Here is a 576,716-nt window from a genome sequence, read left to right as displayed (position 1 = left end):
AGAGTATAGAATATTTAGAACCGAAACTTATAGTACCTTCGAGCCCCAGAAATTCATGGACAGTTAAATTGGTAAACAGAGTTAAATCCCCTTATTCTATTTTGAGTGAGGTAATCAGTTTGGGCGTACCTGATAAGTGCCTCACAGTGACTATGGAGGTTAATGACGTTAGTAAAGATTATAATCAAGACAAAGAGTTAAATCCTTTAGTTGTACTAGAGGATGTTATAGAAAAAGACAACTTACCTATAGTATTAGATTCACCCTGTGTAAAAAGGGAAAACAAATATTAGACTTATATCTTGGAATATAGCTGGCTTAGCCAGGAACCTTGAGGATGTGGTATGGTGTTCCTATATTGAGAATTACGATATCATACTCCTACAGGAAACTTGGATGGTAGAAACCCCCCATAGGTTGGGGTATAAAACATACTGTTCTTATGCTATTCCATCAACTAGAGGTAGAGCCTCAGGGGGGCTGGTTATCTGGGTTAAAGTGACTCTAGAAATAGATGTCACCCAGTTATCCATCCCCTCTCCGGACCTACTAGGCCTTAAAATTGATACTAGAGGGAAAGAAACTATACATTTAATAAATATATATAATAGACCGTCCCCATCTAACAAGGAATCAGAGGTGGTAGAACTCTTGGATTCCTTATTAGATTCATTAGGAGATAATGTAAAGGTGTTAGTTGGTGGGGATTTTAATTGTAAATATGAGCCTGTCTTGGGGTTGGAAAAATTACTTGATGAACAAGATGCTGCTAACGATATCTTGCCCTTAGAATCTGCAAGTTCAGCTAAAAGCACAAAAGCCGCTTTACAGATTTTACAGTTGACTGTGGTACATGATCTAAGGGCTTGTAATGGTCGATTTCGATCAGATAGACCAGCAGCTCCAACCTATTTTAAGGGAAATTCCAGGTCACATATAGATTTTGTAATGGCTACCCGGAATATATGGAACCAAATATTCGATTTCAAGATAGACCATAGGACGGAGAGTGATCATTTCCCCCTCCAACTATGGCTAGACTCTCAATCATTTATTATTAGACCTGAAGTAGAGACCCTATTAAATACCACGGTCGCAGAGCTAGAGGTAACCAATAACAGGCGTGCTCTAAGATGGCCATATATCTTGGGAACAGAAAAGTTGCTGATAAATATTTACAATGTATTTACTGAAACGGTAGGAGACTCACAGTCAGCATTAGTGGAAACACAAGGTGTTCTTGACTTACATCTTAAGCTAGTAGATGCGCTAACTCCACTATTGAGTAAAATTTATAAAAAAGATGGTAATAGGATAAGGAACCATCTTGAGACAGCGAACCCATGGTATAATAAAGATTGTCGAATAGCAAAATCAAGACTGATCCAGGCAGTAAAATCCGGGAACTGTTTGGATGTAAAAAGCGGTAGACTAGCCTACAAAAACACTATGGCCCAAGCCAAAAAGGTATGGGATGAAAGTTTTTGGGAGGATCTCTTGAATGCAGCTAGGTTACGGGATCAGAGCATGTTCTGGAATTTAATCGCTAAGGGAAATAAGCAGGGTAGATCAACAAAGGATATTTTCCTAGATGAAAATACTTGGTGTGATCACTTCACTAAGCTCTATGCTAACAAAAAGGAGAGTTTGCCCTTCGGGGTTTATGAGACAAACTTAGAAATGAGTATTGCTCCATTAACTTTTAGTTTAGAAGAAACTAATAAGGCTTTATTAGCTGTGAAAATGGGCAAAGCCCCAGGCCCTGATAAAATTCCCGGCGATCTACTAAAATTTTATGTGGATGTGTGGGGGCCTTATATAAATTACTTGAGTAATTCCATTGTGGCAGGCACACCGATCCCCGACTCATGGAAAGGGGCAGAAATCATAACAATTTTTAAAAAAGGTGATCGCTATGATCCAAGTAATTACCGCCCAATAAGTTTAATAGACATTTTTCAAAAGATATATGCCAGACACATTTTAAATAGGCTTTTAGATTGGATTGAAGAGTTTAAAATATTAACCAAATATCAGGCTGGTTTTAGATTAAAAATCAGTACGGTTGACCAGGTGTTTAGGTTTATGTGCATCTGTTGGAAGTACATAAACATAAGGAAGGGTAGTCTCTATGTGGCATTCGTGGATCTAAGGGCCGCCTTTGATCTTGTTCCGCGCAATTTGTTGTGGATTACATTAAGGAACATGGCGGTCCCTGGGGAACTACTTAAAGAACTTATCAAGCTTCACACAGGGAACTATGCAAAAATTAGATGGGGAAAAGAAGGTGAGACCTCAAGGGCCATACCTGTAGACCGCGGTGTGCGCCAAGGTTGCGTGTTAGCACCTACACTCTTCTCATTATATGTTAATGATATTCCGAGCTATTTAAGGAATTGTGTACATGACTCCCCGAAGCTAGGTGGTGAGCCGGTTACGGCATTATTATTTGCCGATGATACCATCCTTATTTCTCAAACTCCGAGAGGTTTGCAAAATTTGGTGGATTCTTTCCAGAAGTATTGTGTGGGGAAGGGGCTAGAAATAAATCCTACCAAAACTAAGTATATGTCCATAAGCCCCAAGAAATCCCTCAGGAATAATCTGTCCTTGGAGAATCAAAAACTGGAACAGGTAGGGAGTTTTAATTATCTGGGGTTAATGCTGGATAGTAACCTGTCCTGGAAAGGACAGATGGATAAAAGCATCTTATCCCTTAAGCAAAACTCAATGCCTATTTTAAAAGTACACGGAGCTAGTTATTCTAAAGCAATCTCACCGGCACTTGAAGTATATAAAGCGAAGGCCCAATCGGCCGCCCTTTATGGTGCCGAACTCTGGGGCTACTATTGTAACAATAATTTTGGAAAAACGGAAAACCACTTTGTACGAAGGCTACTTAAAATACCAATAAGAACTCCTTTAGTCCCTGTTTTCCTTGATATTAACCTTAAAAGAGCAGATTATCAAGCATTATTAAGACCACTGCTGTATTGGGTCAAGTTATGGGTAACCCCGGAGTTGAGTGATTACAAGAATGGATTGACTGAACTAACTCAGATAGATGGTCATATGAATACCCCTTGGTTAAAATATGTATCTAAGTGGTATGAGAGATTAGGTTTATCACACCTATGGGAAGTTCCTCAGAATATGACAACACGTACCAGGAAATATGTAAAGGACACCTTTTGGTTTTATGTCAACAGAGAGCTATTGCATAGTTCATCGATTGGTATTCTGACTTTGAATTTTTTGAACATAAAAGATACACCTAAATTCGAACAATTTTTGGATGAGATCGGTCCTCCACTGGCAAAAACACTATGGGGGTTATTCTAACTTTGGAGGAGGTGTTAATCCGTCCCAAAAGTGACGGAAAAGTGACGGATTTACCACCAGCCGTATTACGAGTCCATTATATCCTATGGAACTCGTAATACGGCTGGTGGTATATCCGTCACTTTACCGTCACTTTTGGGACGGATTAACACTCCTCCAAAGTTAGAATAACCCCCTATATCTACAGTTTAGGTATGGGGTCTTACAGATTAATGCTTACACATGCAATTGGGGAGGGGTAAAAGGTTGTGAACTGTGCACTCTCTGTACTTTAGGGGCTAAAGAAGACGTTGTTCATCTACTCTTCTTTTGCCCAGTATACAAGAAACCAAGGGATCGTTGGATCAAACCCGTTTGTAAATATGTGGGGGTCAGATCCTACAAAGAAGCAGAGCGCATATTTCAGTCTAATACTTCACAATTAGTGGTGTTTGGCACGAGTAGATTCTTATTTAATGTGTACCTTATCAGAAAACGACTTGGTCACAAACTGTAATATTTTGTTAGGTGGCCCGCTCTTTCCCTTCCTTGTAATGGTATATGATGCACTGTTTCTTCGATCCAAGTTAATTAATTTTTTAGTTCTGGCTTTTAATTAATTTAAAATTTGTTATTTATATTTTTATATGCGGTACTGCTTAATCATGGAAATACTCATATATTTCTTGCCAACTGTATGTATTGTATCTTATATTTAATTGTGAAATTATATATGTATGTTGTATTTATCTCTTGTCTTGACTTTTATGGCAATATTTGCCGAAATAAAGTTTAACGAACGAACGAATTCTTCAAGAGTTCCCAGAGAGTGATCACCCAGGCAAGCTTTCAAACACCTTGCCAACCTCCTTTGTTCCTTCTTAAGCAATCTATGTGATTTTGAGAGACGAACAGAGCCAATAAGTCCAGAGTGAGTGGAAGGCCATTGTGTAATTGGCTTGGAATAAAGATCTAACAATTTCTTTCCAAAATGCTCCCAAGCTTCTACTATGTGGTTGTTGGTATTTAAACTTTCCCTCATTATCAGTTTAGCAGATAGTGCTATGTCTACTATCATTTCCAATGGCCACCGCAGTCGCTTTAGATTTGTGGATTCAATAATGCCCACTTGTGCTAGGCCTTGAGTATGAACTGGTGGGGAGGATCCCAAGGATAATATTTGACATGAATGGCCACTGGATGTAGTCAACACCAGGACAGTGAGCGCTCTACGGGCAACATAATGCAAAGAGGCAAACCTTGTCTAATGTAATAATTCATGCATTGTGTGTTGATATTGCATATTAACTTTTTGCATTGCAGGTATTTATCTTGAAATGTCTTTAATACTGTTTGCAATGTATTGTTCATTTTCAAGCCTTTCCTGCAACCTGGCTGGGTGTGGCAGGTGGGTGGGGCTTGGGTCTATTTAAGGAACGCAGCCCAGCTCCTCGTGCTCACTATTCAGAGGTCCCGGTGCAGAGCAGCAGCAGTTTCCAGGGCTCCTGTTCCCGAGGCCTACTTGGACATTTCCAGGCCCTGTCCTCATTACTTTGGTGACCCTCAAGTAGGGCGGTATGGCGGAGGTCGGGGTAGGCCCCCGACTCTGTTTCCAGAGATTTTCGAGTTTTGGTCTTTTGATTAAATCGCGTGTGCGATTGTTTCTTGGCAATTGACGCTTGCAGTTCAGATCGGCAGAGTGCGCAATCATTTCCTGGCATTTGAATCTTGATGGTTGAATCGGCAGCAGTGAGCGCGATTCATTCTTGGCAATTAACCCTTGCAGTCCAGATCGGCAGAGTGCGCAATCATTTCCTGGCATTTGAATCTTGATGGTTGAATCGGCAGCAGTGAGCACGATTCATTCTTGGCAATTAAACCCTTGCAGTTCGGATCGGGAAGGTTGCGCGATCATTTCAGGTATTGGAATCTTGATGTACAGTTTGGCAATAGGATGCATAGTAATTTCTGAGCAATTGAATCCTGAAACTCAAATCAAAACAGAGCGTAACTTTTCAGTATCATTCATGAGTCTTTCACAGTTCATGTTTTGGGAATTAATATGTTAATTGATTCTTGTCATGACGTAGTTGCTAGTCCAAGAACTAACTTGAGAGAGTTCCATGTTCAGTGCATAAGATGTTATTCTGGAAACACTTATATGAGTAATCCTTCTTTTACTTCCAGGTATCCAGAACTAAAAAGTCATGTTATTGAAAAGCTTTTGATCTCTCATGTTGTCAGAGTATAGATAATTATAAGTTCATGAAGATTAAAGTGAATAACTTTGCTATTGTGTTCTTAACTCTTGTTTCCACAGGTCTCCTTCCCCGCTGTTCCCAACCTAAACCCCATCCCCGCTTGACCATTCTTTAACTCTGTGCTATAACGGCTAGTAGAGTTTGGAGCTGCAAAGAGGTGGACATATTGGGAACTGGCGCAAACCCCGGGGATCCGGTCTCGCTGACAGATGTACTATCTTTTATTACAAATTGCTGTACAGAGGGATCAGAGGTAAAGTGACATGAATGTAGTCAATAAGAGATTGAGATTTGGGACCATAGTATGTATAATTTGGTGGGGAGTCTCCCAGATAGCTCCCATTTAAGAGTCACATTCTTAAAAATTCCAGTGAGTTAACAAAATGCTCACCTTGTCGATCACAATGTTTAACATTCAAATTTGCCTGAGGTGGAACATTCCAACATAAATTATCATTATTAAGCAATTCATCATCCTCTGGTACGTGGATTACATTTGAGTTGAAATCACCAGTCAGTATTATATCCCAATCAGGAAAGAGCTGCCGGTAGTTGGTATTAGTTGCCAATAACTTTTCTATTGTGGACGTCTTTCGAATAGCACTGGGGTGAATGTAAAGATTAACCAGCAACAGTGGTGGTCTGTCTAGTGAAGCCCAATTAGTAAATTTTATAATTTGAAAATTCGAGTCCACTTGCAGAAGCTCTTCCATAACTACTTTTAGCTGTAATGAAAAGTAAACCCCCAATCCCTCACTGGGTCTACCAAGTTTCTTGTGCTTAACTGCCTTGGTTTGGTAAGACTTAAAACCCACTAGCAGAAGATCATGTTGAGACCAGGTTTCCTGCAGGGCAATTACATCCATATGTTCGCAGTGTTTAGGTGGGATACCATTTTGCAGCAATTATTTTGTGCCAGCGATGTTCCAAGACAAACGTCGCAGGGATTCCTATTCCAGACAAGTATCATTTGGAATCTCTACTCATGCATCATGAGGGGCATTTAGGGCCTGGGGAAGCCAGTCCCATCGAGGTTCAGTAGATGTTGAATAAGTTGATTTGGCACATTGGCCTTCTAGTTGATTGGCAGAGCTACTTTTTGCGCCCCTTAAAACGTTTTTGACCATCTTGACTGGCAGAGGAGATAAAGTTTTTTGAGTCGAAAGTGGGTGTGGGTACAGGGATAGTTTGGATCTAGTTAGCACTATCCCCCAATTTTCAAAGATTGAGGCAAAGGACAAAATGAAGTCTGCTATTGCATCCGATTTCCACATGGTTAGTTTCTGTTCAATCACTACTGGTAGCCGGCAGGAATTCAACAGCTATTAGCTCCACTGAAGTTAGTTTTTAGAGCTCTGGAATTTCTTTTAATAGTCTGAGTATGTTGCCTCTATTAAGAACATTGTTGACATCTTTGTGAAGTATATTCTGGTTGAAACAATAATTTGGACAGTTTTCCTTCATTACTTGGCTGCATTGTCTTCTGCTCATTGGAATTTAATGCATACATCTTGTACAATGTCTTTTGTTTAACAAAGTTAAGAGGGTAAGGTGGTCCTGATTGAAGTTCTGAATAGCCCATTCCTGCAGCCAATTTTGCAACAATTGGTCTCTCCAGACAGGGAACTTCTTTAGGTACAATTGACTCAGGCCCTGTCACACCAGCGAGATTAGTAGATACAATAAGTCCACAACCGGTTGCATTAACTATTAGCAAACTGCGGTGGATAGTATCTGATCCTGATTTCCCATCATTAATATGTGATGTACCATCATTAAAGAGAGGAGGCCTTTGGGCCATATCTATAACGAGGCATACAAAGGGGGCAATATTGTTCTTCCCTGCTACTTGTTGGTATGAAGTCATGTCATGATAGTACACAACAAGGGTGGACTTTCATTTTGAGGCTGCGACTGAGAGACTCGTGTTTGGGTCTGAATATATCATGACCTCAGATTCTGTGATTGATTTAGAGCACATGAAGACTAGGAATGACTTGCACCCTGCCGAACCTTCTGCATTTGGTGTTGTGTTGCCACATTACGACCACATTGCAGTGTTGTTGCTGACGTAGAAGGGACGATGGATGTTTCTGTGAGATCCAAAACACTATGAAATGCTTGTGTTGATGTTATTCTTGCACTCCACTACATCCCACACACTCCACTATCACATCACACTAATCCCAATGCCAACCCCTACATGATGTACCAATGCATGGACACCCCTCGCAGCCCTGCATGGACACTCATCACTAAAGCATGCACAGCATAGGGAAACTAACAATCCCACCAACCACCAACATACACAAGTAAAAGCTGGCAGGGCAACACCAACCATAGAGGGGAAGCCAGAGATGTACAATATGTCATACACATGAAGCATAATACATCATTTACATCCCCACAGGTACCCCAGCCAGTGTCACTGGAGAGGATATGCCAGTACTATCCAGTCCCCCAACTGAAGAGGCCCACAGTGATGACTGTAACTCTGGTCTTCAGGATCTACCTGTCCCATCAGGGACCACTGGACAGCCGGTTACCCAAGCCCAGTCACAGACCACCACAGAGCCTTCCCTGTCAGGCAACAACACCACAGCAACCACCCAGCATACCCAAACCTCTGTCCCCAGGACACGCCAATCAGCAGTGTGCCCACCTGTACAGGGATCCCAGGCCACACCTTGCACACAAGACAATCAGGGAACTGGGTTCAGTGGCAGTGGGCACACCGTTCAGGGTACAGAGGCACAGGGAAACTGGGAGGAGTGCTGTGTGCCAGCGGGAGAACAGGACCAGGAAACCGACTCTCCAGGAGGCGCTCTCTGAGATCCTGAGACCCTATCAACTTTCCCAGGACACGATGGGCCAGATCCTAGACAACGTGCAGGAGAACAGGCAGCTGCAGGAGGGACAGTATCAGGGGATCAGGGAGGACTTGCAGGCCATCAACAACACCCTGATCTCCATAGCAGGGGTGCTGGCAGACATGGCCAACATTATGAGGAAGGCAGTGTCACACCAGCGGGCCACTGCCACTAGCCAGTCATTGGAACAGCCTTCCACTTCCGCTGCTGCTAGTGGCCAGGAGGCCCCGCCACAGGGCTCACATGTCAGGACTTGGAATCAGCGTACTCTTGCACCATGGCGCGGTCTCAGCAACGACCCCTTTAAAGGTTGCCACAATCCCTCTGATCCGATGTGCGTCTGCCCAGCTCATCTATGCTGCAGACTGCGCCGCTCGCACCCTCTTTGTGGCAAATTCCATCTTTCTGGAGGCCATAGTAAGTGGTGGTTACATTGCCCCAGAGCCTAGGACTACAACTCCCAGCAGTCCCACATTGCAATTATCTTTGGGTGTGGTTTGGGTGTGGTTGGGTGTGGTCAGGCTATATAAGCCAGCTCCACCCCTGTTCCAGTGCTTGCTATTCTGGAACTTCCTTGGGGAAAGAGCTTCCTACCTTTCCTGTCATCTGGAGAAAGGATTCTCCTTCAGCGAGTGGACGGACTCGCACCGGTAAGAGCGTTCTGACGGGGGGGTTCCCTGCCGGCTTGTGAAGACTTGTTACTTTGTAACCGCGTCTCCTGGATTCTCGGAGACTAGCGGAGTTCTGATTGCCATAGCGACTGGATTCTTTCAGTCGGCATTTTTTTCCTTTGCAACGCGTGTGCTCGAGCGAAGAGACAATTATCTTTGGCACAGCTCAGATTAATATTGGCTCTAGGTGATTGATAATAATTTTACGTGTGAGTTATTGCAATGTTGCTTTTTCTGATGTTTGCATGTTTATTAAGAAATCATCTTATTACCGATCGCGCATTGAGAGAGACATTTCATATCATCGTGTAATGATCACAAAAATTGATGTTACTCATTGAAGAGACTTAGTTAGCGGTGTTCCTTCTGAGCTTCTGACATATGCTCTTGATATACTTTTGGTGATTGTCGTTTAGTCTAGTGGTTCTGGCCTAAGTGTCATTATTAGATTCCTGAATCTCCTTTCAAACCTCTGTTTTCTGCTTTCTCATGTCATGTTTTTTGAACACATGATAATGTTGTAATGTTTTGTGCTTAACAATTTCTCTTTCAGATCTCCCTCCTGGCTGTTCCCTTCCTTCCCTTCCCCCCACCTGGCCTCTCCAATACTCAGCGCCATTGTGCAATCTGAGTTGGTGCTGTCTGGAGTAGGGCCCCTTGATTAGCAATGCGCAGATCTCGAGGAACTGGGTCTTGACATCACAGGCCACTAGCACCCCTCCACCTGCACTAGGTGAACCACCCTGCGATCCAGACAGAAGACACTTGCCAAGACCCCCGCCAGGAAATGAGACTCTCCTGATTGTCCCCCTTGTGTCCCACTCAGTCACCCTGTCCACCTTGAAATGCCATTGCTCCCCTTCCTATCTCCCTTTGGACAATGCACCTGTGCTACGAACAGACTGGAACAATACCCTGGATTTTCCTCCATCATCACCCTATCCCATTGTACTTCACCCTCTATATATTAGCACTTCAATAAACACCCTTTGATATAAATCGATTTTGAGTATGTCATGTATTTCAAATATGTATTGATTGAAACAGGTACAACCAGTGCAAATGAACTGTACATAGAATGAGCATAGAATCAATGACCTGTAGCTGGCTGTTGTGATCACACAAGGAGTATTTGTCAAATCACCAACATCTGCAAAATGAATAACCAGAGGTAACAGTAAGTGGGCACAGAAGTGGGAAATATCAGCATGCCAATGCCACACAGAATACAACCAAAGTTATTGAAATGTAAAGTTGCACTGTCTCACCTGTGTGTCATTGGAAGTACTGACAGATTACAGATGTTCTGTTGTCCACATCCTCATCTTTTGCCTCCTCATCCTCACTGTCCACAGGGTCCACTGCTGCCACAGGGGCATCTCCAGTCTCCTCCTCCTGCAGAAAAGGCACATGTCGTCTGAGGGCCAGGTTGTGCAACATGCAGCATGCCACTACTATCTGGCAGACCTTTTTGGGTGAGCAGCACAGGGATCCACCTGTCAGATGGAGGCACTGGAACCTGGCCTTCAAGAGGCCAAAGGTCCTTTCAATGATTCTTCTGGTTCACCCATGTGCCTCATTATAATATTCTTCTGCCCTTGTCTTGGCATTCTTCACAGGGGTCAGCAGCCATGATAGGTTTGGGTAACCAGTCATCTGCAAATATTCAGGGACAACATTTAGCCACACACTATCATATATGGCCAACAGCATAGGCATACACCAACAAATACTGGGTGGGAACCAGTGCTCACCTATTAGCCACACCCTGTGCCTCTGTAGTTGGCCCATCACATTTGGGATGATGTTATTCCTCAGGACAAAGGCATCATGAACCGACCCAGGATGCTTAGCTTTGATGTGGGAGATATACTGATCCCCCAAGCAGACCATCTGCACATTCATAGAGTGGAAACTCTTTCGATTCCTGAACACCTGTTCATTCTGGCGGGGTGGGGGGACAAATGCAATATGTGTTCCGTCAATCGCCCCAATTATATTTGGGATATGTCCCATTGCATAAAACCCAGCCTTCACAGTGGCCAAATCCTCAATCTGGGAGAATGCTATGTAGCTACACATGTGTTTAATCAGGGCAGACAACACTCTTGTCAGCACTATTGAGAACATTGGCTGTGTGATTCCTGCTGCCAAGCCCACTGTCACTTGGAAAGAACCAGTTGCCAGGAAATGGAGCACTGATGGAACTTGCACAAGAGGGGGGGGATCCCAGTGGGGTGACAGATAGTAGATATCAGGTCAGGCTCCAATTGGGCACACAGCTCAGTGATTGTGGCCCTGTCCAGTCTATAGGTGAGGATAATGTGCCTGTCCACCTGTGTAGCCAAGTCCACCAGGTGTCTGTACATGAGGGTATGTCTCCATCTCCTATTCATCCGCAGCGGTAGGTATCTAATGGACAAAAGAGTGAGGAGGCTGTCACAAGCTGAACAATGGAGCCACAACAGTAGTCTGCAATGTGCAAACATGTTGTAGGACAGTGTAATTTGTCAAGTATGTGCCTATTTCTCCTGTGACGCAAGATTATTCCATAGGCCTGCCCCCTCCGCCTGATATGGCGTCCGCCTGTCCTGTGTGGAGGCACAGGTGGAAGTGAGGTAATTCAGCTGACGTTGTGCACCATGGCACAAGGCGGTCGGTAACCACCGTGCAATTCCTCATTGGTTATAATTGGGCCCTATGGGGTACAGTGGCCAATGGTGATCTACGCCGGTGGTGACGGTATGCAAAGGCCATTTTCTATCTGATTCCTCACTTGTTTTCTGACCTTCCATAGGAGATGACCTACATAGCATGTGCTGCTGTGACCTGTGTCTGGAACCTACCATGGCCCGTGTGACTAGCGAAAGGGCCCCAGCCTTCACTTCAGAGGAATAGAAGAGAATGATGGATGGGGTCCTACCCCAGTACGGACTGCTGAATGGGCCTCCAGACCAACAGGTGAGTACACTGTGGGTATGACGCATGTGACACAAATGCATGGAGGTATGTGTGAAGGCATCTTGAAAGGGGGGGAGGGATGTCCTCTTGGCTGAGTACACGTTGAGTGCTGGGCTATGTGTGTGCCATTAGTGTTACTGGTTGGACTGTTTATCTAATGGTGTTCTCCTGCCGGTATTGCGTCTGCAGGTCAGCGTCCATCAAAAGCAAGATCTATGGCGTGCCATCGCCAAGGAGGTGTGGACCCTGGGAGTCTATGGCAGGCAGAGCACCCACTGTCGCAAACGGTGAGAGGACCTGAAACGCTGGGCACGGAAGACTGGGGAGGCCCAGCTGGGGATGGCCTTCCAACAAGGAAGGGGTGCCTGTCGGACCCTGACCCCCCCTGATGGCCCGCATACTGACGGTAGCCTATCCAGAGCTGGATGGGCGCTTGAGGGCATCACAGCAGCCACAAGGGGGTGAGTACAGTGGCTATCATTACAAATTACGGCTGGTGTGGTGGTACCGGGTGGTGGTTGTGTGTCAGTGGGTGTCCCTAGGCCAGGCCAGACATAGCAGCGTAGGTCCTCTGGTGGCTAAGGGTCTGAAGGGGAAATACTGCCTACCTAGCTTGTTAGCATCAACTACTGGTCACGGCTGCGTGGGTCCCAGGTGTGCTGCATTTGGCAGTGTGTGCTCCTCCTCATGCCTTGGTGGCTAGCAATATCACTGGTAGTGCAATGCGTACTGCGTAGGCCTGTTCCCTGTGTGTGAGGGTGCTGTGTACGCCAACGGTGGTGTTGGTGCAGTCATTCACCCAGTGTATCCTTTGTCTCTCTCCCCCCCTTTCTTGTTTTGTCATCCTGTCCTTATGTGCATTAGCATCATCTTGTGAAGGAGCAGAGGCACCGGCGACGGAGGGACCTGCATCCCACAGGACCCAGAAGGCAGAGTCTACTGACACTGAGGGCACCAGTGGGACAGAGGGCGAGGGGAGGACCACGCCGGAGACTGGAGGGGACAATACAGACTCCGATACCTCCTCCGATGGGAGCTCCCAGGTGGACACTTCTGAGACCACCCCAGCTCTTGCCGCCACCCCCGTACCAGCACCGCCCTCCCAGCAGCCCCTCAGCGAGTTGCCTGTGCATGCTCACCCAGGAGGGTGGGCATCTCCTTCGCCCCAGGCACCTCAGGCCCTGCCCCAGTGAGCCCTGCTGCCCAGAGTGAGGAGGCTATTGACCTCCTGAGATCCATCTCTGTAGGGCAGTCAACCATTGTGAATGCCATCCAGGGGCTGGCAGCCCAGATGTAGCAATCTAATGCATTCCTGGAGGGCATTCACGGTGGATTGGTGGCCCAACAGAGATCGAGCCAGGCTCTGGCCTCCTCTCTGATGGCAGCTGTTGTCCCTGTTTCAACTGTACCCCCACCACCTTCCACTTCCCAGTCCCATTTTCCTCAGACCCAACCCATCCCAACCACACAGCCAGATGAGCATGCACACAAGACAACACCCAAGAGTGTCACAGGCAAACACAAACACCACACTTCATCCCGCAGGCACTCACACAAACACCATTCAGTTGCAGACACAATAACATCCACTATTTCCACTGACTCCCCCTCCTCCTCCTCCTCCACCTCCCACCCAGTTACGTTCACACTCACACCTGCATGCACTACATCATCATCCACTACCTGCATCATCACCACACCAAGCAGAACACACACCTCACTGGCAGACACCTCCGCAACATCCATGCACACGTTCCCTGTGTCCTCTCCCACTGTGTCTGTACCCCCACTCCTAAAGTACACAAACACAAGCACTCAGACACCCAACAGCCATCCACCTCACAACAGCATACAACCCATGCACCTGCATCCAAATCCAGCAGACAAACACCTCCAACAACCACTCCCTCATCCTTCACTCCCATTACTTCCTCCTCTTCCCACCCCAATGTCCCTAAAAAGCTATCCTTTCCCAGATTGACTTCTTCCCTACCCCTCTGCCCCCGTCCTGCCTGTATGGCCAGGGTATCAAGGTCCCAGCCAAGCACCTCAGCCAAACAGTCCATGGACCCAGTTTCAGAAGCACCTACTTGAGGTGGAAAGGTTAATATACTGAAGGGGAAGGAGCCTACGCCAGCCAGCAAGAAGGGGAAGGAGCCTGCGCCAGCCAGCAAGAAGGGGAAGGAGCCTGCACCAGCCAGCCAGAAGGTGAAGGAGCCTGCACCAGCAGATGTCACAGAGACCACACCGCCAGCTGTGGTTGTGCAGCCATCAGAGAATGCAGGGGCTGAGCAGGAGCCTCCACAACCACTACTACCACAGTGCAGCCATCGGAGGGTCGAGGGGCTGAGCAGGAGCCTCCCACAACCACCACCACCACAGTGCAGCCATCAGAGGGTGCAGGGCCTGAGCAGGAGCCTCCCACAACCACCACAGTGCAGCCATCAGAAGGTGCAGGGGCTGAGCAGGAGCCTGCCACAACCACCACCACCACCACCATGTAGCCATCGGAAGGTGCAGGGGCTGAGCAGGAGCCTGCCACAACCACCACCACCACAGTGCAGCCATCGGACGGTGCAGGGGCTGAGCAGGAGCCTCCCACAACAGCCACTACAGTGCAGCCATCACCGCCAGCGGACGCCATATGATCCAGCCTCCATCGGCTGCTGTGCGGCCTGCCCACACCAGAACCAGTGGGCAAGACACCCACTCGAGAGACTGTGTCCTTGCACTCCCCAGGACAAAGCACAGGGTATGTTGCCCCCTCCAGAACCAGTGGGCAAGTCACCCACTTGAGAGACTGTGTCCTTGCCCTCCCCAGGACAAAGCACAGGGCATGTTGCCCCCTCCAGGACCAGTGGTCTTGTTTCTGCATCCGGCTGTGGTGCCCACCTCCCCCTGAGGTGCCTGCCTATTTGCTAACTGATGCCCCTGTAGTGTTCTCTCCGTATAGGTGCAGGGATCGAGTGGGGCCTTGGACTTTGCCCTGTGGCCATGTGGCCCCTGTGAACTGTGGACTGGGCAGTGTCTCTTTCTTGTACATTTGTACATATCTGTTGTATTGCCACATCGACTTCTTATTTTTTATGTTGATCTTATTACAATCACTTTCGTCAATTCCTGTTGTCCTTGCATTATTCAGCTAATTATAGTGGACAAATTGATTATCTTGTGCAGCTGGTTGCGTGTATGGCGCGCGTGTGTGTGTGGGGTGTGTGTTGTGCGTATGTGTGTCACTGTTGTTTTCTTCCCCCCCTCCCTTGTGGGCTAAGCGGCTGTACTCACCGTTGTTGTCTTCGCCGGCGTTGGTGTTCGTGGTGGAGCATGACATAGAAGATCATTGGAAAGACTTGCAGTTCTGGTTCCATGGCGGCGTGTTTCTTCCCTGTGTCTCCAATGGTGAGTCCTTTGAGTTTTGAGCTCTGTTTCCGCCAGGCTTTTGATGGCATTGGTACCGCCCCGGAAAAGGTGGTGGTTTGCTAGGTCATAATATGGTGGGAAGAACTTTATCTTCTGCTTGGCTATAGGCGGCTACCACCGTGGTGGCTGTTGTTTCCGCCCTGGCGGTCAGTGTGGTACATTGGCTGTCTTTCCGAGATATTACTGCCATGGTCATAATTTGGCGGTAGTTACCACCAGCCTGTTGGCAGTATTACCGCCACTTTATCACAAACCACCAGGGTCGTAATGAGGGCCTTAGTGTGTCAAATGGTGGGTCCAACCGTAGCTCACCACTTCCCTGTTTATAGTAAGAGGTATCATTTTGACTCCTCACTGTAGATTAATTTTTGCTGTCAGTCTGTTTGAGTTTTAAGATACTTGTCAAAAGAGAGGATAGCTTGTCGATGATTGGACTGCAGGGACATTGCGCAGGGGATGGGGTATAACTAGCTTGTACTCTGTAATTAATGATGTTAATGTCTCCATTTTTTGATTGATACATGCAATATATACGGCCATTAAACTCATAATATCTCTCTGCACTTCCAGCTTATTCGACTGAAAGTTCAGATGGTTGCTGAGTTGTTATGAAACTATCCCACCAGTATGGAGTGTAATGTGTTTGATTGACTATTTGCTTTGAGAACTCATGGTCATTTATATCAATTTGCCTAGGAGGGGAGGAAGTTTGCGTGTAACTAGTGTGTCACGGTTCTTCAGAAGCCGACCTTATTGGATGCTGAATTGGGGAGGACACTGCAAGGGCTTCTCGTGGACCAAGGCTCTCATCTACCCGTCACAAGCTTGCATATGACATTGTTTTTGTCTTCATTCTCCAGAAATAAGTTCTGCACGGGTTCAGTTTTGCTACTTGGTAATGTGTGAAGTTGACTCATTCCACCTGATGCCAAACATCCCAATTCTGCTGGGAACTTAGGTAATTGGGAATCCTCAATATTTATTTGCCTTCCAAGGCCTGTATCAAGTCTGCATTGCTTCAAATCGAAAGCGAACAGGACCATGATCCATCCGTATGAAGTTTGTGCATCATACTAGACGCTGAGAGGTATGGGGTGCTTATAGACCCAGAAGCAGGACCAAGATCTGGAAGTGAGCAGGCAATATCTTCACTCAATGGTAAAGGTGGCCTGTGAACTTGAGCAGCAACTACTAAAGCGTTCCTAGTGGATTTTTCATTGTTGATTTGCACTGAAATATCAGAAAGAGGATCCTCCTGTGATGTTGGCTGTAGTTTTGCAGAAGAAAAAAGTCTGCTTGTTAGAACTGGTTGGGCCAGTTGACTGGTAGTCCATACTCCATTTTGAAAAAAGTAATAGGGCATGGGAAGCCAGAAGCATCAGCCAGCGTTGTATATATTGCTGCCATTGGATCCTTCAAATAGGAGAAGATTGTTTTTCTAGAATGCAAATGTAAGCTGCTTGGCGAAGGAACCTCCACCAAGCTACTGTCAATGGCTTTTACTCGCTTGTTGGATGTACTTAGATCCTTAGGGGGTGAATTCTTGCGCACCTTATTTGCTAATGGCTGGTGAGATTTTCCGGATCTCATTATAAGTGATTCCACAAACGCTGCAGCTCCCACAAGGTCCTCCTCGGGCAACTAGATCTTCCCCACTTGTTCTGCTTTTTTACTGCTTAGTAGCACGCGGCCAGTTGGGAAGTAAATCGTCTGGTACCAAAGGGTATGGATGGAGAAACAAAAGTGGGGAGCACACCTGACCGCAAGCTGCAATCGGACCTAGCCGGGCCACTTCTGCGTTTACAGAGCTCTACCTGCTTATAGGTGACCTAATAATGCCAACTGTACCCGTTCCTCCTCATATACCCCTGCTATGATAAAAGTGGAAGGCTGGAGACGCCACTTTATTTTGGGTGCCACAGGACAGCGGTTGATAACGCGTCCAGCCCTTATAAATTACCTGTACCTGGACACGTTGGAGGTTGGTGAACCTTTTAGCCGAGTTGGGCTCTCCTCATCCTAGAATAGTCGGATCACGTAAATCAATAATCAATAACTATTGTAATCGGTACCCAATAATCTATTTCTAGATCAGAATAACACATTAGGAATCAATAACAGTTGGTATTTCGACGCAACATGACCTTTCAGTCATGGATAACCACATCAGTTTATTAAAAGTTAATGAGTTTTATTTCCCTATATTAACAAAGCTAAAACAATATATATGAGTCTCAAAATCAAATGATATATGTATACGAACATTACTAGCTGTCCATAGCGGCGGAAGAAACGCAATCTACGCAAAATCTGAATTAGAATACACTCGGTTACGGCAATGCAAATCACTAATATGAGTAATTGAATTTGACTAATTGCATACATCGGTCAGCATAACAAGATTTCAATTCAACATGGTGCGTCAAGTGAATACCTCGACTAACCTCTAATTAGCATTGGCATGTGGGGCTTCATGCAAAATTAATTTAGTCAACACAAATTTGGAAAACTTCTAGCTTGGGCCCTGTCAAAATAGCAGTTGGTACCTAAAAGGAAAAACACAATGCATAATACAATTATCCTTTCATAATTACCAAATACAATCAGCATACAAGGAAAGTATTCGTCCTTCAGGTACCGGTTCGATCAGCATGGGGCAGATTTCAAAGGGCCAGAGTTAAGGGCAAGTTTCCTTGCAGCAGCAAGGAGAATGGGGCAAAGTTACTGCATGGGCAAGACGGGGCAAATTAAAGTTAAAGTCTCTAGGGTGAGAATTCTTAAAGTCTCTTTCTCTGGACTAGAGAAAAGGGCATCAAGATGTCGTCCAAGATGGCGTCTGGCATTTGGCTTCAAAGATGGCATCAAGGAAAAAATGGCTCACTTCTCTTTGTCCGGTGGGTTTAAATAAGAAACATTCTAAATACTTCAGGGCCTTCCATTGGAGGGTTCATAGGGTGGCTTCAATTTGACCAATGAATAGTGTCTTTCTCCTAGTACTCATTTTTGCATACATTGTCCTTGGAGCCTTGGAACACAAGTTGCAACAAAGTTTGCCAAATATTTCGGTATCAGTACTTTTATTGTCCGCACCTGCAGGAGCTGACCTTGCATCAAAAGGGATGCAACCAGCCTAGCACGAAACCTTGAGATAAGTGTATTAGTCATTTCTACTGGAAAAATACAACCTTTAAGTGAAATAATATATCTTTGTTAGTGCAAGTGAAAACCATGCAGTTAAGTTTGAGACCAGGCAACTAGGCCAAAGCCTCTACTAAATTTAAGCTAAGCATAAAACAGTTTCAATCAAGAAAATCATTAAACACATTTGCAATTATGACAGATTACTACATTTGTCAATTCTTCATGATTAATTAAGCCCGTTTATAATAATGGCGACCTACCCCGAGGACACAATTTCCCTCGTTCACTATTTTCTTTACTAAAATCACACTACATTATACGATTTTGGTTACATGATATATGAATATATGTTGGTCCTTCTTTTTCTGCGTCATCACGGTCAAAATTAGCGAGTTCTGCTTAAAGGTTTCAGAGCACTGGACCACTCACCAAGCTGGTGCTGGCACTGCCGGCGCTCTGCACCAGGCAGCGGCACACTCACACAATTCTAAGAATTCTACTCCCAGCTCGGCTCCTGCAGCTGGGAGAATCGATGGCCGCGCAGCCGCACAACAGATCTCTCTGATGGCCACAGAGATGTGCTTATAGACCCAGAAGCAGGACCAAGATCTGGAAGTGAGCAGGCAATATCTTCACTCAATGGTAAAGGTGGCCTGTGAACTTGAGCAGCAACTACTAAAGCGTTCCTAGTGGATTTTTCATTGTTGATTTGCACTGAAATATCAGAAAGAGGATCCTCCTGTGATGTTGGCTGTAGTTTTGCAGAAGAAAAAAGTCTGCTTGTTAGAACTGGTTGGGCCAGTTGACTGGTAGTCCATACTCCATTTTGAAAAAAGTAATAGGGCATGGGAAGCCAGAAGCATCAGCCAGCGTTGTATATATTGCTGCCATTGGATCCTTCAAATAGGAGAAGATTGTTTTTCTAGAATGCAAATGTAAGCTGCTTGGCGAAGGAACCTCCACCAAGCTACTGTCAATGGCTTTTACTCGCTTGTTGGATGTACTTAGATCCTTAGGGGGTGAATTCTTGCGCACCTTATTTGCTAATGGCTGGTGAGATTTTCCGGATCTCATTATAAGTGATTCCACAAACGCTGCAGCTCCCACAAGGTCCTCCTCGGGCAACTAGATCTTCCCCACTTGTTCTGCTTTTTTACTGCTTAGTAGCACGCGGGTGTTGAAGGCGCGGGTCGGGTGGTCCGACACAATCCCGGCCCGGGCTCATGATCTCCGATGGCTCGCAAGTGTGGCAGGCTTTGCTGGACCGCTGCCACACACCCGCCCGGCTGCTGCTCGTGCTACTCACCGCCCCTCCTCCACATAGAGTCCTCATCCTCATAGCGGTAGATTTTGGCTAGCCGGGCTGGGGACAGGTATGTGCAATGGAAGTAATTAAGCTTGTGATACTTAAAGCAGGGGTACCTATTCACTCCCTTTGAGTAGTCCAATATTTTGCCCCATTCTTTGGTGAAGATAATTTCACCCATATTTTGATTTTCATTTCGTTTTCAAGGTCACCTTGGGGGCATGAAACAGCAGGGCTAGCACCCTATGCATACAGGGTACTGCCTTACTATTCACCCCATGTGTCAATACTGTGGATAAGAATTCCGCTCTATCTGTTTTTTTCATACCTGCTCCCTATGTGTCAGCTATCACTGTCCGTAATCCACCATATAATAGGAACTGCCCTCCATCTATCCCATAATCGTCAATCAGTCTCAAAAGTGAGGAGTTGCCCTTCGCTGTATAAGTCTCCTGTGGTCGTGATCCTCTCCTGGGTCCAGGGATGTGTAGCATGTCTATCTGCCACTGCAGCCATGGCTGGCACCACCTAGAGCAGAAGCAAGAGGGAAGTATGGGATCCTTGTGCTTGCTTTTTTAAAGTACATGTCCCATCATGCTTTTGTTGCATGTAATGCCCTGGTGAATGGGCTATTCAGGTTGGTCCTTTGATACAGAGTGCTCAGGAGATCTCCATTGCCAAGCATGCCCCATAAGATCTTGCCTTTCCGGGTCTACTGCCAGCGAGCAGCGTGTAATACATTTCTGGATTGAGGGCATCCATACCACATGTCCGGGGGGTTCATAGTTTTTTTCTATCAAGAGCTGTCGTCTTTTGTCCCCCAAATTAATACTGAGCATAAGGACCTCAGTTTCCTGAAGAATGACTTCGGTAATATAAGGGGGAAGGGCCAGAAAGAAATACAGTGGTTTAGGGAGAGCAATCATCTTTAGTTTAGCCACCCCCCCAGAGGGGATAGTGAGAGACGATGCCAGAAGGGCATTGTGACCCTTATAAGTTCAGCAGGCAGCTTCAATCATTTAGACATAGCATCAAAACTGTGCTTCTAACACAGTGTGGGTTTATTATTTGAATGATGCACTGACCCGGAAAGGGCAGAGACACATTACAGCCATGACCATCCTGGGGGAAATGCTGTATCCAACATGCAGCTCTGCTGGCGTTAATCTTCCAGCTTCCAGAGAGGATTGTCATCTACACTACAGGCTGACGCCAGACAATATATCCAGGTTTGGGTCTGGGGCTAATCCATTAAATCGGGCCAGACAGAAGGGTACACTCGCTATGCCCTCAATATATTCTTAGGGTTAGGTAGAAATCTCTGGAACCTATTCGTAATGGTTGGACTGTTCATTATCTTTACCATGTTCATACTGCTGGTAACTTTGCTTTGTTTCATCTGTCTAATCATCGCAGTTCATTCTCTTTTACGCAATATTACGATTGTTTCAATAAACGTATTGAAAACTTCTATTGTATCTCACTTGTGTTTTCATCTGGGTATGCATGAGTAATACAACAAAAGGGTGAGATCTGTTTCCACGACTTCCCTGAGGAGTCAGAGTGTAATGTTTAGGTTGTCATAATCACCTTCCACCCTGGTAGGTTTAGGGGTTCGAGTAAGGCACTGTGAGCTAGCAAGGAATTGGGCAAAGAACTCCTGATGGTGTGGACGGTCACATATGGTACAGTTTTTGCTGCAATATGTAATATTGTACACCATCTCTTGCTGTTTTGCCAGAGGTGTTAAAACAGATTCAAAATGAATACAGGGCTGCTCCTGCCCTGGAGTTGGGAATTAAATTAATTGGCAATTTTACCATGGCATCCTCAATTATCTTAGGAAATATAAAAGGGGAAGCAGCAGCACTGGTAGTTTGTCAAGGCCTTGTGCAGCTTCCAATAAATATCGAGAGCGAAAGTTACCAAAAATTTATGCCGAAACATATACATCCATAGGTCTCAATAATCTAGGGGCCAGACCAAATAAGCCGTAGCTGAAAGGTAATCCTGCAAAGGATAATACCAAGCAAGCACCAGAGTCCTCTAAAAAATGCTTGGATAAACAAAGAAAGAAAAATAAATTACAGGGAGAATCTCCGCAGCCAGAGAGCTCTGAAAAATGTTACAATTTACTTAACCGGGATAATTTAAAACAACCTCAGAGGTATCAGTGTACTGATTCACTCCCTTCTCATTCTTTTCAAGACTCATGCGACAAACAGTCTGAAAGAGCGAGATGGTTGAATCGCAGACAAGAAGACAATGTGAATCCAGAAATGGACTCACAACGCTCATTTGATATCATCAATAAAAAAAAAGAAGGTTGCAGGAATTTTGGCAAAATATACTGCGCATACTTAGAACATTATTTCAGAATAGGACGTGGGCAGTGACTCTGCTAGACAGTGTGGCAAAGTTTCTGGTTTTGGGAGCAACTAGCGATTACAAAGAAGTCAAAACCCCAGATTGATGGGTCTCCCCTGCGGACAAAGGGCATAAGTTGAATATACAGATCGAGGGGGACATAATGCGCACAGTTAAAGTAATTTTCTGCGAAACCTTGAAATTCTCTTGGCTGAAAAGGATTGGCCACTGGTGTTTGTAAGAACCCTCCCACAAGAGGAAGATATAATATTACCATCTTCCTTGGTCCTCGTTCCTGAGCAAGTAAAACAAACATATACCGCAGAATGGGCTCTTTCACAAGCCCCTGTGCTATATCGCAACCATGTGGGCTGGAATAAGAACTCGCCCTATCATGTAATAACCATAAGGTCCATCTCACAAGTGCAACCATAATAACCAATAAAACATGAAGCAAAAGCTCCAGTAAAAGAAATACTCTCACATTACCAAGGAGTTACTGAACCCTGTCTATCTTCCTTGAATAAACCTTTATTTCCAGCAGCTAAACCGGATTATTCCTATAGAATCTTAGATAACAGGCATTTAAATAGCCACACGTGCACCTTTGCAATACAAAACTCACACAGGACAGCTTTAATGAGTAATATTGTCCTTAAAAAAATACGAAACCACCCTGGACATTTCCAATGGGTTTTTCTGCCAAAATATATCGCCTGAAAGCAGGGATCGAACCACTTTTTCTACACTCGGCTCATAAGGCCATTTTTGATGTCTCCTTCAATGGTAAAAGAACAGTCCAGAACTGTTCTCTGCCTGTGTAACATCAATATTGCATGATATTGACCAAAAAGCATTGTCCGGTGTTGTTAACACATACCTTACGGACGCTGACTTAAACACTCATTTAGCCAGAGTCGATCACATTGTTTTGCAATTTACTGAGCATGGCTACATATCATATTTTAAGAAAACAAAAATGGCCTTCATCAGTGCCCTGTTTCTAGGATATGAGTTATCAAATGAGGGGAAAATAATGGCATCACACTACCTTGAGAAGTGTGGTCAATTACAACCACTAAATACCATTAACAAACTTCAATCCTTGTTAGGATTCTTTAATTTTGGCAGAACATATATTCCAGACTATTCAAAATGCATTGAACCACTGTACTATTTAATTCATCCACATTTTCCCAGTAAACATTGGACACCAGAACATACACAGATTCTCAGATCATTACAGAATGACATGCTTGCAGCATTGTATTTACACATGTGTAAACAAAACAAAATTAACCATCTGGATAATACTGGGTGTCATTGGTTTTCACCTTGTCACATTCAATGATGGTGACAGTGCCAATTGAATATAAATCAGATCTGTATTCTAATGCTGAAATGCATTTTGTGCCCACTGAAAAAAATACTGACTGCAGTTCAGATGTCATAAAGGAAAGACCACTGGCTCAAGGTAAACGCATTATTGTTGTTACTCCTCTTCTAGCATTAGAAGCTGTCACAAAGGCTAGCATCCCAAACACAGCAGCCTTACATCCCAGATGGACAGATGGATACAATAGGCCACATAGTTGACTGCCACTGACGTAGATTGTTTTGGCCCTAAACTACAATCTCAAGAATTTCTCCAATATGAACATAAATACCCCAGGCCCGCTAACATTTTGCCTTTTGATCAGTAAAAATACATCATATATACTGATGGTTCAGCTCAGCCTGCTATAGGTACCAGACCACAGCGCCTCTAGTACAAAAATACTATTGGTGGAACTGTCTGTACAAATCAGTATGTCTTTAGCTGTGACATTTGCCAACAAATGAAAGGTGCCACCATCAAACGCCCACTGCAGACACCCCTCCTAGTCTCAAACAAACCACTGCAGTGTGTATATCTACACTATTGTGGCCCCCCTAAATTCAAATGGTGCATTTAAATACATTCTACTTGCTGTAGATTCTTGCTCCCGATTCCTCTGGGTGTGTCCACAGTGATCGGCTGACACTCGCACTTTTATTAAAGATTTGCAAATCTTTATCTGGACATATGTAGTAGCTGCATTCCACTCAGACCAGGGCCCTACTTTTGCCTCTAAAGCATTCAGGAACACCTTGGGAACCCTGGGTGTGGCTGTACATTATTCCTCACCCTATCATCCTGAGGGAAACTCGATAGCGGAGAAGCAGAACCAAGACTTAAAGCAGTCCTTAACAGCTAGAGCATTACGTTCAGGTTGCAGTTGAATCCACTACCTTTATGGAGAGAGCATTAAATATTCTGCCTAGAAGATATTTGGATGGCCGAACCCCATATCAAGCCCTGTTTGGCACCCAGATGTATGTCCCATATCTTGATGGTCCTGGGACAGTGGTGACAGAAACAACTTTAGACATAAATGAACGTCTCACTGTCTTACAGAACTCCAAAAGTTCTGAGATGAGTGTTCTACTACGCATGCTGCCACTGAAGAACTGAAGGAACAGCCAGAACCTCCCAGCAGGATTCCAAAATGATGGATCTAGTTTGAGAAAAGATTGTGGTGAACCAAGAATTTAGCCCATCATACCGTGCACTGGTGCCGGTCCTTGGAATTCAAGGTACCCGAACTGAGATGTTTCCACCAGTCGCTTGTTCTAAAGACAAATGATTTGTCTCCATTGATAAAGTAAAATTGCATCACGTGGCCTATTCTCCACAGTAGGCCTTGACGACTCCTGGGTAGTTCCTTAGCCCCTCTCACTACCATACAGAAAATACCACTTCAAGTGTTGAACAATACCAACATTGTTTCCCCTAGGTTGTGGAGGGTGAAAAATTAACCTTTGTTTATTACAGTTGCTGCTGCAAATGCAAGAAACACACCAGACGTAACCCTACAGTTGTCCACTACTTTTCAAAGCAACTGAGTTATTTGTGAGAACCACCTTTGGAGTTGTCTTTCACCTACTGAGGCTCCTGTTTTCACACAGACTGCTTCTGGATACTTTGCCAGCGTTGACGGCTCCTCTTCAGATTCTATTCACACTTGTCTTCATGTTATACTTCAGCTTCTTCACTGGTTTAAACGCACTTATCTGATCCGTCCATGGTTCTGTTTGTGTATTATACTTGCCTTGTTCGCTCTCGTCTTGTAGATTGGATTTGCAATTGTTTTCTTTTTGCAGAATTCTCTGCTGAACTGGTAGATGAGGTACTAAAGCCTCATTTGTCTTCCTATAAAGTGCAAAGAGACCTGTCCCTTGTGAACATTTTCTGCCATTCCAATTCCTGACAAAATTGTTTGGGATAAGATCCCCTATGATATCTTTGTTCCTACAGAAACTATTTGAGTTCCATATGTTTTTAAAGTAGTGATGGATGATAATATCAATCAGTAATAAACTTTATTTATGTTAAAAAACCATAAAAGCACAGAAAAACAATGGAATTAAAAATACTTTTAAAAAAAAATCCAATACATGCATAAATTGTTGCGCTTAGAACAACTAGCAACAAAAAAGGTAAACGTGTAAAAAATTTCATACACATAGCACAGTTAAAGCACCCTACTGCCAGAAGGAGAAGCAAGGTTTTGCATTCTTTAAGAAATTTGTCTACCCAAGTTAGTATAACAAGGGAAATACAAAACAAATCGGCCAAAGAACAAAAAATTATACATAAATATATATATGAGCTGGATCATCAAGCAGAACAACCAGGGCTATTATAATTAGGTCATTGTATTGCCCTTGTGCATCAACGTTTATGGAAATATTTTGCAACTGCACTAACATACAATTCAGTGGTTTCTGCAGGCAATACTCTAAGTGCCCTGTTTGAATGTCTGGACCCCAGATGCCTCCAAGCTGGTATTTTCCATTGTTTTCTTAGGGTTTTGTAACCAGGGCAAAAAAGAAGAAGTGTGCAAGAGGTTATTCATAATTAGGGCAAACAGGGCATGCAGTACTATGATCGGTAGCATCATTCCACTTTTTAGTGAAGCTTTTAAGTGGAAGGATGCCATGTTGAAATTTAATATATAACTGCTTGGCTAAGGGGACAGTAATATAATCGAGAAAGTCCTCAAACCCACAGTTTTTGATATCCATAAAGTTCGAGGTAATGGAGCTTGGATTAGGTCTTCTGACTTCCATGGTTCATATGTGCTCCAATAGGCTTTCTTTAGTTGTATGGATATGACTACTGGTTTAAGCTCTGTACCCCAGTGCTTATCAAGACCCAAAGCTGTGAGAGAGGCCTTTAAACTTGCTACCCACTTGATTTTCCTTCCCTTGTCCAGATCTACGATTTCTCTAAGGGCACCGAGATAGTTTTCCAAGGCTGGAGTATTCCTCAATCTCTACCAATAAAATTTTGTATGTAATTTTGCCTTGCTCATAATTGAGTTTAGGCCCATGTCCCACATTGAAGACAGCATTGGTTACTATAGGGTAACTTCACTTAAGATCTTATAAATTTGTGTTCAACTGGTACCAGTGATATAATCCCAATATAGCCCCAAAGCTCAGCTCCATATAGTGCACTTGCTACTGCCTGCATTTGATAAATCTTGAGGGCTGGGAATATCCGTATTGTGTATGAGGAATTGGACAACATAGCCGCACAAAACGCATGTCGGCCCAAATTAAGGCCACACTTTCTAATTTGGGGAGACCAGAAAATGTTTGAGGCCAATTTAATACCCAAATAATCGAAGGTCATCTACCCTTTCCAGGTGGTGGCCATTGATTTTAATAAATCCTGTAAATTTTTTAGGTGGATTGATGCAAGTAAGCTTTGTTTTCCCCAGATTTATTTCTAGGTCCCTAACAAGACAGAAGGTAGCGAAGTTGTTCACAAGGGTCTGCAGGCCTGACACAGTCTTGGAGGCTAGTAAGGTATCCTCCACAAAAAGAAGTATTGGTATTTTGCAGCCTGCGTTCATTGGGGCATCGTTCCCATACTGCTCCAACTGTGTCACTATATCATTTAAATACAAAGAGAAGAGTGTAGGGGCAAGATCACACCCCTGCCGTACAACCCTCTCCACAGTGATGCGCTCTGTAAGCTTGCCATGCTGGCCCCATCTCACTTGCACGTATGTGCCAGAATGTAGTCGAATGAAAATGTCAAGAAGTGGCAAGAGGATCCCCATCTTCCCTAATGTCTCTCATAGTTTGCAATGAGGGCCCAAATCAAAAGCGTTTTTAAAATCCACAAAGATTACAAGTAAATGGGCTTTCTGAATAACCACGGTTTTCCAAACTATAGACAAAAAAATCTGAACTCTTGGCATACAGTGCTACCAATTTTCCTGAACCTGGCTTGCAGATTCGACAAGACGGCTGCTTCTTCTATCCAGGATTCCAAGCTGCTCAGAATCTGCCTATAAGAATAATTGGTCTATAGTTCAGTGGTGAATCTTTGGGGCCCTTTTTATGGATGGGAATGATTTCAGCAGCTGTCTAGGAAGAGGTAACCTGAGTGCCTTTCACTGTTGCATTTGCAAGTTTATTAAAATATAAAGTCCGATTTGCTATATCGACATTGAAAAGATCCCCCGAATCCCATCCCGTCTAGCCGCTTTGCCTGACATGATACTAGTGATGGTGCTCCTAGTGACTGCAAGATCAATGAACGAGTCAGATTTGATTGTAAGGCACCCTACCTCAGTCCAATCTTGAGGGGTCAGAGGGGACCTCTCCTGTTGTGTGGTAAGGGTCTGAGAAGTGCTCCACCATACCTTGGGTTCAGTCAAATGTTTAAAATTGTACTTCTGCACTGGATCCCACTCTATCCCAAATTGTTCCCATCCTTCTCCTTTACGGCATCAAATATTTGGTCCCAACACTTGGAGTCCAAAGCCTGATGGGCCTGTACCTGCATTTTGTTCGTGTTGTGCCCTCTCTTGTTTTATAAGATCACCTCTGCCAGTTTTGAGCACATGTAACAAATCAGTTTTTGCAGCCTTGCATTTTTTTGTTAAACCATGAAGAACTTTGTTTGACATGGAAGTGGTCCATCCTGATATATTGGTGAAAGCAATCACGACCGTTACGGAAAAGAGTACTATGATTATCAGGAATGGCGAGAATTCTGGCCTGGGCAGTGGTGGAACTATCTATGCCCTCTACGGCTATATTTAGCACCATGTTAATAGAAGTCAAGGTCTCAGGTTTGGTGGGCACTCTAGACCAACTTAGTGTACGCCTGTTGTTGGCAGTGATTTTGGGACAGTCAATAACCATGCTACAAAGTCCCCCATTGAACAGTGTAAAGCATTGTGGTCACTGTCTTGCCTTTCAATCACCACCAGATCCGTAACAAACCTCCAAAAGGGCAAAGAAACAAGGATGTAATCTATTCTGCCTGTGTGTTCTGGATTTGGAGATCAGATCTTTTGCAGCCATTACATGCCCTGAGCCTAAAAAGCAAGGTCAAAGGCATTAATTGGTATGTCACATCTGTGCGCCTCTTTAAAGGCGGGATCACTAGGGCAGGAATGCCCCATTGACCATCCTCTGCCACTAGCATCTAGTGACTCAAATGTTGTATTAAAGTCCCCATCAACAATCAGGATGTCATGAGTCAAACTCCCCATGTGATATAAGCTGCTTCAGAGTCGGGGTTTACCTGGCACCTTGTGTCCCTCTGTTATATATGTTATACATAGGGTTGACTGACTGTGTAATTACTAATTGTTCTTGTTACAATATGAAATCTTTTAGTGCCAATGATATCCACACAAATAAATGAGCGGGAGCTATTAACACATTTTATTCAGTGTATACTTTTATTTTGGAGTGACTCCTCTGGTTCTTTTACCTCCCTGCTAAGCTATGGCACATTTATCAGATAGACACTGGCTGGGTTCTTCACTTCATTGATATCCCTTTAACTACTAGGAGCCCTCTTGCTTTCATTATAAACAGACAGTCTAGGTGTGGGCTGTACAAAGTGCTTCTGCCCTAGGTGAACCTTCCTGCATGAGCCTAATTTCTGGGAAGGAGCGCACTTGGGTTTCGGCAAGTAAAGGGAAGTTACAGTAGGACTTTTGACCTCAACCCTGGGAGTTCATAACCCCATCTGCCTTACGCCTATTGCGATCATTTGCAATGTTATAACACCATGGGGTTGATTACGAGTTTGGCGGAGGGAAAACTCCATCTGCCAAACACCTGACAGAGTGGCCGCCGCCTACGCGGGAACCTGGCCGCCAGAGCTATTCTGGGTTTCCTGCTAGGCCAGCAGGCGGAAACGTAGGTTTTCACTTGCTGGCTACAGAATTGTCTCCAGCTCGTAATCGAGCAGTCTGCAATGCTATCGCCTACAGGGCGCACCAGCACCCTTGCAATGTTCACTGTCTGCAAAGCAGACAGAGAACATTGCGACGGTGCTTGCAATGGGGCTCCCTGCACCTGTTCTCTGCCAACCTTTTCATGGCGGTGCTACTGCCATGAAACAGCTGGCGGACAACAAGGTTGTAATCCCCAGGGCAGTGCTACTTGCAGCACTGCCCTGGCGGATTAGGACCTCCGCCATCGCCAGACCGCCGGGATCCACGATCCTGGCACAGCTGGCGGTTCCCTGGCGGTCTGACTGCCAGAATTGTAATGTGGTGATCGGACCACCGCATTAGCGGTGGTCCAGACTGCAACTGAGAGTGTGGTGGTCTATAGACCGCCACACTCGTAATGACCCCCAGGTCTCATATCTGATAATTGGGATGTAAAGAAACAATCTTCAATGCTTTCTGAGCTTGAAAATTATACTGAACTCAGCCAATAACGGTGAAATGTTTGTTACCATCACTATGCTGTCCCTTACCTACACAGAGCTAGTACCCTAGCTACAGTTTTCAACTTTACACAATGAAAACATTGCCCTATTCCACCAGTAGGGAGTTCCAAAACATATTTAGATATAGTCACATATTTTTCGGGGCATGATACGTCAGATCCTGTATCTTACTAAAATTTATTTGTTTCCTAATTAGCTGTTAAAGGCTATGGATATTGGTGAGAAACAATTGATTTAAAATCATTCTAGGTAACAAAAGATTGACAAGTGCGCAGCACAGTGGCCTTATTTAAAGTGTGTTTAATTCCATTACAGATGATTTGTCTGAATGTCACATTTCAGCAGACCACTTACCTAGGTCTAACAAAAGTGTGAGATGAATGTGTCCAGTATCTCTTCAAATTGCACAATTTGTCAATTGGCCAAATTAGGGCCTCTTTACGAGTCTGGTGGTCAGTAGACCACCAGACTCACGGTGGTGGTCTGGACTTCCGCTGCTGTGGCGGTCTGACTGCCACGTTACGACCCTGGTGGTCTGGCTGCCAGGCTACCACCGTCTCTGCCGGGATCGGTGATCCCGACGGGCTGACAGCGGGTGCAGGTTGCAATCAGTCAGGGTGGTGCTGCACACAGCACTGCCCAGCTGATTACAACCTGGTTCTCCGCCAGCCTTTTCATGGTGGTTTAACTGCCATGAAAAGGCTTGGTAGAGAAAAGGTGCAGGAGATCACAGGGGGTGGCCCTGCATTGCTCATGCCAGTGGCTTGGACAGTGCAGGGGTCCCCCTGCCCAGCACCTTCATATTGTGCACTGTCTGCTGTGCAAACAGTGCGTATTACAAGGGTGCTGGTGCCCCCTGTGAGCGGCAGCATTGCTGCTGGCTTGATTACAAGCCAGCGACAATGCTGCCGCCACTTTCCCGCTGGGCTGACGGGTGTAACCTTGGTTTCCGCCCAACAGCCCAGCGGGAAAGTCATAATGGGTCCGGTGGGGAGGTCGCCACTACAATGGCAGCCACCCTGTTGGGAGTATGGCAGATGGAATGTTCCTGTCCGCAAACTCATAATGAGGGTCTTAGTAAACTACACAGAAGAACAGCTCAATGGTATGGTACAAAATGGTACATTTAATTCCACACTTTCAGATCCAATGGGTGGTTATTGTGGCAGGGGAACACAAATGGATGTCATGCATGTTATATAAACTTCTCGCAGGGTTTTAAAGCTAGAAGACTGGGTCCTTGTGATATCCAGTCACAACACAAAGGGATTGTCACTACTTACAGCATAGAAATGTTATGTCAGCAATGGTTACAACATTCCACTTGATCAGCTGTAAAAGAGCGCCTCTCTCTCCTCTCTGATTAAATGGATTTTGAAGATTTCTTGTTAGAACCTAGATCACCTCATTCAAAAAAGGTTTCTTTATGCCCTCTAATGAGATTTGGAAGGTTCCTCAAATGGAGGCTGTTGGACCTGGCTTTTAAACAGGGTCATTCCCCAGACTTTTTGCCTTTTGCCTCCTAATTTGTCTGACCTTTGTTAGCTGACGTTATGACTCTGAGCACTTTTTCACTGCTAACCAGTGCTAAAGTGCATGTGCTCTCCCTTGTAAAATTGGTATGATTGGCTTATACCTAATTGGCATATTTAATTTACCTGTAAGTCCCTTGTAAAGTGGTATCCCTATACCCACGGCCCTATACCCAGGGCCTGTAAATTACTAGTGGGCCTGCAGCGCTGCTTGCACCATCACTGAAGTAGCCTGTCAAACCTATCTCAGGCCTGCTGGTGCAGGGCCTGTGTGCGCAGTTTTCTGCCACAGGGACCTGGCACCTAAATTTACTTGCCAGGCCCAGAACTCCCCTTTTACTACATGTAAGTCACCCCTAGAGTACGCCCTAGCTAGCCCTATGGGCAGGGTGCCATGTATGTAGAAGGCAGGACATGTGCCAGGTTGCGTGGCCTGTCCTGGTAGTGACAAACAGCTTAACTTGGTGTCTCACTGCTGTGAGTGTTGCCTTCTCATAGGATTGCATTGGAAATGCCCTGCCTTCTGTGTAAGGGGTATTGTCTGATTTGTGAGGGGTAGTGTAGGCATGTTTGGTATGGTTGTGATAGTGATAAGCAATGCTGCTTACTGGTGGAGGTGTGTTTTATATTAATATTACAGAAATGCCACTTCTAGAAAGTGCACATTTATCTGTGCTTATGACTGGTGTTTTGCAGCTTGCCTCCAATCCACGCCTGGGCAGACTGACAGTTGGGGCTTTGTGCATACTTTTCAGACAACCTGTACACAGGGAGGGTGGAGGTGTCACAGAGGAGCATCTACATATTGTATAGCCTTCCTGGGCTGAGAGAAGGGAGAGGCGGGCACACCTGCATTTGTAAAGGCTGTGACCTGGCCTCGCACAATAGGGTCATTTAACCCCCACTGATATTTGGAGCCTGTGCTGGAGGAGAGAAAGGGCACTCCCAGAACCAGTTGTAACTGGTTGGAACCCCCTCTCCTCCCCATTGTAAAACACACTGTAAACTTAGTAAAAGTACAGAGGAATTTTCCCCACAATTTGGACATTCTTGGGACTTGAAACTGGAGGCTGCTGAATGGACTCCTTGGACTATTGCTGCTGTGCTGACCTGTGACCTGCCTGGTCGTTAGGAGGAACTGCCACCATATGAATCCCTTGTGCTGGCCTGTGTTGGGGCCTGGTAGCCCTGTGCTACCCTCCCCTCTGTCCCCAGGAGCAGGGTGTTGTGGCCCCTGACCCCTGTAATTATCCAGAGCACGAGGAGTACTCCAGCTTCATTGTTTGTTGCAGGCAGCACTTTGGAAAGTGCTTGACTTCAGATTTTGCCCTAGCACTTTGGAAAGCTCTTCTTGATTGCTTGATAAATCACCACCACAGCCCAGGATTACCGTGGTGCCCCTCGCGCTTTTTGAAGCACTCTGCGTGATTCCCGAGTTCACAGCCGCAGCCCAAGATTACCGCGGTGCCCCTCGTGGTTTGTGAGGCGCTCTGCTTCATGCCTAAGTTCACCGCCGCAGCCCAGGTATAATTTCACTTTTGAAGCATGTCCCACTCCACCCCGTGCCCGCAGGGCACCCAAAGAAAGGAGAAGAGGAGCGCGCGCGCTTCTAGACGTGCCCCCGGGGCACCAGATGACACCATTCTTGATGTCGGCTCAGAGGAGAGTGGCTTGCGCACCGTGCCGGGTGCGGCCGCCCTCCAGAGCAGGAGGAAAGCCTCATCGGAGGCCCCTGCTCCAACGCTTCTGCCTTTTAACAGCGGCTGTCTGTATCCCACAGGGCCCGCAGAGCGGAAAGGGAGTTCCTTTCCTTTGTCCCCAGCCACTGCCTTAGGGGTGCGATTGCCCCGTAACTTCAGTTTTGGCAATTGTTGGTGGCCCCCCTCTGTGAGAGGGCCATTGGAGGCCCAGGTGACCCCACAGAGATTGCAGGCCGCAGGAGGGACCCGTTTGTCGCCACAGAGAGGGTGCAGTCCACCCCTCTCCCTCCAGGAACACCGCTTGGCCCCCGTTTCGCGCATAGGAGCGCCGGGGGCCCCCATGCTCATCTTCTAGGCACGAGGAGTGCCTCTTCTCCATACAACCAGGTACTTTTAGGGATATAGTGGCTCAGTGAGCCTAGTATGGACCTTGGGGGGTTGATATGTTTCCTACCTGCTTTTATGACGCTACATATATGTGCTGATGTTCCTTTTATGGGCATGACATGCTGATATGTACTTTTATGACTTGTGACATTTTATCTAATGTTCCTTTTATGGGTATTTACGAGGTGTTCATGACAAGTGCATAGATTTCTTTACTGTAATTCCTGACTACTGCTTATGTTGCAGAATCCTGAGTACTTGCGTGTTCTAATGTGACAACTGCTTATTCCTGCAGAGTATTAGTAACTTGTGGAACGTTCTGACAACTGCTAAGGTAGCAGGGTATTACTAACGTGTAATGTTGGTCTAATTATGTTTTGTGCAATACAGTTTATTTTTACATAGCTCACTGTTGTGTTTACTTTGTGGTGTACATTTTGCATCACGTGTGTTGTGTGTGTTATGCAAACGCTTTACACATTGCCTCCGGGTTAGGCCTGACTGCTCATGCCAAGCTACCAAGGGGGTGAGCAGGGGTTATCTTGGACGTGTAACTCCCTTGCCCTGACTAGAGTGGGTGGGTTCTGCCTGGCTTAGGTGAGTACCCTAGCCAACCAGAAACCCCATTTCTAACAGAGGCAGATGCTCATTTAAGGCAAATAGATCAAACTAATTAGAGCATTGACTGTTTTTAATAATGGAATGAGTATGTTGTCCACACGTATTTACACACCAAATAACGTGTCTTCTGAAACTGACATCTTTCAAAATTACATGTCTTTCTTTTTTACATCATGGGCAAAGTCAACTTAGATCTATTATGCAGTTAAGCTGGACATTGCAAGTTCTTAAATCGAACAGAGTGCCCTGGAAGCACATGAATGCACAATAAGTGTACTTGCCATTTAATTTAAGACACAAACAACATATATTGGTAAAGAAAGATGCTGCATACACAGCACTTAACATAGAGAAGTTAGAAAAGTTGACTTTCACGGTACCGAAACACCATTAGCAATATGGCTAGTACACTTAGTTATCTCACTACCAATCTCTACGTTTCAGTTTACATCATGCTGGAAACATTTTCCAGTATTCACATATGAGGCTTTTGGGGGCAAGTTTTAAACATGAGGTGTGGGAATTACCTTTTTATTACAAATGTATGAGAAGGGACAGGGAAGTTTTTCTTAGTGGAAACAAATGCAAAACTTTTGTAAGCCACTCAATGATTTGTAAACAAATGACATTGCCTAGCCAATGTGACAACTAACATGAAGGGAATACCAGTTTCCTTGATATGCCCAATGTTTCAGTTACTTTCAAATGGAAGTTACTTGATGCTGAATTATCAAGGCTGTTGTAGGATGAGAGCAGGTGTCCCCTATATAGTTTGTTTCTCAAATAGTGACCGCTATGGTAAAATACTTTTTCCTCCTGTACATGAGATTAGGGTAGCTAGCTTGTGGCCTTAAGTTCCTGCCTTTAGTGTTAACTTCGACAAGCTGAGCCTGAGCCACTTAAAAGCCCTATTGTTTCAGAAAAATGTGACGCTTACATCTGCCCGTAAAACTTTTGAATTGCAATTTGAAAGGTTGTCCTCTGAAATATAGTTGCTGTTTAATACCAAGTTTCTGAGACATTTCGGTGAACTTGTGAGTCACATTTTTAATGCTTCTAAATTAATGGGTGTTGTACACTTTTTTTTTAAGGTGATTGGATCTTGTTTTGTCAGCACCTTCCAGACTGTATTCGGAGTTATTCCATCTTTTATACGCTCCTTGTTTTTTAGTGTATTTGGATGCAACCCACTTGTATTATTCCTAATTTGTAGTATTTTGATTGTCCTTTTGCTGCTGCACAATGGATGTCCCACCTCAAAGCCAAATGGTGATGGAACTAACACCCATCCAGCTGTGTCATGAACACATGATACAGTACTTTGGTGTACCTTTATTGGAGGAACTAAACAACAAATGGTCTTTATTTTTTCAGTCAGTATGTTTCTACTATGTGCATCCTGTGTTCCGCTGTGTTTGGTGCCTTTCTTGTGTGCACTGGGTCTCTGTCTTGCACCGCAATTTCCACTTTCTACGGACATGAACCTGCTGATGTCCCCGTTAAGGTTGCATTTTTGGAGTTATGCTATGATACTACAATTGCTTCAGAATGCCTTTTATAAGCCATTTTACATGAATTTTGAGGCTACTGCTCCAGGATTTCTTCCTTCTGGCTCACCCATTTTGAGCATTGCACAGGGTGCTACTTCCTCAGCGGAGGCTGAGGCTCGCGATCATATTTTTTCTTTGACTTACTCACAGAGGCTCTTGTGGTTCTGTCATCTGCAGATGTGGGATCCATTCTGGTTTCCATTGCCACTGACAATATGGATGATGTCAAGGACGCCTCCACTGTCCTTTAAATTTGGCCCTTGTTTTTTAATAAATTGTCATATTTTAATTGGCATAATTTCATTTATCTTCTTTGCTATGGTTGTTGGAGTGAACAGTTTATTTGTTTTATTTCCATTGAATAATATAGATTTTTTAGAATCTTTTTTTTTTTTTTGGCAAGGGGAGGGAGTCTTAAGTACTTTTTGAAACCAAGTTAGTTCCCCTGTTTCTAGCTTAATTTTATGTTTCACATTTTAGCTGCATTATTTTCACAATTACATTTTACATACTTTTCTTGCATGATATTTTTCTAGGAATATGATGTAAAAATTGTTGTTTTCTTCAGCCTTTTCGTGACATGTAATCAGTACATTAAGTTCAAGGCTAGGAGCACTCTACATGATACCCTAGTTCTTGTGTTGCCTGTTCAGGAAACAGCTTCTAACATCTAAACATAGCATTGCATCAGAACTGTACTTCTAACACAGTGTGCGTTCACTATATGAATGATGCACTGACCTGAAAGGGGAAGAGGGGCATTTCAGCCGTGACTATCCTGGGATGAATGCTGTATCAGACGTGCAGCTCCGGTTGCACTAATCTTCCAGTTTGCTGAGAAAATTGCCATCTACACTGCAAGCTAACGTCCTGACAATATCTACAGGTATTGGACTAAGGCTAATCCCTTAGATCGGGCCAGGCAAAAGGGTACACCCACTAAGCTCTCAATATAGCCTTAGTGTTAGGTAGGAACTTCTAGAGCTCATTCATAATGGTTGGATTGTTCATTATCTTTACCATGTTCATAATGCTGGTAACTTTGCTTTGTTTCATCTGTCTAATTATCGAAGCTCATTCTCTTTATGCAAGACTACGGTTGTTTCATTAAATGCATTGAAAATTTATCTTGTATCTCTATCATGTTTTTGCCTGTGCAAACCATCAGCAATACAACAAAAGGGTCGGGTCTGTTTCCATGACTTCTCTGAGGAGTCAGCATGTAATGTTTGGGTTGGCATAATCTCCTTACACCCTGGTAGGTTTAGGGATCCGGGTGAGGCACTGTGAGCTGGCCAGGAATTGGGCCAACAACTCCTGATGGTGTGGACAGACTTAGGCCCATATTTATACTTTTTTAGCGCCGCATTTGCATTATTTTTTTATGCAAAAGCAGCACAAACGTACAAAATACAATTGTATTTTGTACGTTTGCACCGCTTTTGCATCAAGCGGCGAAAATGCGGCACTAAAAATTATAAATACGGGCCTTAGTCCCTCACATTCTAAAGTTCTGTTGTCCTAATACACAGTCCTATTAACCTAGTAGGAATTGTATAACAGTCTAACATTCCATGTAAAAACAACTGTACTTTTATATTCATATAATAATGATTGTGATGGCAATGGGGCAGTTGGAGACAGGGAAGGGGAACTGGGAGTGGAGGGTGCCTGTTACCTATCTCATAGATCAGTAAAGAGTGTCATGGAAGCAAGCCATTGTTCAGTGTGTGGGTGTGTTCCCCCCGCCCCCCCCAGGTCGAAGCATAACAAACCCCATCCTTCTTAACAACAGTATAAACAGCATTCTGTGATACTTGCGTCGTCACTTTGTTCTGTGGGGATAGGTGTTAGAGCAAGTTTGTGTATCGTACTCCTTGCCACCATACCCAAGAGAGGAGTACATCCCCAGGTCACATAGTTCCATACCTCTGGAACTGTGTGTATAGCAGGCCACCTGGTCATCAATTCATTAGATCCAGTCATCCATGGATCTGGGGGTAACTGTGGTGCCCTTCAGTGTGGAGTCCTGCTGCTCCAGTGAGGTAGCGTCTGAGTCTCCCTCCTGTTTCTGCGTTGCTGGACCCCACCCGCATGGGAGGGTCTCTCCAGGTGCTGACGTTGGACACCAGAGCTGATACTTTGAGGGAGCTCCAGGACGCTGGCATGTGCTCCTCTTCTGATGTTTCCTGGCATAAGAGGCATCGAGATGGTGTCTCAGAGCCAGACATACTTTATGTACCTGATCCTCCAGCCATGCCCAGACATCTTCTGGGCTAGTAAACAAGAGTGTTATATTTTTCACTGTTACACTGAATTTTGCTGGATAAATCAGACTGTAGACAATGCCTAATGTCCTGTACATTTGTTCAGGCTCTGAGAAGTTGAGGTATTTCTTTTGTACCTGGGCCGTGTAATCCAGGAAAAGATATATCTTATGTCCATCGACATCCGAGAGGCCATATGTGCGTGCCCACTGCAGGATATCATTGTGGTCCCGATCATTCAACAGTCTGGCCACCATTGACCATAGAAGGATGCCCTGGGATAGCGGGTGCGACAGGACCCTGTGGGCTGCTCCACTGTGAAGAATCTAGATAGGGTGTTGGTGAGAACTACTTTCCGCAACCAGTCCTTCAGAAATAGTTCTGTCAATTGACCCTCAATGCTCTCAGACTGCCCCACTATCCTTATGTTGTTGCAGCTTGACTGACTCTCCACATCCTCCACTCAATCTTGCAGCGGTTGCAGGCCCCTGTGCATGCTCTCCATCTGCTTTTGTAAGGGGTAACTGTTGGCCTCATACCAGCTATAGTGGACTCTGCTTCTCCCACTCTTTAGCTAGTTTTTTGTGATCTGTCCAGAGGCGGCCCACATCAATTGCTATGACGTCAATCTTGGGTCCAAGTTGTTCTTATAAAATAATGAGTGTTTGCAATCTTTCTTTAGTTCCGCCTGTACACGTCCTCTGTTTAACAAGTTACTGATACTATTAATGGTTGGCATAGCTGCAGATGTTGAAAGAAGACTGCTTTTGATAATTTGTGACAGGCAGGGGTCTGAAGGGTATCCAGATGTGCTGCTGGCTTTCACCAGGTCCTCAAATTGTGAGGTATAGATACAGTATGTTTTTCTACCATCACGGATTTTGGTTTGTGTAATAGGGGTGCACTTCGTTTTCTTGATTGCTAGATAGGAATCCAGTGTGTCCGGTTTGGATAAGTAATGTGTTTACAGTTTTTTTTCAGAAGTCTGATAAAAGTAGGATGTAGACTTGACTGCTTTTTAAAATTCTGAAAGGATTTGTGGATTTTCTAGAATGGGTCTTTGGAATTGCTTTGCTTGAGTAGTGAACTGGTTGGCCCTTTTTGTATGATTTGTAAATTCTCTTGTCTGTGCAGCCACTTTTCATCTTGAGGGATCTTGGATTTGTTGTACCTCCATTGTAGATCAGAGATTTGCCATTTTATATTTTTTAACTCTCCATTCATCCAAGAGATTTCCTTTTCTTTTGCTTTGTTTTGGGATTATTATCAAAAGCTGCTGTCATTCAGTCATAGAATTTCTCTACTGAGTTTATTGTCTCCAATTGCGTGTTTGTGATAAATTGAGGTTACAAACCCTGCATTTTTAATTGTTCCATTTTCTGTACGTTGCTGTGGTATGGCAAGATTCAGCTGATACCTTGGAATTCTGAGTGAGAAGGTAATGGGTGTGATTGTTGGGCCATGTGAATGGTGAGGTGATTTGATGGAGATTATATGTTTAATCCTGATAAACTGGAATTTGGATGAAGCATATTTGGTTTATTGGACCAAATGTTTAGGTCACCAAGTATACATCAAGTATATTTATATTGGAGAGGTTGGTTGACAGATCTGATACTGCAACTAAGACGGTATCTGTAAATGTTGTTTGGCGGGGTCTGTAGACAAAAGGAAGATGCAGATGAAAGTGGAGCTGGTTTTTCAACATGTACAAAGAGCTTCACAACCTTGTGTTGTCACATCTTCCATCTTGGTGACTGTTATGGTATCTTTAAGAGAATAGCCTCCCCCTATCTCCTTTCTGTCTTTGTTGGCTGTATGTAATGATTTGGTACCCCATAGGACAGCTTCCTGCAGTATCTTTCCTAGACAGGTGTCTGTGATCAACAGTATGCTTGGTTCTGCATCTGTCATTAGAGCAAAATCTTTCTTTTTCTTTTTTGCCCATGGACTGGATGTTCATCAGCAAATAATTCAACAACAACAATACAAACCCCTCCTTCCTATCTGGGTTGCCTTAGATGTCATCTTTTGAGGTCTCTGTTGATCTGTCACTATTGTTGGATGAGAATGACAAGGTAAGGGGATAGAGTGGATAGGTAGATAGTGCTCATATTGTTGCTGTGTAATCACTGTCTTGGTCAGACAGGCATATTAGAGGTTTGTTGGGGCCTTTGTGGGAGAGTGATTGTCATTCATCGTGCAGTTGATGAACTAAAGATTATATTTTCCTGTTCTGTTAAAACTGAGTTAAATGTTGTGTTGTGGCACAGGAGATGCAAAATTTGTGTCAGTGATTATTCTTTTTCCTTTGTGTTTGTTGAAAGTGACAGGGTATGATGAAGAGGTAGTGAAGGAATGCCAGTTTATAGTTTCAGTGCTTACAAGTCAGCTATTGATGATAGGGGTGAATTTATTGAAGTGCTGTGCTAGATGCTTAAGGTGTTCAATGGGTAAGCAGGTTGTGAGAAGTGTGGATGGGCGGGGTTGTAATGTTGTGGTGTTCTAAATGATTAAGATATCAGATGTGGAAGGAGATTGTGAGTTACTGGTGATATGTGGAAAGTATGCAAGAGTGAGAGGTGTGTTTGGTGAGAGCTTCTGAAGAGATGAGACAGGATTGGCTTTCTGATTTATTATAGGGGATGTGAGTGGCAAATGGTGAAGAAGTTGGACATATAGCCGCCCGCCAAGTTGAAACCGCCGGGCGGCCGCCAATGCAGCTGCACTCCCGCGGGGCCTATTTGGAGATACCCGCTGGGCCAGTGGGCGGAAACCTGGTTTCCACCCGCCGGCCCAGGGGGGATCTCGGCTGCAACACGGGAGCTGGCTCCAAATGGAGCCGGCGGTGTTGCGGCTGTGCGACGGGTGCAGAGGCACCCATCGCGCTTTTCACTGTCTGCTTTGCAGACAGTGAAAAGCTGCATGGTGCCATGGCAGGGGGGCCCTACATTGCCCATGCCAGTGGCATGGGCAGTGCAGGGGCCCCCAGGGGCCCGTGACTCCCCTTTCCAACCATGAAAAGGCTGGCAGGAGGGGAACTTGTAATCCCCTGGGCAGCGCTGCCCTGGGGGATTTAAACCACTGAGACAAAAGTGGTGGGAAACCACCGGCCCCGGCGGTGCGACCGCAGCACTTCTGCCGCGGTCGTAATTCCCAAGGAAGCACCGCCAGCCTGTTGGCGGTGCTTCAGGCAAAGCAGCCCTGGCGGTCAAAGAACGCCAGGGTTGTAATGACCCTCAATGTGTGTTGCTGTGGGTGAGGGTAGATAAACATGTTGTAGCTGCGTGTGATATTTTAGAAATAGGTTTAGCATGGTATGGTTGGAAAAGAGATTACAGGAAATAAAGGTTAAGAATAGCGGACTGGGAGTAGAGTGGGGTACAATTGGGAAGGAGGATGAAAATCGGAGTTGGTAGGGTCAAGAATGAATGGAATGGCTCACTGAGATTAGAATAGTTAGTAGGAATATATGTGCAAACCCACCCCAAATTTCATGAGGGAGAGAAGAAGGGGTTTCCTTACTGGAAAAAGTGATTTCCCCATAGAGGAAAAAAAGCACAGAAGAAAAATTTGCATTTTGACATTCAGCTGCTTTTCCCCAGTACGGAGTTGTACCATGTGCATAAACCTGCATTGGGAAATGACACATGTTACACAACACTCCCAGTAGTACACCTTCAAAGCTAAAAGTTACTCCACTTTCAAGACATACTATTGGGAATGTTTGTTAATTTCCAAAAACACAAAGAACAGATGATGGACGGAATGCAGAGCAAATCAGACATTCACCCCCAGTCACAAAGATCTGGATTTAATCCATAATTTTTTTGCTCACCACGCCACCCCAACATGGACCCAGCCATATGCAAATCAGTCTTGACCCTGTTCCTTATTGGAACAGTCCAGCCCGAACGGCCAAGCCAGATCCTCCCTGGACTGGAAACAGGCATCCTAGGACCGGTTTCAGGGTATCACGCTTCATCAGCTAGGCTAGCTTGAATCCAGTGGCTCAGTGAGCACAGGACCCACGTCTGGGCATACCCTTCCCACTTGGAGCAACAAATACAAAAAGAACAGATGATGGACGGAATGCAGAGCAAATCAAACATTTTTTTTGATGGATTAAATCCAGAGCTGTGACAGGGGTGAATGTTTGATTTGCTCTGCATTACGTCCATCTTCTGTTGTTTTTGCATTTGTCGCCCCAAGTGGGAAGGGTATGCCCAGACGTGGGTCCCGTGCTTGCTATGCCACCAGATTCAAGCTAGCCTGGCTGATGAAGGGTGATACCCTGAAACCGGTCCCAGGAAACTTGTGTCTGGTTCAGGGAGGACCTGGCCTGGCAGTTCGGGCTGGACTGTTCCCCTGGGGAACAGGGTTAAGACTGATTTGCATATGGCTGGGTCCAAACTGGAATGGGGGTACATATATGACTTTGGGCCACAAATTTCCATTACATCGATAGGCCAGACAAAGCCTACTGCAATACCATTTCCACTTGTAGGAGTGACTTTGAACATGAGGGGTAGACATCATCTGGACATGCCTGCTACTTCAGGCAACAAATACATACTTGCAGTGGTAGATCAAGCTACAAGACAGTGAGGTACTGCATCTCTGGAGATCGAATGTGCCGTTGTGTAGCCAGTGTCAGGATTAGTGTATTTATTACTGGTTGGTCCCATATTGCAGTTGTTTAAGACCCAGGATCAAACTTCATATTGGCATACATAAGAGCAGTGTGGGATAAACATGTAATCATTTGTACATTTATTTTTCCTTCTACAAATCAGAGGCCTTGTTGACACATTAAAGAGCACGATGGTGCCATTATATAGGTCAAGAGATGAAAGAGCGATCTGCTACAATGAGCGACAGTACTTGCTCTTTCTTCGAGAGCTGGTGCGTTAAATAGGAGTGGGGCTAAGATTCAAAGATCAAGAAGAACAATTATATAATTGATGTGTGTTTCCGCTTACACTGTGATAACGCGTCCAGTCCTTATAAATTACCTCTATCTGGACATGTTGGAGGTCGGTGAACCTTTTAGCCGAGTTGGGCTCTCCTCATCCTTGAATAGTCGGGTCACTTAAATCAGTAATCAATAACTGTTGTACGCGATAGCCAATATTCAATTGGTAGATCAATATAACACATTAGAAATCAATAACTGTTGGTATTTCGACACACCATGACCTTGCAGTCACGAATAACCACACCAGTTTATTAAGTTAGTGAATTTATTTCCCTATGTTAGCAAAGCTAGCACAATGTATATAAGTCTCAAAACCAAATGATATATGTAGACGAACATTACTAGTTGTCCATAGCGGCGGAAGAAACGCAATCTACGAAATATCTGAATAATAGTACATTCAGTTATGGCAATACAAATCACTAATATAAGCAACTGAATTTGACTATTTTTATACATGGGTCAGCATGACAAGATTTCAATTCAACATGGTGCATCAAGTTCATACCTCGACTAACCTCTAATTAGCATTGGCATGTGGGACTTCATGCAAAACAAATTTAGTCAACACAAATTTGGAAAACTTCTAGCTTGGGCCCTATCAAAATAGCAGCTGGTACCTAAAGGGAAAAACACAATGCATAATACAATTATCCTTTCATAATTACCAATTACAATCAGAATTCAAGAAAGTCTTCGTCTTTCAGGTACCGGTTCGATCAGCATGGGGCAGAATTTCAAAGGGGCAAAGTTAAGGGCAAGTTTTCTTGCAGCAGCAAGGAGAATGGGGCACAATTACTGCATGGGCAAGACGGGGCAATTTAAAGTTAAAGTCTCTAGGGCCCCAGAGGACAGCCAATTTCTCTTTTGTTTCAAATTCCTGGACAGGGTCTACAGTTGGTGTCGAATTCCTCAAGGGTTTTCGGAATCACCATCAATTTTCAATCAGATTCTAAAGAAAGATTTGGAATCGTTGGAATTACCGTTCAAATCAACCTTGGTGCAATACATTGACGATCTGCTAATTGCATCTAAGACAGAAAGTGACTGTACAGCTGATACCATTGCCCTACTGAATCATTTGGGAAGGAACGGACACAAAGTGTCCCCCTCAAAATTACAATTCTGCCAGAAGAAAGTGAAATATTTGGGTCACCAAATAGAGAAAGCGTCACGAAGAATTATGAAAGAAAGGATAACAAGTGTACTCCAGATGAGTCCACCGAAGACGAGGAGAGAAGTGAGAACGTTTTTGGGAATGGTGAGCTACTGTCGCCAATGGATTCCCAATTTCTCGACTCTAGCAAAACATTTATTGAAACTGACCCAGAAAGATGCGCTGGATGAAATAGAGTTGAAAGGAGATGAGATGGATGCTTTTATTGAATTAAAGGAATGCATGTGCAGGGCTCCAGCTTTAGGTATGCCTGATTACACAAAGCCTTTTACACTGTTTTGTCATGAACGTGATGCATGTTCCTTGTCTGTCTTGACTCAAGCCCATGGCGGCGTTAACAGACCAGTAGCATATTTTTCAGCTACTTTGCATCCGGTCGCAGCAGCACTGCTGGGGTGCTTGCGTGCCGTAGCAGCTGTTGGTATCAGCCTAACCCAGAGTGAAGGAATAGTGATGGGACATCCTTTAACAGTCATGGTCCCTCACTCAGTCGAGGTCCCTCACTCAGTTGAGATACTTTTGACACGTTCCCGAACACAGCACATGACTGGTGCTAGGCTTACAAGGTACGAGACAATAATTTTGGGTTCACCGAATGTGCAGCTGAAAAGGTGCACTACGTTAAATCCAGCAACCTTGTTTCCGAGTGAAAATGTCGAAATTGAGAACCCTGAAGACGTCGAGCACGACTGTCTTCAGGTGACTGAATTTTGTACAAAACCAAGACCTGACATCAAGGACACCCGATTGGAAGAAAACGATCAAGTCCTTTTTGTTGATGGTTCATGTTTAAGAGATGCGCTGGGAATATTGAAAGCAGGATATGCTGTATGTACGATAACAGGTGTCCTGGAAGCATCCTGGTTTCAAGGAGTTTACTCTGCACAAGTAGCGGAATTGGTAGCACTTACCAGAGCTTGCCAACTTTCCACATTGATGAAAGTCACCATTTATACTGACAGTCAGTACGGATTTGGAATAGTGCATGACTTTGGACAATTGTGGTCACAAAGAGGCTTCATGAGCTCTTCAGGATCACCAGTGAAAAATGGCGAAAGAATAAGAGAGTTGTTATATGCCATCCAATTACCAGGGGAAGTGGCAATGGTAAAATAACGCACAGAAAAGAACGCTTGTGACAAGTCGATGACTGAGAACCACTCAGCATCACAGGGAACTTGAAACATTATCACAGCTGGATTTGGTACTACGGGACAACATTTGACTATTATGTCATTTATTTTCCTCAAATCCTGAACAATCCGGACCTTTCCACTCGGCTTTATCAGTCCCATAATTGGTGAGTTGCATGGACTGCTTAACACTTCTTTTAGTACTCCCTGTTTTACAAACTCATCAATGAGTTGGGCGACTTTCATGAGGGTGTCTTGCGCCATATGGTATTGTGGGGTCTTGGGAAAAGTTACATTGGGTTTCACAGTCACTTTCACTGGTTCTACTCCTTTGACCAATCCTACTTCTTTCCCTGTCATATCCCACACTTCCTTTCCGACTGTTTCCTGTAACTCAGCAGGAATGTCTGCTTCAGTGAGCATTGGGTAAAGAGTAATCAGGGGATACTCTTCATCGACAGTTTCCACTTCGTCCCCTCCTACACTGTCCTCTTCTTCCCCATCACTGTTTGTCTGGATTTTAATTCCATCATTGGAACACATAATCGAACATCCCAATTTGCACAATAGGTCTCTCCCTAAGAGTGATATCGGGCTTGAGTCACACACCACAAATTTATGTGACCCTTGATAGTTACCAATTCTGACTTGCACTGGATCAGTGATGGGGTTTGTCAAGCACCTATTTGCTACTCCCACTACTTGAACTGTTCTCCCTGAAAGTGGCAAATTTGGTACTTCAATGCTTCTAACAGTGGAGCGTGTAGCTCCCGTGTCAACTAAAAATGAAACGCGATGACCCATAACACTTCCTTCCACATACAGACCCTTTTGATCAACTTCCAAAGATGCTGCAAGCATACAATTTCCCTCCTCATCTGAACTTTCACTCTCCCATACATCGTTTATTCCATCCTCACTGTGTAAAGGTAATTGGTGTACTGTGTCATTTTGGTTCATTACTTGACCCGTGACCTGTTGAGGAAGCATTACTTGTTGCTGATTCATTGGTGCTAAGGGTATTTGCATTTGCTGATTAGGTACCATGGGAAACTGCTGTTGCATTGGCTGCAACTGCGCCATTTGTGCACAGGGCATTTGCACCTGTTGCAGTTGTATGGGTTGTAGACCCTGCATCTGATTCCTATTATTCTGGAAATTTGGATTTGGACCTCTCAATTTCGGTCCTCTCATATTCTGAAATGCATTGACATCATTGTTTTGCTGACCTACCCCTTCCTGCACCATCATTGGGCACTCCCGTTTCCAATGCCCGACGATTCCGCTCGTGTGACATGGCATCACCTTCTTCATTGCCTGTATACCATTTGGAATCATAACAGTATTTATGTCAGGACCATTATTCACAAAACCTCCTCGACCTCTGCCTCTCATCTGCGGCTGAAACATAGCATTTCCCTGCTGTTGCTGCTGCGGCATCTGTTGTTGAAAATCTTGCAAACCTTGCAAACCTGTCTGAGCTGCTCTAAGCTGCATCACCATCACCATCACCTTTTCCTTCAACCTTTTCTGTTTTGTCTCAATCTCATCACTGCAGTATTTTGCATAGCTCAAAACTTCATTGATCGATTTTGACTGCCAACAAATCAAATGCATTTTAATCATCTGACTGACCTCGGGTCTCAACCCTTCCACAAATCTAAACACGAAATGGAGCATGTCCTTTTCCTCAATCGTCTCCGTGCCACTGTAATTTTTAAACGCTTTCAACAATCTCTCATAGTACGCATGTATCGATTCTTTAGCCTCTTGTGCTGTTCTGTCAATCCTCTGTCAATCCACATTTTTCGACGCAACCTTGGTTTTCAAGTGCTCGATCACCTTATGATATAAACTCATTACCGTAGGCGATGGTGCACCTGTGTCCCTATCTCTTTCTGGTTCACTCGTCGGCCAACCTACAGCTCTTTTACAGTCTTCCCATAAATCTGCCGGAACCACTATTTCAAACAAGGTATTCAGGTCTTCCCAGAGACATTTTGCGAGTTTCACAAATCTATCTGTCTGTTGATACCATTCTATCGGTTTCTCCCTCAATTTGGGGAAATCATCCGTAAAGGATTGAATATCGCACCTGTGCCATGGTATATGTACAAGTTTTCCCCCTGCTGTTTCTCTCATTGGCAACATGGTTATCAGGTCGTCATTCTGTTGTGCTTTTTCATTCCGATCTGGGGTACTTTCTTTCTTTTTGTCCTTTTTCTTAACCCATCTACTTTCCCATTTATCTAGACATCTCCAGACCTGTGCGCTCTGCAGTATCTCTTTAAGGTGCGTTTTCATTCCTGCCGATCTCATGTGTTCAAAGTCTTTTGTCTCGAAGTCTAACCTGTAGCTTCTGCTTAAGTGTTTGGTCTTACCTATATCGATCTTGTTTCTGTCTGCAATTTCTTGTAACTTCTTATGTATGTTGCTCACTTCTCTTGTAATCCTAGGGCACATGTATCTCAACTCTTCTTCTGTGTATGACTCTAACCTGTTCAGACCCATTGTTCCCTCTACTAGTTCATCTGCTTCCATGCCCAATCTTATTTTATTCAGGTATTCTTCTCCCTTTCCACTGGATGTACTCTGTGGGGAGTTCAGGATGTTGAACCATTGTGTTAGCTGTTGTGCGTTCAGTCCCATCAATGTAGCACTTACATCAACTGCTACTGATGATTGCGGTAATGTTTCAGTCTTTGAAGTTAACGGTATTAATAGTGGTGGACTTGACCTTACCACAGTCGACGGAGCACAAATTGGAATAGGACTAAATTCCGACAACAACCCAGATCCATTTGGCAGTGTTGCTATCGGAGTTGTTTCTGTAGTATTTTCTATGCATCTTCTCCCTGTCTCACTTTGTGTCATTACCCCTTGATCGCATACGTTTGGGTTTGCCTGTATATATAATGGTACTGGCGGACCCACAGTAATAGGCAGAGATATTGCATCTGGATTCTGTCTGTTCCCTGAATTCTGTGGCATGTTAATCCCCACATTATGGTTCATCATTGCTGGCATACCTGATTGGCTTTCTGTTACTAGAGTGTACCTCAGCACTTCTTGTGCCTGGTTTTGAGGCATCAAAATTTGCATTGATTCGGCTTGAATCAACGTTGGGTTTTGATAACTCTGTCCTCCCTGAGTCATTAAATCAGAAGTAATTCTCAAATTATGCTCATCACAGCAGTGCCTTTGAACCTGCGGCCGATACGTATCGACAGGTTTCAATTTAGGCACGCCAGGATATATCCTCTGGACTTGTGGTATCTGTGGTGAAAAAGGCATATCGGGACCTTTCTGTCTTTGTGATATTCTCAAGTTCGGTGTTACATTACCCTGTGTTGGTTCTGGAGGGGCAGTACTAATGCTTGATCCTTTTTCACTTTCCACATATGGTGGCGGGCGGTCATTCAGCAATTGTATAATGAACTCCTCATCGTCTGACTCGTCTGACCTTTTTAAGTTTCTGTTATTTTCCCTATCTCTGGACTGACTCCTGTTTGTTTCATAGGTAGCTTTCCTTCCTTCCGCCTCTGCTTCATCAGTAATTGCCGGGAACAATTTAATTCCCTACAATACGTCTGATCTCCAAACTTTTTGTGTACTATCCCATCTAGCATCCGCTAGTGTCTTTTCTACTTTTCTTATTCTTGTCTCAAATTTCTTTTGTTGTTGGTTTCTAGCTATTAGCTCCCAAATTGCTAGTGCCTCAAACTGTGCTGGCCTTGGAGGTACTTTCATGTCGTATAGCGCGAATCTTAAATTCTCCAAAACCCTTAGGTTAAACGACCCATGGATACGGAACGCTACACTTCCATGCTTCTCTGTTAATTTGCACCATTGCTTTAACCAAAGACATGGTGCCACACCCTTTTCTTCAATTACGATGTAAGCTGGTGTACCCTCAGGTGGTGTTTCTTCTCCTACATTTGCTTTAGTGTAAACATCTCCCCTCATGGCACTCTTAAATGCTTTGAAAAACTTCATCTTTCCGTCTTTTATTTTTCAAAATAAGTAATCAATAAGTGACTTTAATTCCCGGAATACTCTTCGCTTGCCTTTCCGCACCAATTGCGCTTCATGGACTGCGTCCAATCCGTGCGCGACCCTTCTCACCAACCAACCTATCCCAACGCGGCTCCTAGTGACGTCACACTCACACACTGCGGCTCACAAAGTACCGCTGCTTGTCTTCCTTCATTCAGCTTCACTCAAAACTAATTTCTGCAATATATTGCGAGCACTAACCAAAAGAAGAAAACAAATCTGTCGGTTTACTACAGGAAGGGTAACACACTCGCTTCAGAAACCTTAGGGATTTTTCACTAGCCTCTGCAGTTATTCCATCTTTCTCGGTCTCCCACTTTCGCAAGTAAAATTTGACCCGCAAACTTTACTCTCAACTGATCAATTAACTATTCTAGCGCGCTTTGGAATTCGTCAAATCTCAAAGTCTAAATTTTTCTTTCATGCCTCAATATTCATACCAACTTGTTGACCACACCCGATCAACCTACTAAACCGAACAGATTACAACATCAATCAAGTGTCTCATACACTTTTCAACATACTCCGGAGTCTCTTGACCTCGCAGGGCCCGTCTCAACATCAACAACCACGTGGACAATTTTTCTGCACAAAGCGCTACACACATGTGAAGTTCGACGACTTCCCTACTCTCACACTTTGGAGTCACACTCCTCTAAAACTTCAACTGGAGTTCATCCTCACAAACTTCTCAATTCATCTGCGGCAATAAGCTGTGCAAGCGCAAAACCCTAACTTCACTCATACCGTCACTAGAAACGCCGAAAACATTCTCATACCTCCATGTCCTCCATTCACAAGCTCCGAGATCCCGGGAAAGTCATTGGGGACTTAGGGCATCATCATCTCTTCAACTTGTTTTATCAAAGAAAATTCTAACTTAACTCCGTCTATTGCTCGGATGGGGTCCCAAAGGGCGAAACCATCAATCTCTGCTACCATCTACTGATAACGCGTCCAGTCCTTATAAATTACCTCTATCTGGACACGTTGGAGGTCGGTGAACCTTTTAGCCGAGTTGGGCTCTCCTCGTCCTTGAATAGTCGGGTCACTTAAATCAGTAATCAATAACTGTTGTACGCGATAGCCAATATTCAATTGGTAGATCAATATAACACATTAGAAATCAATAACTGTTGGTATTTAGACACACCATGACCTTGCAGTCACGAATAACCACACCAGTTTATTAAAAGTTAGTGAATTTATTTCCCTATATTAGCAAAGCTAGCACAATGTATATAAGTCTCAAAACCAAATGATATATGTATACGAACATTACTAGTTGTCCATAGCGGCGGAAGAAACGCAATCTACGAAATATCTGAATAATAGTACATTCAGTTATGGCATACAAATCACTAATATAAGCAACTGAATTTGACTAATTTCATACATCGGTCAGCATGACAAGATTTCAATTCAGCATGGTGCATCAAGTTCATACCTCGACTAACCTCTAATTAGCATTGGCATGTGGGACTTCATGCAAAACGAATTTAGTCAACACAAATTTGGAAAACTTCTAGCTTGGGCCCTATCAAAATAGCAGTTGGTACCTAAAGGGAAAAACACAATGCATAATACAATTATCCTTTCATAATTACCAATTACAATCAGCATTCAAGTAAGTCTTCGTCTTTCAGGTACCGGTTCGATCAGCATGGGGCAGAATTTCACAGGGGCAAAGTTAAGGGCAAGTTTTCTTGCAGCAGCAAGGAGAATGGGGCAAAATTACTGCATGGGCAAGACGGGGCAATTTAAAGTTAAAGTCTCTAGGGCGAGAATTCTCAAAGTCTCTTTCTCTGGAATAGAGAAAAGGGTATCAAGATGTCATCTAAGATGGCGTCTGGCATTCGGCTTCAAAGATGGCATCAAGAAAAATGGCTGACTTCTCTTTGTCCAGTGGGTTTAAATAAGAAACATTCCAAATTCTGCAGGGTCTTCTATTGGAGGGTTCATAGGGTGGTTTCAAATTGACCAATGAAAAATGTCTTTCTACTAGTACTCATGTATGCATACATTGTCCTTGGAGCCTTGGAACACAAGTTGCAGCAAGGTTCGCCAATTATTTTGATATCTGTACCCTCATTGTCCGCACCTGCAGACTGACCTTGGATCAGAGGGGATGAAACCGGCCTAGCACGAAACCTTGGAGATAAGTGTATTAGTCATCTCTACTGGAAAAATAAAACTTTAAGCAAGAATATATGGTACATTAGTTCAAGGAAAAGCCACGCAGTTAGAATTTGAGACCAGGCAACTAGGCCAAAGCCTCTACTAAATTTAAGCTATGCACAAACAGTTTCAATAAGAAATCATGGCACACATTTGCAATTATGACGGGTTACTACAATTTTCAATTCTTCATGATTAATAAAGCACGTTTATAATATTGGCGAACTACTCCGAAGGCACAATTTCCCCCGTACATTATTTTCTTTACTAAAATCACACTACATTATACGATTTTGGTTACATGATATGTGAACATATGTAGGACCCTCTTTTTTCTGCGTCATCAACTGTCAGCGTTTTAGTAAATTTGAAATATTTTTGTTTTGAAAAGGTGAGACTAGAAAGTGTATGCAACAACATAGTACTTAACAACATGGGGTGACCCATGTAGATACTCTGACACCTGTTTTTTCTGCTTACTGCAAACCCACAAAGCCACCTGTATCATAAGCTAACACCGTTATGGCAACGTTTCTCTCCATACACATCGGCATCGCTTTCACTTCAAGGTTCCACCAACAACCTCTCAGGTGAAGCTATTATGGCAGAGGGCCAGTTATCATCTAAGTAACGCTTACACCTTTTTCTAAATCACAAAAAATAATTTTCATTGTTTGTTCAGTGAACCACATTTCATGTCTACAGCTAAAATGGCTGCCACCGCTGTACACAAGGCTCTGCAGATGTATTCAGGCTCAGCAAAAGGATGATGTCTCAATCTCTCACCCTGGCATGTTCCTCCTTCGCTACCTCCTTACATCCTTTCACATTCCAGCTCACTCTCTCATGGCATGTTCAACACCATCAAAACATGTGACTCTTCTTGCCCGTACTGGTGTCACTTAGACACAGGAAACAACCTTCCCTCAGTGGTCATCTAGTGAATGCTTGCGACTTCCCCAACAACGTAGCTGGAATTTAGTCTTTCTCAGAGAAAGAACCTACTCCACGTTACACTCTGAGAGGCCCTTAGAAAAGGACAAACGAGTAGCCATCTTTTCAGATCCTCTCAGAAATGTTTACTACTATTTCCCAAAGTAGAAACCTATTTAATCACAGAAAGGACGTTTTAGAAACAATTTCTCGTCTTTGCAATGTCAATGATTTTGATCTACATCAAAAACATATTTCTTGCTGATTTCAACATACCTTAGATTTATTTTTGCTAATAAAGCCTATTTTCGTAACTCGAGGGGTTTTTGCTGTTCCTCTTCCTGTGCTTTCCAACTCCATCCAGAGGTATGTCTTTTGACTTGTCAAACTCTGCATGACATTCTGTCAATAGCTGCCATCCGTACATGTACCCGTGAGCAATGGAACATTGGTAGACCCTCCATTCACCCTCTCAGGAACGACATTAGGGCAATCTGCAACACACAGATTTACATCCCCACACAGTGCTAAACAGTTAGTTGATGTTAATTCATCATAAGCATGTTTCCAAACTAACTTCAGATGACAAATTCAACTGATGCCACAACCACATAGAGCAGCGTTTCCCAAACTGTGGGCCACCGGCTGATTTTTGGTGGGTCGGGACAGTCCAAGCAAGAAATAAAGATGCGTTTAAATTCTGTATTTATCATGTCACATTTGCCAGTGTTCAAAGACAGTGGTCAAATGTCAAGCTATATCTTCTGATAAACTGATGCATATTATTTTAACATGGGGATTTGTGTGTTCTTTCTCTCACCGCAAAGCAAGGGGAGTTTGTAAAGTTAATTATGTACAATCTTGTTGGAGTACCTGGAGTGTGAAAGGAAAGGCTGTATGTAGGATGTCAGTGCTTTGCAACACAATGTGAACAATATGAACTAAATAATGTCTGTACCATAGCATTTTAATTATGGCTATTCTATTGAGTTCTAAACCTCTAACCCCACACCATCTCCCAGAGTAAGCATTGGACTGCCCAGCTATGCTGTCATGACAGTCAAGTGCTAAAGGAGTGTACCTGGTGCTCAGCCTTGGGTCCAATACCAAGGTTAAGCCTAGGACAACAATACTGACTGTCTCAGTTTAAGAATATCCGAGCCAAGCAGCCTTGATTGTGCTAGGACTCCTGCAAAATGTTCCAACACTTATACATAGAAACAAAGTCAAGCGATGAGAAGAATGTGACAGCCAGTGCAGTTACTAGTATGCCTCTTAGAAATCACAGAACTCCCATCGCACAAGAAATCCACTGACAGAGGGTAAGATTAAAACCCTCTCTTGTGCACAAATCACTAGAGGCTTGGTACTCATGAACCTGAAAAACAGGCTTTAGGTCTAGATGCAGAGCAGAAATGTACCGTAAACAATACATAACAACTGAGAAAGAGCTGGTGGGAAGGTTTTTGTTTATTAAGCCATTTTCCTTTGTAACTCTCTCCCTAATGATCTAAGATCAAACCAAAAGTTTTGGCCTTTCAGGAAACTGTTAATAACCCGCCGGATCCAAAAGGGGGCCTGCAAGTGATCCCAAGTGATGCAATGAATTATATATTGGTTGTCAAACGTGAGAGTATGATATATTCAATAAAACATAGCCTGGAGTGAGGTGTGCACACAAGACTGGTCGTAAGGCAAGTAACTCATATAGCCCATTTGGATGCCAGCAGGATGGACACAAGTCTCCTAGAAGCAGAGATGGGCCCATAGGGTCGCTTACAGATTGCATTGGGGGGGATATCACTGAGAGGGGTGGCACAAGTCATGGCATTGGCCATGCAGGTTTTAAGTTTCTGATGGGCACATACAATGCACTTGCACATAAATTCTACATCTTTACATGTGCCTTTCCTGAAAGAGCTCACCTTGCATCAGTTCTCCCCAAGGAGGCTGAATGCTCTCCATTGATGTGTCAAACCGATGATTTAGTCGCGTAAATGGTCAGCAGCTCCACTATTGTGCGGCGAGCTCTTCCAAACTCTCATTTAAAGAGAAGCACTTGGTCTGAAATAAATAACCCACTCTTTACAGTTCTCGCCGTTTTTTGAATGTTATTGGATTTTTCGTGATTGGGCTCACTCAAGTCTGATCTCACAGCTGTCAGCCTCTAAATCTCTGCACGCCGCTGTCACTGCAATTACGCGGCCGCTTAATGATCATGATATGGTGCTTGGATTGAGGATTGCTTAAGCGGGGCCATTCTCTACTGACCCCGGAGGGGCCTTTAACATTAGCGCCCATTCTCCGCTTGATTAAATAGTTTTACGACTGGGCTTAGGGATCTGGCAGCTGCCCAACCCTTATCAAATTGATCTAAATTAATTAAATAGCAGGATATTAAATCTAGCGGTGCCCCTGAGGTCTCTTCCTGATTTTTGAAGTCTACAGTTTCATTTTGTCTGTAGGTTTTCTGTACATGTCTTTGCCTCTGTCAGGGTAGTTGTCTATCTTATGGCAAAGTACCTTTTCTTATAAGATAGGGGTATCAAATCAGGTGTGGTACTCTCAGACCCTAAAATATCTTACACATTTAATACTCCTTTTCTTTCTTATAAAGATTGCTCTCCTACCACATCTTTACACAGAGGCAGCTTCTGAGAAATATACAGGAAAATGGTCCATTTCGTTCACACAGCAGCAAGTCCCTTCCTCCTTGTAGAATAACATTCCTGTCTACTACACAGCTGTATCTTTGTTGACAGAACTAAGAAACTTGAGCATGGCTAGGTTCAAGGTGATCATGCATTTTCTATTGCAGCATCTCAACTCTGGAATCTCCTCTTTGGGCCAGGATCCTTCTCTTCAATTCCTTTGTCGATCTGAGACAATTCTCCATTCTATCTGGCCATTCTGTAACTGAATGTGCGTACCTCTAGGTGCACATCAAAAATAACATGACAGCATCCCAGAAATGCAACCCAGCGACAATTGCTTTGCTTGCGAGATATGGTTGTATGGTTTCACTATTGATTATGAGTCTTGGAAACTTGAATCCTAACACTGGCTATCCATCTTGATTGACTTGTGATCCTGTGCAGATCATCTAATATTCTTGTGCCGCACGTGAAAATATTTAAAGCACTTTAAAATAGCAACTATGCAGAAGTGGGTACTCCATGAAAGTGACATGAAATGGCCAGCAGGTGGCACAGCATGGTCATCTATTGCTCAAAGTCCATACCTTGGTCTTGAAGCACCTATGGGAACCAGGTTGCCATCATATGATTCGGAGTGGTGCCCACAAGCGTGCAGTAGGAACTTTCGTATCTATCCCAATTTGAATGAAAATCACTACTTACTCTTAACTGAGATGCACCAACAACTTTCACCACAATTATAATAATAACAACGTACCATTTTCCATATAGGTTTTTATCATGCCAAACACTCTGTTCCACACACCATCAATTTTCAACTGTGTACTATTTGATGGTAAATTAATGTGACCTACATTTGACCTCAGTGAAGTGAAATGTTTAGCACTAAAAGAACGAGCTAACATAAAGTTGTGATTGGTAAACATAACTGAGCCATTGCTTTTCAGGTCGAGTGCGCAAGCGCTCTGGCATGTTGTAATCTATATGGCCATTTAACCACGCGCACCGCATCCCCATCACTATCACTCGTTCATGGGCTTGCCTTTCAAAAATCCTTTGTTACCATTGGTAAATGCCTTACGTTTGTCCCTCCTTGGGGCAGTTTGGTTACCGCCTTGGACATCGACCTTGTTACATGGATAATTGCACTTTTGCTGATATGTTTGACTGGGAGCAAACTTTTTTCCTTTTGTGTTTCTCCTTCACACTCATGCTCCTGGCGGCCATGGCACTTTGAATTGCCCTGCTTATGTCAACTGTTTTACTTTTCATTTTTAATTTATATGGCAAGAAAAGTCCAGTTAGGAATTTACAACACAAATAGCTCTAACTCGAGCAAATGCGAGACCCATTGCATTGTAAATGCTTATTTACACTCGTTTTGCGGCTTGCACAACAGATGATCCCTTTTATACATGTGTTTGCACTAGGACAAAAAGTAATGAGAAGGATTATGAAACCTTGGGACAAATATGGAAACATTCTGTTGCCTATAAATCATTTTTCCTGTATAATACGTATGACCAAGAAACGACCAAATCATCTTTGTTTAAATAATTTGCTTAAGCGCTAGTTTTGCACCTTTCATATTAACTAAAACAGTAAACTGATTTGGCTTGCAAATTAATTTTATCTATCACATTTACAAATAGTAATTACACGCATTTCTTACACACCTTATTATGTAAGCACAACAAAATCAGTGCAAATTCCATTTGCTCCATTGTGAAAAATCTTTATGGAATATGGTTGAATCCCGTTATCCCCTAATAGGGCAATAAAAACGACACGAAGAACATTGATTCAATGCTTAAGAGCGTTGCACGTAATCTGACCTAGGCCTTCCGCTGTGCTACAACAGCTATACCAGAACAAGGCCCCCAAACCTGGGGGTGGGTGGGCGCAGTGCACGGGCGCCAGGCCCCTGAGTGGGTATAGGGGGAGGGGGCTCCTACAGGTACTTTGCAGGGGGGGGGCTTAAATTTCGTTGCTCCACTGAGCTATACTAACCTTATAATAACGTAGCCATACGCTATTTCAGGGCCTTGCAGCCGGGGCTCAACGCTTTTGGCTGTGCTCTAAACTGACCAAATAACATAACGATAGTGACGGTACAAATAATGAGTAATTTCCTGTTTTTACACCTTTTTCTGTTTTCCCAATAGCTCATCCAGTCCAGAAACGTGTTTGCGCCAGGCCGAAAATAAATTAAAAGGGTTGTAAAACATTAATAAAAATAGATAAAACATGAGTAGTCTTATACGCTTTACTCTAGCCCTGTGCATCCAGGATAAATGGCTCTGGGCCTCGGCCTGTGCAGAACCCCGTACTTTATCTGACAACTTCTATGATGAGTAGTTCATAATAAAAAGAAGATAACAAGGTCTACTCCTGACCTTGTAATGTGAACCTTAGCTGTAGAGCTGCTTTATAAAAAACAGCCAGACCCATTTTTGAGTGGATGGGGTCGGAGAGGAAAGGGCTCTTTATACAAAAAGCAATGCTATAAAGTGTGCAAAATGTCCTTAGTTCAATACAAAATGATTAAGACAATAGTTGGCTGTAGTTAAATACATTTCAATGTTTACTCATACACCCAAAAGTAGATTGGGGCGATTGTGGTGGAAACAGGAGAGAGAAGGGGGACTCTTTGTAATATAAGAATAGGGGTAATGTCACTGCAGTGTAGGTTCTATAGTTGCCATGTGCTAATGGCATTTGCGTCTGGGCCGCCTTAATGTTACCACAAATTAACATAAGAAACTAATACATTTAGAACTCTGTTCTTGTGTTCTACTTGTGTCTAACCACACATTTATGTGTGCAATTGTTAATATATTAATAGATTCAGGTCCCTGTTTCGACACCTGTGTGCCTCAATTATAAATCCAAGATTGGAATCCTGACAGATCCAGTGAGCGTTTCATCCTTCCAAGGAGAATAAAGTTCTTGAATTAGAAGGCAGCACCAAAATGGTTTCCACATGGCCCCATCGAAGGTTTTGACAGCGTTGAGTAAAAGGTAGCCAACATTTACTCATGAGCCGCACTCGAAATGCATAAAAAAAAAGTATGGGAGCTGTCCTGCTGCTTGCAGTGGGGGTTGGGGTCAGTTAGTGTTGGGGCGGGGTCAAAGTTGTGGCAAAAAAATATATATATTGTATAAGCTTTTTTTGGTTTTTCACCGTCAGGTAGTTGCATATAAAAAATAACATTCAGTTTCAATGAAAATACATTTGAAAAGTTGCTTCTCATTGGGAAATGAACTTTAGTGCATTATGAAACATCTATTAGTTAATGCTCTGCAGAGGTCTGTGTGTAACCAGAGAGCCACATAATCAAGAGGCATATTTATACTTTCTTTGTGCTGAATTAGCGTCATTTTTTTAACGCTAAATCAGCGTAAACTTAACTCCATATTTATATTTTGACGCTAGACTCGTCTAGCGTCAAAATATTGGCGTTAAAGTCATTTTTTGGATGTGAAACCACCTTGCATCAATGAGATGCAAGGTAGGCGTTCCCGTCCACAAAATTAATCAAAGCCCCTAGCTCCTTATTTATCCTACTGTGCGAAAATGGTGCACAGGGGGAGGCGGGCCTAATAATGGCTCTAAGCCTGCTTAGCACCATTATTTAATGCCTGGGTCAGGGCAGGCGTTAGGGGACCTGTGGACCCAATTCCATGGTCAAACACCATGGAAAGAGTCCTCAGGTGCCCACCCCAAGGGCCAGGAACACCCCCACCCACACCAGAGGGACACCAGAGGATGGGGGGGACCCCATCCCAGATAAGTAGAGGTAAGTATTTAAAAAAAAAAGTAATTAAGGGGCATTGGGGCCCTGAAATGGGGCCCCCTGCATGGCACTGAGTGCAATTACCATGCCCAGGGGACCCTTGTCCCCTGTGCTGGCCATTGGGGTGGTGGGCATGACTCCTGTCTTCTATAAGACAGGAGCCATGTGGTCATGTGGTATGGATGGTTTTGCATCAGGAAATGACGTTAGGCTGGTTAAAGGCATTTTTTTTTGCCTCTAACCAGCCTATTGTCATTTTGTGGTGCAAAACCCCCTTCCTCCATCCCACCACCCTCACCCGGCTAACATAATTTTCCTACACGTTAGCCCACCCTTTGCACCAGCTTGCAGGATTCTATACATTTGGTGCTCGGCTGTTGCTCTGGATGACGCAAGCCGGCGCTATACTTTTTGACCCAAAACTGCGTTTGTGCAGTTTTGTGTCAAAAAGTGTAAAATATGGGCCCAAGTGTTGGTTGGTGCAGTGGAAAAAATAATGATGTGTAGTGTTAGTGCTACAATGTCAAAGTCTGTGACAGGAAGCACTGTGAATATGTAATTCATTATTTTAAGCTTGCATTACACACAGTATGACATAGACTACAAAAAAATGCACAAAATGTTTAAGATAAAAAGGTGCTTCCAAAATATAGAGTTTAGTAATACCGAGTGCAAATTTTCACATCACTGTCCCTTCAACACTTCCAGGTGTAGTAAGCGCAATATGAAAACAACTGCAATTAAAATCATGCACCTCACATGCCAGTTGTTAACTCTTTCCACTACCACTCGCAAAGAATACATCTTTGTCATCACAATATGTTGCCTGTTAAGGTCCAATAAAGCCAGTACCAGCTCCAAAGCATCCTTTACATGTGCAAATTAACTCCTAGCGCATATTTGCATTTCCTTCAGACACCCTGACAGGAAACCTTTGCTTAGCTGTCTGACACCCCACAGCACACTCACTGATTAACATTTCATCTGAGGCATTTAAACTGTCGGAATTACCCGTCCCTGGATGGTTACCGTCATTCAAAAAGTAAGAGAACCATGTTTCATAAATCATAAAAGTATGGACACGTCGTGCCCCTCAAATTCCGCCCACTTCGACCACTGCTCATGAGTATTAAATCCATGCCAGATTTTCAAGAGAACCACATGAGATAAATGTAGATACTAAGGGCCCTTTTTGCAAAACTTAATTTAATTGGGTATATCTACTACTGCACCTTCAAGTTATGTTTTTTCTGTTCACTATTTCAGAATGAAAAGTTACTCCTACGTGCAGACTTACATTTCTTTACCTCCTACTGGAACCAGTAGGACATGATTTACAAGTGTGAATGTATAACTGATAATTTTTCATACGTTGGCGGAGGTGTCCTTCACTGGGCCATAGTTCTCGTTATAGTAAAGTATTGGAGAATTAATTACAGTTAAAAAATAGTTTTAAATGAAATAATTTATACGTTACTATAAAATGCTAATGTGGAATACTTCCATATATTTGCTTTACATTTAAAATTCATCAAATAAAATGTTACAGTAACTCTTTGTTTCATAGTGACTTATGTAAAATATATTTATTTAATGTATAAATAACATCCCTAATACATAAATTGATGCAGTCCCACATCCATTATTTATTTTAATTTAATATCTATTAAAATGTAATAAAAGTTACATACAGAATTTCTTTTAAATAATAAATCTTTCAAAGTTTATTATAAGTGTACTATTAAAATATTATTAGGATGTTTAATAATATAATTGTCTATTGATTGTATATATATATGAAAAACGAATATATATATATATATTTATTATAAAAGTCAAAATTATTTTATTTATTGAAACGTTATTTCTTTTGGAGTGTTATGTTAAGCAACTGCCTCTATTATTTTCTGTGGAAGTGTGTTGCAGTACCTATGAGTGGCTGTGTGTTTCTCTGGACTTACTCCAATGCTGGGCTGGAGTACCTTTAAAACAATTGTAGAACCTTTTTCACTGTAGTAACTTTAGAAGTGCAGTTTGTGAATTGCAATGAGCTTGCTCTTACTCTTGGGGGTGGGGGTTTGGTTTTGCATGTCCCTCTCTAAACCCCTCTATAGCCCCTCCCTAAACCCTTCCCTTTAGGTGTAAGTATATCTTATTATCCAGCCACTCGCCAGAGCCCCTCCCACATTTACCAATAAAATGTAGACCTACACTTCGATTTGTGTATTATAGTACTACCCACGTACTAAAAAATGCAGTTTATGATTCGGCCCCAGAGACTCTAAATGGGAATCTTTTACGTAGTCAATGCTTATAATGAAAGTGCGGCATGGCCTACGTAGACAAGTGTTGGGCACCGACTGCACTAGCAAGGCGTGACTATGTACCTGTAAATCTCTGCACACATCCAAGGCTGCAGTGATCCTTTAAGCAGCATAAGTTGCCCTTGATGAGTCTATTAACATCAGGTACTATTGATCATGCTATATATCCTAGGCTTTATTGATCACGTTAAAAAGTCGCACATTCCAGGAAAAGATGAGAAGTACCATACGTCCTGCAGGAGCAGAAGGCAAACGGCAGCTGCTCTGCTGCTGAATACTACATTCCAAAACTAGCACAGGGTAATTCTATGCCACGTGCAAGGTTTCACATGTGACATACAGATAGAAGAGAACCCTGTACCCCTTCACTTCAAAATGACACCCACAAGGCATACCTAGACCCCAACAAACAACTGCCTAATATATCTCCTTCCCTCCAAAATCCCCACAAAGACCCAGACCATAAAAAGCCCCTTTCACAAAACTAAGGTACTTGGGCTATGTTCTACGAGTGGCTGCTGAGAACTTCCCAATCACTGGCTTGTTCGCACACATGTACACGTGCTCTACACGCCATCTTTAACCCTTACATTTTATATCCCTAAAAGGTTCCAACAACAATGATCCTTCCTATGCAGTCTATAGTGAGCAAAACTGAAAAAACACTAAAGTTTGCAGCACAAACCATAACTTGTTTAATAAATTCATTGCTCACATAGAACCCACTACAAACCCACATCATTCCAGGAAACCAAATCCTATGAAGTAGCGTGCCACCGATCCACAAAATCATGTTGGTGCCTCGTTAGTGGTAAGGAATACTATGTAAATTCCACCACAATACAATGCAACCATTGCTTTCAGTGCAGGGGGTTTGTAAATGAGCATATTTATATTTGGTTTTGTATTATAACGTTGGTTGTTTGTTGTAGGTGATGGCATTGGTATGGCACAAAATCTGCTGTAAGTATGCATCTTACTGCCTTCCGGTAGGCCGAGTGTGGCTTTCCAGGATTCCATTCCGGGCCAGAGCAGGATTTGGTATGTGGAAGTGAGGGACTCCAACTGGATGATCTGCAGGTGTTTATGCAGCAGACGGGTCTTCATTCCATTTCATAAATGGAAGCTCCAGTCTGAATGTATTTGGGATATCATTCCATGTCACAGGGGGCTTGGCCACAAATCGTTGAAGCTCTGACTTTGCATTTTCCCGGCTTTTCCTTCAGGGTGGCATCAATCAAGAAACATTCAGTGAAATCCAGGAAGTCAGCGAAGGCTGTTGCCATGTTGGCCCCACCACGAGCAGACAGTACCACTTACCACCACTATCAGGAATCGAAGGTGCAGAATTCAGCATCATACCCACCCATACCTGTAACATATCAATGTAAGGGTGGGAAGCACAACCACATATGCAGCTACTTCTCACTTTTCTTCACTCCACTTCATGCATAAGCACGGGTACAGTCTCGCACCATTAAAGCAACCTCCTCAAAACATGCACATCACCAAAGCACTTCCCCCAGGCCACACCACATTCACGCACATGCTTTTTAGCCACACACTAATATCTGTAAGCTTAAGCATGTCCTCTCTCACTTATTTGCATCACCACACACCAAAGCACAGCGACATAAACAAGAGAAGAGTGGGTTGGAGGTAGTCACGACTTCAGAATCCTACTAAAACAATCCACAAGACAGACACTGGGGGTCACTTGGAGTTTGGTGGAGCAGTAACACCGCTGTTCATCTACAATGCTTCCATCTCTATAACTCATGGTTTCTTCATTGTTTTAGAATCAAATAAGGTGCTTTGTTTCTGAAAGCTGGGACTCTGACCTGACTGTCCTTCCACCACAGTGCCATCAGGTCATAGTTATGGGCTCTCCGTCCTCAACAGGGCAGTGCGTCAACCACCAGATTTCCCTTTCCAGGACCACCATGCCTGGCAGAGATCTCTAAATATGGCAGGTGGCCCTCCCCGAAGGGAGTGGTGGCCTTAGGCTCCGCTGATCCAGAGGGCCTGCGGTCTACCCTTTGTACTCTAAGGCCCAGAGTTGCAAAAGTTTTGAGTCAGGTTTGTGTTATTTTTCTAACTCAAACCAGACGCTAGTTGTTCATTTGGATTTACTATCCATCGCAGTGGTGATTTCCTCTGGGTAACAACCCAAAGTAACGCAAAGTTGTGCAGTGCGCTGCTTTCGGTTAATTTGCTTCAAGTGGGTGTTCCAGGAGTGGTGCATGGACGTTTCTGTGCAATCACCCATAGGTTTTGATGCAAATCCCTATCCACAAAGAATTGTAGACAGGAATTTGTGCCAAAATACCATGTCTCCTCAAGGCAGGAGCAACAAGGGGAAACGCTTTTATTTCTCTTTCTTTCCCACTTTTCAATTAAGCTGCATTGCGCTGCGCACATTAAAAGTGGGAAAGGCCATAAAGCATAGCTTTTTTCTTGAAGGCACCTCTTCCATTACAAAACTATGGTTCAGAAAACACAGACACCCTTGCTCTGTGGCGCAAGGGTGTCTGTTGGTGCGTTGCTGCGCTTCAGGCAGCAGAACAGCACCGTATCTTAGCAGATATGGTGCTGTTCTGCTCTCTCCCTTTCACGCAATGCAGCGCAGAAACTTTACTTGCTGCCCTGCATTGAGTGACTTTTTGGTAAATGTCAGCCTTAATGAGGCCCTTACACTGTTCCATCCAAGCACTCCCACAAAGCAGCGGGCTACCCATCTGCAAATGAATTTCAACTCATCATGTGTATGAAGAGCTATATGAATTCCAATACACCATTTTTTCATCAATTAAAAACATTTCAATGTACTTCGTTTGTTACTACGCACATGCTGGGTCAGCTGTGCCCAGTAAGTAGCCTTCAGCTCAGGAGCATTTTCCAGCTGCTGTCTTTGACGTGCTTACATAAATGAATACGAAGTCAATTTATAATAAGCCAATTCCGTACACAACAGTGCCACCCAGTGGCCAACACAATATCTTCTTTGCACATTTGCTTCTCAGAGAATGTTTTTCCAAACGGTTTTGAATTCTTGGCAAACTGCTCATTGACTGGGGATAACCCTATGTTCGATAATTTTCCAGGTGCAACCAAGTGCTCACTTTTCAACTGTGTTTTTTCTGATACAAACTAAAAACAAATGCTAAGTGTTATGACACGGACACAAGTATGACTTCCTCGATATTCTAGACTGAAATGGGCTAGCTTGTGATCTGTGCCACACAGCTTGCAGATATGTGTCAGAGAAGAAGAAAAGGAAGTGGTTCCACTCATGAGTGGTTTTCCGTTCTGCCAAGGTCTCTTGACTGGTACAACAACAAAGCGCTCGTGTTGTTTTAGTCACAACGCCAAATGCAGAATTACCAAGGCAGGACGACAGAACACCCTGGCACCGGCTTTTTGCACCATTGGGGCACTTTTGTGTTACAGACAGGGCCGCAGATGCTAATATACATTGAGCAGGCACGCATTTCACGCCTGCGCAATGTCAACGGGGCGTTCCCTTGCTTGCATTGTGTTTGTGTCTTATAAAGTTTGCTCTTGATCCCAGTGCAGGTACGCAGCTTGGTCAGTAATATTGGGGGGTAAAAAATGTTCTAGCTTACGCATCAAGAATTTTCAATTCTATTAAGGACACAGAGGCGAGGATTATGCTTTCTCTTTCTTTACTGAAAGAACAGAGCAGCCAATATACGTTTAGCTAACCAAAAAACTACAACACCCAACATTCTCAATAGTCCAATCCGACCAATCCCTGGTCTACAGTCTGTATATATGTCCATGACACTTAAGTCCTTCCTATTTCTTTGCAATAACAGAACAAATCACCCCGAAGAATCGAAATAGAATCCAACTGCAAACGTCATCAAGGACTCCCACTGGTCACATTCCAGCTGATCTGACCATAGGAACATCAAATCCTTATGCATTCTTGGAATCAGAACCTAGTGAAGAAAAATATATCGGTATTGTCTCATTTAAAACGTCTAAATGGGAGGGAATCTTGTTAGATACAGATAGCAAAAATACATCATCAATTATTTATACTTTAAGAAAGTTAGCTAAATATTACTTAAATACATAACATATAAGGGTGGGATAATCATCGCCTCCGTGTCCTTCATAGAATTGAAATTCTTGACGCGTAAACTAGAAAATGTTTTATTCTATGCCAGGACCGGAGGCTTCAGATTACGCTAGTTCAAAGCTTATCCACCACAATGGAAGCTACATATACAATAGGTTTATGATAAAACACTTTAAACATATTATCAGAAGACCAATCAGCTGCATTCATAATGTCTTCCGAACAAGAACTTAGAGGCCATAGCACCTCTGACGAAATGAGCCCCAAAGGAGGAGACATCAATTCCAGCTTCACCCAATAACCATTTAACCCATCTAGCCAAAGTAGCTGAGGAGACTGGTGAGAATGGTTTATGCAAGGAGATGAGTAACTGTCCTCGAGTATCTCTGCGAAATTCCTGAGTACAATCCTCATATGCCTTTATACATTGAACCACACATAATTTAGGATGATGTGGAAAAGCCGGATAAGAAATACACTTTGAAGCAGTCTTAGTACGTCTTGAAATGGAAAAGGAGACCCCTGAAGGGGTAAATACTCTACCTGCTAAATCCAGGGATCTTACATCTGAAACTCTTCTGCATGAAATAAGGCATAATAGAGTTTGGCCTCCAATTGTTTACGCGATAAATCTTCGTTACATGGCCAATTTCTTAAAAACCGAAGAACAATGTCAACATCCCATAGAACTGAATATTTCGGTTGAGGGGGTTTTACCATCCTGATGCCCCTTAAAAGTTTACAAACTAACGGGTGTTCTCCCACCGGTTTACCATCAACATGAGGCTGCCCCACTGAAAGAGCTGACCTGAAATCATTTATAGACCTATATGCCAATCCCTGTGTAGCTAAATCCGATAAGAAATGTACAATCATGCTAATGTGGGTCCCCAGGGGATCAATACTCCGTTCACAGCACCAACCCACCCATCGCTTCGAAGAAGCCACATATCTTTTATGGGTAGAGAGTGCCCAGGACTGTGATAAGAAGGTGGTAGCTTCTCTTGAAACAGTCAGCATTTGCCAACGTCCCCTGAAAGTCTCCACGCCATAAGGGACAACAGCCCCTGCAGTATTAGAGGATGAGGGAGGTGACCTGGGTCCAGAAGCAATGCTGGGAACACCGGCAGCTGGACTGGACGGGCACAAGATAATGTCATCGCCACCGGGAACCACGACTGAGCTCTCCAAAGAGGTGTTATCAAAATGATCTCCGTCTCCTGTCTCCGAACCTGAGAGAGTACTCTCTGAATCATGGAGAAGTGGGGGAAGGCATATGATAGAGAGGTCGTCCAGACCTGAAGACAAGCATTTGTCGCTAGGGCTAACGAGTCTGGCCTCCAGCTGTAAAAGAGAGGGAGTTGAGAGTTGAAGTGAGATGCAAATAGGTCTATTGCACGCCTTTCCCAGTGACTCGTAATCGCCGAGAACACAGACCGGTGCAGCTTCCAGTCGCTACCATCCCTTAAGAACCAAGAGTTCCAATACGCTATCACATTGGACCGTCCTGGAATATATGCCTCCATTACCGAAATCTGATGATGAAGGCAAAAATGCCAAAACTCCTCGGCAATCTCCGCTAGAATTTGGGATCTGGTTCCGCCCAAACGATTGATGTACTGCACCGCCGAGATGTTGTCCATACGTAACAGTATGCAACAACTGGCTTTGTAGGGAGAAAGAGAGCGAATTGCAAAAGCTCCCGCCAGAAGTTCCAAACAATTGCTGTGGAGAGAGAGTTCCGCTGGGGACCACCTGCCACCGTCCCTACTGTCCCACATTGAGCACCCCAGCCCTATTGGCTGGCATCTGATTCTATGATCACCTCTGGAACTGAGGCAAAAATCGCTCTCCCGTTCCAAGCATCCATATGTCCCAACCACCAAAAGATCTCTGCTCGGGCTTCCTCCGTCAACTAAATCTGCTCTGCATAAGAGAGACCCTTGCATAGATGCAGAATCTTTAACTGCTGAAGGGCCCTGTAATGCAAGGGACCCAGAATTATTGCCTGAATAGAAGAGGCTAGGAGCCCTACCAACCTCGCTAAAGTCCTCAATGATATACTCGGAGAGGCAAGGGCTCTCCGTAACTCTTTCTTGATCATTGACCGCTTCGCTAGAGAGAATCATAATTGTGCCTTGATAGAATCTACGTGGAAGTCTAAGAATTGTACACATTGTGAGGGAATGATGATGGATTTGTCTGAATTTATCAAAAACCCTACTTCTTGCAAAATTTGAATAGTCCAATTTAGATGGACCTGAACTAGCTCTCTTGTTTGAGCCATGATCAGAATGTCGTCTAGATAAATAATTAGCCATACACCCCTCTCTTGAAGAAACTGTACTACAGGTCAAAGCAACTTGGTGAAACACCAAGGGGCTGAAGATAGACCAAAAGGAAGGACTGCAAACTCAAACCAATGGTTTTGCCAACAAAACTGCAGGAATATGCAATGTGGCGCGAAAACTGGAACTGTCAAATAAGCATCCTTGAGATCCAGACGCACAAGCCAGTCCCCTTCTAACAGAAGATCTCTTAAAAGGTGACTACCCTCCATCTTGAAATGGCGATATACTGTGAATGAATTGAAGTCTCTTAGATTGAGAACCAATCAATACCCTCCTCCTTTCTTTTACACGAGAAAAATTGTACTGACGGACCCTGAAGGGTGCCATTTTGAGGGTATTATCGCCCGCTTCTGAAGAACAGAGGCCACTTCAACATCTAGGAAATTGCTCTCTGCTTGGGAAAAATGCAACATAGGAGGAATAACTGTCTGTCTGGGAGGGGAATAAAACTCCAACTGGTAACCCATCACAGTTTGAAGGTTCAAGGGATCCTGCAATATCTGTCTCCAAGCCTACAAATGCTCTCTTTACCTGCCCCCCAATTAGGATTTGGAAAAAAGGATTATTCTCACCTGTTGTTGCCAAATCCGGACTGTTGTAAGTTTCCCTGTTTCCACCTCGATTGGTACGATCTTGACCTCTCCTGCGGGAGGGTTAGAATCCGGAAGAGGTTTGGTAGGAACCACGGCCACTGGAAGAGGAGGCCTGACACTGTCCACGGCCTGACGCACAGCCTCTATAGCGTCCTGCCCTGACAAAAAGGCTGCCACTGAACATCTTCTTCATGGAGGATTGAGCTTTGTCTAGGGCGAAAAAAGTGGAAACCTATTTCCTGAGGTCTTTAACAAACTTGTCTCCGAACAAGAGGCCATTAGCCAGAGAACCGGGCTCAGAGGAGGTTAGTTCTACCAACTTGGAATCTGTCCTCATCAAAAAATTACTTACGTCACTCCGTAGACATGGTGCAGTGGGGACTGGCAAGATCCACAGTTGCAGCTTTTCAATGATCCTGATATGTTCCTATGGTTTACCATCAGGGGTCTCTCCTCCTTCAGTCGTCAGCATTTGAAATAATTGTCTGGGTATGAGTGTAGCAGTAGATATGTCTATCAGGTCCTTTTCTTCAGATTTCAAGTGGATAAGGAGGTTAAGTGGTGTGCTGCGCTGCTTATAAATACGTATAATACAAGCATCAGCTTGTATTAATTTCAGCCACTGGTTATTGCTCAGAGCCACATGACACTGTTTAGCCCACCATGCCACTCTGAACAGCAAACAGCCTTATTAAAATTAGACTTCGCTGTGACTCAAAGGAACAGTTCAGCCTGAAATATCAGGCCAGGCCTAGTCCAGATGGCAACACAAGTACCCCCACACCAGGGATGGCCTATTTAGGCATCATGATTGAGGTGCAGCATGTGTTCAATATCAGCATGGGACCAACATCTAAGCATACCCATCACACACAAGGTGATATTTGGAGGCACAAAAACGTGATGGATGGAACACTTGTATTAATCCCAGCCAAAATTACTTACGTCACTCCGTAGACATGGTGCAGTGGGGACTGGCAAGATCCACAGTTGCAGCTTTTCAATGATCCTGATATGTTCCTATGGTTTACCATCAGGGGTCTCTCCTCCTTCAGTCGTCAGCATTTGAAATAATTGTCTGGGTATGAGTGTAGCAGTAGATATGTCTCTCAGGTCCTTTTCTTCAGATCTCAAGTGGATAAGGAGGTTAAGTGGTGTGCTGCGCTGCTTATAAATACGTATAATGCAAGCATCAGCTTGTATTAATTTCAGCCACTGGTTATTGCTCAGAGCCACATGACACTGTTTTGCCCACCATGCCACTCTGAACAGCAAACAGCCTTATTAAAATTAGACTTCGCTGTGACTCAAAGGAACAGTTCAGCCTGAAATATTAGGCCAGGTCCAGATGGCAACACAAGTACCCCCACACCAGGGATGGCCTATTTAGGCATCATGATTGAGGTGCAGCATGTGTTCAATATCAGCATGGGACCAACATCTAAGCATACCCATCACACACAAGGTGATATTTGGAGGCACAAAAACGTGATGGATGGAACACTTGTATTAATCCCAGCCACTGGTAATTACTTGAGGTACATTCCAGTCACTCCATGCCGCTTTAGAGAGAAAGCAGCCATATTCATTGTTGATTCTGCTCTAATAGGAAGAGTCCAGCCCAACAACTAGGTCAGATGTATCTAATCAGGAAAAAACCCAACCCAGGACTGATTCTGTCAGCATTATATATAAATGCTATTAGAGTAAAATGTAGTTCGACACCAGACGCCATTTTCACTTCTTGAATAACAAAAGGACAGTCTTTGTAAGGTGCTGGAGACATGACAATATGGCCATGTCATGGTATTCAAGGCTGATTATTGATCTTAAGCTGTCTTCTCATAGTTTTCACTGTACTCATCAGGCTCCTGCTGTCTCACCAGCATTATGAGTATTTGAACAATAACGCTTTCAAGTTCTTGCTTCCACAACTTTCGCTTTTGGCGTTTGGCCTGCTGACTTTGAGATTTTGTCTAGCCATTGGTGGCGGCATCCGATTGGCCAGGAATCTCTTCATAGCGTACCTAGCTCCTGTTCTGACTGCGATCACTCTCCCTGGGATGTCTTCTGTGCGTTTGCAGTTTGAGCTCCCCATTCAGCATGTGGTTGATTCCAGTTGAATTTATTCTGGTCGCCTCAGGCTCTGATGCTCTAGCAAAATTGTTCTTGTGGAAATCCACTTCCTAGAGACCAGTCTATTCAGCCTCTGCCAGCTTCTTGGGAATTATCTGGAGGTCACTTTTGCTTTTCTTGACCATTGTCTCATGTGTGCAGACTGTTTGGCCAGATCATATATTTCCCACAGATGACTGCCGTTAGAGCGGAGGAGAAAGGCAGAGAAAAAGGGAGGGATTCTGGGCAGCAAAGCCTTTGTGGACTTAAATAAGATTTATCCTAAATGTTTGTTGATTGTTCTCTTAAAGTGATTGAGCTTTTGTGATGAATGTTGTCAAGCTACTCCTTGGACTTCTTACATGTTTGTTTTGTTCTCCAGGCGATTGTGGGTCTGGATTTTGGGGCATGGCTTTTGCCTGCTTTGCTAGCAGAATTATGGTACTCCAGGCTCTGTGTTTGTATGGCTTCTTTTCTTTGATGAAGATGGCTATATTGCAGATGGGGTGCTTTTCGTAGGGCCTGCATATCGAACTCAAGAGATTGTACTTGGTCATACTGTCACATAGTATCGAATGTGTCTTGAAAATAGGAATGATGACTTCATACTCAGATTACTTACTAGGGATGTTCTCCCTTCCTTGTCCCTATCTTTTCTTGCTGATATACGCAAGAGATTTGTGAGGAGTGACCTTCTTTGGTGACCACTTCCTCAGACGATGAAAGGCCTCATGGAAGAAATGAACACAATGACTTTGGGTTGTTTTATTGTTTGGAACGAAAGAAAGGATGTCTTTAAAGAAGTGAGATTGCTAATTTTGCAACGAGGAAAGGAAAAATCAGAGGAGATTACCTGTAAATCATATGCGCATTCCCACCGCTCTTTCAGTTAGATGTTCTAAAGGGCAGATGCTCTAGAGTAAAGTCGTTTCTCGCTATGACACAATGAGTACTGCAGATGTGATACGGTGAGTAGCAGCCCTTCACTGCAGAAGTGCTGGAGCAGTGAGACGGGCACTGCTGGCTCTCCACTGCAGGATTAGCGGCTCTGTGAAGCATTCAGTGGACTGTAACCAGGCATTCGGAGATGGGGAGCATCGACCCATCACTGCACCATGATTCAGTGATTGCCACCTCCTCACTGCAGGACTGGAGGTAACCTGAAACTGTAAGTCCATCCCTTGTCTGCGGTAGTGCAGGCAAAGTATTACAGTGAGCATCATTTATTCCTGCATGACTTCAGGCAATGTGATACGTTGATCACCAATTACAGTACAGTAATTCAGGATCAATGAAAGAGCAAGTACCAACCCAGAGGGCAGGACTACAGGTAATATCAATTGATAGGAGTTTACGAGAAATCGCTGCTGTGCTTTGAGAAAAAAGGCCTCTCTGGGCATTTTAACCACGCATATGGGCATACAAAGAGAGACAGACTATAATGGCACAAAAGTACCTAGGCCATTAGCAAAATTTAAGAAGTCTGGCTTTGGGTTCATGTTCAGCGTTGTTTTTACCAAGAACAAAAGTATTTATTTTGTTAAAAGTTTGGTTAATATTGTGTATTGGAAGAAAATAGCATACTTTTAATGTGATATTTGTTGGTGTGCGTCTGTGCATTATACTGTGTTCTAGGTCTGGGATTAGTTAACAGACCTATTGCTAACAATATACATAGAGTGGGCTTCGGGCCCTCCTCTTTCAGTCTTTGGCTTTCTTTGACGAGCCTCCATTAGACGATGGCTTGAGACTTCCGTCAATCAAATCCTGCTTCAGCCCAGCGGAGTATTAATCCAATGCAATTGGGTATTTGGGTGTATGCTTCCTTCTACACACATGGGCTTGCACTGAACTGCATAAGAGACTTGCCCTCCCTGTCATCTCTTGCTGGCTTCCTTCTGTATGTTGCGCTATATTTTGCTAACGCTGAATGTGTTAGCACATTAAACCCAGACCTTTTGTCTTATTGCTCCCCTGCTGCTTTAGACTAGAAACACTAAACGCCTATAACACTGTAACTAAAGCATGATAATACTGATGACACAATGTGAGAAGTTATGAGGTCCGACCTTATGCTACAATCGACCAGTTGAGAACTGACCGGAGAACCTTGTAACTCTTGAAGACCCATCCTCCAACCAACTGGTTGTAGATAGTTGCACTTTCCCAAATTAAAACAGATTTTCTGCGCACTTTTCCCAACTTTAAGCACCCTTTGACTACTTCAGAATGAGAATATCCATTTTCCTTTGTATAATAAGTAGAGTTTAAGGCTTTTATAAATCAAAGCTCAAAATGAAGAATTCAGCTTTATATTTGCACCAAATGCCTCAATTACCTATAATATATGTAATAGAGGACCCCCAAAATGTACACTATATGGATTTTGTAAGTCACAGAGGAGTTCTTTTATATATATTGAGCTCTCTCTAATAAAAAAGAGTGCACTTGTTCCTCCCAGAAAGCCACTTCAGTCCTCATACTCCTGCATCAACATGGTGACAACACCATGTTCATGATCGCCTAGAGTCAACACTAGCCCTCCTTAAGGGCATCTTACACCCCGCAGCAAGTCTTGTTTGTAGCCTCAAGAAATGTCACTACATCACCCCCACCATGATGGATCTCCATGGGTTCCACTTGTCAGCCCACGCAATCTTCAACACCATATGCAAAATACAGGAAATACAGGAACTGCCCGGTCAATCCAGAACATGGGTCAATTAAACCTATTATTAACCACAATAGTTCCAGGAAACACAAAAACCAATATATATATATATATATATATATATATATATATATATATTAAACAAGCCAAAAAAAAAGGAAAGAAAAGGGGCCAACAACAATTTAAGAAAATGATTATAATTGTATCAAAACATTTTGAAACACTAAACATGGCTCCACCAAAACACAATAGAGAAGTATACAAAGTTCACAGTTAGGACATAAAAGCAATGGACCCACAGTGTAAGTAGCAAGAACCACACAGGGTCCATATAAATACAAGACAACTAGTCATATCCAGTCAGCTTTCAAAAAGTGTCGCCGGAGTTTCGACTCCTTGTTGTTTATAGGGTCATCTTCAGGACATATGATTAATGGAGCACATATGAATCCTTAGAAGACCCCCAGCATTGCTCCTACTAGTCATTTCAGGTGTTCTGGGCAGCCTGTGCTACTGCCACCCCTCAGACAGGTGTCTGCCCTCCTTCTGCTTGACCAGCTCAGGAAAAGAAGGTAGAACAAAGGATTTACTATGGGATAACCTCTCCCTTGGAAATAGGTGTTACATGGCTTGGGTGAGGTAGTCTCTCCAAGCCACTGGTATGGTTTGAAGGGCACATTTAGTGCCCTCTTTGCATAAACTGGTTTGCGCCAGTTCAGGGACCCCTGGTCGCTGCTCGGGAGTGAAACTGGACAATGGAAAGGGGAGTGACCACTCCCCTGTCCATCACCACCCCAGGGGTGGTGCCCAGAGCTCCTCCAAGTGGCCACTTGATTCTGCCGTTTTGAATCCAAGGTGGGCAGAGGTCCCTGGGAGGATCTGAGTGGCCTAGTCAGGCAGGTGATGTCACAGGCTCCCCCTGACAGGTGGCCACCCTGCTAGGCGACCAATCCCCCTTCCTGGGGTATTTAGCGTCTCCCTCTTGAGTGGGTCCTCAGATTCTACGTGCAAGATTCCAGCAGGACTCCTCTGCATTGTTTACTTCATCTTCTGGCCAGCAGGACTGCAACTGGACACTCTAGGAACCGATAATCTGCAACTCCAGCGACGGCTCAGCTCTGCAACATTGTTGCTCTGGCTCCTTCCAGCAGCTGCAACATTTCCCTGGCTGTGCATCCTCTGAATGTGATGAATCTTCAGCCTGCAAAAGAAGTAAGAAGGAATCTCCCTTGGAGTGAAGGAGTCACTCCCCTGCATCGGCATTCACCAACTGCAACGATGACCCACTGTTTGGATCCTCTCTCTTCCGGAAGTGTGTGGATCCTGCATCACAGGTGGTGGTCTGAAGTGGTCCTCTTGGTCCTCTTTACCAGCTATCCAACTTGGGAGACAGTACGCCTTTGCATCTCCTTGCAGGACAGTACCCCTGTGCACCACAATTCTTGCAGCTAATAAGGTTTGTTTGTTCCTCCTCCAAGGGCTCCTCAGACTCCACGTACCCTGGCCTCCAGCACTCCTTCCTGCAAATCACGGTCTCCTGCCTGCTGCTCCAGCGACGTCGGACTCCTCTTCAGGTGTGCTGAGTGGACCTCACTGTGACTCCTGTGCCTGCTACCCGTGGGTCACCTGTGGGTGGTTTCTCCTCTTCTTGTGACTCTCTTGGCTGGTGAGGGTCAGCTCAGACTCTCCTCCTTGGGTCTAGTCCCCTGGACCTTGCTGGTCCTTTTCAGCCTTGCAAAATATTCTTCTTTGACTCTTGCATTTGTCAAGGCTTGTTGGTGGTTTTTGAGCACCACTGACCGACTGCATCACGACCCCGATGTGGGACACTACTTGCATCATGTCTGGAACTCCTCTTCTGCTCCTGTTCATCCACTGTCGACCTGGTCCTGCATCCACAGAAGGGTGGGTAGTTGCTCCTGCCACAGCCAGACACACCAACTCAAACTGGACTTGCCCCCTTCTTTAGCAGGTCCTCTTCTGTGAGGATCCACCTTTGGTTTCTTCCAGTCTTGTCAGGGTCTTGCACAGTCCTTTTCCAGAGTCCTCCTGGTGGTTTTGGGGAAAACCAGGTTCTTGCCTCTTCTCTCCTGGTCTCTGGGGGCACTCTGGTACTCACCTCCTGGGGTTCCTAGTTCCCCTCTACTTATTCCACTTCCTTGGGTAGGGGACTGCCTTTCACATTCCACTTTTTTAGTATATGGTTTGGCGCTCTCATAGAGCCCTCACTGTTTGCTATTGCTTTTACCAATGCCTATTGTTTTCTGTGCTCTTTCCTGATTGCTGATGTGTATATAATAGTGTGTTTACTTACCTCCAGTTGGGGTATTACCTATACAGTATTTTAGTATTTGTGTTACCATAATTAACTACCTTTATTTTTGTAACACTGTGTGGTTCTTTGACTATAACGATATTGCAAAAGCTTTGCATGTCTCCTAAATAAGTCTTGGCTGCACATCCACAGCTACCTCTAGAGAGCCCTGGCTTCCTAGACACCGCCTACACTTCACTAATAGGGGATACCTGGACCTGGTATAGGGTGATAACACCATAGGTTTTCACTACACAACAGGCCAACTTCTGACATTGGTGCTGCAGTGGTGGGATAAGATACTTGAAATTGCCTTACCGCTTTGTCTCTAGTCACTTTCCACAGGAAAGACAAACACTAGCTGTTAGGTACACACTGCACCAAGTTGTCAAGATTTCTAGTCTCCTAAGTTTGGGTAATCTAGGGGTCTAGCATAGCCCTTGCTCCAAACTTTCTTAGGGACCCTAGCTGTTAGAGTAGTTAGGTACACCTACACCACTCTAGCAAGAATGTCTTCAGTGGAGCACAACTCTCAGGCCCCAGACTCTCACTATGAGGGTCTTACCTTCCAAGAGCTGAGGGAGAAATCCCAATAGGAGACAGCTTCTAGGGTTACTCCTCCAGGCTTTCCAAGACAATGCAGGCAGCCAGGAGGAGGAAGGGGTAGAAACTGACCCTACAGTCCTAGACAGGGTAGACTTAGGCTACACTGGGGAGGGCCAGGAGGAACCTGGGGAACACCGCAGTCCTGTTTGTAGCACTGCAGGTAGTGAGGGGATGGTCATGCCAGTAGGCCCACCTTTACTCCTAGAGGATTGTTCCAGATGGTCCCCAGGAGGGAGGAGAGATAGGTCCTACTCTGTCCATACCCATGTCTCCTCAGTATATGAGGGGATCCACTGCTCCACCTCAGGGAAGGATTCCTTAGACAGGGAGCTTAGCAAACTGAGGTTGGAGGAGGCCAAGCTGAGGATGCAGCAGCAACAACTGGCCCTAGATAGGGAGGCCTTTGCAGTGGAGAGGGAAAGACAGGATTTGGGGTTAGCACCCCATGGTGGCAGCAATCATAGCTTTAGGGACACTAGAATCAGGGAGGACTCTTATGATTCTAGCAACCTGAGCAAGATAGTCCAACCTTACAAGGCAAGAGATGACATTTACAAATGGTTCACTGCTTTGGAGAGGGCCTGTAAAGTTCAGAAGGTCCCCAAAGGCAGTGGACAGCAAACTTGTGGCTCTCCGTCTTTGACAAAGGCAGAGACAGACTCCTCACTGTCAGAGAGGAAGATGCAGACAATTATACAGCTCTAAAAAGTGCACAGTTAGATGGTTTTGGTTTGACCATTGAACAATACAGGATCAAGTTCAGGGAAAGATTGGGTAGATTTTGTGGACTGTTCTGTGAAAGCTCTGGGAGGCTGGTTGTATGGGAGCAAATTGACTGACTTCTAGGGCTTATACAATTTGATTCTTAGAGAGCACATTTTCAACAACTTTATATCTGATCAGCTGCATCAATACCTGGTGGATTGTGATATGACCTTGGGAAGAAAGGAAAACAAGTGGGTCCGCACCAGTGTGAGTAGAAAAGGAAGCAAGTAAGCATCAGGATAAGGGTGGGGACAAAGCTAAAAATAAAGAGCCTTCATATGGCCCAACAAACTCCTCTGGGCGTGGAAATAAATCCTCTTCCTCTTCGTCAAATTTTAAAAAACATTGTGCTACATTTGTAAAAACAAAAGCCATAGGACAGGAGACAGCTCCAGTCCTAAGAAAAGCACCAAACCCCCAACCCCCACTAATACCACTTCTACCTCTAATGCCCCTAGCAAAGCAGTAGGGGTGGTAATAATACTAGTAGTAGTCAGTCCAAAAGTGTAGCTTGGCTCACCTTGGGGACTGTTGTGGTATCTGGGCTAGCGACCACTGAGGCTGTGTTGGTCTCTGATGGGGGCATTGACTTTGCCACCCTAGATGCCTGTCCCCTTAATATGCCTGTCCCCTTAATCAATAGTATTGAGGCTGAAACATATAGGGACACAGGTGCCTGTGTTACAATAGTGACTGAAAAACTGGTGTCTCCTGAGCAACACCTACTTGGTCACAGGTACCAAGCGACTGATGCTCATATAACACTTTGTGCCACCCTATGGCATTTATTGATTTCAGCTGAGGGGGGATGTTACTGCCTCTAGAAAGGTTGTAGTGTCCTCTGATGTGTCTGTAGAATGTCTACTAAGTAATGGCTTGGAGACTTCAGCTTGGGCTCAAGTGGAATTGGAGGCCCATGCAGCAATGCTGGACCTTCCTGGGCATATCTTTGCCCTCACCAGAGCACAGACAAAGAAACAAATGGAACAGGGAGCCCTGGAGCCTAGAACAATAGCACAGGAGGCTCCCAAATAAAAGATCACAAATGGTAAAAAGGTGCCCCCTGCTCCAGCATCCAGTGAGGATTCAACTCCTGAGGGAGAAGAATCTACTCCTTGGGTGGAACCTACACAAGAGGAGCTAAAAGGTGACACAGCTGAGCTCCTGGGTGCGGGGGGGGGGGGCTCCAGGGAGAAACTCAGGATGAAACAAAAAACATGTCCAACACTGGAAAGGTTAAGGCAGCAAAAGACAGGGGATATGGATATCAGCGGCATTCATAAGGTGTACTGGGATAACAGCCTCCTATACTCAGAAGCTAGGGATCCTAAACCTGGTGCCACCAGGAGACTGGATATCCCTCTGAAGTTTAAGGAGTTCCTGTCAACTATAGCACATGATATTCCAGCTGGAGGCCACTTGTGGCAAAGCAAGACTTGGGACAGGCTCGTCCCTCACTTTCATTAGCCCCATATGTCAGAAGACAGGAAGGAGTTTTGTCGCTCCTGTGTCACGTGTCAAGCCAGCGGCAAGACAGGTGGCACCCCAAAGGTCCCTTTAATGCAACTACCAGTGGTTGGGGCTCCCTTTGAGAGGTTACAGGTGATATTTTTGATCCCTGGACCCTCCAACAGCCTCTGGCAATAGATTCATACTGGTGGTGGTGGACCATGCCACCAGATATCCAGAAGTCATTCCTCATAGGACCACTACAGCTCCTGCAGCAGCCAAAGCCCTCCTGGGAATTTTCTCCAGGGTGGGTTTTCCTAAAGAGGTGGTATCAGACAGGGGTGAAAACTTCATGTCTGCTTACTTTAAAGCCATGTGAAAGGAGTGTGGTGTAACATAAATTCACCACCCCTTACATCCACAAACAAATGCACTAGTTGAGAGGTTTTATAAAACTCTCAAAGGCATGATAATGGGACTCTTTGAGAAACTGGGAAGGAGATGGGATATCCTGCTACATTGCCTCCTCTTTGCCTATAGGGAGGTTCCTCAGAAGGGAGTGGATTATAGCCCATTTGAACTTCTGTTTGGACACCTTGTTAGGGGATCCTTTGCTCTTGTAAAAGAGGGCTGGGAACAACATCTCAAGCCTCAAAAATAGGACATTGTGGACTATATACTAGGCCTCAGATCTAAGATGATCAAGTAAATGAAGTGGGCTTCCAAAAACCTTCAGGCCAGCCAAGAGTAGCAAAAACAATGGCATGACTAGAAGGCTGTGCTGACTGTTTACCAGCCAGGACAGAAAGAGTGGGCCCTGGAATCTGTGGCTCCCAGGGCACTCCACAAGACAAATGGAGTGGACCACACAATATTGTGGAGAAAAAGGGTGAGGTCACCTACTTGGTTAACCTAGGCACTCCTAGAAACCCCAAAAGGGTGCTTTCTGTGAACTGCCTAAAACCCTGCTATGACAGGTCTGACACGACCTTGTTCATGGCAACTGATGGCATGGCAACTGATGAGGGACAGGAAGAAGAGAGTGGACCTCTCCCTGACCTCTTCTCCCACAATACAGTCAATGGCTCAGTAGATTGGGTTGTGCTTGCAGACTGCCTCTCTACAAGACACAAAAAGATGACTGCAGAAACCTCCTGGGACAATTCTCCGGACTGTTCTCCCTGACCCCTGGTCAACCACATGGTGTGAAAACCCCATTGACACAGGTGACAGCCTGCTTGTTAAAAGTAAAAATTGCAGGCAGCCTGATCATGTCAGGTAGTGCATCAAATCTGAGGTGCAAAAGATGTTAGACCTGGGAGTTATTGAGCCTTCTGACAGCCCCTGGGCTAGTCCTGTAGCCCTTGTCCCAAAACCACAGTCCCAAAATGAAAAAAAGGACGTGAGGTTTTGTATGGACTACAGGGGTCTCAATACCGTGACTAAAACAGATGCTCATCCTATCCCAATGGCAAATAAGCTCATAGATACACTGGCTTCTGCCAAGTATCGAAGCACGTTTGAACTGACTGCTGGCTACTGGTAGATCAGGTTGTCAGAAGATGCCAAACCTAAGACTGCATTTCTCCACTCCTAGGGGGCACTATCACTTCACAGTGATGCCCTTTGGACTAAAGAGTGCACTGCCTGCCACATTCCATAGGGTGGTGAACAACGTTCTCCGAGGCCTGGAAAGCTTCAGTGCAGCTTATCTTGATGATATAGCTGTCTTTAGCTCCACCTGGGAGGACCACCCGGTCTACCTTGGGAATGTATTGTAGGCCCTTCAGAACGCAGGCCTCACTAACAAGGCCTCAAAGTGCCAGATAGGTGGTGTATATGGGCCACCTGATAGGTGGAGGCCAGATTCAACCACTACATGGCAAAATCCAGACCATTCTGGATTGGACTGCCCCTACCACACACACCCAAGTTAGAGCCTTCTTAGGGGGTTCATTAGGAACTATGGCTCCAATGTAGCCCCCTTAAATGACCTCACATCTAAAACGATGCACAAGAAAGTTTTGTGAACGGCTAGCTGCCAAAAAGCTTTTGATGACCTTAAACAGGCCATGTGCTCTGCTGCTATACTCAGAAGCTCTGACTACTCCAAGCAATTTATTGTGCAGACAGATGCTTCTGAGGTAGGGGTGGGGGCATTATTATCTCAAGTGAGTAAAGAGGGCAGGACCAACCTGTAGCTTTCATTAGTAGAAGGTTGATCCCAGGGAAAAGCACTGGTGAGCCACGGAGCAGGAGGCCTTTGCTGTGGTCTGGGCTTTGAAGAAGCTGAAGCCATACTTGTTTGGCACTTACTCCCTTATTCAAACAGACCAGAAGCCTCTCCTATGGTTAAAACAAATAAAAGGCGAAAATCCCAAACTTTTGAGGTGGTCCTTATCCTACAGGGAATGGACTATACAGTGGAACATAGGCCTGGGAGTAACCACTCCAATGAAGATGGACTCTCCAGATATTTCCACTTAGGCAATAAAGACTCAACTGAGCAAGGTTAGTCTTATTGTCCTTTGTTTGGGAGTGGGTGGGGGTGGTTATGTAGGGAAGTATCCTCTTTTTGGCATGGTTACACCCATTTTTGGCCTGCTGTCAGTGTGTTTTGACTGTGTTCACTGGGCTCCTGCTAACCAGGATCCCAGTGACTGTGCTCCTTCCCTATAAATGTGGTTGCTTAGGACTTAGCACACCCCACAGTTGGCATACTGGTGCCCCATATAAGTCCCTAGTATATGGTACGTAGGTACCCAGGGCATTGGGGCACCAGGGGTTCCCCTTGGGCTGCAGCATGTATTGTGCGACCCACGGGAGCCCACGCAAAATGTGTCTGCAGGCCTGCCATTGCAGCCCGCATGAAAAGGGACATGCACCCTTTCACTACAGGTCACTGCACCAGATCACTGTGTCACCCCTATGGTAGGCCCTCCTAGCCCGGATGGCAGGTTGAAGGTGCCTGTGTGTGAGGGCACCCCTGCATGAGCAGAGGTGCCCCTACGAACAATAGCTCCATCACACCAGACTTTGTAATTGTGGGGAAGTATTTTTACCCTTGTACTGGACACAGGTCTATCTACATAATGGTAACTCCGAACCTGGGCATGCTTGGTATCAAACATGTCAGAATCATACCCCAATACTGTTGCCAGTATTAGTTGTATGATTCCATGCACTCGGAGGCTGCGTAGAGGGCCCCCAGCATTGCTCCGACTAGTCTTTTGGAGTTTTCTTGGCAGCCTGCACTGCTGCCACCCCTCAGACACATTTCTGCCCCCCTGCTGCTTGACCAGGTCAGGCAGAGGAAGGTAGAACAAGGGATTTCCTGTAGAGAGGGAGGTAACACCCTATCACTTGGTAATAGGTGTTACATGTTGCATGGCAAGCCACCAGTGTCCTTTGAAGGGCACATTTGGTGCCCTTCTTACATAAACTGGTTTGCACCAGTTCAGGGAGCCCCAGTCCCTGCTCTGGTGTGAAACTGGACATTGGAAAGGGGAGTGACCACTCCCCTGTCAATCACCACCCCAGGAGTGGTGCCCAGATCTCCCCCAGGTGGCCACTTGACTCTGCCATCTTGAATCCAAGGTGGGCAGGGTTCCCTGGGAGCATCTGTGTGGCCAGATCAGGCAGGTGATGTCACAGCCCCCTCCTGATTGGTGGTCACCCTGCTAGGTGACTAATCCCCCTTCCTGGGCTATTTAGGGTCTCCCTCTTGGGTTGGTCCTCAGATTTGATGTGCAAGATTGCAGCAGGACTCCTCTGCATCGTTTACTTCATCTTCTGGCCACCGGGACTGCAACTGGACCCTCCAGGAACCTATAATCTGCAACTCCAGCAACGACTCCGCTTTGCAACATTGTTTTTCTGGCTCCTTCCAGCAACTGCAACATTTCCCTGGCTGTGTATCCTCTGAGGGCAATGAGTCTTCAGCCTGCACAAGAAGTAGGAAGGAATCTCCCTTTGAGTGAAGGAGTCACTCCCCTGCATTCGCAGACACCAACTGCAATGACGACCAGTGGCTTGAACTCTCTCTCCTCCGGAACTGCATAGATCGTGCATCACAGGTGGTTACTTGGTCCTCTCTACCAGCTGTCCAACTTGGGAGACAGTAAGCCTTTGCCTCTCCTTGCAGGACAGTACCCCTGTGCACCACAACTCTTGCAGCTACCAAGGCTTGTTTGTTCCTCCTCCAAGGGATGTTTAGGCTCCATGTAGCCCCCGCCCTTAGCACTCCTTCCTGCCAAGCACAGACTCCTGCCTGCTGCTTCAGCAACTTGGGACTCCTGTTCATGTGTGCAGAGTGGGCCTCACTAGGAGACCTGTGCCTGCTCCCCGTAGGTCACCTGTGGGGGATGCCTCCTCTTTTTGTGACTCTCCAAGCTGCTGAGAGTCTCCTGGTCACTGGGCGGCATTCTGGTACTCACCTCCTGGGGTTCCTAGTTCCTACAGCTTCCCTCTACTGATTCCAGTCCCTTGGATGGGGGACTGCCTCTCACATTCCAATTTTTAGGTCGAGCATTAGCGTTTGGCCTGCTGTATACTTTTAAGTATACTGTAGAGTGAGTTCCAGCGTTTTCATTTGTTAGTTGCAGTGTCCTTCAAAAATCCTTGCTTGCTAGTGGTCAGTTCTGCCTCTTTCTCCTGCCTTTTTTCACTTTGAGAGCAGCACAAAGTACTGTGTAATTACGCTATGTCCTTTTTATCTCTTCTGTAAGGGACTTTTTTTGGCATTTGCCTGTTTCACCTCAACAGTGTGGGTGCTTGTTCAGTTTCTCCTCCCCACCAGCTCCCTCTGTAAACATAAACCAACAACAGAGGGGGGCTTTTCCAGGGCCAGCTCACCCTCCCTCTCTTCCTTTTGTTATTTTCAGTCTGTGTGGCAATAAAAGTCCAGTCAGTAATTTAAAACGCTATGAGCTCTAACTCGAGCAAACACAAGACTTTTGCATGTTTTCCTGTTGATCTTTTGTTCTACGTGCACATTTTATTTGTAACTCCTGTGTTTTTAGCTCCCGTTTACTTTGTTAAAGGTGTGTATGTTTTTTTTGTCGGCCTATTTTACGTGTACCATGTTAACGCTGTCGTAATGTAATAGCCAGAGTTAAAGGTTGGCTTTATTCTAATTATTTAGGGCATTTGAAATCATGCTTCCTTGCTGTTTGTTTGATGTGCCAAAAGTGTTTTTTGTAATTGCCTTTGTTGTTGAAGTTGCTGTAATTTTATGTGTGCTTATATGTCCATTTTATTGTAATTTTTTGGGGGGGTTTAAAGTCACGATTGTTTGCTGTTTATTCAATGAACCCACAGTTTTTTTTTGTAATTGCCTTTTATGTTAAAGTGGCTGTAAGTTTATGTGTGTTTATTTGTTGTGACAGGTTCATTAGCAAAATTAGGAAGGTTGTGTGTGTTTTTTCTGTGTAACGTCTTTTGTATGGGTGTAACTAAAATGTTAACATCGTGATCAATATTTAATGATTTATCAGCTTCTAAATGTTATGATTTAAAAAATAAACGATTGGAAACACTCAAATGCAATGCTATTGCTTAAAAATTAATGAAAAGGTTAGCCTTGATTTTAATATATAATGATTTATTTGCTTTGTAGCAGGATAAAAGATTAACTTTATTTTTCGGTATGTTTATACGTTGTTGAATGTGTTTAATTGGTAGTTGAAATGCTGTGTGGCTTTGTATTTAATTTATTTATTTGTGGCATAATGTATTTTGTTTAGGATTGGAATACATTTTGCTGTAAATAAATAAAATAAAGAAAAATGCCACGCAACCTTCCGAAGACCAAGGTAGAGCTTTTAAAAACAAAGTAAATTTTTTATCCTGCTAGAACACAGATACATTATTGTCTCTGAAATGCGATGTTGACGTTTTCATTGTTTTTTAAACGCTGATGTTGCATTTGCGTGTTTCTAATATTTTGCTTTCTATGTCAAATTAACATTTATTTGCTTTGTAGCAGGATGAAAGATAGACTGTACTTGTAGGTATGTTTATATGGTGTTAAATGTGTGTTATTGTCATTAGGTAGGTCACTCGGCTATTTTAATTAATTTATTTATTTATGGCAAAATGTGTTACAAACTTAACCAAAACATAATATGTCATAAAAAATTAATTAAATCCAAAGGCTCAGAATATTTTCACTGTCAGTTAAACATTTCGACATCTTATAAACATGCCTACGAACAAAATTCTACATTTTATTCTGCTACAAAGCAGTTAAATCTTACCATTTCCCTAGAAAGATTGGAAACGCTTTAATGCAACATTAACGTTTAGAAAGGAGTGGAAACATCAACCTCGTTTTTTCACATTTACTGACTTATCTGCATTGTAGCAGGATGAAAGATGAACTTTATTTTTAGGTGTATTTATGCGGTGTTAAATGTGTCTAATTGGCAGTTGTGGGCTTGTACGTGACTGTGTAAAGCTCAGCATCCATGCATTCAGCCATATAACTCACAGTCTTTCTGAAAGAAACATTCACAGATGCTGGTTCTAAGAAAGATACAGATCTTTCTTGCTGTGTAAATTCTCTCTTTGTTCGAGATTACCGGTCTGCTACTGTAACACATTGACGGACTATTTAACTATTTCACACCACTCCAGACTTCGTGTTTGTTATTTGGTGTTGTTCCATGGTTCGTTTCAAAGTAAAAAATACAAGCAGATAAATGATTCACTATTAAATGCGATGTTGGGGTTTTCATTGTTTCTTAAACATTGGCCTTGTCTTTGTGTGTTTCAATAGCTTTTTTTCTAGGCAAATATTAACATTTATCTGATTTGTAGCAGGATGAAAGATAGGTTGTATTTATAGGTATGTTTATATGATGTTCAGTGTGGGCTATTGGCATTAGGTAGGTCGTGTGGCTATTTAATTTAATGTATTTATTTACGGCAACATTTGTTACAAATCTAACTAAAAGACAATGGGGGTCATTCCGACCCTGGCGGTCCATGACCGCCAGGGCCGGGGACCACAGCAGCACCGCCAACAGGCTGGCGGTGCTTCCAGGGCCATTCTGACCGCGGCGGTAAAGCCGCGGTCAGAAAAGGGGAACCGGCGGTTTCCCGCTGGTTTTCCCCTGGCCCAGGGAATCCTCCATGGCGGCGCTGCTTGCAGCGCCGCCATGGGGATCCGACCCCCTTCCCGCCACCCTGTTTCTGGCGGTTCTTACCGCCAGGAACAGGATGGCGGGAACGGGTGTCGTGGGGCCCCTGGGGGCCCATGCCACTGGCAGGGGCAGTGCAGGAGCCCCCTAACAGGGCCCCATGAAGATTTTCACTGTCTACTTTGCAGACAGTGAAAATCGCGACGGGTGCTACTGCACCCGTCGCACCCCTGCAACACCGCCGGCTCCATTCGGAGCCGGCTTCTATGTTGCAGGGGCTTTCCCGCTGGGCCGGCGGGCACCCTTTTGGCGGTCTCCTGACCGCGGAGCGGCCATTTGGCGGTGACCGCATGGCGGGCGGCAACCGCCGCCCGCTGCGGTCAGAATGACCGCCAATATGCGGTAAAAACATTATCTACCATTTATGCTGCTATAAAGCAAATAAATGTTAAGAGTTTCCCTAAAAAGAACAAACATTAGAAACACTCACATGCGACTTTAACGTTTAAAAAGCATTAAACACTTCAACCTTGCTTTTCACATTTTATGATATATCAGCTTTTTAGCAGGATAAAACATGAGCTTTACTTTTAGGTACCTTTATACCCTGCTAAATGTGTTTAATTGGCAGTAGAAATGCTGTGTGGCTTTCTGTTTAATTTATTTATGGCATAATATGCCAGAGAATCCCAAGATCATTGGGAATCCCAAGATCTTTTGAAATGATCCAGTCTCTAGAGTGTAGAGGTTGTGTGATAAGGGGTCCAGATGAAATAAATAAACAATATATGCCCCCTTTATGCTCCATTGATACCCACAGGTATTATCCCGCCAACTGTTTGTGAGGGAGCTGAGTGAGGAAGCTGCTCTCTCTTTTATACCATTGTTTTGGGTCTCCTGAAGCTACCAGACAAATTCCTGCTTCCTGTAGATACTACAGAACAAAGACTGTGGGTTGCCAGTCTAGAAGGAACACTCAAAAATAAGAAACTGGCTGAAGCCATTTCCAGGGCTGGGGCTGTGAAATCCACAGTCTGTCTGCAAACTCAATATAACTGTAGGAAGCTAGTCTGGTGTGTAGTGAACACCTCTGGTGTTATCACCCTACGCAAGGTCCAGGTATCCCCTATTAATGAAGTATAGGCAGTGTCTAGGAAGCCAGGGCTCTCTAGAGGTAGCTGTGATGAGCAGCCAAGACTTATCTAGGAGACATGCAAAGCTTTTCCAATACCATTATAGTCACACAGCACTCACACACATGAAAGAACCAAACAGTATTACAAAAATAAAGGTACTTTATTATGGTAACACAGACATTGAAATACTGTATAGGCAATACCCCAACTGGAGGTAAGTAAAAGCAATCAGTAAATAGTGTAGAAAGCAATAGGCACTAGTAAAAGTAATAGCAAACAGCACGGGCCCTAGGAGAGGGCCAAACCATATACGAAACAAGCATTTGCAATACAATAGGTCTAGCATTTTTTCGAGTTAAAGCTATTGGTGTTGTAAATGCAGAAGTGGAATTTTCTTGACATATAAATTGGTCAACTCTGTTGCATAATTAGGTCCTTTTGCCAAACAAAGTTAGTGGCCCTGTATATAACTAAAGCATTTCAATTGACCTTTTTCATCTATCTGAAGTACAAATTGAAAATGTTGCTAATATTTATTTTATTGTTTTATATTATTATTTTTGAGTCTCTCTTACTATAGTCGGGGGACCCAGAGATGACATATACATAAAGAGCACATTGTGTGATGAGTTATGGGAGAACATATTTTGTAAAGGAATGCCCTATAAAGCATTATGGAAATACTCATGCAGTGGGCAGCCCAAGTTGAGGATGAAGAGGGAAAGTTATCTCCTGACAAGCCTAACTCTTTTTTTTTGGTTTAAAAAAAAATATTTTAATAAAATTTTCATTACAGATCTAAGTACACTGACTTTGTGTTTACATTGGTAGGATTTAGTTGATCTGATATAACATTTACATTCAAACAAAAACAAAAAGAACAAAACTTAGGTCTTATTATAACATTCAATTTTTTTGTCTGCTATATCTGGCTGATGGGTCTTGTATTTTGGTATTTAGTGACCCCTCGTTTAGCTACTTGGTTACACTATTCCCTGCTGGTTCCTGCTTTGTTTGTGGTTGTGGGGGATGCCGGTCTGATGTCTATTTATGGTATGTGTTGGGGTTGTATTTGTTGTGCGTGTTCTAATTATTTACTCATCACTTGTTGGCTGACGTGGGTAGCAGCGACTATAGGGCGTGGGAGTGGGTGTGTTCTCGTCTAGAATGGTGTGTCTCGCCCGGTTGCTTTATTGTGTTAGAAATGGTCAGGTACTATCTAGTTTGTGTCTAAGGCTGTATCATTGCCCTGTTCATGGTGGTCTCTCATCATTTTTAGCCTCTAGTCTGGTTACAAAAGTTTCCCAGGCTTTACATCCTGTGTGTTGTTGGCCCTCCCGTGCTAATTTCCTTAGTACCTGGTGTTCTGTGCGGGTCCAGTGCAGTGTCAAGGTGTGCCAGGTTTTCAAGTCAGGCGCTTTGGGCGCTTTCCAGTTCATGGCTATCAATCTTTTGTACATCATGTATGCTAGGTCTGCAAACTTATGTAGATGTCTATGTTTCTTTTCTCTCGTCCTCAGCCCTAATAGACAGGACTTGGGGTCAACTGCCAATGCGATACCCGTCAGTTCTGAGATTTCTTCTACTACTCCATTCCACTCCTTTTGTACTTGAGGACACTCCCAGACCATGTGGTAGAAGTGTGCCAATGGGGCATTACATCGAGGACAGGTTGGGTCCGACCTAGGGAACATGTGTTTAATCCTGGCTGGTGATAAGTATGTTTGGTGTGTGTGGTGTGTGTAGTTGAATTGTGTGTAACGAAATCTGGGGTTTCTCGACACCCCTCAAGTGTGATATAGGACTTTCATCCAGTCCTCTTGAGGTATCGGGTCTGGCAGAACTGCGTTCTATCTATCCCTTACTTTCTCCAAGTTTGGTTCAGGGGACTTATTCAGGATTATGTATAATTTCGTCACTACTTTCATTTGATTATCATATTGCAGCATGTGATGTAATGTGGGGGAGATCGCTGGCTCTTGGTCTCCAGCCGCCCATGTCTTTTTGATTGAGTGACATATGGCATAATAAGCTAGAAATTGCCCCGGACTCACTGCTGTGAGGCCTTGTATAGATTCAAATGTCATCAGTTTCCCCTCTTCGAAGCAGTCTCCTACCGACTGTTTGCCCGCCTCCGTCCAAGTCATGAGTGAGTGTGACCTAGCTGCAGCCCAACCAGGGATCTGTTCCAGAGGGATGAGCGGCGAATAGGGGAGCACCTTGTGTCCTTTTTGTATGTACCTCCCCCAGCATGAGTGTGCCACCACCATTAACGGATTTTCAGACGCGCCTTTTGGTGTTTTATTTGTTAGCCATGTGATCAGAGGTTCTCCCTGTAGTCGCGCCAACAGCCATGCGGATTCCGCCAGTGCAGGCCTGTGGATCCAGTTTAGTATCCACTGTAACTGTGCGGCAGCGTAATAGAGTTTAAAGTTGGGGGCGCCCAGACCACCAGCGCTAATTGGGCACTGCAGCGTGGAAAGTGCTACGCGCGTCCTACCTCCACCCCCATATAAGCTGCAGTAGGACTGCATTCAAATTCCGAAAAAAGCTCTTGGGGACACTGAGTAGCAATGCCGCAAAGTAGTATAGCAGCCTGGGCCATATCAGCATGTTCGCCACCGCCACTCTGCCCAGAGGTGACAGTGGTAGTTTATTCCAAAAACGCAGCGACCCCTTCATAGAAGCCAGTGCTCTCCCCAGGTTGCCATATCTAAGATCCTCAGTTTTCTGATATATGTAGACCCCTATATATTTAAACGTATCAAAGCACCACGTCAGGCGTCCTAAGGGGGCGTTTTATTTTCTTAACGGGGACCATCTAGTTAGTGGGTACACACAAGATTTTTCCCAGTTTACCACTAAGCCCGATATCACCCAGTATTCGGTCAGGAGCGATATTACTGAGGGTATCACCTCGCTTCCTCTCCGTACATATATTAGGGCGTCATCTGCATACAGTGAGATGACGTGGTATAGTCCATTTCTGATTATTCCCCATCTATCTTTCATTACACGTATTTGGGTCGCTAATGGTTCCATCGCTATAGCAAACAACAAGGGAGAGAGGAGGCATCCCTGCCTGGTGCCTCTGGTGATCGAGAAGCTATCGGACATAACCCCTCCCGTTTTCACCCTAGCTTGTGGTTTGTTGTACAATGTCTGTACCCAGCGTATATAATTAGGGCCGATTCCCATGCGCTGCTTAGTGGCAAATAAAAAGTCCAACCTAGTGTGTTGAATGCCTTCTCAATGTCTAATGAGAGTATCATCTCGTCATGTGCATCCGGGGGGGTGTCTCCCATGACACTCAGCACTCTCCGGATGTTTAGAAAAGTATTATGTTTTGGGATGAATCCATTTTGGTCATCGTGTGTCAGGGTGTGTATGATGGGAGCTATCCTGTTAGCCAATATTTTACCTAGTATTTTACAATCTAGATTTAGGAGCGAGAGTGGTCTGTAAGATTTAACATCTGTGGGATCGCTCCCTTGCTTAGGAAGGACCACTATCATTGCCTCTCTCTGTGTTGGAGGCAATATCTTATTGGACCATGCCTCCTCGAATACTTTCAACAGATGTGGCTTTAAGTGTGTCGAATAAGTAGAGTAGTATTCTATTGGGAGGACGTCTGTTCCTGGCGCTTTGTTCCTAGGCATCTGCGCTAAAGCTAAGTCCAGCTCCCCCAGCATCAGAGGAGCCTCCAGTGTCTCCCTATCTGCCTGGGACAGCTGCGCCAGGGGTGAACCTGCAAGAAAGGACTCGAGTTGTTGGGTCGTGCATATTGTGCGTTTGGTATAGAGGTTCGTGTAGTATTCCCTGAACGCCCCATTGATCTCTTCTTGAGTGGTGGCCATTTTGCCTGCGTCTACCCTTATAGCCCCTATGGGGGACTGCTGGCGATCCTCGCGCAGGAGCCACGCCAGCAGCCTGCCCTATCTGTCTCCCTCTGTTTGTAGGCGCATTAAATGATATTTGTGGTCATGTCAGCGGAGACGTGTATCTGCTTTGTTATATTTTGTACGCGCTTTTTTTAGCCCTGTGTAGGGTGTCTCATTGCGTGCCACTGCAATTTCCATTACTCTCAATTCCTTTTCCAATTTGCTGACCTCTGCCTGTAGGGTGCGTCTCACTCCCCAAGTGGTTGAGATGCAAAGACCTCTGACTACAGCCTTATGCGCTTCCCATTCTACTGCTCTTGAGTCTGTGGAGTCTTTGTTGATTTCCCATTACCGTCTCAGTGTTGTGTTCAGTCTTTCTGCAAATGCCTGATCTTGGAGAGCTTCCACCTGTAAACGCCAGGTGGGGATTACTGAGCGTCTCCTGCCCCAGTTCAGTGATATTCTAAGCGGCGAATAATCCGACAGTGTCTTGGCTAAGTATTCTGTCCTGTTGGTCAGTGCGCATATGTCCTGGGTTACCCATATTATATCTATTCTGGTGTGTACTTTGTGGGGTATTGAATAGAATGAGTATTCCCTCTGTTGTGGATGTTTCATGCGCCACAAGTCATGGAGTCTCATGTCGCCTGCCCATGTCAGCAAAGGGCATCTGACATTTCTATTTGTTGACGCTTTCGGATGTGTGTTTGACCTGTCTAATACTGTGTTCGGTGTGCTATTGAAGTCGCCACCCCAAATGGCCTGGGCTTCGGGGTTTGCCAATAATGGTGGAGTAAGTGTGCCCAAGAATTCAGCTATCGCACTGTTGGGGGCGTAGATCCCGATTAACAATAGTTGTCTCCCGTCTAATGGCCTCTCTATTACCACGTATCTGCCCCCTTGGTTTATCTTATGCAAGGTTTGGATGCAAGGTTTGGACATATGGGACGCCACCTGCTATCCATACCAGTACTCCTATAGCAAAGGCTGAGTATGTTGTGCCTATGACCTGTCCTCCCCACTTCCCGCGTATCTCCTGGAGGTCAGACTCCAATAGGTGTGTTTCTTGTAAAATGGCGATATGTGCTCCCTGACATCTAAAGCATGCATGTACCTGAGATCTTTTGCTAGGTGCACCCAGACCCCTCACATTCCACGTGACTATTTCATATTGATGTGTGGTGTGATTCACATTTTGAGCCATGTAACATTGTGTGATGTACCTGCATGTGACACGCTCCAGGTTACAATACCCTTCCGGGCTCCACCCATCACTGCCGGATGTATAGTTAAGACTGACAGCCGCAGCAGTGTTTCCTGTATTTTGGATTGACCTATAGTGTACAAATTAACTGTCCCCCCCCTCCTCCCGCCCCAACTAATTCCCTAACCCAACTATTAAGTCGTAATAAACTACACAACCCGCTATTGCTTAAGAAAACCTGTATCCATGTGGATCTGTAGGGGAGCTATTTTGGCAACCAGATGTGGCTCTTATACAGGGCTCACATCCTTCCACAGACCTAGTCTGCATATACATATGGGTGCTCCCGGAGTGTTTGCCCCCGCCCAAATCGCATGCTCAATGACAGTAAACACTGCTCTCAATAAAGAGTTGTAAGTTGTTCAAAAGATACTCATAGGGGGAAGTCACATCCTCCATCATATAAATTCACATACGGATGTCCTGTGCCGTCCTTCAAGTTTATCGCTCAGTTCAGAAGGAAAAGCGGTTTGACAGCTTGCATTTATAGTGCATCCGCAGATCTGGGGGTGAGCTTCGGGCCCTTTAACACTTCTGTTAACGTGGAGTCTGAACTGGCCGAGTCGGATTCCGTGATGCCTGCAGGGATCGCCCGAAGTGCCTCAAAGGAGTTCTGTGTGTGCAGGGGAGTTTCTTTCAAGACTTTTGCCCTTTCTTCTGCTGCCTGTTTTTCAGTGGGTTGTCCCTTGGGTTGTTTCTTGGTGCGCTTCTGCGAAGGGGAGATGAGCCATTCCTCTCCCTCATCCGTTCCCTCCTGGGATCGTACAAGACCCTTGGCGTGTAACCACATCCAAGCGTCTTCAGGAGAAGTGAATACGTGGGTGCGATCGTCTGATATCACTCTTAATTTAGCGGGAAACAATAGGGGCGTATTTAATATTATGCTCGCGGAGGGGTTGCTTAAATTTTGCATAGGAATTACGTTGTCTCTGTACCTCTTGGGTAAAGTCTGGGTAGGCGTTAACAACGGAGTCCTCATGTCGGAATGGGCCTTTGCTACGGAACTGCTGTAGTATTGCATCGCGGTCTCTGTAATTTAAGAATCTGGCTATCAACGGTATAGGTGGTTGGCCCAGGGCCGGCGGCCTCCCTGGGACTCTGTGCGCCCTTTCCACGGAAAAGAACTTCGATGGGGCCCCATTCAGCACTTCTTTGGTTAGCCATTGTTCTAAGAATATTTCCGTGCTCTGCTCTTGTAATTTTTCGGGGAACCCTAGAAAGCGTACGTTGTTGCGGCGGGATCTGCCTTCTGCTTCTTCAGCCCGTCGCCATAAGATCTTCACCTCTGCGTCCAGTCGTTGAATTCGTTTTTGATTATCTGAGGCCGTAGAGTTCAACTCATTCAACACATCTTCTGCTGATTTCACACTCTCCGCCAGTTTGCGGTGGTCCACTCTAAGTAGGTTTAAATCTTGTGATACTGTGTCTATTCTATTTTCCAAGGAGGATTTAGTGTCCATGATTGCCTGCACTACTTTTTCAAATTGTGAGGAGTGGGCTTAGAGTGTGCTTTCCAATGACTGTAAGGTTGTTATTATCTGTTGATCACTAGGTGCCGGTCCATGTGTATTTCGGTCTTGACTTTTCGCAGATTTGGATTTCCCGGCCATATTGCTTTACTGTTGGTCAACTTTTGTGGTGCAGAGCGGCGTGACTATGTGCTGCTTGGCCGACGGATTTCACTTTTGGTGTGCACCCGCCCCTCAGTGTGTAGTTCTTCACCTTGGCGTAACCGGGTCCGTTTACGTTTCCCCCTGAGCGAACCAGTCGTCGGCGGCGCAGGCCGCAAGCATATAAATGACAGACACTCCCTCCAATTTGTAAGTGTCCTGGGTCAGGAGCGTGTTACCTCCAGCAGGCTACCCAGCCGTCGCCAGTGATGTAGCGTTTTGGGCGGCCTGGGTCACCCCCTTTAGTCCATCCCCTGTATTGTTCTTATGCGTAAATTTGGCCCCTGGTGGGGATGGTGGGGGGCAGGTGTCAATGGTGGATGAGGAACAATGGTGGGGGGGAGTGGGAGGAGTCCGGTCTCACCCACCCGACAAGCCCCTTCACAGGACCTGTGTGACCGTTGCTCGCGTTAACGGGGGGAAAGAGTTCTGCTGTTGATGGTGTAAAGGGAGCTGTGCCTCTGGCTCCTGGGCGTCACCGCCGGGCCCGCGTGTGCGATCGCTGGCATGGCACTGCGCGGCTTACGATCACACGCGGCTGAGCCAATTCACCTCCTTTTACCAATGTTTATTTCCTCCCCAGGTGGCAGGCAAACACCGTGGAGCAGCGCGCGGCTCCAAACCTTCGCGCGCGGGGTCCTCTGCACTTCGGTCGCTGGGGCGCCCCGCCCGGCGGCAAGAATATGGGAGACGTGGCGGCCGCCTACGCTCGGTGCGGGAGGGGAAGGGGGGAGAAGCCACAGTCAGTTCTGGCCTCCCCCAGTTGGGAGTCCCCTCCGTACCCACCCACTCACCGCTCGCCGATGCCTCGCAGCCGGGGCAGCGGCCTCCAGGGATCTCTCGATGCCGCAGCTCCCACGTGGATCTTGCTCAGTCCCAGCTGCTGCGTCGCTATTTGCAGCACCGCTCAGCTCCACAGCGGCACGCCGACTCCCGGGCCAAATTTCTGTGCCTGCGGGCGCCGAACACCGCTCCGGAAGCGCCCTATAGGATGTTTTCCGTGAGCCCGAGTCGGAGCTCACGCTTTAGGCATCTTTCTCGGCCGCCATTTTGGCTCCTCTCCCCGACAAGCCTAACTCACCAGGGAGAAGGGAGAATAAGCCTCCAGCTACTGGGGAAGCACAGAGACAAATGATTGCAGCTCCTCAAAGGCAAGCATTACAGCGCTCATTGTTTTTCCCTGTAGCACCTACATTACACTGTCCCAAGTACTTAGTATACCACCTAGTTAGTTACAATGGCTAGCCGTGCCCAGGACTTAAATTTAGATGCAAACTTATATAAAAGCCATTTTTGTTTGTCCTGTTTCGAAATACTATACATATCAAGCAAATACATATATGTAAACTTATTGCAACTAAACTTGTATATACTGTTCAGCTATAGATGAAGTCCGTTTCTAGGCACTATAGTTCCTCATGCTCCCAGCCACTGTACAGTAAATACATTTAAAATACAATTCAAATTGTTGTTTGTCAGGCTGCAACTTCCACCTTGTGTACCATCTAAATAAAGGAGAGACAAAATTAATTCCTTGCTTTAATAGTCAAACACAGAACACATACTCCATGCCCATTCTACCATGCATACATAGGTGTAAGAAAGCATGCAGCCGTCATTTCTGACACTGAAGCAGGTTTAGACTGGAAACCAAAAGCATACTGTTGAAGTGAGACAGACATAGCATTAAAGAAGCTTTATCTTTATTGCATCCACCAGAGGAACACAGCTTCCCCTGAGCCTGCTACAGTCCAACTGCCTCAGTGGTTGCCAGGTCACCCTTAGCGTCCCTATGATGCTCTCAACACACCATTGAGTGGATTATTATTAAAGGGCAAGTTTACAACACATCTTCCCCTTTCAATACATTTAAAGCAAAAGTAAAGAAGTAACAGAACATGCATAACCCACATAAAATAATATTATATGACCACTACCCGAACTATCTACACATTTTTAAGATGCTACTAACTGTAAGTATAAAAGCTGAAAAAAAACAGTGTAACATTCAAGATTTCACTCCAATACGTAATCTTGGAGATATGCAGGTAGTTTTCTACATCTAATATTATCTTGGGCTGCACATCTAGCATTTTTGCTTACCTTACTTTCAGGCTTCTCTGTATCCCTTAGAGTTGCTTATTCCTGAATTGCAATAACTTTTTTTTATAATCTAGACATACTCCACACCTCTCCCGACTTGGCACACCAAAATTTTTCTTGAACTCTATTATTTGTTTTGGACCTAAAAACATTTTTTACCCTTGGGGATCCAGATGGGTTTCTTCACATAAACCATTTCACCAATCTTCCATTTGTTTAATTTCACTCCATGCTTTGCATGAAATCTCCTCTTATATTTTTCTTGATACTCTCTGAGCTTTGGAGATTAGCAATAACTTTTTCCACTGCTGCTAGTCAAACAGATTGGGTTAAGCTTCGTTCCAGCCACTCTGCCTTTGAGTTTCCAGAAAGGTGAAATGTCAGTGATGCTGTTGGGTGTGCTACGACGTGCCTATAATTTCTCATGTAATACATCTTTCAAAGGCATTTTGTTTTCAATTGCCATTTGAGCACATGCTCTGACTAGCTGGTTCATGCTTTTTACTAAGCCATTGGCTGGTGGTGCATAAAGAGCTGAGTGATGGTGTGTAATAGACAATTGTTTAAGAAACTCTACCATTTCTTGTGAGGTGAACTGTACTCCATTGTCTGTCACAAATGTTTCTGCAACACCTTTATAGGCAAACACATCCTTTAAAAATACTAGAACATTTTTTGTGACAATGGAGTTTACGCAGCATGCCGATACCCATTTGGAAGTGTAATTGACCAGTACTAATACAAATTTCTCACTAGGTGGTAGTAGATCAAATGATCCAACAATGTCCAGAACTAATTTTAACCATGGTTCCTCAGGTATTTCTACAGGTGACAAGGGAGCCATTCTGACAGATATGGATTTATCGTTTCCAGCACAAAGTATGCAATCCTTCACAACCACCTCTAGTTGGCTGTCTGCTCCTGGCCACCAGTAAAATTCTTTCACTCTAGCTTTGGTCAAACTTCTTCCTAAATGACCATCATGTGCTAAATTGATTATTTTTCCATGTATTTCATCTGGGGGAATCAGTCTCTCTCTGTGTAGATTCCCACCAACAGTATTAAGTTCATCTCATACATTCCAAAATACTCTTGCACCATCTGGTACTTTACTGATGATAAGCCAACTCTCAATCACAAAATCCATCACTTGTTAATGTATTGCGTCTTTAGAAACTCCTGCATCCCATTCAGATTGAAGTGGCTGTTCCTTAACCCATGAAATGTGAAATGTGCAATTCTGCATCCAAACCTATTGCTTTTATTAAAGGCATTCTAGAAAAAAATGTCTGGTACAATTATTAATCCTGGTCAGTACTCTACTTTGAAATTGTAATCCCATGGACCTTCAACTCATCTCTTTATTTTACTACTGGGGGTAGTATTTTCAACATTTCTGCAAGCAAATATTTGTACTAAGGTTCTTTGGTCTGTTCTCACTAAGAATGGTAACCCCCACAAGTAGAACCTGAAATGACTGATTACCCACGCACACGCCAATGCCTCTCTCTCTGGCACAGAATATCATTCGTCTGCCCCTCTGAAAGAGTGAGAGGCAAAAGCTATTACATGTTCTTTACCTTCAACTACTTGTGAGAGCACAGCACTTAAGGGGGTCATTCCAACCTTGGCGGTCGGTGTTAAACCAGCGGCCAAACCGCAAACAGGCTGGCGGGTAAAAAAATGGAATTCCGACCCTGGCGGAAACCGCCAACAGAGACCGCCACATTACCACACCGCCCGCCACGGCGGCACAAAAAAACAGCGCAGCGGTCACCGCCAACAGACAGGCGGGAGTCAATGTACCGCCCACCCTATCACAACACACCAATCCGCCACCTTTTCCGGGGCGGTAGCCCCGCCGATAAAAACATGGCGGAAACAGCCATTTCAAACGGAAAACGCTCACCTCCATACACCCCACGAGGAATCTGGACAGCATGGAACCCGAACTCCACATCCTCCCAGCGATTGTCTTCCTGCTCCTCTACCAGGAGCACGAACGCCGGCGCAGAAGACAACGGTGAGTACTGCACCTACGACACAGGGGAGGGGGGAGGAGAAAATATTACGGGGACACACATACGCGACACACCCACCCCCACCCTCACCCACTACAACACACACATCAATGCACAGTAATACATCACAGTTACCCCCCCAACCCCCCGGAAGAATGCAAAGACAAAAGGAAATGATTCTAAACATTGGAATATATTGTATTACTGGCAGAATTATATATATATATATATCTACACATCAAAAACACTTATATACATATATGTACAAGTCCGAGCATTGTAGCAGGCATTGTCCGTGGACCACTTGGCCCAAATCACATGGGCAAAGCCCACACAGGATACCTGACTCCAACGGAGAGAACAATGCAGGGGCATCAGATAGGAAAACTACAGGCAGCTCAGGGGGAAGGGAAGGGGGGGCACCTCAGCCAGATGAGTGCACGACGCCAGATCCACGAGGGGCCTCCATGGCCACTGTTCAATCCTGGGGAGTGCAAAGCCACAGTCTCTCAAGTCTCTGCAGTGGGTGGGTTGCCCACTGTGCCATCCTGGGGAGTGCAAAGCCACAGTCTCTCAAGTCTCTCCAGTGGGTGGGTTTCCCACTGTGCCATCCTGGGGAGTGCAAAGCCACAGTCTCTCAAGTCCCTGCAGTGGGTGGGTTGCCCACTGTGCCATCCTGGGGAGTGCAAAGCAACAGTCTCTCAAGTGGATAACAGTGGGTGGGTTGCCCACTGTGCCATCCTGGGGAGTGCAAAGCCACAGTCTCTCAAGTCTCTCCAGTGGGTGGGTTGCCCACTGTGCCATCCTGGGGAGTGCAAAGCCACAGTCTCTCAAGTGGATGCATGTCTCCACTGGTTCTGGAGGGGGACTGGTGCCCAGAGTGCTCGTGCAGCCCTGCCCGACACAGATGCGGGCCTGCCCCTGCCGCTAATGGGCCAGCGGTGCTTGAGACAGCGGTGCCCAGTTCAGCGGTGCTTGAGACGGCGGTGCCCAGTTCAGCGGTGCTTGAGAGGCGGTGCCCAGTTCAGCGGTGCTTGAGACGGCGGTGCCCAGTTCAGCGGTGCTTGAGATGAAGGGCCCAGTTCAGCGGTGCTTGAGATGAAGGGCCCAGTTCAGCGGTGCTTGAGATGAAGGGCCCAGTGCAGCGGTGCTTGAGACGGCGGTGCCCAGTTCAGCGGTGCTTGAGAGGCGGTGCCCAGTTCAGCGGTGCTTGAGACGGCGGTGCCCAGTTCAGCGGTGCTTGAGATGAAGGGCCCAGTTCAGCGGTGCTTGAGATGAAGGGCCCAGTGCAGCGGTGCTTGAGACGGCGGTGCCCAGTTCAGCGGTGCTTGAGACGGCGGTGCCCAGTTCAGCGGTGCTTGAGACGGCGGTGCCCAGTTCAGCGGTGCTTGAGACGGTGGTGCCCAGTTCAGCGGTGCTTGAGATGAAGTGCCCAGTGCAGCAGTGCTTGAGATGAAGGGCTCAGTTCAGCGGTGCTTGAGATGAAGGGCCCAGTTCAGCGGATCAGGCCATGGCGTGCAGGTCATTTGCCACCTGTCCTGTGGCTGGCGGGGCCTTCCTGCCCATCTGTCGGGTGGCTGGCGGGGCCTTCCTGGTCTGCAGTACCGGGCCTGTTGGTGTCCTCCTGCCCACCTGGGATGGGGCTGGCGGGGCCCTCCTGGCCAGCTGGGCTGATGGCGCTCTCCTCGGGCGTGCTGCCCTTCCCAGCCTTCCCTGTTCGCCTGTGGCCCTTCCCCACCTTCGGCGGTGTGCCACCTGTCTCCACACTTCGTGCCGGAGCCATGGTAGGGATTTTAGTGCCTGGTGTTTTCACCCTCTCGCGCCGGCCGCTGACTATCTTCGGGTGTTTCTCCGGGGGTGGGCTGCCCGTGCCTTGGCTCCGTACTGAACTGGCTGCCCTTGAGGGTGGGGGACTCCACAGTCCATGGCAGACTGTCATCACAGGGCCCGGTTTTGTGGTGGCTGAGGTGCTGACTGGAGTCCTATGAGATGGACGGGGTGGGGGTGTTGTAGGAAAGAGGTTAAGTTTGGACAGGAATAGCAATTTAGGACCAGTGGGACGGGTAGGTGTAGTGGGTATGGGAGTGGAGGAAGAGGTTGTGGTTGTAGGAGTCTTAAGTCTGGTGTCTTTGGGTGCAGGTGCTTGGGCTGGAGGCTGTCGTGAGGTGGATGGCTGTTGGGTGGGTGGCTGCCTGCGTTTGTGTATCTTGGAAGAGGGGTGACAGACACACTGGGAGAGGACACAGGGGACGTGTAAATGGTAGTGGGGGTGGTGACTGCACGTGTGCGGGGGGTTCTGGTGTGTGTGCTGGTGATGGACGTAGTGGCTGAAGATGTTGTGCATGCAGGTGTGAGTGGAGACGTGACAGGGAAGGAGGAGGGAGACGAGGAGGAGGGGTACACAGTTAAGGCAGTGGGTGTTGGTATGTCTGTATGTGGATGTTGCTTGTGTGAATGCTTGTGTGATGTGTGGTGCTTATGTCTGGATGAGCTTCCCTTGGGTGTTGAGGTGTGTGCAGGCTGGTCTGATGGTGTGTCTGGGATAGGCAGAGGTACAGGTGATAGGGTATGGGTGGAGGAAGTGTGAGGGGGGAGGCTAGAGACAGGGACAATTGCTGCCATCGGTGCTGAGGCCAGAGTGTTGAACGATCGCTGAAGGGCAGCCTGACCAGAATGAATGCCCTCCAGGTATGCATTACTCTGGTGCACTTCTCTTTCGACACCCTGGATGGCATTCAAAATGGTAGACTGCCCAACAGTGAGCGTCCTCAGGAGGTCAATGATCTCCTCACTGAGGGCAGCAGGGGTGACTGGGGCAGGGCCTGAGGTGCCTGGGGCGAAGGAGATGCCCACCTTCCTGGGTGAGCGGGCACGGGGCAAACGCTGAGGGGCTGCTGGGAGGGCGGTGCTGGTGCGCTGGGTGGCGGCTGTACCTGTTGTTGCGGGGGGCACGGATGTTGCCGCCACCACAAGGGAGCTCCCTTCAGAGGATGAGTCCGTGTCACTTATGTCTGCCCGAGTCCCCGCTGTGGAGCTCCCCTCGCCCTCCGTCCCACTGGTGTATTCTGAATCCGTTGCATGGCCCTCCAGGGCCATGTGGGATGCAGCTCCCTCGTGCTCCGATGCCACTTCTCCTCCGCCTGATGATGCTAATGCACACATGAACAGGAAGACCACAAAAAAGGGGGGGGAGAAAATAAAGACATGTTGAGTGCATGCATTGGCGACACCGTTGGCGGACAGGACAGACACAGAAGCCCCCTGCACTACGCCACCCACTTGGGGTCCACTACTCAATCCGTGTGACATGGCCTACAAGCCTATGGACGACATCTGCACACATAGATGACACAGGGCCATGAATAGCTGTACTTGGCACCCTACAGAGGTGGGGGGCGGGGGCACAGGGCCATGCCTTACGGAGGGGCCTAGCCTACAGAAATCGCCCTGGCCTAGGGATACCAACAGCCCTCCTCCCCCACCCAGACCCCTCCACTGCGCACAAAGTCACCAGAATGAGAGTGTTCTCACCCCCTTGTGTCTGCTGTGATGTCGTCACGCGCCCATCCAAATCGGGGTAGGCCACCGCCAGGATCCGGGACATCAGGGGGGTCAAAGTCCGACTGGCACCCCTCCCACGTTGGGAGGCCATCCCCAGCTGAGCCTCCGCCGTCTTCCTGCTCCAGCGTCGGATGTCCTCCCATCTCTTCCGGCAGTGGGTGCCCCGTCTGTGGTGGACCCCCAGGGCCCGGACGTCCTTGTCGATGGCACGCCAAATGTCGATCTTCTGGTGGGCGCTGACCTATGTGAAATGTACAGGGGGAGAAAAAGAGTCATCACCTTCTGCACCCTCAATGTGAGTGGCCCCCCATCCCTACCCTTGCCATGTGGCACATCCTGTAATCCTTCGTTTGATGCATGCCTCATTCGCTCCCCTCCCCACCATCTTTCATCCACCCGACTCAACACAGCCATTGCCCCCAAAGCATGGTCCCAGTGTACTTACCTGTTGGTCTGGAGGACCGTAGAATAGCGCATACTGGGGGAGGACCCCATCCACGAGTTTCTCCAATTCCTGAGCAGTGAAGGCAGGGGCCCTTTCCCCAGTCGCATGAGCCATTGTCTCTTCCAGACCGAGGTCACAGCAGCACTTGCAGTGTAGGTCCTCTCCTGTCGAAGATCAGGTATCGAGTGATTAAGCAGATAGAAAATGGCGGTCACGCCCGCGGCGGTGCGTACCGCGACCACCGGCGCACATCGTCATTGGCTCCTGAGACCCATAGGGTTCAATGTTAACCAACGCTGTTTTGTGCCGCGGTCTTCGACCGCCTACCGCCACGGTGTGCCACGCCAGCGCATTTACCTCACATCCCATTGTCAGACTTCACAGGTCAGGCAGCCGCCATTTCAAGGGCCCATATGGCTTACTTTTAACTGCGTCACACATACCTAGGCCTTGCATCAACACTCATACAAACCATTCAATGCATTGGGAATCGTGTTATGTGCAAGCTGTGGTTACGTACCTATGGGTTGATTTACTCTGTGCTCGCTGTTGTCCTTCATAGGCACCGTCCGCTGGGACATGCGAGGAGATGGAGGAATCTTCCCGTGTACAGACCGCTGGTAGACCTGTCGACAATGGAGGAAAGACATGTCATACTGACATACAGGCTTGACCGAGCCACTATTCATGAACTGTGTGCCCAGCTGGAGCCAGACCTGATGTCACCCATCCGCCAACCCACAGGGATCCCACCTCTAGTGCAGGTGCTGTCAGTACTCCATTTCTTTGCAAGTGGGTCATTTCAAACAACAGTGGCCATATCATCAGGGATGTCTCAGCCTATGTTTTCCAAGGTGTTGTCCAGAGTGTTGTCTGCCCTTCTGAAACACATGCGGAGCTACATTGTTTTCCCTGAGGTGGGGGATTTTCCTACAGTGAAAGGTGATTTCTATGCCCTTGGACATATCCCCAACATCATAGGTGCCATTGATGGGACCCATGTGGCTTTAGTACCCCCCCACAGGAGTGAACAAGTGTACAGAAACAGAAAGAGTTATCATTCGATGAATGTACAGATGGTGTGTTTGGCAGACCAGTACATCTCCCATGTTAATGCCAAGTTCCCTGGCTCAGTGCATGACGCGTACTTCATGCGGAATAGCAGCATCCCTTACGTGATGGGTCAACTCCAGAGGCACCAGGTGTGGCTATTAGGTGACTCTGGTTACCCCAACCTGTCATGGCTACTGACCCAAGTGAGGAATCCCCGGACCAGGGCAGAGGAACGGTACAATGAGGCCCATGGGCGAACTAGGAGGGTGATCGAGCGGACCTTCGGCCTCCTGAAGGCCAGGTTCAGGTGCCTCCATATGACAGGTGGATCCCTATTCTACTCACCAAAGAAGGTGTGCCAGATCATCGTGGCCTGCTGTATGCTTCACAACCTGGCTTTGCGACGCCAGGTGCCTTTTCTGCAGGAGGATGGTCCAGATGGTGGTGTTGCAGCAGCTGTGGAGCCTGTGGAGAGTGAAGACGAGGAAGCCGAAGAGGACGACATAGACAACAGGAACACAGTAATACAGCAGTATTTTCAATGACACACAGGTAAGATTCCAACCCGGCATATTACATATACTTAACCCCTACTACCTCTCTATTGTCTGACCTTTTCCCCCAGTGTATGGTGACTGAGTTGTGACTTTCACTTCCAATTTCAGAGATGTGGGCCATACTGCGTGACATCTGCTTTGTTTCCCCATGGACTACAGCTGTGTGACAGTGGTATGTTGGCATCACAATGTAAATATGCATTTTGGGACGGTAATGTCTAATACATTAGTACAAAATCACAGCCAGACTCCTGATTGTTTTGTGCAATAACTGTGTTTATTTCAGTGCTCTATATTGGTGGGTGATTGCAAATCGGTGAGGGGTGATGGTGGAGGATTGTCCATGGCAGAGTCCAGACTATTAGTATCACAGGTGCATTGTCCAAATGCCTGTGGAAAGTGGAGCATGGGCAATATAAGAATGGACAGGGTGTCAATGTGGGACAGTGGGATGACAATCAGGGAGGTATCCTTTCCTGGCAGGGGGTCTTGGCATCTTACTCTGTCTTCTTCCTGGATCTCAGGGCCCGCTTGCGGGGTGGTTCTCCTTCTGCAGGGGGTGGGGTGCTGGTGGCCTGTTGGTCCTGTGGCGGGGCCTCCTGTCCACTAGCGCCGGCAGGGGTGGTAGGCAGTTCTTGGTCCATGCTAGTGTCAGGGGCCCTTTGTCCTGCCACAGTGTCCCGCAATGTGGTGACTACCTGATTCAGAGCCCCTACAATGGTGGCCAGGGCGGAACTGATGTTTCGTAGTTCCTCCCTGAGCCCCAAATACTGTTCCTCCTGCAGAAGCTGGATCTCCTGAAACCTGGCCAGGACCGTCGCCATCGTCTCCTGGGAGTGGTGGTAGGCTCCCATGATGGAGGAGAAGGACTCGTGGAGAGTGGGTTCCCTGGGCCTGTCCCCCCCGTCGCACAGCAGCCCTCCCAATTCCCCTGTTTCCCTGGGCCTCTGTCCCCTGGACCGTGTGCCCACTACCACTGCCCCCAGGTCCCTGTTGTTGTTGGGGTGGTGGGTTAACCTGGGTGCCCTGTAGTGGTGGACACACTGCTGATTGACGTGTCCTGGGGACAGAGGTATGGGCCCGCTGGGTGTGTGCTGTGCTGGTGTTCCCAGAGGGGGGAAGGTCTGCTATGGGCTGTGGCTGTGTGAGGGGAACCGACTGTCCCGAGGTCCGCGATGGGCCAGGCTGGTCATCTAGATCCAGGTCGACAGAGGTGCTGTCCTCACTGTGGGCCTCTTCTGGGGGTGGAGTGGACATTTGTGGACCCTCCTGCGCGGTGACGTGCGTTCGGGTCCTGCAGGGGTATAAAAGTATGGTTATTGCATTTGTGTGTGCCATAGCGTGTAATGGGTGGGTGCCCTTGTACCCCAGTGCTGGCATTCCCGTGTGGGGGCCTTTGTGACGGTGATTTGGTGGGGGATGGGTATGTGCAGTGGGCATGCTTTGGTGATGGGTGTCCATGCTTTGTGGTCGCATGCAGGGATTGGTGTTGGGATGGGTGGGCTGTGATGGTGAGACATTTGCAAGGAGCAGGATGTGATGGGGGTGAGGGTGGGGGTATGAGTTGGTATGCTGGTGTGGTGGGTGGGATGAAGTAGTGATGATTTGACTTACCAGAGTCCATTCCTCCAGATACTCCTGCGAGGCCCTCAGGATGCAGGATCGCCAAGACTTGCTCCTCCCATGTTTTAAATTCTGGGGGAGGAGGTGGGGGTCCGCCGCCAGTCCGCTGCACCGCGATGTTGTGCCTGGATACCATTGAACGCACCTTCCCCCGTAGGTCGTTCCACCGCTTCCTGATGTCGTCCCTATTTCTTGGGTGCTGTCCCACAGCGTTGACCCTATCGACTATTCTGCTCCATAGCTCCATCTTCCTGGCAATGGTGGTGTGCTGCACCTGTGTCCCGAAGAGATGTGGCTCTACCCGTACAATTTCCTCCACCATGACCCTGAGTTCATCCTCGGAGAACCTGGGGTGTCTTTGCGGTGCCAGGGGGTGGTGTGGATGATGTGTGGGGTGAATTGTGTGGTGATGTGTATTGGTGTGTTGTGTGAAGTCCGTGGAAATATTGCTGGGTGAAAGTAAAATGCGCGTCTGGGTGCTCAGTTCTCTTTTTCTCAGTGCGTGGTCCCGATTCTGTAGCAGTGGGGATTTGTGGGTGATGTGGGTGTGTGTTTTATATTGTGTTGGGTGTGTGGGAGTGGTGTGTGTATGTGTATCAGGTGTGTGTATTTGTAATTGTCCAATGTGGCTGTGTTTTGTAAATGTGTGTGTATATTGAGCACGGCGGTGTGTACCGCCAATGGAATACCGCGGTTGAAAGACCGCCGCGTGGATTCGTGTGTCGTGATAGTGTGGGCGTATTTCTGTTGGCGTGACGGTGGAGGTTTGGTCATCGCCAGTTTCTCGCTGCCCTTTGGTGTGGCGGACTTTTGTGGATGTCTGTATTTTGGCGGTTTGCCTGTTGTGGGTCAGAATGACCGTGGCGGTTTACCACGGCCGCGGCGGTATGTTGGCAGTCTTCTGACAGCGGTAAGCGGCTTTTACCGCCAAGGTTGGAATGACCACCTAAGTCCTTTTATGCTTGCACCTGTAGTCAAAATCGTTTCTATAGTGACATCAAAGTGTCCAAGAGTTGGCATTTGAGCAATGCCATTTTTAGGTCGAGCATAGGCGTTCAATCTGGTATATACTTAAGTATACTTATACTGTGGGTTAAAGCAGTTTCATTTGTTGGCTACAGTGTCCTTTAAAATGTCTTGCTTGCTAGTGGTCAGAACTGACCTTTTCTCCCTCCTTTTTCTGTTTCAGAGCAGTGACCTACTACTGTATTGTTCCACTTTGGTTTCTTTATCTGTTGTTGTGATGGACTATTTTTTTTTAATTTCTTTGGTGGTCCCCTTTTACTGTGGGTGTTTTAGGCTTATAGCTGCCTGTGTTTTATTGCAGCATTGTGTTCCTCCCACCTTTTCCCATGTCGCTGACATTCGTTTTGGTTTTATTCCAGTGCTATCCTTGTACCCAGGTCCTAAAATAAGCTTATTTTACTAAACAAAGGGCTCCTAAAATAAGTTTATTTTACTAAACAAACACAATATGCCCTCGCACCTCATCGCAGAGAGTCTCCATTTACAGGGCCCCTCCCTGCCAGAACACATGACATCGCACACAGGCATTGCTTATCTCCTTGATTGAGGCCATAAATCTTCCCAGGCTGCTCTGCTAACTTCATTAGATCTTTGTTGAAATATGAGGCAAAAATGCTTATTTTCTTCTGTATCGAGACTGCTTCCCTATTTTTAGGTTTTCAATATATTAGTGGGCTTTCTTTGTTTCATGCCTTTTGATTTTAGTGTTTTCATCTACAGGTTTATTGTTTTGAGTATTTCCTTTTGTTTTCTTCGGATTTGTTTTTTTTAATGCATTTGTGAGTAGGTTCTGTTTGCAGGCTGTTGTAATTAGTTTTCTGTCTTCTGCTGTGGGTTTTCCATTAGTTTTGGGAGTACTTCCACTTGAGGGAGTTTCTATAAGACTTTCCTTTGATTTGAGGGTGATTCATCTGTTTTGCTTTTCTTTTCTCAAAGGCTCCTGTAACGACCCCTTACCTAGCACATGCTGGGGAGCCGAAGGTACCTCATATTTTCAGGCTGTGGTAAGACTCCATTGGAAGGGTCAGTGTGTATATGCAGACAAGTCACAGCTCTCCCTGCTCACCGTGACACGAACCCCTCAGCACCCACTCTCCCTCTCTGTCTATGCCCCTAGGCACACCCCTTAGTGCCCTCTGCAGCGGTCACCCACCCCCTCTCTTAATGCTCTGTCTTATCTCTTTGTTCCCCCATAGCTCCTTCTGCCCATTCCTGCTCACACACCTCACCTCTCCCCTCCTGACTCACGCCTTCATATTCTCCTTTTGTTCCTCTCCCACTCGTTCCTTTTACAATCCCAAGCTCCCCCTTCACCCCTTCTCTCTACCTCATCACCTCCCCATTGTTCTCACTGTGCTCACCCATTCTCCATTTATTCCATTTTTCTCTCTTCTCCTCTGTTTCCCTCCTTTCCCCCTCTTCTCCCTATCCCTCCTCCCCTGTTTCATCTCCCCCTCCTTTCTCTCTTATGGTCACCCCCTTTTCTCTCGCTTCTCTTCCTCCTTCTTCTCTCCCCCTTTCCTTCTCTCCTGCATTTATCATATTTCTCTCCCTCTCACCCTCTCTTAGCTCCCTACCCCCTCTCCTGGTTTTGCAGAAATCAAACAGCAATATGCATGGAGAAAGGTCTTAGTATCAGCCCCAGCTGTCAGCAGAACTTTGAACTGGCTGCCGAGTAGTTTGTGGCTGCCCACACGCCGGACATAAGAGTCGTGAGTACACTTTGCAGTGAGAATTGGTTGACCTGCGATTTATTTGTAAAATTACTTTTAGTGGAACCCGCTGTATCCAGTCACTCTAATTGGCATTTGGACTCCGAGTTCTCCCCTCCTCAACCACTCAAAAATCACCACAAAGTGCTGCTGTTTCAATGTTAGAGAAACTGTGTTCTGAGACATGCCCACATTAATATTTTAATGCTGCACAATTAGAAACGTTCTGAAATGAAATCCCAAAACAAACGTGTTTGAGCTTTTAACAAAGAAAAAGGCCCCTTCACGCTCATGCTCACTGCGGCTGTGACCCTTTAAATAGGTTCGCTTATCTCAACTGTTTTACTTTTCATTTTCAATTTATGTGGCAAGAAAAGTCCGGTTAGGAATTTACAAGGCTCATACCTCTAATTAGAGCAAATGCAAGACCCATTGCATTGCAAATGCTTGTTAATATTTGTGAAAGCCATTTAACATTCAATTCAGGGGACCAGAAAAATTATCTACCCTTTTTCAACAGCAATCTCAATGGCTGTACTATACTGTCAAAATTGTAAATAAACTTAGAGTAGTATTCCGAAAGACCAAGAAATTACCTGACACAGTCCTTTTCTTTGGGTGCTAGTACCCATAGGATTTCCTCAACAAGATCACGTTTGGGGCTAATGCCATCCTCCGAGATGGTGTGTCCTAGGTGCGTTACAGCTCCAACTCTGTATCTGCATTTGTCTCTTTTCAATGTGAGTCCACACGCACTTAGCCTTGATAGGACTTTTTCCAGAACTTCATCATGACTTGCATTGTCTTTGCTGTACACAAATATGTCATCCTGAAAGCACATGACTGAGTTTAATCTAGCCACAACCTCCTACATCAACCTTTGGAAGCATGCCGCCGCAGAAGCCAAAACAAATGGCATTATGATCAATCTGTATGCTCCCAGAGGTGTACGAAAGAGGTTAATGTTCTGGAATCCTCATGCAACAACACTTGATGATATGCTGATGACAAATCGATAACGCTGAACACACATGCTCCTCCCAACATTGCTAGTGCCTCATTTATGTTCAGCAAAGGTTTCCTGTCAACCCAGATACAGTTGTTGAGACTTCTCAACTCCACGCACATTCTTATCTTACTTCCCTTGCCTTTAGGGTCCAAGACAATTGGGGATAGCCATTCTGAGGATTCTATTTCCTCTATCACTCCCTGTATTGTCAATCTGTCGAGTTCTTCTTGTAAAGGTTTCAACATGATATTTGGTACTTTTCTCACTTTGTGTACCCCATTTTGTGTTTTTGCCATCAAAATAATCTGATGCTTAAACCCTTTAAGTAAGCCCAACTCATCTTGAAATACCTCTGGAAATGTATCCACAATGTCTGTATCATCGCTGTGTTGTGTGACTAGCATTACTTGCTCAGGCGGGTTAGGATTCAATGTGATTCCCAGATCTCTTTGGTGATGCCATCCCAGAAGATTGTCGCCCCTCTTTGCTCATACACTTTGCCAACTTTTTCCTTTCCCTTGAACATGATAGTCAACAGTATAACCCACTAAGTCAATTTTCTGGCCCCCATCCCCTATAGGATGGATGTCTGGCAGCCATAATGTGATGGTCTCCTTACCAAATATATTGTCTCAATTTTTGTCTCCTACTAGAGTGAAAGGGGAACCCATATCTGCTAATACTGGAACTGTGTTCCCACCAATCAGTACGTCACATTTTGGCATTACAATATTACCAATGTAAACATCTTGCCCATGTTTCACTAAACCATCAATCATCTTTGTTACACGTAAAGTAGCCTATTGTGGGTAGTCTGCATCAGCTCCTAAGTAATTTACTTTTGTGTTTCTACACACATGCGCACAGTGTCCCTTTTTTCCACAGTTCCTGCAATTTACAATGCGTGCATAAAAATTTGAGTAGTTAGAGCGGGGGTTGGACTACCACATTTAAAACATTTCAGTTTCCCATCTTGGAATCCACTAGCATTTGAATTTTGTTTATCATTCTTATCTGTTGCTTTTTCATGTTTTTCTAATACTTTTTGAATCATTTTTGGATAATTTATATGGTCTAAATATTCTGACTCTTCTGCTTTCACTTCCGAAACACCACTGGAAGGAGTTGCAATATTACATATTTCTTTAACCAGGTAGATGTGTGTTCAATACTTTCCACTATACTTAAGGACTCCTTCAAATTTAGATTTTTTGCTAATAGCTTCTCCTGTATCTTTGGATCGTTCATGCAACGTACAAGTTGGACACATATTACAGAGTCTGTCAATCCTGCAAAGTCACACATTTTTTTAAAGCAACTTTAAAGCTGCCACATTGTTTCCTACTTTTTCTCCTTTAGCCTGAACTTGCATGAAAAATGTGTGTCTCTCCATCACTACATTTATGCGTGGCCCAAAATGAGTTTGTAACAATAATACTGACATTCCATAGATGCTTGGTGGTTCTCTGGAACCGTTTCCTATAGGCACTGGGTCTAGACTCTCATATATATTTCTACTTTCAAAACCCAGGTTGTGAAGTAAAACTGCTTGCTTTCTTGCAGCTGACAATTGCCAGAAGATAAGAATCAAAAAGAGGTTTCCACTTCCATGGAAGTAAGGGTTCTTCCTGTTCTGACAAGAATTGTGGAGGTTGACTCATGCTGCTCGCTCCCATCCCTGTAATGTAAAATAACTTAACAAAATAACTGTTGCGCTGGCAATTTCTTTCCTGTCACTAACCTCAAACAGCACAGTTACCTGATGATGTGAATTCTTCTCTCCGTAGGCACCACAGATAATTACTTTCTTTGCACACTTGGTCCACAAGTGGATGCTTATTCAACTCATCACCAGTGTTGAAGTGAGACAGATGTAGTATGAAACAAGCCTTATCTTCATTGCATCCACCAGAGGAACACAGCCTCCCCTGAGCCAGCTACAGTCTAACTGCCTCAGTGGTTGCCAGGTCACCCTTAGTGTTCTTATGGTGCTCTTAATACTCCATTAAGTGCATCATTATTAAAGGTCAAGTTACAAAACATACCCAACAATAATGTGCAATTCAGCCACCGCCAAACTGTTCAAACCACCCTGAGCCATTCTTTTTGCTTTATTTCTGGTATCTTTCTGTGCAGGCTCTCTCCCTTTCTCTCAGTCTGTATTTTACTTTGTATTTATTGTCTGCCAAGTTTCCTGCCATAAACCCAGGGAGCTGGATAAAGAGACAGTGGTCATCGACCTTCAAAACTGCTCTTCAAAGGCTCCCGGCCTACAGGGAAATGCCTGATGGAATAGATGTCCAAATCAGCCTTTGAGTGAGGGACCAACTTGCAGGGACTGGCAGATAATTTTAAACATGTGTGGCAAGTAAGCAACTCTCCCTACACAGGCAACAGTTAAAACGACTATTTTGCAGGTTTAATCAATCACTGCCACCACAGTCAGTCATCTACAGCACCATGAGCTGACAGTAGTAGTCATGCATGGAAAAGGAGGGGTGCACATGGTTTGTCCCTCCAGGCCACATAGGCCCTCATTATGAACATGGCGGTCCAGACCGCCATGCAGGCGATGGCGGAAATTACCGCCACCAGCATGGTGGTCCGGACCGCCATATTCTGAACACAGGGAGACCGCCACAGGCGGAACTCTGCCACCGCCAGGCTACCGCCGCCAGGAAACCTGACAATGGCGGAGTTCCTTATCCGACAGGGCAGCGCTGCAAGCAGCGCTGCCTGCCGGTTAGAGAACCTGTGTTCCCCCAGCCTTTCCATGGTGGTTTTCCTCGCCAGGGAAAGGCTGGTGGAATGGTTGCACAGCCCAGTCCAGTCGTGCATGTCACTGCCCGATTTACAGGCAGTGATATGCGCGACGGGTGCTGCTGCACCCGCCGCACTGCTACATTGCTACATTGACGATTGCTCCATGTGGAGCCGTCGGCAATGTCCAGGTCCAGGCACAGCAGAATGTTGTTTATTGGGCCGGCGGGGTCCTCAATGGGCTGGCAGTCTGTTTTTAGACCGCCAGCCTTCCCGCTGAGCTCATAATGAGGGCCATAGTCCCACTTTGGGTTCCAATCCATTTCTACTCAGCACTTCAGCTCATATGCATTGAGACTAAAAATCAAAAATATCTAGAGACTTGCTTCATAGGGAACTCATGGGAGGGCTGGGCATTCTCCAGGGCCATGAATAGGTCACTGTGAGAAATTGGGTTGCAGGCTGATGAGGCTGTAAGCCCTTCTCAAGCAGCACCAAAAATCCTTGTCAGGGTGACCACAATAAGTCACTAAATTAACCTGTGTTGAAGCCTCTGGTAACTTGGCACAAAAGTAGTCAGCCTTAATATAGAGTCAATTATTTATGTAGCTCTGAAAACACAACACAAGAAAAAGCCCACACCAATTTAGAGAAATAGAGCAAAATTGTATAATTTATTTGACTTCAAAACAAGAAAAATCCAACAGATAGACCCGGAGATATGCAGTTTTAAAGATTTAAAATAAATAAAGCACCTAAAAGCACAAATTGCAACTTGTGGTGAAATGGTCATGCGAGAGTGGGCGAAAATCGCAAGTTCAGGCTGACTGCGATGCAGTGTGGGCCAGATACAGGGACCAGGTTAGTCACGCTAAAAACGTTTCCTTCTAGAGTCCAGTGCAAAGAGTTCTGCTCATGGTGGAGCAGGCCACGAGGAGCAGGGAGAGCATTGCAGAAGGTTGTCACATTAATGCTATGAACAGACAGGGCATCATAGACGGCTGTCTCTGTAGCGCGAAGACCCTGCTGAGCATTACAGATGGTTATTACTGGAGCTTCTCATTGGCAGTCACCACGGGCTTTCGTTGGCGGCGGTTGCTGTAGCACAAAGGTTTGAGTTCACTGGAGTTTTGCATTGGCAGTCGGAGCAAACGGCCTGTTCACAGTAGCAAAGAACCCACAAAATCAGGATTTTTCTTTTTCTTTTAGAAGGATCTCAACGAATGCCACGTAAATGGTCCAGGACCTTGGAAGCACCTCTTGGAGATAGGTAGCTCACTCCAGCAGCGAGCTTGTTGTGTCCGTGGGCTCAGAGCATGAAGTCAGCTGACCATTGGAGTCACTTCAGCCTAGGATGAGGGTGCAGGTCAAGTATTCCTTCTCAGTCAGTGGGGCAGGCCTCAAGCAGCAGGGCAGTCTTTTGGCAGCTGGACAGTCCTTCTTGTGCAGTATCCACAGGTCCAGGAGTGTACTGAAGAGTGGATCTGAAGGAGCTATTTGAAATGGGAGAGAAGCTTCTGGGATTTTCCCACACAGAGGCATGTGGAATTTCCTACCTCCCTGTCCTGGTCCCAGTATGTTTGCAGTCACATTAGGCTATTGCGAAGTTTTATGTACGTAAGTTAAAGCAGTGTCTTTCAAGTGCAATTAGGGCTGTGCAAACTCCGCTAACCCTCCCTGCCTTGGGTGGCCCATCATGTCCAAAACCTGGGCCCTCTACTAGGTGGCTGTCTGGGAGGAATCCACAAAGGCCAACTGCCAACTACACCTAGTCATGTGACAGAGGAAGCAGGCTGCAGGCACCAAGTGGTTAGGACAAGAAAATGCCAACGTTTTAAAAGTGACATTTTCAGCATTGTAACTTAAAATATGTCTGTTTGATATCTCATTCATTATATTATGCCACTGTTTGGCAAGACCTTTTTATTTTACTAATATTATCCATATAATATACTTTTAGGGGATTGTTCATCCATTAGTCTATTGTTGTGTCATTCACATTTGTCTTCCTTCCACTTCTGCATACATCAATGAGCCAACCTACTTCAGCCACTGGCTAACTTCACTATGATGGTCAGTTTTTCTTCTCACGAGGAGAACATCTACACAGAACGTAGTTCCCTTCAGTGTTAGGGACCGCCGTAAAAATGTAAGCTTCATTTTGCTTTTAGGCAATGCTTTTTTTTTTAAACAATTGTTTTTTTCAAAAACCATGACAAAACTAACATCGACAAAGCCAAAAGGCTGGCAGCCAACTACGGCACTGCTGGCTTTGCAAATGCTTGTTGGCCTTCTCCTTCCGGTACAGAGGTGAACTACGACGTGACCCTGAACGTGAGCAGCCAGGCCAGCCAAAAGACTCCCGAGAGTCAGTGTGACAGGTAGTTATGCCGTAATTATCGACCACTGTAATATTTCACGCGGCATAGAGGTCCTAGGGGGAGGTCTAGGAGCTCGAGGGAGCCGTTGCGCTGTTGGAATCATTGCTAATGATAGAGAGAGATCCCACTCTGCAGCCCCCCCCCGCCTATCAATCACTGCAATATAGTGATGTATTATAATCTTGGCCCCCGTTTCATACGGTTACTATTGATCCGTTCTTCCTTATTGAGGGTACATTGACGGAGGGTCAAAGGTGAGGAGTACGGCATGTTGGAGATCTGGCATGAGGAATACGAAAAGCTAATTATCGGTTTATGAAACAGACAATTGTTGCTTCCCAGTGTGTTTTTTTTTCGCCTGTGACAAGGTACCTTTATGTAACTGTGCGAATGGCTCCGTGAGTTAAACACTTGCTGCTAACATATGTGGTGATGTGCTAACCACAGATTCGAAACAGAGGGAGACCGATTTGGGCTTACATCCTTCTGAGGAACTGAATACCACGGATTGGGTTGTAGTACCATCTATTGTTTACAGCGCCTAAAATCTAGTGAATTGTGATATAAAGCACACAAGGTAGTCCCATCAATCTGTCTTTATTATCATGTGCTTTACGATTTAACTGTTGCAAAAACTGAAAGCTGCAAGACGTTGTCTTTGGTGCCCGTGGTGCCCTTCACTAATGGTAGCTCTCTCTGTGTCCTACATATATATATATATATATATATATATATATATATATAACTGCTGTTTGGGCTCATTTGGATTTGTTTACCACGCATTCATATACATTCATTGAGGCAATCCTTGTAGAGCACAAGTGTATGTACGATAGGTATTTGTAGAGGGATAATTACCTAATCAAGAGGTATTTGTAGACGGATAACTAACTACCTAATCCAGACCTGCCAATTCACACAGTACGCCAGTGTGTCACACGATATTGGCTACCTTCACACGGTCCCGACGAAGAGCAGATCTCACACGGGGAAGGGGAGCCAAGCTAGAAACCCATGCACTCACCGAGCTCCACAGACCACCGCCACCTCAGCACAGGGGAGGGCTGCAGTGCACGCATGTGCATCACCCCCCACAAACCTGCCGAACCACTGGCATCCTTTCATCAGAGCTATAGGGGCTGTGAACGGCTCCTGGGATATGGAATGCGCGAGCCGAGCATGGGAACTTCGCGGACACTGCGCTTGATACCCCTAGCCTCAAATGTTATTAATCATATCTCAATCACACAAGTAACCCTTAAACCCATGGAGACCTGGCTATATAATTATTATACAAAAACAACGGTTCTCTGTGGTATCATTCTGTCAAAACATCATCATAATTAGGAAAAAAAATGTATTTTCAATTAATGCAATATAAGACCAACACTTCTCATAGATCGTAAACAATAATTGTCAACAATGTTTCGACCCTTGACTAGGGTTTTCTTCATGACTGGTTGATGTAGGGCGATTTTGAAAAGGTAAACCATTTGTTAAAATGCTCGTAATAATCACTGTACACATCACTCTACAGCATGAAATAAAATTAAGCACCCACCAGAGTATCCAGTATCCAGTAAACACACTGGAGGTACAGAAGCCAAATATTTGTGCCGTGGGAGAAGTAATGTCTTATCAGCTAAATGACTTACACACTAGTTTGCGTATCAGTGAGTAGGTGATTCAAAGCTGCCAGGAGGCAGCTCAATGTTAGAGGTGATTGGGCAGGTATGAGTATGGGATGGCAGTGGGAGCAGTGATCCCAATATCACCACTTCTCTAGATTGTGTTCTTCAGACCACTGTCTTCAATCATAGGGGCTCAAGGTTTTGAATGCCCTTAGTATGCTAATGAACATAGATTCATCTGCATGTAAAAGGCCCACGTGATAACTTTTCAACCATATAAAGTGATAGAACCAAAGTGATCTCGCAGACGAACAAAAGAGGCCTCGAGCTAAATATTGTTTTGTTGTTTGTTGTGTAGGTTACTATATATATGATTTATTGTTCTTACCTTTACGTATCCTGGTGCTTAGAGACAATTGAGGGTGTACAATGGGCCTCATACAATACATAAAATAACAATAAAAAATAGAATTAATTACCAGTCGTGGCTCGCGGGTCTCCGAGGGGGAGGGGTGACATAACATTAAAAAATATATTTTAAAAAACTTACCTCCGCACCCGCGCTGCACCGTTCCTCTCCTTCTGTCTCGCTCCTGCACAGGCTCCCAGCCTGCCCTGCGGCCAATCCTGATGCTGCGTAGAGCAGCATCAGGATTGGCTGGGAGCGCCCAGCTAGACTGGAAGCCTGTGCAGGCTCTCTCTCAAGCCCAGGAACCGTGTTGCTGGGCTGGAGGTACCCTTCTGCGCATGTGTGTTTGGCCGGCCCAGGATGGCCGGCCAAACATACATGCGCTGTGAGGGGGAGTGCTGAGCACTCCCCCTCTTTGCTCATCACCCCCATGGCCCGCCCCTTTTCACCAAAAACTATAATAAACATAGTTTATTATAGTTTTTGGGGAAAGGTTTTGCAGTTGCTGCTGCTGGCAGGCGGCAATGCTCCTCCGCCCTAATTGAGGAGCAGCCCCTGTTAATTACCCTTGCGGAGGCTGGACTCCATCATTGTAGTGGTCACACTCTCACCATGCATTCCACCCTAATGCCTCTGGCTTAGAAGCAATTGCCTGTGCACAGTGTAAGCAAAATAAGCTGTGCTTAAAACATGTGCACACTGTAGATTGACATGCCTGATTTTCCTCTTTATATGACTTTATTCTTTGTTTTCATATGTTTCATAGGTTTGTACAATGAGAACAGTGTTTTTATTTATTTATTCAGTTATTTATATATGCTACAGAGACCAAGGCACACGTGAATTACAAATATAAAGTCAATACTTCATAAGTATAATAATAGCGAAACAATAGTAATATTCAAGTAAGACTTGTATATAGAGAGAGTTTCAATGGAGTCCTTTAGATGGAAAGTTCATCTTTAATGGAACACAAAACAGCCAACACGTGTTTCGTCATGGGAGGAAATACTCCCCGTGACTTCCTCAGGGCTCAAAGGGGTATAGTGCGAGAAACCATAATATCAGAAGTTTCATAAGCAAAAAAAAACATCTGGTGTGTAAAGTTAAAACAACGGATGGCTCTGTGTGTATCGATCCATATGAAGTTAAAGGTGTGTAGTAAAACACCTATAGTACTCCTATAGTCAGGATAATCAAAAAACCCATTACGGAGCCTGGTATCGGAGGCTCCGATCGGAGTGTGGGGAACCACACGGTCTCCCGCCGTCCCTTGATAAAGGCCCGGAGCGCAGTGCTTGTAATTGGTTGTATTTCTTATTACTAAAGAGGGGAACGTTTAGAGCGCTTCTTTTCCCTTAATTTTTCTTCCCATGTTTTTTTCAGTTATTTATATATATATACTGTATATATATATATATATATATATGTATATATATATATATATATATATATATATATATATATGTATGCATTGTGAGCAGCAGTGAATCCTCAATGAGAAATAGTGTGAGTAGCAACAAGAACTCTGGGCAACAGGTCATTAGTAGTTTGTTTAAGATAAAATTGATTTTAGGTTGATAAATTCTACCTGATAATTGAGCAATGATATCACATCCAAATATTTATAGCAGAAGGTGTTGTATGGGAGGGTGAATGACGGTGGTATGAGGGAACAATGAGAGGGCAATTACGCAAGGCATTTTGGATATGTATTTGTCTTTTGCAGATCTTTATATGCTTTTGTGAACCAGCCCCAGAACATCTAAACTGAGAAGAAAGTGATAGTATTCAGGGAATATTAATATACAGTTAGTGCAAATAGAAAGGTGTAGAGTTTTGTAGAGCAGAATGACGTAGAGTTGCATGATGCAGATGGCATGGGCACTGAGTAGAGTCGAGTGGCATAGAGTTCAGTGGTGTAGAGTGCAGAGTAGAGTTGAGTGGCATTGAGAGCAGTGCTGTAGAGTGGGGCAGAGTAAAGTATCATAGAGTGGTGCAGAAAAGAATATAGTGCATTAGAGTGCAGTGGCATAAAGTGCAGTGCTGTAGAGTGGAGTAGTGTAGAGTAGAGTGGTATAGAATTCAGTGGCAGAGTAGAGTGGCAGAGTGTAGTGGTGTAGAGTTGAGTAGAGTGGCATAGAAAACACTGGTGTACAGTACAGTGATGCAGAGTAGAGCACAGTGGCAAAGAGTGTAGTGACAGAGTGCAGTTGTGTAGAGTGCATTGGTGTAGAGTGCAGTAGTTAAGAGTAGAGTGGCGTAGAGTGCAGTGGCACAGAGTGGAGTACAGTGGTGTAGAGTGCAGTGGCATAGAGTAGATTGTTTCAGAGTAGAGTGGAGTGGAGTGGTGCAGGTTACAGTGCAGTACCATAGAGTGGCATAGTGTAATAGTGTAGAGTGCAGTGGCATACAGTGCAGAGGTGCAAAGCAATATACAAAGGATGGGCATAGACATCAGGGGCATATAGTTCAGCGTTATAGAGTAAACTGCATTGGTGTAGAGTGTACTGGCATAGAGTGGAGTATTTATGGTGTGGTAGCACACTGCTAGTACAGACACATTTTCAATTGAAATGATCTTTACTTTTGCACAGACTTACAGTTTTACTAATAAAAGTATACACTGAACAGCGGAAAATGTGTGGAAATTGATCACCCAGTTTAATGATTTTTGTTGATCATATGAAAGTATTTGTTTTCATCACACTTCAGAAATAACAAAAAATGTGCTTCATTTGCCTTCATAATTCTGATATATTCTGAAATATTTACACAGTTCATTTAAGTGTTGTGTGCTAGAAAAAAAACTATTTTGTACCCCTCAGTATCCTGCAAGATTGTCATATAAATTCTCTTACTTTGAAGTCAGAGAAAGAAAAGTAAAAAAAAAAGTGCCCTTTAAAGACAGGCACCTGACATTTGACCTTGGTCTTTGAAAGCAAGGTAAATGTAATGAGATAAGAAGAAGATTTAAAGGCCCATTAACAGAAAGCGAGTTCATGAAAGAATATAGAAAACACGGAACAAACGGGACCTGGAGAACTTAAAGCAAATAAAGCCAGCAAACGGAAAGCCAGAAAGTGTGAGTTACAAACCACAAAGCCATAGGTAATCAGTGAGTGTAAGCATTGCTAGGTCAACTTTCTTAAAATCTCAAGATGTCTTTAGCAAACCAGACAGCTGCGACCTAAAATGGGCTTTGCACCCACTTTTAACATAATAGTTCTCCCTACAGCGCATATGTGACTCTACAGATTGGTGCATTATGTAATGTCTGCAGGTCATGCACTAATTTGTGTAGATATTGAGTCAGGCCCTGATTACAAAATTCACACAGAATGCAGTTGCAAATCGTGCATCCACTCATTTGCTTTGGCACAAGGTGCTAAAACTTGTTGGTGGGCAAACATCTGCTTGCACAGTTTTCACAGTTACAGTTTGCACATCTAGGAATGGGTAATCATGCAGAATTTATGAATGAGTATGACCATTAATGTTCGTGCAAAAGCACATTTTGTGACATTTGCTCCTGCTATTTATGGCAGGTTTCCCATTATGCAAATCGGCGAGACAAACTCCTGAGTCTGGCAAAGTTTGTGTTTTGAGTTTATAATCCTGGTTTTGGGCACAAATGAGCGTTTGCACCCAAAATGGAACGCATGACCTATTCGTAATCCATGACTTAATATATGTGCTGTAGATAATGCCATTTCAATGAAAACGGTTGCATGCCCCTTCTGCGCCTGTGCAAGGACCCAGAATGGGATCAAACAATAACCCATGTGTTTTTCTTTCCATATATGTTTATAGGGTTGCGGTTCAATATCCAGCATCTATAAGTTTGCTGCACTCAGAGATTTATCCTCCGTGTCATTATCCAGTTTGGCTGGTGAGTAAGCATTGCACAGCTCAGACCACAACATCTGGCACAGACTCAGAGGCACCCAGCTTATGATTAGACACACATCTGGATTCTATACATACCCACGCTCCCTATATATGGCCACTGACTCAGGCATGCGACCTCACAACATCTGGGTTTAGTCTGGCAACTCTCAAACTGCCAACGAAGCATATATTTGTGAGGTAGTTGCCAATCCCTATGTTTGGCTTCTAAAAGCCCAAACGTTAAAGTCTTGACATCAGCAAATACGTGCTATTTTTGTATAAGGAAACACAACCGACTTCTGTTGCACATTGAAATGAAATCGCATTTTCAATTTCTATATGTGATGTATAAGCGTATCAATAGTTAAATTGCCTAATGTGACACTTAGAACGGCGTGCCTCCTAAATAACGAGTAGGGAATTTTGTGGGACTTTAATATTGTAAACAGAATATCGAGGGACACCATATGAAAAGTATGTATATATTTTCTATATCAAACGCCACATACGTGTTTGATGATATATATATATATATATATATATATATCTACAAGGTACGTCGATGTGGAGTTAAGAAGAGTAAATCTATTTTTCCTCTCGATATTACAGCAAGATATTCTTGCATTCGATATTCCTTGGTATAGTCAGGTAAGATATGAGTCCCTAGTGTGAATTTGGCGATGTTTCCTGCATAGCAAACTGATTTCTAACTTTTTTCATTTACACCACAATCTTTTATTGAGGGCCTAGTGTAATACTCAGGAAGGATTGTACAGAATATCATATGCAGAAATATTGAGTCCGAAATATCATTTACAAAAATATCGTCACCTTATCAGTGTATATTTCCATTTTTAACTCAAATGCCGCTATACGTTTGTAAAAAATACTTATGTCAGGTGATATCCTAAATGATATATTCTTGTACCATACAGTGGAATATCATAGTTGAGGATCCGAGGTGCAAGAAAGGATCCTTAACCTAGCTGAAGCTTTATGCTTATGGTATTTACCTGTAAAGCAAGCACAGAAGACTGTAACTACCTGTTTGGTGCTACTGGAGTAAAGCACTATGGCACAAGAACGTTGAAAAAAAAAAAAAAAAATATATATATATATATATATATATATTTATTTTTTTAAAGAAAATTATGCAACATGGTGGATGACACTCGACAGCTCTACATGAGTGCATATGCAGTCTAGTTGCCGCTCACAGTAACAGCGATGAGGACTAATTGGTGTAAGTCACTTAAAAAATGGCCACTCTAGACTGCAGAACTCTGTGGTCCTGTGGACGGCTAACGCTGAAATGCGTTGATTATCTTTTGTTTCCATGCACTGTTGCTGATCAATTAAAATAGAATACTTGTTTGAAGCCTGTGGTGCTATCTTTTCCTGCCGCAAAGAGAAGAGTCAGAGTGGCAGGATTTTGTAGATTATATATATAAATACTGGCGGTTGCCAGTTGGAAGTTATAGGTAGCACCATTTTTTACATAGATAGAGCCTTTTTTATTTTGCCAATATCTTTGGCGTAGTTTGACAAATGTTCATGAAATTTTCTAAAAATATACTTTGGTCAGTTCAGCTGCTGTCTTGAAAGTTTCGGGGTGATCCATTAAGCGGGCCAAGAAAAAGGGCGGTCCGAAACACTTTTTCTTCATTCTACGTCAATGGGATTTTTCACATTTTTTTAACACAACGACAGCCCAAACCACTAAAAGGAATTACACAAAATTTGGAAGAAGGCTAGCTCTTGGTCCAGAAAGCATGCCTTTTGTTATTTGGTGTAAACCCCTTCAGTAGTTTTGAAGATATTAGAGTATAAAAAATATAGATATCTACGGACACGGATCTTCCATGGGTCCAACTGTCCTCATGCTGATATCTTATTTGTTGTCAACTCTTAACCAGGAAGTGTTAGCAGGCTTCTTGAGACTCGGCTTAAGCTGAGTCCCACAAAAAAAAGTGAAATAAAGGAAAGGGGCCAGGGTAAGGTCGCTCTGAGCCCCTAGCCTTGGTCTAGGGGTCCCTCACAGACCCCACCAAGGCTAAAAAGCATTAAAAAACAAATGTGGGGCTAACCAGGGCCTACTTTAGGAGTTACTGACATGTAATAAAAAAGAAGGTTTGGGCCTGGCAAGTGGGTACACGTCAGGTCAAAATGGCAGTTGAAACTGCGCACACAGGCATTGCAATGGCAGGCCTGAGACATGCTTGGAAGGCTACTGTAGTGGGTGGCACAACAGTGCAGCAGGCCCACTCGTAGCATTTGACTTAGAGGCCCTGGACACAAGTAGTGCACTTTACGAGGGATTTACTACTAAATCAAATATGCCAATCATTGAGAAGCCAATGATATCACAGGGCTCATTTATGAGCCCCGAAACACCACTGGAGCTATACCTTCAGTGACAGTGCAGTGGTGCTGTGCCCATTGCCATATTTACAAGTCGGCGCTAAGCCACTTTTTACCACCTTGTAAATGTGGGCCCTTGCAATGCAATTTTCTGTGTCAGAGGGGCGTGCAATGGGTGTTGCTGTGGGCGTTCCACCACAACACCCTTTGCTTTTGACGCTGCTCCAGATTTATGAGAAAATGTAAATCTGAAGTAGCACCAAAAACTAACGGGGTGGAGTTAGCATAGCGCAACGTTGAGAAATACTTTTATTTTTCCTTTATTTTCGCTCCTTCTATGTGTGCTGCATTGTGGAACACATATAGAAGGGGCAAATTGGCCAACCTTGTGCACCATGGCACAAGGGTGGCTGCATTGGCACTAGGCAGCTAATTTTGCGCCAGCTCAAGTGGAAACACAGGGATGTGCCGTATTGTTGTAATTATGGCACATCCCTGCATTTTGGAAATGTCAGAGTGTGGCGCTGCCAAACTTTGTGCAGCACGGCTCTCCTACATTTCCTCGTAAATGAGGCCTTTGGTTTTAGACACATAGCGCATGCAATTTAGCACTGGATAGCAGTGGTAAAGTGTGCAGAGTCCTAAAAGCCAGCAAAAATTAAGTTCAGCAGACACAGTCTAAACAGAAGGTCAGAAAGCAATAAGTCAAGGAAAACCATGCCAAAAGACGCGAGGTCTAACAGAAAGTCTAAAGATGATTTCCAGCATTTACTTTGTGCAAATAGCTATTCTATGATTTAATATTTTACAATATTAAATCAGTAAATGTGATTCGGTGAATCACACATTGTAAATGTCCCATCTGGAGGTAATAAGGATCACGCCAAGTTCAAGAAGTGTGTTTCCTGGGAGCGGCAGAGCGCAGTCTTTGTTTGCCTTCCAGCCAAGCGCTTTCATTATTGAAAATGTTGAGCCAAGAGTCACAGTAGGAGGTGCCGAGGAAGCTAAAAAGAACACTTAATGATGCAGAGCTGGAGATTCTGGTGGAAGAGTGTGTGGAGGAGCATGGTAGCTAGTTTGGAAAGCTTCCATGTCTTTTCCAGACTCCACAAAGGAAAATTATGGATCAGGATTCAGGACAGAATTAAGGCTGCTGGAGTGACAAAAAGGTAGGTGGAAGAAATATGAAAGATGTGGTATGACGCCTGCTCGCATACAATGGAAAGGATGCAAAATGAAAAAATAATACAGTACTAACAGGTGGAGGGAAAGGTAAGGAACAACTACTTACCCCAATAGAGAAGATGATAGAAGCCAGCGCTGGATTATTTACTTAGGATACCTCTGTCCCTGAATCAGACACTCAAGGTAAGTTAATTTATAACATAATACTTAAACACACATTCATTTTTTAAAAGTATGTATAAAGTTTCTCAAATAAAGATATCAATTAATTGTGTATGTTAATTTTGTTAAATTCACTGAAACACATTACATAAATCAAATGAAGTTAACATAACATTTTTAAAAAAATACATAGTTTCTCATAGTGTTTCATACAATGAATTGTGAGTAATGTCCAAATCTACCTTATAAAAACATTCATATACCGAATACACATTAACATTTCAAATTAACATTTGTAGGTTACATGCCTACAAAAAAATCATTGTTGATGTTGAAGTGTAAAATCTCTGTAAAGAAAAAAAATAAATTGTAAGTAATGATACTTTTCAAAATACAATTACATCACGGTCAATCTTTTAATCATAATCAACCTGAAACTCAGGATGTGAGTGAAATATCATGTAGTACTGATGTAGAACAGCTAAAAACTGTCATTAACATTCGTACTGGCACAAAGTGGAACAAGCAGTCAGTTCAGCACAACAACTGCAGTGGATCACACTACCATTCATGCCACTTCAGCTGACAAAGGAGAGCAAAGCATGCCATCAGGCCTGTAAGTCAGACTGTGAGGTGTAGGAGGAGGGGCATCTCTGAGACATAATGTATCCCTGTGCAATGTCATATAAACACAGCAAAAGCAGCACAAAGTAACATCTAAATTAAGTACGATAGAAATATTAGAGAGAGTCAGTAGAAAAGGCAATTGTGGACCCAGAGCAAGCTTTAAACTTAACTGTAGCAATAAAAGAGACGGCTACTCCATTGGCACAAGACTACTTCACACAGGCTTCAACAAAGGCCCACCAACAATCGTCTAAAAACCTTTGGACGTTCTATGGACAGGTTGGCCACAGAGACATCAAAAATGTGTAGGAGAACAGCTAACATGCAGGTTGAGTTAGTACTTCAGTGATGATGTTGCAAACAGCCTTGGACAAATTGCTAACAACACTGAAGAAATGCAAACAGCAAATGTTGGAAATAGGCCACCAAGGTCTGTTGGTGAAAATGGGAAGGGCTCCAGTGTGAGCAATATGTACCCGGGTGAGCCTGCTACTTCTATAAGCACTGGATGCCACAATGTTGACGGGTAAGGAAGTTCCAAGTAGTGGACTTCAAAGGCGTAAATAGTGATATAAACTTTGGAAAGACTCACATTGTGAAAAAGTCCAATTGCTTTATTTTAATTTAAAAAAATGTCAAAACAACATTTTTGTTGGCAAGCAAAAATGTAGTGGATATTTTTTTCATCGTTTGCATATTTAGTGAATAAACAGAATTCTGTTTTTATTCTGTGCATCAAGTTGTGAGTTACGTTTTTATTTACATTTGTACAAGAAAGGCTTTCTTTCCTTTAAAAATAATTATTAGCTAAATCCTTTCAACATAGATGCTCTTCTGCTTTTGCTGCATCCAGTCCTGGAGGTGGCAAGAAAAAGGGAATTTCTTAATTTTTCTCCTCGGAAACATCACTTGCTGACTCCGTGGGTGGACCCCCATGCACAGCTAAATTGTGTAGCATTGGGCATGTGGCAATAATCTTAGAGTGCATTTTACGGACATCCTCCAGGACATCCCCATTTCTATGCAGACATTGAATTCTGCGTTTAAGTAGGCCGAATTTTTTTTCTTCAATACTTCTTGTTTGTATGTGGGCAGCTTTATACCTCCTTATCTAGGGGTTATATAGATTGCAAATATAATCCAGTGCCTTAAGGAGTATCACTGTGACCTAAGAATGAAGACAACTGATTTAGTGTTTCTAATGTTATACATTTTATTTTGACAATTAGGTACTCATATCATTCAAAATTAGTTAATAGCCAGCTGTCTCCAAACTCTTCTCAACATAGCTGCTCATACAGTACACACTGTTTAAATATGTAGGAGTCATGAGTGCTCCCAAGGTATTTTGCAACAAGGCCCGTAGTTAGAGTTTTTGCGTTATGTACTACTTGTATGTTTAATATTGGCTTTTACAGTTAAGATATGCATACTCTGTTTCAGAGGTTGGGCAAATTAAATTATGAGTTCTGTCTACACAGACAAGCACTTGAGAAAAATGTGCTACTGCATAAAATTGAATTTTGGTACTTTCTTACTCTGCAGTGAGTATGGGGCTAGGGAAAGAAATTAGGGTATTCATTTTAGACTGCATTGCCTCTAGAAAAATGCAGAACACCCTACATAAATTACTTTGAAAAATTCCAACTGCAACTGCCACATTGTTTTGCTAGCTTCTAGAAGCTAGAAGATGTAAACTGCACACTGCCTGAACATGGCCCTCATTACGAGTTTGGTGGTCACCAGATTGCCAAGCCCTCGGTCGCACCGCCACCAGGCCGGATGGTGCAGACCGCCATATTACAACCCCAGCAGTGATCCAACAGCAACACAGCCATCGGGGAGCGATTCACCACCCACCACATTACGAGTAAGCAGACCGGCAGGATTTCTGGGGCGGTGCCACCACCACGAAAAGCCAGGCAGAGACCAAAAGTGTAAAAGGAGACACTCACCTCCAGGTACACAGATGTGTCCGCAGCCACCATGGCGAATGAACTATAAGTCTTCCCAGCGTTGTATCTTGCCATACACCTTCAGGATCAGCAACAATGACGAAGACGACAACCGTAAGTACTCCCGCCTAGCACACACTGGAGGGAAATTCAGCATTACACACTCACATACAACACACCTAGCACGGGCAGCAAAGGCCACACACACGCAAACAAACGTACCATACCAGCACACACATCTACATACACACACACAAAAGACACAAACGCAAAATCCAAATACACACACCACGCCAAACAGACACGTGCCAAACACAGCACAATGCACTCGCACACCACCAACACAGTCATACACATCAATACACAACACTCCACAATCACACAACTACAACAACATCACAAACACACAAACGCATTCATAGACAGGCATGTCGAGAAACACCACACAACCACACAAACAAAAAAATGCACGTAGCAAGAACACACAATCAATATCACCGAACAGACATCCAAACAATGTCACACGTGAGACGCCATGTACAACCAACATACAAAGGAATTCACAGATGCAGCACCATACACACGGACTCACACACCACTACCATACAATGCCGCAAGCCAGCATACAAACACATCACAACATGCACATGTCACAAGTCATTTACCAAGCGAATGCAACAACACAGACACAACCCATACACAAACACACACCATAGCACTGAGATTTCACACCACCATTTAGAGGAAAACCAGGACAAGTATTACACTTCGACAACCACATTTCTGTGGGCAGATGTATTCAATTAAAATAAAGAATAAATAACTACATACAAAATGGGCCTACTGGCCAGTCCACTGTCCAAATGTACCCAAGGCACATAGGGCACATTCCAAAGGCCCAACTTGACTCCTGACTGCAAACAGGCCTCCACGTGAAAGAGACATCAGTTGGGCAGGCAGGCACCTCAGGGGTAAGGGGGTGGGGAAAGTGAGGGGGGCTGGGTTCTGAAGGGGGGTTCTTGGGTTTGGGAAGGGGTGAGGCTTTGGGCTTTGGTATGGATGGTGGGAGAGGGTGTTTGGACTTTGGGGTAGGAGTAGGGGTCTTAGATTTGGGTGGGGGTGGGTGTTTTGTAGGGGGAGGGGCATTGGCAGACTGGGAGTTGGAAGGGCTAGGTAGGGGCAGGGCAACATGACATTTAGGGGCAACACGGGGTGGGACAGGAGTAGGGAACAGGTCATGGGAGGCAAGGAAAACTTTCTTAGGGACACTGGGTGGTCATATGAAAAAGATTTAGGAGTGGAGGTAGTGGGAGTGGTTGTAGGACGTGTTGGTGTGCTGGACGTGGATGCAGGTGTTTGCAGTGTCTGCTTTTGTGTGGTCGGTGTATGTTGGGTGGGTGAGTGAGGGCGTTTGTGTTTCTTGGGAGGAGGGGGAAGAGATACAGGGTGAGGAAATGGAAGATGTGAGAGTGTATGTTGGGGCAGTGGCTGCAAGTGAGGTGGATGTGCTGCATGTGATAGTGAAAGTGGTCATGGTGAGTGCGGATGTGGTGTGTGGGGTGGGTGTCTGTGTCTGCTCTTGTGGTGTCTGAGGGTATGACAGGACTGGTGGCAGGATCAAGGTTGTGGTGATGCAGTGACAGCAGGTGTGAGTGGTGATGTGACTGTAAGGGAGGAGGGGGTGGGGAGACAGTGTAGAAAGTGTCTGTTGTTGCGTTTGCTGATGTGTGTTGTGTGTGTGCATGCTTGTTGTGTCGCTTGTGGTGTCTGTCTTTGTGCACCTTGTCCTTTGTAGTGGGTGAATGCTGGTCTGTAGGATGGGTGACGGGAGAGGGGTCTTGGATTGGGAACAGGTAGCTGGAGGGGGATGGAAAATGAAGAGGCCCTGGCTGCCGCAAAGAGGAGGCCAGAGTCTGAAACGATCTCTGTAGGCCCTCCAAGGCTCCGTGAATGCCTTCCAGGTATGCATTGCTCTGGTGCATCTGGGATGCCAGTCCCTTGATGGCATTCACTATGGCTGGCTGTCCCACAGAAATGGACCTCAGGATGTCAAAAGCCTCCTCCTTGAGGGCAGCAGGGCTGACTGGGGCAGGGTCAGAAGTGCCTGCGGCGAAGGAGACGCCCATCCTTCCTCGGTGAGTTGGCAAGGGCAACTGGATGGGGGGCTACAGGGAGGGTGGTGCTGGTAAGGGGTGTGGCGGATAAGGATGATGCTGAGCTGGTCCCAGATGGGTCCGCCACCACCAGGGAGCCACCCTCGGTAGAGGAATCCAAGGATGATGTTGTAGCTGTTCCAGTCTCCCCAGTGGTGCTCCCCTCCCCCTCCATCCCACTGATCCCCTCGGCATCGGTGGACTCTGCCTCCTGGGCCCTGTGGGATGCAGCTTCCCCACACGCCAGTGCCCCTTCTCCTTTGCCAGATGATGCTAATGCACACATAGACAGAGGTGGAGCGAGAAGGAGGTTGGGAGAAAAAGAAAGGGAGGAAAGGGTCAAGACCTACCCATCTTGTACACATACTGTAGGAAGTTGGCTCTGTATGTGCTATTTCAAAGTAAGGAATAGCATGCACAGAGTCCAAGGGTTCCCCTTAGAGGTAAAATAGTGGTAAAAATAGATAATACTAATGCTCTATTTTGTGGTAGTGTGGTCGAGCAGTAGGCTTATCCAAGGAGTAGTGTTAAGCATTTGTTGTACATACACAAGACAATAAATGAGGTACACACACTCAGAGACAAATCCAGCCAATAGGTTTTTATATAGAAAAATATCTTTTCTTAGTTTATTTTAAGAACCACAGGTTCAAATTCTACATGGAATATCTCATTCGAAAGGTATTGCAGGTAAGTACTTTAGGAACTTCAAATCATCAAAATTGCATGTATACTTTTCAAGTTATTGACAAATAGCTGTTTTAAAAGTGGACACTTAGTGCAATTTTCACAGTTCCTGGGGGAGGTAAGTTTTTGTTAGTTTTACCAGGTAAGTAGGACACTTACAGGGTTCAGTTCTTGGTCCAAGGTAGCCCACCGTTGGGGGTTCAGAGCAACCCCAAAGTCACCACACCAGCAGCTCAGGGCCGGTCAGGTGCAGAGTTCAAAGTGGTGCCCAAAACACATAGGCTAGAATGGAGAGAAGGGGGTGCCCCGGTTCCGGTCTGCTTGCAGGTAAGTACCCGCGTCTTCGGAGGGCAGACCAGGGGGGTTTTGTAGGGCACCGGGGGGGACACAGGTCCACACAGAAGTTTCACCCTCAGCGGCGCGGGGGCGGCCGGGTGCAGTGTAGAAACAAGCGTCGGGTTCGCAATGTTAGTCTATGAGAGATCTCGGGATCGCTTCAGCGCTGCAGGCAGGCAAGGGGGGGATTCCTCGGGGAAACCTCCACTTGGGCAAGGGAGAGGGACTCCTGGGGGTCACTTCTCCAGGGAAAGTCCGGTCCTTCAGGTCCTGGGGGCTGCGGGTGCAGGGTCTCTCCCAGGCGTCGGGACTTTAGGTTCAAAGAGTCGCGGTCAGGGGAAGCCTCGGGATTCCCTCTGCAGGCGGCGCTGTTGGGGTTCAGGGGGGACAGGTTTTGGTACTCACAGTATCAGAGTAGTCCTGGGGTCCCTCCTGAGGTGTTGGATCGCCACCAGCCGAGTCGGGGTCGCCGGGTGCAGTGTTGCAAGTCTCACGCTTCTTGCGGGGAGCTTGCAGGGTTCTTTAAAGCTGCTGGAAACAAAGTTGCAGCTTTTCTTGGAGCAGGTCCGCTGTCCTCGGGAGTTTCTTGTCTTTTCGAAGCAGGGGCAGTCCTCAGAGGATGTCGAGGTCGCTGGTCCCTTTGGAAGGCGTCGCTGGAGCAGGATCTTTGGAAGGCAGGAGACAGGCCGGTGAGTTTCTGGAGCCAAGGCAGTTGTCGTCTTCTGGTCTTCCTCTGCAGGGGTTTTCAGCTAGGCAGTCCTTCTTCTTGTAGTTGCAGGAATCTAATTTTCTAGGGTTCAGGGTAGCCCTTAAATACTAAATTTAAGGGCGTGTTTAGGTCTGGGGGGTTAGTAGCCAATGGCTACTAGCCCTGAGGGTGGGTACACCCTCTTTGTGCCTCCTCCCAAGGGGAGGGGGTCACAATCCTAACCCTATTGGGGGAATCCTCCATCTGCAAGATGGAGGATTTCTAAAAGTTAGAGTCACCTCAGCTCAGGACACCTTAGGGGCTGTCCTGACTGGCCAGTGACTCCTCCTTGTTATTCTCATTATTTTCTCCGGCCTTGCTGCCAAAAGTGGGGCCTGGCCGGAGGGGGCGGGCAACTCCACTAGCTGGAGTGTCCTGCTGGGTTGGCACAAAGGAGGTGAGCCTTTGAGGCTCACCGCCAGGTGTGACAATTCCTGCCTGGGAGAGGTGTTAGCATCTCCACCCAGTGCAGGCTTTGTTACTGGCCTCAGAGTGACAAAGGCACTCTCCCCATGGGGCCAGCAACATGTCTCGGTTTGTGGCAGGCTGCTAAAACTAGTCAGCCTACACAGATAGTCGGTTAAGTTTCAGGGGGCACCTCTAAGGTGCCCTCTGTGGTGTATTTTACAATAAAATGTACACTGGGATCAGTGTGCATTTATTGTGCTGAGAAGTTTGATACCAAACTTCCCAGTTTTCAGTGTAGCCATTATGGTGCTGTGGAGTTCGTGTTTGACAGACTCCCAGACCATATACTCTTATGGCTACCCTGCACTTACAATGTCTAAGGTTTTGTTTAGACACTGTAGGGGTACCATGCTCATGCACTGGTACCCTCACCTATGGTATAGTGCACCCTGCCTTAGGGCTGTAAGGCCTGCTAGAGGGGTGTCTTACCTATACTGCATAGGCAGTGAGAGGCTGGCATGGCACCCTGAGGGGAGTGCCATGTCGACTTACTCGTTTTGTCCTCACTAGCACACACAAGCTGGCAAGCAGTGTGTCTGTGCTGAGTGAGGGGTCTCCAGGGTGGCATAAGACATGCTGCAGCCCTTAGAGACCTTCCTTGGCATCAGGGCCCTTGGTACTAGAAGTACCAGTTACAAGGGACTTATCTGGATGCCAGGGTCTGCCAATTGTGGATACAAAAGTACAGGTTAGGGAAAGAACACTGGTGCTGGGGCCTGGTTAGCAGGCCTCAGCACGCTTTCAATTGTAAACATAGCATCAGCAAGGGCAAAAAGTCAGGGGGCAACCATGCCAAGGAGGCATTTCCTTACACAACCCCCCCCCAAACGAAAGAGGATGAGACTAACCTTTCCCAAGAGAGTCTTCATTTTCTAAGTGGAAGAACCTGGAAAGGCCATCTGCATTGGCATGGGCAGTCCCAGGTCTGTGTTCCACTATAAAGTCCATTCCCTGTAGGGAGATGGACCACCTCAACAGTTTAGGATTTTCACCTTTCATTTGCATCAGCCATTTGAGAGGTCTGTGGTCAGTTTGAACTAGGAAGTGAGTCCCAAAGAGGTATGGTCTCAGCTTCTTCAGGGACCAAACCACAGCAAAGGCCTCCCTCTCAATGGCACTCCAACGCTGCTCCCTGGGGAGTAACCTCCTGCTAATGAAAGCAACAGGCTGGTCAAGGCCATCATCATTTGTTTGGGACAAAACTGCCCCTATCCCATGTTCAGAGGCATCAGTCTGCACAATGAACTGCTTAGAATAATCTGGAGCTTTGAGAACTGGTGCTGAGCACATTGCTTGTTTCAGGGTGTCAAAGGCCTGTTGGCAGTCCACAGTCCAGTTCACTTTCTTGGGCATTTTCTTGGAGGTGAGCTCAGTGAGGGCTGTCACAATGGATCCATATCCCTTCACAAACCTCCTGTAGTACCCAGTCAAGCCAAGGAATGCCCTGACTTGAGTCTGGGTTTTTGGAGCTACCCAGTCCAGAATGGTCTGGATCTTGGGTTGGAGTGGCTGAACTTGGCCTCCACCTACAAGGTGGCCCAAGTAAACCACAGTTCCCTGCCCTATCTGGCATTTGGATGCCTTGATAGAGAGGCCTGCAGATTGCAGAGCCTTCAAAACCTTCCTCAGGTGGACCAGGTGATCCTGCCAGGTGGAGCTAAAGACAGCAATATCATCAAGATAAGCTGTGCTAAAGGACTCCAAGCCAGCAAGGACTTGATTCACCAACCTTTGGAAGGTGGCAGGGGCATTCTTTAAACCAAAGGGCATAACAGTAAACTGATAATGCCCATCAGGTGTGGAGAATGCTGTCTTTTCTTTTGCTCCAGGTGCCATTTTTATTTGCCAGTACCCTGCTGTCAAGTCAAAGGTACTTAGAAATTTGGCCGCACCTAATTTATCAATGAGCTCATCAGCTCTTGGAATTGGATGGGCATCTGTCTTGGTGACAGAATTGAGCCCTCTGTAGTCCACACAAAACCTCATCTCTTTCTTTCCATCTTTGGTGTGAGGTTTGGGGACTAAGACCACTGGGCTGGCCCAGGGGCTGTCAGAGCGCTCAATTACTCCCAATTCCAGCATCTTGTGGACTTCCACCTTGATGCTTTCCTTAACATGGTCAGACTGTCTGAAGATTTTGTTTTTGACAGGCATGCTGTCTCCTGTGTCCACATCATGGGTACACAGGGGTGTCTGACCAGGGGTTAGGGAGAAAAGCTCAGGAAACTGTTGTAGGACTCTCCTACAATCAGCTTGCTGTTGGCCAGAGAGGGTGTCTGAGTAGATCACTCCATCTACTGTACCATCTTTTGGGTCTGATGACAGAAGATCAGGGAGAGGTTCACTCTCTGCCTCCTGATCCTCATCTGTTACCATCAACAGATTGACATCAGCCCTGTCGTGGAAGAGCTTAAGGCGGTTTACATGGATCACCCTCTTGGGGCTCCTGCTTGTGCCCAGGTCCACCAAGTAGGTGACCAGACTCTTCCTCTCTAGTACTGGGTAAGGGCCACTCCATTTGTCCTGGAGTGCCCTGGGAGCCACAGGCTCTAGAACCCAGACTTTCTGCCCTGGTTGGAACTCAACCAGTGCAGCCTTTTGGTCATACCAAAACTTCTGGAGCTGTTGGCTGGCCTCAAGGTTTTTGGTTGCCTTTTCCATGTACTCTGCCATTCTAGAGCGAAGGCCAAGTACATAGTCCACTATGTCCTGTTTAGGCTCATGGAGAGGTCTCTCCCAGCCTTCTTTAACAAGGGCAAGTGGTCCCCTTACAGGATGACCAAACAGAAGTTCAAAGGGTGAGAACCCTACTCCCTTCTGTGGTACCTCCCTGTAAGCGAAAAGCAGACATGGCAGGAGGACATCCCATCTCCTTTTGAGTTTTTCTGGGAGCCCCATGATCATGCCCTTTAATGTCTTGTTGAATCTCTCAACTAAGCCATTAGTTTGTGGATGGTAAGGTGTAGTGAATTTATAAGTCACTCCACACTCATTCCACATGTGCTTTAGGTATGCTGACATGAAGTTGGTACCTCTGTCAGATACCACCTCCTTAGGGAAACCCACTCTGGTAAAGATACCAATGAGGGCCTTGGCTACTGCAGGGGCAGTAGTCGACCTAAGGGGAATAGCTTCAGGATACCTGGTAGCATGATCCACTACTACCAGGATATACATATTTCCTGAGGCTGTGGGAGGTTCCAGTGGACCAACTATGTCCACACCCACTCTTTCAAAGGGCACCCCCACCACTGGAAGTGGAATGAGGGGGGCCTTTGGATGCCCACCTGTCTTACCACTGGCTTGACAGGTGGGGCAGGAGAGGCAAAACTCCTTAACCATGTTGGACATATTGGGCCAGTAGAAGTGGTTGACTAACCTCTCCCACGTCTTGGTTTGTCCCAAATGTCCAGCAAGGGGAATGTCATGGGCCAATGTTAGGATGAACTCTCTGAACAGCTGAGGCACTACCACTCTCCTAGTGGCACCAGGTTTGGGGTCTCTGGCCTCAGTGTACAGGAGTCCATCCTCCCAATAGACCCTATGGGTTCCATTTTTCTTGCCTTTGGACTCTTCAGCAGCTTGCTGCCTAAGGCCTTCAAGAGAGGGACAGGTTTCTTGTCCCTTACACAGCTCCTCCCTGGAGGGTCCCCCTGGGCCTAAGAGCTCAACCTGGTAAGGTTCAAGCTCCAAAGGCTCAGTTCCCTCAGAGGGCAGAACTTCTTCCTGAGAAGAGAGGTTCCCTTTCTTTTGCTGTGTTGCAGTTGGTTTCCCAACTGACTTTCCTGTTCTCTTGGTAGGCTGGGCCATTTTTCCAGACTCCAGCTCTACTTTTTCACCCTGTGCCTTGCATTGTGCTCTTGTTTTCACACACACCAGTTCAGGGATACCCAGCATTGCTGCATGGGTTTTTAGTTCTACCTCAGCCCATGCTGAGGACTCCAGGTCATTTCCAAGCAGACAGTCCACTGGGATATTTGAGGAGACCACCACCTGTTTCAGGCCATTGACCCCTCCCCATTCTAAAGTAACCATTGCCATGGGATGTACTTTTCTCTGATTGTCAGCGTTGGTGACTGTGTAAGTTTTTCCAGTCAGGTATTGGCCAGGGGAAACCAGTTTCTCTGTCACCATGGTGACACTGGCACCTGTATCCCTCAGGCCCTCTATTCTAGTCCCATTAATTAAGAGTTGCTGTCTGTATTTTTGCATGTTAGGCGGCCAGACAGCTAGTGTGGCTAAATCCACCCCACCCTCAGAAACTAGAGTAGCTTCAGTGTGGACCCTGATTTGCTCTGGGCACACTGTTGATCCCACTTGGAGACTAGCCATACCAGTGTTACCTGGATGGGAGTTTGGAGTGGAACCTTTCTTGGGACAGGCCTTGTCTCCAGTTTGGTGTCCATGCTGTTTACAGCTATGACACCAGGCCTTTTTGGGATCAAAGTTTTTACCCTTGTACCCATTGTTTTGTGAAGAGGCTCTGGGCCCACCCTCCTGTGCAGGTTTTTGGGGGCCTGTAGAAGACTCTTTACTATTTTTAGTTTTGGTTGTCTCATCACCCTTCTGCTGGGGAGTCTTTGTGACCCCTTTCTTTTGGTCACCCCCTGTTGAAGTCTTGGACACCCTTGTCTTGACCCAATGGTCCGCCTTCTTTCCCAATTCTTGGGGAGAAATTGGTCCTAGGTCTACCAGATGCTGATGCAGTTTATCATTGAAACAATTACTTAACAGGTGTTCTTTCACAAATAAATTGTACAGCCCATCATAATTACTTACACCACTGCCTTGAATCCAACCATCTAGTGTTTTCACTGAGTAGTCAACAAAGTCAACCCAGGTCTGGCTCGAGGATTTTTGAGCCCCCCTGAACCTAATCCTGTACTCCTCAGTGGAGAATCCAAAGCCCTCAATCAGGGTACCCTTCATGAGGTCATAAGATTCTGCATCTTGTCCAGAGAGTGTGGGGAGTCTATCCCTACACTTTCCTGTGAACATTTCCCAAAGGAGAGCACCCCAGTGAGATCTGTTCACTTTTCTGGTTACACAAGCCCTCTCAAAAGCTGTGAACCATTTGGTGATGTCATCACCATCTTCATATTTAGTTACAATCCCTTTAGGGATTTTCAACATGTCAGGAGAATCTCTGACCCTATTTATGTTGCTGCCACCATTGATGGGTCCTAGGCCCATCTCTTGTCTTTCCCTCTCTATGGCTAGGATCTGTCTTTCCAAAGCCAATCTTTTGGCCATCCTGGCTAACTGGATGTCCTCTTCACTGGAGTTATCCTCAGTGATTTCAGAGTTGTTGGTCCCTCCTGTGAGGGAACCAGCATCTCTGACTATTATTTGTGGAGTCAGGGCTTGAGAAGCCCTGCTCTCCCTAAGTAGGACTGGAGGGGGGGAATTTCCCTCCAAGTCACTATCTTCATCCTCTGAGTTGCCATCCTCAGAGGGGTTGGCCTTTTCAAACTCTGCCAAAAGCTCCTGGAGCTGTACTTTGGTAGGTTTGGGGCCCATTGCTATTTTCTTTAGTTTACAGAGTGACCTTAGCTCTCTCATCTGTAGATGGAGGTAAGGTGTGGTGTCGAGTTCCACCACATTCACATCTGTGCTAGACATTATGCTTCTAAAAGTCGGAATACTTTTTAAGAAACTAAAACTGGTTCTAGAATCTAATTCAAACTTTTAACAAACTTTTAAACTCTAAAAGAAATGCTAAACAGGATCTAACACAAGGCCCTAGCAGGTCTTTTAAGAATTTAGAAAACTTTTCAAATTGCAAAAATCAATTTCTAATGACAATTTTGGAATTTGTCGTGTGATCAGGTATTGGCTGAGTAGTCCAGCAAATGCAAAGTCTTGTACCCCACCGCTGATCCACCAATGTAGGAAGTTGGCTCTGTATGTGCTATTTCAAAGTAAGGAATAGCATGCACAGAGTCCAAGGGTTCCCCTTAGAGGTAAAATAGTGGTAAAAATAGATAATACTAATGCTCTATTTTGTGGTAGTGTGGTCGAGCAGTAGGCTTATCCAAGGAGTAGTGTTAAGCATTTGTTGTACATACACAAGACAATAAATGAGGTACACACACTCAGAGACAAATCCAGCCAATAGGTTTTTATATAGAAAAATATCTTTTCTTAGTTTATTTTAAGAACCACAGGTTCAAATTCTACATGGAATATCTCATTCGAAAGGTATTGCAGGTAAGTACTTTAGGAACTTCAAATCATCAAAATTGCATGTATACTTTTCAAGTTATTGACAAATAGCTGTTTTAAAAGTGGACACTTAGTGCAATTTTCACAGTTCCTGGGGGAGGTAAGTTTTTGTTAGTTTTACCAGGTAAGTAGGACACTTACAGGGTTCAGTTCTTGGTCCAAGGTAGCCCACCGTTGGGGGTTCAGAGCAACCCCAAAGTCACCACACCAGCAGCTCAGGGCCGGTCAGGTGCAGAGTTCAAAGTGGTGCCCAAAACACATAGGCTAGAATGGAGAGAAGGGGGTGCCCCGGTTCCGGTCTGCTTGCAGGTAAGTACCCGCGTCTTCGGAGGGCAGACCAGGGGGGTTTTGTAGGGCACCGGGGGGGACACAGGTCCACACAGAAGTTTCACCCTCAGCGGCGCGGGGGCGGCCGGGTGCAGTGTAGAAACAAGCGTCGGGTTCGCAATGTTAGTCTATGAGAGATCTCGGGATCGCTTCAGCGCTGCAGGCAGGCAAGGGGGGGATTCCTCGGGGAAACCTCCACTTGGGCAAGGGAGAGGGACTCCTGGGGGTCACTTCTCCAGGGAAAGTCCGGTCCTTCAGGTCCTGGGGGCTGCGGGTGCAGGGTCTCTCCCAGGCGTCGGGACTTTAGGTTCAAAGAGTCGCGGTCAGGGGAAGCCTCGGGATTCCCTCTGCAGGCGGCGCTGTTGGGGTTCAGGGGGGACAGGTTTTGGTACTCACAGTATCAGAGTAGTCCTGGGGTCCCTCCTGAGGTGTTGGATCGCCACCAGCCGAGTCGGGGTCGCCGGGTGCAGTGTTGCAAGTCTCACGCTTCTTGCGGGGAGCTTGCAGGGTTCTTTAAAGCTGCTGGAAACAAAGTTGCAGCTTTTCTTGGAGCAGGTCCGCTGTCCTCGGGAGTTTCTTGTCTTTTCGAAGCAGGGGCAGTCCTCAGAGGATGTCGAGGTCGCTGGTCCCTTTGGAAGGCGTCGCTGGAGCAGGATCTTTGGAAGGCAGGAGACAGGCCGGTGAGTTTCTGGAGCCAAGGCAGTTGTCGTCTTCTGGTCTTCCTCTGCAGGGGTTTTCAGCTAGGCAGTCCTTCTTCTTGTAGTTGCAGGAATCTAATTTTCTAGGGTTCAGGGTAGCCCTTAAATACTAAATTTAAGGGCGTGTTTAGGTCTGGGGGGTTAGTAGCCAATGGCTACTAGCCCTGAGGGTGGGTACACCCTCTTTGTGCCTCCTCCCAAGGGGAGGGGGTCACAATCCTAACCCTATTGGGGGAATCCTCCATCTGCAAGATGGAGGATTTCTAAAAGTTAGAGTCACCTCAGCTCAGGACACCTTAGGGGCTGTCCTGACTGGCCAGTGACTCCTCCTTGTTATTCTCATTATTTTCTCCGGCCTTGCTGCCAAAAGTGGGGCCTGGCCGGAGGGGGCGGGCAACTCCACTAGCTGGAGTGTCCTGCTGGGTTGGCACAAAGGAGGTGAGCCTTTGAGGCTCACCGCCAGGTGTGACAATTCCTGCCTGGGAGAGGTGTTAGCATCTCCACCCAGTGCAGGCTTTGTTACTGGCCTCAGAGTGACAAAGGCACTCTCCCCATGGGGCCAGCAACATGTCTCGGTTTGTGGCAGGCTGCTAAAACTAGTCAGCCTACACAGATAGTCGGTTAAGTTTCAGGGGGCACCTCTAAGGTGCCCTCTGTGGTGTATTTTACAATAAAATGTACACTGGGATCAGTGTGCATTTATTGTGCTGAGAAGTTTGATACCAAACTTCCCAGTTTTCAGTGTAGCCATTATGGTGCTGTGGAGTTCGTGTTTGACAGACTCCCAGACCATATACTCTTATGGCTACCCTGCACTTACAATGTCTAAGGTTTTGTTTAGACACTGTAGGGGTACCATGCTCATGCACTGGTACCCTCACCTATGGTATAGTGCACCCTGCCTTAGGGCTGTAAGGCCTGCTAGAGGGGTGTCTTACCTATACTGCATAGGCAGTGAGAGGCTGGCATGGCACCCTGAGGGGAGTGCCATGTCGACTTACTCGTTTTGTCCTCACTAGCACACACAAGCTGGCAAGCAGTGTGTCTGTGCTGAGTGAGGGGTCTCCAGGGTGGCATAAGACATGCTGCAGCCCTTAGAGACCTTCCTTGGCATCAGGGCCCTTGGTACTAGAAGTACCAGTTACAAGGGACTTATCTGGATGCCAGGGTCTGCCAATTGTGGATACAAAAGTACAGGTTAGGGAAAGAACACTGGTGCTGGGGCCTGGTTAGCAGGCCTCAGCACGCTTTCAATTGTAAACATAGCATCAGCAAGGGCAAAAAGTCAGGGGGCAACCATGCCAAGGAGGCATTTCCTTACACATACCGACAAGATATCTACTCATCCCAGCCATGACAAATAGTGGCTATCATAAAATGCTATAAACATAGTACTGTATACACAGACGATACAGGTATGTGTGGAATACATTTTGTAGAGATGTCCTTTTGTATTGCAATGAATCCTCTTTCAATGTACACTACACGCACTTGTCATAACCCAAATACAGACCTAACAAGATTACTTTGGCTGAGTTGAGTAGATTCAGGGATAGAGAATGAAGGTTGTAGAATGCCTCAATATTGAAGTTTGTCTTAATTGCAGTAGACAATCTGGTACAGCACCACCACATCAATGCTTGCATGGCTTTACAAAGCTAAGGCACATCACTGCAACACAATTGGTGTGACAACCATGACTGTACACTCCTCTAATTCCATTAGACCTCGTCAATACCTAAGTCCAGTAAGGGACACAGTAGGAAACCATACAAATGTCACCTAACAGTCTGCACTTACCCCCTTGAGGGTGCTGTGCTGCCCTCAAGTGCCCATCTAACTCGGGGTAGGCCATGCCAGTATGCGGGCCATTATTGGGGTCAGGGTCCGACGGGCATCGTTTTCTCATTGGGAGGCTGTCCTCAACTGGGCCTCTGCGGTCTTCTAGGCGCAGCGTCTCAGGTCCTCCCACTGCTTCCTGCAGTGGGTGCTTCGCTGGCTATGGACCCCCAGGGTCCGCACTTGTTTGGCAATGGCTCTCCATAACCCTTTCTTCTAATGGGCGCTGACTTGCATAGGCGACATAGGGTAAAGGAGAACATCATGTAGATGATACAATACATCATCAGCATTTTCCAACATACAGCATACCCAGCACATGCACATACCCAGTACACTGTATGCCACATACATGATTAGCATACTATTCCATCTTTCAGACATCCCATTTCGATGTTCACACACTTTTGCCCTCAAACACCACCCAAGATGTAAGTAATTAAACGTTGTACTAACCTGTTTATCTGGAGTCCCATACAACTGTCCATACAGGGTTAGGACCCCTTCCACCAGTTTTTCCAGTTCCTCTGGAGTGAAGGCTGGGGCACTATCACCTGCAGTACGGGCCATTGTGGCTCCCAGATACAGAACACAGCAGCTCACGCAGTGGAGGTCTTACTTGTTCAAGTGTCAGGAGTCAAGTGAGCTGGGCTATACAAAATGGTGGTTACGGCCACCGCAGTCATGACCGTCACAGCAGGTGATCATCACTGGCCCCAGTTTCTGATAGACATCAATGGTCACCAGTGGGGAGCTGCACAGCGGTTCCAACCACCTTCCGCCATGATGACTCCTGCAGGCAGAATGAGGTCACTTCCATCTGTCCTCTCCATGCAGGACAGGCGGCTGCCATTTTTCATGTTTATATCAATTTTATGTGATCCCACTGCATAATTACTTGAATATTTGCACAATATGCTTAATGTAAAGTGTCAACTCATTGACACTCACATATGAAGTCAGCTGGCAATACTTCAGGTGTATGTTTAAATTCATGTAAGAACCTTCTGTACTGTGTAACATATATGAAGCTATTGTTTGTTCATGACTTCATTTCGTCTACACGTCCCTCTGTCACAAGTATGGCAATTTGAGGTACTGCCATTATGTCTGGTTAGGGATGGCGTGTGGATATATGTTTCCATCTGAAACATGTCTGACAACTTACCGAGCCAATCCTTTCTGATTGTCCTGTGATGCTTATCGGTCACGACACTGTAAGAAATGTACTGAGTACTGTTTGTCCCTCTGCCTCGATACGCCCAAATCGGAGTGATGAGGAATGCACCAGCCTATTTGCCCTGAATAGACCTGGAAACCATGGAAGAGAGGCTCATTATGATGACCTATCGAACAAACTGTCTGACCATCAGGGAACTGGTTGCCCAGTTGCAGCCAGACCCCCTGTAAGACTAAAGGAATCCCCATGCCATCCCTCGAACAGTGCAGGTGTTGTCCCTCCTGCATTTTTTGGCTAGTGGCTCATTTCAGGTGACTGTGGGACTGGCTGCGGGGATGTCAAAACTGATGTTCAGGGTAGTGTTACAGGATGTGTTAGATGCCCTACCAAAGCATATAGACAGGTACCTAAGGTTCCCACAACGACCAGAACTGAACACTGTAAAGGCTGCCTTTTACAACATTGCTCATGTGCCACATCTATTAGCGACCATTGATAGTACTCACATCGCCTTGGTAACTTGGAGGACTAATGAACAGCTGCACAGAAACCAGAAGAGTGCATATTCGATTAATGTTCAAACAGTGTTTCTTGCAGGCCAGTATATGTCACATGTGACTGCGAAATTCCCCAGTTGGGTACATGATTCTTGCGTCCTGAGGAACAGAAGTGTCCCTGCATTGAGGTTACATCTGCAGCGAGAAAGGGTCTGGCTCATTGGTAAGTGTACTGCTGTCCATGTCTGCACTAGCTCTCTACACAGTGCGCTCTATGCCTAACACAGTTTCCCTAATTTACTGTTCCCATGTCTATACAGGTGACTCCGGATACCACAACCTGCCCTGTCTCCTAACACCAGTTAGATATCCAACTACAGATGGGGAGAACAGGTACAATGAGGCACACAGCTGGATGAGGCGTGTGATAGAGAGGACCTTCAGCCTATTAAAAGCAAGATTTTGTTGCCTCCATGTGTCCGGTGGTGCCCTACAGTACCCACCAGGGAAAGTCTGCACAATCATTGTTGCATGCTGCATGCTACATAATCTGGCTCTCAGAAGGCACATCCCACTTTTGGAGGAGGGGGACATTGATGCAGGAGCTGTAGCTGAGGCTGGTGACCCTGATACTGACAAGGAGGCAGACGAGAAGGAGGCAGCTGACAATAGGACTGACCTAGTTCGACAATACTTTCATTGATTCTCAAGTATGTGTGCTCTAAAGTTTGATGAACAGTCGAACCCTGTATGGGAGATGTGATTTTGTCCATCAATGTTGTATGCATCAAGGTGTTTGATGAGACTGCTGCCATTTATTCATGTTAACACCTTACTTATACTTTGCCCTGAGGAAGTCAATGAGATTAATTTCTCGGAGACAAAACACGTGTTGGCTGTTGGATGTTGTTGTGATGACCACATATGGAATCTTTCTGATGTGATGAACATGTATGAAAACCTCGCACAAGAATAAAGACACTGAACTTTAACTCTGTTTGGATTATATATTGATTCTCCGAAGCCCAAGAACCTAACTGCACAGACTCTTATCTTATTTCATACGAGTGACCTGGCTTTTTTAATCTGCCCTATGGGTTATATAGGGCCTACCTTAGGGGTGACTTATATGTAGAAAAAGGGGGTGTTTAGTGCTTGGCAAGTACTTTTAAATGCTAAGTCGAAGTGGCAGTGAAACTGCACACAAAGGCCTTGCAATTGCAGGCCTGAGACATGGTTAAGGGGCTACTTATGTAGGTGGCACAGCCAGTGCTGCAGGCCCACAAGTAGCATTCAATCTACAGGCCCGCGGCACATGTAGTGCACTTTACTAAGGACTTACAAGTAGATCAAATATGCCAACTGGGTATGAACCAAGTTTACTATGTTTAAGGGAGAGAGAATATGCACTTTAGCACTGGTTAGCAGTGGTAAAGCGTGCAGAGTCCTAAAACAAGCAAAAACTGTGTCAGAAAAGTGGAGGAAGGCAGGCAAAAAAGTTGGGGGATGACCACCCTAAGACTGTCAGGTCTAACAGCAGACTTATCATTTTGTACTCTGAACTGCTGTCTGGCATCTACCTGTTATTGACAATGCAAGGTGGTGTTCTGTTGTGGATGTTACCTATATGTATTGATACAATAACTTTGCATGTGCGTGACTGACATTCCTAGCCTGTAGATATGTGGTGACCGACCCACTGCAGCATGTATCCTGTATATGTGAAATACTGCAGTTTTGTTTTGTAATGGCCTAAATGGGTTACTTCATTTAACTTTTTTCCTATTTTGGTTCCTAACCAGGTCACATGTGTGTTTACACTCTGCTTCCTGACATGACTGTTGGGACCTTTGCCATTGGATGCTACTATCATATAGATTTACTGATACACCTGCTGGAAATTCATGCTGCACCTATCACTCTGACAAACCTGTTGTACAGATATGTATATATGATTACTGTTTGTTACCAAAGATGTCACTTTAAACAATGAAGACACATACACCATTACTTGTGCTCATTTGTGTTTATTTTGTGTTTCACATCACAGATCTGAAGAGTGGGGTCATGGTTTCTGAAATCATCAGAGTGGGTGGTCCAGCTGTTGGTTCCGCAGGTCCTGAATCCATGAGCCTGGGGATAATGGGGTTTGGCATTGGACAGTCAACAGGGTGTATCAGTGGTACACAAGGGAGAATGTTCAGGAGAGGGATCACTTCCTTGCGGTGTGTTTGGTCTTGGCCTCAGGTCCTGCAGGATGTCAGATGGACAACCTCTTTTGCGGGGGGCTTCCTCAGCTGCACGGACAGGGGTGCTAGTGGCCTGTAGGTCCTCTTGCTGGGCCTCCATTCCAGTAGCTGGGGCAAATGCTGAAGGCCCAGGTGTTGTAAGACTACTGGATGGGGCCTGCTTTTGGGTGGAGGAAGCAGGCTGGATTCTTGTTAGTTCAGTGAGCAACCCTACACTGGAGACTATAGTGGTATTGTGCGCACAGGTTTGGACAGGGGTACTCTGCTGTGGTGTAGGTGCCACAAGGGAGAGGGATTCAGTTGTGGGCAGGGTGAGGCTGGTGGTGGTGGACTGACCTGTCATCCCTAATGGGTCATGTAAGTCATCCCTTTCCAGACGTCCAGGGTGTTGTTCCTCTATTGGACATACTTCCAGGAGCTGGCTTTCAGTCTCTGGCATCCTCGGCTTCTGATATATGGCAGTACTAGGGATACCTGTGGAGTAAGAGGAAGTGTGCTACATGATGGTATAGTAGTTGTGGTACACATGGTTGTTTACTATCACTGCCTGCAATTTCTGACCAGTAATGACACTGACAGCTTCTTGACAACTGCTAGTTTTTGAGTCCGTTGGAAGTTGCTATTGTAATTTTTTGCCATTTAATTAATGGTGGTCTTGACTGCTGTCATTGCCATGTACCTATGTGCACTCATAATTTCTTGATGGTGAAGGGGGGTGACATGGTTATATGTGCAGGTGTCCAAATGTAGAGTGGAATTAGCAGTTCTACAATGGTTGGGAGTGTTGCATTGTGGTAGTTGTAGTACTTGCTGCATTGTGAATAATCCATACACTGGGTGGGCCTGTGTAGGAATGGTGTTAGTGGGGAGGTGTGGTATGCAAGGGAGGGTATTGGGTTCAGGTTGGATTGGTGCAGGTAAGGGTGGTGTGAGGGGGTGACAGGGTGGTGGGGGTACATGCTGTGCAGGAGTACATAGTTCCGGGGGAGTGTTGTTGACTTACTAGAGTCCAGTCCTCCTGTTATTCCCGTCAGGCCCTCTGGGTGTAGGATGGTCAAGATCTTCTTCTCCCACGATGTGAACTCTGGGGGAGCAGGTGGGAGCCCACCGCCAGTCTTCATCATGGCAATTTGGTGCTGTGATGCCATGGACCATACCTTTCCCTGTAGGTCGTTCCACCTCTTCCTGATATCGTCCCTTGTGCGTGGATGGTTTCCCATTGTGTTCATCCTGTCGATGATCCTCTGCCAGAACTTTGTTTTGTTGGGGCTCCACTCTGATGATTTCGTCGACAATGGCCTTCAACTCCTCGTCTGTAAATCGTGGGCGTTTTTGTGGTGCCATGGTGGCTGTGTTGTGGGTGGTGGGGTATGTGATGTGCAGGGATGCTGGGTATGCTGTTTGTTGGGGTGAGGTTGTCTTCTAGGGTGTGCGTGGGGTTTGTGATATTTGTATGCAGTGGTGATGTGTGTGTTGCTGATGCTGTTGTATGATGCGTGTTCAGTGTGACGGTGCCTATGATATGCAGATGCAGTGTCTTCTGTAGTGTGATCTTCCCTCTCTCAAAATTTCTTGATGCAAAGGATTGTGTGGGGGTGTCGGGGTGTGTTATATAGTAATGTGATCAAGTGTGTGTGGTGTGTGTATGAGTATCAGGTGTGGGGTATTCATATTGTCCAATGTGGTGTTGTGTTCTTGTGGAGGTGCGTTTTTGACTGCAGCGGTCTGGACCGCCAATGGATTATCACCGTGCAAAGACCTCGTTGCTGATTTGTGAGTCGTAATTTGGAAGGCTGGATGGTGTCAGCATGGCGGCGCTGGTGGTGGAAACGCCTCTCTCTCGCCATCAGTCAGGCCGACGAATTTGGATTTTTGACTGTTTTTGGGTGGTGTTCTGTTGGTGACTCGTAATTTGGCTGTCTTCAGACCACAATCACTGGGGGTCTTTCGGTGCCTGCTTGGACTGCAGTGTTCGGGAATTACCTCCAAAGTCGTAAAGAGCACCTATGTGTAGGTATTGATAGACTGTGATAATAGGTGTACTCAATACAGAGTCCAAGTCATTCATCAAACTAAACATAACCTCTTTGTTAAACCTGTGTCTTGCATACACCTCCTCATGAGTTTGATCAGACAAAATCACCCTTTGCCTGAACATCTTTTCACTCCTACTACTCCTTCCTTTGGGCATATGACCACATATAATGACATAATAATTGTGAATATGATTAAAAGAGAAATTAAAGTAACTACGGTAATTATTTTTTGGCAATGTCAAACTGTCTTGTTGATAGTAGGATAGTTGGATACCTGTTTATTTGCCACTGAGGGTGCTCTTTGTTAGTCTTTGATGAGAGCATTCCATTGTCTGCACTTTTGAATATGTCATTACATATGAGGACTGATGTGGGGACTGTGGCGGCAATGGTCAAAAATGTAAACCCAAGAACCCCTTTCAGGAGTTTGCTTTCAAGGTAGCAATGTCAGAGCTGCTCAACGCTCCCTTAGAGAAGTGATGTGAGTTACAGCCTCATAACTATGTCCCTCACTAATAATTGAAGAATCACTGCAGGTTGTACCTTGTAGCTTCTTCAGTGACCTGCTGAGCCTGGAGTTGGATTGCAGACGACAATTGCTATGCTCCAGCAGGAGGTATAGTACTTGTCACTTTGATAGTAGTGAATGGCAGGGGTGAATGGTGTTCATGGGTAAAAGGGGCATTGCCCAGCCATCCTCCGGGGAGAGGCAAAAACAGTGCAATAAACACAGAACAGCTGAAAATAAATCACTGCTCTGAAACAGTGTGCTGATTCTCCTGGGAGAACTCTAATGAACTTTGCAGATGTCCTGTTGTGCAAGCGCCTGCTGGCTGAGGTTTTGACCTGCAGGCAGTGATATCATCAGAGAGGGAGTGCTGAAATAGAAAGCAATTGATCTGTTTGCATTTGGGGAGCATAAACAGTGGCCCTGGGAGGAGTTACAAAACTCCATTCACTTCAATGGCTGGGGGGGGGACAGCCCGATGAGGACAAGGAGGGGATAGGTGGCAACAATGTTTTAGTCATCACAGAGAGGGGAGGCTGTAGGAGGAGGGCAGGGGGTCTGCTCTCCTGGCAGTAACACATGTTTAGTGCTGCATTTGGTTTCACTTTGAAAAGAACATTATGGAACCGAGCATGACAGACTGCTCCTTATCTTGATGATAGAGGCACAGGAGAGGGAAGTAACCAGCAGCGGACAACAATTGCACTAGTGGGCTAAGAGGTAAGTGTCATCGTCAAGCACCCCTACATTCAGCAGCTACATTGAAATGGGGATCTTAATGGGCCTCGTAATTTGGGAGGGTGTGTGAGTGAAAGGGTGGGTGGGTGGATGGATGGATGGATGGATGGATGTTTGGATGGATGGAGTGAAAGGCTGAGCTGATGGGTGGTGAGAGAAAGGATGGATGGTAGAATGAGTGAAAGGATGGATAGATAGATGGATGAATGGAAGGGTAAATGGATGGATTAGTGGTTGAACGGATGGAGTGAAAACATGGATGGATGAGCGAAAGGATGGATGAGTGAAAGGATATATGTAAAGTCGGATGAGTAACACAATAGATGGATGAGTGAAAGGCAGGGTAGGTGGATGTCTGGATGAAAGGATGGATGGGTGAGTGAAAGGGTGAATTGATGGATGAATGAATAATGGATAGATGGAGGAGTGAGTGAAAGAATGAATGGCTGAGGGTAAATGGAGGGATGTATGAGTGGATGGATGGGACAAAGGGTGGATGGGTGGGTGTAAAGATGGATGAATGAGTGAAAGGATGGATATATGGATGAGCCAAAGGGAAGATAATGGATGGATGGAGTGAAAGGATGGGAAAGGATGGATAGATGGAGCAACAGTGTAGATGTTTAAGTGAAAGGATGGATGACTGAGTGGATGGATTGGTTTGATGGATAGGTGTCCCTGGACTAGTGGCTGCTCTCCTTTAGGGGGTGCACAGCTACACTACTCCCTTCTTGTTTTCTGGTTCATTTTTATTGTATATGGATATAATAAAAATACAATTCAGGCCTGATTTGGGTCCAGCAACCAACGGAGGCAGTTAGTGACATTGTTTGATTGCTGACACAGATGTATGAAGGTGCCTGCACCATTCCAAACTGTGAGTATGTCTGTGTGACTATGTATGTGAGTTAAAACGAGAGATAATCTGAGTGAGCAAGAATGAGTGACAGTAAGGACCAGCATGTGTGAGAATGAATGTGAGTGAGTGAGGGAGAACGACAGTGAGTGTGAGTGTTTCTCTGCATGTGAGACTGACTCACAGTAAGACTGAGCAATTCAGAATGAGTGAAAATTAGTGGGACTGAGACAGAGTGGGCCATAGTATAATAAGTGAGTCTGTGTGAATTAGTGAGACTGACTGAGTCAGAGTGACACAATAAACTTTGTGCAAGAAAGTGTGAGAGAACCCTTCAAGAAAAAAAATCTCTTTGAAATTCGAGCCAAGCATTACACCCCACCACTTTTAAAGGTCACCAGTCTCCACTGGTGAATGGAGGAGATAGATAGTGTACGCTGCTGTTAAAAAGATGAACGTGATGCTTGGAACTGTGAGACTTTAGCTCTTACCTCAGCTGAGCCCGGAAAGGTTTCCCGTAAAGTACGCTGCTATGGAAATGAAACACAGACTGGCCGCGAGGGCTATCACGGCATCAGTGAGCTTCATAAATAGGCTGAAAGTGGACCGTGAAAAAGTAATTTGTATTTTCACAGTAGAATTGGTAAAAAAAATTATTGGAAGGTCTTCTGGAGGAGTCCCTCTCTTGATGTGATTAATCTCCATTGTTGTACTTTTGTAATATGGAGGTAAGAGCAACTATTGGTGTCTGGTGATCCCTGAAAGTATGCCTTGGGTGCCCTCACACACACATGTACCCATACACTCAAAGTTTCTCACTAACAAACGCACTTGCACACACTCACGTTTTCACATTCACTCAGCCTCACTCACTCCTACTGGTGTACAGGGCCTCTTGAATCTGGGAGACAGGTGTTCTGCTTTAATAGTGCAGCAGGTGCAGTTTTACCGCGGCATCTGTGCCTTGGTGCATCTGCATCTGTTTCACCTTTAATAGAGCCACCCCTGACTCATTCCCACCCTCTCTCACATCCTTCCTCACACTCATTCTAACTCACTCACACAGCTTTACTCCCTCTCACTCCCTCGCTGTCCTATTTTTATACTCACTCTTACTCAGAGAAGGCTACTTTCATACTTGTCATCTTTGTATTTCTCTGTTTACTTCTTTGTTGTTCCCACCAGCATTGAATAGCAAGGTGGGCTGCAAGATCGAGGTAAGACAAATATTACTGCTTTCATTATAGTATAGAATACCCCAGGTACCTTTGGCAGGAGTCAGGCACACTCGGCTGCTGTCTTGTTTCACACACTTTTGAGTCCTGTTCGACATCACTTGACATGACTGCTTTTGGTTCTCCCCATGCACACTGCAGAACGCCTGCGTGCAGTCCGGCGCGTCCCATTCCACTTCCACAGAGGAAAGCATTCTGTCCACTGTCAGGGTCTGGACCAGAGTAATGGGGAGTTACGTGGGAACGTTGCCTCTGGTCCAGAGACTGAAGCTCATCCAGAAATGATAAGGTAACCAAAAATTCAAAGAAGAGGCAGGATGATTTCAAATTCAACATTGTTTCTCTGATATTTTCAAAGCGAGAGACTTTTCTAAGTACCCCGGCTCAAATGAGATCCTCTGCACTGATCCTCAATAGGTTTAGTAATCTAATTAGAAAAATCCTGCACTATATTAATTTGTCGCAGTTCTCCACCATTTGCCCAGTGGTAGTTAATAGTTTGGGGCAGTTTCAAGAACCCCTTGCACCGTATATCGCCTCATTTGCATATTCTTTTAATGCTCATGTTGTGATATTATGGCAAAAATGCTGCACCATATTTACAAAGTGGTGCAACGCATGCATTGCGCCACTTTGTAACCTCTTGCCACACATTTTGCCTGTGCCAGGCATAATTTTTGCGAGGGAGCGTTCCCCTGTTAGGGGGGGGGGGCGAAAAAATGCCACAAAGAAATCTAAAAGATTTCTTTGTGCCATTTATGGCAGCATTTTTAACGCCTGCACACCTGCACAGAGCAGGTTTTAAAAGAGGGGCTTCATTGTGCTTTGTAGGATTAGCTTCATAACTACCTCCATGGTGTGCCATATCTTAAATACGGCGCACACATGGTGGTGTTAGGGGGGCTCTAAAGGGTGTAGGAAAAGTGGAGCTGCATTGGATGCAGCGCTACCTTTCTTAAATCTTCCCCTTTGTTCACAAACATCATACATCCAATATCACTTTCCTTTAAAGTCTTTAGTTAAGAAAGAAGCAGAACACAATCAGTTGAGATATTTCTGGGCGCACAACGGTGTAATTAAAGATGTTTTTGGTCTTTTTATGTGTCCAATGTATCAAGTGTTGCAATAAAAAAGATTGTTAAAAATAGGAAAATCTTGGATTTTTGAATGATTCCTGATTGAACAAGTGCTTGAAGGGCAAAGGGTGCCAGTGCAAGGAGGGCACTGAACTGAGAAATATGAATTTCGTAAATATGGTGCAGTTCTGTTATCTCCCTTTCACACAATGTAGCATAGCCATTTCACTTACTGTGCTGCGTTACAAGAAATCTTGTAATTGTGGGAGAAATGAATAAGTCTTCTGCACAGAAATGCAGGAGCATAAAAGAATTAGAGGTGCCTACAACTGCAGCAAGAGTTGCTGAATTGGGGAGGCAGGGGGCAAATATATGACCTTTTGTTTTGTGACTCGCAATTTGCGATTTGTATGCGAATAGCAAATTGCGAGTTGCAAAATAAAATGTACAACAGTGTTAACCACACTGTTAGCGATTCCCAAATGGGTCGCAAAGGACCTGACTCGCTAATAATCATGAGGCAGGTCAAAATTTGCTACCTTTTTGGGAATGATCACACTCATAGGGATGGTGGCTGGGGTCAGCAGACCACCATATCTGTGACTGCTTTTTCACAAAAGCAGTTTTTTGTAATAAAAATGGAAAGTTTTATTTTCCTTTTTTCAGAGTAGGCAGTGTTCTGTAGACCACTGCCTTCTCTGAAAAAACATTTCTGCTACCATTTACAAAGGTAATGGGGCCCTATGGGGACCCCATCCCGCTTGCGGATCGGTTACCTCCAATTTGAAATTGGTGGTAACTATGATTGTTTTGCAACAGCATTCATGGTCACAAAACAATCATACATTGGTGTGCGAGTTGCATTAAGGAAGGGACATCCTTGAAATGCCCCTTCCTAATTGCGAGTCACAATCCCTATTTTGTGAGTCAGTAACAGGATACTGAGTTGCAAAATAGGGATGGTACTTTGTACAAGGCCATTTTGCGGTTGCAAACGGTGATTTTCACTCTTTGAGACTGCAAAATCCAGACCTGCCACCCACAGGGTGCCACTGTAAACAGTGGATTTTCAGCTTGTTTTCATGGGCTTTCAACTGCTGAAGTCCATTAAGGGGTGTGAAAACACCCAAGAACATCCATTGGCACCAGCCTAGCAAGCTCTTTTTCTTTCAGTTTGGAGGAGGGGTTTGCGGCGTGGCTAGGGCCTATGTGCCTTTTAGGTACTTCTCGGCATGTGGCCTACTAGGCCTAACCCCTTCCTCACAAAGTGATTTTTTAAAATTTTAGTTGGCAGGTCTGAAAATCGCTTCGTACATGTGGTCCCAGGCTCATATCCCATCCTGGCGCAACATCTTGTGATTCTGGGCAAATCAATTAATCACCCTCTGCCTAAAGTGTGTTTACGGCAGTTATGCCATCGGACCAAGTTTGTGCTATAAAAATAGAAATCGGCGCACTCTTCCCAGCAAAACACAATGAGAGCAGAACGCCTTGACGCTGGTCCCGAGAATAATAATGTCTGCCAGACTCCAAAAGCGCTACAGGACCATGCACGTGGTAGAAGTGCGCTGCCCGTGTATGGTAACGAAAACGCAACTTGTATAGTGCTGCAATCTCAAACATAATTATCTTTTGGCAAATATTGTAAGCTATTATTAGTGCTACCTACATTACACATTTCCTTAGCTAAGAAAGGGTTTGAGGTCTGACCATCCTTGCCGAGAATGTACATAAATCCAACCTTCTAGTGCTTGATGTGTAACAAACAAAATGGAAGCAAAGCAAAACCTTTCCCTAGCGCCAAACATTAAGCTCCAGGAGCTCCTGTGGGAAGAAACCTTAGTGATGATCCGAGACTAGGGTGACCACCTGGCACTGAGGCAAATTCTGGACAGGACTGTAAAAAATTCAGGACAAAGGGTCAAAATTCAGGACAAAAATTCAGGACAAAGAGTCAAAATTCAGGACAAAATTTCAAGAACAAACGTCAGTTTTACAGACACACGCAAGAGACACCATGCCTCACTATGTTGTCAGTGCATTTATTTACTCTTTTTTAACATAGCACTATTTATTCACTGTGGACCTTTTGTGATTGCCTCCTGGTGTGCTACATTCAGGTGTCACATTACGTCCTTGTTCAGCAGTAAATTAATGCCCTTCACGGCAAGGCCATCACCCCTACCCAAATCTACCCGATCTTTCCTGAAGAGAAAGTAACAGCAAAATTTTGATTATGTTTCTGAACATTTCAAAACCCCTTGCAAACAGTTTGGGAAACATTAAGGTAATTAACCTTATGCTAGTTTAAACAAATTGAACAAAACATCTGGCTTACACCAACTGCCCATGGACTTTCAACCTAATTTTTTTTAAAGAGGCAGGGCAGATGGTCTGGGTGACAGTCTCACACCTAATGAGAGGATGTGATGTACCCATAACTTGTCTGTAGTCTCACTGCACTAGAGTGTATGTTTGGGACTCTACATTTATCTCAGAAACGGGAGCCCGGAGTACCAATCAAAGATAATAAAAGAGTAGGATGAAATCGAGATCAAATGGGAGATCCACGGCAAGTAATTCAAAGGATTGTTGCTAACAACTGGATAAATAAAGAAGAGACGAACAAGGTGGGACAATTCCAAAAATCACACAAGATGGGTCCACCAAGACTATTTGAAGGTATTGGGTATCTGGGGAGTTGTCTGCACACAGGAGCGAAACAGAAGGGGCACTGTCAAGTGGTTGAACAATCAACACCAATCCACCTTGGCAAACTCTTCTGGTGCAATGGTTCGCATGTTAGTGCTTGTGAAGGGTGAGCAGGGGCCAGACCCCTTGCAAGGTTGTGCAAGGCAATTGCCCGCTTAGTCCATGTCTTTATATGGTTTTGAAATTGAGCAAAAGCCAAACTAGAGATCTGGGTTATCCCTAAGTGTCAAGTACACATAGAATCTTCAAAATATTTGGGATGTAAATTGCACAAACAAAATTTACAAATTTTAAAATGTAATTGGTGTTTCTTTAACATATGGCACTGTTTCCGCCTTCATACACAATTAGATCTCAGATTGAACTGGGAACCAGTTACCTTTCGATACCTAATAATTAATATCTACCATTCTTACACTGGTTTCCAGGATGAAAATCTCGGCAGAGCGAACGGTCCCTCCAAGCCCAGTTTGCTTTTTGGTCTTCTCTTCTGCTTTCTGTAGAGGCCATGTGGCACTAGCGAAGATGGTGTGCTACCCCAATGATAGTATTATTTTGCAAACCTTCCCCTGCTCATCCTTCATTCCTTCTTCAGACAGGCCACACATCTGATTTGGTCTCTGCGGCGCCATCGGGAGCTCTTTCCACTCTAAAGCTAACTGTGACTGCGGATGGATTAGATCTTCTGGACTTAGAATGGTTTTATTCAGCTGCTGATGTCCAATGGGTGGCTCACTGGCTTTCTGCCCACCTCCCTGCATGAGATGGGGTTTACCAGTAAAGACTTTTAAGGAAGGCTTAATGCACTGCTCATCGTTTCCTACTGACCATTCTATGGATCACCATCCGGGGTTATCATGCATGGCTTTCCCTTGCCTTGCCAGAACCTGTAAACTCACTGACACGAAGAAACCCTATGCTCCTGCACTACCTTTGCTAAGCCTTCCCACTCGCACAGGATGGCTGTGCTCAGAGCAACTCCATCAGTGGCATGTTGCAGGTGTCTTAAAATTGGGGACTTTGTTTCTGAACAGTGAGCTACTAAATTTCCAAACCCTTGTGGCAGACTACCATCTTCACCCCGGTCAACTCCTTACTTACAACCACCTTAAATAATCATTAAATGCCCTATTTCATGTCTGCTACCTAGCACTAACCCTACAAGAGGTGTGCCAGAAGCTCTGTACCATAGGAAATGGTGGCAAACTGATGGAATGGGTGTACAGACCTATCCTGCAACATGGAAACCACTCCAGGTCTTCTCGTCATACTACCTGGGTGATTGATGTACCAAACCTCTGCAAGATATGGACTAAAATACTGGACTTTCCCCACAAAGTATCCCACAGCTGTCACTTTAAGTAAATTCATAGTGCTTCCTTGTGAATGCATTCTGCCCGTTGCTTGCCATTGGCCTTGTGGTTTCTAACTCACAATTTGTTGCTTTCAATTTGCTGGCTTTATTTGTTTTAGGCCATGCAGCTTGAATTCCTCCCTTCCCTTGCCAAAACCTTATTTACAGTATCCTGCCGAGTGCTCCCTTTCTGTAAACAGGCCTGTAAATCTTGTTCTTATCTTATCATATTTGCTGTGCATTCAAAGAACAAAGTCAAATGTCAGGCTCTGTCTTCGGTGGGAACTTAGTGTTTACTTTCCTTTCTCTGACTTCAAAGTGAGAGGATTTATGCGGCAATCTTGCTGGATACTGGGGTTAGGAAAGAGTTTTTTCTATCACATGACAACATTTAAATAGACTTCAAAAGATATCAGAATTAGAAGTACAAATCAAGCACATTTTTGTTAATTCTGAACTGTGCTGGAAACAAATACCTTTACATGATTAAAACAAATCATTGCATTAGGTGATGCAATTTCCACACATCATCGTCTCTGCACAATATAGTTTGATTTGAAAAACTGTATATCTGTGCAAATGTAATGGTCATTTCAATAAAATATTTGTTGTCTGTAATGGCAGTGTGTTATCACACCATGCATGCTCCACTCCTCTCTGCTCTGCACCACTCCACACCACTGCACCCTACTCTGTATCACTCCACTTTACGCCACTCCATGCCACTGCACTCTTCTCCATTCGGAACCACTCCACATTATGCCACTGCTCTCTATGCTACTTCACACTACGCCTCTCTACTCTGCTCTGTATTACTTTACTCTAAGCCACTGCACTTCACGCCTCTCTACACCACTGCGCTCTGCTCGCCTGCACGCCATACCACTCCAGTCTAGGCAACACCAATCTAATCCGCACAACTCCACTCTCTGCCACTCTGCAACGCTGCACTGTACGCCACTGCACTCTAAGCTAATACACTCTATGCTAATGCACTTTACTCTGTAACACTCAACTCTATGCCCCTGCACTCTACATCAATACACTATACATCATTCTAATCTACTCTGCACTCTATGCCACGGCACTCTACACTACTTTACTCTATGCCATCACACTCTATGCCACTTTATGCAACTCCACTCTAACCTGACCTTCTCCACTCTAAACCACCTCACTCTACTGTGAAATAATCTACTTTATGCCACTGCACTCTACCCTGCACCTCTCCACTCTATGCAACTGCACTCTACTCTGAAACAATCTATTCTACGCCACTGTACTCTATACCACTCTGACCACTGCACTCTAGTTCAATGCACTCTACACCACTGCAAGCTGACACTCTGCAACACTGCTCAGGCCGCCACTATACTCTACACCACTCTGCTCTGTACTACTGCATTTTGCACCAATATACTCTATTCCACTGCATTCTATGCCACTCTACTCTGCCCAATGCCACTCTATGCAACTGCACTCTACACAGTGTACTCCAAACAACTGCACTGCCCTTTACTCTGCACCACTGTACTCTATGCCACTGTTCTCTGTACCACTCTACACCACTGCACTGACACTCTACTCTGCAACACTGCACTCTACAACACTCTACTTTATGTCACTGCACTCTAGGCACTATACTCTACTCTACACCACTCTACAATACTCCACTCTGCACCACTCTACACCACTACACTCTATGCCACATGAGTCTACTCTGCACTCTATGACACTGTACCACTCTGCATTACTTCACTCTCTGCTACACTATTGTATGCCACTCTACTCCACTGCACTCTATGTAACTCTACCCCATGCCACTCTATGCCACTGCACTCTGCGCCAATGCACTCTAAACAACTGCACGCCACTGCCCTCTACTCTGTACCACTGTACTCTACGCCACTGCTCTGTGCCACTCTACTCCACAAAACATCACTGCACTGACACTCTTCTCTGCAGTGTTGCACTCTCCACCACCGTACTATACACCAATGAACTATGTACTACTGCATTCTATGCCACTGCACTCTATGCCACTCTACTCTGCATCACTCCACTCTACAGCACTTTGCCCTACTCTGCACCACTCTACACTATGCCACTGCACTCCCTGCAACGTGAGTCTACTCTGCAATCTATGCCACTGCACCACTCTACACTACTGCTCTCTCTGCCACTCTATTGTATGCCACTCTACTCCACTGCACTCTACGCCACTCTACTCTGTCCCATGCCACTCCATGCCACTGCACTCTAAACCACTGCACTCTACGCTAACGCACTCTAAACAACTGCACTGTACCCCACTGCACTGTACTTTGCACCACTGGGCTCTACACCACTGCTCCTATGCTACTCTACTCCACTCCACACCACTATGCCACTAGCTTTAAGCCATGCTGAACAGCAGCTACTCTGGTGTATAAAATGGCTAATTGCTAAAACACATTAGCAAAGCCAATAACTCTTTCGTAGATGAGACCAACTGGCTTTGCCAATGTTTGTTAGTACTATGAGGTACCAAGGTACCTGAAAGAACTGTAAAAAATACAATTACATTATAATAAAGGCTGCTACAAAATGCGCAAATACATTTCGGTTAAATTAAAACAAAAATTGCTTCTCAAATACAGATTTGAATAATATACAGTTTATACCTAGTGCTAAAAAAAATTTATAACACTCCATTAAAACCACACACTCCACAGCTCACCTTGGAAAACCATTACAATACCTCTCTGAAAGAAATATCTTTGCCACCAGAAAACTTCAAGTGGCTCCTTTTAGTAAAGTCAATGCAGGTTTCAAGCCCCTTTGTATTTGCAGATTTACCAGTGGCCCACATTTGCATGTGTTTAGGGAAGGAGACCCCCTGGCAAGAAGGCCTTTTCTTATCTGTCTGCCCCTCCCTCCCTCAGAGCACAGGAGACCCCCTGCCTTCCAGCCCAGCTGGGGAAACTCCTCTGCCCGTAATTTTGCCCTGCCTCCGTTGCCCTTTAGGTGAAAGGCTAAAATTACGGACAAATGCAGTCCGTTAAAGCTTTCATCACGGACAACGGACAGCAGGGCGAAATTACGGACAGTCCGTGAAATGTACGGACGGGTGGTCACCCTATCCGAGACTGACTGGGAGGGTGAGGGACTGAGTGAGATGGGCCGGACTCTGGATATGGCACACTAAAGGCAGCAGAACTCCCACATAGTAGCATCTAAGACCCCGTCCGACCCAGTGGCCGCCTGCAGTGAGTGGCAAGGTAGGACTGGGCTGAACAGCTGATGAGACAGATTTGCTGCTCTTCAGCATTAGGGGTTGCAATGCGTCAGCAGGGTTAGACTGATCTATAGGGCGAAATGGCAGTAAGGGCTGGTCTGAAAGGTCAGTGCGTGGGCCGGGATTTTGACTGTTTGTGGGCCTGGTTTATGGCCTGCTGAGCCGATTTATATTGTTAATCGGAAATTTCTCTGATATTAACACAAACATTGCCTGTAGCAAGCCCAAATCTATGCAGCCAGGCATACCTTTCGAAGTATCTCTTTACAAGTCAAAACTGCCCCAATTTGCAAACATGTGTCACTTTTTTTCAGGAATCGATTACCCTAACGCAAGCCACTTTAGTTTTGGTGACAGGGCCCATTTTCTGTCCCAGTCTCACCTTGCTAGGCAGGGCGCAGGTGGGCTGGGAAGGAACTATTTCATTTATTCATGACCCGCTCAGCAAATGGGAAGCAGACCATTCTTCACCTTGCCGTCTAACATCTCATGCCGTGCTGCGAGCAATAGCCTCTCTGTGCATCACTGCCAAGCCACCAGTAGAATTAACAATTCACTAATGACTTGTCTCAGGACCCAAAAACAAGCACTGAATGACAAATACCTGCAACAACAACAAAGTGATGGGTGGAATGCTTGAATTAATTCCAGTCCATCGATTTTTGCCCATCATGCCACTCTAGGCCAAGGATCACCTTATGCAAATCAGTACTGACCCTTCTCCGCATGGAAACAGTCCATCCCTAACTATCAGGTGAGTCAAACACTGGCACAACTTGAGCACAGCCATGAACTCTGTTACCTGGTTAGAGCTGTAGCCTTCAGATCATATTAAGATTTCTTTAGCACGCACTTACATACTTTTATCTTTCCATCAATCAATTGTTTCCACAATTGGAATGAAAATTTCACACTAATTTCTATATTCAGAGGAAATGTTTATTAATATACCAGAGATTGTTTTGGATTAGTGTAACCAATGGTGAGATGCTTTTACAATCACTTTTAGTAGTACTACACTAGTACTACTGACACAACAAAATGCTATTCACTAACCTATATGCAGACGTTTACGACTCCTACTCCGTCCCTCCTATCTGTTATGTGAAATCTTCGCTCCCCACTCCGAAGCACTCCACAGATGTAGGTAAGCATTTTAGTTCAAATTTGTGAGATACGGACAAGTGGCCAGAAAATGCGAATACATGCTACTAAATGTTAAAGGTTAAGGGAGGAGTAAGGATGAGTTTAGACAGGGCTAAGAAGGGGCTGAGCAAGGGACATGCACCCACCCACTAAAGGGAAGCCCATTGCTATTCACAAACTGCACTTCTGTAGTTATAGTTATAGGGTTCATAAATATACTTTTGCTCAGACCCAGAGTAAGTCTAGCACCAAACATAGGAAACCTCTAGTACAGAAACACCCTCCCAGAGAAAATAATGGAGGCAGGAACATTAAAAAGAATCCTATAGAAATTGAATTAATATTTTAACTTAAAAAAAAATATAACCAGTTTTAATTTAATGCTAAACTGTTATATATTTAAACACAACATAATTATTAGGTTATTATAAAATAAGTTCATAAGCTTTTCTAAATTGAAAATCAATGTAGCTTTAATAAAATAATGTACATAATTTAAGTAATGTATGTCCATATCTTTTAATAATCTTTGATACATAATAAATACATCTAAATCTTATACTTTAGGTGGGATTCTTTTTAAATCTTGAGAAAGAAAAATAAATGTAATATATTCCTAATAATTAAATATTGATTAGACAAATTAAGTTAATAATGCTGTATCATTTTGTATTTTGTTTTGCAATCAAAATAAATACTGTAAATTAATTTACACCAATATTTATCATAAAATATTTTAATGATTTTTTATTTTAATAATGTTTTAACTTTTCCCTTATAATTTACCACATGGATATCCTCACCCTGGTGGCGAGGTATCCCCCTACATGACTCCATACCCTGTATTCAGGGGGTGGTGACATGTAAGCCTTCACATTTTAGTAAATTTTCACCCATAAATGGTGAATAACCTAAAGTAGTAAACTTACAGCAGTGTGTAAGAGGAAACATGTGTAGATTTACTCATATGTGAATAGACACAATTATCTTTACAGTGGAAAGAATGATCTTATGAGCAGAGGCAATGCAAATTTGCAGAAATCTTTCCAAAGTCAAATGTCAAAATATTTGGATTAATAGCCAAGATCAGCAGGGAAATTCTGAAAATCTTGAGAAGCGATACGGAAGAGATGTTGATTTCAAGTTGTCTATTTGAGAGTGACAAAATGAAACACAATACTACAAAAAAACTATTCACACTGGGCCTGTTTCACAAACTGCATTTTGTAGTATGAAAAGTAGGACTACAGTAGTGCCACTTTCTACAAAATGTAATTCACAAAGCTGCAAGTAGAAATCTCCAGCTCTCCTATATCTTCTTCGAGGAGATCCTTGCATGTGTACGTTTATTACTCAGTAGTAAGGGGCATGTTTCACAAATGTACATCCAACACAGGGCAGCAAGCAAAGTTGCTTTGCAGTGTAGCATGAAAGAGAGAGAGCAGACAAGTGTCATATCTACTAAGAAGTGGTGCTCTTCAACTCCCTCCTAACACTGGTGGACTTGTGCCTGCCTAGTGTCAGCATAGGCAACTTTGCGCCATGCTGCAAGGGTGCCTGCTGTAAGAATATAAGATTTTTGCAGGGATCCCAAACTTTTTGCCCCATTTTAGACTTGTAGCTGCTGTTTTTTTTTACTGTCCAGACCTCACTGAAGCGTCCTTTCCCTTTCAGAATGATATGTTTAGTTGGGTACCCCGAATTGGCATGTGCTGACTTACATATAAGTCCCTAGTAGGTACCCAGGACATGTAAAACTGGCTGTCCACGCCAAAGTTGCAGCACTTGTTGTGCCACTCTATGTGTGATAAAGTGAAAACATAACTTTCAGCTAGCGTTGCAGACTGAAGAGGCCGTGCATGCACTGCACTCTACACTTTGCCACTACCATTAGTGTCAAAGTGCACTAGTCACTTAACTATATATATGTCCACTGTAAGGCAGGCCTATGAAGCCCTACGGCAAGGAGTCATATATTGTTAAGATATATATATATATATATATATATATATATATATATATATACATACATATTTTATATGTCTATTCAGCAAAGCCGTAAACTGTTGGTGTTTGCTGAGGACAGATAAGTAGCCTTATAAGGTAATTGCCAATAAGGTATGCCAAGTAAGGTATCATATTGAAGGGGACACTAAATGTGACAGTGGTGCAGTCAATAATTTATGTCAAATGTAATGCTGGTCACTGTTGCAAATGTTGCCACTCTTTGGCCCAGCTGGTCCAGTGACTTTGCAGAGGCACTGGGACTGAGACAGGTTTCTGCCCACCTTGGAAGATGTGTGAATGACTCCCAGGCCAGTAACAAAGGCTACTGCCACACTTTAAGCTTGACCCCATCCCACAGGATGGGCTGCAAAGGGTTTTTGCCCTAAAGGCAGACATCAAAGGTGATGACACCTTTGAAGGGCTGCTGTGACAACACTCCAGCGCAGGAAGCCTTTTGTTTCCCTACACAGGGTTGAGTCAGGGCCAAGGAAAGGAAAATTGGTTCAGAAACCAGTTTTCTGTGGGCTTGCAGCCCATGGTAAACACCCCCCTGGGAGTGGGCTACTAAGGTTCTCACACTTGAGGAAGACTTTAGGCATGTTGTTTGTGGCATGAAAGATGCATTCTGGGATAGTCTGATGCCACACATCACCAGGACCATATCACCAGATAGGAGGGAACCTATTAGCCAATTGGCTAGTGACCGCGTTGTCCCCTCAGAGTAGTTTATTGGGATACAATGGGCACCCCAGCATCTCAGACTTGAGTACTCACTGGATTTAGACAAAGAATGAGAAGAAGACCACTTTGCACCCATTAGAAGTGCACAAAGAAGGACTGCAATGCTCGAGTGACTGCACTTGCTGCATTTTGGGCTAGTGGAGTTTGGATCCTCCTCAGTGTGCCTGGTCTGGGGGAACGTTGATCCTCAGTACGAAGCAGACTAAGGGATACTAGCCCCCACCAAAGTTTTGCACTGGGACCGCTGTGTTGCAAGAACAAAAGGTCTGCATCAGCAGCCCTTTAACCTCTGCATAGAGGACTTTGTGGGACCCCAGATCCGAGGCCAGAGTCACCTCTACTCACCTGTGGATGAAGGAATCGACTGGACTTCACCCTCATGGACTACACAGCATCTGGAGCATCCATTGAGCATTTTTAAGCCTGCCTCTCTCAGCATCGGGGCCACTCTATAGAAGTCAATGGCAGATGTTGTGTAAAGTTTGGAACTCATCTCAAAATGCTCTGGTGGCCAGATAACTGTCCACATATTCCTTCTAAGACTCCTAGACCTCTATTCTGTCAGAATTGGTTGCCCAAGTCGGGTCAGAGTTAAAAACTATTACAACATTTTCAAAAGTTTTTAAAGGTTTGACTTGCCGATATTTGTTTGCAGTTGATGTCAGTTTTTAAGGGCCAGATGTAGCAAACTTTTGCGAGTCGCAAATGGCCCGAATCGCTATTTGCGACTCCGCAAAATCGGAAATGGGAAATCCCATTTCCGACTCGCAAAAAGCGATGCGAACCGTTACCGACTCGCAAAATGTGCGACCCCATTTTGCGACCCGCAAATAGGAAGTCGCAATTTGCGAGTCGCAAACCATATGCAATTGCAACTCTCAAATTGCGACTAGTCACAAAAAGCCCAGTTTGCATGTCCCATTTACCACTAACTCAGAGCAGGTGGTAATCATTACCAAAGTATAAAAGGAGACCCAGAAGGCATCTGGGTTACTCAAGATGGCGGAGATATACCTGATAGCAGTGAGGAGGAGAGCCCACGCAGACCAGCAGAGGAGGAGGAGGAGCCAGAGACAGGAGAAGATCTACAGAACAAGGCAGACTCTTTTCCAGCAAACTGAGGAAGAAATCTACGATAAATACAGACTTAGCAGCGCAGCTATACTAGATTTAATTGAATTACTCAAACCACAGCTAGAACGCCAGACGCTGCGCGGCTGCGCCATCCCTACGCATGTGCAAGTGCAAGTGCTATGCTCAATGCACCTCTTGGCCTCGGGGAGCTATCAGGGGGTAATTGCTGTGGCAGGTGGGGTATCCCAAAGTGCACTATCAAGGTTCCTCAGGGCATTCCTAGATGCCATACTCATACACATGTCCCAATACATATACCTACCCAGGAATGAGGCAGAAATTAACAGCACCAAGCTGGACTTTTACCGGATTGCCAACTTTCCCCATGTCATAGGGTGTGTAGATGGGACACATATTCAAATATGCCCTCCTGCAAACCTGGAATATCTGTTCCGCAATAGAAAGTGTACCCACTCACTCAATATTCAGGTTGTTTGTGACGCCCATTATGTCATCACTGACATTGTAGCTAAATTTCCAGGCAGTACTCATGACTCCTACATTTTTAGGCACAGTGGGATACACCAACGCCTGGAACGTGGGGAGTTTGGAGACGGATACCTCCTAGGTAGAGCTGCATACACCTTGTAGACATACACACAGATCAATGTGCACACCAACCAGGACTTTCTAACAGTGTACTTTTTTGTGCCCAACAGGTGACAGTGCATATGCACTACGGCCATGGATACTGACTCCGTACTTAACACCCAGCAATGAATGTGAGAGGCGATACAACAGTGCACATAAGAGGACCAGGAACCTGATTGAACGCACCTTTGGATTGCTGAAAGCACGGTTCAGATGCCTCCACCGAAGTGGAGGTGCCCTCCAGTATACCCCCATAACGGCATTCAAAATAGTTGTCGCATGCGCCATCCTGCACAACATTGCCACCCGACGTGGGCTACCTCTCACCCCTGCAGACCCGGATTCAGAGGATGAAGAGCAAGAGCAACCACATCGCCATCATGGGGATCGGAGCATTGCACATCAAGGCAGACTGAGACGGGAACACATCGCAACACAATACTTTGGAAGGTACGTGCCAACGTCTACCATACTCACCTATTGACCAAACACTCCATTTGTTAAGTGGAACAAAAAAATTATTTAATATGTGCAGAAATCGAACTATTTACAATGAAAAACTGTTCAGGGACTTCAGAAAGCCAACCTGGCATGGGGCACATTGCCATCATGTGCCCCAACATCAGGGACAGTGTTTAGTTTATTGCCTACGGCGGCCTCTGCCAGCCTGGCTGGTCCCAGGTTGGTCTGCAGTGCTCTGCCTCGTACTCCCACTCCGGAGCACCCTGGTGTCACCAGCAGAGACACTGCTCACAGTGGAGCCCTCTTCGCTATCTTGTGGGGTGTCCCCTGTACCCCTGGACACCTGCCGTGCCTCCATGAGGTCGATCACATGGGTGATCCGGCCCAGGCCCCTTGCGACATCACCTGCAAAGTGGCCCATTTCCACCTGCAGGCCGACTGTTCTTCTTGACAGCCCAGTAGTGTTCACTGCCAGTCTGCAAATTGAGGAGGCCATCCTGTCCAGCATTTGGAGCAGCTGGCGGTCTCTGCGCCTCGCACCCTCGCTCAATGTTAGAAGTCCAGCCACCAGTTCACGCATGGGCAGGGCTAGGTCACCAGTGTGGTTGCCTATTATGTCCAGTTGTGCATGGAGCTGCTGCATGCTGTTTTTATTGCTCCTTACGAAGCGGTGCAGAACCCCACTAATCCGCCCTAACCTTTGATTCTGCAAGCGCTGACCACGTAGCAGTTGTGCCTCTGTCAGTGTGGTGGACGGACGTCCTGACTCTGCCTGCAGCCCTGCTCTCCTCATCCTGCGTCGCCTGCGCAGCGGTGGATGCCCTGTGAGATGTGCTGTGGCACTCCTGCCTGTTGCTGGTGCTGCCTCCGAAACCACTGTTGCAGCAGGTGTTGTCATTGAGGGGATGGTGTTGGTGATGCAGGTGGGAGTGGTGGCTGCTCCTGTAGTTTCCTCATAGGGCTGGCTGACTGTTGGCACCTGGCTGCTGTGGCTGGGGGTGGGGTCTTGTGGGAGACCTGTGGGACATGGGGAAAACACTGTCAGTGTCTACTATCTGTTGCACACTTCCTAATAAACATTTGCCTATTAACTGCCTACTTGACTACATTGCCCATAATGCATCATGCTGGTATCTGCAACTCAGAAATGGAGCTATCTTGGTTGTGCATGCCCCTGTGTACATGGTGGGTGGGGGTATGGCATTGATGGGGGTACAGGCATATCACATGGTACTCACTGGTTGATGTTCCGGGCTCAGAGGTGTCCAGATCTCCGAATCCTGTTACAGCCTCCTGCTCCAGGGTCTCTTCCATCCTTTCCTCCAGGGGTGTGGGTGGTGGTATGGATAATGGTCCCCCTCCTGTGCCTCTCATCTCCCGGAGCCTTTCAGCCACCCTCTCCTTGGTCCGGGAGCGGAGGTCATACCACCTCTTCTTTATCTCCTCAACACTCCTGTGGCTGACCCCCAGAGAGTTCACCTTTTCTTGAATTTCCTGCCAAATTCTTTTTTTTGTAGAGTCTGGCACATTGAGGGCTGCCTTCCCAAATAGCTCATCATGGTGCTGACAGCATTCCTCTGTGAGCACCTCCAGCTCCTTCTCAGCAAATTTCAATTTCCTCTTTCTGGGAGTGTCAGCCATGGTTGCTGTTGCTCTGTTAGCTGTGTAGCAGTTAAAAAGGGTGTGGTCCTCCCTCCTCCCAGGTGTATTTGTAAACTTCCTGGCTGTGATGTCATCATCATGTGCCAGGAAGTGTTTCCAGAGTGTTCTGGAGTGGTTTCTGGAGTGTTCTGCAGCACCTGCAACCAATTTTTATGAAAATCGCAATTTGCGACACCCACTCGCAAATTGCGAGTACGTTTTTTGCGCGGTCGCAAAAAGCGACCTCGCAGACAGTGGACTCGCTATCTGCGGTGCGACTACGGGTGCGAGTCGCAATTTGTCCCCGCGAATTGTACCTGTATTCCTGTTAGCGACACGCAAATTGCGAGTCGCACATGCTCGCAAATTGCGAGTCGCTAATTTTTTTGTTCCTACATCTGGCCCTAAATGCTTTAAAATTTCATATGCTTGGAACCTTCCAGTGGATGTTAGTCATCAAGGACTTTAAAGATTTATAAAAATATGATCTATTTTTATAAATTGTTGTTGTGTCTCTTTCTTGTTGGGTAACTTTCTTATTCCATTGTTTGGTGCTGGTAAATGCTTCACATATTGTCCCTTTGCTACTCCTTGCTGCTCTGTGTCATAGCTACCAAAGTGTTGAGCTGAAGGTAAAGTAAATAACTCTGACTGGAATCAAGAAGATAAATGCGAGTGTACTGCATGATAAGGACCCAGCCCCATCACACAGTACACCCATTTTCTTACACCTGCATTATGGGCAGGATTGTTTTTGAGGAGGAAGGCATTTCCTTCCTGCACAAAACAATCTTGTAAGGCAATTTCCACCTTCTAAGTAGTATGCATTATGCACAGAAAGAGAAGATAACAAGGAGAATTAGAGATATTTCGCCCTTGTTATGCCTCACTGGGTAAGGTGTAGCATTTTGATGCTTTTCCTGGTTTATGAGGTTTAGTAAATCTGGAAATGCACCCACATCCGTAGATGCATGCATAATGTCACCCATGCTCCACCCATGGAACACCTCCCAGATGCAGTGTAATGGGATGTACTCCAATTACATTTTCTTTAGCAAGCCATGTAAGGTAATACGAGTCGCCATTTAGAGGCTTAGTAAATACCAACTAACATTTTGTGTTGTGGCTGCGCCTAAAAAGTAGCCTTAATGTGGAGGCACCGAGGAGTGGAATCATAGGAAATTTTGTAAAAATAAACTAAATTATTTCAGACTTTTAAACATATATACATTTAATTTAATGTTTAAAAAGCAAATATAAATACAAAATAATATTTTATGATAAAATATTTTAATATCCATTATTTAAAAAGAAATGTAACTCCATTTTTATTAACTAAAATGATCCACATTAATTGACTGTAATGTTTTAATGCACAATAAATAAATATAACCCTTTTATTTTACAGGACATTTAAAAAAAATAAAACTTAAAAAACATTTTATTTTAATTTACTTCATTTAAAATAAGTGTTCAATTCCAAGTTGGGTTAATAGTGATGATGCATTTTCTATTTTGTTTGACATTTCAAATAAATATATAAAATTAATTTAATCAATAGTTTAAAAAGCAAAAATCTATAAACTTTTTTAATTTTCAATATACTTTACCATAGTGACATGGTAGAAAACTCTGCATATGTGTGAGAGGTACTTTATACTTGTAAATTAGACTCCATCTCCGCTTGAAGGGGTGGATTTATACACTTTGTAGTAACTTTAAATACAGAAATGGTGAAAAGCCAAAAGTAGTACATTTAGTAGTACTCTTGCTACAAAGTGTAAGAGTAAATTTAAACACGTAGATTTTCTGACATGTAAATTTACCATTGTGCCTAGGCACCACCGTTATAATTTATTTTTGACCTTTTTAGGTGAATTCTGCCTGATTGCAAAAGACCTACTGCTGGCGTTCCATCGATGTATGGCAGGCCTAAAGCCTGACTGTTGCTTACCATTGGTTAGCTTTATTGTGACTCTCATTTGCTTGATTTTTATTCAATGGCTTGCCTTGTCCATCTTGAATGAATGAATGAGGGGTATTTGTAAAGTGCTGTCGCTCGAAATTGAGCATTGTGGTTCTGGGCATGGAGCTGAAAAGAATTATAATCACAGGGGAGAGATGGAATTAAATCAAGGCATCACAAGTAGAGTCTGGGGCACCAAAGGCCAGGGTTTAAGATGGTGTTTGAACAAAGCCTCATTATCTATGTAACAAAAGAAGTTTGGAAGTTGATTCCAGTCTTTGGCCCCAAGAACTGGAAAAGATTCCCCCCCACGCGATTTCAGTCTAAAAGATGGGGGTTTAAAGAGATTGGCTTCAGAAGGTCTCAGCACCCTTTGAGTTTTGTAATGAGTGAAGTAGTTCATGAGACAGTTAGGTCCATTAAAACCGACTACCCTAAAACCAGCAAGATGATTTTAAAAAGGACCCTCTTGTGGATGGGCAATCAGTGTAGGTTTTTTAATGCACTAGAAGCAGAGCTTCTTTACGAGAGTTTAACACAAGACTAGCTGCTGTATGTTGGACCACTTGAAGCCTGTGTAGTACCTGCCTGAAGAACCTGCATACAGATTGTTGCAGTAGTCTAATCTAGACGTTATTAAAGGAAAGTCAACCGTTTTACTAGCAGTGAAAGGAAGGAAGTCAAAACATTTATTAAGTGACCTATTTAGTTGAAAGCGGGTACCAGCTATAGCCATTGCTAGTGGTTAGAAGAAAAGGGGGATATCAAACTTAACACCTAGATGTTTGGCAACCTCCAGAGTGGCAGGGAGGAGGAGGGACGAATTAGGCCACCATGGGTGGGCAGAAGTGATTGGTCTCGCTGAATAACAGAATTTAGTTTTTTCCCGAATTATATTTTGCATCCAGACAATGACCGTAGTAAGGCATTTTTGAAAATTTTGTTCAGAGTCAAAGGTGTTTTTATCCAGAGAGAAAATTAACTGAGTGTCATTGTTGTAACAGGTAGTGGCTATGCCACAGGAGGTAATATAGTTGAACAATGGTACATTGTTGAACAATGCTGGTTTCAAAGAGAAGCCCTGTGGGACTCCTGATGTTACAGTTCTTTCGCCGGAGAGAAAATTCCCCAGGGAGACTATCTGTCAGTTAAGAACGATTTGCACCAAGAAAGTGCCTTATGTGAAATCCTGCAGTCTTGGATCTGTTGGAGAAGTATGGTGTGAGAAATAGTATTGAAAGCTGCGGAATGATCTAATAAGATCAGAACCACATTATTCCCCGCGTCCAAGGTCATTTTAACCATTCCCAATACCTCCAACAAGGCGGACTCTGTTGAGTATTTTGGTCTGAAACCAGATTGCTGTGGATCCAGTGGATTAAAAGCCTCCAGGCACAAAGTAAGTTGACCATTTACAATCCATTCTAACATTTTAGTAAGAGAGGGCAATAGTGAGATAGGCTGAAGGTTGGAAAGCATAATAGGATCAGCTAAAGACTTCTTCTGCAGGGGTTTCACCACTGCTAATTTCCAAGCTTTAGGAACTGTTGCTATTGATAAAGATAGATAAAGAATTTAATTGGGGATAGGACTGACAATCTCAATGTTCTTATAGAGAATCTTGGGTGGACAAGGATCAAATGGAGAACCTAACTTGCAAAGCAAAATCGCTTCATGGGACTCTGATAATGTAATCTCCTGAAGGGATTTCATTTTAGCATTCGTAGTAATCGAGTGACAGTCATGGGTAGTGTCTTGTGTTTGTCCCTCCCATTGAGCATAGCCTCTTTACTTGTGACGTACTGCTCACTTATAGGGAGCTACTTTGTCACATTGCTTTAGAACTCCATGAGAGTGCATGTGTTTTCCAGCTGTCTGCCTCGTGTGCTTCTCCCCCCTCTGTGGAGCGTCTGTAGTTCTAGCTGTGCCCAATATTTCATTAAGCACATCTATTGTGGGATGCTAGGTCCTCTCGGTGATTTCTAGTTGGTTTCTATGGTCCTTTTGCCTGAGGGCTAGACTGATTAAACGGTTACCCATCTTAGGGTAAGGGAATTCTCCAAGGAGCCAGCCCTTAGGGTTCAGTAAATTAGTGCAGTCTGTGGTCTCTTCGAAGTGAAATGCTACTCTTCTCAGAAGGTCTGCACTATGTAGCAGGACCAAAGTATGTGAGGAAAGCGTGCGTTGTCAGTGCTGCATTTAAGCATGCTGAAATATCATGGCGGTGATTAGTTTTAGTCTCTTCAGGATGAGATAAGTTCTGTGTCAGAAGTGAAATAGGCGGAGTCTCTGATTTCTGGTAATACGGATGGGTATACCAGTGCAGAAGCACTTTCCTTGTCAGTGATGTCATGATTTAAATCCTAGGACCACTTATCTCTCAGTGATTAGAGGTCCCAGTCAAGGTCTTTATGTAGGGCTGCATACAGGACGGTAACAGCTTTCCACCCAGTTCCCAATGTGAGTAGCATAGTCAGAGTAGAGCTATTAGTAGGTTCAGAGATTGATGTCGGGCCCCATAGGTCATGTGTGGTGCCCACAAGTTCGTCATATGCTGGGAAGAGGCAGTGTCCATTACCTTCTCATATGACATTAGATGGCTATTGTCGTAAAGGTATCCCACTGTTGCCGGCCCATAGAGTCCCCAGTTTATGGTCCTAGAAGTTGGGCTTCCCAGCAGTGTGCACAGCAGGATTTTCAGTTAATATTTCTGTTAGTGATTGCAACCTGATCGGCTCTTGTCCTAGCTCTCCTGCAAAATCACCGGAAAGTCCTTCTGCCTATTATATGTCTGTGTGCTGAGAAGCCTTAGTAAATCCTCTGAACATCTGCTTGGCCGTGCCCGCTTGGTCTTCTCAGACAGCACAGTCGTCAGCAATTAGGTGGACCCTGGCAATCAGACAGCCATGCTGTAATAGGCAAAATTAGGAACCCCCAATTGCCCTGGGAAACAGGGAGCTGCAGAGTCAACAATGTGACTCTCTACCCGTTGTTCCATATTGGGGATGCCACTACAGAGTTGAGCTCCCAGAAGTGCTTGGGGGTTGCCCCTGAGTGACCTCATAGCCTTCCTGATAGTCACCTCAATGACATGCTGCAGGTCAAGAAGAACTTAAACACCCAGGTATTTAAAAGAGTAGGTGCCCAACTTGGAAATGCTGCAATATACCCCCACTATCCGGTTTTGCAGGAAATGCACAAGACTTCATCCAGTTGAACTGAAGCCTGTAAAACTGCTCAAACTCATCCATCCACAAGAACTTGTGCAAGGGGCAAGTCTTGGGCTGGAATCACTAGGTAGACCAAGACATTGTCTTTATATAAAGAAATAGTGTGGTGTGTTCCCCCGACTCAATACCCAGGTTGTTACCCTCTGGACTAAATATGGACATTAATGTGTCCATACTTAGCGCAAATAATGGGGGGAAAGAAGCATCCCTGGTGTGCTCCTCTACGGATGGGTATTTGTTCCAAAAATAACTCTCGCAACTGGATCCATGTATAAAATCTGAGAGATTTCCTTGCATCATTTTTGTGGCACTTTTAATGCCTGCTCTGAGCAGGCACTAAAAAGAGGCTCCCATTGGTTACAATGGGCCTCTGGGTGCTTTGCAGGATTAGCGTCAAAATGTTTGATGCTAATCCTGCAAAGCACCGAACTAGCATCAAAAATTCTGACGCTAGTTCCCTAACTACCGCCATGGTGCACCGTATGTTAAATACAGCGCACACATAGTGGCATTAGGAGGTGCTAAAGGGTACAAGAAAAGTGGCGCTGTACTAGGTGCAGAGCAACTTTTCATAAATATGCCCCAAAATGTGAAAGACACGTCAAAAATTGGAAGATGTACTGTAGCCAACAATGCAGTACAGATGAGTTGTAAAAATGTGGTATGGCATATGTACCTGGAACAAGGCAAAGATACCTGCACAACTATGTCAGTCAGCTGTGAGATAAACTCAGAAAATAATCCTCGCACCAACAGATGAAATGGTGCAAAGCATTCTGATGCCAGATCAGGATGTGACAGAACTGCCACCAACTGACTAGAAGACGTGTTTGCTGGTCTCTTAACAGTAACATCCACACTTATAAAACAAGCATTTACAATGCATCGGGTCTCGCGTTTGCTCATGTTAGAGCTGATCGTGTTGTAAACTCCTAACCCGACTTTTCACCTATCGGGCAAAAGTGCATTTATGTACATAACCCGAAAAAGTGAAATCAAGTACGTAAAGCACTCGACTTCTGCCAAGCGAGATCGGGCTCGTAAATTAGAGAAAAAAAAGTCCACGAGCCCGATGGAAAACAGCGAGCCTCGCATGTTTTCTGTACTTGGTCGCGGCGCTGGAGGAGGGCTAGCCACCGGAAAAGGCATGCCATATGCGTGCCTTCGACTAATGAAAGCAAGCAGATTTTATTAGGGAAGCCCACCAACCAATAAAAAACACTGATGTGAAGTTGACAGGGCTCCGAGCCCTTTTATACATACAAAAGAGTCTCCCTGCGATACGCATGCGCGAGCGCATGCAAACGCAGGCTCGACCCTAAAAAGCAAAGACGTGTAATTTCCAGACCTTGATACTGCATGTGGGGGCTTGAAGGTATCCACACATGACACCAGTGTATTTATACCACAGAAGCCTGATGCCAATTGGTACATGTTACAAAAATGCACCAGAAACAGATTGTTCAATGGTAAATAGGCAATCTCCGAAGTTTGACGTAATAGAGGTAGAAAGTCACCCATGTCCAAATACTAGCACCTTATACGGTCAAGTCCTTTTCCTAACATATGGACTGTAGCACTATAGCAAACATTGACCTGGGAAATTACAAAGGCTTGACTAAACAGAACTGCCTTGCAGTTACGTCATCAGTACAACAAATTGACATTGGAGGCCTAACTGAGGGGGAGGGTCACAGTAAGTGTCATAAAGCATTGTATGACAGCACTCATTAAAAATGCAGTGATTGGTTACCCCAGTTGCCAGATACGAGAGAAAGACACTCTCAAAATTCATGACCTCAAATTTATAGGACAAAAAAGTGAGGTGACCCTGATGACATATGCAGACAAACTTAAAACCCAGCCCAGCAAAGGATCGAGAAGGCAATGCCAAGGACTGAATCTTCTGACATCCCATCTCCATCACAGACATTTGCTGTGCCTGAATCCACCATGCACTGAATACCAAGTCGGTCTTTATGTGAAAATGCGGGTTCAGGTGCCATGTGAATAACACCGACTCTGTAGTTTTGTATGCACATCGCAAGCAAATGTAGTTTCAAATCTTAAAAATTATCTTTGGATCTAGTGATAGAGGATTGTCCATGCAACAGCTTACTATGAATCAGTAACACAATTTATAGTCGACTGTGGAATTGATTTTCATATATGGAAATTGCAGCTTTGGCAGTGGAGCCACAGGCTTGAAGGGAGGATGACCAGCCTTCAAGGTTTACAATGTAGATCTACAGTGTAAATCACTTACTGAATCCGAGACTAGTGAATGTGACAGCACAACTCATCCAAAATATACTTGATACTCAGTGACACATTGGCAGGTCCTCAGTTGACATGCAAAGTGTGGCCATTTAGGTGATCGCATCACTTAGGGTGCTGCAGGGAACAGAAGCATGTGTACGTGAGCAGGTGGTAATGTTGATGATAAAGCGTCTTGTACAGGCTCTGCATACCTGCATACAGTCAGGCTGGGTGATGCTACAGGCTTAGACATGGTCATTTTACATTTTTTGTTCACTTGCATGATTTTAGAGCATTTTATGTATAGTAAAGTGCCCTATTTTCAAGGTGTAATCACATCCATGAAAACTGATGTTTGCATTAGCATAACATGCACCTCTCTTGTTCATTATTGTTGGCTACATCACATTCAACACTGTGTGTGCATATGTATTTTTGAAATGAGTATGCAAGTTGTCTCACATGAAGTGATTACTCGAATGTGCCCTCTGTGTGCTGTGTGCCTGTCATCCTTTGAGTATGGACGAATACAGTAATCTTTCATTGTGCGAAGAGACTCTCCACACTACAGGACATGACTCATTTTTAATTACAAAGGATGTAGCAAGTAATGCTAACACACGTAATTGTACGGAGTGGGGAGTACTTACACTGGTGCATTTGCATAGGGCTTAGTGTGTTATGTTGGTGCAGTGCCGTGGTGTGTCACGTGACAGAACTGTACTGGCACAGGTACCCCAGTGGTCAAGATTACACAGTGCAGACTACAGCTACCATCCTTCCCATCCTTTCCATATTGTATTTTCACCTTAATGTTCACAACATCAATTGCAGTCACAAATAAGTTTCCATATTACTGCTCCTCGAGTCCCGTTTTGTGGCTTCGCTGTCAACGTAAAATCACAAACCATATCTCAGCTATGTTATTGTTTGTTGCCTTTCAGGCGTATTTTCAGAGATTGCACCTGTTTATCACCTGTTTGGACTTCATGGAATTTTGCAAGTGTAATTTAAAGTTTTTGTGGTTATTCTATATGTGTTAATGTGTTGTACAGGGGAGTTTCAGCATATGGTAACTGGAATTTACAATTATATTTTGCGATTTTCTGAATATCCCTATACTCTGTGCAATTTCTTCTCATTCATATGTTTGGTATTTAGTTAATTGCTTTTGGCTATTTCCTCTTTTTCAAATTAGTTTGCAATAGATTTGTTTATCCAAAAAGTTTTGTACATGTGGACAGAAGTGTTGGTGATTGACTGCATTTTAACAGAGATGCACTTTACTAAGATATTTCAATTTTGAGAAGCTCTTGATTAAGACCCATCTCCACTCTGCATTCTGTCTTCCATTTTATCTGTCACTACAGCAGTCTCGAGAATTTCTTAGTTTTGCTGGATTCCCACTCCTCCTTTAAAGGTCCATCTTAGGTCCACCGAGCCTAGATTTTTGGTTTGGAACACACTCCCATCCATCATTGTATTTAACGGCCCTCGCTGTACCTACCTTTTAGGTCTCGGCTAGACAGTGCTTGCGCGGTCTCTTCGAGACATGTTGTATATACTCTGTGGGACTACAGCCACCCATTGGCTTTTTATTTTTTCTTTCCATTGTCCTTTAAAAATGCTTACTTGCTAGTGGTGAATCCTTCTTCTTTGTCCCTCCTTTTTGTGTTTTGTTTCCTCCAATAGAGCACCACCCAAGTACTGTATCTTTACGCCTTGGTTGTTTATGTGTTCATTTTGTGAGACTACGGCCCATATTTATACTTCTTTAGCACTTCATTTGCGTCATTTTTTTACGCAAAAGCAGTGCAAACTTGCAAAATACAATTGTATTTTGTAAGTTTGCGCCATTTTTGCATCAAAAAGCAGCACAAATGAGGTGCTAAAAAAGTATAAATATGGGCCTATGTTCTTCTTTTTTTCCTGCTCGTGTTTCTGTTTGCCTGTTTTCAGCGGGTGCATGTTTAGCTAGAACTCACATTACAGACTGAAGAGTGCAGCTTCTGGATCATTAACAATTCAGGAACTCATTACATGCTCCAGACTTCCCTGTGTAAACAGGCCTTTAAATATTGTTAATTTCTTATCACATTTGCCCACTTTTTTCCAAGGGAGCCCGGTGCGCAATGTCAATTCAGAATAAGAGTGGGCGGAACTCACAGATTTGTACTCCATTAAATTCCACTGAGTTACTTAAAAGTTCTGGGACATGTTGTGGAGTTCCGCTCTTCCCTGAATTACTGTCTACAATAAGGTGTGTAAGCGTAGATATGTTATAAGAATACTATAGTATAAAAGCATTTGCGATGCAATTTGTCTCCCACTTGCTCGAGTTAGAGCTATTAGGTTGTAAACTCCTAGCCAGACTTTTCTTGCCACATACACTGAAAATTAAAAGTAATACATTTTCACATAAGCGAGCTGATTCAAAGTGCCATGGCATCAGCATGAAGCAGCACACAAAAGGAAAAAGAAGTTCGCTCACAGTCAAACGTATTGGCAAAAGTGCAATTAGCCATGTAACAGGGGTGATGCCCAAGGCAGTAACTAAACCGCCCCGCGGAGGGACAAACGGAAAGCAATTACCAACGAAAATGAAGGATTTTTGAAGGGCAAGCCCATGAACGAGTGATAGTGATGGGCATGCAGTGGCCGTGGTTAAAAGCCCAGATACATACCAACATGTTGGAACAGCAGTGCTTGCGCGCTGCTATGCTCAACCTAAAAATCACCTTGGCAGACCTTTGCCAAACTTACCACTTGGTGGCAGTACGGCTTACAAATAGATTTTCCAATAGTGCTATATAATTTTATTTCCATTGTGGTAATAGTTATATGTCATTTTGAGTGACTAAGTAATTTCTGACTTTACATTTGGTACTTGCAAATGTTGCGGTTTTCTGTTTTTTTAAGTGAGTGTGAGCTGCACACAGGAAAATATCATCAGAAATTTGTAAATCAGTTGCACAAACTGCGAATCTGCATGTTATGCTATGCATATGTCTGCTAGAAGCACCACACAGAATTGTTCATTAGTCTGAGCTGGGTCAAGCAGTGCACTTCAAGGTTTTATTTTTAATCACTCTGATAAGAGAAGCATTTCCAATGCTCATGCGTCTGACTGCCTGGAGAGGGGAATTGAATCTGTTTTGCACTTGGACTCTCCTTGCCTAAGGGTGAGCTGCAGTTCAGATCACTTGTTGTCCAAGTTTAGCCAAAGGGAAACCCACTCTGTGATTCTGAAAATGTTGCTCCTCATGATAAGATGTGCACGAAATAATGTAATCAAGCAATATTTTAATGGCAAGGCTACTGCTGGGAATGTTCATTTAACATGAGCACTACAACCAGCAGGTTAGTGGCATTGTTGTGGACAGAATACATACACAGTGAAATTCAAGCAGCATAATTACAATGTTTTAAAATACCACAGCAGTTTTGCATACTTCAAAACTAGTAAAAAGCTTTCCTTCCTCTCTTAAAAAAAGAAGTTGGTGCCTCTAATTAACCATGCCCACTCCCATAACTTATTCTTGACATTAGGCAACGTTAGTATTTGTTGACCTTTTAAGAGAATGGATTGTAAGATTTCTGATATTGTATACCACAGTGTTGTTAAAGGTTGAAGGCAACACGTCTGCAAACTACTGGCTGCTTTTCTTGGAAAGTCATCGGGATAATGCCCTTAAATGGTTAACTTCTGTTCTTGTTGGTCACCATTACCTCGCACAGCATAGGGCCCAGACAATCCTGGGAGTGCAGATATTATTCGGGAACATTTGGTCTACCAGGATGAGAAAGGTGATGCCATGCACAGTTCTTCGTTTTCGGAGGTCAGCGCGACACCACACCATAGAGAGGGAAAGAAGTCAGAGTATCTACAGGGTAGGGGGCTAACGAAGAGGGTGGGAGGCTAGAGCGCCTCTGCCTTCAAGGGCTAGGTACTCTCCTGCTGATGAATTCTGCCGGGGGAGCAGAGGGGCAGAATTAATTAGTAATTCCGCGTTACAGGAGTAAATTGGAATTCACTTAATTCCTCCAATTCTGCCGGCGGAATTTCTAATTCCGCCCAGCCCTAGTTCAGACTTGCCTCTGCAGCTCTGCGAGCCACTGCTGGGCATACATTTTAGCTGTCTCTGTACACTGGGCAGGAGGGTGACAGTTGGGCCAAAAATCAGAACTATATGCAGATGTTATCTGTCCCACACGGCTTGTTTCCTCTGCTTTTCAATCCACAGAGATGCATTTTGTTTAGGATGAAAGGAGTGCTCCGCTTTTGAAAGCAATTATTTTGTTGTGCCATATTCCATATAGAAATTGATGATTGCTTGAATACTCAAAAGTAAAACATGAGGTGTGGGTCCTGTGCTAAGCATCGGTGCATGAGTTAAATTAGACCAATGCATAGGCGCTGACAAGTAAATTAAATGGGGTTTCACTCGCAGCCTTTATTTTGTAACCTGCTGCTGTCTGTTTCATGGGTGTGGGCCAGGCTGGGTCGGCTTGTCCTGGGCTTCTCTCTTAAAGACTTTGCCTCCCACACACAAACTCCACTAACAGCCATTTCTTACCTACAAGCTGCTTCTCCCACGTCCCACTCACTCTGACGAGCAGAAAAAGGGGAAAGGCTTCAAAAGGATCAGATAGTCACACACACTTCTGGGTGACTTCTTTATGGATTTTCTACTCTACATTGGATACATCCAGTCACATTCCTTCGGATTATAACAGCGAGTGGACTCGTTGAGTTTTTCTTTTTCAGCAGACGGTTTGGCATTTCATTTTCAGCAGCAGGTTTGGCGCTATTTGCTGCCTTTTCCTCAGGTCTCATAAAGGTTCACATTCGTGTGCTGCAGGGAAGAGCTGTCAGACAGCCAAGTTGCCCACAGCTTAATTACCCACCTCCTTTTTCTTTCTCAGGGTCTGTTTTTTATAAACCAGCATTTGTTTGCCTCTCCAGTTCCACTTTTTCATTTCTTAAAGGCATTGCTTCCCTAGTTTAATAGAATAAGGACCCCATCCACCCGTATTAGCAGCAACATAGGGTGAATAGGGCCCTGCGGTCAGAGACCGGGTGCCGAGCTACTTGGGAAGCTCCCTGCCTTGGGGCTCCATGAATTTTGGATTCTAGAGGGATATTGGATTTATCAACTGCCAGCCTTCCTTCGCCAAGTGCCTGACGTCATTCCCTGCTGTCCTTTCGTTCTCCTCCTGCTTTTGTTCCATAAGCTTTTGCTTAACTTCACTTTTTTGTTTTTCTTTGCTCTCTGCTTTATCTCGTCTTTACTTCCCTGTTTCTTTTACCCTTCTTTCACATCTATCTATCTTTATCTATCTATTTATCTATTTGCACCATTAATTTTTAAGATACTTAAACACTTAGGGGCATATTTATACTCTGTTTGCACTGAATAAGCGTCATTTTTTTTTTAACTCTAATTCTGTGCAAAACTAACTCCATATTTATACTTTGGTGCTAGACCGTCTAGTGCCAAATTTTTGGGAGTTAAAGTCATTTTCTAGAAGTGGAGACCTACCTTGCCTTAATGAGATGCAAGGTAGGCGTTCCCATGCAAAAAATGACTCTATGGCCATAACGCCATATTTAGGGGTATATTTATACTTTGCGGCATATTTATACTCTGTTTGCACCGAATTAGTGTCATTTTTTTTTTTACTCTAATTCGGTGCAAAACTAACTCCTGATTTATACTTTTTTTGCACCGCCCTAACGTCATTTATTGACGCAAAAGTGGCGCAAACTTACAAAATATTGGCCCTTATTTATACTTTTTGCTGCAAAACTGCACTAACTCAGTTTTGCACCAAAAAGTTTAGCACCCGCTTGCACCATTTCTGTGCACCAGCCGGGCACCATATTTATGGAATGGTGCAAGCCGGTGCAAAGGGTAGGTTAGAGTAAAAAAAAAAAGACTTTAGTCGAGTGGGGCTGGCAGTATAGAAGAAGAGGGTTTAGCACCAAAAAATGACTTTAGGCAGGTTAGAGTAAAACAAATTACTCTAACCAGATTAGGGTCATTTTATGGTGCTAAACCTACCATGCCACATTACTTCTGCTTTAGAAAAGGCAGGAGTCACACCCACCACCCCAGTGGCCAGCACAGAGGACAAGGGTCCCCTGGGCATGGCCATTACACCCTGTGCCATGTATGGGGGCCCATTTCAGGGCCCCATATGGCACTTTCAAAAATAAAATGCAATCTTACCTGTACTTACCTGGGATGGGGTCCCCCATCCTCCGCAGTCCCTCTGGTGTGGGTAGGGGTGCCCCTAGGGGCTGGGGAGGGCACCTGTGGGCTTATTCCATGGTGTTCCACCATGGAAATAGGCCCACAGATCCCCTAACGCCTGCTCTGACCCAGGCTTAAAAATATGGGGCAAAGCTTGCTTTGCCCCATTTTTTTACCCCTCCTCCCTCCCTTGCACCATTTTTGCATGAGAGTATAAATATGGAGTTAAGGCCATAGAGTCATTTTTTGCACGGCAACGCCTACCTTGCATCTCATTAAGGCAAGGTAGGTTTCCACTTCCAAAAAATGACTTTAACTCCATAAATTTGGCGCTAAACAGGTCTAGCACCAAAGTACAAATATGGAGTTAGTTTTGCACCGAATTAGAGTAAAAAAGAAAAGTGATGCTAATTCAGTGCAAACAGAGTATAAATATGCCACTTAGCATCAAAAAGTGACGCTAATCTGGTTAGAGTCATTTATTTTGACTCTAACCTGCCTAACGTCCTTTTTTTTTTTACGCTAGCCTACCCTTTGCACCGGCTTGCACCATTCCATAAATATGGTGCCCAGCTGGTGCTAAAAAATGGTGCAAGCCGGTGCAAAACTTTTTGGTGAAAAACTGCGTTAGTGCAGTTTTGCACCAACAAGTATAAATTATGCCCTTACTGTTTCATATCTGGCCAATTTTTGAGCAACTTGAAACATACTACAAAGGTTAGAAGTACTAAAGCTAAACATGGCTAAAAGACATTGGCAATAACAACACCAATGCCAATACCTCTGGGATTGCCAAGGTCATTTGGTTTTGCCAATGCTTGTTTTTTATGGATTGCTTGCACTAGCCTGCCTTTTTTGTTTGCCTGCACTAGTCTGCCTTTTCCTCCTAAAGTATTAAATTAAAGAAGCGTTTGCAGTTCAGGGTTAACATATTCTATATTTACTCTCAGGGCTGTCTTATTTCTGCTGTTACCTATCCTCTGCCATTTTCATTTTTTTTTAATGTATGTATTTCAGGTTTCTTTGAAAAGTTTGTAAATAAGCAGGGGTGGGGTCAGGCATTTTTTTTAGTTTTGGGTACACAGTTGCAGATCACAGCATGTTTGTGGATGAGAACTAGTATGTCCTACCGACAAGTGAGGAGGGTATCACCTCTCACTCCACAGAGGGTCTCATTTACTATAAAGTGGAGCAGCGTGTCACCAAATTTGGCAGCGCCACACTGGGTCACATAAGAAACACATTGATGCGCCCTGTTTAAGACAATATGGTGATCCCCTGTGTTTTCCCTAGCACTGGTGCTAAATTTACCAGCATAGTGCAAGGGTGCCTGCATTACAGGGAATGATTGTTTATGTGCAGGAAGGTGTAACTCAATCAATAATGGCAATTTGTTACTTCTATGTGTGCTGCAGAATGCACATAATCAGTCATGGCGTTTTGCCCTTTCTATGTGTGCTGCAGAATGAAGCACACATAGAAAAAGCAAAAACGAGGTGAAATAAAGTATTTCTTCTCATTGCACCATGCTAACACCACCCATGGGGTCGCGTTAGTTTTTGATGCTGCCTCAGATTTACAATGTATTGTAAATCTGGGGCACCGTCAAATTACAATGGGTGTTGTGGTGGAACGCCCTCAGCAACACCCATTGTAGGCCCCTTTCACACTAACTTATGTGTAAATGTGCGGTATTTGCAAAGTGGCGTTAGGCCACAAAAGTGGCTTAACGCCGCATTGTAAATATGGCGCAGGGCTTTGCGCCATCAGAGTGTCAACAAAAATTGAAGCTCCAGTGGCAAAAGGGCCTCGTAAATGAGGCCCAGAGTTTCTGAACCTCCAGAGTCAGGCACGCTAAACCCACAGCCATCTAACGCCAGAGTTGGGAACTGTATATCCCTTGGAGTACTTATTGGCTACCCAATCCCCTCCTACTTCCTGGCTGACGTCACTCATCCCATAGTTGGGGAGACCCACTGCAGTGAGATGGTGGGCAGAATCTCCTACCACCCATTTGCTTTCTTGGCTGTCATCAGGACCTTGCCCTTAATTTAAGGAGAAGACAGGTATCCTATGATTCACAGCTTTTGAAATTATTGTGGTTTACAAAATACAAGTAGTCAGGGTGACGACTTCTTGTGGGACCGCATAATTTTATAATAATTTTGCACAACATGAACTCAATAGCTTGGAATTAAGTGGTCCTAATCCTGTGACCTTCATGGTTCCCGACTTGTTCTTCCTTGTACATTCCTAAATGTAATAATAGCAGCAATATTAATTTCAGATGTTGTGTATCACTTAGTAAACTCACTTTTACTGTTTCTAAACATTGTAATTAATTGGAGACAAAGTTATCAAATTTAATGGTAGCTTATTCAACGTCTAGACCGATTTGAAAAACCATTTTTCTTTTAAGCATGTTTTTTGTTCTTATTGATATTAGCGGCACAGGTAAATTACTGAAACAAAGTCATAATGTTGAATTATAGCCCACAACCAATGGCATTCCGCACAATGACAGCTGTTGTCTCCCAACCCCCGCAGAATGTAATGTGGGAGGGCCCCTAGGCCTCCCATATCTCGCACATATTCATTTGTCTTGAGCTTCCTGGGAGTCCCCTGCCTTACACCCTTGACTACTACTTGCGTGTACGAAGTATTTCTTGGGACAGTTGGTTTTTAAATCATCATAAAAATCCAGTAACACATTAATCATGAACAATATCCATATTTTCCCAGAGATTGTTTTTGTTCTCCATAATATTATGTTTGCCACTGATCGAGCACTAAACCATAAATTATTAGGCATTTGGCATGGAAATATCCCGAAATAGTTTTGCCTGCTACAAAATGCGAACATATTTAAAGTTCGCAATGAGAAATGAGACGTGTTAAAAATAAAATAGAAGCTTGGGTTGTAACCTTGTATATCTGTGTGATCTGCGTGCCCCCTGGTGGCTACAGTGAAGATTTCAGAAAGCAGCCTTATCTTTAAACAGACTGTCAATACAATACTGTACCATGTCTTTCTTTAACTTTAAAATCAGACCTTGTATTAGTACTTAAAGCACCACCATGAAAGTAGGCTTTGCCAGCAATGTTCAAAATTAGAAAAAAAGTAGGAATACTCTGTTTCAGCGTATTTTTTTAATCGAGAATAAGATCCTAATGAAATTTAGGGGCAGATTCCCTATTCATTTGGACCGGGTTTGCATCACAAAAGTGACTTAAACTGATGTAAACTGTTGATTGGTTTAGTAAAGGTTGGCGATCAACCCTAATACACTGATACTCTCTGAACACTCAAATTCTTTAACCAATTCACGGTCTTCACTAGTACTGTCTATTATTAAAACCTGATTGGGAGAGTTGGGGTTAAGGGTAATCCCTAAATCTTGCTGATGCCCCCACCCCAGCAAATTATCTCTCCGTCTGGCAATATAATCTTTTCAAACAGTTTCTCTCCCCTTGACATTAATCCTAATTACTGTAGATCTAACCAAATCAATCTTCAACCACCCCCCATAAACTTTTGGATTTATGTCAGGAGATAGTAATGTGATATTTTCACTCCTGTACCTTTTCTCCAAATTTTGGTCTCCCACAAGGGTGAAAGGGGACCCAGGATCTGCCACTAAAACTGTGAGATTTTCCCACCAATCTCTATTTCACACACTGAAATGATCACATGACATGCTTCAACTACAGCATCTACTTGTTTGATCCCTACGGATGGTGCCACCTGTAAATATTACTTTCTGACCCATCTCAGGCATTGCTACCACTTCATGTAATTTGGCATTTTTGCACATTTGAGCAAAGTGTCCCTTTTTTCCACAATTACGATATACAGAGGGCTGTTAGACACATGAGAGGCACTACCACACTTGAAGCATCTGAATTTGGGGGTCTCTTCCTGAGCTTGAGTTTCCTTTCAGAGACCCCTTGTGCGTAAGCAGGGTAGCCATAAGAGTATATGGTCTGGGAGTCTGTCATACACGAACTCCACAGCACCATAATGGCTACACTGAAAACTGGGAAGTTTGGTATCAAACTTCTCAGCACAATAAATGCACACTGATGCCAGTGTACATTTTATTGTAACATACACCCCAGAGGGCACCTTAGAGGTGCCCCCTGAAACCTTAACAGACTACCCGTGTAGGCTGACTGGTTTTAGCAGCCTGCCACACACCAGACATGTTGCTGGCCACATGGGGAGAGTGCCTTTGTCACTCTGTGGCTAGTAACAAAGCCTGTACTGGGTGGAGGTGCTTCTCACCCCCCCTGCAGGAACTGTAACACCTGGCGGTGAGCCTCAAAGGCTCACCCCCTTTGTTACAGCGCCACAGGGCATCCCAGCGAATATGTGACAGAACAACTAGGTCCTAAACAACTATAGCCTAAACCACTACTGCTAAACAACTAAAACGTCTCTACAACTAAGTACTGAACAACTACTGTCTAAACAACAATTGTGCCTGAATAGCAATTGCCTGAACAACTAATATATATATATATTCTAAACAACTAATAAACCATAAAAACCAAAAAGAAAACCTTACCTTAAAATTAGTTGTTCAGGCAATTGTTATTCAGGCACAATTGTTGTTTAGACAGCAGTTGTTCAGTATTTAGTTGTAGAGACTTTTTAGTTGTTTAGCAGTAGTGGTTCAGGCGTTGTTCAGGATGTTTCCCCATCCCAGCTAGTGGAGATGCCCGCCCCCTCCGGCCACGGCCCCACTTTTGGAGGCAAGGCCAGAGGAGATAATGAGAAAAACAAGGAGGATTCACTGGCCAGTCAGGACAACCCCTAAGGTGTCCTGAGCTGAGGTGACTCTGACTTTTAGAAATCCTCCATCTTGAGGATGGAGGATTCCCCCAATAGGACTAGGGATGTGCCCCCCTCCCCTCAGGGAGGAGGCACAAAGAGGGTGTAGCCACCCTCAGGGCTAGTAGCCATTGGCTACTAACCTCCCAGACCTAAACACACCCCTAAATTGAGTATTTAGGGGCCCCCAGAACCTAGGAAGATAGATTCCTGCAACCTGAAGATGAAGAAGGACTGCTGACCTGAAGCCCTGCAGAGAAGACGGAGACACCAACTGCTTTGGCCCCAGCCCTACCGACCTGTCTCCCCACTTCAAGAAAAACTGCAACAGCGACGCGTCCCCCAGGGTCCAGCGACCTCTAAGGCCTCAGAGGACTACCTTGCATTTAAAGGACCAAGAACTCCAGAGGACAGCGGCCCTGTTCCACAAAGACTAAAACTTGCAACAAAGAAACAACTTTTAAAGGACTACACGTTTCCCACCATAAGCGTGAGACTTTCCACTCTGCACCGACGCCCCCGGCTCGACCTGCGGAGAAACAACACTACAGGGAGGAGTCCCCGGCGATTGCGAGCCCGTGAGTAGCCAGAGTTGACCCCCCTGCACCCACACAGCGACGCCTGCAGAAGGAATCCAGAGGCTCCCCCTGACCGCGACTGCCTGCTTCAAAGAACCCAACGCCTGGGAAACACACTGCACCCGCAGCCCCCAGGACCTGAAGGATCCGACCTCCAGTGCAGGAGCGACCCCCAGGTGGCCCTCTCCCTTGCCCAGGTGGTGGCTACCTCGAGGAGCCCCCCCCTTGGCTGCCTGCTTCGCTGAAGTGACCCCTGGGTCTCCCATTGAAACCTATTGCAAACCCGACGCCTGTTTGCACTCTGCACCCGGCCGCCCCTATGCCGCTGAGGGTGTACTTTTTGTGCTGACTTGTGTCCCCCTGGGTGCCCTACAAAACCCCCCTGGTCTGCCCTCTAAAGTCACGGGTACTTACCTGCTGGCAGACTGGAACCGGGGCACCCCCTTCTCCATTGAAGCCTATGCATTTTGGGCACCACTTTGACCTCTGCACCTGACCGGCCCTGAGCTGCTGGTGTGGTAACTTTGGGGTTGCCCTGAACCCCCAACGGTGGGCTACCTTGGACCCAACTTTGAACCCTGTAAGTGCTTTACTTACCTGTGAAACTAACAAATACTTACCTCCCCCAGGAACTGTTGATTTTTGCAGTGTCCAATTTTAAAATAGCTTATTGCCATTTTTGCCAAAACTGTACATGCTATTGTGTTGATTCAAAGTTCCTAAGATACCTGAGTGAAATACCTTTCACTTAAAGTATTGTTTGTAAATCTTGAGCCTGTGGTTCTTAAAATAAACTAAGTAAATATATTTTTCTATATAAAAACCTATTGGCCTGGAATTGTCTTTGAGTGTGTGTTCCTCATTTATTGCCTGTGTGTGTACAACAAATGCTTAATACTACCCTCTGATAATTCTACTGCTCGACCACACTACAACAAAATAGAGCATTAGAATTATCTATCTTTGCCACTGTCTTACCTCTAAGGGGAACCCTTGGACTCTGTGTATGCTATTCCTTACTTTGAAATAGTATATACAGAGCCAACTTCCTACAATCAACCACTCCTTTTCTCCTGTAAATACTGTTACTCTGGCAAAAGAATGTGAAGCAGTGCCACTCATTTATTTTACCCACCAAAAGTGTGTTCCATTCTTTTAATTATGTCCACCCCCTGTTTAATGTAGAAGGTAGGATTCTTGGCTAAAGGCTTCTTTTGCCCCATGGAGTCATTGGTGCATCGTACCAACTAATCCCTAATGAGAGAAGCAGTTAATTCTTCAGATTTGCAAGTTCGAGCAAGACTCTTCAAGAAGGCCACATAATTTGCCACTTTTATCCTTAGCTTTAGTACTAGTGAAAAATGTATGTCTTTCAATCACAATGTTTATGCGTAGGCCCAAATGCTTCCCTAGCATCAGTATGGACATTTCTTATGTCTCCAGGTTCAGCTCCTCCAGGGCCTATCACAACTTCATCAAGACTTTCATATATATTACGCCCTTCTATACCCAAATTATGCAACAGCACTCCTTGCTTCCTGGTTACGTAGAATTTTCATTGCTGATCCCTATTAAATAGGAATGAAAAAGGTGTTTCCACTTCTTATATGGTAATAAAGGTTCTTCGGACTCAGATAAAAACTGTAGAGGTGGGGCATGTTTGCGGCAGCCATGTTGCAACCCTGCAAAGGTCAATCTTAAAACAATAAGCTAAATAAATTAACTGACATAGGAAGCTCAAACAAGAAGCTAAATTAACCAGCCAATACAATAAATAAAAAAAAGTGTCAACATATCCTGAGCTGTGCTTGGAATCTAATTTCTTCATGAGATATGAACATTATTCTTCCTTGGAGGATTAACTTATCATTTAGAATCATTCTCAAAATATTTCTCTACAATGCACAACCCTTGAGAACTTCTTGAAACATTCCATGAGAAAATGAGAAAATAGCAGAAAATGTCCAGAAAACAGTTGATACTGATGTATTACTCACTGCCTGCACCCCGCTCGAAATGTCATGAAGTGGCCGACTTTACCCTCTTAAATAAGAAACACATGCGGTAGCGGTCTAGCGATTGACTGTACATCACGCGATTAGCTGCCATCTAATCACGAGGCGTAATATGTCGTCAAAGGTCGATGATTTCTTGAAGTGTCTCACAGTAGCCTTTTAAATCGGAAACAAACGCTCTAGCGGTCTAGTGATTGACTATGGCATCAATGATCAGCTACCAACCAATAGCTTAGGGCCTAATCAGATGTCAATAGCGTGAAGGGTAGTGTCTTTCCCTTCGTGCGTGATGATCAGCTGCCTTCACCGCGCTCCTGGTGTGCAGCGCAGAAAGTTCAAAGCATAGCTGTTCAATCAAGTGCCAGGTATGGTGTGATTTAAAAATTACCCGCTGGTGAGGCACATAAAGTTTTCTAAATATGCGGAATACTGTAGAAAAAATCAATTTTATCACAGTTCACTCCTATGGAACCAGCAGATTGAAAAGAGCGCCATTTAACTCACAAACGCATGTGTCGCTTGAAAATCAGATTACACTGGGTCCGTATAGATTCTATGTCAGGACTGGAGGCTCCGATTATGCTTCTCAGTTCTTTACTACTCAAAAAACAGCAGCCAATGAAGAAAAAGTAAACATTAATGAGGCTTTGAACCCCGCCTCCCAAAACCATCAATGGCAGACCAACATAGTCTATAAACAGGAGAGGCACCAACTGACGTTCTCTTTCTTTGCTGCTCCGCAGTCAGAAAAGTGCCTCCCCATTTGTTCTATTTTGGAAACTGTTATGTGAACGATATTACACATTTTGTTACACTTTGTGCTTGTTTTATCCTTATTGCGCGCTGTATTTGCCTGCGCGCGCTAGGGTGCGTGTTGCACCCGTATTCTGTTGTTTTTCTTCTTTCTTTTCCTTTCCCAGTATTGCCGCCCAAACTTGCGTGACACGCGCTTCATAGCCCCGGTGCAAGCATTTTTTCTTAGGGCGGCATAAGGATGCCCACGTTCCGGGGCTTTTCCTTTTCTTTTTCTTGCCTTTTTTGCTGCATCGCGGCTGCTGTTTGTCCCACACGTGAGGGTGTCGGGGATGTTAGGCGACCAGAAGGTCAGGCATGGCATGCCTGACTTCCGGGTCACGGGGTTCTTTGCGCACAGAAGACGCGCGTGCATAGCCCACTTGGGCTATACACACGCGTGTACACCTTACGAGAGAGGGAACTGACTTGCGTCAACTTCCCTTTCTCGTCGGACCACGAACGCCGGCCCGGCCTGCTAGAACAGGGGCAGCATATTTATACTGGTCATTTTATATACTGTGCCTCGTTTTTCACATCCAAATAGCATCTGCTATTGAATATTCCTGTGTGGACACTCATTGAGTTTTTTTGACGCCCCTGACCAGTGCTGGCTGGGGTTGGAACAATTAAAAATTTGCTGTTTATGCAATTGTGAGCACTTTACTTTGTGAAGTTAGACAGTGGTGATACCATGTCTGATGAAAAGTATTATGATCAGGGCTTTGAGATGTATGGTCCTTATAAGGACGAAGACTACTATTTGGACCCCTGTTTTGAACAGGTTATTGACTCTTCCATACAGAAGTTCTTGGATAAAGTAATTACATCTGCCCTTTTACCCTTATCCAAAAAGATTGATAATCTGGCTGGCCCTACTCCATCTCTTCCTTCTGGAGATACTTCATCTCTGTCTGTCCCTTCTACTGAACAGCTGTAGCCTCACAAGAGCAAGTTGGACAACATCTCCATTCCTTCTACTTCTGAACATACTTACGCTTCAGATCCTTCCACTCCTATAACTTTGCCTACTGCAGTTTCTGATTCTGATTCTGCTTCTTCTCAGGAATCCTCACAGCCTAAGAAACGCACTAATAAGCGTAAACTTTCTTCTTCCTTTTCTCCCTCTCCCTTTTCTTTCGAACCTTCTGATATTATTCATCCCAGATCTTCGGATTGGGCTCCAGCCCCCGCTATGCAGCTGCATATTCGGAAAGGGTTTGAGAAGGAGGTCAGATCCAGATTGAGATCGGACTGTCCACAGCCAAATTTACCACATAAAACTGCGCTCACCCCTGAGATTGATAATACGATGGTGAAATTCCTTAAGAAATAAGGATCCGAAGAAAGGAATAGACAGGGCCCTCAAGGCTTCTCAAGACAAACTGTTAGATGTTTCCGGACTCCTTGCAAAAATCCTCAAAGGCTCTTCAGGGTCAGGAAACTGGAGCAGCCATCCATCCGGAGGTCCTGGCTGGATGGACTCAACGAGCCATTTGTTTTGAGGCAATGCAAATTGTGCGTTAGCTTCAGAGCGTAAAAAGTCCATCTTACTTCGTATTGACCCTCAATTGGCAGATTTGGCTTCGGCTGAAGCAGGTCCTCTAGCTGAGGGACAACTTTTTGGGGACAAATTTTTAAAGGACATTGCAAAATTCGTCAACACGTTCACGTCATTGGATGAATCCCAATCTTCCCTTAAAAGAATGTTTAACCCACTTTTTGGATGGGGCGGTCGATTTCGAGGACTCTCTGCCGGCCGGGGCTTTCAACAAGGTCCTGCCAGAGGAAATTATGCAAGACGCAGGGGTTACACCAAAGACCTTTCCCAAGCAGGTTTCTATCCCTCCAGATATAGAGGAGCACGCAATCGAGGCGCACATCCTTCTATCCCGATAGGAGGCAGACTAAAATTTTTCATTAAAAAATGGGCCTCCATTTCCTCAGACACATGGGCTCTAGGTACTGTTCAAGGGGAACTTTTAACTGTCCCTCAACAGCACACCCTGCCTCCTCCTATCCTTTTTTCCCAACTAGACCAAAATAGATGGCGAAATTCCAGAATTGTTAACAAAGAAGGCTGTTACCTCACTACCCGTCACCCAAAGGGTTTCTGCAGCAACGTCTTTTTGGTGCAAAAGAAAGGGGGCGGGCAGAGATTAGTGCTCAACCTCAGAAACCTCAACCCCTTTGTGGTATACAGCCACTTCAAGATGGAGGGTATCCATCTGTTGAGAGTTCTTCTTCAGGGGGGTGACTGGATGGTTCGTCTGGACCTGAAAGACGCTTACTTATCAGTTCCCATAGCTTCTTCTCACCAGCGGTTTCTTCAATGTCATTGGAGAGAAAGCTGGTACGAATATCTGACGCTCCCTTTCGGACTGACTTCAGCTCCTCGGGTGTTCACCAAACGTTTGAAACCAGTAGTGGAAAATCTTCGTGAGAGAGGCATTCCCCTGATAATCTATCTAGAAGACATGATTATCATGGCTCAGGATCAATCTCTGTTATTGACTCATCTGCTCTTCTTCAAGAACTGGGGTTTGTGATCAATCACAAGAAATCTTGCATGATTCTGTCCCAGCATTTGGAGTTCTTGGGGTTCCAGGTGGATTCAGTAAAAGCCCAGTTATTGCTTCATTCTCAGAAAATGAAGTAGATCAAGAGAGAATTGAGAATGTCGTTATCAAAACAGATGGTTTCTTTGAGGTCCCTAGCACGGATTGTAGGCCTTTGGCCTCTTCGATTCAGGCGCTCTTTCCGTGTCCTCTCCGTTACAGAGCCTTGAAGAGATTAAAAATCCAATTCCTTCAACAGGGTTTCTCGTACAATCACCTGCTTCCGCTCTCTCTAGAAGACCGGGAAGAGCTCCAGTGGTGGCTCTCTCACATGGAGGCCTGGAACGGCAGGGCCATTTCTGGGGAAACCGCCAAGGTGGTGATAGAGTCAGATGCCAGTCGGTGGGGAGCGAGATGCGGTCCTTTTTCGACAGGAGGGAGGCGGTCATCAAAGGAATTGCAACTCCACATCAAAATGTCTCGAACTCATAGCGGGTTAATTTGCCATCAGATCTCTTTCCCCTCTCAGGAGCAATTGTTGTATTCTTCTGAAAATGGACAATGTGTCCGCAGTGCGGTACATCAACCGTTTGGGGGGTATAAGGGCTCTCCTCCTGGCGAATATTGCCAGGGAGTTTTAGCATCTTTGTCTGGATCGGAAGATCATGGTGATAGTGGAATTCCTTCCAGGCAAAGACAACCTAGTGGCAGATTGGAACTCTCGGTTCTTGAAGGATTCCAGCGACTGGAAACTTCTTCCTTCTGTGTTTCAGAAGGTCATGGGGTTGTTGGGACAGTGTCAAGCAGATCTGTTTGTGTCTCACCTCAATTTTCAGATACCAAAATATTTTAGTTGGAGACCGGATCCATTGGCTCTAGCAACGGATGAGTTTCTGCAGGATGGTTCAACTCAGATGAATTATGCGTTTCCTCCGTTTGCCATGATTCCATGAGTTGCAACGTGCTTGCACCGACAAGCAGTGTCTGCAGTTCTCATCACCCCCTTTAGGAGGAGTCAGCCCTGGTTTCCATCCCTCCTGGAACTCTTGATTGCTCTTCCTCTTCAGCTCCCGATGTTTCCTCAACTCCTTCTGGATCCAGTGGGATCCCCACACCCTCTTCTTCTATCGGGTCAGCTGTGTCTCATGGCCTGGAAGATATCGGGGGACGTTCCTAAGTGCAAGGCCTTTTGGCTTCAGTTTTCTCGTTTATACGACAAGCATGGGCTCCTTCCACCCACAAACGATACTCTTTGGCATGGAAAAAGTGGGTGGGTTGGTGCCTTCGAGGAGAAGTGGATCCCGTGGGATCCGAGGTCAAGGACATTATACATTTTCTGTCTGAGTGTGTAGATACAGGTCTATGTTACAGGTCAGTAAATAATTTTAGATCTGCTATTTCGGCTGGACATTCATGGATCAATAATAAACCGGTTGGTCAACATCCCGTGGTATGTAAATTGCTGAAAGGTATCAGAGTGGCAAATCCTCCTAGACAGACACTACTCACAACTTTGGGATGTGAATGTTGTTTTATCTTTTTTGACTAATTGGCCTGATAATCATCTGTTATCTATGAAACAATTGTCGGCAAAATTAACCATGTTTTTGTTTGATATCTTGTTGCAGGGTGTCAGATGTGAAAGTGTTAGATTTAGCAGGGTGGTTGTTTTCCCCTTCTGGTGTTTTGTTTCTTATTTCCAGGCGTACAAAATGCATGTCTTCTTCTGTGGATTACCCAGCTTTTCTGCATAATGCAAATGTGTGTGTGGTCAAGTGTTTAAAGGTTTATGAAGAACGCACTGCAAGTTACAGAGTGGATCCGGTGGGTCCTCTTCTTATTTCCACTCAGAAACCCTTCAGACCGGTTTCAGCGGCTACTTTGGCACACTGGGTTCGTTGGGTGATGTCAGAGGCAGGTATTGATAAGTCTTTATATGGGGCCCATTCCACCAGGGGGGCCATGGCATCAAAAGCTTTTCTTTTGGGTTCTAGGCTAGAAGATATTCTTAGAGTGGCCAACCGGTCAGTGATTCTATGTTTAAAATGTTTTATTATAAACCAATAGTGCTTGTGTCTAATTTAGTGGTGGATCAGCTTTGAATCAGCATAATCGGAGCCTCCGGGCCTGACATAGGATAAAAAAAATTCTAGTGTAGCGTTAAGAATTTTTGATTCTATTGAGGACACGGAGGCGAGGATTATCCTAGCCAGTATATACGTTGAGATAAATGTTATTACGCATTGAGTTGTAATATAATATTTTTCCCACCCTGGAATTTTCTGGTTGTAATATTCTTGAGTCTTATAATGGATTTTTCTTTCAGAATTGGATTCCAAGCAAGGATGAAGTTTTGACAGATCGCCATTTGGTCGTTTTGGCAAGCTCGAATCTTTGGTTGATTTTTTCTACGCCCAAGAGACTGTTTATGGGCTTGGTCACTGTATGGTTTTTCTGAATATACAAAGAAAGAGGACGTCAGTTGGTGCCTCCCCAGTTTATAGACTATGTTGGTCTGCCATTGGTGGTTATGGGAGGCGGGGTTCAAAGCCTCATTAATGTTTACTGTTTTTTCATTGGCTGCTATTTTTTCAGTAGTAAAGAATTGAGAATCATAATCCTCGCCTCCGTGTCCTTAATAGAATCTAAAATTCTTAACGCTACACTAGAAAATGTTGTATTCCTGAGGAGTGTGTGTGGATATCCTGCTCAGGTTCAAATCACCAATGTTAAAGGGAATGTACAAGCCAAAATGAGTTTCAAGGTTTTAATTTACACCAACATACAACACAGCCTTCTCAATCTCTTTCTCTCCTCCAGTCTCCTCCAACCACCCCACCTTATATTACAACCACAGCATCTACACAGTGAGTTATAGAATATCATTTAATGGTAGACCCAATCAAAGTCCAAGTTACAACGATAACCTAAGCCATTATCACCAGTAGACTTGAATACTCCAATACCCTCTACATAGACATTTCTAACAAGCTTACCAACAACCTTAAGTAGTTCAAAATGCAACTGCTAGACTCCCACTCAACTTTCCTCTATGAGTTCACATCTCCAGGCACTCCTACTGGCTTTCCATCCAGAAGCACATTACCTTCAAACTCCTTACTTTCAAGGAATTACACAACAAGCCTAGCTCAACGACCGCACGTGCTTCTACAACCCATCCATACGCCTCAGAACGACTGGCCTCCTCCTTGTAAACATTCTCTGCATCCAGTGCACTAACATGGGAGGAAGTGCTTTCTCTCACATTGCCCCCAAGACCTGGAATATCTTGCCCCGCCCCTTCAGAGCAGCTGGCACCCTCCAAAAAGTCATAAGGAAACTGAAAACATGGCTGTTCAACTAATCTCCACTCACCCACTCAGACAACTAAGTTAGAAACTTCTGGGCGCCTGCATACCCTGCCATGCGCTCCTTACAAAACCATATAGCATAACATTCCCTACAAAAGGGAGAAGTGTGAACTGATAATGAGTTGCAAGCCACACATGTCTGGAATCTCTATTGTGGTTTTTTGATGTGGCTTTGCTGATTAACATCTTTCAGATGGATGACACAGAGCTAGATGCCCTATTGTAAAGGTAAAAGGAGCTGGGTAAGGCTGGGCACCTTGATCATGTCCATTGGTAGAAATGGATTGCAATGCTCTCCTTAAAAATAGCCAAACATTCCTAATTAATTTCCTGATGACATTAAATATTGAACAGAACTCTTGCAACCCATTCAAAAGGTGAGACTAACCAAAGCTGCTATGCTGCATTTTGTGAAAGGGAGACAGCAAAAATGCCCAATATCTTAGTAGATGTGTCACATTTCTGCTGTCTTCTAGCGCTGGCACACTATGTGCTGCCTAATGCCAACTGGGTACCCTTGCACCATTGTGCAAGGATGCCTGCATTACATCCAGGATTGTTTAAAGGCATTTTGCTCTTTCCCATACAAAGAGGAGATAATAATGATATTTCTCCTTGTTATGCCTGGTTCAAACATGCATAGCATTTCTGCTTAACCTCAGGTTTACTCACCTCAGGAAGTCTGGGATTGAGTCAAAACCGATATCTGGATGCATTGGGAATGCCCATTCTCCACCCATGGAAAGCCCCCCTAATGGAAAGTAACACAAGGCAGCTCTACATTCTGTCTTGTGTGGCTTTGCGGGGAAAATCCCACACAAAAGCATGTACATCTGATTTGTATGGCTTTGTAAATTACAAATAACATTTTGCATTGTGGCTGTGTCAAAAAAGTGGTGCATCCATGACACAAAATGTTAATAAATCTGAGGCAGATCTATTGAACTGAAAAGCATTGCTTCATAATCCTCCCTAAAAGATGATAGAGAAAGCTCTTGATGGGGTGGAAGTTTGATATGTCCAACTATTCCTCACAACAAACCTGAATGCCCCTGGTGAAGAAATGGCAGTTAGTCTTCAGGACAATTAAATGCTACCCTTGCAAGGCTTAGGTAGAGTCGGACGCAAGCTTTGTTGTTTGGGGTGCATGTCTAGGTACACAGGACACTGGTGGTTTGTGTTCCACCTAGCCGATTGATATATGCAACTGCAGAAACATTGTCCATCTTTAGCAGTACTGCGCTGTCCTTCAAATATTCTTTGAAACTCATAAGAGCATAGAGCCCTGCTGTCAACTCTAAACAGTTTATATGCTGTGACCTCTCTAAATGTGACCACAAACCACCAGTGTGCTGTGTACCTAGGCGTGCACCCAAACCAACAGAGCTTGCGTCCAAATCCAAAATGAAGTCTGGAGAACAACAAAAAATTGCTCTGCCATTTTACATATCCAGATTCTCCAGCCTCTAAGAAAGTTCTATTCTGGCTTCCCCATTTAGGACTACCCTGTCTCCATACCATAAGCCCTCCTGAAGTGCTTTTGCATTTATCCTCTGCAGCGCCCAGTAATGTAACAGACCTGGGAAGATCGCCTGAATAGAGGAAGACAAAAGACCGAAGAGTCTGGCTAGTTCTCTCAGTGTTATACACTCTTTTTTCTTTAAGGGTAGTTGAAGAGCTACGTTCACAGTATCTATTGTGAAACCCAAAAACTCTAAAGTCCTGGAAGGGGTAAGGACAGACTTCTCCTTGTTTACAATAGAGCCTAAATTCTGAAATAGGGAAATAGTCATATTTATGTCCTTCAAAATCTGTGATTGGCATTGAGACATGATGACGATATCGTCCAGATAGATGATCATCCTTATGCCTCTCTCGCTGACATAGGGTGCTATGGCCCTCAGTATTTTAGTGAAACACCAAGGTGCTGACGACAGGCCAAAAGGGAGTGCACAGAATTGGTAAAAGCGACCCTTACAGGTGAACTGGAGGGAAGGTTGATGCTCCCTGGCCATTGGGATTGTAACATAAGCATCCTTTAGTTCTAGTGTCACAAGACAATCCTCTTTCAACAACATAGCCCTTAGAAGATGGATACCCTCCATCTTGAAGTGTGTGCAGACTAGGAATTTATTTACATTTCTTAGATTTATTAGAGGTCTCCACCCCTTGTCCTTCTTCTCCATTAAGAACAGAGTACTTACAAACAACTTGTTTTCTAGGGGCACCTGTAGGATGGCTCCTTTTTGTAATACCTTTAAAAGAAAAGAAGGCACATTTATTGTCCATCCTGATGAGGGTTGGCCACAAGCTCTGCTGCCTCTTCCTCCGGAACGGCGTCCTCTTTGAGAGAAATTTCTGCCTTGATACCCTCTGCTGAATCCCCTTGATTGTCTATAGGTTGAAAAGTGGGACCTTTGTATGCTCTGGCTGGCAGAAAGTCCCCTTCTGCTGGCCCGTCCAAAAACATTTGGACTGAAGACTTTGCACATTTTGGTTTGTGCCTTGTCTAGGGCTGTTAAGGTTGAGACATACTCATTTAGGCCCTCATTCTGACCTTGGCGGGCGGCGGAGGCCGCCCGCCAAAGTCCCGCCGTCAGGTTACCGTTCCGCGGTCGAAAGACCGCGGCGGTAATTCTGACTTTCCCGCTGGGCTGGCGGGCGGTCGCCTTCAGACCGCCAGCCAGCCCAGCGGGAAAGAGGCTTCCACGAGGAAGCCGGCTCGGAATCGAGCCGGCGGAGTGGAAGCTGTGCGACGGGTGCAGTTGCACCCGTCGCGTATTTCACTGTCTGCGTAGCAGACAGTGAAATACATGTAGGGGCCCTCTTACGGGGGCCCCTGCAATGCCCATGCCAGTGGCATGGGCACTGCAGGGGCCCCCAGGGGCCCCGCGACCCCCCCTACCGCCATCCGGATCTCGGCGGTCCGACCGCCGGGATATGGATGGCGGTAGGGGGGGTCGGAATCCCCGCGGCGGTGCAGCAAGCTGCGCCGCCGCGGAGGATTCAATGGGGCCGCGGTACACTGGCGGGACCCCGCCAGTGGTGCCGGTCCGACCGCGGCTTTACCGCCGCGGTCGGAATCCCCATTGGAGCACCGCCGGCCTGTCGGCGGTGCTCCCGCGGTCCTCCGCCCTGGCGGTCAAAGACCGCCAGGGTCAGAATGACCACCTTAGTGTTTGGATCATATCCTCTCCGAAAAGAAGGCCCTTAGGGTTCTCAGAGGGATCATGTTTGGCGAGATCCTCAAGTTTAGGACTAATTTGTAAGAGGACAACCCTACCTCTCTCTATGTTGAGCCCGACGTTAGCATTTCCAACCAAAACCATAGCCCTTTGGCGCCATCCTCTTAATCAATTGATATCCAAAGGGGCTTCATTGATGTGGGCTTCCTCTAACATATCAAAATTCCTTGGTAGAGGCCCGATCACATCAAGGAGATTATCCTGGCAGGATCTACCCAGTTTAAAGAGAAAGGTTATTAATTTTGGGTCAAGGTTGGGCGTAACGCAAATCTTGTCCTGTATGACAGGCGGAGAACACACAGCTTTTAAAATGTTTCTAACTCTCTTCTCAAGAGGGTTATGAATACATCTCTTAATAGATTTTGTCACGTGTTCCTGCTCCTTGGGTGCTTGATATTATCAGGGGGAACATTTCTTCACCAATGGGATCTCTAATTACATCCTTTGAGGAGTTATTTAAATCCAAACATATTCATCTAGGGGGTTCTCATTAATGGACTCAACATTGTTTGCATCAAGATCTTGGATGTCACTGGGAGCATCAGAGTCCACGGTGCTGTTAGGGACACTATTCAGTTTTGCGTCGCATAGAGCACCCAATCTCTGTGAGGTGCTTGGACCTCCAATTCTCCTTGAGGTGCTTAAGACCTCCATTCTATCCAAGGTGCTTAGACTTCCTATTTTATATAGGCTATGGTCTCTCTTTCAGTGTTATCTAGATGCTTGGTTTTGTTTTCTTTTTTTCGTTTACCCCCTTTGTTACTTTGAGCCGTCTTCTCCAAAGTAATAGGAAGAGGATCTCCTCCATTGTCATTCGAAACACTCCCCAACATGAACTGGTCTACAGTCTCTTTGACACAGAAATGCATTTCATGTTGGATCAATTTTTTACTTAATTCCTCACTAATTTTACCCTGTCAATTTTCAGATGCTTGGCAATCCCTGTCAGACATTTTACAAAAGTAAAATAAGTTTGGCGAGCAATGCAGTATTAATAAAACAGGTTTGAGGTGAGAAATGCCCGTGTTGCAAGTTTGGCAATCAATATAACATTATTAAATTAAGTTAAACTTGGTAAATGTCTGTTTCGCTTGTAGTGTCGGTGATAACCGGCACTCAGCAGAAATAAAGACACGCAAACACCGTACTGGGTTTTATATTTAGACCCAGTGAGCGGCGTTCGATGTACTCCACGCGTTCTCTCTTGGTCCGACCCTTGCGTCATCACACACCTGAGCGCCGCCCCCTGGCTCACTTTATTATATGGCCTCGGTCACATGACCTGAGGCAAGGTTCACTGAGGCTATGAACTGAGGGGGAACTGTCAGTGAAGAACCCATCACTGCCCCTCCATACTTTCCTTTAATGGCAGTGCCCGGCGACCAGTTCCATCACTGACGCAACACTACATTCCTCCCAAAAATCAAAAACACAGAACTACACAAATTACAGATATTTTGAACAGCTAGTTATCAGTCACATGGTCACACATCTTCACTGATAGTACCTGGTGCTTTCAGCTCTTCCCCTGCTGCAACTGAGTGTCTCGTTGTCAGCGGGTGTACATTCAGGCAAAGCGTCGGGCAGGTTGTCATCAACTGTCACACAACAAGGAATGTCATTGTCATCATAATCCTCGTACATGGATGGCTGACCACCCACTGGCTCAGAGGATGCTTCCACTGGATGAGATGCATTAGGGGAGCAAAACCTTTTAAACAGCGACACATTACGAGTCTCCAAATCCATGCCACGTTGAGCTACTATTGAAGATCCATGCCGCTTCACGACTAGCCACGGTGCAGGGTCAAAAGGTATGCGGAAGTTACTTCCCGGAGATAGCTCTTTGAGCAGTACTGGATCACTCACTTTGAGATCTGAGTGTTGCGCTCTTCTGCGAATGCTGGCATATCTGTTGTTGGCCAAACGCCATTCATGCACTTTGTCTGGATCCACAGAACTAGGAACCCAGGACTGGTGGTGTGGTATCGAGTCAACAATTGCTCTTCCAAAAACCACATGCCTGGTGCTCTGTTGGTTGTAGAGTGAGGGGTCTGACGGTAGTTTCTTAGGAAAGAATATATTGCGTGCTCAATTGGCTGCCCACCAGCATGTGCAATATGTATTACCTTGTTCAAGGTCCTCATAAAACGTTCAACTTCACCATTAGCTTGTGGCCATCGGGGGTGATCCGCTTATGCCGAACACCAGCACTCTCTAGATACCCAGCTAACTCTTGGCTCTGAAAGGGTGGACCATTGTCTGTTTTGATTTCTGCGATGAGTCCATGGGTGGCCATGATTTTCTCGATGCGGGGAATGACTATCTCGGCCGAGATAGAGGGGAGGACTTCGACTTCTGGATATTTTGAAAAGTCATCAATCATGTCCATGGCATGCCGACCATCCGGTAGGCTCCCAAAGTCTAGGCTGGCTGACTTTCATGGTGATGTAGGACCCAGCTCTGTTTCTATTGGAGTTGGTCGGCTAGGTTCCCCTGGTGCTTGACACCATTCACATGTTTTCACCGCACTTTCCACCAACTCATCCATAAGTGGAAACCATACTTTGGACCTTAGCCGATTTTTTGTCTTAACAATTCCTTGATGTCCATTATGGGCGAGCTGTACTACCCTGTCTACAGTCTTTAACTGTCTCAAATGCCTGTTGCTGACTTGGGCTCCAGGACCAGAGTTCCCACAACTTGGTCAGCATTCGGAGGGGTTGAGTGAGTGATGCTAGATCTTCAATAAAACGACCACAATAATTCACCATCCCTAGGAAACTTTGGCCTTCCGTTACACAGGAAGGGGGGGAGCGTTCTTGACATCTTGCACCTTTGCTGGGTCAGGTGCTACCCCTGTTGCAGAGAACACGTACCCAAAGAACTGTATTTGATTCTTCAGGAATTTGCACTTTTGGCGGTGAAGGGTCAAACCTGATTCTTGTATCCTATGTAGGACACCCTTGAGTCTGGAGGTGTGCTCGGCTAAGATTGGTGCATGAATTAGTATGTTGTCACTGACACTGATGGTGCCTGGCAAACCTTCTAGTAGCTGTTGTATGGTATTTTGAAATACTTCGCCTACGCTGGATATTGCAAAACTTAAACGCCTATAGCGCCTCAGGCCCACGTGTGTGGAGAAGGTTGTGTTATAGCGTGATTCCTTGGACAGCACTAGCTGGTGGTATCCTGACTGAAGGTCTAGCTTTGAGAACCAACACGAGCCACTTAATTCTCCAATTATGTCATCTATCGTGGGTGTTAGGTGTCTCTCTCGTCGGATGGCTATGTTGGGAAGGCGCATGTCGACGCAGATGCGGACTTCGCCGGGTTGCTTTGGCTTCCAGGCTACTATGACTGGCGATACCCACGGCGTTGGTCCAGTCACCTTCTCGATGATGTCAGCCCTTTCGAGCTGGTCTAGCTCTTTCTCTACTTGTGGTCTGAGGTGGAAGGCTACGCGTCGATGACGTAGTGCGACTGGTTGGACAGTGTTGTCAATGTGTAGTTTTATTTCTTTGTTCTTCAAACACCCAGTCCCTTAAAATACTCTGTGGTATTGTGTAAGGAGCTTTTCCACTGACTCTTGGTGTATACCAAAAGCGAAAACCACCACCTCTAGCTCCTCTGCTGTTTTACAACCCAACAACATTCCATGTCCTTCTTCGGCCACATATACTTTAGTACTGACAGTTTTAGATTCATATGTGACGGTCATGTGAAACACTCCTCTCAGGGCTAATGGCATGTTTTGTCCATATGCATATACTCTGACTTTTGCTTTGCTTAGAGTTGGGAGTGGGCTCATTTTAACGTACTCGTTGTCTGCAAGAATGTTTATTGATGCTCCTGTGTCCACAACTGCTAAGATGTTGTGATTACCCACTTTGACCTGACATTTGGGTAATTTCTTTGACAACTGCGTGGTGTTCCCTATTGTGAACAGGGAGTGAATGACGTGTTCCTCTGGCTCGTCATCATCCATGTCGCTTCCGCGTTCGGATTTGCTTGTCGTCGCGTTGATGGATGCCTTCTCTGTTCTGGTTCTACTTGACCTGCATACTTTGATGAAGTGATTCAGTTTCCCACAACCAACACATGTCTTTCCTTTCGCCGGACATTTAGTTAGTTTGTGTGGCGGACCGCCACAGTGGCTGCATGTTCTTGTCGGTGGTTTATAGGCATGATGCTTTGCTTTATTGGGTGGCATAGCCAAGGCGTTGACAGCCTCTTCTTTGACTGGCCTTTGTAGTGCCGCCTCCATATGTGACGGTCGAGCTTTTGAGAGTTCTTTCGTGCGTCTCATCATGAGGATGTCGGCCAAGGACCTTCCGGACTCCTCAAGAATGTGTTCTCTCAGTTTTGTCGATGCACACCCTTGAATTATCTGCCCCCGTATCTCTTCTGTTTCATCTGCAAACCTACAGGTGCTGGGTAGATCACGCAGTCTCATGTAGAAAGAGTCAATAGACTCTTTGTGTGATGTTGGGCTTGTCTGAAAACGAACCCCTCGTAATCATTATTGGCCATAGGCTCGAAATGTCTATTGAGGGCCGCTATTAAAGTGATGTGAGTCTTGGGTGCATCTTCAACTAGGTTTTTTGAGATTTTGTAGATTTCTTTCCCTCCCAAATGAATGAGCAGGGCCCGTTTCTGAGCATTTTCCGCTTTTGTCGCCTCAAAAAATAGCAGGACTCTCTCCACCCATTCCTTCCACTTTGGAGCCTGCGAAGATGGGGCACCCTCTACAACGAAAGGTTCAACAGGCGGAATGACTGACATGGTGGAGGGGGAGAGAGCGTCTGTTGCGAAGGAGGCATGCAGAGGGGTGACTACGCAGCACCTGGACGGTAGGCTGGGTCCGCAAAAAGAGGAGCAGCAGGAGTGGCGTTGGGCGCAGCAGCACTAATGCAGGATAGCTACCCAGGCAGGCACTGGAGGAGATGGCAGGCACTGGAAGAGATGAGCGTGGTAGCACAACAGACACCGTGTGCGTGGGTGAGTCCAGCTGTAGAAGGGCAAGTTGTAGGATATGCGATATTGGAGCTGCCGGCCCACACTGTAAGTGGCTGTGCCAGATTGGAGAGCAACCCGGGGGGGGGCATGGCCAGGCCAAAAACAGTGAGGTAATACTCACTCAGGGGCCACGTGGAGGAGGCAAACGTCGGCAAGCTTACGCAGAGAAAAACAGCGGCGGCAGGCTGTCAACCGGTGAGGAGGGGAGAAAACGCTCCCTGTACGATGTGAGCTGCGGAGTCAGCAGGCGGGGGCTGGGTGGTCCGAAAGTGTGCTTTGGGCTGCAGCCCACGTGGCACGAGCACCGCGATGAGAGCGGCTGCCACGGGGTGCACCGTGCGCGACACCCTCGTCGCCAAAATGTAGTGGCGGTGTTAACCGGCACTCGACAGAAATAAAGACACGCAAACACCGTACTGGGTTTTTATATTTAGACCCAGTGAGTGGTGTTCGATGTGCTCTGCGCATTCTCTCTTGGTCCGACCCTTGCGTCATCACACACCTGAGCCCCGCCCCCTGGCTCACTTTATTATATGGCCTCGGTCACATGACCTGAGGTAAGGTTCACTGAGGCTATGAACTGAGGGGGAACTGTCGGTGAAGAACCCATCACCGCCCCTCCATACTTTCCTTTAATGGTAGTGCCCGGCGACCAGTTCCGTCATTGGCACTACACTACATCGCTAAGAGAGCTGCTTAGTTAGTTGAAACAGCAGCCGATGCAAAGCAGAGACTGAAACTGTCAACTGACTAGTTGAGGCCTCAAGATTTCCTTATGCCCACGTGTATATAGCTTTAACACATGGGCTGGAGCTCAAAGGAAGATGGAGACTAGAGTCTCGTGTTGGGACGGGAGACCGTTACCCAACACATTCTTCTAGTCGACGTATGCCCCAATGACAGACTCAAAGGAAAGAGAGGAAAGAAGTCGGATTGCTTGTGCTGCATGCGGCCCCGCTCGCATAAAAAACTGCTCACAGGAGGAGCTTCTTAAGGAGGATTGTACCGCTCTCTGAGGCTTTCGGGAAAATGCGGTGACGTGACTTTGGAGGCTGCCCTCTGAGAAGCGGCCTTGTAGGTCCCTCTCGGCAGCCTGAGGTCACCGGGTTAAACTGCTCTTTGTAGCAGTACAATAACAAAAGGCTGTAAAGCCACTGGGGCAGCACTGTCAGGCACGGGAAGATGTGAAATCCTGTTAACAAATACTAACATTCACGAATAATATACTTGACAAGGGAAAGGTTCTGTAAATTGGAACTCCAAACAAACAACACATAAAAGGCACCAAATCAGCAGGACACAAGTATTGTAAACAAGCAATTATAGCAGTAAAAGAAGGGTACTTATCTGCAAGAAGCAGCATATAAAAGAGGCAGAATACTGTCTCCAAAGAGTTCATATGTATACAGTGTTCTGTTCTGGAATGTTTTGTTTATGATGTTATCCCCTATAAAGTGCTGCGTGGAGTGGCATTAAAAGGAACATGCATAATGATAGCCTCCGTCTTGTAATGAAATTGAATGCTACCCTTGCAAAGCTTAGGTACCCCTTGATTTTAGGAGAAGTGCTCCTCTGATGTTGTGAATTCTGTTTTGTTTCTTGTCATTCTGAATACTGCAAGCATCTACAAAAAGTCTCTCTTTTCATATGTGTTCTATTGTAGGTAAAGTCCATTTCGGCAAATAATTCTGGTTGCAAGAGATTTCCCCAGGTTATTTTCTAAATATTGGGCAAGGATTTGACCATCTCCCTTTCTGAGTTACATCACAGGTGAAGGTGAGGGAAGCATAGTTGAAGGGGGAGGATTCTAGTGGGAAGTGGATGTGGTACTGCATGTGCAAGAAATTAAATGCAGGTTAAAAACAAGCATTGGAAATTGCTCAGTTTTGATTTGCTGTTTACATTTTGAAGGAAAAGTGTAAAATGTATCAATGTTGAATTGTCATGTTCTCTATAAGAGGAAGATATGGTATTTTTTTAAAATTTGCAAACATATTCTCCATATACCTGAGCCTATGGGACATTGTTCAGGTCTGTCAGCAGACTGTCCCTGTAAATGAGAGAGTCAAAGGGCCGTATTTATACTCTGGTTGCGCCGAATTTGCGTCGTTTTTTTCGACGCAAATTCGACGCTAAACTAACGCCAACTAACGCCATATTTATACTATGGCGTTAGACGCTTCGGGCGCCAAAGTGCCCGGAGTGAGCGTCATTTTTTTGCGTGAACCCCTTCCTTGCGTTAATGAGATGCAAGGGAGGCGTTCCCGTCTAAAAAAATGACTCCCAGGCCTTTACGTGGTATTTATACTCCCGGGCAAAAATGACGCCCGGGAGTGGGCGTGGCCAAAAACGGCGCATTTGCGCCGCTTTTTAACGCCTGGGTCAGGGATGGCGTTAAGGGACAAGTGGGCTCAAAATGAGCCCACAGTGCCCTCCCCTGCCCCCAGGGACCCCCCCTGCCACCCCTGCCCACCCCAGGAGGACACCCAAGGATGGAGGGACCCATCCCAGTGAAGTACAGGTAAGTTCAGGTAAGTATAATTTTTGTTATTTTTCAAATTTTTTTTGTGGCATAGGGGGGCCTTATTTGTGCCCCCCTACATGCCACTATGCCCAATGACCATGCCCAGGGGACATAAGTCCCCTGGGCATGGCCATTGGGCAAGGGGGCATGACTCCTATCTTTACAATGATAGGAGTCATGTTGATGGGGGATGGGCGTCGAAAAAAAATGGCGCAAGTCGAGTTACGACGATTTTTTCGACGTAACCTGACTTGCCCCATTTTAAGACGCCCATGCGCCATTTTCCCCCTACGCCGGCGATGCCTGGTGTACGTGTTTTTTCTCGCGCACACCAGGCAGCGCCGGTCTGCTTGCGCCGGCTAACGCCATTCAATAAATACGGCGCCCGCATGGTGCTTCAGAATGGCGTTAGCCGGCGCAAAACTTTTTGACGCTAAACTGCGTCAGCGCAGTTTAGCGTCAAAAAGTATAAATATGGGCCAAAATGTCAAAATGTCACTTGACACTCCCTTGGTTTGGATGGCCATGGATATCACACGTTAGAGCTGCTAGGGCTGTTCTCCCCAAGACAGCCTTTTTTAGGGCCCCACAATGTCACTGCTAAATTTGTTTATGTACAACGAAAGCCAGCCTAGTCTTCTTTACTGATATATTCATGATGAGGGAGGACATATTAGCCACCTCTAGGTGATGTTATGTATAGGAGCTGACTCGAAATGGAACCCAGGGCCTACTACTAGAGAGGATCCCTGCATGACATTTGCGACCCGGTCCCCACAAAATATTCTTTCAGGCCTGACTGCAGCTATCAATGATTTGAGAGCAAGGTGGGGACAGCACTTTTAGTTGGGATTCTCTTCTGAATGTATGTACCTTGGAGTCTCATAGTAATACCGTATACCGATGACCAAGCACCAGGAGTTGCAATGCCAAAGTGCAAAACGTTAGCTACAAAATGTGAAGTTCCTCCACAATAGGTTACCTTTTGCTGCAGACCAAACCTTTTGTTTCAGTATTAGCAGACAGAGGGTAGAAAATAATTGTAGCCGATTCCTGGCATAACAAGTCTCAGAAACCCTATAGGGTTTTCATTGTATTCTAACAGCCATTAGCAGTTTCTCCAATACCGTTACAACATAATTTTTGGGGTGACAAGGTGAAGGGCAGCTGGACGACTGCCACATGCCAGTGCTTAGTGTAGTAGAAGGTGACCAAAGAAAGCCATCAATCTATTACATTATACCTATTTGTTGATTTCATATTGATGTTCAGGCCCTATGAACCACTTTCAGGACCTCATTATGGGCCAGATTTGCAAGGCCCTAGCGCCTCCTTGGGCCACATTAGCTTAATTATTTTTTTACGCTAATGTGGCTCAAGAAGGCTATTTTCACCCGTGCCATATTTACAAAGTGGCGCAATGCATGCATTGCGCCACTTTGAGACCCCTTGTACCACATTATGCCTGCGTCAGGCATAAAATATGCAAGGGGGACGTTCCGGCATTAGGAGGCCCGTACAAATGGTGCAGTGAAATCTACAAGATTTAATTGTACCATTTTTGGCCTCATTTTAAATGTCTGCTCAGAGCAGGCGTTAAAATGACACAGCCATTGAAATCAATTGGCCTCCTTGCACTTTGTTACACTAGCATCAACATTTTTGATGCTAGTGTAGCAAAGTGCCACAATAGCATCAGCAATTTTGATGCTATTATTCTAATGACCGCCATCAAACATTTTGACTCTAGTGTAGCAAAGTGCCACAATAGCATAAAAAATGATGACGCTATTGTTCCAATGACCACCATGGTGCGCTCTATTATAAATACGACATACACATGGTGTTGTTAGGCGAGGCACCACTTTCTTGTAAATCTTGCCCTTTGTGTCCACTACTCAGACCACAATCAAATGTACTAGGACCTGCAGGAGAGACATTATGGAAAGCTTGAGTTTGACTGGACAGCCTTTGAAAGGCCCCTGGATTGCTACCCACAAGGGAAGCAACAAGTCTTTACTTGGATTCTCATTTGGTTGCTTATGACCATTACTATAAACAGAATTAAAGCAAAAGAAAATTGGTAAGTACATTGGAATCTCAATATAACTTATTTGGAGCTATATAAATGCAGGTTTGCATTTTCAACATATGGATATAATATCATGGATTGTTGGTTTTTCTTCGGCTACCTCCATATAGACCGCACCCAGCATGCCAACGTGGCGATAGTTGGCGCTAGGCCCTTCATAAATCTTGGCCTTAATATGTTAAAAACAAGAGACAGGGGATTTTCCTAGGGGGGTTCATAGTAGCCCATCCCTGATGCTAGGGGAGGGTGGGTTTGCACACTTAAAGCCTGCCTAGTCGTCATTCCATGTCATTCCCCTTTATTCCTCCACTCTACACTTCACATCCCTTCATCTCACTCTTGCAGGATTATTTTCATCCCTATTATCTTCCTTTGCCACTGCTTTTCTATATTTCCCTTTCTCCTACTTTCTCCTTTTTCTGCATTTCTCTTTTTTCCTTTGGGTAAGGTATGTTAGTGAAAAATAAGTCCAAGAACCCACAAAAAAGTGTGAGTGCCCACTATCTGCAACCACTGGCGTAAAGTTTGCACTGCAGAGCAAAATTTGTCAGAGATATTTGTGTGTCACTTACTAGTAAGTGAGGTAGGCGATTTTTTGGGAACCTTTGGAATTAAAAAAAAGCATATCTGAGAAGCAAGCAATATTTATCTATTAGGCTGTTCATTTATTCATATTTGCTTTTATGTTATTTAGTCTGTTTTTATTTATTTATTTTGTATCATATCCATATGTAGCTTTCTGGCCACACAAAGGGCAGCAGGAAGAGACCCAGATCTCAGTCGGTGAGCACATATCCAAGGCTACTTTCAGCCTAAATAAATGCAAGATATAAGCCCTTATCTGGCATTTTTCTTTTGCTGGCAATGCAGGATTTCAGTTGTCATGGGGAAAACCATTGGTTTGTGGGTGCCTCTTAGGTTGCTTTCAGTATATCAGGTTCTGGACCACTCCAGTTACACAGGTGCATCCTGAGGGTTTATGAACCCATAATTCTTTACAAAATACACTGAAAGCAACTTGCTCAGCACTTCCAAACAGCAAGTTCTCTGCCAACATTGGATGACAACCACTTCATTGTTCATGAGTATAAACACTCTTGGGCCCATATTTATATTTTTCACGCAAAACTGCGTTAGCGCAGTTTTACGGGAAAAATGTTAGCGCCATTCCAAGACACCGGCCGGGTGCCATATTTATGGAATGCCGCTAATGCCCTGTTAGCGTCCCTGTAAAGGATGCTAACAGGGTGGGAGAGACGTTGGGGAAACCCAAGCTTGTGCACCGAATTATGGCTCTACACTGTTTAGAAGCAAATAAATGCCTCTAAGCAGTGTAGCGCCATTTTCTGGCGCACAAACCCCATGGACATGACTCTTGTCTTAGTAAAAACAGGAGCCATGCCCACCACCCCAATGGCCATGCCCAGGGGATGAACGTCCCCTGCGCATGCCCAATGGGGCCAGCACCATACATGGGACCCCCAAGTCAGGGCCCCAGGGTGTGAAAAAGAATAAAAAAATACTTACCGGGACTTACCTGGGATGGGTCCCCCATGCTGTGGTGTCCCTCTGGGGTTGGTGGGGGTGTTCTTGGGGCCAGGGAAGGGCACCTGTGGGCTCTTTTCATAGTCCCTGACCATGGAAATATGCCTACAGGTCCCCTAACGCCTGCCCATACTCAGGCGTTAAATAATGGCGTTAAGCAAGCTTAGTGCCATTATTACGGCCCCCATCCCCCAGTGCTGGATTTTAGCACAGGGGGATAAATATGGCGCTAAGTCCATATCGTCCTTTTGTGGACGGGAACGCCTACCTTGCATCTCATTGACACAAGGCAGGTTTTCACGTCCAGAAAACAGCATTAACTCCATAACTTTGGCGCTGTTTAGATTTAAAATGTACTCATCCTCCCTGATTTTTTCTTTGCTTCTCAATCATTGATTGACCTTTTCCCTGATCAAGAAAGTCCTCTTCGTTGAAGTTCTGTACTTCTCACCTGCCAGATGGCACACATTTTATGGCTGGAAAAGATCTATTGTAGGCTTACCAAGTTTCTTCCTGTTGGTTGGCTTTATTGTCATTTCATTTGCTTGTTCCTTATTCAGTGGCTTTCCTTGTCCATCTTGTTTCATCTTGTGTGTCCTTTTCCTGGAGAATATCTTCTTTATCATCCTTTGGGTTGAGTTGGCCGACTTGTAGCCTTCCACGGCTCACTTTTAGGGAACTACTTTTAATTTGCTTAAGCAGTCCATGAGAGTTTGTGTTTCCCAGTTCTCTCCCTTGTGTGCTTTTCTCTCCCCCACCAAATGTCTGCCCTGTGCTCCCTCTTGTGTTTGTCTCCCACACCAAGGCCTAGATTTAAATGAAGCTCCACTTTTCTTGCGCCCCATAGTGCCCCCCTAACGCCACCATGTGTGTGCCGTATTCATGAAACAGCGCACAATGGCGCACGTTAGGATCAATAGTGTCATAATTTCTGACGCTATTGTGGTACTTTGCAGGATTAGTGCCAAATATTTTAGCACTAATCCTGCAAAGTACATAGAGGCCCATAATAAAAATGGTGTGCCTCAATTTAACACCTGCTCTGAGCAGGTGTTAAAAATGATGCCTCCTAATGGAGGAATGCTCCCCTTCGCATACATTATGCCTGGCGCAGGCATAATGTAGCACAAGGTTGTACAAAGTAGCACAATGCATGAATTGCACCACTGTAAATTTGGCGCTGCGTTTTTGCCAACCTAACGCCACATTAGTGTAAAAAAAATGATGTAAATGTGGCACTAGTCCCTTCTTAAATCTGGGCCCAAATATCTGCCCTGTGCTCCCTGTTGCTGTTTCCCTTATGTTGCAAGCTGTTTCTCATGTTCTCCTCCCCCTGTTAAGCTTTCCCCTCCCCTGTGCTCTTTGTTGCTTTCTTGCTTGTGTGCTTCTCCTTCCACCCCCTAAGCTACTTTCACCCTTCCTCACTGCCCCCCCCGTCGTCTCCCCCATGTTGCTCTCCTCTTTCCTTTGGTGCCCACACCATGTGGTGTTTTTAAAAGATATTTAATATTTTTGGGGCAGTCTAAGCAAAATGCTGCTGGCACTCTTCCTCAAAAAGGCAGTTTCACACTATTTCAAATGCACTTTTTATTATCTACTGATTCAGCTCGGTAAATAAATAAAAATGTCACCCACATCATTTTTGTAGCCACACACACACATCATCAAGCATGCATGCTCCTACAAAATATTGCCACTGGGGCTGTGTCATTGCACCTTATTTTTCCCTTTTTCCTTCTTTTGGCAGTGCTGCACATCATCTTGCTTATGCTGTACAGCACCACCAAAGTCAATAGGCCAAACCTTGCTTTATTCTGTCACTACTACTCATTAGATTAAGCTCGCTCTTAAGCGTTGTCCTCTTCAGGACCATTTACATTTTAGTCAAACCCTCAGAACCTGCCTTTCTTTCTGATAACTGCCTATTGATTCTGTGGAACCAAGCGTCAGGCAGATCTCACTAACCAATCATTTAAGGCACCGCTGCAGCATCAACCAGAAACCCTCCATTTCCTGGTTTGTCCACCCTCTTCACTGGACCATGTGGGTAGTGAGCAGAGCACGAAGCCCCATGCCAGCGTGATCATTTTCTTTCTTTCTTTTTTTCCTCTCTCTCACCGACTCTCCCACTCATTCTCTCTGATTCTGTCTGTTTTGCTTTCTCTCTTTCTCTTCCCCTCGCAGTGTCTTGCATGTTTTTGTACGGAACCTTTTTGGCTCAAAATGGATTCTGTATCAGTGTGATGTAATCACTAGAATAGAATGTAATGAAAGCTTTGTTTATAATGTGGGAGTTGACAGTCACACACAGAAATAAAGATGTGTGATTTACAGCTCAATGTTTGGCAGAGTCATTGGCAGGTACAAGGCTGGGGAAGAAGCTACACCCTTCTACCGCTCAGTCTCTTCTCTCTTTAGCTTATCTCTCTTCATTTCCTTCTCTCAACCTCTACATTATTAAATTACCACACCCCTTTAATTTACTATTGAACTAGCGTGGCCATTCAAACTCTATATAAAAGTGTTCCTTGCCCCACCTGCATGCCAAAGAAAAACCCCACAACTGAAATTTTACAACCTATCCAGAATGATTGCATTTGTTTCTACCTGTAAAATGAGTGTGTGATTTTCATTTTATTCTATATTTTTGAGCGTATAATTGCAGTGGTGCATAATCCAGGGGTGACTGAGGAATATGTTAATTTTCAAAAGCCATATAGGAATATTATGAAGGCAATAATACAAGGCAGCACACATTAATGTCAGGAGCTAGTTGTGAACAAGAAAATGATGTTTAACAAAAACAGCATGATGCACTTAACATCCAGACTGAGGGCCTCATTACGAAGCTGGAGTGAGACCGCCAGCCTCACTGTGGCGGTCAGGACAGCTGATGTGGTGGTCTGACTGCCACATTAAGACCCTGGCGGTCAGACCAGCAGGGTACTGCTGTCAGACCCAGGATTGGTGTTCCTGATGAGCTGACGGTGGTGGAGGTCAGAATCAGCCAGGGCGGTGCTGCATTTAGCGCTGCTGTGCTGATTATGACCTGCTTCTCAACCAGCCTTTTCATAGTGGTAGTACCGCTATGAAAAAGGGTGGGTCCTGCACTGCTCTTGCACTTAGCATGAGCAGAGCAGGGGTCCCCCTGCCCAGCACCCTCGTCATGCGCTGTGTAGATAGTGCACATTACGAGGATGCTGGGGGTTGCTGCTGGCTTGATTACGGGCCGGCAAAAATGCTTCTGCAACCTCCCCGCTGGGCTGACAGGTGGAAACCATGGTTCCAGTCCATCAACCCCGTGGGAAAGTCGTAATGAGTCAGGCGGGGAGGTCACCAGAGTGGCGGGAACCTCCCTTCGGAAGTTCGGCAGATGGGTCTTACCATCCGCAGAACTCCTAATCAGGCCCTGAATTTTTAGGCTGAGCATAGACAGTTCTTGAGCAGTCACTTTGAGACATGCTGTATACAGTTTGTGTGCTTAGAGCCCAGCCACTGCTTCTCAATGGTTTGTTTCAGTGCCCTCTAAAAATCCCTGCTTTCAAGTGGGTATTTGCTTCCATTTGTACCACCTTTTCCTTGTTTGTTCCCTCCTATGGAGCACACTCCCAGGACTTGTAGCCTTCCACTTGTGTGCATTGAGGCTACTGCTGTGCACTACTTTTTTCTTTTATTTCTGCAGGCTGCTTGGGAAGTCTCCTTGGTCAGAAAGCTGCTCCTTCTGCATGATTGAAAACAGACTTGTAAAGCTGGTTTTTGTTAGTTTCCTGTTCATGTTACCTGTTCGTGTTGCGAGCTCTGCTCTCATCTCTGAACACCGTTTTTTCTTTTATTATACCTTCCCACTTTTATCATTTGGCTGCATACGGGGAAACGGTGGGGGCAAAGGGTCATGTCGGTAGCTGAAAAACAACATAAAAAAACAAAGAGGGAGTGCGATATCAGCTTCCCCCTGATCCTTGGTCTCTCTCAGCATCCCCTCATTATGTTCGAGGCAGGCACCAGGATCCCAGGAAGCAGCATTAAGGAGGATGTGACCGTTCCCTCCCCTGTTGTTAATTACACTTGTTGTCCATATTGCCTTTAGCCCGTCCCTCCCTCCCCATGCTGTCTGTTCCCACCCCTCTCCCATTGTTTCACAGAATCGATGCTGAGACACTTTTGGTTCCAGGTATGGACTAAACAAAACCACATATGCCCTCTCTGCCCTAACACCTTCTCCTTGTATTTACTGCACACAGTCTCCTGCGGTCTGACAGACTGTTGCATTTTATTGTTCTTTGTGTTAGGCTAGCAGATACAACTGTATTTAGTCAACCTTAAGCCACACCCCTCCTTATGAGCTGCATATTGTACCTTAAGGATATGACATGCATGATGAACAAGTACAGATGTCTAGTGGCTATTTGTGTCTCATTGAATTCGTTTCTCACAACCCATTGAGGCCCATATTTATACTTTTTGACGCAAAACTGCGCTAACGCAGTTTTGCGTCAAAAAAATTAGCGCCGGCTAACGGCAATCTGAAGCGCCATGTGGGCGCCGTATTTATTGAATGACGTTAGCCGGCGTTAGCCGCCGTCGCCGTCTGGTGTGCGTTAAAAAAAACGACGTACACCAGGCAGCGCCGGCGTAGGGGGATATGGGGCTTGGGCGTCAAGAAATGGGGCAAGTCAGGTTGAGGCAATTTTTTCGCCTCAACCCGATTTGCGCCATTTTTTTTCACTCCCAACCCCCATAGAAATGACTCCTGTCTTAGCAAAGACAGGAGTCATGCCCCCTTGCCCAATGACCATGCCCAGGGGACTTCTGTCCCCTGGGCATGGTCATTGGGCATATTGGCATGTAGGGGGGCACAAATCAGGCCCCCCGATGCCACAAAAAAAAAAAAAAAACACTTACCTGAACTTACCTTAATGTCCCTGGGATGGGTCCCTCCAGCCTTGGGTGTCCTCCTGGGGTGGACAAGGGTGACAGGGGGTGTCCCTGGGGGCATGGGAGGGCACCTCTGGGCTCCTTCAGAGCCCACAGGTCCCTTAACGCCTGCCTTTTGCAGGCGCTAAAAAACGGCGCAAAAGCGGCCGTACGTCATTTTTTTTGACCCGCCCACTCCCGGGCGTGAATTTTGCCCGGGAGTATAAATCCGACGCACATGCCTCGGAGTCGATTTTTTAGACGTGAACGCCTACCTTGCATCTCATTAACGCAAAGTAGGTGTCCACGCAAAAAAATGACGCAAACTCCATGGACTTTGGCGCTAGACGCGTCTAACGCCAAAGTATAGATATGGAGTTAGTTTTGCGTCAAAATTGCGTTTAAAAAAACGACGCAATTCCGGCGCAAACGGAGTATAAATATGCCCCCTAGTTCTCTAGAATGGTGAGTTAGGTGCTCGCAGCTGGTGCTCCCATTGAAGTTAATGGAAGGGAATTTTTTTTTTTTTTTGGAGAATGAACATGCTTTCAAAGTGGGTCATATGAAGTCTGCGGGAAACATTTGATTTATAGACAGTGAAAATCATTACATGAACAGCAGCATCCAACAAATAAGGGTGAGTTATAGGAAGGTGTGTGGGTTGGTGAGTTTCTCAGAGTGTATGTTGCTATTCAGGTGTCTGCAGGATTCTTTTGTTCTTTTAATATGTGTGACGGTATGAGACTGTCTGGCTGATGAATGGATGAGTTGGCGTCGGAGGGAGAGCGTCGGTAACAGAACATGCAGCTTAGAATTTTTTTGCAAACTCTTTTGTTTGATTTTCCCATCAAACATTGGCACATCAGTAGCAACTTTAAACATATTCTAAGATGGGAACACCTTTTAATGAAGCGGTTTTTGCAATATGAACATAAACTAGTTACTTGGCCTACACTCTCATGTCTTCGAGGTAGTTTCTTAACTTGAAAACCCATGTTGCTTCACCTACCTCCCCCAAATATAATCGGCTTTCCTATAGAAACCTAGTAGTTCATAAACTTGTTTTGGTGAGACTTCTGTCAGTCAAGCCCGGATTTCCACTTACTCATATTGGAAGCCACAAATGCTTTCTTTTTTGTGTGATATTCCCATTAACAAATTATCAGGCTGAGTCCCATAAAAGCTTTCATTTATCTATTCAAATCTATTTCATCTATCTATTTTGGTTATAAGTGAAAGTAAAGTAATAAGTAGCAGTAGCAAACACATGGCTGCCATCTTGAGCATGGATGATTAGTCATTTTAGGAAACAACATTCAAAGTTTTGTCACTGACATAGCACACATTTCCACTACACAACTTCACACCACACCACACAATTCCACGACAAACAATTCCAATCTAACAAATCTTTCCCTTGCACTTCCACCAACCCTGTCAACTCTCCCCAACACATCTCTCATCTCTCCTTCCCACTGCCACTGCCACTACCCCTCCCATCTCGCAATCCCACTGCCCCCACTCATCCCTCCCTCACTCTCCCTCACTCTCCCTATCTCCTCTCTATACTGCCTGCTCACACACTCTAAGCACAGTTTCTTTCCCTCGCCTTTTCAAGGTTTCTGTCCCTCAAAACCATGCTATCCTCATCTTCTTAGGGTGTCGTCTGACTATACAGGTGCTCACTCTTTATGTATCTATTGCCTGCGCTCCCCTTCTTTCTCTTTTTCTCACACACTCTTTCTGCTCCTCTGTCTCGAGTTCATTCACCACTTCCGGTACAAACTACCTATCCCTCTCTATCTTCCTTTCTATCTATTCTGTGCAGCTCTCGCCCCTATCTTTCCACTGTGCCACACAATTCCACTACACAAATACACTCTGCACCAAACTTCCACCCCACACAATTCCACAACTAACACTTCCGATACAACCCACATGATTCCACTCCACACCACTCACATCCACTACACTCCAAACCAAAACACATAAGTAAAAGACATTGTCATATACAACGTCAATAGCTCTAACTCTCCCAAATGTGAGACATATTGCATTGCAAATGCTCGTTTTTCTTGGCTTCACTAGAGAGGACACATTTGGCTTCAGAGAAATAATGTACAGTGCAGCGAGTCTTCCTAAAAAGGTCCACTAAAGTAACTATGGTGCATAATACAAAAGCAAAATATTAACTAATCTATTAAAACATTTCCGTGAATGATTACTCTGTTCAATTATTTACAGAAAGGAAGAAGTAGTAGCACATTCACACCACATTAGGGATACTTTTTTGTCTAAGCTGCTTCCGAACATTTTGCAAGACATACGGGTTCAACTTTGACTTTGCATGCTTAATAAAAATGCAAAAGCAGCACTTTCTGTATCCGGAAAGATATAAACTGGGGAACCAATTGCTCAAACAAAACAGGAGGATCCAGACGGCTTTCTCGTTGACCGCTAGAGGGAACGTCATCTTCTGCTCCCAGTAGGAACATGGAAATGTATCTTCTGAAAAGGAAATTGTCTGTGACTCAATCCTGGTTGAAAACGTGCACAGTGAATGCTCGCTTCTTTCCAATTCAGTAAAACTCAGCTCTCGTGGGAAGCTCTGCTCCTACCAGAGGTTTGTTTGGGTTAATCCAAAGACACATTTCTCAGGCTTAAAGCAGGGGTGGAGGAAATAATGTGGTGGCAACATCACAGGGGCTTTTCATGTGTGTGTTTCTGTTCACAGGAAAACAGTCTGAAACAAGAGCACATTCGGATGTTTTACTTACTGATGTCAAAAAATGTGGGAAATTTTAGAAGGTGGAAAGTTGGCAGAAGGCATGAACACAAGTTTTCATGGCCTTGTAAATGTAGAACACTGGCTGTGGTCACTGTTCTCGACTCGCAGAGCGCAGCAGTCCGTGCCATGGACCACCAGGTGCGAAAACAATCCCACTGTTTCATGAAAAAGCATAAAAAACATCATGTTACGTTGGAAGTTCAATCGGTTATTCTCATGAAAATGAGTGTTGCATGGCATTGGCGTATTTATATTGCTTGAAATCCCACAGACATTACACAAAATTACGGAATGTGGTTTGCCAGTAACGTGAAAATTGAGAGCATACCAACACAATACTAGTTCATGCAGATGATGTCCCTTGGCTGTAGTTTTATTGCCCCAAAGATATTTTCTGCTCGAACTTGTTTCCCAGTAATCACAAGATTTTGCACAGGTGAGTACATTTGGCTATTGCCTCGTGCACACCCTCATTCTTTCTCTTATTAAGAAAGGCAGCAATTCAACATTTTGTTGCTTACAATGGCTGGTGGCCTTGCGGTGTTACTAAGGGGAGGAGAGAACCTATGGATAGGGAACATTCGTGTCACCATTAATATAACTATGTTGAACTCGTATGCAAATAGGTCTCTTCATTCAAAATCTTTGGGTATATCCCACAACACAAAGAATGGGGGTAAGGGAGCGCGGCATCAGGAAAGTTGAACCCTAATCGTTTCTGACATGGAGGCTGTGCAATGTTTCTTAGCCAAACAGTGACAAGCATTTTTTCAGAGCCCTGTGGCAGCCAGTCATTGCTGAGCAGTCTCTGTTGGCTGAGTCATTTACCATTGTGTCTCAGGGTGTCATGCACCGTCGCACTCAATCGGATAAACAAGTTACTTTGTACATTAAGGGGCATATATAAAAGAAAGTCTTGCATCCGTCCCGATGTGCCACCTTTCTTGCGTCGCCCCTCCCCCACTTAACAACACCATGGTTTCGCCTTATATACAATATGGCACACCGTGGCAAACGTTGGACAATAGCATCAACATTTTTGAAGCTATTGTGGCACTTTAATGCACTAGCGTAAAAAATGTTGACACTAGAGCAGCAAAGCACAGAGAGGCCCATTGAGGGCGGCCCATTGATTAGAATGGGTGCGTCATTTAAATGCCTGCCCTGAGCAGGCTTTATAAATTAAAGAAAAAATGGTACGTCGAAACTTCCTCCTTCCATACATTATGACTGGGGCAGGCATAATGTGCCACAAGGGTTTACAAAGTGGCACAATGCAAGCATTGCACCACTTTGTAATATGGTGCGTAAGAAAGACGTCCTCAATGCCGCCTTATCATTTAAAAAAATGACGCTAGGGCAGCACAAGGTGGCAGTAGGGGCCTGTATATATGCCCCAAAGACTTTCCAAAACTAGCGAGGAGAGAAGGCTTACTTCAAGTAGCAGAAGATTTGAACTCAACAACATTGTATGAGAAAATCAATTGCACTCAAGAAGCACTATTTTTAATCAGAGCTAGGTCTTAAACAAAAGTAGTGCAACCGTAGATAGATAAACTACCAGTCAAAACTGTGGATGGAAGTAAAGCCCCAGAGAGTATCATTAGTTTATAGCTTGGCTGCAACTTTGGAATTGAGAAAATTATGAAAAGTTTTTTTAAAGTTTTCTCTAAAGTTGGAAACAATTGGATTTTGAGGTGCATGACTCAAATTTTAATATGATTTAATGTTTTTTTTTTTATTGACTTTTTAAAGTGACCATGAGATATTATTTTAAAGATGGGTTTTATACATTTTTAATGATACCGCATGACGTTTTGACAAAAGGGACTGTACATTGAACTAATACGCGAATTAAAATAATCAATACAAAACCATGATGTGGTAGTAGATGAGATACTACGGCAAACATAAATGAAGAGGTTGTACAGTAGGGTGACAATATGAAAACTAACATCTAACCCTGTGGTCAATGTAATTCAATGGGAAAAGGTTCTTCTAACACCCACAGCAGTCTTGGTGAAACCTCGTGTTTACTATGAGCTTTGCTTACTACGACCAGTCGAGAGTCAGAGAAGCTGTGTCAAAATCAAGGTCGCCTAGGGCCAATGTGTGCATTACTAAAGAATTTGCGCACATAACACAGCTATGTGTATTTTTCTTTTACTCTTCCACAAAAGCAATAGAATTGTATTGGAGCCATTTAGGTGCTGTGATTTTCAAAGTGCAGAGTTTACTACATAACTGACACTGTAGTTGTACCAGTTCTAGCTTTGTCCCTTATTGCATCAAGCATTCAAGACGATATTTATAGTTTGATGTAATTAAGAACACCAAAATTACAACTGATTTGTTGACAACTCTATCCCATATTAAGCTGTGTTTTCGAATTGGAGTGGTCACCTGACTCACACCAAAAAGAAATATATCAACCTAGCTTTATGTCTACACTCTAAACTAGTTTCTCAGTGGCCTTGGGTGCAATAATTGGCAACACAGTGGGTTTGAACCCACACGGTCTTAAAGTTATTTATAACTGACCATGTAAAGTAGCTTAATAAAGCTTTGCGGTGCGGAGGAAATCGCCAGTCAAATACATACTGATGCTGCTAATCCCTAGATTCTCTGAGAAATTGAGGGGCAGATTTATGAAAAGTGGTGCTGCACCTAATGCAGCGCCACTTTTCTTGCGCCCGTAGCGCCCCCTAAAGCCACCATGGTGTGCCATATTTAATATACGGTGAACCATGGTGGTGGTTAGGGAACTAGTGTCAGAATTGTTTACGCTAGTTCGGTGTTTTGTAAATATGGTGCACCGATTTTGGCCTTGTTGGGCCACATTAGCATAAGAAAAAAGACGCTAATGTGGTGCAAGGAGACACCAGAGGCTCTTAAATCTGCCCCAGAGTTCCTCACCTACATTTTTTGGGGGTTTTCAAACGGTTACGGTGTTCAATTGATCTTCACTCGAATGGAAGGTCAATCCAGACATATGATGCCCTCTTTAAACACATTTTCCCTTCTATTTATGAACTTATGAATATGGTTACTGTCACTTAAAAGCATCAGGTGGGCAAGTTATTCTTGTTAAATTGACCACACATGAACTGCAAGACTTTGTCCATCATTACGAGTTTGGCAGATGGAAAACTCTGTCTGCCAAACTCCCAACAGGGTGGCCGCCGCCTATGCGGCTACCTCCAAGTCAGAGTTATTATGGGTTTCCTGGTAGGTCGGTGGGTGGAAACGTAAGTTTCTGCCTGCTGGCCTAGCGGGAAAAAGGCTACAGAATGGCCTCTGGCTCGTAATCGAGCTGGCGGCAATGCTGTCGCTTACAGGGTGCACCAGCACCCTCACAATGTTCACTATCTGCAAAGCAGACAGTGAACATTGCGATTGTGCTGGGCACGGGGGCCCCTGCACCTGTTCTCAGCCAGCCTTTTCATGGCGGTGTTACCACCATGAAAAGGTTGGCGGAGAACAAGGTCGTAATCCCCAGGGCAGCGCTGCCCTGGCAGATTAGAATCTCTGCCACCGCCAAATCGCCGGGATCCAAGATCCTGGCGTTTCCCTGTCAGTCGGACTGCCGAATTGGCAGCGGTCTAGACCGCCACCATGAGTGAGGTGGTCTATAGACCGCCACACTTGTAATGAGCCCCTTTACTGTGAACGCCTCTGCTTTATAGAGGAAGCCTTGAATTAAAATTTTGAATTACTGGGAACTAAGGTTGGGCAAAATATTCTACTCACTGGCAAGATTGGAAGAATTCTGCTGGTCGCATTACTCTTGTAACGTGGAGTTCTGGCCACATTCTGAAAATCACCACAGGGCGGAATTTGTTCTTGCATGGAGCTCCAGGAAGGTCAGATGGTGAGCACGAGTGAGATTTTGCATCCCATGGCATACTTTCTAGTTGTAGGAGGGCACCCAGTGAGATTTTTCTTACACCGGTGGTGACAGGTGTTTCTGACTGTTCGCAGTCAGAAGGCTGCCGCTCAAGTAGAAAAGCTACTAAAGTGGCAGCAAAATCAACTCGAAAAGCTGCACACTTAGGGGCTCCACATGGTGCCATTCATACTGATTTTTCAGCGTGGAACACGCCATCAAAGCTAAATTGCAGCGCAAGCAGCACACCATGCCTATTTCTGCCCGCTGGCGATACTCCGTGGAATCTTTTTGAGTTTTTATGGAAATATGGAAATCCACTAAGTCAAATTCCATGAGTTCCGCCCACCCCTGTCGGAAATCAGGGCAAACTGGGAAGATGTTTTTCCAACAATTCACTGGGAGCAGAAACCTAGCAACTCGTTTTGCATGTTTAGAGTCATTTTCACTATCACAGCAGGTCCAGGTAGGTCCTTTTTGCATAGTTTATGCCCAAGAACATCACTGCTATCATAGCAAGAACTAAACCTACTGGAGCACTCAGTTGCCTCAATTTGGAGTGTAAATTACTTGGGGTTGCTGCAATTCTCCATACAGCCTTCACTTCATACAAAAACTTGATGAGTGAGCAATGTTCTTATTCTCAAAGGAAATTAAAATGTCGGACACATCACCAACTATATTCGACCTCATATATCGTCCTCCAGGTAATAATCTAGTATTTGTTGAACAACATATGGAACTCGTAACAACAAAAATCTAGGGGAGTTTAAGCTTCAATGAGAAAACAGTAATGCATCTGTTGTATCTCAGCTCTCCCTTTTTTGTGCTCCAGAAAACTAAGATTTGATAGAAATTACAAGTCATACCGGCTGAGCAAGAGGTAAACTCAATCAGAGATCGTTATAATACAGTCATGATGGTGACTATTTGATGAGCGTTCCCTGTTTGAACTAGAGATATAAAAACAAAAAGTCTGTATAATGGTTCTCAAGTGAACCAAATGAAGAGCATAATCTCCCAGCTGTATGCTTCTATGCCATATTATTGAGCTAAAAAAAGATAGGAGGCACCAATATCGATATTACATAGGAAAGTATATATATTGAAAAGTAGTTCACCTTATAACTTTAAAATGTACTAATTAACTAAAAAATAATAAAAAATATATGAGAAAATGTAAAGATACCTTTTATAAAAACAAAATAGAGCTATATAATGTACAAGTTACTTACCTTCGGTAACAAAATATCTGGTAGAGACATATTCTAGTTGCAGATTCTTTACCTTAGAATTTCCCCCAGGCGTCAGACTGGATCCAGAGATTTTTTCTTCGGGCAATACCCTTGCGCGTCGTCAGGTGGTGTCGCAGTTGACCTGACGATGTCGGGAGTAGTATAAAGACGCCGCCTTCGTGCAGTGACATCAGTTTCTTTTAACGACTTTCCACGCCAAAGCACAGAGCCGCTAAGAACACTGAGATTGGTGCACCAGAGCTAAGGACCTGAAAGGGGAATCCCTGCCCCTAGAAATCAGTTTGCAAGCGGGGAGGATGGGTGGGTGGTAAGGAATATGCAACTAGAATATGTTTCTACCAGATATTTCATTACCAAAGGTAAGTAACTTGTACATCTGATAGAGACTTCTAGTTGCAGATTCCTTACCTTAGAATAGATACCCAAGCAATGCCATCCTCGGAGGTGGGCTGGGAACCATGATCATACTAGAAAGTCCTGCAGGACCGAACAACCAAAGTAGCCGTCCAGACGGACCTGACTGTCCAGGCAGTAGTGTTTAGCAAACGTGTGCAGGAACGCCCAGGTAGCTGTCTGGCAGATATCCAGGACAGGAACTCAGCGTGCTAACACAGTGGAAGCAGCAGTTGCTCTGGTGGAAGGAGCACGCAAGGCCTCAGGGGGTTGCTTCTTGGCAAAGTGTAGCAGATTTTGATGCAAAGAAGCACCCATCCAGAGATGGTACGCTTTTGCACCGCCTTCCCTTACCCATCAAAGAGATGATCGTCCACCTGGAAATCTTTAGTACGATTAAGGTAGAACACCAACGCTCTTTTTGGGTCCAGATGGTGGAGTCTCTCCTCCTCATGAGAAGGATGTGGGGGTGCGTAGAAACTAGGCAGGGTGATGGACTGGCCTACATGAAAAGGCGTAACACCTTTGGAAGGAAGGAAGCCTTAGTGCGCAACACTACTTTGTCAGGGTGCACAGACAAGTATGGAGGTTTAGATGAAAGGGCTTGAAGCTCACTCACCCTGCGAGCAGAGGTGATGACAACAAGAAAGACAGTTTTGAATGTTATTAGACGCAAGGGACAATTATGCATCGGCTCAAAGGGAGTACACAATAAATAAGTAAGGACAAGACTAAGGTCCCACTGAGGCATGATAAATGGAGTGGGAGGAAATAAATGGGTGGGGCCTTTTAGGAATCTACTCACAATAAGAGATTTAAAAAGTGAAGGCTAATCAGGTAACCTAAGGAAGGCCGAAATGGCAGATAAATATATTTCAATGGTAACCAAAGCAGAGCCCTGCTGGGCAAAAGAAAGAATGAATAGAAAAACCTTGGATAGAAGGGCAGAGAGGGGATCAACAGATTTGCTGGTGCACCATGCCACAAATGTATTCCAATGACAGGCGTATACAGTTTTGGTTGAGGGACGCCTGGCTGCCAAGATAACATCGCAGACTTCAGGTGGAAGATCAAAAGTCATCAACTGTTGCTGCTCAATCTCCATGCATGAAGGTGGAGGTTGGACAAGTTCGGGTGAAGAACTGTCCCCTGTTGCTGTGACAGAAGATCCGCCCGAAGAGGCAGTCTGAGTGGAGGATCGATGGACATGTTCAATAGCTCTGGATACCAGACTCTCCGTGCCCAGTCCGGAGCCACCAAGATGACTTGGGTCCGGTCGTTCCTGATCTTCTTGAGAACTCTGGGCAGAAGTGGCATAGGCATAAAGTCGTAAAGGAGGCCGGAGTTCCACTCAAGACGAAAAGCGTCTCCGAGCGAGTGCTGCCTTGGAAACTCCAACTCCAACACGCATTGCGTGACATTGCGCGTTCTCTGTGGAGGCGAACAGATCTAACCAAGGCTCTCCCCACTGCTGAAAGAGACCTTGCGCCACCTCCAGATGGAGACACCATTTGTGATCGGCTGTGCATCGACGGCTGAGTTCGTCTGCTCTGGCGTTGAGAGAACCCACCAAATGTTGAACCACCAGGGTAATGCCCTGATGTTCCAGCCGTGTCCTGGGTCCTGGGCCTCCTGACAAAGGGCCCAGGACCCTACTCCGCCCTGTTTGTTGCAGTACTACATGGTGATAGTATTGTCCGTGAACACCTGCACTTCTCTCCCTTTGAGAGAGGGAAGAAATGCTTTCAACGCAAGCCTGATCGCACAGTGCTCCAGAAGATTGATATGGAGCCCAGACTCCACCGGGGACCAGAGGCCTCTGATCTCCGTCTCTCCCATGTGGCAGCCCCAACCCAGAAGTGACGCATCTTTCACTATAGACAGAGATCTGGTTGGGGGAGGGAGAGGGATCTGCCGTGGACCCAATGCGGATTCGAAAGCCACCACGACATGTCTTTCGCAGTCCCCTCCGAGATCTGAACCATGTCGGAGAGATTTCCCTGATGCTGCGCCCACTAGAACTTCAGGTCCCACTGCAGAGCCCGCATATGCCATCTGGCATGTGTTACTAGCAGGATGCAGGAGGCCATGAGGCCAAGCAGCCTCAGAGTCAGTCTCACCAAAACCCAAGACTGAGGCTGAAAATCGGAATCATAGCCTGAATGTCGTGGACTCGCTTTTCGGGAGGATAAGCCCGAAACTGAACTGTGTCCAGAACAGCTCAGATGAAAGGGAGCAGCTTAGAGGATGTCAGGTGTGACTTTGGCACGTTTACAATGAACCCAAGCGTATGCAGGAGGTTCGCTACAGTCTGAAGGTGGGAGATGACTTTCTGGGGCGAGTCCGCCTTCAACAGCCAGTCGTCGAGGTAGGGGAAGACTGACACCCCTAACCTACGCAGATAAGCTGCAACCACCGCCATCACTTTCGTGAACACATGAAGGGCACTAGTAAGGCTGAAGGGGAGCACAGTAGACTGAAAGTGCTTGTGACCTACCACGAATCGTAGGTAACGTCTGTGGGCAGGCAAGAAATAAGCATCCTGCAAGTCCAATGCTACCATCCAGTCTTCTGGGTCCAAGGCAGACAGAACCTGAGCCAGTGTGAGCATTTTGAATTTCTCCTTCTTGAGGAAGTAATTCAGGTCCGAAGGTCTAGGATAGGACGTAAGCCCTTGTCCTTTTTCGGCACCAGAAAGTAGTGGGAATAACAAATAGGCCAAGAGAGCTGCGACCTCCTGGCGGAGAAGTGCCAAATGATCCTCTGGCAGGTGACTGAAGGATGGAGGCATGGCTGGTGGAGCAGATTCGAAAGGGAGGGAGTAGCCTATTCGAACAATTTTAAAAACCCACCTGTCTGTAGTGATGGATTCCCAGTGGGGCAGGTGATGGCAAATCCTGCCACCAACTGGATGTGAGTGAGGGGACGGAGTAGGAAGGTTTGGAGGCTGCAGCGGGGGCAGAGGTGAACTGGGCAGACCTCTGGTTCCCTGTCCCACGCCCATGTGGGATTCCGCATCCCCAGCCACACAGAGGCTGGACAGCATGGGTGGTATGGTGGCTGGGTGGACGACGTGACAGGGAGCAACCGTCGGTAGCTACGAAAGGGGTGAAAAGAGGACTGCGGGGGGCGAGGGGCAGAGGGAAGACCAAGGGACCAAGCCGTAGCCCTGGAATCCTTGAATCTTTGCAAGGCCGAGTCCGTTATGTCTCCAAAGAGATGGGAGCCATCAAAGGATATGTCCATGAGTGACTGTTGGAGAACCCCAGAAAAACCTGAAGTATGTCTCAAGGCCACCGTTGTAGCAGCCGATCTGCCCAGAGAATCGGCCGTTTCCAGCCCACAACAGATTGTGAACTTTACCCCCTTGGGAGACGATAGCACGGGCCTCCTCCGGTATCTGCGGCAGGACTTGCGCAACCGTATCCAACAAAAGTGGGTATAGCAGCCCAAAACGCATGTGGTGTTCACAGACTGGAGGAAGAAAACAACTTCTTACCAAACTGTTCAAGCCTTTTTGATTCCCTGCTGGGACAGGAATTTAGGGTAATTCGGAGCTTTGTTGGGTTTGGACCAAGTACCCAAAAGGACATCACTCAGGGCTATATTGAATGGCAAAAGGGGTTCTGAAGTGGAAGCCCCAGGCTGAAGCACCTCCGTCAGGAGATTAGAACTGACCTCTGCAGTAGGAAAAACAAGGCAAAGGACCTCAGCTGCCCTACTGACCACCATACCATAAGTTATTCCCTCTGCAATAGCCACAGTAGGAGGAGACAGCATGCCAGCATCAGGAGAAGTATCCAGACCACTGGGGTCGCCCAATCCCTGAGCCCAGTCCAAAGATGGGTCATTCTGGTATTCATAAGGGTCTAGGGACCCCTCCAATCCTGCCCTGAATTTTTACCCATAGGAAAAGGGTCGATAGTGGGCATCGACAATCGACCCAGTGCCGGGGAAGATCTCAAGGGTGCGACCGGCTCCGGAGCAGATCCCCAAGTGGATCCGGAGGTGACCTTGGTGGCTGGAGCCGAAGCCACCAGCGCAGAACCTGAAGTCCCCTCAACCGAACCACTTGGGCCCGAAGGCACTGTATCGGGGTCGTCCCCCCAAAGATGAGACGCATGGCCTCATAGAACTCTTTAAACTGGGGGGGTCGCTCCAGCTCCGGGAAACTCGGGGAAGCGTGCAGACGACCCAGACGCAGGCTCCGAGGATGGATGAGGTCTACTTAAGTGGGAGGCACAATCAGTGCTTGCAGGCCCACAAGTAGTTTTTAATTTACAGGCCCTGGGCAAATGTAGTGTACTTTACTAGGGAGTTATAGGTAAATTAAAAATGCCAATTGGGGTTAAGCCAATGTTACCATGCTTTAGGAGAGTGAGCACAAGCACTTTAGCACTGGTTAGCAGTGATAAGGTGTACAGAGTCCTGAAGCCAGCAAAAGTGAGGGCAGAAAAGTGAAGGAGGTAGACAAAACATTGGGAGGGGGAAGAGTACCCAAAGGCTGTGAGGTCTAACAGTGAGGTTAGCATATCATTTCCCTTCAAGGTCTGCAAATGCGGGAAGCAACAAGGCACCATTATAGTTCACTCCCTCACATTTGGATTTTAGCATATCGATCCTGAAAAAGGCAGCACACTTCCCACAGTCATGTGGAATTGACCAGGATAAAATAGAAGTGGACAAAGTGATATGGCCACTGGAAGTAGCTGGTGTCCCTGACAATGGACCATCTGCGATCTCCCATCTTCTCCCTTTCTCTTCTCTTCATTTTCACTCCTATTTTCCTATTTCTTCTTATAATGTATCATTTTAGCCTTTGCTCCTCTCCCCATGGTGAAGATTAACCATCAGTAGAAAAAATATCATATTATTGAAACAGAATGGTTTTGATGGTAGAGCAAACCTAGGGCGAGGGTCCAGGTATTATACTATTTGTACTTGTAAACTTAAAGGAACATATTTACAAGCCCCTAGCGCCACCTTGCGCTGCCTTAGCGTAATTGTTTTTAACGCTACGATGGTGTTAAGGAGCCCTTTCTCCTGGGCTGTATTTACAAAGTGGCACAATGCTTGCATTGCCCCACTTTGTAAACCCTTGCGCCACATTATGCCTGTGCCAGGCCTAATGTATGCAAGGGGGGCCTAAAAATGGGCCTCCCTGTGCTTTGCTGCACTAGCGTCAACATTTTTGACTCTAGTGCAGCAAAGTGCCACAATAGTGTCAAATATTTTGATGCTATTGTCCTAACGACCGCCATGGTGCGCCGTATTGTAAATATGGAGCAACCATGGTGTTGTGAGGTAGGGCAGGGGCAACAAAAGAAAAGTGGCGCATCAGGACCGATTTGCCACTTTCTTGTAAATATGCCTCATAGATTAGTAATGATATTCCTGCCAGCTTAACTTTAATAAAACGTTTCAAGCTTCATGTTATATCAGTTCTCCAATTAAAGTATTAGAATTGGGTAATATGAGAGTAAGATTACTGTTAACTAGTTTCAGGAAGTGTTCAGATGAGAGAAGGACAACAGCTGAGTGGGCAGGGATTCTGCAATACTTTGCTCAACTTATTTGTCCACCTGTGCTCCCCACTGTCGACTCAGGGCCAGATTCACTAATGTTTTGCATCAAGATTGCAAAACTTTTCTGATGCAAACATATCAGAAAATGTTAGAGCGAATCCCTATCTACAAACATTGATAGACCCGAATTTTCACCAACATCTTATGCCTCCTTGAGACAGGCATAGAGAAGAGAAATGTTTTCATTTCTCCTCTTTTTTCCAACTTTGCATATATGTTGCACATTGTACAGCGTACATGCAAAGTGGGAAAAGCATTAATGCATAGTTGTTGTAATGGAAGGGACACCTTCCAGGATAAAACCTATGTTTCAGAGAACATACACACACCCTTGCTCTATGGCACAATGGCATGTGGAATTGTCGTAGTTGGACTCTTGCTCTAGAGAAGACTGCTGGTTTAAGGATGACAGTACTTATGTTTGTAGACGACTATGCCGATCCTACTACAAAACACAACTGTCGTCCCAACCCTTCCGGCTCACAAAACAACCCAAAACTGTCAAAGGTGATTTGTGGCAGCCTTTACGCATGGACTCAAAAGTGTGACATCTCAGGGGGCGTCGTGGTTAACTGGAGATTACCCCTTTCACACATAAACAACATCTCAATCGCATACAGGCAATGACGAAAATGCAGTAAAATTTCAATAGGTTTTATTTTAGAAAAACTGAAATCTGCGATAAGTTTCATGGGCCGCAATGATTAAGAAAATGAACCATGCAAGAAACAGAATGGTAAAGATAAGAGTCATTAATACAAAGACCCCCACCATCTTGCAATATCATGAAATAACATGAAGAGTGTGATATGTCCTAATACCCCAGCATGTAGGCCTAACCTCTAACCTGGAAGAGAGCTAGGTATGTTAAACCTCAATCTGCCAATGCCATGTCCATGAGAAGAGCTCCTAACCCTCGTTACCTTGGAAATGAGGTCTCTAACTCAGTCTCCGCAAGGACACGAAGACTGGGTCAGTGTCAAGGCGACATGCAGCATCAATAGCATCGATGGCATCTGGTCAGAATCCCTCTGACTATCTGATAAAATGAGGAGTATTTATACAGATATACTTGGACCCCTGATGTATGTTTGTTCCCAAACAATAGATAACAAGGCGTGCTTGGGACGGTAATTAATATAAACAATTCCCTCGAAAGCATGAAGAAGGAAAGTACCTAAGGTGAACACCTACAGTTTGTTTGTATTTTTCGCTTGATCTTTACGACTTAGCGCGGTGACACTGATAATGCAAATCAAAACATGGGCCTAAGTCAAATCAAGGCAGCCATCTTAAAATAATTAATGCAATAAATGTGCTAAAACAGAGCAAACTGTCATGATTATCAGCCCAGCCTGTGGTAGTAACTGGAGAATCTGGGTTTGTTAACTTTTAAATGTTGCAATACAAAACAAGAGAGAGCAAGCATTCCAGAAATGACAGTCATTTAAAAACATCCTTTATTTACATCCTGGAAGCACACACATTGACTTGCAAGTGATTGACTGTATTTCCTCTCTGGCAAAAGTGCCATGTGCTGACTTAATTAGAATACACTGGCGATCAGGTGAGGCCCATGTATAAACCCCAGCATAACTGCCTGACTTGTGCTTGTGATTCAGCTTCTCTCCTGGAAGCTGGTGATGACTGATAAGCTCCTGAATCATGGTTAGCCTCCTTTGGGAATTGTCAATGGAAGCTTTGTGATTTATGTGAAAGGCATTAAGTACAACTCTGTACTTACTAATAGACAGAGATTGTTTTGTGAAAACTGAAGGAACAATTTACTCAATTTATTTTGTCAAAACTAGTAGAAATGTCAAGTCAAAGTTAATTTATAGAACATATTGATTCTGAGATGTGATAACAGAGCTTTTTGAAAGGATGTTAAGTGGAATTTAATATACAGAAGCTGAATATTTCTGATATGTCATAAAAGTATTTTCTTTTTAAGAAGGTCAAGTCGAAGTTAATTAATAGAAACAGACTATTTCTGAGATGTGATAAAAGAACCTTTTGGAAATAATATCAAGCTGAAGTTAATTTATAGAAACAGAATATTTCTGAGATGTGATAAGAGCATTTTTTTAAAGAATGTCAAGTCGAAGTTAATTTACAGAAACAGACTATTTTTGAGATGTGATAAAACAGCGTTTTGAAAGACTTTAATCGGAGAATCACAGAACATTTATGAATTTTTTGAGTAAGAGAACACAAGTGAATTTACAAGGTATGGACAAGCTTGAAAGCAACCAGCGCTTTCATTTTGGGTGAATATTCTTTTGGTGATTTTTGTCTTCTAGTATTTTAAAAGACTAAGTGCTATTTTAAGGAATCCTGCATAATTTGTTTAAAGGTTAATACAGTTTCCGAACTTTTAAGTTACATGAATATAAGACTGTATATTCCTGGGAAGATAAGAATAGAAACCAAATTCCCTAAACAATTCTAAATTACCCGGTATTAGAAACTAATCCAGCAAACTACAGATCTGGTTCATTCATCATAAATCCAACAGGTGAGAGTAAGTTCATACAATCATATCTGTTGAAAGTATATCAAGCTATTTAATATATGACATCTGATTTCATAGTCTTTATTATTGTCACAGGTCTCCCTCCCTGCAGTATGCTCCCCAAAATCCCTTCCCCTCATCCGGCCACTCCGAACCTATAATAACTAATATAGTCGAAGAGTCGGGGCTGCCAGAATGTGGGCATTGGAGGGTACTATTCATGAGGAAAGTGCTCCTGACACAAGCTAAGTAGGCTAAAAGTCACTGAGTGACAGGGGCACAAGTCTGCAAGCCATAGGCTAAGCTAACTACTGTAACCCATTAAAACAAACTAGGATTCACTACACCCTCCCCATTGCCGTAAGATGTATGACACCATATCTGGACGCCACCGAAGGTGAGCTGAATCCAAATGCTAAAAATGCTCTGGAGCAAAAGCTAGTTTAAAAATCCTCTTAAAAACACATTAAAATCAATAGCTAAAAATATATCAAGAGATATATTGTCGACCATGACAAGCACAGCAGGCCAAAGTAAGGACAATAACTGTATACTTTTGAATTTGGTATAAACCAATCATCAAATTATTTACAATAGTCATGTTCTTGAAGAGCATCTCCGCAGTCACTGAATGGAAATGGCCCCAAGAATGAGGCCACATCGTCAGGTGTCAGATCGATCAGGGGATAGGCAGATGGGTCCATGGAGCAGTAGTGCGCAGTAGTCTCTTGTGCAGGTCCACCTGCAGCAGTGCCATCCTCCATAGTGTAACGAGCCAACTCGGTGAGCAAGGAATGCTCATACGAGGCCTCGCAAATCAGCCTTAGTCTCAAGGGGCACGACCGTGAATGAACCCTCATTGGCAGCAGTTCTTGGTCCACAGGAGGCACTGGCGTAACCACAAAGCACACTGTAGGCAAATGTTCAAAGAGGCACCATATGCAGTGAAAGACTGGTTGCACACACCATAGAAGTGGTCGGAATGACAATGACCAATCACGCTCCAATTCCACCAGCATGCAATCATGGCACAGTTGAGCTGGTGGCATCTGCTCCATTGCTTTGTGTAGCTGAAAAGACACAACAACTGGGAATCAGAAGAAATAGCAGTAGTATCAAGCCAATCAATGTCATAATTATTGGAAAGCTTCCAAACACACTTGAAAAGAGTGAATGGGTGGCCGATGGGATGACTCCGAAGACTGTCTGGAAGATGGACACGAATCCTGACCCAACAGCCTTAAAGAAATTAACAATCCTAGCAGTGCTTGAGGCATTGAATATTCGGGATACCAGTTCTCCAAAGTGCTTGGGGAAGTTGGTATTTAATAGGGATTGAATCTCGACTGATGATCTTGCAATCTGCAGAGCATACGTCTCTCTAGCTGATGTCAACGCGACCTGTTTTTGAAACATTAGTGCCTTTAGTCTGCTCAGCTTGTCATAATTTACATTAATAGTATCAATGTGAGTCCACATGTCTGATACATTTATCTCTCGTGTGTTGGGGGGGAGGGGGACAAAGCCTGCCCACAACACATAACGACCTTAGAGACTGAAATTGTGTAGGCAATCCCTGGTTGCATACCGCAACAGCTTTGGTCGCTTAGCACCACATAACTTCTATTCGAAAGTGCATGAAATGCCGGTCGAATCAAAGGGACAGGAGTACCTATCAGAAAATAGGCCAAGTTTGCGACCCCCGCATTGCAAAGACCATGAAGGGACACCTGCTTGCAAATCATTGAATGACTAACAGTAGTCTCACATTCGCTTACGCTAGGAAAGACCTCTGTTTCGCTGTTCAGACGTTTGTAATCAAAGGGCAACCCCTACTCTTCTTTAATACAGCTATCACCCAGTCGCTCGTACCTGCCCACGGCAAGATGTTTCAGGCAATTCAAAAAAATGAAAAGTGGAAATGGGCAGATTAATGATGCCATGTAAGAGCCATACTGTTGAAGGACTCTCTGCAACTGTGAAAGGCAGTTTTTCTAATTTCTCTAAATGGAGCATTGTGAAACTCACTTCCCTTTTAGCCATTGTCTGTTGTTCTTTGGCTAAATTAAAAGCAGTGAAAAATTCACTACCGTTAATATATTTCCATGTAATTCAGCCATTTTTCAATGTCTGTAACATCCAACCTAACTGCATGATGGAACGCAGCTGACTGTCCATGATATAAATGGGACACGTCTGTCTGTATGATATCTATTGCAGATGACACTATGTTAGTTAGTGAACAAATTCTGTTGGACAAAGTGTGCATGCCGTTATCACCAACAGCTAAAGCCTTTTTTAAGTTTTCTCTGTCTATTTGCCTTAGGCCTGCAGCAGCTTCGATCTGAGAGCGCTCCCAGATCTCGTTGTACATAGCATAAACAAATCTCTTAGAGAAGTGTTTTCGATGACCTAGCAAAACGTCCTGCAAGTCTACATCTTCAAAAAGACTGTTAACATGTTCTTTAACTGCAGCTACCGTGTTAGACTGTGCCCATTGTTGGCACAGTTTACCCACACTATATGTTGTAACTATACCCATGTGTTGACCCGAGATGAAGCAAGGATTTGGCCACCTGATCTTGAAATCCCTTGAGGAATTAAAAAAACGTGCTTGACATTCATTGGTGTCTATTGGCCAAATTAACCACCCGCCGGGAATAGAAAGTGAATAATTATAATTACCAGCCTGAACCTTTGCATCTAGTTCATCCATGGTGACATTTAGGAAGAATTGCCAATCATTAAACTTCACTGGTGTGGGGATACTGGTCGTGTTCATTTCTTTCATTTTTGCTAACCCCAAAGAGGATGTCTGCTGAATTGTGTCATTTAAAAAGATAATTTGCACAGTAATCAGGCATGCTCTAAACAACGCTTCCCTACCCTGTATTTGCCAATCTTGTGTTCCCCATACACTTTTTAAATCAACAGTGTTCTTCCAGTATTCGTAACCTTCAACTGTGAGACGGGAAACAAAGGACTCTGAATAAATCAGTTTTGTATCGGTTAGCAAAAAAATTCAAATTTTTGAAGGAGGTAATTTTAAATAATATGACGCTGAACTTTTTGTGTCATGCCCGGTAAAATAAGTGAACTTGTCTAAATAGTGTTTTGGGCTCCCCACTGGTGGTGTAGAACAGTGTTCCCACTGTGTGTAGTTTACTACTGGTCTATGTCTAGAAACACGGTGCAGGTAGTAATGTCCCCAGTTATTATAACAGAACATTTCCCCATAATTCATTATATATGTCTATATACATCATCACTTTCAAACACTGAATAGTCCTTCATTTCAGTTAACATGGAATCAACTGTCTGGACGTCCCAATCATCAGATACAACACCAGGTATAATAACATCTGTCATAGAAATTTTGAATACATATGGAATTCGAATGACCTCTCTATGCCCGTATATATTAAATGGAACGTTGGCCCACACAATACTATCGAGAATTGGCACAGCTGAAATGTTCACAAGGGACAAGTCTCTTCGAACCTTTTGTGAGGAATGATATGGAGTTAAGCCTTCATCCACAAGCTCAACTGAGGAGTGTTCAAGGAAGGTGATGACCGTTTATAAGTAGAAAGAAAACAGTCACAAAGCCAATCCATAGGAACAATGCAAAAAATGTCAAACAGAACCATAAATAGTTTCAAGGGTGGATTAAATAGTTCATTTTAAGCCACAGGTACAACCATAGGTACAGCTTATGTGTCTTTGATACATTTTCAATTACTGGAGTGGATGAGTCTGAAGAAAAATCATCAATGTCAATGAATTAACCAGAGGCAGTCTCTGCAAAACGGGATCAGGTGCATTACTGGTAGGTTGATCCACTTCACGTGGAGGCTCATGGTAGACGGTGTAATCAGTGTAATGTTGGCGTAAAAAATCAGCCATATCTTGGACTGGGGCTGTCAATGCGGTAACTGGAACCAGCAAGAGCTCATTCTACACCCTCCCCATGGTCGAGGAGGTGTTTGTAACGAGGTTGGACATTGTTATGTAGTCTGGTCTTTGACTGCCAAGGTTGTAATGAGGCCCTATATTATTAATAAGTGCTGTGCTATGTGAATTTTGTATAGCACATGTATGTGTATGACTGTTTAAATGTCTGTGATCTAAGACTATTCTGTATGTATGATCAGGTTTTTTCAAGCAGGAATAACGGGTTATTCATTGGAGAGGCACAGGACTCTATTGCTCCCTGGTACTCGAGCTGAGTGAGGATCTCCCTCACTGGAGCTTTAGCTTCGTATTTAACAGGATATTGTGGCTGAGGTTGGGGTGTGGACCTGATAGCTATTACATGACAAGGACAGTCCTTGTCCCAACCTACATGATTGCAGTACAGTGCAGGAGCCTGCATTAAAGCCCAATCAACAGCGTAGGCTTGTTTTACCGCCTCCGGAACAAGATCAGAGAAAGAAGGCAAAATTACATCTTCCCCATGTGGGAGCTTACGGACGTGCTCAGGTGGCCAGTCTCTTTTGGCCAACAGGATATCACAATTAAGTTCATCCCAGAATATTACTTTAATAGTGCGCTCTATGTCTCCCTCAATTTGAATTTTTAAATCATAAACCCTATCGGGCGGGAGAACATGCCCGTCCGCAGTCTCAACCGCAATGAAATCGCTAGTTGCTGTCGCATCCAGATTATCTTTCAGACTCTGGCGACATATTGTGACCTCTGCTGCGCTAACAGTGTCACTGCCCATTGTCATGTTCTTCAGCAATGTTCTCAAGTGTACTGTCATTTTTAATTGACAGTAATGCCACATTTTATTTTTATTTTTTTTAACTGTGGCTTCTGTTGTGGGGACTTTTCTTTTTTGTCTGAAGACTGTGGTGAGTCTTTTTTTTGTTTCACGTATGCAGGACGTCGATTAGGAGAACCCCCTCTCTTGCTATGTCTATCCAGTGCATCCTAAAAAGAATATGAGGGACGTGAATCAGTATATCTGTCATGAGCTTTTATATTTTCTCTATTTCTCAGAGTGTATCTCCTTTCGGAGTTCACCGGATGTGGAGAATCTGCTCTCTTATTTCTTCTTTCTTTAACTTGTTTCTGCTTATCCCAGCGCTTCTTTGAAGTTTCTTGTGCTTGTTTAGTACCTTCCTTCGGGGTGGTACATTGTATTTCAAGCTTCTTCGGTTTGGCTGCCAAACTATCCCGTCCTATACTAGTATATGTATCGGAAATTACTTTCTGTAGTTCTCTCTCCTGGTCCAAATATGGAATCTCTCGGAGACGCTGGCGTATTGCCAGTGCTACCGCTTCCCCTTTAATGTTACTGAGCATTATTGAGGAGACTGCGTCAAAATTACGCATTCATTTCATCCCCAAATCTAGGGCTGGTGCAGCCCCGTGTTCATTCTGCATTTGTTTAACACTTCTGGTAAATTGGCTAGTGTCGGGGTAGCATGGGTGGTAGTATATATAGCAGCGAAGACTGTACCCCATGTGGCACAGTCATCTACTGAGGGAACCATCCCAAAAGGCAAGCATATAGTGAGAATTCTGTGTTCCTCCTGTGGTCCCATAAGGGGAAGCACAGCTTCCAGCTGATTAGTTTTCTGGGCTATCCAGAACGGTATTTTCTCTAGTTCTATGGGTACTTTACCCATAATGGTATGTACTGTTTGTGGATTAATTCCAGTAGCCAATTGGTATCCAGCTGGATGCGCTGGTATTGTGTTCAATGTCCGCATTACGAACTGAACTAGTCGTCTGTAAAGTGTTATTAGTTAAAAGTATGAGCCCTGCAGGTCTGCTGCCTGCATGTTTCGTATACGTGGGTGAGGTGTGTATGTGGCAAACATAGGCCATGTTGGTCCATCATTTCCTAAAGGACCTAATCTCACACATTGCATTACATGTGGTAGGGCACCTTCAAACCAGTTCTGATGCTCTTGATATGTGAGCGGTATTTCAAGATACTGGTATGCTTGGTACCGCTGAGGTATGTTCGCAATGTTATATGTGTAGAATGTGTTTGAACTGTCATTTTTCGCAGGAATTGTGACCCAAGAATAAAATGTTTCTGTTTGGTAAGCTTCACTAGCTTCTACTATGAATGTAACATCCCGCCCTCTTATGTTAAGCCATGCGCTACTAAATGTAACATTAAAGCCTGTCTAGCATTTTCAGGAATGTCTATGGCGTTAGCCATAATGTAAAACCGAGTAAAGAGATGGAACACTAAGTGAGGAGCAAAGTCCTTTTAATGAGTTCGAGCTCGAACAACCTACAGCCTAATTAGGTGGTGTTCCTGTTCAGCTGAGGGGGATCTTACCCAAGACCTCAGACGTCTCCGTTTAATGGTACCTGTAGTATGTGAGACTGTGATAATTGGGGTATCCGTAAATAAGTGCCTAAACACCATCGTTGGTGGCGCCATGTCCTCGTTGGACTCTTGCTCTAGGCAAGACTTCTGGTTTAAGGATGACAGTACTTGTGTTTGTAGGCGACTATACCGATCCTACAACAAAACGCAACTGTCGTCCCACCGTTTCCAGTTCACAAGCAGTACCTCACCAACAACCCAAAACAGTCAAAGGTGATTTGTGGCAGCCTTTACGCATGGACTCAAAAGTGTGACATCTCAGGGAGCATCGTGGTTAAACGGAGACTACCCCTTTCACACATAAACAACATGTCTCAATCACACACAGGCAATGACGAAGATACAATAAAAATTTCAATAGGTTTTATTTTAGAAAAACTGCAATATGTTATAAGTTGCATGGGCCCCAATGATTAAGATAATGAACAGTGCAAGAAACAGAATGGTAAAGATATGACACATTCATACAAAGACCCCCCACCATCTTGCAATATCATGAAAAAACATGACAGGTGTGATATGTCCTACTACCCCAGCATGTAGGCCTAACCTCTAACCTAGAAGAGAGATTGGTATGTTAAACCTCAATCTGCCAATGCTATGTACATGAGAAGAGCCCCCAACACTTGTTACCTTGGAAATGAGGTCTCTAACTCAGACTCCGCAGGGACACGAAGACTGGATCAATGTCAAGGCGACGTGCAGCATCGATAGCAGCGATAGCATCTGGTTGGAATCCCTCTGACTATCTGATAAAGTGAGGAGTATTTATACAGATCTACTTGGACCCCTGACGTGGGTTTGTTCCCAAACAATAGATAACAAGGCGTGCTTGGCACGGTAATTAATATAAACAATTCCCTCTGAAGCATGAAGAGTGAAAGTACCTAAAGTGAACACCTACAGTTTGTTTGTATTTGTTAGCGCGGTGACACTGTTAATGCAAATCAAAACATGGGCCTGAGTCAAAACAAGACAGCCAGCTTAAAAGAATTAATAAAATAAATGTTCTAAAACAGAGCAAGCTAAGTAGGGTAGAAGTCACTGGGTAACGGGGGCACGAGCCTGCAAGCCATAGGCTAAGCTAACTACTGTAACCCATTAAAACAAACTAGGATTCACTACACATTGGCGTATGGATGCCAAAAGTGCACCAGTACACTGAGAGAGACAAAATGCACAATATCTTAATAAATAGGCCACATTTTTTTCTCTCTCCCATTCTCTCCCACTGGCACAATTCAGTGCAGCAACTTTGGTGCAGGGTTGCCTGGCGTCAAAGAACAGTGGGCCGAAAGTAAGGAATGTAGGAATTCGTGGCACTGAATTTGCCACCTGTGAGGCCAGGGATTGCAACGGGCAAGACAGCGGTCGCAGCTGCAACCCCTAATTGACATACATAACCAGCTACCGTCACATACCTCCATTTTGTTTTCTTTTTTTAATTTAGAATTGGATATGATCACATACCATCATTGCATAGTTGCATAAGGGTACAAACAATGATGAGCAGCGAAACGGACATTAGAAATCATGCAAGGCCTACAATAGCAAGAAACAAAAATGGCAAACCTCAACAAAGAAAACAGCCCAAATACGTTGGAGGTGTTTAACGCGGTAGTGCCCTTGGTCTTCAAAATAGCAGATTTGAGCTTGAAAATCGGGCAAAAGTGTGCCCACCACTCGGTTACCTTAAGGGATGAGGATTTTATCCAGAGTCTTGCAATACATAGTCAGACAGTAAGAATTGCAACAGATATTACTGCAATTAACCAAGAGCTGCAATCAGTTTTGTGAGCCATCATATTCACTTTGAGAGATAGCTGAAAACCATGACCGAGGTGAAAAGAAAGAAGCTGGACTATGCTAGACCAGAAATCCTGTAGAGCGGGACAGCCGTCAAAAATATGGACAGTGTCTGCTGCATGAAATCCATACTGGGCAGTGAATCTTATCAGAGGCATGGTTAGAGACCCATTTGCAAATTATTTTAAGAATGTAATAGTGCATACAATAGTTCTAAATTGTTAGAGCTCTAAACTGACAGAGATGACCAAGTGATTAGTAATCGCAAAAGCACCAGTGATCTCTTCAGAGAGAATATCCAACTTAAGCCCAGAACTCCATTTGAAAGCCAACATAGACTGATTATCAGATATTTAGTGGTTATAAAGCGGATGGAGTGCCCTGATCAATGGCTTGCCTGGTGAGGTACATAGATAGGACAAAATATCAGAATCCTCCGGGGCTGCATGAGCTGCATAATTATGCAGAAAGAAATTGTCTATCTGTAGGTACCTGAAAAAAGGCTGGAGGTCAAATAGGATTTGTAGAGTGGAATATGAACAAAACCCATTGAAATAAAAAAAATATCTGCCCAGTCATCTTTAATCCATGTTTAAACCAGACCTTAACCACAGGATTGTGGAGAATAGGTGGAAATGTAGGATTACACCGGTGGTGAATATGTGTGTATAGAGGGTAAAGAATATGTGGCACAGATTTTTCTCCAGATTCGAGTAATGTCTTTGGTGATCTTGAACTGGACCCGCTAAAGTGGTTAGGATCTGAAAGCCTGTACAGAAGAAACCTGACCCTAGAGTTCATAGGCTTCCACTACAGACAGGTCCAGTTAGCAGATTCTTAATACAGCCTCCAAAGGCAGCCCACACGTAAAGCTTAAAATTAGGTAATTGAAAGCTCCCTCCAACTGCATGGACTTTTCAGGAAAAGAATGGTTTGTCTGGCCCACTTATAGCCCCCAGATGAATCTACAAATAGCACCCTCAAGGCATTTGAAGAACAAGTCTGGGACACGAAGCTGTATTGCGCAAAAAAGGTAAAGAAACTTTGGTAGAATGTTCATCTTAAAAATATTGCAATGCCCTAATATGCTGAACGGGAGACGATTCCATGATTGCACCTAAACTATAGCTGATTGTAATAAATGTTAGTAATTCATTTGGAAGATACAGTAAACCCTAGTGCCATGTCTGATTCCTAAGTAAGTGGCACTTGAAACTATGTACAGAATTGAGCTCTCCGATTGAAAATTGAGTAGAATTTGTATTTTAGTAGGGTTAAGCATATATCCTGAGAGCGTCGAACCTTGTAGCCTCATGTGACACAATCAAATGTAGACAAAGGACCTGGGGAAGAAGTTGCAACATTATCAGCACTAACTTTGACCTCAATACTGTTAAGAACATTAGACTTAAATAAGGCTCAATATAAAGGGCTAATAAAAGAGGAGACAGCAGGCAACCCTGACAGGTACCCCTAAAGGTCTTAAATAATGGAGCACTATGACCATCCAAGGCTAACCTGGCCATAGGGTTTCTATAATGACATTGAACTTATGATAAAAATCTGCTGCTGACTTCAAAAGCTCTCATTATTGCCTATAAAAAGTCCCTTCTAACCCGGTTGAAGGCCTTCTCAACGTCTAATAATATGCCAAACTTCTTAACTAATTGCTCTGCAAAATCAAACAATACAACTGCTGAGTTTGTATGATTTGTGATCTCTCTACTGGGTACAAAGCCCTACTGTTGCAGTGAAACCAGATACTTGACCAAAAGGCCTAGGCGAGAGGCTAACAACTTGGCAAATATTTTCACGTCAGTATTAATCAATGAGATAGGCCGGTATGACCCTCTGTCTTCCGGGGGCTTCTCTTTCTTTAAAAAGACAACATTAGTGAGATTCTGAGAGGCAGGGATCTCTCCACCTTTGTCAGCATGGTCAACTAGCCTCATTAATTCTGGAAGAAAAATCTAGCTAAATGTTTTTTAAAACTCCAGAGGATTGTATTATCCTCCAAGATAGAGATCTCCCCCCAGAGCTAAGACCTGATGTGGATCAAGGCAGGGTAAGCATGTCCCCTGCATATATTCAACAATCTCAGGCTGTCTGATTAGCTGTGGCTGTCCGTAGATGTACTTATACAAGTTACTTAACTGTTTTGCAATGGCTTGGAGGCCATAATGAAAATCATTATCATTATCCTTAATACATTGTATGAAGGTCCTGTATTTCCTTTCTGAAATCTGATGAGCTAATACCTGGCCAATGTTCTCCCCATATTTATATTGGAGCACTTTATTTACATGATAGCAGCAACCCTCTCCCTGAACCCCCGGGTCTAATATTCACCGACTTTCCACTTACTCAAGATAGATACCTCCTCCGGGCTTGTGACTTAAACTGCTTGGGCATGCTGATACTCTAGCTCCTGTATTTGTTGATGCACCTTATACCCTCTTTCTCTGACATTATTATCAAGAATTAACTGCAATGTACCCCACGTATATGCCTTCATTGTGATCCAGACGATATTTGGAGGAGCTGAGCCAGAATTCAAGGTTATAAACTCCCTGAGCAGCCCAGACAAGCAAGTTCTATACGCTGGGTTTGAAAAGGATAGAGCGGGGGAACATAAAATAATGTCTTTCCTTGTCTATATTGGGCAACATCAGCAAAAACGTGTTTTGATCTGAGGTGATCTTGGGGCAGACATCCATTTTAGCAGATTAAATTAGCCGAAGTCCAATAAAGATCATATCAGTTCTAGAATGCTGCTTGTAGGGTGAAGGCCTCGTCTGGTATAAATCAGTTAAACCATGCATGCGAGCTACTTCAAGAATAGATGCCCTTGTTTTGACTATGCGAGAATGGGTGGTGCAGTTAGTATGATCAATCTCATAATTCATTATACAATTAGAGTCGTCCATAAGTATTAGGTCAACTGCCCAGTCTAATAATTCTAGTTTCAGCCAACCAAATAGCCCTAGTTTGTCAGTCTTTGGGCCGTATACAGCAGGGTGAGAGGGGCCCTTGATATGATTTGACTCATTGGAGGCCAACATACAAGTTAGGTCATGCTCCCTTGAAGTATCAACATTGGGGATACAGCCTGGTGGGGACAGAATGCTAGCAGCAACAGTGGCCTCATGAATCTGACCGTTGCTAACAGTATGCTGGTGACTGGGGTGGGGGCCTGCTTTGATTCATAGTAGATGACGGGGAGCTGTAGCTCTCTTGTTCTTAGCGGTAACCCACTGCTGCAAGCGGCTATTCTTAGGACCACCCTTGGAGCAAGATGAAGGCGGTTTACACAGAACAGAGTTCTTTTGGCTATTTAGCCCCTTTTTGCTGTCATAGCCCATGCTGCCCCCTTAGTACACATAGGAGTAATATTATACTTTTCACAAGCCCATCCAGCTGGCTAGCTAATGAAATTGATTAATAATTTCTGTAAAAAGAAACTGTTAAAGAGCCACTGACCACGCAGTGGCAGGTAAGAATCAGTAGAAGCTACTTTTTGTATGTTGACCCACCACGTTTGCTGAGTCTCAGGGTGTGTTTCTGCGTCAGAGGAGGAGGGGGCAGTGGTCACTGATATGGAGTTTTCATATCTGTCGAGGTTAAAGTCTGCTGTTCCAAACTGTCACTCGGAGAAGTGGAGTAGTTAAATTCAGGGCGAGTCAAACACACTTAATATGTCACATTGTAGCGCATTAGGTGACGAGGCAGCTGAAACATTGTGGCATGGTGATGAAGGAGACCGTGCGAGGGGAGCAAACAGTGGAGCAAAGACCAACTCACCAGCTCCCACATCATCCATCAGTAGTTTGGCAACTGGTGGAGCTGCCACAGGAGTTAATGGCCACCTGAGCACCCATGAAGTAACAGGCTGGCTCCCAAATCAGTCTAGAGCAACTTCATGATCGATCAGTCATCTAGAGTCGCAGAGAGCCTCTCAGCCGAGACCGAGACACAGCCACTGCATGCGAGGAAGCACCCACTGTGGACCCACCCCTCCCCCTTCCCGTGGGACTCTCTCGGCTTGTAAAGTGCCATGTCCACCACGGGGCAATCCAGATCTGACAGGGCTTGTGAAGCACCACAGACATAGCAAAAGGGTGGAGGCAGTAAGCAGAAGCTGGGCACAGTGGGGTGATCACTCACTGTGGTGTCAGCCCGCCGCCATCTTTTTCCCCTTATTTTCCTCACAAGCATTCGAAGTTCAGTGAGTGTGTGAAGCAGGCAGATGAAGCAACAGGTGGCTTATTTGCTTGTGGTAAGAATGGGTGAGATGCTACTAGAGTTATTTCCCACATGTAGGTGGGCATCAATAGCTGTTAACTATGGCCTGGGCTAGGGTGACGAGGCATCCTGGATTTGCCGGGACAGATGCGTTTTTTCAGCAGCTGTCCCGGCAGATTTCAGAAAATTTGGCTTACGTCCCAGTTTTTGTTTTGAATTTTTTTTAACCCTGTTATCGGGACTTATCTTCTGAGAAGTGCGGCCCACTGATGATCATAGTACAAGAAGTCTGAATGTTGGGGAGAAGCACCTGCTGAGAGGAATTGTCCTGGGAAGGGTCTGTGTGCAGAGGGGCCTTGAGTCAGCTGAAGTTCCTAAAATGAAACCTACAACCAAAAATATCCGCAAAGAATCTTGGAAGCAAGAGATAAGAGACGTTGGTCAGAAGACATCTATGCAGCATTTGGAGTCCACAACTCCAAGTCACCTGAAGCCAGGATTGCTATTGTCTCAGCCAGTTACTCTTCTCATGGTGTTTCTAATATGTTTACAATTCACATTATTTTTACCCATATGTTTATAGTAATTTGCCTTATTTTTATTCTTTAACTAACTTGCTTGGGCTGTTAACTTCTTTATGGGGTTGGCTGATAGTCACACATATACAACACTCTACTGCTGAGAAAAGCCTTGCTGCTTGGAACCAAGCTCCAAAGGGAACGGGCAAATCATTACCAAAACCAGGTTTACTCAGCACATCAAACTGTTAGACTTTTGTTAGCCAAGTCTGAGCGCACATCTCGCCTATTGCGCCTCCCTTAGTCTAACTCACTTGAGATTCCATAGACTGATTTTAATTTTCCTACTTCCTAGCCACTATATGTTCCAGGAGAAATAAATATCTTTTACAAGCTTCTAAGATTTTATTTCAGTCCACTTGCAAGTCCTCCTTTTTTATGCAAACGTGCAGAGTTTAACAGCTCCATTGACTACTACAAGCAACACACCCACCAGTCTCCCAATCTTTCAAAGCTATTAGTGACTTAACAAAACAAGTATTGGCAAAGCCAACAGGTGCCACCTATGAGGCCTATCTGCTTTTCTGCTTTGCCAATGTCTTAAGCCATGCTACACAGCATCATTGATGCTGTGCAGCGTGGCTGAAAAAACTGCTGTACTGCATCACAGCTGCTATGCAGTGTGGCTAAAAATGTTGCCATGTTTTAGGCCTGTACATGGTTCAATACAGATTCACGCACCTAAAGCCACCAAGTTTTTTTTTTTAAATTTACCAATAAATTGATAAATAAAAAAATAAAAAAAAGTAACACGCAGGTGCTTTTAAAAAAATAAATAAAATGAATGAGAAGGTTGTGAGGTGTGAAGAAACACTATGGGCAGGGAGAGAAGCAACATGAAGGCAAGCTCATGGGAGCAAAGGGAGACATACACAAGTAAAACAGAGCAACATGTAACTTGGTCGAGGAAGCACAATGGCAAGAGACAGCACTACAAGTGCAGGTGGAGTAAAGAGTCATATGGGCAAAAGAGAGCAAAACGGCTGCGGAGAAGAGCACGAGAGAGAAAACTTGAAAACATGAACTCATGAAGTGCTTTAACAAAAAGTAAAAAGTAGTTTCATAAAGCCAGTAGAGGAAGCATAGAAGCCTCCCAATCAAACAAACCGCAAAGAGGTCTTGCTCCATAGGAGGGACAAACACAAGATGGACAGGTTGAAACCAGGAAAGCCACCAAAGGTAAGAAATGAGCAGGGGCTTTAAACACTGGTAAGTCGTAGAGAAGCTCACATTATTTCTCTGAAACCAGACAGCTGTGCTGTCTTGTAGACTTGATCTAAAGAAAGAAAAAAAAAGTTACTTTTCTTAGTACTCTGAACACTCAAATGAAGACATCAGAATGACAGTTGGTTGTGTGCTTTTCCATAGTACTGGCACTCGGCTGCTGTCATCCCCATAGAATTGGTTCAGTGTATATTTACTTACATATTTGACAACTACCCTTATTCGAAAAACATGGTGTTCCACTGACTGCCTAACTGACTAGCAACAAAAGCACATAGAGAAGTATGTAGGTTTCTAAGTCTCCCTGCTGTTGAGAAAGAAACAAAATGTTTCACCTATTACATGATGTACAGTCCTATTTTGAGTAACATGTGGACAGGCACTCAAACACCTGTTTCATTTCATTTGAATCCACTCATTGGATGAAGTAGATTCATGTGTACAGACACAGAGAAGCACATCACGAAAGAGTGTTGCATATTGGAAAAAGATGAATTTCTAGTTAGCACACTTCTGGCCTTTGACAAATAGACAGCGGTGGCTGCTGCAAATCTCAAGGGGCGGTGCGGAGAGGGAAAAAAAAAAAAGTACCTTATTGCCGTCTCCCACCACCTTGCGCTCCTCTTCCCTCCATGTGGTGCCCCAATATTCACTGGGACACTAGCACAGGCTCCCCAGTAATCCTGGAGCTGCTTACATGCTAAAAAGCATGTAAGCAATGTCAGGATTGGTCTGATTAGCAGTCACTGCCACTCAGACACAAGTCTGGGGTCTGTGCAGTTTCTCCAGCCTGGCTGTGTATTCCTCAGATGGCCTGCCAAACGTACATGTGCACTTAATGCACTCCCCACCTCACCCGCCAACAGCACAGCCCTACCCCTCCCTTGTACTGCTGGCTGAGCCAGCAGATGAAAAATGAAACAATGGTGAAACTATCGTTTCATTTTTCATCACTTGGCTGGGGGGGGGGGGGGGGCGATGCTCCTTCGCCATAGCCAAGGAGCCACCCCTGGAAATAGAAGATGCTACAAGTCCATTTGTGCTTGCACAAATCGGTCTAACGTGTTGTACTGAACCACTAGTTAGTCTTCCTCTCATTTCAGTGGCATGAGTAGATCACGTGCTGTCTGAATCATCAGCTTATTCACACGAACTCAAATGATATCTCAGAACAACAGAAAGCAAGGCCCTTTACATGAACACTGATGGAAAACCATGAGAGTTTGCAATATTATTGCTACACATGATGGAATGGCCTCTAATTTGGCCAGCTAAGTACTTTAAATACTAAGAACCTCATTTTAATCTTGGCAGATGGCCTGCTGTAGTAGAGATCACTGCATGGTGCAGCCTGTAGTGCATCCACTAGCTTCAGTGCATGCACTAGTGCAGTAGGTGCACTGAAGGCAGAGAAGAATGTGGAGTGAAGGCGGGGTTTGGCACAACTCTGCATTTTTTTTTTGCTTCTTTGAAACTCCCAAAGCTGGAGTTTGCTTCAGAAAAAAACAAATACAATGGCCGTTTCGTGTAAGATTTGTTCAGGTTATGTCAGCCCTGGCCTGGACCTTCAAGCCTCGCACAGCAAGCTCAGGTGCGGAAATGCAGTGACTGCCACTTATACCTGTCGACCCAGTAGTGAATATGCACCCATGCGAAGGAGTTCTGCTAGCCGAGCCAGATTTTGCCCTGAAGGCAGAAGCCATTTGGCTCCCCTCGAATCTAAATGAGGTGGAGGAGTAGATGGGCAGAAATGGTCGCAAATCATTGTGAAACTCCCCTTCTGTCAATCTTACAAAATACAAATAAAAAACCCGCATATTTGACTATAAAGCAAGACTTGCAGTCCATTCCAAAAGAAGCCTATCCAATCAAGTTGATAAGGATGGGGTCAAGCATAAATAATGCTGAAGCCTGCAGAGCCTGCAGAGTTGCATTGCCATTCTGCTTCTTGCAGAATCCAGGTAACAGTGCTTGAGTCTTGAAATAGGAGGGAACACGGAATGCATCTTTTACATATGTTTTTACCACGATGGCACATATCTGCTAGCCATCCTCTATTATTTGAAAAGTGAAAGCTTATTGAAAGGCTCCATGCTGACGCTAACCGTGGCGAAGGCCTTCGGTACGGCTCAGTAGATGTGACATCATGACATTTATAGAGGAAATAAAACACATCACACACTCTGTGGCAGGATGCCTCTTGTATTGCACATCTGCAGGTATTTTGAGTGGAGGGATGAACAATCGTTGCAGAGTGGAATGAGCAATTTATAAGGCTATTCTGTCTCCCTGGCAAGTAGGCCATGATGACAAAGACGAACAGTCGAAAACCATCCAGAGACATACAACCCCCGCTTCCAAAATAAATATAAAACATTTTAAAAAACAGATACTTTATTAGGAGTTAATGTGAGCTGTCAAACTTGTTTGATATCCACGATCACTGAACTCAAAGCATCTGGCAGGGGGAAATCAAAAAAAATTTAAAAAATAAATACAGTAGGTGGCAACATCAAGAGCAAGAGACTAATTAATAAAAAGAATAGGCACATTTTAAAAAAAAATTAAGTTTTGGTGGGTTCAGGTTCAAACTGCGAATCAATATGATCTTTGTAACAAAATCAACCAAGTCACACCACCGGTTAGGGGTGTAAAACCTCAAGATTTGTGCTGAAGAGTCATATGTACCGGGTCCATTTTGTTTAAAAGGAAGTAGGTAAGGGTATATAATACAAATGTGTTCATTTTTAAGTTCAAGGCCCAGTCTATATTCTCTGGGAAGAACAAATAATTCCCGCCAGCACCAGTGGCGACTAAAGAGTCTGTAGAGGATTCTGAAAATGTGCGCGCTCCTATGATCACCGGCGGCGGAAAGCTCGGGATATTCTCCAGGCATTGGGCTCTTCGTAGCGGTTGTACAGGGGCTCCAGTCTTTGTTGTTTCTTCTGCTTGCTGAGCTTGGTTGGGTCGGAGACCTTGAAGAAAGCTGGAGAAAATTCGACAAGCCAGCGGGGATCGATGGTTGTAACCTCTCGCATGTACTCCTTCGTGGTCAGCACCAACTCGTGATACACAACCCTTAAATACAAAGAAAATTAAGTCAAGTAAATTCAACCACATCCTCTTCAGCGAATAGAGCAATGATAGCGATATTAAATAAGTGGAATTATTCTGCGTATAAGCATTACTATGCTGAAAAAAAGGACAATGGTAATGTTTACGAGCGACATAAAACACTGTGTGAAAACTAAATTGATGCTCACTAATAGTGAATGTTCACAGCTAGGCTACTATCGAAAGGAATGGTTCTGGAGACGCGCCACGTGTTAGACAAAGGGTCAGCTATAATTTGCCTCACAAACAGAGCATGCCTGAGTAGTCTCATTGTGCGGGACTGAAATAGTTATACAGGAGCAGGACTCTGTAATGAGAACACTACAATTAATAACAAGAGCAGTGGTGTAAAATATTCACTGCGCAACCTACTCCAGAAATTGAGAAAGCAAACAAAAAGAATTTCTATGAGTGCAAATGAGGTTTTCAGAGACTTTTTGAAAAGAGGCAAAACAAAGGTAAAAGTGCAAACTCTTTCGGAACCGATGACAAACCTGTGTCGGTGAAATCAATCAAGAACAAGATATTTAGAACAGAAATCACATCGTCACCACAGACACTCTTGCAATCGCTTATTTAAAAAAAAAAATACAAAACACGACTGATAGTAAATGTGAAGATGGGATTTGCCAGAATGTCGCTTCAACAGCTCAAGGTGTCTTACATGTCTTCTTCCATTAGTCTCTGCACAAAATTACCATAATGATGACGACAAATAATTAGAGAGTGTAATCGGTTACCCGACAAGTGTGTCCTTGCCTAAATAATCACAATTCGCACACAACCACAGGCCAGGCATTATCTTCTCACCCACTTGAAAAGCATATGCACAATGACAGGTAGCTTCAGACACTTGCACAGTCTTGGAGGCCATCAGCCTCCCATCTATAACCAGCAATAGATCCGTATCCTATTGCTCTACCAAATGACTAGCAGTGATTCAAGTTACAATAGAAACAATACATAAAAATACATTCCAGCGGCCACTTACATTTAATACATTTTTCACTCTCCAACCAAACAATTTGGAAACACTGAATGAAAGACATGCCTGCAGGCCAGAGTTAGTTATAAGCTGTGGACTGAGCTAAGCAAGGATATCTGAATACGTAGCAAATAAAAGTTGAACATTATGGACTATATTTTCTGTTTTCACGAGCAGGCTGCTTGTACAGAAAGACTGTCCGCTTCTCAACAATGGCTTTAGAGATGAGTAAACGTACATACCATTCTGGCTGCCTGTTAAACAGTGCACTTGAAGGGTGGATATACACCACCTGCTGGTCGATAAGAGTACGATAGCCTTCCTGGGGATCTTTCTTGGCTGCATTTCGGAAAAACCCACTGCAGATTGCCTTTTGTACGCGAACTGTTGCCTTTGCACATGATACAACATCTAGCTTATGCCTGCAACAAAAAATGTAGAAAGGAACATGTCTCGAGAGGAAACCATGGTCATCTGGTAACAGTATCCTTGGTACTGACACTAAGGTTTTTTTTTTTTTAATAACCACATCATAAGAGCATCATATCTCCCGAAAACGTTGGAAACCATCACGAGGCAAGCAGAGATACAGGCAAACACCTAACAAGTAATAATGTCAGGCTGCTATTTAAAGCACAATGTCTTGCTTACACTTCTTACCTGTCCATTATACCCAGCATCTGCTTCCGGATGTCTTGGGCCCTACGTAACGAGCGCGCTTGGATAAAATTCTCATAGCACCAGGGATTTGAAAATTTGTTGTTCTTCCAAGAGTTATATACTGCAAGCAAAGTGAGGTGATCCCCTTCCGTCTGATGGAATTTTGCCTTTTTCTGGTCAGCAAGAGCTTGCTTGTCCTATAGTGAAAATAAAATGTTTAAATCAAACACTGAAAATCTCAGTTGAGGTTTTAAAGAAATTGGAACATTAGTAACAGATAAGGTCTGTATACAACCATCCAAAACGTTCCATTTCACAATACATCAGTCACACAGTAGCAAAAGCCAAAGGTTTTCTGCAGATTGAAGTAGGTGTGTTGCCAGCAGACCATAGATTTCAAAACGAAAGGTAGGAGAGATCCAACAAACGTTGACTTAGGAAATAACTCTTTTCTTAATTAGGAATAATGTCAATGGTTTGTGCACGCCTTTTCCGAAAATTATGCAGATTATCTAGAGCTAACAGACAAAACTGCAAAACTAAACACTGCAGCAATCCGATTATGGAATGTCAGATACAAAGTGAACATTTTCCCCTTTCCTCATGCAGCATACACTGGCTGATTACGGTTTACTTTACAGAAGGCAACAATGCTTTTAGGGTGGGCGGGGAGAAGGCATTTCTCTAACCTTTGCCTGTAGATCACCTGAAAGCCCAGCGGAAAGTATCCAGACCTGTCTGGCTGGTGCCAGAAGTGCACACCAACCAGATACATTCAGACCTGAAACCATAATCGAAATGTTGAGTTTCGACCAAACCACACAATTTCAGCAGATCGACCTCTCATGTGGTCCGGGATGCTGCTTATCATTAGTTGAGCCATCTCCCAAAGGACACGGGAGTAGCAGGACAGCAAGCATGTGGCATTAGAGGAATACAACAGCAACAACCAGAGAAGAAAACCTTGAAGGATTTGGTTCTGAGGAGGATACCCAAATCACCAGACTTTTGGGCCAAAATAAATTTTGGATCACTCATGGCCCAACCTATGGTGTCTAGCCACTTGGCAATTAACAGCAGGGGCAGATTTGGGTTAATTCCCCCTACACTGACTTAATCCATTACAGTTCCATTAAAAGGAAGTGGAGGCTCAGAGAAAGAAGAAGGCTGAAGTATTCCCACCAGCAAGTTAACCTTAGCTTCCTTCTTTGGACCACAACCATAAAAGAGGCAATCTCCTCAGAGGAAGGGAATGACAATCCAACTTCCCCTCAGAAATACACACTGCTAGAATTTTGTTACAGCAAATAAAGGTTATAATGACAAATATAAACTTGAAGGATATGATCTCTTTCACCGTTGTCAACACCATCAGTCTGTGGAAAAATAGAGAACACTCAAACAGCATTCAAATCGGACCCAAAGGCTTCTCCATGCTACAAACTATTACACTTGAGACAGAGGCTCACCCAAAGGTGCACCCTAAAAGCATGCCTTATACCTATGCTTCGCCTTGCCCAAACGTTTTTTTTAAACATAGAAACAGGAGTGGTCGCATTTAGTGCTGGCTTCACAAAGTGTGGCCGCAGTGATAAAGCAAATCTGCCAATGCCTTTGGTGCAGTACTTAATTTGTGCTTGTTGTTTCCGGTGCTGAGCACCGGCACTTATTTTTGAGGACCGGGGCTTGCTCTTCTGCCTCAAGCATTTGCTGCAAGCAAAAGACACATATGGGAAAGACGGAGGAAAGGAAAAACGAAAAAGTGTCACAAAAGGAGAAAGCAGAAAGCTGCAAGAGTGAGCTGAAGGGGCAGGGAGTTGCTTTAAATGGATTGAAGAGGCCCAAGATGTCTTCAGGATTACGCTGCCTCAGTACACATTTAATTGCAACAGCCGCGTGTTCAAGAGGAGGGCTTTGGGAACCAGCACCTCTATTTATTTACAAATTAAGAACTGCTTTGGTGGCACGGTCATGGGTGCCTCTGGAGCCAGTCCAGCTTTGAGGAAGCTCTGATCCCCCAAGACGGTATCCAGGACAGGAGGAGGAGGATTGAGCAGAGGGCAGGAAGGCTCTGTGGAACCAGAAGGTGCACCAGAGAGAAGTGGAACCTGGAGCTTAGCCTGTGTTAAGATCACCACCTGCTGTGGGCTGGTTGATAGAACTGGAAACTCTGGGTGCAACATCTCCATCATCAGAATCAGCCCAGTCACAGACGCTGCAGTCAACTTTCAGACAAGAGAAGAGGACTCTCCCCTTTTTTGCTGTTTCTTATTCTTCTTACGAGATGATTTCTCCTGACAGTGGACTTGCTTCTAATACTTACCTGCTGAAGGAGATCAGAAGGAGGAGTGGTCCTAATGATATCAGTGAGCTTGGCATCCCTGTTTGTGATCGCTCTGGAATTCATGTAACTGCACTTCACACGAACTGGAGTCTTTTTTGGCCATACACAATTAAAGCAAACATTGTGATGGCCCAATACTGACATCTATTTGTGACAGGAAGGGCACTACTTAATGCCTGAAAGTTTTCCTTTTTGTTTTGCGGGGGGGGGCTTGCACAGTGGAAGAAGGGGCTGGTTGAGGGAGAGGAGATGGTAAAGGAGGGTGGGAGAGGAGATGGTAAAGGAGGGTGGGCGGGGAAAGGGTGAAATGGCCCTAAAATACACTGCCAATACACTTTCAGCAAAAAATCCAAGACAAGAGATTGGATCCATGTTGAAGGACACAGAAAAAAAGGAAATGAAAGCAGCACACATGGTGGTGCCTCACGGGGTTTGCAAAGCCATATTGGGGGTAGGTGGTGGTGGGCAGAGGGGGCACATGGCCACTTGGTATCCGCTGTCAGTGCCAAGGAGCTGTTGCAACAGTTTTTAGATACAGCATGGAACCTGGGAGGGATACACATGGTGAAAAATCTGCAGGTAGAAGTATTCATTAGAAAGTAGAGTCTTTGTACACAATGCATCATCGCATCATGGGAAGAAGGAGGCTACAAGAATAATTGCTGTAGTTTGTCAATATGGACAGTGTCGTATCTAACCTAGGTCCGATGCAGACATTTTACTTACATTCAGACTAGGATTGGACGGTTTGGTGGAACTTCAGATACACCGGAGCCTATCATCTCTATGCACTAGAGAGTATGGTTGAGGTTGAAGGCCTGATAAGGGATAGACTTCAACTCAAGACTGAGTGTCTGTTCAAGACTGTGTGGACTTGTGCCTGATCTTCAAAAGTTTCTGTAAAAGTCTTTAAAGCTAAAAGTGCTGAAAAATGCATTTGCCTAGAGGCCAATGGAATGGTTTTGGCTTTTGATTGGATGGCAGACACATCTATGGTGAAGTCATATGTTTGCTTGGGAATCTTTGGCTGGCATCTGTGTGTTCTACTATGGTGTTCCGATAACACTTTGAGGCTCAAAGATTGCTCATAATCTCTCTTTTAAATTTTTCCTAAAATCATAACTACACAATTCTGATTTTTTTAAAGGCTTTTCAGTGCTAGTGTGAAGCAGTAATACTTTACTAATGGCACCAGATGCTGAAGAGTATACAGACCTTTCACACACCAGCACAGGAGTGTACTTTCACTTGGCTACTTACTACATTTAACAAATGTTAATATCCCTTATTAGACAGGATCTAAATTAGGTAGGTACCTGTGACTTGCAAAAACTAAATAACAACAGAACATTAATAGGCACAAATAAGATTGGGCTCTATGATTTAGTTTGGAATTACATACCTTTGGTCTGTAAAAAACATTCTGTACAGAAAGCATGGAGACGATGGTTAACATTTCTTCACTGCAAGCCAGGTGCACAGACATGATCAACATCTTACACAGCATGGGCTCCAGGGGAAACTCTGCCATCTGAATATTATATAAAGAACAAAATAACTCAGCTTCCTAACAATGTAACAATGTATACCTCTAAATGTCAGAAAGGAAAGACATTATTAAACTATACTAATCCATCACTAATTCTTGTTCGGTTCCGGAGTAGCGTGCTACTCATCAAAAAGCGCTTCAACGCCTCGTCAGGGGTAGTAAGCGCTATATAAATATGATTACAATACAATACATGTTGAGCGCAGTCATTTTAGATAGATACATTTTTCTACTGCTCTTTAGTTAAGCACTGTCACCAAAATCCAAACATATATATTGAGCTGAAGGAGAATGGCAGGAAACCGATCCAAGCAAAAGTAACCATACTAGTAAAAAACTGTCACTGTAAATTGAACATCTTAAAACCCACCCTACGCCCAAGTCGGGTCAGAAGTCCTTCATCATCCAGAGCTCCAAGAGTGTACAGCTGCTCCATTGCTGTGATCAGAGTTTCCATTGGAGGAGCGTCCATGAAGTCGAAAGACAGCAAATCATTTATTCCCATTGCCTGGAAAAAAAAATTAATTTTTTTTTGCAGATACCACAAAAAATATGATTAACCTTGTGATTTAAATGGCTTATAAACGCCCTACTGAAGCATCATATTCTGCTAACAGAGAAGTATTTTGAAAAACAGTTTACTCATATTTCAGAACTCTGACAATTCATATATCTTTCTTCAAAAAATGCATGAACATACAACGACCAAGCAACCAATTCTTTAATGCATCAAGATAGCTATTTTGCTATGCAGCTATTTAAATAATTACAAAGCAATCAGCTGTTAAATGCTTTTATACATGTACCACTTGGAAGCAGAAGCACTCGGGCATAATTCAGAGGAACCACCGAAAACACCAAACCAATGTTCTTTAATTCATGGATCTGTGGTCTCTCTCAACTGTGAAAAAATTCACACTTGCAAAGGTGACTCCTCACTACAATTTTAAACACACACACTAGTGGGTCTTACAAGTGACCTGCGATTATATTCACAACTAATTACTTGTAAACATGTCAGATCTTGTTAGGACAACACACAATTACAAATCTAATCAAACTATCACTTCCTAGTCATTTTTGCTATATTTTCAATAGAGGTTAAACAGCACCGAGTCAGATGGTTTGGACAATATACTTGATCTTTGCAACAGTGGCAATACAATAATAATCTCCTAAAAAAGGGGCACATTATAATGTAGTAACTGCACTTAAGATAACAGTTATTGAGAATAGGCACTACATAAAGTAAAATCTACATCTATATTACTAGTACAAATTGATAAATATCACAAAATAAAAATTTGCAAGAATGAAACAATACACTACATTAGGCATTCTTTGGACCTTTTTTTAAAAAATTATTTTTTACAGAATATAACGACAGCCCTCACCTTTAGAGAAAGCACAGTGCTAGCTAAATTAGTTCTTTGTATTTCAGGCACGTTGGTTGTTAACATTTCATCTCTGTAAGCTCTCTCTGTGTAAAGTCGATAGGTCTTTCCAGGTCCCGTTCTTCCAGCTCTTCCTGCACGCTGCTTTGCCTGCGCCTAACAGGAGAAATACCAGTTTTAGAGATAAAAAACACAAATGCTCACAATTATCAAATGCAACAGACGCCTCAGTCCTGGTCTTTCCACTTATCTACTTGATACAAGCAGATAATTTTGCTGTGACCTGAACTCTTACTATTTCAGATCTTCTCTAATATGGACATTTGATACATGCAAACCACAGACATACTCTCCAGACACACCAATGTCACAAATATGGCAGATAAAACCTGCTAGATGGAATACGGAGTCTAAGTTTGTTTTTGATCTCTTCCCTCAAAGCCTCCACAGGCAAGCATGTAATTTCACTCATCTCCTCTAAAATGTGATCATTTATTAAACATTATTTATAACCCTAGTCCACGGAATATACCATGGAACCTTAGTGTTTCAGCATAAAATCTTCCATGGACCAACATACGAGGTACGATTCGCTTTTTAACTGGATGAGAATGTAATTTTCTTTCATGAAACAAGTAATCAACTTAGTGAAATGGTGAAGGAGAAGTTACAGGCAACGACAAGTAACTTATAGTACTCCATTATGAGAATCTATGGGAAACGAGTACCTTTTAGAAACACAGAGAGACCAAGACCGAGCCAAATACAAAGACAAGTAGGTAATTAACAAGGGCAAAATGTTCACATTCCCCAACTGCACAAAATATTAAAGAAAGTGAGCAGATAGCACAATCTCACAGACAGCAAACCCAGTCCTACCAATAGAAACCCAAGCCGGGTTATTCACTGTCCAGCATGCACAGCTGTGGCAGTTGAATTACAGTATATTGTGAATTTTAGAAAGGTGTAGTAGGTTTCTAAACAAAAACAAGCATTTGCAATGCAATAGGTCTTGCATTTGCTTGAGTTAGAGCTATTGGTGCTGTCAATGCATAACTGGATTTTTCATGCCACATAAATTGGACAATCATGCCGCATAATTTGGACCTCTGCCACATAATACCAGTGGCCCTGCATATAATGAAAACACTTATATTTACCTTTTTTCCTCCATCTTCAGTAAAAAATGAAAATATTGGTATTATTTATAATATCCCCCGCCCCCCACCCACCCCCAATCTAGTGTGGGGACCCAGAGATGACCTAGACAGAAAGAGCACATTGTGTGGTGGGTTATGGGTAAAAATGTTTTGTAAAAGGAATGCCCCACAAAGAATTGTGGGGAAAGTTTCCAAGTCCAGCAAATATTGTAGTATTGTGACTGTAATTCACAGAACATCCCTTCGAGGACACCATAATCAAAATAGCATTGGTAAGAAACATGCGCAAGTAACCATTTAGTCAGCCCCTAGAGTGCATAACCACACAAAAACAGAATGGCACAACATAATGCAGTGTAACCACATATGTAACCCCTAGAGTGTAGTGCATTACCCATGTTCAGGCCTAGCAGGCCTACTAGAATAATATTACAAACAAAGCCCTTAAAACACAAACTATGGTCAGCTGTGAAACAAAAGTTGCAGCCATGAGAGAACTTAAAAAGACACTGATTAGTGGAGGCGGTTATTATTTTGCGCTCCTCCCACCCCCCAATCTAGTGTGGGGACCCAGAGATGCTCTAGACAGAGTGCGTCATGCTAAAAACTTTGATGATAGTCCCATTGTCCTAGGACCACCACACGGTGAGTTAAGTGCAACAATGTTTTGTAAAAGGAATGCCCTGCAAGGCATTATGGGGCAAGTTTTCAAGTGCAGCAAATATTGTAGTATCTTGACTGTAATCCGCAAAACAGGCCATAGAGGACACCATAATTAAAACAGCATTTGTAAGAAACATGGTGATGTAACCATATAGTCAGCCCCTAGAGGACATAACGGCATGAAAACAGAATGGTAGAAAGTAATGCAGTGTAACCATATATGTAACCCCTAGAGGGCATAGTGCCTTACACATTTTAAGGCCTGGCAGGCCTACTGCAATACTATTACAAACAAGGCCCTTAAAACACATACTACTCTCACCTGTAAGATAAAATTTCCACCATGAGAGAGCTTAAAAAGTCACTGAATGGTGGGATGTACACAGCCACAAAAACAGACCCACATATACCCCCCCCACACATACACACACACTAACTAAACAACTCATCAGAATGAGACCTTCAGACACTGGAGATGCGGCAGCACCCGGTGCTTAATTTGATCCGGTGGTTGCCAGTGGGCAGACATTTTATGCAAGCAAGAGGGGGAAAAACACACAAAGGGGAAAGAGAAAGGAAGTGAAAGATGGAAAACTCACAAATGAAGAAAGCAGGAACCCACACAAGAGAGCTAAAGGGGCACAGAGTGACTGGGGGTGGATTAAAGAGACCAGGCGTGGATTCAAGAGTACACAATCTTAATATTTGGAGGGTTAACATTCAATAGCGCCGAAGTGTAACTATGTTGTATGGTATGGATTTATGTGGAGTGGCTTGGATTGGAACTACGAGTAATGACAGTGAATTATATTGTGTGGATTGCAATTATGTGGTGTGGAGTGGAATTATGTGGGTTTGAGTGGAATTGTGTGGCATGGCATTGTTTGGCTTCGAACTATGTGTGCTTGAATTGTGTGGCATTGAGTGGCGCTATGTGTATTGGAAATATGTGTATTGTAATTATGTGGTATTGTGTGTAGTGGAATTATGTTGAGTGGGATTGTTTGTTGTGGAGGGAAATTATGTGGAGGGAAATTATGTGGAGTGGTATGTGTTGTGGAGTGTCGTGAAGGGATTTATGTGGCGTGGCATTGAATTATATAGCATGTGGAATTTTGTGGTGTATGTTGGATGTATGTGGTTTTGTGGAATTATGTAGTGTGGAGTGGAATTGTGTGGACTGTAATTATGTTGAGTAGTGTAGAATTGTGCGGCGTTGCGTTTGACAAGGGCCAGTAAAGCAAGTCAAATGTAAGCGGGGATAGTACTTCTGACACTTATTTATAAGAATCTGCTACGACTTAATGGCCAGTAAGGAACATACAGTTTACAGCACATAAATCATACAGAATCAACCATATTAAATTGATAAAGCGTTTTGCTAAATTTGCAACAAACGGTGCTGTAAAAGGCAAACAGAGCATCAGAAATCACAAGCCCTTGAGGAAAGAAAAGATGACTGCACTACCTTGCATTGTGTAAATGTCGAAACAGAAATTAAAAAATAAGAGTGAAAAAGTATTTTCTTTTTATTTTAACAGAATGAAAAGTCTTGCATTTTGAGCACAGCAGCCTGAGAAGATGTATGGCCTCAATAAAGGAGATAAGCAATGCCCTGTGTGCGATGTTGTGAGTGCTGGAGAGAGACTCAAGATGCAATGCGAGGCTGAGCAAGTTTCACATCATTGCTTCTAGGCTTAGCTACATTCTACCAGAAGTGTTTCTTTTGTAAAATGGGCTTATTTTAGAAGCCAGAGGTAAACGAAGACATCAATGGAACAAAGCCAAAACAAATGTCAGCGACATGGGAGGAGATGGGAGGAAAGGGATGCTGCAATAAAACGCAGGCAGCTATCAGCCTAAAACACCCAAAGTGAAAGGGGAGCACGAAAAAACATAACACAAGCATTTGCAACTCAATGGGTCTCGCTTTTGCTCGAGTTAGAGCTATTAGCGTTGTAAATTCCTAACTGGACTTTTCTTGCCACATAAATTGAAAATGAAACATAAAACAGTTGACATAAGCAAGTCAGTTCAAAGCGCCACGGCCACCATGAGCGTGAGCATGAAAGAAAGACACAAAAGGAAAAGGAAGTTTGCTTACAGTCAAACATATCAGCAAACGTGCAATTATCCATGTAACAGGGTTGGTACCCAAGACAGTCAAAAAAAACTCCAAGGCGGAACAAACATAAAGCATCTACCAGTGTCATCAAAGGATTTTTTAAGGGCAAGCTCACAAACGAGTGAAAGTGATGGGCATGAAATGGGTGTGGTTAAATGCCCATATCGATACCAACACGTCGGAAAAGCCACTTGCGCGCTGCTATGTTCATCGTAAAAATCATATACAATTCTCCAGCTGTTGATGAAGGCAGATGAGCTGTGAGATTTCCTTGGTGGAGATGGGCAAAGTTACCTTCATGGTAACTGTGTTACTCTAAGCTCATAGGTTCTCTCCCATTATCTACCTGGGGTATCCTTGACAGGTCATGGCAATGGGAAATTACTTTTGCAGCATTTTTTTTTTTTTTTTTTTTTTAACATGAAGCACGTATCCTTAGAACTTTTGCAGCACACCCTCATCCCTATGTGTATGCCTGTGTTTGGCAATTTAAGTCCAATGGGGCGAGCTTACAGAATAAGAGTAACGGCGTCACCGTTAATGTAAATCTTTCCTGCTCTTAAATGTCGACACATTTGCAAGCATCAAACTCATTACACCCATCACCTTTGTCTGAAGGGAACACAAACAGCACTTTCTGAATGAAGGGCGGATGAGAACAGAGAATTACTCAGTCACCATGGAAAATTGTGAAGACTTTAGAGGCACAAAGGGCTTAAATATTCCTTATGCATGTATTCATCGGTGTGGTCACTAAAGACCACCTTCCAGTAAAGAAGAAAAAAGGTACTGACCTGTAATCCCAGTTCTATGTCATGGGCATTCCATCTTAATCGAACAAGAGATTTAACCTTTTTCAACAAAAAGAATGCCTATATGAAGCAACGTTTCCAAGTGTAATTTTTTTTTTTAAAGGTATTTCCAATAATGCACATTAGGAGAACTATACCTTTGGATGAATATAAAATTGTTTTGAAGCCTTTTTTAAAAACAAAACTAGGGGCAGAGGGAAGATCACAGGAGAGTAGGACATGCCTGCCGCTTCCTCCCCAGGCCCTGAAAAATCATGGGCAAATGGAGCACTGACTTAGCCATGCCGACCAAGGAGAGCCTTACTATAGTGGCAGGAAGAGTGTACTGGTCCGAAAAGGAACAGACTGACTCCTATGCTGGCAAACTTGAGGGTCCCAGCAACGATGGATCTCTGCAGTTGATCAAGATTGCAACAGCCAGGATGGATTAAAGCCAATCCATGGTGTGTGAGCAGTGCCAATAACACTATGCAGCTGAGCATGGTGATCAGCCAGTCTGCAAGTCAGCAGAGCTGAACTGCCATAATCTTAATTCAGCACTGTCTGGGGAGAAGTTGCTGTGATGGTGCTGCAGAGGCCGGTGGAGCACACTACTGGCAGAGAGACCCTGTGGTAGAATATCAGGGCTTGAGGCAGCCGCTCCTCTCTGCTGCAACGGTGAAGGTAAACATAGCACAGGAACTGTTGTGAGTGAGCAGCTGCACCAGCAGGGGATGTTAGCAGCAGCCAAGTAAATCCCAATCAATGAGACACATACCTCTCTGTGTGTAGGTTGGAAGCATAGGGCACAGTTTATTAAGCATTGATGTACAGCATGTGTTTTATTGAACCCATAAATCATTCATGTCATAAATCACTTCTGACAGTTTATTTTTTGTACAAGCCATAAATACCTTTAATGCATCGTATGTCATTGCCTGCCAGTCATAAATCTTCATGCCGTAAATCATGCTTAAAGTTTGGGAGGAAATTATGGCCCTCATTCTGACCTTGGCGGGCGGCGGAGGCCGCCCGCCAAAGTCCCGCCGTCAGGTTACCGTTCCGCGGTCGAAAGACCGCGGCGGTAATTCTGACTTTCCCGCTGGGCTGGCGGGCGGTCGCCTTCAGACCGCCAGCCAGCCCAGCGGGAAAGAGGCTTCCACGATGAAGCCGGCTCGGAATCGAGCCGGCGGAGTGGAAGCTGTGCGACGGGTGCAGTTGCACCCGTCGCGTATTTCACTGTCTGCACAGCAGACAGTGAAATACATGTAGGGGCCCTCTTACGGGGGCCCCTGCAATGCCCATGCCAGTGGCATGGGCACTGCAGGGGCCCCCAGGGGCCCCGCGACCCCCCCTACCGCCATCCGGATCTCGGCGGTCCGACCGCCGGGATCTGGATGGCGGTAGGGGGGGTCGGAATCCCCGCGGCGGTGCAGCAAGCTGCGCCGCCGCGGAGGATTCAATGGGGCCGCGGTACACTGGCGGGACCCCGCCAGTGGTGCCGGTCCGACCGCGGCTTTACCGCCGCGGTCGGAATCCCCATTGGAGCACCGCCGGCCTGTCGGCGGTGCTCCCGCGGTCCTCCGCCCTGGCGGTCAAAGACCGCCAGGGTCAGAATGACCACCTATGTCTTTGAGCTGGCTTTATCACTCTGTGTGCAGGAGTACTCCTTTTAATGCTTATAGGCTTAACTCGCTACCCTTGACTGTTCGCTGTGTCCTGCCCTCTGGCGAACCTGGGCTTCAAGCCCAGTGTTTTGTGTACCCCTTTTCCAACTGTCTAAACCTGCTGTAAGGCATCCCAATGTAAGCATCCTGGTCTGACACCCTGCCGGGTGTGGCATATCAATCATCCTTAAGCTCAATTTCTAGGACAGCCATGATGCCCGCGAGCTCACATCTGAGGGCGGCTTTCCCCAAACAGTTCGATCAGCTCACCTGCAGCACCTGCTAGTCTCCTGGCTGCCCAAAGGTTCACCTAGAACACCTCTAGCCACTGTTCGGAGAGGTGCACCCCATCGCTGTTAAAGTATTCTGGCCACCTTAGATTGATCAGACCATGCTTGATGCACTCCCACCAGTTTACAGAGCAGTATTTTATAACAGCAACATTCAACTTTTTTCCTGACTTGTCCAGAGCCCCAGTAGACCAAGTGCCTCTCCATTTCTGCTTTGGTATGATACGAAACCTGTGTGGTGTTGCCGAACAACTTTGCCGACTCTATTAAATTGCTCCTGATACAAGCCAGGTCACTCGCCACCCCCGCACCCCCCTCCCTCCCTCCCTCCCTCCCTCCAAAATGTATGATCAACAGATCCGTCTTGCGCTCCCAGGTGGCCCCTAGCTGCTCCCAATGCATTCCTGGGACCCAAACCATTTCATGTCTGTCCGGTTTGTGAACTCGCCCTTTATTGCCCCGCCTTGCCTCGACCAAACCTGGAACTGAGTATGAAAGCGTGGCCGCCTACCCACACTTCTTGCACTCAGTACCTGCTTGAGGTAAGCGCGGACTATGTCAGACTTGCGCACCGCATCCCCACTCCCCTTAGAGAAAGTTGTTCCTGTGCAGCAGGTGAATCTGGGAGGTGGTGGTGGTTGGGGCAGGGGAGGCAGGCTGGGGTAAATGCCTGCCTTTCATCTACTCTGGATCAGGGTGGCGTACCCTCATGTAGCTTTTGTAAGTACTGGAGTGCAATCTGCCCACCGCCTTGATGCCTTCCATCGTGACCCCAAACAGATCAGCAGCAGAAGTCGCCGTACCCATGTGGAACAAGTGTGTGCCGAAACGGCCCGCTGGTAGGCCTGCCTTCGTCAGAGCCTTCTTCTGTACTGCCCTGAAACCTCAGTTGCTGTGTTTGAACAAAGGCCCTTCCTGAAGGGCCTTAGTGCCTAGTACCTCCTGAGACAGCACACCGGGCATAGGATGGGGTCGGAAATGAACAGCAGTCATAACTTGACCCCTTTGCCAGCTAGTCTGTTTCGGACCTCTTCAGCAGCACCTCCATCTGCCCTGTACTTAGCTGTATGTCCTGACCTTGCCGGCATGCCTCGCCCTCGTCTTGTTTTGCACTGATTTGCTTACCTTGAAAGCCCCAAAGAATGCAAAGGTGAAAGCCGAATTGAACAGTGTGGACTCAAACTTACCTGTGCATACTGAATCAAGTACCCCCTACAGCTGCGCCAGGGTGTGTAATTCAATCAGGAGTCTGCATTCTGTGCAGGCCCCACCAGTCTATCCTACCCTTTCATAGCTATCCTTATGTAATGAGAGCCGGTGTGGTCTTTTCCAGTTGCAAGCTTGATGAAATGTGCAATTGCTATTTGATTCTGACTTCCTCTGTTCAAATTCTCTTTTTATGAACTGTTAGTCTGCCCTCACTTCTGCCTTGTGATTGTTAAAAGGCAGCTAGCCATGTCACCATCTTTACTATCTCTGCGTATGCTGCATAACGCTTCATTGTCTTTGGGACAAGGGCATGCTGTGTTATGTAGGCCAAATCACATCTATACAGGCTGTCTGGGAATGGGGTTCATCTTCTGCTCTGCCTCTGGCACCAACATTTTACATTTGTCCATCTGGGAGCAAGAGAGTGCATCTGTTTGAGCATCATTCAACCCCAGAACATGCCTTGCTTTTAGTCTAGGTTGCTAACCAGCTGCATTTTCACAAACTACCTGAGCAGCTTCAGCACCCATGGGCACCTGGATGCCCCTCTGTTAATGTCATGCACCACTGCCTGGTTATCTGACCAAGGGGTCAGTTTCATACCCCTTAGCTACTCCTGCCATATAGTCAGTGCCACCACTATGGGAAACAGCTCCAGGAATGTAGTGTAAAATGCTATCCCTTCCAATAGGCTCCAGAGGTTTTCACATATTTTAGGTTATGCATTGACCCTTCCTTATAGAGGACATCCAAACTAAACTATACAGACCTGCTGTACTCCATCAAAAAGGACACATAACTAAGGTACAGTACAGGTCTCATGGGTAGGCCATATTGCTGGTAAAGATGACCATCCTATCCAGAATCAGACGCTTACAATTCAAATCCAACCACTGACTTAATAGAGACTGCAAGAAACCACAGCTCAGTTTATTTAAGGCTGAGAAAAGACAGAGGATGATTAAATTGCGAATGGGTAGGTACATAGATGAAGGTGATCTGCGTGTCTCAGATATCAAATACTACCTGGGGGCACAGTTCTGCTACTTGGTTAACTGAAACAGGAAAGAGTACAACTGATTGTAGGCACTCACATTTGGAATGTACAATAGCCTCTTATAAAACATAGCTGGTGTGACATATACTCATCCTTGACTAAAGTCACACTTGCCATGTGAGATTCCACAGCATCACAATAAAGGGGTGACAACCTTCCCCTCTCCCCGTGCTCCCACATACAACAAAGCATAATTTTAGCTTGCTGTCCTGGGAGAGGACTATGCGATGTGGAGAGAACCGGGCTGCAAACAAATAGGTGTCTTATTCAATGCAGTTCTTTTTATTGCATGTGAACAACAACTAAAAACTTTGCAGCAGCATATTAGACAATATTAGGATGTGGTTTAGCCACGCTACTTCCCTCAGGGGACTCCCGGATGCCCATTCCCTCGCTCCCCACCCCGGCATAGTCAAAGCGTTACTTGGTGATACGGTAATATCTGACTATAGCCCTCCGCTCTTACGGGGCTGGGTGGGGAGCACAGCCCCCCCCCCCCCCCCCCCTCCCCTGTGTGTGTGTTCCACTTTCCCCAGATCCCAGTCCATTTCCTTGGACATCCTCTGCTCACGTAGACCACTCGTTCCGCCAGCAAGCACCAGTCCAGATCTAGTTTCCAGTCCGCCGGTGCCGGAGGGAGACTCGCCTTCCATACGGGGGCAATACTACGTTTTGCTATTATCAGCCCCAGAGTGATCCATACCCAGTCCAGGCGGGTGAGATCCGTTTCACCCCAGATTATCAACAGGCAACACTTAGGGGAAAGCTCAACGACCTTCCCACACACAGAATTTAGGCATGACGCCACTGCTTCCCAATAACTGTATGACCGGACAGCTCCATAACATAGTAAAAAGGTCCCTCCCTGTCCACAATTTCCAGAGCAAAGAGGGGTTCCCACTCTTCCCATCTCTGCCAAGGTTGTGCAGGTGTAGTAACATCTGTGGAGGATTTTCAACTGGACTAAGCGGAATCTAGAGCACACAGCCACCTCCCTTGCGGAAGCGAGAGACTCTTGCCACTCCCAGTCATCCATCTCGTCCAGGTCTCGCTTCCATTGACTCCTCAAATTCCCTAAAACATCAGGGGAGTTATTAATGAGTTTCCGGTATGTAAGGAAGATGGCCTTCTTGGGCATGTATTCGGTTAGTAATCGCTCTTTGAGCGAGGAGGACTCAAGGTGGGTTGGTGGGGGGGAGGGGACGGGCGGGTGTCCACCTCTTTTGGAAGACCTGTGTTTAGTCCATGTCAGATTTGTAGGTACCAGCATGTTTCTATGGCTACCAGCTGAGCCATTCCTCCACATTTGCTATTCCAATAGTATCCCAGTTGTGAAAGCCCAGGTTGTGCCCAAAGTGCCCAAGCTTACAGTGTCCCACAGCGGGGTGGCCTGTGTAATTGTGTTTTTCCAACCCATTGAATAAAGTGTTTCATGCCATATGGTGAGGGTTACCGCCATGGGAACAGGGCTTCTTCCCTCCATACAGTGCTCGCTGGAAGCCCCCAGGTTTCATAGCCTTGCGGTCTAGTCGATAAGCTGGCTCAGTCTCAGGGAGATGGACCCAGTTATTGATAGGTATCAATTGATCTGCTCGGTAATAGGCACGCACGTCAGGCAACGCAATGCCTCCATCGTGCCAACTTCTTGAGAGCTTCTTGGTGGCTATATGCGCAGGGCATGTGGCCCAGAGCACGGTGCAAAGCACACCATCAATGTGTCGGAAATAAAAGGCGGGAAGGGTATGTTCTGCCATCATTTTAAATAAGGCCGCCTTGCTTAGAAAAGCCAGCATTCCACATCTTTCTGCAGGCTTATCCGCTGGGGTGTCAAATTGTGGGCTCTAAATGCACTCAGGTCTGTAGTGACATAGATGGCTAAGTATCAGAACACCTCTGTGACTATGTGGCTGGAGCATCCGGTGGGCATGCTCGGAGCCGCGCCGCAGAGAAGGTAGATCAGAGACTTAGGCCAATTGATAGTGTTGCATGAATAGTAGCTGAATTGCGTTAGGACATGGAGAATTCTGTCAAGTGTGCGTGTGGGGTCCGTTACATACAGTAAAATGTCATCCGCATATAGGGATATCCTGTCCTCCCAGTCCTATGTCCATTACAGGCCTCGAATCGGGGTCACTCACTGCGTATCCAGACTGCCAGAGGTTCCAGAGCTAGGGCGAATACCAGGGGGGATAATGGACTGGGCCCCGGTGCCTTGCCAGGAGACAAGTCACATATAGCTTGGGTTATTTCGGCATCACCTGAACTAGTAGAATTTTGTCTGGTGTAGCCAGGACTGGGAGTTTGACATCTGCCAGCAATTCCCAAGCCTCGAGTGCTGTAGCCGGCGAAGCAGGGGACTATGTTTGCATGTAGTGGGCTGCAAATGCATCTGCCGCCCACCTTTCACCCAGTCCCCACTGTCAGTCACGATTTCATGTACTCATCGATTTGTCCTTTCCTTGCCCTCTAACCAGGCCAGTAACTTTCCAACTCTTCGCCTACTTCATATAGTCGTCTTTGTAGTGTGAGTAGGCCACGTCTGTCGTGACACCCCTGAACTCCCAGAACTCATTCTCTTTCAAGGCCAATTGATGGCACACTGTCTCCTGCCCCGAGCCCATGTGTCTGGCCTCTAGGGCTAGAATCTCCTTCTCTAATGCCTATAGGCATAAGCTCTTATCTTTCTTGTGGCCTGCAATCAGTGAGATCCCCTGACCCTTTATTACTGCCTCGTAGGCCTCCCAAAGTGTCTGTGTTGACTCTACTGAGCCTGTGGTTTTCCTCAAAGTAGTGCTTCTCTGTTGTAGTCAGACTTTCACGAATGACTGGAATTTGGAGGTACCAAGGATTGATCGTCAGACAGCGCTTTTCCGAGACAGGTGGGCCCCCATATGTCAGGCAGATCGGAGAGTGATCCGATATGTCTCTCGCTAAGTGGTTGATCTTTTTGATACAAGGGGTCATGTGTGGAAGGACAAGGACAAGGCCAATTCGTGACATACTTCTGTGGGCCCCAGAATGGAATGTGTATTGCAGCTCATGTGGCTGGCAGCCCCGCCAAACATCTACCAGCCCAATGGCCCCCAGAAACTCCAACAAGGAGTGGTGAAGGGAACCCGGCCCAGCGAGGGCCCGCCCATACAGGCAGTCCCACAGGAGTTCCCTTGTTCAGCAGTTAAGGTTGTAAAGTCCCCCAGTTACCTGGAGGGCTTTTTAAGTCTCAGTCTGCTCCGGTGAGCCGCCATGCTCTCTGGACTGTTCCTGTGCTGTTCGATGTTCAGGCCTATCTGTTCCTTGTCGCCTTCTTCCCGGGTGTGTCTTCCGTTGCGGCGTTCCTGCCATCCCTCCCAGCCAGTCGAGGGTATCTTGTGGTTTCTCAAAGTACCATGTTTTATCCTCGCTCACCCCTCGTAGTTTGTCAGGGAACATCATGGAATACTTCATGCCTCAATCTTGCAACACATTCTTTACCTCCAAGAAGTTATGATGACGTTTTTTGTACATGCATGGTGAAGTTCGGAAAAAAGGTTATGGTTGCGTTTTCATACTGTACAGGAGGGGCACTGCGGGCTGTCTGCAGAATCACGTCTCGGAATTTGAATATTCTGGCTATTATCGGTCATGGAGGCGCTCCCAGGCGCGGGGTCACTCCTAAAATGCGATGGGCCCGCTCCACTGAGAAGAACTTTTATAGGCCTCTTGGTTGCGGTTCCTTAAAGATGAGGTCCTCAGCAAAAGTCTACTATGGGCCCCTCTGCGCATTCAGGCATCCCAATACGGCTGATGTTTTTCTTCGCGACCGTCCTTTGTAGTCTTCCAAACGGACTTGTAAGGTTGTGGTCAGAGCCTGCAAATATCCCACCTGTGCCGTCTTTGTGTTGCCCTGAAGGGTGGCGGCCGATTCCTCCACATATTTCACTAGCGTTGCCATATTTCACAGGTCCGTCCTTAGCAGTGACACTTCAGTGGACACCAAGTCGATCCTTGTTTCCAGGGAGGTGCAAGCCCCCTGTACAGCCACCATAATATCTTGCAACATGAGGGACTCCGCCTCAGGCTGAGGACGGTCCGGTGTAGTAGTAGTGGAATCCAGCGATGACCCCGCACCAGGGGCCTCTTTTGGGAGTGTATATTTGTCCAGTTTGGAGAGGAGGACCGCGCGTCTTCCCTTGTCTCCAGTCATGGCTGGGTCACCAGTCGCTGGAAACCGCAGGGCCCTCTCCTCAGGGAGCAGTGGGAAGAATGGGGGAGCGAGCAGTGCCACAGTACTCACCCCCGCCCTACCCAGGGGTTCTCCAGGGCCTGTTGGTTTCCCTGCCACACCCCTCGTCTCCCACTCTGAAGTGGTGTCTTGCTGTGCACCGCTCTGGTGTACTTTTGGCTTCACCACTCCATCACTCCAGCCGCTGCACGCTCCTCTCCGGCACTCACTTAGAGGCCATGGGGCCTCCGAGAGCAACCACGTCTCCTTCTGCCCAAGTCGACAGCATCTTGATCAGCAAGGGGTGGGGGGGTGATCTCAGTCTGTCGACCCCTGGCTCTATTCCCGGCCTACCGCCATCTCCCGGGCCAATGGCATATCACGTACCCCAGTGCCAGTCGTTGGCGGGGGGGGGGAAGGAGAATCCATCTTCCACACAGGTCCCCCTCGGGAGTCCCCGCCTTCCGATTCTCCCCTGCCCGCAATTGGCAGTGCTCTCGGTCTGCGGCAACCCTCTGTCGCTGGGCCCCTGCTCCTCTCCTTAGACTCCTGTCTTGAGGTAGGCTGCGACGGGCATCTCACCCACAGCACTGATCCAAAGTGGCACCAGAAATGTTCAACAGGCCCCCCGGGCTATTCGGACTTAGGGTGAGCCCTTTCGCCCATGAGCAGATCATGTTTTGAGGCTAAATATAGACATGGGGGGATAGGAGCCACTCTAAGAAGCAGCCATCTTGTCTGGCTGTTGGCCACGCCCCCAGGATCAAGATTCTTGATCAAATCAAGGGAGAGTTAAACATCCCAGAGAAGCACAGAACGCAGTTTTACCAAATTAGACAAGGGATGCTGCATTGAATTGTTAAGGCCTGAAATATCCAGACAGTTGACAAATTAAGAACAAGCATTTGCAACATAATAGGTCTCGCATTTGGGAGAGTTAGAGCTATTATTTGGACTTTTCTTGCCATATAAATTGTTCAACCCTGACTCATAATTTGGTTGTTTCCTGCCACATAATCCCAGTGGGCCTGCATGTACCTGAAGCACTTCCATTTACCTTCTTCCTCTATTTGCAGCAAAAAATGAAAATGTTGCCATTTAAAATCCTAATTTAAATCTGCCATGCTAATTATAAGAGAATACCACTTTCACTACCCCACCATCAGAGCTGCTGGTTGGCTAACACAATTCCCAAAATTACAGTGCATATGATGGACAAAAAAAAAAAGAAAAGAAAGAAATGGATTGCTAATCCACCAAATATTAAACTTGTATTCAGCTTTCAGAACACCCACTATAAATATGCATGACATGAACTGATGCATAATTGATTTCAGTGGAGGTTACTTGCATGTTTGTTAATGTTTTCGAAAATACTACTAGATTTGATTCCATGGGAACAAGTCCCATTTGCAAGGCATACAAATTCTTCAAAACAGTTTGTGTTAAGATGTTGTTTAAAACAGATAAGTGTGCACATAAATAACACCACACCACACCTTCTCCTCAAGGTTTCCATACTTTCTCATAAAGAAATAGTATGATATTTAAGCCTTCAGCGTACTAGGTTATATATTGCATCTTTTAAAAAGTGTGCACAACATGGCAAATATCAAACTGCTTCCAATCACACGTGGTTTTCAAGTGAAAGGCCAATGAAGAAAGTTATAGATCGGAAGAACACAAAGTGTGTGATGTGACTGGGTTCTTGGCACAGCTACCAATTAATGCCCATTAACACGAACCTGACGTGAACAGCTCTAAATATTGTTATCATGAATACCAAGGAAACAAGCAGTGGTGAGGGGGACGGCACGGGGAGAGTAACTGAACTGTGAAGCTGAAGAGCCATCTGGTAGCGATGGATGACCACAGAAATCGTGTAACAGATAAGCGAAAACAGTCAAAATGCAAAATCTAGGATCAATACAGAGTTATTTACTGAAACCTTACTTTTATTCAGTAGTAATGTGAGGCAAATGGTGCTTATGCAAAGTGCACCAATACCTCTGACCCAGTATGCGGTTCAGACTGCCATGGCAGCTATGAAGCGGGAAGGGGAGAGCAAAATAGTAAAAAGATGACTCAGATTCGGTAACAGTGTGTACAATGTGACGTAACTGGTAATGATGCAAAGTGCTCCAATACCTCCCATCGAGTTTGCGCTATATGAAACTTCAAAGTGGCATGGCCGCCATGGAGTGCAAAGGGGAGAGACAAAAGAAAAAAGGAGTGCGTACACACTAAAGTTTATGGCCGATTGTGCAATAATCCATATAACAGGGTCAGTTTGCAAGGTGGTAACAAAGCAGCCTCAAGGCGGGACAAACGTAAAGCATTTACCAGTGACATCAAGGGATTTTTTTTTTAAAGGCAGGCTCAGGAATGAATTAAAGTGATGGGCGTGGTTAAAGCCTACAGAATAGATTACATTATCTCGAAAAGCAGCGCTTGCGCGCTATGCTCGACCTAAAAAAGTGAAATGTCATGAAGTATGTGCATGTCTCAAGATGCACAATTTACAAAGCACATGTCATGACAGACCCATGCCCCACATCACAACATGATTGCCCACTGGTGGCTTTCATGGAGTGGGCTTCCTTTAGTAGAAACTCACTCCAAGATTGCTGGCCATGTGTTCGCATCCGACTTGGCACATATGCTTGCATGCCAGTGTCAATAAACATTGGCAATCTCTACAGCTTTGCCTATAAAGTCGAGAAGCAAATACTAATTAAAATTGATGACCTCTTTATATTTGGAAAACATTTGTGTAATTTACAAAAAAGTGAAGCCAATAAAGGTTATTTTAACCTTGTATAGTGGAAATTTATAGTTGTTTTTTGTAAAGCATCAATACAGTCTGCTCCAGCTTTGGCACAGGTGCCTCTTTCTCCATCGATTCCCTCCTTGGTGCCCTCCAGCAGAGGCCCTCATCTCTCCATAACCCCTCTCTCTCATACATTTCATTTGTTTCACAGCACTACTCATATCGTGTAGGGTTTCACTTTACAACACACACATTAAACAGAGATAATGAATCCTACACGTAAATCAGTTTATAGATTGTTGAATAAGACAGTGAGGATGACAAGGTTTAGGAATCACATGTCAACCATACTAGAAGGAAGTACATTTTAAGAGTGTTTGGTCCATAGAAGTAAAAACCTGGGATTTAAAATGTACCACTGTGGCTGGAGTGGCTTTACAAATGAGAATGTATTTCTACCCAACCAATATCTTTTAACCAACATTATGATATTGAAAGACTGGAGGAAAAAAACCAATGTTCTAACCTATAGCATGCAGTTTCCATGTAGCTCCTTCAAAACAGTTCATAGGCCACTACACTATATTGCGATTATAACTTATAAACTGTAACAAACGGATCTCTGCAATAAAAGAGGTAACTCACTGAGCTTTCCACATAAAATACAGCCCTTTGATCTGCATGGTACACTTTAAGGCAGGCATATTAACCCTCTGAGGTAGACTATGATGAGTCAAAACTAGGGATGGTTGTAAATAGTAATTGCCTTAAGCGTAGTTACCACAAAATACCTGTAATTACACAAGGGGTGTAATCAAGCATTTAGCACTATTTTCTTAGAACAAAATGCACCCTTGTGTCCTAAATGTAACAAAGGATGCATTTTGCGCTGAGGAAGTAGCACTAAATCCACAGGACAGAACAACAGTAGCTGCTTGTACTCTCTACATTTGTTATTCCTGTCCTCTTGCAGTAGGATTTTTACTCCAAATTACCCTTAATTGCTCCAGCAGGTGTAATCATTTACCAAAATTACTTCGGAGCAATTAAAATTTCTCTCAGGGCTTATCAAAACTGCCATTAGACAAAACGCTGATCACGCTTCTGCAGAAACATTAATCTCTGGAGTTATCCTGACATTTTTATTGTTGCCTGAAAACTGCAGGACACACAGCAAACTCTGCAGCAGGTGCTTTTAAACTACTAAGTCATTCTTAAACACAGCACCAGGTGCAGCTGCTTTGCCCTAAAGTCAGCTCTGGATAAAATGAGGGGTCCAATACAGACGACTGATAAAACCTGCACATGGTCATAAACCTGGCTACACAATGCCAGTTGTTTAATATGCCACAAACCATTGTATTTTATATCCTAAGCTACCCCTAATATCAATTTGATAGGCTCAGAGTCTTTCATGTGAAAGAAATACGATCTTTTCAGACATGAAGAAAATTAGTAGGATCTTTAGTGCAAATTTAGACCATTAAAAGCAGTTGGATATTTGTCACAAAAGATATTGGAATCGGTTGAATGAAAGACAGATTTGAAAAAATGCAGTAAGTAGCTCAGACGGTTTAGAAAGAAACAGAGAGGGTATTATGTATCATTGCCTAAAGTGTGCAAATAAACATAATGCCATAAATATCTCCTTTTTGTTCATCACTGTCCATCCAGAAAAGAACAGAAAGAAAGTTCAGGTTTCTATTTCGCCCTTTAACTATCCTCCATGTACTGCCTTTTTCCTTGGCTTCTGGTTTTCGCAGCAGGCATTATGATGTCAGAACTCAACTGTAATAAAGTATTACAGTTGAGTAGCTGTGTCAGCGTTTATTTGGAATCGTTTAAATGGGAAAAATGAACTTCCATCATTGACATTTTCCAAAACCACAGTGTATGATTCGTCTATGGGGTATATCTTTCCCATTACTGATTGAAGCGGAGCTGTGCGGCCATGAATGTCACTTAACCAAAATGCTAGGGCTAGTGAAAGTGACATCACACACCCAATTTCACAGCCACACGCATTCTTACACATACATATATTTACATTTAAACACATCCTCTCTTTCACATCAACACACACTCACCAGCAAGAATGAATACAAAATACATTTGAAAACAATTTTTTTCCCCACTTACCTCGGCTGCCAGAGAAGGTTATATTACAGTTAATTGTACTCCATTTTTTATTACACTAACAGTGAGCAATTAAACATTATTCCCTATTGGTGTGTAGTAAAAACTTTGTGAGAAAACAGAGTTGAGCCCCAACCGACGTCCATAAGGACGAGCTGTCGCTGTGTTCCTGGCACTGATTTTGCCACCTCTGAGGAATGGGTCGCAGAGACAGTGTCAGGGGTCGAAAAAGGCAAGCCAGCAGTCGCAACTGCGAACACTGGTATCCCCTATATAACCTCCATGTGTGCGGCCCGCAAATATTCAACAGTCAAAGTCGGACAGGGAGAGAAAATAGCCCCGGTCATCACAATAAAAGTGACCCCCAAGTTCCAATTGGGGAATCAGATTTTTTTTAAAGTTGGCCACAATCACAAATCGGGTAGTTTAGAACTTGTAAAGGCACGCGGCACGCGATGTTTTGCACGCTACAGGAGTATTATTGCAGGCAATGTTTATGGGTATAGTAGGGAAATCAGCAGTAAAAACCGTCCCACCAGACTAAAACTAGGCCCACAAACCCCAAAAACGACCCTGACCTGTCAGATCAGCCCACCTGGCATCGACAGATTAGCGAATAGGCCACTCCGATCCCGTCAACACCAATAGCTGCCTCAAATTCTAAAGTGTCAAAATCTGAGTCACTGGCACCAGTCACCAAGACAGTCTGTTTACTTAGGCATTATCTGGTAGGGAAAGGGAAGACCTTTGGGTATTGTTTTCCCCATTTCACACAGACAACTGTTGGGGGGCGGCGGCAATGTTCAGGGACCCATTCAGCAGAAGGCATATGAATATGGGAGTCTCATAGCCTCTTGACAATTCTGCAAGGAGACTCCATCATTTTGCGTAATATTACTGACTGCCATCTCAGCAGCCGGCACCCCTGGGAACATGGATATTGGTTCTCACATATACCCAGCTGAAGGAGAATACAGACTCCTATCCATGCAAGTGCCTCGCATGTATCTGGGACCACGATGCCCACCAGTGCCCCCTGGGTGACTGCACAGACTTGTGTACATAGGGGAAAGGCAGTACATACTTACCCGTGCCGAAAAACCAAACCAGTAAAACACACTCTCATCGTGCATTCTGATAGTGAATGCTTAGCCATCTTGAAATGGTAATAGTTCTCATCAGAGCTTTTGATGGGATGACAAAACTGCACTGTCTCTCAAAGGGGATGGCGGAGGTAATTAAGGTCATGGCTTAACAAAATCCAAGATAAAAATATGTGCTTTTCTTAGTGTGCCGCCCAACTGGTATTTTGTTGCTTCTGTCACTGCTTCAGTTCCAAAATGAGGCTGTGAAAGAACTGTAAGGAGTCTCTGAAGTTACATAAAAGGCAGCACAGGGAGGTACTGCTGAAGCGTTACCATTTTTTTTTCACTCCGAGGGTGACAGCAAATATGATAGGGATCTGTCTCAGTACCTGCTTATTAGAACTGCCAGTGCTGAGCACTGGCAGGACCCGCAAGTCCACTAGCCCAGGTTTAAAGTTATGCAGTGCAGACAGAAATTATTCTGATGACTTAAGGGTAGCCAGGTGAGTTAGTTGTCTGCTTCAGGAGCAGCGAGCAGGGCATCCGTGTGTGTGGTGCTTGGTTGCTGATTTCTTAAATGCAAATCTTTAAAGCAGTGTGTCACTCAGGATCTATTGAGTAAGCTTTATTGTCAAGAAAGGCATCTCCGTGCACATCTGTTGTGTTATATGCGTGTGTATGTATATATTTTCGTTTCACTGAAGTGCTTGCCTGACGGGAAAGGGAGTGGGTGGCACTGATGGCACCCATGAGTTCTGAGTTGCACACCGATGTGACTGAGGTGGTCGCATTGACTTTTGAGGTGCACACTGACAACGCACAGAGGTTGGGTGTAATTCTGATTCAGTCTGAGGATTTTGTGATGCTCACTCATGATGCACAGATATGGGATGTCGCACTCACAGAGCACAGATGTAGGCGAACTCCATGTGCAGTTCCCGTGTTTTTTTTTTTTTTTTTACAGATGCGCGCTTGGAACAAGCACTCCCCTCGCTTCCCCAGGGCCCCTTTGAAGTGAAGCCTTTTTCTGTGTTGTTGCTTCGGATGGTTGCTTTGGTGCCCTTCTGGTGTGCTCAGACTCAGTGCCTTTAAATTGAATGTTTGAGGTACTGGTTGCCTGTGTTGCTCGGAGTTTGCATACTGCGGCGTTGGTCGCTAGGTAGAAGCAAGTTATGATTGAATGCTCAGAATAGAGTATGAAGTGTTTTGAATTCCCCTTGCCTCCAAGGCATTTTGGGTGGAGGTCCCTGGGACAGCAGTGGTGCTGATAAAGATGTGGGGGGCTGCTCGGGTGTGGCTGCACGTCCTACAACCTTCCAGTAAACCCTGCACTCACTGTGCACGAGGGACCTATTTGTGAAATAGGGCATGCTTATGTTACACGTAGCCGTGTGGAAACCCAAACGGAAAGAGAAGACGGAAGGCAAGCTTTGCCGAGGCTTGATGCAAAGAAAGGAAAAACAAAGAAAAAGTGCTCCTGTTGCCAAAAGAATCCCAGAACAAACCCAACACTACATAACGTAAACAAGCTGTTAAAAAATATACACGCAACAAAAGCAGATAGAAACGAGCATATTAATCGTCTTTAATGTACACTTTAAAACAAGGCTGCAGAAAGGGGGAAGGATGGTACTGAAAGCAGATGACGAGTCTTAGGAGTCTTGTGGGTTTTAGAACACCGACCCGACCTCAGAATGGAGGGATGGAGGGGTGGGTGGTGGGGGAGGGCACACAAGAGCAGGAAACAAAACAAAATGAAAGCATGCCTGTAGCCACTGAAAATACGTTTTCATGTGTGAAGTGCAGAAGAAAAAAAAAAGTCCCTGAGCAGAACATAAAATAGAACAAGCATTTGCAATGCAACGGGTCTCGCGTTTGCTCATGTTAGAGCTGAAAGCGTTGTAAACTCCTAACCCGACTTTTCACCTATCGGCAAAAGTGCATTTATGTACGTAACCCGAAAAAGTGCAATTAACTATGTAAAGCGCTTGACTTCTGCCAAGCGAAATCGAGCTAGTAAATTAGAGAAAAAGTAGTCCACGAGCCGGACAGAAAACAGCGAGTCTCGCATGTTTTCTGTACTTGGTCGATGCGCTCGAGGAGGGCTAGCCACCGGAAAAGGCATGACGTATGCATGCCTTCGACTAATGAAAGCAAGCTGATTTTATTAGGCAAGCCCACGAACCAATGAAAAACACTGACGTGGAGTCGAATATCCAATGGCAAGCAAGAAATTTGTAAAGACAAGCAATTAGGCAAAACAAAAGTGATGCGCGTAGTTCAAGCCCACAAAAGAGATAACAGATCGGCTGACAGAGCTGTCTAGGCTCAACCTCAAAATGGCTTAGGTTCATATAAAGCAATAAGCTGACACTCTTGGAGAGATTGCGTACCTTTGCTCTTGCAGGAGCAATTGCTAAGTCCCTCATGCAGAAAAGGTGCAAGAAAGAAACAGCCACACAGAATGGGGGGGATCTGGCAAGCTGCTGCCACATGTCAGACATCTCCTCAGAAAAAAATATTTACTGTTGGTACTACACATCAGGAAAAGGGCATGCATGCTACATTGTAGTCTGGCAACGGATAACCGAAAAACGCACAATACCAGGCTCCCAGGAAAGAAAAGGCATTAGTTAGTGATGAGGCTACTGTCAAATACAGAGACAGAATATTCTAACATATAGATGACAACGTTTCCAACAAAGAAGAAACTTTTGGTTGTACCAAGTCTATCCTGGGTGCCAACTACTTTATTCTTAGCAATGGATGTAAATTCATCCTTGCTGAGATAACCTGCATACCTAAACTGAGAGGAGGACCATGAGACCATTTATGTTGTCTTCACCTCTTGCTGAAGCTCATGCTAACTTGGCTTTCACCATCCAGACTTCCAAGTATTGGCAGATAAAAACACCCATTTCGGTAAGGGTGCCAAGCACTACCACCATGGGTCTGGGAGGCAGGAGTAGATTTCTCTTTCCTCTGCACCACCTTCTCACTAGATTTCTTATAAAGAAGTCATGACCACATCGTCATTTTCTTAAGGTGCACAGGTTTCAACAACTTCAAAGGAATGGAAGGAGGAGAAAACTGGATCTGGATTCTATTAAGACATGACAATATTCATCCTTGAAATGTCTCCTGCCATGCAAGAATGAAGGTTGGAAAAAGTTCTCCCCAGCAGGGTGCTGGACGTTGGGAGCAGAGATAGGGGAGTGATTGCCATGGTCGCAGAGCCTTACCTGTAGCTGTGGAATGTTGCTGTGTTCCCTCACCTTTTTGAGGTGTTTGTTTCACAATAAAAATGCTTTTGCTGCAGTTGTTGCTCTTGGTGCTGCAGTTGTTGTCTTTGCAAAAAGTGATTATATGCTTATTGTTGACCTTGACCATATGCCTTGATATGAACTGCAGTGAAGTCCTTCATTTTTGCAAGCCAAAGGACTGTGGAATGTCAGATTATGTGTTTATTGGATGGAGTTCTTTGCCCAGAAGCTGACAAAGCCAGAGTAGGGGATAACCAAAAGTTATTCCTGCACTTGAGAAGTTAACGTAGTAAAGGTTAATGAAGAGGAACTTGTCACCGAGAGACCAGTGCAAATGTCATGATAAGTCAAACGGGCTGAGATTTTTGACTGCAGTGATCATCGTGACTTGATGTCAACATACCCTCCTTAAGAATCTTTTTTAATTACTTATACTGTCCCATAATACCAGATCAATGAAAAGTTACAGAGAATTCTAAACCCCTGTCATCACAGCAAGGTAGACACTGCACAGACTCTCTTACCCACTACATCCATCCTTTTGCTTTCTTTATCAAGTGCAGCAAAGAATTTAGAGCCAGCAGTGTCAAAATGCTTTTTAGCTACATACATACACTCAAGAAGAAAGGATCAGAGTCTTGAGGTCCATATTATTTTTTCTGCCGTGTATTCACAGATCAATGAGAAGCGGAATCAAGAAGGTATGCATGCTAGTCTCCAACAATTCTGTGGCAACAGCTACCACTGTTCCCTTGTGGTTTCGATAGAAGTGTCTCAAAAAACAAATACATCTCAAAGACAGATGCTGAAGCTTCATTGTTGAGTTTCCACCCTGTTAGTCACCACATACAATAAATCCACATTATCCACTCTAGGGGCCACATGTACGTAGGTTCAGATTTGCAACTCACAAATCCGAATGTAGGATGGTGTCCTTGAAACCATTTGCGATTGGCAAGGGGGTCGTAAATGCCCACCTCATGAATATTCACGAGGTAGGTCGACCCCCTTGGGAATGGCAGCTCTCACAGGGATGGTGGCCTGCTGGAGACAGCAGACCACCATGTCTGTGACTGCTGCTCAATAAAGCAGCTTTTTTTTTTGTAATGCAGCCCGTTTTCCATAAAGGAAAACGAGATGCATTACAAAAAGAAAAAATGAAAAAATGAAAAAATTTTGTTTCATTTTTATAGAGCAGGCAGTGGTTCACAGGACCACTGCCTGCTCTGAAAAAATGTTTACAGTGACATTCACAACGGGGAAGGGGTCCCATGGGTGCAAACTGTGATTGTTTTGCGACCGCGTTCGCGATCACAAAACAATCCTACATTGCACTGCACGTCGCAATTAGGAAGGGAACACCTCTTCCTAATTGCGAGTTGCAAACCCGTTTTGCGATTCAGTAACCATGTTACCGAATCGCAAAACGGGGTTTGTGCATCACGATGTGCTTTTTGCACGTCGCAAACAGCCAAATTCGCTGTTTGTGATGTGCAAAAAGCTTAGTAAATGTGGCCCTAGATGCTTTACACAGTAAAGACTCAGAACATCCGGCAGAAAAGGTGCTTATGTCTGATGAGTAGTAAGTATCTCATCTTTTTCTTCAGAACCTGCAAGACTCTCCCTAAAGCAACAAGAATGGTGACAATATTTCTTTACAGGTTCAGATTCTGGAAACTGGCAATGACTATTTACAGTGAAAAGTGGTGCAACTTGGGGTCTACAATTGGAAAGGGTGAAATAGAGTCAGACTTTGTCACACCACGGGCAGAACAGGTGGGTGGCAGCTCGTACCCCTCTGGAGCTTGTGGACCACAATACTGAATGACCTATTTATTTCTGATCCACGTCTTCTCTTTCTCTGTGTCACTTATGTGTCATATTTGGTTATATTCTGAACTTCAAAACTGACTGAGAATCCTGAATGGACGAGACACACATCCTTTCAGGACTTCTTTGCAGGGCATTTGTAAAAGAGAGCTAGATCAGTGGTTCAAGCTTAAAGGGTGAGAAGAGAAACACCTCAGAAAAAATGCAAGAAAATAAAAAAATAACCATGTGTCATAAAGTTGAAAAAGATACAGGATAGTGGAAAACGTTCAATAAAGCCAACCATCGTGCCACCCCTAATTAAAAAAAGGAAGATTTTTACCTAAAAATAGCCAACAGTGTTTGAGGATCCCCTACAAGAACCAAGTTGAGTTTCCGAGATTTGCCAAACACTACACCAATGGAATAAATGAATGCAGCCCATGAGATACTTCTTCATCCTTTCCAAAAGTCTAACCACCACCAGTGACTTCAATATGGACAGTTGGTCTGGGAGACCCAGAAAGGCTTACATGGCAGCCGGATACCCTTTTACCGTTGGCCACTGCACAGCCACAGGATAGCCTAAACTGTGGTATATCTAGCCAAAGATGGTTTCAAAGGTTGTATGTCATGGTTGATAAACAAGGATACTAACTTATTTCATCTCCTTGAATAGATCAAATTAGGTGAGGGCAATGAAGTGAAAGGATAATCTCTGGTTTTAACTTGGAAGGAGATTAGATTGTAGGACCTGTGTTCCCCTAAAGCCTCCATTGTTAGGACAGAAGACCTACTCTGAGCAGGTGACAAAAAGGGAGGATACTGGTAGAGGTAGAGTAGGTCTCTGTACGGCACCTTTCTCCACCACAATGAGGATGGCTTGGGTCTGGTCTTGGCAGATCTTACTCAGAGCCTAGGGAATGAAAATGTCACTTACCCAGTGTACATCTGTTCGTGGCATCAGTCGCTGGAGATTCACATGTTCTGCATAGCTCGCCATCTGGTGTTGGGTCGGAGTGTTACAAGTTGTTTTTCTTCGAAGAAGTCTTTCAAGTCACGGGACCGAGTGACTCCTCCTTCTGTCTCCATTGCGCATGGGCGTCGACTCCATCCTCGATTGTTTTCCCCGCAGAGGGTGAGGTAGGAGTTGTGTTGTAGTAATAGTGCCCATGCAATGGAGTGACTAAGTATGTACCTATTTAAGGTTAAAATTATATATACAAATGTACAAAGTTGAAGCTAACTTCCGAACTGCTACAGGCTCCCGGGGAGGTGGGTGGGCACATGTGAATCTCCAGCGACTGATGCCACGAACAGATGTACACTGGGTAAGTGACATTTTCAGTTCGATGGCATCTGTCGCTGTAGATACACATGTTCTGCATAGACTAGTAAGCAGTTATCTCCCCAAAAGCGGTGGCTCAGCCTGTAGGAATGGAAGTGGTTTGAAATAATGTTCTTAACACGGCTTGACCTACTGTGGCTTGCTGTGCGGATAGCACGTCTACACAGTAGTGCTTGGTGAACGTGTGTGGCGTAGACCATGTGGCTGCCTTACATATTTCTTGCATTGGGATGTTTCCTAGAAAGGCCATGGTAGCACCTTTTTTCTGGTTGAGTGTGCCCTTGGTGTAATGGGCAGTTGTCGTTTTGCTTTAAGGTAGCAGATTTGGATGCATTTAACTATCCATCTGGCTATACCTTGTTTTGATATTGGGTTTCCTGCATGAGGTTTTTGGAATGCAATAAATAGTTGTTTAGTCTTTCTGATGTTTTTCGTTCTGTCAATGTAGTACATTAATGCTCTTTTGACATCTAATGTATGTAGTGCCCTCTCAGCTACGGAATCTGGCTGTGGGAAGAACACTGGTAGTTCCACTGTTTGATTTAGGTGGAACGGTGAAATAACCTTTGGTAAAAATTTAGGATTAGTCCTTAGGACGACTTTATTTTTGTGTAGTTGTATAAAAGGTTCTTGTATTGTAAACGCCTGAATTTCGCTTACTCTTCTTAGAGATGTAATGGCGATGAGAAATGCAACCTTCCAGGTTAGGAACTGTATTTCGCAAGAGTGCATGGGTTCAAAAGGTGGACCCATGAGTCTTGTTAAGACAACATTTAAGTTCCATGAAGGAACAGGTGGTGTTCTTGGTGGTATAATTCTTTTAAGGCCTTCCATGAATGCTTTAATGACTGGTATCCTATATAGGGAAGTTGAATAGGTAGTCTGCAGGTATGCAGATATTGCCGCAAGGTGTATTTTAATGGAAGAGAAGGCTAGGTTAGATTTTTGTAAGTGAAGCAAGTAAACCACTACATCCTTTGGAGTTGCGTGTAAAGGTTGGATCGGATTATGATGGCAGTAGCAGACAAACCTCTTCCATTTACTTGCATAGCAGTGCCTAGTGGACGGCCTTCTGGCTTGCTTTATGACTTCCATACATTCTTGGGTAAGTTGTAAGTGTCCGAATTCTAGGATTTCAGGAGCCAGATTGCTAGATTCAGCGATGCTGGATCTGGATGTCTGATCTGTTGGTTGTGCTGTGTTAACAGATCCGGCCTGTTGGGCAATTTGATGTGGGGTACTACTGATAGGTCTAGCAGTGTTGTGTACCAGGGTTGCCTTGCCCAAGTTGGTGCTATTAAAATGAGTTTGAGTTTGTTTTGACTCAATTTGTTTACCAGATAAGGAAGGAGAGGGAGAGGAGGAAAAGCGTAGGCAAATATCCCTGACCAGTTCATCCATAGGGCATTGCCTTGGGACTGCCTGTGTGGGTATCTGGATGCGAAGTTTTGGCATTTTGCGTTCTCTCTTGTTGCAAACAAGTCTATTTGAGGTGTTCCCCAGAGTCTGAAGTAAGTGTTTAGAATTTGGGGGTGAATTTCCCATTCGTGGACTTGTTGGTGATCTCGAGAGAGATTGTCTGCAAGTTGATTCTGGATCCCTGGAATAAACTGCGCTATTAGGCGAATGTGGTTGTGAATTGCCCATCGCCATATCTTCTGTGCTAGAAGGCTCAACTGCGTTGAGTGTGTCCCCCCCTGTTTGTTTAGATAATACATTGTTGTCATGTTGTCTGTTTTGACAAGAATGTATTTGTGAGTTATAATTGGTTGGAAAGCCCTTAATGCTTGAAAAACTGCTAGCATTTCTAGGTGATTTATATGCAGTTTTGTTTGATGTACGTTCCATTGTCCTTGTATGCTGTGTTGATCGAGGTGTGCTCCCCACCCTGTCATGGAAGCATCTGATGTTATTACGTATTGTGGCACTGGGTCTTGGAATGGCCGCCCTTTGTTTAAATTTATACTGTTCCACCATAGAAGCGAGAGGTAAGTTTGGCGGTCTATCAACACCAGATCTAGAAGGTGACCCTGTGCTTGTGACCATTGTGATGCTAGGCACTGTTGTAAGGGCCTCATGTGTAGTCTTGCGTTCGGGACAATGGCTATGCATGAAGACATCATGCCTAGGAGTTGTAATATCATCTTTGCTTGTATTGTTTGTGTTGGATACATGCGTTGTATGATCTTGTTGAAATTTTGAATTCTTTGTGAACTTGGAGTGGCTACTCCTTTTGTTGTGTCTATTATGGCTCCCAGGTATTGTTGTACTTTGCACAGCAAAATGTTGGATTTTGCAAAGTTGACGGTGAAACCTAGTTTGTAGAGGGTTTGTATGATTTGATTGTGTTGTAAGCACTTTGTTAGTGAATTGGTTTTGATTAGCCAGTCGTCTAGATACGGGAATACATGTATTTGCTGCCTTCTGATGTGTGCAGCCATTACTGCTAGACATTTTGTAAAGACTCTTGGTGCGGTTGTTAAACCAAAAGGCAATACTTTGAATTGGTAATGTATTCCTTTGAATATGAACCGTAGGTATTTTCTGTGAGATTGATGTATTGGTATATGGAAATACGCGTCTTTGAGGTCTAAGGTTGTCATGTAGTCCTGGAGTTTTAGCAATGGTAACACCTCTTGTAGCGTGACCATGTGAAAGTGGTCTGATTTGATGTAGGTGTTTAGTATTCTGAGGTCTAGGATTGGTCTCAGTGTTTTGTCCTTTTTTGGTATTAAGAAGTACAGTGAATAGACTCCTGTGTTTGTTTGTGTGTTTGGTACTAATTCGATTGCATTCTTTTGCAATAGTGCTTGAACTTCTATTTCCAGAAGTTCGGAATGTTGTTTTGATAAATTCTGTGCTTTTGGTGGTATGTTTGGAGGGAATTGTAGGAATTCTATGCAATAACCATGTTGGATAATTGCTAAGACCCAAGTGTCTGTAGTTATTTCCTCCCATGCTTTGTAATAATGACCTATTCTTCCCCCCACTGGTGTTGTGTGGAGGGGGTGAGTGACATCTGAGTCACTGCTTGGTTGTAGGGGTTTTGGGGCTTTGAAATTTTCCTCTATTCCTAGGGAGTTTCCCTCCTCTGTATTGGCCCCGAAAGCCTCCCCTGTACTGTCCCTGGTAGCTGGACGGTGTTGCCTGCGAGGTACTGGCTTGTGTGGCCTGACCCCGAAGCCCCCCTCTAAAGGGTGTCTTGCGGAAGGTGCTGTATGTTCCTCTGCTCTGCGGGGAGTAGAGTGCGCCCATGGCTTTAGCAGTGTCAGTGTCTTTTTTAAGTTTTTCGATTGCCGTGTCCACTTCTGGTCCGAACAGTTGTTTTTCGTTGAATGGCATATTGAGCACTGCCTGCTGTATCTCTGGTTTGAACCCAGACGTTCTTAGCCATGCGTGCCTTCTAATGGTCACAGATGTATTAATTGTTCTTGCAGCTGTGTCTGCTGCGTCCACAGAAGATCGTATCTGGTTATTTGATATGTTCTGTCCTTCCTCAACCACCTGCTTTGCCCTTTTTTGTAGTTCCTTGGGTAGATGCTCGATGAGGTGTTGCATCTCATCCCAATGGGCTCTGTCATAGCGCGCAAGTAGTGCTTGAGAGTTAGCGATGCGCCACTGGTTTGCAGCTTGTACTGCGACTCTTTTCCCAGCTGCATCGAACTTGCGGCTCTCTTTATCTGGGGGTGGTGCATCCCCAGATGTGTGGGAGTTGGCTCTTTTCCGAGCTGCTCCTACTACGACGGAATCTGGTGGCAGCTGTGCGGTGATGAAAACAGGGTCTGTAGGAGGTGCCTTATATTTCTTTTCCACCCTTGGCGTTATTGCCCTACTTTTGACCGGCTCCTTGAAGATTTCCTTTGCGTGCCGAAGCATACCTGGCAGCATAGGCAGGCTTTGGTAGGAGCTGTGGGTGGAGGAGAGGGTGTTGAATAAAAAGTCATCCTCGACTTGTTCTGAGTGGAGGTTTACGTTGTGGAATTGTGCTGCTCTAGCCACCACTTGAGAATATGCTGTGCTGTCTTCTGGTGGTGAGGGCTTTGTTGGATTTGCCTCCGGACTGTTGTCCGACACTGGGGCGTCATATAAGTCCCAAGCGTCTTGATCCTGGTCACCTTGGCTCATGGTGGTGTGAGCCGGGGAATGTTACTGAGTTTGCGTTGGTGAGACGTTAATTACAGGTGGAGGAGAGGGTGGCGGAGTCACCTTTTTCACCATTTTTGTTTGTGGCGCCTGGTCTGTTTGAAACTCCAGTCTCCTTTTTCTCCTAATAGGGGGAAGGGTGCTTATTTTTCCTGTTCCCTGCTGTATGAAAATACGTTTTTGCGTATGGTCCACTTCGGTGGATTGCAGCTCTTCCTCAAACCTATGCTTTCGCATCTGAGAGGACAGTGATTGCTCCTCTGTATAAGAGCCTGGACCTGGGTCGGTTACGGGTTGTTTCGGCACCGAAACCCTGCCTGTATCTTTTTTCGGCTCCGAGGTGGCTTTTTTCTTTTTTGGAGTCGAAACCTCTCGGCGTCGATCTTCGTCGGTGCCGCTGTCTCGGCGTCGAGCCGTTTCTACACCGCTATCTCGGTGTCGTTGCTTTTCCCCAGCACTTTCTTGATCCCGAGAAGGCTGCGTGCCGGTGTCTCGACCGGAGTCGGACGATCTCGGCACTGTTTGGGCCTTTTTCGGTGCTGATGGTCGGTCACCGAATTTATGGGTGGAGCCATGGCCTGGTGGCAGTGGCGTCCCCTGGGCCTTGTCACTTTTCTTATGTGTTGTTTTCGACGTCTTACTCACGGCTCTTTGATCGTCGAATTCCTCGGAGTCCGATTCGTGGATCGAAAAGGTTTCTTCTTCCTCTTGTTCCTCGAACTCTCGGTGCGCTGTCGGCGTGGACGCCATCTGAAGTCTCCTGGCTCGACGGTCACGGAGTGTCTTTCGGGACCGGAAAGCGCGACAGGCCTCGCAAGTCTCCTCACTGTGCTCAGGTGACAGGCACAGGTTACAGACCAAATGTTGGTCTGTATACAGGTATTTGTTGTGGCATTTGGGACAAAAACGGAACGGGGTCCGTTCCATCGGCGTTGTTCGACACGCGGTCGGGCCGACCAGGCCCCGACGGGGGATCGAAAACTACCCCGAAGGGCACCGGAGCGCGTCGATCTTCGATGCGGTGTTGAATCTAACTACGCCGATCCCGAACGCAACAATACCGACGAAAATCTTCCGATATTTACTAACTTTCCGTTCCGAAACTCGGAGCGACAGGAACACGTCCGAACCCGATGGCGGAAAGAAAACAATCGAGGATGGAGTTGACGCCCATGCGCAATGGAGACAGAAGGAGGAGTCACTCGGTCCCGTGACTCGAAAGACTTCTTCGAAGAAAAACAACTTGTAACACTCCGACCCAACACCAGATGGCGAGCTATGCAGAACATGTGTATCTACAGCGACAGATGCCATCGAACTCAAGGTTATGGGAGAAATTTGCAGAGAAGCGGAAACTTCCCCTTCAACTGAAACATGTCTTCCACTGCCCTGTGTGACAGATTCTGGATAGCACAGAATACTAGGCAATGGGCTTTCTTGTAAGTGGCAAAGAGGTCCACCTGATGCCTTCACCACTGGATGAAAAGATGCTGAACCATCTCTGGATGCACAGACCACTATGGGTCTGTGAGATGCCAACAAGCCCCTGCTGGTATGCCCACAACCAGAACGTCAGTGCTTCCCGATAGAGAAGATGATACCCCACTCCCTCATGTTTGTTGATGTTCCATAGTCTGGATGTATTATCAGTGAAGATCTGGACTGACTGACTGCAAATTGGAAAGAAGGCTTGTGCGCAAGGCGGATCACATGTAAATCTAACAGGCGGATATGTAATCTAGCTCTTTTGGAGAGCAGAGCCCTCTAGTCTCCAGTTCCGAGATGCATGCCTCACCCAGAAGGAAGGTGGAAAAAAGACTTTCCTCTGGAGAGGTCGTAGACTATTCCCCACCGGTTCAATTCTGCTGCAGTGTTGTTGGAGACCAATAAGAAATCTGAATATCTCCTTGGTGTAGGAACCACTACCTGCAGAGGCACCACTGCAGAGCCGTCATGTGCAAGCATGATGAGTGACAGAGCAGTCTCTGGACCATCAGCACTAGGATCCAAGATCCAGTCAGTAAGATCGAAATGATGTCCTGAATGTCTTGAATCCCTCCATTTAAGGAAACGCTTGGGGTGGTATCCAGTACTACACCCCTAGCATAATGAGGCACTGGGAGGAACTCATGTCAAATATAGGCATATTGTGGAAAATCCCAAGTTGAACAAAAGGGATGTTATCATTTGCAGGTGGCACAACATCATCTGTAGTGAACAAGCTTTGAGGTCAATGGGATCACCAATGGGTGATCCCAGGGGTCTCTTCAGCGATGCAGGCAGGCAAGGGGGGGGCTCCTCGGGGTAGCCTCCACCTGGGCAAGGGAGAGGGCCTCCTGGGGGTCACTCCTGCACTGGAGTTCCGATCTTTCAGGTCCTGGGGGCTGCGGGTGCAGGGTCTTTTCCAGGTATCGGGATCTGGGAGTCAGGCAGTCGCGGTCAGGGGGAGCCTCGGGATTCCCTCTTCAGGCGTCGCTGTGGGGGCTCAGGGGGGGGGGCAACTCTGGCTACTCACAGTCTCGTAGTCACCGGGGAGTCCTCCCTGAAGTGTTGTTTCTCCACAAGTCGAGCCGGGGGCTTCGGGTGCAGAGTAGCAAGTCTCACGCTTCCGGCGGGAAGCGCAGTTGTTTTAAAGTTGCTCCTTTGGAAACAAAGTTGCAGTCTTGGGTGAACAGAGCCGCTGTCCTCTGGAGTTTCTTGGTCCTTCTAGAGCAGGGCAGTCCTCTGAGGATTCAGAGGTCGCTAGTCCCTGGGGAAAGCGTCGCTGGAGCAGTGTCTTTAGAAGTGGGGAGACAGGCCGGTAGAGCTGGGGCCAAAGCAGTTGGTGTCTCCATCTTCTCTGCAGGGTTTTTCAGCTTGGCAGTCCTCTTCTTCTTAGGTTGCAGGAATCTGAGTTCCTAGGTTCTGGGGAGCCTTTAAATACTAAATTTAAGGGCGTGTTTAGGTCTGGGGGGTTAGTAGCCAACGGCTACTAGCCCTGAGGGTGGGTACACCCTCTTTGTGCCTCCTCCTGAGGGGAGGGGGTCACATTCCTATCCCTATTGGGGGAATTCTCCATCTGCAAGATGGAGGATTTCTAAAAGTCAGAGTCACCTCAGCTCAGGACACCTTAGGGGCTGCCCTGACTGGCCAGTGACTCCTCCTTGTTATTCTCATTATCTCCTCCGGCCTTGCCGCCAAAAGTGGGGCCGTGGCCGGAGGGGGCGGGCAACTCCACTAGCTGGAGTGCCCTGTGGTGCTGTAACAAAGGGGGTGAGCCTTTTAGGCTCACCGCCAGGTGTTACAGTTCCTGCAAGGGGGAAGTGATAAGCATCTCCACCCAGTACAGGCTTTGTTACTAGCCACAGAGTGACAAAGGCACTCTCCCCATGTGGCCAGCAACATGTCTGGTGTGTGGCAGGCTGCTTGAACTAGTCAGCCTACACAGATAGTCGGTTTAGGTTTCAGGGGGCACCTCTAAGGTGCCCTCTGGGGTGTATGTTACAATAAAATGTACACTGGCATCAGTGTGCATTTATTGTGCTGAGAAGTTTGATACTAAACTTCCCAGTTTTCAGTGTAGCCATTATGGTGCTGTGGAGTTCGTGTATGACAGACTCCCAGACCATATACTCTTATGGCTACCCTGCACTTACAATGTCTAAGGTTTTGCTTAGACACTGTAGGGGCACAGTGCTCATGCACTGGTGCCCTCACCTATGGTATAGTGCACCCTGCCTTAGGGCTGTAAGGCCTGCTAGAGGGGTGACTTATCTATACTGCATAGGCAGTGTGAGGTTGGCATGGCACCCTGAGGGGAGTGCCATGTCGACTTACTAATTTTGTCCTTACCAGCACACACAAGCTGGCAAGCAGTGTGTCTGTGCTGAGTGAGGGGTCCCCAGAGTGGCATAAGACATGCTGCATCCCTTAGAGACCTTCCCTGGCATCAGGGCCCTTGGTACCAGGGGTACCAGTTACAAGGGACTTACCTGGATGCCAGGGTGTGCCAACTGTGAAAACAAAAGTACAGGTTAGGGAAAGAACACTGGTGCTGGGGCCTGGTTAGCAGGCCTCAGCACACTTTCAAATCAAAACTTAGCATCAGCAAAGGCAAAAAGTCAGGGGGTAACCATGCCAAGGAGGCATTTCCTTACACCATGTAACACCTATTTCAAAAGGGGGAGGGTGTTGCCTCCCACTCCTAAAGGAAATCCTTTGTTCTGCCTTCCTGGGCTTGAGCTGGTCAAGCAGCAGGAAGGCAGAAACCTGTCTGTAGGAAGCAGCAGCGCGGGCTGCCTGGGAAAACCCTTCATTCTGGTAAGAGCAAAGCTGGGGTTCCATTAAGGAGCCCCCACAGTGCATGGAATCATACAACCACTACTGTCAACAGTAATGGGGTATGATTCTGACATGTTTGATACCAAACATGCCCAGCTTCGGAGTTACCATTATGTAGCTGGGCACAGGAAGTGAGTGACCTGTGTCCAGTACACAGGTAAAATGGCTTCCCAGCGCTTACGAAGTCCAGAAAAATGGAGCTGGAGTTTGAAGGGGAACCTCTCCTCATGCAGGGTGCCCTCACAACAGGTACTTGGCACCCTGCTCTCCTAGGAGGGCCTGTCATAGGGGGGCACTTACAGTGATCTGGTGCTGGGACCTGTAGTGAAAGGGTGAATGCACCTTTTCACGGAGGCTGCAATAGCAGGCCTGCAGACACATTTTGCATGGACTCCCATGGGTGGCATAATGCATGCTGCAGCCCATGGGGAACCCCTGGCACCCCAATGCCCTGGGTACCTAGGTACCATATACTAGGGAATGACATGGGGGCACAAGTATGCCAATTATGAGGTGAATAATGTCAGGAACAACCAAATTTAGAAGGAGAGCGCACAGTCACTGGTGTCCTGGTTAGCAAGATCCGAGTGGGCACAGTCAAAACACACTGACAGCAGGCAGAAAGTGGGGGTAACCATGTCAAAAAGAGGGTACTTTCCTACAAGTGGATCCTAGGTTTGCTGCTGATCAACTGAAAAAGGCTGACATTGCTTTTGTTAGAATCCTCTTTCCAACTGTCTTATTAGGCAAAAGGAGCAAAAGCTCCCTGAAGGTGACTGGATGGCAAGAGACGTAACCGTGGCTCTGCCCTCTTTAAAGCACAAAGGCACGGTCCAAGCCTTTTGACAAAAAAGCAATTCACCGTTAAACGGCATGTCCAAGACAGTGTTTTGGACATCTGATGAAAATCCATTACAGCGACGCCAGGCATAAAGCCCCAGAATGACTGAGAAACTCATTGTTCTAGCTTGTTGGCTGTATCTAGACCAACCTTTATAATATAACTGAAAGAGCTTTGCCCATCTTTGAAGACATCTACAAAATGAGTCCTTAGATGATTAAGGAAATTTAAAATTACTAAGGCTGCAATGTGATTTGATTTGAATATTTGTACAGCGTGAACAAATACCCAGAGGCATCTTGGCGCTAAGTGACAGAGTTAGTGATAAGCTGCATGCCAGTGTAAGCTAAAAAGCCAGAAAGTTAAGGCCTTTTAGAGCAAGTTGCGATTACTGTTGTCTGAAGAACCAGGTTATTAAAGTCTTTCAGAAGGCAAGCAAACATGGAGCTGTTCTTAATTCTGGCGGGAGCAAGTTACAGTTCCGTGCAGTGCAGATAACAAAGCTCATATCTCACCAGGAGGAGAGCTTGTGCCTGGGAACAACCAGGTTATTGTCTGAGCTTGAACAAAGAGTCCTGCTTGGTACATACCACCTAAAGCTTTCCCTCAGGTATGCTGGACCTGAGCCATGCAGAGTCTTGTATGCAATGGATAGGGCCTTAAAGATGATACGCTTCCCCTCTGGCATCCAGTGAAGCCTGCTGGTGGCCTGAGAGGCAGAATGAAATCTAGGTACGCTTACTAGAATCCGATCAGCCGAGTTTTGAAGTATCTGTAATTTGTGCATCTAACTTTTAGGGAGGTTTTGATATAATCCATTACAATAATCCACCCTGGATAGCAGAAGGGCTATAACAACTATTATCAGTAGATCAAAAGGTGTAAACTGCAGAATTTTCCTCATGACGTGCAGGTTGTAGAAAGAAGTGGAAATCACTTTGTTGACTTGATCCCTGTCCCTGTAGGTGAGTCTGTCGTCAATCAGAACACCAAGACTTTTTACCGGAGTTGGAATAGAGCAGAGTTTATCTGGCCACCATAAAGAGGACCAGATGGATGTGTTATTGCCAAATAGGATGACTTCTGTTTTTGACTAATTTAATTTAAGACAGTTGTTGTACAACCATTGGCTCACAGCACTCATACACTTATGAAAGATGCTACTCATATCCGGGCCTTTACTAGAAAGGGAGACTACAATTTAGATGTGCATCAGTGTAACACACTAATGACAACCCATAGGATTTCACTAAGGATGCCAAACATGTAACACACAGATTGAAAAGAGTTGGGTTTAGAGAAGAGCCCTGAGAGACCCCACACAGTAGTGAAAACGTTCCGACGTAAAATCATTAAAGGAAACAGACTGGACACCGTCAGTAAGGAATGAGCGCAGTAATGAGAGCCGAACGCGTAGTGAGAATGCATCGCCCTTAATCCCTAAGTGCTCCTACTCATCAATCAAAAGATCATGGTTGACTGTGTCAAATGCTGCAGCTAGATCAAGAAGGATAAGGGCAGCATTTCCGCCCTTATCCACTGATGTCTTGATTACATCTGTGCCCACTATTAGTGCAGATTCTGTACTGTGACCTTTACGAAACCCAAATTGTGTATCGTCAAGCAGATGATTATTATCCAAAAAGGCAGTCAGCTGCACGTTCATAAATTTTTCAACAAGCTTGGCTGAAAAAGGCATTCTCGAAATAGGTCGGTAGTAATTTTAATCTAGCAGGTTCAGATTGGGGTTCTTCAACAACGGAAATATTGATCTAGATTTCCATTGTTTGGAAAAACAACCTTTTTGAAACATGGCATTGAAGATCTTTGTTAACAGGGAGGCTACTAGATCAGCTGCTAACCGAACTATCGTTGGGTTGGGGGGGGGGGGAATGCACGGGTCAGCAGGGGATCCACACTTAGCACTTAAGATGGCTTGTGTAACTTGTTTCTCAGGAAGTGACTCAAATTCAGTAAAGGAGGTCCCATCCTTGCTCCGTGGGCAAATGTCCTTACTGGATAAGTTATTCACTGTATTCAGGGATAATTTTTTTTAAATAGCTTCCAAAAGGCATGGGTATAAAGCCCTAGTAAACAAGCAGCATTTAAGGAAAGCAAGGCAAGGCTCCCAACTGAGAATGATCTATTCTATAATTATTTTTAGATTCCCATTCTGGTGGGATAGTGTGAAACGCACCATGATTAAGGTGTGATGTGGACAACAACTGGACCACCAGACTTTCTGTTGAAGTATGTACAGACAGAAAAGAAGGAAGGATTCCCCAGAGTGGGTCTATAGTACTACTGTCGTATGAACAACAGGGGAAGAAGACTATTGGCCCTTTAGCACCTTGATGAGGGCTTCATTAAATGGTAAAAGATGCTCACCTGAGGCCGGTGTTGACTTCAATAGATCTGTAGAAATGCTAGTTTTATATTGCACTTGTCAGAAGGGGAAGCTCTAATAAGTTGCTAGCTTTCTTTAGCACTGAATGAAATGAAGACATCTCAGGAGGTGCTGGTCGGAAGACAAGGTCAATGCCTCTTGGAAACACATTACATCTGAAACAGAGCCAGTGCCATTACCATTCTATTTTACGCAGGAGACTGCTGATTTAAGTCAGATCCAAAAAGACAGTGAATAGTGATATATTTAAAAGCCAGGTTCCAAGGTCATCAGTAGTTGCTTTGGGGGGCAGGGTGGCCTGAGGGGGTTAGTGGATGTAGGAGAAAAGGGGAGGCAATCGCTGAAAACAGAGCTGGAGACTGCCCTGAAGCAGTTGATAATGGTGTGGAGATCAGCAGCATCAATAAGGGGGCCAAAGTTGGTGTGAGGAAATTGCATGATTGTGCGACCTCACCATATAATACACTAAACCAATCCATTAAGACCCTTAGGTTTTGTTCGTCAAACCTTGAGCTCAGCCCTAGGTAACTGTGGCTCTGAGCAGCAAGGCTTACAAAAAGGAATAAGTGTAAACCATTTAAAGAGTGTCAAAACAATTGAAGAAAAAAAAAAGTCGATAGGACACCAAAGAAATCAAACACCAATTTATAATTAAAAAAAAAATAGACTGTATTTTTACATAATTTTAGACAATACAACGAAAAAGATCCCACGGACGGTTAAGTATATAGAGAATTTACAAGGTATAGTAAATCTAACAAGCACTGGAAAATGCAACAAATCTGAAACTTAGAAACCTTGTCACTAAAAAGTATGGGATAGTTGGTATGTGGTCACTTAGAGTCACGTTAGGCGACCAAGCCCAGATGGTAGGGGGTGAAATTAGCAAGGTCCTCAGAAAAAACTTACCTCAGCAGATGAAGACACTCTTATCCTGGTCCTGATGCGAAGGATGAAGGATGTTGAAGATGCAATGCGGTCAACGGGGGGGGGGGGGGGGTGGGGGGGGGGGGGGACGAGGACGGGGGGGGGGGGGGGGCAGTTTGGGGTCTTACTGCGATTACTGCTCAGTCCACAAGGGGGATGAGGTACTGTTAATAGGGTCAAAATTACTAAAAGTACTTTTGGTGCTAGCAGATGCCCAGCCACCACTGGACTATCTGTTGCCCAGTATCGCGGTCGCAGGCCAATCCTTCCTTGGTCGATAACTTGTCGTCTGGGGGTCCCAACTGCACTTCTACGACACTCCGGGGATCAGCAAAGTCAGCTGCAATTTTGTGCGTCTGGTTCTGGTCCCCGATGCTGCATGGTGGCATTTGGTGGTGGGTTGAAGACTTTGGGCTACCAACTTGCCCCAACAGGCTTCCCAGCTGTTGTCTCACTGTGCTGTGAGCAGGAGACCAGCTCACTGACCCTTGGAGTCAGTGAGATGGCCTCCTGTTCTGGCTAGTCTCTGGAGATGGTTACTCCTCAAGCAGGAAATAGCAGGCACAGGCCCTCTCTTGTTGTTTTTGCTTTGTCGCCCTAAGTGGGAAGGGTATGCCCAGACGTGGGTCCCGTGCTTCCCATGCCACTGGATTCAAGCTAGCCTGGCTGATGAGGGGTGAAACCCCGAAACCGGTCCCAGGATGCTTGTTTCCGGTCCAGTGAGGACCTGGCTTGGCAGTTCGGTCTGGATTGTTCCCATGAGGAACAGGGTCAAGACTGATTTGCATATGGCTGGGTCCAAACTGGGGTGGCATGGTGAGCAAAAGAACGATGGATTAAACCCAGATCTATGACTGGGGGTGAGTGTTTGACAATGTTCAGCATTCCGTCCATCTCTTGTTGTTTTTGCCCTCTCTTTTGCTAGCCACAGGTTCAGAAGGTGCAGTCCATGTCAGTGGAGCCTCGCTCTGCTGGTTTCACAGGGCAGTAGAACAGTCCTTTCAGTTCTCTTTCTAGTCCAGTCGAGATCTGAGTTCCGGGTGCCCTACTTATGCTCAGAAAATGCCCTCCGGGTAGGACATGGTTGGTAGCGTATAGGCTACTATGTCTCTCCCCCCCCCCCCTCCCCCCCCCCCCAACTCCTGACCACTTCCTGCAAAGAGTGGCATTTGAGCATCCCAAGATGCACCATTCTGCCCAATTCCAATATAGCAGGATCCCTCTCCCAGCATGTGGAGCTCCCTAGCCCAACCCAGAGGTGTGGTTGCAAAGGGGACTACCTGCTTCTGGAAAATTGGTTTGGCAACTGGTTTCCTCTCTCCTGTCCAAGGTGCCAGCCTGTCCACCTAAACATTAGAGCAGCCCTTCACCCAGGGTGGAACAAACCCACAGGCCTTTGTAGCTTACCTCTATTTACTCCAGAGAGCCTCATTAAGTGGTGATCGTCCACCCGATGGTCTTTTGGGGAGTCTATGTAGAAACTCAGGCCTTTAAGGGTTGAGCCTCTCCTTCTCTTTTTTAAGATGAGACTGACCAAAAAAAGTACATAGGGTAATGGATCGTCTGATGTGACTGAGTAAGAAGCCCGTCAGTCAGTACCATTTTGTCTAGGAAGACGGTGGTATGGGGCGATTGTACCGAGAGCACCTTCATTTCACTTGTGGAGCTGAAGTGATGGCTGTCAAGGAAACCGGTTTGAGCATCAGACGCTCAAGAAATCAGCTGTTCCCACTGTATATTCAAATCACTTTGCAGAAAGGCAAATTGCTTTGGAGGGAAACATGAATCACACTTTTGATGATAAAAAATACACCTGCTAAATTAAAAAGAAAAGGTTGAACGGGTAAACTCAAAAAAGGCTAAAGAACAGATACATAACCCTTAACTGTGCCCACTGAAAATCCGTGCTAGGCCAATGCAAGAGCAAACAGACATATGTCTGAAAGTTTGGCCCCAGAGCATCTGTATGCCGATCATGGCATCCGCCAACAAATGTTTCCCAGCAACAAGAATTACTGGGCTTTAAGTCTGGCTAAATGAATAACTTCAGCTGGCAATTCCAATGCACTTAACTGCTGTCACTCAATCACCATGCATGGATATTTTGGTTGTTGAGATTTGGATGCAAGATGCTGTTTTTGAGACAGGAGGTCCTCGCAAAGTGGAAGCATAACTGGAGGGCAAATGTTCATGCTCTGGAAATCTGGGTACCGTTCTCTCTTGGCCCAGTCTAATATGTCCTGATCTTCCTCAGAAATAGCAGCAGGAGAGGGAGCATTGCAAACACTATCAGGAGTCTTGTGTTCCACTGCAGGCCAAATGCATCTCCTAGCGAGTTTCTTGCATGAAGCGCCAGTGCGCAAAAGGCTGGATACCTTGAATTTGAGGATATCAAGAAGATCTAACCAGGGTATATTCCACTGATTGAAGAAGCCCTGTGTTATACCAAGATTGAGACTCCAGTCAATGCCTGCTCATCTCCTCACCTTTAGCATTTAGGAGCACTGCCAGATGGTCCTTTTATGAAGCCAGACTTTTTGCAGGTTGAGCCCCACTTTTTGCCCCCAGTTGACCTACCAGTGCCCCATTTGACTCTGACTGTGCAGTGAAGCCTGCCAACATGGCTCCAGTGCCAATGTTCTTCCTCCTACAATTAGCACACACCCAAGCCCCCCTTTAAGCCCGTAGTAAATGGTACCTAGTGCATAGGTACCAAATAGGTCCCCCAAGAGACCCTGTAAGGAAATGCCTCCTTGGCATGGTTACCCCCTGACTTTTTGCCTTTGCTGATGCTATGTTTTGATTTGAAAGTGTGCTGAGGCCTGCTAACCAGGCCCCAGCACCAGTGTTCTTTCCCTAACCTGTACTTTTGTTTACACAATTGGCACACCCTGGCATCCAGGTAAGTCCCTTGTAACTGGTACCCCTGGTACCAAGGGCCCTGATGCCAGGGAAGGTCTCTAAGGGCTGCAGCATATCTTATGCCACCCTGGGGACCCCTCACTCAGCACAGACACACTGCTTGCCAGCTTGAGTGTGCTAGTGAGGACAAAACGAGTAAGTCGACATGGCATTCCCCTCAGGGTGCCATGCCAACCTCACACTGCCTATGCAGTATAGATAAGTCACCCCTCTAGCAGGCCTTACAGCCCTAAGGCAGGGTGCACTATACCATAGGTGAGGGCACCAGTGCATGAGCACTGTGCCCCTACAGTGTCTAAGCAAAACCTTAGACATTGTAAGTGCAGGGTAGCCATACGAGTATATGGTCTGGGAGTCTGTCAAACACGAAATCCACAGAACCATAATGGCTACACTGAAAACTGGGAAGTTTGGTATCAAACTTCTCAGCACAATAAATGCACACTGATGCCAGTGTACATTTTATTGTAAAATACACCCCAGAGGGCACCTTAGAGGTGCCCCCTGAAACCTTAACCAACTACCCGTGTAGGCTGACTGGTTTTAGCAGCCTGCCACACTCGAGACATGTTGCTGGCCACATGGGGAGAGTGCCTTTGTCACTCTGTGGCTAGTAACAAAGCCTGCACTGGGTGGAGATGCTTATCACCTCCCCCTTGCAGGAGCTGTAACACCTGGCAGTGAGCCTCAAAGGCTCACCCCCTTTGTTACAGCACCACAGGGCATTCCAGCTAGTGGAGTTGCCCGCCCCCTCCTGCCACGGCCCCACTTTTGGCGGCAAGGCCGGAGGAGATAATGAGAAAAACAAGGAGGAGTCACTGACCAGTCAGGACAGCCCCTAAGGCAACCTGAGCTGAAGTGACTCTGACTCTTAGGAATCCTCCATCTTGCAGATGGAGGATCCCCCGAATAGGGATAGGAATGTGACCCCCCTCCCCTTGGGAGGAGGCACTAAGAGGGTGTAGCCACCCTCAGGGCTAGTAGCCATTGGCTACTGCCCTCCCTGACCTACACACACCCCTAAATTCTGTATTTAGGGGCTCCCCTGAACCTAGGAACTCAGATTCCTGCAACCTAAGAAGAAGAGGACTGCTAAACTGAAAAACCCTGCAGAGAAGACGGAGACACCAACTGCTTTGGCCCCAGCTCTACCGGCCTGTCTCCCTCACTTCGAAAAGAAACTGCTCCAGCGACGCTTTTCCCAGGACCAGCGACCTCTGAATCCTCAGAGGACTGCCCTGCTCTAGAAGGACCAAGAAACTCCCGAGAACAGCGGCCCTGTTCACCAAAGACTGCAACTTTGTTTCCAAAGAAGCAACTTCAAGACAACTGCGTTTCCCGCCAGAAGCGTGAGACTTGCAACTCTGCACCCGACGCCCCCGGTTCGACTTGTGGAGAACAAACACTTCAGGGAGGACTCCCCGGCGACTACGAGACCGTGAGTAGCCAGAGTTGCCCCCCCTGAGCCCCCACAGCGACGCCTGCAGAGGGAATCCCGAGGCTCCCCCTGACCGCGACTGCCTGACTCCCAGATCCCGACGCCTGGAAAAGACCCTGCACCCGCAGCCCCCAGGACCTGAAAAATCGGAACTCCAGTGCAGGAGTGACCCCCAGGAGGCCCTCTCCCTTGCCCAGGTGGTGGCTACCCCGAGGAGCCCCCCCGTTGCCTGCATCGCTGAAGAGACCCCTTGGTCTCCCATTGATTCCAATTGAAAACCCGACGTGTGTTTGCACACTGCACCCGGCCGCCCCCGTGCTGCTGAGGGTGTACTTTCTGTGCTAACTTGTGTCCCCCCCCCCGGTGCCCTACAAAATCCCCCTGGTCGGCCCTCCGAAGACGCGGGTACTTACCTGCTGGCAGACTGGAACCGGGGCACCCCCTTCTCCATTGAAGCCTATGCGTTTTGGGCACCACTTTGAACTCTGCACCTGACCGGCCTTAAGCTGCTGGTGGGGTAACTTTGGGGTTGCTCTGAACCCCCAACGGTGGGCTACCTTGGACCCAAACTTGAACCCTGTAGGTGGTTTACTTACTTGCAAGAACTAACAATTACTTACCTCCCCTAGGAACTGTGAAAATTGCACTGTGTCTAGTTTTAAAATAGCTATATGTGTTTTATTTGAAAAGTATATATGCTATTGTGATTATTCAAAGTTCCTAAAGTACTTACCTGCAATACCTTTCATGCAAAGTATTACATGTAAAATTTGAACCTGTGGTTCTTAAAATAAACTAAGAAAAGATATTTTTCTATACAAAAACCTATTGGCCTGGAACTGTCCGAGTGTGTGTTCCTCATTTATTGCCTGTGTGTGTACAACAAATGCTTAACACTACTCCTTTGATAAGCCTACTGCTCGACCACACTACCACAAAATAGAGCATTAGAATTATCTCTTTTTGCCACTATCTTACCTCTAAGGGGAACCCTTGGACTCTGAGCGTACTATTCCTTACTTTGAAATAGTGCATACAGAGCCAACTTCCTACAGACCCCCATACAAATAACATGCAGACTGCCATTGCAAGCTGCGTGTCAGGTGGCATGGGTTTTTCGACCAAAGGTCCACTGGGTTCCTGATAACCAGGTCCTCTGTGCCAGTGCTCCATCCCTAAAACAAGGAAAGCTAATCTGATTGTGTACAACTGGCACACACTTTAGCAACCCTGCAAGTCCCTAGTAAATGGTACCTAGGGCATGGGTACTAAAGAGGGTCTCTAAGGGCTACAACTTGTATTATGCCACCCTACAGGACCCCCATACATAAAGGCTTCACTGAAACCTATGGTGTTTGGTATGAAACACCTCATCTTAATAAATCCATATTGATGCTAGTATTGGATTTATTATGACATGCACCCAGAGGGCACCTTAGAGGTTCCCCCCTGAAAACCTACTAGTCACCTACTGTGCTGGCTAAACAATATTAACCAGCGGCCACTACAGATGAGTTTCTGACTTCCTGGAGGTGAGAGCCCGCACTCTCACAGGTCAGAAACAATGCCTACTCCGGAGGAAGGTGTCATCACTTCCTTCAGCAGAACGGCTAGTAAATCTGCATACCAAGGTCAGGGACTTCAAAGTCCCTGCTGCCTCAGATATGCGATCCCAGGTTCCTCCAGACCTGGGAGATGCCACCCCCTGCCCTGATGTTTAATTTGGCACCTGGACAGGTGGGAAATTACCTATTCAAGTAGGCGTGTTGCACTATCAGGCTAGCTACACCCATAAGGTGGGCTGTCTGATATGCTCCACGAGGGAAGGGTTACATCATCATGTTTTTGGTGCAATTAGGAATTCTGGGACAGGGTTAGGGCCACTCCATACAGGAATTGGTCATATAGGGTGTGTAGTCACCTCAGGGTTGAGTAGCCCATTGGCTACTACTGTATACTCCCCTTAACACTACTAAATTCAATACTGTGGTGGCACTTAACACCAGGACTTTAGATTTATGTGACTGAAGAAGGAGGAGGAGAACAAGAAGAGCCGACAAATGCGAGTACTGCAGACCAGCCTGGCACCAAACCCTGCCTATCTGCTGCTGTCCCGACATTCGCCCGAACCCGACTCGTCCTGCGGCTGTGCATCTCCCATAAGGCTTGGAGGGCTGACAGCACTTCGTAAACCAGGCAGCATCTCCCATGGAGTGGAAGAGTCACTTCCCAGCAACCTGCAGGCACCAGCCAAGACATCTGGTCCACCAATCTGCCCACCACTGGGTCTACCGACACAGCAGCCACCCAGGAGGAGGTCACCTCACAAAGCCTGGAGATGCCAAGCTCACCAGGAGTCGCCCTTAAAAAATACACAAGGTCCCGGAGCAGTTTCAAGCACCCAGGCTTGTTTGTTTCTGAGCCCGCCACCACTGCTGCAAAAAGATGACCTGCACCCGGGGGATGACAGAATTGATGAGGGTGCCCACGAGAGGGGCAAAACTCAGTTTTTCTTCCCCCTCAGCAAGCACGGTCACGAGCAAGCACGGTCAGCGTCTTCGATGACCAGGACCATCTGAATAAAACCCTTGGTTCATGACCATCAGCTGTGCTTCCTTGCTCCCAGGACCCTCACGAACTGAGCCCTCCGTGGGGAGCTCTCAGACTTGTCCCTAGGACCCCACGCCTCTGCAGCCTGTTTCTATGTGTGCCCCACACCCCCCTTCACTCGCCAACTGTGCAGTGCTTAAGGCAACAGAACCGTCCAAGCACCTCTGCACCTGGACTCTCCAGGGCAGGTAAAACGGAACTGCTGTTATTTCTTAAGACCTTGCTCCCCCAGCACCTCAAGACCTAAAAGGGGACCTCCGAAATACTTCTGCAAATAACCAAATGCAGTATATGCACTTTACCCATTAAAAGTCATTACCATGTAAAAGCACATTCGTGTATTTTACTTACCCCAATGTGGACAAAAACTCTACAACAGTACTTACCTTATTTTGAAGATTTAAGTGTTGTATTTTTCGAAAATTGGTCCTGAGTTTCTTCTTGTGTGAATCTCTTTACTGAATCATTTTTTGATGCGTAGCACTACCTTCAGGTAAGTCTAAACTGATCGCCCACATTACCACATACTAGAGCATTTACGGTTACTTCAAGCTCTATCAACCAATAAGGGTTGTCTGTACTATTTGCATAGCGTACCCATAATCTTGGTACACTACATATGTAGCCAGCTTCCTCGAGTCCTCCAGTCCCCTGTAGAAATGCAGGGCCTCCTGGCTAACGATCCAGGATCCTACCTGCAGTACCCCTTGGCAGCAGTGTTGTACATGAAGACCTGCACTTGTATCTCCTTGATAGATGGGTGAAACACCTTTAAAGCCAGATGAGTCCCTCAAAGCTCCAGAAGATTCATGTGAAACTGGCTAAATGTGAGGGATCAGAGGTTTTTGATCTTCACATATCTTGGGGACCTCCCTCCCTACCCCCCCCCTCCCACTAGCCTCCAGCAAAGCATTTATTACAAGAATCTCCAGCGAAATCTGAATAGAGTTGGTGAGACAGCCCCGATGCTGATCCCAATGGAATCTGTAGGTCCACTGCAAGATTGCATATGGCACTTGTTGTTCAGGAAGCAGCGTTACAAGGATAGGGGCCCCAAAAACATCTTCACTGTGACCCATCACGGTCTGAGACCAAAGAATTTGGATCATATCCTTAACATCCCCAACACACTGGGGCGGTGTCCAGGATAGCACCAGTGAAGGGAATCCTCTGTGTGGGGCTCAGGTAGAACTTCAGTTAGTTGATAGTTATCAAAGAGGTCAGGCGTTCGACCGCTGTTTGGAGGTGGTCCACGATTGAGTGCGACGAGCCTTCCTTGAGCAGCCAGTCACTGAGGTATAGGAACACATGTATCCCCAAAAACTGTCTGAGACTACTATCAACACTTTCAAGAACACACAAGGGACGTAAAGCTGAAAGAGAGCAAGACAGACGTGAAGTGTTCTGACCCTCAGATGTCTGTCTGTTTTTTGAATCTCTATTCAATGGAAAGAGGTCTAGCATTGGCTCGAGTCTCCAGGCTTCCTTCAGTAGGAGAAAAGTAGCACGAGTCACAGCCCTTTCTTAACTCAGTCCTCCACGCACTCAATAGCACAGTATGAGTGGTGGAATAGGGTAGAGTCCCACTTGGCTTTCTTGCATTTATGGTGCATTTTTAACTTTGAACTACTGGAGGCCTGTGAACTGGAGCTAGCCCTCGTGTTGAAACACCATAGTGATGAGGGTGAATAACTTTCAGATGAACAAGAAATCAGGTGCATTCGTTTAACAAAATCTACCTCAAAATACCCTTTTAACTAATATGTAAGCACTAAGGGTGCAATTACGTTTTCACACTAGGCTTCTGAACTTTGAACACATTTCTTCTTACTAAGTGATGACAATGTGAAATTTGTACACGTTATTTGTCTCATGAAGTTAGATTAATCTATTATTACTTCTTGGAGTGGCGTAAATGACCAACATAAATATATATGGGAATAAAACACCACAGAATGGTAAGAGGGTATATTGTCCTTTTTGCATTACACTTGTACTTGGGTATCACACCTCAAATGTCTATACTGTTACGCATGTCAACTCGACAAGAAAGAGCCTAGCAAATGTCATCACTGGATTTCTTGCCTGTTTAGGATCCATTTCTTAATTTACTTTAAGATGTGTGTAAAGCAAAAAAATGTCAGTACCTGCGATATAGGTGTCACAACAAGCTGGTCGATTCCAGTTTTTGAGTTGTACACTTTTTGCTTCACAAAGCCTGGGTCCACAACATAATAAATGCCATCGATGGTCAGGGAGGTCTCAGCGATGTTTGTTGCAATGACAACCTGCAAGAGAAATGTCCTTTTGTTTATTTTAGGTTGCATTCCAATCTCTTAAGAAACACAAACATAATAAAATGTTATTCTATCATAATATAACTACTGTACATATATTCACCAAGAGAGGGTGTAGGAAAGTACCCTTTTTGCCAATGGTACTGAGGTTTTTCGACTGAAGGTGCATTGGGTTCTTGATAACCAGGTCCGCAGTGCCAGTGTTCCGTCCCTAACACAAGGTAAACTAATCTGATTGTGTACAATTGGCACATACTTGGGCACCCCTGTAACTCCCTATTAAACGGTACCCCTGGCACCTAGGGCATGTGTACTAAAGAAGGTCCCTAAGGGCTGTGTATTATGCCACCCTATTGGACCTCCCTACAAACTGCATGCAGACCGCCATTGCAGGGTGTGTGACATGGTACACACCACGTGTGAAAACAGGATATGGTGCACTCATTTTGTGCCATGCCAAAGTCACTGTTTATAATCTATGATAGTTATCCCTACAGCAGGTCTTAGAGCCCTAAAGCAGGGTGAATTGTATTTTACGTGAGGACTTAGCTGCATTAGCAGATATGCCCCAGTGAGGTCTAGTTCGCTTACTAGATATTACAAGTGAACAGGGAAGTCATCTTAAGGTTGTGCTTGGCATTGGTCACCACGAGTTACCTAGCTACACAATGGCTTCACTGAAGCCTGTGGTGTTTGGTATCAAACACCTTGTTTTAATAAATCCATACTAATGCCAGTATTGGATTTATTATGACAGGCACCCAGAGGGCACCTTAGTGGTGCCCCATGAAACCCACAAGTCTTCTAATTTGCTGGCTGACTGGTATCGACCAGCATGCCACCACAAACAAGTTTCTGAGCCCCCTAGAGCTGATAGACCGCTCTCTCTCAGAGGCCAGAAGCAATGCCTGCTCCAGTGGACGGTATTATCACCCCCTCCAGCAGGATGGCTAGCAAATCAAAGTATCAGGAGTTGAGGCTTCAAAGCCTCTGCGGCCGTTTGATATGCGACCATGCCTTCCCCCAGACCTGAGGAATGCCACTCCCTGCCCTGTGGCCCATTTGGCAACAGGACAGGCAGGCAATTAGCTATGCAGTAGGCGTGGTGCACTACCAGGCAAGCCACACCCATAAGGCGGGTAGCGGGATGTGCTCCACAAAAGAAGAGTTCCACCATATTCTTTTTGGTGGAATTAGTGGTCATGCAAGGGGTGTAGTCACCCCAGGCCTAAGTAACCCATTGGCTACTACCCTACACTCCCCTAAACGCCCCTAAATTCAGTATTTAGGTGGCCACCTGACACCAAAAACGTAGATTTGTCTGACTCCTAGAAGAAGGACAAAGAAGAGTCGACCAGAGCAAGAACTGTGGACTAGCTGTTGGCTTTGGCACCAGCACCTGCCTATCTGCTACTGTCACAACTGCAAAGACCCAACTCATCCTGGAGCTGTGCATCCTCCAAAAGCCTTGGAGACCTGCCAACACTTCTCCAACCAGTGAGCATCTCACCTGGAGTGAAGGAGCCACTTTCCTGCATCAGTAGGCACCAACCATGACTGTCTGATTCACCATTTTGCAGACCATTGAGCTAACCGCGGGATCAACTCACCAGGAAGAGGATACAGAGGCCCTCATTCCGACCCTGGTGGTTTCAAACCGCCAGGGTGGAGGGCAGAGGAAACACCGCCAACAGGCTGGCGGTGCTTCCCGGGCCATTCTGACCGCGGCGGTAAAGCCGCGGTCAGAAAAGGGGAACTGGCGGTTTCCCGCCGGTTTTCCCCTGGCCCAGGGAATCCTCGCCATGGGGATTCCGACCCCCTTCCTGCCAGCCTGTTCCTGGCGGTTTACACCGCCAGGAAGAGGCTAGCGGGAACGGGTGTCGTGGGGCCCCTGGGGGCCCCTGCACTGCCCATGCCCCTGGCATGGGCAGTGCAGGGGCCCCCTAACAGGGCCCCACAAAGATTTTCAGTGTCTGCTTTGCAGACACTGAAAATCACGACGGGTGCCACTGCACCCGTCGCACCCCTGCAAATCCGCCGGCTCCATTCGGAGCCGGCTTCCTCTTTGCAGGGGCTTTCCCGCTGGGCCGGCGGGCGATCTTTTGGAGATCGCCCGCCGGCCCAGTGGGAAAGTTGTAATGATCCCCCGCGGTCATTTGACTGCAGTGCGGTCTTTTGGAGGTTTCCGCCGCCCACCGGGGTCGGAATGACCCCGAAAGTGCCCAGGAGTACAGCCCAGTTGACCTATCGGTTCTTCGAGACGCGGAGTCCTCCAGTCCCTACTTTCAGCCTCTTTTCTATAGGTATTTTTCCCCAATGACTCATGTGTAGCTTCGGAGGCTACCACCGCTCGAAGCACCTCTGCACCTGGACACCCCAGGGCAGATAAACATAAACGGTTGGTGCTTTCTAGTACCTTGGCCTCTACTCACCTAAAGTCCACAACAACAGTCCTGTAAGTTGTTTGCAAATGACTGTGCAATGTATGCTCTACACCCATAGAATAACATTACCACATTTGAGGCGCATGCCTCAGATTTGACAGCTGTATTTTCTATACTTCAAAAAAATCGCTAACTCGAAAAGTACTTACCAAGTAAGACTACTGCATCTTCGAATTCAAAATTTCATCAACATATGTTTGATAAATTTGACTGGTAGTAATCTAGTGTTTTTTTATTTTAGGTTTTTCATGCAGGGGAGATTTAACTCTCAGTAACAGCAACATGTATTGTAGACAAACTATTTATTATACCATAACATTTCAATCATGTGGTACTGTGCATAGGATAGTATAGAGCATAGAGTCCAGTTGAGATAAGATTACAAAAGTAAGGGGGTTACAGCAAGAGCCGTAGCTGAACAGTTAGGGTGTGCACATTGTATAGTTTTTACATACTTAAGTTCAACATATGTACAACATTGTAACAAAGACACGGGAAAAGAGAGATTACAGGATCTGATCAAAATTAAAAGACTTATGGTCAAAGTATAGAAGACAGGATTTGAATCCATGTTTTCTTGACCAAGGTAAGAAATCAAGTCTCATCCCAGACTTTCCTAAGCTGCTGAACCCTTGGCAGGTAGGCTTCTGTCCAGAACCCACTAGAGAAACTGACTATCATGTAAACAACAAAGTTCTAACTTATACTAAATAAGCTAAAGTGGTCAAATCACACTTAACCCCTTCACCATCTTTGACAGAATACATCAAAGTCTCCTCAATAAAAGTCTACATTTGTTGACAAAATGAAGAGGCATTTGAGCACAAGTGCCTGGATAATGTGGTCTATGATTATAAAATCACCCCAGTACTAATACCTTAACGAGAAAAACAACCAGCTCGAATATTCTGTGTACACGTGTTACTTAATTCTGCCCCTGCATTATTATTAGGTCACAAACCTATACATGCACTTGGTAGCATAGAGCAGGAAGTGTTCCACATGCAGTTTGTCAGTTGCAGTACACCCAAAGATTTCCAAAAGCTCCCATTTGAAAGCAGTTACTCCATTAGATACTTCAGTCCATCCCAGTGCCTCTCCTACTTTAATAGCTGAGTAACTGGCAATAGCAACAGAACAGTCAGTGCGCAAAATAGGTTGGTAATCTAAAAGACATTTAATTTGCTTCTCCTACCTTTCTACTGCCGGGAGGAGCAGGATCAAAAATTCTAGTCTGCATTTCACTGGGCAAAGCAGAATACACAGGCAGGATGATTAACTCGGGCACATCTGGCCCAAGGGACTTCATTCTCTCATACAAGATCTCACAAGCCGTGTCGATTTCCTCTTGACCAGTCAAAAAGACCAGTATGTCACCTGATCAAATAGAAACAAGTTTTAAACTGAGAACATGTTTAAATGCATAATATTTGCATAGTGAAAAGACAAGGAAAACTGTACCAATGTGCTTTTAGAAACACATTAGAATGACTGACTGTATGATCTAAATGACCGCAGATAGCACTAAAAGGTAATGCAAGATTGTGAAATAAGTATGGAAGTTAAACGTGTGGTAGGTTCAAACATTTGTGGATTACATCAGTTTTATTTCCTATCTATAATTATTGCTAGGAGTAAACTAAGTGTTAGACTGAAGTACGATAGTAATGCAAATAATTCTGATGTCAATTGTCCCATATCCAGTTTAGTGAATGTTTAAACCAACAGGCCTCTTAGAGAAATCATTTATCTTATTTTTCAACAAGCAAGTGCACTAGACAATAGAGGGTGGTAATGTGTTGATATTTACATCTTGGAAGTTAAGGCATGAAATTCCCTTTATTTTTTTAAAGTCTATAATTGATATAATAGCTTCATCCTGGCGGCATAGACACACCCGCACTTTAACCTGAGCCTGTCCAGAACGTGGCTAGGCGTTTGGCAATCAACATATTTTCTTTTTACAGAGCCTAAGGACAAAAAGAGATCGATATAGCCTAACTATAGTGAACACTAAAAGCAGAGTGTGTGTGCCTCTTTATTATAGGCACGGGTCGAGGACAAACGCAGTCTACTTTTAGACATTGTTAAAGCCTAAATAGGTCCAAGCTTTGGATCCTCTGCCTGACACACACACACACACACACACACACACACACACACACACACACACACAGACGGCAAACTCAGTGTCCGATTACAGTAGCTCCATTCACAATACCTACGACTCGCACCCACCTACACAATTACATCCCTTACGTCATCAATACTATGCAACCTAATGTACATCTTTATTACCTCCACAAAGAAAACACACCAATAGCTCACTCAGGAAAGCCTCATGCAGCTAAGTGCATCAAAGACATTTGGCAGGATTAAAAGTTTGATATTGTAATGAAGCACATCAATATTTTAGGTAGATTTCTTGAACTAATACAAAAGAATCAGCTGGTCTTTGCCAAATAAGCTATGAAAAGACAGCATTAGACATCTTTAAGGAAAAACACGTTTTTCGTATCAAGAAGGTGATCATTTATGGGTTTTTATATGGAGAGAGAGACAGAGAGAGAGAGAGAGAGAAAGAAAATGAGAGAGAGAGAGAGAGAGAAAGAAAATGAGAGAGAGAGAGAGAGCGAGCGAGAGAGAGAAAGAGAGAGAGCATATTCCACAGTTTAGCGAACAGGGAAAATAATAACTTTCTTTACAAAGTATCACAAATAGCCTCAATCTCACTATCAACCTCATAACTTCCTGTTTCCAGTTGCTATTTTATGTTAATTCCGCAGGGGAACTTGTCAAGGTTTTCAAATTATGTGAAAAAAAAAAAAACAACAATGGTTATTAATCGTAATTCTTTTTAGCTTGTGCCTTTAAAGGAAAATAGAAGCAAAGCTATTTTTGGCGTTTTCACGTGTCGAAATAGAATTTAATATGTATATGACTTACTCTAAACACCTTCAAAAAGTCAGTGGTGTGGTGTTTACATCCTTTTTCTTCTCTCTTAATTATAATTGATAAAACCAAGACTAAGATTTCTTAATGAGAAATGGTGCCTTATTAATGAGGGGCAGAGAGAGAAGGAGAACTGATATAAAACAAGAAAGGCGGAATGAGTAAGTCAGAAGGGAAAAGGGAGATGTGGAGAGGAAAAGGGACAGTAAAGGAAATTAAGAATGAAAGAGCAGGGAGAAACAATCGTCATCAGTTTGTACTACATCAAGAAGACTGTCATCTTCCAATTTCTCCCACAAAAATGTGTAGTACTTGTAAAAAAAAAAAAAAAAAAAGCAAGTAGACATCCTGCTGTTTTGTTGTTGACACATGGGTGGTAGACACTCTGAGGATAATTAAGAATGAAAGAGCAGGGAGAAACAATCGTCATCAGTTTGTACTACATCAAGAAGACGGTCATCTTCCAATTTCTCCCACAAAAATGTGTAGTACTTGTAAAAAAAAGCAAGTAGACATCCTGCTGTTTTGTTGTTGACACATGGGTGGTAGACACTCTGAGGACAGCATTTTGTAAACATTAAATGCATATAATTCAATAGGTCCCTCCACCATAGAGTGCTGAATAACAAGATGGTGCTATTTGAGAGAATAAACTAGGGCATTTTCATCCTTCAGTGTTGAAAGCTCAAACTGAATTATCTTGGACTGTTTGGGGTCGTTTCCTAGCTTCTAACTATGCTTTTACCTTGTTTTAAATAAGAGGTGAATGATATGGAGTTAGTGTTACAGGAATTAGTTTAGAAGTCAGGTGTGGGTTGAGGCTCAGCCACGGTAGCAGTATAGATGTATTTTTCAGACAAGCCAAGGCTTTCCCAGGCAAAGTCACATTTATGGATATATTCAGGAAGTGGGAATTCAATCTAAAAAAGCCAGTTTCCCATATATATATATGGAAAATGTCACTTACCCAGTGTACATCTGTTCGTGGCATGCGACGCTGTAGATTCACATGCTGTGCATTATCCTGCCATCTAGTGTTGGGCTCGGAGTGTTACAAGTTGTTTTTCTTCGAAGAAGTCTTTTCGAGTCACGAGACCGAGGGACTCCTCCCTTTCGGCTCCATTGCACATGGGCGTCTACTCCATCTTAGATGTTTTCCCCGCAGAGGGTGAGGTAGGAGTTGTGTATATAGTAAAGGTGCCCATGCAATGGAGTAAGTATGTATGTACATAATGTGTATAAAAATAGTATATATTTACAAATTTACAAATGTACAAGTTTTGTCAACTTATAACGGCTACAGGCTCCCGGGGAGGCGGGAGGGCGCATGTGAATCTGCAGCGTCTCATGCCACGAACAGATGTACACTGGGTAAGTGACAATTTCCGTTCAATGGCATGTGTAGCTGCAGATACACATGCTGTGCATAGGCTAGTAAGCAGTTATCTCCCCAAAAGCGATGGCTTAGCCTGTAGGAGTTGAAGTTGTCTGAAATAATGTTCGTAATACAGCCTGTCCTACTGTGGCTTGTTGTGTTGTTAACACATCTACACAGTAATGTTTTGTGAATGTATGAGGCGTAGACCATGTGGCTGCCTTACAGATTTCTGTCATAGGTATATTTCCTAGAAAAGCCATTGTAGCGCCTTTTTTCCTAGTGGAGTGTGCCTTTGGCGTAATAGGTAGATCTCTTTTTGCTTTAATATAGCAGGTCTGAATACATTTCACTATCCATCTGGCAATGCCTTGTTTGGATATTGGATTTCCTGCATGAGGTTTTTGGAAGGCTACAAACAATTGTTTTGTTTGGCGAAATTGTTTTGTTCTGTCATTGTAATACATTAGTGCTCTCTTTATGTCTAATGTATGTAAGGCTCTTTCAGCTACTGAGTCTGGTTGTGGAAAAAGACTGGGAGTTCCACTGTTTGGTTTAGGTGGAACAGTGATATAACTTTTGGTAAGAATTTGGGATTTGTACGGAGAACTACTTTATGTTTATGTATTTGTATAAAGGGTTCTTGTATAGTAAATGCTTGTATTTCACTTACTCTTCCAAGAGATGTGATAGCTATTAGGAAGGCTACTTTCCAGGTTAAGTATTGCATCTCACAAGAGTGCATGGGTTCAAATGGTGGATGAGTCTGATGGCGCAAGTTCTCTTGCCCCGCAATACATGTTTGACAACAGGCATGTTTAGAATGTATTGAGCACCATCATCACACTCTATATCATAGGAACGTGAGGCCTTGTGTTAGGGTTTTCTGTTGTCGATTATTTTGTGTAATGAAATAAGTTTCATAAACCGGCCAGCACTTCCTAAATAGAGACCCAAGTACCTATTCATTGAGGGCTAACTTATATAAACAGCACATTCTTTGAACAGGGATCAGTTTAATGATGATAGAGAACAGATTTTCTCTACAATGTTCTCAGGACAAACGGAACCAGTCTCGAGTACAGAGAGTAGGAATAAGCAATCAGAGGGAATGAAAAAGAAATACATGAGATTAGAAAAACTGCGTAAACAGGAACTATCCCCCTGGTGGGACGCTACAGTTTTGAAAAAATACATTAATGACAAAAAAGTTCCCCGAGGGCTTAGAATTGTAATTTTCCCTTCCTTCGATGATTTATCACCCCAACATCTACAGGAATGGGAACAATTGCTGTTTGAAGTATCAAAGGGCATGATGACCATACTGATTCAACATGCCGAACAGAAAAGAGAAAATTTACTGAGGGAAATACAGGATTTGGAAGCAGAGATATGCAATTTGAATCTTCCAGAAGTGAAGGAAAAAAATGACAAGATATTAAAAGAGGTTCTAGACAAACATCAAGTATACATCAATGATAAAAAGATGACTAAAATAAGGAGAGATGAGAGAGACTATAAGGAAGGACGCATTTACACCTTTGCTAAAAGGTTCGATGGTATCTCAACCAAATCTATAGCAAATGAGACAAATATGAACAGACAAATGTCAGAAAGTGAGTCGGAGGTTTAAATAACATCTGCAGATCAGGAAAGGGAAACACAAAGTGATAGTTCCAGTTTAACCTCAGATATAAATTCTAGTGTCCCTTCTGGTTTTTTATGGGAGGCCAAGAGATACAGACTAGGCAACAGGAGAAAATTTCCCCAAACTGTACAATCAAATCCAAAAGAACACGGAGAGGCAAAAGAAAGAGGAGTGGTAGGGCCAAACAATTCAATGGAAGTGCAAACCAGAGCATCCAAGAACAGATATCCGAAAACTTATAATCAACACACTCCCATGGTAGACGTGCTGAGGTCAACTATGTATACAATGACGATATTTCAATTGTTAATTTGTCTAACTATGTTCTATCCAGTGAGCAAATAAAAATATTGAGAAAAGGTTTGGGATTTTGTCCTGCAAGTCATTGCAATATGACCCAGGTACAGATTGATCCGTACAAATTTTCAAGGCAGTTGAAGTTGAAAAAATATTTTGCAGAAAAATATAAGAACACATATCTAGGAGGATCAGAAATATCACCTAGCACATACACTATAAAAGACATTGAGGACATTCAGATTTTACTCTCACTCAACAATATGGATAATGAGACTGAGGACACACAACAAGTTCTAAGTGATCTGAACATTACACAGGACTGGTCACTGAATAGTGGATTTAAACCGAAATCTGTTTTCACACCTGTGCTGTCTAGTGACAATGCCATAGATACCTTTCAGAGGTTGGTTGTGGAGGATCTAAACAAACTTGAAAAAAAGTTTGATGAGGGTAGATCGCATATTTCATCTAACATATGTAAGAATGAAAGACTGGCCTTGAAAATTCGGAGTGATAACCGGGACATAGTAATAAAGGAAGCAGACAAGGGTTGCAATATAGTCATTCTTAATAGATTGGACTATAGCAATTAAATCAACCGACAATTGACAGATAAAACCTCATATATAGAACTGAGGGATAATCCCTTGTCCAAAATTGTGCAGGACCTAGAGATATTACTACGCAATTGGTTAAAACAATGTCTAATTTCTGATGCAGAATACAAATATATTTGTAATGCTTATCCTAAAGCACCATGCATATACATACTTCCTAAAATCCACAAACACAAGACAGCACCACCTGGAAGACCTAATATATCAGGTCTAGATTCGCCCACTGAAACACCATCGAAATACATTGACAGCTTTTTACAATCGTTTGTCAAGAACCTTCCATCGTATCTACAAGACACACATGATGTTCTGGCGAAACTAGAAGACATCGCATGGTCGCCAGAGATGACGTGGGTAACTTTAGATGTTAGCTCCCTCTACACCTGCATACCTAAGAATAGGGGCCTGGAAGCCATTTGTCATTTTCTGGCAAACAGATCGGCCTCATATTTGGAGCACACTAACATGATAGTAGACATGATCCGATTTATACTCGAGAACAACGTTTTCATCCATGAAGGTAAATGGTATAGACAGGCACAAGGAGTGGCGATGGGCTCACGCTTCTCGCCCTCCTATGCAAATTTGTACATGGGACTATTCGAAAAAGTACATCTGTGGATGAATGGTCCTTCCGATTTGACGGATCATATATTCTTTTGGGGAAGGTATATTGATGATGTATTCATGATCTGGACTGGTGATGAATCACAGTTGGTTAGGTTTATTCATCATATCAATAACAATGATTTCAATATCAAAATGACATATGAACACAGTAAAGATCGGATCAACTTTCTAGATCTGGAAATATTTGTAGAGAACAATTGCGTACTTTCTAATTTACATAGCAAATTGACTGCTTGCAATGCATTGTTACATGCCAACAGTTCTCATCCGACCGCACAAATTAATGCCATTCCCTTTGGGGAAATGGTTAGAGTAAAGAGAAACTGTAGCAACAACAGGCTCTGTGAGGCAGAATTGAACAAACTAGAGAATAGGTTTATTCAGAGAGGCTACTCTAGACAAATCTTGAACAATGCAAGAAAAAAACTTAATAAACTGTCAAGATCATCACTCTTAATAAATAAGGGAAAATAGAACATCATATCCAAAAGATCAATATCCTTTTGCACTTCTTTTAACCAAAATAGCCAGGATATCTATAAGATTTTGTTCAAACATTGGAATGTTTTACATACTGATAATACTCTAAAACACATGTTATCCAACAAGCCACACATGGTACATAAAAAAGATACCACTATTAGGGATTTAATATGTAAGAGCTTTTTACCACCATTTAAGGTCAAATCATTAACCTGGTTACCTGAAAACCCTAGGGGTTTCTTCAATTGCAGCAGATGTAACATATGCCATTTGGCGCTACACAAGACTTTCACTTTCCATTTCAATGGCAGTAAATTGTATAAGATCCAAGACTTTATCAACTGTAACACTAGATATGTGGTTTATGTTCTGATATGTGAATGTACAAAGATCTATGTAGGGAGTACTATTCGACCTCTGAAGTAGAGGATCCAAGAACATGTACGGGCCTTGAGAAATAATGATGTATTTTCTCCAGTAGTACGGCATGTGATGAAGGAACACTCCACATTGGAGATCCCTATGTTAAAATACATGGGCATCAGTCAGACAAGAGCAGATCCAAGAGGGGGAAATCGTGAGTTAGAACTTAGAAGAAATTAGTCAAAATGGATACTTAGATTGAAGAGTATACAACTGGGCATGAATTTAGACCATGAAATGCACCATTTTTTATGATTATATATGTTCCCACAGAAAGTTGTGTCATTACGGAATGTTTATGCTCTTTATGTTAACTTTAAATGCTGTTATTATGTCAGTTTAGCAAGGGTGGAGCAAGACAACCATGCGATCAAGCATGGCACACCAAAATCTTGCATGTCACATGGTCACATCTACTAACTAACACATTTGCAACATGACTTGCCCAGATACTAACATCATTTTACACTAAGTTTACTGGTGGGAATGGCCACATTTGTTAGACGGATAAAAGAAGTTTCTTGGATATAATCCAAGTGAATGTACTTAATAAAAATAGCCAAGCATCCACAGTTACTGATTTTAGTAGACTATGATCCAGACTAACCAGGTGGTGGCTTGGATATTGTTGACACCAATTGATGAATTAGGGAGAGGATATACTCATAATGGATTTTAGTAGAGCTCATATCGTGTCACATGTTGTGGATATGTGTATTAAGTTTTTGGCTCATTCGTTGCAGCTTTGGTTCTCCTTTTCTGGCAGACAACCATTTGAAGATGGTATTTTGAGTGATATATTTGGTCTTTTGAAAAGTTTGTTTGGATATGGATTAACAATCTGCCATTGATTGAAATCAGATTGTTTCTGGCAGAGAACTATTGCCAGTTGGTGTTTTTAAACGACATATGAGATTTTGTGAAAAGTTTGTTTGGATGTGGATCAACAACCTGCCATTTATGGAAATTAGATCGATTCTGGAAGGTAAACATTCCAAGATGGTGTCTTACACAACAAATGGGATTTTGTGAAAAGTTTGTTTTGATGTGCTTTAGTAATCCGCCTTCTATGGAAACCAGATCGATCACCTGCTCCCAAACGGAATAGGGTGTACTCTGCACTTTGGAGATACGTACACTTTTAAATGCATTGCGAGTTCACTCAAGATGGCGCCCGGAATCGGATGTAGTCTGCGCGTATGGGCGCAGGCGTGGACTTTAATATCAGCTTGTCCTTGCCAATAATGCGGGCACCAGACGGCAGCAGTGAGGGAGGTATGTGGACCTTATTGGGATGTTGTAAACTGGTGATTGGGCCATGTTTCAATTGGCCGCTCTCTATAATTGGCACTTTTGACAGGGTCAATATACAATTCAAAGATGGCGGTCAACTTAGTGCTACGGCGAGATATCGTTTGGGGTGAGACAACAAACAAGCGTTTTAATAATGAGTCCTACCTCCATTCCAATAAACTATATAAAGTTGTACTCGATAGGTAGTCGGTTTCGCGCTGTGTACATGGAAGGACGTTTGTCTGCGATGAGGTCGCTACATACAAGGTAGGAGTAGAAGTTCCAATAGTTAAAGGGATGGGGCTTTTTTCATCATGGATATGCATATTGAATGCTAGACACGCTTTATAATTGGTATTTTTGGAGACTTTTGAAACTAGTGGGGAGTTTCATATGTTACTCACTTTCGTTGTATGGCAATGTATTAACAATACTGCTGATAATGCTACCATACCTTTGTATTTCTATATTTGTTTCAGACTATACAGTGTCTGGGTTTGGGAGCAATCTCTGAGAACTTTAGGATGCTTTGGTCATGCCAATTAAGCTTATTTCATTCGGAATTCTTCCATTGGAGTCAAATCAGCCCAGGTTGGTTGAACCCCTGGCAGATATTTTTAGTCTAACACTGTGGGTGTTTTGATTTGATATGGGACACTGCCTTTTTATCTTACAGATGGACAGTGCCCCTGCACCCCATTGGACGAATGTAGCCTGAGCAGTGCATATTAAATATAGGAGGACAAGGTACAGAACTGTGGCACTGAGGCGTCAACTAAGACATAATCATAGATTATATTAGTGACTATTTTGACCTTTCAGTCACTTAAGGACTTTTCTTTTTCACTCCCTTCGGTGATATGATTAGTACTAACCAGCATGGAAACAACATACCTGCTGTTTATCCACATGGTAACTAAAATTGCACATCACTTTTTTAAAGTATAATATTAGAGACATCACTGGATAAGATACAGTGGACTGGTTCTCATATCTTTGCGGGTCACATAGATTGGATTTTATGATTATGAGACTTTGGTGTCGTGGTTTTTTGTTCACAATGTCCATAGTTTTAGGAACTTGACATAAATGCGGTGGTTTTTATGAAGATGTGTGTGTTGTATGTTTTTAGATTATAATAGATATTTATTGAATGAGTAATGGGACATTAAGTTATAACAAGAGCTTGTATAATTTGTTTTGTCAGCCTTGATAAAGTCCCTCAAGGGACGAAACACGTGTCGGCTGAATCTGGTTTGGAGTTTGCAATAAATGTCTTGCATTGGATGACAGAACCTTCATTGCCTCAAGTCAAACGCATTGGATAGTGCACACTCGCTCTATGGACTAATTGGACCTGTGTGCGTGGACTCAGAGTCTTTGGAGTTGAATTGTTTGTCATTTAATTAGATGATTTGTGTTAGATTTGTGTCATTTATACTTGTAATGTAATAGTGTTGTGATATATATGTTGTTCTGTTTCTAGTCATTTTTATGTACACATTTGTGTTACATTGTTATTTTTGGTTTTGTATTAAATTTGTGATTTCAGTAATGAAATCTTGAAGCCATTACACATAATTGATATTTACTTGGATTATACTACATCCATTCTTAGAAGTGTTAGTAGAATTAAAGGATCCATGGACTTAGCTATTACATGTAATTAACTATTCTCAGTGTGCTCCATTCTTATTCTCGCTACAGACCCATGAGTCGTGTTAATACAATATTGAGGTTCCACGAGGGGACTGGTGGTGTTCTCTGGGGTATGATTCTTTTTAAACCTTCCATAAATGCTTTGATGACTGGGATTCTAAAAAGTGATGTTGAATGTGTAATCTGCAGATATTGCTGTGAGATGTATTTTAATAGAAGAAAATGCTAGTTTAGATTTTTGTAAGTGTAATAAGTAGCTTACAATGTTCTTTGCGGAAGCATGTAGTGGTTGAATTTGATTATTATGGCAGTAATAAACAAATCTTTTCCATTTGTTTGCGTAACAATGTCTTGTAGTAGGTTTTCTAGCTTGTTTAATGACTTCCATACATTCTTGTGTAAGGTCTAAATGTCCAAATTCTAAGACTTCAGGAGCCAGATTGCTAGATTGAGCGATGCTGGACTCGGGTGTCTGATCTGTTGTTTGTGTTGAGTTAACAGATCTGGTCTGTTTGGTAGTTTGATATGAGGTACTACTGACTGGTGTAGTAGTGTTGTGTACCACAGTTGGCGAGCCCACCGCTATTAGTATTAGTTTGAGTTTGTTTTGACTCAATTTGTTTACCAGATAAGGAAGGAGTGGGAGAGGGGGAAAAGCGTAAGCAAATATCCCTGACCAACTCATCCATAACGCATTGCCCTTGGACTGAGGGTGTGGATACCTGGACGCGAAGTTTTGGCATTTTGCGTTTTCTTTTGTTGCAAATAGGTCTATTTCTGGTGTTCCCCAGCGTAGAAAGTAAGTTTGTAGTATCTGGGGATGAATCTCCCATTCGTGTGTTTGTTGGTGATCTCGACTGAGATTGTCGCCAACTGGTTTTGAATCCCTCGGATGTACTGTGCTATTAGGCGAATGTGATTGTGAATCGCCCAATGCCAAATCTTTTGTGCTAAGAGACACAGTTGTGATGAGTGTGTCCCTCCTTGTTTGTTTAGGCAATACATTGTTGTCAGTTTAGACAAGAATGTGTTTGTGGTCTATTAGTGGTTGAAATGCTTTCAATGCTAGAAACACTGCTAACAGTTCTAAATGATTTATGTGAAGTTGCTTTTGGTGAACGTTCCATTGTCCCTGTATACTGTGCTGGTTGAGGTGTGCTCCGCAACCCATCATGGAAGCATCTGATGTGATCACGTATTGAGGCACTGGGTCTTGGAATGGCCGCCCTTGGTTTAAATTTATAGGATTCCACCACTGAAGCGAGAAGTGTGTCTGGCAGTCTATCAAAACTACATCTTGAAGTTGACCCTGTGCTTGTGTCCATTGTGTTGCTAGGCAATGTGTAGTCTTGCGTTTGGGACAATGGCTATGCATGAAGACATCATGCCTAGGAGTTTAATTACAAATCTCACTTGATAGCGTTGGTTTGGGTACATGTTTAATATTACATTTTGGAAGGCTTGTACCCTTTGTGGACATGAGTGGCAATCCCCTTTTGTGTGTTGATTGTTGCTCCTAAGTATTGTTGTATTTGGCACGGTTGTAGATGTGATTTTTGGTAGTTTAGAGAGAACCCTAGTTTGTGTAGGGTTTCTATGACGTAATGTGTGTAGAAGACACTGTTGCTGAGTGCTGGTTTTTATTAACCAATCGTCCAAGTAAGGGAATACATGCATGTGCTGTCTCCTGATGTGAGCGGCTACTACTGCAAGGCATTTTGTGAATACTCTTGGGGCTGTTGTTATGCCGAAGGGTTACACTTTGAATTGGTAATGCACGCCTTGGATTACAAACCTTAAGTATTTCCTGTGGGAAGGATGTATAGGTATGTGGAAATAAGCATCCTTGAGATCTAATGTTGACATGTAGTCCTATTGTTTGAGCAAGGGAATCACGTCTTCAAGTGTCACCATGTGAAAGTGATCTGAGTTGATGTAAAGATTCAGTGTTCTGAGGTCTAATACGGGTCTCAGTGTTTTGTCCTTCTTTGGAATTAGGAAATACAGGGAGTAGACACCTGTTCCTTTTTGATGGCTGGGTACTAGTTCTATTGCTTCTTTTTGTAACAATGCTTGGACTTCTAGTTGTAATAGGTCTAAGTGTTGTTTGGACATATTGTGTGCTCTTGGAGGCACATCTGGTGGCAATTGTAGGAATTCTATGCAATAACCATGTTGGATAATGGCTAGGACCCATGCGTCCGTAGTTATGTGTTCCCAATTGTGGTAATACGCGGTAAGTCTCCCCCCCCACTGGTATTGCGTGGTGGGGGTTTGTGACATTGAAGTCACTGTTTGGTTTGTGGGGTTTTTGGGCTCTGGAATTTCCCTCTTGTCCCTCTGTCCACCCCTATATTGTCCTCGAAACCCTCCTCTCTGATACTGGCCCTGATATGTGGGTCTGACTTGTGAGGTGGAAGGCTCTGTGGTTTGGGCACGAAACCCCCCTCTAAAGTGCAGCTTCCTAAAAGTGCCTCTGCTCTGTGGGGAGTAGAGCGCGCCCATGGCTTTGGCCGTGTCCGTGTCTTTTTTCAGTTTTTCTATTGCCGTATCCACCTCCGGCCCAAACAATTGTTATTCGTTGAAAGGCATATTCAGCACAGCCTGCTGGATTTTTGGCTTAAATCCGGAGTTACGTAACCATGCGTGTCTACGAATGGTTACTGCCGTGTTCACTGTCCTTGCCGCCGTGCCTGCTGAGTCCATAGCCGACCTTATTTGGTTGTTAGATAGTTTAGCCCTCCTCAACAACCTGTTGGGCACGTTTCTGGAACTCTTTGGGAAGGTGCTGAATGAGATGTTGCATTTCATCCCAATGTACTCTGTCCTATTGAGCCAGTAGAGCTTGAGAATTGGCAATCCGCCATTGATTGGCTGCATGTGCTGCCACCCTCTTGCCTGCCGCATCGGATTTCCGACTTTCGTTGTCGGGCGGTGGTGTATCTCCTGAGGTTTGGGAGTTTGCCTTTTTCCGGGCTGCTCCTACTACCACTGAATCAGGCGTTAATTGTTGTGTGATATATACAGGGTCAGTTGGGGGAGGTTTATATTTCTTCTCCACCCTAGGCGTGATGGCTCTGCCTTTTACTGGGTCCTGAAACACTTGTTTGGCGTGTTTTAACATGCCTGGCAGCATTGGCAAGCTTTGGTATTGGCTGTGAGTAGATGACAAGGTGTTGAACAAAAAGTCATCCTCTATGGGCTCTGCATGCATTGCTACATTATGGAATGTAGCTGCCCTTGAAACCACCTGCATGTATGCAGTGCTGTCCTCAGGTGGTGACGGCCTTGCCGGGTAGCAAGCGGGACTATTGTCTGAGACCGGTGCATCATACAAGTCCCATGCATCCAGGTCATCTTGAGTCATCCCCGTGTGTGTTGGCGACTGCATCAATGGTGGAGTTGCTACCGGGGACAGATGTGGCGAATGTAATGGAGATTGCTGTGGGGAGAACCTTGGTGGTATTTTCTCTTTAGCCACTTTCGCTTTTGGCTGCATTTCAGTTTCTTGGAATGCGAGCTTGCGTTTGATCTTTATTGGGGGAAGAGTTTGAATTTTCCCTGTGTCATTTTGTATATGCAACCTCCTCTGGGTATGATCTGGCTCTCCCATGCCCAGTTCTTGTTCAAATCTGTGTTCTTGTAATTGTGTCGAAAGGCCGTGCTCTTCTGTATAGGAGCCCTGTTTCGGCTCCGAGACTGCATGTTTCGGCACCAAAGCTTTTTGGAGAGTCTTTTTCGGCTCCGAAGAAGCCTTTTTGACTTTCGGGGTGCCGAGTTGGGTCAGAGCCGGTATCTCGACCGGAGTCAGATGTCTTCGGCTGGTGGGAGGCCTTTTTCGGTGCCGATGTTTGGTCACTGTGTTTTCGGGTTAAGCCATGGCCTGTTGGCAGTGGCATCCCCTTGGCCTTCATGATCTTCGAGTGAGTCTTTGCCGGGGCTGGTTTACTCACGGTTTGCTGCGTCCTCGGCTGCTCACTTTCGGACTCGTCTGAGTCCGAATCTCGAATGGAGAATCTCTCCTCTTCCTCGACGTCGATGTTCTCGGCCGGTGTCGACGCCATCTGGAGTCTTCGAGCTCTTCGATCTCGTAGTGTTTTCTTGGATCAAAATTGCTGACAGGCCTGGCAAGTATCCTCCCTGTGTTCAGGAGACAAACACAGAATACAGACCAAGTGTTGGTCTGTATAAGGATACTTTGCGTGGCAGTTGGGGCAGAAGTGGAAGGGGGTCCGGTCCATGAGGTTTGAAGATGGACGCGGTCGGGCCGACCAGGCCCCGGTGAGGAGTGGAAGCCCCGAAGGGCCGCCGGAGCGCTTCTTTCTTCGGTGTCGATGTGCCAACACTAAACCGGTACCGAGAGCGAACAATACCGTTGAATATTCTGATAACTAACTAACTTTTCCGAACCGAAATATGGAGCGAAGAGGAACATGTCCGGACCCGATGGCGGAAAGAAAACAATCTAAGACCGAGTCGATGCCCATGCGCAATGGAGCCGTAAGGGAGGAGTCCCTCTGTCTCATGACTCGAAAAGACTTCTTTGAAGAAAAACAACTTGTAACACTTAGAGCCCAACACTAGATGGCAGGATAATGCACAGCATTTGTACCTGCAGCTACACATGCCACCGAACATATATATATATATTGATTTAAAAAACAAAAAGTTACAGGGACGTTATAGTTAGGCTCACATTTTAAATGTATTAAACCATAGAAATTCACCTGTTATAGTTATCTAAAGTAGATATAACTTGTGCCCTAAGGTAACTTTAACTTGCACTCTGCCGTGATTTAAAAAAAATATGTTTTTTTTTTTTAGCTCCCGGGGGAGTTCGATTTTCCCAGCACCCGAGATTTTTTTTTTTTTTAACGCTTGTTTCTGAAGCAGATTCCCAACATGGCAGCCAACACTTCCTTGGTGAAGTGTTGACAGCCAATCAGATCTTAGCACGAGATCGGGAGCCTTTGTGCCCCTACATATACAAGTTTGAATTTTCTTTACGGTCTCCAAAACTACTGAACCGATTTACACCAATTACTATATGGTGTAATTCCGTTCAGTGGCTCAGGCACTATCGCTGTTCAAAATCCCTATTGAAAAATGAATGGAGAAAAGCCTCTCTCTCACTCCCCACCTCCCCCGTCAGCCTCCACTTGACGATCACACCGAAACTTTCCAGACAGCAGCTGAAGTGACCATCGTTGTTTTCTGGAAAATTTTGAGAAGGTTCATCAAACGGCACCAAAGTTATTAGCAAAACAAAAAACGCTTTTTCTATAGAAACTAGAAACTATGGAAACTAGGTCCAAACTATAACTACTTAGTGGTGACCGCCAATAGGTTAATATTCACCAACAAAACCAGAGGTTAAAGGGACATTATAGTTAAGTTGATTTTTTTATCCATACAAAACCATAGAAATTCAGCAGTTATAGTTGTACTTCTAGTTTCAAATAAGTACAACTATAACTCATGCCGTTAAGTAACTTTAGGTCACGAGTTATAGTTTCCTAATAGAAGGATACTGATATGAATTTCCATGGTTTTGTATGGGTAAGGTATCAACATAACTATAACGTCCCTGTAACCTCTTGTTTTCTTAGTGAATATATATATATATATATTTATTTTTTCCACTGAAAACGTTACAGGGATGTTCTAGACAGGAAACAGATTTTTTTTTAAACACAGAAATTCACTTAAAACAAAGGTTACAGGGACATTATAGTTAGGCTCACATTTGAAACTTTCAAAACCATAGAAATTCACATGTTAAAGTCAGAGTTATCTAAAGTAACTAACTTGTGCCCATAGGTAACTATAACTTGCGCCCCCGGCATGCACAGTTGTTTCATCAAATATTTTACTGCAAATAATGCAATGATGTTATCAAAGATATCACGAGTGCTGTAATTTGTGGGGTAATTAGCAGTGTATGGCAAGGGCGCGAGTTATAGTTACCTTAGGGCATAAGTTATAGTTTGAGATAACTTACTATAACAAGTGAAATTCTATGGTTTTGTAAATTTCAAATGTGAGCCTAACTATAACGTCCCTGTAACCTTTGTTATTTTAAGTGAATTTTCGTGGATGGCGGGGAGTGGCTACAGAGCCTAGCTTGTGGGAAAGACCTGCAGCCAACCCCCTATAACCACCTAACCATGCGCCATGCACGGCAGGTTGGCCACAGGGCCTGGCCTGGGGTTCGCTGATTATAGGGGGTTGGCCTCAACCCAAAGATTTTGGTGGGAAAAAGACTTCAATATCTGTACTACACATCCTGCTTGTGTGCCGCTTTGAAGTCACTCTTTAATTACTTCAAAGAGTTATACAAGCAAGATGTTTGCTGCCAGAAGACTGCCGCACTACTAGCCAGCTCCCTGCGTCAAGTGGGAGCCAGCAATACTCCCATAAGCGGGGAGCTATTTTCATTTCTTTGCCTGTACGCATTTTTTTGCTGGCAGGGAAAGAAATTAAAACTCCGCTTTCAGCAAGCAGCAGCTGTTTGGCAAAAAGCGGAGTTATATTTACTTTTGCTTGGTGGGAGCTGTCAACTCCCGCCTAGCAAAAGCAAACATCTACTTCCTGAGGGTGAGCACCTCGGGAGGTAACAGGAGCTAGACCCGAGTGGTGGTGGTTCCCAGGGCCATCTATTGATCCAAGAGAGGGGCCGCGTCTCCCCCTCCACTGTTTGAATTTAGCCCTGGAGAGGTGGTGGTACCCAGGGGTCCGCAAGGGACCCCTACATTATGGTACGGGAGCCCTGGGGAGGGGATGGTCCTTGGGGAGCATGGGTCCCACCCATGTATTATAATGATTGCCGCGGGGGAGGTGGCAGTCCCCTGGGCTGTGGGGGGGAGCTTTTGGTGGGAGGGCATGTGGCCTCCCCCAGCATTTGTTTCAGTAAATTTGCCCCAGCAAGGTGGCAGTCTGACTATAACTGGCACCCCGTCATGCACAATTTTTCTCAACAATAATTTCACTGCAGTGATCAATGATGCCATAGATTATGTTATGAGTGATGTAATATATGGGGTCGTTAGCAGTGCATGCCAAGTGTGCGAGTTATAGCTACTTGACAGAATTCTAACTATAACTGCTTAATTTCTATGGTTTTGTATGTTTGAAATGTAAGCCTAACTAAAGCGTCCCTGTAATGTTTGGTTTTTAAGTGAATTTCTATGTTTAAAAATAAAAAACTAATTCCTAAACATAACGTCCTGTAACTTTTTTTTTTTTCTTCAGTGAATTTCTATGTTTTTAACTCCTTTAAGGGACTCCAACCTCCATACAACCAGGCTTTGTGGCCAACCCCACTATAAGCACCCAACCCCGCACCACACACAGCCTTCAGCTGTGTGCAGCAGGGAGTGGCTGCAGGGCCTTAGTCCACCCACGGCAGGGGTTGGCCGAAGGGCCTGGACTATGGTCCGGACCTGCAGCCTACACCCAATAACCACCCACCCCCTACCTGTGCACGATAGGGATTGGCTGCAGGCCATGGCCTGATGCCTACCCCCTACAACCACCTAAACCCATTCCACTTATGAAGTGGTTCTTTGTTGGAGAGGTGATCATATTCCTGTGCATCAAGAACGTGTCTCCAAAATCAAGGGGAATCACGCTAGGGGGGGGACCTTTAGGTAAGCCGTCCATCATTATGGGAAAATGAGGGAAAGACTTTGCATACCACTAATCTATATCAAGTGGGGCCAAAAGGGTGGGACTTCTGGGTTCTTTTACATACATGTAGTTTTTAAAAGGGAAAACACAACCTCTAATCTAAGCAGACGACGAGAAGGAATTCTACTCGTCAGTGAGTACATGAGACATCAAGCGCCAAAAAAGCAAGGATGTAAATACCTCTATCAAAGTGTACCGATAACTTTTCAAGGTGGAACTGCAGAGAAAAAAAAGAGACTTGCTTTGCCTTGACCATGCGCACGAAATTAGGATGATTAGTATGTTACAGAAGAGGAGCTTCAACTCTGGCACCTGCTTTGTTTATAGCTGTAAGTGCTTCCTGCTGAGGTTCAATTTCTGCTAAATGTAACACGCTCCAGTGGAGGGGGGGTGGATGGTTGGTTAGGGAGCTTTTCAGTAAGATGTCAATCATCCTGGAAAAAGGGCAGGAAGATGTTGCAAACTACTAATGTATATTGAGGGGGGTAAACTGGTACGCCTTGTAGGCCATTTTAATACTTGTAGTTTTTAAAAGGTAGGACACAATCTCTGGTCTCAGCAGCACATTACCAGAAAGAATCCACTCGTCACAGTCAATACATGAGATCTTGGGAAAACGGCCTTTACTACACGGCTGTAACCACACAAGGATTACCACACATGCCTGAACCACGCAAATGCATGGTTAAAGCACCATCCATATGCGTGGTTCAGGCACACAGCAGGAACAGTCGGGAGAGGAATGCGGTTGCTGGGTAAGTGGGTCTGGGTCGGTGTAGGTTTTAGGGTTGAGGGCGTAGTTTTTAGGATAGGGTAGGGTAGGTTTTAGGGTTCAGGGCGGGGGTAGGTTTTAGGGTTCAGGGCGGGGGTAGGTTTTAGGGTTCAGGGCGGGGGTAGGTTTTAGGGTTCAGGGCGGGGGTAGGTTTTTAGGACAGGGCACGGTAGGTAGGTTTTAGGGTTCAGGGCGGGGACGGAGGGATCGGGGTAGTTTTTTTTTTAGGACAGGGTAGGTTTTAGGGTTCCGAGTAAGGGGGTCCAATAGTTTTTAGGACAGAGGGGTAAGGTTTAAGGGTTCAGGGCAGGTGTGGAGGGGTCAGAGTAGATTTTAAGGACAGGGTGGGGTAAGTTTTAGAGTTCAGGGCGGGGGATGTTTTAGGGTTGAGGGCGGGAGCCGGAGGTTGGGGTAGTTTGAAGGACAGGGTGGGGCTACTTTTAGGGCTCATGGTGAGTGTGGGAAGGGGCAGTTTTAAGGGCTGGAGCGGGGGACAATTTACCAAGCATGTTCCTTTACCAAACATGCTTTTACAACAAAATTCACTGTAAAGGCGTGCGCGGTAAAGGCGTGGTAAAGGAATGTGTGGTAAAGATGTGGTCGTTGTTGTGGCCGCGTTCTTAAAGTTGATGTTCGGAACAGCCTCCTCCATATATTTATTTTAAACTAGCCCTTGGGAGGTGGTGGTTTCCGGGGCTTAGAAACCCCTGATGAGGGGCCTGTGCACCCCCCTCCATTTTTTAAGTATATATGCATGGACCCAGCCCACACAGGGGCTACATTAGAAAACATTTCACAGAGAATTTAAAAAAAATGCTTTTTTGCCCTGGCGGTGTTCCCAGATCAAGGCTAGCGGGCTAGGCTATTCGTACCCTGGCCCTTTCTCTTTTTTTGTGTTTATTTTTGGGACTTGGCTGAAACAGAGTCCCAAAATGGCTGCCAACACTTCCTGGTTGAAAGGTTGGCAGCCAATCAGATCGCTGCCCAAGATCCGGGATATTCTCAAAGTCGTCGCGTCCCTAGACATACAAATTTGGATTTCCTTTAATTTCTCGAAAACGAATGAACTGATTTATAACAAATAACAAAAAAAGGGCGCTTTCTGGACCAAAAACTACCTTTCTGTCAAATTTTGAATAATTCCGTCCAGTGGTTTAGGCTGTAGCCATGTCCAAAGTCTCTATTTGAATTAACATGGGAAAAGCACTTTTTTTTTTTTTTTTAACCCACCCCAGCCTCATTTTCACGCCCCCGCTTGACGGATCACCCCAAAACTTTCCATGTACAAGACCTTAGAGGACATTTTTTTGAAATTTTTTATGAAGATTTGTCAAATCGTACCAAACGATAAAGTCAAAAGTGCTTTTCTTGTGGAAATATGGAAACTAGGTCCTCACTATAAATATGTATATGGGGGGTGGAGCTAACCGCCGAAGATCATCCTGCTGATCCGGGAGCAGCTCCGGGCTACAAACGGCTCCAGACCCGGCGGCAAGCAGCCGGGGAGTGGAGCAGCCGCAGGACAACAGCCTCCTGTGGTGCGGAGGGGCGGTGCTGAAGACGCGGTGAGCAGAGACAGCACGGCCACACAAAACGTAGGGCGCACGCTGTCCCTAATGAATTAGTGGTGTGTGCCGGCTACCGCCGGTGGGCATAGCGTGCTGGAACACTGGGCGCTGGTGCATACAGACCCTGCAGTGGCCCCAGGCCCTTGGGGGGCAGAAGCAAGAAGTGGCGGATAACGGTGAAGACGGGAGGAGAATGAGGGCCGATGGGGCTCCAGCCCCCCCCACCTTGCCCAGAGTAGAAGTGGATGGGCGGATGGCACCTGATGTAGCGTTGGCAGACCCTCATGGCACAAAAGGTGAGTGGATACATCATGGTGGGTCAGAACTGTGAGGTGCAACCTGGGCAGAGGTACTAGCGCCAGTGAGCACTGTGGGTTCGGCCTTCCATAGCCTGCTTGGGCGCGGCCCAGAGTACCCGCAAGGAGCGCAAGGGAGAGTGGAGCGAATACAGCCACAGTGGAGGAAGTGCAGAGACTGGAACATAGGGCTGAAGACGCTGAGGGCCGCAGCCGGCATAACAATGGCGAATAGTAGGCCTACCAGAACGAGTAGTGGCCTACTTGGAACCCTGGATGAAAGGACGTATGGGCCCTCACCAGCTCACACCATTCTTTGCCCTGGAGGGAGAGTACAGGCTCCGACCAAGCCTCCTGCACTGGGACAGCCCCCCCAGACCTGTTGTGGCCATGCTGCTCCATTATAAGGATCAGGACTTGCTACTTCACAAAGCGGGGGAAGAAGGGCCCTTTGACGTGGAGAACAGCAGGGTCAGTATGTACCCAGACTACACACCCGTGGTGCTGGCCAAGAGGGCATCTAATACTGAAGTGAAAAAGGCCCTACGGACTGAAGGGATTTGATATGCTCTGCTCTTTGCTTCGAAACTGTAAATAATGTGGGATGGCCACACCCTTTTCTGTCTGAGCCCAGAGGAAGCATGATCCTGGCTTGAAACGCATAAAACTGGGACAGACGATCAGAACCTGCATGAGCCCCCACTGGCCAGGCATCGGAAAAAGAGACGCCCCTCTGGTGACCGCACCCGCAGAAACAGGGTGCTTGGGCCAACAAAGACACAAGCCAGCCAAGGCAAACGGTTGGTGATTCAAGCAGCCGTGTCTCTGACGTAGTTGCCCTCCTCTGATAAGGGGAGTTGGGGATTGATTACTATTGTTGATGTTCTTGCTGTTGGTGATGCCCAGGATGAGGATCGGTGTGTGGGGCTGGGGGGCGGGATGGGGAGGGGTGGTGGGGAACTAGCGGCGAGTGACAGGCTGGTTCCCTGATGCCTGCAGTAACTACTCTTAAACTGATGTCTTGGAAGATTCGGGGAATGGGGAGAATGTCAAAACGCCACAGTATCTTGACATACCTGAAGAGAAGGGGAGTCCATATTGGACTATTACAGGAGTCACACCTCACCAAAGTGGAGGCCGACCGACTTCATAAACGATGCCAGGGCAACTGTTTGCCACCACATACTCTGCATATGCGTGTGGAGCGCTGGTCTAGGTGAGGGCGGGAGTGCCGTATGAGACAGTCTCGGTGGACGCGGACAGAGAGGGCTGGTATGTCTTGGTGGAAGACCGTTTGTGCGGATGACTGGTGGTGCTGGTGAGCATTTAGGCGCCCAACCAAGATCAGGTCTCCTTCTTACACAAGGTGTCTGCTCGACAGGCCATACACCCGGGCGGTCCTTATCTCCTGGGGGGAGACTTCAACGCTGTCCCTGAACCCGATATAGACCGTTCTATTCCACCTCTGTGGGGGTGACGGCAATCAGGGTGGCTAAGGGCCTGATGAGTTGGAGATCTGGGTGGGAACTGGAGGATATATGGCAGTTGCAGCACCAGCACAGCAGGGAGTTCCCACACTACTCCCACATTTATCAAATACATATTAGAATCGACCATATGCTCTGTACGGCCAGCATTAGCAGTACGTTCACACACTCAGAATATTTAGACTGCACAGTGTCAGATCAAAGTCCACTGCTAGTGACGATGCAGATAGCTGAGAAATTACCACCAATCCCGACATGGCGCCTGTATCCTAGAGCCTTAAAAGACAAGGCCTTCTGCGGCGCCTTAGTGACCAACTTCACGTTAAATAAAGGGACAGCCTCAGATCGGAGGGTGGAGTGGGAGACTCTGAAGGTGGTAATCTGGGGCCATTGCCTAGGTCAAACAGTGGGAATCAGAAGGGATCTGACGGCCGAAGTCCTTCACATAGAGACAACACTATGCAGGTGGGAGTCGGAGTTAGGTATCAATCCAGAGGCACCTCGACTGCTCTCAGCAGCGCAGGAAGCGCATAATGAGGCACTAGAACGCCTCTGCTGCCACTACTATAATAAGCACACTAATAGAATTCACGAGGAGGAGGGGAGAGCTGGGAAGCTACTGGCTTGGCTGATAAAACCAGAAAGCAGGGGCACTCCAATTACCCACCTGACGACCCAGGACTGGACTATACTGCATGCACTGACGCACATTAATGATGAGTTAAGATCTTACTACATGACCCTCTATAGTGCACCACTGCTGGCAGAAAGGGACACGCTGCACATTTATTTGAGTGGCTTACAACTGCGAACACTGCCAGGACCTGACAGTGAACAATTAGGGGTGCCAGTGACCGCACTGGAGGTGCAGACTGCTATAAAAGACCTAGCGAGGGGGAAAACCCCTGGGACTGACGGTCTCCCCCCTGAATTTTATCAAAGGTTCGTGGGAGTACTGACGCCACGACTGGTGGAGTTGTACGCAGAGGCCTATGAGAAAAGGGAATTGCCTCACGCTGTTAGGGAGGCATTGGTGATAACCTTACCTAAGGGGAGGCGGGACGGGGCAACGGCTGCTGATCATCGCACACTTTCAATGTTAAACACAGACTTTAAAATACTCAGCAAGGTGCTGGTGAACCGATTACTCCCACATATGAGGGACCTCATCCATGAGGACCAAAACAGGTTCATCCCTACATGAAATAAATCTAGTAATCTACAGATGCTCCACAAGCTGCTCTATGACAGGAAACACCCACATGACCCCACAGCTATGATAGTGTCAGTAGACCTGGAAAAAGCCTTTGACAGGGTACGTTGGAATTTCCGGGAAACCGTAATGCAACGCATGGGCCTGGGACTGGAGTGGGGTAAATGGGTAAACTTGCTCTACACTCACCCTACAGCTAGGGTCCAAACAGGCCGCCCGATCTCTGCCAGCTACGAGGTTCATAAAGGAACTAGACAAGGCTGCCCACTCTCGCCCCTACTATTTGCCTTGGCTATAGAGCCCTTGGCAGAGAAGTTCAGGAGTAAGGGAGGGTCCCCATACATCAGCTCCCTGTACACAGACGACCTCCTTATCTATGTACGAAATGGGGGCGCTGTGCTTCCACATGTGCTCCAGACGCTGGAGGATTTCGTTAAACACTTTGGCTTATAGCTTAACAGACAAAAGACGTATGGTGTTCCCTATGATAGAGGGGGTGACACGCCCGCTCTCGTGCCTGATGGATGTACAATGGGCCCCCAAGAAGTTCAAGTACCTGGGGATCCAGATTTACCATAATAAAAAATACCTCTGGGAGGGCAACTTGGGAAAAGCATATCAGGCTCTGAAAGCAGAGGTCCTTCTGGCGTTCCTTAAAGCAACCAGTTATGGCCAGGATTGCGCTTACCAAGGTGGTGATGCTCCCTTGACTCCTCTATTATTTCACCAACTTACCACCGATTGTGCCGGTATCTTGGTTTCGGACAACAGATTCTCTACAACGCGAGCTGATATGGGACAGGGGAAGCCACTGTGTGGCACTGAGGATGCTTCGCCTGCCAACTGAGAAGGGGGGACTAGGAGCCCCAGATTTTGAACTCTACTATCTGTCAGCTCAATTAAAATGGCTGCTGCGATGGTTAAATGGGCTAAACTTGGCAGAGACAATGCTGGACAGTGAACCTGGGAGAGGGGAGGAACTTGTAATAAGTATGCTCAGGGGGAAAACAGTACCGCCCAAACCGAACATACTGGTATCCACAGCTCTGGCAGCGTGGCGTAGAGCCCTTCGGAGAACAAATACAACTAATCCCTATGCGCCTGCAGTTCCCATTGTGGGACTCCCACGTGATGCAGCTGGGCCCGCCTTCACCCCCGGACAACTTAAATATTGGACAGAGGCAGGGATCACTACTGTGGGAGACTGCTACCGGGGGGGATGTTGATCCCCTTCGGGGACCTTGCAGACCAGAGGGACTTGCCGCTCAGAGGCAGTGGCACAGGCCGTGAGAGCACTATGGGGAGACGGTAGTGGTGAACCACTGACGGCGGCAGCAGCCCTCCAGACTGTACTGGTTGTGGGTGGAGGTTTGCACTTAGTTACCTGGAAATATAAGGCTCTAAATGTGATGATTGAGAAGCCACTAGACGGACTGCGACTGAAATGGGACGCCGACACAGATAGGACCATAACAGATGCCGAATGACATAAGACTCTAGCCTCGGCATGTAAGATTTCACGCAATACACATCTGAAGTTTATACAACATAACTATGTTCACAGGACCTATCTCACCCGCACTGAATTAACCAGATCTAGGGGGGGGGGGGGGGGGGGGGGGGGGGGACACAGGAGCATGCCCCCGATGTTGTTTGGTTGGTGCGGACCTTCGCCATATGACTTGGGGCTGCCCATCGCTAAGACCCTACTGGGAAAAGGTGACTGCCCGTCTCAACACAGTTTTACAAAGACAACTAGATGTTGGGCCAGCGGTGTGCCTGTTGGGCCTTTTTGACAAGCCTTTAGCAAAAAAGGGGGGAATAAGTTTGCAGATTTGCCATTAGTGCTTCAACACAGGAGAGTAGCGATGGCCTGGAAAAGGAAGTGTGGACCCTGGCTTGCCAAGTGGGTAGGGGACGTTATTCACTGGCCACGAGCAGAGGAGAGAGTACTGCAAAGAGAATAGATGAGGGGACTGAAGCATCGACCGATTACCCCTTTGTGGGAGTAAGTAGTGGACGCATGGGAGGTGCTGGACGTCAAGGCAGATAACAGGGGTGGAGCCCTGACTTCGAACGGCACGGGGATGACTGGGCCCTAATGCGGATCGGACCGCTGCCGGTCTGCGTTCTGGGATGGCTATCCCCCTCGAACTCCCCCTTCGTGTCCCCCCCTCTCCCACATGCACTCCGCCCCCTTCCTCCCGGCTCCTGGGATCGAGGGCCGGCACAGACAACCGCACACCACACATGACTTTTGAAAATCTGGGCAAGTTAACAGGTTAATTAAGTGGGATGATTTGTTTCTTTCCACTTTGTTTTTGGCTTACGTACACAGGGAAGACAGGTGTGCATCTCTGAGATGTTGATCGGAGCGATTACCAGCTCCCTGTCTCGCAAACATACAACTGAGACCTTGAGGGAGATTGAGATTTTGCCACTGTGATTCTGTATGCCATGGATCAAATAAGGTACTAGACACTTTGTCACTATGGTTCTACAAAGCAGGTGATGGTTACCCACAAGCTGTATACCAATGTGATGTAGTGCCTTGAGCGTTCACTTCTGGCAAAATGAACAAACAAAATTGTACTATTTGAAATGCCAATAAACAGAATTGTTAAAAAAATAAATTAAAAAAAACTATATATATTTACGGATGGATAATGTCACTTACATCTGTACATCTGTTCGTGGCATGTAGTGCTGCAGATTCACATGCTATGCCTTACTTCCGCCATCTAGTGTTGGGCTCGAAGTGTTACAAGTTGTTTTTCTTCGAAGTCTTTTCGGAGTCACAGGATCGAGGGACTCCTCCTCTTGGCCATACTGCACATGGGCATCAACTCCGTTGTTAGATTGTTTTCCCGTAAAAAGTTGTAGGAAGGAGTGATAGAGTGTAAGAATATAAATGTTCTATAAAAATAGTAAGTAAAAATAGATGTCCATGCAAATGTAAATGTATATACATATGTAGAATAAGAAAAACTGCAACGACTACAGGCTTCTGGGGAGGAGGGAGGATGCATGTGGATCTGTAGCACTACATGCCACGAAAAGATGTACACTGGGTAAGTGACATTTTCTGTCCGATGGCAGGTGTAGCTGCAGATACACATGCTATGCAAAGACTACAAAGCAGTTACTCTCACCCAAAAATGCGGTGGCTAACCTGTAGGAATTGGAGTTGTTTGAAATAATGTTCTTAAAACAGCTTGACCAACACTGGCCTGTTGCTTTGAAAATACATCTGCACAGTAATGCTTTGTAAATGTATGTGGTGTAGACCATGTGGCAGCTTTACATATGTCTGCCATTGGTATGTTTCCTAAAAATGCCATAGATGCACCTTTTTTCCTAGTGGAATGAGCTTTAGGTCTTAATAAAAGTTATCTTTTTGCCTTAATGTAACATGTTTGAATACATTTAACAATCCATCTAGCTAATCCTTGTTTAGAGATAGGATTATCTCTATGTGGTTGTTAAAAGGCGATGAAAAGCTGTTTAGTTTTCCTAAATTCTTTTGTTCTATCCATATAATACATTAGAGCTCTTTTAAGGTCAAGAGTGTGAAGGGCTCTTTCTGCAGACAAATCTGGCTGTGGGAAGAAGACTGGCAATTGTTTGGTTTATGTGAAAAGGTGATACAACCTTTGCAGAAAGTTTGGATTATTTCTAAGTACAACTTTATGTTTGTGTACTTGGTAAAAAGGTTCCTCAAGAGTAAATGCCTGTATTTCACTAACTCTTCTCAGTGAAGTAATTGCTACTAGGAAAGCAACTTTCCAGGTTAAAAATTGAATCTCACAGGAATGCATGGGTTCAAAAGGTGTGCCCATTAGTCTTGTGAGAACAATATTCAGATTCCAAGCAGGAACAGGTGGGGTCCTAGGTGTAATAATATGTTTTAGTCCATGAAGGCTTTGATAACTGGGACTCTAAAGATAGAGGTATGTTGTATAGTCTGCAAATAAGCTGATATTGCAGTAAAATGAATTTTAATATATGAGAAAGCTAAATTTGACTTCTGTAAATGAAGTAAGTAGCATACAATATCTTGTATTGATGCTGTAAGTGGGTCAGTATTTTTAGATTGACAAATATAAACAAACCGTTTCCATTTGTTAGCATAGCATTATCTAGTTGTAGGCTTGCATGCTTGTCTGAGAACTTCCATGCATTCTAAAGGGAGTTGCAAGTATCCAAATTCTATGACTTCAGGAGCCTAATCTCTAAGTTGAGAGCACTGGGATTTGGGTGTCTGATTTGTCCTTTGTTTAGTGTTAACAAATCCGGTCTGTTTGGAAGTTTGAAATGAGGTACTACTGACAGGTCTAGGAGTGTTGTGCACCAATGTTGTTGTGCCCACGTGGGGGCTATGAGTATCATGGTGAGAGAGGTCTGACACAGTTTGTTGACCAGAAATGGAAGTAGTGGGAGAGGGGGAAAAGCATAAGCAAATATCCCTGACCAGTTGATCCATAGAGCATTGTCCCTGGATAGAGGGTGTGGGTGTCTGGATGCAAAGTTTTGCCATTTTGCGTTTTTCGCTTGTTGCAAATAGGTCTATTTCTGGGGTCCCCCACTTTTGAAAGTACTGATGAAGTACCAGAGAGTGAATCTTCCATTCGTGTATCTGTTGGTGTGTTCTGCTTAGGAGATCTGCTAGTTGATTGTGTATTCCTGGGATGTATTCTGCTAGTATATGAATCAATCAATCAATCACTTGTTAAGCATGCTTCTCACCCGTTCGGGTCTCAAGGCACTGAGAGGGGGGGGGGGGAAGCTTGGGGGAGGAGGGAGGGTTGCTACTGCTCGAATAGCCAGGTCTTGAGTCGTTTCCTGAAGGTCAGGAGGTCCTGGGTCAGACGTAGGTCGACAGGAAGGGAGTTCCAGGTTTTGGTGAGAGAAGGATCTGCCGCCGGCTGTGGTACGATGGATGCGGGGGAGGGTGGCGAGGGCGAGGTAGGCAGGGTCTGCATCGTGGAGAGCCTTGTGAGCGTCGATGAGGAGTTTGAAGGTGATCCTCTTGTTGACGGGGAGCCAGTGTAGGTCTCTGAGGTGGGCTGAGATGTGTTTGTGGCGTGGGATGTTGAGGATGAGGCATGCGGAGGCGTTCTGAATACATTGAAGTTTCCTCTGGAGCTTGGCCGTTGTTCCCACGTAGAGTGTGTTGCCATAGTCCAGTCTGCTGCTGACGAGGGCGTGGATGACTGTTCTTATGGTTTCGAAGGGGATCCATCTGAAGGTCTTGCAAGCATGAGGAGGGTGTTGAAACATGAGGATGAGACGGCGTTGACTTGCTGAGTCACGGTGAGCGATGAGTCTAGGGTGAAGCCAAGGTTGCGTGGGTGGGTGGTGGGAGTTGGTGCGGTTCCTAGGGTGGCAGGCAGCGCATGCGGAGCGGTTGGAGCCGAGGATGAGATCTCAGTCTTGTCCGAGTTCAGCTTGAGGCGGCTCATCTGCATCCAGTTGGCAATGGCATGCAGTCCGTTGTGAAGCCTGAACTTAGCGGTGGCAGGGTCCTTGGTGAGAGAGGATCAGTTGGGTGTCGTCCGCGTAGGAGACTATTATGAGGCCGTGAGATTGGACGATGTTGGCGAGCGGCACCATGTAGATGTTAGAAAGGGTTTGGCTGAGAGAGGATCCTTGGGGGACTCCGCAGATGGTCTTGGTGGCTTTCGACAGGAACGGAGGGAGGCGGACTCTCCGAGTTCTACCAGAGAGGAAGGATGTGATCCAGTCCAGGGCCTTGTGGCGGATCCCGGCGTCGTGGAGGCGTGCGCGGAGGGTGTGATGACAGACTGTGTCGAAGGCTGCTGAGAGGTCAAGGAGGATGAGGGCAGCAGTTTCACCTTTGTCGACCACGATACTGATGTCATTGGTTGCGGCAATGAGAGCGGTCTCGGTGCTGTGGTTCTTGCGGAAGCCGGATTGGGAGATGTCTAGCGTGCTGTTGTCCTCCAGGAAGCGGGTCAGTTGGCTGTTGACTATCTTCTCGATGGCCTTCGCTGGGAAGGGAAGGAGGGAGATGGGCTGGCAGTTCTTGAGGTCTTCGGGGTCTGCATTGGGTTTTTTGAGCAGGGCGTTGACTTCGGCGTGTTTCCAGCTTTCCGGGAAGGTGACGGTCTCAAAGGAGCGGTTGAAGATGGCACGGAGTTGGGGGGGGGGGAGGGTTGGGAGGGGCAATGATTTGGCTGGCTTTGTTGAAGACATAGTGAGGGCAGCGGTCAGAGGGTGAATGTGAATTGCCCATTTCCATATTGTTTGGGCTGAAATGGACAGTTGAGATGAATGTGTCCTGTCTTGTTGGTTTAGGTAATACATGGTCCTCATTTTGCATGTTTTTATCAAGACCATCTTGTGTTTGATAAGTGGTTGAAACGCTTTTATGGCAAGGAACACAGCTAATAATTATAAATGGTTTATGTGGTAATTTAGCTCTTTTGAATCCCATTCCACTTGAATGGTAAGGTTGTTGAGATGTGCTCCCCAACCTATCATTGATGCATCTGTTGTTATTGTGGTCTGAGGCACATGGTCTTGAAATGACTGCCCCTTCATTAAATTGCTGGGATTCCACCATTGAAAGGACCTGTGTTTTTGGTGGTCTAACAACACTAGATCTTGCAATTGACCCTGTGCTTGAGACCATTGCTGTGAGAGGTACTGTTGTAGTGTTCTCATGTTTAGTCTTGCACACTGTACTATTGCTATGAAGGATGCAATCATTCCCAATAGTTTCATGATAAATCTTACAGTGTATTGTTGATTTGGCTGCATTTGTGGTATGATATTTTGGAAAGCTTGTATCCTTTGTATATTTGGATAGGCTAAGGCTTTTTGCGTAATGAGAAGAGCACCTAGGTAAGGTTGTACCTGTGCTAGCTGAAGATGGGATTTTTGGTAGTTGAGAGTGAACCCTAATGTATGTAGGGTTTCTATTGTGTATTGAGTGTGCTGTTGACATTGTATAAAATTGCTTGATTTGATTAGCCAATCGTCTAGATAAGGAAAGACACATATGGGTTGTCTTCTTAGGTAAGCTGCTACTACTGCTAGACATTTCGTGAATACTCTTGGAGCGGTTATGCCAAATGGTAGAACTTTGAATTGGTAATGTTTTCCCGCTATCACAAACTCTAGGTATTTTCTGTGAGCTGGATGGATGGGTATATGGAAATAGGCATTTTTGAGACGTAATACAGTCATGTAATCTTGTTTTTGTAGTAGTGGAATGACTCCTGCAGAGTTACCATGTGAAAGTGTTCTGACAGGATATATAAATTTAGTGGTCTGAGGTCGTCTAGAATGGGTCTGAGAGTGCCATCCTTTTTGGAAATGAGGAAGTATAGTGAGTAGACCCCTGTTCCTTGTAGAGATTTTGGGACTAATTCTATTGCCTCTTTCAGTAGTAGCGATTGTACTTCTTGTTTAATAGAACACTGTATTCTGAGGACAACCTGTGGTAATGTGGAGGAATGTTTGTAGGGGTAGTGTAGGAAGTTGGCTCTGTATGTACTATTTCAAAGTAAGGAATAGTATGCACAGAGTCCAAGGGTTCCCCTTAGAGGTAAGATAGTGGCAAAAAGAGATACTTCTAATGCTCTATTTTGTGGTAGTGTGGTCGAGCAGTAGGCTTATCAAAAGAGTAGTGTTAAGCATTCGTTGTACATACACAAGCAATAAATGAGGAACACACACTCAAAGACAATTCCAGGCCAATAGTTTTTTGTATAGAAAAATATATTTTCTTAGTTTATTTTAAGAACCACAGGTTCAAGATTTACATGTAATACTTCAAATGAAAGGTATTGCAGGTAGGTACTTTAGGAACTTTGAATTAGCAAAATAGCATATACAGTTTTCACATAAATCACATATAGCTATTTTAAAACTAGACAGTGCAATTTTCAACAGTTCCTGGGGGGGAGTAAGAGTTTGTTAGTGTTTGCAGGTAAGTAAACCACCTACGGGGTTCAAGTTTGGGTCCCAGGTATCCCACCGTTGGGGGTTCAGAGCAACCCCAAAGTTACCACACCAGCAGCTCAGGGCCGGTCAAGTGCAGAGGTCAAAGTGGTGCCCAAAACGCATAGGCTTCAATGGAGAAGGGGGTGCCCCGGTTCCAGTCTGCCAGCAGGTAAGTACCCGCGTCTTCGGAGGGCAGACCAGGGGGGTTTTGTAGGGCACCGGGGGGACACAATTCCATACAGAAAGTACACCCTCAGCAGCAAGGGGGCGGTCGGGTGCAGTGTGCAAACACACGTCGGGTTTTCAATAGGTTTCAATGGGAGACCAAGGGGTCTCTTCAGCGATGCAGGCAGGCAAGGGGGGGGCTCCTCGGGGTAGCCACCACCAGGGCAAGGGAGAGGGCCTCCTGGGGGTCACTCCTGCACTGGAGTTCGGATCCTTCAGGTCCTGGGGGCTGCAGGTGCAGTGTCCCTACCAGGCGTCGGGTTCTTAGAAGCAGGCAGTCGCAGTCAGGGGGAGCCTCGGGATTCCCTCTGCAAGCCCCTGGCTTTGCTGCCAAAAGTGGGGCCGTGGCCGGAGGGGGCGGGCAACTCCACTAGCTGGAGTGCCCTGTGGTGCTGTAACAAAGGGGGCGAGCCTTTGAGGCTCACCGCCAGGTGTTACAGTTCCTGCAGGGGGAGGTGTGAAGCACCTCCACCCAGTACAGGCTTTGTTGCTAGCCACAGAGAGACAAAGGCACTCTCCCCATGTGGCCAGCAACATGTCTGGTGTGTGGCAGGCTGCTAGAACTAGTCAGCCAAGACGGATATTCGGTTAAGGTTTCAGGGGGCACCTCTAAGGTGCCAACTGGGGTGTATGTTATAATAAAATGTACATTGGCATCAGTGTGCATTTATTGTGCTGAGAAGTTTGATACCAAACTTCAGTTTTCAGTGTAGCCATTATGGTGCTGTGGAGTTCGTGCATGACAGACTCCCAGACCATATACTTTTATGGCTACCCTGCACTTACAATGTCTAAGGTTTTGCTTAGACACTGTAGGGGCACAGTGCTCATGCACTTGTGCCCTCGCCTATGGTATAGTGCACCCTGCCTTAGGGCTGTAAGGCCTGCTAGAGGGGTGACTTATCTATACTTCATAGGCAGTGAGAGGTTGGCATGGCACCCTGAGGGGAGTGCCATGTCCACTTACTAGTTTTGTCCTCACTAGCACACACAAGCTGGCAAGCAGTGTGTCTGTGCTGAGTGAGGGGTCCCCAGGGTGGCATAAGACATGCTGCATCCCTTAGAGACCTTCCCTGGCATCAGGGCCCTTGGTACCAGGGGTACCAGTTACAAGGGACTTACCTGGATGCCAGGGTGTGCCAATTGTGGAAACAAAAGTACAGGTTAGGGAAAGAACAATGGTGCTGGGGCCTGGTTAGCAGGCCTCAGCACACTTTCAAATCAAAACTTAGCATCAGCAAAGGCAAAACGTCAGGGGGTAACCATGCCAAGGAGGCATTTCCTTACAGGTAGAAATCAATTCTAGGCAATAACCATTGCGGATAATTGAAAGTACCCATTGGTCTGTGGTGATATTTTGTCATTGGGAGTGGAATTGCTGCAGTCTGCCCCCACTGGAGATGTGTGGGGTTGTGGCATGCTTAGTAAGTTATTGTTTTGATGGGGTAGTGACATGTTTTGAGGCCTGGAATTTGCCTCTGGCTCCAAAGTGTTGGCCTCAATAGAAGCCTCTAAATCCCCCTCTCTGGTACTGCTGTTGTTGCCCTTGTTTAGGCTGGGAGGTAGAAGCCTCTGTAGATTGTGGCTTGAATCCTCCTCTAAATTGCTGCTTATGTGTATAAGGCTCCCATTGCTATAGCAGTGTCTAAGTCTTTCTTTAGTTTTTCTATTGTGGTGTCTACCTCAGGACTGTTTTTTTTTTTTTTTTTTTTTTTTTTTAAATTGAAAGGCATATTCAGTACTGCCTGATGTATTTCTGGCTTGAATCCAAAGGAACGTAACCATGCGTGTCTGCGTATTATGACAGCAGTATTCACACTTCTAGCTGCTGTATCTGCAGCATCAAGGGCAGACCGTATCTGGTTCTTACTTATGGCCGGACCTTCCTCAACAATTTTTTGAGCCCTTTTGTGATGCTCTTTTGGCAGGTGTTGAAATAGCTCCTGCATCTCGTCCCTGAGGGCTCTATCATACCTTGCTAGCAAGGCTTGTGACTTTGCAATTCGCCATTGGTTAGCTGCTTGTGTAGCTACCCTCTTGCCAGCAGCATCGAATTTCCTACTTTCTTTGTCAGGGGGAGGGGCATCCCCTGACGATTGATTATTGGCCCTTTTTCTCGTGGCACTGACAACCAATGGGTCTAGAGGTACCTGGTGGGTAATGTAAGCAGGATCTGTAGGTGCAAGCTTATATTTCTTATTAATGCATGGTGTTAAAACCCTAGCATTAACCGGCTCACTAAATATCTCATCTGCATGTTTTATCATGCCATGTAGCATTGGGAGGCACTGATAACCTGAGTGCATGGAGGATAAGGTATTAAAAAGGAAATCCTCTTCCAAAGGTTCACTGTGCATAATGCCCTAGAAATGACCTGCATACATGCAGTAGTGTCTTCTGGTAGGGAAAGTTTGGAATGATAGAAGTCCGGGTCATTAGCAGGTATGGGATCTGGATCATACAGATCCCAAGGGTCAACCGTATCACCATGAGAGTAAGTCTGTGAGTGAGTTGGTGAAGGCAAAATTGGTGGGCTAGTGGGTGGTGGTGAAAAAGAAAGTTGTGGTGAATGAGGTGGAGAAGTATGCAGAGGTAATGGCTTTGCCTTCCGTTTAAAAATCTTTGCTGGTGGTGGAGCAGTATCTAGATGTTCCTGAAAAGCCAACTCTCTTTTAGCCTGTGGAGGAGGTGCAGTAATTATTCTGCCAGTCTCTTTATGGATATGGATCCTTGATTGTCTCTCATCCATGATTTCGAGAATGGGTTGAATTTCCGTGTCCTCAGAAATATATTCTGATGGTTTTGATGATTTAGAGGACTGTTCATCATATGGCTTGGAGCTCTGCTTCAGATGGCTCGAAAGTCCTTGTTGTTCTGAATAAGAAGACTTTTTCGGCTCTGAAGTTGGTCATTTTTTCGAGCCCGAAAATACAGCTGGTTGTTTCGGCTCTGAGGTAAGGCGTCTAGGCTTCGACTCCGAAGAGTGTGGACGCCGACTCGGCTTGGAGGTTGATCTTTTGGTGGACTTGCTCGACTCTGGTATTGAAGGAGGTGTGGCCTTTTTTAGCGTCGAACCCGAAGTTCCGTCTACGAGGATTTTATTGCGGGTCGAACCATGGCTCTCTAGCAGTGGTGCACCCAAGGCCTTCAAGGACCTTTTAGGAGTGGGTGTAGGGGCAGTTGTACTCACGTGCTGACCAGCAGTGATGAGTCTATCTTCCTCCGAGTCTTCTTCGGAGTCTTAGATAGAAACTGCCATCTGCCCCTGTTCTTTCTCCATGGTGTCGATATACCGGGTACTCTTCGATGCCATTTCCAGTCTCCTGGCTCTCCGTCACGTAGGGTCTTCTTGGATCGGAACGATCAACAGGCTTCAAAATTCTCTTCTCAGTGATCGGGAGAGAGAGACACAGATTACACACGAGGTGTTGGTCTGTGTATGGAACTTTTGCGTGGCATCGGGGACACAATCGAAATGGAGTCTGATCCATCAGGCTTCGACGTGGTAGGCCCCAACAAGCCAGAGTTGGGTGCACGCGCCCAGAAGGGCGAAATTTGGTTTTCTACAGTACTATTGGTTCGACTATGGGTGGAAACGCGATCGAAACAATACCAACAGTCAAAGAAAGTTATCTAAGTTTTCCGATTCGAAATCTTGGAGCGAGAGGAAACACGTTCGAACCTGACAGCGGAAAGAAAACAATATAACAACTGAGTCAATGCCCATGCGCAGTATGACAGTGAAGAGGAGTCACTCTATCCTGTGACTCCGAAAAAACTTCTTCAAAGAAAAACAACTTGTAACACTCCGAGCCCAACACTAGATGGCGGAAGCAACACATAGCATGTGTGGAGGAAGTTGGCTCTGCATGCACTATTTCAAAGTAAGGAATAGTATGCACAGAGTCCAAGGGTTCCCCTTAGAGGTAAGATAGTGGCAAAAAGAGATAATACTAATGCTCTATTTTGTGGTAATGTGGTCGAGCAGTAGGCTTATCAAAGGAGTAGTGTTAAGCATTTGTTGTACACACACAGGCAATAAATGAGGAACACACACTCAGAGACAATTCCAGGCCAATAGGGGGGGAACAAGTTAGCACAGAAAGTACACCCTCAGCAGCACGGGGGCGGCCGGGTGCAGTGTGCAAACACGCGTCGGGTTTGTCGTTGAAATCAATGGGAGACCAAGGGGTCTCTTCAGCGATGCAGGCAGGCAAGGGGGGGGGCTCCTCGGGGTAGCCACCACCTGGGCAAGGGAGAGGGCCTCCTGGGGTCACTCCTGCACTGGAATTCCGATCGTTCAGGTCCTGGGGGCTGCAGGTGCAGAGTCTTTTCCAGGCGTCGGGATCTGGGAGTCAGGCAGTCGCGGTCAGGGGGAGCCTCGGGATTCTCTCTGCAGGCGTCGCTGTGGGGGCCCAGGGGGGGCAACTCTGGGACTCATAGTCTCGTAGTCGCTGGGGAGTCCTCCCTGACGTATTGTTTCTCCACAAGTCGAGCCGGGGGCGTCGGGTGTAGAGTAACAAGTCTCACGCTTCCGGCGGGAAACGCAGTTGTTGTGAAGTTGCTTCTTTGGAAACAAAGTTGCAGTCTTTGGGTGAACAGAGCCGCTGTCCTCAGGAGTTTCTTGGTCCTTCTAGAGCAGGGCAGTCCTCTGAGGATTCAGAGGTCGCTGGTCCCTGGGGAAAGCGTTGCTGGAGCAGTGTCTTTAGAAGTGAGGAGACAGGCCGGTAGATCTGGGGCCAAAGCAGTTGGTGTCTCCGTCTTCTCTGCAGGGTTTTTCAGCTTAGCAGTCCTCTTCTTCTTAGGTTGCAGGAATCTGAGTTCCTAGGTTCAGGGGAGCCCCTAAATACAGAATTTAGGGGTGTGTTTAGGTCAGGGAGGGTAGTAGCCAATGGCTACTAGCCCTGAGGGTGGCTACACCCTCTTTGTGCCTCCTCCCAAGGGGAGGGGGTCACATTCCTATCCCTATTGGGGGGGGATCTTCCATCTGCAAGATGGAGGATTCCTAAAAGTCAGAGTCACTTTAGCTCAGGTTGCCTTAGGGGCTGTCCTGACTGGTCAGTGACTCCTCCTTATTTTTCTCATTATCTCCTCCGGCCTTGCCGCCAAAAGTGGGGCCGGGGCCAGAGGAGGCGGGCAACTCCACTAGCTGGAATGCCCTGTGGTGCTGTAACAAAGGGGGTGAGCCTTTGAGGATCACCGCCAGGTGTTACAGCTCCTGCAAGGGGGAGGTGATAAGCATCTCCACCCAGTGCAGGCTTTGTTACTAGCCACAGAGTGACAAAGGCACTCTCCCCATGTGGGCAGCAACATGTCTCGAGTGTGGCAGGCTGCTAAAACCAGTCAGCCTACACGGGTATTTGGTTAAGGTTTCAGGGGGCACCTCTAAGGTGCCCTCTGGGGTGTATGTTACAATAAAATGTACACTGGCATCAGTGTGCATTTATTGTGCTGACAAGTTTGATACCAAACTTCCCAGTTTTCAGTGTAGCCATTATGGTGCTGTGGAGTTCGTGTTTGACAGACTCCCAGACCCTATACTCTTATGGCTACCCTGCACTTACAATGTCTAAGGTTTTGCTTAGACACTGTAGGGGCACAGTGCTCATGCACTGGTGCCCTCACCTATGGTATAGTGCACCCTGCCTTAGGGCTGTAAGGCCTGCTAGAGGGGTGACTTATCTATACTGCATAGGCAGTGTGAGGTTGGCATGGCACCCTGAGGGGAGTGCCATGTCGACTTACTCGTTTTGTCCTCACCAGCACACACAAGCTGGCAAGCAGTGTGTCTGTGCTGAGTGAGGGGTCCCCAGGGTGGCATAAGATATGCTGCAGCCCTTAGAGACCTTCCCTGGCATGAGGGCCCTTGGTACCAAGGGTACCAGTTACAAGGGACTTACGTGGATGCCAGGGTGTGCCAATTGTGAAAACAAAAGTACAGGTTAGGTAAAGAACACTGGTGCTGGGGCCTGGTTAGCAGGCCTCAGCACACTTTCAAATTAAAACATAGCATCAGCAAAGGCAAAAAGTCAGGGGGTAACCATGCCAAGGAGGCATTTCCTTACAATGTGTATCTGCAGCTACACATGCCATCGAACATATTGACACACACCCACACAAACACACACACCAGCCCCCTGCCCCCTCCCCACCCGTCTGCCCCTCAAAACTCTTTTTGGTGTATACAGATAAGCACAGGGGGTGGGTGGGTCGGTGAGGATCATGCAGGTAGATATGGTATCCACCAAAAAGAAGTTCTACAGAAGTTAAGTAACTTTTCCTTCTGATGCATACATCTACCTGCAGATTCCTCACCTCACACTTGGAGGAAGATCCAAGTTGCTGCTTTACATATGTCAACTACATGGTCCCCTCTAGCTAAAGAAGAAGGAAAAGACTTTGCTCTAGTGGAATGAGCTCTAATATCTTCTGGAGAGTCCTTATGCACGATGATCCATTGTGATAACGTCTTCTCGTGCACTGCTTTTCCTTTCATCTTGCCATCATAGCCAACAAACAGCTAATCATCCAGCCGGGGAGCATGGGTTCCGTCCACATAAAATCTAACAGCTCTTTTGGGATCCAATTGATGAAGCCTTTCCTCCTCTTTAGATAGATGTGGAGAAGAGTAGAAAGTAGGAAGGGTGATAGACTGGCCCAAATGGAAGGGAGTAACGTTCTTTGGCAGGAAAGCAGCCCAGAAAGTCGCAGAGGGAGGATTAACACTAAGGGCCTGCAATTCACTAACTCATCTAGCCGACATTATAGCCACTAGAAAAATCATCTTTAAAGTAAGTAGTCTTAAGGTACAACTATGTAACGGTTCAAACGGAGAACACATAAGGTAAGTTAGTACCAAATTAGTTTCCCACTAAGTTATACTGAACAGAGCGTGAGAGTATTTGTTAGTAAGTCCCTAACTAAGCTTTAACACTAAACACTATAGGGAACTTAAACAGAGAAGGTTGGTTAGATAAAGGAATGCCGAAAGGGCAGATAAATAACCCTTGACTGTTGTCACTGCTCAATCTTCACTGCGCCAAGGAAAGTGCAAACCATAATATATCAGACCAATGGGCCTTTAAGGGGTCACAACACTTTACAAACTTAGCCCATCTGTTAGCATAAACCGACTTGGTGGAGTGTCTTCTGGCCGATAAAATAATATCCACCACATCACGGGGAAGAGAAGAACAACTCAGGTTGCCATGTTCCATCTCCAGGCACATAGGTGCAGGCTCTGGAGGTGTGGGTTGTAGAACCTACCCCTGCAACTGTGAGAGGAGGTGTGTCCTGTGAGGGAGATCGAGCAAATGGCACAGTGAGTAGTGAAGAAGGTCTGTGCACCACACCCTTCAGGGCCAATCTGGGGCTATTAATATGGCTTGGGCCAGGTCTTGGAGAATCGTCCTCAGAACTCGAGGAATCAAGGTTATGAGGGGGAAATGCGTGAAACAGTTGGGAGTCCTAGTCCAATTGAAATGCGTCCCCCAATTCCCCCTGCATCAGATACTGGAGGCTGCAGAATGACGGGCATTGTGTGGTCTTGTGAGTGGTAAAAAGTCTATCTGAGGGGTCACCCATAGCCCAAAAATGTGAACTACGACTTCTGGATGGAAACACCACTCGTGATCAGCTGAAAAATGCAGACTGAGACTGTCCACACGCATGTTTAGAACTCCAGCCAGGTGACTTGCCATGATGCAGTAGAGCTTCTCTGCGGAGAATACAACCCTACCACTCCATGTTTATTTATGTACCACAGTATTGCCTGTTAAGACCTACACTGAGGGACCGCAAATGGAACGGAGGAAGGCCTTGAGAATCAGACGTATAGCCCGCAATTTCAAGAGATTGACATGAAACAATCGTTCTTTGGACTCCAAAGTCCATGGATTTCCAGATCCCCCAGATGAGCTCCCCACCCTTGAATGGAGGCATCCATAATCACTGGGGTCACCAGGGGTGGAGGGCAAAATGGCTTCCCTTGAGGCAGATTGCCGACTACACCATACCATCGAAGATCTGCTGCAGTGTCTCTGGAGATCCTGACAGAGTCTTTAAGATCCCGGATGTGTTGAAACCACTGCCTGCGGAGGCACTATTGGAGGGCACTCATGTTCCAAGGTGCATGGGTGACCAACAAAATGCAGGAGGCTATCAGACTTAGTGGTTGCAAAACTTCCAGGACCGGAACCATAGCTACAGTCTGAAACATTGCAGTCATAGGGTGAATGTCTAGAATCCTCTGAGGAGCAGGGTAGGCTCAATTCACCATAGTGTCCAGTAATGTCCCTATGAACAGGGAACGTTGAGAGGGCTGTAGGTGGGACTTGGGCTTGTTGATAGAAAAGCCCAGGTTGAACAACAATTAAGTTCTTAACTGCAAGTGATGCAACACTAACTCGGACGCCTTGGCTTTGCTCAGCTACTCGTCCAGGTAAGGGAATACTGGTACTCCCTACCTTCTGAGATGTGCTGCGACCACCGTCATCACCTTCGTGAAGACTCGAGGTGCAGAAGTAAGACCAAACAGAAGGACCGCAAACTGGTAATGTTGAGACCCCATCATGAAGCAGAGATACTTCCTGTGCAATTACAGAATGGGGATGCGAAAATACGACTCTAGCAAATCAACTGAGACCATCCAGTCTTCCTTCTCCAGAGCAAGAAGCACCTATGCTAGGGTCACCATTTTGAACTTTTCCTGCTTGAGAAACCAGTTAAAAATCCTGAGGTCTAGGATCAGACGCAAACAACCGTCCTTTCTGGGAACCAGGAAATAACAGGAATGGCATCCCTGACCCCTTTCCTACTCTGGAACCAACTCTACTACACCCTTTTGAAGTAGGGGTAGGACCTCCTGTTGAAGGAGCAGAAGATGGTCTCTGGAACAAAAACCATGCTGGGGATGAAAGGGTTGGGGAAATTCCTGGAATGGACGGTCATATCTATTTACTACAATATTTAAAACCCACTCATCCGATGTTATTGATCTCCATTGTGGTAGAAACTGGGCCACTTGTCCTCCCACTGGCACAGCATGCTTCAAGATGGCAAAACAAGGGCTGCTTTCATGTGATGTTGGCTTGGGAGGAAAAGGAAAAGGAGGAAGATGATGAGGAGGAGGAGGATGACTGATGGGCAGCTCCTCATTGTCTAGCTCTGCCCTGCCCTCTATAACTCCTACAGAGGGGATTAGACAGCTGCTGCTGTTTGTTTTGCTGCCTTCCTCAAAAGGAGTTCCTGCCACACCCACAGAACCTCCAAAACTGCCTGTAATCCTTGGGCTGCCACTGAAGACCCAAAGGTCTTGCCGTTGCCTTGCTACCCTTCAATCTCTCCAAGGCAGAATGAGCTTTGGCACCAAACAGTCTCGACCCATCGAAAAGCAAACCCATCAAGATATTTTGCACATCCGGCGAGAATCCAGACCCTCTCAGCCTTGCGTGCCTCCTTGTAGTGACGGAAGCTTCCATTGCACTTCCAACCGAATCATCTGTATCTAGACCAGACTAAAAGACCTGGCGAGCAGCAGCCTGGGCATCGTTCAGCAGTTCAGAAAAGTGACCCTAAACATCCTCAGGTAATTTAGAATCACTGTTTTAGCCGAGTCCATAAAAGCATGAATGTACTGTCCAACAAACAAAGTTGTGTTGGCTGACTTCAGAACCATGCTACCAGAAAAAAACACCTGTTTTGCAGACGGTTCCATCTTCTTTGACTCATTATCTGCTGGGGATGTTGGAAAAGACCCAGGAGTTAACTTGGGCGTACAGGAAGCGTGTACCACCAAACTCTCAGCTGAAGGATGAGCTGATAAATACAAGGGATCTCCTGGAGCAGGCTTGTATCTCCTCACAACTGGTCTGGATACTGCAGAGGATGACATACATTCCTGCCAAGTTTCTAAAATAGTCTCAGTCAATGCCTCATTAAAAGGTAATCAAGGCTCTGATGTGGAAGAAGTAGAATGCAGCCCTTCTGTTAGCAAGTTAGACTTGAGCTCAGTTGATGGAAGAGGCAGTTCCAACATATCAGCTGCCTTACTTATCACTGAATGGTATGATGTGACCTCCAGTGGAGGAATACCTTTTGGAAACCACAATTCCCAATTTATTCAAGTATCCAACCCACTTGACACTTCTAAACCTTCGAAATCTGGATCCAGTGACACTATTTCTCCCTCTCCCAGCTGTCCTTCTCCAAAAATCATACTGTTCCTCTTCAAGAAGTCTCTGAGCGTTCCTTCAAGATCTATGCCTCGACTTCAACAACTGTGTCGGTGTCAGTGATGTCAGTAACAGCGCCAGTGCCTTTGGCACCAGTGGAGAAGTGGTTTACGGAACTGGAGTTAAGTGATTTAAAGCTGGAGTGGATCCAGCCGACGTTGGCGAGGGCTCAACTGGCATCAGTCACTCCTGCTGAACTCTGACTGGCGAATGAGTCACCTTCCCTGGTGCTGAAGGAGGCTAGGCTACTTAGGTAATTGGCATAGCTGGCAGGAATGTTGCCTGCTGATATTGCACTGAGAAAACTCCCAAAGAATAAGATAGCAGACCCATGAGGCCTGCAGGCGCACCAGATAAAGTCATCGCCCTCCTGAAAATGCTATACATAGCATTCAGAGAATTAGAAGGGTCAGACCCTAAAGCTGGATATTCCTGCTCCTGTCGAGGAGGCAGAGGTAGAGCAGGAACAGGATCTACCTCTGGCTCAGGATATGCAGGCGAAGACTGTGGTGGCCTCAGACTCGAAGGCGACACTGGAAAGGCTATTGGAAATGGGACTAGAGTCTCTTTAAATCGATTTTCCTGTGACTTCGGACAAGGAGACACCGACCTCAGAGACTCATCCCGTGAACATCGATAGTGGGAACCATGACACTGCTTCTTATGTTTCCTCTTCGATGACTTTAAGAAATGGGATGACGACGACTCCAAGAGAAGACAAGAGTGTCAATGTACTCTTTTCCCCTTTCTTGCCTTGGCCCTTAAGAGTATTGTTTCTCTCTCCTACAGCGCTTTGGTTTCATTTTTTGACACAATGAATAGGTATCGATGCCTTGGTCTAAACCTGGACACTAAAGACACTCTTTATGAAGATCCGTGATTGACATTTGATCCTCTCATTCCCTGCATGGTTTAAAACTAGATTTTATCCATGGAGACATTTTTCTCTGCAACAACGTTGCAACATCTGAAAAAATTGTGCTGAACAATTCCTAACTCTATGGAGAGTCTATTAAAAAAAAAAACTACTGTGTGTCGAAGGCGTGGAAAGAAAGGAAACAGACATCAGCACGCTGGCGTGGGCCTTTCAGACTTCCATTGACATCACACAGAGCAGAGTATTAAGCCATGGACATTGTGACATCCTCGTCGGCGTGGGAGAGCTGTCACAAAACGTTTCCATGGGAACTGGCGCCCTGGGATATTTAAAAGGTGAGAAATTTGCAGATAGATGTATCCATCCAAAAAACGGATACTCTTGAGCTCACTCACCATTTTGTGAGATCATGTCTTTGGTACGTCTCTCTTATACCTTCACTTTGGGGAAATGTATTGCCTCTTTTCTCCAACACTATGCCTTCCAATACATGACATTGACAAATGGTTGCCTCACCTCCTATCGCAGTTTTTGGTAAACCCTACCTGCAGCTTTAGTCTTTTCAATTAGGTAGCCCTCAGTACTCCAGCAAGGCATCATGGCAGGACATCATCATTCCCTCTTCTTCTATTGCCTATTAAGTTAGGGATGTTATAAGGCCCCTCTAAACAACTGCATCAATATCGTCATGATCTCCTCAACTTCAGCATCCAACTGGCTTTCATCTGAGCCACTAGATTTCCATTATTATGTGTATCTACACATGATGGTAATACAATATATTTTTTTCAAAATGACACTGCACTTTGAAGCAATAATCCTGAAAAATGGTTGGCCTATCCCCATAAAACCTATATACAAAACAAAACTCCAGAGGCACTCCTTACAGATTTACAACGCTTCTAACTGGCTAACACATCATTCTCAACAGTGCTCACTAATAAATATACAAAAAAGCCATTCAAACATCCGACAGACAAAATAGACTATTCACATATCCAACGCATCTCAAATATGCTATAAGGTCTGGTATCAAGGTCTGCTGTAGGAAGCTGGCTCTGTATACACTATACCAAAGTAAGGCACAGTGTGGCAGAGTCCAGTGGATCCCCAGAGCCTTTACAGAGGCTAAAGTAGAGAATACTTATGCTTTCTTTTCTGGTAGTGTGGTTGAGCATTAGGCTTACCAGAGGGTAGTGCCAAGCATTTGTTGTACCCACAGTGTCAAGAAATGAGGCACACACTCAATGACACACTTCAGGCCAATGTTTTTATATAGAAAAAATATAATTTGTTACTTTATTTCTAGAACCACAAGGGCCTTTGTTGCAGGTAAGTACAGCTGTATGTTTGCATCAGTTATTTATCAAATGTACTTTGTTTAGGTTTTGCAGATATAACAGTTTAAAAGTAAGTAACTTTTCAATTTCCAAAGTAGACAGTGCAATTTCTCATAGGAAGCAATACAGTGCTAGGGGAGAAAAAGTATTAACAGTTTACAGGTAAGTACTCGACTTATGGTCCCAGTCTTCTGCGGTTAGGATGTCCACAGGTCAAGGTTCAAGTTGACCCCAAAAGTGCATCACCAGCAACACAGGGCCGGCCGGGTGCAGAGGTCACAGTTGGTGTCAGGTTTGTAATGGAATCCTAAGGAGATTAGAAGCACTCAAAAAGAAATAGGTTGCAGGTAAGTACCCATGACTTTAGGGCACAGACCTGGGGGACTTAGATCAGCACCGGGGGGCCCAAAAATAAGCACCAAACACACACCCTCAGTGACACGGGTGGCTGGGTGCAGGGTGCAAACACAGCGTTGGGCGCTCAATGCTTTTCAATGGGGGAAACCTGGGAGTCACAAAGATGCTGTAGGCTGGGTCCAGGGAGTCCGCTTCAGAAAACCAAAGGCTGGACAGGTAGGAGACCAGCCTGCTGGACGTTGCTGGACCATCAGTCAGATGCCCCAAGGTCAGGGGGGCTGCGGATGCAGGGGTACCTTTGGGTACCGGGAACCTTCTTTGGCTCTGGTCACGTTGTGGAGGTCTTCCAGATTTAGGATGTAGGCATCGTCGCATTGGCCTGGAGGAGGGTGGACTCGAGGTCCAAATTGCCTGAGGACCTTCTCTGGACCAGTGGGCCATCTGGACACGCGCTGTGGGCATCAGGTGCAGAGTGGGCAGGACTCACGGATCCGGGGCGGTTCTGGAGTCCTTCTTGGATGTTTCTTGTGGACAGGGCTGCTGCCCTCAGGAGTTCTTGGTCCTCTGGTGTGCAGGCAGGATGCGTCACCTTTTTGCAGCAGGCGTCTTGAAGCCGCAGACAGGCTGGTAGGGTTGAGGCCAAGTCAGTTGTTGTCTGGAGGCTTCACTGCTGGTGTCGGCTCTTCAGTCCTCCTTCTTTTTCTTCTTCTTCTTGAGGTTGCCAGGAATCTGAAGAGCAAGGTTCAGGGGTACCCCACATATACTAGATTTAGGGGCATTACAGGGGTCAGAGGGTAGTAGCCAATGGCTACTGTCCTGAAGGGTGGTTACACCCTTCTTGTGCCCACTCCCTTTGGGGAGGGGGCACATTCCTAACCCTATTAGCTGGCATCTTCAAAAGCAAGATGGAGGATTCTGCCAGGAGGGTTTCACCTCAGCTCAGGGCACCCTAGGGGTGGTCCTAGCTTGCGTGGGCACACCTCCTGTTGTTTACTAATTTTACCTGCTAGACCAGCCGCCAAAAGTGGGGAAAGGTCCAGGAGGCAGGCATCTTCCACTAGCTGAAGTGCCCCTGGGCAGTGCAACACAAGGCAGGCGCCTTGGAGGCTCACAGCTAAGTGTTCCTACAGGGGGTGGGGGGTAGGGTGTGAAGCACCTCCGCCCAGAGCAGGCTTTGTTCCTGGCCCCCAGAGGATACAAAGGCTCTCGCCCCATGGGGTCAGAAACTTGTCTACTGGTGGCAGGGCTGGCACAGACCGGTCAGCCTTATACTATAGGCTCGGGTAAAATACAAGGGGAATCTCTAAGATGCCCTCTGTGTGCATTTTACAATAAATCCAACACTGGCATCAGTGTGGGTTTATTGTGCTGAGAAGTTTGATACTAAACTTCCCAGTCTTCAGTGAAGCCATCATGGAGCTGTGGAGTTCGTGATGAGAAACTCCAAGCCCATGTATTCAATATGGCCACACTGCACTTACAATGCCTAAGAATGGCCCTGGACATTGGAGGGGAATATTGCTTATGCAGCTATGCCCTCACCTGTGGTATAATGCACCCCATCTTCGGGCTGTCAGGCCTTCTAGAGGGGTGACTTACCTATACCACAAGCAGTGGTTTGTGGGCATGGCACCCGGAAAGGAATGCCATGTCGACTTTGCCTTTTTCTCCCTACCAACAAACACAATCTGCAATGACAGAGTGCATGTGTTTGGTAGAGGTTCCTTAAGGTGGTACAATACATGCTGCAGCCCTTAGGAATCTTCCCTGGCCACAGGGCTCTTGGTACCACTTAGCTGTATTCCACAAGTGTGCCAATTGTGGAAGCAATGGTACAGTGTTAGGGAACGAAAACAGGTGCTGGGGCTTAGAGGTATCCCAGCACACACACTGTCAAATTAGCATCAACATCAGGCAATAAGTGCTTTTCAAATCCTGGGGACTAAGATACATTTAAAAAATCCTTAATTTGCGAGTTGGCATCTGTTGACTAAATGTGCTTTTTTCAATTACCCATTTTGTGTGACACCTTTCCATGGTTCTTCTTTGAAGCCCCTATTGCAGTAGATTAAGGTCTCCCTAAAAGAAGTATTAAGCAGCTGATAAAAATACATAATGCTACACTTGGTAACCTTTTTAATCCCAAACTCAAGCAGGTTTTAAAACCACCGCGATTAACTATATTAGTAAACTCTCCATATGAGGATTGTATTTCACATTGCTTATTTAATGCATAAGGAATATGATACTTATCCAGTAGACATCTGTTTGTGGCATGTAGTGCTGTAGATTCATATGCTTTGCATAATCCTGCCACCTAGTGTTGGGTTCGCAGTGCTGCAACAAGTTTTCTTCAAGAAGCATTTTTGAGTCAGGGGATCGAGTTGCTCCTCCTCCTCAATGATAATGCGCATGGCTATCTAGTCCTTTTTTTTTTTTTTTTATATAATTTTTTTTAATTGTTTTCAGAGAATTTTGGCAACAACCTTTTAGTACAGATACAACCAGACAGTTCAATGTTATACATTTGTTGTATACATGCACATCCCCTTCCTCTCGGGGGAGAGCATGTGTGTTACCCTGGTTTCGCTCAGTGGGGAGGACAGTCCAGTCTAGTCTATGACAATGTTCCAAGCCACGGGCCACATATCTTTTCATATTTCCGGGGGCATCCTCTCGATTTATATATTTGTTTCTCTTGGATTGCACACCAGTCTACTCCTTTTCTCCATTTCTGCAGGGATGGGCGGGCAGGCGAGGTCCATGCCGTGGCTATGTCTCTTTTGGCCACCAGCAAGGCCGCCCCAATGAAAGCTTGGTTAGTCCGTGACCTCATCACCCCCTCCATAATCCCCAGTAGTACCATAGTGGCAGAGTCGGAGCTCCGTCCCTATTGTCTTATTTGAGTCACTTAGAACCTTTCCCCAGTAGATCTGCAAGATCGGGCATGAATAGACCATATGGATAAAATCTGCGTGTTCCCCGTTGCATCGGGGGCAGTGGCTATTTGGCCATAGTCCAGTCCGTGAAAGCCTATTAGGTGCCAAATATGCTTTATGTAGGTAGTAAAATTGTACAGTGCGTAGTTTTGCCGATATGGCTAAGGTTTTAGGGGCCTCTAGTGCTTCCGCCCATTCCGAGTCTTCCAAAGCCCCGGTCCAAGTCTCCCACCCAGTCCTCATCGAGTTCACGTCTCCTGGTGTGTTATTGATCAGCATTTTATAGAGCTGTGAAACCCCTTTCCCTCCTATGTTTCCCATTAGTAGTTTGGCCTCGAGGGGACTAAATTCCGGCAGCAGGCTCTTGGGGAGTTGTGTTCCTATGGCATGTCTGAGTTGGAGATATCTAAAAAAAACGGTGTTTGGGATAGTTGGAACTCGGTCTGTAGTTCCTGAAAGGATTTTAGTGTTTCTTCCTTCCATACTTCGCCTACTAGTGAGATCCCCAATAGGTCCCATTCTGCAAATCCCTCCAATGCGGCGTTGGCGCTCAACCACCTCCTTCTCCACAATGGAGTCTGGAGGGTGATTATAGCGTTCCAGTGGGTATGTTTCAGAGCAGCCTACCATGCCAGGAGGACAGCTCTAGTTGTCTCGCCTATGGAATGGGGGGAAGAGGTGCACCGTACAGCGCATCTGGGATGCGTGGGAAGCCTAGAATGCCCAGTTCCACTTGGTACGCTGGGTCTGACCACCCTCCATTAAACCAGTCATGTACTATTAGGATCTGTGTCGCCATGTAGTATAGGTATGGGTCAGACGCCCCCAGGCCTCCCTCGTGTGTTCCCCTCCTACTGTACTTTACGGCTACACAATGCCTAGTTCCTCCCCAAAGGAATTGTGTTGTGGCTGTTTCTAGGGTCCGAAAGCACAAACGTGGGAGGGGGAAGTTCTGAAAGGCATATAATAGTCTGGGTAGGATCATCATTTTATACAAGGCCGCCCATCCCATTATGTTCAGTGGTAGTGTCTGCCATCTTTGTAGGTCTGTCTTAACTGGTGTTAACAGCGAGTCTGCATTCTTTGCCCAGGTCAGTTCCGGCAGGAGGGTCACCCAGACGCCCAAATATTTAAAGCTCAATCTGTGGAGGGGTATTGTGTCCTGCCAGTCAAAACAGTCTCGGGTGTTCACCAAGGGGACCAGAACCGACTTGGCGGGATTCATTTTCAGGCCTGATGCTGTTGCAAAACTCTTAAGGAGTTGGAGGCTGCGTGGGCCAGACATGCTTGGGGTACCCATATAAAGTAGCACGTCATCTGCATATAGGGCTATTCTATCTTCTGTAGCGTGCCTCCATTTCCAGCCACAGTATTCCAGATCTGTCAGGAACATCTGGGCCAGAGGTTCTATAGTTAGGGCGAAGAGGAGGGGGGGGGGGGGGGGGACAGCGGACATCCCTGTCTCGTTCCCCTTCTGACTTCAAAGAGTGATGACAGGGTTCCGTTAATTTGTACCCGGGCCGAGGGGTCTGCATATAGCGCTCGGGTCAGTTGGCAGAACCTTGGTCCCAGTCCCCCCCTCTGCAGCACCATGAATAGGAAGTTCAATCTACGGAATCAAAAGCTTTCTCAAAGTCAATGAAGAGCAGCGCTAAGTCTCGGGTAGTTTATGTCTCGCATCAAGGGCTACGTGAAGGCGGCGGATACAATGACAGGTGCTGCAGGCCGTCATAAATCCACATTGATCTGCATGAATCAGCTGTGGTAAAACTCTTTTGAGACGCGTTGCAAGTATATTAGCAAGGATTTTGACTTCACAGTTGATCAATGAGATCGGTCTATAGTCTGCAAAGTGCAGTGATGGAGGATTAGATTTGGGAATCACTATTGTGGCCTCATCCAACCCCCTTGGGAGACGCCCCTCTTGTTCCACTTCTGTGAAAAGGGGCATCAGACGTGGTATTAGCTCCTTCCTATATTTCTTGTAGTATTCTGATGGGAAGCCATCAGGGCCTGGGGTCTTCCCAGCTCTCAGTCCTGTGATGGCATTATTTATCTCTTCCTGTGAGAAAGTAGCCTCTTTCTAGCCTTTTTACCCCCACTTTTGGCCTGTTTGTGGGTATATGTCAGGGTGTTTTCACTGTCCCACTGGGATCCTGCTAGCCAGGGCCCAGTGCTCATAGTGAAGACCCTATGTTGTCAGTATGTTTGTTATGTGTCACTGGGACCCTGCTAGCCAGGACCCCAGTGCTCATAAGTTTGTGGCCTATATGTGTTCCCTGTGTGATGCGTAACTGTCTCACTGAGGCTCTGCTAACCAGAACCTCAGTGGTTATGTTCTCTCTGCTTTCCAAATTCGTCACTAACAGGCTAGTGACTAAATTTACCAATTCACATTGGCATACTGGTACACCCATATAATTCCCTAGTATATGGTACTGAGGTACCCAGGGTATTGGGGTTCCAGAAGATCCCTATGGGCTGCAGCATTTCTTTTGCCACCCATAGGGAGCTCTGACAATTCTTACACAGGCCTGCAGTGCAGCCTGAGTGAAATAACGTCCACGTTATTTCACAGCCATTTAACCCTGCACTTAAGTAACTTATAAGTCACCTATATGCCTAACCTTCACCTGGTGAAGGTTGGGTGCAAAGTTACTTAGTGTGTGGGCAACCTGGCACTATCCAAGGTGCCCCCACATCGTTCAGGGCAAAATCCCCAGACTTTGTGAGTGCGGGGACACCATTACACGCGTGCACTGTACATAGGCCACTACCTATGTACAGCGTCACAATGGTAACTCCGAGCATTGCCATGTAACATGTCTAAGATCATGGAATTGTCACCCCAATGCCATTCTGGCACTGGGGGAACAATTCCATGATCCCCCAGGTCTCTAGCACAGAACCCGGGTACTGCCAAACTGCCTTTCCGGGGTCTCCACTGCAGCTGCTGCTGCTGCCAACCCCTCTGACAGGTTTCTGCACTCCTGGGGTCCAGGCAGCCCTGGCCCAGGAAGGCAGAACAAAGGATTTCCTCTGAGAGAGGGTGTAACACCCTCTCCCTTTGGCAATAGGTGTGAAGGCTGGGGAAGAGTAGCCTCCCCCAGCCTCTGGAAATGCTTTGATGGGCACAGATGGTGCCCATCTCTGCATAAGCCAGTCTACCCGGTTTAGGGATCCCCAGCCCTGCTCTGGCGCGAAACTGGACAAAGGAAAGGGGAGTGACCACTCCCCTGACCTGCACCTCCCAGGGGAGGTGCCCAGAGCTCCTCCAGTGGGTCCCAGACCTCTGCCATCTTGGAAACAGAGATGTCTGTGGCACACTGGACTGCTCTGAGTGGCCAGTGCCAGCAGGTGACGTCAGAGGCTCCTTCTGATAGGCTCTTACCTCTCTTGGTAGCCAATCCTCCTTCCTAGGTAGGCAAACCTCCTTTTCTGGCTATTTAGGGTCTCTGCTTTGGGGAATTCTTCAGATAACGAATGCAAGAGCTCATCAGAGTTCCTCTGCATCTCCCTCTTCACCTTCTGAGAAAGGATCGACCGCTGACTCCTCAGGATGCCTGCAAAACCGCAACAAAGTAGCAAGAAGACTACTAGCAACCTTGTATCGCTTCATCCTGCCGGCTTTCTTGACTGTTTCCAGGTGGTGCATGCTCTGGGGGTAGCCTGCCTCCTCTCTGCACCAGGAGCTCTGAAGAAATCTCCCATGGGACGACAGAATCTTCCCCCTGCAACCGCAGGCACCAAAAGACTGCATCACTGGTCCTCTGGGTCCCCTCTCAGCACAACGAGCGTGGTCCCTGGAACTCAGCAACTCTGTCCAAGTGACTCCCACAGTCCAGTGACTCTTCAGTCCAAGTTTGGTGGAGGTAAGTCCTTGCCTCCCCACGCTAGACTGCATTGCTGGGTACTGCGTGATTTGCAGCTGCTCCGGCTCCTGTGCACTCTTCCAGGATTTCCTTCGTGCACAGCCAAGCCTGGGTCCCCGACACTCCTTCCTGCAGTGCACAACCTTCTGAGTTGTCCTCCGGCGTCGTGGGACTCCCTTTTGTGACTTCGGGTGGATTCCAGTTCACTTTTCTTCTAAGTGCCTGTTCAGGTACTTCTGCGGGTGCTGCCTGCTTCTGTGAGGGCTCCCTACGTTGCTGGGCGTCCCCTCTGTCTCCTCATCCAAATGGCGACATCCTGGTCCCTCCTGGGCCACAGCAGCATCCAAAATCCCTAACAGCGACCCTTGCAGCTAGCAAGGCTTGTTTGCGGTCTTTCTGCGTGGGAACACCTCTGCAAGCTTCTTCACAACGTGGGACATCCATCCTCCAAAGGGGAAGTTCCTAGTCCTCTTATTCCAACAGGTGGCAGCTTCCTTGCACCCTCAGCTGGCATTTCTTGGGCTCCTGTCCACTCTTGACACTATCGCGACTATTGGACTTGGTCCCCTTGTCTTACAGTTACTCAGGTCTGGAAATCCACTGTTGTTGCATTGCTGGTGTGTGTTCTTCCTGCAGAATCCCCCTATCACGACTTCTGTGCTCTCTGGGGGTAGTAGGTGCACTTTACACCTACCTTTCAGGGTCTTGGGGTGGGCTATTTCTCTAACCCTCACTGTTTTCTTACAGTCCCAGCGACCCTCTACAAGCTCACATAGGTTTGGGGTCCATTCGTGGTTCGCATTCCACTTTTGGAGTATATGGTTTGTGTTACCCCTATACCCATGTGCTCCTATTGCAATCTACTGTAATTTTACATTGCTTGCATTACTTCCTTTTGCTATTATCTGCATAATTTTGGTTTGTGTACATATATCTTGTGTATATAACTTATCCTCATACTGAGGGTACTCACTGAGATACTTTTGGCATATTGTCATAAAAATAAAGTACCTTTATTTTTAGTAGTTCTGTGTATTGTGTTTTCTTATGATATTGTGCATATGACACCAGTGGTATAGTAGGAGCTTTACATGTCTCCTAGTTCAGCCTAAGCTGCTTTGCCATAGCTACCTTCTATCAGCCTAAGCTGCTAGAAACACCTCTTCTACACTAATAAGGGATAACTGGACCTGGCACAAGGTGTAAGTACCTCTGGTACCCACTACAAGCCAGGCCAGCCTCCTACACTTCCTCTTTCAAAGGCTCGTCTAGAATCTGAATCTCCGAAGGAGGCAGTCGGGGCAGGGGGATAGTGTCTAGTAGTCTACGGCCGTGGGCTGGGTCGACTGATTCCGAGGCCTTATGTAGTGTTTTGTAATAGCGGGCGAAGGCCTCTGCTATATCTTGGTGTTTCTCGACCTTGCCCTGTTCTCCGTCCCATATTTCGGAGATAATGGCCGAGGCTATGTCCTGGGAGATCAGCCAGTGTAGTAATTTCCCTGTTTTGTCCCCCATCCATATATTCTTGCTGTGCTCGCTCGCCAGAGAGCTTTTGCTGCTTCTAGGGACAGGTCTCTGATTTCCTCCTGTACCAGAGATAATTGTCTTGCCCCCCTCTCGTTGGGGTTCCCTTCTTGTGTCTGTTCTAGCTCTGCCGCTTCTTTCTCTAGTGATTCAATATTTTGAGTTTTTAAACGCTCTAGCTTTCTTATCAGGCCTCTAGCTGACTGTAAGGAAATGCCTCCTTGGCATGGTTGCCCCCTGACTTTTTGCCTTTGCTGATGCTATGTTTACAATTGAAAGTGTGCTGAGGCCTGCTAACCAGGCCCCAGCACCAGTGTTCTTTCCCTAACCTGTACTTTTGTATCCACAATTGGCAGACCCTGGCATCCAGATAAGTCCCTTGTAACTGGTACTTCTAGTACCAAGGGCCCTGATGCCAAGGAAGGTCTCTAAGGGATGCAGCATGTCTTATGCCACCCTGGAGACCTCTCACTCAGCACAGACACACCGCTTGCCAGCTTGTGTGTGCTAGTGAGGACAAAACGAGTAAGTCGACATGGCACTCCCCTCAGGGTGCCATGCCAGCCTCTCACTGCCTATGCAGTATAGGTAAGACACCCCTCTAGCAGGCCTTACAGCCCTAAGGCAGGGTGCACTATACCATAGGTGAGGGTACCAGTGCATGAGCATGGTACCCCTACAGTGTCTAAACAAAACCTTAGACATTGTAAGTGCAGGGTAGCCATAAGAGTATATGGTCTGGGAGTCTGTCAAACACGAACTCCACAGCACCATAATGGCTACACTGAAAACTGGGAAGTTTGGTATCAAACTTCTCAGCACAATAAATGCACACTGATGCCAGTGTACATTTTATTGTAAAATACACCACAGAGGGCACCTTAGAGGTGCCCCCTGAAACTTAACCGACTATCTGTGTAGGCTGACTAGTTCTAGCAGCCTGCCACAAACCGAGACATGTTGCTGGCCCCATGGGGAGAGTGCCTTTGTCACTCTGAGGCCAGTAACAAAGCCTGCACTGGGTGGAGATGCTAACACCTCTCCCAGGCAGGAATTGTCACACCTGGCGGTGAGCCTCAAAGGCTCACCTCCTTTGTGCCAACCCAGCAGGACACTCCAGCTAGTGGAGTTGCCCGCCCCCTCCGGCCAGGCCCCACTTTTGGCGGCAAGGCCGGAGAAAATAATGAGAATAACAAGGAGGAGTCACTGGCCAGTCAGGACAGCCCCTAAGGTGTCCTGAGCTGAGGTGACTCTAACTTTTAGAAATCCTCCATCTTGCAGATGGAGGATTCCCCCAATAGGGTTAGGATTGTGACCCCCTCCCCTTGGGAGGAGGCACAAAGAGGGTGTACCCACCCTCAGGGCTAGTAGCCATTGGCTACTAACCCCCCAGACCTAAACACGCCCTTAAATTTAGTATTTAAGGGCTACCCTGAACCCTAGAAAATTAGATTCCTGCAACTACAAGAAGAAGGACTGCCTAGCTGAAACCCCTGCAGCGGAAGACCAGAAGACGATAACTGCCTTGGCTCCAGAAACTCACCGGCCTGTCTCCTGCCTTCCAAAGATCCTGCTCCAGCGACGCCTTCCAAAGGGACCAGCGACCTCGACATCCTCTGAGGACTGCCCCTGCTTCGAAAAGACAAGAAACTCCCGAGGACAGCGGACCTGCTCCAAGAAAAGCTGCAACTTTGTTTCCAGCAGCTTTAAAGAACCCTGCAAGCTCCCCGCAAGAAGCGTGAGACTTGCAACACTGCACCCGGCGACCCCGACTCGGCTGGTGGCGATCCAACACCTCAGGAGGGACCCCAGGACTACTCTGATACTGTGAGTACCAAAACCTGTCCCCCCTGAGCCCCCACAGCGCCGCCTGCAGAGGGAATCCCGAGGCTTCCCCTGACCGCGACTCTTTGAATCTAAAGTCCCGACGCCTGGGAGAGACCCTGCACCCGCAGCCCCCAGGACCTGAAGGACCGGACTTTCACTGGAGAAGCGACCCCCAGGAGTCCCTCTCCCTTGCCCAAGTGGAGGTTTCCCCGAGGAACCCCCCCCTTGCCTGCCTGCAACGCTGAAGAGATCCCGAGATCTCTCATAGACTAACATTGCGAACCCGACGCTTGTTTCTACACTGCACCCGGCCGCCCCCGCGCCGCTGAGGGTGAAATTTCTGTGTGGACTTGTGTCCCCCCCGGTGCCCTACAAAACCCCCCTGGTCTGCCCTCCGAAGACGCGGGTACTTACCTGCAAGCAGACCGGAACCGGGGCACCCCCTTCTCTCCATTCTAGCCTATGTGTTTTGGGCACCACTTTGAACTCTGCACCTGACCGGCCCTGAGCTGCTGGGGTGGTGACTTTGGGGTTGCTCTGAACCCCCAACGGTGGGCTACCTTGGACCAAGAACTGAACCCTGTAAGTGTCTTACTTACCTGGTAAAACTAACAAATACTTACCTCCCCTAGGAACTGTGAAAATTGAACTAAGTGTCCACTTTTAAAACAGCTATTTGTGAATAACTTGAAAAGTACACCTGCAATTTTGATGATTTGAAGTTCCTAAAGTACTTACCTGCAATACCTTTCGAATGAGCTATTACATGTAGAATTTGAACCTGTGGTTCTTAAAATAAACTAAGAAAATATATTTTTCTATATAAAAACCTATTGGCTGGATTTGTCTCTGAGTGTGTGTACCTCATTTATTGTCTATGTGTATGTACAACAAATGCTTAACACTACTCCTTGGATAAGCCTACTGCTCGACCACACTACCACAAAATAGAGCATTAGTATTATCTATTTTTACCACTATTTTACCTCTAAGGGGAACCCTTGGACTCTGTGCATGCTATTCCTTACTTTGAAATAGCACATACAGAGCCAACTTCCTACATTGGTGGATCAGCGGTGGGGTACAAGACTTTGCATTTGCTGGACTACTCAGCCAATACCTGATCACACGACAAATTCCAAAATTGTCATTAGAAATTGATTTTTGCAATTTGAAAAGTTTTCTAAATTCTTAAAAGACCTGCTAGGGCCTTGTGTTAGATCCTGTTTAGCATTTCTTTTAGAGTTTAAAAGTCTGTTAAAAGTTTGAATTAGATTCTAGAATCAGTTTTAGTTTCTTAAAAAGTATTCCAACTTTTAGAAGCATAATGTCTAGCACAGATGTGAATGTGGTGGAACTCGACACCACACCTTACCTCCATCTACAGATGAGAGAGCTAAGGTCACTCTGTAAACTAAAGAAAATAACAATGGGCCCCAAACCTACCAAAATACAGCTCCAGGAGCTTTTGGCAGAGTTTGAAAAGGCCAACCCCTCTGAGGGTGGCAACTCAGAGGAAGAGGATAGTGACTTGGAGGACAATTCCCCCCTACCAGTCCTATCTAGGGAGAACAGGGTCCCTCAAACCCTGACTCCAAAAATAATAGTCAGAGATGCTGGTTCCCTCACAGGAGAGACCAACACCTCTGAAATCACTGAGGATAACCCCAGTGAAGAGGACATCCAGTTAGCCAGGATGGCCAAAAGATTGGCTTTGGAAAGACAGATCCTAGCCATAGAGAGGGAAAGACAAGAGATGGGCCTAGGACCCATCAATGGTGGCAGCAACTTAAATAGGGTCAGAGATTCTCCTGACATGTTGAAAATCCCTAAAGGGATTGTAACTAAATATGAAGATGGTGATGACATCACCAAATGGTTCACAGCTTTTGAGAGGGCTTGTGTAACCAGAAAAGTGAACAGATCTCACTGGGGTGCTCTCCTTTGGGAAATGTTCACAGGAAAGTGTAGGGATAGACTCCTCACACTCTCTGGACAAGATGCAGAATCTTATGACCTCATGAAGGGTACCCTGATTGAGGGCTTTGGATTCTCCACTGAGGAGTACAGGATTAGGTTCAGGGGGGCTCAAAAATCCTCGAGCCAGACCTGGGTTGACTTTGTTGACTACTCAGTGAAAACACTAGATGGTTGGATTCAAGGCAGTGGTGTAAGTAATTATGATGGGCTGTACAATTTATTTGTGAAAGAACACCTGTTAAGTAATTGTTTCAATGATAAACTGCATCAGCATCTGGTAGACCTAGGACCAATTTCTCCCCAAGAATTGGGAAAGAAGGCGGACCATTGGGTCAAGACAAGGGTGTCCAAGACTTCAACAGGGGGTGACCAAAAGAAAGGGGTCACAAAGACTCCCCAGCAGAAGGGTGATGAGACAACCAAAACTAAAAATAGTAAAGAGTCTTCTACAGGCCCCCAAAAACCTGCACAGGAGGGTGGGCCCAGAGCCTCTTCACAAAACAATGGGTACAAGGGTAAAAACTTTGATCCCAAAAAGGCCTGGTGTCATAGCTGTAAACAGCATGGACACCAAACTGGAGACAAGGTCTGTCCCAAGAAAGGTTCCACTCCAAACTCCCATCCAGGTAACACTGGTATGGCTAGTCTCCAAGTGGGATCAACAGTGTGCCCAGAGCAAATCAGGGTCCACACTGAAGCTACTCTAGTTTCTGAGGGTGGGGTGGATTTAGCCACACTAGCTGTCTGGCCGCCTAACATGCAAAAATACAGACAGCAACTCTTAATTAATGGGACTAGAATAGAGGGCCTGAGGGATACAGGTGCCAGTGTCACCATGGTGACAGAGAAACTGGTTTCCCCTGGCCAATACCTGACTGGAAAAACTTACACAGTCACCAACGCTGACAATCAGAGAAAAGTACATCCCATGGCAATGGTTACTTTAGAATGGGGAGGGGTCAATGGCCTGAAACAGGTGGTGGTCTCCTCAAATATCCCAGTGGACTGTCTGCTTGGAAATGACCTGGAGTCCTCAGCATGGGCTGAGGTAGAGCTAAAAACCCATGCAGCAATGCTGGGTATCCCTGAACTGGTGTGTGTGAAAACGAGAGCACAATGCAAGGCACAGGGTGAAAAAGTAGAGCTGGAGTCTGGAAAAATGGCCCAGCCTACCAAGAGAACAGGAAAGTCAGTTGGGAAACCAACTGCAACACAGCAAAAGAAAGGGAACCTCTCTTCTCAGGAAGAAGTTCTGCCCTCTGAGGGAACTGAGCCTTTGGAGCTTGAACCTTATCAGGTTGAGCTCTTAGGCCCAGGGGGACCCTCAAGGGAAGAGCTGTGTAAGGGACAAGAAACCTGTCCCTCTCTTGAAGGCCTTAGGCAGCAAGCTGCTGAAGAGTCCAAAGGCAAGAAAAATGGAACACATAGGGTCTATTGGGAAGATGGGCTCCTGTACACTGAGGCCAGAGACCCCAAACCTGGTGCCACTAGGAGAGTGGTAGTGCCTCAGCTGTTCAGAGAGTTCATCCTAACATTGGCCCATGACATTCCCCTTGCTGGACATTTGGGACAAACCAAGACGTGGGAGAGGTTAGTCAACCACTTCTACTGGCCCAATATGTCCAACATGGTTAAGGAGTTTTGCCTCTCCTGCCCCACCTGTCAAGCCAGTGGTAAGACAGGTGGGCATCCAAAGGCCCCCCTCATTCCACTTCCAGTGGTGGGGGTGCCCTTTGAAAGAGTGGGTGTGGACATAGTTGGTCCACTGGAACCTCCCACAGCCTCAGGAAATATGTATATCCTGGTAGTAGTGGATCATGCTACCAGGTATCCTGAAGCTATTCCCCTTAGGTCGACTACTGCCCCTGCAGTAGCCAAGGCCCTCATTGGTATCTTTACCAGGGTGGGTTTCCCTAAGGAGGTGGTGTCTGACAGAGGTACCAACTTCATGTCAGCATACCTAAAGCACATGTGGAATGAGTGTGGAGTGACTTATAAATTCACTACACCTTACCATCCACAAACTAATGGCTTAGTTGAGAGATTCAACAAGACATTAAAAGGCATGATCATGGGGCTCCCAGAAAAACTCAAAAGGAGATGGGATGTCCTCCTGCCATGCCTGCTTTTCGCTTACAGGGAGGTACCACAGAAGGGAGTAGGGTTCTCACCCTTTGAACTTCTGTTTGGTCATCCTGTAAGGGGACCACTTGCCCTTGTTAAAGAAGGCTGGGAGAGACCTCTCCATGAGCCTAAACAGGACATAGTGGACTATGTACTTGGCCTTCGCTCTAGAATGGCAGAGTACATGGAAAAGGCAACCAAAAACCTTGAGGCCAGCCAACAGCTCCAGAAGTTTTGGTATGACCAAAAGGCTGCACTGGTTGAGTTCCAACCAGGGCAGAAAGTCTGGGTTCTGGAGCCTGTGGCTCCCAGGGCACTCCAGGACAAATGGAGTGGCCCTTACCCAGTACTAGAGAGGAAGAGTCAGGTCACCTACTTGGTGGACCTGGGCACAAGCAGGAGCCCCAAAAGGGTGATCCATGTAAACCGCCTTAAGCTCTTCCACGACAGGGCTGATGTCAATCTGTTGATGGTAACAGATGAGGATCAGGAGGCAGAGAGTGAACCTCTCCCTGATCTTCTGTCATCAGACCCAAAAGATGGTACAGTAGATGGAGTGATCTACTCAGACACCCTCTCTGGCCAACAGCAAGCTGATTGTAGGAGAGTCCTACAACAGTTTCCTGAACTCTTCTCCTTAACCCCTGGTCAGACACACCTGTGTACCCATGATGTGGACACAGGAGACAGCATGCCTGTCAAGAACAAAATCTTTAGACAGTCTGACCATGTTAAGGAAAGCATCAAGGTGGAAGTCCACAAGATGCTGGAATTGGGAGTCATTGAGCGCTCTGACAGCCCCTGGGCTAGCCCAGTGGTCTTAGTCCCCAAACCTCACACCACAGATGGAAAGAAAGAGATGAGGTTTTGTGTGGACTACAGAGGGCTCAATTCTGTCACCAAGACAGATGCTCATCCAATTCCAAGAGCTGATGAGCTCATTGATAAATTAGGTGCTGCCAAATTCCTAAGTACCTTTGACTTGACAGCAGGGTACTGGCAAATAAAAATGGCACCTGGAGCAAAAGAAAAGACAGCATTCTCCACACCTGATGGGCATTATCAGTTTACTGTTATGCCCTTTGGTTTAAAGAATGCCCCTGCCACCTTCCAAAGGTTGGTGAATCAAGTCCTTGCTGGCTTGGAGTCCTTTAGCACAGCTTATCTTGATGATATTGCTGTCTTTAGCTCCACCTGGCAGGATCACCTGGTCCACCTGAGGAAGGTTTTGAAGGCTCTGCAATCTGCAGGCCTCTCTATCAAGGCATCCAAATGCCAGATAGGGCAGGGAACTGTGGTTTATTTGGGACACCTTGTAGGTGGAGGCCAAGTTCAGCCACTCCAACCCAAGATCCAGACTATTCTGGACTGGGTAGCTCCAAAAACCCAGACTCAAGTCAGGGCATTCCTTGGCTTGACTGGGTACTACAGGAGGTTTGTGAAGGGATATGGATCCATTGTGACAGCCCTCACTGAGCTCACCTCCAAGAAAATGCCCAAGAAAGTGAACTGGACTGTGGACTGCCAACAGGCCTTTGACACCCTGAAACAGGCAATGTGCTCAGCACCAGTTCTCAAAGCTCCAGATTATTCTAAGCAGTTCATTGTGCAGACTGATGCCTCTGAACATGGGATAGGGGCAGTTTTGTCCCAAACAAATGATGATGGCCTTGACCAGCCTGTTGCTTTCATTAGCAGGAGGTTACTCCCCAGGGAGCAGCGTTGGAGTGCCATTGAGAGGGAGGCCTTTGCTGTGGTTTGGTCCCTGAAGAAGCTGAGACCATACCTCTTTGGGACTCACTTCCTAGTTCAAACCGACCACAGACCTCTCAAATGGCTGATGCAAATGAAAGGTGAAAATCCTAAACTGTTGAGGTGGTCCATCTCCCTACAGGGAATGGACTTTATAGTGGAACACAGACCTGGGACTGCCCATGCCAATGCAGATGGCCTTTCCAGGTTCTTCCACTTAGAAAATGAAGACTCTCTTGGGAAAGGTTAGTCTCATCCTCTTTCGTTTGGGGGGGGGTTGTGTAAGGAAATGCCTCCTTGGCATGGTTGCCCCCTGACTTTTTGCCTTTGCTGATGCTATGTTTACAATTGAAAGTGTGCTGAGGCCTGCTAACCAGGCCCCAGCACCAGTGTTCTTTCCCTAACCTGTACTTTTGTATCCACAATTGGCAGACCCTGGCATCCAGATAAGTCCCTTGTAACTGGTACTTCTAGTACCAAGGGCCCTGATGCCAAGGAAGGTCTCTAAGGGATGCAGCATGTCTTATGCCACCCTGGAGACCTCTCACTCAGCACAGACACACCGCTTGCCAGCTTGTGTGTGCTAGTGAGGACAAAACGAGTAAGTCGACATGGCACTCCCCTCAGGGTGCCATGCCAGCCTCTCACTGCCTATGCAGTATAGGTAAGACACCCCTCTAGCAGGCCTTACAGCCCTAAGGCAGGGTGCACTATACCATAGGTGAGGGTACCAGTGCATGAGCATGGTACCCCTACAGTGTCTAAACAAAACCTTAGACATTGTAAGTGCAGGGTAGCCATAAGAGTATATGGTCTGGGAGTCTGTCAAACACGAACTCCACAGCACCATAATGGCTACACTGAAAACTGGGAAGTTTGGTATCAAACTTCTCAGCACAATAAATGCACACTGATGCCAGTGTACATTTTATTGTAAAATACACCACAGAGGGCACCTTAGAGGTGCCCCCTGAAACTTAACCGACTATCTGTGTAGGCTGACTAGTTCTAGCAGCCTGCCACAAACCGAGACATGTTGCTGGCCCCATGGGGAGAGTGCCTTTGTCACTCTGAGGCCAGTAACAAAGCCTGCACTGGGTGGAGATGCTAACACCTCTCCCAGGCAGGAATTGTCACACCTGGCGGTGAGCCTCAAAGGCTCACCTCCTTTGTGCCAACCCAGCAGGACACTCCAGCTAGTGGAGTTGCCCGCCCCCTCCGGCCAGGCCCCACTTTTGGCGGCAAGGCCGGAGAAAATAATGAGAATAACAAGGAGGAGTCACTGGCCAGTCAGGACAGCCCCTAAGGTGTCCTGAGCTGAGGTGACTCTAACTTTTAGAAATCCTCCATCTTGCAGATGGAGGATTCCCCCAATAGGGTTAGGATTGTGACCCCCTCCCCTTGGGAGGAGGCACAAAGAGGGTGTACCCACCCTCAGGGCTAGTAGCCATTGGCTACTAACCCCCCAGACCTAAACACGCCCTTAAATTTAGTATTTAAGGGCTACCCTGAACCCTAGAAAATTAGATTCCTGCAACTACAAGAAGAAGGACTGCCTAGCTGAAACCCCTGCAGCGGAAGACCAGAAGACGATAACTGCCTTGGCTCCAGAAACTCACCGGCCTGTCTCCTGCCTTCCAAAGATCCTGCTCCAGCGACGCCTTCCAAAGGGACCAGCGACCTCGACATCCTCTGAGGACTGCCCCTGCTTCGAAAAGACAAGAAACTCCCGAGGACAGCGGACCTGCTCCAAGAAAAGCTGCAACTTTGTTTCCAGCAGCTTTAAAGAACCCTGCAAGCTCCCCGCAAGAAGCGTGAGACTTGCAACACTGCACCCGGCGACCCCGACTCGGCTGGTGGCGATCCAACACCTCAGGAGGGACCCCAGGACTACTCTGATACTGTGAGTACCAAAACCTGTCCCCCCTGAGCCCCCACAGCGCCGCCTGCAGAGGGAATCCCGAGGCTTCCCCTGACCGCGACTCTTTGAATCTAAAGTCCCGACGCCTGGGAGAGACCCTGCACCCGCAGCCCCCAGGACCTGAAGGACCGGACTTTCACTGGAGAAGCGACCCCCAGGAGTCCCTCTCCCTTGCCCAAGTGGAGGTTTCCCCGAGGAACCCCCCCCTTGCCTGCCTGCAACGCTGAAGAGATCCCGAGATCTCTCATAGACTAACATTGCGAACCCGACGCTTGTTTCTACACTGCACCCGGCCGCCCCCGCGCCGCTGAGGGTGAAATTTCTGTGTGGACTTGTGTCCCCCCCGGTGCCCTACAAAACCCCCCTGGTCTGCCCTCCGAAGACGCGGGTACTTACCTGCAAGCAGACCGGAACCGGGGCACCCCCTTCTCTCCATTCTAGCCTATGTGTTTTGGGCACCACTTTGAACTCTGCACCTGACCGGCCCTGAGCTGCTGGGGTGGTGACTTTGGGGTTGCTCTGAACCCCCAACGGTGGGCTACCTTGGACCAAGAACTGAACCCTGTAAGTGTCTTACTTACCTGGTAAAACTAACAAATACTTACCTCCCCTAGGAACTGTGAAAATTGAACTAAGTGTCCACTTTTAAAACAGCTATTTGTGAATAACTTGAAAAGTACACCTGCAATTTTGATGATTTGAAGTTCCTAAAGTACTTACCTGCAATACCTTTCGAATGAGCTATTACATGTAGAATTTGAACCTGTGGTTCTTAAAATAAACTAAGAAAAGATATTTTTCTATATAAAAACCTATTGGCTGGATTTGTCTCTGAGTGTGTGTACCTCATTTATTGTCTATGTGTATGTACAACAAATGCTTAACACTACTCCTTGGATAAGCCTACTGCTCGACCACACTACCACAAAATAGAGCATTAGTATTATCTATTTTTACCACTATTTTACCTCTAAGGGGAACCCTTGGACTCTGTGCATGCTATTCCTTACTTTGAAATAGCACATACAGAGCCAACTTCCTACACTGACCCTCTCAGAACAGCCCTGTCCGCGCCCATAAGATACCAGGAGAAGACACTGATATTCGGTTCAGGCTAAGGTAGTCAATTTGTGCCTTTTGTAGCTGTTCTACAAATTCTTCATCTTGTAAGTACCAGGCATTTAGCCTCCAAATGGGTCAGTTCGTCTGCCGGGCTTGACCTAGAACTAAGCAGAGTGGTGCGTGATCAGATATGCCTCTTGCTAGTATTTCAATATGTGATAAGGCATTGCAGTCTATGCTGGGTAATAGTACCATATCGATTTGGGACTGTGAGCCGTGCGCCGCCGAGGTGTGAGTGTATTGCTTATGTCGTGGGTGTCGCAGTCGCCATGTGTCACTGAGTCAGTGCTGTCATCCAGTTTGTAAGGCCTGTCGCCATGTCATGTCTGTGAGTGGTTATTGGGCCTTCCACGTCTAGTCTTGGGTCCGGGACTGCATTAAAGTCGCCCCCTATCACTGTCAGCGCTGAAGGTAGGTCTAGGAGGAGCTGGGTCATTAGTTAGTGGTTCCCCGTTGTAGCGTTGGGCGAATATATATACTAACTATATTGATTGTCATCCCCGCTACTGTACCAGTGATGGCCACAAATCGGCCTCGCTTGTCCTTCCAGGTCTGCATCACCTTCAGAGGAAAGGAGCGGTGTAAAAGGATCGCAACCCCTTTCGAGCCCCGCATGAACATGGCATGGTAGATTTGGTCAAATCCCCTTCGTGCAAGGAAGGGGCAATGCTCTCCGGCAAGGTGTGTTTCCTGCAAGACGAGTACCTCCGGTATGTGTCTAAGTATGAAGGTAAACACTGCAGTGCGCTTAGTCTTATCTAACAGTCCATTGACATTCCGTGAGATGGCCTGTGTTGAATACATTAAGGTCTGTGTATACAATAGTCTTGGCTCTACCCCGCGGGCGTGATCGCTTTAGGTTTAAGGTGTCAACATGACAGTGAACGGTATCTCACCCCCTGTTAATAAGTGTAACGTTTGAAACTCCCCAACTCCCTCCCCACCCCATACTCCCCCCCCCCCCCCAGAAGCATCTGTCGCCCTTACCCATGAACATCCCGCCTTGAACCAGGAGAGATGATAACCAAAACTAACTGGTTGAGCAGTGGTGGACCCCTCCATATTGTCGGATCAGTGAAGTGAAGGCATTTAACGGTGAATATTTGTCAACGAAATTAGTACTTTAACATGTTTTGCCTTCCCCCTCCCCTCTAATCCATCCAAAAGATCCTCCCCAAGCCCCAAGTTATATTAATCGGGCTGCAGGATAGGTCTGTGGTTCCCGGCGAGTCGGCTCCAGCCCGGGATGGACTCTGCTGTTCCAAGTCCTTTCATTCTCCTCAGATCTCTGGTCTTTCGGGTTGTTAGATGTGGAAGCTGTGGCCACCAGTGGAGAATTCGAGAGGAAGCTGCGGCCACCAGTGGAGAGTTCGAGCGGGAGCTTCCCCCCCCCCCCTCCCCCTGCGTCTTCTCGACCTCGTGCAGTGTCCCTCGTTGATTGTTCGTTTTGGCCGGTAGTTGGTTTTGTTCCCACTCAGTGGCCATTCAGTTTGTTCACCAGTCGGTCTGAGCGGTAGTTCTTCTGTTAGCCATGCCCATGCCGCGGTTGGCTGTTCGAAGAAGTGGGTCTTGTTTCCATGGACTACCCGCAGCTTCGCAGGGAACAGTAGTCGGTATTGAATGGTCATTGCTCTTAGCTTTTGCTTGACTTCCAGGAAAAAGCGCCTCATTTGTTGTACGTCCCGTGTGTAGTCAGGGAAGAGGAGGACTTTACCTCCATTGCAGAGGAGGTCTCCTCTGGCACGGGCCTCTTGTAGAATAATGTCTATGTCTTTAAAATTAAAGAAGCAGAGGATTATCTGTCTCGGCGGGGATCCCGGCAGAGGTCTCATCTGTAGGGCTCTGTGGGCTCGTTCAATGGCAAACCACGGGTGAGGCGGCCCTTCGGGATCCAGGAGAGGAACCATTCCTCCAGGAATGTGGTAAGGGACGACGTGGCTGTGTCTTCCGGAGGCCCAACCATTCTAAGATTGTTACGTCTTGACCTGTTTTCGGCGTCTTCAGCTCTTCGGTGCAACTCTGACGTTCGAGATGTGAGTATGGACACCTGTGTTCTAAGGGCCTTTACTTCGTCCTCTACTGTGGATATTCTGGCCTCCGCCTCTGTGATTCGGGCCGTGGCGTTGTGAAGGCGTTGTGAAGGTCAAGGCCAAGGCGCACCAGGGTCACCTCCTCCCTGACCTCCCCAACCCTGGCCTCCACCGCGGCCTGGGATGTGTGGATGGCTTGAAGAATTGTTTCTAAGTCTCTGGAGGTCGGCAGTTGGTCTTCCTTTTCGCCCGGGGTGCGGGCCTCCGTTCGGGGCCCGCTGCGTATGTAGCATATTGTTCTTTAAGCGTTTGGGCTGTCGATTGTCTTGACGCCTTATCTTTGCCCATGATTTTATTGCGTTTTCTGTGTCGGGATCTGAAACAGTATTTTGCTTAGGTTCTCATTGGCATGCGTGGCCTCGGTCTCAGGCGCCAAGTGTCTCTCTCTGTACAATAGATTACAACGGGTTTCCACCCCCATCTCCCGCTGCCTACGGCAGTTCGTCGCCCGGGCTCGGGACGGGTCCACCTGCACCAGGCCTCACATCAGCACCGCTTTAAGGGCTTCCGGCTCCTCGTCCCCAGCCCGCCGTGCAGAGAGTGTCCAAATGACCCTTGTTGCGGGGGTGATTGGTGTTTGGGTCTGCACCCCCTCCTCGTCGTGGCCCCGGTCCAGAAAGCGCAGGGCAGTAGAAACGGGAGCCAGAGAAGCGGCCCCTGGCATCAGGCGTTCCTCCCCCCCTCACCCGGGGGGGGGGGGGGGGGGGGGGGGGGGGGAGGGGAGGGAGGATGAGGGGGAGAAAGCGGTGGGGGCGGAGGGGTGTCTATCAAGAAGGGGGCATCAGGGTCCGAGTGTCCTTCCCTCTGCCCCTTTTTAATCACGGGGGGCCCACAGCTCCAATACCTTTGCCTGTGACTGCTCCGGCGGTGGATCACTCCCTTCCAGGGGTGCTTTGACTCCGATCACCCCGGCCCCCTTCTCTCGCGGTCGCGATCCGGGGCGATCTCTGCCCTGTTGCGCGCCTCGGTCGTCGGTCTCAGCCGGGGTCCAGCCCCTCCCGGCGTGGACTCCGGGCCACCTCTCTGACTGTCGGGGGAGGGGGGAGGGGGAAAGCAGGAGGGGAGGAAGGAGACAGAGGGCCGGAGATCACCCTCGCTCCTCTCGCCGGGTCCGCCTCAGTGGGCTCTGCTCCGGCCCGGGGCCTCTATGTCCCAGGCACGCTCGGCCCCTCCTCGCGGCTGACTGTAGGCCGTGGACTTTCCAGGTCTGCCCGGGTCTTCAGGTTGGGCCCAGGCCCGGTTTTCGCCGCTCGCCCCAGGGCAGAAGGTCTCGACGTCCTCCCGATGGGAGAGGGCCACTCACAGGGGAGGAGGATTCCGGGCAGATTCAAGGTGGATGACGGAGGGGCCCGGAGCACTATGAAAGTGCGTCCGCCATCTTGACTCCTTGGCCACGCCCCATCTAGTCCTTTGTTAAATGGTTTTCCCGCAGGCGGGTGAGAGAGAGAGTATAGGAGACAAAGAAAAAAAATATTCCCTTGCAAGTTTAAGTACCTATGTTCTACTATATACAAGTATGAAGTAACTGGAATGGCCACATGCTTTTGGGGAGGACAGAGGGCACATGTGAATCTACAGCACTACATGCCATGAAGAGATGTCTACTGGGTAAGTAACATTTTCCGTTCAATGGCATGTGCGATGATAGATACACATGATTTACATAGTCTGTAAAGCAGTCCCTCCTAGAAATGTGGTGACTAGCCTGTGGGAGTTGCAGTTCTTTGAAAAAGTGTTCCTAGGACAACTTGTACTACAATAGCTTGTTGATGCGCTTGTACATCTACACAATAGTGCTTTGTGAATGTACGCAGCTTAGACCATGTAGCTGCTTTTAAGGCCATCTATGAAAGCTTTAATAACTGGGATTTTGAACAATGAAGTATGCTTTCTGTTTTGCAAATACGCAGCAATGGCTGTGAGGTGTAATGGGATTGATGTGTAAGCCAGGTTAGTTTTTTGTAGGTGAAGCAAATAGCAAATAATTTCTTGTACAGACGGTATTAAGGGATCAATTTGTGTGGATGGAGAGTAGCAAACAAAATACTTCCATTTTGCAGCATAACAGGCCCTAGCTGTTGGTCTACAAGTCTGTTTTAAAATGTCCATACATTCGGAAGGTAATTTGTAGGTAACCAAACTCTGACTTCAGGAGCCATATCGCAGCTTGAGTGATCTGGGGTCTGGATGTCTGATCCGACCAAGGTTTAGTGTGAGATGATCCTGTCATTTGGGGGGCTTCTCATGAGGTACCAGGGAGAGTTCTAGTAGTGTTGTGCACCATGGTTAGCAGGCCAAGGTGGGAGCTACAAGGATCAATTTGAGAGAAGTTTGTCTGAGTTTGTGCTCCAGATTTGGAATGAGGGGGAGAAGCAGAAAAGTGTAAGCAAATATCCCTGATCATTTGATCCGTAGGGCACTGCCTTTGGAGAGAGGGTGTGGGTATCTGGAGGCAAAGCATGGGCCTTTTGAGTTTCTGCAGTGGTGAACAGGTCTATTTGAGGGGGTCTCCACTTTTGGAAGTAGATATGGAGGACTATCGGGTGGAGTTACAATTTGTGTACTTGTTGATGCATCCTGCTGAGCAGGTCTGCAAAATTGTTGTAGGTTCCTGGGAGACACTCTGCCAGTAGATTAATATGGTGAGGGTGAGACCATTTCCATATTACTTGTGCAAGTTGAGACATCTGGACTGATTGTTCCCCCTCCCTCCCCGTTTTTGTACAGACTAAGACAGTCTTGTGGAATAGGTGAGGAAGAAAAGCTTTCAGGGCTAGAAACATTGCATGATGTGGATGGACTGGAGTCCCACTGCCCTTGCACTGTGAAGTTCTGGTTTTGTGCACCGAAAGTGTCAGAGATGCGTCTGAGGTCAGAACGATCTGAAGAACAGGGGCTTGAAAGACCGCGCATGGAGGAGCCCCACAATAGCAGAAAGAGGCAAGCCGGGTTGTCTAACAACACTAGATCTTGAAGGTGACCACGTGACTGAGACCACTGGCAAAAGAGACATTGCTGTAGAGGATGCATGTGTGGCCTGGCATGAGGCACGATGGCAATAGAGGATGCCATCATGCCTAAGGGGCGCATAATTGTCCTGACTGTGGAAATATGATTCCCCCAAAACAGAGATTGTATGCTGGAAGTTGTGAATATGGGCTGAATTGGGGTAAACTAACCCCAATTCTGTCTTGAGAATGGTTCACAGGTGTGATTGAGGATACAGACTGTAAAACCTAACTTGTGGAGAAGGTTTGCTGTTGCTTGAGTGTGGGTTGACATTGGTGTAAGGTACTGGCTTTGATGAGCTAGTCATCTATATAAGGTAACACATGCATCTTTAGTCTTCTGATATCTGTTGCGACCATAGCTAGACACTTGGTGATCATTCTAGGAGCATTTGTGACCCAGAAAGGCAGAACCTTGAATTGATAATGTTGTCTCACGACCACAAATCGTAGGTATTTGCAGTGCACAGGTTGAATAGGAATGTGGAAGTAGGTGTCCTTCAGGGCTGGCATGAAGTCACCTTGTTGAAGAAGTGGAGGCTGTCCATATGAAAAAAAATGTTCTGACAGGATGCATTGGTTTAAAGGTTTGAGATCCAAATGAGCCTTCAAGTCCTGTCTTTTTGGGAATGAGGAAGTAGAGGGAGTATACTTCTGTTCCTTGGTATTGAACAGGAACTAGCCCTATTGCCCCTTTCAGAAGTAAAGAGTGTACCTCTTCCCTCAGGAGAGCAAGGTGTTCTGTTGAGAGTGTGTGTTCTGCGAGGTGGAATGTTTAGAAGTGTTGAAGTTAGCTCCAGACAATAACCATGTTGGATAGTGGAGAGGACTCTAAGGTCCGATGTTATGTGTCCACTGAGTGTGATAAAGTTGAAGGCGGCCCCCTACCGCAGTGAAATGAGGAGTGGGGTCTTGGAAGTAGTCAATGTTTAGCTGATGTTTATCTGATGACGGTGAGCCACAGGTGGTGGTCTTTCTCCTCCCTCAAGAATGTTTTCCTCCATATGTCCCTCTAAAAGAGCCTGCCTCAGCAATAGGAGGATGAGGCTTGTCTATGTTGTGAGGCAGATTGGTAGGCTGTTGTTGATGGCTTGTAACCCCTATACACTGGGCAACGAAAGAAAACAAAAAATAAAACATGTGTGCTTGTCCTTCTTTAGTTTGTCGAGGTTGGAGTCAACTTGGGGACCAAAGAGGTGCTCCTTATCAAAAGGCATATTAAGTACAGCTTGCTGTAGCCTGGCTTAAATTCGAAGCATCTGAGCCATGCATGCCTTCTGAGGAGGACACTGGTGTTCACTCCCCACGCAGCTGTGTTGCTGCATCTAATGTACACCTGATTCAATTATTAGCAATTGTATGACAATTTGCTGTGCACGTTTATGGTGCTCATTGGAGAGATATTCAAGGAGTTTCTTTATCTCATCCTAGTGAGTCTGGGCATAGCATGAAAATAAAGCAGGAACAGCGCCAAGTAACCTGACTGTTAGCCCTCTCTCTGGCGGTGGGAGCCACAATGGAATCCAGTGGGACCTGAGACCGGATGAAAAGTGGATCAGAGGGAGCACCAAATGTGAAATTATTCTTAAGGGGACAGGCTCCTTGAAAATGTCTCTGGCATGGCAAAGCATCCCTCGCAGCATAGGGAGGTACTGGATGTCACTGTGTGTTGATGTGATGGTGTCAAACAGGAAAACATGCCCTATAAGATCCCTGTGATAGGCAGCGGCCCTGGCAATGGCCTGCTGATAGCTGGTGGTACCTTCTGGAGGAGATGGGCGTGCAGGGTGAAGATCTGGATCAGTAAAGATAAGAGGACTGTTGTAGGAGTTCCGGGGTTTGGGTCCTTTGGTATATTTTTGCAGAGTCTTTGTGGAGGGATGTGGTGCATTAGAACTCACAGGCTGTGCCAAATAATGTCCTGGCTCTCAATATCAGACTGAAGGTCAGAGCTCGAGTCCTGACTCCTCCTGCGCATGTTCATCCCCAAAAATATTCGGGGTCTGCTCTTGAGATGAGTGTGCCATTTCCAGGCTTGTGAGCTCATTCTCAAAAGGTATTCTTGAATCAAAATGATTGTCATGCGTCGCAGGTGGCCTTGTGGTGATCTGGGGAGAGGCAGAGATTACACATCTGGTGGTGACCGATTTGTAGAAATTTGGCATGGCACAGTGGGCATAATTGAAACTGTGTTAGTTTCATCAGTGTATCATGTTCTTTTATGTCACGTGGAGGAAGACCTGAGGCTGGGCGAGCAGTGGAAATTCGATCCGATCAGATCGAGAAGACAGAGTGTAGACTGGGAAAAACGCAGTCGGAAATACAATACCGCTGATGTAGAAGAAAGGCGGAAAGAGAATCTTGAACCGGAGCGAGTGAGATATGGCGTGACTAAAACATGTCCGAACCAAACGGTGGAGAGAAAACAATCTAACAAAGGTATAGGTGCCCATGCGTGGTATCACTGAGAACGATGAGTCACTCAATCCTGTGACTCAAAGAACAAGTTACTTACCTTCGGTAATGCTTTTTCTGGTGGATACAGTAGCTACCTGTGGATTCCTCACCTTATGAATTCTCCCAATGCACCAGAATTCTACGGAAACTTTCTTCCCGGCAATTCACTTCGATGAGGACGTCACAATTGCACGGCTCCGCACGCGACTCCGTCTGACGTCATTGTGGCAATAAGAAGTCCTCGCAGGCGTGCTGACGTCAGTTTCACAATTTTTTACATGCCTTCGAGGCAAACAGGTGAAAACAGACTTCACAAGTACTATATACATATACCAATACAAATACAAATATAAACCACAATATTTGTTTATATAAAAAAACACCAAAAACGTATGTACATATATAATAAAAGAAGTCTTGGTATGACCAGACAGGCAACGGGGAGGCGGGTGGGACTGTGAAGAATCCACAGGTAGCTACTGTATCCACCAGAAAAAGTGTTACCGAAGGCAAGTAATTTGTTCTTCTGATGGATATAACTACCTCACCTTATGAATAGAGTCCCAAAGCAGTCCCGCACTCGGAGGTGGGTGCCTGGCCGGTCACACCAACAAATCCTGCAAAACAGAACGTGCAAAATGGCTGTCCCTCCTAACTTCCGAATCCAGGCAATAATGCTTTGTGAAAGTGGGGTGGGAAGCCCAAATTGCTGCCTTACAAATATGCACCACTGGCACACCTCTAGCCAAGGCCGAAGTGGTAGACTTAGCTCTGGTGGAATGGGCCCTAATACCCTCAGGAGGAACCTTCTTTGTCAGTGAATAACAAATCTGTATGCAAAGAATGACCCACCTGGAAAGGTTTCTCCTGTGGACGGCTTTGCCCTTCATCTTGCCCACATATCCAATGAAGTTGATCAATACGAAAGTCTTTTGTCCTTTCAATGTAAAAACTCAAAGCCCTTCTTGGATCTAGACAATGAAGTCTTTCCTCCTCCTTTGAAGGATAGGGAGGAGGGTAAAAGGAAGGCAGCAATATAGATTACCCCATATGAAAAACCTCGTGAAGGAAAGCCGCCCTGGTTCTCAGCACCACCTTGTGGGCATGAAAGGAGGTAAAAGGAGCATTCACACTAAGACTGGAGCTCACTCACATGCCTAGCAGAAGTGATGACTGTAAGAAAAAACGTTTTCAAAACTAAAAATCTCAATGGGCAAGAATGCATAGGCTCAAACGGTGAACCCATTAAAACAGTGAACCCATTAAAACAGTAAGAACCAAATTCAAATCCCACTGAGGCATGAGAAACGGAGTGGGAGAAACTTGTTAGTCAAGCCTCTCAAAAACCTAACAACTACAGGAGACTTAATAAAGGAAGGCTGATCAGGAAGGCACAGAAAGGCCGACAGCGCTGATAAATAACTCTTCACATTTGCAGCTGCACAACCCTTCTGTGCCAAGGAAAGGGCAAAAAGCAAAACATCAGATAAATGGGCTTTTAAGGGATCAATTTTCCTCTCTCCACACCAAGTAACAAATTTTGCCCATCTGTATGCATAGACAGTTTTGGTGGAGTGTCGCCTGGCCATTAAGGTAACATCCACCACTTCTGGAGGGAGAAAAAAATAACTCAGATTGCCCCGTTCAATCTCCAGGCATGTAGGTGCAGGCTCTGGAGGTGGGGGTATAAAACCTGCCCCTGCGACTGCGAGAGGAGGTCTGCCCTGGTGAGGGAGACAGACATTCTACAACTCTCACTGTGCCCTCCGCTCTGAGTACCACACCCTTCTTTGCCAATCCGGAGCTATTAAAATGACTTGGGCCCGATCTTGAAGTATCTTCCTCGGAACCCGAGGAATCAGAGGTATGGAGGGGGAAACGTGTCGCACCAAGTCATCTGAAACGCGCCCCCCAATGCTTCTTGCGCAGGATACTGAAGACTGCAGAACAACAGGCAGTGCGCGTTCTCCCGAGTGGCTAACAGGTCTATTTGTGGAAAACCCCTCATCCAGAAGATGTGAAGGACCAGGTCTGGATGGAGACGCCACCCGTGATCGACTGAGAAATGCCGACTGAGACTGTCTGCACATTTGTTGAGAACTCCGGCCAAATGGTTTGCTACTATGCAAATCCGATGGTCCTGTGCCCAGGACCAGAGCCTCTCTGCATAGGCACTGCATGTTGATGTACCACATCGTAGTAGTGTTGTCTGAGAAGACTTGAACTGACTGACCGCGAAGGGACGGGAGGAAGGCCTTGAAAGCCAGATGTACTGCCCGTAACTGAAACAGATTGATGTGAAACAGATTGATGTGAAACATCTGTTCCACCAGAGACCAACAACCTTTGATCTCCTGGGATGAGCTCCCTACCCTAGAGTGGAAGCATCCCTTATGACCGTGGCCACCGGATGTGGTAGACAAAATGGCCTTTTTTGGAAAGGTTGCCGTTCACAGCCCACCAGTGTAGATCCGTTGCAGCATCACTGGAGATCGTTAGCGACTCTTCGAGATCCCCCTTGTGTTGAAACCACTGCTTGCGGAGGCACTATTGGAGAGCCCTCATGTGCCAATGAGCATGAGTGACCGACAGAATGAAAGAAGAGAACAGATCGAACAGACGTAGGACCTTGAGGACCTGAACAACCCCTCCATTTTGAAACATTGGAATTAACGCCTGAATGTCCTGAATCCGCTGAGGCGGAGAATAGGCCTGATTCAATGTGGTATCCAGTACTGCCCTTATGAACAGGAGGTGCTGCGAGGGTTCCAGGAGAGACTTGGGCACATTTACCGTAAAGCTCAGGTTGAACAACAACCGTGTTGTCATTTGCAAATGATGCAGCACAAGCTCTGGGGACTTGGCTTTTATTAGCCAATCGTCCAGGTAAGGGAATACAGAAATTCCCTTCCTTCTGAGGTCTGCTGCAACCAACACCATCACCTTTGTGAAGACCTGAGGTGCGAAAGTAAGACCAAAAGGAAGGACCGCAAGCCGGTAGTGTTGCGACCCTACAATGAACCGGAGATACTTCCTGTGCGACTTCAGAATGGGGATATGAAAATAAGCATCATGCAAGTCGACAGACACCATCCAGTCTTCCTCGTTCAACGCCAGAAGTACCTGTGCTAGAGTCAGCATTTTGAATTTCTCCAGTTTGAGGAACCAATTCAAAATCCTCAGGTCCAGGATAAGTCTCAATCAACCATCCTTCTTGGGAATCAGGAAATATCTTGAATAGCATCCCTGACCCCTTTCCTGCTCGTGAACCAACTCCACTGCACCCTTTAACAAAATGACTTGTACCTCCTGCTGAAGCAACAGGAGATGATCTTTTGAACAAAATGAATGACGGGGAGGGATAGGAGGAGGAAATTCTCGAAAAGGAAGGGCATAACCTTTCCCCACGATATTTAGTACCCAGGAGTCCGATGTAACTAGCTCCCACTTGTGGAGAAAATGAAATACTCCGCCCCCTATGGGAGAAGCATGATCCAAGATGGATAAAAAACTAGGGCTGCTTTCCTTGTTGGGTTCCCCCAGAGAAAGAGGACGAGGCAGAATGTTGCTGGGTAGCTCCTCGTGTTCTAACCCTCCCCCACCCTCTAAAATACATATAGAGAGGGTTGGCAGGTTGTGGAGTATTGGACTGTGGCCTTCCACAAAAAGAGGATCCACGGTCAAACACCCTAAGCCTCCGAAAGGATCGAAAGGGTGTGGATGCTGAAGCCTGTAGCCCCAAGGATCTTGCAGTAGCCCTGCTGTCTTTAAAACGTTCCAAAGCAGAATTGGCCTTGGACCCAAGCAACTTTTCTCCATCAAACTGAAGGTCCAACAAAATTGTTTGAACGTCCGTGGAAAAGCCAGAAGACCTAAGCCACGCATACCTCCTGGTCGCCACCGAAGTGCCCATTGCCCTGGCCACTAAATCCAATGTATCCAAAACTGGATAATCTGTTTGGCCGCCGCTTGAGTGTCCAAAAGGTGCTCATCAAACTGCCCCTGCACATCCGGAGGCAAGCCTAGCACCACAGCTCTTGCCGTGTCCATCAGGGCATGAACATACCTCCCCAGCACACAGGTAGCATTGACCGATTTCAGGGCCATACTACAGGATGAGAAACCTTTATTGGCTGCTTGCTCCATTCTCTTAGACTCCCTATCTGATGGAGTAGCAGAAAATGAGCCAGGTGCAGATCAGGCAGAACAAGAAGCTTGAACCACCAAGCTCTCAGGAGTCAGATGTGGAGATAAAAAAATGAGGATCGCCAGGAGCAACCCTGTACCTCCTAGCCGCAGTCTTGGAAACCGCTGGAGTCGTGACAGGCTTTCTCCAAATGTCAAAAATGGGCTCAGTAAAAGGCATCATTAAAAGGGAGTAGGGGCTCCGCAGAAGCAGAGGAAGGGGTCAACACCTTCGTTAAGATGTGCCCCTTCACTTCCGATGTTGGTAACGGAAGTTCCAAAAATTCAGAAGCCTTCCTTGTAACAGTGTGATAGGATGCTGCCTCCTCTATAAATTCACCCAGGGATGAAAGATCCCCACTCAGGGGAGGTATCCAGTCCACTTGCAGAGTCCAGACCCTGAAACTCCCCCATAGGCTCAGGAATCTCTCCTTCCGCTAACAGCTGTTGCTGCTATTCCTGCTCCTCCAAGAGCCTCAAGGCTCTCTTCCTTGATCTCAATCTGGCCTCCAATCTCGGCATCGACAGAGTTAGCTGATGCCGACGACGCCAGCTTCAAGGCAGATGGACGTGGTGGAGGAGATGGTGGAGATACACTGCATCCTGACTGGGATCTATTCGGCACTGGCATTAACTACATCAGCGCCGTCTGCACCATAATCTGAGGTAACGTCATTGGCACTGAACCAGCACTCTCAGCAGGATAGAAGGGTACAAAACAGAACCGGTTTGTACAGTGCCGGTGAACCCAAAGAGAATGCTAATGGACCCGTATGACCAGCCGGTGCACCAGCAGGGGCCTTAGCCTTGTTAAAAATGCTAAACACAGCATTAAGGAAAGCCACCGGATCCACTCCTGAAGGCAGGCGCTTGGGTCGGATCCGAAGCTTGCTCCACCGGCTCCTGAGCCAACACGGGTGAAAAGTGAGTCAGAAGACTCGCCATGGACTCAACAACCTCAATCAGTGACGGCGCTGGAGAAGCCTGTGGACTCTGAGGCTGGGAAGTGATAGCTGGAATGACCTCCCAGACTGTACGACGTCGTCTTGGAGGGGACCGAGCACGTTCTCTGGAAGAACAGCGTCAAGAATCGTGCCAGTGCCGCTTCTTATAAGATCTCGAGGACTTGTGAGAAGAAGAGTCCCTCACCTTAGATCTTCGATGACCCTTGAGTCCCCTCTTAGCTTTTGCTAAGAAGAGCTTAGCCTCTCTTTCTTTTAAGGCCTTTGGATTCATCCTTTCGCAGGACACGCACACCTCCACGTCGAGGTCCAAACTTAGGCACCACAAGTAGTCTTCATGAGGATCTGTGACTGACATTCGACCCCCGCACTCACGACAAGGCTTAAAACCTGATGTCTTTGGGCGGAGACATTGTAACGAGTAAAACAAGACACCTCGAAACATTAACTGTTCGAGAGCCAGGAAAAAACCGTTAGCGTCGAAGGCGTGGAAAAAAGGGAACTGACGTCAGCACGCCGGCGCGGACTTCTTATTGCCACAATGACTTTAGATGGAGTCGCAGGCAGAACCGTGCAATTGTGACGTCCTCGTCAATGTGAAGAGCTGGAAAGAAAGTTTTCGTTGAGTGCTGGCGCATTGGAAGAATTAATGAGGTGAGGAATCCACAGGTAGTTGTATCCATCAGAAAATGCTTCTCGAAGAAAAACAGTTGAAGCACTCCGAACCAAACAGTAGATAGCCGGATTATGCAAAGCTTGCGTATCTGTAGTCTCACATGCCATAGAACTAAAATTTATGGCAGAATGCCAGGGTTTTTAACATGCATTTTTTCTAACACTCTCCATGAACACTGTAAAATATAGCACATAGTCAACGTTTGAGGTTACTAAAGCCAGATATAAAAAATTAAGCTGGTTTGTCATCTTTGTACAGGATTCATTAAAAAGCAATGCTCACTGCTTTAGGGGTAGAAAGAATCTTAGGACACAGATTTTCAGAAAATATTGTGGATTGCGGCATACCTTCCTAATCAGTTCGCACTTTTTCGAAAATGCCATGAAATTCTTTTACGCTCTATTATATAACAAAACCAAAAATCTTACCCTTGGTTTGCATGAAAACTACAGAGAAAAACCTTCATCTACCTGAGATTATTTATTCAATTCATTAAGTATGGTGCATACTTTTTTCATCATGTGCCATTTCACTGCTTTTAGTCACCAGTGTTTTGAGCATTACAACAATATACAGGCCAAGTCTTTTGGATACCAGAAAGAGAAACAGGACATTAATACTTACAGAAAAATCAAATGTTACATATATATAATAATAATAATAATAATAATAATGAGTTCACATGCTTCCTTTTGTTCAAAAAGATTGAAAAAAGAAAGAACTATAGTTACATCTAGTGGGTCTTGTTCCCCACATTAAAGCACTTTACACTGTGTAGTCCATTAACGTGTGTGCCCTTGCTTGGGTGCTTTCAGTGTCCTTATATGTACTGTATCTTCTGATCTTTACATGTATGGCACCAGAACAATCCAATGCAGTGCCAACGTGTTTTGATGTCCCTGGGACTTGAATTATTTTACAAGATCTTTGTCAGTCTTGCAACATCTTTTAAGGTGTCAGAAGATTTTGTTTACTGGATTACTTCGGGGTATGAGGAAAAAAGAAAAGTGTTTCATATCAGTACTTCTGGAAGGGTTTAGTAACCACTCACCTATCACCCCGTGTTCCACTTTCGTGGGCTCCCCTGCTGATTAGAATATAATTCAGGTGTGGCAGCTAGAAAACAGATAAAAATCCTTCAACCAGTTCTGTCAAATTCTGGTACACATTCTGGGCCTATTCTTTGACTGTGTCCTTTAACCTTACTTGATTTTACTCAAGGTGTCCAACTTCCTTTTCTGGACTTCCTACGGCCTGCCTCAGTGAATGTGGTGGTTGCCTGAGCTTTGTGCCTTTTTTGCTTTCAGTACTTGTCAGAGAGGCTCGTTTACCACCTCATTCTTGCTATGTGGTTTAGCATTTCACAGCATTTTGACAAATGCAGTTTTACGCTACCCTGTGTTCACTGAGGTCCGGTTACATGGTTGCAAGGATCTCTGGGAAATGTAGTTCATGTTGAGGGATATAGTTGCCCGTTTTTTGGTTGTTCTGGCCAACGCGGTAATTGTGTTATGCTCTGGTGCATCAAGATGGTAAGGCAGTGTTCTCATTGACCAAATATAGTTTTTTAGTGGAAGCTTTTGTGAACCTGCCAGCTCGAGCAAGTCTGCTGAGTTCTGGTCACCTGATGTTGGAGTTCTATGGGAAATTGATTTGTTATATCCTGAGGGATATTGCTCCCTTATGTGTCATTCTACCAATTGGTATGATATTTCTGCAGCTGTCTCAGTATCACAAGATTTGCTTCACTGCTTAAAAAATCTTAAGAGGATGTTGTCTAATGTCACTTCACATTAGGAGGTTGCTTATTACTGTTTGTTGGTAGCTCTGGTTGTTTCATAGGTTAATTAAAACCATTGGGGCATATCTTACGTGTACAGCTGTTCATCCCATTTCTTGAGAGATTCATGTACTTCTTTTAGATCGCTGAATACCTTTACCTGGCATATCATTACTTTTTAGTGCAAGGCAACCGGAATGCCATGTGATGAGGATTGGTATGCTCTATTTCGGTGCCGGTTCAAACGAATCTCCATTGTTGGAGGTCATCGTGGCTTCAGCTCTGAGGAGAGATGTTTGTGTGTTTTCTCCTGTTGGTATCACGTTTTAAGACACTCCACAGCATATCGTTTTCAGAGTCGGGTAATTCTGAATAAGTATTTCTTTACGAATGTGAGATTTATGGTGTTTTATCAGTTTCTTATTTACCTAAGAGGTTTCCATCACATATGCCTTGTTGTATACACACTGTAATGGATTACATACTGGAACGTGCTTAAATGTCTGGAAAAAGATCTAGAGAATATCAATTCAGTTCTCTTTAAAAAAAAAATTTAAACAAAACAAATGAAAAAGTGAAATCATTTATTGTTAAATATATGTAAGGCTCCCGGTTTTATGGTATTTATTGTTCCATTTCCATCTGCAGTTAACCATACGTATTTTTTGATCATTTTATCTGTATTTATCCATATTTATTTTTGTACTTAGTGTAAAAATAAAAGTAGCTGCCATGGGTGTGTTTACATGTTTACGTAATCAACCAATGTCTACTTATGACAATGCTCCATGAGTTGTTGCCATTTACAGCATAATACAATCATCTGCCATTATCTGTATTGTAGAACAGCTTAAAGAGCTTAACTGTTGCAGTTATTTAAGCTTCATTGGGAAATCGTTTTCTATCTGTTGACCTAGCACACATGAATGACTCTAGTGGGACTGGGCAAAAGGAAAAAACGTATTCTGTATTTGTCCATGTGTAAAAATAACTACATACAGGAAAATATATTGCTTCCTGTGTGTATTTATCTGTAAAACTGGAAAACTATTTAACATAAATATATGTGACATTTGTTTGTCATCCTGTATATAGTATTGTCACATATGTTCCTTTGTGGTACCCAAGAGGGTTCGCCTGTATATTGGAATGATTAAAACACTGGTGATTAAAGTAGTGCAATGTAACATGATGGCAATGTTACCAAATGAAGCGAATAACTAATACATGATGAACAAGGGTTTTACTCTTTAGCTTTAAAAAAAATGAAATATCCCTACCATCATTTTCCTGAATCGGGTCAAACCCCATAGAAACCCAGCTTTGGAAAGGAAGCATACCCTGCAGCCATCACTTCAAGCTGTCTATTGCAACTGTTCTCTACCCAAATGCCATCAGACTCCAAGCTAGGTAGCACGTTACATCTAGCAGGACTAAAATTAATTGAGTTTGCTCCATAGTTGTTGCACATTAGTTCCGACAAGAAAATGAGAATAGTTATTTCTGAACGAGGCTGAGCAAGGGTATGCATCAATCATCCATCAAATAACAGAATAATACTGAAAGTGTTCAGCTAGTTAACACCCCTAAGCAAATAAGATATGCACAGACTGATAAACCCTAAAGATAATTTATCATATTAGAGACTATGGAATGCCAAAATAAATAAATAAAATTACATATCCACATGTAACAATTTAGGGATAAAAAATTAGAATCCAGTCCATACACGTAGTTTCCCACTTATTACTCACCTGGAGGTTCAGTTAAATGGATCTGCATGACCGTAATCAGGCTGGCATCCAGGTAGTCAGTCTCAGGTTCCTTTGTATAGAGAATCTCCACTGGGTATGTTCGACCTGGAATTGTGAAGATGGGCGCTTCGTAAAAATACTGTGAAAACTTCACAGCATCTAATGTTGCAGATGTTACAATCAATTTCATATCCTTGCGTTTTTGGACAGTCTGTAAGAGAAGAACTGTGTTAAAGATAAGATGGAACTAAGATCGCAAGAAGACAATAAAGCCACTCAAAGTAATAATAGGCAGCAAACAAGCATCTGATGGAAGCATCGGTTTTATAAGTATTTTACTGACTGCAACATTCCAAAGGTAATCATACAAAAAATAAGAATTGAGCAATCCCAAATAAAATGATGTAGTAGTAAAAAGCAGCTGTATTTCTGTGCCCTCGAACAGAGCCCAACAGTAATCAATTGTGCCAATCTGTAGATCTCCAAACTGGAACCTTTTTAGAAAGATAAGAGCCCACTCAAAAGAACCGTAAGGTGGAGGGCAGTGAGGAATCCACCAGAAAGAGTGTTACTGAATGCAAGTAACATGCTCTTCTTACAGATACTTCTAACCACTGATTCCTTACCGTTAGATAAGATACCAAAGCAGTATCTCCACAGGTAGTGGATCTGTGGAATGACTCAGACCAAAAAAGCCAAAATGCCCTTTCCATTGGACCTGGCTGCCAAATCAGTAGTGCTTTGTGAGAAGGTGCACTGATGCCCACTTTGTGGCCTGACACATATCAAGGACAGGCACGCCTCATGCCAATGAAGAGGTAGCAGCCTTGGCCCTAGTGGAATGGGCCCTCCACCTTCTGCAGGCTGCTTTATGCCATTGTGTTGTACATTTTAATACACAGGAGTATCTAACTGGACAAATACAGCTTCTGTACCACTTTGTCTTTCTTTGCCTCAGAGAATCACAGGGATCCGATTGTGCATCCAATAGTCTTTGGTTCAACTGAAGTAAAAACTGAGTGCACTTTTGGGTTCCAAACAATGGAGTTGTTCCTCCTCATTCGAGGAATGAGGTGGGGCAAAGAACATCAGAGGACTGCTCGACTAGCCAACACAGAAAGAGGTCAGAATCTTTGGGAGAAAAGCCACTCTGGTCCTCAGCAAGGGCTAGCCTGGAAAGAATGTGATGTAGGGCGACAGGAAAGGCAGAGATTGGAGCTTACTCATGTGATACGACGAGATCAGCGCATTAAGAAAAAAATGTCTCCTGGGTCAGTAGTGATTCAAAGAGAGTACTTATTAAAAAAGTTAGGACCAAGTTAAGGTCCCACTGTGGTATCACAAAAAGATTTGGATGTAAGGGAGGGGAATGTGTGAACCAACAACAACCAGTCAATCAAATGCAAAAATGTCAGAAGGGCAGACAAATAACCTTTAAAGTGTCCTTGCGGGCCAAAGACAATTAAAAGAAAAAAAACAACAACAAAATGTAATATCCCACAATTTGGCTGTAATGGGTTCTCATCAAGATTGCTACACCAAGCCACAAACTTGTCTTAGCTTCCCTTCATCCTTTTGATTTGGCAGAAGTGTGCCTGACCACCACGGTACCTCCCATCCACTGCTTTGGGAGGTAAATCAAATGTGGTCACATGCTACCGCTCAAACTCCATGCATGTAGCAGGCCTCGAAAAATCATCATCATGTTACCAGACTCACAGGTCTGGTCACATGAAAAATCTTTTCTAACTGCATTTAATTCAGCCTTTTTTCTCTATTATCATAGATGTGAGCTCAGCAAGTCAGCAGAATTTATTGTACTCTGATTTAATAGATCAAATGTTTGCTTTATGCTTATTACAAATCTAGCTCATATGCTGGATGCGCATGATCCCCGACTTGCCTCTTAGTTTGCTAACAGCATTGTCTTCAGGGAAGGGGCTGGAATGTTTCCCATTTCATGTTATAAAAAAAAAAAAACTTCACTTTCAAATAAATATTCTCCTAGAGCATGATGTGGTAGTACGCTATTTTACAGCCTGCACATTATCTATGGAAATGGCCAGAAAATTTCAAACTGACATTTAGTTTAATGAGAAGACTACATAGCGTACAAACAAAAATGGTGGCAAATTGGGTTTAAGCAAATACTCAGCATTTGCACATCACCAAGTAAAGGGTCCCGATTTGTTTTGACCCTAACAAAATGTTCCCATCACACTTAAGAATTATAAAAATGTGTTTTCCTAGCTGCTGAGAAACATGTTGAAATATTTGTAATGTTCATTTACAAGCTATTCAAATGTTGTATATTAGAAAAACAAAATGATATCCTACACCCTCTTGCTTCATATTTACTGTACCCCAACACGATCGTCAGACTGCTCACTTTACAAAATCCTCTAAACTTGTAGCCGTACAAATAAGAAGTAAATACAAATGTCCAGAATAAAATAAGCAGACAATTCTAACAGATAAGGTGACATTTGAAATTGGTCATTGAACGCAGAGTAAACGTGACAAGATAAAAACAATGTTTAAAGGCATCTTTATTGTTGATTCAGTTTCTAAATGAACAGAACACCTGTTTGCCAGCCAGTGGGCTCTAAAAGAGCACACAATCTAACTTGGCATAGTGAGTGGGCAAGTAGATCTTTCGAGGTCTGCAGAGGTGTAGACTGCACAGGCCCAGGTGCCACATCCCTGCCCTGCTACTGCGACAGAAAATCTTCCCGAGATGGTAGCTTCATCGGACGACAGATGCTTATGCCCAGAAGTATCGTCCTACACTCACTGGCCCACTCTGAAGTCACACGGTTGACTGGGCCTGGGTGCTCTTGATCTTCTTCACAACTTGGGGCAGTAGAGGTGGGAAGGCAATAAAAAGTCCCACGCTCCACACTAAGCAGAATGCGTCTCTTAGATTGAGCCTCCTCTAGAACTACAATCTGCAGAAGTGTAAACACTGCACTTTCTTGGCAGTGGCAAACAGATCAAGAAAAGGTGTGCCTTCCTTACAGAAGAAATCCTGCACCACCTCTGGGTGAGTTCATTTGCCAGGTGGTGCATTATCAGAGATCTGTTCTGACAATTCAGCAAAGCTAAGAGACGCACAGCCTCTCGGCACAGCAGGACCCCACTCCGCACTGCTTGCTATGTTGTCCACAAATACCTGAACCAGCCTTCGCTTCATAGATAGATGGGAAAGCTTTTAATGGCAAACGAATGGCCTGCCAACTCGGCATGTGGATGTGAAGTCAAGTCTCAGCCTGAGACTAAATCCCTCAATTGCCACCTCTCACAGAGGACCTTCACAACCCTTTAATGACAAATCTATCACCACCATCAGCTCTGGGTGGGGTAAGGAGAGGTGTCTGCCGCTGCTCCAAATGCAGTTGAGCAACCACCACAATAGATTTTTTGCAATCTCATCCAAAACTCGGACAGAATCTGAAAGGTCTCTTGGTGCTGAGATTGCAGATTCCAATGCAGAGGCTGCAAATGCCAGCTGGCAGGATCGACTATCAGGATGCAGGTGTACAACAGTCCCCGAAGCCTCATAGCCATTCTCACCAAGGCCCATGGCTGAGACATCTTGGAATGTCCAGGACTCATTGCTCTAGAAGAAAGGCTTAAAAACGTACAGCACCCATGATAGTTCTGATGAAAGAGTGCCTCTGCAAAAGAGTTAGGTGTGAGTTTGACAATGAATGTGAAACCTGTGATGCAAGGAGGTCACCGTTGTATGGGGTTGGCCCATGACTTACTATTGTGAGCCCACCTTCAACAGCCAGGTGTTGAGGTAGGTGAACACTGGTATTCCCAACCTCCAAACATACTTTGTGACCGCTGCCACCATCTTTGTGCCGAGGGGCACAGCCAATTGATAATGCTTGTGGCCCACCTTGTATCCCAGATAGAACAGGTGTGCTGCAGGTCCAATGCTACCATCCAGTTTCCTGGATCTGAGCAGTGAAAATGTGGGCCAATTAGTTCTTTTGGAAAAATAAGTTGAGAGGTCGGAGATTAAAAAGGGGCTAATGCATTCACCCTTCTTCAGCACTACAAAACAGCAGAAGTAACACCCAGTTCTGATTTCTGAGGCTGGGACTCTTCTCTATGGTTCCTTTGTCCAAAATGGTCTTGACTTCCACAGCAAAATGGACAGAAAGCTGCTCCCATGTAGGTTGGATGGGCTGCGGGATGGAAAGAAACAGTAGAGCCTTTCGACTATCTGTAGGATCACCTGCTGGACATTACTGCGTGCCACCAGTGTAGAAAGTCAGTGATTCTGTCTCCAACAGGGTGGTGGTGTTCAGCTAAGGGTGAACAAAAGCAGATTTGAGGCTGTTGCCAATGTTACTGGGATGTTTGTTGCCCCTGATTGTAGGAAAGTGTCCCTTTTGGACATGGTCACCCCCACTTTTTTGATACTGGTACTGAACATTTTTGACTAAAGTGCACTGGGTTCCTGCTAACCATGACCCTAGTGCCAGTGCTCTTTCCCCTAAAACAAGGTAAAAGGTCTAATTGTGTATGACTGGCACACACTCTAGTACCTCTGTAAGCCCCTAGTAAATGGTACCACTGGTACCTAGGGCTTGGGTACTAGAGAGGGCCCATAAGGGCTGCAGCATGTATTGTGCCACTTAAGGCACCCCCTAAAGATTGCACACAGCCTGCCATCTCAAACTGTGTGTTATGGTGCAAGCCATGAGGGGAAAGAAAAGATATGGCACACACACTGTGTGCCATGCCCAACTCCAGCCATCTAATAAGTCACACCTCAGCAGGCAGTAGGGCCCTATGACAGGGTGCATTATATCTGATATGAGGACATATCAGCATGAGCAGATATGCCTCTGTGATGTCTAGTTCACTGCAAGTGAACAGGGAAGCCATCTTAAAGTATGTACTGGGCACTGGTCAGTACAAGTTACCCAGCTACATAATTGCTTCACTCAAGCCTAGGGTGTTTGTTATCAAACGCCGCGTCTTAATAAATCCATACTGATGCCAGTATTGGATTTATTATGAAGTGCACCCAGAGGGCACCTGTGAGGTGCCCTCTGAACACCTACTAGTCCTCTAGTGTGCTGGCTGATTGGTATCAACCAGTCTGCCACCACAGACTAGTTCCTGATCCCCCTGGAGGTGAGAGACCACACTCTGAGGCCAGAAACAATGCCTGCTCCAGAGGAAGGTGTCATCACCTCCTTCAGCAGGATGACTAGTGAATCAGCATACCAAGGCCAGGGACTTCAAAGACCCTGCCACCTTTGATATGCAACCTCGGATTCCCCCAGACATGGGAGATGCCACCCCCCGCCCCGAGGTGAGGTGCAGTACCAGGCTAGTCACACCTCTAAGGTGGGCAGCCTGATGTGTTCCACGAAAGAAGGGTTTCACCCTCTTGTTTTTGGTGGAATTAGGAATCCTGGGACAGAGTTATGCCCACTGCAAGTGGTCATATAGGGTGTGTAGTCACCCTAGGGTTAAGTAGCCCATTGGCTACTACCCTACAATCACCTATGCCCCTTAATTCAGTATTCAGGTGGCCCGACACAGCAAACTAAATTTGACTGACTGGAGAAGGAAAAGGACAAAGAGTCAAAAACAAGAACTGCAGACTGCTGGTGGACTTTTAGCAGCAAACTCTGCCTGCCTACCCGGCTCCTCTCCCGACAATCGCGACAACCTGATTCGTCCTGCAGCTCTGCATCCTCCAAAAGCCTCAGAGGGCCTACAGCACTTCACCAAGCTATCAGCATCTCCCTTGAAGAGGAAGAGACACTTCTCTGCAGCTTGTAGGCACCACCCGCAACATCCGGCTCACTGTTCTGCTGACCACTGGGTTCCCCAACACAGCAGCTGCTGAGGATTAGGTCACATGCACCAGGTGGACACACCCATCTCCTCACCAAGTAAGAAGACATCAAGATCTACCAGAGGAGCCGTGAATTAGTACCTGGGGGTACCAGATTCCTTGCAGGAACCATTGCTCGTTTGAGCCCAACCAAGACTCCAATGCCGCCACTAGAGACCAGCCACCGAGGGATGTCAGCATCGAGAGTGGACCAGATGCCCTGCTTTTATCCCCTTCTTGCAGGTCCAACCGTGAATCCTGAGAGCACCTTGAAGCAGAACTACCCGGCGAGCAAAACCCGATGCATCTGAGCTCTACGGCCCGGGCCAACAACAACTGGTTGTGTTTCCTTGCTCCCAGGACCACCCCTCCCCCCGACCAAGCCACCCTTTGAGAGCTACCGCACTAGTCCCCAAGTACCCCTCTACAGCTTGTTTCCAGGTGCCCCCAAATATATGCCAAGCCACCGGTTTTTCAACAGAGGACGGGGAGTGAGACCGCAGGGCACCTTGACGGTCTTGTGACTTCTTAGAAGAGCGACAAGGCTTGGATTTCTTTAGTTTGTTTTTAGATTTAGACTAACCCAAAGATTTGAAACTTAATTAAGATCTGTCGCAAGAGTGGGAACGAGTCTGTGTCTTTGATGTCGAGCAGGGGAGGCTTTTACACTATTTCCAGCGATGTTCAGTAACTTACAGCTTTGCTTCCTGATCCCGAATCACCTTTGGATTGATCAGGACACATTCCTCAGATGACTTACAGTTGCGGCTCCATCCTAAACACGAGTGGCACACCTCATGCAGATCCATCAAAGACATTTGTTTGCGGCAACAACTATAAGGTTTAAGGCCTGTGGTTTTAGGAGCTGGCATTTTCCCTGCACATCAGAGAAAAGTTTTTGAGAATAAAAAAGCTTGTCCACTGATGGGAAAAAGTAAGAGTTAGCCCCAGATCAGCGCACAAAGGTGTGAAAAGAAAACAACTGACGTCAGTACGCCTGAGTGATGCCTCTAATTGTAACTCTAGGCACAGAGCAAAGTCGATATGAGGCCGCATGTCGCCACCTATCGGCACGCAGGGGGTATGGTGAAAAATCTTCCAGATCCAATCTCGCGCCTGGGGATCTGCTGTTACTAGTATCCACCAGAAACACAGCTTGATAATCCTTTCCACTTTCTTATACAAGGGATAGCCATGAAGTTATATAACACCCAATTAACAACTAATAATACACTTGCCAAAGTTGATAGAAAGAGAAACTTTCCACAGATAATATGACTACTAGGTAACAGGGAGCAGGACAATGGCATTGGATGCATGATAATAAAAATGATGGCGTGTGCAGCTTTCATAGACAAAATACAGGACAACTATATATAATCTGCTTATCTAATTAAGTGCATAATGTACTTGGATGAAAAGACTATCAAACTGCATGACAAGAGGATGATAAAAAGCTTCATAAACTGTAAGCATTATGCACAAACTATTCACTAACAGTTAGTGCCAATGAACAGTGTGCTACCTGGATGCAAAAGCAGGGAACTATACAAAAATCAATATCCTAAATCTTTAAAAAAACTGAAAGAGTATGTCATAGCACTAACATACATCTTTAAACTCAACAACTTATTAGACAAGTTTTTAATGGCCTAATACATGTTTTTCCACTCACCACTAAAATATACATTGTTTTAATGTTTTATACAGGCAACTGAAAGTATTATGTTACTTACCTTGTTAGCATCTCTTCGTGGCATGTAGTGCTTTAGATTCACATGGTCTGCATACTCCTGCTACCTACTGTTGGGTCCATGGTGGTGCAAGTTGTTTTTCTTCGAAGTGTTCGGAGTCACAGGATTGAGTGACGGCTCCTCTTCGTGATATTGTACATAGGCATCAACTCCTTTGTTAAACTGTTTTCCCGCAGGGGGTTGAGAATGGACTGGAAGGAAAGGGAAGTGTAGGAAAAAGATGTCCATGCAATGTATAAATAGATATATACAAATATATAGAAGGATACAGTAAGTGCAATGGTGACAGGTGTCTTGAGAGGAGGGAGGGCGCATGTGAATCTAGAGCACTACATGCCATGAACAGATGCTTACAGGGTAATATAATCCATGCAATGGCATGTGTGGCAGTAGATACACATGCTCAGCATAGACTGTAAAGGAGACCCTCCATAAAAGCGGTGGCTAGCCTGTAGCAGATGCAGTTGACTAAAAAAGTGTTTGTAGCACAGCCTGACCTACATTGGCTTGTTGGTGTGGTAGCACATCCACACAATAGTGTTTGGTGAATGTATGTGGTGCTGACCATGAGGCTGCCTTATAGATGTCAGTCTTCAAAGAAGGGTGTGAAAAACAGGGGGAGAATAGGTGCTCAAAGACCTAGTATGGCATATATGTAAGGCCAAAATATCAAATAGGGGAACACCCATAGGTTTTAGACAACGGTTTTGTTGTACATTATTTTGACTCTTTATGGACTTCCTTTTAACAATTTGAGTTTGCCCGTGATTTGCACAGTTGCACTGGCCGGTCTTAATAAGTTCATTACTCTTTTCTTTTTGTTCATTAGCCAATTACCGTGCTCTTGAGGTTTGAAGCAACCAGCACAGAGTGTGCTGGCCGATAACTACATTACACATGTTAAACGGCATACTTTATTTTCGTATTTAGGAATCTATTATTTTGGAGTTTATCAGGTATTTTCGGTGTTTGCTCTCTATACCAACTGCACATGAGCATGTGTGTTGATGAAGGGGATTAATTTTGGTGGCACTGCATCTCCATTTATTCTTACATTGGAGTATAACTTTGCAAGTAGCTTCGTTTGCTCTTTCAAGAGCTTGGGTTATGTACCTGTTACAGTATGACCATAGATATGTCACTGGGTTAATTGGGGTTTGTTGTCAACTTTATGAGTTACCTCGGTTGGACTTTGAAAAACGGGTGTAGATTTTTTTGCTATACTTTCTTTAAAATATAATGTTTGAAATATGAGTAAATAAATACTCTTAGGGTGTGTCTCTTACTTGAGTAATCAATTTCTCACTTTGTGGTCATCCATTCCCACTGTGTGTTGGTATGGGTCTTTATACATATTTTTATCGTACCATCATTTTCATGTGGTTTTGTTTTGATGAAATTTCAGCCCTGAGGAAGTCACTGGGGTATTTCCCCAAGACGAAACACGTGTTGGCTGTTTTGCTTTATCAGAAGAACTTTATAAACATTGAGCTAAAGGCTGTTTTGCTTTATTGGAAGAACCTTCTAAACATTGAGCCGAAGGAACACTGCCACTTTACGGATTATGATCTGTACAGTACTGTTGGAATAAATCACGAAGACAGAAGAACTACATGGAGGACTTAATATGTGTATTATTCTTTTTGGAATAGACTCTCAGAAATGTTTTATATTATGTGAGGTAAATGTAACTATCATTTTCCCTGACAGGTTACAAAAAGATTGAGCTTACTGGATTTTCATATTAATTATTGCTTGTGTGCAACACTTCAGTGAGTGCATCATATGCTAATGCTTTACAGATGGCAGCTAAAGGACTATTGCCAAGAAAAGCCATAGTAGCACTTCTCTTCCTAGTGGACTGTGCCCTAGGGGTAACAGGTAATGGTCTTTTTGCTTTAGCATAGCAAGTCTGAATACATTTAACTATCCCCCTAGCTATGTTAGATTTGGATATTAGCAAAAAGAACGTATGATGGACGGAATGCTGAACTATGCAAACAATCACCCACAGTCACAAAGATCTGGATTTAATCCATCGTTTTTTCAGCCCACCATGCCACCCTCAGTTTGGACGGAGCCATAAGCAAATCAGTCTTGACCCTGTTCCCCAAGGAAATCATAAGAGGTAATGGGGTTAAGATCATAACTATGCAAAGGGTCTGGGTCGTGTTGTGGCCCACCTACATCTCCCCCAGCAAATAAATGGGAACCCTGAGGAGTATAATCGCCCGGTGTAGGTGAGGCAGGAGAACAAGGAGGTAAGGGAGGTGTTTGAGAAGGAGGTGAAGAAGGAGGTGGAGGAAGAGGTGGAAGAGCAGGCCTACGAGGTGGACTGGTGGCCTTGCCCATTTTCTTCTGAGGTGGAGGAGTGTCCAAAGCTTCCTGGAAGGAAAGCTTCATCTTCCAAAGTACAGGAGATGAAGCAATAATGTGTCCTGTACCCTCCTGAGTTTGGAGGTCCATAGTCTCCAAAATAGGCTGCACAGGAGAAGGGGTAGCAGAAGACTGACTTGTGCCTCTGTGGCCCGATGATCTCAGCTGTGTGTGTTTCAGCACCGAAGATTTTGGTCAGTGCGATTTGGTATGCACTGAAGTGGAGGCTGTAAGAGTTCAGCTATGAGCCAAGGCTCAGAATGAGATGGAGACAATCTCTCGGTCAAATGAAAGCGGTCGACGGCGAGGACGGTGGCTTGGTCTTGGTAGCGGTTGTTGGTGCTGAGCCAGAAGGCAGGACAGCCGAAGTAGCCTTTCGGTTCCGACCATGGCGTGGAGGCAGTGGCAGACCGGCGATCCTGAGAAGGAAGAGTCTTGGGGTGGGCCGAAAGGGCCAAGGTACTCACAGGTTGTGCTGAGGTGATCGCATGGCTCTCGATATCCGACTTGTCATAGGAGTCAGAAGAGTCCTGGATGGATAGGGCTGTCCCCTCCTCCTGCGCGGTCTTCTTCTGATCATGTTCCTCCCCAAAGATGTCCTGGGTGTCGTACAGAGTCTTGTGCACCATTTCCAAAAAACTTGATCTTCGATCCTGATGCGTCTTCTTCGATTGGAATGATTTGCAGGCATCACTGGTAGCCTCTTGATGATTAGGGGAGAGGCAGAGATTACACACCAGATGTTGGTTAGTGTGGGGAAATTTTGCGCAGTACAGAGAGCAAAAGCAGAAAGGAGTCCGTTCCATCAGGATGGCATGTCCATCAGAGCCTCGTGGAACTAAGCCTGAGATGGGTGCAGATGCACTGATGGGTGCGCAGTCGGTGCCCGGACCAACGTTTCAAAGCGAGTGCTAAGAAGCTTGCCCGAAAAGCAAAACCGTCAAAAGAGGGTAAGCCACAGCAAAGATTTCGAACTGGAGTGAGTCGAAAGACGGAGTGAAGACACACATATCTGAACCAGACGGTAGAGAAAAAACAATCTAACAAAGGAGTCAATGCCCATGCGCAATATCACCAAGAGGAGGAGTTACTCGATCAAGTGACACAGAACACGTCTTCAAAGAAAAACAGCTTGCACCAATCCAGACCCAACACTTAATGGCAGGAGTAAGCAGAGCAAGTGTATCTTCAGCCACTGATGCAACTGAAAGCTGAGCTACAAAAAAAGGGAATGATGCCTACAAGATGTTGCGTTTTAGTTTTTAATGCTCGTTGTTGGTACCCAGATTTAAATAAGAAGCAGAGTATCTAACACTTTCCTCACTTTCACAAAGCTGAATAATCAAAATAATACATGGGAATGGTGTCTAGATATTTTGGAATGTGGGCTAACTGTTGGAAAAAGGAAACAGCAAAGAAAAGAAGTTAAAAAATTATGACTATGTTTATAATGTGTTTCATGCTATCAGAATGTGATCTAGACACTCACCCAAAAAACTTTATTAGATGTTGAGGATTCTATTTGATGAACATATGTAACTATTAGCTCGCAAAATTAGGCTGCTCTGGAATTAAGCTGTTTCTGTAATACAAAATTGTGAAATTGAAAATCTAATTGAAACAAATACCACCAGACATGGTGTTTTTATTTAACTTTCTTCTTAACTGATAGGGTTGCGCTTAAGTTGCAGTTTCTTCCACAAAGCTGTTCAGCTCTGTAGAACATTATAAAGATCTGAATCATGCATAGTAATTCAAAAACTGCAAACTACTCCAAAGCGGTTAATGGTTCTTCGTTAGAGAGGGATCAAGGCCCATCCAGGCTGTACTTGAAGTGGTCTAGTCAGGCAAAAGTGGGACATCATTTGACTTTTCAGGACTGGCAAAATGGTAATTTGTTTAAAACTACAAAAAAGTTACCAAGCATAAAAGGAGTGATAAATAACAATGGTTGGTGATGGCCTTAATTGGTGTTCCTAAGGCAGACTTATGCTAGAAAGGAGCTCTACCAGGAAATCCCAATCCAGAAGACAAAAAAAAACAACTGGCAATGGGAAGATGTTAGCCATTAGAAGAGTAAGAGTACTATATTAAAAAGCCACAGATGTGTACAATCCCCAAAAGGGAATCATTCCCTGGTGAGGTAACTTGCTGCATACAAAAGCAACTGTTGAGTACCTTTTTCAGCAGTCCAAAGAGAACATCAGTGTGGATTGTCCTCTCATGGGCCTCGTCTAGCATGATGATGGCATACTGGGTCAAGTCAGGGTCGATGAGGCACTCCCTCAGTAACATGCCGTCTGTCATGTACTTTATGACAGTCTCGGGGCTTGTGCAGTCTTCAAATCGAATGGTGTAACCAACCTAGGGACAGAAAAAAACAGTAAAGGATCAAGTAAATGCGAAAAACAGTCTTCATTAGTCAAGACTGGTCACCCCTCGAAGGTACCTGAAGCCATCTCCTTCAGCAAGCAGTGAGGCATGAGAATGACTGCATTTAATACACCAGCTGCATATAAGCATTTAGGCCCTAATTTTGACATCGGCGGTAAAAAACGCCTACCACCGCAGCGACAGCCGCAACAAGACCGTTGCCACAGCTACCAGCTGTCTGCCATATTATGACCACAGCTGGATTCCTGCCACAAGAATGGTGGAAATCCAGTTGTGGCCATGCCAGCGGATGGCGGTAAAGTGGCAGCGCCACGCCAGTATTATGACCCATAATACAGCCTGGCGGTGTTCTGCTGGCGGGAGCTGCTGGTGGTAGCAGTGCCCCGTCCTGTTCCCTGCCGGAGGACCCCCTGGATCCAGGTAAGTCGGGTCTCCGACAGGGGAGGGGGAGTCGTGTGTATGTGTGGGTGTGTGTGAATGTTTGTGTGTGCATGGATGCGAGTTTGTGTTGTGTGTTGAAGGCATGTGTGCATGTATGGAGGTGTGAGTGAGTATTTTGTGTTATGTCAACGCGTGTATGTTTGAAAGTGTGTTTGGATGTGTGTGTGAACGGATGTATACATGCGTGTAAGCTTGTGGGAATGGGTGTGTGTGAAGGGGGAGCACATGTGGGGGGGATAAGGGGAGGGGAGTCTGGAACAGTAGGGGGTGTGCTTTGTAACTGGAATGTAAAGGGGAGGGGGGGGGGGGAAGACCCCTATCAGTGACAGGGAAGGAGTTCCCGGTCACTGATATGGCCTACCGCCATGGTTTTTGTGGTGTTACCAACGCCACGAAAACCATGGCGGTAGGAAGGGTCATAATACTGCAGGCGGAACAATGGCGGCGGCCGTCTGGAGATGGATATCTCCAGCCCGGCAGCTGTTAACGCCATGGCGGTCAGAGTGGTACATTGGCGGGTTGGCTTCTGCCAACCCGCCAATGTCATAATATGGCAGTAAGTACCGCCAGCCGGTTGGCGGTACTTACCGCCACATTAACGCCGACCACCGGGGTCGTAATGACCCCCAAAGTGTATTATAATATAATTATACTTACACGTATGAAATGGATCAAATAGTAAATATTATTCAATGATCTGAAATTGTTTTAATGAAAAGGAAACCTGTTCCTGCATGGGAAAAAATTATTTTGTGTCACTGCTGCCGGGAAGCTTATTTATAAATATTGTGCTGTATGGTAAAAGACAATTTTACACTTTTTCCTATGCAATAAAAAAACAATATACTTTGCCCATGATCACACAAATTTGGTTTAGTAGTGAAGTTGAGCTTAGAGCCCTGGTCCCCAAGTTTCAAGGGATGTAACAAAGATCAAAGCAGAGGCAAAGGAACTGAATGGTCCTTCTGATATTGTCACCCTGAAAATGTACCTCTTGTCCTAAGCAACAACCATACTCTTCAGATACTCTCTTAGCGACGGACATTGCAGCGACTCGTCTTGGCTGGGTGCAGCCTATTTTCCCTCTAGTCGTGTAACCCGCTTCAGCCAGGTACTGCGTGATTTGGGTAGTTTTGCCAGATCCTGTTTCACCAATGACAATGAGTATCTGGTTGTCATGAACAGCCTAAAAAAGCAAAAGCAAGAAATCAGGCAATGGAAATAGGATCACTTGGTACATATAATATTTTTAAGGACCCGTTTGCAATATAGCACTGAGGTTTCAGTGGACGGTATGAGGATAAACACATAGTCATTGGGGTGCAGATAACATGGATATCTGGTGTTGTCTATTTAGGTGCATATCTGCTTAGGCCCCAACAGTTAGAAGTGAAGAATTCCTAATACCAGGTAAATACAGTAACCACAGGCTGGGGAATTTACCAGATGGAGGAAATACCTCCCATTTTGAGCTTTCTAGGCAGGATTGAGGCATAACATACAGAATCAGGATTTACTTCACCAAACTGCATATCTCACTTTTTTTTCCAGAAAATTTCCCTCAGATGAACTGTCAATATCAATCACGGAAAAATTGCAGTGTAGTGTCCTTACTGACCCTGAGAAAACTCCTGTTTTGTATAGGTATAGGAAAATTCCTCAGTACTTGTGACTATTTAGATAAATGGTGGGCAGAATTAAACCATCTGTAGCCTATGTCTAGGTACTGTGGTCTACAAGTGTTGGACGGATTCATCAACATTTCCAATTTACATTATGCATGTGTATGCCTGGTATTCATGCACAGTGCTCACAAGTGCTCATTTACCTAACCAGAGTGTTCGCTGTACATACACAACTATGCTGAGGCTTGTCTAATTATGCCTATGCAGATTTGTAGTTTCACAGTGTATATCCATGCATCATTTATGACCTAAATTACACATGACATAATACAAAAGCATGTAGGTTATGCACACAAATTCTCATTTGCACTTAGTTTTGGTATCTGAGGAATTTCTAAGTTTTCTTTCGATTTATTTTTTGGCCAATAACATTATTTTCTGTGAATTTTCCTTTTGCTAAACAAGTGTGAGATGTGTCACTATCGACCTCAAGAATTTTGGTACAGGGGCACCATCAAGGACCAAGCAATAGCAAGCTAATCAGTACAATGGCTACACTTAAGAAGTTCAAGGAAGGCCGGCCACAAAGGAGTCAATTAAACTGCAAGTGTCATAACAGGCCTCGAAAAACGTACTCGACCACTCACTATGGCGAGTCATTTTTTTTATTAGGTCGAGCTATTTTTAGGATCTCTTCACCCCTTCTGGTGAGTTGACAATGAACGGGTCTTCTGTTCAGTCAGAAAGTAAAGGAGCAATAAAGACCCCCTTAAATCTTATGTTGTCACATTTGCTATGTGTTGAGAGACAGAGGTCAAGAGTCAGTTTGTGTTGCAATTAATTTCCCTTCTCACTGCATAGTTCCAGGATTTTGTAAGGTGAACTTCTCTGATCTGTTGTAAAAAGTTATTTAAATGTTGTTTGTGGGGAGAAACCTGACACCATACAGTTTTTTATTTCACAGTAAGTTAACTGTACAAACATAGTCCATTTTTTGTACTTGTGTGATGAAAACATTAATAATTTAAAAGGACGAAAACAAATCAGAACTCTTTAATTAGTGACATGCAAAACATAAATATGTTTTCTGTAACCCATTTTTCACAGATTATTGCTAATACTCTTTATAGTTTTATCAGTAAAGGTGCAAGTTAGTTGGAAGGTTTTTGGACATTTCTTGGAAATATACTGTCTGTAAATGACAGAATGCTACCACATCATGCTTTAGTAGTATATTTGTTAAAAGTGAGTGTTTAAACAAACACTCCTGCCTTGATGGCAATGCTATTAGTAAACTAAGAGGCAAGTCATGGATCATTTGTCCCCTATATGTGGGCTAGATTCTTATTGTACATGGAGCAAACATTTTGTCTATTCAATCAAACCAAGGAGTAAATTTTTTTTTTGCAGCAAAAATGATGAGCTCACATATTTCAAAGTGCATTAGTACTTGAGAATGAAGAAAAAGGTGACTCTGTAAACTAATTGCCTAGGATCACACAATTTTAGACCTGTTTACAGTTCAAGTACATTACAGTTAGGCTGAGTTTATTATTCAAGTTACTCGACCTGCAGCTCTAGTAACAATCTGATAATTTTCCAAGGCCTGCATAACCACCATGAAAATATGAGTGAAAAAGGGGCCGTAAATACTTCAGGCTGTGGCCGAACACAGTAAAAGAGGAACTGCAATTCATAAGGGTAGCAGAACCAGGGACAAATAAAAAAGGAGTCAAGGAGAATAAAAATATATGCTGGTATGCTGTAAAGCAGACCAGGAAGTCAAAGGTATTGTTTTGAAAACACAAGGACACAAATGTTTCATGTTTACCACTGCATTCAGTATACCTTCTGAGGTCAGAAGACCAAGTGAGAATCTCTACAAATTGACATTTGGTTCATTACATATGCAAGAGATCCTATTCCTTATAAAACCTGATGCAACTGACAGTCTGACTACAGTTTCCTTAATTGCTTTGATTTACTCCATCTGCATTTTCAGGATGTGGCTATGATATCTACTTTAGCATGGTCAAGCAACCCCTAGGGGGAAGCGTTGCCCATAGACAGTTTCATGTCTCTAAAATGTGTGCAATCTAAATGACATGATCACTTTCTTTTCTCACCTGAATCAGCTGCTCCTTTAACCTGTAGATGGGCAGACTCTCTCGCTGCTCCAAGATGGACATCTGTGTCTTCTTTCCATAGGATGCCTTGTTGCCACCAAAAGCGTGTTTCTTCCATTCTGGAATATCATTGGGCATCATCCCAATCCCCCTCATATTCGCTGCGATCTGCCTCCCATCCACTGAAAACACAATATGGCACCTCACAATTCTCAACATTTAAAGGAAAATTGACTGGTAAAGTAGTTAATTACTTAATGATATTTATAGATTCACTAGTGCATATCATGTTATCCAGCAGTTAAATTGGAAAAAGACAGTTCTTTTCAAAGGTTTTGACACTGTGGCATAAGTACAACAATTGTTAAGACTCCCCACCCACACAAACTACTACTTTTCCATATCCAACACTTGGGCATCACCTTTGTATTGTGTTTATGTACCTTCTATTAACCTGTTCTGTGCCTTGGACGAGATGATCTCGTCCAAGGCTACAGTTCCCCTGTGCCTTGGACAAGATCATCTCGTCCATGGCACAGGGGAACTTGGGGGCGCGCTAGCGCGCCCCCCGTGCACCGCCCTCGCCCCCCCCCCCCCAAGTCGGGGATGGAAGGGGAAGACCTTCCCCTTCCACCCCGACCCCCCCCCCCCTGTGACGTCAGCGCATGAGCGCGCGCTGATTTGTCACAGGGGCCTCCCTAGTCGCGCTGGAAGCTCTGCTTCCAGCGCGATTGAAAGAGAAATGCAAAAGCATTTCTCTTTCAATCACTGGGGAGGCCCGGAGGGGCTTCAAAGGGTAGGAAAAGTATTTCCTTCCCTTTGAAGTCTCTCCGAGGGTTTCAAAAGCCGGATTGCTTGCAATCTGGCTTTTGAAACCCCACTAGACACCAGGGATTTTTTTTTTTTTTACTGTTATTGACAAAAGGGAGCGACCCCTTGGGCAAGGGTCGCTCCCAGGGGGGGGGGCATATTTTCGGGAAGGCCTTTTCTGCCCCCAGTTGGGGGCAGAAACCTCTAGGCACCAGGGACCATTTTTTTTTTTTTTTTTATGTTTCATTTTATTTTTTTTGGTGGGGAGCGACCCCTTAGGCAATTATATATATTATATTTTGCCCATTTCTGCCCCCCTTGGGGGCAGATTGGCCTATTTTGATGAGGCCAATCTGCCCCCAAGGGGGGTAGAAACCACTAGACACCAGGGAGTTTTTTATTTGCGTGAATTTCACGCAAAGGGAGCGACCCCTTAGGCAAGGGTCGCTCCCTGGGGGGGGAGGGCAATTTATTTTAGGCCATTTCTGCCCCCCCTGGGGGCAGAAACCTCTAGGCGCCAGGGCAAAAAAAATTTTTTTTTATTTTTTTGTTGTTGTTTCTTTTTTTTTTTAGAGATGGGGAGCGACCCATCAGGCAAGGGTCGCTCCCCTGGGGGGCAAATTGTATTTAGACCATTTCTGCCCCCCTGGGGGCAGATTGGCCGATTTTAGGTCAATCTGCCCCCAAGGGGGCAGAAACCACTAGGCACGGGGAATTTGTTTTTTGGCGCCAATGTCACGCAGGGGGAGCGACCCCGTAGGCAAGGGTCGCTCCGGGGGGGGGGGTGGGGGGGGGCGGGCAAATTTATTTTAGGCCATTTCTGCCCCCCCGGGGGGCAGATCGGCCTATTATATATTATTATTTTTGTTTGTTTGTTTTTTTAGAGATGGGAAGCGACCCATCAGGCAAGGGTCGCTCCCCTTGGGGGGCAAATTGTATTTAGGCCATTTCTGCCCCCCTGGGGGCAGATTGGCCGATTTTAGGTCAATCTGCCCCCAAGGGGGCAGAAACCACTAGGCACCTGGGATTTGTTTTTTGGCGCCAATGTCACGCAGGGGGAGCGACCCCGTAGGCAAGGGTCGCTCCCGGGGGGGGCAAATTGTATTTAGACCATTTCTGCCCCCCTGGGGGCAGACTGGACGATTTTAGGCCATTTCTGCCCCCCCCAAAATTTGGATGTGTCCACGTTGCGCTTTGGGGCGTTTCCTGTCGCGGGCGCTAGGCCTACCCACACAAGTGAGGTATCATTTTTATCGGGAGACTTGGGGGAACGCTGGGTGGAAGGAAATTTGTGGCTCCTCTCAGATTCCCGAACTGTCTGGCACAGAAATGTGAGGAACATGTGTTTTTTTAGCCAAATTTTGAGGTTTGCAAAGGATTCTGGGTAACAGAACCTGGTCCGAGCCCCGCAAGTCACTCCTCCTTGGATTCCCCTAGGTCTCTAGTTTTCAGAAATGCACAGGTTTGGTAGGTTTCCCTAGGTGCCGGCTGAGCTAGAGGCCAAAATCTACAGGTAGGCACTTCGCCAAAAACACCTCTGTTTTCTTCCAAAAATTTGGATGTGTCCACGTTGCGCTTTGGGGCGTTTCCTCTCGCGGGCGCTAGGCCTACCCACACAAGTGAGGTATCATTTTTATCGGGAGACTTGGGGGAACGCTGGGTGGAAGGAAATTTGTGGCTCCTCTCAGATTCCAGAACTTTCTGGCACAGAAATGTGAGGAACATGTGTTTTTTCAGCCAAATTTTGAGGTTTGCAAAGGATTCTGGGTAACAGAACCTGGTCCGAGCCCCGCAAGTCACCCCTCCTTGGATTCCCCTAGGTCTCTAGTTTTCAGAAATGCACAGGTGTGGTAGGTTTCCCTAGGTACCGGCTGAGCTAGAGGCCAAAATGTACAGTTAGGTACTTCGCAAAAAACACCTCTGTTTTCTTCCAAAAATTTGGATGTGTCCACGTTGGGCTTTGGGGCGTTTCCTGTCGCGGGCGCTAGGCCTACCCACACAAGTGAGGTATCATTTTTATCGGGAGACTTGGGGGAACGCTGGGTGGAAGGAAATTTGTGGCTCCTCTCAGATTCCCGAACTTTCTGCCACAGAAATGTGAGGAACATGTGTTTTTTTAGCCAAATTTTGAGGTTTGCAAAGGATTCTGGGTAACAGAACCTGGTCCGAGCCCCGCAAGTCACCCCTCCTTGGATTCCCCTAGGTCTCTAGTTTTCAGAAATGCACAGGTTTGGTAGGTTTCCCTAGGTGCCGGCTGAGCTAGAGGCCAAAATCTACAGGTAGGCACTTCGCAAAAAACACCTCTGTTTTCTTCCAAAAATTTGGATGTGTCCACGTTGCGCTTTGGGGCGTTTCCTCTCGCGGACGCTAGGCCTACCCACACAAGTGAGGTATCATTTTTATCGGGAGACTTGGGGGAAACGCTGGGTGGAAGGAAATTTGTGGCTCCTCTCAGATTCCAGAACTTTCTGGCACAGAAATGTGAGGAACATGTGTTTTTTTAGCCAAATTGTGAGGTTTGCAAAGGATTCTGGGTAACAGAACCTGGTCCGAGCCCCGCAAGTCACCTCTCCTTGGATTCCCCTAGGTCTCTAGTTTTCAGAAATGCACAGGTTTGGTAGGTTTCCCTAGGTGCCGGCTGAGCTAGAGGCCAAAATCTACAGGTAGGCACTTCGCAAAAAACACCTCTGTTTTCTTCCAAAAATTTGGATGTGTCCACGTTGCGCTTTGGGGCGTTTCCTGTCGCGGGCGCTAGGCCTACCCACACAAGTGAGGTATCATTTTTATCGGGAGACTTGGGGGAAGATAGATTAGCAAAACAAGTGTTATTGCCCCTTGTCTTTCTCTACATTTTTTCCTTCCAAATATAGGAGAGTGTGTAAAAAAGACATCTATTTGAGAAATGCCCTCTAATTCACATGCTAGTATGGTCACCCCGGAATTCAGAGATGTGCAAATAACCACTGCTCCTCAACACCTTATCTTGTGCCCTTTTTGGAAATACAAAGGTTTTCTTGATAGCAATTTTTTACTCTTTATATTTCAGCAAATGAATTGCTGTATACCCGGTATAGAATGAAAACGCACTGCAGGGTGCAGCTCATTTATTGGCTCTGGGTTCCTCGGGTTCTTGATGAACCCACAAGCCCTATATATCCCCGCAACCAGAGGAGTCCAGCAGACGTAACGGTATATTGCTTTCGATAATCTGACATTGCAGGGAAAGTTACAGAGTAAAACGTAGAGAAAAATTGATGTTTTTTTCACCTCAATTTCAATATCTTTCTTTTTCAGTTCTTATTTTCTGTAGGAAACCCTTGTAGGATCTACACAAATGACCCCTTGCTGAATTCAGAATTTTGTCTACTTTTCAGAAATGTTTAGGTTTCTGGGATCCAGCATTGGTTTCATGCCCATTTCTGTCACTGACTGGAAGGAGGCTGAAAGCACAAAAAATTGCAAAAATGGGGTATGTCCCAGTAAAATGCCAAAATTGTGTTGAAAAATTGGGTTTTCTGATTCAAGTATACCTGTTCCTGAAAGCTGGGAAGCTGCTGAGTTTAGCACCGCAAACCCTTTGTTGATGCCATTTTCAGGGGTAAAACGACAAGCCTTCTTCTGCAGCCACTTTTTCCAATTTTTATTTTTTTTTTTAAACGAAATTTCCCCTGTATTTTGGCCAATTTCTTGGCCTCCTTCAGGGGAACCCACAAAGTCTGGGTACCTCTAAAATCCCTATGATGTTGGAAAAAAAGGACGCAAATTTGGCTTGGTTAGCTTATGTGGACAAAAAGTTATGAGGGCCTAAGCGCGAACTGCCCCAAATAGGCAAAAAAAGGCCTGGCACAGGAGGGGGAAAAAGGCCTGGCAGCGAAGGGGTTAAGCGCCTACCATAAACACTTAATTGAGACATGCAGGTGTGGTCTGTATAACTGCATGGAGAGACAGGAGTGCCAAATACAAATCTAGAACTATTCAAGGTAATTATTGTCAGCAAACATTTGGAGCATGATAATTTTATAGATCACCATATCAAGGTAGTAAGTATGTATTGAACATTAAACCAATGTTAAAAACATTTTGAGCAATGCACACAGTACCTGTGAATCCATTTTTGTGTTTGTACAAATGCAGTATCTTGTGAATGTGTGTGCAGAACTCCAAGGAAACAGCAGTAGTTCCCATAGTTGCATATAGTATTATGTAAAAACTCCTTTTCTACACCTGCATAACAGAATTGTGTTTGTTCACTTGGTAACAGCCTTATTAGACATACTGAAGGATGAAAATATCTGTATTGCATTCAAGACTCAAGTTGTGTTTGGATAATACACATCAAAACCCTACTGAATACAACATTTTCTCTTGACTGGATTGCGGATATTTAAAAACAAGAGAAAAATAATGGGCTAATTAACATTAAAATACAAGTGTACTTGAGGTATAAGGACCAAGTGTGTCCACAAAGTTCTCTCTGAAACTATGTGTATGGATTTGCAGCTAAAGCTTGCACTGAAAACTAATACTATATGGAACGGTCCATACTGCGTAAGCATTCAACCTGTAGGACAAGGTGCACTTCAAAGCAAAGATGTAAAGGAGTAAAGGTCTAATTTAAGCATAAAATAGCTTTTATGCTCCGGTGTCGATGTACTGATATGGCAAGTTTAACAGCAGCATTTCAATGGACATCGCATAAATGCACAACGGTAATACAGAATCCCTCTCTGTGCATCTAAGAAACATTATCAAAGCCCTTTGGGTCCTGTATCATACACCATGCCTATGTATTTTCACATATTTCAAATGAAAATACAAAGCACATGGATAATTCCCTTTGCGATATTATCTCAGTCCACATCTACCATACATCTCAGCAAAACCAATGCTACTGCGTGAACTGGCCTAATACTGTAGTACAGACTGGTGTACAGACAGTGGCTAAAAGCGTAAGAAACAGCTAGTGATTACTTAGATGAAGCAGTACAAATCAATTGGTCCAGCTACATCCTATGTGACTATATCAAAAGATTTGCCTCCATTAAAAAATCTCTCAAATGGTGTTCAGTGCCTCAATGAAGATGACAGTGTGTGTCTGATGCAAAATATTACTCACATTTTTGAATAATTAAAAAATAATGATTAATATTATTCATAAATAATTATCCTGTAACTCAAAAATCACAATTAGGTAGGAGAGTTTTAAACAAACATTAAAATTTTTAAGAGAAAAAATAGGTTTTCTTTTTTATCTAAGTTAAACTGAGTTAACAGGGTTAGCTTTATCACTTGGCTAGTAATGAACCACATTATGGCATGCTAACACAGGGCTCGAAAAAATTCACTTGACCACTTGCATTGGTGAGTCTTAATTTATCTGGTCGGGCTATTTTTAAAACTTACTCGTCCCTTCTGGCGAGTTGACACTGAACAGGTGTTCTGTTCAGTTGAAAAGTGGAGGGGCAATAAAAGATGCCTTTAAATCTTGTTCTTATGTCACATTTGCTCTGTGTTCACGGTTCACAGACAGGTCAAAAATTCAGTTTTTATTACAATTATTTTTCCTTCTGACTGCAAAGTTCTAGGACTTTGTAAGGTAAACTGTGTGACCTGCTGCTTAGAATGTAAAATAAAAGGATATAGGGTGTCAGGTTTTTCCTAACACACAACATTTAAATGAATTTGTCAACTGTGCAAACATTTCAAAATATATTTCAGTAGTTGTGAAAGCCCTTTGTTATATTTGTGTGATGAAAAAACATTTTAATAAGATGAAAACAAATCAGAACACTTTACATGTTGATGTGCAAAGGATATGTTTTCTGAAACCCAATTTTCACAGATTGTTAATACACTATATAGTTTTATCAGTAAAACTGCAGGTTAGTGGGGAGGGTTTTAGACATTTCTTGGAAAGTTACTGTGTGTAGATGGCAATATGTTACCACATTATGGTTTAGTAATATATTTATTAAAATGGAGTGTTTAAACAACCTGAGAAACACTCCTGCCCTAGCAACTGTTGGTAGTAAACTAAAAGAAGTCCTATGTTATGTGGGCTAGACCTCATGCATTACAAGATTCTTGTGATGCATGCAGCAAACTTTAGTCTACTTAAAACAAAAAAGGTTTTTTGGTACTGCAGAAATGCTGAGCTCACATATTTGAAGATGCAATCACATGTGAGAATTAAGAAAAAGGCAACTGTAAACTATTTGCCTATTTGAGACCCATTTACCGATCAAGTACATTACAGTTAGGTCGAGTAGATTACTTAAGTTACTCGACCTGTAGGTCTAGTAACATTTTAATGATTTTTGGAGCCCTGCAACAGTGAAAATTGATTTCTGAATAAAACAAAAGGACTGGTCTACCAAGTTTATGTAACCATCAGTTTGCTACAGATATTTTAACTTCCTGTACAGATGTGAAACAAACAGAACCAGGATTATCTTTGTGTTATGGTGGGATGGCTTGACTATTAAGGGAAGGTTGTATGGCTGGGACACAGCGTTATTATGAAAGTAGGACTGTGGGGCTTAAGGATTGAGTCTCTGATCATCCCAATTCATTGGAGACTGCAGGATCCAAGCTTGTGTTCCTTTTCACAGAAAAGCTGTAAATGCTCTTTCAGCCTCTGGCTTGAATCAGTATCTCTAAGGAAATAATCTTACTATTGGAGAAGACTATTTTATGATTGCCTCAACTCCTCAGCCCGGGACAAAGTATGAGTCTGTTGGGGAAAATGGTTAGCATGCTAAGGAAATTGAGTCGTACAAATCTTGGTGTTTTAGATGAGATGATCCTGCACCAGAAGGAGCTACCGATCAGTTAAAAGGCTATAGCAACCCAGCTGCTATGTTGAAAGGTTGACAAAACCTTTACAAGCTACGTGGTCTGCTGCCATCTTCTGATAGGTCCAATGTCCCAAGGACTTTGGTGTTTAGAATCTAAAGCCTTAACAGTGGATAGGCGAGCCTGGAGACTTTCAAGTTAACTGCAGTACCGCAAGTATCTTTTGGACTTAGTGGACTTTACTGTAGCAAAATCCCTTGATTCTTTTCATGCATAGAAATGTCTCTGAGATTGTTCCTGCAGAAACTAGAACTAACAAACATCAATACCAAAAAACAGTGCAGCAGCCAAACTAAACAAGTTTATTTAAGTCACACTGGCCTCTAAGTGAACATAGGAGATTAATGAATACCCCTAGAGCACTGCCACCCACTAACTGCATTCGACCATTTATGGTGCAGGAATGAATTTTATTTTATTTTTGCCAGATGAGTAAATGGTCAGTAAATGTTCACCTCCAGAAAGACTTTTAGTATGTCTTTTTAGGCATTTTTGTTTTATATTGGAACCCTTTGATGTCAAACAGTGTAAGGCGTATTTATCCCACTGGAACTATTTTCCTTGAGTTCAATGAATTTTAATCTTTTTACTTGTGAGGTTCATTTAAACTACTACTTTCTTTAACTGTACTGCTGGTATGTCTTTTTTTTTTTTTTTTCCTTTTTGTTTTAAATGACACCTTGTGCACTCCTTCTCAGGACTGCTTTACTGCCTGGGCTAATGTATCAAAAGGCAATTCATGGTAACCCGAAGAAAAATTTATTTACCACTGTGGGTCCTTCCCGTCAGATATTGTGCAAACTCCGTCATCTCACGTCAAGGGTATTACCCATCTTCTTCAAATTCTACATGTGTGATTCTAAAAACATCTGCAGGTCAACCAGAAATTACAGGGGCATTGCCTAACAATACATACCATCGGGAAGAGGGTCCACCCAGTGCTTATTAAGGCCCATCGGAATAGAATCCATTTCAGCCTCTCGTTGAGCTTGTTTAAGCTCCCGCCTTTCTTTAGCTAGAGCACTCTGCATCATAGCAGCTTGAGACAACGATCCATCTGGATTCTGATAAAATAATGGAATCATGTGAAATTCTACATAACTGGAAACAACATGCTATAATGATCATCACTAGTGATGTGTTGAAAAATGAAATACAATGCAATGGGCCCCGTCTAACAAGTCAGTTTATTCATATGGGACATAAAAAGTAAACCAGTAAAAACAGTCAGCACTATTCAATGTGTAAAATGAAATGTGTCCAAATGATAAGATGCAGTACATAAAAAGTTTTCTTTAACAAAAATAGTTTGTTTGTCAGCAACATTGGAAAAGGTTTTCAAAATTACCTCTGATTAAGAAGGCCAACACATTTTTCATCATTCAGGTTTCTTAGACAGAATAGACAAAGGAAAGTTGCTATCAGTTCTGTGGAGGGGTGGAACACATTCCTTTCTAGTTCAAAAATATCTAAATCAAAGAGAGACTGTACCAAAGAAATCAACCTTGCTTTCAGAAACCCGTTACGACCCAGTAGACTTCCATGACCAGCACAGTGAGGAATCAGAGATAACTTAGCCTCTATTTTGTCTCTCATCCCATTCCCCAAGTATGCTGCTAACATATTTCAATTGTGTATAGTTGGCTGTGGATACAGAGAAGTGTGGAAAAACAATTACTCCTGTTGTATCCAAATTCAAATTAGTGCATTGAGGCAACACTAAAATATACCATGCATTTCTAAAATTATTTCTTTTAGTCATTCAAGCTCACAGGCGGACATGATATTTACCCCAGTCTCCTACAGGCAGAGTTAAAAGCATTCTTCAGACATACTAAAGCTGAAAAAAAAAGACTCAGTGACAGGAGTCCATCCTTTCCTTTTTGCTCTCAGGCTCTATTCTGCATGCACAGAGGGAAAAAAATGTTTACTTTCTGACTGTTCACTTATCGTTCATTTTTATGAATAGACAATTGAAAAACAGTTGGTTTAAACCATACGTGCATGGCAACTTATTCTCACAATGTGTTAAGTTACTTGAGCACCTTTTCCAGCTGTTACAGCAAAGCAACTACAATAAATGTCTGAAAATTTGATTTTTGGAAAGTGGGGGGGTATGAAAATCTGGATAGCAAATTTGAAAGCGGTGAAATGGAAAGCTTACCTTCACTATTTTGATGGGACTCATGTCCATGCTCTGCTTGGTGTGTCCTCTAAGGAAAGGAGGCTCCTCTTCCACCAGTTCTATCTCTAGGTCCTCATCTGTAAAAAAACAAATACAAGCACATGATCAGGAGAATTATTCCTTTAACTTAAAGTTAGTAACGATCACTACGTGTGATAATTTGTTCACTGCAACTAACCCCTAGTCAGAAGTTAAATACTTTAGGTGGCAAATCAGTGATATTTCTACACATTACACAGCTTCCAAGAGTGTTCTGTTCATCTTCCTTGATTAGTCACCTCTGTGCACACTCTAAGAAATAGCGGCTTGTAGAACTGCCAGGTTGCTATAAGATGTATATATATATGTGTATTTGTGACAGCCTGCGTTTGTCTCAATTACATCTTTATAATACCAAAAGCATTTTCTATAGTGCTTTCCCACTAATCACATATTCCTAAAGAATCAATTAATATTTGTAGGTGAAGATTTTCACAGTATTACTGAACTATCACAATACCACACTAATTAATGTGTATAGTGCATTTCAAAATAAATGCAAACAATTCTGACAAAGGCAGGTCTTGAAATAAATTAACATGAGAAATAAACATCTCTCTTGGTACAAATTCAGGTAGTACTCTGTGTGTTAGTTACATAATTTAAAAAACATCCATCTGTAGTATCAAAAAAGATAGAGGACATTTCAATTTAAGATGTGTATAAGGATATGAATGTGAAATAACAATATGTCAACCACAGAACAATAAGACTTATGAATTTGGAATATGAGAGAAGTATATATATATATATATATATATATATATATATATATATATATATATATAAATTAGATACACACACACACACACATATATACACATACATACACCCACACACGTTTTACACCAAATAACTGAATAAAGTAAATTGATTTAACAACAGAGAAAGTTTTTGTTTATATTGATAACAGAGCTCCACACAACTAATTGCATCTCAGTAATTCGAATGCTCGAATGCCAGAAGGGTTACTAGCTAAATGGGTGACCAGCGCATGGCTGTTCTGTTATGTGTATTTGTAGAGAGCATGACTCACCGAAGAGTGTATCCTGGCATTGAAAGCAGGTACAGCCTGGGCAAAACTAGGGCCCTTGTCTAAAAGAAAAGCAAAGTCTTCAGTTTCTTGAGAAATACAGGAACTGAGGAGACAGCTCTAATGTTCCGGAGGCAGGCCATTCCAGGCTTTAGGAGCAAGGTAGGAGAAGGCACAACCGCCAGATCCAGCCTTCGTATGCTGAGTAAGGGTATTGGGTAGGGAGGGTCAGAGTAGGGGTCCAGCTGAGTAGAGGTGTCTCGTAGGTTTGTGGAAGCTTATGCAGTTGTTGATGTAAGTGGGGCCAATGCTGTGCAAGTCTTCATATGCAAGTGTGAAGAGTTTGAAGAGTGGTCGTGTGTGGACTGGGAACCAGAGGCGTTCTTTGAAGTGCGGGGTAATGTGGGTGCATGAGCTACACGGAGCGTGAGTATACCTGATGCGTTTTGTACGGTCTTGAGTTTTCTGGTCCGTTGGAAGTTGAATCTGGCATGGAGTGCATTGATGTAGTTCAGCTTCCCCACGGTGAACACTTGTATGATGGTCCTGGGAGTGTTGGTGGGAGCCATTTGACAATCAGCTGACTTTGGTTAGGAGGTGGAGAAATTGGTCCAGGTGATTGGCTTCTTGTCGGAGAGGGAAAGCCTGAGCTGGGATTCGGCGGTGTAGTATATGATGCTGACTCAATGGGCAAGGATGATGCCAGTGGGAGAGGCCATGTAGGCGTTGAAAAGGGTGGGGCTGCGCAATGATGCCTGTGGAACCCCAAAGATGAGGTGGGTGGTGTCCGTGGCGAAAGGAGCCAGGCTGACTGACTAGGTGTGGCCCATAAGGAAGGATGAGATCCACTGAAATGCAGGTCTTTGGATACCAGTTTCATGCCACTTTCAGGTAAGGGTGAGGTGGTAGACTGTGTTAAACTGCAGAAAGGTCCAATAGCACGAAAGCGGCAGAGTCTTTTCCATCCATGTCCAGCCTGATGTTATCAGTGGCAGCGATCAGTGGTTCAGTCAACTATACAATCAATACACGCAGCCCACTTCTCATAAGTAGCCTAAACAGGTATCGGTGCGCAAACCAGTCACACCCACCTCTTGTTCTCCCAGAAGCACATTTAATAAACACACACTGTAAACACATCCAGAAATAGCTCTGACATCTGCATTTTTATTGTTAAAGCACTTCTTATGGCAGAAGGTAGTTCAAAAACTCCCTCTGTGTGTGTGTGAGATCAAAACAACTGCCAGATTGCTGATGTTTTAAACTGTGACTTTCAACACTAACCTTCTTCATCGTCTACTTTTGGCAGGATTCCAGTTTCTTCATCAAAATCTGGAAACTCCTCCTTGGACAGAACATTGGCTGCAATCATCTGAATTAAAATAGGAATGCAGTGTTAAAGACAAGCACTTGCAATGCAATAGGTCTCTCATTTGCTTGAATTAGAGCTACTGGTGTTGTAAATTTATAACTGGGCTTTTCTTGCCACATAAATTGGTCAACTCTGTCTCATAATTTTGTCTTTTCGTGCCACATAATTCCAGTGGCCCTGGATATAACTAAAACACTTACATTTACGTTCTTCCTCTATCTGCATTTAGCATCCTAATTTAAATCTGCCATGCTAATTTCAATCGAATACCACTTTTACCACCCCACCATCAGAGTTGCTGGCTGGCTAACACAGCCACAGAGGAGAAATTAGAGAAATAAACTAGAAGGTTCACCCAAACACATCAGGAGTGTTCAAACAGTCATAGTGTAATAAGGATGTTAAGTTGGCCTGCATCATGGTGATAAGTGCAATAAGGAGAGATTAATAAAACATATACAATCCTTATGTAAACCCAATAAAAACCTTTATCAGAAAAACTTTTGGTACAACCCCTACTTATAAAAAAAACTGACTGTTTCCCATTTTCAAACCCACTCCTATCATTTTATCCCTACCCAACACTACTAAATACAAGAAACGAAGAGCACGATCTTAACCCAACTAATGCACAAGAAAAAAAAAACCTGTACTAACCTACTAATTACTGATATTGGGTTCCAGAGTAGCTTGCTACCTGCCACAAAAAGCTCTGCAATGTCTTGTCAGGGGGTCATAAAGGGTATATAAATACACTTTCAATTCGGTGCCCACCCAGAAGCGACAGAGGGCAAACTCTACCACAACTACTGTTAAGCCCATGGGGAGCATTCTCTCCTCAGGAGGGAAGGGAACCCCAAAGATTATATTTTTTGGTTACTAAAAGAGTACTATAAGGAGTTTACCTAGGAGTGAAGGAGGCTCAGCCCCATCAATGTGCAAGTTACATGATTACAGTAGGTACAGTGATGACCTAATAACTTTATAGGCGTATCTAGAGGATAGAGGTCCAGGAAACAGGAGGACAATGAGGTCCCTCACTAAAAGAATACACTAATAGACAAAAGAACAGATATAAACTCCGGCCCAGCGAGCATCAGGTAAACCCACAGACAGTGAGATTGTGGTCTGGGGGTCAATTTCAGCTCCCTATGCGCTACTGGCAGTCAAATATTTATCCTGTTATCGGCATAGACTCCTTCTTTGCATTCGTGCACTAGGTAAATTCTTTAATGGGCAGGGTGTGCTGCTGCCATTATAATATTGACTAAAACATCAGGACATAGTTTTGAGCACCACATATACAATATGTTCTGTTTTGTCTGAGCTGCTTAAAATCGATACAGCCCTGCAGCTGGATAACTGTGCAGTCAAGCCGAGAGCCCCATTACATACTAGAGCAGAAGAAAATATGTCAACAGTCTGAGAATGGCGATTCATTTGCCTGGGCAGGTATGGGCCAGGATGTTCTAATCATGAAATTTTTTCAACGCGTCTTTCGTAACAACTACAATCCCTGTTTGAAGAGTATGAATCCGATACACATCTGGGGCGTTTTTACAGGAAGAATTTGTTTAACCCGTTGGCAGCCAAGGACGTAATGGTTACATTCTTGGCTGCGGCACTGAGGCTCCAAGGATGTAATTGTTACGTCCTTGGACCGGCTCATAGGGGGAGCGCTAGCGCTCCCCCATGAGCCTTGCCTCGGTGCCCCCAGTGCAGGGATGGAAGGGGAATCACTTTGCTGCACGCTGACCTCATCAGAGCCCTACCCCACCGTGCTGAAAGCAAAAGCATTTCTCCTCCAATCACGTGGAGGGGGCGAGAGAGGCATGGAAGGAGAGGAAAGGCCTTTCTTATCCTTTCATTTCTCTCTCAGCATTTCTGCTGCCTGATCGCGATGCAATCGGCAGCAGAAATGTCCACTAGACACCAGGGAATTTTTGTTTTTTAGGTAATTGAATGAAGGGAACGGCCCCTTGGGCAAGGGCCGATCCCCTGGGGGGGGAAATTGTATTTAGGCCCTTTCTGACCCCCTTGGGGGCAGATCGGCCTATTTTTATTAGCCCAATCTGCCCCCAAGGGACACAGAAACCACTAGACACCAGGGATTTTTATTTTTTCGCTTCAGTTTCACGCAAGGAAAGTGACCCCTTAGGCAAGGGTCATTCCCCTGTCCTCCTTGGGGCAGATCCACTAAGCCCCAGGGATTTGGGTTTTTTTGTGCCAATTTCACCCAAGGAGAGCGACCCCTGGGGGGGGGGGAGGGGGTCATTTTAGGCCATTTCTGCTCCCCTTGAGTGCAGATCAGCCTATTTCTATTGGTGGGGGTGGGGGGCAAAAACCACTTTGGCACCAGGGATTGGTGTGTGTGTTTTGTTTTGAGGGGGCAGTCCCTTGGGCAAGGGTCGCTTCCCATGGGGGCACATTACTGTTGGCCATATCTGCCCTCCTTGGGGGCAGATCAGCCTATATTTGGAAGGCCCATCTGTCCCCCTTGAAAGCCCACCAGAAACCAGGGAAGATTTTTTATTTTTTTCTCCAAAATAAGAGGGTGAGGGTATGGCCATACACCCACCCTAAATAAATGGGGCACAAAGTTGTTCTACCCACCAGTGGGCCGATGGGGTGATTACCCCCGATCCACACCTCCGGGGGGGGGGGAGCAGAGAGTCTACTAGATGCCAGGGAATAAAAAAAAAAAAAAAAAAAAAAAAAATTGTGTGGTGGTGGCTACCAACCAGTATGGGCATGGTTATGCCCCCACCCCAACTGAAGGGGTTAAGAGTCTTTCAGCTCTCCCTCCACAGACTAAAACATCTTATCCAATGGCAAGCAAGAGGACATTTGATTATTTTGGGTTTTGGTTTTACGTTTGGGCCATGAGAGCTTGGCTAACTCACAAAATCGTCCAACTTGGAATAGTGAGAGCTGCACTTTTTGGACTTTGTGACACTGCCATGTAGAAAAATCCACAAGACCTAGACATCTGAAAACTAAAACTAAACATCTGGGTGAGTCCAAGGTGGTGTGCTTCACATGCACCCCGCACCATTTTCTTACCTACTATGCCCTGCAAACCTCCAACTGTGCTGGAAATCACACATTTTGTCCACATTTATGTGATGGAACCTTCCAGAATCTGCAGGAATCCACAAAATTCCTACCACCCAGCATTGTCACATCTATACCGATAGAAATTCTGCCCCACTTGTTAGCCTAAAAATGTGTTTTTTTTTTTTTGTTTTTTTTCAAACTGCCCTTTTGGACCGGCTTGGTTCCCCCTCAATTTTGACATGTTTTTGGCTCTTCCCTCTCACAGGCACTTTGCCCACCTACACAAGTGAGGTATCATTTTTACCTGGAGATTGAGGGGAACGTTGGGTGGTAGGAAATTTGTCCCGGTGTGGTGATCCCACACAGAAATGTGGGAAAAATGTGATTTTTTAGCTAAATTTGAGGTTTGCTGAGGATTCTGGGTAAGAAAACACTGGGGGATCCATGCAAGTCACACCTCTCTGGACTCCCTCGGGTGTCTAGTTTTCAGAAATGTCTGGGTTTGGTAGGTTTCCCTAGATGGCTGCTGAGCCCAGGACCAAAAACGCAGGTGAACATCCCCCCCTCCCAACACACCCCCACTCTGCTTTTCAGAAATGTTTAGCTTTCTGGATTCAGCAGAAAAGGATAGGAAGCGAAGCGTGCTCACCTAGTTATTTAGTTGACCATGCTCTGAAGCGACGCTGTATACTGGACCTTTTCCTTCTTGATAAGAATAAAACGTTATCATCACCAACTACGTGGCTGTGGACTTTCAGTTGTTTTCCACTTGGATGAACTATGCCGAATTACTCATGGTATGCCCTGGTCTATATTTACATATGTGTACTTAGCAGCGACTTACAGGACCAATCTTCTGGAGTTAAGGTACGTATGGAGCCAGGTCCAAGGCAGCACCAACAAGTCACTTCAGGAGGTACAGGGGCACCTATGTGCAGAGGTGCTTTTCAGGGCCAGGTGCCACAATGTTGTTATATAGGAAAAGGAACATATACTGCATTCTGGCACTTAGCAACAACTTACAGGACCAGTCTTCGGGAGTTAAGGTGAGTAGGGGGCAAAGTACAAGGCAACACCAACAGGTCACCTTGGTCGGCTCTGGTGCATCCGGGTGCAGAGGTGTTTTTCAGCTTCGGGTGCACTAAAGTTATTCTATGGGAAAAGAAACATATACTGCATTCAGGCACTTAGCAACAACTTACAGGACTGTTCTTCTGGAGTTAAGGTAAGTATGGGGCAAGATACAAGGCAGCACCAACAGGTCACTTCAGGAGGCACTAGGCGTCCAGGTGCAGAGGTGCTTTACATTATCGGGTGTTCCATTCAATTTAATGGGATGTCGACTTTGGCGCAACTGTTGAGGACAGGTTGGGGGGCAAGTCAGTTGCTACACCTCAGATCTTACTTTTTACAGCTCTTCGGTGTCTTTCTTCTTTGGTCCAACGAATCAGAGTTTCTGGTGTCAGGAGGCCACCTAAATATAGAGTTGAGGGGTGTTAAGGGGAGTGAAGGGTAGTAGACAATGGGATACCTACCTACTCTTGGAGTCACTACAACTCCTATATGACCACTTCCTGTGGGAAGTGGGCATAACCCTGTCCCAGTGTTCCTAATTCTGCCATCACCAAGACGGCAGAGTTTTCCTGGAGTGGGGCACATCAGGTAGTTCACCTTAGGGGTGTGTCTGGCCTGGGTGAACTCCATGACTCCTAGCATTGCTAATTACCTGCCTATCCTAGGCCAAATAGGCCTGAAGGCAGGGAGTGCCTCCAAAAGCCTGGGAAGAAACAGCCAGCATCTCCCGTGGAGTAGTGGAGCTACTCCCCTGCACTCTGCAGGGATCCCCAAAGGACAGACACAGTCTCTGCCAGCACGGCCCAGCTGGACGAAACAACACTGCACCCGAGCCACACAGCCTGAGTACGAGTGAACCAATGGTACCCCTAAAGAGCAGATACCCTCAAGAGTTGAGCCCTACTTTGGGACTGACCAGACTGGACCCTCAGTCCTTGCCTGCATCCTCTTTCTGCAGGAAAGAAAAAACTGCAAGAGCCCCGGACTGCAGCAAACTCAACACCAGAAAACACCACTGTACCTGAGCCCCCCTAGCCCGAGCAGAAATGGTGCCAAAAGAGTGCTGAGACCCTTGGGAGCTGAACCCCCCTTTTAGGTTTGGTTGAGCTGGACCCCTAATCCCCAACTGCAGCCTCTTTGTGCAGGGAACACAGAAACCGCAAGTGCCTCCCACAGCATGACCCTGTCTGACAAGACATCACTGCACACAAGCTCTCCAGCCTGAATTGTTGTGGGCTGACTGTGTCCCTGTGTGCCCAGGACCCTCAAGATCAGAGCCCCCCGGTGGGTTCCACCAGGCTGGTTTCCCAGTCCTTACTTGCAGCCTCTCTCCAGCAGAATTGTTTTTCCAGAGGGCATCAAACGCTGAAAAGCAACTCTGCACCCAGATGCCCCAGTAACCCCAACCCCTCCAATCCCCACCGAGGTGAGCTGTTGGCATAGCCTTGGGCCTTGCCCTATACTCACCTTAAGTCCCAGAGAACAGTCCCCAGAGTTGTTGCTATGTTACCCTATGCAGTGTGTTTATTCCCCACAGGATAACATTACCGTGTTAAAGTCAATTCAACCGTATTTTCTGTATACTTAAAAAGTGGTAACTCTAAAAGTACTTACCTAATTACGAAGTTCTTGGTGTCAAAAAAATATATAAAAATATGTTATTTCTCTAAATTGGTGTGGATCTCTTTATTGAGAGAGAGTGTGTGTGTGTGTGTGGTTTTATGCAACAAATGATTAACACTCCTCTCTGATACGCCTAAGGCTGCTCGACCACACTACCCCAAATACAGCACCTTGAGATTGCTAGAGCAGCCCCACTCCACTTCCATAGGGATACCTGGATTCTTGACCCAGCATACCTCTTTTTGGTAGACTATATAAAGAGTCAACTTCCTACATTTATCATGTTAACATTCTTTTTGTCTAGTTCACTGCAAACCTTAGCAAACTGGCCTCTTTCCCGGCAAATTACTCCTGTAGCACGTCACCGAGGGTTGGCTAAGTGACTGACATTTCCGCACCTGAAACACTTTAAGTTATCAAGTTTAGGTGTTCATTTTATATCATATCTTACACACCTCTGCAAATTCATTGAGATCATTAATGGCATGAGTAGCTTTAAGAAATTCTTTAGGTGTTTTCCTTTCCTTTAGATATAATAGAGTGTTTCCTACAACTTTGTATAAATTTGGGTTCATGGCGAACAACCTTTCTTGGATTTTAAGATAATTAGTACATCTGACAAGTCGACCATGTATGAGGGAATCAGCCAAGGAGCCAAATTCACAAGTGGCTAATAACTCTTTTAAAACAGCAATGTAATGTCAAACTTTTTCATTATTTCCTTCTTTTCAACCAAAGAAAATATGTCTTTTAAGGATAACATTGAACTTTTTCTGCAAAGTAACCCTCTAATTTTATAAAGATTATTTGATACACATCTTATTGTGGCTGTCTCTCCTTCTATGGTTGTTTAGAAAGAGCTTCAAAAAAATGTTCTACCTTGTATGCCGGTGTTGTGCAACATAACATATTTTTTACATACAAGACTGAGCTTTTCTCCTCCAATTGCTATGAGGTATGTTTCAAACATTTTTATCTGTTTCTCCCATGGTAAATCTAGCTCTTCTACTCCATGAGGAAGGGAGGAGGTTGGTTCATAATACTTACAGCCGTGATAAGGGATGAATAACAATGTGAACCAATAAAATAGAAAGAGATATGTATACAGCGCAATACATTACAATTGTAATGGAACTATTTCCTATAAGGTGGTGAAAAGAATACCCCAAAATTACGATTATTTTGTGTAAGATCAATAATATAATTAAATCCATGCAGTTTTATGTAACTGCATTAATACTTTGGTCCTTTTTCTAACTTCATATTTCAAGAATGGAACATGTCATTGGTCAAAAATAGACAGAAATGGATAATTGTCACATGATCCAATGAAGAAGACAAGAAAGAGATATCACAGCAAACTCAACTGAAGCTGTCCAGCACTGAGAAGCTATTATCTGAATCTCCTTGGAAGTATTGTTGAGTTTCCAGTTCAAGTATCAGGTAAACTGAGAAAACAAAGGCCATTGTCAGTGGCTCCTGACATGTACACAGTGTGCTTGGCAGGAATCAGTATAAAAGAATGCGTCATGCAGCACTCCAATAAGATCGGAACATTGGAACAGTCAGAATAGCACCCGCCATCACCAGATTCGTCTTGTCAACCAACTCACATCACCAATGACACCAATGCAGCAATCAAAGCAACTGGGAAAGGGTTTTTGTCCCAGTATTCATGAGGATAACCATAATCTTACAGATGCACAGTGGAAGTCTGGAAATGGTGGAATCACTCACAGAAGTCGCTATACCTCAGATTATCTTCATAGGAGTTGGCAAGAAATCAATGTTTCTGGGGTGAAGACACAAAATTGCCCCTGCAGAGTATCCCATCCTTGTTGCCATTGAAAAAAAGTGTCTTAGGGGCAAGATGTGTTAAAGATAAAATACTTTACTCAACATACATTGGTAAAGGATCCAGTATCTTCAGTCTCACCTATCAGGGCTGCTCCCACTAGCAATGCCAACATTCTAAATGCTCTTTAATGAAGTGTTCTAATGGGAAAGGAAAAGTAGTGGGGGAAAAAGATGGAAAAAGAAAGAATACATAAAAAGGTGGCAAGGACATGAAAGGATAGGGGGAACGAAGTTATAACAGCCTACTCCTGGAAAAGAGCTTCACTTGTGCCAATGTGGAGGAAGTGATTCCAAGCGCTTGGTGACTAGCCTCCTGTTAAGCTTCTGAGCCAACAAAAACTACAGAAATCTGCACCTGTTGAAAGATCACCTACTTGGAATGCCTGCTAGCTGCTGGACTACTAACTCCCTGCTGAGCGTTCAAGTCTGGACCTTCCTGAGACGTTGCTTTGGCTGTGGGACCCACAGTCGAGGATGAAGTGGACTCTGGTCCCCCAATGAAAAGGATCTGCTTGGCTGTTAGCAACCAGTGAACTTGCTGTTAACCGGGAGACCAGAGGCAACTGGACTTCCCTGCTGCAACATGTACAAAGAGTCCAGAGGCCTGAAGCATCTCCTGATGTTCATGGACCCCAGAATGACCCTAGGAAAACTCACTGCAGCATCCCTTTAGCATCTCTGCATCCTTCATTCACAGAATCAGAGCAATTTCTTGTCTGGACTGTGTTAAAGGAGAAAAATACCATGAGGACCGTAAGAATGCTGATTATGACAGGTAAACTGCCCCGTGGACCTGAGTGGACCCTCGGACAGGCACTCGCAAGTTGTGGCTAGTCAAAGTGGATTCCACGTTGGTCATTAACCCCTTTCAACAAATTATTGCATCTGAAAGGTTAAAGTATTTTACTTACCTTTGAAAAATCATATCTCCGATTCCCCTCAATAGAGGTTTGTTGTTTTAGTGTTTATGTAAATTTAACAATACAATCCATTTTTAGAGATTGTTGTTTGATTGTTTATCATGTTGTGTTTTGCTTACATGTTGTTTTGGTACTTCAAAATGCTTTACACTTGTTTGCTTGGTGAAGCGCGAGTGCTCTGTGCCAAAGCTATATGGGACTGAGTGAAGCATGTTCTTGAAGAAACCTAACTGGACCTGATAAAAGATTGTGACGTTATCACACATTCTCACTACCATCGTAAATAATAATCCACTTTACTACAGCAATCAAAACAGAATGAGCAGTCTATATTTAAGGTACAAAAACCTTCAAATGCAAACTTTTGCTACAGCTGCTTTTATTAATTTTGCTGATCATGCAATTGTGAGGCGTTGTATGTGTACTGTTTGCATCTACTTAAAATATTTGGCAAAATAAATATTTTTCCATATTATTTCACTCACTGTACAACTTACATGGCCATCATTCTGATGCCATACGTTTTATATAAGAAGAACCTTTAATACCTGTTTAATTTCCCATTTCTCAGGATCAGATATTTTTGTAAGACGTTTTCTTTCCAATGTATCGTCCTCCACTTCTGGTGCATTAACGAGTGAAATATGACTTGGTCTGTCAGGGTTCCTCATTGAAGCTTCTTCATTGGTCTCACCTACAAGGTTGCGACGTCTGTTAGGATTCAGATCTTCTCCAGTCTCCTGATCAACATCCTACAGAAAACATAAAGCCTTTAAGAAACAACATTCTTCTATCACAGAGACCTCAAACACATTTGGAGAGGCACGACTTTTTAATAAGTGAAATTAATTAATATGCATTAAGTGAACTGCCATAAACAAGAGATATCAACTCTCAAATAAAGGAAAATATATATTTATTTTTAATTTTATAAACCTGACTTGGACAAAATGTACATTTTAAAATTAAAACAATGCATAGAGTTCAGAATACAAGTAATAGGTGTATTAATTTAACATACCCAGAGCAGGATATTCTTTGAACCAATGGATTAAGACAGAAACACCCTGAAATCTCAATGGTGAAAGTGACCCACTGGGAAAATGCTAATTAAACCCTAACAAAGTATTCTGATCAACTGTATTCTGAAGTTGTGGCACAATAAATATACCTTCATACAGTGTACAAGCTATAAAAGAAACTGTGAGGCTTTGCCGAAGGGCTTGGAGATGAACTAGACACCCAGCCAATCAAGGGCAGGCTGGTTCAGATTTATTTTGTACAGCAGAGGCTACTATGAAAATGAGAATATGTAGTAATCTGCCTAAAAACATATATAGCCAGGCACCTTGCACATCTTTTAAAGCAAGCTTTTTGTTAACCTTTTCAAAAGAGGTGTTTCACTTCTAAAGCTAGAGCTATTGCCCTAAAAACTGCAACTCATCCTAGTGCAGTAAAGTTGTCAACCAACAACGGTGATTCATTTGCAACCAGCCCCTCCTGTAAGCATGTCCCAGAGCTGCTAACCCGAACATGCACTAAATGCAAGTTAAATAAGTATGTTTTAGTCCGACTACCATAAGAAAAATGTTATTATTCTTCAAAAGTAGAGGACTTGAAGGCAGCTGTAGTGCAAATCCCAACTTGGGTACTAAAAGCTGCCAGTCAGAATTACATTTCATTGAGAAAACGTTACACTTGCAGAATAGCTGTGGTCCATGCAAATATGATTACTGAAAGGCATCTTTCACCAAATCAAACAATAAATGGCCAAGGACACTGGAATTATGCGGCAAGCAGGGGTGTGGAATTCCTATAGCCCGACGCCCAGGACATACTGTTTTGGGTCAAGGACAACAAGTTTTCAAGTTTATTTTGTCCTTGGAACAGCTAAGCCCAACCCCCTGCAGCATAAACCCTTTGGCTGACAATTTACAGTACCACATTAAAAAGCAGGGAAAGGAAAGGTCTGTAGTTGAGATAATATGTGTTCATATGTTAATGCTGTTCGAAATTGTATTTAAGGCTCACTAACGCAAAGCCTTTATCATTAGGGTAAGGGTTCTAAATAAATGTTGTAAGCTTGGACTGCACTACTGACTTTAGTTCCAGTAAAGAAACGTGTACACACGTTTGCAACATCTAAAATATGAGGCCACATATGATGCTCCCAGAATGCTCTGATTAAATGCAAATTTGTGCAGAAGCTTTAAAGCAAGATTGCTGATTTTATGCTTTCCAAAAAAAAAAAAAGTTCACAAAAAAACGCAACTAGAAAAAAAACATTTTGCTAAACTACTATGAAATGAGGTACTATTTCTTTGAGGCATCATTTAGTAAAATGTGTTTATGCATGTAAAAAATATTCATAAGAGAAAGTCAATGTAACCAGTTTCAACAAGATTATGGGAAACATGAAAATAAACAAACACTGACAAAGCCAATAGGTCCAACACTGGTGGTCAGTCTTTTGGTTTTGTCAATGCATGTCTGCTTTGACATGGCTTTTGTAAAACTTAATTGTTGATGGGCCCTCTCATTATAACAAATATTAGCAAAAAGCGAAAATAGTTTTTGGTCGCAATAAGCACACATTGCCACAATAGTTCCAGGCACTGAACAAAACTACTTTTTGTGCTGCTATGCTCCTTGTGAGAGAGCAGATTGTGATTACTGTATAACATAAATTTGTAGAGCATGGAACTTGTCACATGTGAGTGTATCTAGGCGCTGAGTAGGAGCGTGTTCTGCAAGTACGATCAGTGACAGTGAAGCCAGCCGATTGATTAATGGAGATATAAAACAAAACATCTTGGTTAACACCAGACTTGATTAGAGGCCCAATTCTTAAAGAATGTCACAAAAGTGCACCCATGGTATTTGTCCTTGCATTAGTGCAGATTTCCGTAGTTCAGAATTCACAAGAATTTACACAAGTAGACTGGGAAATTATAGTCCTAGAATATGTTTGTGAACTGTATTTTAGCATGAGCAAATATGCAGGTATAGATTTGCTCATGCTAAACAAGTTCACTTTCTCTTTTTTTCCCCCAACCGTGGAAGAAGTTTGACTTCTGACCCTTGTTAGGAGTAAATTCCCAACCTTTCCCAGTATGGGAAATGATTAGAGAAGATTGAGTCAAAATCCTTAAAACATGCAAGTCAATAGCTTTGCACAGACTAAAAAAGGCATTCGAACCTTGGAACTATTGCTTACTGCTACCTCCCGCCCCAGTATGTAGATCTGTGGAAAGGTGGCAAAATAAAGAAATTGCTAGTATTCCAGCCCTACTATGGTATGAGCCCTGGCATAACCAGAAAGGTTAATATCAGAGATCTACTATGAGATTGCTGCCATAATTTGATGCCACACGACATGCCATCTCATTAAAGAGCTTCTTAGAGGGAGGAGGACCAGCTCCAGTGACTTTCGGTTTCAAGAAGGAATTCACAATTGTATAGATTTCCCTTGAGGCTTGAGACAACACGAAATACTAGGAGTGAAGTCCACTAGCCATGCTTTCCTGATCGCATGTTGATAGCTGATGTTTTGCTTCTGGTTTCCGTTGAGCAATGAGGCATTGCAGTCCTTCACACTCCCCCTTGTGCCAGGTGCTCCTGTCCCTCATCCCTCCGCCACATTACTTGCTTGGTGCAAGACCTCCGAGCTGGATTTAGGAGTTTGCAGCCTCTCACACGCTTAGCATAAATATAAAACGGACATATTTCCTCGCTTTGATGTCCTCTTTCGAACCTCAAGACACTGTAATTCTGCCCAGTAGGATGTGTCCATAAACCCCTCCTGCCATGTTACTTGTTTCACATAGCCTGCTTCCCTGGCAGACGTGTGTCAGGCACAGCACTGGTTTGGGTATGCAATTACTACCGATAGCTTTTTTGTGTTTCTCACCATGTTTCAAAACTGCTCGTTACTTTCAAAATAGATGCCTATGTGTTTTATGCCCCTTTGTAACTTTACTGATTTTCACTATTCATTACCCTGTGTTTTATTTGCATCGTGAGTCAGTCATGTATACTGCGATGCACATTAGGATCAGTTCATACCATGTTTTTTGATTAATTTGTATGTTTATGTAACCCCCTTTGGCTGACCTGATACAATCTTTTGGTTTCTCTTACATCTTTTGCAGATGACACTCCAATCGTCATCTCGTTGGCCAATAATGATACGAACAGAGGACCTAAATTCCATGACTGTATGTAAACGGTCAATGGCTGGATGAACAGCCTAAAATTGAACTCAGGAAAAACTGAGGTCTTGTTATTTGGTACTCAAACCTCCTTCTGGTCCCCTTCTGGTGGCTAGGATAGGGCCATGTAGGCGCACTCCCACGTCCAGTAAAGAAAGCTCAGAATCTGGGGGTTATATTAGATGACATGTTGGTAATTACCCACCAGATGAATTCAGTCACCTCATCTTCTTTTCATGTTTTAAAAAACATTAAAAAATAAATACTTCCCTACATTCCTTCCGCACTCCAGAAATTGGTGGTTACATCTCTCGCTCTTGCAAAATTAGACTACTTCAACAAGAGCTAATGAACAAACATGCAACAACATTGTAAAGAAATGGCTCCCTGTTGCAGTTACCCCCCACTTTTTGCCTGATACTGATGCTGACTTGACTGAGAAGTGTGCTGGGACCCTGCTAACCAGGCCCCAGCACCAGTGTTCCTTCACCTAAAATGTACCATTGTATCCACAATTGGCACACCCTGGCATTCAGATAAGTCCCTTGTAACTGGTACTTCTAGTACCAAGGGCCCTGATGCCAAGGAAGGTCTCTAAGGGCTGCAGCATGTCTTATGCCACCCTAGAGACCCCTCACTCAGCACAGACACACTGCTTACAAGCCTGTGTGTGCTAGTGAGAACAAAATGAGTAAGTCGACATGGCACTCCCCTCAGGGTGCCATGCCAGCCTCTCACTGCCTATGCAGTATAGGTAAGACACCCCTCTAGCAGGCCTTACAGCCCTAAGGCAGGGTGCACTATACCATAGGTGAGGGTACCAGTGCATGAGCACTGTGCCCCTACAGTGTCTAAACAAAACCTTAGACATTGTAAGTGCAGGGTAGCCATAAGAGTATATGGTCTGGGAGTTTGTCAAACACGAACTCCACAGCACCATAATGGCTACACTGAAAACTGGGAAGTTTGGTATCAAACTTCTCAGCACAATAAATGCACACTGATGCCAGTGTACATTTTATTGTAAAATACACCACAGAGGGCACCTTAGAGGTGCCCCCTGAAACTTAACCAACTAGCTGTGTAGGCTGACTGGTTCCAGCAGCCTGCCACACTAGAGACATGTTGCTGGCCCCATGGGGAGAGTGCCTTTGTCACTCTGAGGCCAGTAACAAAGCCTGCACTGGGTGGAGATGCTAACACCTCCCCCAGGCAGGAGCTGTGACACCTGGCGGTGAGCCTCAAAGGCTCACCCCTTTGTCACAGCCCAGCAGGGCACTCCAGCTTAGTGGAGTTGCCCGCCCCCTCCGGCCACGGCCCCCACTTTTGGCGGCAAGGCTGGAGGGAACAAAGAAAGCAACAAGGAGGAGTCACTGGCCAGTCAGGACAGCCCCTAAGGTGTCCTGAGCTGAAGTGACTCTAACTTTTAGAAATCCTCCATCTTGCAGATGGAGGATTCCCCCAATAGGGTTAGGATTGTGACCCCCTCCCCTTGGGAGGAGGCACAAAGAGGGTGTACCCACCCTCAGGGCTAGTAGCCATTGGCTACTAACCCCCCAGACCTAAACACGCCCTTAAATTTAGTATTTAAGGGCTACCCTGAACCCTAGAACATGAGATTCCTGCAACAAGAAGAAGGACGGCCCAGCTGAAAACCCCTGCAGCGGAAGACCAGAAGACGACAACTGCCTTGGCTCCAGAAACTCACCGGCCTGTCTCCTGCCTTCCAAAGATCCTGCTCCAGCGACGCCTTCCAAAGGGACCAGCGACCTCGACATCCTCTGAGGACTGCCCCTGCTTCGAAAAGACAAGAAACTCCCGAGGACAGCGGACCTGCTCCAAGAAAGGCTGCAACTTTGTTTCCAGCAGCCTTGAAAGAACCCTGCAAGCTCCCCGCAAGAAGCGTGAGACTTGCAACACTGCACCCGGCGACCCCGACTCGGCTGGTGGAGATCCGACACCTCAGGAGGGACCCCAGGACTACTCTGATACTGTGAGTACCAAAACCTGTCCCCCCTGAGCCCCCACAGCGCCGCCTGCAGAGGGAATCCCGAGGCTTCCCCTGACCGCGACTCTTTGAATCCAAAGTCCAGACACCTGGGAGAGACCCTGCACCCGCAGCCCCCAGGACCTGAAGGACCGGACTTTCACTGGAGGAGTGACCCCCAGGAGTCCCTCTCCCTTGATCAAGTGGAGGTTTCCCCGAGGAACCCCCCCCTTGCCTGCCTGCAGCGCTGAAGAGATCCCGAGATCTCCCATTGACTTCCATTACGAACCCGACGCTTGTTTCTACACTGCACCCGGCCGCCCCCGCGCCGCTGAGGGTGAAATTTCTGTGTGGGCTTGTGTCCCCCCCGGTGCCCTACAAAACCCCTCTGGTCTGCCCTCCGAAGACGCGGGTACTTACCTGCAAGCAGCCCGGAACCGGGGCACCCCCTTCTCTCCATTCTAGCCTATGTGTTTTGGGCACCACTTTGAACTCTGCACCTGACCGGCCCTGAGCTGCTGGTGTGGTGACTTTGGGGTTGCTCTGAACCCCCAACGGTGGGCTACCTTGGACCAAGAACTGAACCCTGTAAGTGTCTTACTTACCTGGTAAAACTAACAAAAACTTACCTCCCCCAGGAACTGTGAAAATTGCACTAAGTGTCCACTTTTAAAACAGCTATTTGTCAATAACTTGTAAAGTATACATGCAATTTTTATGATTTGAAGTTCCTAAAGTACTTACCTGCAATACCTTTCGAATGAGATATTACATGTAGAATTTGAACCTGTGGTTCTTAAAATAAACTAAGAAAAGATATTTTTCTATACAAAAACCTATTGGCTGGATTTGTCTCTGAGTGTGTGTACCTCATTTATTGTCTATGTGTATGTACAACAAATGCTTAACACTACTCCTTGGATAAGCCTACTGCTCGACCACACTACCACAAAATAGAGCATTAGTATTATCTATTTTTACCACTATTTTACCTCTAAGGGGAACCCTTGGACTCTGTGCATGCTATTCCTTACTTTGAAATAGCACATACAGAGCCAACTTCCTACATTGGTGGATCAGCGGTGGGGTACAAGACTTTGCATTTGCTGGACTACTCAGCCAATACCTGATCACACGACAAATTCCAAAATTGTCATTAGAAATTGATTTTTGCAATTTGAAAAGTTTTCTAAATTCTTAAAAGACCTGCTAGGGCCTTGTGTTAGATCCTGTTTAGCATTTCTTTTAGAGTTTAAAAGTTTGTAAAAGTTTGAATTAGATTCTAGAACCAGTTGTAGATTCTTAAAAAGTATTCCAACTTTTAGAAGCAAAATGTCTAGCACAGATGTGACTGTGGTGGAACTCGACACCACACCTTACCTCCATCTTAAGATGAGGGAGCTAAGGTCACTCTGTAAAATAAAGAAAATAACAATGGGCCCCAAACCTACCAAAATACAGCTCCAGGAGCTTTTGGCAGAGTTTGAAAAGGCCAACCCCTCTGAGGGTGGCAACTCAGAGGAAGAGGATAGTGACCAGGAGGAAAATTCCCCCCTACCAGTCCTATCTAGGGAGAACAGGGTCCCTCAAACCCTGACTCCAAAAATAATAGTCAGAGATGCTGGTTCCCTCACAGGAGAGACCAACACCTCTGAAATCACTGAGGATAACTCCAGTGAAGATGACCCCCTGTTAGCCAGGATGGTCAAAAGATTGGCTTTGGAAAAGCAGCTCCTAGCCATAGAAAGGGAAAGAAAAGAGATGGGCCTAGGTCCCATCGATGGTGGCAGCAACTTAAATAGGGTCAGAGATTCTCCTGACATCCTAAAAATCCCCAAAGGGATTGTAACAAAATATGAAGATGGTGATGACATCACCAAATGGTTCACAGCTTTTGAGAGGGCTTGTGTAACCAGAAAAGTAAACAGATCTCACTGGGGTGCTCTCCTTTGGGAAATGTTCACTGGAAAGTGTAGGGATAGACTCCTCACACTCTCTGGAAAAGATGCAGAATCTTATGACCTCATGAAGGGTACCCTGATTGAGGGCTTTGGATTCTCCACTGAGGAGTATAGAATTAGATTCAGGGGGGCTCAAAAATCCTCGAGCCAGACCTGGGTTGATTTTGTAGACTACTCAGTGAAAACACTAGATGGTTGGTTAACTGGAAATGAAGTGTGTGACTATGTTGGGCTTTATAATTTGTTTATGAAAGAACACATCTTAAGTAACTGCTTCAATGAAAAGTTGCATCAGTATCTGGTAGACCTAGGTCCAATTTCTCCCCAAGAATTGGGAAAGAAGGCAGACCACTGGGTCAAGACTAGGGTAACCAAAACTTCCACTGGGGGTGACCAAAAGAAAGGGGTTACAAAAACTCCCCAGGAGAAAGTGGGTAACACTAGAAACAAAGAAACAGAGTCCTCTGTAGGCCCCCAAAAACCAGAACAGGTGGGTGGGCCCCAAGACACAACCCAAAACAAAGGTGGGTACCAGGGTAAGAACTGGGATGCCACTAAGGCATGGTGCCACAACTGTAAACAGTCTGGGCACCACACCAAGGACACTTCTTGTCCCAAAAACAAACCCCAGAACAAAATTCCAGGGGTAACCAGTGTAGCCATGGGAGATGACTCCTCAGATGAGGAGGTCTTCCTAGCCTTCAACTGGAAAAAGGGCCCAACAGGTGAGTTGGAGATTCCAGAGGGAAGTAGACACTTCCACCACCTACTGGTGAATGGAATCCCAACCACTGCCCTGAGAGACACTTGTGCCAGTCACACTATTGTGCATGACAGGCTGGTGCTCTCAAACCAGTACATCCCAGGTGAGACTGCCAGGGTAAGAGTTAGCCTAGACAGGGTCACTAAGAGGCCTGTGGCTTTAGTGCCCATAGAAGTGGGTGGCACTCTTAGCTGGAGAAGGGTAGTAGTCAGTACAGACCTCCCCCTTGATTGTCTCCTTGGAAATGACTACCCAGAGGTTAGTCAGAGCCCAAGAGAGAAACTGGTCCAGTGCCAGTCCTCTCCCAAGGATTCTGGAAGTCCTGCCTCTGCAGTAAATGCAAGCAGGCCCCAGAAGAAGAAGAAACGAAAACAGAGTAGGAAGGGTGGACAACCTTTAGCCAAGGTTACAGCAAGCCAAGGAGATTTTGCTCCAGTAGGGGAGAACTCCAAAAATGGCCCTGATAAAGTCCAACCTGACCCACAAGAAGTCCTGGCTAGTCAGGCAACTGTTAAACCTGAGTGGGTGGCTCCTCAGCTAACAGAAGAAAGAGTGGAAGAAGGGTGTTTACTACCAGATGTGGTAACCCCCCACTCTAATACAGCAGACAGGCAACCTGAACCCAAAGAAGCCTGTAACTTAGCCCCTTCCCTTTTAGGTGAAGAGCTAAAGGTGTGGTTCTGGGCACTGACAGCTGTCAGTGGCCTCTGCTGGGTGTTAGCCTTTATGGCTGCACTATCCTTAGCATGGTGGTCTGACCCCATGCCAAATAGCAAGTTAGGCCCCCTGACCCTATTGGTCATGGTGGGGTTACTCCAGCTCTGGGTAACCTCTCTGGGTAAGCTAGGGGTAACCCTGGCCAAGATAAGGTTAGCAGAGGTGGATACCTCTAAGACCAAAATAGAAAGAATGGGTGGAGACATTGAAGAGGCAGACAAGAGGCAATTCAGACTAGGTCCTATCACTGTGGAAGTGGGTCAGTTCCCCAAAGGGAATGACCTGAACAGAAGGATGTAAGGCAGAGTAGGCCCTGCAACTAACCAGCCTATTTCTCCTACTCTTCCTCGCCTGACAGACTAGGAAGACTCTCCCAGCTTGGGCTGAGTCTCCTGGCCTGTAGGCTGGGGGGGGCTTGTGTAAAGAAATGGCTCCCTGTTGCAGTTACCCCCCACTTTTTGCCTGATACTGATGCTGACTTGACTGAGAAGTGTGCTGGGACCCTGCTAACCAGGCCCCAGCACCAGTGTTCCTTCACCTAAAATGTACCATTGTATCCACAATTGGCACACCCTGGCATTCAGATAAGTCCCTTGTAACTGGTACTTCTAGTACCAAGGGCCCTGATGCCAAGGAAGGTCTCTAAGGGCTGCAGCATGTCTTATGCCACCCTAGAGACCCCTCACTCAGCACAGACACACTGCTTACAAGCCTGTGTGTGCTAGTGAGAACAAAATGAGTAAGTCGACATGGCACTCCCCTCAGGGTGCCATGCCAGCCTCTCACTGCCTATGCAGTATAGGTAAGACACCCCTCTAGCAGGCCTTACAGCCCTAAGGCAGGGTGCACTATACCATAGGTGAGGGTACCAGTGCATGAGCACTGTGCCCCTACAGTGTCTAAACAAAACCTTAGACATTGTAAGTGCAGGGTAGCCATAAGAGTATATGGTCTGGGAGTTTGTCAAACACGAACTCCACAGCACCATAATGGCTACACTGAAAACTGGGAAGTTTGGTATCAAACTTCTCAGCACAATAAATGCACACTGATGCCAGTGTACATTTTATTGTAAAATACACCACAGAGGGCACCTTAGAGGTGCCCCCTGAAACTTAACCAACTAGCTGTGTAGGCTGACTGGTTCCAGCAGCCTGCCACACTAGAGACATGTTGCTGGCCCCATGGGGAGAGTGCCTTTGTCACTCTGAGGCCAGTAACAAAGCCTGCACTGGGTGGAGATGCTAACACCTCCCCCAGGCAGGAGCTGTGACACCTGGCGGTGAGCCTCAAAGGCTCACCCCTTTGTCACAGCCCAGCAGGGCACTCCAGCTTAGTGGAGTTGCCCGCCCCCTCCGGCCACGGCCCCCACTTTTGGCGGCAAGGCTGGAGGGAACAAAGAAAGCAACAAGGAGGAGTCACTGGCCAGTCAGGACAGCCCCTAAGGTGTCCTGAGCTGAAGTGACTCTAACTTTTAGAAATCCTCCATCTTGCAGATGGAGGATTCCCCCAATAGGGTTAGGATTGTGACCCCCTCCCCTTGGGAGGAGGCACAAAGAGGGTGTACCCACCCTCAGGGCTAGTAGCCATTGGCTACTAACCCCCCAGACCTAAACACGCCCTTAAATTTAGTATTTAAGGGCTACCCTGAACCCTAGAACATGAGATTCCTGCAACAAGAAGAAGGACGGCCCAGCTGAAAACCCCTGCAGCGGAAGACCAGAAGACGACAACTGCCTTGGCTCCAGAAACTCACCGGCCTGTCTCCTGCCTTCCAAAGATCCTGCTCCAGCGACGCCTTCCAAAGGGACCAGCGACCTCGACATCCTCTGAGGACTGCCCCTGCTTCGAAAAGACAAGAAACTCCCGAGGACAGCGGACCTGCTCCAAGAAAGGCTGCAACTTTGTTTCCAGCAGCCTTGAAAGAACCCTGCAAGCTCCCCGCAAGAAGCGTGAGACTTGCAACACTGCACCCGGCGACCCCGACTCGGCTGGTGGAGATCCGACACCTCAGGAGGGACCCCAGGACTACTCTGATACTGTGAGAAAACCTGTCCCCCCTGAGCCCCCACAGCGCCGCCTGCAGAGGGAATCCCGAGGCTTCCCCTGACCGCGACTCTTTGAATCCAAAGTCCCGACACCTGGGAGAGACCCTGCACCCGCAGCCCCCAGGACCTGAAGGACCGGACTTTCACTGGAGGAGTGACCCCCAGGAGTCCCTCTCCCTTGATCAAGTGGAGGTTTCCCCGAGGAACCCCCCCCTTGCCTGCCTGCAGCGCTGAAGAGATCCCGAGATCTCCCATTGACTTCCATTACGAACCCGACGCTTGTTTCTACACTGCACCCGGCCGCCCCCGCGCCGCTGAGGGTGAAATTTCTGTGTGGGCTTGTGTCCCCCCCGGTGCCCTACAAAACCCCTCTGGTCTGCCCTCCGAAGACGCGGGTACTTACCTGCAAGCAGCCCGGAACCGGGGCACCCCCTTCTCTCCATTCTAGCCTATGTGTTTTGGGCACCACTTTGAACTCTGCACCTGACCGGCCCTGAGCTGCTGGTGTGGTGACTTTGGGGTTGCTCTGAACCCCCAACGGTGGGCTACCTTGGACCAAGAACTGAACCCTGTAAGTGTCTTACTTACCTGGTAAAACTAACAAAAACTTACCTCCCCCAGGAACTGTGAAAATTGCACTAAGTGTCCACTTTTAAAACAGCTATTTGTCAATAACTTGTAAAGTATACATGCAATTTTTATGATTTGAAGTTCCTAAAGTACTTACCTGCAATACCTTTCGAATGAGATATTACATGTAGAATTTGAACCTGTGGTTCTTAAAATAAACTAAGAAAAGATATTTTTCTATACAAAAACCTATTGGCTGGATTTGTCTCTGAGTGTGTGTACCTCATTTATTGTCTATGTATATGTACAACAAATGCTTAACACTACTCCTTGGATAAGCCTACTGCTCGACCACACTACCACAAAATAGAGCATTAGTATTATCTATTTTTACCACTATTTTACCTCTAAGGGGAACCCTTGGACTCTGTGCATGCTATTCCTTACTTTGAAATAGCACATACAGAGCCAACTTCCTACAAACATACAATGAACAAATTGCAAATAGTACAGAACACAGCAGCACGTCTCCTTTTGAAGATTCCTAAATTTCAGTAAGCCTCAAGGCATTAAGAAAACTACATTGGCTCCCTATAAAACAGAGAATAACTTTTAAAGTCCTATGTATCACTTGTAAAGCATTGGATGATTCTGCCCCTGCCTCTTGAAGGATTGTTTCAAATGGTATTCCTCTACTAGGACACATCGGTCGGCAAACTCCAAAAGTCTTTGCATCCCAAGAGCCAGCAAAGCCTCCTGGGGAAGAAGAAGTTTTACTCAGGAAATGCAACCTTTAATTGTTACTAGAAAAAAACAGAAAAAGCACAACAACCCTTAGGATACAGTTTAAGATATTGTGTATGACATACAACTTTTTTCTCTTCAGGACATAGCCCTGTAACAATGTGTAAACTAAAACACTTGATCTTCAGGTAAGCTTTAATAATACTACATCTGTTCGGCATAAGTAATGTAGAAAAGCTGACGCTGTTGTGTTATGCTACGCACAGCACAATAGCATAGCAATCATTAAGGAGCGAATCACAACAAACCTGAAGAACGAGTTACTTACCTTCGGTAACGACTTTTCTGGTGGATACATTAGCTACCTGTGGATTCCTCACCTCATGAATACTCCCATGGCGCCAGCATTTGACGGAAATCTTCTTACTAGTCTCTGCACGTCGACGAGGACGTCACTCTAGCCCACGCGACGCCGTCTGACGTCATACAGGCAATAAGAAGTCCTCGCCGACGTGCCGATGACAGTACCAACATTTTTTACGTGCATGAGAATAATAATAATAACCCAATGCAATGAACGAGCAAAGCAACATCTCTTAATATTGTAAATCACACAACATTGCAATAAAATAGCTGTAGATTTAATATAACCTTTTTTTTTTTTTTTTTTTTTTTTAAACAAATAAATATATTTATACATACGAATCATGTATATACCCAATATATATATAGATTTATATATACATATACACATATATACAAATATCATACATGCAAAATGTATTGCAACTTTGAAGACCAAAAGGAGCACACTCAAGGATTGCTTGGAGAGACCAAAAAGGCAACGGGGAGGCGGGTGGGACCGTGAGGAATCCACAGGTAGCTAATGTATCCACCAGAAAAGTCGTTACCGAAGGTAAGTAACTCGTTCTTCTGATGGATACAACTACCTGTGGATTCCTCACCTCATGAATAGAGTCCCAAAGCAGTACCACGCCCGGCGGTGGGTGCCTAAATGGTCAAACCAAGAAATCCTGCAGCACTGACCGTGCAAAATGACCGTCCCTTCTGACCTCAGAGTCCAAACAGTAATGTTTCACAAAAGTGTGAAGGGACGACCAAGTTGCGGCCTTGCAGATGTCAACCACAGGAACACCCCTGGCCAAGGCCGAAGAGGCCGACTTAGCTCTGGTGGAGTGAGCTCTAATGCCCTCAGGCGGATCCTTCTTTGCCAAAGAGTAACAGATTTTAATGCAAAGAACAACCCACCTGGAGAGTGTTCTCTTGTGGACTGCCTTTCCTCTCCTCTTGCCCACGTATCCGACAAACAGCTGATCCTCCAGCCTGATATCCTTCATTCTGTCGATATAGAAGCTCAACGCCCTTTTTGGGTCCAGGCGATGTAGTCTTTCTTCCTCCTTTGAAGGATGAGGCGGAGGATAAAACGTGGACAAAGTGATTGTCTGAGCCAAATGGAAGGGTGAAACAACCTTCGGAAGGAAAGCAGCCTTGGTCCTCAACACCACCTTATCCCCATAAAACGTTATATAAGGGGGTTTAACCGATAAGGCCTGCAACTCGCTCACTCTCCTTGCAGATGTTATAGCTACCAGGAATACTGTTTTAATAACCAAATACCTTAAGGGGCAAGAATGCATAGGCTCAAAAGGGGACCCCATAAGGAAAGTCAGGACCAAGGACAAATCCCATTGAGGCATAACGAATGGTTTTGGAGGATATTGATTCAGAAGACCTTTCAAGAATCTGAGAACAATAGGGGATTTAAATAACGATGGTTGGTCTGGAAGACAAATGAAGGCTGACAAGGCCGACAAATAACCCTTAATGGTAGCTACTGCACAACCTTTCTGCGCTAGAGACAGTGCAAAAGACAAAACATGTGACAGATGAGCATGTAAGGGATCAATCTGTCTCTCTCCACACCACATAACAAATTTAGACCACCTATTAGCGTAGATAGATTTAGTGGAGTGTCGCCTGGCCGCTAAGATAACATCCACTACATCAGGCGGGAGAGAGAAGGAACTCAGGTTGCCCCGTTCAATCTCCAAGCATGTAGGTGCAGACTCTGGAGGTTGGGGTGTAAAACCTGCCCCTGCGACTGCGAGAGGAGGTCTGCCCTGAGAGGGAGACGGAGCGGAGGGCACAGTGAGAGTTGGAGAAGGTCGGAGTACCATACCCTCCTTGGCCAATCCGGAGCTATTAAGATGACTTGGGCCCGGTCTTGGCGAATTTTCCTCAACACTCGAGGAATCAAGGGTATGGGGGGAAACGCGTAAAGCAACTGGTCGCACCAGGTTATCTGAAACGCGTCCCCCAACGCTCCCTGCATCGGATACTGGAGGCTGCAGAATAACGGGCAATGCGCGTTCTCCCGAGTGGCAAACAGATCTATCCGAGGAAACCCCCACATCTGGAAGATTAAACAGACTTGATCTGGATGGAGACGCCACTCGTGGTCTGCCGAGAATTGGCGACTGAGACTGTCCGCACGTACATTCAAGACCCCGGCCAGATGATTTGCCACCAAGCAAATCTGATGGTCCTTTGCCCAGGACCATAGCCGAAGAGCTTCTCTGCAGAGAAGGTACGACCCTACTCCTCCCTGTTTGTTTATGTACCACATCGTGGTAGTATTGTCCGTCAGGACCTGTACCGACTGACCACGAAGGGATGGGAGGAAGGCCTTGAGAGCCAAACGTACAGCCCGTAACTCCAACAGATTGATATGAAACACCTGTTCCTCTGGAGACCAAAGCCCTTTGATCTCCAGATCCCCCAGATGAGCTCCCCATCCTAGGGTGGAGGCATCCGTTATTACCGTGGCCACTGGTGGCGACTGCGCGAACGGCTTCCCCTGTGAAAGATTGTTGCCCGCAATCCACCACTTCAATTCCACAGCAGCATCTCTGGAGATCTTGACAGTACCTTCTAAATCTCCCTTGTGTTGAGACCACTGCCTTCGGAGGCACCACTGAAGAGCCCTCATGTGCCAGCGAGCATGCGTGACCAACAGAATGCAGGAGGCGAACAGACCGAGCAGACGAAGGACCTTGAGGACTGGAACTACCGCTCCATTTCGAAACATTGGAACCAATTCCTGAATATCTTGAATCCGCTGAGGCGGAGGAAAGGCTCGACTCAATGTTGTATCCAGTACTGCCCCTATGAACAGGAGGCGCTGAGAGGGCTCCAGGTGAGATTTGGGCACGTTCACCGAAAAGCCCAGGTCGAACAACAACTGGGTTGTTGACTGCAGATGATGCGACACAAGCTCCGGGGACTTGGCTTTGATCAACCAGTCGTCCAAGTAAGGGAATACTGCTATCCCCTTCCTTCTGAGCTCCGCCGCAACCACTGACATCACCTTTGTGAAGACTCGAGGTGCTGAAGTAAGACCAAACGGGAGGACCGCAAACTGATAGTGCTGCGACCCTACCACAAACCGGAGATACTTCCTGTGCGACTTGAGTATCGGGATATGAAAGTAAGCATCCTGCAAGTCGACAGACACCATCCAATCTTCCTTGTTCAACGCCAAAAGCACCTGTGCTAGGGTCAGCATCTTGAACTTTTCCTGTTTGAGGAACCAATTCAAGATCCTCAGATCCAGGATTGGTCTCAACTGACCATCCTTTTTGGGAATCAGGAAGTATCTTGAGTAACAACCTCGACCCTTTTCCTGCTCTGGGACCAACTCTACCGCGCCCTTTGAAAGGAGGACTTGAACCTCCTGTTCTAGCAACAGGAGGTGTTCTTCTGAACAATAAGATGGGCGGGGCGGGATGAGGGGCGGGAACTCCCGAAAGGGAAGGGCGTAGCCTTTTCCCACAATGCCGAGAACCCAAGTGTCCGTTGTGATAGACCTCCACTTGTGGAGAAAACGCTGTAATCTTCCCCCTACAGGAGAGGAGTGAGTGGGAAACGGTGGAAGCCTAAGGCTGCTTCCCCTGCTGCACCCCTCCAGAGGACGAGGAAGAGGCAGAGTGCTGTTGAGAGGCTCCTCTGGTACGGACCCCACCCCTCCCCCTCCCTCTAAATGACCTATAGGGGAGGGAAGAGGCGGGTTGCTGGAACCTCCCCCGAAAGGAAGAGGAATAAGAGCCACGCCCAAATCCCCGAAACCTCCTGAAAATTCTAGAAGAGGCAGAGGAAGAAGGAGCTTGCAGTCCTAACGATTTGGCTGTGGCTCTGCTCTCCTTAAATCGTTCCAAGGCCGAATCTGCCTTGGCTCCAAACAGTCTGTCCCCATCAAACGGGAGGTCCAGCAGGGTCGACTGCACATCCGCAGAGAACCCTGAGTTTCGGAGCCAGGCCTGTCTTCTTGCCACCACAGCCGTGCCCATCGCCCTGGCCACCGAGTCGGTCGTGTCCAGCCCAGACTGGATAATCTGGGTCGCGGCAGCCTGGGCGTCCGAGACCACATCCAAAAGACCCTGGGGAAGCTCCGTGAATGAAGACGAAATATCATCCATCAGCGCATGGATGTACCTCCCCAGAATGCACGTGGCGTTGGTGGCCTTCAACGCCAAACTGCATGCCGAAAATATTTTCTTGGACTGCGCATCCAGTTTCTTGGAGTCTCTGTCTCCAGGCACCGTCGGGAAGGAACCAGGCGCTGACTTTGAGGAACAGGAGGCTTGCACCACCAAGCTCTCCGGCGTAGGGTGTCTAGAGAGAAAGCCAGGGTCAGATGGTGCAGCTCGATACCTCCTGGCCACAGCCCTATGAACGGCCGAGGAAGACACCGGCTTCTTCCACACCTCCAACACCGGATCCAGCAAAGCCTCATTAAATGGCAAGAGAGGCTCAGCTGCAGCAGAGGCCGGATGCAATACCTCTGTCAGCAAATTCTGCTTTGCCTCTGCCACCGGCAAAGGCAGGTCCAAAAAGCTCGCTGCCTTCCTCACCACAGCATGAAAGGAAGCAGCCTCCTCCGTATATTCCCCTGGAGATGAAAGGTCCCACTCAGGGGAAGTGTCCAGCCCACTGGCTGTATCCAGACCATGCAGTCCGTCTCCAGAGTCCTCAATCTCTCCCTCCTCTAGGACTCGCTGGTACTCTTGCTCTTCTAAAAGACGGAGAGCACGCCTCCTCGAATGAAGTCTCTCCTCGATACGCGGAGTCGACATGGCCTCCGCCGACGTCGAAGAACGGCGCCGATCTCCAGAAGCATCTGACGCCGCGTCCGGCGCCACAGGCAGCTTCGGCGCCGAGGCAGGAGCCGGAGGACGAGGTCTTGGAGCCGATGGACCAACCGGAGTCACAGGGCAAAATCCTGACTTCGACGGAGGGGCAACCTCCGGGGCCGAAACATCCGAAGCCACCGGAGCGGCCACCGACGCCGGCACCGGCGCCGAGCCCACATTCCCAAAAGGGAGAAAGGGCATAAAGGGTGCCGGCCGAAGAGGCGCAGGATCACCCAACGAAAAGGCCAAGGGCCCCGAAGGACCAGCCGGAGCAGCTCCTGGAGCCATCTGCTGAAAGATGGTATACATCGCATTAAGAAACGCGGTACTATCGGCTCCAGGAGTGGGAAAAGCCGGATACTGGGGTGCCTGGATCGAAGGCGACCCCGACGCCGGCCTCGACGTCTGCGACGCCGGAGAAAACACAAGAGGCTGCACCACCTCAATCACTGACGCCTGACCAGGTGAAGTCGGTGACGCCGGAGAGGGCAACGGCGTCGATGGATGCGGCGTGACCGTGGGGCTGACCTCCCAAGTCCTCCGACGCCGAGCCGAAGGTGACCTCGAATGAGACTCCTTGCTGGAGTGACGTCGTGAGTCTCTACGGCGCCGGGAGTCTCGATGACGCCGGTGAGACCTTGGCGAAGAAGACTTCTTATGATGTTTCTCCTTCTTCTTTGACTTTGCCATGAATAACTTGGCCTCGCGCTCTTTGAGGGCCTTCGGATTCATGTGTTGACATGAATCGCAAGTCGAGACGTCGTGGTCGGAGCTCAAACACCATAGACAGTCGGAGTGAGGATCTGTAACTGACATCTTGCCCCCACACTCTCGACAGGGCTTGAAACCCGACTTCCTCTGAGACATTGTTACCGCAGAGAAGACTACGCAGCAGACAATACACTGTAACCACGAAGGTAACAGTAACTCCCTCGAAGATAACCGTTTCGAATGCACGGAAAAAAGGGAACTGTCATCGGCACGTCGGCGAGGACTTCTTATTGCCTGTATGACGTCAGACGGCGTCGCGTGGGCTAGAGTGACGTCCTCGTCGACGTGCAGAGACTAGTAAGAAGATTTCCGTCAAATGCTGGCGCCATGGGAGTATTCATGAGGTGAGGAATCCACAGGTAGTTGTATCCATCAGAAATTAAGTTATTAGTAATGCCAAAAAATAAGTTTGATGGCTGTAGATGTCCTACGAATTCTTACCTTCATGCTCAAGCTGGTTTTAGAGCCAGTGAAGGACAACACTTTAACTTTCACTCTTTGCCCTTTACTCACAACATCAGCAACATTAGCTACACGGCCTTCCCTTCTGAGCTCAGAGATGTGAACCAATCCTTCCCAGCGCTTTCTGAAGAAGAGAAAATAAAAAAGTGAGCACATAAAAGCACATTTAAGTACTATTCTTTTAATGTTAAACAACAGTGCCCTAAAATCTTAAGTTTTGCCCTTGCCATAGCAGAGGGCTAGTACACATAAAAACACAGAGTAAAGATTAAGACATTGTAAATTGTCAAACACCTTAAAACATAAGAACCAGTAAAGTATATATTATGGAGCTAGTTTTGTTTACTGGAGCCTTCAGATGCATTGTAACAGATCTCCTCCGATTGCTTACACCGTGAAAATATTTTCAAGAGCTTTGGAAAGAGAACAATCATCACCAAGGGTGATGGGGCCGCACTATTGGGTCACAGGCTGAATGGCTTGTACACTACAACTTTTGTACAAGGAGAGATGTGAACAAAAGACAAATTACTTCCATCTCTGAACACCACAGACTGGATTCCAAAAATCATAGACCTGCACTCCTGTAGATCCTTTCCATTCATATACTCCAAGGTGCTGAAAAAAAAAATCTTTAATTTTTTCTGGTCAGCATAGCAAGCATGAGGGCTGAAAGCAAGAATGAGGGCTCATAGTGGGCTTGAGACCCAGGCTGCTTTTTGTCTTTGACTGAATAGCATGGGGTTCTTTGGATTCTTTTAAGGAAGGGATTAGGAGCCAGACTGACATGTTAGACTGGATCAAGCCACAATGCGTAATGACCATCTTCCTTAAAACAAACAGATCATGACTGACCTTCCAACAAAACCTTAGACTGGGTGATGCCAAAGACATAATTCTGCTGGATTTTATCTCTCTAATAACGAGTTTCCCTCCCCAAACTGGTGTTTAACATAGTATTCATTAGGTCGAGCCTAGGCGGTGCACTAGCGCTGTCTGTAAGACATGCTGTATTCAGTCTGTGGGCTTTAACTACACCCACTATTGCCATTCATTTTTTGTTGTGCTAGTCTTAAATGCTTCCTTTTTATTGGCGCATTTTTCTAGATGTCCCTCCTTTGTATGCTTAGTCCCCCCCCCAGGCAATTTCACTAAGAGAACATTTTTGTTGGCCATCACACTAGCTTCACGAGCGTTCATGGTTCCTTCTGTTACAGCGTGTGATGGTCCCTTCTCCCTTTTGGGCAATGCAGCCTTAGAGAGAGAGACGGAGAGAGAGAGAGAGACGGAGAGAGAGAGAGAGAGAGAGAGAGAGAGAGAGAGAGAGAGAGAGAGAGACGGAGAGAGAGAGAGAGAGAGAGAGAGAGAGAGAGAGAGAGAGAGAGAGAGAGAGAGACGGAGAGAGAGAGAGAGAGAGAGAGAGAGAGAGAGAGAGAGAGAGAGAGAGAGAGAGAGGGAGAGGGAGAGGGAGAGGGAGAGGGAGAGGGAGAGGGAGAGGGAGAGGGAGAGGGAGAGGGAGAGGGAGAGGGAGAGGGAGAGGGAGAGGGAGAGGGAGAGGGAGAGGGAGAGGGAGAGAGAGAGAGAGAGACAGAGAGGGTTAAACACACACACACACACACACGCGACACACACACGACACACACACGACACACACACTCATCCTCTTTCAGTCTTCCTCATTCTACAGTCCTCTAAAGAGTGTGGCATCTGCTTCTCTGGTCCCTGTGGTAAATTCTCATTCTTAAACCTCTAGACAATGCTGCAAGCTACTTCTCTGGTACTAGTGATAACTTCTTGTTCCGAGTCCTATAGACAGTGCTGCAGCTGCTTCTCTGTTCCAGTCAGTAATTCCCCCTTCTAAGTACTCTAGGCAGTGCTGCAGCTGTGTCTCTGGTCCCAGTGGTAATTCCCCATTTTTAGTTGTCTAGACAGTGCTGCAAACGTGCGTCTCTGTTCATACTTCCACTACATTCTAAAGCAAAACACATAGGTAAAAGACATAGGGCCTTATTACGACTTCGGCAGACAGAAAAGGCCGCCTGTCGAAGGTCCACAGTCAGGTTGATGCCAGTGTGGCTGCCTTCCCGTGGGCCCCATTAGGAGTTTCCCACTGGGTCAGCGGGAAACAGCCCACAACATTGACGCCAGCTCATAATTGAGCCGGCGGCAATGCTTGGATGCGTAGGGAGAACAAGCACCCATCTGGATTTTCACGGTCTGCAAAGCAGGCAGTAAAAAGCGAGACAGGGCTGCCCAGACCTCGGCACTGCCCATGCCAAGTAAAAGCTGGCAGAAAGGGGGGGTCGTAATCCCTAGGGCAGCGCTGCTCACAGGGCTGCCCTGGCAGATTAGGACTGCCAGCTCTCCACTGAAGGAAAACTGGCGGTGCTGGTAGTCCGACTGTGGTGCAACCGCCACGGTCGTAATGTGGCTGTCAGACCGCCACATTGGCGGCGGTTTGACTGCCACGCAGCCGTGGCCCTGTCTTAAGACCGCCAGGGTTGTACTTAGGCCCATAGTCATTTACAACGCCAATAGCTCCAACTCTCACAAATGCGAGACCTATTGCATTGCAAATGCATGTTTTATGGTTGAATGCCATTGACTAGGGATAACCAGAGTACACAAACAAGTATTGGCAAAGCTAGCACGTTTGGCTTTTATTTGAGTGCCGGAAAAAAGAAATAGCTAGTTACAGTAAAAAAAGAAAAAAAAAAAAAACACACACACACACAGGTCTTTCTGTATAGAATCTAGATGAAAACAAATTCAATTCTGAATAACTGGGTACTTTTGAAATGTAAAATAGTCTCTCAAACCCTAGAGAGTAAGCAATCCATAACAGGCAGAATGATACACAAATCAGTCAACAGCATGAGGTGAGAGAATACTCACCTGGGTGAAGCCAAAGCCATATGTACAATATTAAATCCAAAACATGTGTATGTTTTTAAGTACTTTATAACACCATCTCTGCAGACAGCTGCCCTGTCAAGTCATTCCTAAACAATGAGAGTACTTGACTAGGACACCAAAATGTGGTGGATAGTTTAAAATCGATCAATCAATCAAGTCAGTAATTTGTTAAGCACGCTACTCACCCAGAAGGGTCTCAAGGCGCTGGGGTCAGGGTGGGGAGTGCTACTGTTCGAAGAGCCAGGTCTTGAGGCACTTCCTGAAAGTCATGGGGTTCTGGGTCAGACGTAGGTTGACGGGGAGGGAGTTCCAGGTTTTGGCAGCAAGGTGGGAGAAGGATCTGCTGCCGGTGGTGGTGCGGTGGATGCGGGGGGGGGGGATGGGGCGGTTGCAAAGGTGAGGTTGGTGGAGCGGAGCTGGCGTGTCGGGATGTGGAAGTTGAGGCGCTCGTTGAGGTAGGCAGGTCCAGCATCGTGGAGAGCTTTGTGGACGTGGATCAGGAGTTTGAAGACGATCCTTTTGTTGACGGGCAGCCAGTGGAGGTCTCTGGGGTGGGCTTAGATGTGTTCGTGGCGAGGGAGGTTGAGGATGAGTCGTGCTGAGGCATTCTGGATGCACTGGAGTTTATTCTGGAGCTTAGTCGTTGTTCCCCGCATAGAGGGCTTTGCCGTAGTCCAGTCTGCTGCTGACGAGGGCGTGGGTGGCCGTTCTTCTGGTTTCCACGGGGATCCATCTAAAGGTCTTGCGGAGCATGCGGAGGTGTTGAAGCATGAGGATGAGATGGCACTGACTTGCTGAGTCAGAGAGCAGGAGTCCAGTATGAAGCCGAGGTTGCGTGCGTGGGTTGTGGGCATTGGGGCCGACCCCAGAGTGGCAGGCCACCAGGAGTCATCCCAAGCTGATCTGTTGGTGCTGAAGATGATGATCTCAGTCTTCTCCGAGTTCAGCTTGAGGCGGCTTGTTTCCACCTAGTTGGCGATGGCCTGAAGACCGTTGTGGAGGTTGGTCTTAGCTGTTGCGGTGTACTTCGTGAGGGAGAGGATGAGCTGAGTGTCGTCTGCGTAGGTGACGATTTTGAGGCAGTGGGATCAGACGATGTTGGCGAGTGGTGCCATGTACACATTGAAGAGGGTGGGGCTGACTGAGGATCCCTGGGGGACTCCACAGATGGTCCTGGTGGCTTTAGAAAGGAACGGGGGAGGCGGACTCTCTAGTGTCTTCTAGAGAGGAAGGATGTGAGCCAATCCAGGGCTCTGTGGCGGATTCCGGCATCGTAGAGGCGTGTGCGAAGGGTGTGGTGACAGTCGACGGCTGCGGAGAGGTCAAGGAGGATAAGGGCAACGGTTTCACATTTGTCGAGCCGGCACCTGATGTCATTGGTGCAAGCGATAAGAGCGGTCTCGGTGCTGTGGTTCTTGCGGAAGCCAGACTGGGATATGTCGAGTAGGCTGTTGTCCTCCAAGAAGTGGGATAGTTGGCTGTTGACTATCTTCTCGATGACCTTCGAAGGGGAAGGGGAGTAGGGAAATTGGCCGGTAGTTTTTTAGGTCTTTGGGTTTTTTTGAGCAGGGCGTTGACTTTGGTGTGTTCCCAGCTCTCTGGGAAGATGGCGGTCTCGAAGGCGCTGTTGGTCATGGTCTGGAGCTGGGGAGCGATGATTTGGCTGGCTTTACTGAAGACGTGGTGAGGGCAGGGGTCAGCGGGAGAGCCAGAGTGGATGGTGCTCATGGTCTTGGTAGTTTCCTTGTCGTTGGTGGGGGTCCAGGCGCTCAGGACGTTTGTATGGCTCAGTGCGTTGGGGTCGACCTTGCCCGTGGTGGTGGTGGGGGACGGCGGTGCAAAGCTTCCATGGATGTCTGTGATTTTGCGGTGAAAGGTGGCGGTGAGGGAGTCGCAGAGGTCATGTGAGGGAGGTTTGGGGGAAGGGGGAAATCGGCAGATCAGGACTTGGGGTTGGTGAGTTTCTTGATGATGCTGAAGAGCTCCTTGCTGTTGTGTGCATTGTTGTCAATTCGTTCTTTTGGTGGTCCAGATGAGCTGGTGAGGTTTGCGGATGGCGGTTGTGAGGGCGGCGTGGTTGTTTTCTGTTTGTTGTAGGCACCAGATCCTCTCTGCTTTCCGGCATTCTCATTTGGAGGCCTGAAGGTCTGCGGTGAACAAGGAAGCTTTTCTGTTGGTTGGTGGTTTTCCTGAGTGGAGCGAGGGTGTTGGTGCAGTCTTCGAGCCATTGGTTGAGGGCAGCAGTGTTGGGGTCGTTGGTTTTGGGTGGAAGGGCGTGGGCTAGGTTGGAGATCAATTGGTCCGTGGAGATCTTGTTCCACTTGCGGTGAGGGATTCGATGCTGTTGGTGGTGGGTTTCTGGAAGGAAAAATTACCCCAATAGTGGTCGGTCCAATGGAGTTCGGTGGTGTGAGTGAAGGTGACGTGGCTGCTGGAGAAGAAGATGGCGTTGACTGTGACACCGGCTGAATGGATGGGCGAGGTGACCAGCTGCTTGAGGCCAAGGTTGGCTAGGTTGTCCAGTAGGGCTGAGGAGTTTCTGTTGCCGGTGTTCTCCAGGTGGAAATTCAGTCACCGAGGAGCATGTAGTCCGTGGAGGCAAGGGCGTGGGTGCAGATAGTGTCGGCGATGGTGTCGCAGAATTGTGGGCGGGGGCCCGGAGGTCTGTAGATGAGGGTTCCTCTGATGGTGGTGTTGGCGTTGACGCGTATCTGGAAGTGTAGGTGTTCTGCGGCATCTACGGCGTCGTGGGTGTTGGTTGAGACCCTGATGGAGCTCCTGCGGACTATGGCGATTCCTCCTCCTGGTTTGTCGGTACAGTCTCTTCGGGTGATTTTGTAGCCCTCAGGGATGGCTAAAGCGATGTCTGGTTCCGATGAGGGGGTTCATCCAGGTTTCGGAGAGGAAGGCGATGTTGATGTGAGCAGGTCCCAGAGTTCAATGGCGTGCTTGTGGACGGAGTGGGTGTTGAGGAGGATGCAGCTGAGATGGTTGAGGTTGGTGGCGTTGTTGTGGTGCTTGGTGGCTTGAGCGCTGGTGAAGGGGCACGTGCGGCAGGAAAAAGATCCATGGGTGTCTTGGGGAGGTCTGGACGCAGGCGGTGGGGCGGCCGGGGTTGAGTGCGAGGAGTTCTGTTGTGATGTAATGTTGTCTGGTGGCGTGGGAGGCTCGAGGGACAGGGGGGGCTGGTCCGGGGCGCGGTCCAGGCGGGGACGGGGGCAGACGGGCTTCGGCCGCCATTAAGAAGAGGAGGTGGGAGGGAGGAGCAGCTGGGAGGCGGGAGCAAATGGGGGCGCGAGGGGGCAGGATGCAAGGGACGCAGCGGCAGGACCGGGGAGAGGAAGAGGATCGGGAAAGAGCAAGGCAATGCAAAGGGCAATAAACAAGGCAAAAAACAGGCAGAAAACAGCAGTAAACTGGCAGAAATCCGAAGAGGGCAGTAAACAAAAAAGGTACAGTAAAACGGCACAAAAAGCACTAATACAGATTACAGACACACACACACAATACTTACGGCAAACCACTAGACACCAGGGATGAGGCGCAGGCGGGGACCTGCGGGTGGTGGAGGGCCTCGAACTCGCGACAGTAGTGAGGGTGAGGTCGGGGGCACGGAGGCAGGCTGGTGGAGCTGCTCGGAGTGTTGAGTGATTCCTGGCCTTAAGGCAGGTCAGGGGTCACACTCGACACCGCGCAGCAGATGCCATTAAGAAGGGGAGGTGGGAGGGAGGAACAGCTGGGAGGCGGTAGGAGGGTGTAAGGGGGGCGTGACCGTAGGGGACGTAGCAGCAGGACCGGGGAGAGGGAGATTATCGGGAAAGAACTAAGAAGTGAAAAGGGCAATAAACAAGGCAAAAAACAGGCAGAATACAGGCAGAAAACGGCAGTAAACAGGCAGAAATCTGAAGAGCGGAAAAGCAGAAAAGCTTGTATGAAAGTGCCAGGAAATTATTAGATAGCTTGTAATTGTCATGTTGAGCGGAAATCCACAGACATGGCACTTGTAGTACTTTAAGTTACAAATCTGAGGGACTGACAGCGAGGCAAAGCTACAGCACCTAGAGTGATGTCCCAGAACAATAGTGTCAAAATGAAAAACTTCCCAAATTAGTCTCAGCCACTGTTAATTTACTCTGTGCCATCTCACAGTTCATCTTTGTTTTGTTGACAGGGACCAAACTTCTGCAAACCAGTCTTACCACCACCTCACAAGTCCAGCCCAGCCCACACTTTTAAGCCACCTATTGGAACATAGGTATTTGACCACAGGGGTGCTTTGACCCCTTAAGGGCCTTGTCCGTTAGGTTATCAATAAGTTTGATGTTTTGGTCAATGACTCAAGAACAGGTAATACAGGTATGCCAGACGTGTCACTTCCACATAGGATATGAGCTAAATCTCACTAAGGATTTCCAGGAAAGGCTAAAATGTGAGAAGTGCTTTTTTTTCCTCTGGCATGCATAGCAGAGACTGTTTAAATTATGTAGCAATAGACTGGTAACTGCAAGTAGACATAATTGCAGGAGAAAAGTGCGACACCAATACTTTTGGAATGGCCTGCATTACAGTGTTAAACCCACAATGAACACAAAGCATTCAACATGCCCAGTTTTGAAGGGTTCTAACTTGGGAGAAGTTTGAGGCAAAGAAATATACTCAAAATAAGAGTGCAATATATTCTTTCTTATATTGCTTTTAATATAAAGAATGCATCATCTGCTCCATTTTCTTCATATAGGGATTCCTCAATACCAGTAAAAAGCCTACACTAGGTATGAGACACTTTCATAAATAAATTCAGTATTTCACATTCACAAATTTCATTTACTCTAAGCAAAGATACTTTGCTCAGTCGTTAGAGGAAATATAGGGTTTGTGGAGTTTTGCTGTATCAGCACTGATAGAAATAAGTCAATAGATGATAGCCCAGACACCCTGGTCACAGACTGCTCCCACAAAAAAATGAAACCTTTCACAACAGCAATCACTATGAGGCTCAAACATCCTTAAAGTGAAGAGAATAATATGAGACTTAAATGAAATACTTCTAGCATTCTTTAAATCTCCCTTCAGTGGACATCGCTCTTCACAAGCAACAGAGGCATTCTCAAAATGACTGTAGCAAGGAGAAGTAACCATCAACTTCTGTGCAAGTGCAGACCTTAGATAATCATATCATACATCACTGAAGATGCCCTTGAATCCCTTGCCACAATGAGTGCATACTGATATGCTGACTGAATATAATAATTTTGTTTAAGGTAAAAATGAAAAAAAAAAAGACAACACATGTACACCGAACATACTTCTGTTTATATGTTAGATACTGAAATAGTGCTCACCTCAGCCCTTCTAGCTGAACAAAGCATCCAAACTGCATGATACTAGTAACTTTGCCATTGTAGATGTCCCCAATGGAAGGTTCCTCAGGTGGTGGGCGTTCCACATGCTTTTCGCGCCATCGTTCATTGTTCTTATCTGTGTGCCGTTCACGATCGCGTGATTCCTTGATCGGGCTAGTGCTCCTGGAACGATGTCTGAGCTTCTCCTTCTTTCGATCTCTTGATCTTGAACGAGTCCGAGATGAGCGACGCCGCTTTCTGTCTCTGTCCCGGCTACGGCTTCGACTCCTTTTCCTTTTTTTATCTCTGATAAGAAAAAAAATTATTTACACTAGCGATTCCGATAACATTTAGTGGGAAGTCATTTTATTTGTTAACTAACTGACCTGGGATGAACAGTTTCAAATGGTAAGCTGTGGACTTTTATTTCCTCCTTTTAGTCTTCATAACTTAACCTTGAGTGTTAGGAACTTTGGAAAGCAATAAGAACTCATGAACCACTATCTCTCTAATCCTGAGATTGCATATTGTATTGTATTGTAATAGTATTTATATAGCGCTTACTACCCCTGATGAAGGTGAGATAAATGAGGGAAAATTTAGTAGGGTTGTTTGGGAGATCATGGTGGTAAACTGAGGTTTGGGTGAGTTAGATGTGAAAGAGGAGGGAACAACTTAGGCAGGGTTATTCAGGCAATGAAAGTACTAGAATGGTTTTGGGATAAGGTAGAGTGGGAATGGAGGATAGATTGATAGAGACATGACTTATAGTGATGGGTAGTCAAAGTAAAGCTTACAAGAGAGTAAAAATATAATAATTTGTAATTATACACACAATATACACACACACACATACACACACACACACACACACATATTTTGATCAATATTTTTAATTTATTTCTTCATTATTATTTTTTAACCCGTTAAATGCGGGCGTCGGCCACTGGCCGACGCCCACACTCCCTCCCTGGTGCGGGTCACGACCAGTGGCCGACACCAGGGAGGGGGTTAAAAATCCTCGGGTGCAATGCACCGGAGGATTTTATTATTTTTTTTTTTTTACCGTAGGAGACGCGGAAGAGCTTCCGCGTCTCCATCCCACCCCCCTCCCGCCCCCTTATGACGTCAGCGCGCCGCGAGGCGCGCTGACGTCACATTTTTTCCCCACCGGAGAAGGAGAGACGGAGGTAAGCGTTCTTTCCTTCTCCGGTGGGGAAAAAAAGGCCAAAACGGCCTCCCCAGATGCCAGGGAGGCATCGATGGAAAGGGGAGGCTCTCCCCTTTCCATCGATGCCTCCCTGGCACCGTTTCCTGGCCGTGGATCGCAGCGCGGCTGCGATCCACGGCCAGGAAACGCCACTAGGCACCAGGGATCTTCTTTGGGGGGGTCGGCCCCCTCGTAAAAGGGCCACCCCCCCCCGGCAATATTTTAATTATTTATACTGTTTTGGGGGGCGATCGCGCCCCCCACAAAAAAAAAGAAATAAAAAAAAGAAACAAAAAATGGCGGGGTCGGCCCTTGGAACACGGGCCGACCCCAGGGGGAAAAAAAAAAACGTAGTTTTGCCTGGGGAGGCCGATCGCCCCCCCAGGGTAAAAAAAAACAAAAAAAAACAAATTGTTGGTGGTCAGCCCTTAGGGTGACCATCAATGGGGCCATTTTTTTTTTTATACATGTGTGCTTTGCCGAGGGCAAGCACACATGTATAAAAAGAAAAAGATTTGTGACATGAGTCTCATATATATGTGTATATATGTATACACATATATATATCTATATAGATATATATATATATATATATATATCGATATATAGATATATAGATATATATATAGATATATATATAGATAGATATATATATTTTTTTCAGGACAAGCATTGCAGCGTCCATGTGCTGCTTTTCTGACTTGTTGGTGTGTATCTGGGCTTCTAACAACGCCCACCTCACGCCCATCACTACCACTCCTTTGATGGCATTGGAAAATGATTTACCTTTGTCCCTCCTTGGGGAGGTTTTGCTACCGCCTTGGCCCCTGGTACATGGCTAATTGCACTTTTGCTGTTACGTTTAACTGCGAGCGAACTTCTTTTCCTTTTGTGTAACTCTTCACATGATGCTCATGGTGGCCATGGCGCTGTGAATCGGCTCTCTTATGTGAAAGAGTTTAACTTTAAATTATCAATTTATGTGGCAAGAAAAGTTGGGTTAGGAGTTTATAACGCTAATAGCTCTAACTCTAGCAGATGCGAGACCCATTGCATTGTAAATGCTTGTTATTCTTGTGTGTGTTGTTTTATAATGGTGAACAATTTCACCGCACTCCACGAGGACCGTGATCAAGACTCCTTGGTGAGTTGAAACACGTTGGTGGTTATTGACTGCAATAAAATACACGTTTATTTGTACTTCATGGAGTGCGGTGAAATTTTTCGGCATTAGATAATTTCTAGATTGGTCTTCCCTGTCACTGGGCACCGGCAGTGAAGTGTGCCGCCCAGCAACCCTTCAACCACTTTGTTTCTAAACATATAAATATATATATATTATTATATATATATATATATATATATATATATATATATATATATATATATATATACATATACACACACAATATGCATGCATGCATGTCTTTTCTGTAGTGGCAGTTTTGCTGGATAGTACTGAGGGAATTAGAAGAGGAGGTAATGGGAGGCAGAGCACCAAAAATGACTGTTGCACAGGGTGTGTGGTAAGGTGAAGTAATACATTCTTTTTTTGTTTTTTTCAGTGTTTTCAGAGAATCTGCAGAATTGGAGAAGAAGCGAAGGTAAGGTGACGACATTTCCTGTTGTACACAACAAACATACCAACAAGCAATTTTGTGACTATCTGCCTTCTACGTAGGATAGTAATTTAGAGGGACAGTTTAGCCAGTTGCAGAGATGGCGTCTCGTTGGATGACTGCTGATCAAGCCCTAGCTCGGGTTATGGAGGACAGTTCTGATGTAGGCTCAGAGACTGAGACAGCAGACACTGAGACAGCATCTGAGGGAGAGGACAATGGGGCAGATTCTGGGAGTGATTTTTCAGTCGGCGGAGTCCCATCTGACGACACCTCTTCCAGTGAGTCTGAAGGAGACAATGACGACATCCGTGCTGTCCCTTCGCAAGCACATTCTGGGCAGCGGGACCACATTGGGTTAGCCGAACCCAGAGAGCACGTGCTTGCTGCCGCAAGCACAGAACGAGTGCTCTCTTGGCAGCCCCCCTGTTTGGTTCAGCCCCAAATTCCACCTTTTACTGGTGACGCTGGATGTAAAGTCGATACAGCTAACTTTTTGCCAGTCGACTACATCTATCTGTTTTTGGATGTTGACTTTCTTCAGAAAGTTGTGCAGCAAACAAATTTGCGTGCAGACCAATTTCTGAGGGAGCGCGGAGGCACTCTAGGGCCCCGTTCTAGGGCACGCCAGTGGACTCCCACTTCGCTGGCGGAGTTGAAGATATTTTTGGGCCTTACCCTCAAAATGGGGTTAGTACAGAAACCCACCTTGCAGTCCTACTGGACGACTCGCACGGTTTGGGTAACTCCCATCTTCGCACCATACATGAGCAGAGATCGTTTTTTGCTACTGCAGCGCATGCTGCATTTCAATGACAATTCTGCTGCATTGCCCAGGGACCATCCAGATCATGACAGGTTGTTCAAAATTCGGCCTGTCGTGGAACATTTGTCTGCCAGGTTTCCAGAGATCTATACTCCTGGAAAGAATATAGCAGTCGATGAGTCCTTGATCCTGTACAAAGGACGGCTGCTTTTCAGACAGTACATTGCGAGCAAAAGAGCTCGCTATGGCATAAAGCTGTACATGCTGTGTGAGAGCTCTACTGGCTATGTGTACAGCCTGAGAGTGTATACAGGGAAGGATTCTACCCTAAACCCTGTAGGTTGCCCTCCCACGTTAGGGGTCACAGGTAAGATTGTATGGGAACTTGTCCATCCACTTCTTCACAAAGGTTATAACCTTTATGTGGACAATTTCTATACAGGAGTAGAGCTGTTCAGTGAGCTCTACAAAGCTGGCACTGTGGCCTGCGGTACAGTTCGTTGTAACCGCAAAGGATTCCCGCGGGAGCTTGTTTGCAAGAAGCTCCAGAAATCACAGAGTACTGCATTGCGTTCTAACGAACTGCTCGCAGTCAAGTTCCTAGATAGACGTGATGTATACGTGCTCACTACAATTCATGATGAGAGCACTTCTCCCATCACGGTTTGGGGTCAGATGGCCGAAGTCCACAAGCCCATCTGTATACTTGATTACAATAAGTACATGGGTGGAGTGGACAAGAACGACCAGGTTCTTCAACCATACAATGCGTGTCGTAAAACTCGCACTTGGTACAAGAAACTGTTTACCCACCTGATTCAGATGGCAACATATAATGCGTATGTTGTTTACCGTCAGACAACAACAGGAAGACTCATGACTTTCCTTGACTTCCAGTTGTCTGTAATTGAAAGCCTCACTGCTGTTACTGAAGAAGCAGCAGCCTCCACCTCATATGTTCTGGAGGATGTGGCAAGGCTGCAGGAGCGACACTTTGCTGATCGCATACCTAAAACACCCAAAAAGGATCGCCCATGTCGTCGCTGTAAAGTGTGCTCAAAGCATGGAAAGCGGCAGGAGAGTCGGTATTACTGTCCCCAGTGTCCATCACAACCAGGCCTCTGTATCCCTACTTGCTTTACGTTGTATCATACTAAAGCAAAGTTCTGGGAAATCGACTGAGGTTGAGCTGCTGTTGGGTAATCCTTTCAGTGGCAGTGCATGGATACCGAACGTCCATGGGCCACTGCTTCGTTAGGCAAGGAGCCACAGAATTTTACTTCATCATGGACTTCCTTTTGGCGTGGTCGGTGTTCTGTTCAATTAACATGCGTTTTCTTCCCCCTACTGCATATACTAGTAGACAGAACATATGCCACATTGCCACGGAGTACCCTTTCTTCACCTGCATGTCTTCCTTACTTTCAACGGTAGATATGCTCTCTCAGTTCGAGAAATCACTTTGTAGGGCATACTTGGAAGCCCCCAACTTGCTTCCACAAACTAGTATAGGTTCACTTGGCTATTATACAGGATTAGCCAGGACTCTGATGAGAACAGAGACATGGATGGGTAAGGAAAGCTTATGGTAGGAGTGCCTTCACAGGGTTATTGCACAGGTAGAAGGCAGATAGTAAAGGTAGTACAGATGTACATCATCTACACCTATGGATTCAAACCCATTGGTGCCATCCCAGCACTAAAGGAGAATGACTTGTATAGGTCAGTGTTTGACCTGCTTTTCATGTTCATCCTCCATCAGAACTTAGTAGATGTTCAGTTTGCTGTATAAGTGCATTATAGTCACATCACTGCACATAATGTTGGCTGGGACATATGCTACGTTCTCATGGACTCCCCTATGTACCAAACACTACCCTTTTCCATAGCCTATGACCTTCTCTTTAGGGAACATCATGAGAAATCCCCAGCATGTCTCCCTTAGTTTCAAAGGTAGATATGCTCACTCAGTTCGAGGAATCGCTTTGTACGGCATACTCGGACACCCCCAACTTGCATCCACAAACTGGAAGGAGTTGGATTTAGCACAGAGATTGCGCTAAAGGCGCATGAAAAACATGTCTTCCTGAGCCTCAGGTGGCTGTCACAGGAGTCATTAGTAAAGGTTTGTTACGCATGCATTTGGTAATGTTAAGGAAGAAGGAGGCAGGTAGCCTATGACCTTCTCTTTAGGTAACAGCATGAGAAATCCCCAGCATGTCTCCCTTAGTTTCAAAGGTAGATATGCTCACTCAGTTCGAGGAATCGCTTTGTACGGCATACTCGGACACCCCCAACTTGCATCCACAAACTGGAAGGAGTTGGATTTAGCACAGAGAGTGCGCTAAAGGCGCATGAAAAACATGTCTTCCCGAGCCTCAGGTGGCTGTCACAGGAGTCATTAGTAAAGGTTTGTTACGCATGCATTTGGTAATGTTAAGGAAGAAGGAGGCAGTTACTTGACAGGTGGTAAAATGTAGTCAAACTTAATCCGTTCTGTGGCGTGTGAATGTGATGGGCCCTTGTCTGGCAGCGGTAAGTTAATGTGAGTGGAGTGATTGATTGGATTGGGCCCGTGGCTGGCGATATGAAAGGGTTGTTTGTTGTGCGTGAATGGCGTGTGAATGGACCATAAAGAGGTTGGTGCCTGGACGCGGCTTTATGGCCCACCTTCAGAAGGCTTGGTTTCAACATTCAGATACTTTGATAAGTAATCATGCTTTAAAACCATAATTTCTGGAGGTGCTAAAACCAACCAGTGTGAGTGGTGGGTTAACTTTAACAAACTAGTACCAGGGGAGACCAAGGGTGCAGGACTTGCATGGCTTTCACCAGTTTTCCTTCACCCAGAATCCCCTTGAAATTACATTATGTGCTTAAAAAACACATTTTCCTTGCATTCCAATGAGCAGAAGTCCAGGGATCTGCAGGTATCCTCAAAATTCCTACCACCCAGTGTTTCCCCACTTGTCCTGATAAAAACACAACCCCGCTTGTGTGCCTGCGCCTAGTGCCTGCTTCAGGAATGAATCACTCCAGGGTTAACAGTAGACCTCAAGCAAGGACTACCATTGACCCTTGTGTGATCCATTCCTGTCGCGGGCGCTAGGCCTACCCACACAAGTGAGGTATCGTTTTTATCGGGAGACTTGGGGGGACGCTGGGTGGAAGGAAATTTGAGGCTCCTCTCAGATTCCAGAACTTTCTGTCATCGAAATGTGAGGAAAACTTGTTTTTTTAGCCACTTTTTGAGGTTTGCAAAGGATTCTGGGTAACAGAACCTGGTCAGAGCCCCGCGAGTCACCCCATCTTGGATTCCCCTAGGTCTCTAGTTTTCAAAAATGTACAGGTTTGGTAGGTTTCCCTAGGTGCCGGCTGAGCTAGAGGCCATAATCTACAGGTAGGCACTTTGCAAAAAACAGCTCTGTTTTCTGTGATGTGTCCACGTTGTGTTTTGGGGCATTTCCTGTCGCGGGCGCTAGGCCTACCCACACAAGTGAGGTATCATTTTTATCGGGAGACTTGGGGGGGACGCTGGGTGGAAGGAAATTTGAGGCTCCTCTCAGATTCCAGAACTTTCTGTCATCGAAATGTGAGGAAAACTTGTTTTTTTAGCCACTTTTTGAGGTTTGCAAAGGATTCTGGGTAACAGAACCTGGTCAGAGCCCCGCGAGTCACCCCATCTTGGATTCCCCTAGGTCTCTAGTTTTCAAAAATGTACAGGTTTGGTAGGTTTCCCTATGTGCCGGCTGAGCTAGAGGCCATAATCTACAGGTAGGCACTTTGCAAAAAACAGCTCTGTATTTTGTCAAAAAATGGGATGTGTCCACGTTGTGTTTTGGGGCATTTCCTGTCGCGGGCGCTAGGCCTACCCACACAAGTGAGGTATCATTTTTATCGGGAGACTTGGGGGAACATAGAATAGCAAAACAAGTGTTATTGCCCCTTATCTTTCTCTACATTTTTTCCTTCCAAATATAAGAGAGTGTGTAAAAAAGACGTCTATTTGAGAAATGCCCTGCAATTCACATGCTAGTATGGGCACCTCGGAATTCAGAGATGTGCAAATAACCACTGCTCCTCAAAACCTTATCTTGATCCCATTTTGGAAATGCAAAGGTTTTCTTGATACCTCTTTTTCACTCTTGATATTTCAGCAAATGAATTGCTGTATACCCAGTATAGAATGAAAACCAACTGCAGGGTGCACCTCATTTATTGGCTCTGGGTACCTAGGGTTCTTGATGAACCTATAAGCCCTTTATATCCCCGCAACCAGAAGAGTCCAGCAGACAAAACGGTATATTGCTTTCAGAAATCTGACATCGCAGGAAAAAGTTACAGAGTAAAACATAGAAAAATGGCTGTTGTTTTCAGCTCAATTTCAATATTTTTTTATTTCAGCTGTTATTTTCTGTAGGAAAACCTTGTAGGATCTACACAAATGACCCCTTGCTGAATTCAGAATTTTGTCTAGTTTTCAGAAATGTTTAGCTTTCCGGGATCCAGCATTGGTTTCACACCCATTCCTGTCACTAACTGGAAGGAGGTTGAAAGCACCAAAAATAGTAAAAATGGGGTATGTCCCAGTAAAATGCCAAATTTGTGTTGGAAAATGTGGTTTTCCGATTCAAGTCTGCCCGTTCCTGAAAGGTGGGAAGATAGTGATTTCAGCACCAGAAACCCTTTGTTGATGGCATTTTCAGGGAAAAAACCACAAGCCTTCTTCGGCTGCCCTTTTTTCCCATTTTTTTGGAAAAAAAAAATTTTCACTGTATTTTGGCTATTTTCTTGGTCTCCTCCAGGGGAAACCACAAACTCTGGGTACCATTAGAATCCCTAGGATGTTGGAAAAAAAGGACGCAAATTTGGCGTGGTTAGCTTATGTGGACAAAAAGTTATGAAGCCCTAAGCGCGAACTACCCCAAATAGCCAAAAAAGGGCTCAGCACTGGGGGGGAAAAGGCCCAGCAGCTAAGAGGTTAATTTATTTATAATTTGAATTTTATTTATACATATATACACCACTTTGTGAAAGCAGCCATTTTTTTGCAGACACGATGCAGACTTGTATCACTATAGACATCTTCAAATCTCAGTGGCACTTCACATTGAGTAAATAAGGTATGCAGTCTGCCATTTGTTATCTCTTCTCAATATATATTTTTCACTGGCACTACAATACAAGTCATAATTAAGTTCTCGTCTGCAGGGAAAGCTTTGCATGAAGAGAAATATCCAGCAAATTATGAAACGTACTGACCTAGTCATTTTATTGACTTACATCACCAGGCAGCCTAAATAATATGATGTGTAACAACTATTAAAAAAAAAAAAAAAAAAAAAAAAAACCTTACATTCCACCACTTACTATGCATTTAGTAATCCAGATTCCATTCCCTGTTTAGATTATCATGATGATTCAACCAACAATTTCATCTACATGCTGAATACTGTGGTGGCCATTGGTCCATATGGTCAATCTTGGGACCTTTATTTTCTATCATGGAGCAATAGGTTCCATCCAAGAGTAATTTCCTTTCTAAATCCACCAAACTTAAAACACTATTTCAAAAGATTTCAAATGTTAGCAGGTGCTTTTATAAGGCTGCTGCCCAATCAGCTATTCTTTGGAAGGGCCTTGAAAACACTTTCATTACAGATTTCTTTCAAAAGGTAAAATAGGACCGCTTCGAATTCCCAATCTACTTTATGCTTCTTGTGCTCTTTATCTTCTTTTTAAATTTGTGCATTGCCTTTAAGGCCCTGTTGTATCGCTTACAAGGCCCTTCACAATACAGGCCCAGACTAATTTAAACATAACTTTAAATGGTACATTTCCAACAGGACGCTCCATTCTACTTCTGCCAAAAATGTAATAGTCCCCAAGTTCAGGTGTTCCTCTTGGGGCAGCAGAAGCTTTATTGTCTGTACTGCCAAACTATGGAACAGCCTGCCTCTAAATGTGAAATCCATGACCAATCTCCTCTTCAGAAAGGCATTAGAAAACTTGGTGATTTGTAAACTAGCATAAGCTTTATTTTTTTCATCTAAGATCCTTTAGAACAGTTCAGTGCCAAGATGCTTTGTACAGTTTCCCAGCACCATTTCGAGATAGGCGTGCATGTTAAATAAGAAAATACAAGTAAAATTAATACAGTCCTCTTCCCCATTCAATTGTTTGTATATGTGAGTACTTTCTGGAGTCTCTCTTTATTAACTAGGGAACTAGTTTGTTGCCAAGATCTCTACCCTTTTTAGTGGCCTCAACTGGTTTGGCAACCTGCAATCCCAAACTATATACAAAATTTAAAACAGACATCATGATTGAGCTGTGCAGTGGTGATCATTTTAAAACAGCTAGTTACACCTAATTCTGTATATTAAGTGCCCAAAACGCCTGTACTCTCCTACAAGTACACATACACACATGAGACAACGGTGCAGCTTTGAGCTCCAAATCTATCACAAAGGCAACTGTTACAGACTGGGCATGGTCATTAACACCATGGGCAGCAATGTATCAGCAATGTATCATAGAAAGTTATATATAATATTGAATCAAAACTGAAATGGCTTGATTTCCAGCAGCTAATATGTATACACATGTGCAAAGAGATGTGGAATGTGTGGAGACCTATACAAACTAGCTAGTGAAAGAATAAAGGCAAAGTCTCCTTTCAGATATTATACACGTATTCTGGAACTACCTAGAGTGATAAGGCTTTAAGAAATTTTAACCTAATGTAGTATTTTACACAGTGATTTGGTGATAGTGTGTAATTATAGTTAGGTCAGAATTTCAATAGGAAGACATTGTTTTATTCTCTAAATAACTTTAGCACCCTTTGACGAATATGCATGGGGTATAAAAAATTTCACCCACCATGGTTCCTTCATGGGAGGTTTTACTCAGATCTGTCTAGCAGGGGTGAAAAGAAAAAGGGGTTCCAAAAGTGCAAGTTCCCATGTTAATTCTCAAAGAGCTCTCCGAAACAGAAAGAAATGGCTGAACTGAATTATATAAAATGTGGAATTTTACTCAGAAAGTAGGTTTTTGGGATTGTGTGTGAATCTGGTCGGCCATTTTCAGGAAATTAGCATTTAGAGAAAGCCGCAGTATGGGCATGACTGCTCCGAAAAAGTTAGGTCTATCTGTATGTTGTGTTCTGCTGTACATTTTTTTTTTTTTAAGTTGTCCCAATGGGGCCTTCCCTTAAGTTAAATAAAATATATATATATTTATTCCTTATATACAAACCCAACTTAAAATATATAAACAGAAGAAATTATAAAGCTATGGTTAAATCTTTAATTTCAAATGTATGCACCACTAGATAGAACTTTAAGCAACACCTTCAATTTATTTTATGTTGTGCACCTCCATACACATTCTTCTCGCATGAATCGCTACACTACATTAATTATAATTGGCCCTTTCGCCATGCACTGGTTATAGCCCTGCATATTATATAAGCTATAGCATGTGAAATCGTAGCAGTAGAAATAAGACGTATGACATCTGAAACTATGTAATTTACTAGAAGATAGTGTATGGTAGAGTGGCGAATTATAGTTTATGTAGGGTGGTGATTTATGTGAAAGGAATGTGTATGGAGTTTCGCAACAAAATAAATTGAAGGTGTTTCACAAATTATAAATGTTCTAACTATAACTTTATAATTTCTCCTCCTTGTATAGATTAGGTTGGGTTAGTATGTAAAGAAAAAAAAAAAAAAAAGAGCTTTCCTCACAATAGCTCAACTTTAACCGTTATTATTCTCACTATATTTAAATGTTTTTTATTTTTCATTACAAATGTGTCCCCCACTGAGTCATTATTGTAATGCAGGGACCCCGAATGAAGCAATTTTGATGATTTGAACTATAGAACAACATATAAAAATACGGAAACAAGCATCCATCAAAAAATACACAAGAAGAAATATTTTATTTAATTCACAAATGTTAAAAAAAAAATATAAAAAAAACAAAATCACTGGAAGGTTCAAGCTTTTCTAAATTACACTGAGGCCACCCATCATTCATACTGTATTCTGATGGATGCACTTGCACTGCTCCCACAAATCAATTTGGAGGATACCAACTTAATTTTTAGTCTCTAGTTTAAATTTCCTTTGTATGTACAGAACAGGGTCCGGACCACAGGTTAAGAACCACTGTCGTAGAGTACACTTCAGTGTCGTACATTGGCGTATCATTGACTGTAGTGTCCAAGGGTGCTGTACAACACTCTACCCTATGCCAATCAGTGACACAGTGTAGGGGCATACAGTATAGTATGTTGTCGTACAGTGGCACAGAATGTAAAAGAGTGTAGATTTATAAATTGCAGAAGAGCGGAGCGGCGTTCACTGGAGTGGCATACAGTAGGCTAAACTGTCGTACGTTGTAGCCGAGTAGAGAGGCATAAAGTGGATTGAAGTGTCATAATGTGGAGAGGCATCACATAGTACAGTGCCTTGGGGTGTAGTACACTGTAGTGGTGTACTATACACTGAAGTAAAGTTCTATTATGTGGATTGGTATGTCGTACAGTGGAGTCGTATGTCATGTTGTAGAGTGTGTAAAACTGTTGAAGACTGGAGTACCGTGTAAAGGCACAGAGTGGAGTACAGTGGAGTGAGGCAGAGTAGACTAGAATAAGCAACGGTGGAGTGGCATATAGGGTTGTAAAGTGTGGTGGCTTAGTGTGCGGTTGAGTAGAGTGGCATAACCTGGACTGGCATAAAATGGAATAGAGTAGAGTGGAGTGTCGAAGGTTTGAGTGGCTTTCAATGGTATAGCATACAGCAGAGTGGCATACAATGGTGCAGCATGCAGTGGACTGTGATTGACTGGACTGCCTACAGAGGAGTGGGGTAGAGTGCAATGGTATACGGTAATGTGAAAAAGCCTATAGTAGAATGGCGTAGAGTGAAGTGGGTTACAAGGGAATAGCACAGATTGGAGTGGCCCACAATGCACTGCCGTAGAGTGGAATACTGTAGAGTGGAATACTGTACAGTAGAGTAGCATACAGTCGAGTGACGGCATACACTGGAGTGGTGTACAGCAGAGTAGGGTAGAGTGAAATTTTGTTGAATGGAGTTGCATACAATGGAATAGTATAGATTTATGGAGAGCCGTAGAGTGGTGTGTCATACATTGGCACAGTCGAGTGGCATACAGTGGAATACCATAAAGTGGAGTGGTATACAGGGGAGTGACGTTGAGGGAGTGGTGTATGGAGGAGTGGCATAGGAAGAAGTGACATACACAGAGTAGTGTAGTTGCGTACAGTGGAATACAGTGTAGTGGGGTACAGTGGAGTGACAGAGTGGAAAAGTGTTCATTAGAGTGTTGTACAGTGTAGTGGTGTAGAGTGGAGAGGTGTACAGTCGACTAGCATAGAGTAGAGTGGCACAGAATAAACTGTGGAAGACTAATATGGTACAATGGAGTAACATAGAAGGCAGGTCTGTAGAGTGGAGCTGTGTACAGTGAAGTGAGGTAAAGTGTAGTGGCATAGAGCAGCATAGCGTAAAGTGGAGGGGCATAGAGCGGAATAGAATACAGGAGAGTAGCATATACTGAAATAGAGTACAGTGGAGCAGTGCAGAGTGGAGTGGCGTGCATCGGAGTGGCATAGATTGAAACAGCATATAGTGGATTGGCGTAGAGTACAGTGGTTTGAGTGGAGTGCAGTACTGTGTAGTGGGAGAGGGTGTAGCGGCAGAGTTGAATAGCGTATACTGGAGTGGGCTACAGTGGAGTGAAAAAGAATGGAGTGAAATACAGTGGAGTAGAATAGCGTGGAGTGGGGAAGAGTACAGTGGCACAGAATGAAGTGTGGTAGAGTAACAGCACACAATGGGGTAGCGTAAAGTGAAGTGATGTATAGTGGAGTGAGGTACAGTGTAGTGGCATACAGTAGAACATTGTAGGGTGGAATGGTGTAGTCTGGAATAGTGTACAGTGGTGTGGTGTAGAGTGGAACAGCAGAGTGGAGCAACAGATTGGAGTTAGTGTACTGTGAAGTTAGCATAGACTGGAGCGGCATAGAGTGCAGTGGTGCAAAATGAAGTAGTGTATAGTGTAATAGTGTACAGTGGACTGTCGTAGAGTGGATTCTAGTCTAGGGGGGTGGCGTACACTGGAACAGTGTATAGTGCAGTGGTGTACACTGAAGTGGTGTAGACTCCAGTATCACAGAGTGGAGCTGTGCACAGTAGAGTGGAGTACAGTTTAGGGGCATAGCTTGAGTGTCTGGGAATGGAGTGGCATAGAGTGCAATAGCGATTGGTGGAGTTGTGTATAGTGGAGTTGCGCACAATGGAGTGGAGTAGAATGGATTAGCATAGAGTGGACTACAGTGGCGTAGAGTGTGGTAATTGAACAAAAAAAACGCAAAGTGAGAGTGCATGAATGGATGCAGATGTAATGGGACAGGAATATATATTTTATGAAGTGTAAATGGTAGTTTTTAATCAGTATGTGTGAACAGTGTAAGCAGTGTTTAATTTCTAAGTTTTAAAATACTTAGTTATATACTGTGCTTCAGTATATTACAATGTATTTGCAGTACACCGCAGTACATATGGATGAGAGTCAGTATGTGATTGGCTAATGGCTCTGTTTACCAAAGGTAAAAGGCAGCCATTTAGGTTTCAGCACTGTATGGCTGTGTTTTGCATTTAGCTGAGTTGTGGTGTTACACATTGGTAAGTATTAGGTTTCATTGTTGTTCACTAATTATTAACACTGTGTTAAAGTGGTAATAAGTAGAGAAATTAATGTATATATTTCTATATATTTTCACAGCAGTTTATTGAGAACCCCACATTTTATTTTAAAAAAAATAATAATTAAGTAGCGCAACAATTTGTAGGTATTACCATGTTACTCTGCAGGCTTTTTTTCCTGGATATTTAAATATGTTAAAATTAACAAAATACACTGTAGTACACTATACTTGTGGTGTATTATGGTGCATTTTTATTTTTAACCAATTTATCAGTTTTTGTTAAATATGTGGTACTGTACATTTAAAAAATAAATAAATTCTTTACAAACTTATAAACATTTTTTCCTACCTGTTACCACTTTAATAAAGTAGTAATAGGCAGAAAGAAATATCAAACCTACAACTTACTTATATACAGGGATGTGAAATTCTTATAGCCCGCAGGACATATTTTTTTTTAGAGTCAAGGACAACAAGTTTTCTGGTTTATTTTGTCCTTGGGACCAGTAGGCCCAACCCCCTGCAGAACAAACCCTTTGGCTGACAGTTTAAAGGGAAGGAAGCTGTCTGCAGTTGAGGTGATATTTGTGTCCGCATGTTAATGCTGTTCAAACTTGTAGTCATTAATGCAAAGCCTTTAATATTAGGGTGAGCCCGCTAAATAAACGTTGCAAGGTCACACTGCACTACCGACAGTGGATCCAGAAAAAAAAAAATATATATATATATATATATACACACACACACACACACATACATACACACACACACACGTTTGAAAAGTTTAACAATGAGACGACGTATAATGCTCTCAGAATGCTCTCTGATTCGATGCAAATGTTTGCAGAAGCCTGTAAGCGAGATTGATAATTCTTTGCTTTCAAAATAAAATGTCTTGAAACAAAGTAGGAAAAAAAACGTTTTCTAAATTACTGTGAAATTTTAGGTACTATTGCTTTGAATTATCATTTATTTAGTACAATGTGTTGATGCATGCTAGTATTTTAAAAAAATATCCATAATGGATAATCAATCCATAGTCAACAAGATTATGGAAGACATGAAAATAAACAAGCACTGGCCAAACCAACCGATCAAACATCGGTGGTCAGTCTTTTGGTTAATGTCAATGCGCGCCTTGTTTTGACATGGCTTCTGTATCTCTTTATTGTTGTGGGAGCTGCCAGGCCCTTGCCATTGTAACAAACATTGGCAAAAGCAAAATAAACATTTTGGTCTCAAAAAGCACACATTGCCACAGTAGTTCCTGGCACTGAACAAAACTACTTTGTGAGCCAACATGCAACAGTAAAGCTAGCTGATAGATGGATGGAGACAGAAATAGAATTTTAATAAAAACAGAATGTCTTGGTTAGAGTCAGACTAATCAGAGGCCCAATTCTTAAAGAAAGTCACGAATGTGCACCCATGGTGTATGTATTTGCATTTGTGGCTTTCATGAATTCACAAGAATTTTAAAAAAGTAGACCTGGAAATCATATTTGCAAACTATATTTTAGCATGAGCAAATATGCATGTGTTGTGTGTTTACAGGTTTACTTTCCCTCCAACCACTTTTTAACCAACCCTGGAAGAATGTCTACTTCTGCCCTTGTCAGGAGTAAATATCCAACCTTTCTCAGAATGGGAAATGATTAGAGAAGTGCTGGTGAAAATCTTCAAAACATGCAAGTTAGTAGATTTGCACAGATACAGAGGTGTTCCAGCCCTGGAACTACTGCTTACTACTTCATCCAGTCCCAGTATGTAGATCTGTGGAAAGGTATCAAACTAAGGAAATTGCTATAGTAGTGCTTTAAATTGCTAGTGTTCAAGCCACACTATAGTATTAGCCCTGGCATAATCAGAGAGGTTATTTTCAGAGACTGCTGACATAATTTGTCGCTGCACTACATGGCACCAAAGAGACAAGTAGCTTTTTTTTACAGGACAAGTAGATTTATGAAGTAACCTGTCCCAGGGACAAGTAAATATTTTATTAAATTCCACACCCATGCTGTATCTAAAAGCATAAAGCATAATGCTGCCAAAATGTATCTAAAAATAACATGGCTGTCTTTAACTTTTTTAAAGGCAGCCATCTGCCAATCACAATGACTTTTCATTGCCATGTACCACATAACTCCAGTGAAATACTGCAAAGGTACTGCAGCTACACATATCAATCACCAAGTTAAAGTGCCATAAAACATAAAAAACACTTACCCTGCGCGTCACAACCAGTGGAATTAGTATCAGGGTACCAAAAAACCAGTCATCAGACCCTGTGGCCAACTGCCATTGTGCAGGCAATAGTCCACGCTGAGTGGGGGGTTGGCTGGAGGGCCAACCCACCACTACATCGCACTACAACACAGAGCAGCCAACCCCAGCTATCTTCAGATGTGCACAGCGGGTGGTTGGATGTATGTGGCAAATTGGTTCCCTGGCTACACTACAATCCCTGGCCCTCCAGACAACCCCTGCTGTGCACAGCTGAATGCAGCAGAAGTTGGCCACTCTGCAGGAAGTTGACTGCAGGCCTGGCCTGCTCCCGCAGCCAACCAACGCTGTTCTTGCCCAAAGCCTGTGTGCAATGGGGGCTAGCTGTTCCATTGAGAGTTGGACACAGATTGCTAGAGAGGTTTGGGCCCATGCTCATCTTAGCATACCATAAAAAAATAAACAAAATCAATTGAAAAAATGAACGGTTAAAGCAACATTATAGTTCATTATGGTAAGAAGGTCTTTGCTAACATTATATAATCCCCTGAAATTCACTGACCAAAACAAACATTGAAGTGGTGTTATAGTTAGGTGTTGAAATGAGATGAGAACCAATGTATAAAAAAATGGAAAACTAATGATTTTCACTAGTTTTAGTTTAGTGACCTAAAAATATCTTGCTCCCCTGTCATGCACTAATTATGACCGCACACGTTATATTACTCATGACACAACACGTTAAATAACATCTAAGGGGCTTTCCGGACATCAAGGACTGCAACACGCTACGTCTGACCAATTTTGTATCATCAATCATAGAATAATGAGCATAATCTTTGCTCACATGCTAGACAATAATTGGTCAAGTCACCCATATTTTGTGGATGTTATCCTCTTTTAGCTGGTATTCACCACCTAACAAACAAAATGCGTCGACATACTTTAATGGGATACCCCACTTTTTAAACCTCGAACACACTCCAAAAAAAGGATTTGTTCTCTATTCATTTAATGGTTTCATCTTCATTAAGAATTCACACGACCCACAATTTTCATTCAAGAAGTAACAGGTAAGCATTAACCACTACTAATAAGATACCTTCAGCTGGGCTCTACTGAGAACCCTCTGTAGTTTTTAAAATATACTACATACATTCCTGAGATGAGCACAACAGCATACATTCTTAGAGGCATGCTAACAACCACAGTTTGAGTTAACCCATTTTTAGGTGGGTCACCATTACATTCTACAATATTAAGCAATTTTCAATATCGCAAAATTTTCAGCAAAGTAATGCAAATAGACATTGATACTTTGTACACACAGCCAGTACATAACATTTGGCTGTAGCATCGTCTAACAACTATTTAACATGAGCATGTGGTGAGACATCAAATGGTAGATAATATACTGTGATCAGAAGCTTTGGCTTTTCTCAGTTTTATTTGTGATACACTTTGGCTTTCAGCCACAGCCCACTTTTGAACCAAGAGCCTGCAACTCACATCAGGTGTGTTCAGCCTTTATCTTGTTTAAAATGGAGTACTACTTGCATTTTAATCTTCACTGATTTGTAAACGGCGCACCATAAATATTTCAACATATACAACCACACTTTCCTCCAGGGCTTCCTCTGTGACCATTCTATGCACAGACATGTGTACACACAGAAACTCTATGCTACACATGAATATGCTTTTGTCAGTGATGTTAATAATTATGTTCTTTGATATGTCCAACCCCGTCACCATACCCTTGTTGTATTCTGCCTGGGCCTGTATGCATCGTGGGCTAGCATCAGGGACTGGCTTCTTCTAGCCTGGCCCTAAAGTCAAACCCTTGGGTGACCAAAACCCGCTAAGCAGAGCTGGTCAAGCCCTGCACCCAACCCCTCACAGGCGGCCAACTCCACAAGTCCACTCCCTCCTCTCCCATCAGACTCACCCCACTTACTGGCCTTTTCAATTTCAAATTCCAAGTCCTCGAATGGTGGCTGCAACATTTTGTTCAGAGTTGTAGCTATACCTATCTTTTTCATAAGCGTTAAAACCTTCATGTCCAACACAAGCCCCTCTTTAAAAGCTCGAATTGTCTAGGCTGTAGAAAACTGGGTTCTGGTTGCAGAAGCATCTACCCTACGCACACCTTTTGACTGGTTTTCAATGCAATTTTGATTGAAGTGCACTGGGTTCCTGCTAACCAGGTCCCCAGTGCCAGTGCCCCTTCCCCAAAAACAAGACACTTGGTCACTTGATTCCCCAAGTGACCAGACCGTTAGTACGTTTTGTAAGTCCCTAGTAAATGGCACCTCTGGTACCTAGGGCATAGGTACTAAAGAGGTTACCTTAAAATTAAAGCATAACTTGTGTCGCTCTAGGGATGTTTGGTATCAAGCATCTTGTATTAATAAACCGTCAGGGATTCTAATGATTGATTTATTAATACATGTGCCCAGAAGCATCCTTAGAGGTGCCCCCTGACCAGAAGCCTGCTGACCCGAGAACCGAGGAGCACAACAGACTTGGCGCCAACCCTGCCAGCCTGCCTGTGCACCCGACCATTAAGGAGCAACTGACCTGTCCTGCCGTTGCAGCCTCTAAGAAACCAGGAGAGCTGCCAGTGCTCCGCAAATCGCCAAGAAGCACTCCTTTGGAGCAGAGGAGCTGTTTCAAAGTAGAACTGTGAGGAGCCAGGACCACCAAAACACGAAGCCGGAGATTACCACTGCAGCCAAGCTGCCTAGCCTGAGCTGAAGTGGGCCAACGGTATCAACGTGGTTGCCAGGCCCTCCGGAAACGAAGCCCACATTGAGTTCGGCTACTGTGGACTTCCCAACAGCACCTGCAGCCTCTGTCCACAGGCCTGCCTCAACCGTGACCGTCTTGGGTGACAAATATCCAGCGGTCCACTGCACTCTGCACCCAGACGCCCTGGGCGAAGGAGAAGAGGCAACTAATAGTGAACTGCACCACTGCACCCAGCCACGCCTGTGCCGACCGATATGACCTGTTGGTGTGGCCTAGTACCCTGCCCTGTCCTCACTTTAAGTCCAGAAGATTGGTCCTGTAAGTTGCTGCGAAGTACCTGTTTGCTGCGTATGTTTTCTCACCTATAGAGTAACATGCAGTTACGGAAAAATGCACCGCTTGGACTTTTGAAAACTCTAAAAATTACTATCACAAAAAGTACTCACCTGATTCCGGTGAACTGGGAATCTAAGTTTATTTAAAAGTATGATTTATTTTTATAAATTGGTGTCAGATTTCTTTATTGAGTATGTGTCTCACTGACTGCCTGTGTGTGTGCCTTGTATGCTCAGCAGTACAGTCCAATATGCCCAACTGGTCGCCCACACTGCCACACAAGAGAGCATTTGAGGTATCATTTGTGCCTCTGTAATTCCTCTGGGGTTTGCTTGGACTCTTTATGCAATGTACCTCGCTTCTGTCCACTATATAAAGAGCAAGCTTCCTACATAGTTAGAGGGGCTTTTTTGAGCCCTCCTAATAAAAAAATAAATACGTGCCTTTGGCAGTAAACGGAAAATATAAGGAAGGCTCTACGCCACAGATTTAACATCCCTTGTATCCTGGGCTTCCAAAATTTTGCTCATGATATGTGTTTCGCAAAAGGACAAATTCTGAACCATTTGTGGTAGACCAACAATTTCAGGAAGGGGATTTCACTCCTTCGAAAATTTGAGGAGGTCTTATGATGTCCCAAGATTACGTTAAATACTTACGGATGAGTGTGTTATTCAGGGGTTTCCGATAAACAGAATAAGATTGACTTCTAGCTCACTCAAAGATTTCTTTTATTTCATCTCTCGAAAGGGCCTGATTGGTTGCGTCTATTCAATAATATTAGACAGATTCTGGACCACTGTCAATACCTAGATAGCAACTGGTCAGACAAGCTTAATACACAGATCACCATAAGAGATGTGTATAAAATCTTCACCAACTACTGAATATTTCAAGATTCAGAATTCACCATTATCAAGTTATTCAAAACTTTTAAGCCAAAGAAGTTCCTTTGACAGGGATGTTGCCCTATTTCTGTTTGATGCTCCCAAATGCAGGCAAACCCAGCTCATACACTTATCAGTTTTACCAAGATTCAGGGTTTTTGCATGACATTGAAGCCAGTAAGCTGTTTCGATATGATATTCCCTATTTTTATCTAATCTTATGGTATTTAGGTTTTCCTCAGAAATCCCATTTGATTATATTGGGATTGTGCGGTTTGTTATTATCAGAGCTAGGCTCTGAACTGGGCATTGTTGATATCCTCCGATTCTTTGATTTAATGAAATAATAAAATGTTTATGGGACAATGCTTTGGGGGTGTTCAACCCAATATATTTAAGCTATAGGGCTTGTCTTGCACACTGTATGTTTTTTCAAGTCTAGAAGAGTAGCACACAAACAGGACCACTGCAACGCAAATGAAAAATAAATTAAACATGTGCCACTGTTCTACTCTCAGAAATTACTTTAGGCATGAACAGCCCTGCTTACACTAAATACCAAGGAAAGAATACAAATTCAACCAAGGGATGAAGAATAAAGAGCAACAAGTCACCAGTACAGGCAGCAGGTGCATGAAGATTTTGGCATTACAGGCTCCTCTAAATGAAACCAACGCATGGACACTTTACTATTAACCAAATGTAACCAAAGCAAAACCCTAAGAAGCTACCTGGACATTGTACCATACTTTAAGTTATTGTAAAATTCTTAAAGTCCAAAATAATTCTGAGGGGTGTTAAAATGTAATGAAGGAGATAACTCACTTGTGTTTACTGCTTTTCCTTTTATCTTCAACAACTGCACCTGGCATTAAAGCTTCAAGTTCTTTTAATGCATCAGCAGCTACTTTAACATCATCTTCGTCAAGCATCATCTGTTGAGATAAAGACAATAATGGCAATAATCAGGCAATATTTAAAGATTTAAAAAAAATAGATTATTGGATAACGAGTAAAGGAAGAATTAAAAGGTGACCTGAAATAAATCTGAAGGAACGCAAGAAAAGCCACATTAAGGGCCTGATTACAACCTCGCCGGAGGGGATTACTCCGTCACAAACGTGACGGATGTCCCACCTGCCATATTACACGTTCCATTATATCCTATGGAACTTGTAATAAGGCGGACGGGATATCCGTCATGCTAGTGATGGAGTAATCCCCTCCACCAAGGTCGTAATCAGGCCCTAAGTGTTGCAAGAAACTGCAGCAACTCAGTTCAGGAGTCCGGAACCACGAGTTAGCTAGAGGATAAGCTTTTAGAGGCAAGTAGCTCTTACACATAATAAACACATTTTATTGCTCTTTTTAGGTCAGGGAACATGTTTTAACCAATGGACCTGTACCTGTTGAATATTATGGTAAGTGAAATTCAGCGCACACAAGACTTGTTTGGAATTCAGAAGAGTTTTCTATAGATAATTTAACAAACCACATTCCATATGCAACAAAACATGGTCAAAACAGGGTGCATAAACAAGTAATCCAGTTAACAACTAAATGTGTGTATGTATTGTTCCGCACAAAGAATGTGTTTATTGCTTTGCATATGGAACACAGCCATAATGGAGACCGATTAACAGATCTGCAGAGCACACATAAGAAAACATACCAGAAGTATGAAGAAGAGTAAAATAGACCACTTTACAATCTACCAGTATGCTCACCAGACTGCTTTACATTCTTGCAGCAGGCTACCTGAGAAACCAGACTCTTCCTAAAGAACAAACTCAACTTCAAGTCAACATTGTAGAAGTTCAAAAACTGATTGTCACATTTTGTACCACATACTCAACAGAAACAACACAGTCAAAAATGAGCATAAGAGGACCATGTAAACAGAGTAATTTGCAATTATTCAGGAGCTGTTGCCATTTGTCATGATTTGGTTAGCCTGCTCTCCAACAGACATATTAGTTTCCACTCTAGCCACACCTTTTAAACAAGTTCTCATTTGTCACGTTTCTACAAAAAAATGCGTGATTAGTTACTCAAAAAAAAAAACGATTGAAAAATTACAAGAGGAATCACTAATTTGCAGAGTAAACCAAACTAATGTGTTAATTTTTGTCAAATGGATGCATATAATTTCCACCTTATTAAAGAGAACATAACAATAAAGAGGGCAAATTACATTGTACAAAATGATGTGCAAATGTGTTAACTTTCATTCATTTGGGTCACAGTATTAAGGAATCAATACTATTCAATTCATACCTTTTTAATAGAGTAACTCATCCCTTGTGTTTCCAGTAATCTTTCAGTAAAAATTTAAATGAATGGTTCACTATTTTCTGAGAATACATAAATCATTTTTGGATAAACCCTTTGATTGACGCCCTACGGTCAGAAACATAATCCACCAGTTGCAATGTGATGTTTACAGGTATACTCACCTTAACCTTCACAACTGGAATATCAGGTCGGCAAAGTGCTGGAAAGAGCTCCTTCAACTTTTCTTTTTCTGATTTTGGCTTAATAAGGCTTTCTGGTTTCAAATTAAAGTAAGAAAAACATCTGTAAGTATCAGAAATGATTTATAACAATAATACAAAAATTTTAATTTTTCTTACACGGTATATGCAACAGCACAATTTGAAGTCCAGAGGCACTGTAATTGCAATAATATTACCCAACTGTGCATATTTTATCAAGTCTGAAATTATGATAAGTTTAGTAAGTTCAGTTGAAGGTTCAGCATATCTGTCTGCATTTGTCTAAGAGGATTTGTCAGACCAGACCATAGTTGACTCACAAAGTTTAGCTGAAAGAAAGTAGAAAAATACAAATGGGTTTCGGCTAAGAACTCCACCCAAGCCAAGACAAGAGAAATGCAAGAATTTAGGTGATTAAAAGCACATCAACCCCAGAAAGGGATGCATACAAGAAAAAAAACCCTCACTATAAAATACAGAATGTTAAATACACTGCCATCATTTCATAGACTTGAGTATATGCAGACAGGATAACTTACATTCATTCGAATCTCAAGACTTCAAAGCATGACCACAAAGGAGCTAAAGATTGTTGGGGTGATGAAGGAAAAGTTAGTTAAGAGGCAGGGCACCCTGTTGTTTCAGGAGAAGGCCTTGTAGATCATAATTCCTAAAGGGGACAGTGAACATTGCGAGGGTGCTGTTGCACCCTGCATCCTACAGCATTGCTGCCAGATCAATTGCAAGCCGGAGACAATGCTGTAGGGTGTTTCCCGCTAGGCCAGGCTAGCAGGAAACTCATAATGGGCCCGGCAGGGAGGTAGCCAATATGGCGGCAACCTCACTGTTGGAAGTTTGGCGGACAGGCAAAATAGTCCGCCGAACTCGTAATCAGGCTTAATGTGTCTCACGTGATGGGTGGAAGATGGAGCAGTCGTTCAGGTCTACTACCGCTAAAGGGGGAAGTCATACATTTCTTTGTAAAATCTTTCTTGTGGTCACCCTAAATGACTGAACGAAGAGTGATGGCCAAGAGACTGATCCCATGACGTGTCAATAGGTGGCTAAATAGAAAATGCCATCTGCGGAATGAAGGCAAAGTGTAAAAGTTACAACACAAGAAAATGAGCAATAAGTTGGGATGTAGGGGGGCTGCTGGAACATAAAGGGGCAGCTGAAACTTGAGTTCTGGAAGGATCAAAAATCAGAAGCTCATTCTTGATGTAGCTGTCATATGGCCACTTGGGTGTGTTTATGTCACCCCATTTGGATCACTCAGCAAGCAATTACATTCAGTGCAGAGGCAGAGAAGGTGCGATGGGGTGATCTGTTACTCGGAGCTGAAATAAAAAACAATTTTGACAAAACTGATGTGAAAAAAAGACTATTATGGTATTGGTCGTAGAACCATTAGCACAGGCTATTCCACAAGACAAAATAGCTGCAGCTTGAAGAAGCTGCAATACAATTTGTTTCCAAAACAAAGGGAAAAGAGACTGCTCCCTTGTCGCTGAAGTTCCCATAGGATGATGAGAACTACAGAAACCTACTTCCAACCAGGTATTCAACTAAAATACATAAGCTACTGTCTACTCTGGTTCCCTGGAGATTTAAAATGGACATTTGTAATTCTGCATTTCCAATTAACAGAGTGTAATTCAGAATTCACGACTGTTGTGAAAGCACAAGAGAAGCATAACTCAAACTTACATAGTGGAATATGATATTTATATGGTACTTGTCACCTACCATTACAGGTAAGACAGGGCTCGAGACCACCACCATAAGGCCAGTGCCAAAGACAGCTTTGTAATATATACATCTGTCTCTGGTTGGAATGCACAAGGTGACCCAATCCTGCGCGTGTTAGTTAAGTGTATATGCAAAGGGGCACAAGTGGCGAGAAATGAAGCGGCCTCTACAGAACAAGCAGTGTCCTCCCCGCTCATTAAATATTCATGTTGGCCTAAATGCCGATCTTGAGTTCACAGAATAGCAAAAAAACGAAGGACAAACTACTACAGTATTGGAGAGCCAACACATTGCAAATAAATAATAGAGCGATAATTTAGGATAGAGAGAGAAGTGGTTCAATGTTTCTTTACTGACCACTGAATTGAAAATAACTAATTTGCCAGTTTTGCATATTATGCTTTCTTATGGCGTACTTCCATATTTGGTTCTATTTAAATGTTGAACAAGTATCCAAAAATAATACATGTGTACACACAGAGACCTAACCAAATAATTCTAATCAGCACTTTCAGACATTAAGAATCTTAGTGACCAACAAGAAATTGAACTTTGTTACACAAAGCCAACAGGTGAGATAAATGCAACGCTTTGATTAATTCACATGAATTATACTTTAATCCCAACAGTAACACTGTTTTCAACTTAACGTAACAAACCAGACATTACCAACAGTGCAAAAAAGGCATAACAGAGGATTAGGAAATTATTTTTGAGAAAAATTCATACCTTTGCCAGAGGGTTGTTTCGCTGGAGGTCGCATTGTTTGGATAAGCCGCAATAAATTACTAATAAGAGAATCCTACAACAGAAAAGTTGGAGAAACTAGTAATAATTCTGTGTAGAAGGCTGTAGGCCAAAATTAAAACACGAAGCATGTATTGCAGTATCAGCTACCATAGCTACAGAAGGTGTATAAAGTAACAGCAGGTCTACATAAATTTAAAATTAAAAGAGAGATAAGGCAAATTCAAGACACACAACTTACTGTGAATTCAGCACCATTCTTCAACAGTACTGATTTGAAAGATTCAAATGTTGTGTTTTTCTCTGCAAGGCTAATAACAAATTCGGCTGTTTGAGAGAAAAAAAAAAGAAAAAAAAAAGAGAAATGAGCTGAATTACACAGTTCGGAAATTTAGAAATCAGTGCTAGTAAAGCTATCAACCTAGTGCCAAAAATACAATTTATAGAATTAAACTAAAGGAGATCTTTAGCCCCTATTGTACACAGAATATATCTTGGCACTTAAATAGACATTACGCAACTTAACCCCTTCGCTGCCAGGCCTTTTCCCCTCCTGTGCCGAGTCTTTTTTTTGGCTATTTAGGGCAGTTTGCGCTTAAGCCCTTATAGCTTTTTCTCCACACAAGCTACTCATGCAAAATTTGCGTCCTTTTTTTTCCAACACCCTAGGGATTCTAGAGGTACCCAGACTTTGTGGGTTCCCCTGAAGGACCAAGAAATTAGCCAAAACACACCGAAAATTTAGTCTTTTAAAAAATAAAAAAAATAAAGAAGGGAAAAAAGGACTACAGAAGAAGGCTTGTGTTTTTTTCCCTGAAAAATGCCATCAACAAAGGGTTTGCGGTGGTAAAATCACCATCTTCTCAGCTTTCAGAAAGAGGCAGTCTTGAATTAGAAAACCCAATTTTTCAACACAATTTTGGCATTTTACTGGGACATACCCCATTTTTACTAGTTTTTGTGCTTTTAGCCTCCTTCCAGTTAGTGACAGAAAGGGGTGTGAAACCAATGTTGGATCCCAGACAGCTAAACATTTCTGAAAAGTAGATACAATTCTGAATGTAGCAAGGGGTCATTTGTGTAGATCCTACAAATGTTTCCTACAGAATATAACAGTTGAAATAAAAGAAAATTGAAATTGAGGTGAAAAAAACAGCCATTTTTCCCCACGTTTTCCTCTGTAACTTTTTCCTGCAATGTCAGATTTTTTAAAGCAATATACCGTTAGGTCTGCTGGACTCTTCTGGGTGCGGGGATATATAGGGCTTGTACGTTCATCAAGAACCCTATGTACCCAGAGCCAATAAATGAGCTGGACCTTGCAATGGGTTTTCATTCTATACCGGGTATACAGCAATTGATTTGCTGAAATATAAAAAGTCAAAAATAGGTATCAAGAAAACCTTTGTATTTCCAAAATGGCCATAAGATAAGGTGTTAAGAAGCAGTGGTTATTTGCACATCTCTGAATTCCGGGGTGCCCATACTAGCATGTGAATTACAGGGCATTTCTCAAATAGACGTCTTTTTTTACACACTGTCTTACATTTGGAAGGAAAAAATGTAAAGAAAGACAAGGGTCAATAACACTTGTTTTGATATACTGTGTCCCCCCCAAGTCTCCGGATAAAAATGGTACCTCACTTGCGTGGGTAGGCTTAGCGCCCGCGACAGGAAATGCCCCAAAAACACAACGTGGACACATCACATTTTCACAAAGAAAACAGAGCTGTTTTTTGCAAAGTGCCTAGCTGTGAATTTTGGCCTCTAGCTCAGCCGGCACCTAGGGAAACCTAGCAAACCTGGGCAGTTTTGAAAACTAGACACCTAGGGGAATCCAAGATGGGGTGACTTGTGGGGCTCTGACCAGGTGCTGTTACCCAGAATCCTTTGCAAACCTCACAATTAGGTCCAAAAAAACCTTTTTCCTCTCATTTCGGTGACAGTTTTGAAATCTGAGAGGAGCCACAAATTTCCTTCTACCCAGCGTTCCCCCAAGTCTCCCGATAAAAATGGTACCTCACTTTTGTGGGTAGGCCTACTGACCGCGAAAGGAAATGACCCAAAACACTATCTGGACACATCAAAATTATCAAACACAAAACTACCTGTTTTCAGGGGGGAGGGGAGGCGACCTGCGTTTTTGGTCCTGGGCTCAGCAGCCATCTAGGGAAACCTACCAAACCCAGACATTTCTGAAAACTAGACTCCCAAGGGGGTCCAGGGAGGTGTGGCTTGCGTGGATCCCCCAATGTTTTCTTACCCAGAATCCTAAGCAAACCTCAAATTTAGCTAAAAGCAAATAATCAAATTTTCCCCACATTTCTGTGTGGGATCACCAGGACAAATTTCATACCACCCAACGTTCCCCTCAGCCTCCCGGTAAAAATGATACCTCATTTGTGTAGGTGGGCCAAGTGATTGTGACAGGGATGAGCCAAAAACATGTCGAAATTGAGGGGGACCCAAAGCAGGTCCAAAAGGGCAGTATGAAAAAAAAATAATAATAATTTAGGCTGACAAGTGCAGCAGAATTTTTATTGTTATAGATAAGACAATGCTGGGTGGTAGGAATTTTGTGGATTCCTGCAGATTCCAGAAGGTTACCTCTCAAAAATGTAGGAAAAATGTGTGATTTCAAGCAAAGTTGGAGGTCTGCTGGGCATTGAGGCTAAGAAAATGGTGTAGGGTGCATGTGAAACACCACCGTGGAAGCACCCAGATGTTTAGTTTTCAGATGTGTCTACGTCTTGTGGATTTTTCTACATGGCCGCGTCCCAAAGTCCATAAAGTGCAGCCCTCACCATTCCAAGTGGGACGATTTTGAGAGTTAGTCAAGCTCTCATGGCCCAAATGTAAAACCAAATCCCAAAATAATCAAATGTCTTCTTGCTTGCTGTGGGATAAGATGTTTTAGTGTGCGGGGGAGAGCTGAAAGACTGTTACCTCCTTCAGTTGAAGTGGGGGCATAACCAGTACCAGACCAGACTGGTTTGTAGCCACCACCCCACTATATGGCAGATATGGCCAACAGTAATGTGCTCCCATTGGGATCGACCCTTACCCAAGGGGCTGCCCCCCTAAAGAAAACACACACTAAGTGGTTTCTGCCCCCACCCCCCGGGCAGATAGGCCTAATAGAAATACACAGATCTGCCCCCAAGGTGAGCAGAAATGGCCAAAAATAAATTCCCACATCTCCCCCTGGGGGAGCGACCCTTGCGTGAAATTGGCGCCTAGTGGTTTCTGCCCCCCCTTGGGGGCAGATTGGCCTGACAAAAATTGCCCGGTCTGCCCCCAAGCGGGCCAGAAATGGTCTAAATATAATTTGCCCCTGAGGTGAGTGACCGTTGCCCAAGGGGTCGCGCCCCACCCCTATAAATAAAAAAAGAAGAAGATGATCCCTGGCGCCTAAAGCTTTCTGGCCCCCCCTGGGGGCAGATTGGCCTAATAACAATAGGCCAATCTGCCCCCCGGGGCGCAGAAATGGCCTAAAATAAGTTTGCCCCCCCTCCAGGGAGCGACCCTTGCCTAAGGGGTCGCTCCCCCTTCCGTGAATTCGCTGTAAAAAAAAAAAAAAAAAACTCCCTGGTGTCTAGAGGTTTCTGCCCCCCCTGGGGGCAGATCGGCCTAATAACAATAGGCCGATCTGCCCCCTGGGGAGCAACCCTTGCCCCAGGGGATCGCTCCCCTTATGCCAATTTTCTTTTTACAATAAATTCCTGGTGTCTAGTGGGCATTTCAGATGCTGGATCGCTCCACGATCCAGCTTCTGAAATGCTCTGAGAGACTTCAAAGGGAAGGAAATTCCTTTCCATCCCTTTGAAGCCTCTCAGGCCCCCATCACATGATCGGAAGAGAAATGCTGAGCATTGCTCTTCCGATCGTGCTGGAAGCTGAGCTTCCAGCGCGATGGGGAAGTGGCCTCTGATGAGGTCAGCACGCGAATGTTGAGGGTTGGGAAGGGGGGGGGGGGGCGGGGGGAAGGGCTTCTGTGGTAATGAAGGGAAATAATTTGCAGGCAAAGCTATAATTCCAGACCAGCAAAAGGTAGATTCTTCTTCCAAAAGCTTTATTTCAACATAAGACAGCAGGACACATAAACTTCACCCACACCAGGAGCAGGCTCTCTCCACCAACTGTCAATTGGAACCTCACACCAGTGTTCCAGGCAAGAGCCAAGTGAGCCCACAAGAGTGGGGCAGGAACATACCATAATGGCACTAGCAAAGATACACAATTACAACAGAAAGGAAATAAGACTAAAACAAATAAACACTATAGAAAAGGAAGGGGAATACTTCCCTAAAAAAATAAAAAAATATATTTTTAAGAAGAATAATCACTGAAGTTTAACAACTCTATTGAGATTCCAAATACAACCATTGTCAACTTTAACAGACCCCTTGAACACTTTAATAGCCTTGATCACTTTACTAAAATGAGAAGCTCCAGCATTTCTTTTTCTCCAGTAACTTAATCTTGACCAAATCCCCAACTTGCACATCAAACTCTTACCGATTTACGACAGTCATAAATTCTCTTTCTTTCACTCTGAAGATATTTGTTTTTTTTTCAAAAGCTACAGACTTCTGAAGTTCATGATCAAAATCTTCCTTAATGTACTTTTTCACCCAGGGAGGACACACTTTAGTGTGTGGAACACGCTTCCTAAATAAAAACAAAAGGGGATTGGCTCGTACTTGAATGTGGAGTGAATCTATATTCTTCCACTTTGGACTTTTTAGCACCCATTTGTTTGACTAACTGTATAGTTTCCTGTAAAGTTCCGTTAAAGCGTTCCACCATTCCGTTTGATTCTGGGTGATATAAAGCACATTTGTTATGAACAATCCCTCTTGCAGACAAGAAGTCACACATGAGCTTAGAGGTAAACTGAACCCCATTGTCTGTAAGAATGAATCTTGGATTACCTTCCCTGCCAAACACCTCAGAAATAAAGTTCACAACAGTCTTAGATGTAATCTCAGTAGTTATTAAAATCTCAGGCCAACGCAACAACATATCCATAAGTACTAAAACATACTTGGAAACAGCCCCACAGGAAATCGGACACATGATATCAATGGACACTTCTTCCCACACCTCCTTTGGGATTTCTTTTAGCGACTCTCCTCGCTCTTCAGTGGTATTCAGCTGTTTCTTCCGACATCAGCACTCCGAGGATGCTAGGCATTGCCCGGCAACATCCCTCGTGCTTCTCTGCCAGCACGTGATTGCTCAGAAGGATCTGGGCGTTGCTTGGACACTCTCAAGCGCTCCACTTCATTGCGTTCCGAGGATGCTAAGCGCTGCCTGGCAACATTCCTCGTGCTTCACTCCCAGTGCGTGTTTGCTCAGAAGGTTCTGAGCATTGCTTAGCAACCTCATTGACACTCTCTTTTTCGTTTTCGTTGCTAGCGCGTCATTATTGGGAAGACTCTATGCAGCTATTCCCCAACATCTATGTTTCCATTTTCAGCAGGTGTTGCTGAAACTCCTCCGGGTTTCTTGGCAACACTTCTAATGTGTTGATCAAGCTGCACATTGTGTTTTATTATACTCATACTTCCTGATTTGCGTTTCAGTTTGTTCTGACATTATAAACTTCCTGCATCTGTATTTTAACAGTGTTATTTATCAATTTGTAGACTCATTAATTTTCCTTTCAGGTTGTTTTTTTCTTGTACTGGTGGTCAAGGTTCATGAAGTTTATACTTTTAGTATACTTCTTATGGCTTAAAGCGATTTCATTTGTTGGTTGCAGGGTCCTTTAAAAATTCTTCCTTGTTAGTGCTCAGTACGACCTTTTTCTCCCTTCTTTTTCTGTTTCATAGCAGTGACCAACTGCTGTGTCATTCCATTGTATTTTTGTCATTTCTTTGGTGTTTCCCTTTCACTGTGGGTGTTTTAGGATGGTAGCTACCTGCGTTTTATTGTAGCATTCCGTTCCTCCCATGTCGCTGACATTTGTTTTGGCTTTATTCCAGTGCTGTCCTTGTTTACCTCTGGCTCCTAAAATAAGCTTATTTTACAAAAGAAAGACCCAGTCGTTTAGCTTACTGCTCACAAAAAGCCACACTATGCCCTTTCTTGTAGAAAGTAGCTAAACCTAGACGCAATGATGTGAAGCTTGCTCAACACTGCATCGCATATCAAGTCTCTCTTACACGGGCCCCTCCCTGCCAGTACTCACGACATTGCACACAGGGCATTGCTTATCTCCTTCATTGAGACCACAAATCTTCTCAGGCTGCTCTGCTGCTTGAATTGCAAGGCAAGAATGCTTGCAAGACTTTTCATTGTTAAAATAATAAAATAAAAAAATACTTTTCCCGCCTTATTTTCAAATTTCTGTTAAGATTTCTGATGTTAGTAGCCACCAGTGACCACCAAAACATGGTAGGAAAAGACAAAATTATGAGACAGGGTTGACCAATTTATGTGGCAAAAAAGCCCAGCTCTGAATTAACAATGCCAATAGCTCTAACTCTAGAACATCCATAACCTATTGCATTACAAATGCTCGTTTTCAATAATGATTATTTACATAGTGCACATCAAAAACTGGATATCTCTAGGCACTATTAGTTCAAGGATACTCTTTTTAGTGATTCAGAAAGGGTAGAAAATTTAGAACCTCCGAGTAGGAAGCTGCCTCTTTATATGATATATCAAACAGAGATATATTGTGCAAGAGTCCAGGGATTCCCTTAGTAGTGGGCAGGGGGTTGCTCTAGCAATCCCAAGTTGCTCTTTTAAGAGGGAAGTGTGGTGGTGCAGCCTTAGGCTTATCAGAGAGGAGTGCAAGACAGCAGCAAATACACAGAGTCAATAAATGAGACGCACAACTCAGAGATTCACACCAATTTACAAAAAATAGAAAGCATCTTTTTATATATATTTTGGCACAAGAATCAATAAAATCCCAGAATCAATAAGATCAGGTAAATACATTTTGCAAGAGCAATCTTCATTCTCCTGTGGGTTATGCTCATTTCCTTTCAGCAGCTCTATTTTGAGTAAAGCCAGATCTGCAATTCAAGGGTGGTGGGCTTCTTTGAAGCCCCCTGCCTTGGAATGCACATTCTCAGGGAATCCTGTTGGATGGGGAATGTAAATACCTCTCCCAGAGCAGGCTTTGTTTCTGGCCATCCAAGAGCAAAGGCCCTCACCCTTGGGGATCAGAAACGAGTCTGGTGGTGGCAGGCTGGCTAAAACTAAGTAAGCGCACAGTAGATGGTAGGTTTTCAGGGGGCACCTCTAAGGTGCCCTCTTGGTGCATGCATTAATTAATCCATCACTGGCATCAGGGAGGGTTTATTAATATAGATGTTTGATACAAAGCAGCCCTATTTTCAGTGAAACCATCGTGTAAGAAGGGGAACGCATACTTAAAATGGCTTCCCTGTTCACTCACTATGTCCAAGAATCGACAAAGACATAGCAAGGACATATCAGCTCGTGCAGATATGCCCTCACACGTAATATAGTGCACCCTGCCCTAGGGCTGTGAGGTCTGCTGTAATGGTGACTTACATTTACATATCATTGCATGTAGTGATAGGGGACATGGCACACAGGCTGTGTGCCGTGTTGTTTTTTCACAGCTAGCTGCACCAAGACACGCAGCCTGCAATGTTAGTCTGCATGTGCTATGTGAGGGGCCCGAGGGTGGTACAATACATGCAGCAGCCTTTGGGGACCTCTTTGGTACCCAGGCCCTAGGCACCAGAGGTACCATTTACTAGGGACTTACACGGGGAATGGAAGGTATTTCCAATTGGGATACAAGTGCACAGTTTTAGGGAAAGAGATTTGGCACTGGGTACCTGGTTAGCAGGAACCCAGTGCACTTTCAGTCAAAACTGCATCCATTACCAGGCAAAAAGTAGGGGTGACTGTGTCAAAAAGGGCACTTTTCTACACTCTGCCAAACCTTTCTAGGTTCCTTGTTTTCAGCCTTCACAAAGCTAACAAAATTTTGCACTTTACAATTGCCCACGCCAAGTTTTGCTCTGCATCGCAAGAGCATATTTACTGCGTAGCAGGACATTTTGTTACTGTAATTCAACCTAGCCATTTTAGAACACATAGGCAGATTTTTTCTCTTGATTTCCTAGTGGGTGGCACCTCCACTACTGATAGGTGGGCCTGGACCTCACCGATTATTAACTATTATTTTGAAAAGCTGTGTTTTGCAGTGGGCTAAGTCTTCACCTGTGCTAAGTGAACTTTCAAGTTACCCATGGTTTGAAGATGATGTACCTCCCAGTTACATGTGCCTTTGCTGCTATTAGGTAGCTGTATAGAGTCTCATATCGACTTATTGTTCTGTGAGGCTGCCACTCCCACTGGTTCCTAAATTGTCTGCTAGTTGTTGAACCTTTGGGCCATGCTTTCAACACACCCGGCCGAGCTTTCAGTGGCAATTTATTTTGGCGGTGGCTCGGGTTGGAGGGGGGGGGTGGTAATGGGAGGTAGGGAAGAGATGTCTCTCCTATAGACTCTTAAGTTACCTGGTTGATTTTGGGAAAGTTACAAATTCTAGTGAGCTAAGCCTTCAATGCTCCCAGGCAGATTCCATGAATTTTTTATCTTACTTTATTTGTTTTTATTTTTTAGGAAGCTGAGTTGTTGAAGATCTCTCAAGTTGCTGGAGGATTTACAGAATCTGTCAGTTACTCCCATTTAAGGAACTGCGGCTTTGGAAAAAAATATTGTCGCTCCAGAAGGGCCTCGTGCACTAGGATATCTATCATCCCAAAGCTACTGCCTGCTCTCTTGCTTCCCAGAAATATCTTCATTTCTTACTTCACCTTCCAACCTGTCAACCCTTCTTCTTCACTTCTCTCTAATAAACATTCCTCACACCATACCATACATTTTCTATCCCCAACCTAACCCCACTTTAACCATCTAACTGATGGATCTAAAGAGGGATTGTCAGAACATATCTGACAAATTAGGTAAACATTATTACACACAATACAGGGCAGTTATACACACAGAGACATTCATTTAGTTGTGTCTTGGCGGCTTCCAAATAAGAAAGTAGGCTAGATAAACATACATGAAATAATATACAAAGCTGGCAGTAGACAGAACATGATGTTATGGCAACTATCACTAGTCTGGCAAAATGCCAAACTCCAGGGGAGGATAGATTGGGAATGGGTTAATGAACAATTATGACCCTACCACCACCATAAGAGACACTGTATAATGAGGTGATGTACAAGGAATATCTTTCAGGCTCTGTAAACAGACATAGGATTACAGTGTTTAAGGAGGATCACAAAAGACAGTATGTTATTTTTTTTCTAATTTTTTAATTGATTTTTGGATTATTCCGTTATTAGCATTTCTTACATTGCCATTACAATTCCATGCCAAGTAGTGTTATGGCTCAATTAAGGAAACAAACTAAATATTCAGAAAGTAGGTTGAGTGCAAATCATGCAAAGAATAGTTTACCAACAAAATCAGAAAAACAAAAATCAAAGTTAAATATCCCCTGACCCATTGATATGTGAGCTTACATAAAAAAGTTAAGAAAGACTGGACAACTTACATCTGACAACTCTCCTGGTGCACTGTAGACAACCAGAGCCCTTCATTTCAATGCAGTATCAGAATCAAAGCCCAGCCCCCCCTCATACAAACTAAATAACATGAATTCCGGTTGTATGCCGCAGCTTCATCAAAGGAATCTACTAATTTGTTCCAAAGATCACTTTTAAGTAACTGTAAGCCTTACCTGGCTAGATTCCTAAAATACTTTCCATCACAACCTGGAGAAACTGATTTTCTTCAGTACCAGGGGTGGAATTTGTATAGCTCGATCCCCAGCACATACTGTTTGGGGTCAAGGACAACAAGTTTTCACATGTATTTTGTCCTTGGGGCAAGTAGGTTCAACCCCCTGCAGCACAAACCTTTTTGATGACAATTTACAGTACCACATTATCGAGCAGGGAAGGGAATTGTCGCAGTTGAGGTAATATTTGTGTTCATATGTTAATTATGTTCAAACTTGTATTCATGGTTCATTAATGCAAAGCCTTTATTCATAGGTTGAGAGCTCAAAATAAATGCTGTGAGCTCGGACTGCACAATTGACAGTGGTTCTAGTATTAAAAATAAAAGTGTAAACATTCACAAAGGTTAACAATATGAGGTTACTTATAAAGCTCCCAGAATGCTCCCTGATTAGATGCAATGATTAGCAGATGCTTGAAAGCAAAATTGATGATTTTTTGCTTTCAAAATAAAACGTTCACACAACAAAAAAAAATGCAACTAGGAAAAACATTTTTTTGCTAACTACTGTGAAATTTTAGGTACCATTTCTTTCAAGCATCAGTTAAGTATGTGTTGATGTATGCTAGCATTTCTAAAAAATATTCATAATGGAAAGTCAGTGTAACCAGTTTTAACAAGATTATGGAAAACATGAAAATAAACCAGCACTGGTAACAGCAATAGGTCAGACATTGGTGGTCAGTCTTTTCCTTTTGTCAATGTGTGTCTTGTTTTGAAATGGCTTTTCTAAAATGTTATTGTTGTTAGAGCTGCTGGGCCCTCACTACTGAATCAAACATAGGAAAAAAGCAAAAATATGTTTTGGTCTAAAAAAGCAAACATTGCCATTGTAGTTCCTGGCGCGGAACAAAACTAGGTTGCGTACCGATATGTTCCTTGTGAAAGAGCAGATTGTGATCATTCACAGTGAAGCATGGACTCAGTACAGTTTCTTGTTTGCAGCCAGTGTACTGGCTGCGCTCTCCTGAAGGTACTTTTTTTTTTTGCCCAACCATTCTATAAGAGTGCACGGCACTGTACGATCTCCTACCCCCATCCGTTCCACCACCTCTAAGCCTGCTGTTCCCCCACACACGTGTGCCATTTCTGTCCGCTTTTACCCCTGCACTGTCCATTTTCACCTCAGCCCCTGCTGTCCATTTTCAGCCCCACTCATTTTTACACCCAACTCCCATCGGTTTTGTTCACCCACACTAATTAACCATCCCCTTCCCCGTTTTTACACACATTGCACAGCAGCATGGGCTTGGAGTTTCTGAATAGATAAGGGCTTGATGTGTCTGATCTTCCTACCTCTTCAGGCGTATAGATTATTTCGAAGACTTTGGACATGCATGGCATTCCGGTTCAACCCCAGCTCCCACCAGCGGCCCTTCTTCTTCTTCAGCAGACAAGAGGACATTCGATTATTTTGTGTTTTGGTTTTACACTTGGGCCATGAGAGCATGCCAACTGTCAAATAACTGGGTTATTGTGTCATGCAATTTCATTCTTTCTGTTCCTTGAACAAACCCAGGTAAAATTATATGAATTTTAGTGCTGTTGGATTGAGAGCACACACTTTCATATCAAATAATGCTGACGGGTTTGTATGTCCCATTTTGATGTTGTGGTCTTTCGTCAGGAGACTAATAGCTTATGGCATTGTCGCTTCCGCATCCAAAATACTTCTGCATCTAGTTTAACCTTGTGGATCTGTACCTGTAAGAAAGCCCCTATAAAGGATCTGCAATTTACTTGAATAAAAGCTTGTAGTAGGTAAGAGTAAAAAACATTTCTTCGGATCATTTTGCAAGTAGGAGGCCCTTCAGAGGAACCAACCCAAAACACATCGGTAAAACATTGTCATTTACAATGCCAATTGCTCGCTCACAAATGTGAAACCTATTGCATTGCAAATGCTTGTTTTTTTAGTAATTAGCAGCAACAGGATTTCCAAATTCTGTGCCCCATCGTACCGCTATCAGACAGAAAACCGAAATTGCTCACCAACGTACTTCCCTGAGAAAAGACCCATGTGTTTCATAGGTGGTTGGGACTTTCCAGAATAACAACACTTAGATAAACACAAAAACCCCATACATAGGTGTGAAATAAAACCACAGCGCAAAGGTTTAGGCACTTTTTAGTTCCGCTTATTTTAAGGAGCTCAAATAAATTGTTGGTATTATTAACCAATAAAAAATTGAACGTACTGATTTTTGGCAGGATGGAAGGCTGAGCCGCCATATTTGGATAGCTCCTGATTACTGCACGTTTTCAACATTGACTATTCAACTAATTGAAGGCCAAAGTAAGTTTCATAGATAGCCTTTCTCCCGTGACAGTTACTTCACTAGTGCTCAAAGTGCAGCAGTATACACAGTAAAAGTGCAGCAAGCGCTACATTTTGATATGGTATTGTAACATGATTTAGTCAAAACGTCTCAACTGCCTCACTGAGTGCGTCATCAGTGGCCAGCATCATTCATAGCAAAATATTATTTTGCTAACACAACATGCGGACCTTACTCCTTCCCTTCAAACATATATTAGTTGATCCGACTCCCTCAGCTGAGTTGGGTATCCTCCCTGATCTAGTCTTTTGTGCAGTGTCTCTGAGCAGGTGATAGCAATGTAAAAAAGACTTTCTTTCTCTATGATGAAAGTTTTACGATTGGCATGGGATTGTACTAGAATTCTCTACATTGGGTTAGGCTAGTGAAGAGACAGCCAGGACACTTACAAAGTGTAGAACTGCTAAAGGAAGTTTTTTTCACGGACCTCCTAACTTGTCCTTTTAAGAGAACTTTTACTGACAGATGCTGAGCAAGGCTTGAGGTTAAGCTGAGGGTACATCAGCTATCAACCTGATCAGCAGGCCACAATCTGTGCGGTTTATTTGATTGATACACAGCTCATAACCTACAATGTGCCTGCCCCAGACGGATCCTGTAGGACCCAGTTATCTTTTCCAACCCAGATTAGCCCCTTCGCACAGCTCAGATTCTGCACACCCCACACGACTCATGCTGCTTGCAGAGAATGGGAGAAATACAAAGCTCAAATGTCTGCAATGTACAACTCTTTCAAACTGCACACCTAACATCCAGGACAGCATTGTTCTCTACAGTACGATTCATATCTACATAGTTCACTAATGCACAGCTCATCCCCCTTCAATTCATGACATTCCACTCAGCTGATAATGCTTAGCTCGCTCATGTCTGTTGCTCAGCCCAGCTGTTGCTCGCTCCTCGTCTGCACAAGTAACTCAAGAGCATACCCTCCCTAGCTGTACAGGCAGGTATGTCAGCAATTTAACAGCACGAGAAGGGGGCTGGCATGGCACTGAGAACAAAAGTGCAAGCAGAGCAATAAAATGATTAGGTTTGTGAATTGCGTTACAAACGTATAAAAAATATGATACTTAAAAATGTAGCCAAGTTTAATTTTTAACCCCTTGGGCGCCAAGGACTTAATGGTTACCTCCGTGGCTGCAGCGCTGAGGTGCCACGGACGTAACCATTACGTCCTAGTACTGGCCCTCGGGGGAAGCGCTAGCGCTCCACCCGGAGGGCTGCGTCCCCACCACCCCATGGCAGGGCTCGAAGGGGAAATCGCTTCCCCTTCCAACCCCGACTCCCACCAGTGACGTCAGCGTGCGATTGTGCGCGGACCCCATCGGAGGCTGCCCCACCGCGCTTGAGGCTGAAATGCTCTACCGATCATGTGATGGGGGCCTGAGAGGCTTCAAAGGGAAGGAAAGGAATTTGTGAAGCGATCCGGCTGCTGAAATGCCCACTAGACACCAGGGATCATTTTTGTGTGTGAAATTGGCATAAAGCAAGCGACTTCTTGGGCAAGGGGAGCGACTCCTTGGGCAAGGGTCGTTCCCCAGGGGGGCAGTTATTTTCAAGGCCTTCTATTGTTATTTAGCCGATCTGCCACTAGACACAAGGACGTTTTTTTTTTTTTTTTAAAAAGACAATTTCACGCAAGGGGAGCAACCCCTTAAGCAAGGGTCGTTCCCTGGTGAAGGGGAGGGGGGGGGAGGGTTAGGGTGTATTTTAGGCCATTTCAACCCCCCTGGGGGCAGATTGGCCTATTTTAATTAACTAAGTGCCAGGGATTTTTTTTTTATTTTTTGTTATTTTATTTTTGTTGTTTTACAGCTGGGGAGCTACCCCTTAGGCAAGGGTCGCCCCCCTCGGGAGCAATTTTATTTTAGGCTATTTCTGCCCCTCTTGGTGGCAGATCGGCCTATTTTTCTTAGGCCAATCTGACTCCAAGGGAGGCAGAAACCACTAGACACCAGGGATTTATTTTTTTTGCGACAATTTCACGCAAGGGGAGCGACCCCTTAAGCAAGGGTCGCTCCCCTGGGGGGCAAATTTATTTTAGGTCATTTCTGCCCCCGGGGGGGGGCAAAAACCACTTAGGCACCAGGGATTGGTATGTGTGTGTTTTGTTTGGGGGGCAGCCCTTTGGGCAAGGATGGGGGCACATTACAGTTTGCCATATCTGCCCCCCTTGGGAAGGCCCATCTGCCCCCAAGGGGGCAGAAAGCCCACCAGAGAAGATATATTTTTTTTCTTCAAAAAAAAAGGAGGATGGGGGTATCACCATACCCTCACCCCAAATAAATAAATGGGGCCAAGGTTGTTATGGCCACTGATGGGCAGATCAGGCAATTACCCCGGATTCACTCCCGGGGGGGGGCAGAAAACCGACTAGATGCCAGGGAATTTTAAAAAAAGAAAAAGAAAAAATATTGGGGTGGTGGCTACCAACCAGTATGGGCATGGTGATGCCCCCAACCCAACTTAAGGGGGTAAGAGTCTTTCAGCCCCCCCTGCACACTAAAACATCTTATTCCACAGCAGACAAGAGGACATTCGATTATTTTGTGTTTTGGTTTTACACTTGGGCCATGAGAGCTTGGCTAACTCACAAAATCATCCCACTTGGAATGGTTGCACTTTTTGGACTTTGGGACGCTGCCATGTAGAAAAATCCACAAGACCTAGACATCTGAAAACAAAACATTTTTGTGAGTCCAGGGTGGTGTGCTTCACATATTTTTCCTACATTTTTTGATTTGGAACCTTCCGGAATCTGCAGGAAACCACCCAGCATTGTCGCATCTATACCGATAGAAATTCTGTCCCATTTGTCAGCCTTAAAAGGATTTTTTTCAAACTGCCCTTTTGGACCTGCTTTGGTTCCCCCTCATTTTTTACATGCTTTTGGCTCTTTCCTGTCACAGGCACTTGGGCCCACCAACACATGTGAGGTATAATTTTTATCAGGAGACTGAGGGGAACGTTGGGTGGTAGGAAATTTGTACCGGTGTGGTGATCCCACACAGAACTGAGAGAAAAATGTGATATTTTTTTTAAGCTAAATTTGAGGCTTGCTGAGGATTCTGGGTAAGAAAACAATGGGAGATCCACTTAAGTCATGCCTCCCGGGACTCCCTTGGGTGTCTAGTTTTCAGAAATGTTTGGGTTTGGTAGGTTTCCCTAGACGGCTGCTGAGCCCAGGACCAAAAACGCAAGTGCCTCCCACCCCCCAAAACAGGTAGTTTTGTATTTGATATTTTTGATATATCCACAAAGTATTTTGGGGCATTTCCTTTTTAGTTTCTAGTTTTCAAAACTGCCCAGGTTTGCTAGGTTTCCCTAGGTGCTGGCTGAGCTAGAGGCCAAAATCCACAGATAGGCACTTTGCGAAAAACAGCTCTGTTTTCTTTGTGAAAATGTGATGTGTCCACATTGTGTTTTGGGGCATTTCCTGTCGCGGGCGCTAGGCTTACCCACACAAGTGAGGTACCATTTTTATCAGGAGACTTGGGGGAACACAGAATAGCAGAACAAGTGTTATTGCCCCTTGTGTTTCTCTAAATTTTTTCCTTCCAAATGTAAGATAGTGTGTAAAAAAGACATCTATTTGAGAAATGCTCTGTAATTCACATGCTAGTATGGGGACCCAGAATTCAGAGATGTTCAAATAACCACTGCTTCTCAACACCTTATCTTGTGCCCATTTTGGAAATACAAAAGGTTTTCTTGATACCTATTTTTCACTCTTTATATTTCACCAAATGAATTGTTGTATACCCGGTATAGAATGAAAACCTATTGCAAGGTGCAGCTCATTTATGTGCTCTGGGTACCTAGGGTTCTTGATGAACCCACAAGCCCTATATATTCCCACAAACAGAAGAGTCCACCAGACGTAACAGTATCTTGCTTTCAAACATCTGACATCGCAGTAAAAAGTTACAGAGTAAAACGTGAAGAAAAATTGCAGTTTTTTTCATCTCAATTTCAATATTTTTGTTATTTCAGCTGTTATTTTCTGCAGGAAAACCTTGTAGGATCTACACAAATGATCCCTTGCTGAATTCAGAATTTTGCCTACTGTTTGGAAATGTTTAGCTCTCCGGGATCTAGCACTGGTTTCATACCCACTTCTGTCACTAACTGGAAGGAGGCTAAAAGCACACAAAAAAAAAAAAATAGTAAAAATGCGGTATGTCCCAGTAAAATGCCAAAATTGTGTTGAAAAATGGGGTTTTGCAATTCAAGTCTGCCTCTTCCTGAAAGCTGGGAAGATGGTGATTTTACCACCGCAAACCCTTTGTTGATGCCATTTTCAGGGAAAAAAAACACAAGCCTTCTTCTGCAGCCCTTTTCCCCCCATTTTTTTTTTTTTCCAAACGAAATATATTTTGGCTAATTTCTTGGTCTCCTTCGGGGGAACCCACAAAGTCTGGGTACCTCTAGAATCCCTAGCTTGCTGGAAAAAAAGGACGCAAATTTGGCGTGGGTAGCTTATGTGGATAAAAACTTATGAGGGCCTAGGCGCAAACTGCCACAAATAGCCAAAAAAAGGTCTGAAACCGGAGGGGGGGAAAAGGCCTGGCAGCGAAGGGGTTAACATTTGGAAGTGTTTGAATATAGTAATTTTATGTACTAAAGGGAGTCACATTTATAAAAAGTGAACGTTTCTAAACATCAATGAATGCCCTTCTTCCTGACCGGCATGTCAAGAGTGAACTGAGAAACAAGTATGTGCCCTTTAAATAGGGCTAATATGGTCATTACAGATAAAGCAACATTATAGCCCAGTAAACCATGTAGACCAGTGGTTCCCAACCTGGGGTCCGCGAAGACTTCTCAGGGGATCGCGAGAGCCTAGAAAATTTAAAAATATTAACAAATATTCCTAAATTAGGTCCCCAGATTTCCATGATGATTCAGTGGAGGTCCCTGGGTTCCATTAATGTTAAAGTGGGGGTCCACAGAAATCAAAAGGTTGGGAACCACTGATGTAGACGAAAGAGTGCTCTCAATGTGATGTCCAAGAAAATTAGGGACAGCGAAGAAAAGTCCTTTGTACTAAAATCACACGAGTGGGCATGCTGGGTTTGAAACAGTTCAGCCATTCAGCCACTGGATTGATATCATCTTTTCCATCCTGTTTAACATTTGTTCCGTTTTATCTGGAAATAAACAGTAACCCATGTTAAATAAATACAGTGATTAAATGTTGATCAAGGGTGTCCAAATTAGGTCCAAGAGGGCTGAATCCATGCTAGATTTTTTTAGTATGCTGGACCCCGCTTTCTTAGAGCGATTACTAGACACCGTTGTAATAAATTAATCTCACAATCAAATTTCTTAAGCGCGCTACTCACCTGGTAGGGTCTCAATGCGCTGGGATTGGGGGACTGGGGGGGGTGGGAGAGTAACTGCTCGAAGAGCCATGTTTTAAGGTGCTTTCTGAAAGTTAGGAGGGTCTTGCGTAGGTTGGTGGGAGGGAGTTCCAGGTTTTGGCAGCGATGTGGGAGAAGGATCTGCCGCCGGAGGTGGTGCGTTAGATGCAGGGGACTGTTGCGAGGGTGAGGTCGGCGGAGCTGTCGAGTCGGGTTGTGGAAGTTGATTTGTTCGTTGAGGTAGGCCAGTCCGGTGTCGTGGAGGGCTTTGTGAGTGTGGATTAGGATTTTGAAGATGATCCTTTTGTTGATGGCCAGCCAGTGTAGAGATCTGCGGTGGGCGGAGATGTGCTTGTGGCGAGGGAGGTTGACGATGAGACGTGCAGCGGTGCTCTTGAGTTTTCTCTGAAGCTTGGCTGTGGTCCCTGCGTAGAGGGCGTTGCCGTAGTCCAGTCTGCTGCTGATGAGGGCGTGTGTGACCGTTTTTCTGGTTTCTAATGGAATCCATTTGAAGGTCCTGTGTAGCATGCAGAGGGTGTTGAAGCAGGAGGATGATATGGCGTTGATTTGCTGAGTCATGGAGAGAGATGAGTCAAATATGATGCCGAGATTGCGTGCGTGGGTGGCGGTGTTGTGGGTGGTCCTAAGGTGGCGGGCCACCAAGAGTCGTTCCATGCTGTTTTGTTGGGACCGACGATGATGATCTCGTTTTTTTCTGAGTTCAATTTAAGGTGGCTTGTTGTCATCCAGTCAGCGATGGCGAGGAGTCCGGCGTATAGGTTGTTTTTGGCGGTCGATGGGTTCCTTGTGAGGGAGAGGATGAGTTGGGTGTCATCGGCATATGAAATGATGTTGAGGCCGTGGGGGCGGACAATGCTGGAGAGCGGAGCCATGTAGATATTGAAGAGGGTGGGGCTGAGGGAGGATCCTTGGGGGACCCCACAAATGGTCTTGACCAGAAAGGAGGCGAACTCTATGGGTTCTTTCGGAGAGGAAAGAGGTGAGCCAGTCCAGGGCTTTGTGGCGAATTCTGGCGAGTATGTTGTTGTCCTCCAGGCAGCGAGACAGTTGCTTGTTTACTATCTTCTCTATTACCTTTGCGGGGAAGGGGAGCAGAGAGATAGGTCAGTAGTCTGTGAGGTCTTCAGGATCTGCTTTGGGTTTTTTGAGCAGAGCGTTGACTTTGGCGTGTTTCCAAATATCTGGGAAGGTTGCGGTCTCGAAGGAGTTGTTGATGACAGCCCGGTGCTGGGGAGTGGTGGGGGCAAGGGTCTGTTGGGGAGAATGAGTGGATGGAGCTCATGGGTTTTGCTGGTTTCTTCATCGTTGGTGGAGGTCCAGGTGTTCAGTACTCTGGCGCTGCATGGTGCTGTGGTGTTGGCTGTGTCAGTGGTGGTGATGGTGGGAGACGACGATCTGAAGCTTTCGTGTATGTCTGCTATCTTGCGCCGGAAGTAGTTGGAGAGGGAGTTGCAGAGGTCTTGAGAGTGCGGAGGGTCGGTGGCGCAGGATTTGGGTTTGGCGAGTTCTTTAATGATGACAAAAAGTTCCTTGCTGTTGTGTGCGTTATATAATCTTTTTTTAAAAGTTCCTTTGAGGGAGGACAAAGCACTATTTAAATGTCAATTTTGTGGTGTCTTCTCACCTAAAGCAGCAGTTGAGATACAATGGAAGGCTAAGGGCAGAGCAGAGAATTTGGCCTGAGCTAGGTTCCATCCTTGTGCCGCACCCATATGTACAAATCTTTGCCCTGCTCTTCTCGTGCCGGTAAAGCTTCTGTGCACCGCTCACATTGGGCCCAGTTTACATCTTGCCCTGCTCTTACCTTTTAACTCTTTATGAGCCTGCACTGACCCCACTTGGAGTATAATAGAGAGGGACTGGAAGGAGGCCTTATTTAGGTGGCTCTAGGATCCTCCGCCTTGATATGATTTGATTGCCTAGACATGCCGTTAACACAGGAAAAAGGTTTCAGATAATAAGGTGCGGGTAGAAAAAGATTTAGATTTAAAGCCAGCCAGAGCTGGGAAATAAACCAGCAACTTTAGGCAAACCATGTTATGTCTGAAACAAGTAGCACTACAGTGTTGCCGCCATCCCGGACTTTAAGCTAGAAATTATTTGGCACCGAACTTTGCCCTGATGTTCAGTTTTACTCCAAAGGAGAAGCTAATGTGACTTGGACAACTCTGACAACCTCCATACAACAGTGCCAGCCAGGCCACAGAGACAGTACACATGAAAAAGCAACACTTACTGACTCTGCCACAACCAATGGCTTTATTCAGACAGTAGCTTTCAAAGAATTAAGCATTCAAAGTTAATCCTGCTTTTTTCCCCCTAAGACGGCGCGCTATGCTGCATATACAAAAGTGTTGCAGCCTCATACTTTAAATAGAAAGGCTTGCAGCAATGGGCACTGCTCATATCTATTTTTGTAGTAGCCCTAAACCGAAAGGACTAGTAAGCCCCAGAAAGTTGTCGCCCAGATAAAAATCAGCTTGCCACAGCAAGTAGGCGAGAGGAATTTTCAAGGCATGCTACAAGGGTGGATGGTGTAATTCCCTTCCCATCAGAAGCTCGTGGTCTGTCCTCTTCGTCCCCAACAAATCACTGTAACCAGTTCCTCTCAAGAGTCTGAGGTTTAAGCTTGAGTGGTAAATTTGCCACTTCCTTCTCTAACCATTTACCGCGCAACACAGCTGTGAAGCAGCCTTGTGACTGATGTTGACCCTCAAATTACAAAGGCTGTTGCACAGGCTCGGGACTACCCGAGTCTTGGTAAGACCTAGCACATCTTCATAAGACTAAGTCCTGGTGCCAATTAAATCATACCTTTAAATCCTTTACAAGATAAGAATTCAAGGTAAAACCATAAAGGTTTATTCTTACAGAAGGTAAAAAAAAAAGTCATAAGTCAAATCAGTAGGCAATTAGCATTTATAAGAAGTCGAAATCAAACGATGCAAGAGTTTCAAAATAAGCTATACCTCCACAAGTAAGCAAACATCAAGAATCAGAGTACAGTTCAGCAAGAGGACTGACAGTTTGCCTCCAAAGAATTGGCAAAAGTTATGTATAAATCAAATGACAAACTAGCACTGTCTGCTCTCTAAGCAAGTGGAAAAAGCTCTGGGTAGAAATCAAATGACAGATCAACACAGAGTCTGCACAGTTAAAAAGGCAACGAAAGTCTAGTACATATGCCAAAAACGAAGCCTTTTATAGGGTTTTTGGCAGAAAAGCCATACACAGAACACGGCATGAAATTACATAGTAGGGCTGGATTAACGAAGATACATGTAAATTATCCAATGGCTGCTCAAACACACAAGATGCATTAAGTAAGTTACACCTAGTAAATTACTTTGCTTTGTGTTCACATAGGTTTGCTTGCATAGGAAATAAAGAATATGCAGAGCATTATGTAACTTAACAAAACGTTCAGAGTATGAATGGCTCTCTCTCGTTCGAGCCTAGGGAAAGGGCCTTGAATATTGCAACAACAGGAACATCCTGGACACAAGTTCTTCACAAGGAAGCAAATTAATACAGTTGTAATTTTATTAACAGACAGTGAAGGGGGCATTATTTTGCTTATTTTTATTAAATGGAAAAGCACACTAATACATGAAAAAAGGTTTGTTCGTGTAAATTAAAAGTGCACATTTATTTCTGCAAATATGAACAGGTGTTAGTGCAAGCTGGCAGTTGCCCTGTCATTATAACTTCTGCCTTGTCATGTTAATTAAAACACAGCTGAATTAAGCTTCAATGTCTTCTTAGTTAAAATAAAAAAAAGCTTCTACCGTGGCAAATATGAAAGCTACTTTAAGCTACCCCTAACTTTCCAGTGAGGGAGACTTTGCTGAAAATGTTAAGCTATGCATACCAAGGGAAATCTATAGAATACAAAATTAAGATTGGCCAACGGGCTCTAGGGCACTGGATGCTGTTGAGCACCCATACTTTACTTCTTGATTTATTTCCACAAATCCTCAGTACGTTTCTGTTTTTGTTGCCACCATGCTCCGTATATCGTACTGGACTTCCGCTTAACACCATAACAGGTTCGGGAAATCATAGTCACATGTTACTTACAAATACTCAAGTAGACCGAAACAGTCTGAATACAATGGGTACCATAAAAATACATTGACTTTAAACATGGTACCCTGGCCAGAAGTCAAGTGGTAATTCAAACCACCCTTTGCAGTAAGCGAACCCCACAACTGAAAAAAACTTTCATCTGATTAGTGTCGTCCTATCAGGGTGAAAAATGCACAGGTTTGGTTTAATAGATCAAAAAAGTACAATATATACGAGGACTTGTGAGCCATCTTTGGCCACCTAACAGCTATGCAACAGACCAAAGACTATCCTTAACCAGCAATTCACGGTACATTCGGCCCCTCATATGATAAGGTCACTCACTGTGCCCCCCACCAAAAAAAATACCCCGCTATCCCATCAACTCACGGCATACTGGCAGCGCACCCGATTCCTTACCCAGATCCTTGTCATTGATCCCAAGATGATTGTCCAGCTCCGTACAGACCTTGGACACCAGAGAGAGATGCTCAAGTTTCCGCAGTTCTTCCTGTGCAATGTCCGCCATTTTTCCGACTAGGTCTCACGCTACACCGAGAGGAAACGTCCTATGTGGAACGTGGAAGTTGGGAGAATTTGGTGGGCTGTCAAAAAAAGTACATAACATTAGACAGCCTGCACCTTCACTGAACAGTTACGGCTGTAAGGCCGCTCGGCCACCGTAGGAAGAAAAATTTACAATACGTAAACAAACAATTAGGCGTGTGCGTCAACGTGTGCTTATGCGTAACCACGGAAGAGAGACTGGTGGGGACAATGATGCGGCCATCTTAAGAAGTGTCTGATAAACGGCGACGTAAATTCCAGGAAAGGTTGCAGAGCGGCAGAATCATTTCCAGCTGTCGCGGATCGTTACGAATGCTCTGTATAGTTTTACAGAATGTTAAAAATTGGTTTCAATATTTGAAGTACTAAAATAATTATGTTCTGAACATTTCTTTTTTATTCGCTCAATTTAAATGGTGAAATATACCTAAATATTTTTGTTTTCCAACTATTTCGGCCAGTTATTTCGTATAATGACCGGCTGGTACAGTCGAATTGTTAATGTAGTGGCATAGTGAGAGGAGACAGAGGAAGTGTCGTTATTGTCAGAACTACCAACTGTTGAACCAGGCTCAAATCCTGACCTCTGATTCGCAATACCTCTTAATCTGCCTGTGCCTGAAAATGAGAAATTTCCTAGCTAACATAAAGGAAAGTTTCAATTCTATTAGGCACATGGAGGGGAGGATTATGCAGATCTTTCCTCACTTTTTATTTGCAGCAAGTTCAAAGTTCATAAGAAAAAAAAAACCTATAAACTACAACTCCCATGAGGCTGTTCCCATAGCAACCAATGTCTAATCAGTCATCATTCCGACCAAGTGTATGTATGTATGTATGTATGTATATATATATATATATATATATATATATATATGTCCCCATCAACGTCACTCTTCCTCGATTTTACTGCAGAAGGGGTCACCGAATTCTCAAGTTGCTGATGGCTCTGATCCTATGGAGAAACATCAATGATTAAATCTGTGCAGGACCATAGTCAAACACCAAACCATACCTGAAATAGCATGCTTGAAAATGCATTGTATATGAGTCATATTAGACCATGGATTAGATTAGAGAAAAACGCAAGAGGTAAAACTATCCAAAATACTCTAATGTGTAACATAAGCAGTTATATAAACATACATATATACCACCTCAGTATGAGCTCCATAAGGCCTCCGTGTGGGGAACACATATCCAGTGTAGGGTGGGATAATCCTTGCCTCTGTGTCCTTAATAGAATTGAAACTTACCTTCACGTTAGCTAGGAAATGTCTCATTCTATGTCAGGACCGGAGGTGAGGATTATGCAAGTTTAAAGCTTACTTACCACCAAAGAGGCTGCTTCGTGTATAGGTTTAAAATATAACTTCTTAAAGGTAGACTCTGAAGACCAATCTGCCGCATTCATAATGTCTTCCAACCTGCCACCCACTTGGATGGCTTTGGAGGCCATGGCACCCCGAGTGGAATGTGCCCCAAAAACCTGTATATTGATACCTGCTTCCGCCAAGATCCATCTGATCCACCTGGCTATCGAAGGGGAGAAAACTGCCTTAAAAGGTTTCTTCAACTAAACTAACAGTTGACGTTCTCCAGGAGGCTGAAGCTCAGCTGTCACCTCCTCGTAAACCTTTAAGCATCTTACCACAGATAATTTAGGAGCATGAGGAAAAGCAGGATGGGATACCAACCTGGTATTACATTTGGCCCTCCTAGAAACAGTGAAAGTTACTCCTTCTGGGGAGAACACTCTATCGAAAACATCCAGGGCTCTAACATCCGACACCCTTTTGCACGATATAAGACACAATAACACAGCCAGCTTAACTGACAGCTCCTTCCTTGAAAGATATTGATTATCCTGCCACGAGGATAACAGACGAAGAACAAGACTGACGTCCCATAACTCCGAATACCTGGGTTCCGGAGGTTTGGAGAGTGATACCTTTAAGAAGTTTGCATACCCAAGGGTGCTCCCCGACTGAGCGGTTATCGAGAGGGGGATGGCCCGCCGAGATGGCTGATCTAAAGGAGTTTACAGTACAATAAGACAAGCCAGGCTCCGCCAGCTCCGCAAGAAAATTTAGGATATCCATAATTTGGGCCCCCATGGGATCGGTATGCCTGTCCACACACCAGCAAGCCCGCCTATTCCATGCGGACCCGTACCGCTTACCTGTCCCTGGAACCCATGCAATGAATTTCTTAGCATCCTGTGAGAGCCGGCAGTCCTGCCAGCGAGTCCGGAAATCTTCCAGGCCACCAGAGATAGATGGCCTTGAAGGACCAGGGAATGAAAGTGTCCCGCAAGGTCCCGGAGAATTGAGGGAGAGTCCAGGAGACGGATCAGAAAATCGCACAAGAGCTCCAGAAGTGACTGGAACCACGCCTGGGATCTCCACAGAGGGGTTATTAGAACCACTGTCGCTTCCTGACGACGCACCTGGGCTGATACTCTCGGGATCAGAAGGAAAGGGGGAAACGCATACCCCTGATGAGGTCCCCAGTCCTGCAGGAACGCGTCCACCGCCGCTGCCCCTGGATCCGGGCGCCAGCTGAAATACAGTGGTAGTTGGATGTTCCATCTGGATGCAAAAAGATCCACTGAACAAGGACTCCAACGTCACATGATCGCCTGAAAAACCACCTGATCCAGCTGCCAATCGCTGGAGTCTGTCAGAAATCTGGAATTCCAGTCCGCCAGAGTGTTCTTGGAACCGGGAAGATACTCCGCTGTGACAGAGATCTGATGTTGGAGGCAGAAGTGCCAAAAATCCTTTGCCAACTCTGCCAGGGCTTTCGAGCATGTGCCCCCTAAGTGACTTATATATTGCACTGCTGATACATTGTCCATCCGAAGAAGAATGATACAGGAGACCCTGTCCCGAGTCAAGGACCTGATCGCAAAGGAACCCGCAAGGAGTTCCAGACAATTGATGTGCATATTGAGTTCCCAAGGGGTCCAACGTCCTGAATGAGACGTCCCCGCATCGGGCTTCCCATCCCTGACGACTGGTGTCCAACTCTTTGACAAGGTCTGGAGAGGCTCCGAAAATGGCCCTGCCATTCCATGCCTCCATGTGGTCTAGCCACCACTGCAGCTCTGTTCTCGCCTCCTGGGAAAGAGAGACAAGTTAGAAATACGTTAAACTGCGTTGAAGGTGATGGGCCTTGAGGTGCTGGAGAGCTCTGTAGTGAAGGGGGCCTGGAAAAATGGCCTGAATCGACGAGGAGAGCAGACCCACCACTCTGGCTAATTGCCTTAGGGAGATCCTGTCGCGCCTCAGAACCTTCCTTAACTCCTTCTTGATCTTGGAAATCTTCGGGCTCGGGAGACTGAGGGATGCTGATTGGGAATCTATGAGAAACCCCAGAAAAATAATCGACTGCAGGGCAGAAGCTCTGATTTATGTTGGTTGATCACAAACCCCAACTCCTGCAGGAGTACAATAGTCGTGCTTGCATTGTATATAATATAAGTTGGGACCTGGATTGATCCATCAGAAGGAGATTGTCATGGTGCTGACGACTGTCCGAAGGGGAGAGAGGTGAACTCGAACACCTGACCCCTCCACAGAAATTGCAGAAACCTGCGATGAGGAGGGAAAATCAGAACCGTCAGGTAAGCGTCCTTGAGGTCCAAATGGACCATCCTATCTCCCTGTAACAGGAGATCCCGGAGCATGTGAATACCCTCCATTTTGAAGTGTCTGTAGATCACCCACTCGTTGAATGATCGGAGATTGCTAACTGGGCGTAACCCCTTGTCCTTCTTCTCTACAAGGAAAAGATTGCTCACAAAACCCCTGGGATGGAGGGTAGAGTTGCATATGGCTCCTTTCCGAAGAAGTTGTTGGACCCCCGAGTCTATAAGAGCAGAGTCCGCTGTCGAAAAAACGAATGGTGTTGGAAGACTCTCCTGGATCGGAGTTCCGCAAAATTCGATGTGAAACCCAGACACCGTCTGCAACACCCAAGCATCGGAGGTTATGTGTGCCCAATTCTGCCTGAAGAAACGTAACCTCCCTCCAATTTTTTGAGGGGAAGAAGGGGTAATCCTTACCAGAAGGGCCTCCTGGGGCATTGGCTCTTCCCCAGGCAATTCTGCTCGCTCTGCCTTTCCCTCTGCCTCTATTAGGGAAGAAGGCTCCTTGGCGACCGTCTCGCCATCTGTTGTTTCTGTAGGAGGCGGGCCTTGTTGATACTGGCGGCTGGAGGAGTGACCCCCTGCCTCGTTCCCCCCCCTCCAAAATCCTTGCCCGGAAAGATCTTGTTGATAGAAGACTGCACCCTGTCCAGTGCAGAAAAGGTGGTGACAAGTTTACCTAGCTCCTTGACAAAAGGATCGCCAAATAAATTGCCCTGGGCGACCGCCCCTGCCTCCGAGGTAGACAGCTCCCTCAACTTGGGGTCTATTTTAATAAGCACAGACCGGCGCCTCTTGGCTGAAATGGCACAATTAGCATTGCCCAGGAGACAAACTGCCCTCTGGGCCCACCCAGCTACGACATCTGTCGGTAGGGGGTATTAGACTGTTTGGCACGTTCAGCCAGTTGGATGATCTGTGTCAGGGGACCTAACACATCAAGGAGTTTGTCCTGGCACGCCCTCCAGGACCGGTCAATACCCTTCTTGGGGTCCTTAGTGTACTTTGCAAAGGAGGTACACATCTTCGGATCTATATTCGGCGTAGCTGCTACTTTATCAGGCAAGGTAGGGCGCGGGCATTCGGCCTTCAGGTGAGCCCGTACCTCGTTGTTGAGAGGCTGCCAAAGTTTACTGGCCACGTACTCGGCTACCTTCTGTTCCGGCCGCCACTCGGATGAACGAGGGTGATAGATCCCCTCAGGTTCAAACATCAGAGTCAGAGTCATCCTGCTCCTGTGAATCTGGCAGAGAGGTCCCAGGGCGCCAGGGGCGGCCGGAGTCATGATCCTCCACAGAGGAGGAGTCCCCCGTGATGCGTTTAGGTGACCCCGCATCAGGGTCCAGTATGTAGTGAAGCTTTTCACCGGTTACGCCAGGTAGGGAACCCTCCCTGAAGGGTATGCGCTTATGTTTGTGCGCACTCTTATTGAAGACATCGGCAAGATGCCCAAAGTCTTCAAGGTGCCCCGCATCCTGCTTGCGCGATTTCCTGAGAGCTGGTAATTCGGAGATCCTACACTCAGCCCCCGTCGCCCCAAACATGCCCGACCCTTTGGACACCTGCTCTGCAAGCTGCGCCACGCTCTCCTTAATAGGGGCCAGAGCCTGGGCGATAGCCTGGGAGAGCAACACATCTACCCCTGGAGGTAGAACACGGTAAGAAGGGCCTTCACCTGGGGGCATGTTGGGGTAAGAGTCATGGTCCTGCGCGGACTGCATCATGGGGCCCCGGGGAAAAGTTGGACAGAAGAACACCCTAAAAAATAAGACGGGTAGCCCCCCCACACTTCTGTCACCAATGGCCAGAAGTGGGCAAGCTAAAACTTGGAAAAAACGCTCCCACAGGGTTGCGTCGAGAAATGAGGCCAATAGCGATCCTACCGCTCAGGGTGTAATTCAACCGCCAAAAGCGGTGTAAAGTGGCGGTTGGAGGGGTTAACAAGAGCCTAGTGTAGGAAGTTGGCTCTGTATGTGCTATTTCAAAGTAAGGAATAGCATGCACAGAGTCCAAGGGTTCCCCTTAGAGGTAAAATAGTGGTAAAAAGAGATAATACTAATGCTCTATTTTGTGGTAGTGTGGTCGAGCAGTAGGCTTATCCAAGGAGTAGTGTTAAGCATTTGTTGTACATACACATAGACAATAAATGAGGTACACACACTCAGAGACAAATCCAGCCAATAGGTTTTGTTATAGAAAAATATCTTTTCTTAGTTTATTTTAAGAACCACAGGTTCAAATTTAACATGTAATATCTTGTTTGAAAGGTATTGCAGGTAAGTACATTAGGAACTCTGAATCATTTCAATTGCATGTATACTTTTCAAGTTATTCACAAATAGCTATTTTAAAAGTGGACACAGTGCAATTTTCACAGTTCCTGGGGAAGGTAAGTTTTTGTTAGTTTTACCAGGTAAGTAAGACACTTACAGGGTTCAGTTCTTGGTCCAAGGTAGCCCACCGTTGGGGGTTCAGAGCAACCCCAAAGTTACCACACCAGCAGCTCAGGGCCGGTCAGGTGCAGAGTTCAAAGTGGTGCCCAAAACGCATAGGCTTCAATGGAGAGAAGGGGGGTGCCCCGGTTCCAGTCTGCCAGCAGGTAAGTACCCGCGTCTTCGGAGGGCAGACCAGGGGGGTTTTGTAGGGCACCGGGGGGGACACAAGCCCACACAGAAATTTCACCCTCAGCGGCGCGGGGGCGGCCGGGTGCAGTGTTAGAACAAGCGTCGGGTTCGCAATGGAAGTCAATGAGAGATCAAGGGATCTCTTCAGCGCTGCAGGCAGGCAAGGGGGGGCTTCCTCGGGGAAACCTCCACTTGGGCAAGGGAGAGGGACTCCTGGGGGTCACTTCTGCAGTGAAAGTCCGGTCCTTCAGGTCCTGGGGGCTGCGGGTGCAGGGTCTTTTCCAGGCGTCGGGACTTAGGTTTCAGAGAGTCGCGGTCAGGGGAAGCCTCGGGATTCCCTCTGCAGGCGGCGCTGTGGGGGCTCAGGGGGGACAGGTTTTGGTACTCACAGTCGTAGAGTAGTCCGGGGGTCCTCCCTGAGGTGTTGGTTCTCCACCAGCCGAGTCGGGGTCGCCGGGTGCAGTGTTGCAAGTCTCACGCTTCTTGCGGGGAGATTGCAGGGTTCTTTAAAGCTGCTCCTTTGGATAAAGTTGCAGTCTTTTTGGAGCAGGTCCGCTGTCCTCAGGAGTTTCTTGTCGTCGTCGAAGCAGGGCAGTCCTCAGAGGATTCAGAGGTCGCTGGTCCCTTTGGAAGGCGTCGCTGGAGCAGAATTCTTTGGAAGGCAGGAGACAGGCCGGTGAGTTTCTGGAGCCAAGGCAGTTGTTGTCTTCTGGTCTTCCTCTGCAGGGGTTTTCAGCTAGGCAGTCCTTCTTCTTGTTGTTGCAGGAATCTAGTTTCTAGGTTCAGGGAGAGCCCTTAAATACTAAATTTAAGGGCGTGTTTAGGTCTGGGGGGTTAGTAGCCAATGGCTACTAGCCCTGAGGGTGGGTACACCCTCTTTGTGCCTCCTCCCAAGGGGAGGGGGTCACATCCCTAATCCTATTGGGGGAATCCTCCATCTGCAAGATGGAGGATTTCTAAAAGTTAGAGTCACCTCAGCTCAGGACACCTTAGGGGCTGTCCTGACTGGCCAGTGACTCCTCCTTGTTATTCTCATTATTTTCTCCGGCCTTGCCGCCAAAAGTGGGGGCCGGGGCCGGAGGGGGCGGGCAACTCCACTAGCTGGAGTGTCCTGCGGTGCTGTGACAAAGGGGTGAGCCTTTGAGGCTCACCGCCAGGTGTTACAGCTCCTGCCTGGGGGAGGTGTTAGCATCTCCACCCAGTGCAGGCTTTGTTACTGGCCTCAGAGTGACAAAGGCACTCTCCCCATGAGGCCAGCAACATGTCTCTAGTGTGGCAGGCTGCTGGAACCAGTCAGCCTACACAGATAGTCGGTTAGGTTTCAGGGGGCACCTCTAAGGTGCCCTCTGTGGTGTATTTTTCAATAAAATGTACACTGGCATCAGTGTGCATTTATTGTGCTGAGAAGTTTGATACCAAACTTCCCAGTTTTCAGTGTAGCCATTATGGTGCTGTGGAGTTCGTGTAAAACAGACTCCCAGACCATATACTCTTATGGCTACCCTGCACTTACAATGTCTAAGGTTTTGCTTAGACACTGTAGGGGCACAGTGCTCATGCACTGGTACCCTCACCTATGGTATAGTGCACCCTGCCTTAGGGCTGTAAGGCCTGCTAGAGGGGTGTCTTACCTATACTGCATAGGCAGTGAGAGGCTGGCATGGCACCCTGAGGGGAGTGCCATGTCGACTTACTCATTTTGTTCTCACTAGCACACACAAGCTGGTAAGCAGTGTGTCTGTGCTGAGTGAGGGGTCTCTAGGGTGGCATAATACATGCTGCAGCCCTTAGAGACCTTCCCTGGCATCAGGGCCCTTGGTACCAGAGGTACCAGTTACAAGGGACTTATCTGGAGGGCAGGGTGTGCCAATTGTGGAATCAATGGTACATTTTAGGTGAAAGAACGCTGGGGCCTGGTTAGCAGGGTCCCAGCACACTTCTCAGTCAAGTCAGCATCAGTATCAGGCAAAAAGTGGGGGGTAACTGCAACAGGGAGCCATTTCTTTACACCTAGGCTCAGAAAAACCACTATTGCGCTGTAAATTCGAGCGTTGAGCGGTACGTGACCCGAGCACCTAAAAAAACACGCTGATTCTGAAGAAAGCATCCTCTAGCATGCCCGACACATCACCGCATGTGGAAAGTGCACTCGGGCAAGGAAAGCCTGCTGCGCTCGTGGTAACGCATGCCTAGCAACGCTTCGTATACAATAAACACTCGTTAAAGCGAACATGCACAAACACTCCAAATGAAGTCAATAGTAGAAAAAATAGTAACACAAGCACTGAGAGGCAGTAAAGGGCACTTAACTGACACTGACAGCTGGGAAGAAAGAGGAAGAATGACGGTGATGAGCACATATATACACTTGGTCGGAATGACAGCAGATTGGACATTGGTTGCTATGGGAACAGCCTCATGGGAGTTGTAGTTTATATTGTTTTTTTCTTATGAACTTTGAACTTGCTGTTAAATAAAAAGTGAAGAAAGATCTGCATAATCCTCACCTACGGTCCTGACATAGAATGAATCTGACCTTGTTTAATGTAACTGATGCTAATGTAATGCTCTCCGTTTCACATAAACTGAGTTTGCACTATGAAAAGTTTGATGCGTGAGACTGCGATGTTCTCAGGAACCAACAATGGATGCACTGACTGGAGTATGGATTGCAATAAAAGAGTTACCTGACAAGTCTGACGGTGGGAACCGGAGAAGAAGAGCCAGTCGTCAAGATGTGAAAGATAGTTTAGTTATAGCTTAGATTTGGGTTTTCATTTCTATTAGATTAACTGTAAACGTACAATTTTCTGACCAATGGCAATGTGGTAAATGTCTTTAGGAAATTATAACTTAGCCCGAATGCACAGAGGAGAGGGGGCTCTTTTCTATTCTGATTTCCCAGTAGTAGTTCTGTTTTGAGGAGCTGAACAGTTCCTGATGACTTTATTTCCTAACTTTGATTTTATTGCATAAATTGCAGATGGTGGACGCTGACCCCTTAGAGATTGCTTCCTAAATGGTTCAGATAACTTAGAGTCCCCCGTGTCTGAACCATTCACTTCTATTGCCCCGTTGCTGAAGCTGACCAGACGGATGTCCAACTGACGAAGAGAATCGCAGCTTGCTGATCCATTTGAGGAGAGGTATAACAAAATGCTATTGACTTTGTTATAGGTTTTGTTATTTGTTTCTAGGTACCAACCGCTATTTTTATAGAGCCATAGTTTAGATGTTTTTCCAAATTAACTTTGACTAAAATTGTTTTTCATGAAGCCCAAACATGCTATTCTAATCAGAAGGTTAGTTAGGAAGCCCTGGAAATGTTAACAAATTGCAAATAACAAAGAGTTGATCTTGTTCACCTGTTGAATTTAGAGGTATGTCATTTTTTATTGCACAGTTATTTTTATTATTAATTTACTCTGTGACTCTTGAATGCTTAACCATAAATGCTTTGGTTAAATTGAGATTCTTTAGAAGATTCGGTCAGCTGGTGTTATTCATGTATGTTTGGTTTTGAGACTAATTTATGTGACTTTAGCATTGGAAATATAGGGAAATAAACTTTCTAGCTTTTACTAAAAGATGTGGTTATTCGTGGCCAAATTGGTCAGGGTGCGTAAAGATTATTGACTCCAGATGAAATGTTTGTTTATTGATTATGTTAAAAGGATTGTCATTTAGAGGTAAAAGTCATAGTGGAATCACTCCTAGTGTAGTCAAAAGGTCAATCGAACCTCTAGGGCGTACCCTTATAAATCAAACTATAAAAGACCAAGTAAGTTCAGACGATCTCACAGATCTTGGTAGCAGAGTCGGATGATTTGTATCCTTGTGAGGCTACTATAGGTTGGATGGTTAGTCTTCTTAAGAGATCACCATAATTCACAGATTTGGTAGAAAAGATGGATGGTGCGTCTCCTTATGAGACCACTATGGTTCCCCAGATATGAAGGGTATGATTTTACAGATCTGGTAGTACAAACAAAAGATTATGTCTCCCTAGGAACCTACCATGACTTTCCCAATGCTTGTTTGAGGATGTTCTCAGCGTTTCTAGTGACAGTGTGAATGAAATAGGTTTTGCGCTTGCACAGCTTAAGCAAATCGCAGGTGAATTGTGATGTTTGAGAGTGTTTAGGGAGTTTGCACTCTCCAGATGAAGTTGTTTAGGGAGTTTGTGTACTCCAAAGTGTGAGACTAGGGAAGTCTTCAAACTTCACATGTGTGTGGCGCTTTGTTGTCAAAATTGCCCACATGATTATTGGTAAACGGACCATGCGTGGTCTAAGCCTCTGGAGTATTGAATAAGTGAATGAGACACTTGGTTTGTGTTGTAATTTGTCTGTTTAATAGGTCAATTGGGCAAGGTTGACAAACTTAAGAGTGCGTGTTAAAGAGAGTGATTGTTGGAAAGTGGATTATTGGTAAGGGCAGGTAAGTACCTATGTCTAGCAATAGGCCATTAACCCCCACCTAGGTCCAGTTAGGTCTCAATAAATTAAACCCAGCTCAACCCTTGGTAGCTTGGCAACGAGCGACAAGGCTTAACTTAGGAGACAAGTGTATAAAACATTTAAAAATCACGAAACAGTAAATAAGTAAAACACAAAACACAATAAAAATCCATCACCAATTTATAAAAATAGACTGTATTTTTATCTTTAAAATAACACCAAAATGATTAAAATCGGATAAGGAGAACCAGAGATATGAACGTTTAAAGAATAATGTTTTCTAGCACATGGAAGCAACTAGCGCTCAAAGGGTTAAAAAAGGTCACACTGGAAAGGGACAAAGTCCAGAGTTTAGGCCGCGCATGAGGTAACACTGTCACACTTACTTTCAGAAGTGTTTCTTGGTTAAGGAAAGTGATCCACAGCACCAGCCAAGGGTTCAGAGGCTCTGGTTTGCCTCTTGGGGTCTGGGACTACAACTCCCACAATGCACCTCTTCAGCTTGTGGAGTTGCTCCAAACGTCTCCAAACTTCTGGATCTTCTTCCAGCAGTCCTTTTTGGATCCTTGAAATGTCCACAACTGGACCCAAGGTTCCAGAAGCTATGAGTTGCTACTTTGAGTTGGGACTACAATTCCCAGAATGCACCTGGTTGGAATCCTCAAATGGCCACTGGAAGCTGGTCAGCTGGGCTCTGCTTGCAGGACTTGACACAGGGGACTCTGGGCTGCTCCTTTGTACCTGTAGCAAACAGGGAGCCCCTTCTTGAAGCAGTAGAAGACAGGCAAAGACCTTTTACTGGTGAAGCGCAAGTGTGCAGCTGGTGCAGTCCTTCAGAGTGCAGTGTCCACGTACAGGTCTGAGGTCCAGCAGGGCAGTCCTTCTTCCTCTTTGTCTTGTTCCTTGTAGGGATCTGAGGTGTGGGTGCAGCTCTGCCATTCTTATCCTTGCTCCTGGGTGAAAAGCAGGGGGGCCCAGGTTATCCAGTCACAGGCAGGCAGGGGTAAGCCCCTTTGATGACCACTTCCTGGGAAGTGTGGCAAAAATCAATCCTAGGGAGCAACATTCTTCAAAAATCCAACATGGGTGAAAGTGATTTTTGGAGGTTAGATCTGGCTGAGCCTACCCACTGGTGTGGCTAAAAATCCTAAACACACCTCTCGCCTGCCCTCTCCTAATCTAATCAAGAGGGCACCTAACTGTCTGGGGTTGCAGGATGTGGGGGAGGTCCTGAGCTGCTCCAAATATCATTCCCTGCCTTTGAAGACCAGTTTGGCTGCTCTCTCCTATCCTGCTTCACCATCTGCTGAGGCAGATCTCCTTCCCCAGGCACATCCTTTATGTTCAGCCCAGGCCACTTGCCACCTCATCAAAGCAGCCTGGCCAGGCTGCCAGAGGCTGGCCAATCAGAGAAGGGCACTACAGAGCTGAAGTTGGCAACTTTCAGGTGGAGTTTTAAAACTCTTTACCTGAACTATTTATATTAAATCCAATAATTACAAGTTGTGGGATTTATTATAACAATTAATTTGATACCACACTCAAGGTATCTGGCACTTAAGGGGACTTTGTTAATTAAAATAAAGTCTCCCCATTTTAGCCCATGCAGGCCATTCACTGCAGTGAGGGAAAAACAAATTTACTATTTTACCTCACCAGGGCTTACAAAACAATATTTATAAGGCCCCTGCTCATAGTTACCTGGCACCAAACCATAGGGGCACATAGGGCAAACCTTAGGGGTGACTTATATGTAAAAATAAGGTAGTTTAAGACTTTGGAAGTACTTTTAATTCCAAAGACAAATTTGTATATTACTTTAGTTTAAAAGCAGCCAGCAAGGTAGGCCTGCCTTTAAAATGACACTTGCCACCTATGAGGGCATTACCTATGGTGAGGGCCCTAAACCTACATTCCCTACTATATACTAGGGACATATAGGTAGGTTGACATAGCCAATTATAATGAGCCTAATTTGCATACTCATTTTATACAGAGCACAGGCCCTGGGATTGATTAGCAGTACCCAGGGCACCATCAGAGTCAGGAAAACACCAGCAAAAAGTGAACAATGGGGGCAAAAAGTTGGGGGGCCTCTGCAATCAGCCCTGTTTTCACACAGTGATAGTTTTTCGACTGAGATTTGGTGAGTCCTATGTTCACCAGGAGAATCCAATGATCAGTTGAGAGTAAAATTTGCTGGTCGAATTTGCTTGTGAGTCAGGGAAACTGAGATAAAAGGAGTATCTGTTAAGGTGAAATGCTGCAGTTGAAAATTCAGTAAGGTTTCTGAAGCGATTGTGTTACATACCGCTAGTAAACAGACAAGTTATGTGTTTATTTTATTTAATGCTTGCAATATTTGCATTTAGTTTTGTACAGATCTGATTTTAGGAAGGCATGCCGAAGGGCTTTGTCATCCTCTGTACATAGAAGTGTGACGTCACTGGAGCCCGGCTGGGATAGGTCGGTTAGTGTGAAAAGCCGCAAATGGATTGGTGGACAACCGTGAAGCATAATTGGTTCAGAAGGTAGGCAAAAAGGATTTTGGGATTGAAATTCACTTCCTGATTTAATTGAAAGTAGCGTAAATTACAGAAATTAAAATTTTCAAAGCGTTAAAAAGTTCCCTAAGGGGAGATGTTTTCATTCCAACTAGAATAGGAGAAATTACACTGCCAGAAGGTACACCTGCCTATATTGTATTGCCATGTCTTTGGTTGAAACAATGGTGCAAAGAGACAGAGAAAGAAGGGAGTTTAGCGTTTCCTACCTGTGGAACATTTAATTTGAATATATTAGAGAATTTGAGGAGAGTACTGTATGATTAGAAACCTCTTCCGAGACCTGCACAATTTGAAGCGTTAGCTATTTGGGAATTAGTGGCTAAACAGCAACAGCAACAGAAATTTGAAAGGAGAGTGAAAAAAGCTGAGAAAACTTTATCTGAGGCAAGATGGGATAGAGAGGAGAAAAGTTAGAGAGCGGAGACTTTACAGGGAATTGGGTTGTTTTCTGCAATTACACAAGAGAATCAGGCTAAGAAGAGTACCAAAAAGAGGGATTCCTATCCTTCAGAAGACAGAGAGCAGAAATTCACAGAGTCTAGAAAGTCTTTGACTTACGATGAAGACTCAGATGATGACGAGTTTATTTTGCAATTATTGAGAAATCGTGCCCCACCGACTGCTGCACATGAGTCAGGTTCAAGTACCAATGTAGACCCTATAGCTCCGATTCCAATTGAATCTACACAGAGACAGATACAGGTTAGCCATAGTGTCCCTACTACTTCTGCGATATAAATGCCTATGCCGCAGATTGAAATACCCAGAATTAATCCAAATGCACCTCTTATAGATACTGCAACAAACTTAGTAGTAGCAACATGACAGGATGCCCACATGGTACAGGTTTATCAGAAGCCGACGCTGATCCAGATAGAGTCTACCCCGAATATGATGTCCCCAATGCAAACTTAGACGATCCAGAGATACACCCCATAATAGGGTCACAGACAGTGATGTCTACATTAACAAGTCAGAAACCAGGAATAATGTACCTGAGAGACCCAAATGCCTGACCAAGTCCAGGTGCAGTGTCAGTACTGGTTACCATAAGTCCAGTCATACCATTGTTTGCCCAGGGAAACAATAAGAGCAATGAACAGAAAATCCTGAATCCAAGCATATAGAGGGAGAGATTCACTGAGAACACAAGAATGATGACTCCCATGAGACCGACATTTGATGAAACAGGTCCGTTAATTGATTTGAGTTACCCCAGGACCCCACCCGATGATTTGGGAAGACCAGAAATAGGTCTTAACCCATTTACAGGGACTCCAGAGACCCCAAGCCTATCATTACAGCAAGTGCCCGGTATACGTAATAACAACGTTTTATTACAAGGTTTGACAGCTCAGCAGTTAACTCAATGGTTAGAGAAATTTAGCAGCACCCAAGGAGATTCCAGTGGAGGAAGCGCACTGAATTTGACCAGGCATAGGCTAGAAGCAGAAGACTTACTTGAGGGGACGATGGGGTTAGACAAACGTGGCTCATACCGCGAAGATGAATTACGTTATTTGTGCAAATTGATTACCAACAAAGCAGGAATAGTACATTAGAAATTAGCAGACCTGGCAGACAAATATGACGTAGACATTGAGAAAACAAAAAACACTTAAAGAGGAGTTACAGATTAGAGTTTGACTCAAAGGACTTTGAGAACATGAGAATACCGGGAATGAAAATTCACATTAGGGAATTAGTTCAGATCACTCAAACATGGGGAACATTAGATGAATGGGAAGGCAGATGGGTGAAGAAAAGAGACAAGAAGAAAAGAAATTCTGCAAATCTTACTGCGAATGTGCAGCATGTTGAAGACCCAGTGAAAATATTACAATGAGAGAAATTCCGGGAGGGAATTCTGTTCATGTCCCTTGGAGCAGAAGTGACATTTTGTCATTTACAAATGATTAGCCTAGATTGAGAGAGAAACCAGTGGAATGGTATCAGCAAACAGCTAGGTTTGTGAAACCCGCAAAATGCCTGTGGGAGGATTTGAACACCCTGTTAGAAATAGTAGTTCCAACAGGCTTATGGGTCAAATGCTAGAGGAGTGTAGATTGGCCGACAACAGTGCCTCAGAGAGTTCCAGCTACAGGTACACCATCTCCTGACTTAATGAAATATTACTACAAGGTAATTGAATTTTTGAAAACGAGAATTTTGCCCAAGAATATCGACTGGCAAGCAACAGACAGGACGGCTCAGGAAGGAAAAGAGTCCATATATGCATACTATGAGAGATTGTTCCAGGCATTCAAACATTACAGTGGCACAGAAACAGTTGAGCCGAAAGACATGATTTATTTGTGTTCAGGTTTGTTGAAGGATTGAGACCCAAAATTAGCCAGATGATTAGGAGTCATTTGATTTGTTGGCAAGCGAAGCCGATTGATGAAGTATTGCAGCATGCAAAATACTGTAGTGGTGAGATTGAGTTGAAACAGAGAAAGTTGAAAGTAAAGGCAATTGTGATACAAATTAAAGCAGCACAATCAGGAATGCAGGGAAGTTTTCCACAGCAGCAGCAGGGAAACGTGTGGTTGCAGAAACAGGCGAAAGGTAGAGGTCGTGGTGGAATTGGAAATGTGAACCGTGGTCCTGATTTGAATACTGTGGTTATTCAGAATGACGTGCAAAGGATAAAAAGGATGTTACCTTGTCACGCTTGTGGAGGACTCAGACACTGGAAACAGGAGTGTCCGATGTTAAGTCAGGAAGGTGTTGTTCAGCACATGATCAAAATCAATTCTTTTCCAGATATGAGAGGACCAAGAATGAGAGGTCAAATCCCAAATTTCCAAAGTAATGTGAATCAGGTGCAAGGTTTTCAGCCCATGCAACAAATGCAAATGCAATGTTTGCAGATGCCCCAGTCGCAGAAAATGCAACCCCAAGACCAAATGGTAGCGAGGCACCAAATTCAGATACCTCAAGCCCCAATGGAGCAGCAGCAGGTGATGCTTCCTCAGCAGGTCACCAGTCAAAGGCTTAACCAGAGTAATAACATAATATACCATTACATATGTAGGATGTACAATTACGTATGGAGGATGAAGCAAATGATGACTGGGTGAGTGAGACTTCAGATGAGGAGGAATGTGTGTTAGCAGCTTCATTAGAAGTAGATCAGAAAGGTCCATATGTGAAGAGCAAAGTGATGGGTCACAAAGTCTCATTTTTAGTTGACACAGGAGCTACACGCTCTACAGTGAGAAGTGAAGAAGTTCCAAACTTACCCCTTTCAGAGAAAACAGTACAGATTGTAGGAGTTGCAAACAAGTATCTGACAAACCCAATTACAGAACCACTTCAGGTTAAAATTGGCAACTTTAAAGGATTACACAAATTTGTAGTTTGTGACTCGAGCCAGCATCCTTACAAAGAAGGGACTTGCTATACAAAACAAGATGTTCGATTACTTGTTCAAATGATGGAATTGCCATTATGACAAACAGTGATGATGAAGATGATTTGGCTGCAGGAACAGATTGTGACACATTGAATAAGAGTGCCCTTTGATCAGTTTCTTTCCAGTTTTTACAATACGTGATCTTCCTTCTGATTTACAGGGAACAGTTAAAATGAAAGTGTGGGATTTTACAGGAAAAGACATTGGTCTAATCAAAGGAGTTGAGCCAGTTAAGGTCCCAGTCAAGCCAAATGTGATTTTTCCCTAGATTCCCCAATACCACATGACACAGGATACAATTGAAGGGATTGCACCTACAATTGCAGAGTTTGTAGCGCAAGGAGTTTTAAAAGAAGTATTGTGCAGCCCATGTAATTCATCAATAATGAGATTGCAAAAGCCTTGTGGGAAATTTCGAATTGTTCAGGATTTGAGGAAAGTAAATGATATTGTGATTAAATGTTGTCCAGTGGTGCCAAATCCAGATATTGTTTCAGATCCCATGCGATGCTGAATGGTTCGCGTAGTGAACCTATTGCGACGCATTCTTTTCTGTACCCCTTCATGAGGATAGACAATTTCTCTTTTGTCTTAAATTCTTGGATCGACTCTATTGTTGGTGCAGAATTCCTCAAGGGTTTTCAGAGTCACCGTCCATCTTCAACCAGATCCTGAAAAAGAACCTGGAGCCACTGGAAATGCCTTTCCAATCCACTTTGGTACAGTACATTGGTGATTTGTTGGTCGCTTCAAAGACAAGGGAAGCATACAAGTATGATACTATTGCCTTGTTGAATCACTTGGGAAAGAGTGGACATAAAGAGTCACCAGCAAAAGTACAGTACTGTCAGAAAGAAGTGAAATATTTGGGACATCTAAACAAAAAGGGAGCTAGGACAATTTCCAGAGAAAGGGTCGCTGCCATATTACAGATGAATCCCCAGCAACACAGAGATATGTCAGAATGTTTCTGGGAATGGTGAGCCATTGTCGCCAGTGGATTCCCAACTTTTAAATCATTTCCAAGCCATTGCAGAAGCTGACTTACAAAGAAGTTACTGATCCCTTAGTGTTAGACTAAACCTGTATGAAAGCCTTTACTGAATTGAGAGAGAGACTGTGCAAAGCTCCAGTTTTGGGAATGCCTGACTATACAAAACCCTTCATGTTGTTTTATCATGAGTGTGATGCATGTTCTTTGTCCATTTTGACTCAAGTCCATGGTGGTGTAAACATTGGACGCAGTTACAGCAGCTTTACCTGGCTGTCTGCACACAGTAGCAGCGGTTGGATTGAGCCTCACTCACAGTGAGAGCATTGTGATGGGACATCCTATAACTGTTATGGTCCCTCACTCCACTGAAGATTTGCTTACGTGAACCAAGACCCAACATTTAACCAATGCTAGGTTGACCCGATATGAGACTGTAATTCTAGGTTCTCCAAATGTAACTCTGAAAAGGTGTACAGTGTTTAACCTAGCAACTTTGCTTCCAAACGAAATTGTTGACACGGACAAATTGAAGGAAGTTGAACATAACTGTCTGGAGGTTACTGATTTGTGCACAAAACCTAGACCTGACATTAAATATACTCGATTGGAAGAAAATGACCAAATTATTTTTGTTGATGGTTCCTGTTTAAGAGATAACATAGGAACATTGAGAGCAGGATATACTGTATGCACAATTCCTGATATACTCAAAGCGTCCTGTCTTCGAGGACTGTATTCTGCACAAGTGGCTGAGTTGGTAGCCCTTACAAGAGCATGCCATGTCTCTGCACAGCTTAAAGTTATGATTTATACTTACAGCTAGTACGGATTTGGAATAGTCCACGATTTTGGCCAGCTATGGTCAGAGAGAGGTTTCCTGTCCTCTTCTGGCTTACCAGTTAGAAATGGTGAAAGAATCCATGTTTTGTTACAAGCTTTACAGATGCCTGAAAAGATTACTGTGGTGAAATGCAGTGCACACCTGAAATCACAAGATTTTGTTTCAATGGGAAATGGATATGCGGATAAAGTCGCAAGGTTTTGCACATTGAACTGTATATCGTTCAAAGACAAATGGGAATTGTTACGTGAGGAAGAAATATGTAACAGTTATGCCTCAAATATGATTGACATTTGGGAAGAATTGAAAGCGCTCCAGGATAATATTGACAAGGAGGAAAAGAAAACTTGGCTAAAGTTGAAATGTGTTCAGTGTGAGGATGATGATTGGGTGTCCAAGGAGGGACAAGTGATTTTACCAAATAATTTGTTGACTCAAATTGCTAGATATTATCATGGTCAAGCACATATTGGAAGGAATGCCATGATTCAAACTTTTAAACAATTTTGGTTCAATCCAAAGTTTAGACAGGTTTCCAAAGCAATTTGCTGTTGTTGCATTATCTGCCAACAGATGAATATGGGTAAAAGGACTTTGGTTAATTTGAACCACATTGGAAGAGCGGGAGGTCCAATTAGCAGAATGCAGATGGATTTCATTGAGATGCCTGTGTTTGGAGGATTGAGATATGTGTTGGTGATTGTATCTTTAGTCACTGAATTGAAGCTTACCCCACTCGAAGAAATGACAGCCTTACAGTAGCAAAGTTGTTGCTTAGGGAACTGATACCTCGTTTTGGTTTTCTGGTCTCTTTAAAATCAGATAGAGGAAGTCACTTCAACAATCAAGTAATTAAATTGCCATGTTCAGCTTTGAACATTGAGCATAAGTTGCTTTGTAGCTACCGCCCTAAAGTCTCAGGACTTGTTGAACAAATGAATGGTACCTTGAAGTCAAGACTTGCCAATATGTGTGCGTCCACAAATCTGAAATGACGAGACGCACTACTGTTAGTTCTGATGAGTATGAGAAACACACAAGACAGAAAAACTAGACTGTTGCCGCATGAAATCCTTATGGGCAGAGTAATGAGATTGCCAGCGGTTCCTGCCAATGCGTTTGTGAACATAACAGATAATATGGTGTTGGATTACTACAAGGGTCTGGCTGATGTGGTTCGCTCTTTCTCTCACCAGGTGGAAGCCACCACACTGCAACCATCTCAAGTTAAAAGCCACAACCTGAGAGTGGGAGATTAGGTTGTGATCAGAAAACACACGAGGAAGACTTCCTTGGAGCTGAGGGGAAAGGGCAGTATCAAGTAGTACTGGTTATTACTACAGCTGTGAAGTGTGCAGGAGTTCCGAACTGGATTCATGCCAGCCATATGTGGAAAGTACCCTATCGTTAGGACAATGAAGAAGAGGTGTAGAGAGTACCAACAACTTCCAGACAAACTCCAGAATTAGAGAAGGAAACTGGAGAGTCAGAGACTGAATCTGAGCAGACGGAAGACAGTGTGAACACTCCTGTGAGAGACGAAGTGGAAGACATACAGGACAGTGACAGTGAACCAACCTCAACTGGGGTAGCAGGAGAGTCTAGTCAGAGGAGGGCTCTCCCAGAAGCAGATGGTCTTGAAAGACAAACAGAGCAAACTACCGACCCAGAGGAGGGAGTTGAGGCAGATCAAAGACAAAACGATCTGACTCTTCCTGAACCAGACACAGGTACATCAAGTGAAAATCCTGCAGCACAAAGAGATGTTACAAGTCCAACACTGAAAAGAGCATTGACAAAAGGTCCACTGAAAGGAGAAAAGTGGCCGAAATTACAAGTCAGGAGAAAAGAAGCAATTACAGTAACAACAATTGAAGAAGAAATAGACACAAGAAGAAGAGTAGATTTGAGCGATGGAGAATTAAGTGGAGATCGAAGGCTGAAAAGAAAACGAATTGCAAGCAGAAGGTACGCAGGTTCTGAATGGGCTTATGCAACAACAAGTGAATGGCAGTGAATTTTTGTCTTTTTGTTTTGGTCAAGAGATCCCAGGTCATTTTTTTTTCATGTGAAGGAAATCAATGAACGGAACTTTGTAAAATCGAGAAACTAAGAAAAGTGAAAAAGAGAAAGTAACCGGAAGAGACTTTTAAAATGACCTGATTTGACAAGCTGCTTAACTGATTGTGACCAACTGCCGACTTTGACAAGCTACCTATTTTTGACAAAAGTCCTGGAAAAGAGACTGAAAGCTGTAAACAACTGCTAGGAAGATTGAAGGTTTTTTATTTTTTGCCTAGTTATATTTTTTCCTTCAACTTTCTGATTCTTTACAGATCATGAGTAACCACAGCAAGCAGGTTAGAAACAATAGGTGCTGTATATAGATAGGTATTGGTTTGGCGATTGTGTGCATGGTAATGTGTTTGGTATTGATCTTGAGTATGACTTTTCTTGACAAGGTTGTATCCAACCATACCTCTGCTTTAGAGATGACTACTACACTTACAGAACTAGACATGTTTAGGAGAGATGAGAAATATTTGCACATAGACAGTACCCAAGGGGATCTTTCTTCTAATGTTTTCTATCACCTATTGCGTGAGTATGTTGAGACGATGAATGTGAGAGATTGATATGTTTGTACGCAAATTCCTTCATCAGTAGAGGAAGGATTTATTTATCATACTTTTCCTCTTACTTATGGAATAGGTTGCAGTCTTTTACTAACAAGATTCTATAACCAAGAATACATTCAGTATTTCTATTCAAATCACAATTTTATGTTTTTGGGTTGCTCCTATAATTAAGTACCTGAGTAGGGTAGCTAAGGAAAATAATATAGAATTAGTGAGAGGGTTTTTTGAACCTACATTAACCTTTAGCACAGCTTACGTGCACAGGAGCAATCTGACATGCTTGTGTACACCTATAGAAAAGAGTTTCTTAGATCAGACTGATGACCGGAGAAAGACATTAATGGAGAAACTAAAGAAAGTTTTAGAGAAAAGAACATTTAGAAATGATCATGCATTTAGCGAAATAGAGACACAATGGAAATTAGCTTTAGATGCACAGCACGTAGGGAAGCTTTGTGTGTAGGTCTAAATCTAGAACTGACACATTCCTTGTGGGAACGAGTGAATGTAGACGTGTTTCCAGAGTAAATGAACTTTCATGTTAAATGGACAAGACCCAGAAATTCCAGGGGTTTATTACATCTGTGGAGCAAATGTGCATTACCATCTTCCATGAGGATGGTATGGCACATGTTACTTGGGGCTAATTTTCCCTAAGATTTATCAACTTAAGAACCTGAATAAAGTACCTAAAATGACTGAATTACATCATGATAGTCAAAAGCGAGAATCTTATTCTGGCATTGTTGAAAATATTTTTGGAGCAATAATTCCTTCAGTGGGAGTTATTCTGAAACCTTTGAACATTCTAAAAATTTCTACAATTGTGGATAACATGCTGAATAATTTTTTAGGAGCCATGATCCTAATGGATACAGAAATGGCTACGGTAAGATCTATGACTCTTCAGAACTGCCTTGCGTTAGACATCCTTTTAGCAAAGGAGGGCGGAGTTTGTAAAATGCTGAACTCGCAACATTGTAGCACACTTATACCTAACAATAGTAAAGAAATTAGAGGCCTTATTAACAATTTGACTAATGATAGCGCTTATTTGAAAGAGTTGAAAGAACCTGGAGTATGGGAAAAGGTTGGCAAAGGTTTGGCTTCTGTGGGAAATTGGCTGGGCAACCTAGGGAAATAATACACATAATATTAATTATTGTGACTTGTATAATTGGAGTATGGGGAATTTCTAAATTGTATCACATGATTAAAATAAAGAAATTGAAAACTGATCTGAGGAGGGAAGAAACTAAAATGGAGAAATGCTTTAGAGAAAATTCAAGAAGGGAAAGAAGAAATAAAAGTTACAGAGAACCCAAATTTTAGGTAAACAAAAAATTGTATAGAATGATGTAATGAGTGATGACATATTTAGTCATCAGAGGAGGGATTGTGAAATCTGAATTAATTACTAATGACTACTAAGAATTTGCATGGAACTAGGTTAACATAGAAAATAATGTGCAACTTGAAAAACGTGCCCACTTGACTTGAGTGGCCGCCATAAAATACGTAATGCTTTTAGTGAATGCATATTATTAATTAGTTGATGTGTATGTGTGGAGAAAAATTGTAGTAGTATGTCATACTAATGATTTCATGTTATGTATTTGTTTTATTAATTTTAGGCCTTAAGTTAGCAAGGTTTGGGCCTAGTTTGCAGAACCTCATGTCAAGCTGCCATGTTTAATAAAATAGTTGAAAATGTATGGCCAGAGAATTAATGCTTTCATTGTTCACACTGTGCTGACCAAATGTTTTGCTGATGTCTTTAGCTTTCTCATGAGAATTGCCTGCTAGAATGTTTTGTACTAGCAAATGCAACTTAGTAAAGTTAGAGGTGTGAGACAGCGATGTTCCCAGGAACCAACAATGGATGCACTGACTGGAGTACGGATTGCAACAAAAGAGTTACCTGCAGAGTCTGACGATGGGAACTGGAGAAAAGGAGCCAATCATCGACATGTGAAAGACAGTTTAGTTATATCTTAGATTTGGGTTTTAATTTCTATTGGAATAACTGTAAAAGTACGATTTTCTGACCAATGACAATGTGGGAATTTTCTTTAGGAAATTCTAACTTAGCCCGACTGCATAGAGGAGAGGGAGTTCTTTTCTATTCTGATTGTCCCTTTAGTGGTTCTGTTTTTGAGGACCTGAATAGTCCCTGATTACTTTATTTCCAAATTTGATTTTATTACTTAAATTGCTGTTGTTAGATGCTGACCCCTTAGAGATTCCTTCCTAAATGGTTCAGATAACCTAGAGTCCCCCATGTCTGAGCCATTCGCTTCCTTTGCCCCGTTGCTGAAGCTGACAAGATGAATATCCAACTGACGAAGAGATTTGCAGCTTGCTGATCCATTTGAGGAGAGGTATAACAAAATGCTATTGTCTTTGTTATAGATTTTGTTCTTTGTTTCTAGATACCAACTGCTATTTTTATAGAGCCATAGTTTAGATGTGTTTCCAAATTAACTTTGACTAAAATTGTTTTGTATCAAGCCCAAACATCCTATTCTAATCAGGAGGTTAATTCGGAATCCCTGGAAATGTTAACAAATTGCTATTAACAAATAGTTGAACTTGTTCACCTGTTGAATTTAGATGTATGTCATTTCTATTGCACAGTTATTTTTGCTATTAATTTGCACTGTGACTCTTGAATGCTTAACAGTAAATGCCTTGGTTAAATTGAGATTCATTAAAAGATTTGGTCAGCTGGTGTTATTCATGTATGTTTATTTTGTTTGAGACTAATTTACGTGACTCTAGCATTGTTAATATTGGGAAATACACTTTATAACTTTTACTAAAAGGTGTGGTTATTCGTGGCTAAATGGGTCAGGGTGTATAAAGATTATTGACTCCAGATGAAATGTTTGTTTATTGATTATGTTAAAAGGATTGTCGTTTAGAGGTACAACTCATAGTGGAATCACTCGAAGCGTAGTCAAAAGGTTCATCGAATCTCTATCACGTCCCCATATAAATTAAACTATAAAAGACCAAATACGTTCAGACGCTCTCACAGTACCAAAAACTGCCCTCTTTTTTTGTTGCCTCACAATGAGATATGTTTTCCCACGTACTTGCCGCTGTTGTTTTATAACATGATTATTGAGTTGTTAGTGTGACTGCTTGTGCATACTCACTAACAATCGGCCGCTCTAAGCATTGGTGTACCCAGTGGGGGTGCTGGTAGTCCAGGAGTCGAAGTGTACTTAGCGTGAGGACCGCAGTCCTCATTCTGGCTTGCCTGTTGTGCATGCACACGTGTCCTTCATGCTGCGGACTCACTAGCCGGCTTACATCAGACCCACAAGCCCACACCTAGACTCCGCAAGAGAGAGTTGACTTCTGCTGAAGACTAATAGCGGCAGAGCTCAACCTCTCCCTTACGCCCGCTGCCTGGGCTGTACAATTGGTTGTCACAGACATGTCCTGAGGGGCAAACAATTTAAAAAGAGTCCTTGAAATAATAAATTGTTGGCTTTTTAACCCACCTCTGCTTCCCTAGATGTCCCTTCTACCCCTGGGTGGCTCCCCCTGTATTAAAGACCATTAAAGAGCACCAGTTGTGCCTCACAAATACCCTAACATGGCAGACAGACAAGACGCCTCATGAATCCTACTACCAGGACCTGGAGAACTTACTCCTGGCAGAGGACATAGTGCACGCTTTCAACACCTCCATTGCCCAGACAGTCAACAGAGCTCCAGCAGTGGCGCACCAGTCCATCACCAGACAGTTAAATAGGTATGCCCTGACAGTTCCCCACTACGGCCCGACTACTTCTATGCCACTACCACCTAAGGAGGGTCAAACCTTTCAGACTTCTGAATGGCCCCACGCAGCTACCATGACTCATTTATCCCAGTCTCTTTCCACAGACCACAATTACACTGCGCAACCTTCCACCAGCACTCAGGCCAACACTAGCCCACGCCAGGTGATGTTTCTGATTACTTATGCTCCCCTCCATCTGACTCCATTGATGAATCCCCACACCCCATAAGCGGTGCAACTGCCCCACTGATGATTAACGGACTACTGCTGCTCCAGGAGAGGTCTTCAACCCCCTTTCTACACTCTCTTTTGACCCGGTCACTATCATACACCCCAGGTCTTCAGATTGGACACCCCTACCTGCAGTGTTGGACTATGCCCAAGACAGACTTAGAAAGAGCTTAGACAAAGACGTCAGAAACTCTCTCTGCTCTGAGTGTCCCTGCCCGACATCCTGGACAAAGTAGCCCTGACTCCAGAATTAGACCCAAATTTCACCACTTTTCTCAAATGGTCCCCAAAAAAGGGATCGACAGATCATGGAAATCCTGCCAAGACAAGGTACTCGACCTTGCATGTCCATTATGTAAAATTCTGGACATAGCAGTTTCAGCGAAAGAAACTGGCTCTTCCATCGACCCTGATATCCTCGCAGATGGGGCACAACACGCCCTATGCTTATTGGGCAACGCTAATTGTGCTAAATCCATCAAAAGGAGACAGTCCATCCGGGTAAGGATAGACCTGAAACTGGCAGAACTGGCCAATGCAGAACCAGGCCCCCTGGCCAATGGGTTTCTATTTGGTGATAAATTTGTGAAGGATTTAGGAAAATTTGTGTGCACTTCACGGCCCTGGACAAGGCCCAGACCTCCTTAAACAAGCCTTTCCACCCAGGCCTTTTTTACCAGGGCCGGCAGGCACCTAGAGCACCCATCAAGCTGAGCCTTTTCACAAAGCTCTCAGACCACTTCCAGCACCTCAGGCAGAGGGTACATCTCCCAACCTTTTACCCACCCAGGGCTCACAGAGGTTGTAACCATTTCAATAGAGGGGGCTTCCACTTCGAGGTCTCCTACACCTGTGGCTCCAAAATGCAAGGTAAGCATGATCCAGCCCTCTTCAGTGATAAAAGACTGACATCCGATCTTTGGGTGCTCGAAATGGTAACGGGGTTCAAGATGGAAATTTTCCGGACCCCTCACCAATCATTTCCCCCACACCCAATACATTTTTCCCTACTAGATCAATCCTTTACTCAACAAGAGATAGACCAATTCTTATCCAAAGATGCGATCTATCCTTGTTGGGCAGACCCCTCGTGTTTTGCAGCAACATATTCATAGAGAACAAGAAGGGAGGTGGCTTTCATTTGGTGATCAATCTCAAGGAATTCCACAGTGGCATTCTATATCGGCATTTCAGAATGGAGGGGATCCACCTCCTCAGAGACATTCTCAGGGAAGGCAACTGGATGATTCACCGCAACCTACAGGATGCCTAACTTTCGATCACAATATTTTCCCCTCACCAGAAATTTCTTTAATTCATATGGAACAACCAATATTTAAATTTCAAAGTCCTTCCCTTAGGTCTATCCTTCGCCCCTTGGTGTTTTACCAAGGTGATGCGGCCAGTTGTGGCGAACCTTTGTTCCATTTGAGTATGAATGGTAGTCTACCTGGATGACATTCTCATCATGGCCCAAGATATTCAATCCCTCACTCAGCACCTAGAGTGGGCTAATCAGCTTTTTCAGGAACTGGTTATTCTTATAAATGCAAAGAAGTCCTCTCTGGTTCCTTCTTATTCGTATGGTATTCCTCAGATTCCATATCGACTCTTCTTCTTCCCTCTTAGCTTCAGACCCAGAAATTATACTTAAACCAGAAGGAGATCTGTTCCACTCTCCACCAGGACAGAATTTCACTGAGAATTTTAGCTCAGCCCCCCTACAGTACAGAGCCCTCCAACGCTTAAAGGTACAACATCTACAGAGAGGTCTCACATACTCAGAACTCATAGCACTCACTCCCGAGACCAAGAACAAACTCCAGTGGTGGCTATACCACATCTGCCTGGAACAGTAGAGACATTTTTGGATCTTGTCTGGACATGATCCTGGAATCAGACGCCAGCAAGTTGGGATGGGGTGCCTGGGGTGTCAGCGTCTCCACCTGCAGCCGTTGGTCACGAGACGAAGTTCACCTTCATATAAACTGCTTGGAGCTATTAGCAGACTCTTTCGCAATCAAGACATTGGCTCCCCAGTCCAATTGTTGTGTACTACTCTGGATGGACAGCATCTCAGCAGTCCGCTACGTAAACAAGCTGAAAGGGATGAAGTCCTGTATTCTGGCAGAAATAGTGAAAACCTTCTGGCACTACTGTCTCCAGAACTGTATATCAGTTACAACAGAGTATCTTCCAGGTCAACTCAATGCCATAGCCGATTGGAACTCAAGATATCTCAGGAACCCAAACTAATGGAGGATGCATCAGTTAATATTCCAGGCCCTTCAACTTCGATGGGGCCAGTGCCACATAGACATGTTCGCATACCGCCTGTCTCATCAACAGACCCATTTTTTCTCATGGAGGCCAGACCTCATGTTCTTAGCCATGGATGCTTTCCTTCAACATTGGAAAGGTCCACTTCATTATGCCTTCTCTCCATTTCCAATGACTCTGAGAGTGGCATCTCAAGTCCTACGCCAGAGGGCAGAACTGATTCTCATCAATCCCCTGTGGAGAGCTCAGCCCTGGTTCCCAGTCCTCTTAGAAAGGTCTCGAGACCTTCCAGTTCTCATCCCCTCGATTCCTAATCTTTTGACAGATCCAACAGGCCTCCTGCACACTGTCCTTCTTCAGGACAGACTGCAACTTATGGCTTGGCAAATTTCAGGAAAGGCTGGTTTGTGCCACACTTTTCGGAGCAATCTCTTAAGTTTATATCCACATCCTGGGCAGACTCCACTCATAAACATTCATGCCTTAGATATTTCGGGCAGAGTATATTCTCCTGAGGGTGTTACCTTTTTGATTTCCCGAAGAACAAAGACACTTTCCAGACAATTTACTTACCCTAGTTTTCCTGACAATCCTAAGCTATGCATTGTTTATTGTTTGAAGGAATATGAAGGCCGTACTAGGGAACTACGTCAATCTAATGAAGGCCAGCTTCTGTTTGTTCTCCAGTTACCGTTCCACCCAGTGTCATCGGCCACCTTGGCCCGCTGGGTGAAGTGGATTCTGGCTGAAGCAGGTAATGATACTTCAAAGTTTGGAGCCCATTCAGTAGGAGGTGCTATGGTCTTGAAATCCTTTGGCTTGGGGTCTCCAAGATATAACGAGAGCGGCGGATTGGTCCACGGTGTTGAGAAAAATATATATTCACATGTATGCACCTATAGATATGATGGTACTTTAGTTCCAATTCTCTCCTCCATTATCTGAATCCCAGTAAGACTCCCCTGCTGACATCTGTGACAACTATGCCAGCTGTGCAAACAACCCTCTCCAAGCCACGTTGTTAAGTTTAGCTTGGTCTCACACTTTAAGTTCAGCCAATCAGCAACCCAGCCCCCTTTTTCTTACAGTCCAGCTGTTGTCTGTTCACTTGTCTCTGCTCGCACTGTGATATGTATAATGTTACTCTGTGGTCTTAAAATTCTGTATATGCAGCATTACTTTTTGTATATGCTTGCCCATGTTTGGACTGTGTCCCCTTCTATGGTTTTGCTGTGACAGCACTTATTAACATATATAACTGCCTGACTTATATGCTTCAGTGCAGAAGAATGCCAGCTTGTAAGACTTAACACTGGTGATGTGCGTCTGCTTTCTGCCTTGGCATGCCAATAAACCTTGGTACCTCAAAAAACATTTAGGTGGTCATTCTGACCCTGGCGGTCTTTGACCGCCAGGGCGGAGGACCGCGGGAGCACCGCCGACAGGCTGGCGGTGCTCCAATGGGGATTCCGACCGCGGCGGTAAAGCCGCGGTCGGACCGGCACCACTGGCGGGGTCCCGCCAGTGTACCGCCGCCCCATTGAATCCTCCGCGGCGGCGCAGCTTGCTGCACCGCCGCGGGGATTCCGACCCCCCCTACCGCCATCCAGATCCCGGCGGTCGGACCGCCGGGATCCGGATGGCGGTAGGGGGGGTCGCGGGGCCCCTGGGGGCCCCTGCAGTGCCCATGCCACTGGCATGGGCATTGCAGGGGCCCCCGTAAGAGGGCCCCTACATGTATTTCACTGTCTGCTGGGCAGACAGTGAAATACGCGACGGGTGCAACTGCACCCGTCGCACAGCTTCCACTCCGCCGGCTCGATTCCGAGCCGGCTTCATCGTGGAAGCCTCTTTCCCGCTGGGCTGGCGGGCGGTCTGAAGGCGACCGCCCGCCAGCCCAGCGGGAAAGTCAGAATTACCGCCGCGGTCTTTCGACCGCGGAACGGTAATCTGACGGCGGGACTTTGGCGGGCGGCCTCCGCCGCCCGCCAAGGTCAGAATGAGGGCCATAATCTGTTCCGGAGCCATGCCTGGTGTTTGTGTTTTTTTATTTGCGTCACTCTGAGGAGGGTTGAGAAGTAGTTTCCCTAACAAATGGCGTCAGAAGTGGGATGGGTGAAATGCCACCACCGGTAAGTTAATTAAATGCCTTGCTGTTGTGGCCTTTCAACGCTTACAATTTAGCTAAGAGTTAAACTGGGGATTGAGGTAAAAAAAAAAAATATAGCTGGCAATTTAATAGGTGACTGAGGAGTAACTAAGTTACCCGTATCATTACATTAAATGATAGTGGCAAATTTGTACGGTGAAAAGTAAGACCACGCAGGAGAACCTTGCCAGGCGCAAGAGAATAATTTTTTCTTAAATAGGTGACTGAGGAGTAACACAGTTTTCCGTATCATTACGTTAAATGATAGTGGCAAATTCGAACGGTGAATAGTAGGACCACGCAGGAGAGCCTGGACAGAGAGAAGATAATTATTTTTCACTTCATGGGAACCCCAGAGAGAAAATAAATAAATTAATTAATTAAAACCCTCCCGGAGTGTAGCTTGGGAAGCATTTGATGAGCTGGCACCGGAAGACAGGAAATGATTTTGAAATGTGCACAAATAGTCTGTCATTGATCAAAGGCTGTATTTGAATTATGTGTTGATTAAGTGTAAATGTGCCACTATGTTTTGAATTATATGTAAAGTAGTGCAGCACTGCATTAGAGAAGAAAAACTGTTTCATGTTGTGCCTCTAAATTGTCAATAGCTCTTGATTTTCTCTATTCCTCTATCCACCACTGCATAACAATTCTTTTCCTCCTTAACACTTTTTTTGCGGGATACAACCATTGTGTTTATTTTTCAGATTGTAAAATTATGAGGGAAAGGCACAATGGGCAGAGGCAAGTTTAAAGGAAACGTAATGGTGGTAAGCCTTAGAATTCTGAAAAAGACTAAAAAGTTGTTTAAACAGATGACAGGAGAGAAATGTTTTGACCATATAGCCCTATAGAGCAAGGTAAGAAGGACACAGACTGTCTAACAAATGTAAAGTAGTTTGCGTGCTAATGTGGACAGAGAGAGGGAAAGCAGAGTGTAGCTGTAACAAAGCCTGGGTATTAAAGACAGGCTGCATACAGAACTGTAACAGTAGACAAATATCTACATTTTAGAAGTGACATTTATTACATAGTGATGACAAAACTAACTTCAATGGTAAAAGCGCACTCAATTTAAGAGGAGTAGACCTCATAGTAGTGAAAGAAAAAAAAAAGAAACTGTCCGTGACACCACCAGCACATATAAACTTAAAAGTAGATGCCCCTCCTACCTAGCACGTACCTTAGGGGTGACTTATATTTAGCAAAAAAGCGAGTTTTAAGGATTGTCAAACAGTTTTAAATGCTAGGTCAAAGTAGCAGTAAACTGCGCACACAGGCTGCAGTGGAAGGCCTAAGACAGGTTTGAAAGGCTACATCTGTGGGTGGCACAACTAGTACTACAGCCCAGTAGTAGCATTTAATTTAGTGGCCCTGGGCACTTGGTATACTACTTTTAAAAAAAAGACCTTTCAAATACATTTGGGTTGGATGGAAAATAATTACTTATTTCTTAAGGATAAAATGCACATTTCTAGGATTCAGTAAAGGATCATGTGCGCATCAATAAAGAGATCAACCAAAAATGTAAATTCTGAATAAACACTTATTACAGGCTGCCGCTACAGCTTGAAGACCTTAAAACATTATTCAATAATGACCACGACTGAATATGGCCAACTACCACAAAGTTTGCTCAACATACATACATGTAAAATATTCTTAAAATTAATTTTACTAAAATCGTTTTTGCATTTTTATGCTGTTTATAATATCTAATATCACTACTGTAAATATCAGCTATGTAACTAATTCCCACAAATGTTTGCACCCCTTTCTTCTCATGGTGTACTACAATGTAAGGCAACAGAAAGGCTAGGGCACATCATTAGAATTGCATTATTCTGTCACCATAATTATTTTAAATCGTTCTTTTCATAAGTATTCTGTTATAACATCTTATTAAGAAGCAGTTAATATTTTGCACTTCTGCGGCTTCAGTGCACTTTTAAGGTGTTGCTACGTTTTCTGTGTCATTTTTCTCAATATGTGCAAATTACACACTCAGGTTTCTGTGTCTAAATAGGTAAATATCTTGAGTACAAAACAGGATGATTTGAGTTCTAACAATGACAATCTTCCTGTATCTTAGAGACAAAATTAAAATGTGAGCTTTAGTTTCAATGTGGCCTCATGGTTGCAGTATGTCTCAAGTACCCCAGCTCCTGGCCTGCCTTTTTACACAGGATTTCTATGAGCATACTGGCATTCTAAATTTTCTTGAGTCAGTTCTTTGGAAGGTTACCTTTCTCTACTGGTGTTAATTGGTGCTAGAGAGCGCACTGCACAGAAATACAAAAACAGCATAGTTTAAATCCTACCTTTCCAAAGACTGAAAATGTCCATGCAAAGCAATCATGATTCTGGCCCAGCAGAGCTCTGATGGGACTCTCACATAGGTCAAACACTAAACAGCAGTTGTTAACTGTTCTGGGACAGGGGATGTGAATTTACAACAGCATGTTCAAGTGTCAGATGCTGAGCTTCTGTATTTAGCCCTGACTTGCACTGCTGTTACAAAAAAAAAAATACGCAAGGGTAGATTTGAACATTTATTCTTTCAAAGTTATGCAAATAAGTAATGACAACTGTGGCAGTCCTATTTTACACCAGATTTTTAGTAGTACACTGATTAAACTGGTTTTATCTAAATGATTTGAAAGGGACACATGCGCACGTGTAGCTTGGTAAATTGCTGAAGGCAGTGGCAGTTGTTGCCTGTCATGTGCAGTCGGCAACAGGGATGCCATTGTGGTCAAGCAGCCAGTGACAAGTGGTAGGATGGTCGCGCTGGGAAGCATGGTCCACCCGCAGAGCTGTCTCCAGTGATGTCTGCTCACCCCGGTGGCTGGCTTGTGGTGATGGATGCCCTCTTGTCTGCTGGCACGAGTCCTCAGTCCTATCGCTCTCCTCCTTTTGTTTGCCACTTGTGGTGGCGTTGATTTCCAGTGTGACCGGTCTGTCACACCCTTTCTCTCTTCGCCCATTCACATTGTGGCATCGTACCATGTTCTTCTTTCCTCTATCTTTCTCGATGTGGTGTTGCATGCTGCGCCACACCGACCTTTCACTGCACCTCTGCCAGCGCACCTTGCTCTGTTGTAGCCTCTCGCTGGTAGGACTTGATCTGCTCTTCTCGCAGACCTCTCGCAGGTCTGGTCCATTCCAGGATCATCTTGGTGGACCGCTCCTTGACTGGAGGGTCACAGTTCTGTTCCTCCGCGTCTTCACTCGAGGGCGCAGCTCTTGTGCCTCAAGACTGCTCTGTTTCAGCGCTCGCTCCTGCCTCCTTCTGCTTGGCAGGGTTGGTCAGTTCTGCTAACCTGCTGAACGATGAGCCAGCGGTGGCCATCTTGTGCTGTGGTGTGGCTGGCTGGCGTGGCCTCTTTCCCTTGGCATTGCGTCACGCTTTCAGAGGGCTCCCTGTCTCTCGGGCTCTTGCCCGTGCTATCAGGTTCACTGGCGTGGCCCGCTGTGCGCCTCTGACATTGTCTCTTTGCTTCTCAATGGGCACCCTTCATTAGCACCTGGTGTGCCCATCCTCCTGGCTTGCAGGGTTGTACTTCATCGCTGGGGGCATGTGGCGCTGTTTTCCTGTGAGTGGCAGGGGCCGCTTGGGGCTCCGCATGCCACATCTGTTCTCCTGGTGTCTCATGTGGCATCCTTCTCACGCTTTTGCTGCTCGGCTGGGGCAGCTGCAGTCTCTGCCTGTGCTGTGCAGGGTTGCACACTTCTCTCTCTCTCTCTCTCTCTCTCCTCTGCGCAGTCACAGTCTGGGGGTGTGCACGCAGTGCACTTTGCTCTTTCTTGCTTGCGCTGTCCTTGGCCGCAGGATGTTGTCTCTTGCTGGGCGCTTGAAAGCTTTTATTGGTATCTTCGCTGTATTTCTTTTCAGGGTTCCTAGTCTCTCCGCACATCTAGCAATGTCTGTTGGTGCCGCTGTTGCTTCAACTGTGGCCACAGCAGCTTCCCCGGCGCTGCACAACACACAAAGGGGGTCATTACGACCTCGGCGGTCTTTTCAAAAGACCGCAGAGGCCGCGGGAGACAGAATACCACCATTGCCGGCGGTATTACTGTCTCCCTATTATGACATTTCCGCTGGGCCAGCGGACGGTAACAGTGTTACCGTCCGCTGGCCCAGCAGAAATGTCACCTCAACATTGCAGCCGGCTCGCAATAGAGCTGGCGGCAATGCTGATGTGCAGCGGGTGCAGTAGCACCCGTCGCGCATTTCGGGCAGTAAAATGCGCGACGGGGCTATGCCTGGGGGCCCCTGCACTGCCCATGCCAAATGCATGGGCAGTGCAGGGGCCCCCAGGGGCACCCTAAGTCCCCTTACCGCTGGCGACAGGCCGGCGGTCGGGGACTCATAATCCCCAGGGCAGCGGTGCTGGCACCGCTGCCCTGGGGATTATGACCACCAGGCGGAATCCTGGCGGGAAAGTGGAGGGGCCGGCGGTATGGCTGTGGCAATTCCGTCATGGTCATAATTGCTGGCGGAACACCGCCAGCCTGTTGGCGGTGTTACCGCCAACATACCGCCGGCCGCCAGGGTCGTAATGACCCCCAAAGTCTCTGGTGAACACGGGCAGTACCTGTGTTTGGCCACCAGGGGGCAATGTGGAGCAGTTCTTCTCATGCTGACAATCTTTCCACTGCCTGTGGTCCTCACTGGTCGAGGCAGATGCCGGTGATTCCAGTCACTGGAGCCGGGGCTGCAGCTCACCTCAGCAGGTAAGTGCGGTTTTCTTTCTTTCTGCTTCTTTTCTATTGTTCTTCTTCCTATTTTTTTTCTTTCAAACAGCCTCACGGTGTGGAGGCAGGCAAGTTGCTGGTCGGGGTTGGCAGTGTCACAGGCTGGTCTCCGGTCCGGTCGCTTATGGGAAGGGGGCGGCCCTGGGCACTTCACATATCTTTCAGTGAATGGCGCACCGTCGCGCCTCTCTCCTCGCAGCCCTAGCAGTCTTGTCAGCTCTGCGGGCCGCCATGTTGCATGCTGCTCATTGTCCTCCCCTTCTGTAGCATCCCCGCATTACAGGCAGAGACGGGGCTCCTTTGTTGGTGCTTGTCGAATGTGGGCCTCCTAAATTGAGGCTGTTGAGGTGACGTAGTACAGGTTGCAGGTTGTGGCCGCCATGGCATTGCTTGCAGGCCATCAGATTATTGTGCGGGGGCCACTTGCTTGCGACGTGGTTACTGGCTGTTGTGCTTCTCTCACTGCTCCTGGGCCTCACTCACTACTAGCTGCGGTGCACACCTTGCGCTGGGCGGGTAAGTGGATGCTGGGGAAGGTCGGGGGTCATTAAGCGGTGTGCGCAGTGTCTCTGCCACAGCAGCTCTACACAGACTTTCCCGTGTGAACGTAAGCATTTGCAGCGTTTGACTTTGTGCTGGTGTAAGGTGTGTGTAGTCTCTTTGCCCTCCCGCACAGGCACTTCTTCCAATTGGCACACACTGCGTTATGGGACGGCGCTTTTCCCACTTTTTCGCCGCCAGGACCAGATGGCGACCTGTGGAGTAATAGATGCTTCTCCGCTTCATGAGCTGGGGTGCAGCACCAATCGGCGAGCTGTGTTGCGGCAAGCGGGTGAGTGCAGGGCCTCAGTGGGGACACCGGTGTCCGTGCTGGGTGGCTGGCTTGTCGCCCTGCGCCGGTGGCCTTGGATGAGGGGGTGCCTTTCGGCACAGGCATTGCTTGCTTCCCACGACCAACAGCAAAACTGCTGCTAACGCACACGTGCGGTCAGACACACTCATCGCAATTGTAGTGTTTGGGGCCCTAGGCCCTCATGATACTAAATAAGGTGACGCGGACACTATGGTAGTGGGTTCTATAACTGGCTTGCAGGTACGTGCGCGCTACCTTTTTTACTAGCATGGTCACCTGACTGGTGACGCCTGTGATGGATGGGTGTGGGATGAGTGTAGAAGCCAGCCCTCAGCAGAGTGGCTGGTGGAAACACTAGAATGTGTCCAGCAGGACACCATACCATGCCGAGGTCGAGCTACTTCACACTCATTACAAGCTAGTCGATGTGGAGACGTTGTTCGTGTTCATAAAATATGAGAACAATTCTTCAAAGAGCAGATACAGCCACAATTAACACATAGGCAAACTTTTTTTCTTTCCAGAGCGACTGCTTGCCTAAAAGAAGTGTAAGTGTGCGCAACAGGTTCATTTGCAAATTAAATGGACCTCGGAAGCTTGTATTGTGTTGAAGTAATAGATCTCTTGAAAGTTCCTGATAGCATGCATTTTTTTCTAGTTATATTGCAAAGGAGTTACCAGCAGAGCGTCCAAGTGTGTATTTTTTAAAGGGGCGTAACACAGTCCCTTGCGCCGAAGGGTTTTCAGGTGTCTGTGTTACACTCCCAAATAGTCTTGACGGTTTTAATCAGGATTTAACTCCTGGCTCCCTGTTTACAGACACAAACCAATACACTGCTTTATCCAATACACGTTTTATAAAGTATTATGCTGCATTTTCAACTTAGTAACGACTCTTGCTCGACCCTCTTCACAAAAGGGTACAAAACATTGTGCAAAAGTATTAAACGGTAAGCCACAGTTAATAGCACATACTATCTCGTTAGATTTAAATATATTTTGGTCTGTTGTAGGACAGAAACTAAACCTGGGCACTCTTGAAAAAGTTCTTAAGGCCCTGTCAGATATTCTGACAAAAAGGCATCAATAGACACAAAAGGGCCAACATGGCTTATCTAATAAGGCTGTTCCTTAAAACAAATATCTGGTGTGCGCCAGCAGAAAAGTGCACGACATGTTTGGGTATGCAAAAATGGGTCGAAAGTTGAAAGGCAATTCCTGTTCTTAAACGAGGATATAACATTTTCAATAATTGCACACCATGATGGTGACTGAGTCCGTGCCATCTTCACATTCTCTGCGATGTGCATGTAGGGTATAATGGTGAGAGGCATGTCACGAAAGGAAGACGGTGATACCTTCAGAAGCCAGTAGGTGGTGATCATGTTGTCTCTTTCTTACATGCAAATATTTAATTATGCTAATTGTGTGCCTGTGCAGTGTGTGCAGTTGGCAACTCCTGCTTGCTTAACCCCTTCGCTGCCAGGCCTTTTCCCCCCCAGGTGCCAGGCCTTTTTTTGGCTACTTGGGGCAGTTCACACTTAGGTCCTCATACCTTTTTGTCCAGAAAAGCTACTCAAGCCAAATTTGTGTCCTTTATTCCAACATGCAAGGGATTCTAGAGGTACCCAGAGTTTGTGGATTCCCCTGGAGGAGACCACGAAATTAGCCAAAATACAGCGAAAATTTCATTTTTTTTAAAACAAAAAGGGAAAAAGGGCTGCAGAAGAAAGCTTGTGGGTTTTTCCCTGAACATGGCTTCAACAAATGGTTTGTGGTGCTAACATCACCATCTTCCCAGCTTTCAGGAACAGGCAGACTTGAATCAGAGAACCACATTTTTCAACACAGTTTTGGTATTTTACTGGGACACACACCATTTTTACTCTTTGTTGTGCTTTCAGGCTCCTTCCAGTTAGTGTCAGAAATGGCTGTGAAACCAATGGTGGATCCCAGAAAGCTAACCATTTCCGAAAAGTAGACAAAATTCTGAAGTCAGCAAGGGGTAATTTGTATAGCTCCTACAAGGTTTTCCTGCAGAAAATAACAGCTAAAATAAAAACATATTGAAATTAAGGTGAAAAAAACTGCAATTTTTCTCCACGTTTTACTCTGTAACTTTTTCCTGCGATGTCAGAGTTTTGAAAACAACATACTGTTACGTCTGCTGGACTCTTCTGGTTGCGGGGATATATAAGGCTGGTAGTATCATCAAGAACCCTAGGTACCCAGTTCCAATAAATGAGCTGCACCTTGCAACGCATCTTCCTTCTATACTGGGTAAACAGCAATTTATTTGGTGAAATATAAAGAGTGAAAAATAGTATCAAGGAAACCTTTGTATTTCCAAAATGGGCACAAGATAAGGAGTTTAGCGAAGCAGTGGTTATTTGCACATCTCTGAATTCTGGGGTCTTTAAACTAGCATGTGTATTACTGGGCATTTCTCAAATAGGCGTCTTTATTACACTGTCTTACATTTGGAAGGAAAAAATGTAGAGAAAGACAAGGGGCAATAACACTTGTTCTTCTATTCTGTGTCCCCCAAAGTCTCGCAATAAAAATAGTACCTCACGTAGGTAGGCCTTATGCCCCGACAGGAAATGCAACATGGACACACCACATTTTTACATTGAAATCTGACGTGTTTTTTGGAAAGTGCCTCTAGCTCAGCCGGCACCTAGGGAAACCTAGCAAACCTATACATTTTTTAAAACTAGACACCTAGGGGAATTCAGAATTGGGTGACTTGTGGGGCTTTCACCAGGTTATGTTACCCAGAATCCTTTGCAAACCTCAAAATGTGCCCCCCCCCAAAAAAAACTTTTTTCTCACATTTCTGTGATAGAAGGCTCTGGAATCGGAGAGGAGCCACAAATTTCCTTCCACCCAGCATTTTCCCAAGTCTCCTGATAAAAATTGTACCTCTCTTGTGTGGGTAGGCCTAGTGCCTGCGACAGAATATGCCCCAAAATGCAACATGGACACATCACATTTTTACATTGACAAATGACGTGTTTTTTGGAAAGTGCCTAGCTGTGGATTTTGGTCTCTAGCTCAGCCGGACCCTAGGAAAACCTACCAAACCTGTGAATTTGTTAAAACTAGACACCTAGGGGAGCCCAGGATGGGGTAACTTGTGCCACTCTCACCAGGTTCTGTTACCCAGAATCTTTTGCAAACCTCAAAATTTGGCCAAAACAACACTTTTTCCTCGCATTTTGGTGATAGAAAGTTCTGGAATCTGAGAGGAGCCACAAATTTCCATCTACCCAGCATGCCCCTAATACTCCTGATAAAAATGGTACCACACTTGTGTGGGTAGGTCTAGTGCCCACAATAGGAAATGCCCCAAAACACAACATGGACACATCACATTTTCACAAAGAAAACTGACCAGTTTTTTGCAAAGTGCCTAGCTGTGGATTTTGGCCTCTGGCTCATCCGGCACCTAGGAAAACCTAGCAAACCTGGACATTTCTAAAAACTAGACACCTAGGGGAACCCAGGATGGGGTAACTTGTGGCACTCTCACCAGGTACTGTTACCCAGAGTCCTTAACAAACCTAACAATTTGGCAAAAAAAACACTTTTTCCTCACATTTTGGTGCTGCAAAGTTCTGGAATCTGAGGGGAGCCACAAACTTTCTTATACCCAGCGTTCCCTCAGGTCTCCCGATAAAAATGGTACCTCACTTGTGTGGGTAGGCGTAATGCTTGCGGCAGGAAATACCCCAAAACACTATGTGGACACATAAAATGATCAAATACAAAACTACCTGTTTTTGCGCAGGGGGCACCTGCGTTTTTGGTCCTGGGCTCAGCAGCCATCTAGGGAAACCTACCAAACCCAAACATTTCTAAAAACTAGACACCCAAGGGAGTCCAGCGAGGTGAGACTTGTGTGGATCACCCAGTGTTTTCTTACCCAGAATCCTCAACAAACCTCAAATTTAGCTAAAAGAAACAAATTTTCCCACATTTCTGTGTGGGATCACTGCACCGGCACAAATTTCCTACCACCCAACGTTCCGCATCAATGTCCCGCTAAAACTGATACCTCACTTGTGTAGGTGGGCCAAGTGCCTGTGACAGGGAAGAGCCAAAAACATGTCAGAAATTAGGGGAAACCAAAGCGGATCCAAAAGGGCAGTTTGGAAAAAACATTTTCAGGACGGCAAGTGGGGCAACATTTTTGTCGGTATAGATGCTGTCGCGTAGGCTCTCATCATTCTAATGAGACTACTGGATTTCGAGTGGCAGAATCGCCTGTGGTGTGGGAGACTGAGTCTAACCCACTACAGGTGACACCTGTCGCTCCAATCCGGGTTCTGCTCAGGCTAACTAACAGTGCCTCATCTCTACCCAAGGGCAGGGATGATTGGGCAGCCGAGCGCATGACAAAACTGGTTTCTCAGAGAAGCCGTGGTCACTCAGGTCTCATCCGTTTCTCTCAGTTACATAAGTCTCACATACCCAGTGACAAACAGAGGCAGTATATATTTCAATAATGCTTTAATAAAGCAACTGCATCTTAGATTGCAAAGCGGGGACTGCAATAACCAGGACGATACAGCATGACAAGATTGAAATTGTGACAAGGAGAGTAAAACATAAAATTAATGCTATCATATTGCCACTAGAGTCAACAAACTAATTCCTACCTAGGCTTTGATAGAGCACAGTGTGTTAAGCTCTAATTCTGCCCTTCAGGTTCCCCTGGGAAGACATCATCCCCCATACCTGAGCAAACACCTGAAGTCTGCAAAACAGCTGTATCGAAGCGTTCGGCAATCAGCATACAGTCGTGGTTCTCTGGCTGGAATCTCCCTCCAAAGTATAAGGGACAGGAAAGTGTTTTTATAACAAAACAGCTGGTGTTCTAAGAAAATGTCCCTACGTAAGGATGTGCATTTTCTATGAATGTCAGAGACTAAACTTATACCACGTTCACTGGCAACCTATCTTGCTGTAGCCTTGAAAAAAGTACAGAGTGAGCAAGAATGTCTTGTTTGAGAACAGAGTGCTGGCCGAGGCAAAAACAGTCAGATAGAGAGAAAATAAAACAAGACCGTAAAAGTGGCTACTGTAACAAAAATAAAGCTAAGCCGAATAAAATACATCTAGGTTAAAGTGCACAGCGGCAGGCCTAGTGTGTTAAAATAACGTGCAAGGAGCTATAACTAAAATGGTTACACAATACCCTCCCCTTGTCGGTCGAAGGTGGTTCAAAGCCTAAATATACTTAAAAAAGCTACTAAGCTCAACCCTAGATATATATGTAAAAAAGTAAATAATGACAATTTAAAAGGACACAGGAGCATATGAAAAGACAATTTAAAACTGTTAACCTGTGGCAGATAAGGGACCGAATTTCAAGAGTCAGAGTTATTTTTAGACTTACAATCGATTCTGGGACAATGGAGGACAGCAAATCTTCCACTTCGGCAGGTGTTAAAGTTGGAAAGGCATCGCCGAGAAGGACCAAGGAGCAGTTGTGTTCCATAGCCTGAGCTTCAGCCAAGGCGGCATTCCATGGTGTGCCCAATGGTGAGTTGAGAGCCACATCCTCCAGGAAGGGCACCTCATAAATAGCTTCTCGTAGCAAACGCACCCTCAACGCGCATGTCTGGTAATGAGCCCTCAGAGAGAACATCAACAGATCAGCGTCCGAAGAAAGACAAACTTCCAGTGCATATTCGAAAGAGCACCAGAGGCACCGAAACACGGGCTGCACACAATGTAAAACCGGTCTGAAGGACAGAGACCAGTCACACTCCAATTGCTCCAGGAGTGCTGTTCCAAAATACTGCATCATGCGTTCACGACACAGCTGCGCTGATGGGAGCGCTATCGTTCCTTCTAGTTGCGGCGGGACAGCCATTGCGCATAAAAAACAGCAACAGCAAAACGCCACCTATTATAGCCAAAGTTATTGGAAATCCCCCCAAAATACTGGAGAATATTGAATAAATGGCTGATGGTATTAAACCGAAAATGGAGGAGAAGGTGTGAACGAAACCAGAACCAACAGCCTTAAAGAAATTTGCGATTCCAATAGTACTGGACGCATTAAATATCTGTCCCACGAGTTCACCAATGTGTCTCGGAAAGTTGGTACTTAAAAGGGGCTGTATCTCTGCTGACAACTTTGCCACCGAAGTACGTAGGTCTTGCATGCAGATGTAAGAGCCACATGCTTCTGAAACAATAAAGCCTTGAGTCTGCTCAACTTGTCAAAATTAACATTAGAAGTAGCAATATGAGGCCAACTGTCTGCTCCCTCTTTTGTTTTAGTAGGAGGAAAAAGTACGTTCCCGCAGCATGTAACAATCTTAGAGGCTGAAACAACATAAGCTATTCCGGCTCACATCCCACAACAGTCTTCACCATTGAGGAGAACATAGCTGCCGTTTGAAAGCACCTGGAACGTAGGACTAATCAAGGGGACTGGAACTCCCTTCAGATAACAAACCAAGTTTGCTGCAGATCCGTTACACGCCCGTGCAAGGACAGCTGTTTTCCAAACCATCGAATGGCTGACAGAAGTCTTGCATTCATTACCGCTAAGAAAGACTTCTTTCATGCCACTGAGACATTTGTGTGTGAAGGGTAGCTCCCACACCTCATTGATGTAACTATCTCCTAGTTTTCCGTATCTGGCTACCGGAATGTGCTTAAACAGGATGTGAATTGTAGTGTAGAAATAGGCAGATTAATGACCCTATGTATTAATCACTCAGCAGATGGTATTTCAGCCACAGTAAAAGGCAACTTTTATAATTTTTCGATGTTTAGCGTGACATAAGTCGCTTCTTTCTTAGCCATTAGTTGTTGTTGCCCCGTTTAATGAAAAGAAGAAAATATTTCCCTTGCGCTGACATAGTGCCAGGGAACGTAACCCACCTTCAGTGTTTGAAGCATCCAACCCAACTGCATGATGGACCTTAGCTGACTCTGTCCATGATGTAAGGAAGACATATCTGTTTATATAATGTCTATAGCAGAAGAAACTATGTTATTCAGGGTATATATTTGGTCGGCAGGGTATTAATCCCATTATCTACAACAGCTAATGCCTTTTTTAAATTTTCCTGATCTATTCGCCTTAACTGGGCAGCAGCTTCTTGTTGTGAAAGCTTCCAAATTTCATTATATACTTCGTATAAGAAATGTTTTCTGCATTTTGTTTTCTTGGGCCTAACAGTAAGTCCTGTAAGTCGGTGTTATTGGACAGGAGATTGAGGTGTTCTCTAACCGCGTCTAGTGAGGAAGTCCTTAACCATTGCTGGCAGAGTTTCCCTACACTGTATGTTGTTACTATACCCGCATGTTCAGACGATATATAGCGAGGGTTCGGCCTACTAGTTCTAAAACCCCCGGAGGAGTTAATAAAGTGTTTGTGACACCCATTGGTATCTATTGGCCACAATAATCACCCTCCAGGACGTGTCAGTGAAACATTAAATGTGCCATTCTGGACCCATTCATCGAGTTGATCTTCAGTTGCATTTATATATTTTTGCCATTTATAAAATTTTGCAAGGGCAGGCATACTGGGCGTGTTCAATTCTTTAATCTTTGCTAAGCCTAACAACTCATTTGTTGTACAGTTTCATTCAAAAATAGCATTTGAACAGATATCAGGCATGCTCTAAATAAAGCTTCCTTTCCCCGTATTTGCCAATGTCTAGTTCCCCACACACTCTTCAAGTCAATCGACTTTAGCCAATATTTATAGCCTTTCATAGTCAACCGGGAAACAAAGGAATCCGAATATATAAATTTTGTATTTGTAAATAGTATGCGTATGTTTTCTGTAGGTGTCAATTTAAAATAATACGACTCAGCATTTTTAACATAGTGCCCAGAAAAATATGTAAACTTTTTAGAATACGTTTTAGAACTCCCTTGTGGTGGAGTTGGACAATGTTCCCATTGTGTATAATTAATAACAGTCTTTGGGCTGCTTGCTCTGTGGATGAAATGGTGGCCATAATAATTATAGCAAATTATATCACCATCATTTTCTCTAGATTGATACACATCTTCGTTTTCAAATACAGTAAAATACTGCAATTCAGTCATCATAGAATCAACTGTTTTCACATCCCAATCATCAGAAACAACCCCGGGTATTATTATATCTTTCATTGAAAGTTTAAACACATATGGTATTTGAATCACCTCCGTAGGACCGTATATGTCAAATATTACTTTATCCCAAACAATCCCATCAGGCATTGGTATAGCGAAACTGTTCACAAAGGACAAGTCTCTGCGGACCTTCTGAGAAGAAAAATGTGGTTTTAGGACTTCATCTACCTGTTCAACTGCTGATTTTTTAGGAAGAAAATGACCATGTATTAACAAAAAGAAAGTGATGACAAACCCAAACCAAAGCAGGAAAGTTAGTAGAGTCAAAGAAAGCCACAGATAGTTCCATGGAAGAATGAAGTAGGCTACTTTAAGCCAATTTATCAGCTTATGTGGTTTTGACAGTTCAGGTATCGAAGAGGCGAATGAGTCTGAAATGTCGTTGTTGATGTCGGCAAAGTATCCAGCAGCAGTTTGTGCAAAAACAGGAGCCGTGTTAGTAGGTGGTGTTGGTGTTTCCCGCAGTGGCACCGAATAAATGGCAACATCTGTCTGTGTTGAAGTTGTGTCAAATTGATCAGTTATTTCTGTATTATTTGATGTCAGTGGAACTAATGCAAGATCATTTTCCACCCTCCCCAAGCCTGGAGAGGTGTCGGTGTTGCTGCTTACAACTTGTAGAGGAACTTCTTGACCAGCAGTGAGAGGGATTCGGGAACTACTGGCTGTTTCTTTTGGTCGGCTGTGCAGGATCGGCCACATGGTGTAGTTTGACATTGTCGATAGAGACAAAACGATTTTCTTTGGCATCTGCCAACGGTGGTAGAATGACAGTTCTGGTACCGTGTATTCCCAAGACGGAGACTGGTGCACGATAAGAAGGACCAAATTAATTTTTCACAGCAACCTTTTCACGTACTAGATCCCCAACTTTAGGAATCCAGCCTGTAGGCGTTACAGGTACATCCTTAATTCCAATGGAGGCAGCACTGGCAGAAGAGTTGTCGTCCCAAAACTATTGTAATTCCTGTAAGACAGTGACACGCTCATTTATGTCAAAAGGTGTTTCTGCCGCCTCCACGCCAGGACTATCAAGATCTGGAACATACATTTGAGTTCTGAACAGGCACTCATATGAAGTACGACCCCTCAGGGACCTTTTAGGCAGATTGTTAAGTGCTTTCTGGACTTCATACAGGTGATTAAGCCAACTACGACCTGTGCCTAAGACTCTGGCTGGATTGCTTTAATCACAGTTTAATCGCTCCACGAGGCTATTTCCTTCGGGATGAAATGGAGACGAGTACTGGAGTTGGACTCCCAACGAAGCCATGGCGTCCCTGAAAGCCCTTGAGGCAAAAGCAGGGCCCTGGTACGAGTGGAAAGCCGCAACTTCATATGTACCGATAAAGACTCGCAAATTTTTAATAACAGTCCGAGCATCAGCCGAGCGTTTTTGCCACACCCATAGAAATCTGGAGCAGGAGTCAACAGCGACTAAGATATATTTGTATGCACTATCCGGTGTCAGGGGACCGCAATGGTCCAATAACACACATTGTAAAGGTGTGTTAGAAATTAGGAGGAGTGTCTGCGGTGGGCGTTTAACAGTGGAAACTTTGATTTGTTGGCAGATGTCACAACAAAGGACATACTGCTTGGCCTCTTTGTATAGGCCTGGCCACCAAAAACGGGCCTGTAGCAATGATATTGTAGCCGCCACACCAGCATGGGCAGATGCTGTCCACTCATGTGCTGCTTTAATCAACTCTGGTCCTATATCTTTATTGGGAATTTCTCGAACCCCTATGCCTGGTATTTTAATTTCAGCATTTAGGCAGCCTCCCATTCAGTAGGAATATTTAGCAGGAAATGCTTTTGGATAGGGCATACCATCAGCCGTAGCTGTCACGGCAGCCCATATGTCTGCGTCCAGTTTTGCTCTTGAGCGGGTTCCTGCAGCAACAGTGGCCGTAGCAACTGCTGACTTTGCGGCTTCATTAGCCAGTGTATTCCCAACAATGTGTATTCCAATGCGCTGGTGTCCAAGTGTATGTACAACATGGACATATGGTAGCATTTCCTTCAGATACGCTACTTTCCCCCACAGTAATCTGTGTTTAATGGTGTTGCCTTTAGCATCTCTGAACCCATTCTGGCGCCAATAATGCAGGTATTCATTGAAGGACTGGACACAATAGTACGAGTCACAAACGATCAGCGTATGCTGTGCAGGATCCGTATGTTCCAGTGCCATCACCAGAGCTTTCACCTCTGCCAGTTGTGCTGTGCAATCCTCTAGGGTTTGCGTAAAGGTATGTAGGGAAGAGAATTTATTGTCCTCCATGTTGCCACTTACGTCTGCGCAAGTAGCCAAGTATTGATGCTTTGTGCCAATTGCAGGTTGTGCAGAGCCATCGGTGTACATGACTCTATGATATTGTTCAATAGGTTGTGTGTTTGCTAGAACTGGGTATTCTAGTTCGTATTGCAAAAATTCTTGAGTTTGTAAGTTTGGGTCAAAAATGTAATCTACATCAGTGGCTGTCAAAGACGTGGCCCATTGGATCCAACGAGGATGAAATGCTTTTGTGTTTGGAGCGTTGGCTTTGGTGACAGCCTCTAGGGCTGGTATGGGAGAAACAACAATAATGCGTTTACCTTGGGCAAGAGGTCTTTCTTTAATGACAGCCATCTGAACAGCAGTGAGAATTTTCTCAGTGGGAGCAAAGCGTTGTTCTGCTGCATTGTATAAATATGATTTGTATGTTATCAGGACGGTCTCACCCTCATTAAATGTTACATAGGTGAAACCGATGGCACCAGCAATTACTATGATGACCAAATGTGTTTTGTTGTCCTTTGTGTGTAAATGTTGTGCTGCAAGCATGTCTGTCTGCAGATCGCTGAGAATGCATGTGTGTTCGACTGTCCAAAATTTGCTTTAAAAATCAGGACATATTAAGTCATATAAGGGTTTTAAGCGTGAAGCATGATCTGGAATGTAAGTTCTGCCAAAATTTAGGAAACCCAATAGAGATTGGAGTTTTTTAATTGTACTTGGAGGTTGTAATTGTGTGCACTTTTCTAAAAATTGTGGCGCTAGGCTCTTTCCTTCACTCGATAGCTCATATCGCAGAAATAGGACGCTGAGGAAGGCTATTTTTGTCTTTTTGAAGTTGAATTTGTAGCCGAGTTCAGGAAATCCCACAAAAATGCGGTATACCTGTCTTAAATGTTGTAGTATTTCATCATCCGTAAGATAGATATCATCTACATAGGACAATGCTTCAGGGTCAATGTCATGTAAAATTGCAGTCACACAAGCTACGAACAGTCCTGGACTGTTCTTGTACCCCTGAGGTAAACAACATAATTTTGTGAGAACCTAGTGCACTGAAACTTGTTAAGTCTCTACTCTCAGGCACTATATTCTGGCAGAAGAAACCATTGGAAATTTCCAGTGTTGTTTTGTATTTTTTGCACACTATGTTGTTCATTAGTGCTGTGCTATGTGAGTTTTGTGTAGCATATGTGCGTGTGTGACTGTTTAAGTGTCTGTAGTCTAAGACTATTCTATATGAATGGTCTGGTTTAGCTAGAGGGGATAGAGGATTGTTCAATGGGGAGACGCAGGGTTCAATTACACCCTGGTACTCTAGTTGTGTGAGGATTTCTCTCACGGGTGCTTTCGCATCATGTTTTATTGGATACTGAGGTTGAGGTTCATTTATAATAGGTATTACATGGTAAGGGCATTCCTTATCCAATCCTACATGGTTGCGATATAATGCGGGTGCCTGCGTCAATGCCCGATCAATTGTGTAGGATTCAGCGAGTTCCTCTGGAACAAAAGGGGAGAAAGAAGGTTTAATAACCTCTTCCCCACATGGTCAGGTATGGACAAATTCAGGTGGCCAATCTTGTTCGGCCAATAAGATATATATATTTACCACGCGATCCCAAAAGATTGCATCTATTGTGCATTCAATGTCTCCTTCTAACTGTAATGTTACTTTACACACCCTATCAGGCATGGAGACTCGCATGTCCGCAGTTTATACTTGTAGAAATTCATCAGTTGCTTTCACCTCCAGATGCTCTAGAAGACTCCGGCGAACTATTGTGATCTCTGCCGCGCTGTCTAGCAGCGCTAGTGCCCATTTCCTGTTCTTCAAGAGGACCTTCTTCTTGAGCGGCATGTCGTATTGCAACTGCTGTTACTTTTGTCTTTTTAAATTGGGGATTTTGTTGAGGTTTCTCTTCCTTTTTTACAGAAACCTCTGATTAGCGTTGTGATTCCTGTCTCGGTTTCACGTATTCCGTTCTTCGCTCTGATCACCCACCTCTCTCACTGCGTTTTTCCGATGAGTCCTGAAAGGAACGAGATTGGCGTGTATCAGTATATTGATATCTATCAGGTGTTTTTATATTATCTCTATTTTGGAGATTATGGCCCTCATTACAACCCTGGCGGTCAAAGACCGCCAGGGCTGTTTTGTCGATTGCGCTGCCAACAGGCTGACGGAGCAATCTTGGGAATTACGACCGCGACGGAAGCGCCGCGGTCGCACCGCCGGAACCAGCGGTTTCCGCCACGTTGGTCCCGGCGGATTTAATCCTCCAGGGCAGCGCTGCTAAGGGGATTACGAGTCCCCCTCCCTCTAGCCTTTTCATGGCGGTAGGAACTGGCATGAAAAGGCTGGCGGAAAGGGGAGTTGCGGGGCCCCTTGGGGCCTCTGCACTGCCCATGCCTTAGGCATGGGCAGTGCAGGGGCCCCCTGGCACAGCCCCATGAAGCTTTTCACTGAAAAGCGCAATGGGTGCAACTGCAGCCGTCGCACCGCCGCAACACCACCGGCTCCATTTGGAGCAGGCTCCCATGTTGCGGCCGTCATCCCCGCTGGGCCGGCCGGCGGAAACTCAGAAACACCCTGAAATTGTGGTTTAGTTGGTCTGGCCCCTAGACTATCTCGACCAATACTAGAATAGATCTCTGCGATAAACGTGGGCAGCTTGCGTTCCTGATCCTGTTGAGGAACATCAGAGCCGCATGTGCACCGCTAGTGCGAGTGCTTCCCCTTTTAAGATTACTTAGAATAATGGAGGATACAGTGTCAAAATTGCCCATTAATGATGCAATTAGTCCAGGGCCGGCGCGGCAAATACTGTGCCTCAGGTATTACAGTTATCTACTGTGGGGACCGTCCCAAATGGCAAGCACATTGTTAGAATTCTATGTTTATCCTGAGGTCCAGTATGGGGAAATACCGCTTCCAGTGCATTTATTTTGAGAGCTAACAAAAAAGGGAGTTTCTTCTCGTTTGGCGGGTACTTTACCCATTATTGAATGCGCAGTTGCAGGGTTAATACCTGGCGTCACTGCATGTGGTTGCACTGGAGCAGCACGTGCTGGGTTTGTATTCAGTGTTTGCATTACAAACTGCACTAATCATCTGAATATTGCTGTCAACTCAGTATATTAGCGACGAACCTCAGCTACTGCTAAAGTTTCTACTGCAGGGTGAGGTGCATAGGTGGCCAATAAAGGCCAGGTAGGTCCTGCATTACTTAGAGGACCTAACCTAACTGGTACAATCGTGTGGAGTAGGGCGCAATCAAGCCAATTTTATGTTCTTGATAAGATAAAAGTATTTCTAAATATGCATATGCTCTGTATTGTCCAGGTACATTTGCAAGTGTATAGTGATGAAATGTGTTTGTGTTCCCATCAACTGCTGGAAATGTGACCCATGAATAGAATAGTTCTGTTCTATAAGCTGCATCTGCGTCAACAACAAATGTGACTGGACTCCCCTGGGCCGTTAGGCCATTTGCCAATAAATGTGCAGTCAAGCGTTGTCTTATATTTACTGCAATTGGTACCTGTTGTTGATTCGCCATAGTAGTTGATAAGTTTGTCCAGAGAAGGCACGCCAAATGGGGATTATCCTTTTAGAGTTCAAGCTTGAACAACCTCCAGCATCAGACAGGATAACTGAAGTAAGGAATCCAACGAAGAGTGTTGCGGTATTTAACTTGTTTATTGTCTTCAATAAAGCCGCTTAAGTAAACAGTGTAAAAGGGGCACAGAGCAAGGAGAGAAGCGACTCTGAATCCGTGGGCGTCAAGTGGAATGTGCCGACATCATCGGCCTCGTCCGGAGATTCCATATGACACACACGAATTCTAGATCACATCACAACATCCCCCCTCTTTTAATAAAAAACAATCTTCATTTAACCAACACAACCAATGAAAATAACAACATCACCCTGAACAACCAAAACTGATGTGTTAGTAAAACTATATACAAAGTCATTGTAAAACCTAATACAATGTAACAATCTACTAAAAGAATGTTGGCCATAGAAATAGTTTTCACGACATTACCAAATCACCAAACATATCCAGTCTACGACATTACATAATCACTGAACTTGGCCGGTCTACGGGACTCCCTGCGAAATTCTCTACGGGACTCCCTGCGAAATTCCTTCTTACCCTTATCCTCCCTTTTACAGTAAGAGTCCCTCTTTGCACAGTTACTGGTTTGACAACCTTCATGCTCACCCCTCATTCGAACACTGGGATCTAAAGCTAAACGTGTGACTCCCCACCAGCATCCATCCGACAATCTAGCTGCATTTTTGCGTACTTCCAGAACTTGTTGGGGCTCTTTAAACTTCGAAAGACCCTTTCTGACTATCAAAGGATTTTTAACTCTCACCCAATCACCAACCTTGAGGACTTTTTTTTCCGGTGTAACCCTCCACCTATTTCTTCCCATTTCATCAGAATTACCTTTTGCTGACTGCCACGCCTCCCTCAGATTACTACCTTCATGAAGTAGATCAATCATCCAAAAAGGACATAGTTCTGAGGTCGCAATCCTACCTCTCATCAATTCAAAAGGAGTCTTGCCCGTGGCAACATGTGGTGTTGTGCGATGAGACCAAATCAATTCTTTAATGGCTTGCCCTACAGACATGTTAGATTTAATTGCTGCTTGGATACACTCAACAAGTACACGATTAAAGCGTTCAACAATACCATTACTTTGAGGATGATAGAGAGGCGTCCTTATGTGTTTGATGCCACACTTGTTCAAAAAATGGGTCATATCCGTAGATACAAATTGTACTCCGTTGTCTGTCATTATTTGTTCAGGTAATCCTTCCCTACTGAAAACATCTTTTAGACATTTAATAACACTTTGTGTAGTGGGAAGTCTTATAGGAAATACCTCAACCCATCTAGAAAGATGATCTACTATAACCATAAAATACCTCAAATCCGGAGGTAGTACATGATAAGGACCAAGAAAATCTAAACCAATTTTCTGCCAAGCTCTTTCTGGTGATGGAACAAAAGAATCACAACTTCCTTGAGTAACCAGAACTTTGTCACTTGCACAACACCTGGGGCAACTCTTCACTAGCTCATCAATTTCCTTATCCATCCTTGGCCACCAGAAATCAGATCTTAATTTCCTTTTTGTGATAGTAGAACCAAGATGACCAATATGTGCTTTAAGAATCAGGTCTCTCCTAAGACACTCTGGTGGAATAAGTTTGTCACCTCTAATAAGTTTGTCACCCTCAACAGACAATTCCTCAGAAATTTTCCAAAAAGGTTGTAAATTAGGCGAGAGAGTCTTCTCTTTAGGCCACCCAATCTTCACATAATGAATGACATCACACAACAGTTTGTCATTATGTAACGACTTAATCCACACATTTTCATCCAAAGACTCAGCAATGCATGCTATGAAACATTCTTCAACCTCAGTATCCCATTCAAGTTGTTCCTCTTCATCTGATATAGGTAAACGGGATAGGCAATCAGCCCTACTGTTTTTTCCTCCTGGAATATACTCAATCGAAAAATTGAACTCTAACAATTTGGCAGATAACCGTGCTATGCGAGCAGTTGAGCGTTTAATTTTCCTTCCTGATAAAATTTCCACCAGGGGACGGTGATCAGTTTTTAATGTAAAATGCCTACCCCAGAGGTATTGTTTGAATTTTTCCGCACTCCATACACAGGCCAGGAGTTCTTTTTCAATAACAGAATACTTCCGCTCAACTACCCGCAATGTCCTTGAAGCAAACCCAATGGTGCACTCCTTGCCCCCATCAGAAACCTGTGTTAACACTGCGCCCAACCCATATTCACATGCATCCACAGTTACAATGGTCTTTTTACTATCTGAAAAAGGTTGTAAAACTGGTGAGTTGACAATCTGTTGTTTAATGTGCTCAAAAGCCTTATTGCACTCTTTAGACCAAAAGAACAATTGCTTGCTTTTAAGCATAGCCCTAAAACATTCAGAAGTCTTAGCAAAATCCTTTAAAAACTTTGCATAAAATTCACATAATCCCAAAAAAGAAAGCAACTGTTCTTTAGTCTTGGGTGCAGGAGCATCGAGAATGCTCTTCACTAACTTAGGCCTGGGTTTGACACCGTGCTCAGATAAAACATGTCCTAGATACTCTATTTCCCGAGTTTTAAAGAGACATTTGTCTCTCCTTAAAGTGACACCTCTTTCTTCTAGAGTTTGCAAAACCCCTTCTAAAACTCTATCATGAACCACCTCAGTGTCAGCAAAGATTAGAATATCATCCTGAAACATGACTACATTGGGGTTGTCGGGGAACATGTCAGTCATTATTCTCTGAAAAGCAGCAGCTGCAGATGCCAAACCAAAAGGTAATCTGCAAAACTGGAAAGTCCCATCAGGCGTTACAAAAGCTGTGAGATAACGAGAAATAGCATCAAGCTCTACTTGGTGGTATGCCGATCTAAGATCCAACTTCGTAAACCAACTAGCAGAACCCGCTTTTGCTATTAAATCATCAATCCTAGGCAACGGAAAACTATCAACCCAGATCGCTTCATTCACACTTCTTAAGTCCACACACAACCTTAGGTCACCAGAGCTTTTCTTCGCTAGAACAATAGGAGATAACCAAAGTGTGGCTTCAACCTTCTCTATTATGCCTTGTTCACACATATCCTTCAACAACCTAGACAATTCTGCCCTTACACTAAATGGAACATTCCTCAGTTTATGCTTCACAGGGACAACACCCTGTTTTAATTTGATAGTGTGTGTGACATTAGATATTTTACCCAACTTGTCCTGGAACAATCCTTTAAACCTCCGTTGCCAAGGACAACCCACCTCAGAAGATGTTTTAATACAGTTGGTATTGCTCCTATCAATAGACACTGGTCTAATCCTTCCTGGTTTAATGATTAATTTAAAATCAGCTTGATGAATTAAGCCCAGAACGTTAATACCTTTCCTTGCCACATATACCTTCCCATGAATGGTCTCGCCAGAAATGGACAAAGTAGTCCAAAAATACCCAATCAAGTCAATCCTACTCCCTTCAAACGCCAAGGTAGTAACGTCGGGAGGGAAAAGAGTTTTGTCACTCCAAAACTCATTGAATTTGTCAAATGAGACAATAGTAATTCGTGCTCCTGTATCCACTAACAACTTGACAGCAACACCTCCCACCAACACCTCAATGTCAGGATCCATGACCATTTTGCTAGCAGATGACATATTGTCCTTGACCACTAATACAAGTTCATTTTCATCCTGTTGCACCTTTCCCTCTTCAGCATCAATAACACAACGGACACTGCCTCTCTTCCCACCTCTGCAAACACGTGAAAAATGTCCCAGTTTGTTGCAGTTCCTGCATTGTTGGTTGACCGCAGGACAATTCCTGAAAGAGGAAACGTGGTTCAAAGATCCACATCTGTAACACATAGTCTTTTGATTTCCTCTGGAAGATAAGGCATTTTTCGAAAGTGGAGTAAAATCTGTTTTTTTCTCAGGACGAAACTGTTTCTTGTGATCATTGATCTGCGAATTCACCACTGCACCTGAAATGGAAACATTAGATAAAGACAATTCTAATTGCTTAGCATCTTCTAAAGAACACTCAATGCTCTTCGCTATGTCTATGGCTTTGTCCAAAGATGGATCTTTGCACGTTAACAATTTTTCTTGGATTCTTTTAGAGTAGCATCTTGCCACAAGTTGATCTCGTATCAATTGTGAGGTAAAATTTTCGAATTCACAATTGGCAGCTAACACTTTTAAAGCAGTAATGAAAGAATCCACACTTTCATTAGGATTTTGCACTCTGGTAAAGAATTTGTATCTATGTACTACAACATTCTTAGTTTTGATGAAATGCTTGTCCAGCTGCGCAACCGCCATTTCAAACTCATCTAATTCTTCTTCTTCACGTAATTCATAAACTGGTAGATGGTCAAAAATATTCTGTCCTTCCACACCCAAATAATAGTACATCAAACTTTTTTTTCTCTCAGGCCTAAATTTATGGCCGTCAATAGCTCCTAAATAGGCCTTGAATGAGCGTAACCATAATCGCCATTCCAAAGAAGGATCACCAGGGTCCTGTAAAAAAGGTGATGGTGGTAATACGTTTTGCATTTCTTTTTAAAGAAAGCAAAACAAAAAAAACAGTAAACAAAGGCAAAAGGACAAGGGAAAAAAAAATGATGGTTGTGTATAAACAAAAATCCCACGAAAGATAGTCTTCCAGCAAGAAGTTAATTCTTTCCCCAATCTTTCCTGGTCCGATTTCTATTTTGATGATCAGAAGGTTTCAGAATAAGGTCCTTCTTCTCTGTTCCTTGTTCTTCATGCGAGTGCGAAGCAGCGAAAAAAACCCAGAAAATCAGCACTCAATATTGACTGCACACGTAAGGTAGGAGCGCTGTACAAATTAATGCGCTCCAGGCAATGAAAAAAAACACATGTGCGCTCATTGACGTTCGTCCGATGCACACGCGCCACTTGGAACACCAGTAATGTGCTGTGCTCGCGCTAGAGATGCCGTTAGGATAACCGGTATCTCAAGGATCAAAAACACTCTGTGCCCCCAAGGTCAAGCTCCGAATACACGGAGACGTTTAGAAACGTTGAAAAATAGCAACAAGAAAAATAAATCAAAAGATAAGGAAACTGTCCCCGACCGTACCGCCGTATAACCGATGAGAGACAGGATCAGCTACTGCAGCCATCGCTTCATCCTCGTCGCCATAAATGAAGTAAGGAATCCAACGAAGAGTGTTGCGGTATTTAACTTGTTTATTGTCTTCAATAAAGCCGCTTAAGTAAACAGTGTAAAAGGGGCACAGAGCAAGGAGAGAAGCGACTCTGAATCCGTGGGCGTCAAGTGGAATGTGCCGACATCATCGGCCTCGTCCGGAGATTCCATATGACACACACGAATTCTAGATCACATCACAACAATAACCTACTTAGCCGAGGAGGAAATCCTTAATACCACAGACGTGTCCGTATATAGAGTACTGAGGTGTCTTTGTATATAGTGAGACAGAGATACTCAGGAGGACCAGAAAATTAGAGCTTGACCAAACGTTGGCGGCACCATGTCGTGTAGGATCTCATTATTCTAATGAGACTACTGGATTTTGAGTGGTAGAATCGCCTGCGGTGTGGGAGACTGAGTCTAACCCACTACAGGTGACACCTGTTGCTCCAATCTGGGTTCTGCTCCAGCTAACTAGCAGTGCCTCATCTCTACCCAAAGGCAGGGATGATTGGGCAGCCGAGCGCATGACATAACTGGTTTCTCATGGAAGCCGTGGTCACTCAGGTCTCATCCGTTTCTTTCAGTTACATTAGTCTCACATACACAATGACAAACAGAGGCAGTATATATTTCAATAATGCTTTAATAAAGCGACTGCATCTTAGATAGCAAAGTGTGGACTGCAATAACCAGGACGATACAGCATGACAAGATCAAAATTGTGACAAGGAGAGTAAAACATAAAAATAATGCTACCATATTGTCACTAGAGTCAACAGACTAATTCCTACCTAGGCTATGATAGAACACAGAGTGTTAAGCTCTAATTCTGCCCTTCAGGTTCCCCTGTGAAGACATCATCCCCCATACCTTAGCAAAGGCCTGAAGTCTGCAAAACATCTGTAGCGAAGCATTCGGCAATCAGCATACAGTCGTGGTTCTCTGGCTGGAATCCCCCTCTAACGTATAAGGGACAGGAAAGTGTTTTTATAGTAAAACAGCTGGTGTTCTAAGAAAATGTCTCTTCCTAAGGATATGTATTTTCTATGAATGTCAGAGACTAAACTTATACCACATTCACCGGCAACCTATCTTGCTGTAGCCTTGAAAGAAGTACAGAGTGAGCAAGAATGTCTTGTTTGAGAACAGAGTGCTGGCCTAGGGAAAAACAGTCAGATAGAGAGAAAATAAAACAAGTCCGTAAAAGTGGCTACTGTAACAATAATAATGCAAAGCTGAATACAATACATCTAGGTTAAAGTGCACAGCGGCAGGCCTAGTGTGTTAAAATAACGTGCATGGAGCTATAACTAAAATGGCTACACAACAATGAGACAATGCTGGGTGGCAGGAATTTTGTGGATTCCTGCAGATTCCGGAAGGTTCCATCACAAAAATGTAGGAAAAAGGTGTGATTTCAAGCAAAGGTGGAGTTTTGCAGGGCATTGTGGGTAAGAAAATGGTGCGGGTGCATGTGAAGCACACCACCCTGGACTCACCCAGATGTTTAGTTTTCAGATGTGTCTATGCCTTGTAGATTTTTCTACATGGTAGCGTCCCAAAGTCCAAAAAGTGCAGCCCTCACTATTCCAGGTGGTATGATTTTGAGAGTTAGACAAGCTGTCATGGCCCAAATGTAAAACCAAAACCAAAAATAATCAAATGTCCTCTTGTTTGCTGTTGGGATAAGACCTCTTAGTGTCTGGGGGGAGAGCTGAAAGACTGTTACCCCCTTCAGTGGGATGGGGACATAACCAGTTGCGGGTCGCCGAGGGGGCGTGACGCCTGTGGGGAGAGGGGGGGTCGCGCTGGGGAATGATACATAAAATGTTAAAAAAATTAAAAACCACCTTGGCTCCCGAGACGCAACGCTAAGTTCCTTTGCCCAACCAAACATGCATGCGCAGTGAGGGGGAGTCATTGCTCGTCACCCCTGTGGCCCTGCCCATTTCCCCCAAAAGTATAATAAACATAATAGTTTTGGGGGGAAAGGTTTGAAGCTGCCGCTGCTGGCGGGGGGGTGGGGGTCAACACTCCTCCATCCTCATGGAGGAGCCGCCCCTGCTGACTTCACTGTTTGAAATCTTTATATTAGAAAATAATTCATCAAGCCCAGTGTCATTCCTTGAATTCCATTAAGATTTAACAGACTCAATAGTGTGGAGCAGGACAGTGTTAAAGTAGGCACTTAAATTAAGCAAAATAAGGGTTATTAGATTTTCATTTTCAAGACTTTCTGCTAGGGACTCTATAGCAAGCAAAAGAATGGACTCAGTTGTTGTACTGAGCCTGAACGCCTGCCAGCGAGATCATGTCTAGCAAAGTGTAGGGACCAATGTTGCCTGCTTCCATGAGGAATGTAAATTCATTGTGGAGAATTACATATTCCATAAGTTAGGCAGCACTGGGGTAATAGTCTTAGCTGCCAGATGAAGACCAACAGGAGGGCAAAGATTAGAAGGAGACCCTGTTTTGGTGTGCAGTAGCAATTTTTCCATCCTCCCATTAGAGTGAGGGGTAAACTGCTGACAGAGTTTGATGACTGATTATATTGTGGAAACTGAAAAATTGGTAGCAGTTTTCTGAATTTTATCCTTAAAGAAGGAGGAAAGATGATCAAAGAGAGTCTGAGATATAGGAATAGCAATATTCTAACTGGGAAGGATTAACTAGTTTGCTCACGATTTAAAAAGGCTTCGCATCTGCTTCGTTTAGCATCCTGAAGTCTGTCATTTTGTAATTTTTAAATGCAGTTATGTACAAAATTCTATCCTCAGAATTATAACTTTAGTTTCCTGCATCTGCTTCTTGTGATTGCTGACTCTTCTGCCACTCTTCCTTGAACCAGCGGAAGAATTCTGATGGAAGCCCTGCTGAGGATTACAAAAACGTTTGTGGGGGAGAGAAAAATGGGAGCATTGCTACTAATTGTGACAACGTGGAACTCGTGGGCATACTGCACGCGATCCTTAGAGCCTCGTGCTGTAAAGTTCTAGAACCCCCAGTCTCTTTTGAAATGTTAGCAAAATGTGTCCAAGACTCCACAGCGTACGCAGAAACTGAGTCAGTGTAGTAGTCAGCTGGAGTGTGTGCCCCTGGGCTGGATAAACTGGCCTGGATCTGGGACATTCTAGGATCCCTAGCATTTCAGTTGATATAGTATAGTTGAATATTTCAGCTATATAAGCATCTACACAGGATACTGGGAATGCTGAGGCTTGCTGAAGGATGTCCTTTTCAGCCACCTACCAGGTTTGAAACGTTCTCGAGCAGAAGCAGAATGAGTGCCCAATACTTGCTTTTAGCACCTAGATGCAGCAATCCTCTCCCATAACAACTGATCAGGACAGCAGTGGTTCTGATTCTCCACGCCTATTCTGTACACCTCCTCACCTTTCCATTGGCAGAGCACTTAATATGTGCTGGTCTTCTGGGCATTTCTAATGATATGCCTTGGTGACTAGTACATTGAGTGGGTGTAACATGGCCCAGGCGAAGTTTCCAGGGAGGTTCTACTAGTGCATATTTCCAGATCCCAATGTGCAAAGGAAAATTCACATTCACTATTGGAAAAACACATCAAAATAAAGTGGAAAATGTACTAACAGTGTGGACCAAGCTACTGTTGAGGTTGAGCTGGTGTGATCACGAGTTTGCTTACTTGTATTTCTGTTTTCTCTTTGTATGACGATTTGCATAAAGGAACACAACATTTTGCATGTGACACTGCCCTGCATTTCCTCTTACGATCAATGATCCTGAAGAAAGCTAAAGGAAAACAAGAGTAAATGTAAATTCTTGATCAAGATTGAAAAACATCAATGTTTGTCAAAGTTTGAAACTGATGAATGTTGCACACTAAAATTTGACCATATAGTGCTTGCCTCAAAAGTACTGAGTGCCAGGTGAGGTACTCCAAAACCAAGGTCTCGTAATGGGGATATACTGCTAAAAGATGTAATTCCAATCCTATTGCAGCTCTTGAGATGGTCTTTTTCACGTGTGTACACTTCGTTTTGAAATTCCATGTCTCTAGAAAATCCAAAACTTAATACAAAATTGTAAACAAAATGATGCTGCAAAGCAATTCATGGAAAAGCAGATGATGCACCTGATCCTCAGAAAAAATGCAGTTTGATGCTGCAATTTTGATATTGGATATCTTTCCGAGTATCCATCATGTATCTCTGATGCTTTACAGTAGATAGTTATATTCTAAGTTCATGTCAACAATAGGTCATTTTCAGATACTGATCTGATTTTGGCCCTCATTAAAACCCTGGCGGTTGGTGTTAAAGCGGCGGTAATACTGCCAACAGGCCGGCGGTAAAAATATGGCATCACGACCACAGTGGAAACTGCCAAAACATACAGCCACTTTAACACACCAACTGCCACAGCGGTAGCAACGACCACCGCAGCAGTCACTGGCAACAGACAGGCGGACGACAATGTACCGCCCACCCCATTACAACCAGCCAGTCCGCCTGCTTTTCCAGGGCGGTACCAACTCCATCAAAAGCACGGCGGAAACAGGAATTGGAAGGGAAACCACTCACCTCTCGACAATCAACGAAGAACCAGGACGCCATGGAGCCCGAGCTGCAGGTCCTGCTGATGCTGGTCTACCTCCTCATACATAACGAATATCAAAGGCGGCGGCGACGACGACCACGGTGAGTACTGCACCTAGCACACAGGGGACGGGGGAGGAAAAAGAGAGTGACACACACACGCAACAAGCAACACACCCACCCTCACCCACAACACCATACACACAAACACATGCAACAACAGTACATTTACACACCATTACCCCCTGGAAGAATGCAAGGACAAAAGGAATTGATTTAAATCTGTATTATTTTGAAATATGTAGATATAGTTAACGAATATAGAAAAACAGTATATACAAATATTTACAAAATGTACAGAAGGCCATACACTGTCCTTTGCAAATGTCCATGGGCCACTGGGCCAAAAATCAGTGGCCAAGCCCACACTTGACTGCTGCCTCAATACGAACATTGCAGGGGCATCAGGTCGTAAACACACAGGCACCTCAGGGGGACGGGGGGCACCTTAGCCGGAAGATGGTACAATGCAACTGCTCCTCGAGGGGGGTCCATGCCCACTGCTTGGTCCTGGGGAGTGCAAAGCCACAGTCTCTCTAGTGGGTGGTTTGCCCACTGCTTGGTCCTGGGGAGTTCAAAGCCGCAGTCTCTCAAGTGGGTGCTTTGCCCAATGCTTTCTCATGGGGAGTGCAAAGCCAAAGTCTCTCAAGTGGGTGATTTGCCCACTGCTTGGTCCTGGGAGTGCAAAGCCACAATCTTTCAAGTGGGTGCTTTGCACACTGCTTTGTTCTGGGGAGTGCAAAGCCACAGTCTCTCAAGTGGGTGCTTTGCCCACTGCTTGCTCCTGGGGAGTGCAAAGCCACAGTCTCTCAAGTGTGTGCTTTTCCCACTGCTTCGTACTAGGGAGTTCAAAGCCACAGTCTTTCAAGTGGGTGCTTTGCCCACTGCTTGGTCCTGGGGAATGCAAAGACACAGGGGGTGATTCTAACTTCGGCGGGCGGCGGAGGCCGCCCGCCGAAGTTCCCCCACCAAAATACCGCTCTGCGGTCGAAAGACCGCTGAGGGTATTTTGGGATTTGCCCTGGGCTGGCGAGCGGCCGACAAAAGGCCGCCCGCCAGCCCAGGGCAAATCAGCTTTCCCACGAGGACGCCGGCTCAGAATTGAGCCGGCGTAGTGGGAAGGTGCGACGGGTGCAGTGGCACCCGTCGCGTATTTCAGTGTCTGCATAGCAGACACTGAAATACTTTGTGGGGCCCTCTTACGGGGGCCCCTGCAGTGCCCATGCCATTGGCATGGGCACTGCAGGGGCCCCCAGGGGCCCCGCGGCACCCCCTACCGCCATCCTGTTCCTGGCGGGAGTCCCGCCAGGAACAGGATGGCGGTAGGGGGTGTCAGAATCCCCATGGCGGCGGAGCGCGCTCCGCCGCCATGGAGGATTCTGCAGGGCAGCGGGAAACCGGCGGGAGACCGCCGGTTTCCCTCATCTGACCGCGGCCGAACCGCCGCGGTCAGAATTCCCTGCGGGGCACCGCCGGTCTGTCGGCGGTGCTCCCGCCGACCCTGGCCCCGGCGGTCTCAGACCGCCGGGGTCAGAATGACCCCCACAGTCTCTCTAGTGGGTGGTTTTCCCACTGCTTGCTCCTGGAGAGTGCAAGGCCACAGTCCCTCTATTGGGTGGCTTCTCCACTGGTTCTGGAGGGGCTTTGTGCCCAGTGTGCTTCATCCCACCAAGGATTGGGTGAGTGGATGCATATCTCCACTGGTTCTGGAGGGGGCTTTGTGCCCATTGTGCTTCATCCTGCCAAGGATTGTGTGAGTGGATGCATATCTCCACTGGTTCTGGAGGGGGCTTTGTTCCCATTGTGCTTCATCCTGCCAAGGCTTGTGTGAGTGGATGCAGTTCTCCACTGGTTCTGGAGGGGGCTTTGTGCCCAGTGATGCAGCATCTGGGGTGTGGCAGTTCACATTCCCTGGGTGTCTGCGGCATGAGATTTGCAGGGAACAGATTGCATGATACTCCATGGAGGCAGGGCCAAACTCCATTCTGTTGGGACTAAGGCTGCAAACTGGTGGTAATGGGGGTGCTGGTAGTGGTGGAGGGAGGCTCCAGGCCGTCTCTTGCAGCCTCCAATGGCTGCCCACTGTAGATGCTGCTGCTGACAGTTGTTGTGGCTGCCGTGGGGCAGGTGGCGGGGCTGGTGGCGGTGCAGGTGGCGGTGCTTGCTGCGGTGCTTGTGGTGGTGCTTGCCGCGGTACAGGTGGCGGGCTGTCAGTTCTGATGGTGGCCACCAGGCCCTCACCTGGAGCCCCTGAGGCCTGAAGTGCCTTGCCTTGGCTTTTCTGCCCCTTCGTCACCTTGGCAGATGCTGCTGGGACCTTGGCACTGGCAGCTGGAGTTCTGGAGGAGGCCTTGCTGGGTGGGTCATGCTCCTTGGCCGTGCTGCAAGCTGGCCCCTTCTTCACCTTGGCAGGTGGCGGAATGGGTTGGTCCTTTGCAGGGGTTGGTGGCACACTGGCTGGTCTGACGGGTGCCCCCTTTGATCCTCTTGGAGTTGCAGGTACCACAGCGTCCGCCGACTTGGTGGCTGAAGTGCCGGCCTGGGATCTGGACACCCTGGCCAGAGGAGAAGGACGGCGGGGGGGAGGCATAGGGAAGAGGTCAATGTAGCCAGGAACAGTTTTTTAGACACACTGGGACAGGAAGGTGGAGATGGTTTGGGAGTGGAGGAAGAGGGAGTGGTTGTAGGAGGTGTCTGTCTGCTGAGTTTGGGTGAAGGTGCATGGGCTGGATGCTGTTGTGAGGTGGATGGCTGTTGGGTGGGTGGGTGCTTGTGTTTGTGTACTTTGGGAGGAGGGGTCACAGACACACTGGGAGAGGACATACGGGATGTGTGTATGGTTGTGGGGGTGGTGACTGCTCATGAGGACTGTGTTGTGATGGGTGTGCTGGTGATGGATGTAGTGGATGGAAATGTAGTGCATGCAGGTGTGAGTGAAGACGCTACTGGGAGGGAGGTGGACGATGAGGAGGAGGGGGACACAGTGGAGGCAGTGGATGTTGGTGTGTGTGCATGGGCATGGTGCTTATGTGAGTGCCTGTGAGATGAAGTGTGGTGCTTATGTTTGCCTGAGCCACTTTTGTGTGGTGATTTGGGTGAATGCTGGTCTGAAGGTGTGCTTAGGATAGGCTGAGGTTGAGGGGATTGGGTCTGGGTAGAGGAAGTTGGAGGGGGGAGGCTGGACACAGGGACAAGGGCTGCCTTCAGTGCTGAGGCCAGAGCCTGAAATGCTCTCTGTTGGGCTGCCACGCCAGAGTGAATGCCCTCCAGGTATGCATTTGTTTGTTGCAAATGCCTCTCGACACCGTTGATGGCATTCAGAATGGTTGACTGCCCAACAGTGAGGGATCTCAGGAGGTCAATAGCCTCCTCATTGAGGGCAGCAGGGCTGACTGGGGCAGGGCCTGAGGTGCCTGGGGAGGAGGAGATGCCCACTCTCCTGGGTGAGCTGGCACAGGAAACACACTGAGGGGCTGCTGGGAGGGTGGTGCTGGTAGGGGGGGTGGCGGCTGTTCCTGTTGTTGGGGTGGGCACAGAGGTGTCCGCCACCGCCAGGGAGCTTCCATCGGAGGAGGAGTCGATGTCTGTGGTCTCCCCTCCTGTCCCTGTCGTGGTGCTTCCCTCGCCCTCCATCCCACTACTGCCTTCACCCTCGGTGGATTCGGCCTCCAGGGCCATGTGGGATGCAGCTCCCTCCATTGCCGGTGCCTCTGCTCCTCTGCCAGATGATGCTAATGCACACAAGGACAGGGTGACAAAACAAAAAGGGAGGCTAAGAGACAGAGGATACACTTGGTCAAAGCCGGCAATAACACCACCGTTGCCCTACACTACACACAGGGATCAGCCCTATGCACTATGCCATGCCCAACCATTTACTGAGAAAGTCACCAGCCCATGGGATACAATGCCTAATGCCAGCATCTGCACACCAGATACCCACAGGACCCTGCCCAGATGGCCACTTACACCATTGGGGTAGGAGTGCTCCAGAGCCTGCCCAATAAGGGACCTACCCTGCCATATCGCCTTTGCCTAGGGGCACCCACAGCCCACATCCCCCACCCAGCTACCTCCTAACACACGCAAAGTCAGCTTTCAGAATCTGTACTCATCCCCTTGTGGCTGCTGTGATGCCCTCAAGCGCCCATCCAACTCCGGATAGGCCACCGCCAGGATGTGGAACATCAGGGGGGTCATGGTGCGACGGGCACCCCTTCCATGTTGGGAGGCCAGCCCCAGCTGGGTCTCCGCCGTCTTCTTTGACCAGCGGCAAAGGTCCTCCCATCTCTTGCGGCAGTGGGTGCTCTGCCTGTGAAAGACCCCCAGGGTCCGTACCTCCTTGGCGATTGCACACCAAATACCCTTCTTCTGGTGGGCGCTGACCTGGAGCGATAAAACAGCAGAAAAGTAAATTACTCACCTGTCCGAACCGTCATACTCATTGCCCACCAGTTCCCACCCATGCCCTGACGCACATACACTGACCACCTTACATGCTGCTCTCTGGCCAGGACGCCTCAGCACCCTCCAACATGTGGCTTACATCCACAGCCCTCCAAACATTCATGGCCCATGCATCAGGCTCACAGTGTGCTCACCTGTTTGTCTGGAGGACCGTAGAGTAATGTGTACTGGGGTATGACCCCATCCACCAGTTTCTCCAACTCCTCCGCAGTGAAGACAGGGGCCCTTTCCCCAGACACTCAAGCCATTGTCGCTTCCAGACACAGGTCACAGCAGCACTTGCAGTTTAGGTCCTCTCCTGTTGAAGGTCAGGTAGCAAGTGAGTGGATAGTTAGAAAATGGCTGTGACGTCCGCGGCGGTGCGTACCGTCACCACCGGCGTACATCGCCATTGGCTCCTGGAACCCATAGGGCCCAATGATAACCAATGCGAAGTTACGCTGCGGTCATTGACTGCCTACCGCGATGGTGCACAACAGCAGCGCATTTACCTCATTTCCACTTGTCCCTCCTCGCAGGTCAGACAGCTGCCATTTCAGGGGGGAACAGGCCATGGCACCTAACTGTGTCACAGCAGACATTGGCACATCAACTGATTCTTGAGTTCACATATTGATTCTGTAAAGTAAATTAATCTACATTAGTGCAATAGATGTTTAAATGTGACCCTCTGCTCACAGTTCTCTTCCATAGGCTTCAACCGCTGAGGCAGAATATGAGATGGCGGCATCCTCCGGTGTACAGACCCCTGGTGGACCTTGCGTCAATGGAGGACAGGCACATTATCGTCACATACAGACTTGATCGTGCCACAATCCTAGAACTGTGTGCCGAATTGGAGCCAGACCTGATGTCAGCTATCCGCCAGCCCACAGGTATCCCCCCTCTAGTGCAGGTCCTGTCAGTGCTCCATTTCCTAGCAAGTGGTTCCTTCCAAACAACAGTGGCCGTGGCATCAGTGATGTCTCAGCCAATGTTCTCCAACGTGTTGACCAGAGTGTTGTCAGCCCTGCTGAAACACATGCGCAGCTTCATCGTGTTCCCCCAGGTGGAGGATTTGGCCAAAGTGAAAGCTGACTTTTATGCCCTGGGACATATTCCCAACATCATTGGTGCCATTGATGGTACACATGTAGCATTTGTTCCCACCCCCGGAGAAATTAACAGGTTTACAGGAATAGAAACAGCTATCACTCGATGAATGTGCAGATGGTGTGTTTGGGGGACCAGTACATCTCCCATGTGAATGCCAAATATCCTGGCTCTGTGCATGATGCCTTTATATCGAGTAATAGCAGCATCCCATATGTGATGGGTCAACTCCAGAGGCACCGGGTGTGGCTTATAGGTGAGCCAAAGGTCCCCACCGAGTATATGTTGATGTCTGGGTATGGGATTGCCCCTGAGGGTTAGTGTGTGTCTAACAGTTGTCACCCTATGTTTACAGGTGACTCTGTTTAACCCAACCTCTCATGGCTACTGTCTCCAGTGAGGAATGCCAGGACAAGGGCAGAGGAACGTTACAATGAGGCACATGGGCATACAGGGAGGATTATAGAAAGGACCTTTGGCCTCCTGAAGGCCAAGTTCCGGTGCCTCCATCTGACAGATGGATCCCTGTACTACTCACCCAAGAAGGTGTGCCAGATCATCGTGGCATGCTGTATGTTGCACAACCTGGCCTTGAGACGCCAGATGCCTTTTCTGCAGGAGGATGTGCCTGGAAATGGTCTTGTGGCAGCGGTGGAGCCTGTGGACAGTGACGAAGAGGAGGCAGAGGAAGAAGATGTGGACAACATAACAAACATAATACAGCAATACTTCCAGTGACACACAGGTAAGAGATTGTAACTCCACTTAACATTTCAGTAATCTGTTGGACATTGTACAAGGCAGTCTCTTACCCTATGTCTATGTCCACTGACTGCTCCCTTTGGATTTTCTATTTTCAGATATCTGTGCCCCATTCTGGCTCCTACTATATGTACTGCTGCCCACCAAAGCTCATCCTGTAGTATATTTCACTGTACATATACATTGAAATGCTTTGATAATGTTGTACTAATACATTTGTGAATCATTAGACTGACACCAGATTGGTATTTGTTTCAAGGGTGTTTATTGAGGTTCTAATAAGTATAGCGGTATGTGCAAGGGGCTGGGGTGATGGTGGAGGAAAGTACATGGTAGAGTCCAGTCTCTTGGTATCACAGGTGCATTGTCCAAGGGGGCATAGGAAGGGGAGCAATGGCAGTTCAAGGAGGACAGGGTAACAGAGTGGGACAGAAGGGTGACTATCAGGAGAGTCCTATTTCCTGGCGGGGGTCTTGGCAATGTTCTCTGTCTTCTGCCTGGATCGCAGGGACCGTTTGCGGGGTGGTTCTACTTCTGCAGGGAGTGGGGTGCTGGTGGCCTGTTGGTCCTGTAGCGGGGCATCCTGTCCACTAGCGCCGGCGGAGGTGGAAGGCTGTTACTTGGTTTGGCTAGTGTCAGGCCCCCTTTGTTGTGCCACTGCCTCCCTCATGGTCTTGCCCATGTCACTTAGCACCCCTTCAACGGTGACCAGGATGGTGTAGATTTTTGTGATCCCAAGATACTGTCCCTCCTGCAGCTGCTGGGTCTCCTGCAACTTGGCCAGTATCTGGCCCATGATCTCCTGTAAGTGGTGGTATGCTCTCAGGATGTTTTAGAGTGCCTCGTGGAGAGTCTGTTCCTTGGGCCTATCCTCCCCCTTTCGCACAGCAGTCCTCCCAGCTCCCCGTTGTCCTGTGCCTCTGTCCCCTGAACCGTGTGCCCACTGCCACTGACCCCAGGTCCCTGATTGTCCTGGGTTTGTGGGGTTGCCTGGGGTCCCTGTTGTGGTGGACACACTGCTGATTGACATGTCATGGGACCGCTGGGTGGGTAATGTGCTGGTGTTTCCTGAAGGGGGAGGCTCTGTGGTGGGTTGGGACTGTGGCAGGGTAACCGACTGTCCATAGGTCCCTGATGGGCCAGTTGGTCATCCTGATCAAGGCGTGCAGAGCTGCTGTCGTCACTGTGGGCCTCTTCTGGGGGGGGCTGGATGTAGCTGGCACCTCCTCTCCGGTGACGTTGAGTAGGGGTCCTGTGGGGATGCAAATGCAGTGTTAGTGTATCTGCGTGTGCCATCTTGTGCATGGGTGTGTTTCTCTGTATGGTTGTGATTTCCCTATCAGTTTTGGCTTGTGTGCGTGGTAATTGTGAGGGCTGGGCAATTCTCTCTACTGGCCATGCTGTGTGATGGGTGTCCATGCAGGTCTGTGATGGGGGTCCATGCATTGGTGTTACATGCAGGGCTTGGTTTTGGGATGGGTGGGTTGTGATAGTGGGGTATATGTGAGGATGTGGAGTGATGGGGGTGAGGGTAGGGGGAAGGAGTTTGTGATGGCATGCAGGTAGGGTGGGGGGGTGATAGTAGTGAAGATTTGTCTTACCAGAGTCCAGTCCTCCTGCTACTCCTGCGAGACCCTCAGGATGCATGATGGCCAAGACTTGCTCCTCCCATGTTAGTTGTGGAGGAGGAGGTGGGGGTCCACCGCCAGTCCTCTGTACAGCAATCTGGTGTCTTGCAACCACGGAATGCACCTACCCCCGTAGGTTGTTCCACCTCTTCCTGATGTCATCCCTGGTTCTTGGGTGCTGTCCCAAGGCGTTGACCCTGTCCACGACTCTCCGCCGTAGCTCCATCTTCCTTGCAATGGACGTCTGCTGCACCTGTGATCCGAATAGCTGTGGCTCTATCTGGATGATTTCCTCCACCATGACCCTTAGCTCCTCCTCTGAAAACCTGGAGTTTCTTTGGGGTGCCATGGATGTGGTGTGAGTGATATGTGTGAGGATGTGTGGGGTGATGTGTTGTGGTGTATGCTGTGATGTGCGAAAATGGTGAATAGGTGATGGGGTTCTGTGCCTCTGATTGAGTGGGTGCTCCTGGCTTGTCTCTTTGTGCTTGCTCTCTTTTGTTTCGCTGTAGGGAGTTGTGGGTAGTGTGGGTGTGTGTTGTTTTATATTGGTTTGGGTGTGTGGGTGTGGTGTGTCTATGTGTGCCAGGTGTGAGTATTTTGAATTGTCCAATGTGGTGTAGTTTTGTAAGTGTGTGTGTATTTTGAGCGCAGTGGTGTGTACTGCCAATGGTTTACCGCGGTTGAAAGACCGCCGCAGTGATTTGTGGTTCGTGATACTGTGAGCGTATTCCTGTTGGCGTAACGGTGTGGGTTTTGCTATCGCCAGTTCATCACTCACCTTTGGTCTGGCGGACTTGTGTGGATGTCTGTATAGTGGCAGATTTCTATGTGTGGGTCATAATACCCGTGGCGGATTACGGCTGCGCTCACGGTATGTTGGCGGCCGTCAGCATGGCGGTAGGCGGCATTTACCGCCAGGGTTGTAATGAGGGCCTTTGTTCTTTAAATGTTTTACGGAACATGAAATATTTCCCTGCATATGTTTGAATATATGTGGTACCTGTATAGCACAAACCTACCTCTGCACTTTGGAGATAAATTTACCATCAAAAAACTGGAAATTGCTGCACAATGGTGGAAAAAAAAATTCAGACACACCTTCTTAGACCATAATGCTCCTTGTCCATGCTTAGTGCAAGACCTAGGGCCAGATGTAGTAAGCCGTTTGCATGTCGCAAACTGCAAAAATCGCAGTTTGCGGCATGCAAACGGCCAAAAGCGATGCTCATTCCCAAATTGCGAGTCAGTACCGACTCGCAATTTGGGAATGCGACTCGCAAATAGGAAGGGGTGTTCCCTTCCTATTTGCGACTTGTATTGCAATTCAGAGTTGCTTTGTGACCCGAATGCGGTCGCAAACCAACTCGCAGTTACCACCAGTGTCACACTGGTGGTAACTCATTCGCAAAAGGGAAGGGGTCCCCACTTGAGAGACTGTGGCTTTGCACTCCCCAGAACAAATGTCGACAAAAATATTTTTTCAGAGCAGGCAGTGGACCACTGCCTGCTCTGAATAAAACAAAACCAAATGGTTTTGGTTTACTTTTCATTTTGCAACTCGTTTTCCTTTAAGGAAAACGGGCTGCAAAATAAAAAATAAAAACTACAGCAGGCCACCATCCCTATGAGTGCAGGGACTCGATATGGGGTCGCAAAATGCGACCCACCTCATGAATATTGATGAGGTGGGTCTTTGCGACCCCATAGCGAGTCACAGAAGGTGTCTGAGACACCATTCTGCATCCAATTTTGTGACTTGCAAATTGCGAGTCGGTCAGACTCGCAATTTGCAAGTCACAAAATTGGATTTTCCTACATCTGGCCCCTAGTTCCCAGTGTCTCAGCACAGTCAGAAGTTACTGGGCTCCAATTCTGACAGTTGGAACCTTTTTCCACTGGTGTCCCTAGTGCTGCAACTACTGGATCCAAATGGATTACCAAGTACTTCGCTTTATCACTTGCCTCTCAGGATGGGGAGGCAAAGCAGTGCAAGGCTTCTTCAAGGAGATGGCTTGGACTAGTTGCTCGGAGCACAGTACAACCCCCTGAATACCCTTTAACTGACTGTCCAAGTGTTTTAATACACACAAAGCTAAACAAAGAGTACACATCCACGGACCAGTGGAAGGAGCCAGACCATTCTGAAGAAGTCAGAACATTCTAGAAGGAGCCTGAAGGTTCTGGACACTTCTGAGTCAATTAGAGCCTGGATACAGCGGTTGATGGTCACATTGTTTGCACCGTTTGGATTTCCCTTGAACTTTTCTGTTTAGATCCACTTCAGTTCCCTTGGGTGGTTAGGGCAGCTCAGGGTAACTGGTAGCTCATGGTAATTCTTTCCTCCACAGATACTGAAATTTCCTTGCTATCTTTCTGGAATTCCTTCTCCATCTTCAAACACTCAAAGTCACCTTGGCTTCTGGCGCCTTTACTTTTGGAGGTAGTCCTTTGTATTCAATTCCTGGACTGTATCCTGGTCATCTGGGGGCTAGTCACAGCCTCTTTACTTTTATCCTCTGGATTATGGAGATTACCCGTCAACCCATGGCAGACTGAGGGTTCTTACTGAATGTTTTCCACCAGTCCATGCTTCCGAGGTCAGCAGGTCGGGCAGTTACTTAGTGTCTCTTTTCTTTCTACTTCCATTCCCTATTTTCCCCCAAATAGTAATTTCAGGATCTGGAGTTCATTACAGATCTTATTTCACTGAAAGGGGAAAGAGTGGGGTTACCATACGAGTCCCTGCCCCGAATTTCCGTGAAAGCCAGAAAGCAGTGTTACAAAATGGTGCTTGGCGATACTGGGTCTGCAGTATATGAGCATAGCTTGCTGGCCTGGCTATCAAAAGTTCATAGCACAGGCTTAATTATTCATTTGAGGCAGTTTATCCGCCAAGCCACCTTTTCTGGATTGCTCTCAGTGCGCTTTTGCTGGATTTAGGATCACATACCCAATCAAAGGTTCGGAGGATGTCACAGAGATTGAGTCCCTGTTCAGAGAAACTGCTCCAGCCCAAACCATTGCTTACCTCCAAAAAGGGCTAGAAAAAACAACTGCAAGACACCCATAGGAATCCCGTTGTATCGCATTTGATCTTCCCAAAAAATCATCAAATCTAAAAAAAGGCATTTTTAATTTGAAATCGCCAACTATAATAAGCAATTCAAATGGAGTGCAGAAGCGCAAATTAGACACAGGAGCGTACGTTTTTCAATTCTTCCTCAAACAAAATACAATTAGGTGGTGGATAGACATTCAACCAAATTAATATATTCTTTGATCTCTGCTCGTTAAAAAGTGTAATAGAGCAGGCTAACAGCCAATTACATGTTGCCTGTAACGTGGATACTTTTTTTCCTTAGAGAACTGATACTGAGATCGATTGCCCTCCTGATAGGTGCCCAGAATGTGAAGGAGATATACTTTAACCAATAACAACTAATCCATGGACCGAGGTCCTCCCCCACAGCCAAGTCTCTTGTTAAACTATAATTGTGTGTTCATCTGGAACTAAGTTATAAACAGGTGATTTAAAAACGCCTTATACCCATGAATATTCCAGGCAAGGATCTTTGTGACTGTGTGATGCCAATTCATGTAAGGATGATTTGCCTTCAAACTTTTCCTTCCTAGGGAGCTAGCATAGTAAAATTTTGCCTTGTAAGGCAAATTTGGTTTTTAATTTTAATTATCTTTGTCAAATAAATCATTTCTATATGGATCACATTTCAATATATTAATCTTCTGAAGTGGAGATAATTCACCATGTATGAATAATTCTTTCAACCCATAAATAACATGAGGTGTATGGCAAGCTTTCAAAGTGTGAGTTCCATGTTACTGAGGCACAATTTCTGGGTTTCGTTTTATTTTCTAAGAGTCTGCAAATCCCAGAAGATAAGACTAAAGCAGATCTCGGACTGACCATGCCCCAAGAATGCAAAGGACATACTGCATTTGTTGGGAGCCTCACATTTTTATTGACGGTGACTGCATTTTTTTCTCCAGAATTGCTCCTCTAACAAGGCTACTAAAAAAAAGGGGCAAACATTTTTTTGGTCCTTTGAAGCCGAAGAGGCTATTAATGAACTCCAAAAGGCATTTACCTTAGCTCCTGTGCTTGACCATCTGGATACTGAGCAGTTATTCGTTGTTGAGGCAGATGCAAGATAGCAGTAGTAGCTATATTGTTGAAGTGTCATCTGGAGGCAGGGGAATTACACCCAGTGGCCTGCATATCTACGAAATTGGATCCAGCCAAGCGTAGTTACATGACTACAGAGAAGAAACTGATGGCCGTCTGAGTGGCCTTCAAAGAATGACAACACTACCTCCTAAATACAAACCACAAGGTCACAGTTTATATGGACCAGAGGAATCTTTAATTTTTACGGTGTGGAAGGGCCCTGGCCCCACTTCAATTTTCCTGGATTTTGATTTTTGCAAAATGGTTGCTCTCAAAATGTTGGACGCTCCAATGACTGTATCACAGATGACTGGAATGATTTAAAATCAAGATTTGTTATACGAAATGAGACATAATACGCTGGCTTAGCGATTGTTATAATGAAAATGTCAAGACCACTGACCTGCTTTTTGTTATATTCCAACTGATGTAGAAAAGAAGCGGATCCCACCAATCTCTTGTAAAGGGAGGCGTACCAATAGGATGGAACAATGTGTTGAGGCACACAGTAAGGGGGTGGGAAATAGAGAGGAAAGACTAGGTACATATGCCTTCTGCATCAATTCTTTCTTGGTTTCTCTCTGTCGTTTATTTGACCTGGAGCCATATACTATGATTGGTCACACGTAAAAAAATGTCCTACACAACAATAAAATCTCCCTTATTATTACAATTGCGTCAGTATAAACATTTAAACTTAATCAGCCATTGAATAAACTTCACTTGCAAATCTCTTCAGTAGTTCCATTTCTTTTGTTTTTCACGGACCCAAGTACAGACTCCTGAGTTGGCTGTTTGAAAAAGTTCCTGCTCAATTTACAACTTTGTTGTTTTACTTTTTTATGGTGAGATCAGAAGTGAATAATAGTTTCAAAACAGCTTCCTTGGAACAGAATAAACTGTTATTCTCAATAAATATGCTAACTTTGGGCCTGGCTTAAAGATTGTCTTAGAGCGTACTCTGTTGCAACAGCTGTGGTTTACCCTCTGGGCCAAATTCAAGGTCCACACTGATCATTTAGAGACAGGTGGACCTTGTGTATGTTGACTACAGAGACTACTCTGTCTCTACCACTGACACTCACCCCTGAGAGCCCAACAAAGTAATGGCTGTAGAGGTTTTGCCATTTGTCCATCTGCCCTATTTAGAGAGGGAAGGCAAATGGCACATTCTCACTGTCCATCACCACCATGTAATACCTGACTGTAAGGAGCAGTGGCAACTGCATAATCACCCCATACCATGGAACAAAACACCCATGGCTAGGGAGTCATTGTTTGTGTTTTTATTTAAGAAAATAAAATCCTGTTTTGGGATTTTGTTTGTGAAAATATAAAAAATGTTGAAAGATTGACGTACAGCTCCCTCAAGTTTACTGAGCCATCCATGAAACATTCAGTGCATGTACATCAACTACTGACAGTGGTTCCTAGAAATGAAAGCGATGTCAGCTGGGCCAATGGACATCTCTAAATTGGTGAGAGTTCATAATCCTTCCACCAAACTCTAAATCAGTACCTTTACCCAATAGTAACTCTGTCTTGCTGCAGGGAGGTGTGGGGTTGGCGCGGAACAACCAATTTTTTTATTATTTCAAATTCACATATTATGCTGGTCCAATACTGTTATTTCTTGCTTGCCTCCTTTCCTGATTGAGCATTGATTTATTGAGCACTCGATTTGTATTCAAGTTAGCACATCCCAAATAATGTCACTAACATTATTTATTTTTCATTTATTTTTTTAGGTGTCAACTTGCCATTCTTGAAGTGTGGACATGAGGATGCCTCGAAGATTGCCACTCAAGAAATGACTTGGAACACAACATTGGAAAGGCTATGGACTCTCAGGAAGGATCTTGGGTGGGTTTTGGAACTTGGGAGGGATTAGAGACTTTGATGGATTTTGAGACCCATGTCGGGTTTTTAGGGACGGAACATTTAAGGGAGCCGAAGGGTTAGGGCTCCGCAGGACAATCACACTGCAACCTCCCGAACTAGTACAACATGTCTGTTGAACTTGGCCCTTTCTGCAGGGTCATCCCCAGACTTTTGCCTTCATGCCTCCATTTATTCTGATTTTGTTTTTGTTGGCTTTAGGACTCTGCACAATTTACCACTGCTAGCCATGCTAAGGTGCTTGTGCTTTCTGCATTAAACATGGTAACATTGCATTTTACCCAATTGGCATTATTTATTTACTTGTAGGTCCCTAGTAAAGTGACACTGCATGTGCCCAGGGCCTGTAAATTAAATGCTACGAGCTGGCCTGCAGCACCGATTGTGCCACCCACTTAAGTAATCCTCTAAACATGTCTCAGGCGTGCCATTGCAGCCTGTGTGTCGGCAGTTTTTAAACTGCCATTTCGACTTGGCAAAGTAAATCTTTTGCCAGGCTCAAACCTTCCTTTTAAATACATATAAGGCACCCCTAGGGTAGGCCATGGACAGCCTAGAGAGCAGGGTGCAATGAATTTAAAAGGTAGGACATGTAGCCTTAGGGTTTACATGCCCTGGTAATGAAAAACTCTTAAACTAATTTTTCACTACTGCTAGACCTACCTCTCCCATGAGATAATATTGGAATTACCTTATTACATTTTATATGTGTAATTTCCAAATGGAAAAAGGTAACCAGTACATGTCTGATGTCTGTTGAATCACAATTTACAATCCTAACTGAAAGTGAAGTTGGATTTTAATTTGTATTTCTGAAAATGCCGGTTTTAGAAAGTTGACTTTTTTGCCTTAGTCATTTGGTGCCTGCAGCCTATCTTTGGTACAGCCACCCACAATGGGGAGCTTATGTGTGACTGGATGGGCCATCATTTGCAGGATGGGTGGGAGTAGCTAGGCCCAGCCTCACTTACACTACTCTGTCTTGCCTCCACACAAAGGGTTGCATACCCCCTGTAGTTAGTCTGGTGCCTGTGCTACGAAGGCAGAGCATCTGTACACTTCAAAAGCATGCCGCTAGAAGCTTGTACCCACTTCAGAGGCACAACTGTGTATAAATGCTGGACCTCACACACCAACTCTTCAGTACACGTCTGGACCTGTGGATACTCTGCCAGGAAGAAGGACTGCTGTGCTGCTGAAAGAACTGCCACTTTGCTGGACTGTTACTCTGAAGGAACTACTACCCTCCTGTGCTGACCTGCTGCCCTCTTCCCTGGGGAAGAAAAACTAGACCTGCATCTTCATCTTGAACCAAGGACCCAGAGTGACTCCAAGGCCTAGTCTGCTGGTCTCAGAGACATCAAATGCTCCCCAACAAGCTTCTGGATGCAGCTGCAGTGAGTTCCTGACCACCAAGTGGTGCTGCTCAGGTCCTGGATACATGGTGGGGTTCAGCAAGCTTAAATTAAGCTTTTGGGCTCTTTGTGACTGTCAGCAGCCTGTTCACATTAAGACCGTGCCTCGTGCACCAAAAATCAGTGCGAGTACCACCAGCCTGTCTCTCCACACCACAGCATCATCCGCTTGCAGGGGACCGCCAACACGAAGCTCCAGCCCGTCCGTCCACAATAAATGGCCTGCTCTTCGCACCACTCTGACAGCCTCTCGCAATGCTCTCCTTGTTCCTCGCAGATCTCTTCAAAGCAAACAAGACTCTTGGCACAAAATTTAAGAAGGTAAAACTTCAGTGGGACTAATCTTGGACTGGATCCGACCCGCACTCCATCACAGTTGGCCTGAACTTTGAACTGTGACCCGGCCCAGCAAAAGCATATAGCAGCGGTTGACATGCTGTGCTTTTAGACGCTATTTTACACTTAATGCTTTAACAATGCATAACTTCTGTTCTACTGATTCGATATTTGTCATTTTAGTCTTGCTTTATTTATAAAATTTTGCTCCATTTATCTAACCTGGTGTGAGATCTTTTTTGTGTGTTTTACTGTTTGAAGTGTTGCACCAATACTTTACACATGGCCTCTACGTTAAGCCTGACTGCGCTGTGCCAAGCTACCAGGAGGTTGAGCACAGGTTAATTAGGGGTCTGCTGGTGCCTACTCTGACACGGATTGTAGTTGCTGCTAGACCATGGCTCACACTCCAGTCAACCAACAACCCAATTTCTTACCAAGTCACAACAAGAAGACTCAAGATTCCCTTTATTATATTAATGCAGGACTGTTGTCTCATGAGAAAGCTTGAAATGTACCTCCAGGGCTGTACAACTGAAAGCTTCACAATGGTGTTATAATTTGGTCGATAATAGGTCATCTGGGACGAACAAATACATTACAAATGATTTCACAATACTTTTGGTAGTTTGAATGGCATAAAGATGTAATGACTTTTGTAAACCAATGTGATATGTGTGCCTAGACAGAGGTGAATCGAATCAAACCTAAAGGATTCTTGCAACCCCTGCAAGCTTGGTAAAGGTTAGTACTTAAATTTCATCCCATTACTCTCAAGAGAATAAAGTTATGGATCCATTATAACGGTGGTAAATGGATTGACCAAGATGGCCCATTTCATACACTGCATGGGTCTACCTTTAGCTTCAGTAGTTGTTCAACATTTGTTATATGGCTCCACTTGTTGCTAAAATCTATAGTATGAGACAGAAGTACTCAATTTACATCATGTTTTTGAAAAGGGCAGTGTACAGCAAGAGACATCCAAATTAAATTATTCAGAAATATTCACATTCAAAGGGATGGGTTAAAGGGGGTGTGTGAATTAATTGCTAAAGCAGTACCTGATATGCTCCTTGCAGGACTTGCAGGAATCCTGAGTTGAAAACTGTTTTGCAAAATTGCCTTCAATAACATCAGTCATTTATCAATGCAGTTTTTGCTATTTAATGCTTATAAAGCTTTTCATTCCAGATGTATCCACAAATATATTTAAGGTCAGTTCATGGGACTGGAACATGTACAATCAGTGCCCAAGTAGTGACGAAATATTGACCATTTGGTTTAACCGTCCTTTTCAGGCAATTTTACTGCCCCCTCCCCCCATCAGCCACTCCGAGCTTCTGTTACTTGTAACATCAGTATTGGTATTGCTAGGTGGTAGGCTTTGGAGGGTATTACTCCTGAAGAAATTGCCTTTGACAAATTATCGGGTATAACTTATCTTATTTTTCCCAGCATTTTAGCTGGGCAATCGTGATACAGTACTGTCAAAGCGAGGAAATCACTAAATGGATTTCAGATTCTTCGTGCCAAGAACTGTTGCTTCATGAAGATTTATATTGATAGGCATTGGGAATACACTGATGTATTTGAAAAAGTTATGTTGTTGATGAAAGGGTACTTTGAACAATTTATTGACCTTTTTATCCAAACTGTTCAAAGACTTGGGAGTTACGTTTCCTATGGGGTTATCCTGCGACGGAACAGGAAAGACCCTTAGCCCAGGCTATGTTGCACATGCATATATGAATGTGATACTTAAGGCATTAGAGTTCTAATATACACATACAAAGACTTGAGAAAAGTTAACAAAAGGATATTAATTCGGCTGGTTATTTTGAAGTTATTCAGAGACGTCTTCACTGCTAAAGTGAGTGGAACAGTCGAAATGCCTGGGACAGTCGTAATCATAACGATGCTGACTTAAACGCTCTTTCTCTAATCTGACAGCAGTGGATGTTTAGAAACGTAGGGCCACATTTACCAAGGTTTGCACATGGTCAAAGTCACCCAGAGTGATGCAAAGCAGTGCAAACTCTTGCACCTTATTCAGCATGTAAAGGTGCCCCTTTCTCAGCACAAACTGGGCTTTGCACTGCTTTGCACCACTTTGCGTCAAGGGAGCATTGCATGGGTGTAACTTGGGCAGATTAGAGCAAGGGCTCACAGTTTTAATCAGCCTTGGCTTTGCATAAAAAATAAGCCCTTCTTCAGGCAGGTACTAAGATGGAGAAAACGTTTTATTTCTGCCAACATTCAACACAATGCATGTGTTCTGCTCTGTACAGCACGTACACAGCGTGGGATGTTTAAGAAATTGCCTAGGCATATGATGTCGTACTCGAAGGGTATGGTTCCAGTATAAATCTTATGCTTGAAAACACACACACCTCTGCACCGTGGGGCAGAGGTTGTGTACTAGTGCAACGGCAGTGAGTAAGTGCAAATCACTTTAATATGAATGGCACTGCACTGCTTTCTCCCCCTTGGTTGCTGCCCTGCATTGCACTAAAAATAAATCTTCCTCACTTGCACTCTCTGACAGCTGGAAGCAATTAAATTAAGAAAATATCTTTCTATCATTTTTCTCTCCTTACTTCACCTTACCTCTTCTACTGGAACCATCTGTCTGAACCTCTCTAAATCTACGTACCATAATCCTCTCTTTCTATCATAGCTTTCTTTTCCTTTTCTTTATCTACCTCACTTCTACCTCAGTATGTACAATATACCTCAGTAAACTTCATCTCTATCTACCTCTCTCTCATGGCTTTGTCCCTCTTTCTATCACTCTCTGTGGCTGTATCTCTCAATGGATCACGTATCTCTACTTCAACTCTTTCTCATCCCTCTCTAGGTACCTCGTTGCACTTTTTGATCACCTTGTTTCTCTCTTCCGTCGACTTCATGTCTCGCACAATCTCATCTTTATCTTGGCCTCACCTCTATATATTCACTACCTTATCCTTCTTTCAGCCCTTACTCTACCTCACCACTCTCCCCCCAGTTCTCTAATGCAGTGTTGTCCAACCTTTTTATCGCCGCGGACCGGTAAATGTTTGATAATTTTTCCGTGGCCCGCTTGTCCCATTGTGTGACAAGCGGGCCACGGAAAAATTATCAAACATTTACCGCCCGCCACAGTGGGGCGGCCCGGTGCCGATTGATCCACGGACCGGCACCGGTCCGCGGCCCGGGGGTTGGGGAACACTGCTCTAATGTATCTCTCTTTCCACATCTCCAACTCTTCTCTTGTACTACCTCTGTTTCATTCCCTTCAACTCTCATACTTCTTTCTGGCCACCTCTATCTGTACTTCTGTTTATTTTTTTCACTGTCATCACCTCCTTTGTCTCTCTCTCCCTCTCTTTCTCTCTCTCTCTCGCTCTCTATCTCTCTCTCACAAACACACACACACATATCTGTCTCTAGATCTCCTTCTCCATGTTTACTCACCTTCACCACCACCACAGTCTGTATCAGCCTCTTAACCCTCACCATTTTGTCCTCTTTTTCTATCTCATAGCTTTCTATTCCGTATGTAGACTTCTCTCTCTATTTCAAATATGTCTTTCAGATTTCTCTTTTCATTTTACACCACATTTCTCTTTCTACTCTTCATCCCTCTCTCTCCCTTTCTGTCTTCCCCTCTACTCTGAATACTTGGCCCATTTTTTATGTCTTCTGATGTTGCTCTCTCTCTCTTGTATCTCTTCGTTTTTTTTTTCTCAAGTCTCTGTCTACCTTTTGCTGAGTTTACCTCTCTCAAAATCACCTCTTTTTCTTCTTTACCTCTCTGTCTACCTCTCCCCTTGGAGTACTCTACTTCTTTGCTTCGCTCAACCTTTCCTCCTCCATATCTCTTCACCACACTCTAAAACCTCACCTATTTCTCTGCCTCACTTTCTGTACCTACATCTTCGTCTTTCTACCTCTTCTTATCTTTCCTTCTAGCTACCAGAAAAGCTCAAGCTGCTTGGACTCTGTTTTAATGAGAGCAACACTGGGTATGTTGGCTCAGTAGGAGGCTTGGTGCTAAAAAGCATTGGCCATAGTTGTTGGGTTACCGTCTGCACTGCACATTGCCAGGAGCACTGTCCTGATTCTCGTGGATCTGGAAAGAAATTGCAGAAACTTACGACAACTTTACAAAGATGGACAGAGTTCAAGTGAAAAAAGATATGGATAGTTCACCACTGCGCAAAGTCAGTAAAGTCCAGTAACACAACGTTGTCTTTTAAAAATCTTCATTTTTTATTATTGCTTTTTCTTGAACAAACGAGCAATCAGCCAACGCGTTTCGTCCTACACAAAAGGACTTCTTCAGGGCTGAAATGTAACACAAAAAGAATGTATATATCACACCAGGACAGAAAAGACACAATAAATACAAAAATAATTTAACAACAAAAAGAAAATATAGAAAAACATACAAAAAATACATACAAAAAATCACCTCTAATACACATACTGATGGCAATAAAGAACTCATAATCATAAGAGACAAGGGACACATGCTACCAGGAATGTTATTCACACATATAGTCGATGAAGACATATATATTAATATATCACATGACACATATTACTAATATTTACAAAGACAAAATACAAAAAACAAAATATCAACACCATTTTTTTTTAAAAAAAAGGATACAATCTACATAGTTCTAAAGATTTTATATCGCCATCATTCTGTAATTTTTAACAATATATTTATTGAAAAGAAAAAATAATAATAATACATTTTTTATATATAGAGAAATAAATATGATATCAAACACATCATACCTTATATTTGCATGGTCTTTAAATTGATTGTCTTTCCATATTATTGGAATTAAATGTCCAACCTTTTATTACTAAAAAGAATGACAACACTATGTAATATCCAAGGGATTGAGAAACGAGTAACAACCAAAATTATCGACTACCCACACACAAATTTAATATTTTC

At 45.1% G+C, this 576,716-nt stretch overlaps 1 protein-coding gene and 1 long non-coding RNA gene across 2 annotated transcripts; one reads left to right on the top strand and one right to left on the bottom strand.

Annotated features, from left to right (window-relative positions):
• Positions 1–245,252: 245,252 nt before the first annotated feature.
• Positions 245,253–496,987, bottom strand: DHX8 (DEAH-box helicase 8). The gene is made up of 23 exons (XM_069237773.1): positions 496,718–496,987; positions 474,923–475,008; positions 474,664–474,736; positions 472,144–472,235; positions 470,513–470,622; positions 449,150–449,455; positions 440,871–441,015; positions 421,996–422,199; positions 412,829–412,916; positions 410,452–410,549; positions 409,204–409,351; positions 400,623–400,804; positions 397,863–398,057; positions 396,215–396,400; positions 384,041–384,251; positions 303,856–304,037; positions 300,067–300,207; positions 252,738–252,893; positions 251,714–251,851; positions 251,197–251,325; positions 247,451–247,647; positions 247,033–247,212; positions 245,253–245,769 (listed from the first exon to the last, which is right to left on the bottom strand). The coding sequence occupies exons 1-23, from the start codon at positions 496,824–496,826 to the stop codon at positions 245,550–245,552; spliced, it is 3,576 nt and encodes a 1,191-aa protein (XP_069093874.1). The 5' UTR covers positions 496,827–496,987; the 3' UTR covers positions 245,253–245,549.
• Positions 496,988–531,133: 34,146 nt separating this feature from the next.
• On the top strand, positions 531,134–571,977 carry LOC138299498 (uncharacterized). The gene is made up of 2 exons (XR_011204760.1): positions 531,134–531,255; positions 569,855–571,977. It is a non-coding gene; the product is annotated as an uncharacterized lncRNA (long non-coding RNA).
• Positions 571,978–576,716: the final 4,739 nt, after the last annotated feature.

This window comes from Pleurodeles waltl, chromosome 6, assembly GCF_031143425.1.
Source record: "Pleurodeles waltl isolate 20211129_DDA chromosome 6, aPleWal1.hap1.20221129, whole genome shotgun sequence".
NCBI classification, from domain to species: Eukaryota; Metazoa; Chordata; class Amphibia; order Caudata; family Salamandridae; genus Pleurodeles; species Pleurodeles waltl.
This window is presented reverse-complemented; position numbering and strand designations above follow the sequence as displayed.

Excerpts from the sequence above, each read along its gene's own strand:
- DHX8 (XM_069237773.1), bottom strand. The coding sequence starts at position 496,826 with ATGGCGGACATTGCACAGGAAGAACTGCGGAAACTTGAGCATCTCTCT. Across the intron at positions 422,200-440,870 it reads AAACCAGCTTGAGCATGAAG|GATGTTGATCAGGAGACTGG; the intron begins GTAAGAATTCGT and ends TGTTTTCTGTAG. Across the intron at positions 412,917-421,995 it reads AGAAATGGGAAATTAAACAG|ATGATTGCAGCCAATGTTCT; the intron begins GTATTAAAGGTT and ends ATTTTAATTCAG.